The 409,346-nt window shown below is 49.1% G+C and overlaps 5 protein-coding genes and 2 long non-coding RNA genes across 28 annotated transcripts; 3 read left to right on the forward strand and 4 right to left on the reverse strand.

Annotated features, from left to right (window-relative positions):
* Positions 1–7,961: 7,961 nt before the first annotated feature.
* Positions 7,962–40,522, forward strand: LOC123369005 (acyl-CoA (8-3)-desaturase-like). Of its 10 annotated transcripts, none has more exons than XM_045014376.1 (12): positions 7,969–8,273; positions 9,583–9,693; positions 10,862–11,059; positions 13,148–13,249; positions 13,474–13,602; positions 14,595–14,655; positions 28,678–28,754; positions 32,365–32,462; positions 36,112–36,208; positions 37,677–37,756; positions 38,040–38,165; positions 39,363–40,522. In XM_045014376.1, exons 1-12 carry the CDS (start codon positions 8,037–8,039, stop codon positions 39,484–39,486), a joined length of 1,440 nt encoding a protein of 479 aa, XP_044870311.1. In that variant the 5' UTR covers positions 7,969–8,036; the 3' UTR covers positions 39,487–40,522. The 10 variants fall into 10 exon arrangements, 8 of the variants coding, with proteins under 8 accessions (XP_044870312.1, XP_044870316.1, XP_044870311.1 ...); XM_045014378.1 differs by having other exon boundaries at positions 7,971–8,273; positions 39,851–40,522; XM_045014377.1 differs by lacking the exon at positions 36,112–36,208 and having other exon boundaries at positions 7,962–8,273; positions 37,677–37,802.
* Positions 40,523–63,678: 23,156 nt separating this feature from the next.
* On the reverse strand, positions 63,679–66,974 carry FEN1 (flap structure-specific endonuclease 1). The gene is made up of 2 exons (XM_045016385.1): positions 66,814–66,974; positions 63,679–65,830 (listed from the first exon to the last, which is right to left on the reverse strand). The coding sequence occupies exon 2, from the start codon at positions 65,827–65,829 to the stop codon at positions 64,681–64,683; it is 1,149 nt and encodes a 382-aa protein (XP_044872320.1). The 5' UTR covers position 65,830; positions 66,814–66,974; the 3' UTR covers positions 63,679–64,680.
* A 10-nt stretch (positions 66,975–66,984) lies between these two features.
* TMEM258 (transmembrane protein 258) lies at positions 66,985–70,758 on the forward strand. Its single transcript, XM_045016386.1, has 4 exons — positions 66,985–67,134; positions 67,562–67,671; positions 69,664–69,814; positions 70,614–70,758. Exons 1-3 carry the CDS (start codon positions 67,132–67,134, stop codon positions 69,788–69,790), a joined length of 240 nt encoding a protein of 79 aa, XP_044872321.1. The 5' UTR covers positions 66,985–67,131; the 3' UTR covers positions 69,791–69,814; positions 70,614–70,758.
* Positions 70,759–77,727: 6,969 nt separating this feature from the next.
* MYRF (myelin regulatory factor) lies at positions 77,728–220,692 on the reverse strand. Of its 11 annotated transcripts, XM_045016204.1 has the most exons (29): positions 220,570–220,692; positions 219,331–219,484; positions 195,534–195,627; positions 145,535–145,622; positions 144,049–144,384; positions 140,393–140,454; positions 126,002–126,293; positions 124,947–125,152; positions 124,465–124,588; positions 110,590–110,785; positions 109,710–109,786; positions 109,147–109,257; positions 108,322–108,412; positions 107,602–107,667; positions 105,602–105,802; positions 103,261–103,369; positions 102,595–102,704; positions 100,759–100,919; positions 99,892–99,964; positions 99,000–99,088; positions 97,262–97,330; positions 91,130–91,215; positions 89,924–90,085; positions 88,539–88,832; positions 86,334–86,421; positions 85,608–85,682; positions 84,295–84,397; positions 82,339–82,413; positions 77,728–81,883 (listed from the first exon to the last, which is right to left on the reverse strand). In XM_045016204.1, the coding sequence occupies exons 2-29, from the start codon at positions 219,400–219,402 to the stop codon at positions 81,797–81,799; spliced, it is 3,597 nt and encodes a 1,198-aa protein (XP_044872139.1). In that variant the 5' UTR covers positions 219,403–219,484; positions 220,570–220,692; the 3' UTR covers positions 77,728–81,796. The 11 variants fall into 11 exon arrangements, with proteins under 11 accessions (XP_044872139.1, XP_044872144.1, XP_044872140.1 ...); XM_045016209.1 differs by lacking the exon at positions 195,534–195,627 and having other exon boundaries at positions 125,022–125,119; positions 220,570–220,689; XM_045016205.1 differs by lacking the exon at positions 195,534–195,627 and having other exon boundaries at positions 124,947–125,119; positions 220,570–220,689.
* Positions 220,693–221,647: 955 nt separating this feature from the next.
* On the reverse strand, positions 221,648–317,839 carry DAGLA (diacylglycerol lipase alpha). 2 transcript variants are annotated; one of them, XM_045016215.1, is made up of 21 exons: positions 270,656–270,727; positions 269,337–269,502; positions 263,760–263,898; positions 262,879–263,090; positions 259,760–259,861; positions 258,993–259,131; positions 254,852–254,939; positions 249,286–249,420; positions 247,024–247,101; positions 245,122–245,246; positions 243,562–243,718; positions 243,210–243,293; positions 242,954–243,031; positions 237,512–237,592; positions 234,394–234,536; positions 232,827–232,895; positions 231,603–231,675; positions 230,012–230,208; positions 229,496–229,625; positions 227,776–227,957; positions 221,648–222,581 (listed from the first exon to the last, which is right to left on the reverse strand). In XM_045016215.1, exons 3-21 carry the CDS (start codon positions 263,852–263,854, stop codon positions 221,654–221,656), a joined length of 3,096 nt encoding a protein of 1,031 aa, XP_044872150.1. In that variant the 5' UTR covers positions 263,855–263,898; positions 269,337–269,502; positions 270,656–270,727; the 3' UTR covers positions 221,648–221,653. The 2 variants fall into 2 exon arrangements, with proteins under 2 accessions (XP_044872150.1, XP_044872151.1); XM_045016216.1 differs by lacking the exons at positions 269,337–269,502; positions 270,656–270,727 and adding an exon at positions 317,757–317,839.
* A 57,984-nt stretch (positions 317,840–375,823) lies between these two features.
* LOC123370535 lies at positions 375,824–390,756 on the reverse strand. Of its 2 annotated transcripts, none has more exons than XR_006579447.1 (4): positions 390,673–390,756; positions 389,463–389,569; positions 377,995–378,084; positions 375,824–376,613 (listed from the first exon to the last, which is right to left on the reverse strand). It is a non-coding gene; the product is annotated as an uncharacterized LOC123370535 (long non-coding RNA). The 2 variants fall into 2 exon arrangements; XR_006579446.1 differs by having other exon boundaries at positions 377,995–378,124.
* A 28-nt stretch (positions 390,757–390,784) lies between these two features.
* Positions 390,785–398,087, forward strand: LOC123370454. Its single transcript, XR_006579414.1, has 3 exons — positions 390,785–391,126; positions 397,495–397,501; positions 398,001–398,087. It is a non-coding gene; the product is annotated as an uncharacterized LOC123370454 (long non-coding RNA).
* Positions 398,088–409,346: the final 11,259 nt, after the last annotated feature.

Consider the following 409,346-nt stretch of genomic DNA (forward strand, 5'->3'; position numbering starts at 1 on the left):
TGTATGTATAATTGGGGTTATTTTTTCCAATGTGCATTACTTTACATTTATCCACATTAAATTTCATTTGCCATTTTGTTGCCCAATCACTTAGTTTTGTGAGATCTTTTTGAAGTTCTTCACAATCTGCTTTGGTCTTAACTATCTTGAGCAGTTTAGTATCATCTGCAAACTTTGCCACCTCACTGTTTACCCCTTTCTCCAGATCATTTATGAATAAATTGAATAGGATTGGTCCTAGGACTGACCCTTGGGGAACACCACTAGTTACCCCTCTCCATTCTGAGAATTTACCATTAATTCCTACCCTTTGTTCCCTGTCCTTTAACCAGTTCTCAATCCATGAAAGGACCTTCCCTTTTATCCCATGACAGCTTAATTTATGTAAGAGCCTTTGGTGAGGGACCTTGTCAAAAGCTTTCTGGAAATCTAAGTACACTATGTCCACCGGATCCCCCTTGTCCACATGTTTGTTGACCCCTTCAAAGAACTCTAATAGATTAGTAAGACACGATTTCCCTTTACAGAAACCATGTTGACTATTGCTCAACAGTTTGTGTTTTTCTATGTGTCTGACAATTTTATTCTTAACTATTGTTTCAGCTAATTTACCCGGTACCGACGTTAGACTTACCGGTCTGTAATTGCCGGGATCACCCCTAGAGCCCTTTTTAAATATTGGCGTTACATTAGCTAACTTCCAGTCATTGGGTACCGAAGCCAATTTAAAGGACAGGTTACAAACCTTAGTTAATAGTTCCGCAACTTCAAATTTGAGTTCTTTCAGAACTCTTGGGTGAATGCCATCTGGTCCCGGTGACTTGTTAATGTTGAGTTTATCAATTAATTCCAAAACCTCCTCTAGTGACACTTCAGTCTGTGACAGTTCCTCAGTTTTGTCACCTACAAAAGCCAGCTCAGGTTTGGGAATCTCCCTAACATCCTCAGCCGTGAAGACTGAAGCAAAGAATCCATTTAGTTTCTCCGCAATGACTTTATCGTCTTTAAGCGCTCCTTTTGTATTTTGATCGTCAAGGGGCCCCACTGGTTGTTTAGCAGGCTTCCTGCTTCTGATGTACTTAAAAAACATTTTGTTATTACCTTTAGAGTTTTGGGCTAGTCGTTCTTCAAACTCCTCTTTGGCTTTTCTTATTACACTCTTGCACTTAAGTTAGCAGTGTTTGTGTTCCTTTCTATTTGCCTCACTAGGATTTGACTTCCACCTTTTAAAGGAAGTCTTTTTATCTCTCACTGCTTCTTTTACATGGTTGTTAAGCCACGGTGGCTCTTTTTTAGTTCTTTTACTGTTTTTCTTAATTTGGGGTATACATTGAAGTTGGCCCTCTATTATGGTGTCTTTAAAAAGGGCCCATGCAACTTGCAGGGATTTCACTTTAGTCACTGTACCTTTTAACTTTTGCCTAACTAACCCCCTCATTTTTGTATAGTTCCCCCTTTTGAAATTAAATGCCACAGTGTTGGGCAGTTGAGGTGTTCTTCCCACCACAGGGATGTTGAATGTTATTGTATTATGGTCACTATTTCCAAGCGGTCCTGCTATAGTTACCTCTTGGACCAGCTCCTGTGCTCCACTGAGGATTAAATCTAGAGTTGCCTCTCCCCTTGTGGGTTCCCGTACTAGCTGCTCCATGAAGCAGTCATTTAAAGTATCGAGAAATTTTCTCTCTGCATTTTGTCCTGAAGTGAAATGTTCCCAGTCAATATGGGGATAATTGAAATCCCCCACTGTTATTGGGTTCTTAATTTTGATAGCCTCTCTAATTTCCCTTAGCATTTCATCATCACTATTACTGTCCTGGTCAGGTGGTCGATAATAGATCCCTAATGTTATATTTTTACTAGAGCATGAAATTTCTATCCATAGAGATTCTATGGAACATGTGGATTCGCTTAAGATTTTTACTTCATTTGAATCTACACTTTCTTTCACATATAGTGCCACTCCTCCCCCTGCACGACCTGTTCTGTCCTTCCGATATATTTTGTACCCCGGAATGATTGTGTCCCATTGATTGCTCTCAGTCCACCAGGTTTCTGTGATGCCTATTATATCAATATTCTCCTTTATCACAAGGCACTCTAGTTCACCCATCTTATTATTTAGACTTCTGGCATTTGTGTACAAGCACTTTAAAAACTTGTCCCTGTTTATTAGCCTGCCTTTTTCTGATGTGCCAGATTGTTTTTTATGTGACTGTTTATCATCTGATCCGGCCCTTACATTATACTCTTCAGTCCTCTGCTCCTGACTATAACCTGGAGATTCTCTATCATCAGACTCTCCCCTAAGAAAAGTCTGTGTCCGATCCACACGCTCCTCTGCAGCGGTCAGCTTTCCCCCATCTCCTAGTTTAAAAACTGCTCTACAACCTTTTTAATGTTTAGTGCCAGCAGTCTGGTTCCACTTTGGTTTAGGTGGAGCCCATCTCTCCTGTATAGGATCCTCCCATCCCAGAAGTTTCCCCAGTTCCTAATGAACGTGAACCCCTCCTCTCTACACCATCTTCTCATCCACGCATTGAGACTCTGAAGCTCTGCCTGCCTACCTGGCCCTGCGCGTGGAACTGGGAGCATTTCTGAGAATGCCACCATCGAGGTCCTGGATTTCAGTCTCTTCCCTAGCAGCCTAAATTTGGCTTCCAGGACATCTCTCCTACCCTTCCCTATGTCATTGGTACCTACATGTACCACGACCACCGGCTCCTCCCCAGCACTACACATAAGTCTGTCTAGATGCCTCGAGAGATCCGCAACCTTCACACCAGGCAGGCAAGTCACCATACGGTTCTCCCGGTCATCACAAACCCAGCTATCTATGTTTCTAATAATCAAATCTCCCATTACTAACACCTGCCTTTTCCTAGAAACTGGAGTTCCCTCCCCCGGAGAGGCAACCTCAGTGCGAGTGGCAACCCCAGCACCATCCGGAAGGAGGGTCCCAGCTACGGGAAGGTTTCCCTCTGCTCCCATTGACTGCTCTGCTTCCCTGGGCCTTTCATCCTCCTCAACAGCGCAGGGGCTGTCTAAGCGGAGGTGGGACAATTCTACAGTGTCCCGGAAAGCCTCATCAACATACCTCTCTGCCTCTCAGCTCCTCCAGTTCCACCACCCTGGCCTCCAAAGTCCGTACATGGTCTCTGAGGGCCAGGAGCTCCTTGCACCGACTGCACACATACGCCACCCGCCCACAGGGCAGGTAATCATACATGCAACACTCAGCGCAATAAACTGGATAGCCCCCACTCAGCTGCTGGGCTTCTGCCTGCATTGTCTCCTAGTTAATGGAAAGGTGGTTTACAGACAGGGGCATTGAAATGTGGTTCGGTTTATAGGTTTTAGGGGGACCACAGGGAAGGGATTTAGGGCTGGCGAGGGACTCCCACTCCCTTCCCACTCCCCTTCTAAACTCCCTTGCGAAACTCCCTGTTAGCAGCCCCTGGTCGCTTGTGCACGGCTTTATAAAGCCCTGGCCTGAGTGAATGCCCCGCCCACTGATTAAGGCTCAGCCAATTACCAGAGGCTTCGAGCTTTCAAACCTGCCTCCAACTGCCAGCCAGAGCACACGGTCCCTCAAACAACCAACCAACCAAACAGACTGACAAACACAAGCTCAGCACACAGCAAGTAACCCCCAAACACAAACAAACACACACTACAGACAGTCACTTACCCCACAGATGCTGTATTAGCTCCTCCTTCACCTGGAGAACTCCCTTGCAAAACTCCCTGTTAGCAGCCCCTGTTCGCAAAGCGAATTATTTTTGTTTGCAATTGCATTATTTGTTGAGGCAAAACTATACTTACATATATTTATAACCGAGGCCTTTTTGAGATTTGCAAAAATAATGAATAGGTATTATGAAGGTTATCCCCCAATCATAATATTAAAATAGTGTGATATCACTTACATTTTTTAAAAGTATAAAATTGACTTTTGTTCCAACAGAGTTAAAACAAAAAAAGTAGTCATGTGACACACACAACATACAACACAGAACAACATACATAACATACAGGACAAACTTACAATTAAAAATAAATGGTGCCAAAATGTTATTTATAACTATATCAAATAAGGCCTTAAGAACTTAGTTATTAAAGCAATGCATTTTAGAAAACAAACAGGCAAATAAAAGAATTAAACATCTAAAAAGGAAGTTACTACCTTTTTATTTAAAACATTTAATAAGAATCATGAAAATTCATATTATTTGCTCATTTTGTTGTATTAATTTAGTAAGTTAAAGCATTTTGTACTACTTTATATTACTTTATTTTAAAAACTCTGCTATATGGAAATAAAGAAATCCTGTGTTTCAAATATTAGTCAGGGGTTAGAATTAGAAGGAGAGCCTGCATTTCTGTTGCTTGGCCATCTCCCCGCACCACCACCCTTTTCCTTTTTTGAGGACTGACGCCCCACAACATATACCAAAGGCATATTGGCAGCAGTGCAACATCTCACCCCACATCAGCCAGAGAACATCCCACAGGGTGCCCTCCATGTTTGCTGTTCCCATCGCCTACAATCCCCATCCACTCCTCCATCAAATGGCATGATTCAAAGTGGTGTGTAAATGGCAGGCAAAGAATGCAAACACCTAACATCTGAAGCTTCATTTTTGGAGGAGGAGATCATAGAATCATAGAACTGGAAGGGACCTCCAGAGATCACCTAGTCCAGTCCCCTGCACTCAAGCCAGGACTAAATTTTATCTAGAGCATCCCTGACAGGTGTTTGTCCAACCTGCTCTTAAAAATCTCCAATGATGGAGATTCCACAACCTCCCTAGGTAATTTATTCCAGTGCTTAACCACCCTGACAGTTAGGAAGTTTTTCCTAATGTCCAACCTAAACCACCCTCGCTGCAATTTAAGCCCATTGCTTCTTGTCCTATCCTCAGAGGTTAAGAAGAAATTTTTTTCTCCCTCCTCCTTGTAACAACCTTTTATGTACTTGAAAACTGTTATCATGTCCCCTCTCAGTCTTCTCTTCTCCAGACTAAACAAACCCAGTTTTTTCAGTCTTCCCTCATTGGTCATGTTTTCTAGAGCTTTAATCATTTTTGTTGCTCTTCTCTGGACTTTCTCCAACTTGTCCATATCTTTCCTGAAATGTGACACCCAGAACTTGACACAATAGTCCAGATGAGGCCTAATCAACACGGAGTAGAGCAGAAGAATTACTTCTTGTATTTTGCTTACAACACTCCTGCTAATATATCCCAGAATGATGTTTGCTTTTTTTTGCAACGGGGTTACATCGTTGACTCATATTTAGCTTGTGATCCACTATGACCCCCAGATCCATTTCTGCAGTACTCCTTCCTAGGCAGTCATTTCCCATTTTATGTGTGTGTAACTGATTGTTTCTTCCTAAGTGGAGTACTTTGCATTTGTACTTATTGAATTTCATCCTATTTACTTCAGACCATTTCTCCAGTTTGTCCCCGGGCTGCCCGGGGGTGTGTGTGTGCAAGTGGGGCAATTCGCCCCAGGCCCTGGGTCCCGCAGGGGCCCCCATGAGAGTTTTTCGGGGCCCCTGCAGCAGGGTCCTTCACTTGCTCTGGGGGCCCCGGAAAACTCTCGCGGGGCCCAGGCCCCTGGAGCTTCTTCCGCTCCTGGTCTTCGCCAGCGGGAGGTCCTTCCGCTCCGGGGCGGAAGGACCCCCCGCCGCCGAATTACCGCCAAAGCAGGAACCGCCGCCAAACTGCAGCCGGGTCTTCGGCGGTAATTCGGCAGCGGGGGGTCCTTCCGTTCTGGGACCTGCTGCCAAAGTGCCCTGAAGATCCACGGCGGGGGCTCCCCGCCGCCGAATTACCGCCGAAGACCCCAGGCCCCCAGAATCCCCTGGGCGGCCCTGGTTTGTCCAGATCATTTTGAATTTTAATCTTATCCTCCAAAGCACTTGCAACCCCTCTCAGCTTGGTATCGTCCGCAAACTGTACCGCGTGAAAATGTACCAAGTGAAAAACACTTCAAATCATAATTTTTGATTGCCGTGAGCAAAAACAGAATTTCATCAAGCTCCGAAACAGCACATAGAAGAATAAAGAACTGCATCAGATTTCTGGATACAGCACGGGTCACAGTTACAAAGTCTTATTTATTTTGCAGCACTCTTGTTCATGCCAGCTGGCATTAAAACAGAGGCTGTTTGACAAAGATAATTATCTTGTTTGACTTGCACGTTACAAGGAGGGTGACCATACATCCAGTTTTGGCTGGGACAGTCTCTTTTTTAAGCCCTATTCCAGCCATCACGACTTTTTTGGCAAAAGTGGGTGTTTGCTCTTGCCAACCTGATCAGTTGGCATGAGCAAATGGGACAAAGACTCACTTTTGTCAAAAAAGTGGGGTGCAGAGGAACGTGCAGCGATGCCAGCTCTGTGCGGGTGGGAGGGGGTCAGGCAGGGCTCGAGTGAGGAGCAACGCCAGCCCCAGCCCCAGCCCCAGCCTCGCGCGAGGGGGGACAGGCAGGGCTCTGGTGAGCAGCGACAGGGCTGGGACAGGGATGGGACAGGGCTCTGGCGAGTGGCTCAGGCCAGCCCTGCATGGGGAGGGGGGCTCAAGCAAATGGCTGGGGACAGCCCTGCAACGGGGGGCGGAGGAGGAGCTTGGCTAAGCAACTTGGGCCAGTCCTTCATGGTGGGGGCAAAGGGGCTTGAGCTAGCCTCACGCGGTGTCCCATTTTCCCTTTGGGAAATATGTTCCCCCTAATTACAAAATAAAGTTGATGTTCCACAGCAATGTCTATAATTGATGTTTTCCCTCCATTCCAGCATTATCTCTGGGGGCACCATCCTGGCAAATAGCAGTGCAGCAAATCTACCCACCTGGCCCCTCGCCTTCCTGTGCCTTTTCGTGACATGTCTCAGGCCCATGTCCTCCAAAGTTAAGAAAACCTGCAAAAATGCAATGGCAATTCCTAATCTGCCCCTTAAATTTTGGCCTCCCCTCACACTTCCACACAAGAAAAGGACTTTAACTTTGGGAACACTACACCATTGTGCAGGAGCCCTCTTTAAGGGACATAATTTAAGGTATTACCATCTCCATGTTGACCGTAGAATAGTATGAGCTATAAGGAACGGAATTATGAAACTGAGAAAAGTCACTGAAAAGCAATATTCTGAAATGATAACTACTGTTACCTTTTCTCTGTTCTGTTTGCACCTGGCATAGCACATTTCATACACAGACAGAGATTATCTACAGCGGAAAGCTTGCCAACCGCCGAAGGGAAAAAAAAGAGTATCGTACACCAGTGTATGCAAGACAATGGGGAAATAACCCTTTCGGTTTACATCTATTGGAATAATTATATAAATTACACCAGTTCAACTTTCTTCTGTAGACAAGGGCTCAGTCACTTGTTCTCTCAGCTCCTATTTATCTATATAGGGTTTCTAAACAGCACCTATCACCCTTGTATCAAACACATAACGAAAACAAACAACACAAAAGCTCAGAACAAAATGTTGATTTTTCTCGCTGTTCCGCTGGGACTGAGAAGTGTGGGTGTGTGCAGCTCCTAGGGGGGTCTGTTGTGGTGGTGTGTGTTTGTGCAATTGTTCTTTTTTTAATTGTGAGCAGCCAGGCTGGGAGCGGGCGTGGGTAAGTTTGTGATCAAAATACTTGAAGACTTGAGTACAGTCTGATTATTTTCTGATAGGGACAATACTCTGTTCCCAGGGCTTGATAACTAGAATCTGGATCTGTCCCACTGTGTCATCCCAGTTGGAGCAGAGTGCTCTTGGGGGATCATGGAAGTTAAATTACTCTCTGTGGCAGGGAGCTGAACAAAGGGAGAAAGATTTATTGAAAGGAGTAAGGCTGTGGGAGGAGCCTTGTAGCCTTGTAGCCATTTGGCAAGCAGAAGGGCACAGTGCTTGGCAGGCTGCATCATTACTTCCTATGCAGATAGCATAAAAAGGCAGAGCCTGCACAGTGTCTGATCAGGCAGGCGACAGTGGCAGGCAGAGGATCAGTGGGACTAAGTGAGAAGTGTAGTGATGGCACTGCAGCCAGCACGTGAAGGCAAGGAGGCAAAAAAGGACCCACAGTCTGGTGCAGGCTCCTCCATGCAGCTCTTCACCTGGGAGGACATTGGACTCTGCACAGGACAGGGGCACCCGCAGCAGGAGCAGTGGCTGGTGATTGACAGGAAGATCTATGACATCGGACAGTTCTACCAGCGGCACCCGGGGGGTGCCCAGATCATCAGTCACTATGCAGGACAGGATGCCACGGTGAGATCTAGGGGTGGGGGGAACCAGATTATCAGCCACTCTGCAGGGCAGGCTGCCCTAATGAGAACCGGCGGTGGAGGGAAGAAGTAAGAGCACCTGGGTCCCTGCTGTTAACCTTGTCCCATGTTAAAAATTATCCTTATCCTTAGTCTTTGTTCTCTGTATTTTAGCCAGTTCCTAAATCCATGACTAGACTTTACCTCTCTCTCCATAACAAGTTAGTTTCCTTTCTGCCCACTTGTGAAGGATTTAGTCAAAGGCTTTTTGAAAATGCAGATCAGTTATATAAACTGGATCTCATTTATCAACTATTTCGCTGACAAGCTGCAAGTTTCCCAGTAGATTGGAGAGACACACCTGAAGTTTACAGAAGCCATGCTCATTTGTCCCCCAAAACACCAGCATGTACATGTGAACTTTATTAATTGAGAGAAGATCATTGACCAAGATGCCATGCAGCACTACACTGCCCTTCTCTATCGCTCCTAGTATAGGCATGTGGCTGGAGGTGGACGAAGCAGGGTCAGCGTACTAGGGTCATCCTAGACAGCAGCCATACACTGCTATATTTACTTGAACCATGGGCTGCACCAGCCTCCAGAGCACCAAGATTAGGACAATGCAAAGGTGGTTTGAAAGGTAGGAGTGTGTCCAATGATTCATTGGGAACTAGACGGACTTCCAGGTTTCTTAATTTCTCAAAATATGTGTCAGTATTTTAATACCCATATTCTACTGCCTTCCACCAATCCATTACTCACAATGCTGAAATCAAGACCAGTGGTCTCCAATAAAAAGGGAACATTTGCCCATAAATACCACAGTATTATCTCCTCTAAACAAAGATATCATCTGTAGTATTTCAGGTGTACCACTGAGTGTATCACTTGAAAAATGCTAACAATTTAAAAGCAGTCCCTGCAGGAACATATGATGTATGGTATTTTACCCCATCCCACCAATACCCGGTCAGACTCATGGCTTTCAAGGGGGTTAAAGAGAACAGGTCCATGATCCCTTTTCAACTGGAACTGTGCAGGAATGGTTTATTTTCTGTATTTGTCCTGCATTCCCTTTCACTGAGCAAATTTTTGACCTGCTCTTCATGTTGGAATGTGCAAAGAAAAGCCAAAATAAAAGAAGAAAAGAAAAGTCAGCATGAACTTAGGCAGAGAAAGAGGAGGAAGGCACCTGCCAGAGCCACTGAGCAACCTTGGTGATCTCCCTCAGTAAGGAATTAACATGGTATCTGGCTTGCACACCTCTGAGGTATGTGGTTTTCTCACGCTATTTCCTTGTGCATCTGCAGGATGCCTTTACAGCATTCCATGCCAACAAGGCACTGGTGAGAAAGTACATGAGCTCATTGCTGATTGGGGAGCTGGCACAAGATCAAATCAGCATGGAGCCGAGCAAAAATGTAAGTGCCCTGAGGGATGGCTGCAGGTTGGAATCCCAATTGGGAAATGAAGTTGGGTAGTTACCCCGCTTCTGCCTGGAGGGGTTAAAAAGCAGCCCTGGGGAGGGCTGTGGCAAGGCTGATTGGGGAAGCAGCCTCAGCTGTGGCCATGTCCCAATCAGGGCCCAGCTAAGAGGGCAATGGGCCAGAAACTAGAGTCTCTCTACGGATGTTGAGAGGGATGGGCCTGGCTGCTGGGAGTGGAGCAGGGTACCTAAAGTGGAGCAGGGATGAGGAAAGGCCAGAGGAGCTGGGGAGCTCTGGCCTGGAAAACCCCCAGGCTGCAGGCCTTGTTAAGGGCCAAGAAGGTATTGGGGTTGCAGAGGGGCAGCCCAGGTGTAGGCCAAGGCAGCAGGTACAAACCCCCCTTGCCAGTGATGAGCGTCTTATACACTGCAGTCGGCCCCAGTGAACGGGGGCTAGATGGTGACTGGCAGTAGCCTGGTACTGAGGTGAGGTAGGGATAGTGGGTGGAGGTTCCCCTGGGTGGGGTGACCCAGAAATTCAGGGGGTACTGCCAGGGGGTATTTGGTATCTGGAGGCTGGCGAGCTAATTCCCAGGACGGCCAGCAGGAGGCGCCGCAGATGTGAGCATCGACCTGTTACAGGAAGGGATAGGGTAAAATCATGCAAATCTGGGTTTCCGGTTATTTATTGGTTTCCAGGACCCTTACTGCTTCATAGAGTTACATGGAACCTGCTGTGGGAGAGGGGCCCATTGGCTTCTTGACTGGAAGGAACTCAGCTCATTAGTCATAGGCTAATCCCAGAGGTACAGAGACATTGTCCCCAGACACACACCCCTCCTCTCCCTCTGGCTGGTGAGTTCCCAGTGTTGGAGAGATCCCATGAAGAAGCAGCACAATGAGTCAGGAACATCTTGTCCCATAGTGTCCAGCCAGATTGACCAACAGAGCAGAGTCCAAAGGCTTTTCAACAGAAAGCAGAGAAACTCCCCCTTCCTCCCTCCCACCCCCCACCCCGAGACTTCTGTGCTGCACATCCAGAGCACAGAGTGTGCAATGTTTTTTCATCAAGCTCTGAAAGGGCACGTACACAGAAGAGCAAACAACTGCATCACATTTCTGCGTACAGCACAAGTCAGTTACAAAGTTGAGTCTCCCCCCAGAAACTGCTGGTAGAGGATTTCCGTGAGCTACGCGCCACCATCGAGAGGATGGGACTTCTGAACCTCAACGGCCTCTTCTTCTTCCTGATTTTCCTGCAAATTCTGCTGCTAGAGGCTGCCAGCTGGATCACTCTCTGGTACTTTGGGACCTCCCTTCTACCTTTCCTCATCTCTGTGGTGCTGCTGACAACCTCCCTGGTAAAGTCCCCACTCTACAGTATATAGCAATAGGCCAGCCTGTTCCTTCCAGACACTAAGCACCAGTTCCATATTCATATTCCTCAGCTGCTCCTTCTACTGGTAGCTCTCCTATGACCCTTATATATAAACTTGGTATGTTCACCCCAGGCTGTTAGATCACTTACCTGAAAAGAACAGCAGCTAGTGTGGTGACTCCTCTTCATTCCTCTGTTCATGAAAACAACCTAACTGTTCTCTGCCACTTAATGGGCTTAAGGGCAGGGTTCACTGGCAGTGGAATAAGGCTACTCCCAGTTATTATGTTTCATATTTGTGCCAGTGCCACAAAGCACACTACTAGCACTACAGTATTTTGCTCCATTGGTGCTGCTATAATATAGACCTCTTCTTGGCTTGAGACCTGATTCTCCAATTCCCTAAGCAGTCATTTACACCTGGTTGTTTTGGATGTAAAACCCTACTACCACTGGTGTGAGTGAGTGAAGAAATTAGATTTGGTAACATTTTATACCCTCTTTCAACTAGGGTAAATGCTACACAAGGTGCAAGGCAGTAGAGAGTCAGGCTTTTGGTATCAAAGCATAGACAGAGTCCTTCACTAATTCTGCAAATGCAGTGACCAGACTGAATTTAACTTTAGCTACTGGACAGTTTCTCTATAAATTTGTGTCCTTTGGCCTAACTTCAGGGGAGAGATAGCTCAGTGGTTTGAGCATTGGCCTGCTAAACCCAGTGTTGTGAGCTCAATCCTTGAGGGGGCCATTTAGGGCTCTGAGGCAAAAAAAATAGTTGAGGATTGGTCCTGCTTTCAGCAGGAAGTTGGACTAGATGACCTACTTAGGTCCCTTCCAACCCTCCGATTCTAATACATACTTAACAAGGACTGACTGTGGAAGGAATAGGAAATGTTTCCCTAGTATCAGAATGTCATGCTGCTTGGTATGGGACGCAGCTAAAAGAGCTAATCTTAGGTCAGACTGCCAGAGTACAGGGTATGTACCCCAGACTGGTGGTATACTCTCATAAGATTTCACCAAGCCAGTAACAAATGTGTGCTTCCAAAGAACTATACTAGTTATTGTGGAGTCACAGACAGTCCCCTTCTGGTCCCCAAGCCCCTCATGTACCAACCAGACTTTACGATGAAAGGTTGTTATAACCAAAATTCATCACACATTAGGATCTTCCAGCTCCAGCAAGCCAGCCACTCACCCTAAGATAATATATACTTCAGGATCTCACCAAAAAGCCACACTGATGCCAGTCCTCCAGTAAACTAAAACTAGAGGTTAATTAATAAAAAAAGAAGAGAGTTAACAGGTTAAAATGAATCATATACATTACAGTTAATTTTAGAATTTGTAGACCAGAGTAATAGCAGTGATATCAAATCTGCTAGCTTGCAATAAGTCTCTCTGGTTCACCCAAAAGATGGGGGTCCTCAGTCCATTGTTCAAAGCCCCCCTTGTTAAAAATCACAGTCCAGAGATGTGGAGCAGGAACGAGGCAAGGAGGTGATATCACCGTCTCCCATTTATACCCAGTCCATGTGCATGGGAAAGTACTGGCTCAAACATGGAGTTATGCATCACATGTTCTAAGTGCTTTGCTGAGTCATGGGGCATCCATTGTCCATGTGCTCTCTGAGGCATCCTCAGGAGGGGCCCACAGGAAGAGTTGAATCTCCTTAATGGCCCATCAACCATGGCTGGTTAAACTCAATGTTAATCAACATGTTTAGTAACAAGCATACAGTAAAATTTCATAACTTCATACCCAATCATGATATGCGTATTTCATTGAGATCACTGTCCACAGATTACAATTTTTCCAATGATACCTTACAAGATATACTTTGTACAAGGTTTATCACAATTGTGTAACAGTGGTGACAATATTAGTGTAGACAGTCACCTTTTTATACAGCATCACACATCAAACAGAGGATCCTTCACCCAGATGGGTCTGTGGGGTGAGGGGATGCTGACAGGACAATGAGAGAAGAGTCTCTAGGATGAATGTGTAGGAAATGGACATAGCACTACCTTGGCTTTTGTTTGCTCAGTGATCCCTTTTCCCTTCCAGACCCAAGCTGGGTATCTGCAACATGATTTGGGACACCTCTCAGTATTCAGCAAGCGCAAATGGAACCAAGTGGTTCATATGTTTGTGATAGGCCAACTGATGGTAAGTACTGATCCTGATTTTGGGAGTTCTAACTGGAGCATCAGTAGGACTGATTAATATGGGATATCCACTTGAATTCAGAAAATGTCTCACTGAGGATCTGCTCTATATATACAGCAAGGAGAGGAACATGGTGTAACTCAAAGAGGAGAGAAGAAATGATGGATGAGATTATTCCTTTTTGCAGCCACATGGTTTATATCTTTTGTTCTCCTTTCCCACAGGGCATGTCTGCTAGTTGGTGGAAACTCACGCACGTCCAGCACCATGCTAAACCCAACTGCATCTGCAAGGATCCTGATCTCAGTATGCACCCTATCTTGTTTACTTTAGGGAAGGTGCTCTCCGTGGAGGTGAGCATGGGGGATAGCTTGGGTTACAGAAAGAATCCAAGCTTGAGATGCTATAAATGGGTAGAAACAAAGTGTCTATTCTGTAAAGCTTCAGAGAATGTGTGCTACCTGCATCTCAGGCATGCTAGGAAAGGTCTGGTGGGTGCTTCAAAATCTCTTTTGTTCCTGTCAGGCATGCTGACAGACAAAAAAAAGAACAGAAACAGACAGAAAAGAGAGCAGAGGGGAGGCAAGGGAAAACACCTGGAAAGTTAGTGATGCCTACACTAATAGTTTAGGTTGCCTTCATGTTTCTATTCCAACACCCCATTTAAAGAGCTTACAACAACTTCTCAAAAGTTCATCCTCCAAATTGAAATTACTCGGATGTGGTCTCTGCCGAAAGGTGAGTATGTTGGGAAAGTTGGAGCAAAAACAGCTGAACCATTCTTTTTAAAATACAGTGCAACATGGAGACTGCAGGAGGTATATTCTGCAGCAGCTTTTCATGTCCAAATAAGGAACAAGAGCAGGGATCTGAACGGCTGTAAAGTCCTTTATTTTATGGTAACTCCCATAACAAGAGGGCTCTCCCTGCCAAGGGCACCAACCCTTGTACTTTCTACCACATCTCCTACCTCTCTCCATCTGAGATTGCTCCTCTGATTAATTAGTTCTGGACAAGTCCATTGCCTGCCCTTTCTGCATGGGTTGGTGCCTCTGGCAGGCAGGCTAAGGGATGAAAGGAGAATATTGAGGAATGAACAAGAGACAAACCCTACACACTTTGAAACCCTATCCCAGGCAGGTGCATGTTGTCTTCTAGTTACCTCTGACAGACACCTAAGGTTACTGTATTTTGATTGCACTTGCGAAGCTTGTCGTTACCTGTAAGGTCATTTAACTTGGGAAGTGGCTGAATGGGTAACTCTCAGGGTGGGTTAGGGTTGGAAAGCGTGTGCCTGGGTGTCTTGAGCCCTGCTGACCTGCCATGGTCCTCTCTCCCTTCACAGCTCGGGATGAAGAAGAAGAAGTTCATGCCTTACAACCACCAGCACAAGTACTTCTTTGTCAGTGAGTATCACTACTTCCCCAAAGGGCACTCACCCAGCAATTGCCACAGACGCCTGAATTAATTCCTCCCAGTGGGGAAGGGACAGAGAAAGGCCTCCGCTTCCCCGTCCAGCCTGACAGGTCACAGTGTATGAGAAACTGAGTGTGGGACACAGGATCCTCCTTTCTCTTCATCTTCTTGTCCTCCTATCTGGAGGATGGCATGGACTGCGCCCTCAGCAAGTTTGCAGATGACACTAAACTGGGAGGAGTGGTAGATATGCTGGAGGGTTGGGATAGCATACAGAGGGACCTAGACAAATTAGATGATTGGGCCAAAAGAAATCTGATGAGGTTCAAGGACAAGTGCAGAGTCCTGCACTTAGGACAGAAGAATCCCATGTACTGCTACAGACTAGAGATCGAATGGCTGGGCAGCAGTTCTGCAGAAAAGGACCTACATGCACTTTTTATGTGTGAGCTCAATCTTTTCTGAATAGCAATGTCCATCGGTGCTATGATTGTGCCCTGTGTCTCCTGAAGCTGCCATGAAGGGGCATGAAGAGTGGAGAGGCTGCAACCAGCCCTCAGATCCCTTGCAATTCGAAGCCAGTGTCTGCTGAGGACTCTGAAAGTGAGGATGGAGGGTGAGCCCATGGGATCCACATTGACTAAAATATCTCAAAGAAGCACAGATACTGGAGGATAAATAACCATTCTCTCCTCATGTGTGTGTCAGTGTGGATTCCACTGTCCAAATGAGGGGAATGAGGTGCATCAGTCAAATAGTGATTGGAGCACTGCTCTTACAAATTTGGCATCTAATCTAGCAGCAAAGTCCAGTGCATAATACTAGCCAAACATGAGTGGATTGCTCCATGTTGTGGACTTGCAGACTTCAGATGTCAGCACATTTTGGAAGCAGGTTGAGGATGTCGTTTGAGGTATGATGACATGAGCTTTAGTAGTCAGTGTGAGTGGTACACAGGCCACCCGGTAACACAGTGGGACACATTATCTATTTTATATTAGACTTTGCGATGAAATAGCCTGGTCCTTGGAGCAGCTGGCTATAGCCACAAATGGACAAGGAAACACTATAAAAGATTTGGACCTATCAGGATAATAATGAAGAGCTTTAGGTACATCAAGAATATGTATTTTCTTCTGCTTTTCTGCCGAATGTAGTTTTGGAAAGAATACGGATAACTTAACTAGTAGGTTTCAGTGAAATATGGAAGCTACCTTGGGAATGACTGTCACATGGGGGTATCACTAGGAGAGGCTGTGCTCACTCACTCTTCTAGCCAAAGTGATGGCCACCAAAAAAACTGTTTTTTAGGATGAGATGGTAGATGAATAACTCTGAAAATGCTTTGTACTAGTAGTGATTTGGCCCAACCATAAATCTCATGTACTTCCTGTGTTCTGGGTGGGTGACAATATGCCAGTATGTATCCTGTAAATTGAGAGCCAGTCCTGAGCCTTAAGAGATGGAGGCAACAGTTATCAGCCTGAATCTGAGGCCATGTATATATTTGTTCATTCTCCTCGGGTCTATGACAGGACAGAGACCCCCTTTCTTTTTCTGAATCAACAAATAACTGGAGAAGCTTCTTCCCCTGCACTCTTGCAGCACCTTCTATATGACTCCTAGATGCAGCAACAAGGTGACTTCTTTTTACAATAGTCTCTTGTGAGAAAGAACCCTGAAGAGTGACGAGGAAGGTTCCCGGGTAGCAGGCAAAGAATGAAAGTGGCTGGTGCAGGCATGGGTGATGACACCCAGAACCCATTTCTTGGCTATTATCACAGACCACTCACAATGGAAGGGACAGGGGAACTTTCAGAAGTTAGCTCTGAAATGGTCTCAATGTGGTTCCTAACACTCCTTTCAAATCTGCTTCTGAGGCTGCATTCTTGGTCTCTGTTGAGGCTGGAATTTGAAGGGTTTATAGAATCACAGAAAATGTAAAGCTGGAAGGGACCTCAAAGGCCATCTAGTCCATCCCCCTGTGCTGAGGCAGAATTGAGTATAACTAGATAATCCCCAACAAGTGTTGATCTAATCTGTTCTTAAAAACTTCTCCTATGGATTCTTTGTCTCCTGGATCTCAGATGGAAATGTTTTCCGAAAGAGGGGGACTGACACAATAAAAAGGAGGGAAAAAAATCCCAAGCCAGCCCTCCTCTCTCACTCTCTTTCTCTATCCATTAATTCACTGCACCAGGAGGGATGAAGAAAGCAGTCACTGAACTGGAGAAGGGGTCCTGATCAAAGAAGTTTGGTCAGTAAGACTGCCAAGAGCATGTGGTGAGAAAACTTTGCTTTGAATTTAATATAATTTGTTACATTAGGCACCAGTTGCGTTTCATCTTTATTTTTCTTGTAACCATTTCAGATTTTTATGCCTCATTACTTGTACTCACTTAAAATCTCTCCTTGTAGTTAATAAACTGATTTTATTGTTTTATCTAACCCAGTTTGTTTAAATTGAATTGTCTGTGAAACTCTGGCATAACAAAATGTGTGCATATTATCTCTATTAAGCTATAATGGACTTTATATAAACTTCTATTGTCCAGGAGAGGGTTGAGCAGTAGAGGACAGACATTGGTGCGGGAAAATCTAAGACTGGTAGTGAATTGGGTAACTCTACAGTATAATCAAGGCTGGTAAGGTGTGGCTGGCTGGCTGGCTGCACACACAGTGACATAGCTGGAGTGACTTGCATGTTGGAGACTGTTTATGAACTAGTATCAGAGGGGTAGCCGTGTTAGTCTGGTTCTGTAGAAGCAGCAAAGAATCCTGTGGCACCTTATAGACTAACAGACGTTTTGCAGCATGAGCTTTCGTGGGTGAATACCCACTTCTTCGGATGCAAGTGGTGGAAATTTCCTGGGGCAGGTATATATAAGCAAGCAAGAAGCAAGCTAGAGATAACGAGGTTAGATCAATCAGGGTGGATGAGGCCCTGTTCTAGCAGTTGAGGTGTGAAAACCAAGGGAGGAGAAACTGGTTCTGTAATTGGCAAGCCATTCACAGTCTTTGTTTAGTCCTGAGCTGATGGTGTCAAATTTGCAGATGAACTGGAGCTCAGCAGTTTCTCTTTGAAGTCTGGTCCTAAAGTTTTTTTGCTGTAGGATGGCCACCTTAAGATCTGCTATTGTGTGGCCAGGGAGGTTGAAGTGTTCTCCTACAGGTTTTTGTATAATGCCATTCCTAATGTCTGATTTGTGTCCATTTATCCTTTTCCTTAGAGACTGTCCAGTTTGGCTGATGTACATAGCAGAGGGGCATTGCTGGCATATGATGGCATATATTACATTGATGGAAGTGCAGGTGAATGAACCGGTGATGTTGTGGCTGATCTGGTTTGGTCCTGTGATGGTGTTGCTGGTGTAGATATGTGGGCAGAGTTGGCATCGAGGTTTGTTGCATGGATTGGTTCCTGAGCTAGAGTTACTATGGTGCGGTGTGCAGTTGCTGGTGAGAATATGCTTCAGGTTGGCAGGTTGTCTGTGGGCGAGAACTGGTCTGCCACCCAAGGCCTGTGAAAGTGTGGGATCATTGTCCAGGATGGGTTGTAGATCCCTGATGATGCGTTGTAGGGGTTTTAGCTGGGGACTGTATGTGATGGCCAGTGGAGTCCTGTTGGTTTCTTTCTTGGGTTTGTCTTCCAGTAGGAGGCTTCTGGGTACACGTCTGGCTCTGTTGATCTGTTTCCTTATTTCCTCGTGTGGGTACTGTAGTCTTGAGAATGCTTGGTGGAGATTTTCTAGGTGTTGGTCTCTGTCTGCGGGGTTAGAGCAGATACGGTTGTACCTCAGTGCTTGGCTGTAGACAATGGATCTTGTGGTGTGTCCGGGATGGAAGCTGGAGGCATGAAGGTAGGCATAGCGGTCGGTAGGTTTTTGGTATAGGGTGGTGTTGATGTGACCATCACTTATTTGCACCGTAGTGTCTAGGAAGTGGACCTCCCGTGTAGATTGGTCCAGGATGAGGTTGATGGAGGGGTGGAAGCTGTTGAAATCGTGGTGGAATTTTTCCAGAGTCTCCTTCCCATGGGTCCAGATGATGAAGATGTCATTGATGTAGCGTAGGTAGAGAAGGGGCGTGAGTGGACGGGAGCTGAGGAAGCGTTGTTCCAGGTCGGCCATAAAAATATTGGCATATTGTGGGGCCATACGGGTGCCCATAGCGGTGCCACTGATCTGGAGATATATATTGTCAGCAAATTTGAAATAGTTGTGTGTGAGGATAAAGCCACAGAGCTCAGCAACCAGGTGTGCTGTGGCATTATCAGGGATACTGTTCCTGACAGCTTGTATTCCATCAGTATGTGGGATGTTTGTGTAGAGAGCCTCTACATCCATGGTGGCCAGGATGGTGTTTTCTGGAAGGTCACCAATGCATTGTAGTTTCCTCAGGAAATCAGTGGTGTCACGGAGATAGCTGGGAGTGCTGGTAGCATAGGGTCTGAGTAGAGAGTCTACATATCCAGACAGTCCTTCAGTGAGAGTTCCAATGCCCGATATGATGGGGCGTCCAGGATTTCCGGGTTTGTGGATCTTGGGTAGTAGATAGAATAACCCTGGTCGGGGCTCTAAGGGTATGTTGATTAGTTCTGGTGTTAGTGTAGGGAGTGTCCTGAGTAGATGGTGCAGTTTCTTAGTGTATTCCTCAGTGGGATCTGAGGGAAGTAGCCTGTAAAATTTAGTATTGGAGAGTTGTCTGGCGGCCTCCTTTTGGTAGTCAGACCTGTTCATGATGACAACAGCACCTCCTTTATCAGCCTCTTTGCTTATAATGTCAGGATGGTTTCTGAGGCTGTGGATGGCATTGCGTTCTGCACGACTTAGGCTGTGAGGCAAGCGATGTTGTTTTTCCACAATTTCTGCCTGTGCACGTCGGCGGAAGCATTCAATGTATAGGTCCAGACTGTCATTTCGACCCTCGGGAGGAGTCCATGTGGAGTTCTTCTTCTTGTGCTGTTGGTGGGAGGGTAACTGTGTATCCGTGCGCTGTTCAGTGTTGTCCTGAAAGAATTCTTTGAGTCGGAGACGGCGAAAGTAGGCTTCCAGATCACCGCAGAACTGAATCATATTGGTGGGAGTGGCAGGGCAGAAAGAGAGTCCCCGAGATAGGACAGACTGTTCTTCTGGGCTGAGTGTGTGGTTGGATAGATTGACGATATTGCTGGGTGGGTTAGGGGTACCACGGTTGTGGCCCCATGTGGCAGGTAGGAGTTTAGACAGCTTACAGTCCTTTTTCCTTTGTAGAGAGGTGAAATGAGTAATGTAGATCTCCTGTCTTATTTTAGTGAAGTCCGTTTGTATGGAAGTTTGGTTATTGATGAGAGTCTCCAGGATGGAGAGCTCTTTTTTGATGTTTTCCTGTTTGCTGTATAGGATGCTGATCAGGTGGTTCCTCAGTTTCTTCGATAGAGTATGGCATAATCTCTCACTGTGGTCTGTGTAGTATGTAGATAGTAGTGGATTTTTTACCTTTAGTCCATTAGGTATGATGTCCATCCGTTTGCATTTGGAAAGGAAGATGATATCTGTCTGTATTTGTGCAAGTTTCTTCATGAGGTTGATGGATTTCCACTCCATACGGCTAAATGCAGTGCCTTGCATGGTGTCAAGTATCAGAGGGGTAGCCGTGTTAGTCTGGTTCTGTAGAAGCAGCAAAGAATCCTGTGGCACCTTATAGACTAACAGACGTTTTGCAGCATGAGCTTTCGTGGGTGAATACCCACTTCTTCGGATGCAAGTGGTGGAAATTTCCTGGGGCAGGTATATATAAGCAAGCAAGAAGCAAGCTAGAGATAACGAGGTTAGCGTTAGGGAGCGCTAGGGAGTTTTCACACCTCAACTGCTAGAACAGGGCCTCATCCACCCTGATTGATCTAACCTCGTTATCTCTAGCTTGCTTCTTGCTTGCTTATATATACCTGCCCCAGGAAATTTCCACCACTTGCATCCGAAGAAGTGGGTATTCACCCACGAAAGCTCATGCTGCAAAACGTCTGTTAGTCTATAAGGTGCCACAGGATTCTTTGCTGTTTATGAACTGTCCAGACTGGAGGCTACACCAGCAAAGCATTGTAAAAGGCATTCCAGGTTAGAGGGCAGGGGTGACACAGTTACTCATTAGTCTGGATTGTACCCTGGTATGTCATCCCCCTCAGCCTTCTTCTCTAGGTTAAACACGATATGATACTGCAATGCAGCTCTCTGGTGCACTGTGCTGGAGCATTCACCCTGCATTCTCAAGGAAAGGATTAAAAGCAGCCTAGGGAGGCTGCACAGTGGGCAACCAGTCAGAGAAAGGCTGCACGGAGCAACCAAACAGGGCCCAGAGGGCTCACATAAAAGGAAGCTGCAGGGCAGAGGAGGGTCAGTTGCTGGAGAGCCCAAGGGGAGAGGACTGGGTTCCTAGTGGACTCCAAGAGGGCAATACCTTGGACAGAGCAGCTGCTAGCAGGGACCAGGGTAGCTAGAGAGAGCTCCTGGCTGGCTGCTGGGATTTACAGGCTCGAGGCCCTGAGAAGATGGCGCAAAAGTTGCTGGGGCTGCAGGGAAGTGGCATGGGAAACTTAAGGAGTACTGGTGGAGAAGTTAAAGAGAGGAGGCAGGAGGCTGCTATCTACAGGGTCCCTGGTCCGGGATCCAGAGTAGTGGGCGGGCCTGGGTCCTTCCTCCCTCCCCCCACACTCACAACTGGGGAAGTGGCTGGACTGCAGAACTGGAAGATACTTTCCCCTGGAAGCGGAGAAAACATGGATGGTGACATGCCCGGACGGCTGAGTCATGAAGCGGACGCTGTGGGGCTTGGACTGTGTTGGGTCTGGAGGCAGAGACGATGACGGGAGAGTCACCACCAGGAGAGGGCACACTGGCGGAGAGAGCTAATCCCCGAGATGGCTGGCACGAAGCACCACTTTGGTGAGTGAACCCCATCACATATGCTCAGCATCGCCTTTGAATCCTTGGGGGGACTAGAGTACTTCACCAATCTTGTTGCTAAAAAGCTTCATCTCCTCAAAAGTTACCTCTTCTGCCTATAGAATACCAGATTCCTGAAACCAAGAGGCACATAGTATTGTAATACCAGTGGCCATGGACGTGCTGGCTGCATCTGACATTGCATAGCCACCTGCAGTACTATTTTTGCTACCATCTCACCTTCTCTGATGATCTTCCTCAGCTCTTCCCCACATTCCTGTGGGAGTTTGGATGGGAACTATAATGCCCTTTTATGTCGAAAAAGTGCAATTATCAAAAAGGCCTTGCAGTTTGTGATACAAAGTTGGAGGAAGGAAGATGAATATGCTTATAACTGAAAAGGTCCAGTTTCTTGGTGTCCTCATCTTTCAGCATACCCTTGGTGGACATGGTCTTTTCTTGGACCACAGACACAACTAGAGACCCTGGGGCTGGATGAGTATAAAAGTGTTCAAATCCTTTGGGCAGCATTTGATAAATACTTTTCCACTTGCTTCAATATTGGGGGAAGCAAGGCTGGAGTGCTAGAATGCTTTTGCTGGCTCCAGTATGCCCCAGTTTATTATGAAAGCAATTCATACAGCCAAGGAGCTGAGGATGTTGAACAGAGATGTTGTCTCTGCCTCCAGACCCAACTCACTCCAAGCCCCACAGCATCCTCTTCATGACTTATGCCTCCGGGCATGTCACATCCATGTTTTCCCCGCTTCCGGGGGAAAGTATCTCCCAGTATCTTACACTATTCGTGTAAGCAAGTCCTGGAAGGCCTTGAAGGCCTTGACAGCAGGTGTCGGGGCTGATGTGAATGCTGTCTCAGGTGATGATGAAGACTTTTTGTTGTCTCCAGAATCTTCTCTGCCTACTCATGGGGTCCTACTCATGAGGCCCTAACCACAGAAGCTACAAGTGATGGAGACCTCCCCATCTTCCTTAAGGCATGTGGTGGGGATCTGCTCCTAGATGTATGGGAGGGTGGACCCCAGTAAAGCCCAGGAGGCCAAGGAGGCATAGGCGGCAAGTTTGTATAATTTTTGGTGGGGCCCAAAATGGTGCCTCCCCCTCCCCCCGCTCCCGCCCTGTAAGCCGATATAAAATGAAGCTACAAGGCGTCAGCGCCACAAGATTACAAGGGTCAATTAAAAGTGGAAAGTCAGAAGCAGCACTTGCCTACTTCAATATACAGTATTATATTTTGTTGCACCTGTTGTGATGAAGTGGGAATGTTCTTAATATTTTCTCTGAATACTGTGTGGGTGCCTCAGTTTCCCCTGCAAGGTGCCAACTGAAGGTGTTGGGGACAAAGAGATCAGGTGGCCTCCTTGTCCGGAAGAGACACAGAGGCCAGAGGAGGGAGTGTCAGTTTGGAGCTGGCTGGAGAAATGGGGAGAGGCCCAGAACCTGGGTCTGGGCTCCCCACCCCCCAAGATGGACCTGACAGAGGGGTTCTGTTTTCTGTACCAACAAACTCTGTTTAAACTGTGTTCCCGTCATCTAATAAACCTTCTGTTTTACTGGCTGGCTGAGAGTCACATCTGACTGCGGAGTTGGGGTGCAGGGACCTCTGGCTGCCCCAGGACCCCGCCTGGGCGGACTCACTGCGGAAAGTGCATGGTGTGGAAGGGCATGCTGAATGCTCTGAGGTCAGACCCAGGAAGGTGTAAGCTTCTTGCCCTGGAGACAGTCTGCTCAGAGAGGAGGCTCCTCCAGAGTCCTGACTGGCTTTGAAGGAGTGGTTCCAGAGCATCCCAGCATCCCCTTCCACACCATGCACTTCTTAGAAGTCCACACAGGCACTAACACTCCCTCCTCTGGCCTTTGTCAAGAAGGCTAACAGCATTTTGGGCTGTATAAGTAGGGGCATTGCCAGCAGATCGAGGGACATGATCATTCTCCTCTATTCAATATTGGTGAGGCCTCATCTAGAGTACTACGTGCAGTTTTGGGCCCCACATTACAAGAAGGATGTGGAAAAATTGGAAAATCCAGCGGAGGGCAACAAAAATGATTAGGGGGCTGGAGCACATGACTTCTGAGGAGAGGCTGAGGGAACTGGGATGGTTTAGTCTGCAGAAGAGAAGAGTGAGGGAGGATTTGATAGCTGCTTTCAACTACCTGATAGGGGGTTACAAAGAGGATGGATCTAGACTGTTCTCAGTGGTAGCAGAGGACAAAACAAGGAGTAATGGTCTCAAGTTGCAGTGCGGGAGGTTTAGGTTGGATATTAGGAAACACTATTTCACTAGGAGGGTGGTGAAGCACTGGAATGGGTTACCTAGGGAGGGGGTGGAATCTCCTTCCTTAGAGGTTTTTAAGGCCCGGCTTGACAAAGCCCTGGCTGGGATGATTTAGTGGGGGATTGGTCCTGCTTTGAGCAGGGGGTTGGACTAGATACCTCCTGAGGCCCCTTCCAACCCTGATATTCTATGATACTCTAAACTGACCACCAAATTTAAGTTGCGTGTTTTTCCCGTCAGGTGAGGACTCTGGGGTGGGGCTGGGGATAAGGAACTTGGGGTGCAGACAGGCTGCCCCAGGGCTAGGGCCAGGGGCGGCTCTACAAATTTGGCCGCCCCAAGCAATCATTTCCGGGAGGCGCCCCCGAGCCGCGGGAGCAGCGGACCTCCCGCGGGCATGACTGCGGAGGGTCCGCTGGTCGCGCGGCTCGGCTGGACCTCCCGCAGCTGCGGGCGGTTCGCTGGTCCGGCGGCTGCGGTTGAGCTGCCGCAGGCATGCCTGCGGGAGGTCCAGCCGAGCCGTGGGACCAGCGAACCGTCCGCAGTCATGCCTGCGAGAGGTCCACTGGAGCCGCGGGACGAGCGTCCCCTCCGCAGTCATGCCTGCGGCAGGTCCGCTGCTCCCGGGGCTCCGGTGGGCCTCCCGCAGGCATGACTGCGGCAGGTCCGCCGGTCCAGCCTGCCGCCCCCCCGGGAAAGGGCCGCCCCAGGCGGGTGCTTGCCCCGCTGGGCTCTGGAGCCGGCCCTGGCTAGGGCCAAAGAGGACTCCCCTCCACCCTCCCTGGCAGCAGCAAGCTCCAGGGGAGGGACCCCTCCTCTCCCCGCAGTTCACTGCACATGCTCCTAGGTCCCTCTCAGGTCCAGAAAGCCCACTCGGCTCCCCTATGGTGGGAACCGAGGGGGGAGGTTGCCATCACGTATGGCCTCCCCTGCTGCCACCCCTCACCATAGCCTCACTGGGGATGGGGCTGCCCCTTGCCCAGCATGGTGCAGGAGTGGGGACTGCAGGGTGGGGGGTGGGCAGGGTGTCACAAAATTCACCTAAGCCCCAGCTGCACAGGTCTAGGAAGCTCCCCTCCCCAGTGGTGTAGCCAGGTTCTAACATCAGGGGGAGCGAACACGTAAAAAAAGGTGCCAGCCAACATATCCAATTACTAATCAGGTAGTGCTATAACAAGAGATTATGCTATTACCATTATCCAGTCAGCTTGCACACTACTATTTTGAATTAGTGATAATTCACAGAGAGAGAAAGAAGGAAGCTGAATTTAGAGAACAATTATTAACCAGATTCCTGGTTATCCACCAGCCACTTTGCTCCAGCCCATGGCACAAAGCACCATAAACGCAGTAGAATCTGGCCAAGAGACTATTCACCTCAAATTGGCATCTGCTACACGCCCCCCTCCCCCGCCCCCAGTCCCCACTAGTCAGGGTGTAGCTGAGTGAAAAGGTGGCGTTGTGGGAGCATTTAGCAGGTAATTGAAAACTCCTACAGAGCCCTGTGCAGCCCCTGAGATCACTGCTGAGTTCTGAGCACTGAGGCTGCAGCTAGTCAGCAGTGAGACTGAGGAGACACAACTGGCACCTTAAAGCACCTTTACCCCCACCCCCTTCACAAGCTGCACTAAGCACCTTTCACAGCCCTGGGCGCAGCATGGGGGGGGAGTGGGGGGGCAATAACCCAAAGTCGCTCCTTTGCCTCCTGGCCCTGCTGATCCCTCAGCCCCTCTGCTGAAGAGAGACCAGGAGAAAAAAACACCCCCCCCCCTTCCCTCTCCACCAGCACCAGCTGGGCTTCAGAGCCCACTTCCCTACCGCGTGGCAGCCTTGCTCTGCACCGGGCTGCCGGGACCAACGGGGCTGCTGCTCCTCAGTCCCCCGCCGCACTGGAGGGGGGCTGCGCTGCCACCCCTCCCCCTCCCGGCAGAGCCCACCCTGGCTCCGGGAGCGAGCAGCTGCGAGCCCCTCCTCCTCTCCCGGGGGGGGGGGGAGCCCGGCAACCAGCCCACGCTGCCTGCAGAGCCCAGAGCCAGCTGGCGGCCACACGCAAAACCCGGTCCGGACTCCAAGTCCGGAGCCCAGTGCTGGCTGCCTGGAGGTGCTGATTTTGTAAAATGTGCTCAAAGGGGAGCGGCTGCTTCCCCCCTTCCACCCCACTACGCTACTGGGTGGGCGGGGATGCTCCGGGGCTGGGGATGATGGTCAGGGCCGGCTCCAGAGCCCAGCGGGGCAAGCACCCGCCTGGGGCGGCCCTTTCCCGGGGGGGCGGCAGGCTGGGCCGGCGGACCTGCCGCAGTCATGGCTGCGGGAGGTCCACCGGAGCCCCGGGAGCAGCGGACCTCCCGCAGGCATGACTGCGGACGGTTCGCTGGTCCCGCGGCTCGGCTGGACCTCCCGCAGGCATGCCTGCGGCAGCTCAAGCAGAGCCGCCGGACCTGCGAACCGTCCGCAGCTGCGGGAGGTCCAGCCGAGCCGCGCGACCAGCGGACCCTCCGCAGTCATGCCCGCGGGAGGTCCGCTGCTCCCGCGGCTCGGGGGCGCCTCCCGGGTATGACTGCTTGGGGCGGCCAAATTTGTAGAGCCGCCCCCGATGATGGTAGTGGCAGCCAGGGGCCAGTGCCTGCTCCAGGCAGGGCCAGGGGAGAAATCCAGCTCCAGATATTGGTGGAGCACAGCCCCCAGCCCTGAATATTGCTGGGGCTGGGGCTCCTCCCGCCCATATAACCCGGCGCCTATGCAAGGAGGTGTCTTGTAGGGATACTGGCCAGGCTGTGCTGGCCTAGCCCATTGCCATTTGTGTAGCAGCACACTGTACAGGGCATCTCTGGAACTCCCTCTGGCATGCCTTGCTAGCCTGAGGGGACAAAGCTCTCCACTCAGTATAGAACAGAAGGAGCAGCTAGGAGACGGTGATAAAACGTGCATCTGGAATGGTGGTGCCATTGGATGTGGTCCCAGTATGGGGTGGGGGGCGGGCATGGTCATCCCAGTTTTGATGTGAAGTGAGAAGAAATGGCTGTTCTTCTCTCTCAGTATGTATCTAGGTAACAAAATGTGCTTGTTTATGAGTGCCAGGGTCAGTATCAGTCTGGGTCTCAGCACTGGAGTTGGTACCAGATGTATCTTCTGGGCTTTCATCACAATCAGCTCTTCATTGCAGTACTTGATGTCAATGTGCTCTTGGATGGTTTGTCTCTGGAGCTGCACTTTGAATCCTCCCTGCAAGATAATCCCATGGGCACCAAGATCTGTGCATATGATTGATGCGGGTCTGCTTCATGGCACCCTGCAAAGCAGAAGGCACAGCATCAGATCTGCTTGCCCTGGTGTCAGTACTTGCCATTGTTAAGGACACCGGTACCAATGCAGTTGCTATCAAGGATCCCAGTGCCAGTGTCATGGATTTTTAGGCCTTTTATATGTTCCCTTCTCCTTGCTCAAACTCAGGGTATGATGCCTGCTGACAGGGAAACTTGCCATGAATTAGTCATCTCAACTCCATCTTAGTGGTTCCTACCTCTTCAGGATCACATGTGACTTTCATAGATTGGCCAAGGAAATGTAATTTGAGTGTCACATAGGTCTAGGGTGAGGAGAGGCAGATTGAGCATTTTTTGGGATGTGCCCTTCCCTGGCGTAGAATAGAGATCTGTCATGCCTATCAATCAAAGGCATAAAAACGTTGTACAATGAACAGTGATTAAGCCTCACCCTGCCATGTAGGAAGGTGTACAAGGGGTTCTTGATTTGGATGTTTTGGGTTGGTTGTTTTTTTAAAAATCCAATTAGAAAAAAGGGTTAAATGAAGGCAGAATTTCACAGAATTCAGTAAACACTGTAATATTAGTCTACTAACAAATAGCAGATTGGACACTGTCCAAGTTCTGTCTTGCTGCAATGGGCAGTAAGAGGGAACTGAGAGAAGGTCATGATTGCTCTGCCCTTTATGCTGTCGCATGGTAACACAAGGAAGCATGTGTGACTCCAACAGACACCGCTACTCAGAACATATTTGAAGTTCAATATCACAAGGCACATGTGGACCTACAGTGGTAGCCATAGTGACATATACTTGAAGAAGAATTAGTAGTTGCCTGAGTTGCATGACCTACATTACATTCATTCTGTACAAACAGATTATAGTCCCAGTAATAGATGGACTTGGCCAATTTTATGAAACTGAAAACAAAATTTATTGGGAGGAAATTTAAACAAAACAGTGTAAATAATCATTTGCAGTTGTTTTAGAAAATGTTACTATATGCACAAGAAACCCACAATTGCACATTCATGGAAGAAAGCTTCTTCAATTTAAAAAAAAATAATCCTGGTTAAGAAAGTAAATGCAGCAATAAAAAAAATAAGAATATATTATAAATGGAAAAAGGGTGATGTCGAGAGTGATGACTATATTTTAGCAGTTGTTAAATAGATATTCGATAAAGGAAGCTAAAGGTATCAATGAACAAAAATCCATGGTGTGTTGCATTAAGGATAATAAGAAGGATTTTTAAAAATATATCAGGAACAACAGAAATCTTAGCAAGAGTAGAGCTACATTACCAGATAAGGGTGGTAAAATTATCAATAATGATGCGGAAGAGGCCAATATGTATTTCTGTTCTGGATTTGGAAAGAAGCAAGATGATGTATTCACATCTTACTGTGATAATGAAATACATTCTATTGCAACAGTAAACAGGGAGGATGTTAAACAGCAGCTGACATTGGTGGTGTCAATGTTTAGATGATGTGATGAATAATGTCTCTATGTTCTCCTCATTCCCTCTTCCAGCAATTCTCCCATTCCTGTTTCCTGTCTACTTTCAATATTTTGCATTCCACAAGACAATCCAGAGAAAAGACTGGGTGGTAAGTGCTGCCTAATCATGACTGTGGATGTACAAACAACCTTGAAAGACACAGGAGCACATGAGGGGTTGCACCCTTCAAACATTAATAAGAAAATAAGAATGGCCATACTAGGTCAGACTAATGGTCCATCCAGCCCAATATCCTGTCTTCTGACAGTGGCCAATGCCAGGTGCATCAGAAGGAATGAACGGAACAGGCAATCATCAAGTGATCCATTCCCTGTTGTCCACTCCCAGCTTCTAGTGAATAGAGGCTAGGGACACTCAGAGCAAGGTGTTGCATCCCTGCCCTTCCTGGTTAATAGCCATTGATGATCCTCCCTGAACTTATCTAGTTCTTTTTGAACCCTGTTATAGTTTTGGTCTTCACAACATCCCCTGGAAAGGAGTTCCCCAGGTTAACTTTGTGTTGTATGAAGAAGTAATTCCTTTTGCTTGTTTTAAACTTGCTGCCTATTAATTTCATTGAGTGACGCCTAGTGCTTGTATTATGTGAAGGAGTAAATAACATTTCCTTATTCACTTTCTCCACACCAATCAAGACTTTATAGACCTCTCTCATATCCCCCCTTAGTCATCTCTTTTTCCAGTTGAAAAGTCCCAATCTTTTTAATCTCTCCTTATACACAAGCTGTTCCATATCCTTCATCATTTTAGTTGCCCTTCTCTGTACCTTTTCCAATTCCAATATGTCTTTTTTGAGATGGGTCGACCACATCTGCATGCAATATTCAAGATGTGGGCATACCATGGATTTATATAGAGGCATTATGCTATTTTCTGTCTTGTTATCTATCTCTTTCTTAATGGTTCCTAACATTGTTAGTTTTTTTGACTGCCACTTCACAATGAGCAGATGTTTTCAGAGAACTATCCACAATGACTCCACAATCTTTCTTGAGTGGTACTAACTAATTTAGACCCCATCATTTTGAGTATATAGTTGGGATTATATTTTCCAATGTGCATTATTTTGCATTTATCAATATTCAGATTCATTTGCCATTCTGTTGCCCAGTCACCCAGTTTTGTGAGATCCCTTTGTAACTCTTCGGTCTGCTTTGGACTTAACTATCTTGAGTAGTTTTGTATCGTCTGTAAATTTTGCCACCTCTCTGTTTACCCGTTTTTCCAGTTAATTTATGAATATTTTGAATAGGACTGTGCCCAGTACAGACCCCTGGGGGGGGACCACTATTTATCTCTCTACATTCTGAAAACTGACCATTAATTCCTACCCCTTTGTTTCCTATCTTTTAACCAGTTACCAATCCATGAGAGGACCTTCCCTTTTATCCCATAACAGGTTACTTTGCTTAAGAGCCTTTGGTGAGGAACCTTGTCAAAGGCTTTCTGGAAATCTAAGTACACTATATCCACTAGATCATCCTTGTCCACATACTTGTTTGACCCCCTCAAAGAATTATAATAGATTGGTGAGGCATGATTTCCCTTTCCTAAAATGTTAACTCTTCCCCCAACAAATCATGTTCATCTACATGTCTGATAATTCTGTTCTTTACTATAATTTCAACCAATTTGCCTGGTACTGAAGTTAAGCTTACCAACCTGTAATTGCCAGGATCACCTCTGGAACCCTTTTTAAAAATTGGTGTCACATTAGCTATCCTGCAGTCATCTGGTACAGAAGCTGATTTAAATGATAAGTTACATACGACAATTAGTAGCTCTGCAATTTTGTATTTAAGTTCCTTCAGAACTCTTGGATGAATACTATCTGGCTTCAGTGATTTATAACTGTTTGTCAATTTGTTCCAAAACCTCCTCTAATGACACCTCAATCTGGGACAGTTCCTCAGATTTATCCCCTACAAAGAATGGCACAGGTGTGGGACTCTCCCTCACATCTTCTTCAGTGAAGACTGATACAAAGAATTAATTTAGTTTCTTTGCAATGGTCCTATCACCCTTGAAAGTTCCTTTAGAACCTCGATCATCCAGTCCTAGGTCATTTCACGGTGATCACCTGATTTGCAAGTTTAAGCTAAAAGATTTTATGAATATTGGCACTATCCTACTGGCACTCTCCTATTGTTAGGACTGGGACTGGAGTTTCCAAGATTTATTGTTCTGGCCTGGGTGACATCAGTATCTCAGGTAAACAATGACTCATGTTAACCCAGGTTTCATTGCCTCCATGACAATAATGCAATTGTCTCCTGCTTTCTGGTCACCATCTCCATAGAACACATACATCAAAACCTTAACTCTGACCCCCTACTGATACAAACCATCCAAGACTCCCTTTACCAAACTATTCCCTCCAAACACCCAGACTATTACACCAAACATCCACAGGGAGCAGTGTTGAGAGGGAAGAGAGCAGAAGAGAGGTTCTGGTATAGCGTAGTGTGTTTGGTGAAGGAAGTTTGTAGAAGAGGGTGCTGGAATATTGGCATCCCTAGAGGGGGCACAATGAAGCTTGTATGCAGTGGAATACAGTAGTTGTGATAGAGGCCAGATGTGTTCCCGTAAACAGCTATTTACTGGTAGGTTTTAGTTTTTCATTTCCTTGCGTTTGTGGTTTTGTGGTATACTGAGTGCGTAGTAACTGTTTCATAACAGAGTATTTGGAGTATTAATTATTGTTTATGTACACATTTGAAGATGGATATTACTAAATTATGTCAGGGTGATCATCTCTCCACAGTGACTGTTGTGATTAGCTTTCAAATTAAAGAAAGTTTTGATGCCCCCTCCACCAAATTTCTCTTGTGTGCATGATCATCAGCGTACTGCACGCTAGTAACTCTGCACACGCTCCCTATTCATTGCCATCTATAAAAGCTCTAACTGGGAGCTGAGTGTCTCTGAATCTGCCTCTCACTCACTATTCTGTGACCATGGCATTTTTCACTTTGATGGAAAGCTCCATCCCTCAGTACCAAGGGAGGAACTCCCTAGAGAGTGAGATGTGGGTGGCAGAGTATGTCTAATAGTGGATAATCCTGGATCTGGAAATCTCTCATTTCAGAAACTTGCTTGATCTGAACCACTCACCAGGAACAGTTTGCTCTCTTTTAGTTTTTCCAGTGTGCTCTTTGATCATGATCATAGGCACAAATGTTAATAAATTATCAGAGGGGTAGCCGTGTTAGTCTGGATCAGTAAAAGCAGCAAAGAATCTTGTGGCACCTTATAGACTAACAGACGTTTTGGAGCATGAGCTTTCATCGGTGAATACTCACTTTGTCGGATGCGGGTACATGCATCCGACGAAGAGGGTATTCACCCACGAAAGCTCATGCTCCAAAACGTCTGTTAGTCTATAAGGTGCCACAAGACTCTTTACATGTTAATAAATTAAACAGCTATATACTGGATGTGCATTACAATGCACAGGGAGGATCGAAGCAGGGTGCCCGCTGCTACAGGACACTGTTGGGGGATGCAAAGCTGCAGTCCAGTGTTTCTCAACCCTAAACAATACACTCTTCAGGTGTGCTGTGGGTGGGTACCCACTGGTCATATCCTGTCACCGGGGGGGAGAAGAAAAAGATAAGAATCCAGCAGTTTCTAGAATCCATGTGGGGACAGAAGAGGGGCATGATTTGTTATTCTTCTTCATCTCCTCTCCTCTCTGGCAGGACCTGGCCTGGATTCTGAGCTTCTACATCCGATTCTTTCTCACTTATGAACCCTTACTGGGGGTGAAGAGTCTCCTGGGGTTCTATCTGCTGCTCAGGTATCGTTCACTGGTCCCCCAGCTCCCTTTGGCTGTGCCTTCTTCTCAGCCTTGCTCTGTCTGTCCCTTTCCACTACTTTCCTCTCCCTTCTGTCTCTTTGGCCCTTCACCCCATCTAGCCCCCCAGCACCTCATTTTCCCAAATGCTTCTTTTTTTCTGTACCTAGTCATCTCTCTCTCTAACACAAGATCAAACACTCTGTTGTCTGGGAGACTGGAATTAGACTCCGCATCCTTCAAGGGACGTCCTGCCCTCTGATTGCTGTGCTGGGAGACAGCATGGAAGTTGCAATCACTGTAACAAATGCTTTCAAGCAAATTTTTGAGTAGTAGATCTGCTAAGTAGGGGACTGTGGTGTGATGCCATGTGAGGTTATGTTGACCCGGCATGATGACAGGGAACTGCACAGGAGCACAATGGCTGCACTGAAGAGGAAGTCCGTGTTCACCCACTGGCAGTTGCTGAGACCAAGGCAGCAAGAAACACTCAAAGAAAGGAGAGAGATGTTTTGTTGATAAAATATGCTCAGTTCATGACAAAAATAGCTTGGCTTTAAGCTCCTCCACAAGGACCACAGCCAGTGATGAGCTGCCAAAATATTAACAACAGGTTCCCTCCTCCTCACCCCACGAGGGGGTCATGGCCAACCCCCCTGGGACTCCTGCCCCATCCAACCCCCCCACATTCCTTGACACCCCCCCGGGACCCCTGTCCCATCCACTGTCCTTCCCTGTCCTCTGACTGCCCCCTGCCGCCCCATCCAACCCCTCCTCTCATTCCTGATGGCCCCCCGGGACCTCTGTCCCATCCAACAACCCCTTCTCCCTGTCCCCTGACTGCCCCTGGAATCCCTACCCCTGACTGGCCCCCACTGCCCAATCCAACTCCCTGCTCCTTCCTGACTGCCCCCCCAGGACCCTTGCCCCCATTCAATCCCCCTGTTCCCTGCCCTCTGACCGCCCCACCCCATCCACCCCCCCAAAACCCTCCAAACCCCCCTGCCCTCTTCCAACACCCCCCCCCCCCCCGCTCCCTGCCCCCTTACCGCGCTGCCTGGAGCCACTCGTCCAGGACCAGTCTGGGGCTGGGGCCAGGATGGGGGCGCTCAGCCGGGGCTGGGGCCGGGACTGGGGGCGCTCGGCCGGGACCAGGGCTGGGGCCGGGGCTGCGGGGCCCGAGCCAGGCCAGGCTGGAGCCGTGGGGCCAGGCCGAGCACCGGCACTGGCACCACGGGGCCCTGGCTGGGCCGGAGCTGTGGGGCCGGAGCTGGGGGCACTCGGCTGGGGACGGGACAGGATGGGCTAGGGGCGCTCGGCTGGGGGTGCCAGGCCGAAGGGAACCGCTCAGCCAGGACTAGGGGCTGGGCCGGAGGGAGCCACTCAGCCAGGCTGGGCCGGCCGCACCTGCCCCCCTGCTCCCCAGCTTACCTGCGTGCCTGCTGCTTGTTTCAGGCTTCCCACGAACATCTGATTCGCGGAAAGCAGGGGAGGGGGAGGAGAAGGGGGACGGAGCATTCAGGGGAGGAGGGGGAAGTGGGCTGGGCCGGGGTGGAGTGGGCAGCTGCCAGAGCTTTTGTTAAATAAAGCCCTTATAGAACTGGTTGTCCCCCGCTATGCCTCCTCCCCCCCGTAATGCCCTCTCCTCCAAGCACACCCCACCCTCACGCTGCCCCCTCCCTCCCAGCATCTCCTGCACACTGCTGAACAGCTGATTGCAATGGGAGGGAGGTGCTGGGAGAGGGGAGGAGCTGATCAGCAGGTCCACCAGTGGGTGCTGAGCATTCACTATTTTGTCCCATAGGTGTTCCAGCCCCGGAGCAGCCATGGACTCATCACCTCTGGCCCTGACCCAAATAATACATGGTTTCCCTTTGTGCTGTTCCTTTTACTGACCATTGGTTGCTAGAGTATGCAAATGTTTCGCTGGAGTCCAGGGGCGCTATTTCAGATTTTGGTATGAGGGACAACTTTAACTGTGATTGCAAAGGCTACTTAGGCACTTGAAAACTCTACTTTTTGGCAGACAACTTAGCAATTAGATGACAGGAGCCCTGTATCTAATTCCTATATAAAAGAAAGAAAAATAAATAAATATTAGACCCACTCAGCTCTAATACTAACATGCTCTGACATCTTGTGGCAAATCACTTAAGGACACTAGTTAGGTTTAAAATGGTAATATATATTCTTACTTTGTTGCTAATTCTGCAACGAGAGAGACCCTGTCATGACTTCTGGGTTCTACTCAGCTCTGGGAGGGGAGTGGGGTCTAGTGAGTTACAGGGGGTGGGACGCTAAATCTGGGTACTATATATGAACATTAGAATGGCCATTCAATTTTTCCACACCAGTCATTGGACTTCTATCATCTCCTCCCTTACTCATAAAGCAACAAAGAATCCTGTGGCACCTTATAGACTAACAGACGTTTTGCAGCATGAGCTTTCGTGGGTGAATACCCACTTCTTCAGATGCAACATCTTGCATTCTTCTTGCATCTGAAGAAGTGGGTATTCACCCACGAAAGCTCATGCTGCAAAACGTCTGTTAGTCTATAAGGTGCCACAGGATTCTTTGTTGCTTTTACAGATCCAGACTAACACGGCTACCCCTCTGATACTTGATCCCTTACTCATCTCTTTTCCAAGCTGAAAAGTCCCAGTCTTTTTATTCTCTCTTCGTATGGAAGATGTTCCATACCATTAATAATTTCTGTTGCCCTTCTCTGTACCTTTTCCAAATCCAATATATCTTTTTTGAGATGGGGTGACTAAATCTTCATGCTATATTCAAGATGTGGTGTTCATTTATATAGAGACAATATGATATTTTCTGTCTTATTATCTATCCCTTTCCTAATGATTTCCAATATTCTGTTAACTTTTTTGATTGTCACTGCACACTGAGCAGATGTTTTCAGAGAACTATCCACAAGTACTCCAGACTGAGTACTGTCATGGATGGATATAAACTGTTCAGGAAGGACAGGCAGGGCAGAAAAGGTGGGGGAGTTGTATTGTATGTAAGAGAGCAGTATGACTGCTCAGAGTTCCGGTATGAAACTGCAGAAAAACCTGAGAGTCTCTGGATTAAGTTTAGAAGTGTGAGCAACAAGGGTGATGTTGTGGTGGGAGTCTGCTATAGACCGCCAGACCAGAGGGATGAGGTAAACACGGCTTTTTTTCCAGCAACAAACTGAAGTTACTAGATCACAGGCCCTGGTTCTCATGGGAAGAATTAGTAGGGGAAGCAAAAGTGGATGGGAACCTGGGAGGCAGTGACCATGAGTTCAGGATCCTGACACAAGGAAGAAAGAAGAGCAGCACCGAAGCTGGGAGCAACACAGAACTCATCACGTTCCATACCTCAAGCTGTGTTGCAGTTAAGAGCCCCTTCTGGGGCTAGGGTGTGCTCTGTGAACAGACCTCAGGTTTGAAACTGGCAGGAGGTCTAGAGCCCTGAAAATGGCACTCCTGCTGGAGTCTGACAGTTTAGGCAGACATTTTACTCAATAGTTGCTGGCATGGGTACATGGGATTATTACATGCCAGTTGTGGTGGTGGTGTGTGTGAGTGAGAGAATATGAATGTTTTAGTGGCTTATGCAGGCACAGGATCAGTGACTGCCTTGTGTTTGTTTGTCTGCACAGGGTCCTGGAGAGTATCTGGTTTGTCTGGGTGTTATTCATGAGCCACATCCCTATGAACATTGATTATGATAAGAACCTGGACTGGTTCTCTACCCAGGTACAATCCTTCCCCTCTCACAATCTGTGCCTCTATGGAAGTGAATTCCAGGCTAGGGGTACAAACGCACAGGAAGCATTTGGGATGCCAAGGGATTGGGGGCCAGTAAGAAACTCATGGCTGCGGCAGGGAGGGATATATGATGGCTTGGAAATAAAGGAGGAGGATGTGACTTTTGGTCATCACCCAGTCCAGTAAGGGCTTCTCTCACCATCCACCTTGTACCTTTGGATGCTTTAATGCTAAGCAGCTATGCCTCAGAGCCCTTGCACCAGTGGCCAGCCCACAAGCATAAAGGTCTCACCCTGGCTTCCAGCAGCCTCATTAATCCTTGCAGGTGACCCCAAAAGCCCTTCTGGTCCCAAGTCTCCCCAAACCCACCCCACGCTACCCTGAGTTCTTAACTACCAGACACTCAGACTTTTCCCTTCTCATTTCTCACTCCTGAAGGTATAAAAACAGCTCCCACTCAGTTTGCTCACTTGAGATCTGCTTCAGGTAACAAAGAAAACGTTTATTTAATAGGGGAAAAAAATCATAGACTCAAAAATGAAATAGTAAGGAAAAGCAAACAAATTACACAGAAAACAGACCTATGACAACTCAGGCTTTACACTTTCATAACAGACCAATTCCCTTTTCTAATAGAACATGGAGACTGCAGGATGCTGGATGTAAAGATGAGAAACTGGCTGAAAGAGGGTGCCTGATCTGGGGCATCCATGTGGAATTTCCTCTATTCAGGAAACTCTTATAATCTCTCTCCTTCTCCTGGCACATGGACCCGTTGGGGAAGAGGGGAACAGAGCTATGCTAGTCCTCATAATGAGCACTGTCAAAGTCAGACTCAGGACTCACAATTTGTCAGACCATTCTGTTTTATTAGCACAGTGCTCTGCTAATAACACCCAGATAATGTGAGCACCATGCAAGACACAAACTATCTTATTTATACAGATAAAAGGGAGTGAACTTAACAAGATAACAAAGGAAGCAGAATTGACAAGTTTACTTGAGGCTAGACATACATCGATAATTTCCTTACTAACTTTTACCAATCTCCGGTTAATGTTTCACCATTAGCTTAAGTGGACTCATTGTTTATGCCTTAATGTTTCTTTTCCTGATACCTGTATTTTAACATTTCTTATTTCTACTTAAAGGTACATACAGCATTTCTTTAATCCATTCTTATTTTTACAATATAATTCATTCTACTTTCACAGCACACAGCACTAGTTCGCATCTGAGACAGGAGCCGGACAAGGCAATAACCATCCATATCCCAGGATGCCATTCTCTCTCTGGCCTGGTCTTATTGTCTTGCTAATGAAAGATTTTGGTCTCCATTCCCAGCTGGTTCTACTCATGTTAGAGAAAAGTGGAGGGAAGAGTTTGCACCCTCTCTCCTGCCATCCAGAGAGATGAGAAATGAGACCGCACTCACTTTTCTCTCTTCCTCCTCCAGCTCCAGGCAACATGCAACGTGGATCAGTCCCTGTTCAATGATTGGTTCACTGGGCATCAGAACTTCCAAATTGAGCATCAGTGAGTCTGGGCCCCTGCCCAGGGACAGGAACCCTATGGGGAATCAGTGAGTGTTTCCCAGTGGGAAGGATAGTAGGATCCTTCTGCGGAAATCAGTTGACTTGGAGTTCTGAGGAAAGATGGCATTTCTGTGGGGCACCTGTTTCTGTGGGGCCTTGGAGAAGGAACAAAAACCCTATGGGGGGGGAATGACCAGTTCAGGTTCCTGGAGAGGGGAGAGATCCATCTGGGGCACTGGGAAAGGGTGTGAATCCTATTTAAACTTCTCATTCTCTTTTCACAGCCTTTTCCCCACAATGCCTCCATACAATTACTGGAAGGTGGCCCCCCTGGTGAAGTCTCTGTGTGCCAAGCACAGCATTGAGTACCACTGCAAGCCGCTCCTCACTGCCTTTGCAGACGTTGTGCAGTAAGTACTAATCTGGAAAATTCAGTGCACTGGCAGATGAGTGGCGTCCACAGCATAGCAAATGGGAGGAGAGGTGCACAGTATGAAATAGTGAGGAGATGTGATAGATACGACAGAACTCGATGGGTCAGGGCCCTGAAAGTGTCACAGGGAGCCTTTCACCTCTCAATCACTAAGTAAAATCTAACTGCAGATTTCTAAGAACTAAGTCATTGGTAATGACTAGTTATCAGCTGACAGCCTGGGTGAGAGTTGCTGGTAGGATTCTAATTTTAGTTCTTACTGGACAGGTGTCTGCATCACAAAACTTACCCTAACAACTGGCCCTGTTTTGCCTTCTTCTTGATAATGTCAGCAGAAATGCATAGGATGCAATAGACTGTAGAAAGAATTGCCCTTTGACCCCAGAGGGATCCTCTAAATAAGGAAGGAGGTATACAGGCAGGGACAGCATAAGGGAAACCTGTTATACCTTTCCTGAAGAGACATTTTTTTTGGGATAAGAACAGGGGCGGCTCTAGGATTTGCGCCGCCCCAAGCACGGCGGCACGCCACAGGGGGCGCTCTGCCGGTCGCCGGTCCCGCGGCTCCGGTGGACCTCCTGCAGACGTGCCTGCGGAGGGTCCGCTGGTCCCGCGGCTCTGGTGGACCTCCCGCAGGCATGCCTGCGGATGCTCCACTGAAGCCGCGGGACCAGCGGACTCTCCGCAGGCACGTCTGCGGGAGGTCCACTGGAGCCGTGGGACCGCCTGCCGCCCTCCCGCGGGACGCCGCCCCAAGCGCGCGCTTGTCGCGCTGGGGTCTGGAGCCGGCCCTGGATAAGAAGCAAAGTACTGTCACTGTTCAGAAACTAGCTACAAGCCAGAAAAAAAAGAGGTGGGAAAACTGTCCTTTTTTATCATGGCAAAAAAGAGGATAGGTGTGGATTATCATAAGAGCCATTGGTATTAGCACCTTGTTTAATATATTTATTAAAGCTCTGTCAAAGGGGGGAGCAGAGAGATGGTATAGTTTGCAGATGACAAATGTATTTAATTCAGCCAAGACCAGGGAAGACTTTGGAACCTAAGAAAGATTGGTGACTAGGTAACACAATTGCAGATGAAACTTAATGTTGACAATTGCAAGATAATGCACAGTGGCAAGAATAATTTGAAATATTCATACACCTTTGTTGGTTTCTAAATTAACTTCCAGCAATTCAAGAGAGACTCGGGTATCATTGTGGATAACTCAATGGAGAATTCTGCTCAACATGAAACAGCAGACAAAAAAGAACACAAATGTTAAGATCCACAAGGAATGGGATAGAGAATGCTGAAATTATTATGCCACTGTTTAAATTAATGGAAAGCCCTCACCTCGAGCGTTGTACTCACTGTTGGTAACCCCATCTCAAAAAGCATATAACAGAAGTAAATTTGGTTCAGAGACATGAGATTAAAAGCATGGAAAAACTTCTATGTGAAGAAAGATTAAAAGAACAGGAGACAGATAAGAGGGGATATGCAAAAATATATCAAATTGTATTTAAAAACACCATGTTAAAAGAATGTTAAGGTGGCATAGTCAAGCACTCAAAAGTTAGGAACTGCTCAATTAAAATAGAGCAGTGGTCCAGCTAGTGGGCTGATGTAGCACAACCATTATTATGATTAATGGGTTCCCCTCTCTCTCTCCTGCAGCTCTCTGAAGGATTCTGGAGAGCTCTGGCTTGATGCCTATCTGCATAAATAAGCAGCAGCAGCAGCAGCACCTTGTGACATTCCAATTACAGCAGCTGCCACAAAACCGACAAACAAACAAAAAAACTATGAAGCCCCTGAAGGCTAGCAGATTTGGGGAAATGAGAAAGCCTGGCTAGTAGGAGATGAGGATTGCTGGGAAAGTTTGATTCCTGGAATGATGTTTATTTTTTAAAAACCCATTAATTTTCCTTCACATGCTTCGCCCTTTGCTTCTCTCTGGGGCTCAGAAATGGGGATGGTCATCTTGTTCTGTGTTTGTACAGCACCTAGCACAATGGAGTCCTGGGCCGTGACTAGGTCTCCTAGCACCACTCTAATACAAGTAAAGCATTAAGATAAAGACAGTAAGTCTTTGCAACAAGGATGTGGGGTTCAGACCCCCCGAAAGAAAAGGGGCTTTAGGAGTGGGAACAGCAGCCACTCTGTTTTATTTTATCCTCACTATCACTGCCTTGAAATATTGTCCTAATTCTGTCTGTGTTCTTTTCTATTTTAGATTGTAATCTCTTTTGGGTAAAGTATGGGTCTTCCTGCTTGTAAACATGATGAATAAATCTAAATAAACATTTTCACTCTATATGGGAGCTTGTTCAGCTCCATCCTGCCAAAGGAGTTGCATCGACTGTAATTGACATGATTCAGCAAACCCACACTTTACACTAGTGCCCGTTTTCAGTGAGCTTGTGTTTTACCCTGACTTAACACTATCACTTTGCTCAACTGAGGGTACGTCTTCACTACCGGCCAGATCGGTGGGTAGCAATCGATTTCTCTGGGATCGATATATCGCGTCTCATCTAGACGTGATATATCGATCCCCGAACGCGCTCCTGTCGACTCTGGAACTCCACCAACGCGAACGACGGTAGCGGAGTCGACATGGGGAGCCGCAGACGTCGATCCCGCGCCGTGAGGACGGTAAGTAATTCGATCTAAGGTACTTCGACTTCAGCTACGCTATTCACGTAGCTGAAGTTGCGTATCTTAGATTGATCCCCCCACTAGCGTAGACCTGCCTTGAGTCAGCAGCAAAGCCTTCTGAGTATATATGTCCTAGAATACCCAGTGCTGCTCAAGACACAGAGCATTATGGGTAACTTTGAACAGTCTTCCAGACAGCTCATTGCTACCCAAAGGAATTGGAGGAGGAGAGAGTTTTTCTCTCACAGCAGTAGAATCCTATGTAGGGAAAATTTTCATTACCGAGTTCCATCTTGTAGAATGGGCACATCTTCTGCCCACTCCTAGATTTACTGCTGTCTTTGACCTACTAGAAAGTCTCCTTCAGACCTTTATTGTTTTCCTGGCATCAATATCTAAGTTGGTGAAAGTCCAGTTGTGCAAGTTACTGGGAAATGCCACCCTACACCTGCTGGTTCTCCCAGAGCTGCTGAAGCTCTGTAGTACCTGGCGAGATGGCAGCTTGTTCACATAATGTGTCATTGTTCAGAGCAGATCAGTCACCAGCAGAAGTCAGTCACTATGGAAGCAGCTTACAACTGGGGCCCATGTGTGCACTGGGTCATCTCCACAGCTAGGCTGATTCACTACAGGTTGGCCCTCAACCAGTACAGCTTAGATAAGTAGCCCAAGAAGTTGCTAATGAGCTGAGAGGCTGCCTGTGACCGAAATTCTCTGTAAGCTGTACAGCCATGTGGCCACCCAGCAAGCTATCGAGTGTCGGGCACTTCTGGTATCTCTCCCCCAGCTGCTGTGCTGCTCCTGCCCTCTGCCTTGGAGCTGCTCCCAGGAGCCTCCTGCTTGCTATGCAGAGCAGGGGGGGAAGGAGTGCTCTGATGTCAGGATGTCCCCCTTCCCCCACCCCTGTACCCCATCTCTGCAGAGACGGGAAGGGGAACGCGACAGGGCTCAGGAGTGGGACAGAGGGAGCTTGCTGGTGGCTGCTGCTGCTGTGGCTGCTTTGAGTGCCAATCTACTTAAAAGAGCAACGTACAGCAGCAAATCATAAGGCTGAGAAAAAACAGTCGCACTCAGGATTTTAGTGAGGCTCCACCATTTGGGCTGCATTTGCCATTATCTGCGCTTTAATTAAAACAATCCCTGAATTTCTATCTTTTTCTATTGTGAATACAGAGTCATAACACTGTAAATTGATGTGTAAATACTAGAATGACAGTACCCTCCACAGAGCTGCCTCTGGTAGAGAGAGAGGGCTGGGTCCTCTGTAGAAAAAGAGAAAAAAAGGCCCCTTTCAGTGAGGAATGCAGTCTAGGAGATGTGTTCTCCCACCCTGGATCCATGTTGCCCAGGACTGGGGCAATGGTCTCACTACTGTCACTCAGAGCTGTCACTCAGCCAGGACTCCACATTTTGGGCGTATGGATGCTTTACATTTTAGCTCCCTGACAATAATTCACAATGGGAGGAAGCCATTCCCCTTCTCCCAGAACTCAAGGGAATGCTGCATATACACACTTCTTCCTCAATACCATCCTCCTGTGCCAGTGTATACACACCAGGGATTGAAGGAACAGCACCATAGAGCCTGAGAGTTAGCAATACTGATTACCTGAAGGATGCCCCAGGGCAACTGCAGTCCAGTGGGGAGTCCTCCCAGGCTGTGAACATACTTAAAGGGGCAATGCGTGTCTCTGTCTCACACACACACAGTGCCTCTGTGTCACATATACACACACACGCTTTCACATTCACCTCGCAACACATACTTGTATTATTGTTGTTTTTACTTCTTGATACTTCCTGCAATGCACATATATTCTCATGCATCCGACGAAGTGGGTATTCACCCACGAAAGCTCATGCTCCCAAACGTCTGTTAGTCTATAAGGTGCCACAAGACTCTTTGCTGCTTTTATATATTCTCTGTAATTTTATTCTTTTAAAGTGCTGTTGAGTTTTTTGACTAGTCTATGCATTTCATCATTTTTATTTCTTTCTTAGGCTTAAATTTAATTCTTTGAGTAGCAAGTTCTAAAATGCCTGTCCTGTCCTGGCTGGAGTAATTAACCCTATGGTAACTTTTCAAAAATATATACTATATCTAGGTTTTTTGTTTCTACTGGTGGCGCACATCACCTCGATAATTTGGTTTACATAACAAAATTCATTCTGCACATGGATGGAAAAAATTAGAGGGAACTTTGCCTGTGACGTATCATTTGCCTGTTTGCAAGAAACCATCACCGAGTCCTCAGATGTAAGGAATCAGGAGGACTTCTGGTTAGCTGTCACCCCTTTCAGGCAGGACCCTGCCTTCAACAGACTTCCTCAGCACCACTGAAAATCAGCTCGCGTACCACCTTCAGCACACGTGCCAGCTGGGAAGTCCCTGATGACAAAAAACAAACATTAGGCCTGTGTCAGGCCTACCTCCCCTCAGAGATGCTCTGATAGGAAGCAGAATTAATAAATTCTGGGCCCAGCCAAACTTTTCACCAAATGAGAGTTGAAGAGCAAGCCTCCAACTGTGCTCTTCCCTTTAAAACCCTCCCTCCAAGCCTGGCACCTGCTGCAAGTTTAGCCAGGACAAGGCTGATTGAGCCCACTGCAGCTTGTTAACACTTGCTTGGCTAGTGTGGCATTTGTATGGGCACCCTGTCACACTGCCCTTGGAGGAGTAATTGCCTGGTTTGTTTGCACATAATGCTGGCCTCTGTCCACACAGACAATAGCACAGCTGAAGCTGACTTTGTTCAAACAAAGTTGTGGTTAACCCAGGAGAAGACTAAGCTAGTAAGCATGACTTAGCATGACGGAAGGAGTGGTACAACAGTCATGCTAAGAGGAACAATTGATGCCAAATATGCCCAATTCCTTTAGTGAAGACATGGTTGAAAGGGGAATAGTTTGACATTTGTTTTCTGGTAGCACCAAGAGTAGGGGTCGGCAACCTTTCAGAAGTGGTGTGCCAAGTCTTCATTTATTCACTCTAATTTAAGGTTTTGCATGCCAGTAATACATTTTAATGTTTTTAGAAGGTCTCTTTCTATAAGTCTATAATATATAAAACTAAACTCTTGTTGTATGTAAAGTAAATAAGGTTTTTAAAATGTTTAAGAAGCTTCATTTAAAATTAAATTAAAATGCAGAGCCCTCCGGACCGGTGGCCAGGACCCGGGCAGTGTGAGTGCCACTGAAAATCAGCTTGCGTGCCACCTTCAGCACACGTGCCATAGGTTGCCTATCCCAACCTAGAGGCTCTATTGAGAATCAGGCCCTGAATCAAAACCATTATGCTAGGCATGGCGCACGCACACGTATCATAAAAAACAGCCCCTGCCCCAAAGAGATTACAATCTAAGCTCTTTGGGGGGTAGGATGGCGTCTTCCTGTGGCTGTGGACAGTGCCTCTCATGCTGTGGGTACTGCCAGAATACACCCTAGTAATAAGGTGAGGAGGGAGAACTAGAGGGAAAAAGAAAAGTAGATGGTAGAAAAGGGAAGGGACTTTTTAAGGGCTATGTTATCAAGCAACTCTGTGTCAGACAGGGAGGGAGAGGAGGGCAGGGCTCATTAAAGAGATCTCAGATCCTAGTCCACACACTTGAGACAATGCTCCCACCCCTGACCAGCACCAACACCCTTTGGGGAGGCAGGAAATCACTCCAGGGATGGACACTGCTCTCAAGAGTACTTGTATCTAAACTGGGCAAGGTCTTACTATCACGGTGCCTCAGTGGTCACAGCTGAGAATACAAGATTCAGGACAAACTGCTGAGAAATAGGGCAGAATTACCCTCAAACTGGTGGTTATTCTATCATTAGTAAGATTCAGATTTTGACACCGTTATTTTTAGTAAAAGTCACAGACAGATCATGGGCAATAAACCAAAATTCACAGAAGTCCATGACCTGTCCCTGACTTTTACTAAAAGTAACTGTGACAAAATGGGGCTAAGCCCCAGCCCTGCTGTGGGAGGGGAGGAGAATGGGGGATCCAGCCCCCTCTGCAAGCGGTGGCTCAGAGCTGCCGTGGCCCCGCTGTTGAACATGGCAGCTTGGAGGTGCCAGGGCCTTGCGGCCAGATCACAACTCCAGCCATGTCACCATGGGGCTGAAGTGGAAAATGTTATGGACATAAACTTAGCCTTTCTCATAAGCTGCACCAAGCTTAGGATCATAGAATCATAGAAGATTAGGTTTGGAAGAGACCTCAGGAGGTCTTCTACTCCAATCCCCTGCTCAAAGAAGACCCAACACCAATTAAATCATCCCAGCCAGGGCTTTGTCAAGCCTGACCTTAAAAACCTCTAAGGCTGGAGATTCCACCACTTCCATAGGTAACCCATTCCAGTGCTTCACCACCCTCCTAGTGAAATAGTGTTTCCTAATATCCAACCTAGACATCCCCCACTGCAACTTGAGACCATTGCTCCTTGTTCTGTCATCTGCTGCCACTGAGAACAGCCTAGCTCCATCCTCTTTGGAAGCCCCCTTCAGGTAGTTGAAGGCTGCTATCAAATCCCCCCTTACTCTTGTCTTCTGCAGACTAAATAACCCCAGTTCCCTCAGCCTCTCCTCATAAGTCATGTGCCTCAGCCCCCTAATCATTTTGTTGCCCTCTGCTGGACTCTCTCCAATTTGTCCACATCCCTTCTGTAGTGGGTGGACCAAAACTGGACGCAATACTCCAGGTGTGGCCTCACCAGTGCTGAACAGGAAACGTAGAGTAGTGGTGGTCAGAGACGCTCTGCTGAGGGGGACGGAGGTGCTCATCTGTCACCCTGACATTTCATCTCAGGAGGTATGCTGCCTGCCGGGGGCCCATATCCGAGACACTACGGAAGTATTGTCGAGGATTATCCAGCCCTCTGACTACTACCCCATGCTACTCATCCATGTGGGCACAAATGATACTGCGAGGTGTGACACTGAGCAGATCAAGAGTGACTACAGGACTCTGGGAGTACAGGTGAAGGAGTTTGGAGCACAGGTGGTAGTCTCTTCAATCCTTCCTGTCAAAGGTAGGGGCCCGGGCAGAGACAGGTGCATCGTGGAGGTGAATGCCTGGCTGCAAAGATGGTGTCGCCTCGACCACAGGATGCTATTCCAGGAAGGACTGCTAGGCAGAGATGGTGTTCACCTTTCGAGGAGGGGAAAGACCCTGTTTGGACACAGACTGGCTAACTTGGTGAGGAGGGCTTTAAACTAGGTTCGACAGGGACAGGTGAGCAAAGCCCACAGGTAAGTGGAGAACATGGAGACCAGGGAGATGGGTCGGAAATAGGAGGGAGCGTGGGCTATAATGGCAGAGAGAAAGGAGGGTCAGGGCAAAACTGGGAGGCAAGATCAAATCAGTATCTTAGATGCCTATATACAAATGCGAGACGTATGGGTAATAAGCAGGAAGAACTGGAAGTGCTAATAAATAAATACAACTATGACTTGTTGGCATCACCGAAACTTGGTGGGATAATACACATGATTGGAATGTTGGTGTGGATGGGTACAGCTTGCTCAGGAAAGATAGGGGGGGAAAGGGAGGAGGTGTTGCCTTATATATTAATGATGTACACACTTGGACTGAGGTGGAGATGGACATAGGAGATGGAAGTGTTGAGAGTCTCTGGGTTAGGCTAAAATGGGTAAAAAACAAGGGTGATGTCATGCTAGGAGTCTACTACAGGCCACCTAACCAGGTGGAAGAGGTAGATGAGGCTTTTTTTAAATAAATAAAATCATCCAAAGCCCAAGATTTGGAGGTAATGGGGGACTTCAACTATCCAAATATATGTTGGGAAAATAACACAGCGGGACACAGACTATCCAATAAGTTCTTGGACTGCATTGCAGACAACTTTTTATTTCAGAAGGTTGAAAATGCTACTGGGGAGAAGCTGTTCTAGATTTGATTTTAACAAATAGGGAGGAACTCATTGAGAATTTGAAAGTGGAAGGCAGCTTGGGTGAAAGTGATCATTAAATCATAGAGTTCACAATTCTAAGGAACGGTAGAAGGGAGTACAGCAAAATAGAGACAATGGATTTCAGGAAGGTGGATTTTGGTAAGCTCAGAGAGCTGATAGGTAAGGTCCCATGGGAATCAAGACTGAGGGAAAAAACAGCTGAGGAGCATTTGCAGCACTTCAAAGGGACACTATTAAGGGCCCAAAAGCAAGCTATTCCACTGGGTAGGAAAGGTAGAAAATGTGGCAAAAGACCACTTTGGCTTAACCACGAGATCTTGCATGATCTAAAAAATAAAAAGGAGTCATAAAAAATGGAAACTAGGACAATTGCAAAGGATGAATATAGGCAAACAACACAGGAATGCAGGGGCAAGATTAGAAAGGCAAAGGCACAGAATGAGCTCAAACTAGCTACAGGAATAAAGGGAAACAAGAAGACTTTTTATCAATACATTAGAAGCAAGAGGAAGACCAAGGACAGGGTAGGCCCACTGCTCAATGAGGAGGGAGAAACAGTAATAGGAAACTTGGAAATGGCAGAGATGCTCAATGACTTCTTTGTTTTGGTCTTCACCGAGAAGTCTGAAGGAATGCCTAACATAGTGAATGCTAATGGAAAGGGGGTAGGTTTGGAAGATAAAATAAAAAAGAACAAGTTAAAAATCACTTAGAAAAGTTAGATGCCTGCAAGTCACCAGGGCCTGATGGAATGCATCCTACAATACTCAAGGAGCTAATAGATGAGGTATCCGAGCCTCTAGCTATTATCTTTGGAAAATCATGGGAGATAGGAGAGATTCCAGAAGACTGGAAAAGGGCAAATATAGTGCCCATCTATAAAAAGGGAAATAAAAACAACCCAGGAAGCTACAGACCAGTTAGTTTAACTTCTGTGCCAGGGAAGATAATGGAGCAAGTAATTAAGGAAATCATCTGCAAACACTTGGAAGGTGGTAAGGTGATAGGGAATAACCAACATGGATTTGTAAAGAACAAATCATGTCAAACCAATCTGACAGCTTTCTTTGATAGGATAATGAGTCTTGTGGATAAGGGAGAAGTGGTGGATGTAGTATACCTAGACTTTAGTAAGGCATTTGATATGGTTTCACATGATATTCTTATCAATAAACTAGGCAAATACAACTTAGATGGGGCTACTATAAGGTGGGTGCATAACTGGCTGGATAACCGTACTCAGAGAGTAGTTATTAGTGGTTCCCAATCCTGCTGGAAAGGTATAACAAATGAGGTTCCGCAGGCGTCTGTTTTGGGACCGTCTCTGTTCAATATCTTCATCAACGACTTAGATATTGGCATAGAAAGTACGCTTATTAAGTTTGCAGGTGCTACCAAACTGGGAGGGATTGCAACTGCTTTGGCGGACAGGGTCATAATTCAAAATGATCTGGACAAATTGGAGAAATGGTCTGAGGTAAACAGGATGAAGGGTCCACTATCTATCCTGTAAGTTGAGAGCCACAAACCACTCCTGAGCCTAAAGAGATAGAGGTGACAGTTATCAGCCTGAATCTGAGGCCATGTATTTTTCTATTCATTCTCCTCGGGTCTATGACAGGACAGAGACACCCTTTCTTTTTCTGAATCAAGAAATAACTGGAGAAGTTTCTTCTCCTGAACTCTTACAGCACCCCCTGTACGATTCCTAGGATACGTCAACACTACCCGCCGGATCGGCGGGTAGCAATCCCTGAACATGCTCCCCGTCGACTCCAGATCTCCACCAGGGCGAGAGGAGGAAGCAGAGTCGACGGGGGAGCTGCGGCCGTCGAGCCCGTGCCGTGAGGACAAGAGATAAGTCAATCTAAGATACGTCGACTTCAGCTACACTATTCTCATAGCTGAAGTTGCGTAACTTAGATCGACCCCCCTTCCTCCCCCCCCATATAGACCATGCCCTAGAAGCAGCAACAAGGTCACTTCTTTTTACAATAGTCTCTTGTGAGAAAGAAACCTGAAGAGGGACGAGGAAGGTTCCTGGGTAGCAGGCAAAGAATGAAAGTGGCTGGTGCAGGCATGGGTGATGACATCCAGAACCCATTCCTTGACTGTTATCACAGACCACTCACAATGGAAGGGACAAGGCAACTTTCAGAAGTTAGCTCTGAAATGGTCTCAATGTGGTTCCTAACACTTCTTTCAAATCTGCTGCTTCTGAGACAGATCCAGGTGTCTGACAAAAGAGGATGGGCATCTCCTAAAATAGCAGGATCATTTTCTCGGTTGCTATTCCGATGAAAAGCTATGAGTGTACGGTGACATTCTTGGTCTCTGTTGAGGCTGGAATTTGAAGGGTTTATAGAATAACAGAAAATGTAAATCTGGAAGGGACCTCAAAGGCCATCTAGTCCATCCCCCTGTGCTGAGGCAGGATTGAGTATAACTAGATAATACCCAACAAATATTGATTGAATCTGTTCTTAAAAACCTCCCCTATGGATTCTTTGTCTCCTGAATCTCAGATGGAAATATTTTCCAAAAGAGGGGGACTGACACTATAAAAAGGGGGGACAAAAATCCCAAGCCAGCCCTCCTCTCTCACTCTCTTTCTCTGTCCATTTACTGCACTAGAAGGGACGAAGGAAGCAGCCATTGAACTGGAGAAGGGGTCCTGACAAAATAATTTTGGTCAGTTAGACTGTCGAGACCATGTGGTGAGAAAACTTTGCTTTGAATTTAACATAATTTGTTACATTAGGCACCAGTTGCTTTTCATCTTTATTTTTCTTGCAACCATTTCAGACTTTTATGCCTCATTACTTGTACTCACTTAAAATCTCTCTCTTTGTAGTTAATAAACTGGTTTTATTGTTTTATCTAATCCAGTTTGTTTAAATTTAAGTGTCTGGGAAACTCCATTTGATATAACAAAATGTGTGCATATTATCTCTATTAAACAACAATGGACTTTATATAAACGTGTATTGTCCAGGAGAGGGTTGGGCAGTAGAGGACAGACATTGGTGGGGGGGAAATCTAAGACTGGGAGTGAATTGGGATAACTCTGCAGTATAATCAACAGGGGCGGCTCTAGGCACCAGCAAAGCAAGCAGCTGCTTGGGGCAGCCCATTTGCAAGGGCAGCATCTAGCAGGGATCGAGCCTGGGAGCTGAGAACCAACAGGGGGTCCTGCGAGCTGTAGTTCCTTGGTTAGCTCCCTGCCTATAGAGCCAGCCCTGGAGCAGGGAAAGAACTACATTTCCCAGCATTCCCTTGGCCACTACCAACAGGAAAGCAGGGGAGGGAGTATGGTAGCTGAAACCTCATGCTGCAGCTTGCTGTGAATGGAGAGCTCACTGCTAGAGCGGGGTGGCACTCTGAATGGGGAACAAGTGTGCCCAAGGAGTAGAAGGCTTTGACCCAGATATCCCCTTCAGAAGACATCCCCAGACTGACTTAGAGATACTGATGTGACCTCATCTTGCAGCCCCCAAAGAAGGAGTTTGGTGGACTAAATGGACAGTGCCCATCTCTATCTGAAGCCTAGCAAGGGAGGTATGTGGATCCCACTAGAATTTAAAATGAAAAGTAAGGGAGGGGAGGCTCTACTGCACCTGGGCAGCTTTAGATACAGTACCAGGCACTTAGGAGGATTTTCATTTCTGTGCCATGGAAGCAGAAATTGACTTTTCCTTTCCAGATTTAGCTACTATTCAGAAAGGGAATCTAGCACCTGCCTTCCAGATTTGAACACCTCAAAATTCAGGAGTGCACAAGCTCAATTTGGGCAGCTGTTACTTCATTTCTCCCAAATCAAATATACTGATTCAGTATAATTTGCTGTAGAAAAAGTAGGATAAAATTGAGCAAGAAATGCTTCCCAGTGGTTTTTAGGACTGGAATTGCTATTTTCAACAGCCATTTTTTTTAAGTTGTTTAAAAGGAAGACAGTGATATTGCATTGGCAAATTCCCCATAGAAACAAAGAGTGGAACAAAAAAATAATAAAGGCACCTTGACTTTTCCTCATTTATGGAGGACAAGTCTTATAATATGCATTCAGATATCCTCCAATCACACAAGCTGAAAATTGTTCCACTTTACTGTAGTTCTGTAACCATATGGGAACCAATCCTGTCTGTATTCTGTGCACATCCAAAATTCCTGCTGAATGACCCATCCTGGGAGCAAGTCACCAGTGACCCAGGGCTGGGGCAGAAGGAGGGTGCAGGTGTGGAGGGGGAAGAGCCCAGGGCTGAGGCGGCAGGGAGTGCGGGTGGAGGGGGCAGAGCCCAGGGCTGGAGTGGCAGGGGGTGGGGGGCCACCAGTGTGGGAGAAGGGGAGTGCCCAGAGCTGGTGCAGCATGGGGTGAGTGTGAGCCCAGGCCTGGAGTGCCAGGGGGTGCGGGTGGGGGGGGAGGCCCAGAGCTGGGGCAGCAGGGGGTGCAGGTGGGGGGGAGAGCCCAGGCCTGGGGGGGGAGCCCAGGGCTGGGGTGGGGGCAGCCAAATTTTATTTTGCTTGAGGCAGCAAAAAACCTAGAGCCGGCCCTGATAATCAAGGCTGGTAAGGTGTGGTTGGCTGACTGCAGCATACACAGAAAAATAGCTGGAGTGATTTGCATGCTGGAGGCTGTTTATGAACTGTCCAGACTGGAGGCTACACCAGCAAAGCATTGTAAAAGGCACCCCAGGTTAGAGGGCAGGGGTGACACAGTTACTCATTAGTCTGGATTGTACCCTGGTATGTCATCCCCCTCAGCCTTCTTTTCTAGGCTAAACACATTATGATACTGCAATGTAGCTCTCTGGTGAACTGTGATGGAGGATTCACCCCGCATTCTGAAGGAAAGGATTAAAAGCAGCCTAGGGAGGCTGCACAGTGGTCAGCCAGTCAGAGAAAGGCTGCACGGAGCAACCAAACAGGGCCCAGAGGGCTCACATAAAAGGAAGCTGCAGGGCAGAGGAGGGTCAGTTGCTGGAGAGCCCAAGGAGAGAGGACTGGGTTCCTAGTGGACTCCAAGAGGGCAATACCCTGGACAGAGCAGCTGCTAGAGGAACCAGGGGAAGTAGAGAGAGCTCCTGGCTGGCTGCTGGGATTTACAGGCTCGAGACCCTGAGTAGAGGTCGCAGAAGGTGCTGGGGCCGCAGGGAAGTGGTATGGGAAACTTAAGGAAGGTGATTATGGCTTATAACTGAAAAGGTCCAGTTTCTTGGTGTCCTCATTTTTCAGCATACCCTTGGTGGACATGGTCTTTTCTTGGACCACAGACACAACTAGAGACCCTGGGGCTGGATGAGTATAAAAGTGTTTGAATTCTTTGGGTAGCATTTGATAAATACTTTTCCACTTGCTTCAGTATTGGAGGAAGCAAGGCTGGAGTGCCCAGAATGCTTTTGCTGGCTCCAGTATGCCCCAGTTAATCATGAAAGCAATTCATACCTACAGTGAGCTGAGTATGTTGAACAGCTTATGTGTGCTTTTTGGATCACCATTGTCTTGGTGTCAACATTTTTGGCTATTCATGTAAGCAAGTCCTGGAAGGCCTTGAAATCCTTGACGGCAGGTGTCGGGGCTGATGTGAATGCTGTCTCAGGTGATGATGAAGACTTTTTGTTGTCTCCAGAATCTTCTCTGCCTACTCATGGGGTCCTACTCATGAGGCCCTAACCACAGAAGCTACCAGTGACTGAGACCTCCCCATCTTCCTTAAGGCATGTGTTGGGGATCTGCTCCTAGATGTATGGGAGTATGGACCCCAGTAAAGCCCAGGAGGTGAGTTGTAGGGATACTGGCCAGGCTGTGCTGGCCTAGCCCATTGCCACCTGTGTAGCAGTACACTGTACAGGGCATCTCTGGAACTCCCTCTAACATGCCTTGCTATGGAGCAGCTAGGGGATGGTGATAAAAAGTGTGTGTGGAACAGAGGTGCCATTGGATGTGATCCCGGTACCGGGGGGGCCATGGTGATCCCAGTTTTGATGTGAAGTGAGAAGAAATGGCTGTTCTCTCAATATGTATCTAAGTAACAAGATGTGCTTGCTTATGGGTTCTGGTGTCAGTATCAATTTGGGTCTCAGCACTGGAGTTGGTACCAGATGTGTCTTCTGGGCTTTCATCACAATCAGCACTTCATCGCAGCACTTGATGTCAATGTGGTCTTGGATGGTTTGTCTCTGAAGCTTCACTTTGAATCCTCCCTGCAAGTTGATCCCATGGAACACCCAGAGCTGTGCATATGATTGATGTGGGTCTGCCCCTTGGTACCCTGCAAAGCAGAAGGCACAGCATCAGATCTGCCTGCCTTGGTGTCAGCATTTGTCATTGTTAAGGACACTGGTACCAATGCAGTTGCTATCGAGGATCCCAGTGCCAGTGTCATGGATTTTTATGCCTTTTATATGTTCCCTTCTCCTTGTTCAAACTCAGGGTATGATGCCTGCCGACAGGGACACTCGCCATGAATTAGTCATCTCAACTCCATCTTAGTGGTTCCTATCTCTTCAGGATCACATGTGACTTTCATAGATTGGCCAAGGAAATGTAATTTGAGTTTCACATATTTCTGGGTCTAGGACAAGGAGAAGCAGATTGAGCATTTGTTGGGATGTGCCCTTCCCTGGGGTAGAATAAAGATCTGCCACAGCTATCAATCAAAGGCATATAAACATTGTACAATGAACAGGGATTAAACCTCATCGTGCCATATAGGAAGGTGTACAAGGGGTTCTTGATTTGGATGATTTGAGTTGTTGGGGTTTTTTTAAATCCAGCTAGAAAAAAGGGTTAAATGAAGGCAGAATTTCACAGAATTCAGTAAACACTGAAACATTAGTCTACTAACAAATAGCAGATTGGACATTGTCCAAGTTCTGTCTCTCTGCCATGGGCAGTAAAAGGGAACTGAGGGAAAGGTCACGATTGCTCTGACCTTTATGATGTCGCATGGTAGCACAAGGAAGCATGTGTGACTCCAACAGACACTGCTACTTAGAACATATTCGAAGTTCAGTATCACAAGCACATATGCACCTACACTGGGATCCATAGTTACATATACTTGAAGAAGAATTAGTAGTTAGAATAAGATTAGGGTAGAAAGGGACCCCCACAACACCAACTAAATCATCCCAGCCAGGGTTTTGTCAAACCGGGCCTTAAAAACCTCTAAGGAAGGAGATTCCATCACCTCCCTAGTTGCCTCAGTGCAAGTGACCATGACGTAATTACATTCATTACATACAAACAGATTATAGTCCCAGTAATAGATGGACTTGGCCAAATTTATGAAACTGAAAACAAAATTTATTGGGAGGAAATTTAAAGTAAACAACGTGAATAATAATTTGCAGTTGTTTTAGAAAATATATACACAAGAAACCCACAATTGCACATTCACGAAAGAAGGCTTCGTCAATTTAAAAGATCATCCTGGTTAAGAAAAAAATGTGAATGCTGCAATCAAAAAATAAGAATATATAATAAATGTAAAAAGGGGGATGTTGAGAGCAATGACTATAAATTAGCAGTTATGAAATAGACATTTGATAAGGGAAGTAAAGGTATCAATGAACAAAAATCCATGGTGAGTTGCATTAAGGATAATAAGAAGGAATTTTAAAAATATATCAGCAACAACAGAAATCTTAGCAAGAGTAGAGCTACATTACCAGACAAAGATGGTAAAATTATTAATAATGATGCTGAAAAGGCCAACGTGTATTTCTGTTCTGGATCTGGAAAGAAGCAAGATGATGTATTCATTACTGTGATAATGAAATACATTCTATTGCAACAGTAAACAGGAAGGATGTTAAACAGCAGCTGACATTGGTGGTGTCAATGTTTAGATGATGTGATGAATAATGTCTCTATGTTCTCCTCATTCCCTCTTCCAGCAATTCTCCCATTCCTGTTTCTTGTCTGCTTTCAATACTTTGCATTCCACAAGACAATCCAGAGAAAAGACTGGGTGGTAAGTGCTGCCTAATCATGACTGTGGATGTACAAAGAACCTTGAAAGACAAAGGAGCACATGAGGTGTTGCACCCTTCAAACATTAATAAGAAAAGAAGAATGGCGATACTAGGTCAGACTAATGGTCCATCCAGCCCAATATCCTGTCTTCTGACAGTGGCCAATGCCAGGTGCATCAGAAGGAATGAACAGAACAGGAAATCATCAAGTGATCCATCCCCTGTTGTCCACTGCCAGCTTCTGGCGAACAGAAGCTAGGGAAACTCAGAGCAAGGTGTTGGATCCCTGCCCATCCTGGTTAATAGCCATTGATGATCTTCCCTGAACTTATCTAGTTCTTTTTTTGAACCCTGTTATAGTTTTGGTCTTCACAACATCCCCTGGCAAAGAGTTCCACAGGTTGACTGTGCATTGTATGAACAGGTAATTCCTTTTGTTTGTTTTAAAGCTGCTGCCTATTAATTTCATTGGATGACTCCTAGTTCTTATATTTTGTGAAGGAGTAAATAGCATTTCCGTATTCACTTTCTCCACACCAGTCAAGACTATCCCCGCTTAGTCATCTCTTTTCCCAGCTTAAAAGTCCCAATCTTTTTAATCTCTCCTCATACACAAACTGCTCCATACCCCTAATCATTTTAGTTGTCCTTTGTATCTTTTCAAATTTCAATGTGTCTTTTTTGAGATGGGGTGACCACATCTGCATGCAGTATTCAAGATGTGGGCATACCATGCATTTATATAGAGGCATTATGATATTTTCTGTCTTGTTATCTCTCTTTCCTAATGGTTCCTAACATTGTTAGTTTTCTCGACTGCCACTTCACAATGAGCAGATGTTTTCAGAGGACTATCCACAATGACTCCAAGAGCTTTCTCGAGTGGTAACAGCTAATTTAGACCCCATCATTTTGAGTATATAGTTGGGATTATGTTTTTCAATATGCATTATTTTGCATTTATCCGTATTCAATTTCATCTGCCATTCTGTTGCCCAGTCACCCTTTGTTTCCTGTCTTATAACCAGTTACCACTCCATGAGAGGAACCTTCCCTCTTATGCCATGACAGCTTACTTTGCTTAAGAGCCTTTGGTGAGGGACCTTGTAAAAGGCTTTCTGGGAATCTAAGTACACTATATCCACTGGATCACCCTTGTCCACATACTTGTTTGATCCCCTCAAAGAATTATAATAGATTGGTGAGGCATGATTTCCCTTTACAAAAAATATGTTGACTCTCCCCCAACAAATCATGTTCATGTGTCTGATAATTCTGTTCTTTACTATAATTTCAACCAATTTGCCTGGTATTGAAGTTAGGTTTACCAACCTATAATTGCCAAGAACACCTCTGGAGCCCTTTTTAAAAATTGGTGTCACATTAGCTATCCTGCAGTCATCTGGTACAGAAACTAATTTAAATGATAGGTTACATACCACAATTAGTAGTTCTGCAATTTCGCATTTAATTTCCTTCAGAACTCTTGGATGAATACCATCTGGCCCCAGTGATTTATAACTGTTTGTCAATTTGTTCCAAAACCTCCTCTAATGACACCTCAACCTGGGACTTTTCCTCAGATTTATCCCCTAAAAAGAATGGCACAGGTATGGGACTCTCCCTCATATCTTCTGCAGTGAAGACTGATGCAAAGAATTCATTTAGTTTCTCTGCAATGGCCTGAACACCCTTTAGTACCTCAATCATCCAGTGCTCGGTAATTTCACAGTGATCACCTGATTTGTGAGTTTGAGCTAAAAGTATTTATGAATACTGGCACTATCCTGAGAACCCTACTGCACTGACCTCTACTTGAGCTATTCTTAGGGCTGGGACTGGAATTTCCAAGATTTATTGTTCTGGCCTGGGTGACATCAGTATCTCAGGTAAACAATGACGCATGTTAATCCAGGTTTGCCTCCATGACAATAATGCAATTGTCTCCTGCTTTCTGGTCACCATCTCCACAGACCACATATATCATAATCTTAACTCTGACCCTCTACTGATGCAAACCATCCAAGACCCCCTTTGCAAAACTACTCCCTACAAACACCCAGACTATTATACCAAACATCCACAGGGAGCAGCGTTGAGAGGGAGTAGAACAGAAGGGAGCTCTGGTATAACATAGTGTGTTTGGTGAGGGAAGTTTGGTGAAGAGGGTGCATCCACAGTGGGGCAGGATGAAGCTTGTATGCGGTGGCATACAGTAGTTGTGATAGAGGCCATTAAACAGCTATTTACTGGTAGGTTTTAGTTTTTCATTTACTTGCTTTTGTGGTTTTGTGTCAAGTATACTGAGTGGGTAGCAACTTTAACTGTTTCATAACAGAGTATTTGGAGTATTAATTACTGTTTGTGTATACATTTGAAGATGGATGTTACTAAATTATGTCAAGATAATCATCTCTCCACAGGTTTCAGAGTGGTAGCCATGTTAGTCTGTATCAGCAAAAGCAATGAGGAGTCCTTGTGGCACCTTAGAGACTAAGAAATTTATTTGGGCATAAGCTTTCGTGGGCTAAAACCCACTTCATCAGATGCATGGAGTGGAAAATACAGTAACAGGTATATATACACAGTACATGAAAACATGGGAGTTGCCTTACCAAGTGGGGGGTCAGTGCTAACAAGACAATTCAATTAACAGTAGAATACCAAGGGAGAAAAAAATCACATTTGTAGTGGTAATGAGGGTGCCCATTTCAAACAGTTGACAAGAAGATGCGAGTAACAGTAAGGGGAACTTAGTTTTTGTAATGACCCATCCACTCCCAGTCTTTATTCAGGCCTAATTTGATGGTGTCCAGATTCCAAATTAATACCAGTTCTGCAGTTTCTCATTGGAGTTTGTTTTTGAAGGGTTTTTTGGTTGAAGAATTGCCACTTTTAAGTCTGTTATTGTGATTAGCTTTCCAAGTAAAGAAAGTTTTGATGCCCCCTCAACCAAATTTCTCCTCTGTGTACGATAGTCAGCATACTGCACTCTAGTGACTCTGCACCTGCTCCCTATTCATTACCCTCTTTAAAAGCGGTGAATAACTGGGAGCTGAGTGTCTTTGAATCTACCTCTCATTCACTATTCTGTGACCATGGCATTTTCACTCTGATAGAAAGCTCCTTCCCTCAGTACTGAGGGAGGGACTCCCTAGAGTGAGATGTGGGAGGCAGGGCATTTCATAGAAGCATAGAATATCAGGGGAGGAATAGCTCAGTGGTTTGCACATTGGCCTGCTGAATCCAGGGGTTATGAGTTCAATCCTTGAGGGGGCCTTTTAGGAGTCTGGGGATTGGGCCTGCTGTGACTAGTAGGTTGGATTAGATGATCTCCTGAGGTCCCTTCCAACCCTGATATTCTATTCTATGAGGAAAGACCTCAGGAGGTCATCTAGTCCAATCCTCTGCTCAAAGCAGGACAAATCCCCAACTAAATCATCCCAGCCAGGGCTTTGTCAAGCCTTACCTTAAAAACCTCTAAGGAAGGAGATTCCACCACCTCCCTAGGTAACCCATTCCAGTGCTTCACCACCCTCCTAGTGAAAAAGTTTTTCCTAATATCCAACCTAAATCTCCCCCACTGCAACTTGAGACCATTACTCCTTGTTCTGTCATCTGCTACCACTGGGAACAGTCTAGATACTAGATTTCTAGATCCACTAGATTTCTTAGTGGATAATCCTGGCTCTGGAAATCTCTCATTTCACTGAGACTTGTTTGATCTGAATCACTCACAAGCACCAGTTTGCTCTCTCTTAGTTTTTCCAATGTGCCCTTTGATCTTGGTGATAGGCACAAATGTTAATAAATAAAACAGCTATATAGTGGATGTGCACTACAATGCATAGGGAGGAACAAAGCAGGGTGCCTGCTGCTACAGGACACTGTTGGGGGGCTGCAAAGCTGCAGTCCAGTGTTTCTCAACCCTAAACAATACACTCTTCAGGTGTGCTGTGGGTGGGTACCCACTCGTCATACCCCAGGCACCAAGGAAGAAGAAAAAGGTCAGCAGAATCCAGCAGTTTCTGGGGACAGAGGAGGGGCATGGATTTGTTAATTTTCTTCATCTCCTCTCTGGCAGGACCTGGCCTGGATCCTGAGCTTCTACATCCAATTCTCACTTATGAGCCCTTACTGGAGGTGAAGTCTCCTGGGGTTCTGTCTGCTGCTCAGGTATCGTTCACTGATCCCCCAACTCCCTTTGGCTGTGCCTTCTTCTCAGCCTTGCTCTGTCTGTCCCTTTTGGTACTTTCCTCTCCCTTCTGTCTCTTTGACCCAGCACTGTGGCAGGGAACTGCACAGGAGAAAAATGGCAGCACAGAAGAGGAAGTCTGCGCTCACCTGCTGGCAGTTGCTGTAACCAGGGCACCAGGAAGCATTCAAAGGAAGGAGAGAGATGTTTTATTGCTAAAATATGCTCAGTTCATGACAAAAATAGCTTGGTTTTAAGCTCCTCCACAAAGCCCACAGCCCACAGGTTCTATATAAATCACCAGCTCACAACAGCAAGCCAGAGGGTCAGTGGGACAAAAGGTGTCTCATGCAAAATAACCTTCAATACGCAAATCAGGCACATGCCTACCCTGTGTCTCCTACACTCATCCCCCATGCTTGTTTTATGCATCAACTTGTAATGCTATTCTAAATTAGATTGTAAGATCTTCAGGGTAGGGATTTTCATAATTTGTGTGTTTTTACAACACTTAGTACATTGGGCCCTAAGCATAGGCACCGACTTCTGCTCACGCCGGTGGGTGCTCAACCCGCCTCTGCCCCTGGCCCTGCCCCACCCCCATTCCAATACCTTCCCCAATGTCCCCGCCCCAACTCCGCCCTCTCCCTGCCCCTATTCTGACTCCCTTCCCCAAATCACCTCCATGGCCCCGCCTCTTCCCCTGAGCGTGCCACATTCCCGCTCCTCCCCCCTCCCTCCCGAACAGCTGATTACAGCAAATGGGAGGTGCTGGGGGGAGGGGGAGGAGCTGATCAGGGCTACTGGTGGGTGCTGAGCACTGACTCAAATAATACATGGTTTCCAGCAATTAGCTGTCTGAAGCCCTGTATCTAATTCTTATATTAAAGAAAGAAAATTAAATAAATATTAGACCCACTCAGCTCTAATACTCACATGCTCTGACATCTTGTTGCAAATCACTTAAGGGACACTAGTTAGGTTTAAAATTTTAATATATATTCTTACTTTGTTACTAACTCTGCAGAGAGATACCCCGTCAGGACTTCTGGGTTTTATCTCAGCTCTGGGAGAGGAGTGGGGTCTAACAGATTATAGCAGGGGGAAGCTAAATCTGGGTTCTATATAAGAACATTAAAATGGCCATACTGGATAAGATCAATGGTCCATCTAGCCCAGTATCCTGTTTTCCAACAGTGGCCAATACCAGGTACTTCACAGGGAATTACAGAACAGGCAATCATCAAGTGATCCATCCCCTGTCACCCACTCCCAACTTCTGGCAAACAGAGGCTAGGGACACCAGAACATAGTGTTGCATCCCTGACCACCCTGGCTAATAGCCTTTGATGGACCTATCCTCCATGAATTTATCTAGTTCTTATTGGAACCCTATTGGTATCATCATGTTTAAATACAGTAAAGATATGTAAAAGTGTTGAGCATAGAGCTGGTATAGTTTGCAGATGACAAATGTATTTAATTCAGTCAAGACTTTGGAACCTTACAAAGATAGGCAATATAATTGCAGATGGAACTTATGTTGACACCTGCAAGATAATGCACAGTGGGAATATGTTTTATGCTACATATGCCATATAACATATCTGTAAAGGTTATGATCTACTGAATTTATTCATCCTATTTGTATGCATGTGTCATTATTGTATTTGAAGTTATTAATATTGGCTGTATACTTGTTTGATTTTAAATAGCCTTAGTAAGGCATTTGGTCAGCTTCTTTAGACAGGAATTTGCAAGTTAAGTGCCCAGTCAAGAAGCACTTAATGGACAATGGATCTTGGAAGGCTCCAATCCACATAAGTAGTCTACCTGAGGATGTTCAGGGTAGCATGTAAACAATAGCTGCTGCCTGTAAAAACTGAGTCATGCATGGACATGTGACTTGCCCTTGTGACTCCAAAACTCCATCTTGGAGCTGGACTTTGCATAGGAGAGAGGAGGGGGTCTCCACCCACAAGAGAAAGTCTATTTAAGCCCATGGGAGACCCCTCCATTTTGTCTTCAGCTGGCTCAAGAGAGAGCCTCTCCACCCCTAAGGATACCTGAGAGAAACTGGAACAAAGGACAGTAACTACAGGGGGTGTGAGTGATTGCTGGACCCAGACTAGAAGGAGACTAGTTTGTAAAAGGAAAGTTACTGGAACACCTCTGAGGGTGAGGTTTTATCTGTATTCAGTTTTCTTACTGTATTAGACATAGACTTCTGTGTTCTATTTTATTTTGCTTGGCAATTAACTTTGTTCTGTCTGCTATTACTTGGAACCACTTAACTCCTCCTTTTTGTATTTAATAAAATCACTTTTTACTTATTAACCCAGAGTATGTATTAATACGGGAGATTGAATAAAAATGGGTTTGTTTAGTCTGGAGAAGAGAAGACTGAGAGGGGACGATAACAGTTTTCAAGTACATAAAAGGTTTTCACAAGGAGGAGAAAGAAAAATTGTTCTCCTTAACCTCTGAGGATAGGGCAAGAAGCAACAGGATTAAATTGCAGCAAAAGCAGTTTAGGTTGGACATCAGGAAAAACTTCCTGTCGGGTTAGTTAAGCATTGGAATAAATTGCTTATAAAGGTGGTGGAATCTCCATCGTTGGAGATTTTTAAGAGCAGGTTAGACAAACACCTATCAGGGATGCTCTAGATCAGGGGTCCCCAACGTGGTGCCCATGGACACCATGGCGCCCGACGGGGCATCTAAGTGCCCCTGCGTAATAGCTGGCGGACAAGCATCCGCTGAAATGCCGCCGACAAGCTGCGTCATCCAGAGGTGTCACCGCCGAAATGCCGCCAATTATCGGCAGCGACGCCTCTGGATGACACTACTTGTCGGCAGCATTTCAGCAGTGTCGCCTACGGACGTTGCCGCTTGTCGGCAGAATTTCGGCGGATGCTCGTCCGCCACCATGGTGCTCTGTGACTCGTTGTCTGTCATCTGCCAGACAAAAAAGGTTGAGGACCACTGCTCTAGATGATACTTAGTCCTGCCATGAGTGCAGGGGACTGGACTAAATGAGTTTCAGCAGGCTAGTTTCTCTATGTTCCCTACTTAAAACTTTGGGTAAATTTTTCAAAAACAAACAAAAACAAAAACCCAACACAACCCTAAGTCCAATTTTCAATAGTGACTCAGCCAGGCACTTAACCTTTTAAGTCCCATTGAGTTACGAGACTAAGGGTATGGCTACACTTGCAGCTGTACAGTGCTACTGCGGGAGCGCTCCCGTGGCAGCGCTTTGAAGTGCGAGTGTGGTCACTGCAGGTACTCCACCTCCCCGTGGGGATTAGCTTACAGCGCTGAGAGCCACTTTACAGCGCTGTAACTTGCTGCACTCAGGGGGGTGTTTTTTCACACCCGAGCGAGAAAGTTGCAGCGCTGTAAAGCGCCAGCGTAGCCAAGGCCTAAGGTTCCTAGGTGCCTAAATCACTTTTGAAAATAGGACTTAGGTGCTCTCGAAAAATGTACCCTTTGTCTCAGTTGCTTAAAGTAAGGTACCTATTACACATTGAATGTTAGGTGGTTAGCTTTCCATTACAAAGCAATAAGCTAGTCAGTCAGTCCCAGCACCATCGAAGGTCCAGCAACCTGCAGAGATGAGGTGGCTGATTTTCCATTAGAAAGCTACTTCTGACACCCCTCCCACCTTTTAATTTTGACAAAGTTAAATCAATCCTCTGTAAATGTACCTGTCCGCCAGAGAAAAATGACTTTTTGAGAAAAATTTGGTTATAACCTGACAGAGCATTTGTGAGATGATTCCCTCTTCCAACTTCAACATTCTTTCATCTGTTTGAAAATTGGTCTAATGTCATTTCAAACTCCAGCTTGTCCTAGAAAGCACAAATTTGCTTTGTTCCGGTGGCTTCAATACAGACTGCTATTTTATATTTACTAAGCTGGAATTTTGCTCACTTAAAATTGTACTGTATGGAACATGCCGATTGATGAATGCAGGCTACACCTGTACACATCGTCATCTACCAGACCAACAACTACTGGATGGCAGAGGAAGAATGAGATTAATGTAGCAACCAAGCAAGATAGCAAAAATTTTCAAGAGATCTATTTTCTGCTGTCACGCCAGTGATCCTGATATTCTCCTGCCAATAGTGCCTTCCATTCCATGATCTCAAAGTGCTTTATATAACTAATTAATTCAGCCTCAAACACCTTGTGAGGTAGGTATCGCTGTTCCCATTTTATAAATTAGGAAAACTGAATCTCAGATAACTTAATTGACTTGTATAAAGCCCACACCAAATTACTGTCCAAGCCAGGATTGAAATTTCAGATCACTTTATGCCCAAATTCAACAATGAATCTGCAAGACCACTCTTGCTCATGACTGAACCACTTCATTGGTCTCTCTTTTCCCACTGTAATGATATGGAAAATCAAGAGGCACAAATTCATGTTTGTATAGCACTTGTATAATGGAAAATGCAAATAGTATTAGGTCCCCTGTACAGTTTGGAGAAGCAGAGAACGGCACAACGGAAGACCAAATGTCTTTCCCTAAATCCTAGCTCCCTCACATTCCACAGAGCCTGGAAATCTCTGCTAAAATGAATGCAGCTTGTGAGAAAGGCTGGGATAATGTTCAAGGTTTTTCTCACCTTGCATTATTCCTATGGATTTCTAACCTTTATTCCATTTGAGTAACTTTTTCTTTGGAATGGGCTGCAGTGAAGCAGCTATTTCAAACCCGAATGAACAACTGAGCAGTTTTCCATTTTTAGGTTTATTTATGTTTTTCTTCAAAACTTAAAAAATAAAATAAAATCTAGTGACAAATGTTAAACCTGGGAAGTTACAATTCCTTCACAGCTCCTCCTCATTTACATATTGGGACCAAACCAACACAGGACTGGGATCTGGAACGGAATAATCTGCATCAAATGGTTAAATTTCAGTACTTCCTGTGGGGGGAAGAATCTTCCCCTCCCTGATCAGATACTTCTATAAATAGAGGAGGGGGAAAGTTTAAAACTTCAAGAGGATTTTAAATTTCTATGTTTTCTCTCCATCAATCACTTAATTACCAATCTAATACATACAGATAAGTGAAGGAAGACTACAGAGAATCCCCATTAAAGTAAGAAATTCCCTTCTTTCTGTAGCTCTCTACCTCCCTCCCCGACATTTGGATTTTACGCATTTTTCCCCACTTTCTGCTTCAGTCTCCATCTCTTCCACACTCTACTTTGAGCTGATTTCTTGATCCATTTGGCTGACATCCTCCTTTTCAATATTTGGGTTTGGCTTGCATTATGGCTAGTCAACAGCACTCCTTCAGTCAGCCAGAGGGAACTGCTTGAGAGTAACACAAGGTGTTGCCTGTGCACAATCTTTGCACCACCCCCAGACTGGCCTTGGACAAAGTAAGTCTGAAGCTGATGAACACTGTCACTGGATTGCTAATACAGCTCCGTCACCCCTTGGTTGGTCAATATCTCCCACTCCTCCTAATTCCCCCACCCTTCCACTAATTTTGTCCCTCTCTTCCCTCAGCATTGTGCCTATGCTGCTTCAGTACTACAAGACTGTCATCCGGTTCACTGACAGGGAAGCACTATATGGAGGAGCGGAAGCAGCACAGGTACCATTCTCCCCTGCAGGGTATAATTCAGAGCAGTGCAGGAAGAATACAGGATCTTCTATCAAATTTAAACCCCTGGAGGATCTGGGAGTGGAAGAGAACTAGCACAGTTCTGGAAGGTCTGGTTATTTCCCCTTTTTGAACTTTGCTGCTGCTGCACTACTGCCCTTTGCTTTCTTCTTGGCTGAGCCCTTGGGTTCTGGCTCCTTACGCTTGACTGAGGTGATGGAGCCAGTCACCTTGAAGAAGTCATCCAGACGGCCCTGAGTGCTGCCTTGGCGGCTCTTGCTCAGCCTCTTGATCCCATTGCGGATCCGTTCTTCGTTGAACTGCTTCTCCCCACACATAAAAAGGACAAGCCCATCCTCATCCGGCTCATTCCACTTCAGCTCCACAGCCTCAGGGTCCACCACGTCAGGCTGCAGGAAGAGCTGCTGGGCCTCCTTGTGCAGCCAGTTCTCAGGGAGGGGGTACTTCTTGGGATCTATGTGCTGCACAATGTTTTCAATGGTCTTATGCTGCTTGATGAGCTCCACAGCACGCTTGGGCCCAACGCCACGTATGCTCTCACAGTAGTCACAGCCCAGAAGGATGCACAGGTCCACAAACTGCTCCCATGTTAGGTCCAGGTCCTGCAGGACACGGTTCAGGTGGAATTCCTGGATAGGGAGCTTCTTGGCCTCACTGGCCGTAAGGTGCCGCATCAGCACGGGGCTGCCAAAGGTCAGGCAGTCCATGTCCTCAGTGGCAGCTGCATAGACTTTGCCAGCTTTCACTAAGGTGGCACAGCTGGCTTCAGCCTCACCTGGCGCCTCCACATAGGGAATGCCCATCAGGGTCAGCAGCTTCTTGCACTCGTCATTGTGCTGCTTTGTCACCTTGACTAGCCTCTTGCTGAATTTCTCCACATTGTCCTCTTCCCCTGCCTCTTGGGCCTCCTGGAGCAGCTTCTCTGCCTCGGCCCGGCGCTCAGTCCGCTTGGCCAGCTCGCCCGACTTCAGCTGGGGGGGCTTGCCATCAAAGACGTAGACCGGTTTGATGCCATTCTCCACCATACGGATGGTTCGGTAGAACATGCCCATCAGGTGACTGGTGGTCTCCCCTTCCTCATTCTGCAGCATGTCAGCTCCCTGCCGCACGGCAATCAGGAACTGGTAGATGCTCATGGAGGCGTCGATGGCCACCTTCCGGCCAAAATAACTCTTGATGTCATTCTCTCGGATGGCACCGGGCGCCGCGTCTGCGATCAGCTTGGCCAGGCCGTGGATTCCCATCCTAGCAGCAAGAAACAGGGGAATGAGGCCAGGAGTGGCCCCAAAGCACATTGCACCCCGCAGGCAACATGAGCCAGAGCTCAAAGGGAGAAGAGCTCTTCAGGAAGTGGGGGGAACGGCCACACGACCCTGCCACATAGGCCTCAGTGCCCCAGGATATAACGTCCACCCCAGGGAGCTCTGAAGCATCCTATGAAGCATATCCTGCACCCTAGACACCACCCATTCCCTGCAGCCAACACCCCCAGGCCCCGCGGGACAGCGCCCCCAACCCCCCGCCCGCGGGACAGCGCCCCCAGCAGCCCGCCCAGCCCCCAGCCCCCCGCTCGCGGGGCAGCGCCCCCAGCAGCCCGCCCAGCCCCCCGCTCGCGGGGCAGCGCCCCCAGCAGCCCGCCCAGCCCCCAGCCCGCGGGGCAGCGCCCCCAGCAGCCCGCCCAGCCCCCAGCCCGCGGGGCAGCGCCCCCAGCAGCCCGCCCAGCCCCCAGCCCGCGGGGCAGCGCCCCCAGCAGCCCGCCCAGCCCCCGGGGCCCCGCCCGCGGGGCAGCGCCCCCAGCAGCCCGCCCAGCCCCCGGGGCCCCGCCCGCGGGGCAGCGCCCCCAGCAGCCCGCCGGGGCCCCGCCCGCGGGGCAGCGCCCCCAGCAGCCCGCCCAGCCCCCAGCCCGCGGGGCAGCGCCCCCAGCAGCCCGCCCAGCCCCCGGGGCCCCGCCCGCGGGGCAGCGCCCCCAGCAGCCCGCCCCGCCCGCGGGGCAGCGCCCCCAGCAGCCCGCCCAGCCCCCAGCCCGCGGGGCAGCGCCCCCAGCAGCCCGCCCAGCCCCCGGGGCCCCGCCCGCGGGGCAGCGCCCCCAGCAGCCCGCCCAGCCCGCGGGGCAGCGCCCCCAGCAGCCCGCCCAGCCCGCGGGGCAGCGCCCCCAGCAGCCCGCCCGGAAAACGCGCTGAGGGGCAGCGGGGCGCGCGCGAGCTCTCGGGGGGGGGGGGGCGGGTTACCTGTCTGTGCTGGGTACTTGACCCGCGCGCGGCCTCCAGACACCGCCACTGACTCTCGCTTCCCGCGTTCTGAAATCGCGCGCCGGGCGCCGCGCACTACCCGCTGGGAAGCGTAGTCCCGCTCGCCCAGCTCCTCCCGCCGTGTCTTGCCGGGAGGAGCACGGACGCGCCGGCGCGCAGACTACAACGCCCGGGCGGCCGCGCGCGCACCCCGCTGCCCCGGAAGCGGAAGGAACGGGCGCGCGGCTCCCGGGGCAGCGGGGGCGACCGGAAGAGACGTGTCCTTCCGTGGCCGCCGGTGGAGGGGAGAGCGGCGCGATGGTGAGATACGGGGGCGGCCCGAGCCCAGGCGCTGCTCCGCTCCCTTTACACCCCCCCCGCCGGCCCTGGGCCGCGGGAGCCTGGGGCGGGGCTTTTCCTCCGCGTCTAGGCCTGAAACTGACCGAAACCTTCACATTCAGCCCCCCCCGCTCCCCCCCCCCAGCGCCCGGGGCCGCCTCCTCCGCGTGGCGCCCGAGCCCCGCTCCCCCAGTCAGGGGGTTGGGACCCTGGGGTTGCCCCCTCCCCATGGCGCCCGTGTCCTGCCCCGCCCCGTGCTGACCGGCTCTGCCCCGGCCTGAGTGGGAGGCCGGGGGTTACTGCCCCCCCCCCCCGGACTGGCTGGGACTGGGGCTGGGGCTGTGCCTTGCCCTGGGGGTGCAGCTTCCGCTGTGGTGCGAGCATCGCTTTGCTCTTTCTCTCCTCCCAGGAGCTCGAGGCCATGAGCAGATACACCAGCCCGGTGAACCCGGCTGTGTTCCCGCACCTCACCGTGGTGCTGCTGGCCATTGGCATGTTCTTCACTGCCTGGTTCTTCGTGTATCCATCCACTACGGAACAGCAAGAAATTAGTAGCCGGGTGCCCTCAGGTGCCTCTGCCAGCAGAGGCTGGACTTGGGGGAAAAGCCCTTTAAAGCAAAGTAGGAATGGCTCTGCTAGGAGTATTGAGGAGTCTCAGGGAGCAAAAGGGGCACATCCTAGTTGGGATGGGTCAGCTGGAAGCAGAGAGTAGAAAATCACAGTTTTGGAGGGTGTAACAGTCTGGGGTGGGGGATACACCAGGGTGGGCAAACTATGGCCCAGGGGCCACATCTAGTCTTCCAGACATTTTAATCCAGCCCTCAAGCTCCTGCCAGGGAGCGGGGTCTGGGGTTTGCCCCACTCTGTTGCTCCAGCCAGTGAGCAGGGTAGGGGGCTTGCTCCATGTGGCTCCCAGAAGCAGTGGCATGTCCCCCCTCTGACTTCTACACATAGAGGCAGCCAGGGGGCTCCACATATTGCCCCTGCCCCAAGCGCCACCCCCACAGCTCCCAATGGGAGCTGCAGGGGCGATGCCTGCAGACAGGGCAGCATGCAGAGCCGCCTGGCCATGCCTCCGCATAGGAGCTGGAGATAGGACATGCTGCTGTTTCTGAGAGCTGCTTGAGGTAAGCACCACCCAGAGCCTGCACCCTGATGCTCTGCACCCCAACCTCCGGCCCCAGCCCTGATCCCCCTCTTTCCCTCCCAGCCCAGGGCACTCACCTGCATCCCAAACCCCTCATCCCCAGCCCGGAGCCTGCACCCCCAGCTGGAGCCCTCACCCCTCTCGCACCCCAACCCCCAATTTTGTGAGCATTCATGGCCCGCCATACAATTTCCATACCCAGATGTGGCCCTCTGGCTAAAAAGTTTGCCCACCCCGGGATACACTGTGGTTGAACTGAATTGCTTGAAAAGTTGAGCAATGGATGTACCTAGACTGGGACTGAGGGGGAGAGGATTTGCTGTTGGTAGAGAAGCCAGGAGGGCAGGCAAGAGGGCCAAGAACAACAAGGAGCCACAGCTTGGGGATGTGTTTGCATCAGGCTTGGTGTGAACGTACAATAACCTGCTTTTTGATAATGTTCTTTGATAACACTTGGTATTGAGGATGATGTGGGAAAGGCTGCCTGGCTGGAGCCCTTCAGGCCATAGAAGCAGTCTCTGCAGGAATCTTAGATTGCATAGTAAATATTACCCTGGTACAGTAAAAGCTGTTTTATCCAGCATGTTGGGGGGTTGGGGGTGCCAGTAAGTGAAAAATGCCGTTTAACTAAGAGGGAGGGACTTTGGGTGCAGGAGGGGGTGCGGGGCTGGGGCATGGGAGGGGATGCGAGGCGTGGGCTCTGAGAGAGTGTTTGGGTGCAGGAGGGGACATGGGAGGGGGTGCAGGGTGCCAGATCTTGGGGGGGGGGTACTCACCTCAGGCGACTCCCCACAAGCGGTGACCTATCCTGGTTGCTCTTAGGCGGAGATGCGGCAGGCTGCCCTGCATGTCGCTCCCGCCCCAAGTGCTGTCTCCACAGTTCCCATTGGCCGGAAAGAGCAGCCAATGGAGGCTGCGGGGGCAACGCCTGCGGGCGGAGACAGTGCGCAGAGCCGCCTGCGGGCGGAGGCAGCGCGCAGAGCCGCCTGCCGTGCCTCCGCCTAGAAGCAGCCGGGACAGGTCGCCACTTGTGGGGAGCCACCCAAGGTGAGTGGCCCCTGGACCTGGGACCCTGTGCCCCAAGACCCCTCCCACACCCAAACTCCCTCCCAGAGCCTGTGCTCCACACTCCCTCCTGTGCCGCAACCCCCTTTCAGACCCGTGCCAACTGGACTTTCAATGAAGATCAGAAATGACGGTTTTTAGAGCTTTCTGGTTGGTGAAGTGCCAGATAAAACAGCTTTTACTGTGGAAGGCTACCTTCCTGCCAGACCCTTTTGATCATTGTCAGGCCAAAGTTAGAGTGTGGTACTGTAAGCCCCCTGATCTGTCTCTTTGGTTATTGCTTTAACTAGCCTTTTCAGCTATGAAGTGACTTCCACTAAGTACACACGGGATATCTACAAGGAACTGCTCATCTCCCTGGTGGCTTCACTTTTCATGGGCTTCGGAGTTCTCTTCTTGCTGTTGTGGGTCGGTATCTATGTGTGACACTAAGCCAGGAACCTACTCTAGGTAAGACCTGTAGAACCAGAACGTAGAGCTAGTCAGCGTGTCCTCAGTTACAGGCACAGCTGCCAGAGGCTGATAAATGCTAGTTTAAAAATGGCTAGTTAAGCATTTGTAGATCTCTCATCTCCTGGAGACAATGTCACACCCTGAACTGGTGAATGCTCTGGACAGGAGCGTCCCTTGGAGGGATTACTGTTGGGGTACAGGACAGTGGACATAGATGCTTCTATGCCACCATTTCCCCCTATATGTGGAATCGCTGCTGCTGGTTAATTCTCCAGCCCTTTAACGGGGGCTGTAACTATCCTGAGGCAGAGCTCTGCTCTTTATTCAACACTTCTCTGCAGATGTGGAGCTGCTTATCCTTTCCCCCTCTATGGATTGTGTACACGGGGGTTTTGAATGAAGGCAGCTCAGTGGCACACACGCGTCATTCCAAACCAGTTATTTTACTCACATGTGCATTATAAACTGGGATTCCCAGAGTCTTCTGACAGACGGTGAATAAATAAATGAATCTGGAATGAGCGGGGCTAAGGAATTGAATTTCTGTCTCTCATGGCCTGCTTTCATACAAGCTCCCTCTGGCACTGCTTCAGTAAAGCATCCCACTCACCTGTGTGTTTCTGGGTCAGACAATAGGGCCGATAAAGGAGCTGACCTCCATTTCGCAGCTGGGTTTGGAGTTTGCTGAGTCCTAGTCTCACTCCCACCTAATGCTGTGGGAAGCAGTTATGGTAGCAGCAGGAGCTTGGTTTTGGGGGAAGGCTGTCACGCTAACTTCCTGCCTCTGTCATTTCAGATTCCAGGTGGAAGACCTCACAGAAGCTCCATCTTTTTTCTATTTTTGTACTTTAAGGATATGGCCCATCACAGATGCAGACTCTGTGTCCTGCCAAGTGACATCACCTCAAGCGTGAATAAAGCTGGTTCTGTGATGTAGCAAACTTTGGGGTCCTACTCTGTGTTTTGGGGGCTCTTTATCTGACTTTCAGATGTGCTCTGATCTCAGCACAAGATCAGCATCCCCTGGATAGATCCTCTGTTGTGTTCAGAAATAGAATGGCCCTTTCACAGGCTCCAGCCAACTGCAGCCATATTGAGAGGAACTGAGTATAGCCCTGAAGGAGTCCACTTCCCTCTGCAGTGCAGGATGGGGCTAATTTCCAGTTGTCTCTTACAGATGCAAACTATAAGGAAAGCGGCAGTGTAACTTGCCATCCACTGACAAGGAGCGTAGGCATAATGTTAAAGGTTTGTTTCAAACAAAAAAGGCTTTCACAGGTGTAGAAATGTACCATGAAAAGATGTTTTTAAAGTAATTGTTTTTTTGTAGAGAGAATATGAGTTCAGGTGTCAGTTTAATAGTGGATACATCCTCTCCAAAAGACTGCTTCCTTCTCTAGTAGATAGCTGGTTTTGATCTTAATGTTCTTCCCTCTGTGTGATCCTGTATCACAATGGAGCTAGTGCAGGAGAAGTGTGAAGTCAAACTGGCGCTGACCTGATTTTATTGTACAAGTTTGGTGAAATGAGGAAATCATGTTCCCAAATAAACTCTCATCTACAGTTATGTGGCCAAATTTATTACTGGTGCAAGTTAGTCATGTTACAGCAGGGGTTTTGTTCTGTAACTCCCACTGAAATCAGTGGGCCCCAGAGGTGAATGTGGCCTAGGGTTGGGAATAGGCTGTTAACTCAGCTCGAGGTTGAGGATGATCTCTTTTGCAGGTTTTATTTTTTATGGGTCCTTTGGTGACTGAGAAGTCTGATCCTTGTGCCACAGGCTCGTCGGCAGATGTTGCAGGTGATGTTGGAAGTCAGATTGTTGTGTGACAGTTGTCTCTTTTCTTTTCTGGCGTTTTTCTGCAACCAAGGAAAAGTGACAAGTCTTTGCTAGTTATCCCTATCCTGGGTTACTGTCTCCCAATGTGTGGTGTCAATTCCACATCTCTTGATGTTTATCTTGAGGGTGTCTTTAAAACGTTTCTTTTGGCCTCCCCATTTCCTTTCTTCTTTGGTGAGTTGGGCGTACAGCAGTTGTTTTGGGAAGTGTCCATGAGGCATGTGCACACAGTGCCCGTTCCACCTCAGCTGGTACCGGATAATCAGTGCCTCAACACTAAAGATGGTGGTATCTGTGAGACACTGACACTAGGGTGGCGATCCTCCCACTTTATGACGTGTTAATTCAGCACAGTGGATCTCAATCTGTAGTCCGTGGACCATCACTAGAGTTAAGTCTGTCTGTCTTTATGGTCTGCAGAACTAAAAAGTTTTAGAGGACCATGGTGAAGGGGTTATGATCAATGAAAGGATCTCTCTTAGGAGTAGATTAATAGACAGGAACAGATGGAGAGCCTTTACTGTAATCTCAGGATTAAACAGACTGTGAAAGGCTTGCCAACTATAAAAGCAGGTTCTCCTCCCTTGGTATTCACACCTCAACTGCTAGAAGAGGGCCTCATCCTCCCTGATTGAGCTAACCTCGTTATCGCCAGCCTGATTCTTGCTTGCATATATATACCTGCCCCTGGAAATTTCCACTACATGCATCCGACGAAGTGGGTATTTGCCCACGAAAGCTCATGCTCCAATACGTCTGTTAGTCTACAAGGTGCCACAGGACACTCTGCTGCTTTTACAGATCCAGACTAACACGGCTACCCCTCTGATAGTTTACTGTAACCAGTGAGAGAGCTGGGATTTCTCACTAGCCCTCACCAAACCCCTAATTCTTCACTGCTTGGTTCTCTGTGTTCCATCTGTGGGCCATTTTGAACGGCTCTGTGGATTGTGTGGTCCAGAGACCAAAATGTGAGAATCTCACGATATACAACATTCGCTTCTAGTACTTGTTGGTTGTGAGAGAGGTGGTCTGTAAACTGTCACTGATTCTTATCAAGCGTAGGGTTTTCTATAATGGCCACCGCTGTGGTATCTTAGTGCTTTGAAGAAAAATTAAACGTATGTAGTATGTCCTGTTGGACTTTATGGAATTTTGTACTCTTCTCTTTTCCTGGTTGTAGGAAGCTCTGCTTGGGATATATATAGACAGTAACTCCTCGCTTAATGTTATAGTTAATGTTCCTGAAAAATGCTACTTTAAGCGAAACGTGAAGCGAATCCAATTTTCCCATAAAAGTTAATGTAAATGGGAGGGGGGTTAGGTTCCAGGGAAAACAATAATTTAATACTGTACACAGCAATGATGATTGTGAAGCTTGGCTGAGGTGGTGGAGTCAGGGGGTGGAAGAGGGAGGGATATTTCCCAGGGAATGCCTTGCTGCTAAATGAGGAACTAGCACTCGGCTGAGCCCTCAAGGGTTAACACATTGTTAATGTAGCCTCACACTCTACAAGGCAGCACGAATGGAGGGAGGAGACACAGCATGGCAGTGGCAGCAAACATTCCCTGCAGAAACTGAACATGATGATGAACCCACGCTATCCCATTGGAGTGCACCACTCCCTCCACTTTCCAAAGTGTCCGGGGAGTGCATGTGGGGGAGAGAGAGAGATGCACATTGCCCCTTTAAGTACGCTGACCTCACTCTAAGTATGCTTTTTAAGTAGATCAGCAAGTTGAGACAGCAGCTGCTGCCAGCAAGCTCCCTCCATCCTGAGCCCTGTCTCCCCCCCGCTGCCCTGTGGAGATGGGGTGCAGAGGGAGGGGGACACCCTGATATCAACACACCTCTTCTCCCCACCCCCTCCACAGCAAGCAGGAGGCTCACAGGAGCAGCACACAGCAGTGGGGAGAGGGACTCCTGAGCTGCCTGGCAACTGATAGCCTGTTGGGCGGCTGCCACACAGGGAACTTAGTGGGGCTGCTGGTGCACCCTGGTTCCAAGCCCCCATTACTAGCTCCAACGGGCTGCTCTTTCTGCAAGCAGGACAAAGCAGGTGGCTGCCAAACAACATAAGGGAGCATTGCACAACTTTAAACGAGCACGTTCCCTAATCAATCAGTGATGTAACAACAAAACAACGTTAACTGGGACGACGTTAAGTGAGGAGTTGCTGTATCTGTGTATTTTAATCATAATGCCTAATAGTAGTACAGCTTTGTTGAAGAGGATGTTCTCACAGTGCTCCCACGAATGACTGAATTGATCTAATTTGCAATGGAAGTTCATTCCATAGTCCAGTTCCCTCAAGCAAGAATCCTTTTATCGCTGCCTCTAATTTTGTATTGGGTTTTGTAAATTACATTGTCTCAGAGGATTGGAGCTGTCTTGATGTGGCGTCATGGATAGAGATGAGGGTACTGATGTAGTTAGCAGGGATGGCTCCAGGCACCAGCGAAGGAAGCAGGTGCCTGGGGCAGCCAATAGAAAGGGGCGGCACTCTGTCCGTTGTTGGGGCAGCACGTCCGGGTCTTCGGCGGCGGGTCCTTCACTCTCTTCCTCTTTGGCGGCAGCTCAATTTCCCCCCCCCACCCCCTCCGCCGCTTGGGGTGGCAAAAAAAACTGGAGCTGGCCCTGGTAGTTAGGTTGTGATCTGTTAAAAATGTTGCAGATCATTTTAGGCTACAGCTTGGAATTAGCAATAGAAGCAGACTGGAAGCCACAGGAGGGAGTGGTGCACAGAGGTAATGTGCTTATGGAAGTCTGCCCTGGTGAAGTAATTGCAGAGGGGGGTATATTCATTCTGTGCAGGTTGGATTCTCTGCATTGTATTCAGTCTCAGAGGCAGTGAGTTTGATAATCCTGTCTGGAGGTGACAAATGGATGGATCATTGGCCAGCTTCTCATCTGGGAGACACTGACATTCTCCAATTATCCAGGCTTAGTGATTTGTTCAGGACCACAAAGCTTTGCACCAGCTGATAAATGGAGGACAGTGAACCTGGTAATTCTTTGGACAATTTTCCCCTTCTGGTCAGCATCATTTCAGTCTTGTGCATGTTTGAGCCAACTGCTCTTCAACCAGGTGGTGGTCTCCTGTCAGCGTCCTTCCAATGTCCTTCCAAGGGACCAAAAAATAAGTTATACAGGTGTGTGCTCTTAGCATGTTTATCATCAGAGCCTGTGGCCCCTTATAGATGGTGAAGGGGAGGGAGGCAGGATAGATCCTGGAGTGACTCTGCAGATGGGAGCTTGGAAGAGCTGTTACCCATCACCACTCAGGTGTCCTGTTAGAGGAATAAATGGAGCCACTGTAGTGTAGTTCCACATACCATCCTGCTTGCAGGGAGTAGCTGGGGTCATACTTATGGCTCTGTTGAAAAATTCCAAGAGGTTGAGTAACGTGAGTGCTGAGACAGGGCCTCTTTCCATAGCTATGAAGAAGCTAATTATTTTGGTCCGAAGCCCAATTACGAAGCATCCAGTCTGGTGGTAGCTGTTAAGTTATTGGAGCTTAGCTATCAATTTTTTGGAGTGAGTTGGCCTAGGAAAGGGATGCTGCAGCTGGGGTCATCTGCTTTAAATGCTGGTGCTTTCAGGATCCCTCACTCAAGGAGAACTGCTATGGCGCCAGGCCAGGCTTTATACAGCAAGTTTCCCTGAGGTCACTGCCGTTTCCTGTGTGGGGTGGGGCGGGAGCATCAGTGTGTCTGTCTCCCCCCCCCCGTTGCTCCTGCATGCACCACCTCTCTGGAGACACAGGTGGGACACAACACTTAAGGAGCAAGGTGGGGGCGGGGGGGGAGAAGGCAAGCAGCGGGTGGGGTGTGTGGAGGCAAGTGATAAGGTGAGCAGCAGGTGGGGGGGGGCCTGGGGGGGAGTAAGGGGCAAGTGGTGTATCAGCAGCAGGGTGAGGGGGGCTGGCTGCGAGTGGGGGAGTGCTGAAGCGAGCAGCGGGTGGCAGGGAGGTGCTGGAAGAGGAGTAAGGAGGCAAGCGGTGAGTCAGCAGCAAGATGAGGAGGGCGGTGGGGGTCTGGCTGTGAGCAGGGGTGGGGTGTAATGAGGTGAGCGGTGCGCCAGCAGCAGGGTGAGGAGGCGGGCAGGGGGGCCTGGCTGTGAGTGGGGCTGTGAGGAGTGAGCCACCAGCAAGCTGGGGTTCTCATGGCAGGGGAGCGAGGAGGGATATAGGCTGTGAGCACAGGCACCTCTGCTCTCTGGCCAGGTCATGTTTGGTTCCACCCCTTTCAGCATAAACCATGGTTTTCACAGAGAAGTCCCAGGACATCTCACTAGGTCGATGGCTCAGATCAAGGCCCAGTAGTTTTTTCTGGACTCTTGTAGCAAGTGGTTAAGGTCTGTTTTCTCAGACCTCTTGCTTCTTCCTTGGGCTGTTACTTCCTATACTGGCCCAGTATCTCCTGAGGGGGTTGTATTCTTAGTAGGGGTCTGCGTTTGGGTCAACCCCCTAGTCCAAGTGCTTGAAATTTCAAACACAACTAAATGATCAGAAATAATGAGCAACACCACTTCCTCTCTATCAGGATCTTTCAGCTACTGTCTTAACCACTCTATGTTCACAGATAATCTAATATAGCTTGACTCTCTGCTGTGCGATTCTCTGGGAGCTGAGGATGTGATGTCTGTCCACCTTCCCAGGCTTGGCTTTTCTGAACTGGGCTTCTCCCTTTTTCAAGGGTCCTCCGAGATTGATACGCCTCGGAGGTGGGGCTGCCTGAGCCCAAAGCTGCTCTTTAATCCCTTCTTGCCTGGTGCAGGGTTTGTACACCCTCTCACAATGCCACTTTTCATATCAGTATCTGTCCTCAGCTGTGAAGTGGGGATACCTGCCTACTGAGTGTTGTGCTAATTAATGCTTGTCCTGGGAAGAGATCCTCTGAAAGATTGTTATTGGCTGAGTGAAGTGTAGTCTAACACTTCATTTGATGGCATTTCTCTGCTGGCCAGCACTGAGGTTCTCTGGCAGAGCTGAAGGAAGGCAGAGGTTCAGGTCTGGCATAGCAGGGGCTGCTTCAGATCAGGAGCTGTATTGGCTGAATAGGAGTGAGGCTGGAGGTTTGTGCTGTGGCTCCCTTCACACTATGCCTGGCTCAGGCAAGATCATTTACCTTTGCCCAATCAAAATTGGTTTACTTCATAAGCAGTGCCCATGTGGTGCTGCAGGCAGAGGGCTCGGTGCTTGTAGCACCAAATAGGCACTGCCTAGGGGAAATACAGACAGGTCAGGGGCTAGAGTCGCTGGAGGGAGATAGTGACGTCAGATGGAACTCAGTCACAATGCTACTGCTCAGGCTCCTCTGCCGGCAGCACAGATGGGCACTCCCAAGGGGAAGTCTGATCTAAAACCAATAAAATAACAGGAGCAGCAGCTTATACAAATTAACAACATTTAGGTTTAGCAGCAGTATCCTGTAAAATTGATACAGGTTCAGGGATAGAGACTGCAGTTCCTGCCAGTTCGATGTGCATCAGCCATGCACTCTGCAAGCCATTACTGAAAGTATGAAGTAATCTTGGTTCGCCTCATTGTGTGGCCCTGGGATAATCAATGATTTATTGCCCTACCTCTAAGAGGAATAATGCTTACCTACCTTATAGGCATGGTGTAACAGTGCTTGTACACTGCTTTGAAAATTGGGAGCATAATGTGTCCTAGAGCCACTATACCAACATTGCATCAGTTCACAATTTAAGGCTCTTCACAATTTAGAGATCTAAAGCAGTAGCTTCATGTATTTTTCAGATGGCGTCCTGCAAAAAGATCCTAAATTCCCTTGCGCCACATCCTAGTATCTGTCACCACTGGAGTATAAACTGAATGCTCCATTTTATAACTATCCTTAAGTACAGTTTAACATGCAGTCCACAGCCATGAACATGGGACAGAGCTTGGAATTTGATTTGCCCACACCTGAGTATCTTAAATAACTGATGTCGTCTGGAGGAAACCCATAGTGGTTGTGGTCTCAGGGTCCAGTTGTGACAAAGGGACAATTTATAAACAACACAATTTTTCCAGTGGTGGAGGAAAGCAGCCAGGAGCCATACTTGGATACAAAGCTGTATTTATATATTTATTTATATAGGTATATTTACCTGCAGCATAAAACAAAGTCTAGATAAGCCAAACAAAAAAGTACGGGAGTCCTGAGAACCAGCACCCCCAAAACTCAGCAAAATATAAATACAAATCAGAAAGAAAGGAGGGAAGCAGTGCTTAGCCCCCGCTCCTCCCCCCGAGCAAATAAAAACCAATAATCATTAATATTTGCTCAGAATGCAACTCTACAAACTTGCTGGCAATATACAGTGATTAAAGCTGTGACAGCAACATTTAAACCAAACAAATTAGTGCTTTATTTTTTCTTAATCCTCGCAGTGGTGCCGCAGTCTTTATTTACAGGCTTTAAGCTCTAGAAGTAGGGCAAAAGATGTGGGAATTTGCTTTTGAAACAAACTCTCCCCAAACAGGCAAACTTTAGAAAGTGGCCCCATGTTCACACTTGTCATCCTTCCTTCCAGCTAAGAATGTCTAGAGAGATGAAGCTTCAGGTTCCCGATGCAGAGAGAAAGGGGAGCTCCCTGCCTAAGAGGCTGGAAACACTGGCTCAGAGCTCTCTCCGTCTCACACAGGGAAAAGCCTACCGTAACTCTTCCTGCTACTATTTTGGGAAGGGGATGGGGAGAAAACCCCCTTTAATTACAGGTGAGTAGAGCAGAGACCTCCTTGGGAGGCTGTCACTAAGCAGCACAGTTGGCCACTGGCCAGTTGTTTCCATGGGCTCTGGTGCCATCATGTGGCCATTTCTCTAACAATTACAACCCTACTGTGAAACTCTGGTTCCTGTCTTGGAGGTACCGTTATGGTTTGGCTGACGTGATCTGTGTAGTTTGTGGAGTACTTTGGGATGAAAAGCGCTATAAAAAGTTTTTCTGAGAGTACATTCCGAGTCTAATCCTACTGTTTCTTGTAAATATCTAAGGTATTAACTAATCACTGCCATCTTGCTTTAAAATAGTTGAAAATGTAGGACAGGCCTCTGGATTTTAATTATTCCTTTCGTTTTTGGAAAGGTGAACTCACTAGCCATTGTCTTCAAGGTCCACAGCATGTGCTGTGCCTGTGTGTTGGCAGGAAAAGGAGATAGCCACTCCTTGACCTCAGCAGTGACCCTGACCTATGCTTTAAGCATCATGGGGCTACCTGGAATGCTATAGATCTTACTTGGGGCTACAACTTACCACCCACCATTATAAATCTCCAGTGACTGCACTCAGTAGGTTGCATCCTCTGTAGTAATGTGAAAGGCATCTGGGAAGACCCCCAGTTGCCACCTCTGAGAACACCAGTGGGTTGGGGGGAGGAGGGGGATTTATATGGTGGTTGCAGGCACGCAGTGAATTCAGCCTACGGAAAGGCCAGCTCTACTAAATTAAAGCACAGGCAGTAAATTCAGCTCTATTAAAAACACAAGAGGAAAACTTTGAGTGGGCCGGACAGTGCTACCCCTCACCTGAGCAGTCCCAGCAAAATCTGTGAGTTTGCTTTACTGACGAGAGTTTGCAAGATTGGGGCCAGTGATTGCCATATGGAGGACAAAAGCTGCCACTAAAGGAATTTCCCAGCTTAAAAACAAAGCAAAGTTCAGGGCAAATGGGGCAGGGGGAAGTAATGTAAAACGTGTACTTTGCACAGAGTGGCAGTGGAGGATTTCCTGTAAATTGCTGGCAGGAATGCAGTCCTAGTGAGAGTGGAATTGTGGCTGCTCTGCACTCAAGGACCACCAGGCCATCAGCCCTTTGTTCTCCCCTAGTAGTTGCCTGGTGTAGCACGGAAAATGTGCCCCTCACTCACTGGGCATTCAATACTCATTCTCCGCAGCCAGTGTGTTTGAGTAGCTAGATTGCTAACACAGCTACGTCTGCTCTGCTAATAGGCAGAGAATGGAAACTGAAGAGCTGGTCTGAAACCACACACAAAGGGCCTGATCCTTAGAGGAACCAAGTCTCTAGCTCCCACAGAAGTCACCAAGAGTTGCAGGTATTTGGCCTGTATGGGGCAGTCACAGAGACAATTGGGAGTTATGTTTGCTATGCGTCACCCCCAAAGTAAAACAGAGATAAGTGTAGGCCCCCAAAGGCTGCACAGGAGCCATCTCTACATGATTAAAAAAGCATTCCCTGCTGTTTTGCTGGGGGCAACAGGAATTGCAGCCATACATTCCTTACAGCTGGGACATGAATAGATCCTGCTCTTCTGTCTGGAATTCAGTGATTGTTGTATTTGTCTCCACTACCAGCAAGAAAAGAGTCCTCAGAGTCCCTGCCACAGCTACCCAGCCCCAGTTTGGTAAAAGCTGCCTATATCAGGTGATGGCACTTTGCAAAGGGAAGAACACTTGTGCCTCTGGAGCCAGCTTTGTGCTTTGGTTCAGCATTGCAGAGTGGAGTTTCCGCCCCAGCTGCCTTGCTTACTCCTCCGCCTGCCCTTCCCTTTCTCCAGAGGCTGCTGCCACTTTCTTGCAGAACTAGGCACAGGATTACCCTGGCACAGGTTCGGACTGCAGGAATGCAGAAGTTTCCCTCCCCCGCCGGTGAAAAGTGCTGGGGTGGGAGAAAGACACACACATACAAGAGCTGCCAAAGTGTGACAGGTCCTAGCTCCCCCAGCACCAGTATAGCTGTCAGGCTGGGGCTCAGCACTCGCCCCCTTTGGTTTCCTATGTAAGACACAAATAGATCAGTAAGGACAGAATTAAGAGGCCTGTTTTTATACTGCTTAAAAAAATTCAGTAGTTTAGCAAGTTAAAACCTTGTAACAGTAAAATACCCATGATACACTCACCAGCTTACCCAGGGGGCAATGGGACCAGGCCTTGTCACCTGCCCCCTCCCCTCCTAGGAGAAATCGGTAGGGGGCCACCTTGCTTGGCAGAGACCTGTTGGGAACAGAGCTGTATTCACCAGTAGGTGCAGTGAAACCAGTCACCTGAGTCTTCAGCAGCCCCACTCCCATTCTGCAGAGCAGTCCGTGCTGGTGGCCTCCCTTTGGCACCCCTGAGCAGAGGCAGGCAGGGTGAACCTGGGCTTCTGGGATGTTCTGTGGGGCTGGCCCTGGGACCAGCCAGCTCTAGCTACTCTAGCGTAATGGGAACAGTCCCCACCCCAACCACAGAAATATGGGGTACAGCCACAAACACCTGCAAACTGGCCCCTTAGATAGATGTATTGCGGGGGGGGGGTGACTCTGCTCCCAAGGTGCCTCTTTCTCCCCACTTCCTGAGGGGGGGGGGGAATCAAAGGCAAGCCCTTGCCAACAGGCTGGCACAGGCTGACTAGGGGTTTTGTGGGGTTCTTAAGTTCATCTGTTCAGGCCTGGTCTGCATGGAGTGTAGGAAACAGGGCAGGGAGGAAAGGGACCAAGGAGAACCCTGTTGCCTCTGCAGCCCCCTCCTTGGCAAGGTTTCTCTCTGGCTGTCCATGTGGCGCATCTCAATGTCACCAGGAATCCTATGGAGTAGGGATGCAGGAAAATAGCCAGTGGCTGACCAGAAGGAACAGCAACTCCAGTGTATGACTTCCAGTATGTCCAGGCAGAGCCCTCTTTTCAGGATGGAATTCCAGTGTTTCAGCATTGACAAGAGCTCCAGTCTTGGAAGGTAAATTCCAGTGTTGCGGAGAGCTGCTGCATTGCTACAGGAACCGACAGGCCTCTCAGGCTGTTGTTCCCAGCTCTAGAGGTTGGGACAAGCCTGTCCACACATGATCCAGTGTAACACTTTCAAATCCAGTGTAGCAGAGGGAGAAGGGTGCCAGTGTCTCCAGAAGGGAAGGAGATGGACACAGTTGCCCAGGATTGTAGGCTATGGTGTTTGGTTGGCATGTCCAGTAGATCCCTGGGGCTGTTTGTTGCTCCTGGCAGAGTTCCTATATTCCTTATGGAGCACTTCAGTGTCTATATCGTCCCCAGGACAGAACCAAAGTAGCTCAGAGCCCCAAGGGGAAGGTGGGAGCAGAAGGGAGCTTGGAGGTTTACAGAGGAAGGCATGGGGCAATCTGATAGGTTTCGCCAGTCCCCTTCCTCTCTCCCAGCAAAGGGCACTGGTGCTGCCGGGACTCACTCACAGAGCCAGTAAAACTGGAAATAATAGTCAGTGAAGAGGTGCCCCATGTGCTCCGGGGTGATACTACAGTTGGCTTTGCCCTATGAGAGGGAGAGAGGGCTGTCAAGAGAAACTTCCTCAGAAGGAGCAGGATTCAGCTGCTATCCCACTTGTGTGCTGGGGAAGTGGAGGATTCGCCAGCTAGATTTGCATATGGCCCCCATCACCTCCCAAGTGTTTAAAAACAGAACAATCTCAGCCTGTAGGAGTAAAGAGCTCCAGTTTTGCATTTCCCCTGCCCACACCCATCCCTGCACTTGGAAAGTCCTGGCCACTCACCCCAACTAACTTCCCTCCACCCACAATGTGCTCCGCTGCGTACAAGGGGAACCCGGTCATGATTTACACACACATCCCTGCCCGGAAGGGGGCACAGGGCTCTGGAATTCTCACAGGCCCCTTCATCCTGGTGAGTGATAGGAATGAGGCCACAGAGCCCAATCCCTCTCAGCTCTGCCCTGGATGGTGCAGAGGACATAGCAGGTCCCATACTCACAGGCTGGGCTACTCGGAAGTGGTAGGTGAACTCCCGGAAAGACAGCATCACCATGGGCCAACGCTGTGTCATTTCCTGGGGGAGAAGATATAACCGGTGGGGGGAGACAGAATGAACCTGTTACTACTAGGCGTTTAGTAATTTGTCCCTTGGGTGAGCAGGGATAGTGAACTGGCCTGCTCCACTCATCAGGCTTCTGAGACTATCCTGCAAAGCCAAAAAAGGACTGAAGTCCTCTGCCTGTCTGGGGCTACAGTGCCTGGAGCTGGATGGGTGCAAGGGATCCCCAAATCCTGACCAGGCACTTAGGGAAATTTATCCAGATGGACAGCAGTCCTGAGAACATAAGTTGGCTGAGACTACAGCAATCTGTTTGCAGAAGGGGCCAGCTCATGGCCATCATGCCATAAAAGTGATGGATGAGGAGAGGGATACAGATGGGTTTGAATGATGTAAACCTAAGGCAATATCCTTCTCCTTGTGGGGCCGGAGACGAGGAGGCAGCATGACACAAGGAAGCTGAAGCACCAACAGGGTCTAAGGAAGGCAAAGACGTCACAGTCACTCGCACCAGGACTAAAGGCCCAGGAGATGAAAATCTCCTATCTTAGAAACATCTAACTGGAGCCCAGTGAATTATAAATCTCTGGCTGGAGGATCTGAATGTTAATTAGAAGAGCTGCACGTGCGACAGCTCTGAGAATGGCTCAGAAGCCAGAGTGGCTCGATACCTTGAATCACAGGTTTAAAGGGAACAGCTGATGTCAATGAAATGGGTGGTGTGACTAATTCAGGTAGTGCAAGCAGAGCTTTTGGTCACCTGGAGGTGGATGGTACTGAGGGAACAGATGGTGCTAAGAGGATGTTGGCACTAAGGAAGACATTAACGCCCCAGCAATGGGGAGGCTCTGGAAGGGCAGCAGCAGGATGTGGAGGAAAAGAGGAGCTAACTGAAGCTAATGCAAACCCAGTGCACATGCGCCTGTGTACGGTGGTGGGGAGATGGGAGTAAAAGGTATTCCATAGGAACGGAGTACACTAAAATAATCGACAGTGCCCCAGAAACTGGGGAGGTCTTACTGAGGAATTGGGGCCTATCATGCCACAGAGCGCAATCGGCCCTGCTGACAGCTAGACTCGTAGGCTTGTGTCAGAGGCAAGGATCATTCCTTCTCCTTGTGGGGCCGGAGACGAGGAGGCAGCATGACACAAGGAAGCTGAAGCACCAACAGGGTCTAAGGAAGGCAAAGACGTCACAGTCACTCGCACCAGGACTAAAGGCCCAGGGGATGAAAATCTCCTATCTTAGAAACATCTAACTGGAGCCCAGTGAATGAAGGAGACTCAGGCTGCACATCCTTTGAGAGATGGGCCAGTGGACCCCACCACAGAGGCAGCCACCTCAGTCCTGTCAGCGACCTCATGGAGACCAGCACAGCTCTTTGGGGGAGACCCCTGAAGGAAAGCTCAGTGAGCCTAGCAGCTTCTAGATCCACAGGCAGAGAAATCAGGAGCTAAGGGAGTCAGGGATTAGTTCCTCCTTCCGCCATCCCTCTGGGAGCAGCTGTGCACAGCACAGAAGCTCATGGCCCCACCCGGGCTGTTTCCCAACAGTCCTGGAGGTCACACAACAGAGGAGGCAGCCCCGAGGTGTGTGTGTGGGGGGAGGAGGGACAGATTCAGTTTCACAAAGCAGTAGTTCTAGTAACCACAGTGTCAGTGACTCGTGCATTAGCCAACTGGGTCTCTCCCTTTCTCTGACCCAAACTACACCACACCCTGTTTGCTCAACATGAAGACAAAGGCTGCCAGGTTTGTCCCTAGCACCCCGTGTTGCTTCTCAGGAAGCCAGGCCGCTTGGGGTGCCAGGGACCTTTACAACAAACCGCAGGGGAACTCAAGGACGGTCTGGCTGCCCAAGCGGTGCCTGTCCTTTGAGGGATTGTGTCCCCCTACCTGGGTGTCTGTGGCATTGGTGGAGCTGTCCACGCTCATTGTGTTCTGACATGGGTCACTGGACTGGAGGCCACAAAGGTAGATGGACACAGCAGAGGAGGCACTGGAGAGAGAGGTGAGAGAATTCTGCCTCGCACCAGGAAAGCAGACTGGCCACTCCAACAGAACCCCAGCATCTTAACACCCCATATCCGCCTCCTGCCTCCGCAACTCACTCGCTACTCAGTCACCCCAGAGCCCGCTCCTCCCCGTCCCATCCCACCATTACCCCCAGAACCCGCTCCTCCCCCTCATGCCCCCCCATCCCACCAGTCCCCCCAGAGCCTGCTCCTCCCTGCCCACTGGTCCGCCAGAACCCGCTCCTCCCCCTCGTACCCCCCCTTCCCACTGGTCCCCCCAGAGCCTGCTCCTCCCCCTCACACCCCTCCAATCCCACCAGTCCCCGCTCCTCCCCCTCATGCCCCCCATCCCACCAGTCCCCCCAGAGTCTGCTCCTCCTCCTTGTGCCCCTCCCTTCCCATCAGTCCCCTCAGAGCCTGCTCCTCCCCCCTCATGCCCCCCCATCCCACCATTCCCCCCTCACGCCCCCCCTTCCCACCAGCCCCCCCAGAACCCGCTCCTCCCCCTCACACACACCCTTCTCACTGGTCCCCCAGAACCCACTCCTGCCCTTTGTGCCCTGGAATTTTTCACACCCCTGCATGATGTAGTTATACTGACCTAGTTTCCTAGTGTGGACCAGGCCTGAGACAGACACGGAGCTTGAACCCTAGGGCTTAGCTTAGCTGGGCTACCCAGAATGGACGCTGCTTTAACCTTCATTCCTCTGTGCTAACCTAAGGCCTTCCTATGCTGCGTTCCCACTGACTAATAAACCCAGCGGTTCTGACAACACCGCCTGGTGTCACAGCAAATGCTGGGTGAGGTGCATTAATCCCTGAAGGTGGACAAGTCTCTGCCAGGAGTCTGTCTGCGTGGGACTCGCTGAACAGAGCTCACCGTGAAGCAGGAGTGCGGAAAGCCCAGAGGTTCAGTCTGAGGAGGCGGTGACGCAGTGTGGCTTGCCCTGGAGGAAAAGCGAGACCCCTCGGGGGTCTGGCCAACTGAGGGGTTCCTCCTAGAGACTGTTCCAAAGCTGATGCATAGCTCTGATCCTGTGGATCTGTGACACCTCCCTACTCTGTATTTATTGTTACCCTCAGAATCCCTTTGAGTCCCCTTCCACGCACTGTCACCCTGATAAACCCCTCACACACACACCCACTGTAACCCTGGCTCTTGGATGCCAGCGGCAGACAAGCATTTTCACTCACTTCATCTCCAAGGTCAGGTTGGTGTTCACTGCTGTGGACGGGCTGATGGGGATGCGGTAGGTGATGTTTCCTCTCCTGCGGACACAGACAAAGAATTCGATACCTCAGACGGAACCTTCTGTGGGACGGGCGCTGGGTTCCCCACCCAAGCGGGCAGCACCCCAACAGGGCTCTGTGGCTTTTGGGGAGCAGCACAAGATGGAGCTTGGGTAATTTGGCTCAAGGGATCATTAATGTGAGACGCATCCATTCATCGCCAGCACGCGGGTTCTAACACAGCCCATCAGGGCTGGATGGGCAGAAGATCCAGGAGAGATGGAACTGCTCAACTCTAGAGCATCAACTCCAAACATGGCCCTATGTCAGCAGCGCCCTAGAGTCGTTAGATGACTGGGAGCATGTGTGAAATGGGCTGGAGGGTGTCTCAGTCCCGTTCCCACTGGATCAGATGAGCACATCACAAACATCCCTGCAGCTGACAGTAACGGGCCTCCCCGTTGGCATTTCCAGCAGAGAGGCCAAGGATTGACTGGGGGATGGAGACTGACTGCCCCTCCCTGCCAGAAGTGGCCTATGCAGGCTGTGGCAGGCTAGCAGGGCAGCATGTGGGAAGCCAGAATTGCTGTCCCTGCCCTATGGGTAACCAGAGGACTTCAGGCTCCAGGAGCTGTCAATCTGGTACTCACTCAGCATCCCAGGGGAGGCCAGGCCCTGCCTCTCACTCACCTGCATGCGTCCCTGGCTGCACAATAGTGGGGAGTGATGGCCATGTCATTCTCCACAATCCGGATGGAGCGGAGCAAAGCGTCTGGCCCTGCAGAGAGGAGAAAGGTTACTGAGATGGGGAAAAGTGGCCAGAACGCCTGGGCTTGGAGAGTCAGAGTGGATGGGACTATCCCCTCCCCCAAAGCCCATCAGTGCAGAGGAGTCACAGATTTCTGCAGGCTCCCCGCTAATTGCCTGGCCAGTTCTCCCCTGGGCAAGGTAAGTCCACTGCCCACTAGGTCTCCTTGGCAGACAGCACTTCCTACTGCTCAGCCTTAGGGATTAGGCCCAGGTTTTCTAACACTTGGCTTCCCTCCTTCAATAAGTGGCCAGGTTTTCAGAGGTGCTGCGTACTTGCAGACTCCAGAGACTCGAATGGCAGTTGAGGTGCTCGACCTCCCGGTAATAAAGTCACTTGCTTTGGGTGCCTAGATGTGTATTTCGGTGCTTAACTTCAGCGGTGGGGAAGGGAACTCTTGCTGACTTAAACTGGGGTTTCAGAGCAGTCTAAGGGACTTAGAGGTGCCCAACTCCCTATCCTAACTCCCTTAGGTTCCTCTCCCCGCTTCCTTGGCCAGCTGGGACATGGAGGTGACTGTTAGCACTAGACACACGCAGCTCTCCTAGCCTCACCATCGCTGCACCTTTCAGCAAGGGGGTTCGCTGCCCCCTCTCAGTGTGTTTGCACTGGGTCACCTGGTTGGGTTTATAGCCCAGATGAGGCAGCGCTACAGCTGCCCCCCTCCTTGGGCCCGGTAGCACCGATCCCCTCTTTATACAGCTTCTTCACCTCCACTGCTTGGGGGAGGGCCACATCCAGGACTGGAACTCTCCCTCATGGACACCACTGGGGAGATACGAGGGTCTCTGACTCTGGGACAGCATGTAGACAGTTCTGGGAGTGGCCATCTGTGGGCTCTGGTGCCATCATGTGGCTAAAGCCACATGTCTTCTCTATACAGCACTTCTCTCTCTCTCTCCCATTTACTTCCTTTGGTTTGGTTTGGCAGAGAGAGGGCAGCTGGTGGCAAAGAGCGTGTGTGGGAGCCACATGGCCATGGGCAAATGGGAGCCTGGGGCTAGGGTCTGAGCGACATCCCCCTGTGACCCAGGGAGCTGGCAAGGGCACAAGGGGAGCAGAGGGTTTTACAGGGATCCTCTGGGTTGACTATCGGCATTACAGCTCACCGAAGGGTAGCACGTGAGGTCTCTATCAAGAGCCAGTAGCCTACTGGTTGTCAATCAGTGTGAAATGTATGTGTGGGTAATAATTAAAGAGTCACGTATCTATAGTAAAAATTATGGTCATAAATACTTGGAGTTACCAGGCCAGTTACCAGGCAGTGACATACCTCGGCGATGTTCCTTTCAGGCTGGAGGTAACAGACGCCTAGGCTATCTCCCTGTCTGGCCATTTGTGTGTTGTGTGTTTCCAATGCTTCCACTTGCTACTACTTGACTTTCTGCTTTGGTAAATAAACTTGGATATGTTTGTAGTGAAGCCAGTGGGCCAGGGGCTGGACACTCCAGGGAGACGCTCAGAGGGCTCAGGGGTTGGAGCATGCCTATTGCTAACCTGTGGAGGGACAGCAGGGCCTGGGAGGCCTACAGGGCAGTGCTTGTGTTGTCCATGGGATTGGGGAGCTGACCCCCGGCAGGCACAGATGAGGCTCCCTCTCACTAAGGGCAGGTGGTAGCGAGGTTCCTCACAACTCTGGGCACTGCTGGGAAGCGTCACACCCCAAAGTGCAAAGAGGCTGGGAGTGCTCAAGCCAGGAAGATGGAGAACTCCACACTCCGCGGCTCTGCTGGCTGGGCTGCTAGAACCCTGGCCTTTCCAGAAAGCCTCACCCCCAGAGCTCCAAAGACCCCTCATTCCCAAAGCACTTTACAGGCACTGGGCAAAACTCAGCTCTATCAGCGGTGTGGGGAATGAGAGGGTTACGGGATTGGCCACATATGGGGGAAGACGGGAGTCCGTGTTTGACTGCAGTGTGGGGGAGGGAGGGAGGGAGCGCGTGCAGGCTGGGGTCCGGATATGGCCACAGTGTGTGGGTGGTGGGGGGGGAGTGTTACAGATGGGCTGAAAGACATTTATGGTGTGTAATGCTGCTGTTTGGATCTAGCCGACCAGACAGCTGGGACAGGGGGAGGGGGCCCACTTACCGTTCTGCCCGGTGCCCGTGATGACGGGCTGCTGGCTGGCAGGCTGGGTGATGCTGCGCTGCTGCCGGGTCTGCCCCAGCGGGAAGCTGTTTCGTGACAGCGAGAGGCTGGAGATGTATTTGGATTTGCTTTGAATGTGGGTGAAGGGGGAGGAGGGGCTGGCGTTGGGGCTGCCGAAGCCCTGTGACCGCTCCGGGGTCTTTGGCCACTTGGCGTGTGAGGTCACCTTCCCCGTCACACCCCTTGATTTGGCTTTGATACTCATCGCTGGCAGGAGGGAGGTGTGGATCTGGTCTGGGGAGGAAGGGAAAAAAGGGATCAGAGTCAGAGAGGGGAGAGACAGAGACAAAGCAAGGCAGGTGCTTCTCCAAGCAGAAGCACCATGAGGCCATCTTTGAGGAAGGCAGCAGCTTGTTACAGGAGGCAGACGGAGAGCACCCGTCTTCTGTTCATCTGTCCCATCGCTCCTCTTGCTACCCAATTCATACCCCCTTCTCCAGGTAACCCGTCCCTGGAGTGAAACTCCAGAGCCATTGATGGAAAGGGAAGCCAATGAGAGTTTGGGATCTGCTGAGGGAAGGGAGGTGAGGGGAAGCCGCTGGCATTGGCAAGAAGAGTCCAGATTCCCCAGGCAGGAGCTAAGTTCTGCAGTCGGGGCGGGTGCGGCTTGGGTTAATGAACAACACTATCGCCCAGAGACCTCTGCTGCTGGAGCTGCCATGGGATCTGTAGTGGCCATCTCAGGTGCCATTCATGCTGTGATACCAGACAAGGCAGAAGGGAGCAAGCCAGCTTCTAGAACCATTGCCCGTATAGCTACCGGACAGGCCAATCATAGCTGGATGACGGCCTAGCAAGCCTGAACTCATAACAGCACAGACCCAGGAGCTATAACAGATGGGGGGAGTGCTCAGTCTCTGTGACAGCTGCAGCTAGCACGGCTGGTGGGGAAACACACACGCTGCTCCATCTTGGGGGGACTTGACCATCAGGAATGAGGCTGGAGTTCAGGGCACAGACTCTCACTAAATCCTCCCTTAACACCATGGAGAGACAGCAGGTAGCATCTGGGCTATATGTCCCAGGCAGAGCGTTTGCTGCCCCCAGAGAGGTTTCAATCACAGGGGGTGACTTACAGCATGTGCATGAACATTAGTGTGTGTGACCCATCGCTTCCAGCCGTCACGGGCTGCTGGGGGCCAGGCATGGGGGTATCAGCTCCTCAAAGCACCCGGCACCGAGGGGAGACAAAGTTCACAGACAGGGAACACACGTCCCTTCAGAAGGTGCAGAGATAGGAAGCAGTGCTGGGCCTGGGCAGAGTCACCCTCCAGAACGGATGCTTGCTCCAAGTCTTGGCATGTCCCAGGTGGGCTGGCACTTACCTGTCCGGTTGGGGGCATGCGTGGGGCTGCTCTCAGAGACAGCAACAGTGGAGGCATTGGTGGGAGCAGCAGAACAGCACATGGAGAAACATGGAGGGCTGAAACACACGGCTATGCTACGGCCGGGCAAGCGATAGGCAGAGTCAGGCCCATTCACTGTCACTGCAAGACAAACAACAAGGAGACTTGCTATGAGCCAGCATCAGAGGGATGGAACAGCATCAGCAGCACTAAGACAGCCCTCAGGAACCCCCAGCACTGAGACCCGGCCCCACCCCCTCTGCTGTATCCCAGCCCCCGGGAACCCCCAGCACTGAGACCCGGCCCCACCCCCTCTGCTGTATCCCAGCCCCTGGGAACCCCCAGCACTGAGACCTGGCCCCACCCCCTCTGCTGTATCCCAGCCCCCGGGAACCCCCAGCACTGAGACCTGGCCCCATCCCCTCTGCTGTATCCCAGCCCTCAGGAACCCCCAGCACTGAGACCCGGCCCCACCCCCTCTGCTGTATCCCAGCCCCCGGGAACCCCCAGCACTGAGACCCGGCCCCACCCCCTCTGCTGTATCCCAGCCCTCAGGAACCCCCAGCACTGAGACCCGGCCCCACCCCCTCTGCTGTATCCCAGCCCCCGGGAACCCCCAGCACTGAGACCTGGCCCCACCCCCTCTGCTGTATCCCAGCCCCCGGGAACCCCCAGCACTGAGACCCGGCCCCATCCCCTCTGCTGTATCCCAGACCCCGGGAACCCCCAGCACTGAGACCCGGCCCCACCCCCTCTGCTGTATCCCAGCCCCTGGGAACCCGCAGCACTGAGACCCGGCCCCATCCCCTCTGCTGTATCCCAGACCCCGGGAACCCCCAGCACTGAGACCCGGCCCCATCCCCTCTGCTGTATCCCAGCCCCCAGGAACCCCCAGCACGGAGACCCGGCCCCACCCCCTCTGCAGTATCCCAGCCCCCGGGAACCCCCAGCACGGAGACCCGGCCCCATCCCCTCTGCTGTATCCCAGCCCCCGGGAACACACCCCTCCCCTGAGACATGGCTGTATCCCCTATTGTATTAAAGCTTCTGGGAAACAGCATGAGCTCTACTATTGTACATGGACCTGCCAGAGAACTGCCAGCATTGTTTGCGGAGGCTTGGTTGGAGCAGAAGCATGTTCCCTGCCACTCGCTCCCTGCTCCGGCCTGCAGAGTTGGTACCTACCAGGGTGCGGGGAAGTGCTGTCACTAGGTCTGTCTGACGAAGCCGTGGAAGAAACAAGCTGAGTCTTATCAAAGTTCTGATTTAATCTAAAATGCAGGAAATGTGTGTAAGAGCCTTTCACATAAACACAAGCACTGTCTAGATCTGTATAGAGGGGGAACGAGAAGGGGTGGTATGAGGGGCAGTAGGCAGGGTGGGATTGGGAGGGGCAGAGCAGACATGGAGGGAAAGCCAAAGCTGGGAGATGGGAGAGGGATTGAAAGCAGACATGGAGAAAGAGAAAAAATGGGCGACTAGTGAGCAGGACAGGAAAGGGGGAGAGTGCCAGGCTGGGGAAGGAAATGGTTGGCAGAGACAGAGCAGAGCTAGGAATACAGGGATTGTCAGGCCAGATCTAGCCTAGGATCCTAGATCTGGCACTGACCAGCTCTAGCAGCTTCAGAAGAAGTTCTAAGAAGCTCCTTAGTGGGTAATTATGGAATAACCTGCCCCCAGGGGAAGTTTCTTTCTGTTCCGGTCAGCTAGGGGTTAGTTTATTGCCTGAAGCACGGAGCTTTACATCCTTTCTAAAAGATCTCTTGGTGCTCCCCAACATAAGCGGAGGGTATCCTTAACCAGACACACGTCTAATCCTTTTCTGAATCCAGTAGCCCTGTGTCTCAATCATCTCTTGTGCCTGTGGGTTTCACACACTAATTATGCTGTGTGTAAAGGGTTTCCTTTTATCAGATTCAAATGTATTGCCGTACTATGTTCTTGAATATCCCCTTATTCTAGCATTACAAGAAAGGGTGAAGAGAAGTCCCTGGTCTAACATCTCCCTCCCAGTCATTATTGTATTCTCCTTTCTCAACAAAACAGCTCCCCCTACCCATATCTTTTCTCTCTCATCTCATAAGGAAATCTCTCCACGCCCTCAATAATCTCCACTGCTCAGCTCCAGAGCTCTGCTCTTTTTGAGACACAGTGACCAGAACTGATCGCAGGATGCCAAGTGAATGTGGCTCATTCATGATCTAGAACAGCAGAAGATAATACTGTCAGGGTTATTCTCCACTCCATTCCTCTTGCACCTTCACACTTGATTTGGTTTCCTGACCATGGCGACAGCTTGAGCAAGAGTCTTCACTGAGCTGACTGCAAAGATGCCCAGGTATCTTTCCTGAATGGTCACATTTAGAGCCGAGTAAGGCACTGGAATAGTTCATATTATTCCCTTCTGCGTGCATTACTTTACCTATTTCAACACTGAGGCCTTGTCTCACTACCACTTAAGTCAACATTAGTTCCTTACTTGCTATCTGCAGTGAAGGATCATGTCAAGAGTTTTTTGAAAGTTCAAATAAATCATGCCACCCAGTTCTCCTTTATCCACTATTTTGTTGACGTGATCAAAGTTTTCTAAGAGAGTGATGAGGCATGATTTTTCTTTTTGGAAGCTGAGCTGGTTTGATCACGCAGGTGGTTTATAGTTCTCTTTTTAATTAATATTTTAGCCCATTTCCCCAACTGAAGTGAGGCTTGCTGGGCCGCAGTTCCCAGTGTCTTTTTTAAAGCTAAGTACAACAGTTGCTGCCCTCCGTTCTTCCAGTGTAGGAGCTGATTTTAATGTGTTTTGTTTAAGAGCATCTGTGCCTTCTGTAACGCAGACAGAGGAGAAAGAAAAAGAGGCGGCAGAGAAGGGAGGCAGCACTCAAACCAACAGTACAATGAAAGAAGAGTAACGTACCGTGGACACAGAGCAACCGGGACCCCAGGACCCCTGTGCCGAAAAAGGGCCAGGAGACAGGCAGTGGGCACAGCAAAAGAGCTGCAGGGCACCAGAAGAGGAGGAAAGATAAGGAGAGAGGGAAAGAGAAAGAAAGAGAGGGAGGAGAACAGAAATGAAAAGATAGAGGAAAGAAGAGAAGGGGACGGGAAAATACAGGAATGAAAATGGGTTGGGATGGAGAAGTAAATGGGGCAGAAGGGAGATGGCCAGAAATGGGAGGAAGAGAGAGGGAAAGAGAGAGATCAGTTATTCAGTAATGCCAGTGCCAACAATGACTTGAGGCGAGTCTGCAAAGACCCTGTCTGCTGCTGTCCCTACAGAAGCAAAGTGGGCAGAGAATCTGAGCAGGGCATTGTGCTCAGGTTCTCTTCTCATACCTTAGGAGGCTCTCATCAGAGAGCCTGAACCTCCGCTGGTGCAAGCTGGCCTAGCTCCACTGATGTCAGCGGAGTGATGCTGATTCTTGGCTACACAGCCAATTGCTCCAGACACCCGGGAGCAGCTGTTTAAACAGGTGCCGCAAAGGCACATTTCTAGCCAAACATCAGTACACTGTTTTTCCTTCCTCTGCTTCTCTCATTTTGCTTGAGGCAACTAAACAGAGAAGGCATCACTCTGATCTCTGCCCACTGATCTTGGCATGAACTAGGGAACGTACTTTGGCTGGACTCTGCAGCATCTGCTGATTAGTCTCTATCGTTAAGGAGCTCCTAATAACGTTACTGTTATGGGCTTCCCCACAGTTGCCAAACTCAACCTGTCATTCCTCAGGCAGCTATCCAAAGGCTGTTTGGATAAAGCTGAATGTCTAACATCACAGACCAACAGGCATCAGAGATGGAAAAGGCCTGATGGGTCTCATCAAATCCTTCCCACTGAGGCCCTACAGTCCATTCGCCAGGGGATGGTTCAATCCATTTCAGGCACCTCGAGTGACAGGCCTTTCACCACTACCTTGGGGGACTGTTCCCCAGCCCAGCACCACTCACTGTCAGGAAAGGTTTGCTGGCATAGATGTATCTTGTATGCAGCGTAGTTGTAGCCATGTCAGTCCCAGGGGATTAGAGAGACAAGGTGGGGGAGGGAATATCTTTTATCGGACCAACTTCTGGAGACAAGCTTTGGAGCCACACAGAGTTCTTCTTCAGGGCTGGGAAAGGTACTCCCAGCATCACAGCTAAATGCAGGGTGGAACAGATTGTTTGTGGAACATACTGTAAGGGACCATTCAAGGTAGAGTGGCCCATTAAGACATAGTCATAAGACACAAAGAGGGAGTTAGTGGGTTACATATCATTGTAATAAGTACCCTACCAAATTCACGGATCCTGAAATCTGGTCTCCTCCATGAAATCTTGTCTTTTGTGTACTTTTCTCTATACGATACAGATTTCATGGGGGAGACCAGCGTTTCTCAAACTGAGGGTCCCAACCCAAAAGGTGGTCGTGGGGGGTTCACATGGTTATTGTACTGAGGTGCTGCTGTTATCTTCAGAGCTGGGTGGCTGGAGAGTGGTGGCTGCTGGCCAATGGCCCAGCTCTTAATGCAGCAGCACAGAAGTAAAGGTGGCAATACTATACCCTGCCATCCTTACTTCTACGCTGCTGCAGGCAATGGCTCTGCCTTCAGAGCTGGGCTCTCGGCCAGCAGCTGCCACTCTCCAGCTGCCCAGCTCTGAAAGCAATGCCACCACCAGCAGTAAGAGTGGCAATTCCGCAACCCCCCCGCCAACACACACACAGTTCCCAATTGGGTCAGGACCTTACAGTTACCACACCGTGAAATTTCAGATTTAAATATCTGAAATCATGAAATTTACTATTTTTAAAATTCTAGGACCGTGAAATTGACCAAAATAGATCGAGAATTTGGAAGGGCCCTAGTAATACACCATAAATCCAGTCTCTCTCTTCAGTCCCTGATTTTTAGTGTCTAGCAGAGCAATGAATTTAAGCTTTCACACACTGAAGGAAAAAAAACCAGGAAAGTTACCTGGAAATCATGCAAGAAAACACAGAATCGTAGGACTGGAAGGGATCTCTAGAGGTCATCTAGTCCAATCCCCTGCACTCATGGCAGGACTCAGTATTATCTAGACCATCCCTGACAGGTATTTGTCTATCCTGTTCTTAAAAATCTCCAATGATGGAGATTCCACAACCTCCCTAGGCAATTTATTCCAGTGCTTAACTAACCTGACAGTTAAGAAGTTTTTCCTCAAGTCCAACCTAAACTGCCCTTCCTGCAATTTAAGACCATTGCTTCTTGTCCTATCCTCAGGAGATTAATTAGAACAAATTTTCTCCCTCCTCCTTGTAACAACCTTTTATTTACTTGAAAACTTATGTCCCCTCTCAGTCTTCTCTTCTCCAGACTAAACAAACTCAATTTTTTCCATCTTCCCTCATAGGTCATGTGTTCTAGACCTTTAATCATTTCTGTTGCTCTTCTCTGGACTTTCTCCAATTTGTCCACGTTTTCCCTGCAGCGTGGCACCCAAAGCTGGACACAATACTCCAGTTGAGGCTTAATCAGCATGGAGTAGAGCGGAAGAATTACTTCTCGTGTCTTGCTTTCAACACTCCTGCTAATACATCCCAGAAGGATGTTTGCTTTTTTTGCAACAGTGTTACACTGTTAACACATATTTAGCTTGTGGTTTGCTATTACCCTCAGATCCCTTTCCGCAGTACTCCTTCCTAGGCTGTCATTTCCCACTTTGTATGTGTGCAACTGATTGTTCCTTCCTAAATGGAGTTCTTTGCATTTGTCCTTGTTGAATTTCATCCTATTTACTTCAGACCATTTCTCCAATTTATCCAGATCATTTTGAATTTTAATTCTATTCTCTAAAGCACTTGCAACCCCTCCCAGCTTGGTATCGTCTGCAAACTTTATAAGTGTACTCTCTATGCCATTATCTAAATCACTGGTGAAAATATTTAACAGAACCAGACCCTGAACTGATCCCCATGGCACCCCACTTGATATTCCCTTCCAGCTTGACTGAACCACTGATAACTACTCTCTGGAAACAATTTTCCAGCCAGTTATGCACACACCTTATAGCAGCTCCCTATAGGTTGTATTTCCCTAGTTTGTTTATGAGAAGGTCAGGCGAGATAGTATTAAAAGCCTTACTGAAGTCATCTACTGCTTCCCCCCTATCCACAAGGCTTGTTACACTCTCAAATATCTGACAGAACTTGCTGCAGTACAGAAATAAACCCCCCTCTGACCACACAATGCTAAGCAGTCACTTACTATGCCACACTGGAACCCTGTGGGGTATCATCAAACAACTATAACCCATGCTCAATGGGGACCCCATCCTGAAAAAAGCTTTCATGAACCCCCTTGTCTGGCCTTCAGAAAAAACCCCAACCTCTCCAAGCTCATCATCAGAAGCAAGCTCCCCACAGACCAGGACACACCAATGCATAGAGGCACCAGACCCTGCCAGAACAACAGATGCAAAACTTGCAGGCATATTTCCACTGCTATAATGACCAGCACCCCCCCACACACAAACCTGTCAAGAGCCATGGGTTCTACACATGCCTATCATAACATGTGGTGTACCTCATTTGGTGCACTAAACACTCCAGTAACAATTATGTGGGTAAAACCAGACAGTCACTACACTCTTGATTGAACTCACACAGGAAAATGATAAAAGACACAAAACACCCTATAAGCTGTGGGTGAGCACTTTTCACAAAGCGATCACTCCATATCTGATCTCTCAGTCCTCATCCTCAAAGGAAACCTGCACAACACTTTCAAAAGACGAGCCTGGGAACTTAAATTCATTACTCTGCTAGACACTAAAAATCAGGAACTGAAGAGAGACACTGGATTTGTGGCTTATTACAACACCCTGTAACTCACTAACACCCTCTTTTTGTCCTATGACTGCAGACGTGTTAACGGGCCACTCTACTGTGAATAGTGCCTTACAATACGTACTACTTATGCTGGACAACCTGTTCCACCCTGCATTTAGCTGTGATGCAGGGAGCACCTTTCCTAGCCCCGAAGAAGAGCTCTGTGTGGCTTGAAAGCTTGTCTCTCTCCCCCACCTGATGTCTCTATAGATATATCTTGGTCAGTTCACCCTCTGTTCCCAGTTAAGATTTAAAAGACTGGCACCATAACCCCACTTCCCCTCCATTGACCTGTCTGGGAAAAGCCACATCATTCCTTTAATCTCGCTGAACAAACCTATCCCTCCAGCCCCGTGCTTGTCTTTTCTGCTCATCTCTGTATTCCCTCCAGTCTGTCAAGTATTGCAGGCCCCCAGGGAACAAAGGAAGCCACGACACGTTCTGGAGGATGCGTGCATGAGGGGGACACGTACCCATCAATGTCTGCGAGGTCCTCTTCGTTGCGCAAGCTGAGCACGTAGAGGGTGGACATGGACACCACACTGGGAAGGAGAGAGAGAAGATTACACGCCTGGGCATAAGTATCTGCACTATGGCAGGAGGAAGGAGATTCTCCCTCTGCAGCACCACCTCTGTCTCAATGGTCCAAACCCATTTTGGCAGGCAGCTGCAGGGCAGCTACCCCTCCCTCTCAAGCCCAGATAATGCTTACAGGGTCCTTATCCAGGGCTCTTTTTATCATCTGCTCTTTAGTTGGCTGGGGGGTTGCCATGAGCTATCCCCCATCTGAACAGGGAATAGGCCAGCACTGCTCAGGCTGACGGCAGACGGAGAAGAGGAAAGGGATCTGGAATAGGAAGGGCATTCCAGATACAGAGGCCAGCACAGAGGGATGCCTGGAAACATGAGCTGGACAAGGAAACAGAGGCCTCCTCCGTTGGTGGGAGGTGCTGGTGGCGCAGAATATGTAGCCCAGAGTCTTAAAGGTGAAGCCAGAGGCCAAATTTAGCCTTGAGTAAGCAGGTGTGACTCCCATGGGTATCAGTAAGAGCTTTGCCCACTTACACCAGGAACCACAACCCTGAGGTGGGATGGAGCAGCACCGGGAGGGGGGTACACCCAATGTGGCTGGTGAGGAAGAAGGCGTCACAGTGGAGGTTGGAGACCCAAGGGCTGCAAGGGGCTGGGTTTGGAGAGGCCAGGGTGGGGATCTCTCCCTCCAACAAAAGGCAGCTTAGCACATCTGAGCCCCTGCTCTGGGGCAGTGCACAGCGAGACTGGGTTGTGCTGGTGAAGCTTGCGCAGTCCTTGCCCTCAGTGAGAGAACTGCAGCAAGTGCCACAGATGTGGCACATGGTCCTCGTTTAAATCCTGCTGTGTATGTGAGGAGGACGCGCTCCGGAGCAGTTAGGCAAGACAAGGGCTAGACATCTGTCTTGTTCCTGGGCTGATTTTCAAGAGGAAAGATGGTCTTGTGATTAAGGGAGCCAGGAGACCTGTGTTCCATTCCCAGCTCTGTGTGACCGTGGCCAATCACTTCCCTCTCTGTGCCCAAAGGCCCCATCTGCAGAACAATACTGACCTGCCTTGCCCAGCGCTGTCATTCATCACTGTTTGCAAAGTGCTCCGAGACCCTCAGATAAAAGCTACAAGGAACTTGTGAAGTACGAAGGTTCCTGTTGTTTTACAGTGTTGTGGCTCGCACAGGGGCACTAGCACAGAGCTGCGGGATGCTGGAAGAGCGCCATGCAGAGGTGGGTGATGGGTTGCAGGACAACACCATGTACCAGTGGAATGTCTGGCAGAGGCAGGTGGCTGACAGCAAGGGAATGCCACGTGCCAAGGGGCCAGCCGTGGGCAGGGCTTAGCCACAGGAGTCGCTGAGTGGTATTGTTTGCAGAGGCATTTGGTTTTCTATCACTTGCTCTTGCATTTGGGGCATTTTGTCACAAGTTCATTCAGGAAAACGCGGTATGTTTAAAATAGAACAGAGCCATCCCTGCGAAGCCACGTGGGGGGGGGGAGCTATCTTCCCCAGGCTAGACCCCTGCTGTGCCATGGGGCGGGGGGAATCCCCCCAGGCTAGACCCCTGCTGTGCCATGGGGCGGGGGGAATCCCCCCAGGCTAGACCCCTGCTGTGCCATGGGGCGGGGGAAATGCCTCCCAGTGCTGAGGGCAGAAAGCAGCCACAGGGCTGTGCAGTCTCTCACCTGAACGCCATGACGACAACCAGGGCGATGATGGTGCCTTGCAAGAAGCGCTGGCTGATGCAGGCTTGTTCCGTGACAACAGATGGGGACTGCAGGAGAAACGCAGGGGAATCAGCTGCCCGCCCGGTGCAGGGCTCACTGCATTTCTATTCCACTCTGCCCTGGGGCCTCTCCCCCTGACCCCAGCCTTTCCCAGGATGGGAGGACTGCAGTGCAGGAGGCCATTCCTCCTGCATCCCACACAGGACCGGCTCTACAGTTTTCGCCGCCCCAAGCTGCGCACCGAATTGCTGCCGCGGAGGGCGGGGGCAGTCCGTGTGCCCTTAGGGTGGCAGGCGCGTTTCCGCAGCGGCGGCAATTCGGCGGCAGCTTCTATGTTTAGCTGAAGCCGCCTCGGACAGCTAAACATAGAAGATGCTGCTTCTGCCGAATTGCCGCCGCCGCAGAAACGTGCGTGCCGCCCTAAGGGCACATGGACTGCCCCCGCCGTCCGGGGCAGCAATTCGGCGCGCTGCCTGGGGGCAAAACAACAGGGACTGCCGCCCCTTGCAGAATGCCGCCCCAAGCACCAGCTTGGAATGCTGGTGCCTGGAGCCGGCCATGATCCCACAATGCCCTTTGGTCATCCCTGAAGCAGCAGCAGGATGGCTTGTCCACAAGGCATTGGCTAGCCCCGCTGTGAGAGGCAGGATTTCTGCAGGGCACTAGGAGGAGAAGGGGCAGCAGGAGGAGGACACAGCCAGCTCAGGCCCGATATAGGCCCTGCTCACATGCCCCCACTACAGAACACAGACCCCAGGCTCTGCACCACTGCCCCAGAACACCCACACTGTCCAGACACACAGCCCCCCCCACCTCACACCCCACATCCCTTCACAAAAGGCCCCCGTACCTTGCTGGCCATTTTGTGAGGCCTCTTTTTGTGGGGTACACTTCCTGCACGGCTGAACTGACTTCCTGTTTGGCTGCAAGCAGAGAAGAGGAGTTGAGGTGAGCTGTGCCTGGCCAGGCCCCCAGGGGAGCCCACTGCGTGGCAATGGGGTGCAGGTTGGGAACCTGACTCAGTAACTGCAGGAGGAAAGCTTTGAGCACCATGGTGGGCTAAAGGGCCCTGTCCAACAGCCCGGTTGTTGGCGAAGGCCCAACGGGGTGAAAGGAAACGCAGGGTGAACTCTGCCCCCTCACTGAGCCATCCAGCAGGTAGGGCCTGAAAAACGGGCTTCACCTGCTCCTCACGTGTCAGAAAGCATTAACCCTCGGGATGCGGCTCGCCCTGGGATGGACGGTCGGACCGGGCTGCCGATTCCATGCTGTAATCTCGTACACAACCCGAGGTTCAGTTCATTTCCCCAACAGCAGCTCATGGATCATCTCCAGTCCCCATTATCCCAGCACTGCACTAAATCCTGATTTCCCCACATTCCCCACTTCCTGGCAGCCAGTGCCCAAGGGGGAATCTCACTATATACCACCCACACCAGTACCAGGCAGCTAATGCCCGAGGGGGAATCTCTCTGCATTGCCCCCCTTCCCGCAGTGCCTGGCTGCTTGGATGCAAGGGGGAATTTCCCTACACCCACCCCCAACACCAGGCTGCCGGCGCCCAAGGGGAAATCTCCCTGCACTCCCACCCCAGTGCCTCGGCAGGTATCTCCCTGTATTCCCCCCAGTGCAGGCTGACTGGTGTACAGGCCTGAGGTGGGATGCTCTTTTCTGTTCCCCTGCCCCATGTCTGGAGAGGGAGCGAGGGCGCCTGTACCTGAACGCCCCAGAGCTGACTGTTGACTTCATGCTGTCCAGCCGCTTGAGCTTAGCCAGCTTGTGACTCCACCGCTCCAGCTCGTCAATGCGGGTCTCCAGGTTGTCAGTCAGTTTGCAGAGCTCCTTCACCGCCCCGACGTTCTCCATGAAGATCCGCTCCTGCCAGGGGCCACATTGTTCTGCGTGAGTCCTCTCCGGGAGCAGAGGGACAGACACACCCAGATCTGCCTGGCCTCCTTCAAACCTGTTGTCCTCTTGGGCCACTCCAGACCTCCCCTTCCCCAGTGGAAAGGTCACAGTGTGTCGCTCAGCACCCCGGCGGGGGGAAGGCATAAAAGAGGAAACCCACCCAACCGCAGACTAGCCATTGGGACACTGATATTTATACACATTGCTTAATGTGCTTACTTCAAAACTGGATAAAGGAGGGTCTCTTGGGCACCAGCAGGCCTTGGCAACCTGTCAATGTACAGTCCTTCTCAACGACAGAGAATTCGCCTATACCCCAAATCCTGACACTCCAGAGACCAAGCACCCTGCCAGCCGCAGCCCCTCCAGTACACAAGGGCACTCCAGTCCCAGGCCCCACTGCTCACAACGGCAGTGCTGCCCCATGGGGGTGCGGGGAGGCACACTCTTAGGCATCGCCTCATTATCCCAAAACCCTTTTCCCTATTTCTTCCCCACACTGGGTCTTGTCACAATCCCAGCCTGTACCCTGTGCGCAACTGTTTGATCTATGTGCCTAGAACAATGGGGGCTTGGTCCTTGCTTGGGGCCTCTGGACCCTGCAGGTAATTCATAGTAATAGGCAGGTCCCAGCTCAAAACCAACAGGTTAAACTCTCCCCAGCAACCAGCAGGCAGCCAGTGCAGATCATCCAGCCCCAGCGTAACAAGCTCCTTGCGAGATACCCCATATAAACAGGCAGGCCCCCGCCATGCTCAGCCCCAGCTACTGCTTCCCTGTAGGGTGCACTGCAGGAATCCAATCGGTAGTGTACAAAACCACAGGGGGCAGTAACAAGATCCTACAAGAGTCAGATGCAGAGGGGAAAAGAGACCTCTGTTGCCACCTGGTCATCTAACTGCAAAGGGGAATTGACCTGCAGCCAGGAAGGAACGGAGTCACCCAAGGTCAGCCCTGTTTGTTCCCACTATGGTCTACAGGTGAGTCAATCAAACCCCATGGTCAGCAATGCAAAAGGCAGCTGTTAAATCTAGCGAGATCAGCACGGACACCTGATTTTTATCCCCTGCTGGTGGACATCATCTCCAAGAGAGCTAGTGTGGCCTCAGGCCACACCTGGGTCTGGATCCAGACTGCCCAGAGCCGAGGAGATCTGAGGGAGCCAGGTACTCCAAGCTGTGTCGCTACAACCTCCTCGGTCATCTGAACCAGAATGGGAAGATTAGATAGAGTCCTAATTTGGCAAGTGATTTTTTTTGGGATGGGGGCACAGGCCTAGGAACAGCTTGCTTAAGAGAAGCCAGGAACCTGCCCTCCCTCAAGAACTGCTGTCAATGCCCACTAATGCTGGGCTCAGGTCTTCTCCAGTGGCCCTCACCAACCAGGAAGGACATGAGTTCAGGTTGTGGAGTGACGCCAATGCTAGCTCACAGAACACATCTGGCTGAAACTCAAGCAGGAAGGACTTGGTTTAAAAGTGTTGGCAAGAGACCATTTCCCAGGCGTCAGATTTTGACTCTGTTTCACTTCTACCTTTACGTGAAGAGGAAAAATAAAACGCACCAAAATTCACCATCCTCCCCCCACCCTTATAATCACCAGTTCCTACTCATCCCCCATTTGGTCTGTGGAGGGTACCACTAACCTTATTCACCACCAGGAAGTTCTCGATGGTTTTCCCATTGGCAAAGACCATATCCCCAGTGTCTTTCACTGCTTCGGGAAGAATCTCCTTCACTTCCTGAGCAATGACACCTGCACGGAAACCACAGCACCAATCACCATGGCCCCCAAGACACCTTCCACAATAGCTGACTACTTCTCACGGGTCACTTGGTTGCTGACATGAACCCCACACACTATGCGGTGATTAATAAGAAACCAATATCCATCCCCGAGCTGCCAAGACATAGTGTAGGGGACTTAATTTCCTGCATCCGGCGAAGTGGGTATTCACCCACGAAAGCTCATGCTCCAAAACGTCTGTTAGTCTATAAGGTGCCACAGGACTCTTTGCTGCGAGAGGCCCGCGCACAGCCAGAATGTAACCTCAGCCTAAAGCCAATGAAAAACAGCTGGGAAAGGGACAACTGGATAAAGACTGATTCCCAGGTTCTTTGTATACCATATATGTATTCTACCGTTTCTTTGGACTGCTGCAGAGCAGGATTGAGAGACATCAGCTCAGCTGGCATGGAGCAGCAGGGGGCGCTGCAAGTTATGACTAAGGAGCAACGTTAATTTGCACTAGAACTCCCCCCTAGCATACAACTGTGAGGATGAAGCCCGTGGGTTGGTGCAGGGACCGTACCTGTCTCAGATGTGCTTTCAATGCCCACAGTGGCGGCAAACTCTGGCTTGTAGTTATAGTGCACCAGCCGCATACGGGAGATCCTCTTCAGCTGTTCTGTGGTGTCCACCTGGGACAAGGCGAACACATGAGATCTATAAGTAGGACGCTGTTCTTTAATAGTCCAAGAATCTGGCTCCAGGCAGCAAAGAGCAATGGCCACAAGAGCTCTCATCAGCATCCACAGCAGCAGGTCCCATAGATACCAGACCCAGAATGAGAATGCCCACCTGCTGAACACAGTCTGCTTACCAGCCAGGATTAAAATCCAGGATTCATCAAAAAAGGACCAGGTCAAATGACTTGAGAAAAGGGAGCCAGCCCCATCACATCCCCACACACCATGGGAAGGGGCTAGTAACATTTGATTTTGCTGGAAGAGATTATCCAGATCAGTTAAATTAAGAACCCACCAGGACCTTCCCACAGGGCTCTGATTGGCTCTGATCTGAGGCTGGATAAAGTTTGGCTTGACGTCTTTGGTGGTTTTCATGTTTGTTGTTCGGCACTTTCTGGTTCCAGCTAGAAGAAGAGCTGAAATTCCATGAGACAGGCTGTGCCTGGGAGAGAGGCTGTTCTGTTCTCATGGGATTTCCAGCCTGCAGGCTATGAGGCAGCTCACACGCTCTCCGGAAAGACCCTGTACTCAAGGGCTTTCCAGCTCAGCTGTGCAGATGGAGCATGCTCACATGAACACGTGAACTTTTAGAACATAAAAATGGCCCTATTGGGTCAGACCAAGGGTCCATCTAGCCCAGTATCCTGTCTTCCGACAGTGGCCAATGCCAGGTGCCCCAGAGGGAATGAACAGAACAGGTCATCAAGTGATCCATCCCCTGTCGCCCATTCCCAGCTTCTGGCAAACAGAAGCTAGGGACACCATCCGTCTATCCTCCATGAACTTATCTAGTTCTTTTTTTAACCCTTTTATAGTCTTGGCCTTCACAACATCCTCTGGCAAGGGGTTCCACAGGTTTACTGTGTGTTGTGTGAAAAAATACTTTTTTGTTTGTTTTAAACCTGCTGCCTATTAATTTCATTTGGTGACCCTTAGTTCTTGTGTTATGAGACAGAATAAATAACACTTCTTTATTTACTTTCTCCACACCCGTCATGATTTTATAGACCTCTATCATATCCCCCCTTAGTCGTCTCTTTTCCAAGCTCCCAGTATTATTAATAGCTCCTCATATGGCAGCTATTCCATACACCTAATCATTTTTGTTGCCCTTTTCTGAGCCTTTTACAATTCCAATGTATCTTTTTTGTAGTGGAGTGACCACATCTGCACACAGTATTCAAGAGGTGGGCGTACCATGGATTTATATAGAGGCATTATGATATTTTCTGTCTTATTATCTATCCCTTTCTTAATGATTCCCAACATTGTTTGCTTTTTGGACTGCCGCTGCACACTGAGTGGATGTTTTCAGAGAACTATCCACAATGACTCCAAGATCTCTTTCTTGAGTGGTAACAGCCAATTTAGACCCCATCATTTTATATGTATAGTTGGGATTATGTTTTCCAATGTGCATTACTTTGCATTTATCAAAATTGAATTTCATCTGCCATTTGGATGCCCAGCCAGCCAGTTTTGAGAGAACCTTTTGTAGCTCTTCGCAGTCTGCCTGGGTCTTAACTATCTTTAGTAATATTGTATCATCTGCAAATTTTGCCACCTCACTGTTTACCCCTTTTTCCAGATCATTTATGAATATGGTGAATAGGACTGGCCCCATTATAGACCAAAGGGGACACCACTATTTACCTCTCTCCAGTCTGAAAACTGACCATTTATTCCTACCCTTTGTTTCCTATCTTTTAACCAGTTACCAATCCATGAGAGAACCTTCCCTCTTATCCCATGGCAGCTTACTTTGCTTAAGAGCCTTTGGTGAGGGACCTTGTCAAAGGCTTTTTGAAAATCTAAGTACACTATATTCACTGGATCCCCCTTGTCCAACATGCTTATTGACCGCCTTAAAGAATTCTAGTAGATTGGTGAGGCATGACTTCCCTTTACAAACACCATGTTGACTTTTCCCCAAAAAATTATGTTCACCTATATGTCTGACAATTCTGTTATTTACTATAGTTTCAACCAGTTTGCGCGGTACTGAAGTCAGGCTTACTGGCCTGTAATTGCCAGGATCACCTCTGGAGCCCCTTTAAAAAAAATTGGCATCACATTAGCTATCTTCCAGGCATTTAGTACAGAAACTGATTTAGGTGCCTCTCCAGCCCCACCACCCTACTCAGACTGGCCTCCTGTGTCCTGCCAGCCTTCCCCAGCTCTCACCTCCTGGATGTCGTCTTTTGCTCGGATGTCTGATGGGTGCATCAGCGATCCCATGACCTTCACATTGCCATGGACCACCAGGGCTTCATCGGGGCGGTCAGTGTTGATGCCGACTCGGCCGTGGTGAAAGACCGTGTCAGGGAGCTGAGCCCGCTGCCAGAGGACATCGCTGTCACTCTCAAACTGACCCGGGTTAGAGGCCTGTGGAGAGGCAAGAGGGCAGCGACTGAAGAGCATCCAGAGCAGCAGCAGAGAGACGAAACCAAAGAGAAGAGAGGCCGGTGCTGCGAGGCGGAGACAGCATGAGCACTGGGGGCTTCAGCAGACTCATCCCCCTGACACATGCACCAGAGGGCCAGGGCGCCATGTGCAGCTGGGATGGACAGTGCGTGGATGCCCCCACACAGAGGGCTACACTCCTGTGTGATGAGAAGATCCTGGAGCTATCATGGCTGCCTGCCATGGTTCATGGCGTCTGCATTCTAGCCCGGGCTTCCGGTCACCAGCAGGGATGGGGAAACGTGGTAAACTGGCTTAAGGAGCAGCAATGGAGCCTGCATCAAGACTGAACTGCACAGCTAGGCTGCGCCCTTATTCTAAGGTTACCTTGTATGTGAGGTGGGATGGAACCTTTGGGAGCCCAGGGCAGCCTGGGAAGGACAAGGAGCCGTGTTGGTTTAACTGACAAGTGCCTGCGGACCCAGCAATGTCAGGATACGCCTGTGATAAAATATCCACAGCCCCAAGACTCAGGCTCGTGGGGCTGTAAAATTGCAGTGTAGATGTTTGGGTTCAGGCTGGAGCCCGGGCTCTGAGACCCTCCCCCGCTGCGGGGTCTCAGAGCCCAGGCTCCAGCCTGAGCCCGAACATCCACACTGCAATTTTACAGCCCCACAGCATGAGCCTGCTGCCCTAGCTAGTCGTGGCCAGGCTGCGGGGTGTTTATCGCAGTGCAGACACACTCTAAGAGGCTCCCAGTCCGGCCTCCAATGGAAAAGCTCAGGCGTAGGTAGAATCATAGAATATCAGAGTTGGAAGGGACCTCAGGAGGTCATCTAGTCCAACCCCCCGCTCAAAGCGGGACCAATCCCCAGACAGATTTTTGCCCCAATCCCTAAATGGCCCCCTCAAGGACTGAACTCACAACCCGGGGTTTAGCAGGCCAATGCTCCAACCACTAAGCTATCCCTCCCAGGTACTTGAACTGTTATCAGGCTGTGACTGAAAGCTCGAAAGCCAGCAGTACCAGCTCCCCAGGAGGCTGCTAGGGGAGCAACCCGCCTGAACTCCCCCTCCCATTCCAGTGCAGGGCAGCACGGCCAGCAGAGGACACGCATGGCCCCGGGGTCGTTGTGGGCGTGATGCAGAGCTCTGCGGTAGTATGAAGCAATGCAGCGAAACCAGACAGAGGAGCAGGAGACAGGGGTTCTGTGTGGGCCAAGGAGGGGTGAGGACTTTGCTCCCCATGCCTGTGGCAACAAAGCCCTGCCTGCACTTTGTGAGGAAACAGCCCTGCAGTGGGGTGTTCTCTGCTCTCCGATCCCCATCTCTGATCGAGACTCTCTCAGCAGGCACCGGCCAATAGAATCAGACTAAACGCAGCATCTGCGTCCGCACCTTTCCTCTCCCATTTCCTGAGCCTTACGCTACCTGAGCCCCTGGAATTGTGCTGACGCTCTCCCTGCCCAAAATGAGGACCACACAGACTCATGTCCCCAGAGGCCAGCACTGCTGGGACTGGGACTGCATGAGAGCAGGGGGCTACCAGGATGTGCCAACTCTCCTGGCCTGGAGCAAGGATCATACTGAATCCCACAAGGTGCTGCTGGGGGGTCTCTCACGGGGAGCTACTGGGCTGTATCTTATCTCCGCACTGGCTAGGCCACGGCTGCAGCTGTGCCCTGCTCAGGGGGTTGAGTCTGTGTGGTCCAGCCTGTCCGCTTTTCCCACAGCTCTGTTGTGGAGCCCCCCGGAGGCTGCATAGCTTGTCATGTACTTACTTGTCTGCAGACTCCGGGGTCCCCGTCCGCCCTCCGTTTGTGTTTTACCCCCGAACTGGCCCTTTGCTAGAGGAAACGGACAAAGCACTTAAAAGGCAGAGACAGCCAATCACAACGTCACAGCCTGACTCTCACTGCTTCTGAGCAGCCACATGGGGCCAGAACCGAGCTACGTTCCTCAGACCCCCACGCTCCCATTCCCCATGGGAGACAAGAGCTCAACTAGCTGAACGCTGGGAGAACCTGTCAGGGGAATCCAATCTCTTTCCTGCCTGGCCTTGACTCCAGCCTTCAGCACTGCTGCCCCTCAGGCTTCTGGAAAATTCAGCCAGGACACCCACTGAAGGTCCCAAGACAGCACCGTTCCCTTGCTCCCCATAGCCCCTTCCCAGGCGAGACATCCCCAGCCTTGCACGCCCCTCCTGGAGAACGTGCCTTCTTCTCTGTCTGTGTCTCTCTGTGCTGGGCTCCTGCAGGAACACGTGGGCTGCCTTCTTCATAAAGTGCGGGAAGGGTCAGGAGCGGGGTCCCAGAAAGCCAAGCAGAGAACGGGGGGGAAGGGCAGCAGAGGTCTTGAAGAGCCAGGCAAAGGGTTGGTGGGGGAACTGAAAAGCCAGGAGAAGGGGGCAAGGAGCCCCAAACAGTCAAGCAAAGGGCAGTGGAGCCCCTGAAGAGGCGAAGAGAGGATAGGGGTGTTCTGCGAGTCAGGAGAAAACTTACTCTGACGATGATGCGCTCAGAGATGTGGGCAGCCAGCGTGTAGGTCTGGTTCTGGGCATGGGCCTGGAGGGCCACCACAAGCATGAAGTACCTGCAAATGACAGACACCCACAAGGGTCATCTGCAGCAGGAGAGGAGCACATCCCCGCAGGGGCACAGGGCATGGCGGATACTGCCTCCCCTCACACAGACAGGGAAGTCCCCACGCCACAGTGGGCACAGCTGGAATTCCTACACTTCCCCCAGACAGGGACACACTTCTCATGGGCACTGTCTGATCCCACCAGCACTCAGGTCTCCAAACATCTGCTGCCCCCATGGCAGCACTCCTCTACTATAGCCATGTCTACAAGTCTGGTCTCCTCCAAGGCCTGCAGCGGGACCTGCCCAGGCGGGCGTCCTATCAGTGCTCACAAGCTCAGCTGGGCTGGGCTCAGCTCAGTACTTAGACCGGAAATTGGAAAAGAAACCCAGGTTACCACGGTGACTGGTGCTAGTGACTGAGTAGAGTACGCTCTTCCCTCCATGTCGGTACCCAGCCAGCTCCTCAGCACGGTGCCAGGGGCCACAGCGCTGTTGGAGCCCTGGGCCCAGCTTTCAGATGGTCATGGAGCTCTCCCTGCAATCGCTTCGCTCCTCAGCACCCATCCCCACACCCCCTTTCCATTCTGCCCGTCATGGCGGCCTGCACGAAGCAGCAGTGGTCCCGGCCAGCAGGGGCAGCTCTGCAGCAGTCTGCTCCCCAGTTTGGCGTCCCCGAGTCCCACGTACACAGCCCTGCCAACCCCCTGTCGCAGGCTCGGAGGGAACCATGCTGCTCCATACCTCTGGTCAGGGTTGGGCTTGCCCTTCTTCCTCATGTTATTAGCCGTGGTCTCGCTGAAATGCAGCCGCCCCACGGTGACCTTCGTGACCTGCTCTGGAGGCAGATTGACCCTGGAGAGGGAAGCAGAGGAGCCACTGAGGATACAGAGCTGGAAAGGAGGTCGCACGGAGAACGGCCATTTCCCCTCATGTGGGAAGATCAGCCCCCAACTGCAATCATCTAGGGAACTCCCACCTCTCCCTCACTTCAGAAGGTGTTTCCAAAATCCCTCAGATCAGGCTCCAGGGGCTAGGGGAACCCACCACAGGTTAGTGAGCTCTGGGCGTGGAGGGGAGAGGAGTCATTGTTTTGGGAAGTGAAGACGACAGAGAGAGAGAACACTTTAAATACACAACCCAACTGAGCCCTCCATGCCAGCTCCCCATAGTAACCCCTTGCCCCACTCTGCCCTCCTACTCTCAGGGGTCCTCATACCAGGGTCCCTCAATCTCCTCCCTCCTTGGGTGACTCTCCTGTGACAGGCTCGCCACCTTCAGGCCGCCACGTGCTGGGCAGTACTCACGTGACAGGGTTGAAGGGCCGTTTGCTGCGGTCAGACTGTGATTGCTCTATGTTGATCGATTGGTTCAAGGCCTCTAACTGAAGGGAAAGATCCAGAAACATTACAGAGAGTGGAACAGCATGGCTTTCCCCCTTCTCAGCCCCTTTTCCCAAGCCACAATTGTCCCAAGGACAATCTATCCAGCCACTTACCCACAGTACATCAACAGTGCCAATCACCCCGGCATCTGGGCACCCATAATTACCCCCTGGGAATTTGCCTCGCTGGCACCATAACCACTGCTCAGAAAAGGCCAGATTTACTTTGTTCCCTTACCATTGCCTGTACCTCCCCTCCTCTTCTCCAACTGTAAGTGAGGGCAGGAGTTGTCTGCGCCGGTGGGGCCAGACGGCCTCTTCCCTGCTCCTCACTCACAGACTCAAATGTACAGGCACTGATGTATGTACACACATACAGAGCCCTAAGAGATTGCCCAGGGGAACCCTCTTTACAGCCTGTTCTCTTGTGACTAGACTTCAGCCTACTTCACCCAGCAGATGGGGCTATAGCACAAGGCTCCTATCCTTCCTTTAGGTAAGGTCCTGGTCACGCAAAACTTGTGATTCCCACACATGCAGGCCAGATCACATCTGCTCGTATCACACGTTGGCTCCCCTACACAGGCTCCACTCACAGACCCACATGTGCACTCACCCACAAACAGTACACAGTGATAAAGCTCATCGTTCCTACCCAGAGACTGACAAGATCACACACGCGATAACACCCACAGCCACACACACTGCCTGTGGGCCTACGGACACTGACACACACGCTCGCACATGCACCCTGAAATGGCCTTCAGCTCTTGCAGGGTTCTCCCCCTTCCCCCAGAACTTGCCTTCACTCCTTGCAGCTTCAGGTAGAAGCAGTCGAGGGGCTTCAGGCCCTCAGGAGTCTTCACGTACTTGGGATCTCCGATCATGCCAATGTAGACCGTGACCTGGAAGTGATTCTTCTTCTGGCACACGAAGGCATCATCACCCACGGAGAAGTTGAACCCTTTGTCAGCATCCACTCGGTAGGTGGGTGGGGGGCTGTGCACCGAGGTAGGGGGGAAAGGCAGCAGGCATTAGACTGAAGGACAAACACTGATATCTCTGCGGGGTCTGATAATTTATAGCGGGTGCGGGGGGTAGCATAAACAGACAGAGTGTTTCACAGATACTTCTCATCTCAGTGATCACACAGGCCAGCTCTCCTCATGTTTAGGACCAAATAACATCCCCGTGGCAAGTACAAGAATGGCTAGTGTGGGAAAGTCACAATAGGGAAGTACTGTATGTATTTTTAGTTGTCTTTGAATGCAGTTCAGTAGCTGGAAACTGGGAGGAGGAGCCAGGATCATGTCACTAGCCTACTTCTGTGCAGATCACCAGCAGGCTCTCTGCTTCATGGGTCACCAGTGACCCAAAGACCCCTTTCTGAGAACTTCTGGTTTACAGTGTAATTTATCCAAGGATTTGAATGTGCTTGACAGGATTGTGCCATAGCTAGTTCTGGGTTCAAACACAAGCAGCTGTTTAACTGTGCACAGCTGTTCTATGCAGCCGGTTAGGGAAAAGAGCGCAAGAGAATCCCATAGTCAATGGAAGCTGCAGAGGGGATTTTAGGCTGGCAGAATGTTTCCGGATTGACAGGGAATATAGTTATTTGACTTGGAATTTGCTCAGGCCGCCAGGGGCACTCCCAGCTCTTATACAAGGTGCCACAGAATCTTTCGTGACCACTGGGTGACAGAGAGGCATCCTGTCCAATCACACAGCCCCTCCTGGCGCCACACATTGGATCAGAGAGAAGAGAGAGCTCCACACTGAGTGAGCATATCCTGCTGCCCCTGCCTTGCCCTTGGAGGTCTCCCATCCTCTCACCCCCACATCCAGCCCTGCTTAACGTCTGGGATCCGATTTCTGAATTCTGCTTCTCGGGCCAGGGGGCTGTGCTGGCGGATCAGGCTAACCTAGGAAGCCACGCAGGGATGGGGATGGGGTCGGGGGGCACTGGACATTCTTTGGGGGTCTCTCTCCTGAACAGGATCTTTCAGTGAAACCGATGAGATCCCTCATTGGGTTCCATTCTCTAAGTGACCCATCCCGGCCTTGCTGCCAGGCTGTACCCGCCCCAAGCAGCCGGATTCCTGGGGAAATCAGAACCACCTGCTGCCACTGCTAACAGCCTCCAGCTCCCACCATGGCACGTCCCGGCTGGGAGGGGAAACTTGCGCTACAGAGAAGAAACACACACACCAGCTGGGGAGGTTTAATCTGTATCTCCTTAATGGGCTGGTTACCATGGGAACGGTGAAAATATGTGGCGTTCGCACCAAGTCCCCCTTTCTCCCACCTCCCAAGATCCCTGGCCTGCACTCTGGGCTAGGGCCCCTCTGGGGGGCGCTGCCTGCCTGGCACAGGTGGGAAAGGAAACACCCCTCAAGTCAGTCAGTCACTCAACATTTCAACTGGGAGACCAAAATCCAATCTCCCCCCCCCCTCAATTTTCAAATCATGGGGAGCGTCATTGTTTTTTATTTATGAAAATCTGCACATAATTACAGGTGCCAGGACTCATTTTTCATACTAGGCATTAAAAAGTACAGGACATCCTTCTGCCAAAGAAAAAAACGTGCCATCTTCCTGTCCTCCCAGGTCTTAATTTTTAGAACGAACAACAGAGCTTCAAAAGGTCTGAGTGTCGGAGAGGAGTGACTGGGAGGGCAAGACAGCCACTGTCAGGAAGACTTACGGCTTCATCAGACTATTAGACCAGACAGACTTTGTAGGCAGGAGCACATGCAGGAGAGGGTCACTCCCTTTTATACATGTGTCTTCCCACAAGCCTAGTCAATTCAATGCCACAACTATCAGCCAGGCCTAAAAGGAGCCCCTGTCTTCTGAGATCAAAAGGCAATTAATTCACCTAAGCACCCACAAGAGACAACTAATCCAGGGCAAGATGTGTGGGTTCCCTGGAAGATGGGGTATTTTCACACGAGTGTTAGCTGAACAGCAGCCAGCGGGTGAAACGTGGTCCAGGAAATTCTCCAACATGACCATCTTCATCCTTAACACTGCAACGTGGCAACACTACAGGTCCCAGTATGCAGTGCCCCGTCCTGATCTGTGCAGCCCAGTCACGCTGCCCGCTGGGCATTTCCATACTTGCAAAAGCACCCGGATCATGCCCGGGTGACAGAAGATATGTGAGGATGCACTTATTCAAGGTTTAATGCAAGGATCTTTCACACACGCTTTCGTATCATCGGCTGTATGGGCTGCACTTCCACCCTGATGAGAAGGGTCATCGTTTTCATTTATTTTATGATTACCAGTATTATTATCCCCATTTAACAGATGGGGAAGTGAGGTACGGAGGATGGGTGACTGACCTAAGGTCATAGAGTAACAGGGTTGGGATTGGACACCAAGTGTCCTGACTCCCAGCCCTATGCTCTTGACATGGCCACAGGGCCTCGCAGACCACACAGCCTTCTGATGAGGGTCACTGCCATCTGCTTCATTTACTCCCTCAGGACTTCTAGCAAGTGCAGCTCTCAGCTCCCAACCTGCAATCTCCTACAGATTCATGACTGTTTCCCAAATGATTGGTAACTGCTAGGTCTCCCATCAGCCAGTCAAGACTCTTAATTAAACTCCAGTGACACAAACTGGATCAGAACAACAATATAAAGCATCAACAAAAACAGTAAGTGTCACCCAGCCCCATGTCATCCCAAAGTTCGTTCGCCAGCCAGTTCCTGCTCCTTCTACTGTCCTGGTTCCCCACACGAGTCACATCTCCTCAATGGCCTCCCACCATTCTGCCAACGGAAACACACCACCCCCCGGGCTGTGTTTTTTGGACTCCCCAGTGGTGAATGGGTTAATGTTGAATGACGTCTTCCTGATGATTCAGGCTCTAGCGAGTGAAGCCGGGACAGCTCCATGAGTAACCATTTATTTCTTCCTTGGAGCAGCAGAGGGACCCTGGGCTGCCTGAGATGTGACCTGAACAAAAAGCAGACACTGGAAGTGGAGAGCGCTACCTTAGCCAGAAAGAATGAAAGGAATTTCCCTCTCTCACTCTTGCCCCTTCCTCACAGCTTCAGAGCTTCATTTTTGCCTTCCATTGCTTCCCACTAAACTCCTTCATCCGCTCCCACGGGTTCCTCTCTCACAGCAACGCACAAATTGCCCATTGTGGATCAGACCCAAGACCTGGCCCGTCTCTGACAGTGGCAGGCATTAGATGCTTCAGAGGAAGGTGTAAAAACCTGCAGCAGGCAGAAGTGGGATTATCTGCCCTCCACGTTAGGTCTCTCCTCTTCCTCAAGCTCTGACATTTGGTCCATGTCTTGCCGCTGTTCATTCCCCTTGTCCCTTGTGAATGGGTCCCTGAGAGCATGAGTTCTTTGGCTCCTCAGGCCCTGGTCCCTGTACCAATTGTGCGCACGCACATACACACACAGACTCTTCCTCCCCTAGCAACTGCTCTCAACCCGACACACTCCCCCATTTTGCACAGAAACACAATTCACCCACTCCCGCCCTACACTACTGCTGCACCTTCAGCAAGAGCACAGTCTCCTCCACTCATCCCCCTAGGCCACAACCTCACTGCCTCCGTAGGGTACCAGGGCCCTGCTGGAGGGGCGGTGGTCTGCATGTGCCACTGGTGTACCAAGGGAGAACCATGTGCCCGCTGCAGTCATGAGAGAGACAGAGAGTGAGGAGGAGGGGGAGGGGTTCACAAAACCAACAGGAGCCTCCCAAATGTGTTCTAGTTAACGTCCATTCAGGCTGATGGCTGCCCAACACACATGCAAACGTACACTGAACAAACCCCTTGGAGGGTCCCCCCTCCTCTGCCTCCCGGAACACACTGCCCAGCTGAACACGATTCCCCATACTTCAATTCCCCATAGCGCCAATAGACAGAACTTTCTGATTGGCCGAGAGTGATGTCATCTCCATGGGCAACAATCCTCTGCAAACATTCAGAGTCTAATGTGGAAATTCCATTTCAGAGCTTTTGAAACCAGACGGGACCATTCTGCTCATCTAGCCTGATCCCTGTGTCAAGCCCCTAACTCCTGGCTGAGCTCTGTTAGCAGGACACATCCAATCTTGATATAAAGCATGGACAAACTACCACCTCTCTTGGTAAATTGCTCCAGTAGTTATTTACCCCCACTGTTAAAAAATCCATTCTGTAACAGCAAAAACACCATCTCTAGCCTCCTGCCAGATGGGTGCTGTATCCCCTTGGAAACTCTGTCTAACCCAAGTTTCAACTCACCGCCTTTGATGTCACCGGCACCCAGAATTACACCCCATGAAATGCTGGCCTACAAAAATCCAGCACTCTGGGCCATGGGGATAATTAACATATATTTCTTGGGTTTTAAGTGTGTCCACGGGATGGTTCCATCTTTGATGCAGGTTTGCTGCCAATTTGGCATTGGGGGATAAACGACCTTGAGTGCCAGGCCCCGCTACTGATAGAATGAAGATTATTCATTGACTTGCTATCGGCCTCATTTCAACCAATCAAAACTCAGGCCACAGCCAAAGCCACACTAATTTTTTCCAGTGAGAGTTGGAAGGTCAGAGGGCAAACTCCTGGGAATAGGAGGTCTAGGGTCAAATGGATTATTTTAGCCAAAAGGCCTCCACTGATGAAAAGTAGATTAACGCAGGTTTCAGAAGCTCAGGATTGGAGAAGAGGTGATTTCTCCTAATGCTGAGTGAAGGTGAAAGGTTATGAACTCCCCAAAGCCAGTGTCTGACATTGAGACTCAAAGGAACCAGCAAGTTACAAGGGGAACCCAGCCACACTCAAGATGAAAAGAGGAGGAAAGGAGAAGGGGTGTAAGGAAAGGTGTGATAGAGACAGAGAGGAGAAAGAAGGACGTAGGAAATATTTAATTGTATTTGTGGCTGAGAACAGATGTAGCGTCAGAGGCAGGAATGGGGTCATTACATACAATCAGTTTCTTTCCCTTTCCAAACATTTTCTCCCCATATCTGTCCTCCCTTCTCTCTCTCTGTACTCACCTTCTATGCACAAGAGTTAAATGTCTGAAGAACATTTGATAAGCTTTCTGATTTCTCCTCTTCCAGAGTATAAATGCCTGGCTAAGGGACAGGAATCTGCTGCTAAACAGCATAGCAGGACCTTCAGCCAACCTCCACAGTCTGAATCAAATCACACAGCATCCATCCAACACCTATTCCACTAACCCCACCACAGAGACCTGCTCAAACCATGGCACCCACCCAAGAGAGACAGGCTCTCAACACGTAGTGTGACTACCAAAATCTCAGTGATCAACCAATGGCCAACTGGGATTTACCGGAGATTATCCTGCCATTGGTAGCCAGCCAGGAGGAATTATTTTGAGATATACAGTGCCATCTGCGCAGGTGAGGTCACCTAAGACACATCACCTAGCAGTGGGGACTCTACTGTCTAGAGCCCAAGCAAAGCTCAAAGCAGTGAGCTCCAGCTGACTCCACAGGATGGAGGCCTGGGGAGCGCCAACCAGTACAATGGGAAGAGTAACTGGAGGAACACACCAGCTCTGCTTCCAGGCCAGAGTATGGATGCACTGGCCTCAGCATAAAAAGGTTTCCGTTCAGCTCCAGGCTGCCCCTGGCCAGCTGCCTCACCTCAAACTGTAAACAAACAGAGCAGGCCCTCTGGGATTCATCAACATACCCTGTCAAATAGATGAATTACCCCTTTTCCCCTGAGTAAATTAACCAACTGCCTTGTTCCAAACCTCCTCAGCTTTGTTGTTGGAAACCAGCTAACCCTTTCGAAGGTTCAATGGGTCTGATACCACAAGACGGGTGTGATAAGCCAAGATTAAATATGTAAATCTATTAGCAATAAAATAAATCAGAGACACTGGCCCATCCCTCAGCCCATCCCACATAACTCAGAGACACAGGCCCTTCAAGTTGAGACATACGTTTCTCAAGCACCTCCATCCAAATCCAGGACACCAATCCGTTCCACCCATTCCTCCCAAATCAGGGACACTTGGCCCTTTACAATATGCTCCATTAAAATGGGAAGTCCCCTGCCCTTTACATTGGCCACCCTAAACTTAAGCAACCTTGCCTCATTAAAAAGGGAAAAGTGGTATTTTAAACAGAGTGGAGTAATTCAGATCTCTAACGATATGTCTACATGTGATAAAAGATGTGCGGCACAGCCACAGCTGGCCCAGGTCAGCTGACTTGGGCTCGCGGAAGGCTCGGGGTGTGAGGCTATAAAATTTCAGTGCAGACATTCAGACTTGGGCTGGAGCCCAGGCTCTGAGACATCACAAATGGGGAGGGTCTAAGAGCCCGGGCACCAGCCCGAACCCAAATGACTACACTGCCATTTTATAGCCCCGCAAGCCTGATTCAGCTGACTCAGGTTCTGAGACCTGGTGCCCCTATTTGATTGACAGAGTTTGTTTTTAGCCTGCTACAAAGGGACTCGGTCCTGCTGGGACAGTCGCAGTGGCACCCACCTGATGATGATACAGCTCTGCCTGGAGGAATCTACAGACTAACAACCTCATGAAGAAACTTGCACAAATACAGACCGATATCATCTTCCTTTCCAAATGCAAATGGATGGACATCATACCTAATGGACTAAAGGTAAAAAATCCACTGCTATCTACATACTACACAGACCACAGTGAGAGATTATGCCATACTCTATCAAAGAAACTGAGGAACCACCTGATCAACATCCTATACAGCAAATAGGAAAACATCAAAAAAGAGCTCTCCAACCTGGAGACTCATCTATAAACAAACTTCCATACAAACGGACTTCACTAAAATAAGACAGAAGATCTACATTACTCACTTCACCTCTCTACAAAGGAAAAAGGACTGTAAGCTGTCTAAACTCCTACCTGCCACATGGGGCCACAACCGTGGTACCCCTAACCCACCCAGCAATATCGTCAATCTATCCAACCACACACTCAGCCCAGAAGAACAGTCTGTCCTATCTCGGGGACTCTCCTTCTGCCCTGCCACCCCCACCAACATGATACAGTTCTGCGGCGATCTGGAAGCCTACTTTCGCCGTCTCCGACTCAAAGAATACTTTCAGGACAACACTGAACAGCGCACTGATACACAGTTACCCTCCCACCAACAGCACAAGAAGAAGAACTCCACATGGACTCCTCTTGAGGGTCGAAATGACAGTCTGGACCTATACATTGATTGCTTCCGCCGACATGCACAGGCAGAAATTGTAGAAAAACAACATCGCTTGCCTCATAACCTAAGTCATGCAGAATGCAATGCCATCCACAGCCTCAGAAACCATCCTGACATTATAATCAAAGAGGCTGATAAAGGAGGTGCTGTTGTCATCATGAACAGGTCTGACTACCAAAAGGAGGCCGCCAGACAACTCTCCAATACCAAATTTTACAGGCTACTTCCCTCAGATCCCACTGAGGAATACACTAAGAAACTGCACCATCTACTCAGGACACTCCCTACACTAACACCAGAACAAATCAACATACCCTTAGAGCCCCGACCAGGGTTATTCTATCTACTACCCAAGATCCACAAACCCGGAAATCCTGGATGCCCCATCATCTCGGGCATTGGAACTCTCACTGAAGGACTGTCTGGATATGTGGACTCTCTGCTCAGACCCTACGCCACCAGCACTCCCAGCTATCTCCGTGACACTACTGATTTCCTGAGGAAACTACAATGCATTGGTGACCTTCCAGAAAACACCATCCTAGCCACCATGGATGTAGAGGCTCTCTACACAAACATCCCACACACTGATGGAATACAAGCTGTCAGGAACAGTATCCCTGATGATGCCACAGCACAACTGGTTGCTGAGCTCTGTGCCTTTATCCTCACACACAACTATTTCAAATTTGATGACAATATATATCTCCAGATCAGTGGCACCGCTATGGGCACCCGCATGGCCCCACAATATGCCAATATTTTTATGGCCGACCTGGAACAACGCTTCCTCAGCTCCCGTCCACTCACACCCCTTCTCTATCTACGCTACATTGATGACATCTTCATCATCTGGACCCATGGGAAGGAGACTCTGGAAAAATTCCACCACGATTTCAACAGCTTCCACCCCTCCATCAACCTCAGCCTGGACCAATCTACACGGGAGGTCCACTTCCTAGACACCACGGTGCTAATAAGTGATGGTCACATTAACACCACCCTATACCGAAAACCTACCGACCGCTATGCCTACCTTCATGCCTCCAGCTTCCATCCCGGACACACCACAAGATCCATTGTCTACAGCCAAGCACTGAGGTACAACCGTATCTGCTCTAACCCCGCAGACAGAGACCAACACCTAGAAAATCTCCACCAAGCATTCTCAAAACTACAGTACCCGCACGAGGAAATAAGGAAACAGATCAACAGAGCCAGACGTGTACCCAGAAGCCTCCTACTGCAAGACAAACTCAAGAAAGAAACCAACAGGACTCCACTAGCCATCACATACAGTCCCCAGCTAAAGCCCCTCCAACGCATCATCAGGGATCTACAACCCATCCTGGACAATGATCCCACACTTTCACAGGCCTTGGGTGGCAGGCCAGTCCTCACCCACAGACAACCTGCCAACCTGAAGCATATTCTCACCAGTAACTGCACACCGCACCATCGTAACTCTAGCTCTGGAACCAATCCATGCAACAAACCTCGATGCCAACTCTGTCCACATATCTACACCAGCAACACCATCACAGGACCTAACCAGATCAGCCACACCATCACCGGTTCATTCACCTGCACATCCACCAATGTAATATATGCCATCATATGCCAGCAATGCCCTTCTGCTATGTACATCGGCCAAACTGGACAGTCTCTAAGGAAAAGGATAAATGGACACAAATCAGATATTAGGAATGGCAATATACAAAAACCTGTAGGAGAACACTTCAACCTCCCTGGCCACACAATAGCAGATCTTAAGGTGGCCATCCTCCAGCAAAAAAACTTTAGGACCAGACTTCTAAGAGAAACTGCTGAGCTTCAGTTCATTTGCAAATTTGACACCATCAGTTTAGGATTAAACAAAGACTGTGAATGGCTTGCCAACTACAGAACCAGTTTCTCCTCCCTTGGTTTTCACACCTCAACTGCTAGAACAGGGCCTCATCCTCCCTGATTGATCTAACCTCGTTATCTCTAGCTTGCTTCTTGCTTGCTTATATTTACCTGCCCCTGGAAATTTCCACTCTTGCATCCGATGAAGTGGGCATTCACCCACGAAAGCTCATGCTGCAAAACGTCTGTTAGTCTATAAGGTGCCACAGGATTCTTTGCTGCTTTTACAGAACCAGACTAACATGGCTACCTCTCTGATACTCTACAGACTAAGTCACCATGTTCATCTCAAAATCTACCTGAAGCTTTAGGCCCCTTTAGAAGCAGAGGAGCTGCCCAGTCTCAGCACAGCAGAATATCAGTATGCTGTCCAACAGCAGAGCTGGCCTGCACCGAGCTCCCCCACTCATCTAGCCAAGGCAATGGCCAACAGAAAAGTCTTGTTCAAAGAAGAACCCCAGCTCACAGGATTGGAGCAGCAGAGAGACATCCAGCGTTACCAGCCTGGTAGACTACTGCCAGGCAAGCACCGGAATGGCTCATGGAAGATGACTCCTCCCCCCCACAATGCTTCTACCAAGTTCACGACAACCAGCAGATGACTGGCACTGCTGGCTTCCGGCTCACTATATAAAGCAGAGACAACGGTTAATTGGGATTGAATGTTCCTGGCTTAGAGCCTGATCCCAGGATGATGGCAATGGTCAAAATCCAAGGCACAAAGCCTTGTCAAGGAACAAAACACTGACACGGTTCTTCCACTTTTTGGTGCTGGTCGCTATCTTCCTCAACCGCTGCAGGTCCCTGAGGGAGAAATAATCCACGTGTCCTCAAATCCCACCTCCCAGCAGATGGGGTCATCACCTGAAATGCAACTAGTTCCCTAAGGAAGAGTCTGCAAAGCAATGACACAGGGGAAAGGCACAGAGCAGATCTACAGCCACGTCCTGACCCCCTCTGACAGGCAGCTCAGACATCTGTATGCAAACCAGGTCATTTTCCTGTAGCGAGGAGTGGCAGACAAATCCCATCGCTAAATGGTTGCTGCTCCTTGGCACCGCTGCCACTGGTGAACCTCTTCTGCTACTCCGCTCCACTCACCAACACTCAGAATTTGGCCTCAGAATGTTACTGTCAGGTGGATTTTGTGAGCCATGCAAGATATCCACGGTCTGTTCACCCTTAGCCAAAGGGCTTGGGGACACACGCCCATTTGTTCCAATGAGAACGTACTTGACGGTTTGTCCTGAGCATTGCTCTTCCATAGTTCAGTAGATGGACGAAGTACATGAAGGCAGTTCAGCCAGCCAGCAGTTCTGGTGAATTTATATGCAAAGCCCTGTTGGAGTCTGACCAGAGCCCAGTAACAGATTTCTTCATACAGGCCTCACAACCAGACCAGGAGGTATCCTCAGTCAGCACAGATGTACTCTGTTATGAGTTCCACAATCCACGGCCCATCAGATTTCAATGTCCAGGGCCAATGGACCACAAGCATGATGGCCTTTGGGACACAGTGCGAGACCCATCTCTTGTCTCCTGCCTTCTGTGAGGTGTGAGGTAAAGTGGGCTGGCCAGTAGTTTAGTGTGTGCATGGGGCGGGGGGGTCATTGTGGCTTTGCCAGATCGAGTTATAGTTCCACATTAAACACTGTACACATGCCCACAGGTTGGATACATTTTATCAGCTTAAAAATAAATGAATAAATCAATTTCTGACAAGTTAAGGACTGTGCTAGGCGTGGAGGCTGATCTACTGAATATTCTCATCTCTTCATCCTGCTGGTGGAGCTTGGGAACAACTGGACTGGCTTCATCTGAAGCAGAGCAAAAAGAACAGTGGCAGCCTGGCAGTGAGAACTCCCAAAAGCCTGAGAAATACTCCTGCAGAGGGGCTGTGAGCAGGCTGCAGCTCGAGCCCATTAAAGACCGACTCTTACAGTGAGGATATTACCGCCATGTCTGTGCACAGCTCAGCTCCAGGTAAACCTTTGCTGATGTGGAAGCTGGTTCTCCATCCTTACACATGTGGTGGAGGTATATGCTAGGGCAGTGGTCTCCAAAGTGGGGTGCACAAGAGGATCCTTAGGGGTGCGTGGCAGGAGGCGCTCCCTTTTATTTTTTTCGTGGCTTCGTCAGTTTGAGCGGGAGTCCAAGCGGCTTTTTCTTTTTTGCTTTGGCAGTTCGGGGTGTGTGTGTGTGTGTGTGTGTGTCCCGAGCGGCCTTTTTTTTTTTTTTTTGCACTACGGCAAAAATGGTAGAGCCGGCGCAGCAGGGGGTGCGTGCTCAAAAATTTTTTACTGATGGGGTGTACGATCAAAAAAGTTTGGAGACCACTGTGCTAGGGAGAGCTGCCTTTGACAGCTCAGTCATCTAAATGCTCTGGGAGACTGAGCTTCTTGCACTCACCAGAACGTCAATGTCACATTGACACATCTGGTGAACACCAGGGGCTTGTGAGAAATGCAGCCAGGGGCTGGGAACCTGAGCAATTTCCTGTAGGTGTATGAAAACAGGCCTCCTGCAGGTCTGCGCTCGCTCCCCACTCTCCCCTGCTGGACCCCACGTGAAGGGCAAGAGTAAGTAAAGGATGAGACTTTGATCCCACAATTCGGCTCCCTAGGGCTGAGATTAGAGCTGAAAACTCTCTGGCTTCTTCTGGTACAGAACCAGTCATACACGAACCCACCTCTCTGCTGCAATTCTCCTCCAGTTTGGACCAAAGCACCTCATCTTCCCCCCACATGTAGCTCTGGAGCTGGTACACAAGAAGCTCCGAGAGCTTTGCAGAGGTCAAAGCCCCCTTCTCATTCTATCACTGCTGCAGTGGGCTCCAGGCTGGGGCTTTCCCAAATGGCTGAACTGTGAGAGACGGCTTGGGTCTGCTCCCTTCACTCCTCGAGGCCTGGGCCTGCTCCCTTTCTGTGACCCCTCTGGCTGCCCACATGCCACTGGCCCAAACAGGTTTGTCCTTCCAGAGGCAGGTTAATTCTGCATGAGAGGAAGAATGGTCTTGTCGCTAGCTGGATTCTGTTCCCAGATCTGCCACAAGCTCATCCTGTGACTGAGGCAAGTCACGTCATGTCTCTGTGCCTCACTTTCCCCAGCTGTAATAGCAGGCTTAATTAATTGACAGCCTCAGCAGTAGGCAGTGTTGTTACACATCCGTCAGGGACTTGGAACAGGCTGGCCACATACTCTGCCATCTGAGACAGCCTCCTCAAGTCGCATGCCCTTCCCTGCTCCTGGAGCTGGCCCTGCCAGGAGTCCTTGGCCTTTTCTCTGCATGTCGTTCTGACGAAGCCTGATCATTCTCTCATTTTAGTTGGTATCTCGCACAACAAAGCCCCTCCCCCAAGCCCCAAAATAGGGCCCCAAACAGAGACTGGCGGTGTGGAAACTGAGGAGGAGTAAGGGGTGTTTACGGGACTAGCCGTTCCTGGAATCCAGACTGCTGCTTGCCAGTTTTCAGTCACCTTTCCGGAATGTGGGGAGGATTCGCAGCAATTTCTTCCTGAACATTCATCTTTCTCGCCCTGTGAGCTGTGCACACTTGTTCCCTCCACCTCAGCCTCCCAAGCCCTTCCCTCCACCTCGCAGCATTTCTCTGCACCCCTCAACTCCACCTCAGCCTCTTGGTCTTCCCCCACATCTCCGCCCTCTCTCCTAGCCTCCTGGCCTTTCCCACCCCATCTCTCTTCCTCTTCCTCCCACTCCATGTCCAGATTTCTCTGGGTAAGTTTACACTGGAGCGGGAGGTGTAATTTCCTACTCAGGCAGACCTACCCATGCTAGCTCTGATCCAGCTGGTGCACTGAATGTAGCAGCGTAGCCATGGCTGCGCAAGGAACTAGCCACCCTGACTACAACCCCGTCTGAAAGCAAGGTACTTACTTGGGCAGCTAGTCCCTCCTGCCGCTCGCACCGCTGCAGCTACACTTCAGTTCGTAGTGTGCCAGCTGGATCAGAGCTGGCCTGGGTACGTCTGCCCGAGCTGCGAATTCCACCTCCAGTGCAGACTTACCCTCTGCCTTTCTCTCCCCACACTCCCTGTGTCACTACTCCCCAGCTCTCTCCAAGCCTGCGGGCAGCAGGGGCCAGCGGCCCACTTCTCCACACTCCTGCTTAGGGTCTCTTTTGATGAGCCACGTCCCTTGCCTTTACAGGAGAGTTAATGTTCATTTTAAAAATCCAGTGTGCTGGATGAGCCTGAAGCTGGGGGCAGAGGCCCCTCTGAGCCAAAGAGACCCTTAGACGGGCTGGGGTTAGTATCACAAGCTCCTGCTAAGCATGTGTTCTGAGTAACGTAAGGCATTGGCGGTAGCCAGACCCGCCTTGGATGATACAATCAGCCGCTCACACACACCTCTGTTCCTGGGGCCGGCTGGCATTTCATGCTTGCAGAGAATTAACTTTCCCCTGGGCAGGTTATAATGGAGACCAATGCAGGATCCCAGGGATTCCAGCACAGTGCTGCCACCCCCACCGACTCCCGGGGTAGGGGAGGACAAAGGGCTGGTGGGATAGACGCGAGTGTGGCTGTATCTCTAGGGGACCAGTCAGTTACTCACAGCTCCTTGTAGTTGGCATCGTAGAGAATCACCCACTTGTTCTGCTGATGTGGCTGCCACTTTATAGACTGGTAGTTGGGATCCAGGTAGGAGCCGTTCAAGCTGTCATTGTCTTGAATTAGCCCTGCAGTCATGAGGAAATATTTACTGAAATCATTTCCCTGAGGTCCCTGACCAGGCAAGAGCTCCCCCTGCTGGTACAAGGGAGATACTTCCACTCTGCACTTGCTCAGCCCGGGACCCATGTCCTGACTGCGCTATCAGTGCACCCTGTGCCCCAACCCAGGGCCAAGGGGAGAGTGTCCACCCTCTGCACTACCAGCTCTGGGAACTCTCTCACTTGCTTATCTGGGGGGACACTTCCATTCTCACTCGGTCCTGCAGGCCCCTCTCCCATACACCCCACCTGGGGAGAGCTCCCCCTGCTGGTGCCAGGGAGATGTTTGGTAATGTTGGGGGAGGAGGGGACGAAGAGCACATACCTGGTGAGAGTGCCCCCTGCTGGTGCCAGGGAGGCGTTTGGACTCTGTCAGGGTTGAGTGGCACAGACCCCATACCTGGCTCCTGCTTTATCATCCCATTGAGCATCTGTGCGTTGAGTGTGTTGGGGGGCGACTCTGAGTGTTTCCTCTTCTTGGCTGGGTGAACTGGGAGGCTGCGGAGACCAACCGGGACAGCAAACCCTGAGCTGCGAGTGGGAAAGCAGGGCAGCTGCTCAACCTCCACCAAGGGAACAGCAAGCAGGGGGCAGATGGGCCCCAAAGACAGGAACAGGATCGGGTCGGGTTGGGTCAGGTCAATAGCTCAGTGGTTTGAGCATTGCCCTGCTAAACCCAGGGTCGTGAGTTCAATCCTTGAGGGGGGCCATTTAGGGGTCTGGGGCAAAAATCTGTCTGGGACTTGGTCCTGCTTTGAGCAGGGGGTGGGACTAGACGACTTCCTAAGGTCCCTTCCAACCCTGATATTCTGTGACTCTATGGGGGCTGGGGCAGGGACTCAAGTAAGGGCAAATGTATAGTCCAAACATTTAAAAATTAAAGACTTTGTACTCTTAGCATAGGGAGACCCATTATTTTCAGTGTCATTATCGCCCCCCCCACCTCCTCCATTCCCTGCCCCACCCCCTTACCGCCATGCCCCACCCCTGCACCTCCTCCACTCCCCACCCCACTACCCCCTTACCACCATACCTCACCCCCGCACCTCCTCCATTCCCCACCCCAATGCCCCCTTACTGCCGTGCCCCACCCTGCCCCCTTACCGCCATGCCCCACCCCCGCACCTCCTCTGTTCCCCGCCCCGCTCCCTTACCGCCGTGCCCCACCCCTGCACCTCCTCCATTCCCTGCCCTTCCCCCTTACTGCCATGCCCCACCCCCGCACCTCCTCCATGTCCTATGCGCCCCACTAGTGCACCCCCTTCACCATCCTCAGTCCCCCCTGCACACTCATAGCTTGGAAACAGCCCCACAGCAGTGAGGATGTCCGAGATCCCAACATCGCCCTTGGTTCTTGCTGTCCCTTCCCAACGCTCTTACTCTGCTCCGTGCTGCTGCAGGAGCTGGTGAAGCATCTGTGACTGCTGGGCGTGGTGGAGATCGCCTGGGGACATGCCCTGTCCGATGACGTACGGCGGCATCAGTGGCTCAGGCTTCATGAACATGTCCCGCTGCATACTGGGATAGTGGGGGTTGTGCTGCTGCTGGTGTGGATGCGGTGGAGGTGGTGGGGGACCCTGAAGGTGGGGAGGTGGGGGAGGGTGCTCCAGCCGGGAAGGTGGGGTCATGTGGCACATGTTCTCGGGGGTCATTGTCCGGAGGAGGTGAGGATCTTCAAAGAAAATATAATGGATTCATTAGAACCACGTACAAGGCCAAACACAATCTGTCCTGAGTCCACTCCTCTCTCCCCACTCAATCACCCTCCCTTCTCCCAGTCCCAGGGGAGTCCAAACCCACCCACAGCAGATCACATCATGTTCCGCAAACTCTCCCTGCTTCCCCAAGCTAGGGTTACCACAGGGCCGGGGTTCCCTGGACACAGCCTCCTTTTTGAGCCTCTAACCTATGTCTGAGGTGGGAGGATTTGAAAAACAACAGGCAACGTCCAGGGTTTTTGCAGCTCAGAAAGAACCTCCCTTGCAGCGGCAGCTGATTGGTCCATTCCCCTGTAAGCCATAGCAGCCGGATCCTGCCCACCCAGGTCCCGGCTCCCAGCTGTGGGGTGGGGGTCCCGCAGGGAGGCACTGAGTGACAGCTAGTGCTGGGTCCTGGGCTTGTGCCAGCTGCCCTGCCACGGTGACAGGGAGTGACACTGCCTCCCCACCTCCAGCGAGTACCCCTGCCGCAGGTACCCCCCTTCCAGCATCCCCACCTGCCTACCCCCTGCCCCAGCACACTTGGGCCCCTAGCCCACCTCTCCCAAATGAGTTTACTCTGGTGTGGGTAACTGTGCAGGCAATTCTGGGACTGTATTTCTCCTCCCATCTCCTGCTTGTTAGGAGGCTCAGGTGTCCCATGGGGATGGCTGGGGATTTCCAGTTTGTAAGGAGAGTTCCAGCTACTTTTCCTTTATAAACTCAGCAGCGTGGTGAGGCTTCAGGCCCCATGATTTGGAAAGGGGGTTGAGGGAGCCGGATGAGGAAAATGCCCCACACCCACAGTTAGCAAGGCTCCCAAAGGGCTCACATCGGATCTAGTCAGTGAGTAATAGGAGGCTCACACTACATTACAGCTAAGGTTCAAACAACACAATTAGGATGTTCAGAGTTCAAGCTCCCAGTATCTCCCAGCACACAAGTTATTAACACCTTGGTACGCAGGTGAAATGGGGCAGAGTTAGTATTTAGCTGGACTGCTGTAGCATCAGGAATCGGGGCCCCTGTGATGATTTAGCTTATGTCTGTCTGTCTCTATGGCACACTGCAAATGCCACTTCAGTTGTGAGAAGGACCCATCCTTCCCTGATGTCTTTGTTCCTCTATTTTGGCCTGGAATTGCAAGCCACAGGGCAAACAATGCAGCAGGGCTGCCCAGAGGATTCAGGGGGCCTGGGGCAAAGCAATTTCAGGGGCCCCTTCCATAAAAAAAATTGCAATACTATAGAATACTATATCCTCGTGGGGGCCCCTGAGGGGCCCAGGGCAAACTGCCCCAACTGCTCCCCTACTACAGGCAGCCCTGGGAAAAATAAACCTTCCTCATCTCGGCACAAACCCAGTTTTGAGAAAACTTCTTTACAAGGTATCACTGGTTCTCAGCACCACCTAGTGCTAAAAGGCACTGAAGCTCATTAAAAGGGTTGGACAAATATTTTCCGTCAAAACTTTTTTTGGATCGAAAACTAGGGATTTTTAAAAAGCAGAAAAAAATCACGGACAATGTCTGCTTTCTTCAAAATTTGTTGTGTTTTTTTTTTAATTGAAAAGCTGAAATTAGTCTGCCAAAACCTGAATATGGTTTGGGGTTTCAGAAGTGTGTGTCCAAATATTTGCTGCGTTTGATTGTTTAAAGAAACAATAAAAAAAATCTGCTTAAAAAAATCCAAAACTTTTGAACCACCTCAGCTTGTGACCAAACGCCTGAGCCCATCCAGTCACAGATTTTTCCAGGTTTCTGATACTCTGCTCACTTCCTTGACTCATATCTGTCTCCATAACTTTGGGTTCATTTAGCTTAGACCATAAGAATGGCTATACTGGGTCAAACCAAAGGTCCATCCAGCCCAGTATCCTGTCTACCGACAATGGCCAATGCCAGGTGCCCCAGAGGGAGTGAACCTAACAGGCAATGATCAAGTGATCTCTCTCCTGCCATCCATCTCCACGCTCTGACAAACAGAGGCTAGGGACACCATTCCTTACCCATCCTGGCTAATAGCCATTAATGGACTTAACCTCCATGAATGTATCTGTTTCCTAGAGATTGGCTCCACGGGGTACCTCACAAACTGGAGACGGTTACTGTAGGTTTGTCTTTAGTATAGCTTATGTACATACTCCACGAACTGAGCATTTTGAGCTTGTCCCAGAATCTGGGATGAGCCTATTTTGTGAAAACTGAAATACTCAAAATAGCACATGCATGTGAATGGACACAGGGTGCTAAAATTAAATTAACCCAGGGGTTCTCAAACTGGGGGTCAGGACCCCTCAGGGGGTCACGAGGTTATTACTGGGGGTCATGAGCTGTCAGCCTCCACCTCAAACCCTGCTTTGCCTCCAGCATTTAGAATAGTGTTAAATATATAAAAAAGTGTTTTTAATTTATAAGGGGGGGGTCATACTCAGAGGTTTGCTATGTGAAAGGAGTCACCAGTACGAAAGTTTGAGGACCACTGAATTAACCTCTCTGGAGCCTCAGGGAATGTGGGGCGGGGGGGGGTCTCCCTTGGTAGGGTTGGGATGGAGGTAGGTGGTGTAGGATATTGCTCTTCTCATGTGATCCCTCCCCCAGTGGCTAATTTTAAATGAAGCTACCCTCCCCTGACCTGAATCTCCCTATGGCACTGAAATTAAATATAGACTATAATTTGGCATTTGAGAAGTGAAAGGGATGGCAGCCCTAATGGAAAAGCTAACAGCTTGGCTCTTCTGCAAGCCTCAAACTGCTAAATGAGCTTTAGGGTAGGGAAGGCTGTGCCTCCCAAACAGCCTGGCCCTGACCCCTATCCAACCCCCACCCACTTCCTGCCCCCCCTCAGAATCCCTGACCCATCCTGCTCCTTGTCCCCTCACCGTCCCCCAGAGACTCCCCCCAACCACCACCCCGGGACCCCACCCCTGCTCCCTGTCCCCTGACCCCTATCCACTGCCCTGCTGAGTCCTGACAGACGCCCAGAATGCCCACGATCTAACCCCCCCATTCCCTGTCCCCTGACCACCACCCCCAACCTCTGCCCCCTCCCTGTGCTCTGACTGTCCCTGGGACTCCCTGCCCCTTAGCCAATCCCCCGGGCCCCAGCCCCTTACTCCCCCTCTCACCATCCAGGAGTGTCCTGGAACAGCACTGCAGCGTGGCTCCAGCAGGGCCTGAGCTCCTCCCCGCTCAGAGCCGCGTGGTAAGGGAGCGGGGCTGCGAGCTCCAGCGGGGCCTGAGCTCCCTCCGCTTGGCCTGGAGCTCGCAGCCCCGCCCCCTTACCACACGCTCTGAGCGGGGAGGAGCTCGGGCTCTGCCGGAGCCATGCTGCAGTGCTGTCCAGGGACGCTCCTGGATGCGCTGAGGCTCCGGGAGAGGGGCGGAGGCGGGGTAAGGCCGGGGAGGGAGCTTCAGCCATTCTCGTGGGGGCCCCTGCGGAGCCCGGGGCCTGGAGCAAATTGCCCCACTTGTCCCCTCCTCCTCCCCCGGGCGGCCCTGCAATGCACAGAGATCAGGAGTTGTTAATCTGGAGGATCACCTGTCGAAGGGGACTGCAGCTTTACAAACCACCTCACAGACCGCCATCTTTAGAGAGCACTAGAACCTGACGCTGAATGGGAGGAGAAGGACACTGGGAGGACCAGGAACTCTGGAAAGGTCTGTCCAAGACCCAAAGGGTTCTCGGAGTGGCAAGGGAGGGATTTGCATGCAGGCTTTATTTTTCTAGAGATCTGTATCTATCTTGTCTATGCGAAAAGAGCATGTGTGCTTGGAGAAACTCCTTCGCAGCGTCTGCGTGTTACCTGCTTATGCTGCCACGGAGCCCTCAAAGAAATCAGAGGGTCCTGCTTTGGCAGAACTTGGAGAGCTCGCAGCAGCTACTGGGGAGGCTTGGATGAGCCAGCACTAGTTCTAGGGCCTATGCAATGGGACCGTGTGGTCACGAGGGGTGTCGGACAAGGGGTCTGCCCCTGAAGCACGTGCCTAGAAGCCCAGAACCTGAGAGACAGCATGGCTGAACTCTGCCCAAGCCCAGCAAGCTAAGAGCAGCCTGGGGAGCGTCCAGCTGGGAGAGCTCATGAGGGTTGTAACAGCCCCGTCGTACTAGGCACTGTGCACATCCAGAGCCAAGGGACAGCCCCTCCCCAAAGAGCTGACAATATAAGACAAGAGACGAGCAGCAGGAGGGCACGTCAGGTAACAGCGAGAAGCGTACGGACAGCCTGATAAGCAGCGGTCACAGCACACATGCCACCTCGCCGCAGCCGAGGATTTTGTGAGCACACTCAGAAGCTGCACAGGAAATCTCACTTGCTGTGCCCCCAGCACCAGCCCCCGCCGTGCCCACAGCACCACTCTGCAAGCCCAGATTAGTCCCCTCATTGCACCAGCCCTCCCCAGCTCCTGCCTATCATAGGTACTTCTCTGGCCCCCAACACTGCAGGATCTGAGCACCTCACAAGCTTCAGGATATTTAGCGTCAACTCTCCGTGCCACACCCACGCCCTCCAGTCATTGACATTGCCACCACCACCACCACAACCTCCTCTCCTAGCCACGCTGCCCTCCCAGCCTGAGCTTCTCTCATTTCCACTGACGCCAACGCTTGCCATGGGAGCGACCCTCTCTGAGCCGCTGGGGACGGGAGCCGTGGGTGGGGGCTGACTGGAGAAAGACGTAACACCACAACGACATAGGCTGGCCCAACTGCTGAGTGTTGACTGCTGAGTGTTGGAAATCTCACCCACAGTGGTGCAATAGCGGAGAGATTTTTGTATGTGGGCATTTAATTCACTAATACACATTTTTACACACAGAGAGAGGACTTTGATCCTCACATTTAAATAAACAAGGGAGATTCAAATACACCCTCCTGCTCCCCACTTCTATATATGGGATCAGATATTGAAATGAAGCCACTATCTGGATTTATTTGACTGTGTTGCCATCAAAATAAATGTTTAACGAGCGGCATCTGAAGGTGTATGCAAACTAACTGCCCCCACCACAGGCCCCAATCCAGGAACAAATTCCACACAAGCAAAATCCTGTGTCCACATGGAGCTCCTGGCAAGATCAAGGCCTTACACCTTAACCTGCAAACACTCCCTACCCAGTACACTACATACCGATGCAAGCAATCTCACTGCAGTTAATGGGTCTCCTCACAGTCCGGTAGTACTTGTTTGCAGCAGCAGACCCTTACCCTATTAGAAAGAAGAGCATCCCTAGGCTTCAAACATTCAGCTGGACTGATCCTAAGTCAAATGCATCCCAGTGCAATACATTAAGAAATAAGGCCCAAGGAAAGGTGGAAGTTTCTAACATGAAGCCAATTTGAAGGCGTCTGAGAGCAAAACAGAAGTATTGGGAACAGCTGTGAGCTGGTGAAACCCCTTCTTTTTCATACATTAATCTCTGGAGACCCCAACTCCACCCTGCAAAAAAAAATTTACATGGGAGATGAAAAAAGGCATGAGAAATTTTAGCCCCAAAGGTCATTTTTTAGTGCCAGAAAACAGTAAAAATCTGGAAGAAAGGTCTAGGAATTAAATAAATCCTAACTGGATTTGGGTCCCAGATATGACATTTGGATCAGGGTTTTGACTGGAGCTCTCTATCCTTAACCTGAATTACTATATCTCTGATGATACTAGGTAACAATAATACTTGAATATTAAGGAGCGGCACTACATACTTCAGCTTGAGGTTGAAGCAGTGTCGCCAACTCTGAACTGCAAGTCAAGTGATATTTGATGATCTTCTTAAAGCCCCAGATCCTGGAGCCCTGTGAAGATGTGAAAGTCACAGCTTTCATTGTAAACAAAAGGTAAGTTTCTAGTTCTTGGGGTTGCCGAGAAAAGTTTGAAAACATGAACTCCAAAGGCTCAAACACCAGAAGGGTAAATACACAGAACACAATACCAGCTGCCTACATTGATGATCTTGCTCATAGTTTCCCTGGTAATCAAGGGTTTCTCCCCCCCCCTCCCAATCATACGTCCCTCCTGAGCAACGGATATGCGAGGATACTGGAGACGCGGTGAGCAGGGGCAGTAGTTAGTTATGTGAATGACAGGCATCACTTTATAATTGCACTTCAATATAGAGGTCCCTGTGCTTTCCCTGGACTTGGCCAAGACAGGGGCTTGAAGGAAGGTGACCCCTAGGCAGCACAAACTGTATAAAATGGACACATTGCTCACTGGCTGGTGGAAGTGACCAAATAATATGGTTAGGGACTGTCCCCATTAGTGAGGGGGCACATCCACCTTTTGTCACAGAAGTTTGCAGTTGAAAGGTATTACTGGCCCTTTGGTTGTTCCTGGATTCACAGGTTCATCTGTGGCAGGAAAATTGCAGCCATTTCTTAGAAGAGACCTTGCTACAATCTTCAGCGCCTTGCTCACTTCCAGAACGGACTGCTGCCATGCGCTCTGCATGGGGCTACAACTGAAGACCACCTGAGAGCTACCCTCACCATCCTCTTTGCAGCACAAAGCAACCAATTTAAATAAATGATTGAAACTCTTGCCCCATGGCTACTCCTCCTCCAGGCAGATTTAAACTCCTCCATTATGAGAAGTAGAAGAAGAAACAGAGGAAGAACTAAAAGAATCAACATTGACATTAATGCAAGATGGTCAAACACAAGAAATGGTCTGTTAATGGCTACAAGTATATATACACAGGCAAACCTGTGTTCTGGCTTAATTCTCTTGCTTCTTCAACCAAGAAGAAAACCAAAGAATATGGTATCCAAGTTGGTGAGGATGCTGTGCAAGGATGGAGAACGAAGTATGACCAGGAGCACTCTACCATGTGCTCAGACAATGAAAATAAAACAACATGATGCTACAACTGGTCGGATGCAGACATGGGGTGTCCAGCACACTAATTAAACCTCTTTGGGAAATAAGTAACACCGAAAGCACAGGGTGGAAATTCACACATTGTCCTGCAACTGCCAGCATCCTCACATCTGGCTGACCGGAAACGGGGGACTGATGCCTCAGCTTCCCTATGATTCTTGGCAGAAGGCTCAGAACCCCGCAGGCCAGACTGTCAGCTGGTGGAAATCTGTGCAGTTCCTCTGACTTCAGTGGTGTGCCACCAAGTTATGCCATCTGAGGCTCTCTCCCTATGTTACATTTGCAACCAATTATAACCATTATAGTGTGTACACTGAGTAAGAGCAGGACTTAGATCAAAACATTTCATGTCGTTTGCACAAGGGATTCTACAGACAGGCACTAGGCTCACAAAAAGCAACTCAATAAGGTTTAAGTGGAATTTGATGGAATACAGGCAGACGATGCTACTGCTGCCATTCAGGAAAATCTAACTTGATCTAAATAACAAAGAACTGAAACCACACTAGGACAAAACTGAAAAGCAAGTCCGAGAAGCTATGGAACATTTTGGATACTTCGCCAAAGTGACAGATCCCAGATACGTAGGTTCATCAGGCAAGCCCAGAACAGGAAAAGGAGGCTTAAAGCATAGAGGTATGGGAGGCAGTGGGGCCTAGCAGATAGAGCACTAGAATGAGAATCAGGAGACCTGCATGCTATTCCCAGCTCAGCCAGCGGCCTGTTGGGTAACCTTGGGCAATTCACTTCAGCTCTCTGTGCCTCAGTTTCTCCATTTGTAAAATAGGTATAATGACGCTGACCACCTTTGTAAACCACTGAGAGATCTACCCACAAAATGGGCTTGATAAGAGCTAGGCATTATTGCTTAGAATTAGGTGATGGAACATCATATTGAGTCCCTTCCTTTCCCTTTTAGAATTTACAGCTGAAGATCCAGATTACTCCCCTAAATCTACGTTTGTGAAGGCGGTTGCACTACAGTTCATTGTGTCAACATGGTGGGAATATGTGGATGCAAAATAATGGAAGACATAACCCATTGAATTCAGATTATTATCCATTTTGAAAAGACCTGCAAACTCCAGTCCAACCAGCGCAGCCCTGACAGAGCAGGCGTTTAGCATATTCAGATTGGTTTGGTCAAGACTTCATAATAAGCTAGGCACTGAGAAAGCAAGTACATTGGTAAAAGTGTATCGGGAGCTAAAGGCAGTTGGAACCGAGTGGCAGGCCTACCCAGCTGGAAGATGGCGGGGTTGGATGCTGTATTCTACTTACAGAACAGTAGGCTTTCAATCTGGGCATAGCCTGCCTTTACCTGTTGAGTGCTAAACATGCTTATGAAGCAAATCACAGAGTCTGTGTTTGGTGCCTCACTTCTTCATAAAACCTCCATGGGTTTTCCTGGGGTTTTCCAGGAGGTGAGCTGGGACTGATTTTTCTTTCATAGAAAGAAAGAAAGAAAGAAAAAAAAAAAAACACAAAACCCCACACACCTGGGTTTTCTAGGTTGGAGGAAATCACCACAAACCCTGCTTGTGGGCTCTGACCTCCTGCCTCATTACACCACTAGCAGGGCTGAGCTCAGCTGAGGCCCTCGAGCGAACAGGCCCTAGATTTCCATGTCTGAGAGAAGCTTGTAGCCCTCTCAACTCAAACTCGCTTTCTCCCCGTAAGCCAACAAAACCGGAGTCCGCTGACCCAGACGCAAGGCAAACCTTGTCTGTTTACACAGGCTTTTGCCTAACTTAGCGATAGGGTGTGTTTGGGGAACGTGGGGGGCGTTAGTCTGCGATTTCAGATCTCTCAGGGGGCACTATGCTCTCCCTGCACAAGGGAATGACTGGATCCCAGCACTCAACACTGGGACGTGGAGAAGCGGTCAGTTTGCAGGTGTTTTAAATGCAGCGAGAGGTTCCCTTCCCCACCCCACCTGCCCGAACATGGAACCTGCAAAAGGCCAGCCTAAGGATTCATTCACATTGGGCTTCAGGCCAGCCAGATTAGGGGATTCTTTCATGACACCAGCAGAGGAAGCAAAGCGTTGGTCATCAGCAGATGACGTGAGAATCGCGGACGGTACTAGATGTGAGTGAGGCAGACGGGTACTGCTCTGGTGGGGCTCGCTCAGTGAGAAGAGGCAAGGAGAGGAGGACTCTAGCTGTGACACGGAAGGAGTTGCTAGCAGACCCAGTCTGTGCTATAGGTCAGGGTAAGCTTCGCAAGCATATTTGATACATGCCCCCCTCCCTGCCCCGCAGCACTGCCCCTCTATATGCACCCGAGAAGGGAGTGGAGATTGCTCACAAGAGCTAGACAGGCTGCTTCTGGCTAGGGGCCAGATGAGGTCCAAGCACCTCTCAACCCCTAACATTAGGGGGAAATGAGGCTTGAGCACCAGCGGGCTCCCTGGTGGCAGAATGGAGCAAAGTCCAGGCAACTTGCAATGGGGAGAGACCAGGCCTGGGAACTGGTTAGGCCCTTTGCATGGCATTGCCTGACGAGTCCAAAACTTTCTTAATAGGAATCGGGATGCCTGGAAAAATTAACTGAGCTGCCCAGAACCCTTCCATGGAGAGAGAGCCTAGGGAGAGGGGAGGCTTGTGTGTCACCAAACTGGACCCTTTTCCTTCAAACAGGTTTTCGTAACAGCACAAGATTTTCTACGCATGTGATATCAGTGTGTTCCACTGAGGCTGCGCACAAGGGGTCTCTGCAGCAGCACTGGAGAGACTTGTGTTATAAACCAAGATGCTCCCTTGTGGCTGCACCAGAGGGGTGTCTGAGCATGGCCCATTTCCCTGTCACTGCCCCAGAGGGGAGGAAGAAAAAGAGGACGATTAGAAATATCCTTCGGACGATCAGGGGGTCACAAACTTTCCCATATTTTGGTCACTTCCTAAAAATCGAGCTCCAATGGGGGCCAGGCTCCTGTTTGCCCATGTCCCAAAGCCACAGGGCTAGGATGCATGGAAAAGGGACAGTACGCAGGAGTGAAGGGACAAGGGACACTAAACTCACTTCCATGTGATGGGTGAGGTGACTGGTTACATCCCATTACGCAGTGTATCTTCAGTGTTTACTGCCTCTACTGGGGTGCAGGGCTTTACACTGATTAGTTCTGAATCTCCCCTTGCTGCCTTCCCGACACCTACCCGCACCTGGCTCCAATCCTGCCAGGTCACTCTGCAGCTTGCTCCTCTCCCCCTCCAATTTTGATGCCCATTGTTACTGAATTTACACCAATGAAACCCCTGACAAATAACAGCATGACCCAGCTGTGCAGGGAGGGGCTAGGTGTTTTTCAGTCCAGTTAATTGACAAAGTCTCTGGAAACCCCAGAAGAGTCCTGGGCTGGATCAGCACTTGGAGACAGTGAGATGTTTCCTGATTGTGAGAGAAGCTCCATAACCCCCCTGGAAGTGCTCTGAGGAGCACAGCTTGAGAGCTATTGAGATAGCCCACTGGAACCACTCCGGTCTTTGTGGTGTGGTCAATTCAGAAGCATTAATGGGGGTAAATCACACCACTGACAAAGCACCGAAGGGGGAATATGGAGCCAGTTACAGTGTATGTGCTATTCCAGCCATATCCCAGGAGAATAGAATCTCTGGGCTCCATTGTGGAGCTGTTAGCCCTGGAACCCACAAGAGTTCTTGATTTAGTCCTAAGTGGAGCACAGGATCTGGTCCAAAAGGTGAATATAGCAGAACCGCTTGGTAATAGTGACCATAGTGAATTAAATTTAACATCCTTGTAGGGGGGGAAACATAAAAAAGCCCCACCCCAGTGACATTTAACTTTAAAAAGGGGAACTATACAAGACTGGGGACACTAGTTCGATGAAAATTAAAAAGGGCGGTCACAAGGGTAGAATGCCTGCAAGCAGCATGTAGGCTACTTAAAAATACCATAATAGAGGCTCAGATTAAAAGTCTACTCCCAAATTTAAAAAAGGACATTAGGAGGACCAAAAGAATCCCATCATGGCTGAACAGAAGAGTAATGGTGACAGTTACAGACGAAAAGGTTCTTTTAAAATCTGCAAGTCAAATCCTAATGAGAAAAATAGGAAGGAGCATGAACGCAGGCAAGTAAAATGTAAAAGTATAATACAGCAGGCCAAGAAAGGATTTGAGAAGCAACTTGCTGAAGATGCAAAAACTAACAATAACATTTGTGTTAAGTACACCCGAAGCAGGAAGCCTGCCAGTGGGGCCACTAGATGGCAAAGGTGTTAAAGGAGCACTCTGGGAAGATAAATGAATTCTTTGCACCAGTCTTCACTGGACAGGGTGGGGGGGATACCCAAAAAGAATAGCTGTGATGTAGGTAACAAATCTGAAGTGCTGTCCCAAATTGATACATCAGAAGAAGAGATTTTAGAACAAACTCATAAATTAAACAGTAATTAATTGATAAATTAAACAAATGATATTCTCCTCAGAATTCTGAAGGGTCTCAAATATGAAAATTGCAGAACTGTCATATATAACCTACATACTACACTGAAATCGGCCCCTATACCAGATGCCTAGAAAGTAGCTAATGTAATGTCAATTTTTTAAAAAGGCTCCAGAAGGGATCCTGGCAATTATGGGCCAGTGAGCCTAACTTCAGTACTGGGTAAATTGGTTGAAACTATATTAAAGAACAGAATTATCAAACACACAGGTGAATACAACGTGTTGGGGAAAAGTCAACACAAATTTTGTAAAGAGAAATCATGCCTCACCAATCTAATAGAATCCTTTGAGGGTGTAAATAAACACATGGCGAAGGGTGATCCAGTGGATATAGTGTACTTGGATTTTCAGAAAGCTTTTGACAAGGTTCCTCACCAAAGGCTCTTAAGGAAACTAAGCAGCCAGGGGATAAGAGGGAAAGTCCTTTTATGGATCAGTAACTAGTTGAAAGATAGGAAACGAAGGATAGGAATAGTCAGTTTTCACAATGAAGAGAGGTGAACAGCAGGGTCTCCCAAGGATCTGTACTGAGGATCGTGCTGTTCAACATATTCATTAAGATCTGCAAAGGGATGTGAACAGTGAAGTGGCAAAGTATGTAGACAACACAAAATTATTCAAGATAGTTAAGTCCAGAGCTGACAAAAAGGAGTTACAAAGAGATCTCACAAAACTGGGTGACTGGGCAATAAAATGGCAGATGAAATTCAATGTTGATAAGTGCAAAATAATGCACACTGGAAAAACATAATCCCAACTATATATACACACAATGATGGGTTCTAAATTAGTTGTTACCACCCAAGAAAAAGATCTTGGAGTCACCATGGATATTTCTCTAAAAACTTCTGCTCAATGCTCAACAGTAGTGAAAAAACCCTAACAATATGTTACGAACCATTAGGAGAGGAATAGAAGATAAAAAAGAAAATATCATAATGCCACGATATAAATCCTCGGTGTGTTCACACCTTAAATACTGTGTCCAGTTCTGGTTCCGAAAAGGTCAACAAAGATTATCAACAACTTCCATATGAACAGAGACTAAAAAGAATTAGGGCTATTCATCTTAGAAAAGAGATGACTGAAGGGGATACAATAGAGGTCTGTAAAATCATGAATGGTGTGGAAAAAATGAACAGAGAAGTGTTATTTACTCTTTCACACAATACAAAAACTAGGGGTCACCCAATGAAATTAATAGGCAGCAGGTTTAATGCAAATAAGGGGAAGTACTTTTTCCACATGACCCACAACAAGCCTGTGGAATTTGTTGCCAATGGATGTTGTGATGGCCAAAAGTTTAACTGGTTCAAAAAAGAACTAGATAAATTCATGGAGGATAAGACCACCAATGGCTACTAGCCAAAATGGTGAGAGATACAACCCCATGCTCAAGGCAACCCTAAACCTCTGACTAACAGAAGCCGGGAGTGTAAGACGGGGTGGATCACTACCCTCTTCTGTACATTCCCTGTGAAGCTCTGGTATGGGCCACTGTCAGAGACAGGACACTGGGGAAGATGGACCCTGGCGTGATCCAGTATGGCAGCCCTTATGTAATCTGCGTCTCAAGGGAACAGTTCTCTCTGTTTTTCAAATGCTTCTAACCCTCTGGCAGGGGAAGAGGCCAAGTCAATTACTGAAACATGCACCAAAACCGGGCCCCATAGTCTCGCTGAGGAGCCAGCTTCTGCCAAATCCAGGGCAAAATGAGGTTGAAGGGTTTGATTCCTCCCTTATGGAAAGTGAGCCTATCGAGACGGGTTCTCCGTAGCCGCCTCTTCTTCTGTTCTCTTGAGGCGAAGGTGCTGCTGCTCTGGCAGTGAGGGAAATCTGCCCTCCCTGCGGTGAGTAGCCCGGCCTCTTTGTTATATTTAAGGAAGGGCCAGGAGGAATTCCAGGGATTTTTTTAGTAAGATAAACAGAACTCTTGACCTCTTCCATAGAGAAAAGAGAAGGAGCCGTTCCCAGCATGGACTGGGTTGCAGCCTGGAAAAGGGTGCAACTGTGGGGAGGCGGGGAAGCTGACATGCTCCCTTCCCCTCCCACCCTCTCACCCACCCGGCCAGGCTCTCCGAGTGCTGCCATCGAGGCATGGGGAGCGTCACCATTGGGACCAAACAACATCCACCCACCTCCCCCAGCCTACACCAAGCCAAGTGGGACAGAATGGCCCTGACCCCGCCTTCCAGGGGAAAACAATCATCTCTGGGAGGGGCCCCAAGTTCCCCCCCGCCCTATGCAGAAGGGAGGCAGAGAGATGCCCCCCTCAGACCAGTGGGGCTCCTCAGAGGGCAGGAAAAGGCTCAGCAATAACTTACCACTAAACGGCGAGTTCATTAGTGTCTCCACAAGTTGGGCTTCATTTCCAGGAGGCGCGCGCGCCCTGGCTCACACCCCCACCATGGACGCCAGCAAACGGAGGCTCACAGACTCCATTTCACACCCTGCCTGGGTACGAGTCTCTCTCTTCCGCGCTGTGTGTGTGTGGATCCGCACTTCCTCCCCCTCTCCCGTTCCCTCTCACTCCCCCCCTTCCAAAGACTAGCCGGAGAACAATAGGTGAAAGTCTAGGGATATTTACTAACTGATAATCTCTCCACGTATTGCAGCCGTCTGTTTTTCCCGTCTGATAAAGATTTCAGAGCCAACCACTTTCATAAAACAAAGAGGGGGGAGGCTGGGAGGTTTGGGCTTTTTTTTTTTTTTTTTTTTTTTTAAGCACTTACCATTCACCTGCTGGGGGGAGTAGGCTTCTGATCCAGAGTCCGGGGGAGAGTCGGGTAAAGTGCTGGAGAGCAATGGAGAAAGAGAAAAGAAGGTCACTGCAAACCAGCTTCCAGCAAAACCAAGCCTTTCAGTTTGCTCACTGTGACTTCCACACTCTAAGATAAAACCCATTCAAACGGTACCATGGCTAACCCCACTGCCCACAGAGACTCCTGCTGGCAGAGGCTGGCACCAGAGCCCACACCCAGCTCTCCTGCCCCATCCTTACAACACTCCCTACTACCAACAGAGACTGGGACTGAAATAGCCATTAGCTGCCCCGCAGTCAGCTCTTCTGCCCCAGCTCCCTACAGCCACAGCTCCCAGCTAGCCCCTCCACACACCATTACCTACATCGCCTCAGGCTGGGACTGGAGTAGCTGAAAGCCTTGCACAGCCAGAGCCCCTGCACGACTCCCTGATGCATCTCTTGCTGGGCCCAGAACTCCGCGCTGAGAACATTTGCTACAGTGCCTCCTGCTGGAAGAGACTGGCACTGCAGCAGCCATCAGCACCCCTGCACAGTACCTCCTTTGATTGTATGTATAGGCATTTCATTTCACAGCCATTTTGTTCACCTGCTAATCAGAGTCTTCTCTTTGCAGCTCAGGTCCAGTTAAAAGAAGCCAAACAGAAATGTATCTGTTCCCCAGAAAAAGATCACTGATTTCACCCTGAATAAATAGGGGAGCCTGGCTCTGTTCCGGGGATCTGATGCATGAAAGCGAAGGCTGTGAGGCTGAGGGCCAGATTCTGCTTTCACTCACACCTGGGGAAATCCGGAGCAGCGCCCACAGAGGTCAATGGAGTTCCTCTGGATTTACACCAGCGGCACCAAGAGCAGAATCTGGCCCTAACTCTGCAAAAGGGAACCAAATATGAATAGGAAACTATTGGCCTCACCAAACGCACCATGTCTGGGGATAAAAGGATTGACAAGGAACTTCCTGTGTGCTATGGGGCAGTTGGGCAGCAGGGGAGTGATCTGTTGAGTTATCCTCTATTTATTTTGCCTTATACCATGAGGCTAAACACAGGCTCCCTGCACACGGACACGTCAGTCATTTAAAAACCACACACCAAAAAATCCAGTTTGATCCAACTTCAGCTTTCCAGGACTCCCAGCCCTTCATGGAAAGCTAAACAGCTCCTCCCCAGTTACCCTCAGAGACAGCCTGGGAAAACAGACATGCCGTGTAGCGTGCCCGACAGGTCAAAAGACTTGGTCTCCATTGGAGTAAGTTCCAGAGAACGTCCTGCCCCTGGATAAACAAATCTAGCTCCAGAGTCCCAGCTGATCTTAACGGCCCAGGTGCCAATATGCAGGCTTGGGTGGGGGGAGCAGACATGAGCAGACTCAAGGTATGTTGACACTACAGGGACTAACACCAGCATAACCCGGTAGCGTAGTGATGGAAGGGATTTTTTTTATCACTATAGGAACACCGCCTCCCAGAATGACAGTCGCCACCTCAACAAAAGCATTCTTCCCTTGACCTCGCTGCATCCACGCCGAGGATTAGGTCAGCATAACTCCGGTGCTCCAGGGTGTGGACTTTTCACACCCGTGATGGACACAGCTACGTCCAGACCAAGCCTAATGTGCCTTTGGGGTGGGGAGAAGGGCAAGAATATTGCAATGAGATAACGGAAACCAAACCAGAGTTGTTGCAAAGTCATCTCAGGACCCAATTCAGCTACTTCCTTGTGCCTTTTGTCACAATGGTCCCCCCAAGGCTGGGGAACTGGGTAGGGTATGGAGTCACCTCTAGGACACTGGCTCCACTGGGGCCCCAACTCGGGGACTGGGAGACAGACTCTCAAGCCTCCAGTGTGACCAAAGCCGAGGTTATTAGAGACCCAAAGTCGTCACTCTCCAACTGCCATTCAATGGGCTGGAGGGCCCAGCTCCTGGTGAGCACGTGTCCCCATCGCACAAGCCATGGCTCTATTTGCCTGGTTGGCCATCTTAGCCGAGGGCATGGACAGAACGGGTCCTTACTAGACTAAACAACTGGAAGCATCCTGCAGGATGGCCCCTAACATGACCGACAGCCCCTAGGAATGGCCCCTGTCCGGCTGTTTGTCTCATGGGAAACCTCCTTGTCCTCCCCCAGACTGGGAATCCAACGGCAATGGACACAATCGGTGATTTTCTCTATTCTGCCTCATTCATGAGGATCTTTCCAAGTCCCTCCAATGGGCCAAACCCAACCCAACGGCCTCAGTGGAATTACACCAAGGTGGAATCTTGATGATATTCTCCTTATTGGCATCACTAGACAGGGTGAGGCAGAGGAGAACATGAAATTCACAGACATGCACAAAACCTGGACTCCGTCCTGGTCTGGGCCTCCGCACCCGACACCCACCAATTCCAAAGAGGAAGGAGATGGCTGCAAATGTAACACAGTGGGGCACACTGGCGCGGGTCATGCAGCGGGGGGTGGGTGATGCCAGACTGCTGGGTGGCCACGCTGAGCGAGGGATGTGGTACTATTGATTTCCATCGCGTCTGACTGACTCCTCTGGAGTCTTCCTCTGCGAGCGGTGAGGAAAGGATCTCCCCAGCAGCACCCTTGAAAGAGTCAGGGGAAGGGAGAAGCTGTGGTGCTCCTCCTAGCAGGGGACTAGGGACTAACTGCTGCCAGGAATTAAATGTATGTAACTAGCGTGTGTGGCGAGCTCCTTCTCTCACCTCTGGGAGCTATGGCACGGAGAGAATTGTCTCCATCTATGTCTCACTCTCTGGGGCAATCCCCACCCTGCCCACCAAGACAGCCTGAGCCCCGTTCCTGCCCAGCATGGCACAGCAGTCCTCTCTCTACCAACGGCTGCGCTCTCCTGCTCACCCAGCAGAGCAATCGCTGGCCTGGCATTGCCACAGTTCCCTCTGACCCCAGCCTGCCATGGCAGGCCCATCCTTGCCCACTGAGGTAGACACCTGCCCAGAGAACAGGAATCGCAGCATCTCCCTGGGTGCACTTTCTCCTCCTGGGGCTACATGTTCAGTCTACCAGAGATACAGAAACTCAGTCCTCCCACTCTTTGCAGGGGGCAAGCCTAGAGTCCATTGCAAGTGGATGCAAATCCAGCCCAGGGTCTATCTCCTTCCTACACAGAGTGAGAGATATCAAATACCAATCCAAGGTATTTGAGACACCAGACTCCATATCTTTTTCTCTAAGTTGGCTACCACCTTTCACCTGGGATAGCCCCAGGGAGATCCTGGAATGAGGATTTTCTCAATCTGGAATGGATTCCAAATATCCCCCTGTTCCTGCCTGAGATACTAAAAATTTTTCCCATCATTCACTCACAGAGCCTTCTGCTCTGTGTTCCATGAATCTCTTTGGCCCCCGCAGGCCCTGGCTTTAATGCCATCTGCTCTCATACGGGACGTTACTATTCCATCTAGCCCAATGCACGTCACTGGCACGAAGGCCACAGCCAACGCTCTCAAACTCCAGCACCAATAACTAAGCACCTCAATCAATGTTTAGGCACCGGAAGGTTTGTGGGATAAACAACAGCAGGCCTCAGAGTTCCTTATGTATAATCACCTCCAGGTGGAGAAACTCTCCCCACCCCTCCTCCCTGCTTCAGCCACACTTACCCAGGTGCATAGGAGGCCTTGGGCTCCGATTTGATTGGAGGGACCACGTTATTCAGGCAGTGGCCACTGAGGTACCCCTTGGGCACCACCATGCCATTGTTGTTATTGCAGTTGAGGTGAGCACTGTAGCTGGGTCCACAGGGGTTGGCCAAAAGAGGACCATGACGGACCGGGCCTTGGCTGCCTGGGGGACAGAGATGGAGGGCACCACTGGAAGCTGGGTTGGTCACATGAGCGACACTGGAAATGGAGCTGGCAACAGGAGCGCTGACAGAGGCAGAGCCGGAAGGCTGGGTGTGTGCGTAGCTGGCTGAGGCAGGGATGTCCGGGAAGCAGCTGTGGGAGAGAAGTCAAGAACCTCAGCAGTGTATACGTATTGCACCTTTCGCCAGCCATGCAGCCCTTCTGCTCCCACTCACATGCCCACCCGACGGCACCAGCAAACCCAATGGCACCAGCAAAACTGCACCCCGGGGCTCAGGTGGGGAGCGGAAGAAGGGTGAGTATCTAGCTGCTACTGGCGGGGGGGATGGAGGGAGGCGGAACGTAATCTCCCAGGACAAGGGATACAAACCTAATGTTGCTCATGGATCTTTAAAAGCTACAACTGCCCATGACCTCAGTTCTTCAACTCCTGGGGAAAGTGGCCACTCCAGCCGCTCACTTCCCATTTGCCCCATGCTGTGGCCTTGATTCAGGCCCCATTACACCACCCGGGTCTTCCTCTGAGGGCTCCCAGGCAAAGACTGACCAAACCCAACCCTGCTTACTTTGCCAGATGTGCTGAGAGGCTCCACTCAGCCCAGTGTGACAAACACCTGCTGGGAACAGGACATCACCTCCCGTCCCAACAGGTCCGTGCCCCTCTGCCAGCATCAACAGGGACTGCAGCCTCCCTCCTGTGGTGAGTGCCCTTCTTCTCCCCTGTGAAGTCAGTGTACCCCAGCGTGGTGTGGAGAGCCAGGTCCGCTGCTGGTCCCAGGGAGACATTTCCCTTCCGCACCCACTCATTCCTGGGGATCTCTCCCCCCAAAATGCCAGTGCATTTCGCTCCCAGCATGATGCCCTAGTAGCTATTCCTAGCAGCACAGGGGAGCGCGGGACAAAATGCATTAATTTGATGTTCCTCTGTGTCATTTTTAGTCCTGTCCAAAGGTAGCAGGGGTGTGCCAAGGACGGGAGTTAAAGGATTCTTCACTGATCCTACCTAGGAGGAGGGAAACTAGAAAGGGGAAAGCAGAAAAGAAAGAAGGGGGTTTGGAGAACAGAGGAGGGGTTGAAAATGGCGATGGTAGTACAGAGCGACAGATGGGAGCTCTGACAGAGGCAGAGAGCAGGGATAAAAGGGGGAAGGGAAGCTATTTACAAACAAGGTGTTGCACCCCTGGAAAGGAGAACATTCAACTTCTCCCTGAGAAAACGGCCACCAGCTCTGCACCTGCTGGCAGCCCCCCACCACCGGGCTGCGCATGAGGCAGGGACTTACATATCTGGTGAATCTTCCTTGCTGATGTACTCTTCCAGAATGCTGGTGTCGATGTTGGAAGGTTCCAGAGCTCCATTAATGTCGTGGCCTGCAGAAAAGAGGGAACGAAAGGGGCGAGAGCCATTAGAAAACCAGACAAGTCACGCCCCCTTCCCTGAGAGATCAGAGAGTGACTTACAGCTCCTCCTACAGCCCCAGGCCCCTCCACCGCAGGAGGGTAAAGGGACTGAGCTGAGGGCCAGAGCCACTGACCCTTGCGCAATCAGATCATGCTCTTTTAGAGAGACCACCTCACTGTCCACCCGCACCCCTGCCAACCCATGGGCTGGGAACACGGATGGGTGCCTCTCGGGGGTCATGGGAGCAACAGTGCGAGTGCTGACAAGGCAGAGTTATCAGAAAGTCTGCAGGACACAGGGAGTACTCGATGGTAAATTGTGCCGATTGCAGAGCCCTGCTGGGCCGGGCCTGGTGGCTCGGGCTGTTGGACTCCTCTGCACAGAGCCTCCTGAGAAATGCGGATGACAGCGCCTGGCAGTAGCATAGGCCTTGTTAGCGTGAGCTGCAGGAGCCACTGGCTTTGCTTGGACTACCTGCCCTGGTGGAAAAGCTGCTTGGTGTGGGCTGCAGGACCCCGTGGCTAGGCCTGAGGCCTCAGGAGCCCATGGCTAGTGCCCAGCAGCAGGTCCGCACTGTGTGGCCTCTGTGGGTGGATTCAGGAGTCTGGTTTCATTCCTTCCCCGTTGGACCCTTGCCTTGGTTTCGCAGAACATGCTGAAATCGCTCTGCCGCTGCAAGCTTTGGAACAGATCTCAGCTCCCCTCACGCACCCGCCTCCCACTCCTGCGAGGGCAGCACTAGACTTTCTTCCCCTTTCTCCTACAGGGCCCTTCTCCTCTCGTGCTGTGGAAGCCAGGCTGGGGTTCGTCGAGAGAAAGCACTTTATCTGCCTCCCTGGAGTAGGAGTGTGCAGCCTGCTGGGGCCTATGCCAACCCCAAGTGCCAAAGACACTGCCAAGAAAGGGGAAGAGCAGCCCCAGCCCCGTCCCCAGAGCTCGGCTAACAAAGACGGCCCTTCCACAATGGCCCGATCCCTTCAGCCAGAGGCTGGGTGTCACTTGCCCAGCAGACGCGCGCACACATACCATCAAAGGACCACCGCCCCCTCCAAGCCACACTGTGGGGAAAGGTTAGCCAATGAACCGCAAACGTGAAAAAGAGGGGCTTCAGCCGGCGTCCAGCCAATCAGATCTTTCCCCTGTGAAAATCCCTTTCATACCAAGACAAGCAAATCGGCAGAAATAAATCCAGCTAGGAATTTTGCCAAGCGAACGGGGGTGGGGTGGGGGAATCTTTTCCTTGGTAACCCAGGCCGGAGAGAAAAGCCTGGGTCGGGATTCCATTGTAAAACACCTAACCCTTTGTGTACCACACACCTCAACAGCCGGTCACGGGGAAGGGAGGCTCACTGCTACGAAAGAAAACATCCAGCTTAACACACACCTCAGTAGGACCTGGAGTCACCGGCCAGGATCCCACAGAAAAGCAACGGGCAGGACAAATGTGCAACTCAGGGTGCTGAGACGCAGACACTTCCACAGAACGGTCCCAGAGAGGAGGACCGTAGGGTGCAGGAGCGTCGGGCTTGCTCCCCAGCCATGGCCTGAGGATCTGCCTCCTCGTCAGAGAAGCTTGCTTAGATACGGGCATCGCGCAGGTTGGAACATTTTGTGGCTCAGGTGCCCTTCGGACTGACAGCGTCGGCTGGAGCAGGATCAGTGCAGGCAGGTGCTGGGATGCTTCCCCCAGCTGCTGTGCTGCTGCTTCTCCACCTGACCCACAGCAACCCTCCTCCCTCCCCGATGTTCCACTCCTTAGTGCTCCAACACACAGCTCTGGGCCTGTCCGGCAGCACCCCTGCCCCCCAATGCTTGCTAATGCTCCTCAGTCCTGACCTGGCACACCCCAGCTATTCCAGCCCTGCCCCGCCAAGGTTTACTAATGTTCTCAAGCCATGCTCTCAGCAGCTCCCCTACTATTCCAGTGCCGGTTATCTCTTGAGTAAAGACTTTCAATCATGCTATATCATGGGCTGATGTGGACTTATGCCCACCAGGGAACCACTCAGAGAGCCCAGGTCACTTGCCACACGATCCAGCATTTGAATCCAGATCTCCAGAAGTGAGGAGCCAGTGCACTAGTCCCTCTCCTCTCCCACAGGCTACCAAGCTTCCCTGAGGAGACCTCTCCAGGTTGCTGGTTTCAGAAGACCCCATCCCAGGGTCAAAGCTCTAACAAGCTCTGCATGGATGGACAGAATTCCTGATGGACACAGGTTTACATACATCCCTCGGGGATAGACTGTGGCTATTCCACAGACTAACCTCCCCAGCCTGGCTGCTCTCTCAGCTCACACCCTCCTAGCCACCTTGTCTGAAAGGTCACCTTCATGAAAATTCAATCGAGACCCAAGCAAAGGGTGCGATAAGCACCCTGGCGCAGAAGGTGCGTCAGCTGAACTGCTCTGGAGCTACAACAGAATTGATAACGGCCACAATGGGGGGGACCGGCTGCGGGGTGGGAGGGGCAGTTCTTTGCCTACTAAAAATAAATCCAATGAAGGACTTTTCTCAACAAGAGGCTGGAGGCCCTTGAGCCTTCTGCAAAGGGACTGAGAGTAGCCGGGCTCCATGCAGTGACATTCCCTGTCCCTGGCTGACTGCTGTCCCACTTCTTTGCCAGTCCCCATCTCCCACTGTTTCTGATCTGTCCTGGCCAGCACTAAGAATCTCTTCCCCTGGATCTTCAAACCTTCTTCTGGTCCTCTGAGCACCCCTGCTTGTCTCTGTGGGGCAGAAAGTATCTCTGGAATGTCTGCAGCTGAGCACAAGCTCTTAAGAGCATCTCATTGCCTGAAAACTTCTGTTCAGTAGGGACTGTTACCAAAAGCCAGCTTAGGTGATTAATCAAAAGCTAATACCTCTCTTTAGAGTCACGAGCTCCTAACGACATTAACAATGCCCCTCCTCCCCTTGCAACGGGGGATTAAGAGGGAGTAGGAAGCCACAGAAAATGGACCATGAAGCTGAACACCCCAAGGGCTCCACAGGAAACAGAACTCATCTCAAAGTCCCAATCAAAGGGAGATGGAGCAGAGGCAAGCAGTGACCAGCAGCCAATGAGCTCATATTTCCTTTGCTCAAAAGAAAAGTGCTAACTCAAACAGACAGCACCCACCACCATCCATAACTCTGTCTAATGCACCCAGGCTCCATAACCCACTCCAGAGTCCCCCGCCATCCAGAGCCCTGCCCAAAGCGTGCCACGGTCTATCACCCGCTCCAGAGTCCCCACCGTCCACTACTCCACAGGCTGTACTGCAAGACCTACAGCCTCTCCCGGAGCCTCCAAAACTCAGTGAGCCAAATTCTGCCTTCGGTCACCGTGCAGTGAACCCACAGTAACTCTGTTGACCTCAGCAGAGTTGCTTTGCACCACGCATTGTAACTAAAAGCAGAATTTAACTCATCCCAGAGCCATTTCAAGAGCCTTCCAGTTCCAAAACCTTCTGGGATGCCCACCCTTTCATAACCCTTTGCAGTCACTCCTGGCCGCTGCTGCAAAAACACGTCAAGAGGCTCCCTAGCCCTCACCATATTAAGGTGGGTCATGCCCTGTCCCCAGGATCACCTTTCCCTCCATAATCATTGGTCCTGCTTCCCTTTACTCCATAATCCTTCCCAAAGCCTCCCTCCACGCTCCGGAATACCCCTGGAGGCTCCTTTGGAGTCTCCCTCCCGCCAATTCCCTCCCAAGGGGCTGAGGGAAAGCGTGGGGAGCCGCGCAGGTAAAGCTTGTTTGGGAAGGACAGGATGGCATTCGTTCCTCACTGAAGGAGTCAGGAGCTGGAAGAGCAGAGGCCCCCAGTACGTGGGAGAATGTCAGGAATCCCACTGTTTGGACTGGTTTTCTCTGCCTTCCCCAGACTTCCCAACTCAATCAGCCTCTGAACAGAGCCAGCAGCACTCCGCCCACCTCCTTTGTGTTTTCGGTTTGTGGCTCATCTCTGCTCTTGCCCCACTAGACTCCCAGGCACTCGATCAGCAAGCCACAAACACCTGCTTGTGCCACTCCACCCTGCGGCATGCTCCTGTGCTCGGCACATCTCGCTCGGGGACGCGGAAGGGATCCAGGAATCCTCACATTTGCTCAGCTCCCTGTTTCCTGTGTGAAACGCGTGCCTGAGGATTGCAGTGTTTTGCAGCTCTCTGAAAGGGTTAACAGCGCCCTTCCCCTTCCAGTCACTGTATTTACGGGTCTTAGAGATTAAAACCAGAATTCACCTCGAGTGATAGGCTGATAAGTTTATGGTATTTCTATTTATAACAATCCCTCCCCCGTCTATACTTGCTCTGCTGCCTGTCTTTTAATCACCCATAATCCTCCCTGGGTCACAAAAGGGGTGGGAGGTAGGGAGAGCAACTGACAGAGAGCTGCATCCTGGGATCCCTTAACGAGAACCAGATGTGAGAACCTGGAGAGGATGACAAGGTCAACCATTTTAATGGGCTGCTGAACTTCAGCGAGGGGAATAAGTGAGTGCAAGCAAAGAAGCTCTCAAGAGGCAGGAATGAGGGGCGGGAGTTGCAAAGAGATGACGCCAGGCCAGCCAACGGGTCTGTAGGCTTCCCCAGGGCAATGCTGCCACATGCCAGCTCGGGCCAAATTCCGCTCTTGGTTACTCTGCCATCAGCGGAGGTTGCTCTGCTGTATCTGAGAGCAGAACATGGCCTTTGGCCACTTGAGGTCGTATCACAGAGCTGTGGAAACCGAGGAGCAGAGAACCAGTTTGGGTAGAGTAAAATCTGACCCAACCCTCTGTCCAAACCCAGAGCTGGCCCCTGAACAAACCTTCCTGCAGCTTCCAAAGCATTTTTCCATTTCCTTCCCCACACATCCCAGCAGGTTTGGTTTTCACCATCTCTGCCCAATCTGCTTCCCAGAGCAGAAGTGCTGGAAAGGCACAAGGAAGAGCTCAGGATTTTCAGACCCCTTTCTGGATCTGAATGTTGGGGGGTTTCTCCGATCCCCTTGGCCTCTGAAGTGTACCCATTGCTAGCTCACGTCACCAGCCGCAGGGATGGCCACACATTCACTTTCAACATCATAGAGGGAGATTTTCAGCGGCAGTGAGGGTGGGGAGTGAGAGAGGGACTAGGTGTCCACCTCCCATTTGTGCCTTTGAAGATGTGAAGGTAGGAGAGGCAGCCACAACTAGTAGTCAGAGTAGGGGCAGGGAAGCAGAACATCTGACTTCTATTCCTGGATCTGTTGCTGTGTCCCTGCCGGAACTTGGGTGAGTCACATGAACTCTCTGTGCCTCTGTTTCTCCATTTGAAAACTGGGAATAACGATTAGCACCCAGTTCACAGGGCATTAATACCAGGTTTGCAGGCCGTGTGCTCATCCATTCATTAATGTTTGTAACGGGACTGGAGATCTTGGTTTGAAAGGAAAAGTCTGATGACTTTTCATGCCCGTTTAACCCATATGACAAGAGCCTTCCCAAGGGCGAGGATGCCTGGACATCAGCGATTCAGTCCTCTATTGAGTGTGCTCAGTGGCTGCACGGTACATATGGCAAAGTGCTACAAAGCCGCCCTCAGCACAGACCATCTAGCTATTCTCCCCACTGTACAGATGGGGAAACCGAGGCAGAGAGCACTCAGGTGACTTTACCAAGACCACACAGGGAGTCATAGGCAGAGTACCATGCTAGAGCTGTGGTGAGGCAGCAGCCAGCACAGTAGGTCTGAAGAACCCAGGAGCTCCTGGCTCCCAGTCCTGAACTTGCCCTTCTAGACTGCATTTCTGTAGGTGGGTGACAGAGCAGCCCTGGCCAGCAAGTGCTATATACCTATACACGGCCATCGCTGTGACACGCTGTGTGCATCAGCTCCCCTTATCTGGCACAGCAGACACTGTGCTTCCTTAACATGGTGGTGCAGTGACTCTAGACTGGGGGCTGTCCTGCATGCAGGTTGGCCTTCTACCAAACACCACAGAGGAGTTAGGAGGGGCCCCTACCCCGTAACATCAAGGCTCTCACTACTGGTGTCACAGCTGTGTTCCCCCGAGGTGGCATCAGACCGCAGGGACTGCCCTGTGCGTGCCATTGCCAGCAGGTTTCCGTGAACACACACAATGGGTTGTGAAATCAGCGCGCTGGGCTGCAGCATCGGCACATTCCCAGCACCTCACTCTGCTCGCAGCCCCCTGCTGTGTTTATACTTCCCTCCCTGCGGATTGGCTAGGGGCCTGGCCATGAGTCTGAAGAAGCCACCGGAGAGATTTCTAACCAAACACTGCCTAAGCCTGGGGAGCTGGGGGGCCAGCAGCTATGCTCCAGCTCCTCTTCCTCATCACCTGCAGCCCTGGCCCTTCCAGACACACTAGAGCCCCAGTGGGACCGATTGTTAAAACAAAGGCCTGTCCCATGTGCAGCCCCTCTCCAAGGGACATGAAAAATACATGTGTTTGAGCAGCACTCTCCCAAATTCATCCCCACCCATGAGATGGGACACACAGAGATCAGAGGCAGCACCGATGCCCTGCTCCCCAGGGGGTGTCTCTGACTCTGTCCCCCCGGGAGATGAGACATGTGGGGTTCAGAAGGGGGCCCTACCGGCAAGTTCAGGAGTCCAAGCCAGCCGAGGGAACAGACAGCGCCTTGCTTAAAGAATAAAATAGGAATGATTTTTTCTAGGGACACAAATTTCCAAAACACACACACACACTCTCTCTCTCGCTCCCCCCTCCCGCTGGGGTGCTAGAGGATCCAACCCCTGTCCCAGGAGCTTTGGGGGGCTGATCACAGCCGCCTGCCCTCCCTCTCAGCCACAGCCCATGCCTCCCCCCCCACACCTCCCTGAGATATGCAGCCCAGCATTCCTCGTTAATTATGCCCTTTATTACCTGACTGTAACATTAACCAGTCACTCCCAGGAGAGGTGACTCCTGTAACCGGAGCAGGAGGCAAAGCTGAACCCCTCCTTCCCCGAATGCTTCAGAGACCACCCCGGAGCAAGACCCCCTCTGCCCTAGGCCTGGAAGAAGCCCCACTGTTCCCTACACACACACTCAGCATACTCATAGCATCAGTACAGGAGGGCAGCCCAGCTGAGTGATAATATGACTCACCCATGACCTGAGCTCCCATCATCTCACTCGCACACTGAGCATGAACTCCTGGGTCACTTTCACCTAGGATTTCCCCAGGCCAATGGTGCCCTTAGCTGCACCGCCAGGACAGCCTGCTTTCCAGGGACTGCAGTGATTTTCTGCACACATTTAGGGCACTGCAAATAATTCCCCCAAAAACAAAAGGGCCAGATCCTTGGCTGGTGGACATCAGTGTAATTCCATTGACTTGAATGGCTTTGAATTCCACAGAGCGACTCTGATTTACACCAGCTTCAGGGCACAAACCACCCCCACAAAACCGGAACCGCAAGCAAAGGCCCAACTATAGGCGAAGTCTGCCCTCTTTTGTCCCCCTGGCATCACATTATCTGCCCTGTGCCACAGAAACGGGCCTCCCCTTTCCCATGGGTACAGAGCCACACTGGAGAGTAGGAAGCTCCGGCCTCAGCAGCACACACGTGGAGGCCAGGTCACTCCAGGCCATGGGACATGCTCTGGGGGGAGCCTGAGGTCAGAATAAAGGGAGCAGGGGGGCTAAAGCGCATTGCAGGAACATTCGTCAGTCCCTTGTCCAAGGGCATCTCCAAGTTCCTGGCCCATTTTTCATTTTTAAAAGGGGCAAGTGGGCGGAGTTGCAAAGAAGGATTGAAAGTCTCATCAAAGCCAAAAAGCTTCACTGTGGAGAGGCCAATGGTCCTCCTAATATTGTCCTACTTCCCCATAGTGCCTCTCAGCCCCAAAGATCCCAGAACACACTGGGCCACAGTCTGATCCCTACCTCGTGTGGAGCAATACCTTCCTCCATGCGTAGTCTCACAGAACTCACTGGGGTTTCTTGGGGAATCAAACGAGATGCAACACATGTAAATGGATCAGAACCTGGCCCTTTGCAAACATGGGTAGACACAGGAATCCCTCCATCCATCACTAACTTGCAGTCGCTAATGGAGCGGCCGGTAGCGCCTACTTTAGCATTCAGGCTCAGAAGTTACTGCATCCGACTGAAACTACGGGAGCAGAGGGGGGATTTTAGGGACATGGACTGTAGGGGGCCAAGATGGGACTTCACCAGGACAATAGAGTTAAACCCCCTATTTCTGCAATAAGACCTATGGTATCGTCAGTGGCCACAAGATCCTCATCTCACAGATAACTGGGGAAACCTCCAGCAGTGCAGCACAGCGCCCCCTAGAGCCATGCAGTACTGAATCACCCCCACACACACACACCTACATTACAGCACCCCTCGCCCTAAAATTTACTGAATCAATGCCACCTTCAGCCACCCAGCGCCCTCTAGTGCCAGGCATACTGAATCACCATCACCTCCTACAACGCAGCACCCCCTACCGCTGTGCAATACTGAATCTATGCTGCCTCCTCCAGAACAGTGCCCCCCCAACACCAAGCACTCCTGACTCACCAGCACCTCCTCCTACAGCACAGCTCCCCTTAGCACCATGCAGAACTGAATCACCAATGTCACCTACTACAGTACAGTGCCTCCCGGTGCCACGCAGGAATGAACCATCAACCCCACCTCCTACAGCAGCGTACCCCAACTCCATGCAGTCATGAACTATCATCATCCCTTCTGCACCACAGAGCCCCCCAGCCCCATGCATTACTTCAACATCAACGTCACCTCCCGCAACACAAGTCCCCTGCCATGCGGATGGGGCATTGTCTCCAAGGCAAGCGTTTCCCTATTAACTAACAATGCCACATCCCATAATACTTTGATGTTCCCCACAGGTCTCTCATCCAAATATCATCCAGACCTGATCCAGCTTAGCTTGAGCACTGAGGATCGCATGGCCCCTTTATATATACTGAAAAGGGAACTTTCTCCCAACCACTGAGTAGAGCAATTCCTGGTGTTTCATTTTGCTTTGCATTGTAGGTTGCCTGCCTCCTGCCAGTCTCACTCCCTACTATCCACTTCCACCATGCACTACACAGCTATTCCTAATGCACTAGACAAAATGAGAGCTGCACCTGCCTACGCAGAGGTGAGCTGGCTCCCCGCTTTCCTGGGCCTTTGGAAAAACAGGAGGTGTTGTGAGGGATTTCCCACCATAACACTACTGGGAGCTCCCCAACCCTCCATGGAACCATAAGACAAGTACTCCATTTAGGAAGGAACAATCAGTTGCACACATACAGAATGGGAAATGACTGCCTAGGAAGGAGCACTGCGGAAAGGAATCTGGGGGTCATAGTGAACCACAAGCTAAATACAAATCAACAGTGTAACGTTGTTGTAAAAAAAGCGAACATCCTTCTGGGATGTATTAGCAGGAGTGTTGTAAGCAAGACACGAGAAGTAATTCTTTCACTCTACTCTGAGCTGATTAGGCCTCAACTGGAGTATTGTGTCCAGTTCTGGGTGCCACATTTCAGGAAAGACATGAACAAATTGGCGAGAGTCCAGAGAAGAACAACAAAAATGATTAAAGGTCTAGAACACATGACCTGTGAGGGAAGACTGAAAAAAACTGGGTTTGTTTAGTCTGGAAAAGAGAAGACCGAGAGGAGACATGGTAACAGTTTTCAAGTATGTAAAAAGATGTTACAAGGAGGAGGAAGAAAAAATGTTTTTCTTAACCTCTAAAAATAGGACAAGAAGCAATGGGCTTAAATTGCAGCAAGGGCAGTTTTGGTTGGACATTAGGAAAAACTTCCTAACTGTCAGGGTGGTTAAGCACTGGAATAAATTGCCTAGGGCGGTTGTGGAATCTCCATCATTAGAGATTTTTAAGAACAGGTTAGACAAATACCTGTCAGGAATGGTCTAGATAATACTGAGCCCTGCCACAAGTGCAGGGGACTGGACTAGAAGACCTCTCGAGGTCTCTTCCAGTTCTATGATTCTCTGACAGCACCACACCGTGCAGCCATAGGGCATGTGTCATCGGTCTGGAAGCACAGTGAGTAGAAATGGGCAGTGTCATACAGAAGGAATGCCTCAACTCAGCCATTCTCCTCCTGTGATCTCCTCCTCTCCCTTCTCCTGGCCATTTCTCCTCCTCTTCCCAAGATCTTCCCTCTCTTCCTTCTCCCCAGACTCTCTTCAAGTCCCTTCTTCTCTTATTATCTTCTACTGCCACCTCTTCTCCACCGCCCTACAATTCCCCCAAGCCTGTCTTCTCCTGACCTCTTCCTTCCCAGCATCTCCATTCTACTGGCCTATCCCTTTCTCCATCCGGCCTCTCCACCCTTCTCCCAGCCACTCCTCTGCCCTTGCCAGCTGTGAGCATTGGCATGGATGGAGCCATTGTCCTCTGGGCACGGAGAGAGAGGAGGAGGGGGAAGGTGTGAGAAGAGACACAGTGGAGCGTTTGTGCATTTCCCTGCTGCTCCCCCCTCCACCTCCGCCGTCAATGGGCTGCTTGTCAATTCATGCGCTAAGATGGCGGAAATCGCAGCTCACACACAAGTGTTGCCATTTGGCGGTGGCGAAGGCGCCTGCTCGGGAGGGCACATTGGCCTGTTTGTTTGGAACCCAATTTCACTGCCACAGAGAAAATGTCCAGTTCTCCCTCAGGGGCTGATGAGGGGGAGGCCACAAAGACAAGACCAGGTGGAGTCCCCCTGGCTGGAGCCCCAGCAGGCCTTCCTGCCCTCATCAGACCCAGGACTGATGCCGAGGTACCCACAGAGTTTTCCCTCCGTCTAACCCCAGCACTTCCAGTCCTCAACCGGGCACCCCCAGGAGTGGTGTTGAGGAGTCAATTCACTGTTACGTGTCTGCTGCTCCCTTGGCTGCTCTGAGAGGGGCAGCAGACGCACACTAGATGACAGAGCCACATTGCCCAGCGACTGGGAGAGGCTAGGGATTGAGCCACTCCCTGCAACAGATAGAAATAAAAATCAAGGCCCAACTGAGGTGAAAGGTGTCACTGAGCTCTGCTCCAGGGGATCCCTGGGAGAGGCGATGGGCTCCACCTCACCACCTACCCTGGGGCAGCAGGCGATCTAGGGCCTGTTCCCTCTCCCTCCGCCCAGAGGGTGGGATCTTGGTACAGAAGCCACCAACGGGACACTCTGATGCTTCGAGACACCTCCCCAACACGCGGGAAGTAGTACGCCCCTCCCCCGACACCACCACACACCTGCTTCCCTCCGAGACACTCAGCCTCCCACACATACTCTTCTCACATGGGCTCACCCCCTCCATGAGATAGCCAGTCCCGCAGTGCTCACCCATGACACCAACAGCTCACCTGCCATGTGCTCCCCTTCCCCCAGGACTGGGGGAGAAGGCCCCATCGCAGAGGAGAAAGGGTATCTCACAGTCCAGCCCTTTGCTCCCCCATCACAGGAAAGCAAGAATGGGGACAGCTTCTCTATTCTGACTCCTCTCTCGCACTGACGGGGAGAACACAGTGTGGGGCAGCCTCTTCCCGCTCTCAGCTGGCCTCCTGAAGAGCCGTGGCAAGTTGGCAGCCACACTGGAGCAGAGTAGTAGGGGCTTTGCCTCTTCTCATCCAGTCAGCTAGGTCAGAGGCATATCTTTGTCCAACTCTATTTCCCCACAAGAGAGACATGGAAGGGGGGAGGCCTCTCAACACAGCCCCTTGCCTGCCTGCCCTGCATACACTGGACCTCTACTGACTGCGAGCCCACCCAATCAGAGGAGCAATGGAGTCAAGCTCTAAATTCACATGCCCAGATCTTCTGAAACATCCCCTGGCCTTACCATGCATCCACCATCCAGCTCTACCAGATCAGAACAGGAAGCTCCTTCTCATGGGTTTGTGGCTAAAGGACAGGAATGGAACACAAGAAATCTGAACTGAAATCCCTGCTCAGCCACAGACTTCCTGTGTAACCCGCGGTGGGTCACATTCCATAGCGTCCCGCCTGTGACATGGGATAATCCTCCTCCTTTTTCCCACCTGGTAATTGCCTTGTCTGTAAGCGCTTCAGGGCAGGGACCATCTCTCACTATGGGTACATCTGTACTGCACGCTGACCCTGGGTTCTGAGTCAGGTTTGAGCCCAAGCCCCCCCTCCATCAACACACAAATCAGTCTGACTCGGGCCAGCAAGCATTCAGGGCTTGGATCCTGCTAGCAGGGTCCCACTGTGACTCAAGTCCAACATCTGTCATTTCGCAGTGTGGACGTAGCTCAAACCGCAGATCCGTCAGAGAGTCTGTGCAGTGCAGTATGGATGTGTTAGCACAGCTGCGAAACCTGGATCCAGCAACTGTAAATCCAGGTTTACAATGCAGTACAAATACTCAAGCACAGGCTTGGAAACATCAGGTATGTCTACACAGCAAAAAAAACCTGGGGCAGAGAGTCTCAGGGCATGGGCTGGTGCTACAATGTTAAAAACAGCCGCATAACTGTTCCAGCTTGAGCTGGAGCTTGGGCTCTGAAGCCCCGGGAGAGGGCGTGGGGCAGGCTCAGACTCACTGCCGTGAGCCTTTTTTTTGCCATGCCGACATACCCACTGAGTCCACAAGCCTGGGTCCCCCAGACCTGGGCTTGGTATGCAGGCAGTGCAGAGATACCCTATGTGTCTGAGCAGCACTTTGCACAACAGGGCCACAGCTGGGACTTCTAGGCACTGCTGTAACACAAATAATTAATAGATTTAAATCTAGGTTTCTGATGTGGAAACGGAGCCTTTTGGAGAGAATCAGTCTTAATATTAACATGCACTGAAGCATATTTGTACGTAAAAAAGGAATTTCCAATCCCAGACTGAGGGTACGTCTACACCAGTGGTCCCCAAACCCGCCAGACGAAGGACCATGGCGGCGGTCGAGCATCCACCAAAATGCCGCCAAATTTCGGCAGCATTTCGGCAGCGACGCCTCTTGATGGTGTCGCTTGTCGGCGGCAAGCAGCATCATCGAGAGGCGGCGGCATTTCGGCGGATGCTTGACCGCTGGCCAGGACGCGGGAGCATTTAGACGCCCCCGCGGGCACCACACTGGTGACCCTTGGTCTACACTATGAAATTAGGTCAATTTTATAGAAGTCGATTTTTAGAAATAGATTTTATAGAGTCAATTGTGTATGTCCACACTAAGCACATTAAGTCGGTGGAGTGCATCCTCACTACCATGCCTAGCATCGACTTACGGAGTGGTGCACTGTGGGTAGCTATCCTGCAGTCTCCACCACCCATTGGAATTCTGGGTTAAGTTCCCAATGCCTGATAGGACAAAAAACATTGTCGTGTGTGGTTTGGGGTACATTTTGTCAGCCGCCTCTCCCTCCGTGAAAGCAATGGCAGACAACTGTTTTGCGCCAGACACCAAGGCAATTAGAAGAGCACAGCAAGGCACGCTGCGCATCAGAGAGGCTTTGAAAACCAGTTTCATGACTGGCCAGGCTTCAGTGTGACAATTGTGTGTATTTCTCCTTGATGCAAACCTGCCCCCTTTGTTTATTTTAATTCCCTGTAAGTCAATCACCCTCCCCCTTCAAAATAAAGTAACTAATATTTTGAAACTATGCATTCTTTCTTTATTAATTTTTAAAAAATGAGATAACAGACAAGGTGGGATGGCGAGGAGGGAAGGACAAGGCCACATTACTTATTGTAGCCACACTAAAAATCAAATTGTTTGAATGACAGCCTTCTGTTGCTTGGGCCATCCTCTGCAGTGGAGTGGCTGGGTGCCCGGAGCCTCCTCCCTGCCCCCACGTTCTTGGGCGTCTGGGTGAGGCGGCTATGGAACATGGGGATGAGGGTAGGCAGTTATACAGTGGATGCAACGGGGCTCTGTGCTCTTGTTGGCTTTCCTGCAGCTCCAACAGACTCTTCATCATCACGTCCATTTGCTCCCCCAACAGATGCTTCATCATGTCCTTTCCTGGCCTCTGCCACTCAATGCCTCCATGCATTAAGCTGTGCCCTATCAATGCGGGAGGACTGCATGAGCTCGGAAAACATGTCATAGCGAGTGTGGTTTTTTCGCCTTTTAATCTGCAATAACCTCAGGGACAGAGATGATGGGGGAGCGTAGAAACATTCTACACTCTACGATTCTGGGGGGACTGCATGGTCACCTGTGCTGCTGAGTTTGCCACGCTGACCAAACAGGAAATGAAATTCACAAGTTCCTGGAGCTTTTCCTGTGTACCTGGCTAGTGATTCGGAGTTCAAAGTGCTGTCCAGAGCGGTCACAATGGAGCACTCTGGGATAGCTCCTGGAGGCCAATACCGTCGATTTGCGTCCTTGCTACCCCAAATTCGACACAGCAAAGTCGATTTTAGCGCTACTCCCCTCGCCAGGTAATACAGAAGTTGATTTTAAGAGCCTTTTAGGTTGATGGAATGGGGTTGGTTGTGTGGACGCAGTCAATTTTAAATCGACCTAACGCGGCTAAATTCGACCTAACCCCATAGCGTAGACCAGGCCTGAGTTACTACTATTATTGTTTGTATGACAGTACTACCTTTCGGTCCCGTTGTGGAAGGGCCTGTACAAACACAAAATAAGAAGCAGCCCCTGCCCCAGATAGCTTACAATATAAATAGACAGGACGGACAAAGGAGGCAGGGGGCACCGAGGCTAGAAAGAGGTGGAGTGATTTTACCAAGGCTTTACAGCAGATCAGTGGCAGAGCCAGAAACAGACACCAGATCTCCTTATTGAAAATCCACTGCCTTACCCACTAAACCATGCTGCTGCATAATGCCACATTCAAGTGCCCAGATAGCAAGGGTGAAAAATCGGGACAGAGTGTGGGGGGTAATAGGTGCCTATATAAGAGCGAGCCCCAAATATCGGGACTGTCCCTATAAAATCGGGACATCTGGTCACCCTATGCCACGTTAACCATGCTGCTGAGCCTAGCATCAGTGTGACATCCCATGGGATGCCATGAGCAGGACTGGCCCCTGGGATACTCTATAAATCTCACAGACTGCAAAGATGTTAGAATGGCTAAAAATGAACAGAAGCCAACATGAATGGTGTACTAGTGACAGAGGTGGCTGCAAGAGACTGGATTAGCAGAAGCACCCTTACAAGACTCAGTGGGCCACATAGCTCAGAGGACAACAGCAGCTGGACAGGTCAGTTTTCGAGAAACGCACCCCACGAATACTGTTTGGGAGCTCAGTAAGTGATTTGGAAAGATCCAGCACACTGGAGCCCTATGTGAGCTGTCTTGGGAAAGATCCCACCCCCTCCCCAGTCTTTCAGGCAGGATGATTATTAATAAAATAGGTACAGGATAATACAATCTTACAGGCATTTCACAGAACACATACAGAGTGGGGACATTGTTTCATCCCTGCTGGGGTGGAACACAGCAGCTGTGTAATTGCGCACAGAACGGAGAAGAAATGAAGACTATCCCATCTAGTTGAACTGCTAGGGTGACTTCAGGAAGGCAGAAAGTATTTATCCAGACAGAAATTCTGCCAGGTCGCTAGGCTTTGACACCGCTATTTGTGCAGACCTTTAATGATCAAAAGTGTCAGGTCAGTGAGCTTTCCTGCTCATCTGATTGATGGCAGCACATCCATCTCTCATTCAAAATTTGAGCAGACCAAACCCTATTTAGCTAGCAACATCTGATAAGATCACAGCCTGAGACTGCAAGACCTAACTGAGCACAATATGAAGTGAGAATTTCCCAGGAGAAACCATCACCCACAGGAGAGCCCTTTTTACACACATCTTTCATATGCCCTGCATGAACTTCCCAAGACATGACAGCATTTTCCAAGATCTAAGGTATGCTGTAGAAAAGAGAGGATTAGACTGACAACACTAAACACAGGACAGTTATTCCTTTCCTTAAGAAAGGAACGAGGCGATGATTCAAAATGTGCCACTGCAGGTGTAGGAACCTCCGTGCTGCTACCAATCACCCAGTGTAAATTACATAATTGTAGAGCAAGTAGTACCAACCAGGAGTTGCTTGAAATGAACAAGTTAGAACTTTTCTTGGCTGTTTGGCCAAGGTCTAGGATTGATTTAGTATCTGACTCATCCTCCGCGGGGGAACTGTACCATGCTCTTGCAGGGGCATGTAGCCAAGGATATGTAAATGTTACTCATCTCAGACTTCAAAGATTCATAAAGTTCACAAGGGAAAAATCCACACCCCTGAGAGATGTAATTATGCTGGCCTAGCTCCCGGTGTAGACAGTGCTAGAGCGACAGAAGAATTCTTCTGTCAACCTAGCTACCACCTCTCTGGAGGAGGAGGAGCTATAGCAACAGGAGAAACCCTCCTGTTGCTGTTGTGAGTATCTTCTCTGAAGCGCTGTAGCGGCACCGCTGCAGTGTTTTAAGTGTAGACATGCCCTTAGGGATCTACATCAACAGAAGAGTCCTTCTGTCAACCTAGCTACCACCGCTCAGAGAGGTGGAGTTCCTACGGCAACAGAAAAACCCCTTCCATCGATGTAGTCTGCAGCTACACTATGAGGCTACAGAGGCATAGTGACGGTACCATAGCTACACCACTATAGCACCCATAGGGTACGTCTACACTACCCGCCGCATCAGCGGGTAGCGATCGATCTATCGGGGATTGATTTATCACATGTAGTGTAGATGCAATAAATCGATCCCTGATCGCTCTCCTGTCGACTCCTGAACTCCAGCTTGGCGACAGGCGGAAGCAAAGTCGACGAGGCAGCCACGGCCGTCAATCCCGCGCCGCAAGGACGCGAAGTAAGTAATTCTAAGTTCATCTAAGATACGTCAACTTCAGCTACACTATTCTCGTAGCTGAAGTTGTGTATCTTAGATTGATATCCTCCCCGCCGCCTCCTGGAGTGTAGACCAGGCCTTAGTGTAGACATGGTCTTAGTTAATTCAGATTAACTTTGCTCAGTGTGCCCCTGTAGACAAGCTCTGTGCTCAAGTCACCCCTTAAACTTTCTCTTTGCTAAGCTAAATGGTTTGAGCTTCTTTAGTGTCTCACTACAAGGCCGGCTGTTCAGGCCTACAATTGTAACTCTTGTTCCAGTTTGTCCACATCCTTTTAAAAGTGTGGATACCACAAATTGACAGTGTTCCCATAATGGAATGGAAATGGATTTCTGTGCTCCTATAAGCCTCCACACTTCCTACTGGCTTTATTTATTAAAGTTCAAAAAATGAACAAAAAAGTTGGAAAACTTCTCAATCATTTTCTGACACAATGATTTCTGTTCACATGAAATTTTAATTGAAATTTTTCATTTACTGAAACTATTCATATACTGTTTCTAATTTAAGGTATTTTACATTGATTTAAAACTTATGAAAATCTGAAAAAATCATTTATGAAAATGTCTTATTTCGATACATGAACATTTTCAATTCATTTTTATTACACTTTTTGCAAAAAAAAAAATGGATTTTTGTCCCACTGACAATATTTCACACTTTTTGAAGAAAAAAAAAGGACTTTTTCAATATAAAGTATTTTTGCTTGTAAATTGTTAACTATGTATTCTGCCCTGTACAGAACACAGAGGGGAAACAGCTCCTGTACTAGATATCTTACCATTTAAATAGATAGTAGACAGACTATACAGATCAGATAGACTGTGTTAAATTCACTCTCGGACCTGCTGGCGCATTCTACATTTGACTTCACAGAAGTAGGTTATCAGGATGGATTTAAATGAAGAGAGGGAAGATTCTGCCAGCACTGCATGAAGGCACTATGTGTGTAGGGGGCAGCAAGGAAGTAGGCACAGAGACTCAAGTGTGGGAGAAGGTAACATTGGGCTTAGTTAGGCGGAAGGCTTTGGCTAGTAAGCAAAGGAAGAATTATTCAGAGCCTTCAAGCTAAGGACAAGAAGTCTCAACTCAATGCAGAAGGCAAGACGACGCTAGTAATAGGATTCAAATAGGGGAATGATGTGGTCAGAGTAGCAGACAAGCAAGATAACTCTCATGGCAGCATTCTGAATGAGCTCAGAGCAAGGTGGGAATTCCTGAGGAACAGCTGAGAGTAGGTGAGAGCTGACCAAGGCGTAGAGGAGGGTCTTTGTGTTAAAGCATGGGACATAGAGACGCTCTACATGGAGAGCTGGCAAGGAGAGTGGAGAGGAATGGAGATTGAGTCTGGATGATGTGGAGGGGAGCAGAAATATCAGGAGACAGAGAAGGAAGGAGTTGGGGGAAAGGAGGAGTTCTGTGCTGGGTATACTGGCGTTAGAAAAGGTTCAGAGAAGGGCAACTAAAATGATTGGGGGTTTGGAACGGGTCCCATATGAGGAGAGATTAAAGAGACTAGGACTTTTCAGCTTGGAAAAGAGGAGACTAAGGGGGGATATGATAGAGGTATATAGAATCATGAGTGGTGTGGAGAAAGTGAATAAGGAAAAGTTATTTACTTGTTCCCATAATATAAGAACTATGGGCCACCAAATGAAATTAATGGGCAGCAGGTTTAAAACAAATGAAAGGAAGTTCTTCTTCACGCAGTGCAGTCAACCTGTGGAACTCCTTGCCTGAGGAGGTTGTGAAGGCTAGGACTATAACATGGTTTAAAAGAGAACTAGATAAATTCATGGAGGTTAAGTCCATTAATGGCTATTAGCCAGGATGGGTAAGGAATGGTGTCCCTAGCCTCTGTTTGTCAGAGGGTGGAGATGGATGGCAGGAGAGAGATCACTTGATCATTAACTGTTAGGTACACGCCCTTTGGGGCACCTGACATTGGCCACTGTCAGTAGACAGGATACTGGGCTGGATGGACCTTTGGTCTCATACAGTATGACCATTCTTATGTTCTTATGATATGTTCTTAGCCACGTCGAGTATGAATTGGTGGGACATCCAGGAAGCATTGTTGTAGAGACAGCTAAGAGTGTGGGACTGAATGGAGGAGATGTTGGTGGATAGAAGAAGCAGAGATTTGGGAGCTGTCAGCATAGAGAGGTGGTAACTGAAACCATAAGAGTGAATAAGGCCACGAAGAAATACTGTGTAGAGAGAAGAAAGAAGTGAACCAGGACAGAGCTTTGGGGGACAGCATGAGAAAAAGGAGAGCAGAAGAAGAGGGAGGGTGCTGTGAGAACCAGAAAGTCCACAATCACAGAGGCCAAGGGAGGAGAGGATGCCCAGATGGTGGGAATAATCAACGAGGTCAGCAGCAGTGGGCAGATCAGGGAAGATGACAGGGGAGAAAAGACCTTGACTAAGCCAAGGGGAGTCCCCTGCTGTGCTACGTGAGGGCGGGTTTAGTGGGTGCCAGAAACAGAAGGTAGAACTTGAGGAGGATCCTTGTTCTCAGAAAGATTCTTCAACTCCACCCTCATGTCCCCAGGATGCTGGGCTCAGGAGGGGCCCTGGCCGATGGAGGGGGAAGAGCTACATACAGTCAGTGCAAGGAGAGCCACAGGAGCCCAGAGGGATGGAGAGAGATGGAGATGCAGGCAGGAGAATGGGGATCATAGGAAGCTGGGGAACCTACCTGGGAGAGGCATGACTGGGTTATTCCCTCTCTTTGCACTGGAGACTGGGGTGGGGAAGAGCCACCTTTGGACAGCTGCCTTTTAAAAATATATATATATATTCCCATTGTCTCCCGCTCCGCAGCTGGACACAGTCCAACCACCTCTCCTGATCAGCGGTCATGTAACAAGTACCACAGAACTTTCCTGCCCCAGCCCTCCATCTGCCCTTTACAGGGACCTCGCCCTCAAGGACCCTGTTGTTTCTGGCTCCAGGAAAGGCTGTCCCTCAAAGGAGGGAATGGAAGAGGCATGTTGTATTCCTTTCTACGGGCGCAATTCTCTCTCCCTCCCTCCCTCCCTCCCTCTCTCTCTCTCTCCCTCCCTCCTCCCCTTTGTGAAGATCATCCTGGAACAGCAGCTGGGGAAATGGCTCAAAGTTCATTGCCAGCAGATGGCTGCACGATCTTTCCCCTTAACTCTGGCCACCTTATTGCTAGAATTTCTATCTCATGTGCTTCTAGTCTGGCTTCCTCAGCAAGTGACTCAAAGCCAGCATCAGCCAATCTCTGATCCTCTGGACACCACAAATATACCCCACTACTATTCACGACCAAAACTCATTTTGGCAGGAGTAGGAGGAGCTGTACTCGGATGGAAAGGGAAATCAATCAGGGTGAAAGCGTGTATCAGTTACAACAAACAAAAATTCAGCACAGGAAAGGGCAGAATAAAAATCAACGGGGAATATGGAATGAAAAACAGATCAGATGTCTGGTTTTGCATGACAGACGCTACCACAGTGGGGCTAGAAGGGTAAACACCTCTGGAAGCCTGCAAAAGGCAGAGGGGATTGGGAAATAAAGTTAAGAGAGGAGAAGGGGCACGGACAGCAAACAGATCACACAAAAAGGACCCGACCCCATTCCTTTGAAAGTCAGTGGCAAGACTCCCACTGATCATGGGAGCCGAACTGGTCCCACAGAGTGGACAGGCAATAGGAGACAGAACCTTCCAGTGCTAGGTTAACTGTTCAAATCCAGTTAACAGCAAATTAAATCACCATCTGCTGACTGGTCAGAGGCTCATGTGACATACATTTAAGAGTCTCAATCCAGTTCCTAATGGCCAGGTGTCCACACCACAAAAGCCACCCCAAGAGCCAGCATTAAATGGCCGCTTTGTTGGCTGTCTCAGAGAGGCTGTTGGGACCTGAATGGACCCTGAGCAGTGATCTCTACTCTCATGTTTGGAGAGGAGGAAATGTGTCGTCTCCCACGCTGCCCCTCCCCAGCGGCTGGTCCAGCTCCTTCTACCAGCACTGCATGCACTTCATGTTTTTAACATTTTTTAAAAAAATTATCTGGGGGAGAAAATTTAGCAATAAATGTTTGAACCAGTTACTCAGATTCACTGGCAGCCTGTGCAACTTTTGCAGAGAGATGGGTGACAAGAGGAAGTGGGAAGGAAGGAAAATTACACAAGTAGTGTAGCATGAGTCATTAAATCAAAAGATCTATTTGATCATTCCATTCGTCCCGCTGGGGACAGAACAGGATTGCACATGACAATTCATTTTCCACGGTTCTGCCCAGTCTAGTTTGAAAATGTCCCAAGTGACAGGACTTCCCCCACTTCTGCTGGGAGACTATTCCACAGCCAAAGACATCTCACTGTCACGGAGCTTTTCCTGATATTCAGCCTGTCCTCATCTCTATACATCACACCTGCTGAGACCCCTTGTACTAAATAATTCCTCTCCCTCTTTGTGGTTTATACCCTTCGTACTCAATGTGCGAACTGATATCATGAACCAGCTGAGAACCCAAGAACCAGTGAAATCAAGGGGTCCACTGGCATAAATTGTTGCTGGCCAACATATGGGTTCCATAGTCAGACTAGTGGAGTTTAGCTAAACTCCACTAGTCTCTCCTAGTAAGTCGACCTTTCCAGTCCCTGATCATTTCTGTGACTCTTCTCTGACCTCCCTCCAAGCTGTCTGGTAATGTGATCCATAGACCCAATATCCACCCAGCCCAAAATCCTAGGTGCTGTCACTCAACAACCAAATGGAGAAGGACTATGCGTGATGTGATGCCTCTTCATACACAGTTCAGCATTGCACTGACCTTTCATGCTGCCATATAGCACTGCAAACTCCAAATCTAATTTCCTATCCACTATCACCCCAAGGTCTCCCGCAGTCTTACTGCTTCCCAGCAGCCTCCCTCCATTGAGTAACCATGCGTGGAATTATTTTTCCCCAGATGAATTAACTTGTATTTTTCCAAACTGAGGGCCAGATTTTCAGCTGGTATAAATCGGCAAAACTCCCTTTACTTCAACGGAAATTCAGATGAGAGGATATGTCCCATCTTTCTCACTTTTGTTATTTTGGGCCCACATTTCTGATTCCTGTAACTCTTTTTAAATTACCAATTATTATTTATATTCTGGCAGCTTCTAGGGGCCCCAATCAGGAATCAGGGCTCCAAAATGCTTGGCACTGTACACACAAATAACAAAGACATGGTCCGGGTCCTGAAGAGCTTACAATCTAAGGTTAAGACAAGAGACAACAGATGGACTCAACAAACAGACGGTGGAGCAGAAGGAAACAATGAGACTTTACTGGTCAGTATGAAAAGCAGTAGTCACAGCACTTCCATAAGCTTACCCATTGTCCAGGTTTTTTGGGGAGGTGGGGGTGAGGGGTTGCATTTTTTTGAATTATGGGTAAAATTTTCCAAAGTACCTAAGTGATTTAGGAGTCTAATTCCCACCGACTTAGTACCATTAGCAACATTCACTAAAAGCTCTCACTTCCAACTCATCAACGAAGACACTAAATAGGATCAGAGTGGACACTGACTGCTGTGCAATCCTCTCTAGACACTACACTCTAATATGATCCATTGATACATGATAGAGCCAGAAGCAACTGGTGCCAGTCCTGACTCAAATAGCTGATGCATCATTCAGAGAAGAACTCTTCCCTTCCTCCTTCTAACACGCAACAGACCAGCCAACATGGAGTAAACCTTCCCTGGACACATCAGTTCTACCCAACTACCATGCAGTGTCAAACCTTCCACGCCCGAACAAACTCAAAGAAGCTAACCACAGACCAAGCACAAACCTATCGAGCTGAAGCTAATATTCTAGACCCAGCATAATCTGGATTCAGGCCAGGGCATGGAACTGAAACCGCTTTAGTGGCATTGATGGATGATCTCCTCCCATCAGTGGATGGAGGGCAGACATCCATTCTCAACCTCCCAGACTTTTACGCAGCATTAGACACTGTAGACCATAAGACACTGCTCTCTCACTTAAGACAGGTGGCAGGGGTGAAAGGTAATGCACTAAAATGATGCAAGTTCTTCTTGGAGGGACACACCCAACAAGAAGGGATGGAAAGCTGCACACACACACACACACACACTCTCTAGTCCCCTCACTTGAGGAGTCTGATGGGGTGTTTACCCCCTCCCCACTAGCCCCAAAAGGGTTAATGCAGAGTGGGAAGGGAGCCAATTAACCCAACAGGCCACAGCTGAGGGGAATCAGGGGGCCCAGTAATCCCCTGACCAAGTGAGGGAGCCCAGCTGGGGAGCGAGAGAGCTGGGCTGGGACTATAAAGACAAGAAATTGGAAGCAGAAAGGGGGCTGCTGGGAAAGTCTGCAGTCACTCCCTGCGAGAAGCGAGACAGCTTTGGAGGTGACAGGGACAGGTAGCCCACAGTTACTCCCTGAGGGAGGGGAGTTAGGAAGCTGGCAAAGCCAAAGAGCAGGGAGTGCCAGATGGGAGGAGAAGGCTCAGGGAAAGGCAGTAAAGACTAGAAGAGAACAGACCTTGGCTGCTAGACGGTCCCTGAGCTGGAACTTGGTTCCCCTACCAGCCACTGAGGGAATGGCACCAAGGGGCAGTGAGAGGGAAGACTGCCTAAGACTGCTAGGGAGAAGTGACTTTGATATCGCAGAAGTGGGAAACACAGATAGTGACCTGGCTGGAGGACTGAGACACGAAGAGGCAGCAGCAGCTTGTGGAGCGAGAGGGGGCTGCAGACTGGGTGAGAGACAGAGCGATGGCATGCAACTGCGGGAAGGGGCATTGACCTGGCAAGCTCTTCTCCAGAGTGACCAGGAGGCAGCGCCATCCTAGTGGTGAGTGGAGTACCCTGTCACAGAGTCCCACAAGCTCAATTCTCTCTCCTTTTCAACAGCCACATGCAGCCACCAGGTGAACTGGTCAGACAACCCAGACTCAAGTGCTAGTGATATGCAGATGTTACACAGCTCTACCTATCCTTCGCCACATACGACTACATCACTACCACCAAGACAGCTGGCTGAGGCTGGACAAGACAGAGGCGATGCTGATGGACAGAGGAAGGTATTCTGAAGAGCTTGCAGCCATGGTGCAGTTGGTCTCTGTTGGTTGAAGACACACACCCACAATTCTTCACTGATACTGAGCTCTCCCATACATGTATCCTACACTTTCTATCATCTCCACTGGGCTAGGAGACTGTCCCATCCTGGCAGATGATGACCTAGCCTCTGTTATTCATGCCTTCACCACCTCTCAGCCGGATTACAGCAATGCACTGTACCTGGGCATGAAACCTTAAGCACTTAGGAAAGTCCAACTAGCACAGACCACCGCATGGCATCTCCTCAGCAACACTGGCTACCGTGAGCACATCACACCTGCCCTCTGCTCTCCACACTGGCTTCCCATACAATGTCGAGTCAAGTCCATGGACTTGGTCCTTTATCTTCAAGGTGCTCCATGGCCTGGGGACAGGATATCTAAAAGATGGTGTAAAGCTCCGGGATGAAGATTGTGGTCAACAACTGTACTTCTCTAGCACAATGGAACTCTCTACACAAAGGGCAGAATTCAAGTGTGCAGGAGCCACAACTTTCTCTGGGACTGGCCCGAGACTGTGAATGAACTCTCCCAGGACCACGACAAACCTCACCACCTTCTGCACCAACTGCAAGGTGCATTTCTTTGACCTTGCGTTCTCTGACATAAAAACAGAGTGATAGATAAATTTAAAAAAAAAAAAAGTCACACTACCAATACAAAACACTCCATTACACTTCACCCCAGAGGAGACGATGAGAGAACAAACAACGTGGCAGATATCAGTCACATTGCTTAATGCACTACTGGAGAATGCTCAGATACTGTGGTGACAAACAGACTATAAGAATATACATAGAACAGAACAGAATAGAGAATTGTGGTTTAACATTATGCTTTGTCCATAATCCTTCAGCCACAGGTCAGAAGCTATAAACAAAGTAGGAAGATCATTCCCTTATTCCAGGCAGGAGATTACCAGCCTCCCAAGGGTGTTAAGAGATTTCAGCAATGTTTGAGAACCATTTTGGAAGACAGGACTGAAAGGTGACATAATAAGGAAGTAGTAAGGATGGAGGAAATGGTCAGTTTGAAGCAGGATGAACTAAACAGATAATTCACCAGAGACTCAGATAGTAGGATCACACTTTCCTTGAGGTTCTATCAAGTTTTTTCCCCCTTTCTCATTTCTACCCATTCCTCTGTGCCTCCTGGTGCTGGCCAGAAGCAGACCTACTGTAATACCACAGGATGTTCTTGGCCTAACTGGACCAAGGAGGCCTACAAGGCCTACAAAAACAAACAAAACAAAAAAGAAATACTGTAATCAAGTTACCCCTTAACCTTCTCTTTCGTAAACTAAATAGATTGAGCTTCTTGAGTCTATCACTATAAGGCATGGGTTCTAATCCTTTAACCCTCTCCAATTTATCAACATCCTTCTTGAGTTGTTGACATCAGAACTGGACATGGTATTCTAGTCACCAGTGCCAAATTCAGAGGTAAAATAATCTCTCACTCATCAGGATTCCCCTGTTATGCATCAAAGGGTCACACTAGCCCTTTTGGCCACAGCCTAGCACTGGGAGCTCATGTTCAGCTGATTATCCACCATTTCTCCCCAATCTTTTTCAGAGTCGCTGCTTCCCAGGATATAATCCCCCATCCTGTAAGTATGGCCTCCGTTCTTTGTTCCCAGATGTCTACATTTACATTTAGCCCTGTTAAAATGTAAGATGCTGGGAATGAGCAACAGGGGATGGATCACTTGATGATTACCTGTTCTGTTCATTCTCTCTGGGGCACCTGGCACTGGCCACTGTCAGAAGACAAGATACTGAGCTAGATGGACCTTTCATCTGACCCAGTAGGGCCATTCTTATGTTATTATTATTTGCTTGTGCCCAGCTTCCCAACTGATCCAGATCACTCTATATCAGTCACCTGATTGTCCTCATTATTTACCTCTCCCCAATTTTTGTATCATCTGCAAACTTTATCAGTGTTTTCTTCCAGGTCATTGATAAAAAATGTTAAATAGTATACAGCCAAGAATCAATCCCTGTGGGACTCCATGAGAAACATATCTGCTCAATGCTATTTCCTCATTTATAATTACATTTTGAGACCTATCAGTTAGCCAGCTTTTAATCCATTTAATGCTTGCCATTGTATTTTATATCAGTCTAGTTTTTTAATCAAAATGTCATGTGATACCCAGTCAAATGCCTTACAGAAGTCTAAGTATATTACAATCAACCCTATTAACTTTACCAACCAAACTTGTAATAAAAAAAGTAATAATAATATTATATTATATATATCATGTTAGTTTGACAGGATCTATTTTCTATAAACCCATGTTGATTGGCATTAATTAAATTACCCTCCTTTAAATCTTTATAAATCAAGTCCCATATCAGCCGCTCCATTAAGTTACCTGGGATCCATGTCAGACTGACAGGCCTATAATTGCCTGGGTCATCCCATTTACCCTTTTAAATATTGGCACAAGATTAGTTTTCTTCCAGGCTTCTGGAACGTCCCCAGTGTTACTGAAAAATCAACATTAACGGTCCAGCGAGCTTTTCAGCCAGCTCTTCTAAATTCTTGGATGCAAGTTCTCTGGACCTACTGATTGTAAAACGAGACGTGCGCTAAACATCCTTGGAGCACGATGACACACATCTGAAGACTGGTGACATAAGGACTAAGAGCTTAGTTGTCTTGTTACATGCTTAGTTGGCTGGTTTTTGTTTACTTCTTCAGGATCTATCTGATCCCCATATGTGGAGTCAGGAGGGAATTTTCCCCCAAGTCAGATTGGAAGTCACGTTGGTCCCAGGATATTAGAAAGACAAGATGGTGAGGTAATACCTTTTATTAGACCAACTTCTGTTGGTGATAGAGACAAGCTTTCGAGCCATAGAAAAGCTCCTTGTGGTGCGAAAGTTTGTCTCTCTCACCGACAGAAGTTGGTCAAATAAAAGATATTATGTCACCCATCTTGTCTTCTTAAAACTCAGGTTATTCTTTCATGGTCCAGTGCAATGAACATATCTCGAGCCAAATTGCTAAAGAAGAAAGTAGCAAGCTAGCCTGGGTGACAGGGACCATGACTTGTAACAAAAAGCCTTAAAAGTTATGGCCATGACAAATCTCATGCTCTTAACTATATCAGCTAGATACAACAGTTCCTAATAACAATTAATTACAACCTGCCTTCTTCCAGTGGAGCCTATGTATGGATTTTCAGCGAGATTTACCTAAGTGGAAAATGTGAAGGGGTTTTGAGCTAGAGCAGGGGTGGGCAAACTTTTTGGCCTGAGGGCCACATCAGGTTTCATAAATCTCTCAACCCAGAAGGCCCTTCCTCATGGGCCTTCACTGCAGACAAGTTACACCCCAGAGCAGCCTTCTCAGAGTTGGTGGATTCACGCACTCTGGCTCTTCAAGTCATGTGCTGCACCTAGTCCCTGCAAAGACTTGTCTCCATTGCCAATGAAACTTGTGCTCTTCCAAAGATCCACCCCATTCAGAGCTACAATTTCTCTCTTCCAAAGGCCCATCAGTTGCACTGGGCTCTTCCAAAGAAGCATTTCTCCAGTCTTAGATTTCCTTGGTCTCTTCCAGCATTGCCTGGTCTCTTCCATGGCTGTCAGTGGTGGGCAATGTTCCCTGACTCTTGTAGTTTAGGGCTGATGGGGAAGACAAGCCTAATGGTCCATACCTTCCTTAGATCCCAGGTGTGCTGTGTGGAGAACAACAGATGGAGGAAAGACACAGAGAGTTCATAGGAGAAGGCTAAAATTTCCTTTCATCGCACTGCACCTCCTTGGGTGATGTATATGGAGGTTAATTCTCATGTTTCCCTCCAGAGCTTGAAACATGACAGGGAAGTGAGCAGAGATCTACGCTTCTTGCAAGACAAATGACATAGGAAACATATTTAAATGACAACACTGCTGTCCAAGGTACTAGGAGTATAACTGCTGTAGAGGCCACATCCTCCCTGCACTTCTCTCACTACTGTACAAGCATCTTGTGAGAGGCAAATACGGTTTCTCACAGTGCTTTTCAATACAACAGTCTATTCTTAACCAGATGCCACCACTATCTGGGGACATGCCAGGGGGCCAGTCAACCACACCCCACCCAAGCCAACAGGGCATTCCTCTTCCATTCTTCAGTTTTCCTGATATCCCCTGTCTCAAGAGCTTTGATCCATACAGCATAGCCACCCTCAATATCCCATCTGCTCATCCCATGCTGAGAATAACTTCCTAGATCATGGATACCTTCTTAATTATTTATATTATGCTAGTACCTAGAGGCCTGAGCCAAGATCGAGGGCCTTTTGTGAAATGAGCTGTTCAAACACAGAGTGTTTGAGTCCATGCCCCAAAGAGCTAACAATCTTAATCAACAAGACAAAGGTCAAAAGAAGAGAGAGAGCCACAGGGAGGTGAAGTGTCTTTACCAAGGTCACAAAGCATGTCAGTGTCAGAGCCAGGAATAGACCCAGACCTGGTCTCCTGGGTCCCAGTCCACTCAACCCCCTTGCCTTCCTCTTTGAGGTATAACACAGAGCGTATGGGGGGCTGGTAACAGGGGCATGGGTAACATGGGATCAAGGACCCTATTCACATAAAGACTCCTCCGGGGACCCCATGCTGAGAACATGACTGTCCAGGGAGTCAGAAGCCTGGCTGCCAGTTGAACTGAATGTTCTTGTTTGAAACATTATCATTGTTTTAAAGAAAGCCTAGTTTGAAATAAATATATAATTGGTAATCTGCACTAATCGTCCTGTGACTTCTCCACCTTCCCCCAAGCTCACGCTGGGGCTCCTGTCCCACGCAGCCATGCCACCGTGGGTTGTGATCCCAGCAGCTCTCACAAGGTTGGGCCACATCAGAACTTGGGTCTTTAAAGGTTCTGTAAAGACCGATTCAGAAGGAGATGGTCTTCTCTGTGAATGCCCCAGCATGGGGCTAGACTGTTTATCAGATGAGACCTCAAACCATGGTCACACATGATCAAAAATCCCATGGTTCTTTTAACAGGAACACGGGTATTAACCTCAATGTCTTGGATAAATTCCAACTGCAGTAAATACCACCCACGTTTTCATGTATTCTCCCCTCAGTTTTAGCTGGCTATTGTATTATTCAGGCCAATGTTACACAAGAGGTCAGACTAGATGATTTAATGGTCCTCTTTGGGCTTAAAAAAAGCTATGAAACTTCACAACTTCTTTGTTTAAAGGAGAGACATTTTCAAGACACAAAAACCACACACAGCAGAACTTTGCTAAAAAATTAATTCCCAGTTATGGAATTTTTTTAATTTGCAGGTAAGCGAATGGGGTGGGGGAAGGTACACAAGGGATATGGACTCTCAAACTGGACTGTACACAATTATTTTTAGCAATGTAGCTAAGTTTTAATTATTTGTGACACTCCCTAGTTAAGTGTGTACAGCTAGAGGGGAAGGCTGGTCTTGTGGTTAAGGCACCCAGGAGATGTAGGTTCAATTCCGAGCTCTGCTGCCGACTCCCTTGGGAAGTCACTTCATCTCTCTGAGCCTTAGTCCCCCAACTGTAACATGAAAATAATCTTTCCTTTCCTTCCCCACTTTGTCTGCAGGGTTGGCCCTAGATATTTTGTCACCCAAGACGGAAAATGTTTCCAGAGCCACTCCTTCCCCAAGAGCACAAGCAAAAAAAAAACCTCAGGGATTTGGTACCCCTGCCCACCCCAATGGCCAGTCCTGTTTGTTCAGCTTGTCTATATGGACCGTATGCACTTCAGGGCAGGGACTGTCTCTTACTGTGTGTTTGTCCAGCACCTCACATAATAGGGCCCTGATCTCAGGTGCAGGCGCTAGTCACCACCACAACACAAATCATAACAGGGAGTAACACCTCAGTAACATGAGACATCTCAACAGCTCTTGGATATTAGACCTTTAATGGAGAAGTGCGTTCAGAGCTCTCAGTAAATCTAGAGGTATCAGTTTGTGAACCAGATGAGTGGGAATTAGTGAGGGCCAATCCTGCAAAGCCATCATCTTCGGCAGGTTTCTTCGCATGAATAACATTTCCTCCTGTGAGTAATTTGCAGCACTGGACCCTAACTTCCTTTGAACTCCCTAGTGCTCTTTGTTTAGTTGCTGAACTTCGCTTAGCCTGAGCAGTGAAATAAGATGAATCAGTTCTACTTTCTAGTGCCCGTCAGTTCCTACTACCTGGTCAGTGCTGCTGTGTCTGCGTTTCCAGCACTGCACAGAGAATGTTTAAATAAAATAAACCACTTTTTTTTCATTTAAAGATACTATAATAAAAACTTTACAGTCTACATGTTATGGGTCAGATCGTCAAGGGGTGCAAATCAGTGTCTCTCTATTGGTTTCAAGGGAGTTACGCCAATTGACATCAGCTGCAGGGGCCGTCCATAATCCTGAGTCTAAACTGATTGACAGAGTCCGTTCAGGTTTCCTAAATCAAATGATTGTGGTCACTCCCACAGGCCTTACACTCTCTCAAACCAGTGCAGCTCCACCAAGAATAGCAGCAAGAGAAGCTCTCGCATACACAGGCGCTTCTACCACTAGGCAACAATAAGAATGGCTGTAAGCAGACAACACTAGCGCTGCTACCACTGACAATTCCCAGTGCAGACACACGTAAAACAATTGTCTACTTCACCTTGAAATATTCCTTAGGACGATCAGAACCATGGTGCCTGAGATAGGACTCCCCCCATGCGTGCCTGTCAGAGCATCCTGGAAGCAAACATCGCAAGCCAGAGGAACCCAGCTCTCAACAAGAGCAGAACTTCCCTGGGCAAATCAGCACGTCTCTAATTATAAATTCTCCCTCTTGACTCTTGGGCCAATCACACTGCTCCCCTTTATGAGTCCCTCCAGCAGCTCCCCCATCAACACCACATCTAGTGCAAACTTTTCATCCTGGCCTTCTGAGCTCTCCGCAGTTCAGCCCTTCCCCATCTCGTTTCTGACTGCGCCCTCCTCACTCCCCGGGGGCTTCACCAACAGTACCTGTCTCAATGGCCCATTTATTGCTTCCTACTCTTCTCTATGCACTTCACCAGGCTGCCCCTCCGCATGGGACCCACCCACCAAGCCATTCCCCCCGACCCCTGTTCCAGAAACTCACTTCTCCTACAACCTCCTCAGGAAACAAGTTTAGAATTAAAACAGAAAAAGAACCACCCCCACCCCACCCCAAACCATGCCTAGGATTTGCCAATGGATCACACCTGTGGTTTAACCTATAGACTCTGCTCCTTGGGGTAAGGACCGCCTTTTTTTGTGCAGCGCTCAGTGTCAAAGACGTTCTATTGGCGTGCCACAAATAATGAAAGACCCCCAATAGCCCTAATTCAGCACAGCATTTAAGCACATGCTTTACTTTAAGCAGATGCTTAATCCCCATTGAAGTCAAAGGGGCACATAAAAGGGCTCATTCCCCGCCAGAGCACCCTCCTGTGGCGTTACAGGCAAGTCCTGCCTCACTCTCCCCTACAGTGCCCAGTACCAACTATGTTGCCCATCTTCTCCTCACATATCACCACCTCTCCAGGGACAGAAATGTCCCACTCAGAGTCCAGTTCAAGCCCTGCATCCAGGCATAATTTATTAGTATAACAGCAACCACCAGCTGATCCCTCTTAAAACAGACAATTCTTGAAATGCCACAGTAAGATAGATTAAAATGCAGCAGTTCTCCATCCCCACGCCAGGGCCCCATTCTCCAGGCTGGCCACCCAAGAGCTAACTGCTCCACTCCCCAGGTCTTCTGGCCCTGTTCCAGGACCCCATTCTCCAGGCCACCTGAGAGTGAACAGTCCCTCTTTTTCAATTCCTGGGCTCCTATTCCAGGGCCTCTGGGAATTCGCCAGGCCTTCTGCAACATTTCTCCCACAGTCCTCAACTCAGGGCTTTGGCAGCAGGGCTCCTACGCCCCAGACTCCTTTTGCCTACAAGTCCTGCTCGGCTTTTTCTCATGGGAACCTCTCTGAAGAATCAACTCTCTTTTTGGGGGCTCAACCTGCCCTGACTGATCAGGTTCTTCCCTTTTACCTCGGAGCCTGCATATGAATGTTCTACTCGGCCCGGGATCCTCAGCTCCAGCCAGTTCTCGCCAAGTGCTCTCATCAGTCCTCTCTTCACTGCCAGCTCTCAGGCCTCATGCAGCTCTTTCCAGGCATCTCTCACTGCATTCCCTGCTGCCCTTTCTTGTTCCCCATTCTGATCTACCGCCTGGGTCTGTACAGAGGACAGGCGTCCTCTACCAGGGCCTGCCAGGAGGCAACTAACTGGTCACAGGTGAACGGGACCTGTTCCCTCTTAAAGGGGCCAGTCACCCTGTGACAGGGCATAAGCACGCATTTAAGGGCTTTGCTTTATCAGTGCCAATCACAGCCATTTGTCAGAAAAGAAAAGCCCAAGGAACAAGCTGGTTGATTGATTGATTGACTGACTCTTTATCTGGGTTGCCGTTGGTTGCCTGATTTGGATTTTGTAAAGAGGCATCAAGAGATTAAAAACCATTTATCTGGAGAATATTATTAGCAACATCTAAGATTATTACAACTAACCAGTTACTAAAGATTTAATTTAAATTCTCTTCATTATTTGCATAGAGGCTGCAGGCAAGATCGGTGCCCTATTGTGCAGGGTGCTGTACAAACACATTGCAGCAGACAGGCCCTGCTCCAAGTAGCTTACTGATTGACAAGACAGTCAAGGATCAGGAGGGGATGCGACTTCCCAAGGTTACCCAGCAACCCCGAGCTGGGATTGGCAAAGGAGCCTTCAGGCCTGAGACTCCCAGCTCTCATTCACTGTGGGCATTTAGTATCAGAGGGGTAGCCGTGTTAGTCTGGATCTGTAAAAGCAACAAAGAATCCTGTGGCACCTTATAGACTAACAGACGTTTTGCAGCATGAGCTTTCGTGGGTGAATACCCACTTCTTCAGATGCATCTGTATTCACCCACGAAAGCTCATGCTGCAAAACGTCTGTTAGTCTATAAGGTGCCACAGGATTCTTTGTGGGCATTTAACTCTCTTCGGTTCTTTTGGAAGCTCTAGTGGCTTATCCCCTTGGCCATGCTGCCTCTGCAGCGCCTCTCCTCCATCAATTGCTATGTTTGCTTTGCGACAACAGAACCAGCCTAGTCGATCTGACACTTTGACTCTCATACAGTAGCCCAGTGCTGCAGTGTTAGGGTGAGAGCCTCTGTGGGGAAGATTTAAATCTCACCAAAAAGTGTTTTCATTGGTGTTTTTTTAAAGGAATCATAGATTCCAAGGCTAAAAGGGACCACGGAGCTTGGAGTCCCCACATTTTGGATGGCATGTACCTGTTAGCATGCCTTTAGCCCCTCCACACTGCTCCTGCTGAATTTATACCCAAGCTGCATGTTGTTTTCAATCCTGTCTCCTTTTTGTTCTTACTCTTAGGGTAGTTTGCAGATAACTATGGAAAATGAATGGAATAAAAGCATCCACCTGCTCCAATGAAGTGGAAAAGAGTTACAACAGATATGGAGAGAGAAAAGGAGGCGGGAGAGAGGATGGGAAAGAGGGACGGACAGAGAGAGGGGGAGGAGAGGGTGGAAGATAGGGAAAGGGAGCAGTGGTTGGTGGAGGATTAGAGAAGGTGAAGCCTTTGAAGTAACGGAACTGAACAAATGAGGCTATTTAATAATCCATCCCATGTGTTTCTAGCTGCCTGCATGGCCAGAAGAGCGGCCCACATCACCATCCCAGGAGGCCAAGCTAGAGCCCTGCCCTGCCCTCCCTCGCTCTCCCACACTGCTTGCCATTTGTGTTTTGCAACCGTGGCTGGCCACTCTCCTGGGGCTTGCAGTTCTCTCCCAGAGATCTCTCTCCCACCATCTTTGGTAATGGCATCATAAAGTTCAGCATGATAAGTACCTGGCTCGAAGTGTCACACTACACTCCTTCTATAGGAGGGAAGCGCTCCGGTCAGCCACACCCTTCATCATAGCACTCCAGTGCATGCTACAGGGGGAACTCCTGCTCAGCCAGGCACCCCACCATCATCATGTATGATGGATCGCCCTACCATGCCCTACCCATTCAGACAGCATTGGTTCACAAGTGTACACTAGGAAGCCACGCTGCCGCAGCAAGCAGGGGGCACCTTAGGAACAGAGGAGAGGGGGTTAGCCAGGGGACAGGCCAATGGGTCCCAGCCAGTAGGGGGCACTGTAGGAAATGGAGGAGAGCACCCTGGGGACAGATCAATGGGTTCCAGCCAGCAGGGGGCACTGCATAGAAAGGGGGGGGGGGGGTGGAGAATCCACCTTTATAATGAGATGTGTCCATGGGGATCCTTTCCCTATCCCTGCTAAAAGCACGCCTTACCCTCCGGAGCATGCTGTCCTCCTGCGGCCTCTCCCCCTTATCTAGGGGGCTGCTCTTGTCTCGCTGGTTACACCCATCAGTTTGTCTTTGCGGGGAAGAGACAGGAAGGAGGTGTTTGCCTAGGTCTGTCTCCCATGAAGGATGCTGCCCAGAGATGACTAGTGCTAAGAGCTGGCACATGGGAGGGGCACCCAACCGGGAATTACAGGCTGGGCTCAATCAGTCCTTTGCTGGGCTCCTGTTTGTGTCTCCAGAGAGCTGCTCCCCATTCCCTGGCAGTGCACACATTGAGTTAATCATTGCTCAGATCCATTTAGCTCATTGGGGTTCTTATCAGACAGCGCAAAGTCCAAGGGCAAGGCCCAGTCAATCAAGAGCAGGGAGTTACCCAGCATGCTGTGCAAGACAGCCACCCCGCCGCTTTCCTTGCTGGATGCTTGACAAATGGCATACCGCGCTGGGAGTTTCCAATGGGGTCTACCCCCAGGGTCACCTGAGCTGTGGGCCAACAAGGGTATTGTCCTGGGGTCCTTCAGCCAGAGAGAAGACAGGCAGCGCAGGGGAAGCCATGTTACAGCCATGAAGTCCATGGGACCCTTGTTTAGAATAGAGAGTCTATAATCCTATGGGGTGGGGGCACTGCACACACAGGGTCAGCCCAGCTGGACATATCAGCCATGGCCCCATCGGGGTAGCAGTAAGTTCATGTGGCCCAAGCCCAGGACTAGAAGAGTCTAGGAGGTCCCATTTCTCTCTCCCCCTTTAAAATGCATCTGCTGTCTGTATTTCCAGGTGTAGAAGAGACCAGGACAGAATGAAGCAGAGGAGAGGAGCCAGCCCCAGCCCAAGGGTGGGGCAAGCCCCCCCAGGAGGAGCAGCCACTGACCTAGGGCCAGATTAGTCACAGACAGAGCCTCCACAGCACTTGTGGGCAATGAACAGACAGAAGGGGCCAGTTAACCCCAGGTGTAACAGCCCTGGCATTACACTCCAGATGAATCTGGCCCAAGAACCTTGGCGACCTCCCTGCTCTAGCAAAGCAGGGCGAAAGGCTAAGAGAGACCTCATCGCAGCCAGCCAGCCAGTCGCAAACACCGACTGCACCCAAGCCAGACAGAAAAGTGGCCACCAAACTGCACAAGTGGAGCCTTTGGGGAGCAAGGGTAACCACCAGGACCAAAGGAGTGGGCTCAGGGGCTGCCAGCTGGGCACCAAGCCTTTCCCCTCTCGCTGGGTCCAATCCAGCCCCAGCTCAGAGGTGACTACGAGGCATTCCTACATGATGCTTTTACAGTGCAATGAGCTCAGTGACCTCAGCCTACTCCCTACTGTCTGTGTCGCAAACCCCACCCTATCCAGCGCTCGTTGGCAGCCTCACTGTTGACGGTTGGAGCAGAGAAGCCAAAAGCTGATTGTGGCCAATGACCAAACTTCCTGCTCTCCTTAGGCCTGAGCCCCCTAGAACACACTGGGCAAGGGGCACCCTGTGGTGCTGCCAGCACTGCCCCTGTTCTGTGGATACAGCAGACTTCATTCTCCTGGGTCACCAGCGCACAAAGCCCTCTCAGAGACACCATGAGAGAGAGACTCTGGCACAGGTCATGTGGCGAGCTGGAGACAAGGAGCGTACCAGCAAATGGTGCCCCTGCTCCTGTTCCCAGATGGACAGTGAGCACTCCCCGCTTAATCGCCAGAGCCTGTTCCATAAATGCTTGACACAAATCCACTTCACCCCCAGGGATGCCCACCAACAGCTCATGGCAGCTATCTGAATACTCATCCTCCCAGCCGGGTGACAGGTCGCTTTGGTCACCTGCTATTGTCTGTGCCCCCTCACTGGACGACTCACACTTTTATAAACCAGAAAGAGGGCTCGGAGGAGCGGCTTCTGGTTCAGACCAGCTCACGGTGTGTCTGCAAGGCTTCTGCTTCCCACCAGCCGCCTGGCACGCGAGCATTCACTGTGGGAAAGGGCTGCAGGCACCGTCGGAGCAAAACATTCAGGGTAGCTTCCTCACAGGGTTTGCCCAGCTCTGGCGATGCTGACAAGACCAGAGGGCATCTCCATTCTCCAGGGGTTCGCCAGACCAAGCAAGGGGGAAACGCAGCTCCTCAAGGCTTTGCTTCCCCGTCAGGCTGTCTCAGTGGAATAATTAGCACCTCAGCTCAGTTCAACCCCTGCCCTCCTGCCTCAAATTGCCTTCTCCAGCTAGCACTCCCAGCCACCTGTGCCAGAATGGAAGCCCACATCAGGAAGAACTTGCAGCAAAGAATGTCTCAGACCCTGGTCACCCGAACTCCAGAGGGAACCTCTGTGGGCATTAGCGCATGTTGCTTTTTCTGATTCGCAGCACCAGGAGTAACTCCAAGCCCCCCATCAACTGCCCTCCTCCAGGATCTACTCCCCTCCCCCCATATATCCTAACAGCTCTGCCCTTCTCCCACTTCCTCTTCCCTTCTCCCCTCCCACATGTTCTCAGCCCCAGGGAAAGAGGCACCCATGTGGCACAGGCAAGGGGAAGTGGGCTGCACCTGGGAAAGCATTGTCAGAACTGTGAGACCCTGGATAGGGGAGCAGGTTGTTCTGTGTTGGGCTCACACCTGGAGGCAGGATGTGGCCATGGTTCCTGGGAGCCTTCTCCTTCCATCCTCCCAAGACAGGCCACAGCTGCTGTGTCTCCCTGTGCCTGGGACCAAGGCTGGCATTCAGTGGGTGCTGGGTTCCTCCCTCTCCCCTGCAGGGGGCCTGGAAAGGGGGCCATGCTCACCAGTGGCCTCAAATTGCCCGCTCTCCTCTGGGACCCAGGTGTAGATCCAAAGCAGACAGGTGGGTTGGGGAGGTCAGATGGCAGGATAGAGGAGAGCAGACAGGCAGAGAGAGAGGAAAGCTCGGCAGTGGAAGGGTTAAGGGGCCCTGGGCAGTTACCTGCTCGGATCCAGCGCATTCTGAGCGTGGTGACAACAGGTGTCACGCTCCAGCGTCCCCACTCTCCCCCTCAGTCATCCTGCTGTCTCGCTCGGCTTGTGTGGATCCCAGCGCTGCTGCTGGCCGGGTTTTCTATTCTCTCTGTGAGGGGTGGGGGGCAGAGGAGGCCAGGAGGCTGCCACCTCTGCGCAGCGCCTCACTCTAACAGGCACCCTCTGGGATTTGGGTCTTCGGGGGGATTACCGAAAGGGCCGGTCATGTGTTTGTGCTGTACCAGCTTCCCCAAGGCCGTTCTGTCACAGGCTAACTCTGCTCAGTGAAATTCTCCACACAAAGCCTCTTAGCTTCCTGCCCGCAGCAAGCAGCCCCTAGCTAGACAGCCACCTTGCGGGGCCACTGTCCCCCATCCATCTCCACGCAAGCAGGGCCGAGCATAGACATCAGCCCCGGAGCAGATGTGTCCTGTGTTCAGAGTGGGTGGCTCCACCAGCTCTCCCAGGGGGTGGCAAAAGGCTCTCTGCATTCACTCACAGGCCAGAGCAAAGCCAGAGCACCTGCGGTTCCCCGCTCAGTGTCTTCACCCCGACTGGATGAGATTGATTCCCCTGGGGAAAGCTCTCCTCAGAAATGGAAGCAGTGGGGAGTGCTCAGAGGAAGCCAGTGCAAAGGCTGAGAGGTGGCAGCATGGCTGAGCCAGCAAGCCCTGAGGCCCGGACAGCAGCGCAGCTGAGCTGGCAAGCCTGGTAGCCAAGGCTGAGGAGCATTTGTGAAGCCCCGTCCCTGGATAAATTCAGAGCACCTGCTGGTGATTCAGTATATGGGGCTCTTCCCTCTGAGTCACGAATGACCCAGCCCCACAGCATAGCGCTATGAGATCCTAGTCTGCTGGAGGGGCCATCATCCAAATGAGACATCAAGCTGAGGCTCTGATCTCTTATGGTCACGACAGACCTTCACAAGAGGAGGGGTGTTAACCCTGTGTTCTGGGCAAATTTCAGTTCAAATAATTATGTTCTGCCAACAAAATGCTACCTACATTCTCAATTAGATACGGCATCGTGGTCAATTCCTGTCCCAAACTCATGTGAAGCGTTGCTGTGTGCGCTAACAGCTGCCACGTTCCACCTCAGAGGTGGCTGCATTTCAGTGGTTGGGGAAGTGACCCCCTACTAAATATACTAAAGTCCTTTGGGAGCCAGCTGGATGAGAGGTACGACAGAGATGCAAGCTCCCTGCAGTCCTCACCCTGCTCCGGTCTCACCCCTAAGTACCACCCCACCCCTCTCCAGGGCAAACGTTGCATCACCACTTCCATTCCCACAGCCACCTTTCCTTTGCACAGGGCGGTGCGGAGGATCTAAGAGCCAGGGCATGCTGAGGCTGTGGTGGCAGTTAGATGTGCAAGTTCACAGACTCAGCCTATATCCATGTTCACGGCACTTCAATGGTATTGCCTCTGCCTCCTACATATCAAATCAGCTTCTCTCTGGCTCCTTTGGGACCCCTCAATCACATCCTCACAACACCCTGGTGGGGTAGGAACCTGAAACTACCGCCTGTCTTGAGAGGCCTCACTATAGGCTCACTAACAATGAGCCAGATCCTCAGCAGACGTAAATCAGCCAAGCTCCAATCACTCGAGTGGGGATGTTTTGCCCCAGCTGAGGATCCAGCAGCTGAGAAGAATTCTGCTCCCTCTTTCTTCAAAGACCAATTCTGTTCAGCAACTGATTTTTGCTCACCCCTTGTGTGATTGCTTATTGTTCCACTGCATTATCCAGTCTACATTGAAAAGTTAGGGTGACATAGACACAGCACTCAGGAGGTGTGAAAAATTCACACCCCGGAGCGCTGCAGCTATGCCGGCCTAACCCCGGTGTAGACACGGCTACACTGACCTAGCTGCCACCACCCAGAGAGGTGGATTACCTACAGTGACAGAAAAAACCCTCCACCACTGTGGAAAGCATCTACACTATGGCTCTACGGTGGCATGGCTGCCGTGGTGTAGCTGTGCTGCTGTAGCAGCTATAGTGCAAACACAACCATATGCCAACAAAAGGATAGGGATTGGTTAGACCAAGGGATGAGAATGGGAGTCAGTAGTTGCAAGTTCAATTCCCTGCTCTTCCTTCATCTGACCTTGGGCAAGTCACTTCAACACTCTGCCTCAGGTTTCCCATCTGTAAAACAAGGACAACAGTCCTGAGTTGCCTTGCAGAGGGGCTGTGTTCCCTAATAATGTCTGGAAAGCCTGCTGAGATCCAGGATGGAAGGCACCAGAGAAGGGCACTGTCTCAGTCCCATTAATACACACACACTGAGTAATCATCCACTCGCTTCCTGGATGATAAACACCAATACACACTCACTCATTCACACTCACAGCTGAGAGATTCCTGTGACCTTTCAAGCAGCTACCAACAATTCAACAGCAGGGCCATGGCAACCCTTGTGAGCACGCGAGCAAACACAATCAGTCTGTGTACTCACACACACACAAACAGGCTTGCTACACACAGAGGAACTTTACCCACTAACACCCTACAAAAAGATTTAACAGGCCAACCCTCAGACAGTTGCCAAGCCGCCATCCACCCCCAGTCCTGCTTGTTCTTCCTTTTAAAGCCGCTCGGCACATCTTTCCCGATGCACATTCTTCAACTACCTCTTATCTCGTAAATTAGCCGAGAGAGAGAGGGATCCCGAATAGCTGAGCTCTGTCGTAACTGGTTCCCTCGTGTGAGTGTTAGGCAGGGAGGAAGGTAGGGTTTCTAGCAGGGTGCCAGCCAAGGGTCAGGCTTTTTATACTCCCCACCTTCCCTTTGATACAAAATACAAACGCTCTAGGTAAACACTGAACACTGCAGAGACCAAACTTAACTCCTTTACCCTCCCCGCCATAGCCTCTGCCATCCCACTCTCTGGCGCAAGGCGTTCCATTTCCCCTGCTGCAGGCAGCTCTGCTGGGTGGTAATGTGATTGGCACAGTCAGACTCAAAGAGCTAGGTTCTTTCGGACTAATGATAGGGAAACGCCCGTCCAGAGAACCCTCAGAGCCTACATTACCAAACCCAGCCTTCCCCCACAGCATCTTCCTCCCATCAGCAAAGCCTGCACCCAAACCTCCTCTAGATGCCTTAAAAGCCTCATTTAATTCCAAATCGCCTCATCCCCCCAAATCTCAGAGCAAAGCCCCAACCGTTTCCATTCTCTCTTTATCTCCTAGCTCCGTGTCAAAGCAGCAAACTCCTACGGGAGAGACTGAAACCAGGAAACGTCTTCCTGAAATAAAGTCCCAACTCCTGAGATTTTCGGACCCAAGGGGAACCAGAATCAAACTCACTCCTCACCAGCCGGGCCCAAAGCTGGGGACCTGGAATCTAAGGGATGTTCACTCACAAGGAAATGGCTGCTTAGGCAAAGTGCAAACTTAAGGATGATGCTGTGATCCCAGGAAAAGCTTCTACCCTGAGCGCCATACTGACACCAGTTTAAACATGGAATAACCCTTTCCCCATAGAAGATTTCAACAGTCCTCTACAGAAGGATTTTGCTATGAATAGATGCGTAAATACCAGAGACAGCAATGTGCAGGGGACTGGACTAGATGACCTCTCGAGGTCCCTTCCAGTTCTATGATTCTATGTAGACTGAATACGAGGCGAGGGGTTAGGATCTCGTGGGTTTTAATCCCACCTGCTTCCCAAAGGGTTGCAAGGATTAATTTGTTAACCCTTGTACAGCACTTCGAAAATATCAAGTGCTAAAGGATTATTCATAAATATGGTGGTGTGCTAACAGCAGACTTGGATCTGGTGAGACTCAGTTTATAATGAAGTAGAATGGACTCCCCGAATTATTTCAGCATGTTGCAATGTGCACAAAGAAATTCCCGTTACTGTGAAATCTTCACTTACTTGGAGAGTGCTATGGAGAAAGAAAAATGAATTCACTCTAAGAGGGGAAGGCTTGATTCAAACGTGCAGCTTTCCATGGGAAGCAACAGGGATACTCAGTTTAAAGAAGTTACTTGTGTGGATATGAATCAGTCCTACTAATGGAGTTTATCCTTGTAAATGAATACACGTCTAACATGCCGAGAAGAAACAAGGTATGTTTGTTCACCTCTATACTACCCATCCAGAGATCACTGATCTCTCAGGACACTGAGATCCCAGGTTAAATCTGACTCCTTGCTGGAAATCTAGCAAGATAGCCACCAACCTTCAACTCCTAATAGCTGATGATCAGTTTCACCATTCACTCCTTCAAAACACCCTGGATAGCTGGCATGTATGAGAGAGAGAAAAAAGAATCTTCTCATCACCCCTTTCCACGGGCAGTGATCCTTTGCGCTAAAGCTTATGCCTCCATTCCCCTCTCATCCTCACCTACCACAGCATAACAGACACTGATTAACACAACAGAACAGGATGAGCTGCCCATGGGAAACGAACTGCCATGCTGCAGGCTGCAGTGCGAACTAAGAGCGAACATAAAAATGTTACACAATTCAGCAACTTGCAGACATGAAAGAAGTGTCCTGCAGCCCCAGTTTTCTTCACTTTCCATTTTCACAGGAGAAGACAGGGGCAAGAGATTTTTAGGGTTCACCAAAAATAAATCAATCAGATGGCTCTCGAAACCCTGTGAAATACAAAACACCCCCCTCAAAGTGACAACAAGAGAAAGGCAACCGAAGTTCACTGCTTCTAAATATTACCCAGCACAGCACGAGTGGGGCAGCCAAGGGTGGGGGGTGATGGAGCTTAGAAGCTAGGAGAGTGGGGTTCAGTGGGTTGAGGATGCAGCTGGATTGGGAGTGGGGCCACTGAAAACAAAGGCTGACTAGGAAGCAGTTTGGTGCATGTAAGAGCCTCTGGAGCAAGGCTTCTGGCCTGGTTAATCCTGTTCCACATGGGACTTAGGATCATGACTAGAAAAACAAGAGAATCTTTTCCTTTTGAGGAAAAGAGAGAAAGGAGCTATAGAGACATCAAAGGGAAAGATTTCACAGAAACCAGAACAGGAGAAGAAACAGAAAGAGAAGCAGCCATAGTCCAAATCATTAGATAAAGCACCTTCCATTGACCATGCATTCATTTCCCTATGATCTGGGCGGCTTCCATGGTAAACAACCTCCCGTTAATACAGTATCAGCAAGCTGCACTCCTCAAACACGGAGCGAGTGAATCTCAACTAAAAGACCAGCAGGAGGGGGGCCAAACTCTGGGCTTGATCAATGTATTAATGCAGCCCTCAAGACAATTGGAAATTATACTGTCACCACCAACAAAAGCTCCCAGGACCTGCTATAAAAAGAGCAACTGGCTAGGATGATCCTCTATATCTTCCCTTTGCCACAGGCTCTTTGTGCAATGAGCTGGATGCAAAGGGCAGATATTCTGCACATGCACACCTGAAACATTAGTCAGTTTCCCACTGCTGCCGCCCTTCCCCTTGGAAAGCAGATTAGCAGAGACCACAGGAAGAGGGCTCTCGAGGAGACTGGGGACCCGGAATGAAAGGAAATAGACAATACCAAGAAGAGGGAAAGAGGAGAGAGAAAAAGAACTGACAAAAAAAGAAATGCAGAGAGACAGAGCAAAGAGAGGTGCACAAAGACGAGGCAGTGAGGAGAAACAGCGAGAGGAAAGAGGAATTAAACAAAGGTCAGAAATGGCGGCAGGGCCCCAATTGCTCCATAACCTTCATTCAACTGAGTGATTCTTAATGCAACAGTTTAACTTTACTAACTATTCAGTTATTACTCAAGGGTCACGTTCTACCCTTGATCTTTGTCCAGCACCCAGCAAAAGGGGACTGATTCTCCTCTTGCACCAACATTACACTCCATAACTCCTCTGGCCTCAACGGTGTCACTCCTGATTCACATTGGTATTAAGAGGAGAATACAAGCCGAGGTCTTCTGGGGATTGAGGGGAATCTGTGTCTCTGATTGTGCAGTGCCAGCCTATGGAAGCTAATTAAAAAGGTGATATAGCCCTCAGCACAGAATGTTATTGTAGGTCTGATCAATCGGCGGGGCATTTGGAGCGGAGGACTAAGCGTTCTGTAAGGAGTCCCTTTTCAATGGGATAGAGGGAACAGGGAAGGGAATCTGTGCTGATGTCCTTGGTCTGGGAACAGGGGGATATGGGGTGATGGAGACGTACTGAAGTCCTCAGTCAAGGAGCCTGACATCCATGGTGCATGGCTCAGGGGACTGGTCTGAGGCCTTTGATCTCGGGGTCACTGTAGAGGCTGGCCTGGTGCTGGGCTCTGTGCTACAGTGAAGACTACGATGGTGGCATGTGTCTGCTGGGAGCCTGTGTCCCTGACCTGGTAGTGTTGGGACTGGCATAGCTCTGCTCTGCGGTAAGCAGGCGGCAGGCTAATGGCCTTGTCATGGGGCGACGGACAGAGCCCATGGCTAAACCCCAGTCTGAGGGGCGCTTGTGTTCAACTTCCGCCATCTGCGGTGAGGGCAGGTGCCCAGTCACAAGGGCGGCCACCGGGACTCAGCTCCCCGCTGGGGGTACAAGAACTGGGGATGAGCACCAGTCTCTGGGAGCGATTTCTGTGCACAGGTCCCTGCTGGAGGGTACGAGGGGGGGGCTGATTTCTGTGCCCAGGTCCCTGCTGGGAGGTACGGGGGGGGGGCTGATTTATGTGCCCAGCTCCCTGCTCAGGGCTGGGCATGTTCTCGAGTGCCTGGGCAGACGTGGGGGATCAGTGGGGATGCGGGGGGATGCGGCCGGTGGGGAGAAAGGGGCTGCGGCCAGGCGCTGGCTGCGGGGTGTCTGCGCCCCGCTCCGGCCGGGGGTCCCGGGCTGCCCACCGCAGACTCTCACCTTCAAAGAAGCGCTGCAGAGCCTCCGTCTCATCCACCACCTCCATAGCTGGGCCATGCACCGGGCCGCCGGGCTAGTGGCCGAGCCCGCAGGGGGGCATCCCCCCGGGCACGCAGAGGGGACGCCCGGGGGCTCGGGCCGAGCAGCGCCGGCGGGGACCGGCCCCTGAGCGCTCCGCGTGCCCCGCTCCGCTCTCCCGCCCGCCTCCCCGCGCCCCGGCTCCGGCGCCGCCGAGCGCGCCCCTCTGCGGAGCCCTCAGCAGCCGCCGCGGCTCCCCCCGGGGGGTGTCGGCCCCGTCCGGCCCCGGCAGCTGCCCATCGGCCTCCGAGAAACGGCAGCAGCCCTGACACTCAACTTGGGCGGCTGGCTCCGGGGCGCCCTGCCCGCCGCGCGGCTCCTCCCTCCGGCTCCGCCTCCCGGCCCGGCCCCTCTGCTGGCCGCCGCGGGCAATGCAAGCACCCCGCCGCGGGGAGCCGCTCCCCTCCATCGCCCCGGGGGCAGCCGGGCTCACCTTCCTCCCGCCACGCACCCACCCCGGCGCGCCTGCCCCCCAAGCCTGCCCAGCGCTGCCAATGCCGCGCCCCCCTTCCCTTCCAGCAAGGGTTGTTGTTATTGTAGGATAGCTCTGGGAGGTCCGCACATCCCCAGTGAGGGTGAGTCTGGATGACAACACCCCCCGCCCCGTTTGTTATTGTAGGGTGGCTTGCATAGACTGGTTTGTTTTTTATAGGGTCGGTCAAGCACTATTTTGTCACTGGCCTTGCCCTCTGTCAGGCTGAGCTAAGCCCACTGCTTTGTTAAGGTCAGGAACAGCGGTAGGGGAGGGGTGCACACACTGATTTGTTAACAGTAAGGTCATTCACAAACACAAGCCTGCCCACACCAGCTCCTTAATGTAGAGTTGTTTGAGGTGTGGGGGTTTGGACTGAACACACGGCTTTGTAGAGTCACTCACAAACACTAGCCTGCCCACACTGTAGGCTGTCTGGGGGAGTCTGGACTGCATTGATTTGTTAGTGTAGGGTCTCTGACAGGAGCTAGATTGCCAGCACCACTGAAAAATAACCCCAAAGCATGTGTTTTGGGAAGAGAACCTGAGCTAGATTACAAAGAGATCTGAGAAAGCCCAGTTAGACCTTTGACCTTATGGCCCAGTTTCACCTCCCTAGATGAAACAACACTAACCAATTTGTCACTTTCAGAAATGCCCTCCCCATGTTTCATACAAACTACTTACCCCTCCATCACTGCCAGTGTCATGAGAGAAAGAGTGAGCGTCCTGCCAGGGCCCCAACTTCGCTTAGGTTCTGAGCACTCAACTCCCACACCTAGGAAGAAGACCCAGAAGGAAAGAAAGAAACCATCGTTCCTTGACACCCCCTTTACAGACAAGAGCCTCATTAACATTATCATTATTTTTGCCAATCACATCTTAAATTTAACAACAAGAGACGGAAAACAAACAGTTTGAGACCTCCACACAAGCCCATGGGTCCGATCCTCATTCTTAAAACCTGTCATCGTTCTTTCTTTCAACGGGGGGAGGGAACATTTGGGTTTTCTTCCCCAGATGTGTCCACAATCAATAATAATGCCTCAAAAAACATAACAGTACAGTAGCTAAATGAAGTTACAGTTATCTGACCACAGTTAACCAAAGGCAGAACCCCTGCCAGCAGAAGACTGTGGGCCCATTATCTTCTGGGCAGATAAAGCACACAATGAGGTTTTGTCCATCCCCACAAACCAATTCAGAAGGGCAGATTCTCTTATATATATAAATATATTTTTCTCTCTCACACAGCTGTGCAGTGACCAATTCTTCTCTGGGGAGTGGGGAGGGGGCTGAGGTTTGGGGATAGTAATAGGTCTATTCTTCGGGGTTGGAAAGCAAGAGCGCAACAGCCTTTTTTTCCTCTCTCTTTCCATTAAGACAATTGTTATTCTCCATTACATCCCATCCCCCCGCTCCCCCTCCGCACACATACACTCCCCCTGCCCACAGACACAAGCTGCATGTACCCGGGGAGGAAGCAAAACATTTCTCTGAGGAGGTTGACATTAGCCACAAGACTTGAATCAAAACCCAGCTCCAAATGCTCCCTCAAAGCTGGATCTGGACGTAATGACAGGTTCCACACACGCAGTGATGGACTTCGAAACAGAGCCTTGGAATTAGACACCTCTGAACCTCATGACACACAGAACCAGCTCTTGATTGGCCAGCACCAATTCTAATGAATTTATTTATTTCCCTCTGTTTCTGCTTGGAGATTTGAGCAGTTGTTTGGTAGTTGAAGGCCAGATCCAGTCACCCTTACTCACAAAGAATAGCTACCTATTTCTCATGTAGCACAGGTATTCAATGTGAGTGCAGGTGGTTGGATCTGGCCTTTCAGAAGCAAGTGCCTCACACATGCTTCTCTGTTATTTCAGTCACTTTTCACTCTCTTATTCTTCTTTTCGTGGGTGGGTTGGCTGATTTGTTCTTGGTTTTTATACAGTTCCATGATCATGTTAAGCATTGGGACAATGTGTCATGGGGGAAAGGGGGCTGACAAGGACTTTACCCCCACCAGCTCCCTGTCCTGCCATTGGAACCCCGTTTCTGCCCTGCAGGTCCCTGTTCATTCAGATCCTGCACTTCATCACTCTACTATGGGGCTCCCGGATGCAAAGAGAACGGAGATGTTGAAAAGCAGTCATTCAATGACGCAGGATTTGTGCTTTTGAAAATCTGCCTCTTGATGTCTGTACTGTGGATAGTTCTCTGAAAACATCTGCTCAGTGTGCAGTGGCAGTCAAAAAAGTGAACAGAAAGTTAGCAATCATTAGGAAAGGGTTAGATAATAAGACAGAAAATATCGTATTGCCTCTATATAAATCCATGGTACGCCCACATCTTGAATACTGCGCACAGATCTGGTTGCCCCATCTCAAAAAAGATATATTAGAATTGGAAAAGGTACAGAGAAGGGCAACAAAAATGATTAAGGGTTTGGAACAGCTTCCACATGAGAGATTAAAAAGGCTGGGACTGTTCAGCTTGGAAAAGAGGAGACTAAGGGGGGATATGATAGAGGTCTATAAAATCACGGCTGGTGTGGAGAAAGTGAAAGTGTTATTTACTCTTTCTCATAACACAAGAACCAATGAAATTAATAGGCAGCAGGTTTAAAACAAACAAAAGGAAGTATTTCTTCACACAATGCACAGTCAGCCTGTGGAACTCATTCCCAGGGCATGTTGTGAAGCCCAAAACTGTAACAGGGTTCAAAAAAGAATTAGATAAATTCATGGAGGATAGCTCCATCAATGGCTATTAGCCAAGATAGTCAGGGATGCAACCCCATGCTCTGGGTGTCCCTAGCCTGTGACTGCCAGAAGCTGAGACTGGACGATAGGGGATGGATCACTGAATAATTGCCCTGTTCTGTTCATTCCCGCCGAAGCACCTGGCATTGGCCACTGTCAGAGGATGGGATGCTGGGTTAGACGGACCATTGATCTGTCGCAGTATGGCCATTGTTATATTCTTATTCCCCTAGATCTGGGCTTCACTCCCTCCCTTACCACTCAGCCAAGGGACCCAGACTCTAGGCCAGATCCTCAGCTGATGGAAATCAGCGTAACTGTACTGAAATCAAAGGGACAATGCTGATTTCCACCAGCTGACAATCCACCCCGTCCCCTCTCTAGAGGCCAGACACGGATTTGGGGGGGGGGATTTTCCAAAGAGCTCTGCATTGGCCATTAACTCCACATGCAGTTAATGGACATTGCCCCCACTGTGCCCCCCTCCATTGAAACCAGTGGCTCATTAAACCATTGACTTCAACGGAAGCACAGCTAGGCCAATGCTGGGCACTGACCGCTCACAGGCCTAACTCCTATCCTGCACGGTCCTTGCACCAAGAATTCGGCTAATTAAATCTTTAGCTTAATCCCCTGCACACAGCTCTTCCTCCTGATCACAGGTCTTCCTGCAAGACCCCCACACCTGGGGAAGAGGGCAATTCAGTTTCCCTCATCACTGAGAATGCTAGGAAAGGAGCGACATAGATTGTCATGTAGCACAAGGAGACTGACAGGCAGGAAAGAGGGGAGAACATTTGGGAGAAAATATGTTAGTTGGTCGTGCTAGCTGGTTGCAATTCTAGTGTGGGGGTCAGCCAGGGCTTGGGAAATTCCCAGAGCTCCCCGGAGCCCATTGACTATCCTGTGATGAACTGGGAGGCAGGAGACAATTTACAGGAGTAGCAGGGGGATCTGTAGTCTTGGCTTCAGTTAACCAAGTGTGACAAAGCTACATCAGGAGACCAGGGTTATTGTGGGTCACTTTGCTAGTGACCATCAAGCAGTGAAGAGAACCTGTAAACAGGCCCAGCTGAAAGGAGAACGAGCCCCTGTTGGTTGTGACAATCTGTCAGGGAGCAGTTTAAAACTGTCTGAAGATACTGAAGAGATTTTAGAGCAGGTTGGCAATAATATTGATCTACCTTGGGTTTTATACCCTTCTGTTTGCAGTCTGTGTAATTCTTCCGATGGGATTTGCCCCCACACTTCCCCAAATGCAAATTCCTCAGTGTAATTCATTTTAATGGAAAATAAAGAGCCTCCATCCTAGCCCCCATGAGAAACGCTACAGCCCAGCAGTGTGCAGTGCTCAGCCCCACGAGAAACGCAACAGCCCGAGGGTGTGCACTGAGCAGAGCCATGAGAAATGCTACAGCCCAAGGGTGTGCAATGCGCAGCCCCCGCGAGAAACTCTACAGCCTGGCAGTGTGCACTGCTCAGCCCCCACGAAAATCCCAGCCGTGTGCACACTCAGCTCCCACAAGAAACGCTACAGCTCGACGGTGTGCACTGCTCAGCCCCCACAAGAAACACTACAGCCTGAGGGAGTGCACTCCACAGCCCCCACAAGAAATATTACAGACCAAAGATGTGCACTGCATAGCCTGCACGAGAAATGCTACAGCTCAGCGATGTGCACCGCTCATCCTCTACGAGAAATGCTACAGCCCGAGGATGTGCACCGCTCATCCTCCATGAGAAACGCTACAGCCCAGCAGTGTGCACTGCCCAGCTCCCACGAGAAATGCTACAGCCCAGTGGGCTGCACTGCTCAGCCCCCATGCACACCTTTCCAATAACAGTGTGTAGAGCCCGGTACCCCTAACACAATACACAGGCATGTGCTACAGAGCAGTCGTGCGCTACCCTGATTACTAGAAACAGAGAGGGGATTTTAAGAACGATGAAAGGCCCTTTGAGAGTGTCCTTTTAACTACTTAAACTGTAACAGAGAGTAACTATTAACCATTGGCTAAGTGTCCTCCTACATAGTAACTTCTGAGCATACATTCAGCCTGTACTCTGGAGATGCAGGATAAACACATGCTGGTTTCTGGTGTCTGCTCTACAGGGTTGTTATAAGAACAACCAGGCCAATGACTTCGAAATAATTTATGGAATAATTTGGTGACTTTGGGCAACAGTATCAACCTTGCCAGGTATTTGTACAGAGCTTATCGCCACGGTATCTGAGCACCTAATAGGTTCTGTTTATCCTCATCACCACGGCATCAGGGGAATCTCACAATCACTAATGGAGTTTGTCCTTAAGATAGGGAAGTAGTATCCCCCGATTTACAATTGGGATACTGAAGCAAAGGATAGACGCAGTGACTTCCCAACTTCACCCAGAGAGGGGACCCAGTTTTAATTCCACAGACTTAGTCCCAGATGTGTGCCAACTTCAGTCTCACTCCGTTTTTTACCCACATTCATTCTTCTCTCCCCGTTTCCTGAAGATGCTCATTCCCTTGCTCACCTTCTTCTACTTGCACGAATTCCAGCATTGCCCAGAGGCCTTCATCATGATCCCTGGCCTGAAGAGGAACTGCTGCTGCTCGCTCTCTCTGGATCTGATTAAGGGTAAGAGATGTGTTATGCACACAGTCCTGAAGAGGGTGAGGAATGAGCCCCATTTTAGCTGCTCTGGAAAGGAGGGATAAGAGTCATTTTCAGAACAAGCCAGGACTCACCATTACATAGGGGTTATTGTGTAATTAACAAATGAGCTCTAGGAGAGATTTTTAACCTTATGAAATTAAGTGGCGCTGCTTTAACCCACCACTGTAACCTAGAAAGTAAACTCTGTAAGGGTCTCATCATGGGATGAGACCTTAGGGTCACCCCAGCAGGTGCCTCTCTTTGCTTTTCTCCAGAGTCCCCTTCATGGCATGTTGTTTGCTCTTTTTCTCCCTTCTGTTTTCTTCCATCATTTTCTCTCTTGCAAGCTGTGTCTTCCTCCATCATCCTTCTCCCTCCCTCACACACACACTCCCTTCCTCATATCCTCTAGGTCCCACTGTCTGTAAACACTGCTCCCTCTATGTCAGATAGATTGATTCTGAGTGCAAGCCAGGAGGAGGGAGGGGGATTACTCACCCAAGGTGTTCAGCACTAAATCTCAAAGTCCAGCATTACAACAAAAAATAATTAAACACCCCCTCCAAATCCCAGGGAACGGCCAGGCCTTTCCAACAGAGACAGAGCCTCAGAACCTGTGGGCCTGTTTCCTCTTGCTGTCTCAACACCAAACCAGGGCAGGATCCTCATTTCCTGTAGAGTGGCTAAAGGGGATTCCTTCGGGTACAAGGCTGTTGATGTCACCTACACCTAGGTGGGGCACACCAGTCTGTAACAGCAGCCTATGGGTATGCCTGTGTCTATTTTCAGCTGAAAGGGGTCAGCGGGGCCAGAGGAGCTGGAGTCACTAAGCCAAGCTGTGGGGATGTGGATAGATACTATAGATACCTGGAATCACCTTTTACCTGCTAGAGAACAAGGAGTGAGGGTCATTGTAACCCTGTCTGTGAACTGGGAGCAAGGGGCATGGCTACTGTGTCAGTGCTGGTTATTATGACCCCATGGCCCCAGCTCATTACTTTTTATGTGATGGGTCCGTTTGTGTTGCTGACACAGAACTGGAGAAAGACAAGTGTTGTGCTTATAAATTATCATGCTGAGTGTAGAACAGAGTTCCCCCTTTTAGTGTGGCTAATCGGGTGTTTTGGGGAATAGAGCTGTTGGGTTGAAAGAAGCAAGACCGGGGTGAAAGTCATCTGGTACGGTGTACCAGTAAGGAGCTGGTACTGGCCCGTACCCAGCTGATGTTAAAGCACTGCTGCTGTTTAATGTCATTGCTCATTACCCCACCCCCAGGGCCGCTGACAGGGGGGAGGGCAAAAGGGGCAGCTTCCCCGGGGCCAGCGATTTGGCAGCGGCTGGGAGCCCCAGGCCCTTTTAAATCAATGCCGGTGCCCCAGGTGGCACGGGCCAGACAGGCCAGGCCCCCATACAGGTAAGAATTTGATATTACTTTCACCCTTAAGCAAGACCATATATGGCGTGGCTCCTTCCACCTTCACCCCACAGAAACGGTATGGACTCCACCGGTTGTGTCTTCACCATATCCTTTTAAGCCCCGTCCAGCATTTCTACAACAATCCCTGTGCAACAGTCTCTTTACAGTGCCAACAGCACTTTTGGCCATCTCCCCAGGACCCAAGGGGAACAGAGGTCCCTCCCCTTCCCTTGAGGTCCCTCCCACACTTCCTTCCTTCCTTGGGCCAATGGGGTCCTTAGACCAGTCAGACAGACAGATTGTCTAATTGCCACCCCATCAGCTTTCTCAAGGGGGACTAATTACCACTGGAGTGATCAGAGTGCAGACGCACCTGTTGGCATGCTGCACTCTGTCACACCACAGCTTGACATATTTTGTGTGGCACTTCCCAGTGGACCACAATTAAGGTTGCTGCAGTTGATGAACTAGTTTGGATGAATCCTGTGGATGTCTCTTGAGGGGATGTTACTGTGGGATGTAGCGAGTGTGTGCCTCTTTGTTTAACATTTTAGGCACATATGGACTTAGAGTCTGATGCAATGCCCATTGAAGTCACAGGAGACTCCCATTAACTTAATTGGGCTTTGAATTAGGTTGTAACTGTTTATTTCCTGAACTCTGAACGTTTGCATCAATGGCAATTGCACGGGATCAGCCTTAGCTCTTTATTAATAATGGGTCTTGTGGAAATTCTCTAGGAATGAAGTTACTGAAAAAGCTGAGCAGCGCAGTCCCCATGAACAGACCACCCAGATGATCTGCTCTTTGCACTGACTCCAGGACCAGTTCAAGGTCTCTGCCCTGATATTCAAAACCTCCCACTAAGTCCTAGCAATCTAAGAGATTGCCTTGGCTTCTGCAGCCATGACCCTCCCAAGACAGCTATCTTCCACTGGATCAATCAAACTGTTGACCAATAAAGGTGGGAGAGGGGGACCAGGAGTGTAAAAGACAGAACTTTCCCAGGAGCTGGGCTGGAGTAGGGAACTCACTGCTGCAAGAGCGAAAACTGAGCGTTGACTTACCCACTTCCAAAAGCAAATGCAAAAGGCCCTTCTTTGGGTACGTCGGGATTAGGCTAAGCTGTGTGTGTTTTTAAGAACACGGTAGCTAGCATGTTCTAAAAGCCAGTGGTACTTCAGCATGGACTAGCTGGTCAAGTTGAAGACTTGGGCAAGTACAACTTGCCTCAGAATTTGTTCGTCGGAGCATCATACGTATCATGTTCTAAAAACACCTTTTATCCCAATCGAGACAAATCTTTTGACTTATCCCTCAGTAGGTTCTTCACATATGAACAGGCGTGTAGCACACTTGTAAAAACTTAGACAACCTAGAGCAGCGATACTGAGAACTTAGTGGTTCAGGAGCCAAATTAGCGATCAACATTACCCAAAAGAGCCACAGTAGTGTGAATTCGTCGTTTGATTTACTCTCTCTCTATATATATATATAAAGCTAGGCCAATGACTGTTTACCAGTAAGAACTAGCTGATCAGTAACAAGTGAAGGAATGGGATCTCCCCTGCAATTGCAGCTGCCATTTTGGAAGTCTTGCAAATTCATTCCTAACCAGCAGCAGCTGGGTGTATTGGGGACCATGGGAAGGGCCTGGGACTTCAGTGTGGCAGGAGCCATGGAGAATTACTCTAGTCCCAAAGCTTTATTGGGCAGTGGCTGCTTCTCTGTGCCCTTTCACTGGAAATTCCACTTCCTGGGCGGGGTCAGTACTGGAGTAGACAGTAACAGCAGCAATGAATAATATTTGGCAATTGGCACTTTCCATCTTTCGACATTAATCTGCTCCAGTGTCCTACACTGAGTCCATGTTCAAAGACCCACACACAACCAGTTATCTTAGAGCCGCATGTGATCCCCAAACGGCTGCTCATGCACCTCCATCCTGTAACCTTCACACAGACAAGCTCCCCTTTGGGACACTTCCACACAGCCCCAGAATGGATGGACACGCTCCCTTGTGCAACCTTCCTTTATTTCTTTTAAATCAATGGCATCATTTTTGCCATCTCAGGGACAGGCCTTCGTGGTTAATGAGTAACCAACCAGCGGGAGATTTATCAGTGCAGTTCCCTTGCTGAGAAGAGATAACAGAATAAGCCCAGCTCTGCGTCCCTTTCAGCCAGCAAGTGGGCATGGGGGTCTCAGGGAGGAGAGCTCAGATTTAGTCAGTGAGGTGCCCCTACACAGATGGACTTTCATTCCCAGCACTTGAGAGGTCCACATCAAACCAGACCACTCCTATGGAAGGACCCTCTGCTTGGACAGACCTGACTGTGCCTGCCTGTCCTGTCCATACTAGTGTGCATTCACCTGTGTGCGGATTCAGGGGTGGATTACTGAGAGGCTTGCACATGGGTGTGTGTTTTCAGCTGGCATGTGCACATGTGCCCTTCCATCGTGGGCTGTGAATAAAGAAGCTGATGAGTTTATGGCTATAAACCATTCAAAGTGCTGAGGGACACCGTCCCTGGCTTTGATTACTACTGGCACTATAGGTGAACGTCCGTGGGGTCCACTTCTGTGGTCACTAATGGAGTATGGGGGATTGTCTGTGACTGGAGTACGGCCATTCTCCTTTTGCACCCACGCTCTGAATCTCTGACTTGAAGGAGCCCATGCCGAGAGAATCATAGAATCATAGAATTCAAGATCAGAAGGGACCATTATGATCATCTAGTCTGACCTCCTGCAAGATGCAGGCCACATAAGCCGATCCACCCACTCCTTAGCAAGCGACCCCTGCCCCATGCTTCGGAGGAAGGCGAAAAACCTCCAGGGCCATTGCCAATCTTCCCTGGAGGAAAATTCCTTCCCGACCCCAAATATGGCGGTCAGCTGAACCCCGAGCATGCGGGCAAGACTCTCCAGCCAAACCCTCTGGAAAAGGTTACATCATACCATTGACCCATTGTACTATTTACCAGTGTGGCACTTAATTGACCTATTGACTAAGCCCGAGAGGGATTAGGTGCCTCTGCCTGACTGCTACAAAACTGTCTGCCCAAAGAGATGTGACTTGCACTGTGTTCTGAAGACAAATGCTGCTCATGGGAAGTGAGGATCCTGAGTTTTCTTGAGCATTTTGCTGCCCTGGGGCTGGGGTGAAGGCTCCTGAAGAGACTCTGTGGAGTCCCAGTTTGCCTGAAGCACTAGTGAGAGGCAGCCCAAGCAAGCAGGGTTTTGTTTAGGTGGCTGCACAACCTCCACTATGAAATGGCAGGGTTCTGCACAGCTGGCCAGGGACTCCCATAATAACCATGCTCGCTGACAAGGGGAAGAATTGCAGCAGTGTTTGAGGCCAAGAGATGCTATAACACAGGGATAAAAGCTATCAGGCAGCCTGGAGAGAGACCCACACACACACAGAAAGAGAGAGACATGGGGCTGGGGAGGAAGAGAACTAAATCCAACTTGGTTTAATTTTATAAGGCTGCCTGCCCATCACCGTGGAATCTGAGTGCCTGAGAGGGAGATCCATATAGCAGAAGGCATGCTGAGGGAGGCTGAACAGAGAGAGAGTCCTGAAGGGCAGAAATGATATGAACACAAAGACAATGAGACCAAGGAATCTGGCAAGATATCAGTCTGCCCTGATGTGAGAACTTATATAGTGACTGCAGACCGTACCTTTAGGGCAGGTGTGAGCTCCTGTTTTCCAGTGATACTAAGTGGGTGTTTAACGTTCATTATCCCACAAAAGGGAGAGGTTCCTCACGGGCATGAGACTGTGGAGATTTACAAACTGTTACTCTCTGGTCTGGATCCTCTTGTCCAGCCCTTAGCACAAGTTCATTCTGTGGACCGGCAGGGAGCACTCTCAGCTGAGGTGCTGTGACAGTGCCATGGGAGAGGAGTCTCAGACTCCGAGTGAAAAGAATGGAAGTGCCTTGTTGGCACCAGCATGGAGTGCTCTCATGAGGCAGAGGGCTATGGATGGTTTATTTCCTCTCTCAGCCTCTCTCTCCATTGTGTGGAGATGGGCTGTTCCTATGGTGCAGGATGAAGGTAATCTGGGATGTACTTTACATCACCTGTGTTGTTATCATTGCTAACTAGAATGTGCGAAAGCCAACGAGGCCAATGACCTGGGAGTGAATGACACTGTCCCATATACTGCTCCAGCACTTCCTCCTGTCGGTTCCCACACTGTCATATTCTCCAAACACCACATAGAAGGGTGGCTCTGACAACTCCTGTAAGTTCAACAGAAGGAACCGTCTTAGAACAGCGCAGTTACAAAAGCAGGCAACGTTCACAAGCTAAGGTTCCATAAGCTTCAACACTGCCCTGGCCCCTGAATCCCTAATCCAACACCTCTGTCTCTGAGATGTCTTTACACCCACCTTCCCTTCCTTTCCCATAGGACCCATGTATGCCGCCCTACATATGCCCTCCCATACCAATAGAGCAGGGCCACATGGGGTGCGAAACTGTATGGAGGGCCGGGTAGGGAAGGCTGTACCCCCCAAACAGCCTGGCTCCTGCCCCTATCCACTCCTCCCACTTCCCACCCCCTGACTGCCCCCCTCAGAACTCCCCATCCATCCAACCCCCCCCTCGCTCCTTGTCCCCTGACTGCCCTCTCCTGGGACCCCCGCCCCAACCGCCCCCCCGGGATCCCACCCCCTATCCAACCCCCCCTGCTCCCTGTCCCCTGACTGCCCAAACCCGTATCCACACCCCTGCCTGCTGACAGGCCTCCCAGGACCCACCTCCTATCCAATGCCCCGTTCCCCATCTCCTGCCCCCTCCCCGAACCTCTGCCACAGCCAACCACTCCCTGTCCCGACTGCCCCCCATGACCTCCTGCCCCACATCCAACCCCCTGGCCTCCTTACCATGCCACACCTCCCAGCCGGCGCCAGACACGCTGCTGCAGTGCTCAGAAGAAGCGCACAGCCCCGTCACCCAGAGCACTGCCTAAGGGCTAGCCTCCCCAGCTGGGAGCTCAGGGGCTGGGCAGGACAGTCCCACGGGCCGGATGCGGCACGTGAGCCGTAGTTTGCCCACTTCTGCAATAGAGTGAGACAACGTAGCTCTCCTCTACCACTGCACCTACCAGTGTGACATCAGAAACCCTCAATGAGCTCACGTACAAGCCAGTCCACTACATCAGCCACCTAACATGCCCTCCCCCAATTCACTCTCCTTCTACGAGCCAGCTGCAACATCTCCCTTCCAGCCCACCATACACAGGCCAAAGACCAGGCCCTTCCCTCCCCACCTACCCTCTGTAGTCAAGAGACCATAAAATATGAATTCTATCCCATACATGCAGTCCACAAATGTCCTCTTCAACCCTTCTTCTATACACACAAAGCCCAATCTGTCCATGCAACCCCTATTTATTTACCTTATTCCACAGCGCAGTGACTTCCCCTCCATATAAAAACAATTAGCTACCTTAATAACTTTCAGTCCTCAGATACTGGCTGCAGCCTCCACAGCACCCCATTCTACCCTGAAGATGTGGTGAGGGATGGAGTTGACTACTCTACACCGAAGGATGCCATGCATAAAAGGGCTATCCTGGCCACCATTGAAGTAAATGGGAGTCATTGACTTCAGTGGGAGCTGGGTAAGGCCAAAAATGCATCGTTCATTGTTTCTTTCAAAAGTTAGAAAAGCGAGTGATGTTTCAGAATCGTCCTAATCCCCGTTACATGGAGGAAGGCGGGTTGCGCAACTTAACTCTGAATTTTAACTTTTTTAAAGCTACAATAGTCGAATGTGGTTTCACTATTCCGTACTGGAGTGATTTCCAAAAGCACATAACTCCCATTGGAAGTTGAGGGGATTTGGGCACCGAACTCCCACTTATGCCTTTTGAAAACCTCCCCTTAAGTATGTAGTTAGACAGAGGAAATGTGGGATGGTGTGGTAGAAAGGGGTTACCCACACGAGTCTGGGATGGCTGCATTATTCACAAGTAGCAAAGCCACACAAGAGATAGGCAAATCATTCCAACCAGCCCCTTCTAAAACTTCCATTCCACAGTGGCAGGTACCTTCTCTTTATTTACATATGGAAGCAAAACCATACTGGAGGTATTCTGTGTATCTCCCCTATAAAGCAAGGTGCTGTAGTTGCCATCAGCCCAGCTGTGTATGGTTCAAAGGGAGCCATAAAAATGACTTAAAATAGTTTTAATAGACCTAATCTTTTAATATATCTAAATGCAAGGTCTGATATGTTGGACGCGTTCAAAGGAAGAAGCAAGTTCTGCTCCTGTTTCTACTGCCCCAACCGAGATCAGGGTCCCGCTGTGCTGTGTACATATTAGCCCTTGTCCCTAAGAGCTCACAATCTAACTAGACAAGACAGAGGGACACAGAAGCACAGAAGGTATGTCTACATTGCAATTGGGAGTGTGAGTGCGGAACACGTACACACTGAGCAAGCTAAATCAAAACTAGCTTCCGTAACAACAGCTGCAAAGACTTGAGCTGCGTGAACACAGACCAGGGTCCTGGTTGGGCAGGGCTGGCCCATGCCACTGTGGCTACACTGGGAGCTAGATCATGTATGTCACAGCTCCTGATTGTACTGTAGGCACCAGGAAGGAATGGGGTTAACCAAGGTCCCCCAGTAGACAGAGGATTACAACCCAGTCCTCCTAAGTCCCAGCCTAGTGCTCAATGCACTGGGGCCACACTGGGTACATAAAAGCTAATCTCCCAGATCAGGATGAGAGATTTGGGCTAGCAGGGCTCACACTAGCACTCCAAAAATAACCATGTAAACAGTGCTTTGAAGTCACAGCTTGGGCTCTGAAGCCCACCCCACTCCCTAGGCATCAGAGCCCGAGCTCCAGCCCGTGCAGTAACTTTCAGAATTGTTTCAGAGTTTTGAATATTTCTATTACTACTACTCTTTCATAAACCTCCTGCAGTGCAGCTAGGCTGACTTAGCATCACAAGCCCAACTGAACAGATCTCCGAGAGAGGGGAGAATCAGAACTAGTAGTTTAGAAACCTCTGAAAACTTTGGATACCTCTTCTATATAAAATAGTCCTGTAATTGTATCTATATGATACCTTGCAAAGTGCCTGGTACAGGAGCACTGGGCAGGGGCCTAGCCAGGGAACGACCTCAGCAAGTCCCCAGAGACCTTTCCCACAGACTGAGTGAACAGTATTCTGGTCACTTGGCTGTTGGCTCAGAGCAGCGGGGAGCCTGAAACCTCCAGGGAGAGGTGATTCTGCAATAAGGAAGAGAAGTGGGTTGAGTGCAAGGGAGACAGTGCCACCTGCTGTAGGAGAGAATATTTACTCAACAGATATTTACTAGTGTGGCACTGGAAATCTTTCAGTCTAAAAGCCACAGTGATCAAGGTAACGCTACATAACTGGGTTGGAAGAGGCTTCATAAATCATTAATCTACCCTTCTCATAAAACGGGGCCTAACCAATGGTTCTTTGAACATCCCATTAGCACTTTTCTCCTCACCTGACATAATACCATTTATAACGGCCATCTGAATGAAATTTTTAAGTAAGAGTTTGTAAAATACTGTCTCAAATTATTTAGTAAAAATTCTTAAGTACAATACAGCTACACAGGTTATTACTAGGGCTGTCGATTAACCGCAGTTAACTCACATGATTAACTCAAAAAAATAAATCGTGATTAAAAAAATGAATCACAATTAATTGCAGTTTTAATCACACTGTTAAACAATAATAAAATACTAATTGAAATTTATTAAATATTTTGGATGCTTTTCTACATTTTCAATATATTGATTTCAATTACCACACAGAATACAAATTGTACTGCTCACTTTATATAATTATTTTTATTACAAATATTTGCACTGTAAAAATTATAAACAAAATAGTATTTTTCTGTTCACCTCAAACAACTACTGTAGTGCAATCTCTTTATAGTGAAAGTGCGACTTACAAATGTGGATTTTTTTATTGTTACATAGCTGTACTCAAAAACAAAACAATGTAAAACTTTACAGCCTACAAGTCCACTCGGTCCTACTTCTTGTTCAGCCAATCGCTAAGACAAACAAGTTTGTTTACATTTACAGGAGATAATGCTGCCCACTTCTTATTTACAATGTCACCAGAAAGTGAGAACAGGCATTTGCATGGGACTTTTATAGCCAGCTTTGCAAGGTATTTACATGCCAGAAATGCTAAACATTCGTATGCGCCTTCATGCTTTGGCCACCATTCCAGAGGACATGCCTCCATGCTGATGACGCTCATTAAAAATGTGTTAATTAAATTTGTGACTGAACTCCTTGGGAAAGAATTGTATGTTTCCTGTTCTGTTTTACCTGCATTCTGACGTATATTTCATGTTATAATAGTCTCTGATGATGACTCAGCAGTTGTTCATTTTAAGAACACTTTTGCTGAAGATTTGACAAAACGCAGAGAAGGTACCAATGTGAGATTTCTAAAGATAGCAACAGCACTTGACCCAAGGTTTAAGAATCTGAAGTGCCTTCCAAAATCTGATCAGGACGGGGTGTGGAGCATGCTTTCAGCAGTCTTAAAAGAGCAACACTCTGATGCAGAAACTACCAAAAATCAACCTTCTGCTGGTGGCATCTGACCCAGATGATGAAAATAAACATGTGTTGGCCTGCACTGCTTTGGATCATTATCGAGCAGAACCCATCATCAGCATGGACGCGTGTCCTCTGGAATGGTGGATGAAGCATGAAGGGACATATAAATCTTTAGCAAAACTGGCATGTAAATATCTTGCGATGCCGGCTGCAACAGTACCATCCGAAGACCTGTTCTCACTTTCAGGTGACATTGTGAACAAGAAGCAGGCAGCATTAGCTCCTGCAAATGTAAACAAACTTGTTTGTTTTAGCAATTGGTTGAACAAGAAATAGGACTGAGTGGACTTGTAGGCTCTAAAGTTTTACGTTGTTTTATTTTTGTACATAATTCTATATTTGTAAGTTCAACTTTCACGATAAAGAGCTTGCACTACAGTACTTGTATTAGGTGAATTGAAAAATACTATTTCTTTTGTTGTTTAGAGTGCAAATATTTGTAATAAAAATAAAGTGAGCACTGTACACTTTGTATTGTGTTGTAACTGAAATCAATATACTTGAAAATGTAGAAAACATTCAAAAATATTTAGATAAATGGTATTCTATTATTAACAGTACAATTAATCACAATTTTTTTAATCACTCGACAGCCCTAGTTATTACCTTGTCTGCCAGTTTTGGAATCTGATTAACAAATTATCAAGTTTGCTTGGTGCGGTTTGCTTTGTATTCAGTTCATACCATCATCTCCTAGATACCCCTACAGATTTGCTCTCACTATCTCTTGTTTAGGAATAGAAATTACTTACCAGATGGTAATTGCCAGGATCATCCTTTTATTTTACTTTTTTGAAGATCTGTCATCACATTTGCTTCTCTAGTTCTCTAGTATTTGCACAGTACTCCATGATTTTTCAAAAATAATTGTGCTTCATTAGCTACTTCCCTTAACACTGTAATATGTTTAACATCCAGAGTGCCTGCTTTGTACATATTCACATTTTTTCTCACCAGTAGCTATATTTACCTGGTTACTTGTTCCTGTTTATGGATTATTAAATATATATAGACTCCTTTTTTTGGACATTTTTATAAGTAGTTCAATAGCTCAGTCATTGTAGGAGTTATTAATTCCCCCAACAGCCCTGGGGTCTCATCTGGGAATAGCCATAATAAATATTCAGAGAACTATTCCACTTGATTTATTAATCATAGAATCATAGGGTTAAAAGGGACCACAAGGGCCATCTAGTCTAACCCACCCATAGAGAGTTAATGGGACTACAGCAAATCCTCACTTAAAGTTGTCTCGGTTAATGTTGTTTCGTTGTTACGTTGCTGATCAATTAGGGAACATGCTCGTTTAAAGTTGTGCAATGCTCCCTTCTAACATCGTTCGGCAGCCTCCTGCTTTGTCCACTGCTTGCAGGAAGAGCAGCCTGCTGGAGCTAGCTGGTGGGGGCTTGGAACCAGGATGGACTGGCAGCCCCCCTATCAGCTCCCGGTCCCCTAAGTTCCCTGTGCAGCAGCTGCCCAGCAGGCTATCAATTGCTGGCAGTTCAGGTGTCCCTCTCCCCACTGCCATGTGCTGCTCCTGCCCTCTGCCTTGGAGCTGCTCTCCACCCCTCCTGCTTGCTGTGCAGGGGAAGGCACAGCAAGGGCTGTCAGGGTGTCCCCCTCCCCTCTGCTCCTACACCCTGCTTACCCCTTCTCCATACAGAGCAGAGTGGAGACATGGACGGAGAGAGACAGAGAGAGCTTGGGGCAGCAGCTGCTGTCTCAACTTCCTGATCCACTTAAAGACAATGCACTTAAGAGTGGGTCAACTTAAAGGGGCAGTGTGCATTTCCCTCTCTCTCCCACACACAAGGTGTGTGTCTGTGTCTGCTATGCTGTCTCCCCTCCCCTCCATTCCTGCTGCCTCATAGAGTGTGAGAGGCTACATTAACAACGTGTTAACCCATGAGAGCTCAGCCAAGTGCTAGTTCATCATTTAGCAGCAAGTATCAGAGGGGTAGCCGTGCTAGTCTGGATCTGTAAAAGCAGCAAAGAATCCTGTGGCACCTTATAGACTAACAGACGTTTTGCAGCATGAGCTTTCGTGGGTGAATACCCACTTCTTCGGATGTAAAATGTTTGCATCCGAAGAAGTGGGTATTCACCCACGAAAGCTCATGCTGCAAAACGTCTGTTAGTCTATAAGGTGCCACAGAATTCTTTGCTGATTTAGCAGCAAGGCATTCCCTGGGAAATATTCCACCCTCTAACTTCACCACCTCAACCAAGCTTCACAATCATCATATCTGTGAACAGTATTAAATTGTTTAAAACATATACTGTGTAAAATTTCCCTGGAACCTAACCCTCCGCCCATTTACATTAATTCTTATGGGGAAATTGGATTCGCTTAACATCGTTTTGCTTAAAGTCGCATTTTTCAGGAACATAACTACAACGTTAAGCGAGGAGTTACTGAATTTTCTTTCTAGCACTCTTTCCCTCTGCCCATATATTTTTAACAGCTGTCCATGCTTCTGTTCCCCTTAGTCCCTTTGTGCAGCATGATCTCATCCAGATTGTTCCCCATATTCTCCTTACCTGTGTATTCCTGTCTGGTTCCCTTGCTCCTTTTCCATTTCCAGGACAGGTTTACTATTATTATTCATAAAAATGTGAGCAGCACTTTTACATTCACAAACAGCTTTATAAGCATCGATTAAGATAAATCCTTTGCCCTGAAGAGCTTTTACTCTCAGATCTCTGTGAAGCTACACTGGTCACCACTTCTTCCTTGCATGTTTCTTTTGCAGAAGGATTATGGCCTTTTTCTGATGGCATCTTTCCAGCATTCTTCCACACTGGTGGATTTTCATACTTTCTTCCACTGAACACCTTTTGCCAAAAACGAGTTGTTTCTTTGAATCTACTGCCCTTGTTCATGTTAACCCCATTTCTCAGCAGCTGATTTCAGACAGCTGATAGTCACTAGCAGCAAACTGCCCTGTAACCCTTGCGTTCTTAGTCAACTCCTCCTTACTAGAAAGAAGACAATTAGGTTGCATTTTCTACTTTCTAGCTCATGGAGTTTCCTGTCGCTATCAGGATTCTCCTTTATGATCCATGTTGAGCTGCCCAGGGACACAGAGAGGTTAGTATTTTCAGGGAGAGATACAAGGCTTAGAGATCAGAGTGGGTGCAGGGGATTGGGAAGAGGAAAGGAAATACAGGGCCACAAGGATCTCCAAGGCTCTAGAGCTGTATGGGGGAGAGATACAGAACCCAGGGACCTATAGAGGGGAGATACATGGCCCTGGAGATGACCTCAGCATTATCTGAATGCCTCTCCACAGAAACCCCCCAGGCAGCCTTAATGATGAAGCAGTATCTGGTTGTTCCCTGGGCCTTGGCAATAGAGATAGGGTTATTTTCTCCCAACTCTCTCATCCTTGCTCACAGTCCTTTAAGACATCACATCAGTCAAACTATATGGCTCTACCCTTCTCCAGGCTAAGCTTGGGGGAGGTACATACACCAGCCATACTTCTACATCCATTTTATACACAGCTCTATACAATATACAGAAACCTTTATATACATATATCTTTATATAATATGCTATATTAATTTGTATCTTTCTTTACAGCAATATTAGTTTAGATCTTTCATACATAGGTACAAAAAAGTCACGTGAGAATGGCACATGAAGAGTGCTTGAGTTTCCTTTTAGCCTTCATGCTGGGGCAATGTGGAGCAGGGATCCAGCAGGCAGCATTCCTGGGAAGGGCAGTGACCTCTTGAGCAAGTGTGAGAACATGGGCTCCTTTGCTGCTTCCCCAGTGATTGCATATGAAGGCTCTCTAAGGCCCAGGAGAGGGAGTTGGAGCAGCTCAGGGCTGAATAGAAGGGGGTTGCCTTCTCCCCAATGATGCAAAGACTCTAAACAGGCAGGTGGGGTGAATAAGTTTGCTAGAAATTGCCCTGGTCCAATTTGCCCCAGCACAAGCTGTGAAAAAGGGTGAAAGAAGCAGGCAGTGGGGCTTTCCTACACAGAGGGGCCTTGACTTCGGTTGAAGGGGAGGGGAATGGGAACAGGAAAGGAGTGTGATCTCCTGTACACAAACCTTTCTCCATAGCAACAATCATTTGCTAAAGCCCCTCCCAAGTGCAAGGGCCTAAAGGCCCCATTAGAACAAAGCTGGGTGTTCTGTAACACTGAGTCTATGTAACTGGGCTCCATCCCAAGGGGCATGCAACAGGGAAAGTGAGCAGACTAGGGCATAAAGAGATCTTCATCTGGGCTCCTCTCTTCTTGCCATCTGCACATGAGCAGCAGCATACTTGGGAGGCCAGGCAGGCAGGCAGTTATCATTACAAGACTCTCCTGCAAAAGGCCAGGCTAATTGAAAGAGTCTTAAAAGGCAGCAGCATCCCTTCTCCTGATGGCCACCATTCTGACCACAGGGATGGGGAGGTGACTCACCACCTATAAACCATTCACTGGATTTATCAACAGAGTCTGTCATTGGAGTGGGAACTTGAGGCTCTTGTTTTGAATTGACCTCTACCTCTGACTGCAGCAGCTTGGTGGGGGAGCTTGGAGCAGAGGCCTCTACGTCGCAGATGAGGTCACTTCTCCACAAGAGAGTGGCCGCCAGCGGGCGCCACAGACATGCTGATATGGGCGTTGAGACATGACATGGTGCATGGGAGTGATCCATCAATCACACCTCTGATGCAAGCGCTTTGTATGCACCATGCCCCCAAAGTGTGTGTTAAGACAAGACAGACCATGCAGGCAACTGCCAATAAACCAGTCTGAATGTTGAGTAACATACATGCTACATGGGAGTGGAAAACGCCCCTCCAGCACTGCCCATGTACCATGTATTTTGGAACATCAGAACTTCACTAGGACTATGACGAACAGCTCCAATCAATATTGATGGAGGCTTTTGCCTACACTGCATTGTATTTATTTTTGCAAAATCATTTAAACTAGTGGCAAAATAACCATTTCCCTCTCTCAGGGACATAATGGCTGGATGGACCTCTCCTATGAAACAGAAAAGCAATACAAGGCATGGCCATGTTAGCAGGGGATTCAAACACAGGGATGAGAGGAGCAGAAATCCCACCCCACTAATGTCAGAGTCTGGCGTTGGAAGATCACTGTTCTAGAGCCACAGTCTAAGTGCAGTCAGTTACACCATATATACAATGCACAGTTTAAACACAGTAAGTTCCTTTCATCATGAAAACTTGCAGAACAGAGCCAGAGTTAAAAACAGGGGCAGTTTTGCTTATTATGACTAAATCTTCTGAACACCAGCCAGGAGACAAATACAGAATTGCATGACTGGCTAGACATGGTGCATGTCGGGGGTCATTTTCCCATAGTACAGCAGGAAACTGTCCTTGCCCAAGACAAGATACCAAACTAGATCAATCCAGCAGGGTGACTTATATGCTTGTGTGGGTATGAGAAGGAGACCTGCTTCAGATCAGTCAGGCTTTGCTATTGGCACTTTAAGACAACCTGAGGGAGCAGGGGACAGTGAGGAAACATGGCATGGCCTAACCAAGATGGGAAAACAGAGACTGGCACCAGAGTGATGCTGGTCCAGTCCCCACCTGTCATCTCCCTTCCTTCCCATTCCCAAGTAGGAGCACTGTACCTGTCTCTGCAGGTGGGAAAAGGAAACTAGTAGGCCAGGTGTCCTGTCCCAAACAGGATCCTTGCATTGCAATAGAAAACAAAGGCACAACAAAGACATGAATACAAGCACAGAAGCAATGAAAACAACATTAATGGAGACAGCAAAGTGCTTGAAGGCAAGTTCGTACATTTCCTGATGTCTCCTGGGACCATTTCCTATGACAAAATTCATACATCAAGGAACTGGATCTGCTCTCTCTCTGGTTTTGTTTTGAATTTTCCAGTGTATGTGCCTTGAAAGAGCCATAGTTTATGCCAACAGCATCCTCATTCCCTCTCCTCCTGCTCAGGGTACAGAATGAGATGGCTCTGAGAGAAGCACAGGGAATGAATTTGGCAGGGAGATGCTGAAGTAGAAACCCACTACAATGGAATGTGGGAACAGAAGCAGCAAGGCAGCATGCTGCCTCTGGCACACCCACCTCATTGAGGGAGCTGAGAGCCCCACAATTAGCCTCCTGATGTGGGGAGAACAGCACTCCACATCTCTGGGACTACAGTTCTAGTTTAGGGGCTTCCTTTCTACAGAAATCATCAGAATTCCAGTTACACAGGATTTATACTCAGAGATTTGGGTTTCAGTCTTTGCCCACCACATTAATATGGTTTCCTACCATCTTACTTGGCAGTGAAGCCCCTGACTCTTAGAGTGGGGTGTATAACACTGATCAAAGCAAACAGGAACTGCAGTCCCCATGGGGATGATCCCTGCTATATCACAACTTCCTGTTGTGGGGGCAGAGGAGGTGCTAGGCGTGGCCTCTATCATAATAAGGGATCCTAGTAGGTGGGAAGGGAATATTACTAGCACATAAGAGACACACCCCAACATGGGCTTGAGGCTGAAGGGAGAAGAACGCAGATCAATCCATCTTACACATTCTTTACAAACTTTTCTGCAAGAGGAGGATGATCTAGTGACTTGAGCACAGGCTTCGGAACCAGGAATTCCCAAATTCTAATCCTATATCTAAGACCTGGTCTACACTATCGCAGTAAATCGATCTAACTTACACAACTTCAGTTATATCAATAATGTAACTGAAGTCGACATAGTTAGATCCACTTACCACAGTGGCTACACTGCACTGTGTTGATGGGAGAGTGTCTCCCATCGACTTCCCTTATGCTTCTCGGAGAGGTGGAGTACACAAATCAATGGGAGAGCACTCTCACATCGATTTAGCATGTCTTCACCAGACCCGCTAAATCAACACTCGCTGCATCGATTGCAGCAGTGTGGATCTACTGCTAAGTGTAGACATGCCCTAAGAAAGACCCACTATGTGACCTTGGGCAAGTAACTACCTCTCTTCCTCGCTTTTCCTGCCTGTAAAATGGCAAAACGCCTGTAGTTGCCTAACTCATAGCAGGACAATGAGACTTGCTCAGTCACAGCATGTGCGATGGAATGTAACCTTGGGCCATTCAAGGACAACACTGGAGGGAACCCATGGACAAGAGATGTGGTTTTGACATCTGGTAGTTTAGTTTCACAGCTGACTGCAAATCTGGACATTAACAAGAGGACGTGAGATGCTCCAGCTTGGAAGAGAGTGGTGTGGGAATATACAGAGACCTTAAATTCCACAGTAGCCACTGAAAAGGAAGAGCGGAGTTCCTGGTTGTGCCAGTCCTGCTGGAGGCTACAGAGAGGGGGACAATCTCTCATATAGAAGACCAGAGGAGAGAACGTCTGTGAAAAATGAGCAGTGGATTTATAGATCATTCCTTCAGACAGAGTAAGAGGAGTTGTGTGCACTGCTAGTGAGGAATGAACATGTGTGTATCCTCTCTCAGTAACAATAAGGACTATTTGCTGCTTGTGCCAATGCTCTATCAGGCCTTCTCTGATCCTGGCTGGAAGTGTCAGCAATCTGACACCGCCCTACCTGAGACAAACCCACTCAGGCTTGGGTACCACCAAGACAGTCCTCCACGAGCCTAGAAGATCTGGAAAGAGACAGTAACCAATCAGGAAAGCACAGGCAAATTAAGAACATGTACCTGCTTCATCCCAGGAGGGGTGCTGGGCAGAGCTGGGCCAGGAGAGGACTTCCTCAATTCTAACCTAGAATCCTGGGCTGGGTCAGGACCTTCATTTGCATGTTGTGACCAAGCGGTTACTTTTTGTGTTCGTTTACAAGTTTAAAGGTGCGGACAGCCAAATTTTGAGTTTAACTTTAATTAACTATTAAAGGACCAACACCGAGCTTGCTGCACATAATGCCTTGCTCCAGGCAGGCTGCCATACTGTTAAATCTATTTATCGTTTCCTTGTTTAATAGTTCATGTAATGTATCATTTTGTACAGCGCCTACCATACTAGTCATGCTTGTAATAATAGTGCCCCTGTTTGTTCTATGTTCGGTTTTTCTTTTACACTGAGTCCTCAGACTTAATACATTACCCATTTAATCCATTACTCTTTTACTTCCCTCTACTCTTAGTAACTTTTGTTGCTAAGGAACAATAGAGAGGGAGCATGCACTTAGCTAACAGTTATTTACCCCCAATATCACCCTAAACTGAAAGAAGAGGGATCAAGGGGATTGTCCCTTCGCTCTGAAAAAATGCAGAGAAACTGAACGCGCGAAGGTTGGGGCAACATAACAAAACAATGACCCTCTTTGCAAAAACCCAGCTTTGATTTGGGTAGATTCAGATAGGAGATGTCACTGACAATGCGGAGGGATCTTCGGAAGAAGGAATCTGAGACTTAAACTGTACTACAGACAGAGAAAAAGAAAACAATTAATTCTGCAAATTGGTGGAAGGCTGGAGGGACTTTGATAAAAGGCAGAACTAGTAGGGGTTTGCAATAGGTTAATTTAGGATGTCTTGCCAGCAAGTGTTATGGCATTTTATTTACTTAATCACCTTAGCATATAGATTTTAATACTTTCCTGATATCTATGGAACATACGAATCACACAGAGCTACTGTAACCAGAAAGAGTAGATTAAAAGCCACTGTCCTTGCCACAAAGTAAGAAAGTCTCTGCAGCCAGACTGTCCGTATGTTGTGTATATGGGGAGAAGGGGTAAATTGGGGTTAGCCTTTTGGTTGAATGTAAGTGTGCTTGCTTTACTTAGCATAATGAAGACCAGGCTCTAACAAGGCACCAGAACTGGGGAGTTCCCAAGGCACCTACCACAGAGAAAGCGCTGCTCATCACCATGGGAATTTAAACATTATACTAAGCTGCCCTCCTGCACAATGGTAAAGCGAGATTTAGCTGGAGCAGGTGGCGTTTAAAAGTACACAAGGTACTTGCCAGTGTGCGTGTGCGCATGTACACAAGCAGAGAAATGGCAGATAGCCTGGAACTGAGCAGTCCAGGACGTTCCAAGCTGCCACACGGAATTTATAGACCTGCTTGTTCTGCAAGGAAAATCTGCAAAGGAAAATATGAACATTTTGCATAGGCTGGGTGATATTTGTTCTGCCTTGTTAGCAGTGGGCTGCTCTCCAGATTCCACACTAGAACCAGTGCTATGTAATATATAGAACAATGATCTGGAAAAGGGGCAAGCAGCAAGGTGGGAACACTGGAAGATGACAAAAAAAATTTAGATTAGCCAAGATTGGAGAAGACTAAAACCTTAAGGGATTTCAGAAGAGCCTAGTCAAGAAAGGCAAATGAGGAACACAACAGCAGCTGAAACTCAGTGTTGATTAATGAAGCTTGTGGGCATTGTAAGGAATAATTTGAACTGCTCATATGCCTTACTGGTTCCAAAGTAACTGTAACAACTCAGGGAAAAAGAGCTGGGCAGCACTGTAGACAGTTCAATGAAGACCTCTGCTCAATGCCCAACTGTGGTCAACAAAGCAGACAAAACATTAACATGCATGAAGAACGGGAGAAAGATACTGAAAATATTATATAATGCCATTCTATAAGTCAATGAGATACCCTCCCTGGGAATACTGTGTGCAGTTCTGATCAGAGGCATGGAAAACCGTCCATATGAAGAGATGGGTAAGATTGGGACTGCATAGGTATAGAGATGAGACAAATCAGAAGGGGACATCATAAAGATATATAAAATACTGAACAATATCATGAAGGTAGATAAGGTGTTCCAGTACAAAGGAACATTCAATAAAATAGAAAGGGACCGTATCTTTGACGGGGTAACAAGCCTTGTGGATGGGGGAGAAGCGGTAGATGTAGTATATCTTGACTTTAATAAGTGTTTTGATACTGTCTTGCACGACCTCCTCATAAACAAACTGGGGAAATACAACCTAGATGTAGCTACTATAAAGTGGGTGCATACCTGGTTGGAAAACCATTTCCAGAGAGTAGTTATCAGTAATTCAAGTGGGGTCCCACAGGGATCAGTTCTGGGTCCAATTCTGTTCAATGTCAATCAATGATTTAGCATAGAGAGTACACTTATAAAATTTGCAGACAGTACCAACCTGGGAGGAGTTGCAAGTGCTTTGGAGAACAGGATTAAAATTCAAAATGATCTGGACAAACTGGAAAAATGGTTTGAAGTAAATAGGATGAAATTCAATAAGGACAAATGCAAAGCACTCCACTTAGGAAGAAACCATCAGTTGCACATATACAAAATGGGAAATGACTGCCTAGGAAGGCGTACTGCGGAAAGGGATCTGTGGGTGACAGTGGATCACAAGCTAAATATGAGAACAGTGTAACACTATTGCAAACATCATTCTGGGATATATTAGCAAGAGTGTTGTAAGCAAGACTCTAGACGTAATTCTTCTGCTCTACTCCATGCTGATTAGGCCTCACTTGGAGTATCGTGTCCAGTTCTGGGAAAGTCCAGAGAAGAGGAACAGAAATGATTAAAGATCTAGAAAACATGACCTATGAGGGAAGATTGAAAAAACTGGGTTTAGTCTGGAGGGTTGAATGGGTGCAGGGGTCCCGGGGAGCAGTTAGGAAGGAGGGGGGTTGGATGGGGCAGCAGGGGGCAGTCAGGGGCAGGGGTTCTAGGGACGGTCAGGGAGAAGGGGTGGTTGGATGGGGCAGGGGTCCCAGGGGGGCATTCAAGAATGAGTGGAGGGGTTGGGTGGGGGTTCCGGGGGCAATCAGGGGACAGGGAGCAGGGTGTGTGTGGATGGGGCAGGGGTCCTGTGGGGGCCATCAGGGAACAGGGGGGGTTGGATGGGGCAGGAGTAGGAGGGGACTCTTGGGGGGGGGCGGGGATTGGGGCGGGGGCTGGGCCCACGCCTGGCTGTTTGGGGAGGCCCAGCCTCCCCTAACTGGCCTGCCATACAATTTCCAAAAGCTGATTTGGCCCTCAGGCCAAAAAGTTTGCCCACTCCTGCTCTAGACCATTTTTTGCAATTTTAGAGCTCTGGAAAGTCTATAGTGTTTTGTATTAACTACCACTACTTCTGAATAAAATTAAAAGGAAAAACTACTAGAGTTGCAAATTTACACTTAAATCATACATCAGAAGGTGGAGTACGCACCTAGGGCTCCAAGCTGCAAAGTCCTGACCATTTCCTATGATGTGCTGAGCACCTTCAACTCCCATAGAAGCTATCAAGCACTGAGGGAGCTCAACATCTTTCCAGGTGAGAACAGGTGGACAGCAGTCCGGAAGCCAAGGCAATGGTGAGTTGGGTGGATGGAGTCAGGATGGGGAAGGTGGGATAGAGCGCTGCAACTGGTGCCAAACAGGACATGGACTGGGGCACCATCTTCTTGACACAGAGTAACCTCACCATCTGGGGCACCAAGAAAAGAGAGGAGAGGGCTCCTGACTGAGTGAAACGGGTAGAGGCAGACACCAGCTTAGGAGAGAAGAGAGGAAAGCGGTAGCAGCAGGAGATGGTCCCAAACTGGAAGTACAGATCTAAGGAAGGGTAGTGAAGAGATCATCAGCTCTCTGCAGCAGGGACTGTCTTTTTGTTCTGTGTCTGTGCTGCACCTAGCACAAGAGGGTCCGGGTCTCTGACTAGGGCACAACCACAACACAAACAAGAAAATAATTTATGAAAGGACCTCCACACATTAAAACCTGATGTAAAACTGCTCCAAAGGCCGGATCCAAGTCCACTGAAGTCAATGGGAATCTCTCCATTAACTTAAATAGGCTTTGGATCAAGTTCCTAATGCCCAGAGGGCAGCTCAAAAATATGCCAGTGTTTGAAAAAGCACAAGAGAAATATCGATCACCCAAGCACATACAGCCCTTCATGGGTCCTTACTACTTTCAGAGACAGGATTAGAGCCCATCTCTCTTTGACCTAGGAGGTATGGGAGTTAAACTGGTGCTGTTACAATAGTTTAAAGCCTCACATGTTGTCCCTGAATGTTCCAAGGTTTCAGGGTTACAGTCCATCACAGTCTGCTATGGGCTTTGAAGATAAAACATGCTATGCAAGTACAGTCTCATTATTATTCACAAAGTGCCTAATTGGGGAGGTTTCTTTGTTGGACTCTTTGGCAAAGCTGCATTGGTGTATTAGGTTTCACTTTATACGTTTTAATTTTTAAGGTGCACAAAACCAGCCTCTCAGCTCCAGCATTTTGGGTGCCTTCTGCTCTGACCCTTCACTGGAACGGCACTCCAGTACCAATCATCCACTGATTGGGATGGAAGGCAAGAGTGTGCCCCAAGAACTGACACAAACAATTAAACAGCTTAGCTGCTCTCTAACGTGTCAGGTACATCCAGTACTGCCCCAGTGATGTCCCATTGACATTTCAATGGGCCATCCAAACATTAAAGGCACAAGGTGACTGCACAGGAGCTGGAGGATAAGATCCAGCAGTCAAGCAGTGAAGGAACCTTAAGTGCTAGGTATGGTTGTCTCAGAAAATGTATCAGAGCAGAGAAGGTGGAAAGCAGCACAGGGTATTTATGACAGATTAGTGATGGGTTCAGTGTTAAACAAAAACACATCAAATATGTTCTTTTGGGTGCAATGGGAGGCTGCGTTTTGCAAATGCTCTCTATAATGCATAAGACAATGGGGTGGAGTTACACTTCAGTCACTTCAAGGGGGAAATTTAACGTGTGTTTGGGCAGTGCTGGTGCAGAGAGCATGGGTTTACTCTGTGCAAAGAGTCCTGATTTCCCAGGAGGGGACAATGAAAAATGACTACAAGAGGGGAAGCCATGAGATACTGGAGTTGGAAACTTTGCTAACTGGACCCTCGCACACCTCAACTCCCCTCTTCTTTGGTCAGCAGCAGCCCTGGGACACGGGAGGCTGCATATTTCCAAATCCTGGGCAGAAGCCCCACAGCCACAGAGCATGTAAACTGGGGAGCAAGAACGCACCCTGCTGGCCTGATTCCTCTACAGCTGGTCAGGGAGAGAGCTTCTGAATTCCCTGTAATCCAATGGCTTTGAACAAGTAGACAGTGTTAAAACATACAACTGCAACAAAGGGATGCCCAGGTTAGATGTGACATCTTAGTGCAGTAGTGTGACCCATTAGTTATAATCTGGTCACTAGTGAAATCACTTAAATGCTAACAAAACTTTCACTACCAGGGAAGCTATCTGATCCCATAATTTCTGTGACTCTGACCCCCTAATCTCCCAAAATCGGGAATCAGCTTCACCTAGCCTCAGCAGATTCTCTGAGGCATCTCCTAATACAGTAGCTATGTACCTAACTACTAGAGGTTGGGATGATTTCTTCATTAATGTTTGTAAAGTGCTCTGAAGATATAAAGCGCTAGATAAGTGCTAAGTGTTGTTATTACCACCCGACCTCAGCCTACTGGGCAAGGCAGGAACATGCGCCCTTTCCCCAAGGCTAGCAGACGGCTTGAGGCAGGGTGTCACCCTGTCCACGCTGCAGCACCCTCAGCAGACTGCTGCAGGTGGTGAGCCTAGCCTGCTAGTCCGACTCCCTAAATTCTGCACACTCCCCTTGTTATTCTAAACTGTAGTGCTCACTGTAATGCCTTCCTGAAAATCACCTTTTAATTCCCTTACCATGCGTTCTTGCCCTGCACTTCCAATGGAGGATGGTATTAATAGCTGTTCTTGTACTGGTGCCAGACCCATTCATGTTGTCAGCACAATGCTGGTTAACTGTTGCTGCAAAGCCAGCAAGGGGAACACACCACACTGCTCTTTTCGGTAGGGCCTATTAAAAAAAAAAAAAGAGGAACTTTGTTGCTCAGCAACTAATAGATTAAAAAAAAAAGATATTTAGAATCTGGAGGACATTCTTCCCTCTGATTGCCGGAGTCTTAAGAAAGGTCACATTTGGAATCTAAACTACTGGGACAGTTAAAAGGTTTTGTTTTAGTATTTATAAATGGAAACGTCTGCACTCCCAATGACTAAGCACTTCATGGTGGGGAACTGGGGAATCTACCCTACAAGATACTGTCACACTGGACACATAGGAGCCAATTCAACATTGCCATGCTGAGTGGGGGTAAAAACGTTCCTGTTCTTATTTGGTGCCATTTTACACTGTTTTTTGTTTGGTGTTTGTACAGCAGCTAGCACAAACAACCAACAACAAAGCTGTACCGTGATGGTGGATTGGACCCATCGATTCCCGTTGTGTAATGGGGCTAACCTATCAGAAGCATGGAATTCTCACTGTACTGGGAATTGCACAGCCAAGGGCTCCGGTAAGATGGGGCTTTTTACTGCTGACTCAAACAGGAGATTCTTTTCCGGTGAAGGAGGGCAGAGCTGCAGAGACACGGATTGGTTCTGCTGAGTTCTGATATGAAGTCTTTTTCCAGTTAGAGGATTCTTGTAGGTCACAGTATGTTTAACTGCTTAGGCAGTCAGTCTCCCTCCTGCTTCCATCATCGGAAAATCCCTTCCATTAATTCGATAGAGCCAGCAGGCTACCCTGGGCACTGGAATTGAGAGCAACAGGAGGGGTTGCTCAGTCACAATTTTGTTGACAACATATTGGGGCTTTTTAACCAGTTGTCGTGCAGTAGGGTGAAGGGGATGAACCCTTGTGGGGGGGGGGGGGCGGGGGAGGAGGCATGCAGCTTCCCCTTGGGCTTGGATCAAAGGGCCTCCACTTTGAAACAAGGATTTGCAATAACAGCACCTCCTGCCCCCTCCACTCTCCCCTCAGCCCCCAAACTGAGGGAACGGCAAGGGAAGGGGAGAGAGAACATTCTTCTTGCTCCAGGAAGGCTTTCCAATTTGCGTAATGAATACCTTCTGAAAAGCTTAGCAGCTCTGTAAACATACATGAGATTTCAACACTTGGTAAAGGTTCATCTTTTCCCTGAACTCCGATGGCAGAGACCAGCGTTGGTCTGCGGGGAAAGTGGACTGACGACCAGGAACAGGCCCAAGGAGGCTCCCAGGCTCCACAGGGACCTGGCAGATAATGCTGGGCACTGGCAAGCCTTTTAAATACCAAAAGCTAGTTTAAACCAATCCATCCATGTGGTATTGAGATGAAAATCCTGTCAGTCTGTGATGGGAACGTCTCCAGTTTTGAGTGGTCCAGGGAGCTGTGAAGTGATGAAGGCGAGACCCAAGAGACCTTCTCCACCCCTCTTATGGAGGACAGATGCAGCAGTGGCCTTCGGCTCTCTAGTACATGGATTTCCTTTCTTCTCAGAAGAAGCCTGGTAGTCAATGAACTCAGAGGTAATTGGGGAAGCGAAAACACACAGTGCCAGCCTGATTCTCGCTGTGCCTGGTCAGGGAGAGGGTGGCTGCATTCCCCGGGAATACAGCTCCAATGGCTTTAAAACGGGAGAGAGTGTCTTATAAAAACAAACACCATGAAAGGGTGACAAATTGGTGCTTGAGTCAGACATGACGTGTTAGTGCAATTGGGCCCAAAGTCGCAATCTGCTCACTATTGACACCACTTAAATGACAACAGGGAGGTAATCCAACCCTTACTTCTGTTATTCCAGTCCTCTAACCTCAGAGAATCCACCCCCTGACTCCAGCAGACTCCCTCAAGCAGGAAATCTGAGCCCTGTGCCTCAGCAGATGCCCCAAGGCAGGGAATCTGCCCCCTGATTTAATCCAGTAGGCTGAGGTAGGGAAACCAAACATCTAACTCCATTGATGAGACCCTCTTAGTGTAGCAGGCTTTGAGAGGCAGTACATCTTCTCCCAAACTTAAGCATACGACCCAGCATACGGAATCCATCCCCCTGACGTCACTATGCCACCAGCATGGCACCCCAGAAGGAACATTCTCAGGCGTCTCCTCCACTTCCTAACTGCCCAATGACCAGCTCCTCCAAGTGTTATCCCAGCATTCAGCTCATGGGATTGGCTCTTGGACCCTCACCCCTTCACTCCTGCACTAGAGGGCTGAGATCATGAGGTCCTCCTGCTTGGCAGGGCTGGTCACATGACCAGCTGGAGTGGAAGTCCGGATTTTGTCAGTGACCAGGCATTCCTGGCTGCTCATGCCTGTGGGAGTGATGTCCATAAGCTCCCCAGATGAACTCAGAGGGAAGGAGGGTGAGACCGAGATGCCAGAAGAGGGATCTGCTGAGCCAGCAAACAACCTAGGGGGCTTGGGGACTAGGTTGGGCTCATACTGTGCTCTCAGCAGGATCTCCTGATCACTGACTGACTTGGGCATCTCAGCAAAGTCACTGGAGCTGTCAGATACCATCATGCAGTAGAGGTCCTGGAAGGAGCTGCTTTTGCTGTCCAGGTTAAAGAGGCTGTCTATAAATTCAGCAAACTCCAGCACTTGTGGACTGGGCACATCAGTGAGCCGTCCATTCTGGAGGGTCAGTTCCTCCCGAGGGGTGAAGGAAACGTGGTCCCCTTCGCTACCAGCCCCTTCCTCACTGCCGCGTCGCTGGGGGGTAGTGCCACCACTGTTGTGCAAGGCCTCCGGGGGCTGGGTCTCCTGGGAGTGTTTGGAGAGGCTGTCGGCAGCAAGCAGCTCTGTCCGTGAGCTCAGGGAGGGGTTTTCCTCAGGGATAACGGGGTCTATATAAAAGCAGTGCGTCTCATCCTTCTCCATGACGACGTGGAGGCTGGGTGAACCGCGGATGCTCCGAAAGCCAGAGGAGCGCCTCGACTCAAAGCTGTAGATGGACTCATTGTCAGACAGACTTTCCATGGTAGCGAGAGGAGCGCGGCGGTCCTGCAGGTCCACAGACAAGCGCTCCTTGGTATCCAGAAGCAGTAGTTCCACGGGGTCCTTCTGCACAGGAGAAAGGAGCTTGGTCTCATAAAACCCCTCCAAACTGATTTCAGAATGGGACTTGCTCCTGCAGAGAGACAATAGAAACATGAGGTAGCTGCATGACTCTGAAACCTGACTGATACCAGCTCATTCCTGTGTAAATGAGGGAGTCCCAGACACCATCTCTCCGCACTGACATAGCTCTGCTTACTGAGTGCACATCAGATATCACCTCTGGGCCCAGCACTGTCACATACACCTTGGCAGTCAGCATCTCAATCTCCACCTCCTACCTTCCAACACTGTCAATTAAAGCTCTCGCCTGCCACAAATTTAACCCATCACCCTGTACCTAGTTCCCTGAGTAGCCTCTCCCCTGGAAGGAAATGATGGAAAGTGAAGCAGCAGCAGGCTCCAATCCTGGACTGCCCTATGTCTGACCCTCCCTTTCACAGCACAAGGCTTGATAGAGTAACCTCCTCTCCCCTTCACCCACCTCCAAAATAAGAATAGCCTCACATTATTCCACTCTAGAGTCTGCTCTGGCTAGAACATGGAAGTCTCTCTCCTCTGGGTCGTCAACAGCCTCTTCCTCCTCTCTGCTTGCTCTTACCTCTTTTTTTGGCCTCATTGTAGCCTTCACTAATCACAGAATGAAGGACTGGAAAGGACCTTGAGAGGTCATCTAGTCCAGTCCCCTGCCCTCATGGCAGGACTGCTCCCTCTTCTGGCTGCTCTACTGTCATGGTTCTGCCCCTGCATAGCCTCTCACTCTGTCTCAAGTGATGGCTCCTGCTCAGGGCCTAGAAACCCTCTGTTTCCAGTCTTCTCCTATTTTCTCATCTCATCTATTTCTTTAACTTCAGCTATTACTCAGTTTTATCCCAGGGGTACATATTTCAACACCCTTAATGACACCGTCATGTTCGGCCTCCCTATATATCTTAGCCAGATAAGTGCACGGCTTCCTCTCAGCTTCCTTTATCTGAAATCTCAGAAACAGAAGTCCTTTTCTGGGGTAGAAGTGGCCCCTTCAAGCACAGCTCCGTCTCTTCACCCCCATTTGTACCAACCGTCTATAGCAAGGGTCGGCAACCTATGGCACGCGTGCCAAAGACGGCACGCAAGCCAATTTTTAATGGCACGCTGGAGCCTGCCTGGACTCCAGCATGCCATTAAAAATCCTGCCAGCCTCGCCCGCTCTCCTCCCCACACGGGAGCAGGGAGCAGAAGCATAGCCGTGCGCACAGGGTGGGCAAATGGCCCCACTCTCCTGGCACGGCAAGCCACGGGGTCCGCGCTCTGGGGTCGGAGCGCCAGCTGAGCTCAACAAGCTGCCGGCCCCTCCCCCGCCTCCTCCCTCCCCTGGAGCCCTGCTGCCGCGTGCAGCGCTCTGGGGGGTCGGGGCTGTGCTCTCTGGCGGGGCAGCGTTTGGCTCTGCGGGGAGGCAGACACGCTCCCTGCTCAACTGGAGCTCTGCCGCCGCCGCGCGCAGCGCTCTGAGGGCCGGGGCTGTGCTCTCCAGCGGGGCCTGTGTCTGGCTCTGCGTGGAGCCTCAAGGTAAAGAACCCAGGGCTGGGGGGGTTGGATAAGGGGTGGGGATGGTCAGGGGACAGGGAGCAGGTGGGTTGGATGGGGGGGTGGGATCCCGGGGGGGAGGTTAGGGGCGGAGGTCTCTGGAGGGGGCAGTCAGGGAGCAGGGGGGGTGGCATGGGAGTCCTGGGGTTTGTGAGGGGGCAGGGGGTGGATAGGGGTCAGGACAGTCAGGGGACCGGGAGCAAGGAGGGTCCTGGAGGGGGGCAGTTAGGGTGGGGGGGGGTCTCTGGAGGGGGTGGTCAGGGGACAAGCAGCTGGGGAGGTTGGATGAGTTGGGAGTTCTGGGGGTCCTGTCAGGAGGCAGGAGTGTGGAGAGGGGTTGGCGCAGGCAGGGAGTTGGGGGGGTTGGATTGGTCGGGAGTTCTGGGGGTCTTGTCAGGGGGTGGGGAGTGATTGGATGGGGCATGAGAGTCCCGGGGGTCTGGCTGGGGACGGGGGTGTGGATAAGGGTCGGGGCAGTCAGGGGCCAGGTAGGGGATAGGGTCCAGTCCGAGGACAAGGAACAGGGAGGCTTAGATAAGGGGTGGGGTCCCAGGACAGGGTAGTCAGGGGACAAGGAGCAGCGGGGTTGGGAGTTCTTAGGGGGGCAGTCACCCAGCCCTCTCCCCTGAGCCCTGACCTCCACACACACACCACGCCCTCTGCCCTGAGCCCCGCACACCCCCCAGGCCCCTGCCCTGAGCCCTGTACCTCCCTCATACACACCCAGCCCTCTGCTTGACTCCTTCATCCCCCCACACACAACCCTAGCCCTGACACCGGCACCCCCACCCATACCCGGGCCCCCCCCCCCGCCCTGACACCTACACCCCCCCACATACCCAGCCCCCAGCCCTGACTCCAGCCCTCTGCCCCCAGCCCTCTGGGTCCCGGCCCCGCACAGCCTGCTGCTGGTCTTGGGTTCTGGCTGACGGACCCTTGCCAGCCGGGGTCCCGGCCACAGGCCTCGCTCAGCCCTCTGCCAGCCTAGGTGAACAGAACCCCAGACCAGCAGCGAGCTGAACGGGCCAGCAGCGTAAGATCAACATTTTAATTTCATTTTAAATGAAGCTTCTTAAACATTTTGAAAACATTGTTTATTTTACAATACCACACTAGTTTAGTTATATAATATATAGACTTATAGAGAGAGACCTTCTAAAAAAACATTAAAATGTATTACCGGCACGCAAAACCATAAATTAGAGTGAATAAATGAAGACTCAGCACACCGCTTCTGAAAGGTTGCCGACCCCTGGTCTATAGTCCTCCTCCTCCATCGCTCATGTCTACGAACTGGCCTATCTCCAATGCAACCATGTCCATAAGTCACTCCCTCAGCTTCACATTTTCTGCAATCTTCATCCAAGTCCTCTCCTCCTCTCACCTTGACTACTGCAACTCTCGTTCTGTGGCCTCCCCAGTCCCAGCTCTGCCAATCCCAGCACGTGCATATGCCCCAAACCCTCACACAGGTACAACCACACTCATTTCCTTTCCCCTACACAATTCCACTGGCTCCCCATCTCGTTCTGACTGAAAATTACCTTCCTTGTTTTTATAACTCCCAATGGTCTGGCTCCAGCCAGCCTCACAGTCACTGCCTACTCCCTTTCCAACTCTCTCTGCCCTGGCCTGCTTCCTGTCCATCACTAATCTGGCCTCCCTCACTATGATAGCCTTCTTCTCTGCAACTCCTGCCAGCCTTCCTGGGTTCATCTGCCTTACAGTCTCTCCATTTCACATCTCAGCTGGGAACATACCTTCCCCCCTTGCCCATGCCTCTGTACTTCTCTCTTCCTCTGCAATTTTCTGTAATAACTTTATTTATGCTGTAAATCATTTTGGGATACACTTTACATGAGCAGCTATACAAAATGTAGCATTCTGCTCACCATGACAGTCTCAGATAGTATCTATTACCATTGATACCAACTATTACTACCAGCACCATAATATTTACAGGGTATTGGAAAATAGAAATCTACTCTGCAGGGATGCAAGCTTTGCCCCACCACCAAATCCCAGTCTTGTCCCAAGGGAAACCCCTTCTTTGCCCTGGAGTAAGAAGGAAAGTTGCCATGTCCTTTCACCACTGGGTTTCACTTTGCTGTATCAATGGACTTTTAGCATGATATGATCTTCTTTATTTCCTAGGTAAAAATCCCACTTGAGCAGCTACTGAATCTATACTTCACACATGGGCCAGTCACAATTTTCAAAGGGTACTTGTGACACTGGCAGAACAGGTGCCAGCTCATGCCAAGGCCTTAGGTCTCAACTGAACACTGACAAATATATAGCTGGAAACCAATCTGGCTCACCTGTGTGTTGGTATCGTTAACATAGGTATTAGAGTATGCAAATGTGCTTAGACTTTATGAAATGTTTGTAAACTGATGCTTGCATTAATCTCACTTATAATATTTGTATTCCATGTTATAAATTAATATTTAAGGCTGTGGCTACACTTAGCACTTCAAAGCGCTGCCGCGGTAGCGCTGCCACGGCAGCACTTTGAAGCGCTAAGTGTAGTCAAAGCACCAGCGCTGGGAGAAAGCTCTCCCAGCGCTGTCCGTACTCCACCTCCCTGTGGGGAATAACGGACAGCGCTGGGAGCCACGCTCCCAGCGCTGGGGCTTTGACCACACTGGCGCTTTGCAGCGCCGCAATTTGCAGCGCTGGAGAGGGTGTGTTTTCACACCCTGCTGCAGCGCTGCAAATTTGTAAGTGTAGCCAAGCCCTAAGTGTTTGCTCTATAACTGTAAAAGTGTTTGCTCTGTAACTGCAAATCACCAGACAGGAGAGAGACATTCACAAAAGTGAAATACTACTTTGCCTTCAGAGATGTTAGCTCCGGCCCAACAAAAGAAGGCCCATCAACACCAGACAAACCATTGTGGAACATCAGAGGACAAAAGACTTTGTTAGTTGCTTCCACCCACCCACCCCCGGCCCTGCTCATGAAGAGAAGACAATTCCTCCCAACAGCTGAACTTGCAACTCAAAGCAGAAGTAGGGAAGGAATAAAAGGCCCTAACAAGGAGAAACAGTATCTTTTATGCAAAAGATCCCCAGTGCCTGGTCTGGGTTAGCCCTAAAGGACATACAGAGCTTGCTTATTATAGAAGCTTTTATTACCTTTTGAAACTTAACACTGGAACTCATGTGTGTGTGTGTGTGTGTGTGTGTTTAGCTACTTTAAACTTTGTAAATAACACTCTTATTTCCTTTTCTTAGTTAATACATCTTTAAATAGTTTATTATAGGACTGGCTGCAAGTGTTGTCTTTGGTGTGAGATCTAAGATGCAACTGACTTGGGGTAAGTGACTGGTCCTTTGGGATTGGGAATAACCTGAATATTACTAGGATCTTTGGTTGGAGGAACCATCTATCAAAGGTAAGCTTACCTTGGTGCCAAGATAGATCAGAGTTCACAAGGGGACTGTCTGTGACTCCATGTTAAGGCTGATGTAGTGCTTGAGGAGTTCACACTTGATAATAGCTTAGTGAAATCTAAGTACAGAACTCACAACCAATTTGGGGTTTGTACCCTGCTTCTTAACAGTCCATACGGCGGTTGGTCTCATGCTCTTGAGCCACTGCAGGACAGCTTGGCAGTGATCAGGGATCCTGTGGGAGGCAACAACCCCTCCACAGGCCTTGGGTAAAGTTTTCAAGGAAATTAAAGGCATATCCTTACTTGACGCTGCTGTTCCTTCTGTCCACTGTTATGGCTCCAATCCCGATCTGTAATGAGGGTCCGCTGGGCAGGGGCTGATTCTGGAAGATCAATTCCGGGTTGAGATCCACTTCTGTTGGACTCACCATCACTTTGGCTGCAGAAAGCAAGGCAGTTTTGCCCTTGTTGTAATTCTCCAAGACCTAGTCAAAATAAGATCAGCTTTGCTCAGTGACCGTTTCTGTTCTGACCGCTGAACATCCCCCAGACAAGCCAACTTATCCCCGATTTGCTTCTTATCAGCAGCCTTTGCAAGCCTAGAGGGATCTCAAAGGCAAGGATCATTCCTAGGATCACACACACTGATATTATACAAATATTGACACTAAAGCCACACTGTCAGTAGGTACCGCTGGAACCCAGCAGGGGAAAGCAACTAGGGACCCTGCCTGTGGTAGCCCCATGATTAGCAGGGCCTAGGAGACCTGGGTAAAGCTATGTGCCACTGCCTCATGACTAGGAACTGTATTTGTATCATTCTGCAGCCCTTATCCATGTGTGGGGGTAGGCACTCAGATGAGCAGTCCCATTGACTTAAATAAGGGTTGTAAAATCAGGCCCAATGACTTGAGACACGTCCTGCTGTGTGACATGTAGATGCCTAATATTGCCTCTGTAGCACAGTGGAAAGATTCTACAGAGGCTCTAGCCCAGAGGTCGGCAACCTTTCAGCAGTGGTGGGCCAAGTCTTCATTCGTTCACTCTGATTTAAGGTTTCGCATGCCAGTAATACATTTTAATGTTCTTAGAAGGTCTCTTTCTATAAGTCTATAATATATAACTAAATTATTGTTGTATGTAAAGTAAATAAGGTTTTTAAAATGTTTAAGAAGCTTCATTTAAAATTAAATAAAATGCAGAGCCCCCCGGACCAGTGGCCAGGACCCAGGCAGTGTGAGTGCCACTGAAAATCAGCTCACGTGCCGCCTTCGGCACCCGTGCCATAGGTTGCCTACCCCTGCTCTAGCATATTGGGAGGTGCTGGACAACTCAAGGACCTCCACATTCGTCACTGCTGCCCCACTGAGGAAGTTGTGGCTTATTAGATTAACTTTGAATACATGAGCAGTCCTTTGGCAGAGAGAGGTCGGATGTGGGATGGGCAGGTTCTGCAGGAAGGAACCAAGGAGCAGACAAGACTAAGGAGACAGCTGAGGCTGGGGTTCACACTGTGCTGTTTTGGAAATGCAGCAAGGTCAAGTGGATAGGCACTTAACTGAGACTCAGAAGACCCAAGTTCTATTTCCAGTTCTGCAATTAATGAGCTATGTGACCCTGGGCCAGACTTGCCCACTCTGTGCTTCAGTTTCCCTTCCCACTCTTTGACCATCTTGTCCATTTAGACTGTTAGTTCTCTAGAACAGGAACTGGCTCTTACTATGTGTATGTACAATGCCTAGTACAATGGGCACCAATCTTGGTTGGAGTCTCTCAATGTTACTGGAATTCACTACTATGTATAAGAGTTAATAAAACCAGGTGCCAGCACGTGACTTTTCGACTCTCCAACAAGGGCATAGCTTTGGTTTGGAGCAGCTGAGTGGGGAGTCTACCAGCTTACACCCTCGTTCAACCTCCCCATCTCCTGCCACTCCCAGGGTCTGAGACTCAGAAGCTATATTGCCGTGCTGAGTCTCCCCCTACCCCTCCTGATACCAGAGACTCAGACGCTCAGCATTACCTTGTTGAGTCCCTCCATGACCACATAAGGGAGGTGTTCATGCAGCATTGCTGGGGAGATGATCACTTCATTAAACGCTTTATTGTCGCCCCAAATTGCAAAGTAAGTGGGATCCTCCTGTTCACAGCAACTGGAATAGAAGTCAGGGATCAAAAGAGAGGGAGAGATGGAGACATGGGACAGCATGTGAGTCAGAGAGCGGGAAGGAGGGAGAATGTGAGAAGGAGACAGTGGGGGCCAGAGACAGAGAACAAGAGAATGGGAGGGGCGCGGTAAAAGAGAAGAGATGTTGAGTTACATATACTGCTGCCACTGCTCCCAATCCTGATGCAAGATCTCCCCTCCTTCTATCTCCTCCCCAGGACAGACACAACTATCACAGGATGGTGCTAAATAACTCCCACTTACAGACAAAGCAAGCTGTGGCTTTCCTGAAGGCTATCCCCTTGGGTCCCTTTCCAAAACTGAAGTGTGCCTCCCCATCCCGGGCATGGCTGCAGCTCCAGCTGTACTTACCAGCACTGCTCGGCAGGGTGATTGTGCACCACATGGATGATGCGGCCAGGTGGATAGAGTGGCGTACTAGCGGACAGGGCAATAGTTAGGTCACTGGGGTGAGTCCAGAGACGGCTACTGGTTACTGAATTCCCTTCAGTCTCTTCTGGGAGCTCTGACTTGGGTATACACTTTGTGGCACCCACGATGATTCGCCACTGTCCAAGAAGAGAGAAAGGAGGAGAATGAGGTGATGCAACGGATCGTGATGTCGAAATACAGAAAGGGACAGTGTGGAGATGAGAAAAAAGAATAGGATAAAAAGCCAGGGGAGAAGGGGGCGCACAGTGTCATATTCCTAGGGTCACTTCACATTAGACTGTTGCTGGGTTTGGTTAAACAGGATACATAACACCTTAAAAGTGTCCCAAAACAACAAAATCGGGCTTGTGCCCTTATTTGCCCTTATTTGCTTAAGAAGAAGACAAAGGGAAGTTAAAAGGTCTCCTTTGCTGAAGGTTTCCTTAGAGGAGCCAGAGACATGGCGTGGAAGTGTTATCAGCCTGCACTGGAGGGCCAGGTATGGTGAATCTTTTACAAAGACATATTTTCTCATACCTATTTATTAGGCATTTGAGTTAAGTAGACATTAGCAACAAAAGAAAGAAAACAAAGTTTTAAAGAATCTGCATGAAAACCACTTCCCCTCTCAGTTTTGCTTCCCTGGTCCTTGTGAAATCATAATCCCAACAGTTTTATATACCCACAGAACACTGCAAGACAAGCAGCATAGACAAAAGCTGAATTTCTAATGTGAAAAACAAGCAGAAAATAAACAACCCAAACAAACAAAAAAACCCTTTCAAGCATGTCACACTACACAACCACACAAAAAGACACAGAGTCCTTTTTCCCCATTTACAGGTCACCTTTAAAATCCTTGATATTAAAACTGCTACTAGTGTTAATAAGGTTTCTGTTATCACTTAGATCAGGAGTGCCCAACCTACGGCCCACCAGAGCATTTCCTAAGGCCCACGGCCTGCTTCAACATAATATACTAACGGCCAATTCATTAGCATTTGTTTACATCATTTTCATTTACACAAGTGTGTAAATAGACAATACTGTACCTAGAAACATGCTATCTAAATACATATGAACTTAAAATATAAATCAATATGGGTGACTTTAAATCTTATTAAAACAGGTTGAATCTGTTTGGCCCACACAAGGTTGTGCTTAGGTTTATGTGGTAATAAGGCTGGACACCACTGCCTTAGAATGCTGGCATTTCCCAGTCTGCTGGAAATGAATCTTTACGACATAGTATACATATAAATCCTCCATCTCCAAAGGGTTAACATAATCTGCTTAACCCAAAACTGCACAATGAAATAGACACCATGGAGCCATAGGTATAAAACTCCACACCCGCTCCATTACTTAGTCCATTACTGGCTATTGCTCACTAAAGGCCAGGAAGAGCTAGAACTGGAGTGTGAGATTCTAAACAGATTCAGCTCAGGACACCACCTATTCGTTCGGTCTGGTGTTTCCATGCAAATAATTGTCAAGGCTTTTCATTCCATGTGGATTTGAATTTTCTTACCTTTGGTTTGTTACTTCTCTGGAGAACATCAAGAAGCTGCCGGCGAAATCCCTCTAGCTGTGAGAGACCAATCCTGGAAGAGAGTGAGAGAGAAAGGGTGTTAGCTACAACTGCACAAGTGACTCCCAAGAAGTAAGCATCACAACAGAGGTACCAAGGAGAGGTGGGACTAACAGAACAGAAGAGCGAGATACCACAATACAAGAGATGGTACAAAGATTTGGGAGATGCCACGATACAGATGACCCAAGAAACAGCACAGAGATGTGAGATTACACAATATAGGTAATGAGGTATAAGAAGCCAGAGATAAATTGATAAGATAGTGTATGGGTATGAGATGTGACAATACAGATAACCAAGGAGATGGATACCGAGGTGTGAGATGGCATGAGGCAGGTAGATAGTACCTAGTGTGACGTCACAACATGAGGAACCAGGAAAATGGTTCAGAGATATGAAAGACTACAAAACAGGTAAGCCAAGGAGATGGTACAGCAGTGTAAGACACAACCATATAGATCATCAGGGAGACAATGGACAAATGAGAGATGTCATCATATAGATTACCAATAATAATAATACTCAGTACTTCAGGGAGCTTTTCCTCCAGAGATCTTAAAGCACTTTACAGAAGTGGGTCAGTATCATTATCCCCATTTCAAAGATGGGGGGGAGACGCACCAAGAATTGATGGTAGAGCTGGGACTAGAACCCAGGTCAACTGGTCCAAAGCCCCAGCCATTAGGCCACACATCTCCAATGAGATGATAAAAAGGTGCGAGATGTCCAACTCCAGGTCACTGGGGAGAGGGTACACAGGCCTGAGATGACAGAGCACATGGAACCAGAGAGGCAGTACACAGGTGCGGGATGACACAATACAGATACCATGAAGATGGCACAGATATATCAGATGTAACAATGAACATAATTGTGAAGTCAGGATATTCACCTTTTTACTCATACGGGCAACTGAGAGAGAGGGGAGGGATATGCCAATACACAGGTGTGTGATACACCAATAAAGGTGTCCAGGTAAAAGATACAGCAATACAGGTAACTAGGAAAAGAGGGACAAGTAAGAAGCACATGAGGACAGGTAAATGAGGAAACTGGAGATAGATATGATCTGGGGGGAGGGGAGTTCAGACTGGAAACAGGTGCATTTGGTATAAAACAAGTGGATACGGAAGTGAGGAATTCAGAGATTTTTCAACTTGCCTGGGGACTAGATCTTTGCCAAGCACGACAGCAGTCACAAACTCTTTTGAGTACTCCATGGCATCCTCACTGGAAGAGAAATAGGATCCAAGAAGAACAAGTAGGATTTCACTGGCAGAGACTGGCACTCCATGGCCAAATTGCTCTTGGCCTCTGAAGGGTCTGATTTCCAAGAGGCTGGATTTGGGGGATTGTGGTGTTGTGCAGGCCACAATTTCTGTTCCTCACGGCATCTGGGGTTTCTACCTTGCTCCACAGGTGCTAGGCTTGAAATCCACTCCCTGTGCCCCAGGCACTATTAGCCCTTGCATACACTTAGGAAAGGAAGTACTCAAATATTATGCCTCAAATTGAATCTCCCGTAATCTTCGGATGGCCAGGACACTTGAGAGAGATAGGAAGGACAGAACACCCCATGCCCTTCTGAGACTGACACTACATGGTGCTTATGGGATTAAGAACATCACTTTCTGCACCACCCCATCCCCGCTGGCCCAAGGTAAGTGAGCCAAGACTCCCAGATCGCTGTTCGTTATGCAGATTTACATCTTCATTGGCCTCTATCTGAATCATGGCCTCAATAGATAGAGGCCAATACTACTAACAGAAGTCAAATGGCAGGGTCCACAGACGTCACTGCAAACCACGTTAGAGTGCAATGAAGATCAGAAATATGATAAGTGGAGGCACCCCCTAGAGCTATTGGATAGTCTGAGGTTTAACAGCACACTCTACCCATGGTTGTGTCAACAACAGCCTTCTGCCAGAGGAAATCTGAATAGATAAGCTACAGAGTTCCCTCAGTGACTATCCTGGGGAGTAATCCCTTGGACAGTCACTGCAGAGGACAGTCTGTCCAACAGATACTGTGGAGACTCCTATCATGGTAACTGTCTTGAAGGATAATGCCCAGAGTGATTGCCATAATGGGAAACCCCACCGCGTGCTACAGAGACACAGGACTATCATCATGGATGAGTCTCTGCAGCTGCTGTAAATACCCCCTGCAATGACAGTCGTGACTGCTCAAGGGACCCCACCCCTCTCTACGTCGGTCAAGATGGGTGATTTTTTTTTTTAACTACTATATGAGTCACCTGCTGTATATCTATCTGCAATGGACAGAGGAGCACTGCGCCCTGAATCACATAATATGCAGTGAAGGATGTGGGAAGGGAAACATTGTCTGGGCTGCCAGCCTCTTGACTGTGGCTTGCGCTTGCTACTGTAAACAGGGTGAAGCTACAGTATTAGCCAGGGGACTCCTGTGCCATGTGACTTCACAGATTTAGTAAGTGTCTGGGGCAGCTGTCCACCTGGCATCAAAATCAAGATCCAAAACCAAGACAGACAGAACCAGGCCTGTTGGAAACAACCAACAGCAGCATCAGCTTCTACAGTAGATTGCCCCCCATGGCTGTAAGTTCTTTAGGGCAGGGACTGTCTCTTGCTATTTTTCAGTACAGGACCAAGTACAATGAGGCCTTGGGGTGCTATCATAGTACAAATAACACACAATAATGATCAGCTGCAACCCCCCAGTCAGGTCTCATCTTCCAACACATACCTCAGCAGCCCCCCTGGGGGAGAATAGGCATAGCACTTCAGCGATGGGTACTGCGGACGCAGCAGGAAGGACAGAATGGCAGCTGTGCCTGCCCCTAGGGAATGGCCCACCACAATCAGCCCATAGTGTTTTGTTCCTCTGCCCTGCAAAACAAAGACCAGCTGAGATACTGGAAGAATTTGGGCACCTTTCTACAATGCTCCCCCGGCTCAGCAAAAGCTGACTCTCCCATGCACTAGTGCTCCAGACCGTCCCTCCTTCCACCAATGGAAATTAATTATGGCCTGGTAGGAAGATACATTCTGGAGTGGTCGTGGAATTCAGATTCCATGCTGCTTCAGTCTAGGATACATAATGACAGTTCCACCAAGCAAATCCCATCCCTGCCCTGGAAGGACCCTTCCTCTGAAGTGAAAGTGGAATTCCCTCAGTCCTAGGAGTCACATCAATAATTTAGCGGGGGCCCAACTATGCCCCATCTGACGGATGGGAGTAGGACACTTTTGTTACTACCTGTGAATCTGTCTCCTCATAGCAGGGAACCCATGAGCCTGGAGACAGAATGCGGGTAACCACATCCACTACCATTCACGGAGGCAACTTGAATAATTTTCAGGACAAGGGGGACTAGTTCCAGAAACCTTTTCAGAGGGAAAACTTAGAGATATGTGTGGCGAGAATAACCACAGATGCATATCTAACAGACTGGGGTGCTCCCAATGGGTTGCACACTTGCCAGGGAAAATGGCCTACTCTGGAAAGAAGGATGAATATAAATTTGCTGGAATTGAGGGTGATCAGGAAGGCCACAGAATGTCTAGTTCCCCTCTTGACCTCATCTAGGTTCAGAGTGACAATTATGCAATAGTAGCTTACATAAATGGCCAGGAGGAATTTCAATCTCTCCTCCAAGAATAGAGACTCTATGCATTTTACACTGGTGAAAAAGTGGAAGCTGCTGGTTTTGGCCACCTAAGTACAAAGCAAACACAACATTCAGGCCAAACAGCTGAGTCAAAAGATTCTGTGCCCATGGAGAATGGGAAATGAATAGACAACCTCCATCAGTTCATCTTCAGGAATGAAGAACTCCACAGATCAATTTGTTTGCCTTGTTGGACTTTTCTTGTTGCAGTCACTGGGAGAGGAAGGCATGGAAAAATCGATGCATTCTCAGTTCAGCAGTCTGGTCCCCTAAAGTGGGCGTTTTTTTCCTTTCTCGCTCCTTGCTCACATAGCCAGAGTACTCCTGAAAACACCAAGATCTGGCCCCATAGTCCTTAGTTTTCCTGGCTCCTAGAAATGTTAGTTTGTTCCCTTGAATTCTATCTCCCACTAAAGGTCCAATCAGATGCCAAAAACTGAGAAATTCAAATGAGTGCTTGGAACTTGGATGGCTGCATCTTCTGGAGTTTAGATATTCTCAATAGCTGGCAGACTTACTCTTGTAATAAAAAAAAATCCACTTCTGAGCTTTACTATTGCATTTGGTGTAAATTCAGAAGTTGGAAGCTCTAGGCCTGGCCTGAATCATAAAGCTTACTAATAAAAAGCTATGTTGGCTTTATCAAAGCTCTGAGTCTCAGTTCTCTGCATGACCAACAGCAGCACTAGGGGCCCCTAGGCTATAAGGAAGGTCTACCATCACATCCTCAGAACTCCACGTTTATCAATTCAGGGATCAAACCTTTTCCTCCAATTAAGATGGGAAATCAAATCTGGTACTAGGACACAAAATGGAACTATTAGAAGCAACCTCTACAATACTGCTGGATTTTTTTATCAGTTTAAAGTAGCATTCTTAAATGGCCAACGCATCTACTAGGAGGGTAAGTGAAACGAATGCTTTTTCCATCAAAGAACCATTTCTTTAGCTTCTTTCTGGTAAAGTTGTCCTTCAGACAGCACTTGACTATTTCACAAAGTTGCTTCCCCAGAGCATGTTAATGGAGACATCTCCTTATCTTCCCCAGGGCCAGATCCTACCGAGTGACACCAAATTACATCTGCTGAAGATTGGACCTATCATATTTAAAACAATCTTACCAAAAGGAAGTCAAATTAAATTGCCTTGATGTGAGATGGATGATCAAGTATTATTTAGACAGGAACAAAAACAAGATTTGTGTGTGCAATGTGCAGGAGAGAATTGAGGTATCAGAGCTTCTAACACCACTATATTCTTGCAAGTCCGGGCAGCAATTATTGAGGTCTATGGAACAGCAGGAAAATTTCCCTCTCATGAGTAAGAGCTCACTTAATAAGGCCAATTTCCACTTTCTGGGGTGAAAGAAATAGAGCATATTAAGAAATCATCAGAGTAGTGACCTGTGCATCCCTCCATCCATTTACCACACATTACAAGGTGGACATCTCACTGGGGTATTTGGTTATCATGTCCTGCAGTCTGCCATCCTTCCTTGATCCCTCTTTTCCTTCTTCCTCTCCTTTTTGGTTTCTAGATTGCTTGCTAAATCCCAATAGTCCGTCTTCAGATCAAGGCCTTCTTTGGAAACGAGAACAGGGCAATCTTCTCATAGCAGGGAATCTGACAGTCCAGAGAAACCCTCCCTTAGCTAAAAGTTAATCATTCTGTCAGTGTGGTATAATTTACATTCACTTTGGAGGGCAGCATTCTGCAGTTGTGGTATGGTCTTCTTCATGGTACAGGAAGATCAGCTCATGCAAAAAGTATACATCTGAGCTGTCCAGATGAATGCTAGTGGGCACTGCTTCCCAGTAGTCTCTCTCTAAACTAATGGATTCCACGGGCAAGAGATTTTAGTATTATTGATATGTTTCTCTGCTCAGTGTCTCTATAGGATGACTTCCTGTTTTTAGCCTTGCCTCAAGAATTAGCTCTGGAGCTACGCAGGACTGGTGTGGAGAACCCGCCAAAACAGGGAGCATGGAGGAAACAAGGACATTGGAGTAACAGGTAACAAGTTGTTGCTCTGATGGCTAGGATCACCAGGAATCAGAAGAAAGCTTTGAGTGCCTGGGACCAATTCTACTACAGCTGTTTCAGGGAAGTGTGGATGGAGGGACAATACCAGTGGCACAGGAGAATCCTATCTCCTAAACACTCTGCATGGGGCACAAGAAAGCAAGGACTCACCAAGTCACGTCCAAAGGCTTGAGAAAGCACCATTTCCTGCTCCAATTTCTTCTTGATGTACTCAGCAGACAACACCATTCCCTGAGGGCAGACACCAAGGAGCATAGACCAAAATGTGATCATTAGCATATCAGCACAGTCTCAACACACAGAGGCCAGCAAATTTCCGAAAGGAGCTAGTGAGCTTTCCAGCTAAGGCTCTGGACTGCACCCAAAGGGTGATGGGGGAAAGTACTGACTCACTCTTTCATTTCATTTGGAGAGGAATTAACTGTGGTATCAGCAGGTATGTCTCTAGTTAGCAGGGTTGTGGACTGCTATAGAGTAGCAGGAGTAGTAAATATTTATATTATGGTAGCACCAGTAGCGTAACTGGGGGGGAGCAGGGCAGTGGCCGCTCTACACTGAGCACAAGTGGCGTCTTGTCAATTTCTTGGCGCCTTTTTTTTTTTTTTTTTACTCACCCAGAGGGAACAGGGGGAGCGATCAAAAAAAAAAAGAAAAGACGCCACCTGCTGCGGCGCTTTTACTCACCCAGCAGCGCTCCGAGTCTTCGGCAGCATTTCGGCGGCGGGTCCTTCAGTGCCGCCAAAGACACCCAGAGCGAGTGAAGGGCCTGCCGCCAAAGGCCCGGAGCGCCGCCAGGTGAGTAAAAGCGCCACAGTGGGTGGCGCCTTTTTCTTTTTATTGCTCTCCCTGTTCCCTCCACCTGGCTACTCCACTTGAAAGCAACCAGAAGATCCAGTCAGGACTAGGGCCCACTGTCATTCTGAAGTATGAACCCAACATATCTTTGAAAGCTTTCTGACACTTGGAACATTAGGCCATCTATCTTTGGTATTTATGTCACACAGGAAGTCTCTGGCAGAGCAGCGAATTGAACCCAGATCTCCTGAATGCTAGCATCTTAACCATGTTCCTCTCTAATTTCAATCTGTAAATAAAAATGTTAACTATTCTAACAAGTTAACAGGAAAATAATGAGAACATCAAGGTTCTTGTTATGCTTACTAGCAACAGAGAGTGAGAAAATTGTCTAGAAGCCGAGCTGGGAAAAGGAATGGGGCCACTGGTGAATGGTGTTGAAGGGGAAGAGCAGAACACTTATGAGTCTGTGAACCTACAAATGAGACATCTGTGATGCTAATATCATCATCAAAAAGTAGCTATCAGGATCATTTAAGTCCCTGTTCCAGGCCTTCTGACAGCTCTTCAACTTCAACCTCGTTCAAAAACAGTCCCTGTTCATCTTTAACTTCAATGGGAATGTCTGAAAATCAGGTCACTTATTTAGATAACTAACATGGATTTTAGGCTCCTATTTTTTAAAATCCTGACCTGAATCCATGATGATATGTTACTACTGGGTTGAATTAGTCAGCCTTATAGATATATTCTTGATACTGATAGTCTAATGCACACAGTCATTTTAATGTTATGGAACCACAGTCATAGCTTCATCATTGTCGTTTAGTTTTCCTGTTAAACTGGGATATCACTCTGTAAGGTATGAAGAAATAAAACATGAGGCCTAATTTAAAAACTGGCACATCACTGGTAGAGGGCAGAGAGAAGAATTTGGGGAGTTACAAGAAAATACTTTGTACTGTTCTGTGGTTCTAAGGAGTTAAAAATGACTCCTTTTTGAAACTGGGTAGTCTAATATTACTTTGTGTCAAGTATCAGAGGGGTAGCCGTGTTAGTCTAGATCTGTAAAAGCAGCAGAGAGTCCTGTGGCACCTTATAGACTAACAGACGTATTGGAGCATGAGCTTTCATGAGTGAAAACCCACTTCGTCTGTTAGTCTATAAGGTGCCACAGGACTCTTTCCTGCTAATATTACTTTGGATCCCTCTTGCTCGGGGGTGGGCAAACTACGGCCCGCAGGCCACATCCAGCCCACGGGACCGTTCTGCCTGGCCCCTGAGCTCCAGCCCCAGGAGGCTCACCCCTGGCCCCTCCCCTGCTGTCCCTCCTGCCCCGCAGCCTCAGCTCGGTCCGCCGCCGGCACAATGCTCTGGGCAGTGGGGCTGTGAGCTCCTGGGGCAGTGCAGCTGCAGAGCCCAGCCTGATCCGGTGCTCTGTGCTGCGTGGTGGCAGCAGCAGCAGCATGGCCCGGCTCCAGCCACCGGTGCTCCAGGCAGCACGGAAAGGGGGCAGGGAGCAGGGGGGGTTGGATAGAGGCAGGGGAGTTTGGGGTAGTGGTCGGGGGTGTGGATGGTGGTCGGGGGGGGAAACAGGGGGTTGAATGGGGGCGGGGTCCTGGGGGCAGTCAGGAAGGGGGGGGCAGCAGGGGGCAGTCAGGGGCAGGGGTTCCGGAGGCCATCAGGGGACAGGGAGAAGGGGTGGCTGGATGGGGCAGGGGTCCTAGGGGGGCCATCAGGAATGAGAGGAGGGGTTGGATGGGGCGGCGGGGGTTCGGGGGCAGTCAGGGGACAGGGAGCAGGTGTGTGTGGATGGAGCAGGGGTCCCAGAGGGGCCGTCAGGGAACGGGGGGGAGGGGCTGGATGGGGCAGGAGTCCCGAGGGGGGGCAGATAGCCAAAAACCCCTCCCCTAACCGGCCCTCCATATGATTTACGAAACCTGATGTGGCCCTCAGGCCAAAAAGTTTGCCCACCCCTGCTCTAGCTCAAAACCCCTTCACATTTTCCACATAGGTAAATCTTGCTGAAAACCCATACATAGGCTCTACTGGAGGAAGGCAGGTTGTAATTAATTGTTATTAGGAACTGTTGTATCTAGCTGATATAATTAAAAGAGCATGAGATTTGTCATGGCCATAACTTTTAAGGCTTTTTGTTACAAGTCATGGTCCCTGTCACCCAGGCTAGCTTGCTACTTTCTTCTTTAGCAATTTGGCTCGAGATATGTTCATTGCACTGGACCATTAAAGAATAACCTGAGTTTTAAGAAGACAAGATGGGTGACGTAATATCTTTTATTTGACCAACTTCTGTCGGTGAGAGAGACAAACTTTCGAGCCACAAGGAGCTTTCCTATGGCTTCAAAGCTTGTCTCTATCACCAACAGAAGTTGGTCTAATAAAAGGTGTTACCTCACCATCTTGTCTTTCTAATATCCTGGGACCAACATGACAACAACTAGATTGAGTTTTAAGGGCATTTTGCTCAATATAATGTAACCCTATGACTTTTTTAAAATTACATTTCCCATAGATTTGTGATTTTACACTACTTTTTCAATGATAACCAGCCAACCTTGAATATAGATATAGTCAAGGCCTCAGCAATAGCTCAGGTCATTCTTAACTAATGTAACTATGACAACAGATGTGATTCAACCACTCCCTTCCTATTGTAGTTGTAATGAATCGGTGGTAAGGTCAGCACAAACCTGTCAAGAGTTTGCAATTGTAGATCACATGAAAAACTGTACATGAAACAGAACAGTGAACTGGCTCAGCAAATGGAGGTGGGTTATTCCTGTTACTTGTGTATGTGTGAAAAAGTAATCAACACAAGAAAACAAAACAACTTATGGTGAGTCCCAACACTGCCATATACTCTTGTCCAAGATACATGTGAGTATGAGTGAAGCACTTCATTTATTTTCACTTTAACTTTTGATTTTTATACAATATATTACAAATGTATCAAGAGACATACAAAATATTATCCTTTTTAGTCTTTCTTGGGAGCCAATAGCATTTAATTATCTAGTAATTCATATTAATAATAGTCAGGACCTCCAACAGAAATTCTGAGCCCCAGGCCAGGGCCTTCCCTGAGGGGGTGAGGCCTGGGGCGGAAGTGACAAATCCGTTACTTCCAGGGCTGCCTGTGCTGGCCAATCACACCGGCTTGCGTGCTTAGGAGCCCTGCGGCCCACCTGAGTGATTAAAAAGGGCCTGAGGCTCCCGGACGCCACCACCGCTACTGTGGCAGCAGCTGGGGGCCCCTGGGCCCTTTTAAATTGCCTGGGCCCCTGGGCAATTGCTGCCTTTGCCCCCCCCCCCCGCCCCCTCCCTCAGCAGGTCTGATAATATTTTAAAATATTGTTGTATTTGTCTTTGCTATTTATTAATAAGTGATATTTAAGATATGAAAAATACAGTCAAAACTATTTTATAATTATAATTTGATTTTATAAAATAAAAAACAAACTAAACTTCTTTTACTTATATCTGAAGTTGCGAAGCCATTAATCAAAGAACAGCAAAGAAAATTTTAATACAAAGGCCAAACCAAATACAGAAAAAAAAATGCTCTGATAAAATATGTAATAAAATCAGACATATTTATGCAAATATTCTAAGATCAGTCAAGAGAAAATTTTTACCTCTAACATGGATTTTAGATTTGCACAATAGAGAATAAGATACTTGTAACTTAGATTTTCAGTTTATTAATGTCATTTTCATTTGGATTTAAATTTTATCTTTTTTATTTCATAAAAATTGTTTACAATTATTATTATACTACGTAATTTTGAACAAAATGCATTAGTTCAACAGCATGAGATGTTAGCGCTAACTCCTTTTGATAAGCATAATATTTAGTAAATGAAACAAGCAGCATAGAATTTAAATTTCTGAATGCCAATTACATGACAAAAACATTACCTCATTTATTTCTGAATATTATTTTGTTATGCTGATTAATTTTTGTTACTTCGGAAGCTTAAAACACAGCATTCACATTTACGATAGCAAGAATGCAACCTTGGTTTCAACAATATGACCCCATTCTGCAAGCCTATCCATAGATATAATCGTTAACCAAACATGGAGTCCCAGTGACACCAGCTACAGTATGCATGTGAATAAGAACTACCTGCATGAGCAAGGCTTCCAGGATCAGGATCTTAGACCTCTATCCAGCCAAGGACTTAAGCATGTACTTAACATTAAGCATGGGATTAGTCCCTTTGACTAAGATACTCATGTACTTAAAATTAAGCACATGCTTTAAATTTAGCACTTTGCTGTATTGGGGTCGAAGGTGTGGTCCATACTAACTAAATCGATTTAATTACACCAGGCCAGATCTCTAAACTAGACATGCTGCATCAATTTTGTTACATCAATGTAAGTTTTCTCAATAGAGACGAGGCTCTGGTGTGGGTCAGTGACCATCTGCCTTGCAACACTGAGACTGTTAAACTCTGTCAGGGCTAAATTTATTTTTCTTTCGACTGAGCTTTTCAGAATTTGCTGTCAGTGATTTTGTTTTCCACCTTAACAGAATCCTTTTAATAAAGTCGTATTTTTATCAATTATGTATCTTTCTTTTCTTTGATTAATTGCATAGTGACCTCAGAAGGTTTTGGGGGTTTTAATAATGCCACTTGGCCATGATACGGCCCCTTTTTTAATCCAAGGCTCTCAAATAATTAATTAATTTTACAAGATTTTGGGGGAGAGGGGTTGGGATTACACTGTAAACTTAGAAGGCCAAAATAAGCAGCATTTTCTGAGTACCTTGTGTCCCAGCCAGGTTCCATGGTGACCTTCAACTGGGAGGCGCTCTGCATCCCCTGTCAGGTCAGTCAGGGCATCCTGGAGGGAGAGAATCCAACACAGTTCAGAGAGTGAGAAAAAAGAAAGACAGCAAGAGTGTGAAATGAGCTCTCTGCTTGTACCGAAGGAGATTCCCAAGGACCAAGCATAAGCTGGTGCATTGGTGCATGCTGGTGAGGGTGAGCGCCAGGGGACTCCCATCACAGAGCACACATACCTTTGGAGACAGGGTTCCTCGGATGCTGATGACCACCTTCTTCTTCTCATGGTCCACAGCCACATAGAAAGGAGTTTCATAGACCTGGGGAAAATGCATGACTCTGTTAAAACCTTCAGCCCTACCTAGCTGTGATTTCTCTCACACACACAGATCTCCCCTCTGGACTGCTCAAGGTCAGCAGTAACATAAAGACTTGTAGACACGTGGTGTGGTCAGTCCAGAGGGGGATCTCCAGTGCCAGGGGAATGGCTTAGGGGTCTTCCAGCCATGCTACAGAGCACATAGCGCTCATGGGGAAGTGGCTGGGGAACATGTCCAGAGTACAGCAGGTGCCATAGAGTCTCCTTACCGCATCATGACAAGAGGTGTAGACAATGTCCACTGAAGTCATATTCTCATCTAAGAAGTGGCGACGGATAGCGATGGCGTTGCAGCCACAGCAGTTATCCTCCTCAATAGTGACACTAGGGGCATAGCGGGGCCGCGAGGGGCAGAAACAGCAACATCTGCAGAGAAAAAAAACTACTCTGAGGAAAAAGGAAAGGTGGGGAGAAGTAGGGTTTTGGGAAGAGGGGAGGGCAAGCAGGAGAGGCACTGAGCCAAGAAAGGGAAACAGGGAGATACTATGTGGGTTTGAGAGACTCTGCATGCGAGTCTCTGGCCATTGTTTTTTATGCACTGGTGCCATGAAGCTGGAGCATAGACAAGAAGGCACAGGCATTTTTACCACCTAACTGTGACCTGAGTAGGTTTAGATGCCATGGCAGTAAAAATGCCAGTGCCCACCTATGCTAGAGGTGGAGCTGCACCCATGCCAAAAAATGCTTAGTTTTCCCCAGAGTAGACACACCCTCTTTTTCAGTATCAGGATGTAAAATCATGAAGGGGTGCAATGTTGCTTGTGGACACCAGGAGGAGCAACAGTGCAACTAATGACGGAAGAATCAATATGACTGTGGGATCTTTGAACCTTCCACAGCTTTGAACGCCTGGAGGGATGCTATACCTTTGTTACTGCAATCCCAAATGTCTTGTAATAGACAAAGAGGCCATCCCTCATTCAGGTCTATGTCCGTAAAAAACACAGCAGTTCTGGAGGCTAACCACCAAACCTTACCACCAAAAGGACTTGAAAAATGTCTTTCCCTACACCTCATGCACAGATGCCTGAAAAGTGGACAGACTCTTATTAAAAATGTTCCTAAAAATCAAAACAGCTTCTGGACTGAGACTGTGCCTGAGAAGCATAGCTCTCTACACACACCCCTCCCTCCCTAAAAAAAAAAAAAAAAAAAGTAATGAGAAAGTTCCAAGCAACTGAAAATATAAAATGTTTACAATGAAAGTGCTACCTCACTTTAACTGGAGTGCTGCTACCTGGAGGTGACCATGCTAGTCCTGGCATCAGAAATAAATCCCAGACAGCAAGGAGCACAGATCCTGGCCAAATCTCATTGACGCCAAATGTCAGCTCCTTGCATTTCCGTGCTTCCCAGAGCTGTGAGATGGCAATTCTGACTCAGTGAATATTGTCTTAATCAATTCCCCATGCTGGCTGTATGAAGCACATAGATCTGGCAAGGTCTTTAGCATGTCAGAGAGGGCATACTGAGACACAGTCTGGATTATTTAATAGGGAGGACAGATGAGCAGTGGGGTGTAAGGGACTGAAAAGAAAGAATGGGAAGGGATGGGGAAAGTAACTGAGAAGAAGAGAGGGAATGGAGACAGAGGAGAAAGAAAAGAAAGAAGGAAAGAAGGAGAGGTGAAGAGAAGAGAAATGGAAAGAAAGGAGAGATGGATAAAGAAAAGGAAAAAGAAGGGAAAAATGAAAAATGGGAGAGAGGAGGCAAAATGGGTAGAGAAAATGAAAGTGAAGGCAGATGGAGAGGCAGGCAAGGCCACTCACGAGCAGGATCTGGCCAGGCGACAGAGTCCACAGGTGGGCTTCCTCATCAGGTACATGGGCCAGCCATAGGCAGCCAGGGCAAACAGCATATAATAACAGACCTCTTTGTACCGCAGCATCTCTTGCTGAAAGAGACAAGAGAGATTAAGTGCCCTTCATATTCTCTTTGGTGGCGCTTGCCTCACCTTGCCTCCCTTATCCAGCGCTCTCCCCACCAAGAACTCCCTAATATGTGTTAGATACATGCATACTTGTTTCCTCTTGGTGTCTGCATATTACGTCAGCCCTCCCTATCCCCACCACCAGAGCAGCTACAGACCTCAGAGTATATCATCAGTTGCCTTGTGGAGGGCATATTGGTTATCCTGGGCCAGATCCTCCACTGGAGTAAATCAACCAAGCTACGGCAATTAACACCAGCTGAGGCTCTCACCCATAACTGTTTAATAACGTTTAGAATTAGATCTAAAGATATTCCTGCAGCACATCAGCAAACTATCAGACTTTTGCAAGGGAAGCCATCCCACAGTGGTCTTAGCTCTATTACACTGAGGAGATCCCGGTGCCAGTCCCAGTCCGCACAAAACCCAGAGTGCCCTGCACTGCCCTAACTGAGGAGAGGAGACACTAGATTACTACTTGTCAGTAACAGGATCTCTCTAGCACAGGGGTTCTCAAACTTCATTGCACCGCAACCCCCTTCTGACAATAAAAATTACTACACAACCCCAGGAGCAGGACTGAAGCCTGAGCCTGCTCGAGCCCCACTGCCCTAGGCTGGGGGCCAAAGCCCCAGCCTCACTTCCCTGGACGGAGGGGCCTGTAACCTGAGCCACACTATCCACGGCCGAAGCCGAATCCCTCAGGTTTTGGCTTCAGCCATGGGCGGTGGAACTCGGGCTTCAACTTCAGCACCAGGCCCCAGCAAGTCTAAACCAGTCCTGGCGACCCCATTAAAACAGTGTCACAACCCACTTTGAGGTCCCGACCCAGAGTTTGAGAACCGCTGCTCTAACATATTGTTCCCCCATAGCCACAGATGGTCATGGAGATGCAGAGATGGAATTGTAAAGCCACTCTTCTAGTCCAGGGCCATGTGCCTCAATGCACGTGTGGATCAGTGCTGACCTTGTCTATGAAAGGAGACACATAGGCAATTCTCCACCTGTCTATAATGAGAGGCAGTCTGAAGACAAAGTGGAACCCAGTGGAACAGAATGGAACCACAGGTAGATTAATCACAGAATCACTTGATCAGAAAAGACGTGGATTGTGTCATCTACCTCAGCTCTTTTGCAACAATCCAGGAAGATGGCCAACGTGTGCCCTGTTAAGGGCTGCAATGGCAACATGCCGGGAGACCAAAAGCCAAACAGAATTTGCACAAAATAGGGCAGATTTCAGCTGTTTTCACCTTCATTAAAGAACTGCAACCTGCAGACACTACTGGTTCCTGCATGCAATGTTCCGTCTTGATGTAGGTGGCCTTCTGCTCTGATCGAGACAGAACCCTGATCTATGCTGGCAGCACTTTCGTATGAAAGTCCTGTATTAACACCCTGCCTGTGTCACTGACTCCACATTTGTGGCCTTGGAAAAGTCAATTAATCGCTCTTTCTCCTCCAAGTGGGATAATACCACCTACTTCATAGGGACATGATGAGGATAATGCTTTAGAAAGCTTTAAAAGACCAAGGCAAGAGCTAAGCTTTATTGTTATCATCATCTAATAGGTCTTTTTCATCTTTAATTTCCTTGATTGTGTGAGACAGACAAAGACATAAATGAAAGAGCAAACACCAGCTAAGAGACAAAGAGAAATGAGCTATGAGAAGACAGTCCGTTTGCTGTTTGTTTTATGGATCTGCATAGAGCAGGTGAGTTCATGGGCTGGTGACTTACCGAGTTTTTCAGATCCAAGTACTTGGTGTTCCTGGTCACTGGCATCCCAGACAAAAAGGCCAAGATGTCATTGTTTGCCTGTAAATCACACACACATATGGGTGAGTTCCCTCCATCCACAAAAACACAATGGCTGTGCACAAGGGAAGGCAAGTTCCCATTGTTCTGTGCCAACACAACTCACAAACTATGAGATTTTTTTTCCCTACCATCTGGTCAGCTTTCTGAGCTTATTTTTGTTCCAATTCCCACCCAGTCTGATCTCTAGTCCCCTGATTTTGAATCTCTTTCATCTCTAGCACAACAGCCTTGAAAACTGGGGTCCTGGACCACTTTGCTGCCATGGCACTTTTCTGCAGGGGTATCAATCAGCCAAGTTCAATTTCAGTAACTCCCTGGGTATAGTAACTATCCCTAATATTCCCCCTGTCATTTTGGCTGGATACAGGAGTCTTCTTTACCCAAAAGTATAGGGGCCTAATCTTGATGTACATGGTTAAATAATTATAATGCACCACCTGGGGGTGGGAAACTAAATCTGCATATATCACCTGCCTACAAAAAGAAAGGGTTATGAGGTTTAATTCCTTAATGGAATCATAGAAATGTAGGATTGGAAGAGACCTCAATAGGTCATCTAGTCCAGCCCTTTGCACTGAGGCAGCACTACATATTATCTAAAGTAGGTAATCCCCGACAGGTGTTTGTCTAACCTGTTCTTAAAAATGATAGAGGTCCCTAGGAAATTAGTTCCAGGGCTTAACTATCCTGACAGCTAGTAAGTCTAACCTAATGTCTAACCTAAATCTTCCTTGATGCAATTTAAGCTCGCCCATTACTTTTTGTCCTATCCTCAGTGGTTAAGGAGAACAATTTTATCACCCTCCTTTTTATAACAACCTTTTACATACTTGAAGACTGTTATTATCTCCCCCTCAGTCTTCTCCTCTCCAGATGAAACAAATCCAATTTTTTCAATCTTTCCTTGTAGGCCATGTTTTCTAGACCTTAAATCATTTTTGTTGCTCTCCTCTGGACTTTCTTCAATTAGTCCACACCTTTCCCAAAGTGTGTAGCCCAGAACTGGGCCCAGTACTCCAGTCGAGGCCTTATCAGTGCTGAGTAGAGTGGAAAAATTACTTCTTGTGTCTTGTTTACAATACTCCTGCTAATACGTCCCAGAACAATATTCACTTTTTTTTGCAACATTATTACATTGTTGGCTCACATTTAATTTGTAATCCACTATAAACCCCAGATTCTTTTCTGCAGTACTCCTTCTTAGGCAGTCGTTTTCCATTTTGTATTTGTGCAATTGATTATTCCTTCTGAAGTGCAGTAGTTTGCATTTGTCCTTACTGAATTTCATCCTATTTATTTCAGATCACTTCTCCCGTTTGTCAAGATCATTTTGAATTCTAATCCTATCCTCCAAAGCGCTTGCAATCCCTCCCAGCTCGGTATTGTCCACAAATTTTCTTAGGGTAGGTCTATACTTACCTGCTGGGTCGACGTGTAGAGTTCGACTTCTCAGAGTTCGAACTATCTCCGAATGCGCTCCCGTCGACTCCAGAACTGCACCACCGCGAATGGCGGTGGCGGAGTCGACGGGGGAGCCGAAGACTTCGATCCCGCGGCGTCTGGACGGGTGAGTACTTCGAACGAAGGTAGTTCGAGTTCAGAACTTGCGTACCTTAGTTTGACACCCCCCTTAGTGTAGACCAGGCCTTAGGGCAGGTCTACATTACAGCGTAAGTCAATATAACTTACATCGCTCAGGGGTATGAAAAATTCCCCTACAAGTGACGCAAGTTTCCCACCGACACAGCTTCTTCTCACTGAATTCTCCTATCAGCATAGTGCATTTTCACCAGATGCACTACAGTGGTGCAGCTGCATCTGCACCGATGTAGTGCTGTAGGGTAGATATGCCCTAGGTGTACTCACTATGCAACTGTCCAAATCATTTCTGAAGATAGTGAATAGAACCAGAACCAGGACAGAGCCCTGTATGTAAAGCACTTTGGGAGTCTCAGATCAAGTTGCAGAAGAACTAAGTATTTTATATTTAATTCACAACCCAGTGACTGGTAACAGCCCATCATACAACCGAAACAAAGTGGGCACAGCCACGGGGTTCTCACACACTGAGGCAGGTAAAAGCAACAGGTAAAACAGGGGCCAGGTGGAAATGAGTGAGATACACGCAGTCTCAGAACCCACATTGGGACAGTGCAATCCGGACGCACTCCATGTGCTCACCTCATCCAGCACTGCATTGCGCTTTGCCCTCTGCCGCTGACGCAGGAGAACCAGGCCCGCGATGATGTCAGACGGGACTATGTCGAGGTCTCGGAAAAACTCAGCAAAAAGGTAGGCAATTTCAGAGTACGCATCCTGTGGAATCCAGAGAGAGGGGAGGGTTACGGAAGAGGAGTTTGGAGGAAGGAGCAAGAGGGAAAGAGTGAGTGGGAATCCGTATGGCAGCGATGGCCTCATTCCCAGAGCACTCTTTGGAAAACATTCCCAAGGGGAACTCATGGGAAAAAGTCTCTGGTCTAATTATTATTAATATGTATTATTTATATTACAATACCATCTAAAGGCCTCAGTTGAGATTGGAGCTACACTGTGCTAGATGCTGGATGCATGAATGTTAAGAGACAGTCTCTACAATCAAAATAGACAAGACAGACAAGAGGGGAGAGAAAGGAAGTTTTCTTAGCCCATTTTACAGATGAGGAACTGCGGCACAAAGAGAGTATGCTGGGAATTGAACTTCAGTCCCAGTCCAGCGCCTTAACCTCAAGGCCAGCCTTCCTTTTCAACATTGATTTAATTTGAACAATTCATTTTAGTAAGAAAATCCCTCATATTTCCTCTACTTGTTGACCACATCATTCTCTAGCTCAGAGTCCTATGATCACCTCTAGTATACTGAAGTCGGCCAGTCTCCCAAGCCCCTCTGTCCCAGCCATACTGTTAAGAATGGGGGAGATAACTGTATTATGTTTATAACTATTATCTGATTGCCATCATGTTTGTTACATGGTTTCAATGAGTTAAGTCAATCATGGGTGGTTTTATACATCTGCAGGAAGATAAACAATGGCTATGGATAATCCAAGGGGACAATACAGATGACAAACCCTTTAAGTCTAGCTCAGACTATTTTGAGGCTCATCACCTGCATTGACACAGGGGAAAACTGGAACAAAGGACTTTAGAACTGTTAAAAGCTGAGCCCCTGACAGACAAAGGGGGAGAGCACTGCAAGGAAGAGAAGACTGAGCAGGAGGAGCAGCATGCAGGAGGATCCCTGAGTCGCTGAAGGACGCCGCTCAAGACCCAAGTGACTCTCAGCAGGACTGGGGATCTTGCAAACAGGTGCTATTTTTGGTTAGATTGGTAACTCCCATGTACCTCTATGAGAAAAGGGGGTATGGTTTAGAAGTTCCTTTGCAAAGTCTGGGCATTCTATGCTTTAGCTGTCACATAGTCCCCAAAGAGTTTAACTGTTAACTCAGGAACTCAGGAGGGTGGAGCTCTGTGAAGAGCATGCTTATGCTCCTGGGGAGGCATGGGGGGTCAGCACTGGCCAAGGGCAGTTGGGCCGCAGGGCCTCATATCCCAAGGAGGAGTCTAGACAGGAGAGGCCAGATTAAGAGAGAGTATCTGGATGTTTCTCAGATCCAGCAGGTTTGGTCCAATATAGCACCCTAGTGTCTAACCACAAAGGGGAGCTCAGTTAGGGCTGTAGCACATACCTAGCCATTACTTTGGCTCTTCCTCATCACTTAATCTTTCCTGGAGGTTTGCCAGTCTTTACCCTGAACTGTCGGCCCATACTTTCAAAAGGACCTTCATCCAGCATCTAAATTTACAACTGTGATTTTGTGTGCAATTGGTCTGCATGTGTGAATGTGGTCATTAGACATATAACTCCCTGACTGGAGAATGTGCTTGAAAGCAGAGTCTGGTTTGGAGAACATGGTCTCCCTTCTTCTGTCCAGACCACTGATTAAAAGCTCTACTTTTCCAGAGGTAAATGCTTCCACCTCTGGCAAACTATGAAGGGCAGGCTTTTGGGGTGCAAGATTATTCCCCTCCATCTCTTGCACAGTCTGCACTAGAGATCTCTTTCATCAGTGACTGAACCAATGGGACTTCAAGTACCAATGATGCACAATCTCTACACTAGCTCTATTGTTTTAAATGCAGTTTTCACCTGTACCAATCCTAGCACTGTACTGCAGCATTATAACTGCATTGCCTTCTGGGTACCTATCCCACAGTTCCCTGAACTAGTGGCATGTGGGAAATGCAAAAGGCCTTAAAGGAAAAGAGGGAAAGTTCCCATAAGTCCAAGGGAACTGGTAAGATTTCCCAGACCTTTTGTCGAAATGGAGAGGCCAGCGTAAAAGTTGAGTTCTTATTCCTTGCTCAGTAAGAAAGGTTTGTGCTGGAGCTTTTCAAAAGTAGGTACAAGATCTCTGAGGTGGCTAGAAAGACAGTGTAGGTTGTTTGGACAGGACCTGCAGTGCACAAGACCAGCACTAATAGACTCCTTGTTGCAAAGGTCATTTCCCAATCCCACAATAACCATCTCTGTCCAAGTAGTCCAGGGTGATATCCACTTGGTGACACTCCACTTGTGTGTCTAGACAATGACCACAGTTTTCCACAGACTGAGGGGGACAAGTTTTCCTTGAGGCCTGGGCCAGGCAGCCATGACTACAAAACTTCAGAATGAGGACAAAGACTTTTCTTCCCTCTCTGTGGGGAGCTGCCCCCAATCTTGCAACACTGGATCACAAAGATGGGAGCTCCTATCCCCATGCAGCCGAGACTAGTGTTTGCTAGAGCTGACAGAAGAACAGAACTTCCATCTCACAGAACATTGTGATTATTTTACATTTGTTCTCACACTAAATCAGGCCACTGAAACTTATCACATAAAGAAAAGTACAAAAAAAAAACCTGATTCAGAAATGTCAAAACAAAAAATGTTGACATTCCTCAATCAGAATGTTTCATTTTGGGTTATTTAGATATTAAATTGTGTCTACTTGAGCCACTACAGTGCATCATGGGAGTTGTAGTTTGGGTGCCTCATGCCCCATTCTTCCCTATGGGCTGGGCTCCCTGACTGCACTACATCTCCCATGATGCACCACCGTTTCCTCTCTGGCTGAGCCACTGTGATGTATCTGGGATGTGCAAGCACCCAGACTACAACTCCAGTGAGACACCATGACAGCTCCGGTGGACACAACGTAAAAATGACCCAAATGAAAATGTTTAGATTCAGAGCGATCTGACCAGAAACAAAACATTTGTTTTTTCCAACTGTATCTTCCATCCAGCAACTGACCTGTGGAAACTGGCTATGTTGGATAGTTACTGTCAGTTGGGCACCAATTATGGGCTTGGAAGTTCCCAGGAAATGCTATGGCATTTGCAAGGCATTATATCCAGTATTGCAGGGGCACGTAACCAGGCTGGCCAATTGTGCCAGTCTATAGGGGGATTTCAAAAGTGCCAAGTGCCTGATCCTTTGGTAATTCTCACTAAGCCCATGTGGCTCAGTAACAATATCCCCAGGTTAATTACACTCTGTCTAACAAAGCCTTCCCTTTAATCTCTAATTTACAAATAGGACAAATAAGAGCATCCCAGTGGCCTTCTCCAGACCATCCGCTACTTTACAGTGCTCTGTATCTTCTCGACCCATCTCCTCTCCAGGGTAAAGAACATATACAACCGCACATTTCTTTCAGTACTATTCTCTGCACCTTTCCTGAGTCTTTTTTTCTGAGATGAGGAGATTAAAATTGCAAGCTGTAATTAGTGCAAATGTACCATTGACTTATAGAATGCCCTCAGAGTTTTTCCATATCGTTCTCTATTCCCTTCTAATGCAGCCAAAAATCTTTTCTGATTTTTGGCCACCACTGTGTATTGACGTCTTTGCTGAGCTGTCCTCAATAACTCCTAGATCTTTTCCTGAGAGGTTATAGCTAATTTAGAGCCCATCGGTGTGTGCAAGTAATTGAAATTGTTCATTGCAATGTGTATTAGCTTGCCCTTATCTTTGATGACTTTCATCTGCCATTGGTAACAATTCCCTCATTCTGTCCGATCCTTCAGGAGTTCCTCACAAATGCTCCATAGTTTTGACTAACCTAATTATTACTGTGTCCTCTGCAAAATTTGCCACCTTACTATTCACCTCTCCAGAAGGCCATTAATAAATACAGTGAACACCAGATCTAGTGCATGAATCTGCTCCCACTGAAGTCAATACGAAAGCTTCTGCTGACTTCACTGGGAGCCAGGATTAAGCCATTAGGCCAGATCTGTGGGGAACTATGTACAGCAGTGATTTTCAACCCAGGGTCCGTGGACTCCTGGGAGTCTGCAGACTATGTCTAGGATTTCCAAAGGTGTCCACACCTCCAATTGTAATTTTTTAGGGGTCTGCAAATGAAAAAAGGTTGAAAACCACTGATCTACAGTATTAAACTTTTCACACTGAGAATTGGTCACTGTCTCCTACCTCAGTTTGTAAGCAATGACAAGACTTCACAGGGACACTTAATTTGACACTGAGTCACTGTATTTAGCAATAGTTTTATGCACTCCATCTGCCCATAAGAGACCTCCTGCCAATTCTGGTGGTTTTGCATTTCCTATTTTTAAGATCTCTCTCTCTCTCTTTCTCAATCCCTTGCTGCTGTTTGAAAGGCTCTCACAAACAACAGGGAAAACTGAAGTAAGTGTTAATGAAGAAGAAACAGGGAAGCTGCCTATACACAAAGTTCCATGAAATGCAGAAAGTAAACACAGTAAAAAAGATTTTTTTCTCTAATCTTCATTTACAGGAATCTTAGGTGCTACATGTAACAACAGCAGGTAAAAACACTTCAGGCAGAAGTGTGATCTTAAAGTTGACAGTGTCCCTAGGAACTACTACATTTCCACATACATAACCTTTTGTGAGGGAATTTCTTCAAAGGCTTTTTCAAAAGTCTAAATGAACTATATCAAGTGTTTCCACCTTAACTACTGTTCAATTAACCCCTGCAAAAAATCCCAGCAGCTCAGATAGAAATGATTTTCCCCTGCTCAAGCTGTGCTGGGTTCTCCCTCTCATATTGTACTCATCTAGATGCTACGTTATGTCATGGAACTGAGGGATGGCTCACCCACACCCAGGGTAAGAGACTCTGGGCAACAATTGGACATCACCATAGTGACCCTCAGATGGGACACAGCTGTATTAAATAATACTGTAAGAGGATGCCCCCTTTTATTAATCCTGGTCCCATGACTATAATTTCCAGGATCAGATAGGTAAAATGCTATCCAACTTTAAGAGACCTGGAGACCTGCCTCTCTGGACATGGATATAGCAGTTATATCTAGTCCTTCCTGTGCCATACAGGGATTGGGCTCTGGGTGATCACCTTCCAAATCCATCCTCTAGATTCTCTAAGCATTCGTATTCCTGACGATCAGCCAGTCTACTTTAGAAAACTTGTAACTCAAAGGAGGATAAGGAGACCCACTATACTGCAAGCCTTTGCACCCACCTATTCTGAGAGCCATTCAGTTTGTTGCTCCTACAGGGACATTTCCACTGTTCTCTCCCACTGCACTTAGTGCCCTTAAATCCCAACCAGGTGAGAGTGCCCCCTGCTGAAACCAGTGATACACTTCCATTGTCAGTCTTGGGGATTCTCACAGTGCTATACTCAGAAAAGCCCAGGACAAGGCTGGCTGGGCCTGGAATTTGCCCTCGGATGCAGAGCTATTTGTTACTTACTGACTGGGAGTCCTTTGTCCGTGTGCAGCAAAGAAAAACTTTGAGCCGGCGAGTCCAGCTGCTGGCCTGTCCCTCCTCAAGGCGATGCCTGCATCAGGGAAACAAAGAATGCATATGGACAAAGGAAAAGCAGTAGCATAGCAGAGGGGTAGGAGTGAAGACGAGGGCAACAAGAACACAGAGACAAGCACTAGGACCTGGTGTACAAACACTGCAGACTATGTGCTGTCAAGGATAATATACATACAGAGCCTAATTATCATTTCCACTAAGGCCCCTATACACTGCTCTGGCAGCAGTACAAAGGGGACTTAGTGGATGAGAGTCTGGCCCATGCTGTATACAGACAAACATACACAGGGCAGGAGAGATGGTTTATGAGACAGTATTCCACATATGACTGATTGACAGCTAGTAGAGTGTGTTGGAAGGGAGGTGGAGACATTCGTGAAAGTTCTGACTTGTCTGGCCAGTGCTAAGGCTCAGTGCTCACATACATAATGTCCTTTTCTGATTTCGATGGTTGTAATGAGGACATTAATGTTCCATGGTCTGCTAGAAGCAGGATGTCCAAGGACATCTCATTCTTTGGAGCTTGGAGGGGTACCTAGAGGTAATTGTTTGCAAGTGAGGTGCCTTCCCTAGGATTTACTGCTATTCACAAGGAGAGAACTTTTACCTCTATGGGACAAACTGACTCCTTGCAAATTGGATTTTACAATACGCCACAGTGGAACTCAGGTCAAGCCCAGATGCTACTGGGCTTGGGGAACTACATTTTGTGACCAGTTCCTTCCCTGTTTTTGACTGAGGCACATGCAAAGCAAAGAGGATTAGATCAAGCAAATTGAAATTCATCTCACTTTAAGGCTGGGAATGGTAGTGTCTTTGATTCTCTGCTGAAAGTCTTTTACTACAGGGATCAGCCCTTGGTATCCCCAATTGGACACTCGCTCTGTTGGTGCCAGCACAGATGAATTAAGGTTTAATGTGCTTCAGTGTGATTAGAAACAGGTCACTTCAACCCTGTTCTCCAGGCACAGGATCCTGCTGGGAAAAGCTCATGAGTACAGTGGGTTGCTTTTGGAGAAAGATTTTGGTAAGCAGAGTGCCTCCTACAGAAGCATGGGATCCAGTCAAGCAATTCAACATATAGTGCCTGAAAGGGGATATGTAAAGGTTTAAAAAGTAGCCCATAACTTGCAACTAAGATTCCAAAAGATGAACAAGAATATAGTTTTAAAATGGAGTGAGCACTGTACTGTAACTGAGCTAGAGAGAATCATAAGCTTCCTGAAATGCTAAGGAACCCAGGTGGCAGAATTTTTACTTTCTCTGTCAGTGTCAAGAACTTCACAACTGCTCTAACAGGAGGAGCAGTTCTTTCCATTCTTTCAGGGCTGGACTTTCAAGTGTTTAGTCTTAGCCCAAATGTGAATTTGTCAGGTAAGTCTGAATGTAGTGAGGTAGACGGGCCTCCCTCCTCCGGGGTGAGTGAGGGAGAGTTACACGCCCCCTTGGAGGGCGGAGCCTAAGCCTCCCCACCCCCCTCGCCAGAAGGAGGGGGCGGGGTCGGAAGTATAAAAAGACCAGACCCACAGCCCATTTGGGGGGAAACCTGCAGAGGAGAAGGATGTCCCGCTGGTTCTGGAGCAGCTCAAGGTGGATCCTCTGCCTAGCTCGGTCCATGCCCCAGACATGGACAACGACTGGCCTGGCGTGCCCACTGCCGTTTACCCGGAGGAGCCGGACAACGCCTGGACGCCAGAGGTACCCACCCCAGGAGAGGCAGGAAGTGGCCCAGGGGCAGCTGACATAGGGCTGGCTGCAAAGCCCAGACCCCCAGCGTCAGCATGTTGCAGCTGGATCCCCGCCAACCCAGGGGCAGCTGATTCAGCCCCTGCCAGGGCCCTGGGCTGGGACACAGTGGAGTAGGGAGGGCCCGCGTCCCCCTGCCCTCGTTCCTCTGCAAGGGGTTCTCACTCAGAAGAGAAGTGGCCCCAGCCCCCCTTGAGACTGTTGTCTGCTGGCCGCCTGAGCCCTACCCAGGCTATAGCCAGCCCCTTGAGATTATTGTCTGCTGGCCGCCTGAGCCCTGCAAGCCCAGGCCCCAGCCTACCTGTAAGACTGAAGTGTTTGCTGGCTGCCTGAGCCCCACCCAGGCTATAGCCAGCCCCTTGAGACTGTCAGGGGATGGGCTGCCTGAGCCCAGGCAAGCCCAGTACTCAGGTAAACAGAGACAAGCCTGGAGACAGACTATCGCAGCCCTCCAGGGACCTCCCTCCTCCGGGGTGAGTGAGGGAACGTTACACTGAACATAATCAGTTGAACTATCTTTGATTTCTGTGAGGATTAAAATAGCCATGTAACACAACAGAGAGTCTAATAACAACAGCTGAGTAGCACAAAAAGGAAGCCACCAAAAATGAACTGTCCTAAATGTGACAAATAAATCCAAAGGAAATCTGTCATCTTGACAGGCTCTGTGATGGGTTAAGATGGTGGAAACCCAGCTCAAGTTTAAAATGCATTTACAAAGGTCACATTGACTCTTACATGTCACAGGCACTTGCCATTGAGGACTAAGGGCTTGATCCTGCAAGGCAGAGAGTGTCCTTAACTCCCTTTAACTGACAATGCCCAGCACCTTGCAGGATTAGGGCCAAGACCAGAAGATGATTTAAAAATAAACCTTTTGGGAGGCTAGTGTTATAATAATAAATACATCATAGCATTTTTTTCCATATAACATTATATCCCAGCAGATCTCTAGTTACATACACCAATCACCGCTGAAATTCAGCCATCTCCGGGGTGGAAGGCTGTAGCCATCTCCGGGGTGGAAGCAGGTTCATAGCACACTGCATAACAATATGGGGAGGAGAAATTTGGTCAAGGACACTGGGACAAAGCCAGACCCTGACTGACGGTGCCCTGGGGTCTTTAATATCCACAGAACAGTAAATGTTAAGATCTCAGGCAGAAGGAACCTTTCAGACTGCAGGGTGCTCAGTTTCTCTCTCTCTCTCTCTCTCTCTCTCTCTCTCAGGAAGAGGAAGACCTGAATCAAACCTGCTGGGATTTGGCATGTAGTCTTAGAGCTGGACCCTGATCTTCCCGGGATTGTCCTGATTTCAACAGAGCAAGCTTGAAGCATGAAAGATAGATTAACAGGGTACTGAAGAGCCCTGGAGATCCAGAACTGATGCAAGTGACATGTTGATTGGTAAGGAGGGATCTCCCCATTGAAAAAATCCAAACTCCTTAAAGGGTACATGAGTTTGCTGTATGGCTCTTTAATGGTCCAAGGGTCTTTCCCAAAACGTGAACAGCATCTGAACGATCCCTTTTCAAGCCAAAGTTGGAGCAAATGTTTGGCGCACTGTTTATTTTTGATTTGAAACTCATTACTTGCAGGCTATTTTCAACTGGTCACACCTTTGCACATGCAAAAGGAAATAGCCTCAACTGGCAAAGCCACATTCCTCACCAAGGGCTATATACATGTCCACACTGCAGGTGAAAACAAAGCCAGTTTGTGCTGTCCAGCATTTTAAAAAAATCCAAAGAATGTCTTACTGGGTGAAAAAAAACCCTTTCCTCTATTATGGGTTACTCATAAATGGCACAATGGGTTCTTAATTATAATGTCTAACTAACAATCAACACAAAAGTAATTGCTTCTGGGCACAGACAAAACATACCAGAGGGGAATATTTCGACAAAAGACAAACAATGAGCCAAGAAAGGGGCTTGGAATGAAGATGCTGTTTCAACCTTAACTAGAGCATCAGTGTTGCAGCACTGTAGAAGGGCAAACAGCCATGCAAAAGGATGACCAGTATAGGATATTATGCACTGCAGCACCAGGGCTCACTGGGGACAGCAAAAACCCTGGCTTACATTGGGATCCAATCAGACCTCTCACTTCAGACACAAACACTGATGTACATGTGCTGCACAGCATGAATATACTGGAGCATCTGACCTGTGTTCCTTTGAAATGATGCTCAACAGAGAAATGCACTGATGCCTGCAGCAGAGAGCACCCTGAGGTAGGATGGGGAAGAGTCAAGAGTTGGACAGATCAATATGGGCTTCAGACCTCCTCTTTCTGGAGAACTGTGCCCTGCTTCCTTACCGCAGGTTGTACGTCCTCAGGTTACGTTGTCTCCTCTTTGTGGCTCGCAGTTTGACAAAAGTCCGTCCCGTTGGGTCAAAGACACACAGGACAGTGATGCAGACACTCAGAATGACGACCCAGTTGCAGACGACCATTCCTGCAGAGAGAGAAGAGGGGGAAAGTCGGGGATCTGTCCTGGAGCCACAGCAATGGCTCATCCACCCTAATCTCTTGTATGCATACCAGCTCATTTCTCCATTTCTGCAAAGAGAGCAAAGAAATGGCATTAATCATCTCACTCCTGCAAAGAACTCCTTTGGGAGGGTCTCTGATCACAGCTGGGTTCTCCAGCCTCAGGATTCTTGCTTGGAGGTTACCCACACAGAGGGAGACACCTAAATATCTGTTCAATATCTAGAAGGATTCCAGGGCATGTGTCAGGACACCAATAAGACTAGCTGAAAAGAAATCTGGGTAACTAGTTAAGTCTCTGCAGAACAAATCATAAAGGACAGAATTCTTCAGATTCACCCACCAGACCCAATGCTGGGAACTTGGATTCCTGTCCCTCTGGAGACAGCTCAAACATATGAATACAACGTCTGCTCTGTGCAGTGACATAGCCAGACAGCAAGCACTACATTCACAGTGACAGTACTTCAATCCGTTCCCAGGGGTACCTCCCCATGTATGGAGTAACTCCCTAATCAGGGGCACCCCCTACATGCACAGAAGCACATGAATGCACTAACTGAGCACTACATTCAGGACACCCAAATACATACCCAAGGTGACACTCTTGGCAGTGAGGTCATTGCAGGAGGAGTAGTACTGTGTTAACCAAACGATGCCCACAATAGCATACACAAACTCGATCACCAGGATGGCTGAAACAATAGGAACACAGAGCACAATAGCAGCAAATTTCTAACAGTTAAGCACTGCTTCTCCCCAGAAAGGTGGGCATCCTCCTAGCCCCAGCTCTGTCAATCCCACCTGTGTCACATAGCAGCAGCCTCATGCCAAGGGAGAAATCCCAGTTCCTAATGCTGAATGAACTCTAACCAGTGGCTGGTTCGTGCCCCACTAGGATAGGCACTGCTCTCCAGCAGGAGAGCAGCACAAAATGGATTACCTTGCAGTTTTGGCCACAGTGCTTTAGGAGTTGATCCTCAAGGAATGATTACAGAGATCCACTAGCTCCTCAACAGCCCCTACCCCTGTGTTACACCCTGACTGTACGTACACAGAGCTGCAACACTGGCTTGATTCAGACACACAGTTATACCCCACCTAGCCTTTTCCCGCACCCCTACTCCAATTCACGGAGACTCTCCTACATAATGTACCACCATGTAACCATGCATCTGCCTCCCCATGATACACTGCCTGCGTGATTTGTAAGGGAGAGGTTAATTCCCTTAGGCAAATTTAGGAGGGTTTGTATATGTGATTAATCCCACCTTGTACATTCTGGCAAATCTGGTGTGTATGGAAGGGAATTATTCTATTTTAGGTACTTATACAGCCCCCATTACCACAGTCTCTGAGCACCTCACAATCTTCAGTGTATTTATCCTCACTACACCACTGTGGCACAGGGAAATGCTATTATCCCCATTTTACACGTGGGGAACTGAGGCACAGAGAAGTTAACTGACTTGCCCAAGCTCACACAATAAGTCTGTGGTACAGCAGAGAACTGAAGCCAGGTCTTCCAAGTTCCAAACCAGCATCCTAGTCACTGGACCATCTAGCAGACTCAAAGTGTGCAGGGAAGGGGGGACAAAAGATGTTAAGACCCCAAGCCTGGTAGCCTCAGGACACAGATAATCCCTCCTGCATCTGACAGGTTCAGAAAGGGGCATACAGGGTGAGGTTAATTTCCCATGGGCTCTAGCAAACCCAGGAGGATATGTGTGTAACACGGGGTCTGTTCCCGACTAGCTTTGGCAGACTTGCAAGAACATGTGGAGTGCTTACCTCCCTTGGGCTCTGCCAGATTTGGGGTAGGGATTATACCCCTCAACTCTGCCAGCTCCAGGAGCAGATGATGCTCTGGCAGACTCAAGGTCTGTTCTAGTCACATGCTGCCACTTCTTTAAGGCCAGAACCCTCTGTCTTTCTTGACCACTTTGGGTACTACTTCCTTCACTAGTTGGTACATCTCAGCCATTGGAGTTGTTTCACTCAGCTGAGACACAGGCACCCGCCCAAGACATTGATCTACTGTTTTTTTGATTAACTGCAGACCTGTCAAGCACTCACACTCCTGTCATCTCTAGGGCCCTGTCAACCATGGGCTTGCACCATCTTACTGAGCCTGATTTAAATACAGTTCCAGCAAACACTTTCTCATGCTGTTCAGCCAGCCAGTGGCATGTTTAAAAACTGTGCACTAGGCCTTCTGTACATTAGCTCTTTCCCCCCCCCAAATTCCTACCATTGCTACCATCACATCAGCTCCATCTATGGGAGTGTTAGCATAGACAAGACTTCTGGGGGCTCAGAGCTGGTTGAATGGCATGTGCTTATCCTGCAGCCACAGGGGCCTTGATTACACCAGTGGTAACACCCACACTGCTAATACCAGAGGAACTGATGAAATTGTGGTAGCAACAGTGAGAAATTTTGGGAATTAAACACAGACAGGCCCAAGACTCAGTTTCAATATAGTTCCCTAACATGGCTAAAGTCCAGTGCTGACATGGTATTAAAGGGCTTGATGCCTTCACAGGGAGACGGGAGGGGAGGGAAGAGAACTCTCACTTGGTTTTTCCTTTTTTCTGCCCCTTCCACTCAGCCTGGATTAACTACCAGGCTCCGCTCCTTTACCTTGGGAGACTCCACAGTGTCTGGGAGTAATGGAGAGAGGAAGATTTGTTTGCTTTGCTTGTTAATGGTTTGCACTTAGCACTCAGCAAAGATGGAACTGCCTCCCATATGGAGAGAGCTTTTAAGAGAGGATGCTGGGCTTTTGATAAGTCCTAAGTGGAAAGAAGCCAGCAAAACAAGAACAGGCAACAGGCTGCCCTGCCCTCACATTTAAAAGGGACACAAATCCTTGTATATCCAAAAGATTTCCCCACCAGGCTCCTTATAAAAATACTTCCCCCAGGGAGAAGATGTGGTGGCCTAAATACATTTCCATACCTTGGGGGATGAATAGAAGAATAGAGTGAGAACCCCTGTGTTGGGATATCCCAACACCTGCACAAGAGACCAGTGTCTGTTCCCCTTTCTGGTATGACTCTGAGGAGCTCAGGATAGGTGTGACAGGAAGAAAGGTCTTAGGAGGAAAAGAGGTCTGTACACACATCTCAGGACGGAATGGAGGCATGTGAGCATTCAGTAAATATAGTTATCGCTATGGAGGTGGGTTATCTACAAGCACACTGCTAGATGGGTAAGTGTATTGAGAGGTGGCCTATAAGTGGTGTCTTAAAGTAGGTGGGTGAAGGCTAGGTGTACATGTGTGACAGGGAAGGGCACGTGTGTGCCTGGGGTGGGCATGCTCGTGTTGTACTGAGGCATATACTTGTGTTATTGGAAATCTTGTGGAGAAGGAGGAGGCAAAGGTGTAAATGTGTCACAAAGTGGGTGTACAATTGTATTGCAGGAAGAAGGATGAATGTATTTGTTGTAGGCATGGGGTGTACAAGGTGTCACAGTGAGGGGGAGTGAATGAAACGTTTGCTGGGAGGGTGTTTTAGGTGGCAGGTGAAGGTATGTATGGGAGGGCAGGGGGTTGTGTACCCATTCCAGAAGAGCTCCATAGCTATTCATGTGCATGTCAGAGAAGTGTGGCTATCTCTTAGGGTGTAGGGAGGAAAAGTCTTCTGAGAGTGACAGATAGCAGAGTGGAGGGTAAGTGGTTAGAAGGCCCTATGCTGCTGCCTCTTACCCAGTCTGACATAGAGCACATACTGCATCGAGTCCCGGGGCTCTGTGTACAGGATGCTGCCACGCATGCTGAGCCAGATGATTGCCACCTCTGCGATCATGCAGCTGAGCAGGATGCCCAGGTAGCCTCTGCCGTGGTCCACCAGGTTAAGGGAACAGGTCTCGTTGGGATTGTACGCCAGCCCGAAGAGCACCACGGAAAGGATCACAAACCTGCCATGCACAAGCCAACTATTTACCTGAGGCAACACCAAGCAAAGCAGCCCAGCATATGGTAATATTTCCTCAACTAGAGTCTCCTCACAGCCAGTTTTTTTATCCTTAGGACTAAAAGAAGGAACCCTAGATGGCCTGTACATTTTCTGCTAGTTCTCCCACTCACCTGCAGATCATCTATATATTAATTTGGTCCTGAATTCTCTTTCCCAGCTGCCAGGTGACATGCTGCCCAGATCTCACCACCTTGGTATCCTGCGTCTATTTGGCAGTTCTGAGATATCCCCTGGGATACACCAGAGGCATCACACTCAAATCACTGTCCTCTGGGCCCCTCTAAAGAAGCACACCCCAAAATTTCAATAGACCACTCAGAATAAAGGGTGGGGATGTCTCAGGGAGTTACAGGCACCAGGCTTCTAACAGAGGCTTCCCCTGTGAAAGTGGGTCAAGGGTTTTATATAGCACTGATCCAAGGAGCAGGGAAAGCAAGAGGGACCAGAAGTTCAGAACAATTTGGTACCAGTCATAAGTGTCCAATACAGCCTTCCTGCGCTATACAGGGGAACTGGAGAGAACTCCAGCCACTGGAGATGGGAGTAGCAAAAGGAAGTCATGAGTTGCTGTAGAGCAGCCTTCTCCTGAGCATCTGTGCTCTCCACTTACCAGGTGGTGTGAAGGAGGAAGAGGAAGATGGCTGGCAAAACGAGGTCATCGCTGCCCACAGACCAGCGACGGCGGAACACCACAATCCCTGGCATGGCTAGCGGGTCTGAGGAGGCTCAGCAGGCAGGATGCTCATCTCCTGAAACAGAAACATAGGAATGAAGGATGCAGGTCCCCTCCAGTCAGGGGCGGCAGGTTATATGGGCTCAAGGTGCTCGAGCACCAGGAATATTCAAGGCTGAGGGCTGTGCTCCACCAATATTTGGAGCTGGGTTTCTCCCCTGGCCCTGCCTGAAGTGGGCCCTCCCCAGCCTCGGAGCTTCCCTGCCTGAAAGAAATAGCCGGTGCCTCTCTCCCTTGCTTCTGCTGCTTCTGCCTAAGGCTATAGAGATCAGCCGCCGGCAGCCTCTTGGAGCACCGGGGGAGGGGAAGAGGGAGAGAGGAGGCGGCGGGGGAGGCACACACGTGCTTGGGAGCTCTCTCCCCCGCCCACCGGCACCCACATGGAGGAGACGCCAAGGGGACTTCCAGCCAGGAGATGGACATCTGGGGTGGACCTCACTGACCTGAGCAGCTGCTGGGGCTTCGGTGAGGTTTGACCCTGTGATCCACCCCCTCCCCCGCAGCCCCCACTCCTGCCCAATGCTGGGCAAGGGGCAGCCCCATCCCCAGTGAGACAAGGGTGAGGGGCAGCAGGCTGCAGCAGGGGAGGAAGGAAGCCACCTGTGCTGGCAGTTCCTCCCCCCCCCCCCCCCCCCAGCACCCACCCACCACAGGGGAGATGGAGGAGGGGAGCTTCCTAGACCTGAGCAGCTGGGGCTTGGGTAAATTTTGTGACACCCTACCCCCCACCCCAGCCATCACCCTGCGGTCCCCACTCCTGCCCCATGCTGGGCAAGGGGTAGTCCCATCCCCCATCCCCAGTGAGGCTATGGTGAGGGGCAGCAGCAGGGGAGGCCACACGTGATGGCAACCCCCCAACCCCGGTACCCACCATAGGGGAGGCGAGTGGGCTATCTGGACCTGAGAGAGTCCCTAGGAGCATGTGCAGTGACCGTGGTGCAGAGTGAGTGTGCTGCGGGAGGGGGGGGGAGAAGGGGGAGAAGAGGAGTCCCTCCCCTGGAGCGTGCTGCTGCCAGTAAGGGGGGGCGGTCCTCTCTGGCCCTAGCCCTGGGGCAGCCTGTCTGCATCCCAAGTTACTTATCCCCAGCCCTGCCCCATCCCAGAGCCTGTGCCCCCAGCACCCCAATCCTGAGCACCCTCCTACACTGTGAACCCCTCATCCCCAGCCCCATCCCAGAGCCCTCACTTGAGGAGGAAAACATGCAACTTAAATTTGGTGGTCAGTTTGGAGTATCATTGTGTTTAGCACAATACTTGATTATTTTACACCCTTTAAAGTATACAGGTGTTACAAAGTGGGAATGTTCTTAATGTTTTCTCTGAATACTGTGTGGGTGCCTCAGTTTCCCCTATGCATTTCTCAAGGATCTAGATGGTGGGATAAGGGTGTGCGATTGTTGTAGAGCCCTAGAGTGCCAGTGTGATGCTGTCTGCACAGAGAATGGCCGAAACCCTGTCTCCGGGCAACTGATGGCCTGGGCCGCTCTCCTGCAAGGTGCCAACTGAAGGTGTTGGAGAACAAAGAGATCAGGTGGCCTCCTAATGCCTGGAAAAGAGACAAAGGCCAGAGAAGAGAGTGTCAGTACCTGTGAGGACTTCTGGGAAGCGCATGGTGTGGAAGGGGATGCTGGGATGCTTTGGAACTACTCCATACAAAGCCAGTCAGGACTCTGGGGGAGCCTCCTCTCTATGGGCATACTGTCTCCAGGGCAAGAAGCTTACACCTTCCTCGGTCTGACCTCGGAGTATTCAGCTTGCCCTTCCACACCGTGCGCTTTCCGCAGCGAGTCTGCCCAGGCAGGTCCTGGGGCAACCAGAGGTCCCTGAACCCCAACTCTGCAGTCAGACATGACTCTCAGCCAGCCGGTAAAACAGAAGGTTTACTAGACGACAGGATCACAGTCTAAAACAGAGCTTGTAGTTACAGAAAACAGGACCCCTCAGTCAGGTCCATCTTGGAGGGTGGGGAGCCCAGACCCAAGTTCTGGGCCTCTCCCCATTTCCCCAGCCAGCTCCAAACTGACACTCCCTCCTCTAGCCTTTGTCTCTCTTCTGGACAAGGAGGCCACCTGATCTCTTTGTCCCCAACACCTTCAGTTGGCACCTTGCAGGGGAAACTGAGGCACCCACACAGTATTCAGAGAAAACATTAAAAACATTCCCACTTTGTCACAACAGGTGCAAGAAAATATAATACTGTATATTGAAGCAGGCAAGTGCTGCTTTTGACTTTCCACTTTTAATTGACCCTTGTAATCTTGTGGTGCCAACGCGTTGTAGCTTCATTTTATATCGGCTTACAGGGCGGGAGTGGGGGTGGGGACCACCATTTTGGGCACCACCAAAAATTATACAAACCTAACGCCTATGCCTCCAGTTCCTCAATGCACCCCGTGCTTACTTAAAATCCCCTCCATCCACCACACACAAAGGAGGGGGTCCTATCTGAGAGTCCTCTCCATCCCACTCCCATGACAGCATCAGATCTCCTCCCCTCATCACCAGCAGGCAAAGAGGGGTGGGCATACCAAACTCAAGGTGGGGAGGTGGGGAAAGAGAAAGGCAGTCAAAGATCGTGGGAAGCATTAGCTTAAACAGGTATGTAGCTCATGCTGAATGTAATTAACACTCACCCGAACACCAGCTTACACGATTAGTTGGAATCCTGTTACAGAGCTCTGTGTTTGTAAGTGATCGCTGCTGGGCACCTACGACAGGTTGTGCCAGCCTAAGCTCTGTACAGCTCCCTATTACTGTGTTCTCCCACACATCTGCCACCAGGTTCTTCTCTCAAAAGCCTCCTCACAACACCTTCCTCTCAGCCGGCCAGGTGCTCCAAAGCATCCATTAACACTTGGCCCTCACACACCACTGGGAGAGCTGTACATCTCCTTCCCATCTCTTGGGGGTGTGCACCCTACAGCCTCCATGGTGTGCCAAAGCTAAGGAAGCAGCATCCAAGGAGATCTCAATCCTGACTGCAGACTGTTTAGAAGCCCCCGTTTGCTCTGCCCTCACTTTGCCTCCTGTATGCATTAAATCATTGGAGATTTAATTGCTTCTCTCCCTTTCTCTCTCTTTTATTTATTAGTTTTTCAACCTGATGATCCTTAATTAGCACTGGCAACTGAAGTCAGAGGCTATACAAAGCTCCCCTGCATACGCAGCTCTGCACCTCAATCCTGCTCTGCAGCAATTCCCCCACTACTCTAGTCCAAGGTTCCCCCTTACGCAGCCCTGCCAAAGCACCTCAATCCTGTACTGGAGCACCCCCTGCTATATCAGTCTGAAGATGCACCTCAATAGCGACCTGGGACCTCTGCATGGCTTCATTAATGTATTTCTATCCGGACCTGCAGCGTCTCAGGCTATTCCACTTCTAGCTTCCACCAGCAACCCACTGTGCTCTGCCAGTGTACATCCAGGGTGAGGTTACAGAATCCCCTGGAATTCCAGTCTCTCCTTCACCCTCAGCTTTGTCAATGCACTTCAAGGCTGACCTGCAGCTTCCTATGCTATTACAGAGTCTGGGCCACCATTAATCCGCAGCATGCCCTGCTATTCTAATCCTACTCCTTCACACCCAGACACTGCTGACAATGCATCTCAATCCCAAATTACAGCAACTGTGCTAGTCCAGTGCGGTCCCTATGAAGTACTGACAAGCAAGTCAAGTGTCCAGAGGCAAAAATAAAAACATATCATTTCTATTACTTGTGATATAATCAGGATTTGCATCAGGATTTCACAGGGGACAAACTACTACACTAATCTGCCATGTCCCAGTCCTAACTCAAAACTGATCATAGCTCTTTCACATTAGATCTCAAAATCCAATTCAAATACTCTGGATAAAATGACTTGATGAGTGATCACATTTAAATTAACTAGAATCTTCAAACCACAAAAACATTTGCAGCTTATGACAGGCCCCACGAGCTGCCCTAGCAGCACCACACAGCTACATTATTAGAACGTCTGATGTTACAACAGGTCACATGATCTGGCATTTTGTACCTGTTTCTGCTCTCTAATCTGCACACAAGAACTGCAGCTCATCCTAGAACTGGGCAGCATTTCTTGTCCCGTGTCCACTACCAACTGCTGTCACCCTGGTTGAGTTGGTTTTGCTCTCCTACACATGCTGTCACGCAGCAGCAAGTGACTACACACACACCTCTAACACTTTTCAGGAAATTCCACAATTAACATGCTGATACACTTCCAGCGTGTTACTCACTTTGGTAAAGGCAACACTGTATTCCATGCTCAGCAGAACAAAAAACAATATGAAATAACTACACACCATTTGGATTCACACTCCCCTAGCACACACTTGTCAAGCACACTTGGTACATTTCAAACTGCTCACTCCACTGGCCATATGGCAATACTTTCTAGCCTTATCATGAACAACCCCACCATCTACCACTGGCACATGATGGTACTTTCCACCTTTGCCTTGAATATGTTACCCTAATCAATGCACACAGCGATACTTTTCACCTTGCTCTTACACACTGTTGCTCCTTGCCCATGAACACAGTGGTACCTCTCAGCCTTTCCCTACCTGTAACTGCTCTTTTTCCATTCCCAGCATTCCCTGGCTTACTAGTGTGCCCCATCAATGTATTTTCAATCATTTTTCTGCACCTAGCAGTACATGCAGTTGTACTTTGCAGACTTTCCTGCCTACTACCAGATTAAGTAGTGCTATCTTGCAGAAACAAGTGAGTCCTAGGGTAGGTTCCTGATGAAAAGCAACAGGTGGGCTTGGAATGGGATATCCGGCCTTTCATTATTGAACATGATAAATACTGTGGGACTGATGCTGCTAGTACTCTATTTTACAAAGACCCTACACATAATAATGTGGAAACCAGGGGTAGATAGAGTGCAATTAATTCCTAATGATTGTCTGTGTGAAATCTAAACCAGGAAGCCTGGGGCCCTACCCCCTGTGTTAGAAACAGCAAGAGAGAGGAGTGAGAGACGGCCTGTTACTATCATACCTGACTTACAGAAAGATAGAAATAGTGCTCTCAGGGGGAGGAGTCCTGGGATCTGGAACCCTGGGATGCAGCCAAAGAGTTATATTTGAGGAGGCCTGAAGACATGAACCTAGCAGGGGACTGGGGAGGGAGGAGAAGAGTCAGAGGACTAAGTGCAGAGGAGCCTTGGAACCTTAAAATAGTGGGTTAGAGACTGCTCCGAGTGCAAGGAGCCCCAGACTTTGCTCCCCGGTTACAGCATGCAAAAGCACTTACAACACAAGAAAGCCCAGGAGTCTGAAACCTGGGTCAGAGATTGAGAAAGCACTGAGTGTGAGAAGCCCTGGAACCCTGAGCCCCGCCTAGGGGGAAACACATGCATGCACAAGTGCTCAGTGCAAGGAGCCCCAGGACCCCGACCCTTCAGGCCAGAGTGAGATCTATGGGAATCAGAAACGCTTACATGGCAAGTGGTTCAGCAGAAGCACATTCTTCTCTCCCGAGAGGGTGTTTCAGGGAAAGTGCGCGTCCATGGAGACAGACATCATGAGGGAAGGAGGAAACCGCGAACTCTTCATGCAGCCATTGAAAATCCCAGTCAGGAGAGGAAAGGACAGCTTGATGACTGTCTGCCAAGGAAGCCAGGCATCATCTTCAGAGCACTTCCCTCCCTCCAAGACGGCAACCTCATTTATTCAACTGGGGCTGCTCGGAGCGAATGAGCTGGGGTCGTGACTCCCCCCCCCCTTTGCACCCCCTCTCGACACACTCTAGAAGGAAGTGACATCATCCCTGTTCTGAGGAGATTGTGTGTGAATTGTGGGAAGAAGGATTGAAAGCGAGAGCATGAGATGCTGTCAGAGTCATGGGGAGAGAAACACACAGAGAGATGGAGAGAGGAGGGAGCTCTCAGCCAGCAAGTGCAGCAGCACAGAAACCGCCTCCCCTCTGCCACAAGGAAACAGAAAAGACTAAGCTTGCTGCAGCGATCCTTTGGGAATGTCCTGGAACTTGGCTGCCTGCGGGAACCACCCCTTCCCCTGCAGTGGATGGCATCAGAAACAGCGCTGCTGGAGGACAGCTCGGAAAGGCTCTGGGGCACTAGTCTATCCGCTGGCATTCGCTGAATGCAGAGGGGAGGAGGGGAATTGGACAGGACATGAAAGGGGCAGCCAGGAGGGGCCACCCTCCTGATCAGAGAAAGGAGGGACTGTTCAAAAGGAGCAGCCTCTCCCAGGCCTTTTCAGCCCTTAATTCCCTGTGACATGCTCTCTAGGGTATGGCAGGACATGGGGGAGGGGTAGAGAAAGCTCTGTCGGGTGAAGGCTTAGAGAAAAGAGCAAGAGAGAGAGACATGCTACAGCGAGACAAGATTCCAGCAGCTAAACCTAGATTTAGTTTAATCCACCATCCTCGTGTGTCTGACATTAACCACAGAAGAAGGTATACAAGTAAATACATGAGCTGAACACAGCCGCAATCTAAGGAAATAGGTTGACACATCTCCCATTAGACATGAAACACCACCTGCATCCATACAGCCCCTGACAAACCGACCCAAGAATCTCCCACTCCCCACTAGGCAAATACACAGAGAAATGAGCTGGCACGTTCACACCATCACATGCAGACACCCAAGGCACAACACCTATACCCACACAGTCTCTGATACACCAGCCCATAGTAATCCCTCATCTGAAACTCTTCCCGCCGCCCACCAATCCACACAGGCAATGGGCTCACTCTCACGTATACCACCTGTATAATCCTGAAACTGCCTACCTGCTATCAGCTCTCCACTCAACCCTCTGTCATCTGCCTTCTCCTGGGAAAAGGAAGGAGGAGGCTCTCAAGTGGCCAAACTCTGGGTCCCCTGTGGCACCAACAGTTTCTTAAGACTCAAACAGGCGTGCTGGAAAGAGAGAGTCTTGCTAGGGAATGTCGGTAGAGAGGCCCTGAGATTTAGTGAATCTGCTGTCCTGAGGCATTCGCCACCTCCATCCGTGCATGAGATAGCAGGCTGTGTGTTGCATGACACAGGCACTGAAAACCATCCCTTACCAACCTCATGCATGTGACACACTTGTAACCCCCCTGCTGTCAACCCATCTCACCCTAGCTCCAGGAGGGGCTCGCAAGCGTTTAACGGAAAAACCAAAAGAGAGAAAACAGTTGTGTTCTGAAATCTTCAGCCAGGCCTTCATTCCTCTGCCTGTGACTACATAAACTCCCTTTCCTTATGATCCCAGCTCCAGAAACTCTGGCATGTGTAAAATGCTGCTGCCATCTTCTCACACACACTCACAGATGAATGACCACATTCACCCCAAAATACTCCATCATTTCCCCACTCATTTCAAGATTAGGTTCAAAACTGCCCTCAGTGTTCTTAAAACCATCCCAGGACATGCTGTAGGTGACTCAAAACCTTCTCTCTGCCTCCTCTCTTCATCTAGCCTTGGCCTCTTCTCTATCCTGCCATGCAGTCTGACCACTATAGTTGTAAGAACCTTCTCTGTGGTATCTTATATCTCTTCACCTCTCAGATGGAATCCTACTGTCCCTTGCCTGTACATTTTTATTTCTCTCCCCTTTTGAAATTATTTAACTCTGTTAAATGTGTCGAGTTTGTTTGTATATTTCATACAGATGCCACAAAGATTGCATTGTACTGAAGAAAATAACTAGAAGTGTACCAGCAGTAGAAAGCAGCCAAGCAAGTCTATCTCAGGTGCCCACAAGCCAATGAGCACACTTCACCACACTCTCGCTATACCCTGAGCATCCATTGGATTACAGCCTACTACCACACATCCCAACAAACCACATCACCACTGGACAGGTTTCCAACTCCACCAGAGTGTTCTCCTGGGACCTGCACTCCCCCTGACCATGCAAGTGTGCCAGATACGGTACATGCCCCATAACTCATGGGCTGTGTCACCACAAGTTCCGCACACAGAGCCCCTCCCTGTTCCTGTGAGTACACCAGACTACACGCACGTACTTGTACTCGACTCCAGCGGAAATCGGCAATTAGAACCTGTACAAAACACAATCATTCTTCAATCCGTTATTTTTAAAGCCCCTAAATGGAGCTCTTTCTGCTTCAGAGTCTGGATCCTCACAATCTGGGAACTGTTCTTCCATTGGGGAGGGGATGTGATTTCATCTTTAGGAAATGTTTTAAGATTGGTGGGGAGGTGCTTTCTTGCCTATGGCTGCTCACTTACAAAGAAACATCTCTTCCTGCTGAATCTTGTGCGAGACTCACAGTGTGCACTCTGAAGGCATGCCAGTGTGAATTGAACAGAAAGGCTGCATTCCTAGATCACTCCTCTGCACAATTTGCCCATGACAAACGTAAGCATTAGTACCTCCAAGCAGAGCTGGTAAAGCAGCAAGGGATGAACCCCAGAATAATGGGAAACTGAATTCCCCTCTCAACCCAGAAGTAGAGTGTGTCTCCAAGACAGGGCTGGGTCCCACTCTGGAAGCAGTATGGGAGAGAAGCTAAAGGCTGAATGAACAGGGAGACTGAATTTCCTTGACACTCGAGGAGGGCAGGGCTGTGTTTTACTGGTAGAAGACTATATTTCTCCTGATGGAAGCCCACAGCAACTGCCGGAAGAACCTCTCTGCTTCCCATAAGAGGAGCTGCTGTGCGGGCGGGTGGAGCATTTGGAGAATGGGCCCGTTACTGAGGTAAACAGTTATTAGGAATAAGAAAAATCCATCTCATTCTATTTGGAGCTAAAGCTCATAGACTCATAGACTTTAAGGTCAGAAGGGACCATTATGATCATCTAGTCTGACCTCCTGCACAATGCAGGCCACAGAATCTCACCCATCCACTTCAATAACAAACCTCTAACCTATGTCTGAGTTATTGAAGTCCTCAGATTGTGGTTTGAAGACCTCAAGCTGCAGAGAATCCTCCAGCAGGTGACCCGTGCCCCATGCTGCAGAGGAAGGCGAAAAACCTCCAGGGCCTCTGCTAATCTTCCCTGGAGGAAAATTCCTTCCCGACCCCAAATATGGCGATCAGTTAAACCATGAGCATGTGGGCAAGACTCATCAGCCAGCACCTAGGAAAGAATTCTCTGTAGTAACTCGGATCCCATCCCATCACAGATCACTGGGCATACTTACCTGCTGATAATCAAAGATCAATTGCCAAATTAATTGTCAAAATTAGGCTATCCCATCATACCATCCCCTCCATAAACTTATCAAGCTTAGTCTTAAAGCCAGATATGTCTTTTGCCCCCACTACTCCCCTTGGAAGGCTGTTCCAGAACTTCACTCCTCTAATGGTTAGAAACCTTCATCTAAGACAAGGGTTCCTGAATATGGGGTGGGGAGTAATGGGGAAACTGATGGGGACTTAATATTGGAATTTATCACAAAGTTCCAACTTCACACCTGATTTTAAAGGTTCTCCCTTATACTTCTCCAGTTCCTTTATGCTGGGAGACAAGACAGGGAAAATGAAATGAAGCAAACACAAGAGAGACAAGACTAAGGGTATGTCTACACTACAGCTGCTACAGCATCACAGCTATGGCACTGCAGCTGTGCTGCTGTAGCGTAGTAGTGCAAATACTTCATACACCAACAGAAAGGGTTTTTCTGTTGATGTAGGTAATCCTCCTCTCCAAAAGGCAGTAGGTAGGTGGACAGAAGAATTCTTTTATCGACCTTGCTGCATCTACACCAGGGGTTAGGTCAACCTAACTATGCTACTCAGGGCATGACATTTTTCACAGCCCTGAGTGATGTAACTAGGTTGATCTCAGTTCTGGTTGTAGACCAGGCCTCTGTTCCCCATTTAAGAAAGGAAAGGCTCAAGAAGCCTCTTTAGATCAGGACTCCTAGGGTTGGCGTATTTCAGACTTATGTGGCCCAAGACAAAGCCATTACACCACAACCCAATCTAGTTTATTAATGACATTATAATAATATGCTTATGTCTAGTGCAGCATCACTACCTAATGAAACAGACACCCAAACTAAATTCTGGAAATCAAATTGTCCTGCAAGCCCCAAGGAAAAGACGGTTACTCACCTTTGTAACTGTTGTTCTTCAAGATGTGTTGCTCATATCCATTCCAATTAGGTGTGCGCGCGCCGCGTGCACGTTCGTCGGAAGATTTTTACCCTAGCAACACCCAGTGGGTCGGCTGTGGAGGCCCTTGGAGTGGCGCCTTCATGGCACTGGATATATACCCCGGCCGACCCAGAGCCCCCTCAGTTCCTTCTTGCCAGCTACTCCGACAGTGGGGAAGGAGGGCGGGTTTGGAATGGATATGAGTAACACACCTCGAGGAACAACAGTTACAAAGGTGAGTAACCGTCTTTTCTTCTTCGAGTGCTTGCTTATATCGATTCCAATTAGGTGATTCCCAAGCCTTACCTAGGCAGTGGGGTCAGAGTGAGATATCGATGAGTGCAGAACCGCTGCACCAAATGCGGCGTCATCTCTAGACTGCTGAACTAGCGCGTAGTGAGTGGCAAAGGTATGTACAGATGACCAAACCGCAGCTCTACAGATCTCCTGAATTGGAATGTGAGCAAGGAAAGCGGCTGACGAGGCTTGGGCCCTCGTGGAGTGAGCTGTGAGATGCGGGGTCGGGACACCAGCCAAGTTGTAACAAGCGCGGATACAAGAGGTATACATGAGGAGATGCACTGCGAGGAGACCGATAGGCCTTTCATCCATTTGGCCACTGCAACAAAAAGCTGGGTTGTTTTCCTAAACGGCTTCATGCGCTCGAAATAAAAGGCGAGGGTCCTACAAACGTCGAGGGAGTGCACGTGCTGCTCCTGCCACGTGTCATGGGGCTTCAGATAAAAGACTGAGAGGAAAATGTCCTGGTTCACATGAAAAGCTGATACCACCTTGGGAAGGAAGGCAGGGTGGAGGCGAAGCTGCACCTTGTCTTTGTGGAAAACTGTACACGGTGGTTCAGACATGAGGGCTCTGATTTCAGATACACATCTCACTGAAGTGATGGCTACAAGGAAGGTTGTCTTCCAAGATAGATAAAGGAGCGAAAAGGTGGCCATCGGCTTGAAGGGGAGCCCCATGAGTCTAAAAAGGACGAGGTTTAGGTCCCATGCTGGGACCGATTGTCGCGTTTGTGGGTAGAGATGATCCAGACCTTTCAGAAACCTGACAACAATTGGGTTGGAGAAGGCAGAGGAAGCACGTTCTCCCGGATGGAAAGCCGATATGGCTGCCAGGTGCACTCTCATAGACGATGTCGCCAGGCCCTGCTGTTTCAGGGATAGGAGTAGTCTAGGATGAATGGAATTGATGCCTGTAATGGAGGCGTGGCGTGCTGCCCACACCAGGGGTTAGGTCAACCTAACTATGCTACTACATACAGGAGAATTGCTTCCATTTAGCCAGGTATGTAGCCCGAGTGGAGGGTTTCATACTGCCTATCAGAACTTGCTGCACCGATTGTGAGCAGAGTAACTCCGATCGGGTTAGCCATGCAACATCCACGCAGTGAGGTGGAGGGATTGCAGGTCGAGATGACAGAGGTGACCGTGGTCTTGTGATATCAGGTCCGGCCACAGGGGAAGTGTGATCGGAGGCTCTACCAATAGCTCCAGGAGTATGGTGTACCAGTGCTGCCTGGGCCATGCTGGAGCGACCAGAATCATGCATGTCTTGTCCCTGCATAACTTGAGCAGGACCCTGTGGACTGGTGGGAATGGTGAGAATGCGTAGAATAGCCAGTCTTTCCACAGGAGTAGGAAAGCGTCTGATAGAGATCCCGGAGAATGTCCCTGGAGAGAACAGAACACTTGGCACTTCTGATTGTTGTGTGAGGCGAATAGGTTGACCTGGGGAAACCCCCACCTCAGGAAGATGGAGTGAATGATGTCTGGGCGAATCGACCACTCGTGAGGCTGGAAGGATCTGCTGAGGCGGTCTGCCAGCATGTTCTGGACCTCAGGGAGAAACGACGCCACTAGATGTATCGAGTGGGCTATGCAGAACTCCCACAGGCGAATGGCCTCCTGGCACGGGGGGGCAACCGGGCTCCCCCTTGCTTGTTGATGTAGAACATGGCCGTGGTGTTGTCTGTGAGGACTGCCACACACCGGCCATGTAGGAGACAGCGAAACGCCTGATACACGAGGCGTACTGCCACCAGTTCTTGTACATTGATGTGCAGGGTTAGCTTGGAAGCGGACCAAAGGCCCTGTGTCTGGTGTTCCCTGAGGTGGGCACCCCAGCCCAGAGATTATGTGTCTGTGACTAGGTATAAGGAAGGTTGTGGGGCATGAAATGGTACCCCTTCGCACACTGACGTGGGGTTCAGCCACCAACTGAGGGAGGTCAAAACCGGCTCCGGAACCATGACTACCATGTTCAGACTGTCCCAACCTGGACGGTACACCGTTGATATCCAGGCCTGAAGCGGGTGGAGCCGAAGTCTGGCATGCCTGGTTACGTAAGTGTACGACGCCATGTGCCCCAAAAGGCCAAGACACATTTTATCGTGGAAGTCGGGAAGTTTTGGAGGCTGCAGATAATGTTTACCATAGCCTGAAAACGGGACTCTGGCAGGAGAGCCCGGGTGAGTCTGGAGTCTAAGACTGCTCCGATGAACTCTATTTTCTGGGTTGGTTCCAGAGTTGACTTTTCGCTGTTGAGCAGGATGCCCAGTTTGCGGAACGTGCCAAGGGTGAGCCGTGCGTGGGATTGCACTTGTTCCCTGGTGTGGCCCCGAATAAGCCAGTCGTCTAGGTACAGAAACACCTGGATCTGTGGTCGATGAAGGTAGGCTGCCACGACGGCCATACATTTGGTGAACACTCTCGGAGCTGTGGACAGCCCGAAGGGCAGGACAGCAAATTGGTAGTGCTTGCGATTTACCACAAAGCCAAGGAAGCGCCTGTGTGGAGGGAAAATCGCTATGTGAAAGTACGCGTCCTTCATGTCGAGGGCGGCGTACCAGTCTTCAGGGAAGGAATAATGGTCCCCAGGGAGACCATGCGGAACTTCAACTTTACCATAAATTTGTTGCGTCCGCGCAGGTCCAGAATGGGTCGTAGCCCCCCCATTGCTTTTAGGAAGTATCGGGAGTAGAACCCCCTACCCCTTAGTTCCGATGGAACCTCCTCGATCGCTCCCGTGGCAAGGAGCGTTAAGCCCTCCTGTGTAAGGGCTTGCTCGTGAGAGGGGTCCCTGAAGAGGGACGGGGAGGGAGGAGGGAGAAGAAAATTGGAGAGAATATCCCTGTTCCCGTGCAAAGAACCCATTGGTCTGAAGTTATAAGGGACCAAGCATGGTGGAAATGGGAGAGACGATCTCGAAATCAAGGGGAAGGATCCTGGATAGAGAGTGGTACGCCATCCTCGGGCGCACCTTCAAAAATTTTGTCTAGGCCCCAACGATGGTTTAGGAGGGCCTTGGTTCTGACCAGGCTGGTGGCCAGTGGATCTCTTTCTGCCGCCTCGACCACGTCTCCTGTAAAAGTCCTGCCTTGGATGAGGCGGAGGGTAGAACCTTTGAAGCTGTGGTCTAAAGGGCTTGCGTTGGGTACTGGGGACATGCATCCCCAGGGAGCGCATGATGGTTCTGGAGTCTTTTAGGCTCTGTAATCAAGAGTCCATTTTCTCAGAGAATAGGCCCTGCCCATCAAATGGTAGATCCTGCAGGGTTTGTTGCAACTCTGGCAGTAAGCCAGATACCTGAAGCCAGGAGGTGCGTCACATAGCGATGCCCGACACAAGGGTCCTAGCTGCAGAGTCAGCTACATCAAGGGAGGCCTGTAAGGAGGTCCTAGCAATCTTTTTTCCCTCCTCTACTAAAGCCCCAAACTCATCCCTGGACTCTCGCGGAATGAGCTCCTTGACTTTACCCATGGAGTTCCACAAGTTATAATCATAATGGCTCAGAAGCGCTTGCTGGTCTGTGACTCTGAGCTGAAGGCCCCCCGAAGGCATCCAAACAAATCAAGGCGCTTGGCATCCTTCGATTTGGGCACTGCAGCTTGTTGCCCATGCCGTTCCCTTGCGTTCACTGAGGATACTACCAGTGAACACGGCTGAGGGTGAGTATACAGGTAGTCATACTCATTAGAAGGAACAAAGTATTTTCTCTCTACCCCTCTGGCCGTAAGTGGGATAGAGGCCAGAGCCTGCCATATTGTCTTGGCGTTGGCCTGGATGGTACGGATAATGGGTAATGCTACCCGTGATGGAGCATCAGCTGAAAGGATGTCCACCACCGGGTCCTCCAACTCCACTATCTCCTCCGCTTGGAGGTCCATGTTACATGCCATCCTATGTAGAAGGTCTTGGTGAGCATGTAGGTCTACCGGAGGGGGACCTGTGGTTGTCGTCCCTGCCACTGCCTCATCTGGAGAAGATGAGGAAGATGCTACCGGGGCTAACAGATCCTGTGGTAGATCCAGTTGTGTGGGGTCCTGATGCTAAGGATCTGCTGTGCCGGGGTCTGGGGCCTGCGTAGGGGTGGGTGCAGACACCTCCATACCCCCCGGAGGGGGACGACTGATGGTGGCCTCCAGTACTCGGTGCTCTGAATGGGCTCATCGGGAGGCTGCGGATGGTACCCCTTGAGCTTGGTGGTACTCCCACGGGACATAGAAGGACCATTGTGCAGGTTCCTGGCTAGGGTCCTGAGCTTCGTCCTGCCATTGACCCAGGTTACCCTCTGCTTGGCCCAGTGCAGGACAGGTCAAGTGGGACGCACCGTCCGACTGCGAAGAGCGTGAGGTGGAGCGCAAGGGCCAGGGCAGTGTGGAACATGCCTGCGCCGACTCTGTTGGGAATGGTGCCGAGCAGTGCCGGGCCACAGGACAGCGGTGCCGGCGCAGTGCCAGGGGAGTGGTACCAGGATCTAGAGCAGTGCCGATGGTCATGTTGGTACTGGGACCCAGATCTGGATCGCGATGAAGATTGCCTGCGGGAGCAATGCCGTGAGCGACTCCTCGAATAGGATCGGCGCTCTGACAGGTGCCGGGAGCGGCGTTGGGAGTCCGAACAGTACCATGGTCTGTAGTGGCACCAGGAGTAAGATCTGGGCTGCAAGCACGACCGGTGCCGTGATAGGGAGCGGCACTGGGACTGTGAGCGGAACCGGGACCTGCTCCGAGATCGGGAGCGGTGCCAAGTGTCCACGCTCGGAGATGGTGGACATATTAAGGCTGGCTTGTCCTTAGACTGTACTGCACATGCGGGATGCGGTGCCAGAGCCTGAGCCTGAGCCGGTGCCAGTTCTGTAAGGGCAATGAGATCCCTCGCCATAGCAAACGTCTCCGGCATTGATGGAAGATGGGGCTCAACCACGGTGCAGGCCGGGGAGCCAGTACGCACCAGACTCAACGGCTTTTCCCTCGGTGCCGGAGTCAACAGTGCCAATAGAGGCACCTGCACCTTCGGTGGGTCCGGTGCCGGACGCGAGTCCAAAGTTGACAAAGGTGGTGCCGGTGCCTGTTGTTGAGAGGTAGCCCCATCCGGCTTGCGAGGTCTCTTATGTCCTGGGGAGAGTGAACAGTGCCAAGGTGCTTGCGCTGGACGTGGTGCCGGTGAGGACCAGTGCCGTAAGTCTCTATTCGAGTCTCCCTTGAGTGCAGTACTCAAAGGTGCCGCTAGGGCACTACGCACCGAGGCACTTGGTGCCGGAACTTGGCGTGCCAAAGGAGGATCCGGGCTGAGGGCTGCCTCCATAAGGAGCTGCTTAAGTCTAAAGTCCCGCTCCTTCTTAGTTCGAGACCTGAAGGCCCTACAGATCTTACATTTTTTGGCCTGGTGACACTCCCCGAGGCACTTTAAACAGGAGTCGTGGGGGTCTCCCGTTGGCATAGGCTTCGAACAGACTGAGGCATGAGCCTGGGCGGCATGCCGGGAAGACGAGGAAAGAACCCCTTCCAACCCACTAACTTTATTTACAAACTAATTCTAAAACTACTATACTACACTAACTATATAACTACAAGAACTAGAACAACTATCTAAACCGGTAAGCAAAGCAAGGGAGAGTGGAGGGCAGCTATTCTGCACTCCACAGTTCCAACAACCATCACGGGCGGTAAGAAGGAACTGAGGGGGCGCTGGGTCGGCTGGGGCATATATCCAGCGCCATGAAGGCGCCACTCCAGAGGGCTCCACAGCCGACCCACCCGGGTGTTGCTAGGGTAAAAATTCTCCGATGATCGTGCACGCAGCACACACACACCTAATTGGAATCAATATGGGCAAGCACTTGAAGAAGAACAAGTATTACCTCCAGGCCCAATACTGCTTAACTTATGAGATCTGGCAAGATCTCACTCCTGCAAGTGGAATGATGTAGGCCACAAAAACAAAAGATATTGTTAGGAGCTAGAAAAGACCAACCTGCTGGCCCAATACATTGCCCCATCTCCAATTTATCTTATTCCTGCCTTCTGCTTTCTCACAAAATCCCTTTCCCAGACCTCATTGTGCTGCGGGCACAAATCAAGATGTCTTCTGAGCACTTCCATTGTCCACATTTAAATCATCCCCTTGGTCCCTTACTCCACATACTTCTTTCCCCTTAGTGCGAAGTAGCTCTCCCAAGTTTCCTATTTCCTCAAGTTGAAGTGACATCTTCTACATAGCTGAATGCTCCAGCAGCTTTACTGCATTTATTGATCCCTTTTGGAATTTCAAGTCTCCATCAGTCGCCCCTAGAAGGCCCCCTTTCCCTCATGATAATAAATTAGGGCTGTCAATTAATCGCAGTTAACTCACGCGATTAACTCAAAAAAATTAATCGCCATTAATCGCACTGTTAAACAATAGAACACCAACTGAAATTTATTAAATATTTTTGGATGTTTTTCTACATTTTCAAGTATATTGATTTCAGTTACATCACAGAATACATAGTGTACAGTGCTCATTTTATATTATTTTTATTACAAATATTTGCACTGTAAAAATGATAAACAAAAGAAATAGTATTTTTCAATTCACCTCATACAAGTACTGTTGTGCAATCTCTTTATCATGAAAGTGCAATTTACAAATGTAGTTTGTTTGTTACATAACTACATTCAAAAACAAAACGATGTAAAACTTTAGAGCCTACAAGTCCACTCAGTCCTACTTCTTGTTCAGCCAATCACTAAGAGAAACAAGCTTGTTTACATTTATGGGATGTAAAGCTGCCCGCGTCTTATTTACGTCACCTGAAAGTGAGAACAGGTGTTCACATGACACTGTTACGGCTGGCATTGCAAGATATTTACATGCCAGATGTGCTAAAGATTCATATGCCTCTTCATGCTTCAGCCATTGTTCCAGAGGACATGCTTCCATGCTGATAATGCTTGTTAAAAAAATAATGCGTTAATTACATTTGTGACTGAACTCCTTGGGGGGGAGAATTGTATGTCTCCTGCTCTGTTTTACCCTGATTCTGCCATATATTTAATGTTATAGCAGTCTCAGATGATGATCCAGCACATGTTGAAGAATGAGGGGGGATGTGATAGCTGCTTTCAACTACCTGAAAGGGGGTTCCAAAGAGGATGGATCTAGACTGTTCTCAGTGGTACCAGATGACAGAACAAGGAGTAATGGTCTCAAGTTGCAGTGTGGGAGGTTTAGGTTGGAGATTAGGAAAAACTTTTTCACTAGGAGGGTGGTGAAGCACTGGAATGGGTTATCTAGAGAGGTGGTGGAATCTCCTTCCTTAGAGGTTTTTAAGGTCAGGCTTGACAAAGCCCTGGCTGGGATGATTTAGTTGGGGATTGGTCCTGCTTTGAGCAGAGGGTTGGACTAGATGACCTCCTGAGGTCCCTTCCAACCCTGATATTCTAGGATTCTATGTTGTTCGTTTTAAGAACACTTTCACTGCAAATTTGACAAAAAACGCAAAGAAGATACCAACAAAATAGCTACAGCACTCAACCCAAGATTTAAGAATCTGAAGTGCCTTCCAAAATCTGAGAGGGATGAGGTGTGGAGCATGCTTTCAGAAGTCTTAAAAGAGTAACACTCCAATGCGGAAACTATAGGACCTAGCCACCAAAAAGGAAAATCAACCTCTGCAGGTGACATCTGATTCCGATTATGAAAATGAACATGCGTCGGACCGCACTACTTTGGATAGTTATCAAGCAGAACCCGTCATCATCATGGACGCATGTCCTCTGGAATGGTGGTTGAAGTATCAAGGAACATAATCTTTAGCGTATCTGGCATGTAAATATCTTGCGGCGCCGGCTAGCTCTCACTTTCAGGTGACATTGTAAACAAGAAGCAGGCAGCATTACCTTCTGCAAATGTAAACAAACCTGTTTGTCTGAGAGATTGGCTGAAGAAGAAATAGGACTGATTGGACTTGTAGGCTCTAAAGTTTGACATGGTAGAAAATATCCAAAAACATTTAAATAAATGGTATTTGATTATTGTTTAACAGCATGATTAAGCGCGATTAATTTTTTTAATTGCTTGACAGCCCTAGAATAAACCCAGCTCTCTAAACCTTTTCTTTAAATTAGATTAATCAGAAGTGGTATCATCTTCACTCTCCTCCCCAAGACAATTATTTTCCTGTAGGACAGTGGTTCTCAAACAGTGGTCCGCGAGCTCCATTCAGGTGGTCTGCGGATAGTTCCCTCTAAGATGCACGCTTGCGCGGCCACATCAGAGACTAAAGGGCCACCCATCTAATTAGTGGAACCATGCAGGCGTGGCTCCACTAATTAGGTGCCTGGACCGTGGAGAAGATGCACATGTAAGGTGAGGTGGTGGCCTTGGGGAAAGAGGAAGTAGGTGGGAGAGGGCAGTGGGGCGAGAAGAGGGAGTGGGGGGAATTTGGGACCTGCAGGGCTGTGGCGGCCAGAGAAAGAGGCGACTTTCCCCAGCTCTAGGGCTGCGGCTGCCAGGGGGAGACGACCCTCCTTCCCAGCCTCAGCTCTGTGGCAGGGGAGAGATCCCACCTCCTTCCCAGCCCCAGCTGAGGGACTGCTGCGGTGGGGGAGAGAGGGCGAGACCCCCTCTCCTTCCCAGCCCCAGCTTGGGGGCTGCCACAGCGGGGGAGAGAGGGCACATCCATCACATTAGAAAGGTAAGACTACTGATATTAAAATATGAGCAGTGCGCTTTTATTTGTAGAACAAAAAAAGTTAATTATTATTAAGTTTTTTTATATATAGTGCTTTTATCCAAAGTGCTTTACAATAGTTAGATAATGGTACAAACAACATTTGGAAAGACCATTAAGTGGTCCGCCGAGACCCTCAGCAATTTTCAAGTGGTCAACGGAAAAAAAAGTTTGAGAGTCACTGCTGTAGGACAATGCTCACAGCACTGCATACAGTATCTGACACAGGGCCTAACTATCACTGTATCAATTTCTCTTAAGCAATAATACTATGGCCAACCCCAAGCAGTCTATAACTATTAGGCCTCAAAAAATCATGAAATAGGCTAAAAAATCATGAGTTTTTAGAAATAGTAAATTTGGGATTCTTTTTATTTGTCTTCTGGGTTTTTAGCCTTTAGGATTCACGTATTTTCTTCAACCATGAAGGCTAGAAATTCAGCTTTCATTAAAAAAAAAAAGTGAGATTCTCACCTAATAACATGACCCCATGAACAAAATATTATGAAAGTTGACAACACTGCTTGATTAACTTATTCCCATGGGATGGGACCAGGCAATGCCCATAGTATCCAAGGTAAAATCCAACAAATGCCTCATATAGCCACAGTATCACCTTACCGACCTAGTACCTTGCTTGCTTTTCTACAGCTGACTGGCCAGTATTAATGATCTCTTAAGGCATGAAGGTGTTCTTTACCAAGTTCATTATATTCTTTGAAAGGAGCCTCTTTTTGCAATCCCTTGAGACAAACATACAGCAACATTTGAGCTGCTGAGGTGTTTGCTCAATATCTATTTTGCAGCAATTGTTTCATTTCTGCAAAAAATGCTGAGACTATTTTATAACTTATGGTGGTTTTGGTGCAGGGATCAGAGGGAGTCCTACATAGAGACAATCAATTCCCTAGCTAATTACACTTTTGCTAATTGCAATATTGCTCTTCCCTCCCAGGGCCTTACAATCAGCAGGCTGGATGGAGGATCAACCAAATTAAAGAGAAGTTGGAATGATTTCTCTGTCTCTGGAGGCACCTCCTCTCTGGATACTGCTAAACTATCCCTGACCAATAGGATTTATCCTCAGGACTCATATTCATAGCAGAATGCACCACATGATTCCATGAAAGAAAACATTTTTTTCAATTGTGGCTATAAGAAAGCATTTTTGTCTAAATGGGGAAACAAATGAGTAGATTCCTCAGTCCCATACCCTTCCTTCTATGAGTGGACACACCCAGTCAGGGCTGGCTCTAGGTTTTTTGCTGCCTCAAGCAAAATAAAATTTGGCTGCCCCCACCCCAGCCCTGGGCTCCCCCCCACACCCCTGCTGCCCCAGCCCTGGGCTCTCCCCCCCCACCTGCACCCCCTGCTGCCCCAGCTCTGGGCCTCCCCCCCCCCTGCACCCCCTGGCACTCCAGGCCTGGGCTCACACACACCCCATGCTGCACTAGCTCTGGGCACTCCCCTTCTACCACACCAGTGGCCCCCCACCCCCTGCCACTCCAGCCCTGGGCTCTGCCCCCTCCACCCGCACTGCCTGCCACCTCAGCCCTGGGCTCTTCCCCCTCCACACCTGCACCCTCCTTCTGCCCCAGCCCTGGGTCACTGGTGACTTGCTCCCAGGATGGGTCATTCAGCAGGAATTTTGGATGTGCACAGAATACAGACAAGATTGGTTCCCATATGGTTACAGAACTACAGTAAAGTGGAACAATTTTCAGCTTGTGTGATTGGAGGATATCTGAATGCATATTATAAGACTGTCCTCATAAATGAGGAAAAGTCAAGGTGCCTTTATTATTTTTTTGTTCCACTCCTTGTTTCTATGGGGAATTTGCCAATGCAATATCACTGTCTTCCTTTTAAACAACTTAAAAAAAATGGCTGTTGAAAATAGCAATTCCAGTCCTAAAAACCACTGGGAAGCATTTCTTGCTCAATTTTATCCTACTTTTTCTACAGCAAATTATACTGAATCAGTATATTTGATTTGGGAGAAATGAAGTAACAGCTGCCCAAATTGAGCTTGTGCACTCCTGAATTTTGAGGTGTTCAAATCTGGAAGGCAGGTACTAGATTCCCTTTCTGAATAGTAGCTAAATCTGGAAAGGAAAAGTCAATTTCTGCTTCCATGGCACAGAAATGAAAATCCTCCTAAGTGCCTGGTACTGTATCTAAAGCTGCCCAGGTGCAGTAGAGCCTCCCCTCCCTTACTTTTCATTTTAAATTCTAGTGGGATCCACATACCTCCCTTGCTAGGCTTCAGATAGAGATGGGCACTGTCCATTTAGTCCACCAAACTCCTTCTTTGGGGGCTGCAAGATGAGGTCACATCAGTATCTCTAAGTCAGTCTGGGGATGTCTTCTGAAGGGGATATCTGGGTCAAAGCCTTCTACTCCTTGGGCACACTTGTTCCCCATTCAGAGTGCCACCCCGCTCTAGCAGTGAGCTCTCCATTCACAGCAAGCTGCAGCATGAGGTTTCAGCTACCATACTCCCTCCCCTGCTTTCCTGTTGGTAGTGGCCAAGGGAATGCTGGGAAATGTAGTTCTTTCCCTGCTCCAGGGCTGGCTCTATAGGCAGGGAGCTAACCAAGGAACTACAGCTCGCAGGACCCCCTGTTGGTTCTCAGCTCCCAGGCTCGATCCCTGCTAGCTGCTGCCCTTGCAAATGGGCTGCCCCAAGCAGCTGCTTGCTTTGCTGGTGCCTAGAGCCGCCCCTGCACCCAGTGCAAAGATTTATCACAGAACCAGGAGGGACATTTTTCAAGGGAGGGCGGTACGCACACACTTATTAAAATACTGGCAGCACAGCACTGGCGGTTTGTGACAAACTAGTCAAAATATGGCTGCTAGTGATCACCAAAAGTGAAGAAACTAATCAGGTTTCTAAGTCCTAAACTGTCCAGGAAAGAGGAAGTTTTGTGAAATATGGAAACTGTTGACAGTGAGCCCAGTCCTGCTTCCACTCAAATATTGGGACTTTTGCCTTTAATCTGAATGGATCAGATTGATCTCAGAGTTTCATATTTACTAGAATAATTGAACACAAAACATCTCCATTTATTACTCACCAAGGAATGACTTTGACAAACCCAACAGATAATGCTGCCTTGTATATGATTAAGACTAACCATTGCATTTGGAAGATGATCAAAGTCTAGTGACATTAATTTGATTAAAAATAACACACAGGTGTTGTGTCAATGCCAATGTCTGCAACTACCCACATTTGGTGCTTACAAGACCACAATCTGAGCTGATGATTCCAAGCTTGAGCTAAAATACCATCCTAGTAATTGCAGAAATCTGTGTTTAAAATGACAGACATTACAGGGTTTCACTCAGGACATGTCTACACTACCACGTATGTTGGCAAAATTTATGTCATTCAGGGGTGTGACACTTGTAAGAGTTTGCAGATACAGCATGGACCTGATTTTCAGATATACTGAGCGCACACAAACCCAACTGAAGTTAATGGGAGCTACGAGTGTTCACTACATCCAAAAATCAGCCCGTGCACGAATGCTGCAAAGGCATCAGCCCAAAGGTTGTTAATTTTACCATGACACATGCACTGGAGATGGTAGTTTGTGGTTTTGTTGTAATATCCTAAGGGTGTATTCAAAATATACTAATTCATGCTTGTAAACTATACAACTCTCAACTTGTCTACAGTAAGAAAAACAAAGGACTTGGTGATTTCTGCTAGGGCTGGCTACACTAGGAAATGATACTTATGAAACAGAACATTTCAGTGCCAATTAGACTGCCTTATTTACTTTAAACAGGCTATTTTCTTACTACAATATTGCTTAAAATAGGTATTAGTCTTAGAAGAATGTTTTTAGACTTTATGAAATGATTGTAAATTGCTGCATGCATTAATCTCACTTTTAATGTTTATATTCCATGCTATAAGGAAATATGTAAGTTTTGCTTTATCAGTTTGAAAATGTTTGCTCTGAACTTATAAACCCAGGCATGGGAATAGTTCTCCTCTCCCCCGCCCATTAAGAATACCTATCACGATTAAATAGGCCATTAAAGAACATCACGATACAAAGGATTGGTGAATGGCCCTATCACACCATGGAAATGCTAGGTGCAAGGATGCAAGGAAGCTGGTCAGTCTCATGGACTGGCTAAATGTAAAAGATAAAACAGAATCACAAGACAATTTTTCACCTCCTTGCTGTTTGAACTCTCACAGGATCAGAGACTCTAAACCAGGCCTGCACAACTCATAAAGCGGCGAGGGCCACATTACTCCAAAGAAAACAGCCGAGGGCCAAAACCTCCCGGCCCCGCAGAAACACCCCACCCCAGGGCCGTCCAGCCCTGCAAAAACAAACCCTCCTTCCCCAGCGCCGCCCCACCAAAACAGCTGTGGGCCAAAAAGGAAGGTTGGGGGTGGGGAGGTGATACTTTATTTTAAATCAACCAGGGGCTCCCAGCTGAAGAGGTGGCTGGGAGCCCTCAGGGTCAAATTAAAGGGCTTGGGGCTCCGGCGGCTGGGGGTACCCGGCAGGGCCGGCTCTAGGTTTTTTGTTGCCCCAAGCAAAAAAAAAATTTGGCTGCCCCCCGAAAAAGCCCTGGGCTCCCCCCTGTACCCCCCTGCTGCCCCAATCCTGGGCTCTCCCCCCACTGACCCACACCCCCTGCCGCCCCAGCACTGGGCTTCCCCCTTTCCTCCCCATCAGTGCCCTCCCCCCACCCTGCTGCTGCCCCAGCCCTGGGCTCCCCCCTACCAGTGCCTCCCCCCACCCACACACCTCCTGCCTCCCCAGCCCTGGGTCACTGGTAACGCTCCCAGGGCAGGTCATTCAGCAGGAATTTTGGATGTGCACAAAACACAGACAGGATTGGTTCCCATATGGTTACAGAGCTGCAGTAAAGTGGAACAATTTTCAGCTTGTGTGATTGGAGGATATCTGGATGCATATTATAAGACTGTCCTCCATAAATGAGGAAAAGTTGAGGTGCCTTTATTATTCTTTTGTTCCATTCTTTCTTTCTATGGGGAATTTGCCAATGCAATATCACTGTCTTCCTTTCAAACAAACAAAAAGGCAATGGCTGTTGAAAATAGCAATTCCAGTCCTAATAAGCATTTCTTGCTCAATTTTATCCTGCTTTTTCTACAGCAAGTTACAGTGGATCAGTATATTTGATTTGGGAGAAATGAAGTAACAGCTGCCCAAACTGAGCTTGAGCACTCCTGAATTTTGAGGTGTTCAAATCTGGAAGGCAGGTGCTGGGGGTGCGGGGCCTGTGGGCTCCACGGGGGAGCATGGCACCAATGTGTCTGGAGCTGCATGAAGCCAGACACGCTGGTCTGAGTGGCACGGTAAGGGGACTGGGGGTTGGAGCAGGGGTAGGGGGTTCCAGGGGGCAGTCAAGGGACAGGGAGCAGGGGTGGTTGGATGGGGCAGAGGTTCAGGGGGGCAGTCAGGGGACAGGCAGCAGTTGGATAGGCATGGGAGTCCCAGGGGTTTATCAGGGGACAGGTAGGGGGTGGGGTCCTGGGGGAAAGTTGGGGGGGTCTCAGGAGGGGGCAGTTGGGGACAAGGAAAAGGGAGGCTTAGATAGGGGCTGGGGTCCCAAGGGGCAGTTGGGGCAGGGGTCTTGGGAGGGGGCAATCGGGGGACAAGGAGCGGCGGCATTTAGATAGGGGGCGGGGTCCTGGGGGGCAGTTAGGGGCAGGAGTCCGGGGAGGGGGCAATCAGCGGCCAGGTGCCGGGATTCAAACAGCTCTGGGCTGCCCGCAGCCACGGGGAGCCCTGAGCCCTTTAAATCCCAGCCACGGCTGGGAATCTCTGCGGGCAGCCCAGAGCCCTCTGACTCCCGGCCGCGGCTGGGATTTAAAGGGCTCTGGGCTCCCCGCGGCTGCCGGCAGCCCAGAGCTCTTTGCTTCCCGGCCGCGGCCGGGAGTCAAAGGGCTCTGGGGTGCCCGCAGAGCGCCGTGTGTGGGGAATTTAGAATCCCCTCGCGGGCCGCACAGTGAGGCTCCGTGAGCCGTTGTGCAGGCCTGCTCTAAACTAAGGCAGAGATCCCTAGGGGTTACCCCTGAGTTCACCCTGAAAGACATTTTGAACTGACAGATTACTGCATCTCTGTCATCTTTAGGAACCATATATGATAACTAATGTGCATATGCTTGCTTGCTTTAACCTGTAAATAACTCTCACTTCTTTTTCCTAGATAGTAAATCTTTAGTTAGGTTATTACAGGATTAGTTACAGTGATTGTCTTTGGTGTGAGATCTAAAGTACAAATTGATCTGGGGGAAGTGACTGGTGTCTTGGGCCTGGGAGCAACCTGAATATTTTGTGATTTTTGGTGTAAGTGACCATTTACTAAGTCCAGCTTTTTTGGGTGGCAAGATAGACTGGAGAGCCTAAGGGGACTGTCTGTGAATCCAAGGTTGTAGTATTATAGCAGGGGTGGCCAACCTGTGGCTCCGGAGCCACATGCCGCTCTTCAGAAGGTAATATGCAGCTCCTTGTATAGGCACCAACTCCAGGGCTGGAGCTACAGGTGCCAACTTTCCAATGTGCTGGCGGAGGGGGCTCTGCACCCTGGCTCTGCTTCCACTCCATCCCTTCCTGCCCCCTATCCTGAGCCTGCTATGCCCTTGCTCCTCCCCCTCCAAGCCTCCTGCACGCCACGAAACAGATGATCGGGAGGGATGGGGAGGCACTGATTGGCGGGGCTGCCGGTGGGCTGGAGGCGCTGGGAGCTGTGGGGAGGGGGGTAATGGGGGGCTGCTGACATATTACTGTGGCTTTTTGGCAATGTACATTGGTAAATTCTGGCTCCTTCTCAGGCTCAGGTTGGCCACCCCGTGTTATAGTGATCTGGGAGTTCACATTTCTTACTGGGCTGGGGAAATGTAATTACAGAACATACCACCAGTTTGGGGTGTCAGCCCTGTTTTTGGCATTCTGCCCTGAGATAGGCACTAACGGTCGTGAACCGTTCCAGACAGTGTGACGTAGTCTATAGCACAGTGGTCAGCAAACTTTTTAGGGTTGTGCCCCCCCTTACCCTGTTCATGCCCCCCCTCCACTGGAGCCAGGACCAGGAGCAGGGACGGGGCTCAGAAACGGAGGGGGAAGATGCAGACAGGGGTAAGGGGCCATGGCTGGGGCCACAACTGGGGGTGGGGCTGGAGCTGGCCATGGGGCCTGGGCTGGAGCCACGGCCAGAGGCCAAGGCTGGGATAGGAGCGGAGCTGCAGCTGGGCCGTGGTGGGGGTCAGCAGCCAGGCCCACAGCTGGGTGTGGCTTCGCTTTTGGTCCCGCCCCAGCATCACCCTTGGCTGGGAATGGAGCCAGCGTCGGACTGTGGTGGGGGCCAGCAGCTGGGCCCCTGGCCGAGTGCGGAGCCATACCCAGGCTGAGAATGGGGCCAGGCACAGAGCTGGGAGCCAGGGCTGGGGCTGGAGCAGAGCTGGAGGTGGGGTGGGGTGGGGTGGGGCTCCCTCCCTGCCTCCCTTGGCTGTTGGCCGAAGCCCACCATGCCCCCCAGAACATTCCTCCATGCCCCCCTAGGGGGACTTGCCCCACAGTTTGGAGACCATAACATGATTTTTAACTGTATCAAAACACAGATGCAAACTGTATTGCAACCCTGGTAGGCTGTAACTATGTTGGAAAGTAGCTTCAGATACTGTTATAAGACTTACAGAGGATATGCTTTTATACTCATTTACTTCAGCTGGGCACTGGGCTCAGAGGTTCAAAGATTTCCCCATAATCCTATTCCTGATCAGTGTATGTTGGCCTGATAGTTCCATTTATAATTTAATGCCTGGTCCTTACATTGGTCTCAAAGTTATTTTACATTTGCACTGAATGTGTCATCTGCTGACCTCTCAAACCAGCTGAATCTTATGGAGACTAGTTGCTTTGTTTCACATTCTCTGCTTTGGAGAGGAGGAACATGCATCTTAGACTCCTAGAAATTAGACACAGAAAAGACCTATTAAGGTCGTCTAGTTTCTAGTCCATATACCCCAGGACCAATGCAAGATTGTCTGCTGTAGTTAGGCTTGGAAGGATTCCATTTTTACTGGTAAATGTCAGTAAATGCCAATTTCATTGTACACACACAAACCAAAATTATTTCCATCTATAATAATCAAAATCTACAGATAGGCAATGTAAGAAAAATGCTGTGTGAGAACTTATTAGAGTTTGATTTAAGGATATTTACTTTGTATATTTTGACATGTGATGTTAACAATTTGTGTTTTAAATTATTATAAAGCTTTAACTTTTTGAATCTCAATATCTACTGTCTTTAAATAATTATTGTCTGACATTCCCCCATAATATCCTCCAACTGTGACTATTTAGATAGATTAAAAAATAAAAAGCTTAAAACCCATGATTTTGCACCACTGTGAAAATTTAAGTTGATAAAATAAATACTTAAAATAAACATCAATGTTATCTGTCAAAATTATAAAAAAGATACTAATCTAATTCTGACAAACCTATCTATTCTATTTATTATTTCCTGAAAGCACCTAGATTATCTGAGATCTGAGTTTGGGATCTCTCTTTCTACTTTTTGTTTTAAATGACAAACAATCAAGCTTGCACTACTTCCTTGGGATGCTCTTCCAGACCACTCTCGTCATTAAGAAATGTTTCCTAATACTCAATATAAATTGTCCTTTGCTCAATTTTAGCCCATTATTTTCCCACAGATAACCATAAACACTTCCTCTCCCTCCTAATTTTTATGTAAGATACTTGAAGACAGTTACATATCCATCCCTCACCACTGTCTTTTAGTAAAGCTAATACATACTTAGGTTTTAAAACCTTTCCTCATAAATCAATCCCTCCAGCAACCTTAATCTTTTTCTTTTTGAAAGTGCTCTTGAAATTCTCTCCAATTATCTACTAAGGAGGTACATAGGACAATTACATATTATTATAGAGACATCCTTCAGGACAGGAATAACTTCCATTGACCCCAGATGCCATCTTATTATCATCAGTCTCTGGAAGAGGGGCTATCAAGTAGCTTCTCTCTGGCATAATTCCTCTGCAAAATCCCAATGTTTTTTGCTGCCATATTGCACTGCAAACACACATTTATATTAGCTGTTCACTATTACCCCTAAGTCTCCCTCAGCATTCCTGCTCTCCAGTTTTCTCCCCTGCACTAGATTATTCTTAGAAGTATTAGCCTGCATTTTTCTAGATGGAATCTCATTTTATTTCCTGCCCATATTTCTGGACTTTTTAGATGCCTCTTTATTATTTCTGTGCCCTCCCTGCTGTTTGCAATGCATTCCAATTTAGGATCATACATAGATTTCATTTATTCATGTTTTCTTCATCATTAATAAAATTTAATAAAACGTAACCCAGCATCAATATTTACAGCACTCCATCCCCTTTGAAGCTTCTCCCTAACTCTATATATTGCATCATTTCCCACCTGGATATAACTTTCCAGCTACTTTTCACTCCATGTAACTGGTCTCTTATCTAAACTAGCTGGAATTCACTTTTCCAGTAAGATTCTGCGAGACACTACAGTGAATGATCTTCTGAAGTCCAGAGGAACATTGCTTTTCAAGATAGGGCTTCTTTCAGCTCAGGACTAATCTAGGCCACATAACAACATCACAGGGTATACAGTTTCACTTTTAACATTTTTCCTACTGCTTTAAGGAAGCTGTGATCAAATGCCAAAGTAACAAGAGCTCTGTCTAGTGAAGGACATGTGCACAACAATGAATGTTTGCATGTACAGGCTGGGGTGGATGTTTGGGCCTGTACCTATACCTGCACCTATGTTGGACCTGTACCTAAGTGCCACAAAGCACAGTATTGGCACAAGAACAATGGATATAAACTGTCCATGAACAAATTCAGGCCAGAAATTGGAAGAAAGTTTCTAACCATCAGAGTGAGGCTCTGGAACAGCCTCCCCATAGGAGCGAACAATTTAATTAGTTTTGAGAGAGAGATGCAAACATTTATGAACATGATTGCTTGTGATGGTGGGGGCAGGGCTCAGCAGCCTTAAGGGAACCCTTCTAGTTTGAGTCTTATGTTCATAAAGTGCATGCTTCAGGGTTTCAGCTGGTCACCTGAAGGGGTCAAGAAGGGATTTTCCGCCTGGTGTATTCTGGGGTTTGTTGGTTTTTTGGTCTCCTTCCTCTGAAGCACCAGGGATAGCCGTGGCTGGAGATGGCACACTGGATGGGGTGGGCCAGTGCTCTGAGGTGGCACTGAGTAGTCTCTCTCTCACATGCTCAGCTGCCTGTTGCTCACATGCTCAGGGGATAACTGACAACCATATATGGGGGTTGGGAAGGAATTTCCCCCCAGTTCAGATTGGCAGTGTGACCTGGGGGGTTTTTCAGCTTCCTCTGCAGGGTCACTTGCCGGGATTATCTGAGTATATAGATCTCACTTAATCAATTCCCTAGCATTGCGGGGCCTTGGGCATTGGTGCACCTCGGTCCTGCCTCTTCTCCACCCATGGCACATAATAGTTTACTCTTCTGTGGGCTGTAATACTTTGGTCTAATTTTGGTTGTTGGGTTTAATGTGGGTGTTGGTTGGTACTGCCGACCTGTGGTACACAGGAGGTTAGACTAGATGATCGGGTGGTCCCCTCTGGCTTTAAACTCTAGGACCCTATCCATTTATGCACGTGCTCTTGTACTTTCTGAGATATGCAAAAATGTATCTGAAAAGCACAAGAACTGCCCAATTTTTGCAAAAGCCCTGAAGCACAACAGAGTTGCAGCCCTAACCTGATATTTTCTTTCCTTACTCAATAGTGGTATATTCAGAAGGGGAGACCTTTATCACCTGCAAAGAAGAAGCTGCTAGTGTCTACTGTAGAAATACGCATGTGCAGTGTGTGTATATTGGACATGTGCAGTGACCCTTTGCCACTATCGCTCTGTCCTTTTTATTTGCTGCATTCAACAGGAATTTTTTCTGTTTTAAAGAGGAAGCAGATTCTAGAAGAAAATGAGCACAGAATGGCCTCCTATCAGCAAACATGTTGTTCCCACGCCTGAATGCTAAAACAGACAGAATTAGTTTAGCTTCTCATTCGACAAACAAATGTTGCTGTCATATCTAAGCCCAAAGGGAACATTTAGGTTCTGACTGTGGACCCTAGAAAACAGGGTTTTGTAGCTGGAATGTACGAAGGGATCTGCAGCAATACCCCTTCCCTTCGAATTCAACTTCGGAATCTGGGTGCAGAAAGTCGCTCAAGACACAGCAGGCGACACAGCTAAAGAGTCCTGGAGGGTCAACTCTTCTCATTCCTGCCCGAAGAATGCTGTCTTTCCAAAGGAAGATGCCAGCTCCTACTCCACTCATGGAAAGCTCACTAATTACAGTGAAAATCAGAAGGAAGCAAGAGAGGGAGGGAGGGAGATTCACTCTCCAGCTCACACAAATGACAGCTTGAGCAAACTTTTCCTGCCTCGGCGGCTGCTGCTATAAATAACACACTCCAGGGCTCAGCAATGCAGTACAACAACCCAGAATCCCAGTCACCTCACACAGACCCTCTAAAACCTGCACTCCCCTATGCACAGGGCACCTCTCATACACACATACAAGCACTAAATATTGCATTCCACTCCACAGTAAACACACATCTCCGCTACTCACAGTATACATACATGTATTTCCAATATACACACACCAAGATCAGCTAGAAATATGCACAAAACACTTCTTTCCACCACCACCCCACCAGCTTGCCTTCCCTTTCTTTACCCCATCCTTTCCATTACATGCATTTCTCTTCCTCTTCCGACCCACTCCTCCATTGTTGCAGCCAGTCTCTCTTTCCCCTCCTTCCCTTTCAATCTTCACATCTTCCAATGCTTCCCTTGTCTGCACTGGTTTACAGGTCCCCACCCAGTTCTCCCCTTTTATTATCTAGCGGCCCTAAAATGTCCTAGTGTAGCCAAAACCCGCCCTCCTGCTACAGACGGCTCTTTCTGAAGCTTGGGTCAACACTGCTCCCCCAGTCAGCTAAGGAAAAGTGCAGGATACTCCCTCCCTACTTGGACTGAGCCCAGAGTCTCCACAGCACACCCTATCAGTCTCCCTTTCCTTCCCCACCCCTAAGTGGATTGTGCCTGTGCTACTGATGCTACTCCTGCAAGCTGCATCTTCACAGAGGCAGTCAAATCCTGCCAATTGAACTCTGCTCCACGTAGGCCACAGATGAAAAGGAGAAGCACTGATGCTGATGAGAGCGCAGAGACTCAATGCCTACTTTTCTCCCAGGAGCTCCTACTGGTAGCCCTTCTCTAATGGCAGCAGCAGCAGGGTATGAGGCTGAGCATCCTCATCAGCCTCACTGCACTCCCGGTACATAGCTGGAGAACCACCTGCTATGCTGGGGGCAACAAAGACAGGACTCTTCTTGCATGTGAGCTTTGAAGATGTCTGAGGTAGGGAAGAGAAGGCAGGAAACCAATTCTCATCTCCCTCAAGCCCAGGATTTCTGTGAATTTGTGTCATATTTAAACCTCATCTACAGCCTCTGACAACCCAGAGCTAAGAGCCCTTCTCTTCACAAACAGACCCTCCAATCACTACACTTCGGAATACCCAGCACACACCCCTCCTCCACAACACCCACACACATCACACAGTACATTCTGCACACACATACAGCACATCATCTGCATACATATATCTTCTGCACAAACCTATGGAACAGGCCTCTGACCTTTGCCCAGTCCTCTGATTACACAGAAAGTGCTTCCCACCACCTCCGACAACCCCTCTCCCTGATCCCTGAGGGGAGATAATGGCAGACAATGGGAAGCAGTTTCTAGACCATTTCTAATTTAATCAGATAACCCAATTTTAAAAGATCTACTTAAACTCTCTGATCCTCTAATTTCTAGTTATGAGCCCTGTGATCATCTCTGCTGCGCCTGATAGGATATTCTCCCAAACCTCTTTATCTCTTCTGTCACAGCCACAGCCACACCCTCCCCTACCCACACTGCCAACCCCTTTGCTTACTTAGTAACTTTCCTTTTCCTTGGAGGTCTCTGGAGTCTTTATACTGAATTAGGGTTGCCAACTTTCTACTCACACAAAACTGAACACTCTTGCCCTGCCCCGCACTCACTCCATCCCCCCTCCGTCATTCACTCTCCCCACTCTCACTCACTCACTCATTTTCACCAAGCTGGGGCAGGAGGTTGGAGTGCAGGGGGAGGCAGGGTGGGCTCCAGGTGGGAGTGAGTGCGGGCTCTGGTGTGGGGCTGGGGACGAGGGATTTGGAGTGCAAGAGGGGGCTCTGGGCTGGGACTGAGGAGTTTGGAGGGCAGGAGGGGGATCAGGCTGGGCCAGGGGGTTGGGGCACATTACTTCTTTTCTTCTGCAACCCTCAGCTGCCATGGAACCTTCCAGCTCAAACATGCCATAATCCTCTAAAAGGGGCATTATATTAAAAGTTATTTTCTGCTGATTTAACTAATCAGGCTCCACAAGCGAGACTTACACAAAGGGGCCTGTGTGGACCATGGTGTACTCCTTTACACAGTTCTGGGGTGTGTATGTTTCTCAAGGAATTGTACAATTTGGTGTATAATCAAAGTCTTGATGGAATGTCCCAGCTGATTGCCTTGATGGTGTATTAAGCCAAAAATATTTTCCTCTTTGCTGCCACCTCTCCCCATCATTTATAGACTTTTCTCCAGCAGCTGCAGACATGAGAAAACAAGGAATCACTGAGCATTCAAGTGTAGGGTCAGGATGGCATGTCACTGCAGGAGTGGCATTGCTTCAGCGCAGTGCCAGAAGCCAGTCAGTAGAGGCAAGTGTGGGGGAGGAGGGAGGCAGAAGAGAACCTCTTGCATAACTCAAGGAGAGGGACAGGAGAGCTATAGCCCCAATTATGGAAATAAGAATACTTAGCAATACAGCACTCTGTAGTTTCAAACAGCTGTGCAGACTTTAACTATGGGAGGGAACAAAGACAGAGAGGATAAAATACTTGCCCAAAATCTTAGTGGAAGAACCAGGATCAGAACACACAGTCACATTCTGATTTTCAATCCTGAGTTTAATTCCTCAGATTGCACCAATTCTCTATGGTCATTAACGTTTCTAGACTGAGAGTAGAAATTACAAAGTATCTATGATCAACAACAAGAGACCAACTTCTAGGGAGGAAAAGCAGATTAAGAATTCCTGCTCCGTAAACTAATGGTACATAGGAAACATGGGCTAGTCACACATAGCATGATTCCACTAGCCCAATGTTACAGGCTGCAATGAGTCTATGGTAGGAAGTATGAAAAAGCAGCATGGAACCATTCAGAACAAAAATCAGAACCAAGGTTACTAAAACAAAGCCAAGTATGTGAATGAGACAAAACCATTACCCTCAACATAAGCAGCTGAGCTCACCAAAGAGAAGAAGTGGTGTGTGGGAAATGGGAACTTGGTATTTCCTCCAGCCACGACCCCTGCCTACCAGGCCTTGAGATAGTTTAGTTAGGAACTCCATCCGAAAAACACATCTGTTTTGGGCCAGTCCACAGCAAGTGAAGAGGAAGCAAGATCTGCTGCCTTACCCAGGAGCAAGTAGAGTGTGATGAAAAGAATTGCCAGACAAGAATAGGTCAATGGCACAGCTCATCTGCTATCCAATTCTAAATGTTTCAGATAAAAATCTCTTAAAATGAACCTAACTGTGCAGTTATCTATGCTCTTCTCACCAAAGGGTGGACTATTGCAATAATACTGAAACAGCACTATGTTAATGCACACTAGGAAACTTTTAGTTCACACTAGCTGGGTCTACATGAGCTAGTTCAGGGGTAGGCAACCTATGGCACGGGTGCCGAAGGTGGCACACAAGCTGATTTTCAGCGGCACTCACACTGCCCGGGTCCTGGCCACTGGTCTGGGGGGCTCTGCATTTTAATTTAATTTTAAATGAAGCTTTTTAAACATGTTAAAAACCTTATTTACTTTACATACAACAATAGTTTAGTTATATATTATAGACTTATAGAAAGAGACCTTCTAAAAACATTAAAATGTATTACTGGCACACGAAACCTTAAATCAGAGTGAATAAATGAAGACTCGGCACATCACTTCTGAAAGGTTGCCGACCCCTGGGCTAGTTAGTGCACAACTTGTTGATGTGCTTTAAAAACCACTCCCTGTTTAGTGCCAGCCATGTACACAAGCCCTTTGGACTTTTTTTGCCTCCATAATATCATGTGACAGCAAATTCCAGGGTCAATTATATGTTGCTTCTGAAAAAAAAACAACTTTATTTTTACCTGGTGTCAATTCACTCTCTTTCTGTCTATTACCTGGGGGCAAAGAACAACAGCAAACAAGCCCAGAACATAGTGAAGGCTGCTACAGTATTCAGCTTTTTGAGCAACATGTCTTGTCCAACACTTTGTGAGTCTGAGCTTCCTTAAAGGAGGATAAAACGAGTGCCCACATATTCCTTCCTTTCTCTATTGTGTCCTCCTCTCAACCCCAGTCCGGCTCATAGCATGCAGCGGAAGAGCAGGCATTAGCACGTAGGATCCTGCTTTGATTGAGAAGATAGTCTTGCCAACTGTCCAGAAAGAACATCATGGTGACAGAAGAAACAAAAATGCTAGCACAATGAAGTTATCAATAATTAATTAACAGTCCACTGATCTCTCCTGGCATCCCTGAAACTTGAAAGATGTTCCAGCTGTCAGGCAGGAGTACACCTGGGAAAGGGAGAAATGCCCACAGAGGATACAATAAGAACAGCCTCATTTCCTTTCCATGGGTAGATCTTGAGCTCACGGGTGCCAGCTTCCAGTTTTCCCCAGGGGTGCTTAACCCCCACTCAAACCCAGGCCTTGCCCCCATTCCACCCCTTCCCCCAAACCCCCATCGTGCCCTGCCTCTTCCCACCCCCACTTCGTCCCCACCCCACATCTTCCCTGCCTCTTCCTGCCCCATCCCAAGTGCACCCCATTCCCTGCTCCTTCCCCTCCCTCCAAGCACCTCCTGCACACCGCAGAACAGCTGATCCATGGTGGGAAGGAGGCACTAGGAGGGAGGGGGAGGAGTTGATCTACAGGGACACTGGCAGGTGGGAGGCATTGGGGGGGAGGGAAGGGAGATGGCTGCCAGTGCATGCTAAGCACCCACTAATTTTTTTCAGTGGGTGCTCCAGGGCTGGAGCACCCATGGAGTCGGCACCTGTGCTTGAGCTGCAATTCCAGCAGCCACTCCACCCCAGCAGGACAGAGAGGAGACAAGTAAGAGGGACTAAGCAAGATGTAAGAAATGAAAAGCCACTTCTGAGGGTGAAAGCATGTGCTGGCAATGGTGCTGCTGGGGGTAATTCAAGCCTCTGAAACACTCCACAAATACTCATCTTCAGACCCAGACAGAGGAAAAGGAATTGGGATAGCCAGGCTTTGTTGAGTCAAGCAACTCAAAAGCAAAATATCACATAAAAGACCATATGGAAAGAAGCTAGAAGAGAGTAAAGAGATACAGAGCTAGAACAGCCATCTTAACTCCCCTGCCTGCTGCAAGCAAGTTCCTTTAAGTCACAGGAATAACACTTGGCATTCCATTACCCAGTCAGCAGCAGGTGGCAAAGTGGAATGAACATTGCATTAGCCACATGTGAAGAAAGCAAAAGAAAAGAGACTCTGATGTACTGAGATTATAATGAGTCAAGGCCCAATTTTCAAAAATGTCCACTAAATTAGGTTGCCTCAGTTATTGGGTGTGCAATCTCAGTCACCTCAAAAACCAGGTCTCATGAGCCTCAACAAAAACTGAGGCATACAAAATAAGTGAACATCTTTGAAAAAGTGGGCTGAAATCTCTCTCTCCCACTAAGATTTTACATTGCCTAGGTAACTGCCCTCATCAGTTCACAGAGGCTGCAAAGAAGGTGAGTACAGTGCCTGCCTGCAAACTAAGAAATTGGGCCACCTTTGGCAGGTTTTCTTCACAACCATGTGGCGTAGGACTGTAGTTATTTAAATGAAAAGTGAAATTCTACAGAAAGTGTGATAGTTTAGGAAACAGGAAAACATTCCTACTATCAATGAGTGGAGTTTTTCAGTTCTGAGATAACCATTACATCTAACCCCTACTAACAACTCAAATTAGCTTGGGACCTATAGTTTCTGGGGATAATGAACTAGACAGGCCTTGATGTGGCAACAATCCCCCTTACAACAAAATGAGAAACAGGACCGCACAGCTGAGTACTAAATGTACCACATTCAGGTTGCATCTGCACTGGCAGATATGGGACCTGTAATTCCCAATGGACAAAGCTGCACTGATTCTAGCTATAAATTCGGAAAGGGCTCAGACATTTTCACCACTATCATCTAAACTTACTCAAGACAGGGTTAGACAACAGAGCATCATTTCCCTGTCTATGCTACAGCTTCCACTTGCTCTATCACCACCAGTGGCGAGTTACAGGTCCTAATTATTCCACTGTAAACAAGGCCTCAGTGTGCAGAGCAAAGATACACACTGGAAGCCAGAACATGTGGCTTGTACATATGTTTGGGATATACAAGGTTAGGGTTACCAGACAGCAACTGTGAAAAAACGGGACGGGGGTGGGGGGTAATAGGCGCCTATATAAAAAAAAGTCCCAAAAAACAGGACTGTCCCTTTAAAAATGGGACAGCTGGTCACCCTCTACAAGGTAAAACTTCATGGGGCACTGCAGCATTCTTTCTGCAATGGGTGCACTCGAGAGAGATTAATTACATCTATACCGAAAAGGGATCAAGATCACAAGGTTACTTCAGTCTCAGGTCAAGGCCCTGTATAAGGCAACTCCTGGATTTTTCCTTGATCTCTTTGTAAATGCAGCTGTGAAACTCCGCCCCGGCCAGCAGTACCTCCCCATTTGAAGAGGATTTAAAAATCTATTTTAAAGTACCCCCTAGTCTCTCTTGCCATTTCCTTTACAATTCCAAGAAAGAGTTCAATCAGTCCTGGGATTCCAATCCGAACTCAATCACAGAATTCAATCCCTTTGCCGGGGATACACACCAACCTCACATCACCAAAACCCTTATGAATAAGGAAAACTTGCTTACACCAAGTCACCTGATCACCTCCGTAAGATATCAGGCACACTAAGACTTCCAGTGTGCAAAGTCCAGAATGCTGAGACCCTTCCAGGGAAGAGCAGCGTTTACCGGGCGTCTTTCTGAACAGTGTACTGTAAGACAGTGCAATGGGACCAGCAAATGAGAGCTCTTGATTGCATGTGTTCCCTGCTCCAGTGGGGGTGGAGGAAATAGATTCAGGAAAGCCTTTTGGAGTCACTCTGGGCAAATCATTCTGGAAAGGTGAAATGAAGGTCAGAAGACAGAATCAAATGGTGGAAACAACACTAGGCCTATCCTTGGTGCAGAAGATGTGATACTAGTGCTCCCAGAAGCTCAGCTGCTCCCTGGAATAAAGAGCTTTGTGTATGTTCTAGTCCTGAGGACATGCGCTGTCTTCCGCCGCTCCCTCCACACAAAAGGAGCAATTGAACTAAGTCCATAGAACAGCAACAGGCTGGATTCCTAAATCTCACTGTCCACTGTGTGATTAACTCTCTGTAGCACTCAGGAATAGCACAGTGCTTCACAACCCTGAGGAGAATGCATCAAGAATAAAGTCTCTTCTGTTTCCTCCCCCATCCCAGTCACAGGAAAATGCAGCCCCTTCATTCTCTCCCTGATCCACTCCTGGTTGGAAGAAAAATCCAGCTCTTCATCAGATTTCCACCCAGACCAAAAATTAACCCTTCTCCCAGCATTCCTGACAAAGTCCTATCGGGGTGAAAATTCAAGCCCCCTGCACTTCTCATCAATTCTTTGGAAAGAGCCAATGAAGACAAAACTGTTTCCAACCTCTGAACCCCTTTCCCAACAGCAGGTGCAGATGCAACTAAGGAAACCTCAGCAGCCACGAACCTGTGATTTCAGGTGATGCATGGAATATCACGAACAAGCTTTGGAGGGAAGGGATAGGAATAACATTCTCTCAACCTCTGGAAGCAGCAGTTACATAGTCCTGGAAGGGTGACTGAGTCTCGGATATTATCAAATCTACCTTCTTGTCCTTTCCTTGCTCTGCATCCCCAATCTTTCCTCTGCCACTTTGCAGTTACAAAAATCGGGAGAGTTTAAACAAAAGCCTCCATTGTGAAATACAAACTCCATGAAAATCCTTCTGCAAATAGTCAGCAGTCAGGTGCAAGGCAGCTGAGCAAACACTGCCAGGTTAATCCTAAGGCAAACACAGGAAAAAATGAACAGACATGGTAGCACCTTCTGGGTGCAGGACCTTGTGCTTCTTCAGACTTAACACATAAGGGGTTCCAGGATCATATCCTCTGGCTCTGTCCCGAAGACTTGTGTTTTCAGATACGGAAGCTTCAGCCCAGAAATCTCAGCCAACTGGAGGTGATCCAGAATGGGATTAGAGGCGGGTGGGTGAGGGGAACACAGTGTTTACTCACTTTACCCACCAGCAGATTTACTTCCTCAAATGTCAGTGCTAAGTGAAACACATTAGTGAAACGATGTCAGTTGAAAGGACTGAGAGTTCAAATTAAACACTTGGTACAGAGTCATTCTTAAGGAGTGTTCAGTCCTTGTGGTTTATACCAAAGCCTGAAAACCTGTGATTTCCCAGGCTAGTCAGCAAAAGGAGAGCTTTGGCACTGCACCAGCTAACTTACAGTCCAACAATATGCAAAGCAAGCCTATCTTAAGTCAACAGTAACACTAAGAGAGTTTTAGCTGCCTACTTTAGGTAATTCAGAGTGAAACACCTCCATTTGCCTTAAATCTGCCATCTTCTGTGTTTGTGTTCAAGAGGGTTCCCCACAGCGGCCGGAGCCCCGGGCCCTTTAATTTGCCCCGGAGGGCTCCCAGCCACCTCTGCAGCTGGGAGCCCCTGGTTGATTTAAAGGCCCTGGGGCTCCCAGCCACAGCCGGTGCCCCAGGGCCTTTAAATCTTGAGAGGCTCCGCCTCTTCTGCTTGAGGCCACGCCCCCCTCCAGACTCCGGCAGTACCGGTAAGTCCTGTAAGTTACTTTCACCCCTGCCCATTTCTCATGCACCCATACAAGAGGGCAGCAGCGTTATTGCTTCTTGTCTTTTGTCCAATTAAAAGCTCAGCAATTACACTGTTTTTAAGTCGTTTTTATGCTTATAATTTAAATTACAGTAGAACTTAAGAGTTACAAACACTTTTTTTTTTGGGGGTGTGTGTCTCTGCTGCTGCCTGGCTGCATACTTCCAGTTCCAAATGAGGTGTGTGGCTGCCCGGTTAGTTCGTAACTCTGGTGTTTGTAACTCTGAGGTTCTACTGTATAAGGAAAAAAGGTGTGGGAAGGGGAGAGAAGCAACTGAAACAGCAACCGGAGATTCTGAGAGGGGCAAAGTAGCAGCTGCAGTTTGCTGCACAGAAAATACCAGCTTACCTACTGCACAGGGATGTTGTGAGGATTAATGGAATGATTTGTTCCTTTCTGCACAGTGCTTTGAAGACAGAACATGATGGATACTGATTGTTACATGGATTCCTCCTTTCCCTTGGAGTTCTCCCATCCATTTACTAGGCCCAATCTTGCTTAGCGAGAGGAGCTAATCAAATCATCACTGTCTATGGTAGACAAGTCTAGCTAATTATTTTGACATCTAATTTGATATATATAATAAAAATAGTCTAACAGAATTTAATTCAACTCTCCCCAAACAAGTCCACCTGCTCTAGGCTAAGGCCAAGCACACAGATTTTCAACTCAGAAGTTATTTTTTTAAAGTTATAAGACACTAAAATCAAAGGTTTAAAATGGAAGTGCCATCTCAGCCTTACCTATAGTCTTCTTACAGCTATGCAATAGTCTTGCAATACAAAATAATGCTTAGTCCTCACCAGCATCTCATTCTGCCCATTGCATGAAGAAGGCCTGGCTCGCTGCATCAAGAATTCAAGCCCCGCAAAGAGTAATTTCCTCTTTGTGTTTTTGTTGCTGGCAGCCTCCTCTGCCAACCTATTTCTAACAAGCTTCTCGCTGTACTCAGCCTGCTGTAGTGCTTCACTACTCTACGGTATGTTAACCCTATCCTGCACTAGCAGTAACTCCTCCTCAATTCATCAGTCCAGGAAGAATATAGCTGCAGGTGAACAAAGTGGCAACAGGTGATGGGAAAACCCTGGCAGGGGAACAAAGCCCAGCACAGTATGATGGCCTGCATTCCTTCCACTGCTTACCACTCCCAGCACCTGCCCTAAGGGGAATTATACTAGTGTGCCAATACATCATAACGTGAGTGCAGCATGTCTCAAAGGATAAAGATCAGCTATATGACATGCCTTAGAGCTCCAAACCAACACAAAAGCTAGACGGCTTCTAACTAGCCCAAGAGTTCAGTGCCCAAGGAATCCATAACAACTTGTGCCAGCACATACACATACAAGCACACCCATATAAACAGCTGAGAAGAGAGACAGCATTCGCTTCCCTGCTTCCTTGGTGTAGCAGACAAAACAACCCCTTGAGTGAGACAATGCTTCTCAGAGGGATATACACATGCAGTGCCCATGCACATCTTCACTTGACAAAAGCGTATGGGCATACGTACATGCAAACATACACTGGAGACTTAATTGGCGACTTCCAGGCAAGAACACGAACACAGGCCACTCCTACTAACATGCAAGCACAAATCCCCTTTCCACACACCTGCTAATGCATCTGCACACTAGCATGCTAACAAGTACATGGGCACAGAGCTCCCCCACCTACCTCCATGCAAGCTACCACTCACATGCACCCGCCCATACACAAGCACATCTCCAAAGGCACACATCTACTGACATATACATGAACGCCTACATGCAAGCCTATGCAATTACATGCACATCTCCCCAGGAAACATGTAGACTCTGCAGACATACTAATACACTCTCTAATCTCTCTCTCTCACACACACACCACTGTTACTCCACTGCCAGCACACTTATTTCTGCAGCAGCCCACATGATGTCTCCTCTCACCCCAGTGAATGCCTGCCTCACTCTCTACAATCCTTACCCCAAGATGGGAAAGAAAGTCGTGATGGGGCCTCAGACAGATCAATGTAAATGCCCTTCCCAACAGCAGCGAGATGGAGCCCAACAAAATGAGGGGGAATGATTAACTAGCTGTACAGACAGGAGCACCTTTCTGTAAAACCCAGCGCTTTCTCTTTCAGTCCTATAACATTTGGAGGCATCTGGGATGATACTGCACTTGTTTAATGGCCCTGTTTTTCCCGTTCAGTTAAATCAGGCTTAGGCCCTGGAGGTCTTCACAAGGGTTCGGTCCTATAAAGGCCAGGAAAATCATGTCTCCCTTTTTCTTCATGTCTCTCAAGAAGAACAGAGCATGGGAATGGATTGTAAAAAGTAAATACTGATCCAGAAGTATTACAAAGGCATGAAATACAGGGAAAGAGTTGCTTGGTGGAAAGAAGGGCTTTCATTACTATGTGATGCACTCAATAATACACTCTGCTCAGTATGGACCTTCCCCTGCTCCCATTTGATGCTGCTGAAGTTCTGGTGAAATTCTACTTTATTGATTAATAAAGCCATTCTGTAAAGAGAATTTGCTAACTATGTGCAGACAATAAGACTTTCTAAACCACAGTAAAGCAGGTGTTTTAGTTGTTTCTAAAAAGCTTTGAAAATTAAAAGCACTATATAACTGCTAAGTATCTGACATGTACAGAATACATAATCACCAGTTTCTTAATGTGCTGAGAAATGTTAGCCAGATGCTGGCCAATGATATTGGAGCACAGACACCAGCTTCTAATATTCCCCGGGGGTGCTCACCCTGGCTCTGCCCCCAGCCCCTGCCCCCAATCAAAGTGGATGCAGTAACACAGATTTGTGCAGAAGACTGTAGAAACAGGAGCAGTTTAAACAAATCAACAGTAGAGAATTCATCTTAACAGTGCAGTACTGGAGCAGCACAGAAGCACAGGCCTTTCCATTATTATTGTTTGCTGAATAGTACACTTGGCTAGTATTATGTGATAATGAAATGGAATAAACAAGGGATTTGAATGACGATTATAACAATACTGACATTTTAAATTCTAGATCATATTTGGCTCCACATAAACACTGCTCTCTTCCTGCTTCTGGAAGTCTGCAATTTTCAGTGAATCCACTTGCCAGAAGCCTTAAGGAAACAACAAAAAACAGGCTGACTGCTGAATGAAGATCACCAGCAGCACTAAGCCTTCTGGATACGGGAGCCAGCACCTGCAGTTCCACAGACATCTGTAGCCAATGTGAGGGGGCCAAGACCAGGCCTACCCATCAGAGACTCACAGGAACTCTGATGGAGAGGCTGGGGAGAAATATTCCCATCAGACCTCTCCAAGAGACCCTCAGAGTAAGCTGTAGAGGTGGGGGTGCAGGAAGAAAAGCACTGTCTATAGAACAATAAACCGGGACCTCCTAATCACTGTCTCTCAGTTTCCAATCCCTTGCTGCAGATCTGCTGGCGAGGCTCTCTGCTCTCCCTGTTGACTTTTTGTTGCAAAGGGAGAAGGGAAACAAGGTTGAAGCTTGCCAACCTTCTCTAAATCTTGACAACTTTTACAAAGAAATTCGTCAAGGGAGGAAGGAAGGGAGAACAGCCAAAACCCTTTTTTCGGGGGGAAGGAGATCTAAGCCACTGAAAAACAGAAAGGAAAGGGAAAAGGGAATGGAAAAAAAAAGAAAGCCATCTCAACCAGAACTCTACCTCCATACAACTACGCCTGTTCAGGAAATTAGAATATATTACGGGCTATGCCCACAACCTTAACTCTACCCCTGTGTGCTTTTGCATTATAAGTCTACATGATCATATATTGTTTCTCAAAATACAACACCATACAATTCTCCCCCCCACACTCCGCAAGAGTATTAGTTACACATATATCATCTTGTCATTTTTTAAGTCTTTTGTACTTAGACTTGATTGTAATCACACAATCATAGGGTTATAAGGGACTGAAAGGATCACCTAGTGTAACCCCTGCCAAGATGCAGGATTTGTTGTATCTAAACAATCCAAGACAGAAGGCTATCCAGCCTGCAATGCATTGGCAATGCAAGTGGTGTATTTTATCGACTTAGAGTTTTGGGGGGTTGTTTAGGGGAAGGATTGTTTGTTTTTTTAAAACAATGCCTAAAGTTATACTCTTAAATGTGCTCAGTCTGATTATCGAAAGAGCTTAGCATCCTGCACTACAGGATTCTACACAGATCTAAGGTTGTATAAAAAATTATGATGTACTGTATTGGAGAACAGAGTGAGCTCCTGAAATTACAGATTGTACAGTAATGACACAGGCACACAGAGTTCAGTTTTCGCCACAACACTAAAATGCCCTCCTCCTCAGAGAGGGCTATTTCCCTATCCTATTGTCACTTTCAGCATCCAGCCATTTTGAGGCTCTTCATATAAAGATGGCAAACCTTTTTTTTTTTTTTTAGTAATAAGCAAAGTAATTTTTCACTTTACAGAAGGAAGGTTAGGGCACTAACTAGGACATTGGAGACCTGGATTCAAGTCCCTACTCTGTCACTGACTTCTTGTATGACCTTGAGCAAGTCACTTATCCTCTCTGAGCATGTCTACATAGCAAGCAGAAGCCCACAGCAGTAAATCTCAGAGCCTGGGCTCATGGGGCTTGTGCTATGGCACCAAAAATAGCTATGTGACTTTCAGGCTTGGGCACTGAAGCCTACGGATAGGGGGTGGGCTTCAGAGTCTGAGCCAAATCAGCTAGGAGGACAAATTCAGTCAGAGAAATGTGAATGATAATTGGGAATCGCTTAAGAACACCCCAAAAGTCACAACCTCGCAACTGAAGAAGATGATCATACCAGTTATAAAACCAACCTGATTTAGAGGGAAAGCGAAGGCAACAATAAAACAAATATAATATAAAACAAATGGAAGAAAGGGGAAGTTAATACTAATTAATATATATAAATCAGAAGTTAGGAACTGTAGAAAATTGATAAGGGACACAAGGAGAAGTCTATGGCCAGGACAGTTAAAGAAAATAAGAAGGAGTTTTTAAGGTATATTAGGAACTAAATGAATCCTGACAATGGTACTGGTCCATTGCTAGAGGTAAATGGAAGAATTACCAATAATAATGCAGAAAAGGCAGAAGCCTTCAATAAACATTTCTGATCTGTATCTCAGGGAAAACAGATGATATCATCTCATCATATGGCGATGATAAAACTTTTTCCATTCCACTTGTATCTCTGGGGGATGTTAAACAGAAGTTACTAAAGTCTGACATTTTTAAATCAAGGGTTTTAAAAGAGCTGGCTGAAGAGCTTGTTGGATCACTAATGTTGGTTTTCAGTAAGTCTTGGAACACTGGGGAAGTTCCAGAAGAATGGAAAAAAGCTAATGTGTTGTGCCAATTTTTAAAAAAGATAAAAGAGATGATCTGGGAAATTATAGGCCTGTCAGGTGGTATTGATCTCAGACAAGATAATAGAGTGGCTGATACAGGATTAAATTAACAAAGAATTAAAGGAGGGTAATGTAATTAATGCAAATCAACATGGGTTTATGGGAAATAGACCTGGTCAAACTAACTTGATAACTTTTATTGATGATATTATGAGTTTCGTTGATAAAGATAATAGTGTTGGCATAATATACTTAGATTTCTGTAAGGCATTTGACTTGGTACCACATAACATTTTGATTAAAACACCAGAATATAAAATTAACATGGTACACATTAAATACATTAAAAACTGATTACCGGAAAGGTCTCAAATTGTAACTGAAAATGGGGAATGGTCACTGAGTGGGTGCATAGCCAAAGGGATCCCACAAGGATTGATTTTTGGCTTTATGCTATCAAACATTTTTATCAATGTCCTGGAAGAAAATATAAAATCACTGATGAAGTTTGCAGATGATACAAAAATTGAGAAGTGGTAAACAATGAGGAGGGCAGGTCACTGATTCAGAGTGATCTGGATTCTTTGGTAAACTGGACACAAGAAACATTTTGATATGGCTAAATGTAAATTTATACATCTAGGAACAAAGAATGTAGGCCATACTTGCACAATGGAGGACTCTTATCCTGGGAAGCAGTTACTCTGAAAAAGATTTGGGGGTGGATAATCAGCTGAACATGAGCTTCCATTGTGATCCTATAACCGAAAGAGCTAATGCAATCTGGGAATGTATGAACAGGGGATTCTCGAGTAGGAGTAGAGAGGTTATTCTACCTCTATATTTGCACTGGTGCGACCACTGCTGGAATAATTTGTCCAGTGCTGGTGCCCACAATACAAGAAGGATGCTGATTAAGATGGAGAGGGTCCAGCGAAGAGCCACGAGAATGACTGAAGCATTAGAAAACACACCTTATAGTGATAGACTCAAAGAGCTCAATCTATTTCATTTAATAAAGAGAAGGTTAAGGGGTAACCTGATTACAGTCTATCAGTATTCACACGGGGAACAAATATGTGACAATGGGCATTTCAAGTTAGCAGACAAAGGTATAACACAATCCAATGGCTGGAAGTTGACACTAGACAAATTCACACTGGAAATAAGGCATAAACTTTTAACAGTGAGAGTAACTAACCATTGGAACAATTTACCAGGGTCATGGTGGATTCTCCATCACTGACGGTTTTTAAATCTGTTTTTCTAACAGATATGTTCTAGGAATTATTTGGGGGAAATTCTCTTGCCTGTGTTATATAGGAGGTCAGACTAGAAGATCCCAATGGTCCCTTCTGGTCTTAGAATCGGAAGGGGGGGAGAGAACTCTGTGCCTCAGTTCCCCATCTGTAAAATAGCCTAGACTTCTGGTGGCTGGCAGTCTAGGTACCAAAGCCATGAAACTAACAGAAGTCAGCCCTATCTAACATTAGTGTTGGAAACAAGAGATGGTGTTGATGATGATTTTTCACTTTCCACTTACTCAAAAACACGAGAACGAGTTTTGCTCAAAGTTTCCTAAACAGAACACAAAAAAGAAAAATCACCCCTGGACAAAGATCAAACTTGCTAAATTTTAGCCCCAAAAATGAGTTTCAGAAAGATAAGAACAACTGCAAAGGTTACATTTGAAACCAAAGGCATACTTAACTACAGTAGCTGTGACCATTCCCACTATAATAAAGCCAGACGCCATATACCTTCATTTTGGTGGGCATCAATAAAAATGACAAAGCCTGATGTGGATAGTGGTACAGACAGGAGAAAAGAACCTAAATATGTCAACTTCAAGTAAAAGATTAGCTTTGCTGGTGAGGAATCCATTCCAGCAGGAATCTGTATCCAAAGCTATGCATACATAGAATTAAAAGGTAATCTACTTTTTCTGTTTCTGATAGTTCCATTAGCTCAGAATCTGGGGCATAAAATGCACTTTCACAGATTCTTTTTCCCCTCTCTGAGGTCTCCCATCCAAGTACTGACAAGCCCCGTAGCTATCAAACGCTGATGAGAACAATTTCCACTCTTTCAAGGATCCCAGCTGCTGGCTCTTTAAACACAACTTCCCACGGCTCCCATACTTTATCCAACTCAGGATGCACTTATTCATCTGCTAGATCATTATCTGATTCAGTGAGACCATTAGCTTTAACAATTTATAAACTGCTGCTCAGGTGGCAAGTTGAAAAGTTACATAGGGTGATTTATTAGAGAAAAAAGCAAGGTGCAGTCAGACTCATCAAAGGCAAAGGTTCTCACTTTAGAGTGGATAGAAAATTTTGCTATACAAGAATAAGAAATAGCTCTAGAAACCTTTACCCCAATGGAAAGCAGAAGAGAATCACTTGCTGTTATATTACAAGACAGGTTGTAAAATCATATCTGGACATGTAAATGTTTGGAGCTTCACAGTCTAGCATCTCTCTCTGCAGTTAAAGCAACTAATGTACCATGCATGTTGAAGTCAACACTTTCAAAGAGGGAAGGTGGTCCGGGTACTAACCTAGGATTTGGGAAAGCAGGGTTCAAATCCCTGCTGTCCAACAGACTTCCTATTTAACCTTGGCAAAATCACTTAGCACATCTTTGTGCCCCAGTTCCCATCTTTAAAAATGAAGATAATACTTTGCTACCTCAAAGGGGTGTTGTGGGGACAAAATACATTTTAAAAGACTGTGAAGTGCACTGAGATCTACTGATGAAAAGCACTATATAAGAATTAGGTATATTATATAATAATTATTTCAAAGTTAGCACTTTTGTATTTCTTCAAGCATCCCACTTAGTAGTTCTTGCTCAGAAGACACGAGCACATACCAAGATTGAGGTTTTAAAGCAAAGCCTTTTTTGTTTGTTTGTTTTTATTGGACTTGATAATTTACAAAAACCAACATCTGAAAACTTTCTTTATAGGTTAAAAATAAAACATGGGCTTGGCTACACTTACAAATTTGCAGCGCTGCAGCAGGGTGTGAAAACACACCCTCTGCAGCGCTGCAAATTGCGGCGCTGCAAAGCACCAGTGTGGTCAAAGCCCCATCGCTGGGAGCGTGGCTCCCAGCGCTGTCCGTTATTCCCCACAGGGAGGTGGAGTATGGACAGCGCTGGGAGAGTTTTCTCCCAGCGCTGGCGCTTTGACTACACTTAGCGCTTCAAAGCGCTGCCGCGGCAGCGCTTTGAAGTGTTAAGTGTAGCCAAAGCCATACAAAAAAACCCCACACATTTCCCACCCCCCAACTCTTAAAACAGCAGAACCCTTTTTTGAGTCCCTTCCCAGAAAAATTCACTTCTAGATTGAGACTAAGCATGAAAAATTTCAGCTCAAATGATTGTTTTAAACAATGCAAGAAGCCACTGAATACAACAGAACCTCAGAGTTATGAAGACTAGAGTTACAAACTGACCAATAACACACCACATTTGGAACCGGAAATACAAATCAGGCCGCAGCAGAGACACACACATACACACACACACACACACACACACACACAAAGGCAAATACAGTACAGTACTTTGTTAAATGTAAACTACTAAAAAAAAACAAAATGTAAAGCAGCATTTTTCTTCTACATAGTAAAGTTTCAAAGCTATATTAAATCAGTGTTCAGTTGTAAACTTTTGAAAGAATCACCATAATGTCTTGTTCAGAGTTATGAACATTTCAGAGTTACGAACAACCTCCATCCATTCCCGGGGTGTTCATAACTCTGAGGTTCTACTGTACTGGCATTCAAGCCCTCTCAAGATTAACTCTATCATCACAAAAACACTCAATCTAAATCTCACAGGGATTACATGAAAATCTGTGGCTGCCTCATTCAGGTCCGCCGGGGAATCCCAGGTAGCTGTAGAGACATGAGTATATACAGCAGAAAGCTATAGACCATACAGGGGAGGGATAGCTCAGTGATTTGAGCACTGGCCTGCTAAACTCAGGGTTGCAAACTCAATACTTGAGCATGCCATTTAGGGATCTGGGGCAAAAATCTGTCTGGGGGTTGGACTCGCTGATCTCCTGAGGTCCTTTCCAACCCTGATATTCTATGAAATGTGCAAGTAAATTTGACTTATCAGAAAGGACAGCTGGAGGTTCCAAGTTTGTATCTTTAGCATTCAGTAAGGGATGCATATAACATCAGTGGGTAACATAGAAACTACTGCAGCAGAACACCCCCTGTGGTAGCTGGCACAACAATGAATGAAATATTAGTTCTCCCATATAACCCCACAAGCAGATACACCCAAACAAATAAAATCCAAAAATCTTTATTGGCAAGAGAATTTATACAAGTATTGATGAAGTTTGAGACGCAGTGCAATGCACTGAATATCTGCATAGGACAAGCCTTCCGAAATAGGGTTGGGGGGTTGTTTTTTTTTTTGTTTGTTTTTTTTTGCGGGGTATTACCCATGTCCACTTTCATCCATTTTTTGATGCAGTGACAGATTGTTATGTATCTTGCGCTGTCATGCTTCTCTTTTCTCCTAGTTATGCACATTTCTTTTTTGGTTTTTAAAGGAATCTTATTTCTGATCATTTCAGGAAATCTCTCTTCACAGTCCTTCATATTCTAGACCCTGGAGTGGAAAATATGTTTCAATCTCTCCTCTTTCTTACTGGTTGCACAATTGTTCCTTTCTGGGATTCCACTGTGCTTTGTGACTCCCAGTTCCTCCTTCTAGCTTACCGGCACCAAGTCTATATTTGGTAAGAGTCACTCTGAGTTTTGTGTATTTCAGTATGGTACGGTCTGCTGCTAGGGTGAAACTTCTTTGTAGAGACATACAGCAGCCTAGTTTTTGTGACTTTTGATCTATTCTTTCCCAATCTTCTCAGTGCTAGGTCTAGTGTCTTGAATGTAACTCAATTTTTGGTGGAGTTGTTTTCTCCTTTTGCTTTTAGAGGTCAGCATTGGTGAGTCCTGTTAGTGATGCCATCTAGAAGTGGGGCACATTTTTTCAAGTTTCTGGTTCTTGTTCCTTCATACTTGGCTGTGGAGAGTGTATACAGTGCATTGGTTGTGATGGCATCAAAAGATGGGTTGTTGGGTTTTTCTGCATGCAGATTAGAACAGGGCACATGTCCCGGTTCTGTTCTGCAGAGTCCTAGTTTGGGGCACATGAAGCATCTGCTCACAGAACAGCAGATGAAGGATGGGTTTCTGTTGGAGTTTCAGCCCATTTTGTCTAGTTTTCAGTTATAGTTGGGTTCCTGACTTTGCTCCTTTATGATAAGATGTGTTGAACAGCACTTAATAGTTTCAAGAGTAGTCTAATCAGTCCAATGCAATTTTTATGGCATAGAAGACTGACACCCACTCCCGTTGACAACCTATGTCAGGAAGATGCTTTCCATATTGAAAACCAAACACCAATCCCCAAGAGATGACCCCGCCAAACACACACGCAAACAAACCTCCATATAAACATAGACACTTCACCACACACACATAGCCCAGCAGAAACCAGTATTAGAAAACAAAGAGATGAAATATTTGTTTTTACAGAAACCACATGCAGGAGTTGGTAACCACATCCTGCAATTTCGCTATCTCCCAACCACTACTATTTCGGTACTCCTACCACTTATCCTGACCACACTAACACTGGCATTTCCCCCTGCCACCAAGCATGAGCTATAATACCTGCCCTGACATACCAGAAAACAACCACCAGTGGCCTTCCCATTAAAGCCTCACACCTTTAGCTGGCTACGTGTGGCTTTGTCCTGACAAGCATGTAACCTCCTTCCTACCTGGAAGGATGCTTATATTTTCCTTTGACGCATTTCTGTTTAACACAATGGCTTATAGCTCTCTAGGGTAAGGATTCTTAATCCTCTTCATTGGTCCTCCTCAAAGCCCACCCCACCCCACCCACAATCTAATTTCAGCTTCAGCATGGAGGAGAGGCCTATGGTGCCTATTGGAATCAGTGTACAGTGCTCCACCTTGATCTGACTCTAGATATAGGGCTGCACATTGGGAGCTATAGTCTCTACAGACACCATAGTCATGTATAGAGGTGGCAGCTGCAATCTGCCCTAATTAGACCGCTAAGTATGGTCCCCAGACTCCTTGGAAGGGCCCAGCATGGCCCTTGGTTGAGCAAAGTTTGGGCATCCCTAAACTATAAGATGTATGGGTCTTGTCAGTGTGGTACAGCCTGTGCTTTTACATGCAGACAACATTCTTGATTTTCACTGTTGTGGATTTTAAGGATAGATATCATGACCGGCCCTGGCTAGAAAAACTTTGGCAGGATTCATACAAACACTTTTTGGACCAATAAACATTTCCAAATACTGATCCTGGACTGTAAAGAGATGGGGAAAAATTATCCCTGCATCAAATCTCCATCCTAAATATAGCCTCAAAGTCTCCTATTCTAGCCCTAGAAAGTGGCACTGTTATCTAATGCTTCTAAGGAGTAGAGTTGGTGCTGCTTGCACTGATAGTCAAACACATCCTTCCACCGCAGCATGGGCAGGGGTTACTTGCTAGGATCGTCTGGGTATATCTCACTAACTCAATTCCCTACCATTAGGGGTCTTGTGTAATGGTGCACCTCAGTTCCTGCTGTTCTCTGCCTGTGGCATAGAATAGTTTAGTCTCGAGGGCTGTAATACTTTGGTCTAATTCTGGTTATTGGGCTTGGTGATGTTGTGACATTCTCTGGGGTACAATCTGGACTGCTGAACAGCTGGGTCCCCTCAATTTCTCGTTTACACCCTTCTTCCTGCCAAAGAATGGATGCTTAATCAGGTGATAGCCTATTTGATTATGCTGACTCCTGGCTGAAATACTAGCTAGCCTTATGTCTCTGGAGAACTGGTTGAAGTTGTTTCCCAGACTTGGAACATGTCTTATACAGCAGAATTTACAAGGACAACAATGCTCAGCAGATTATGAGTTTTCAAATGATACCGCACAAAACATACTTTATACAAAATGTATCAAGGTCTTGTAAAAAGGATGAACCTAAGGGTAAAAACTGTCACAGATGTTTATTGACTGGTGATAAACAAGAGGTCAGATTAGATGATCTGATGGTCCTTTCTGATCTTACACTCTCTGGGTACATCTGCACTGCGATAAAGAACCCATGGCACCGAGTCTCAGAGCCCAGGTCAACTGACTTGGGCTCATGGGGCTCAGGCTGTGGGGCTAAGAATAGCAGTGTAGACATTTGTGCTCCAACTGCAGCCTGGTCTCTGAGACCCTCCCTCCTCACAGGGCCCAGGCTACACCAGACCAAGTCCAAACATCTACACTACAATTTTATAGCTCCACAGCCTGAGACCCGGGAGCCCAAGTCAGCTGACTCAGTCCAGCTGAGGTCATTTTGTGGGTCTTTTATTGCAGTGTAGACACACCCTCTGACTCTCACTGTAATCCTTCCTCCTCAAATACAATGTTCCACATCACACAAAGGCAGCATGGAGCAGTGGTTAGAGCACTGACCAGGGATACCAGTGATTTGGGTAATAATCCTGGCTCTGCCACCGATCTGCTGCATCACCTTGCCCAAATCATTTAACCTCTCTGGGCCTCTCACTCTTTGTGTCTTTTGTCTATTTACATTGTATGCTCTTTGGGACAGGGGACATCTTGTACTATGAATCTGTACAAGGCCAATCACAATGGAATCTGTAACAATGATAACAATACTAAAGGGGCACATTGAATTTGGACTCAACAGATGGTGCCATACATAAAAGAAAATATTTCCTGTAAATTAAAGGAGGAATTACAATGCTGAAAGACACACACACCCCGAATCTCCTGAAACTAAAGGATTTCCACACATCAAATAAAAGGAGAATGCTCTCCCTAAGCATGGACCCCAAAATTCACACACATACAAACTGCAGCCCCTGAACTCAAGACAGAAAACAGTAAGAAACAAATAACCAGAATATACAAAGCAAGAGTAATCAAAGCAGGGCTATACACCCCTCACTCCCACAAAGCAGCAGCAAGAGGTACCCCAAAGTAGATTCCACACATCAGCTCTAGGTACTCGGCAAACTCCAATATAAACCTGGCAAATATAAATCTTCAAAAAGAGACCTCATCCTTAAAAGCCCCAACCAACGAGAGGCAACTAAGCCCAGGGGACCTAAACACCAGTGCACAATGCCCCGGCCTCTGTCAAGTCCCCCCAGGGGGTAACTCCCCTGACACAAAACCACATGAAAAACACACCCATGAGGCAACCAAGGCTTATTGCACTCCCTCCCAACCTAACTTCCTGAAGCATCCCTTCCTCAGCTCCACGCCCAGGAGCCACTGCCTCATCCATCTCCCATGACTGGAGAGGGCAGGGGGAGCTGGTTCCTCACGAGGGCAGGGGGTACCTCCCCTGCTCGCTCCCATGCCGGGGGCAGGGGGGGCTGGATCACTCACCACCAGGGCAGGGGGCACCTCCCCTGCTCGCTCCCATGCCGGGTGGGGGGGGGGCTGGATCACTCACCACCAGGGCAGGGGGCACCTCCCCTGCTCGCTCCCATGCCGGGGGGGGGGGACTGGATCACTCACCACCAGGGCAGGGGGCACCTCCCCTGCTCGCTCCCATGCCAAGGGGGGGGGGGGCTGGATCACTCACCACCAGGGCAGGGGGCACCTCCCCTGCTCGCTCCCATGCCGGGGGGAGGGGGGGACTGGATCACTCACCACCAGGGCAGGGGGCACCTCCCCTGCTCGCTCCCATGCCGGGGGGGGGGGGGGGCAACTGGATCACTCACCACCAGGGCAGGGGGCACCTCCCCTGCTCGCTCCCATGCAGCGGGGGGGACTGGATCACTCACCACCAGAGCAGGGGGCACCTCCCCTGCTCGCTCCCATGCCGGGGGCAGGGGGGACTGGATCACTCACCACCAGGGCAGGGGGCACCTCCCCTGCTCGCTCCCATGCCAAGGGGGGGGGGACTGGATCACTCACCACCAGGGCAGGGGGCACCTCCCCTGCTCGCTCCCATGCCAAGGGGGGGGGGACTGGATCACTCACCACCAGGGCAGGGGGCACCTCCCCTGCTCGCTCCCATGCCAAGGGAGGTGGTTCCTCCTCCCGGGCGGGGGGTGACCCCAGTCTCCCCTCCCCCATTGGGAGACACCCCGCCCGCGGCCAGGGCCGAGCCGGGCAGCTCCCGTTGCTTCCCTCCCCTCACCTCTCTGCCGCCGCCTCCGACGCCGCCGCCATCGGGCCAGGGCCGCTGCCGCCGCCGCCTCCTCCATCCCGGGGCTCCCCGGCCCCCCGATTCTCCCCCCAGCGCCTCCGCCCGCCGGGCCGCCCACTGCGTCAGCTCCGTAAGCCCCAGTACGCACCCAGCGGTAACCATGGCGACGGCTGGGGCCTGCAGCGCCGCCTGGCGCCAGAGAGCGCGGCCTGGTTCTAAAAGCGGGTGGGGAGAGGGCGCTCGGGGGGTGGGTTGGGCGCAGGGAGAGAGGCAGCTCCCGGGGAGGGGCGGGGGGGCTTTGGGTGCCCAGATTCCTCTCTCCTAGGGGGTGTTCAGAGAGGGGCCCTGTTCCCCTAGGGGAGCAGTTCAGGGGTCCTGTTCCCTAGGCCAGGGGTCTGTTGGAGGTGTAGGAACTGGGGTGTGACAGCTCAGCTGCGACCTTGCTTCCCCCACCCTGACACTATGGGCAGGTCTGCACTTAAATCACAGCAGCGCCTGGGCATCTGCGCCGCTGTAGCACTTCAGTGAAGACAGGAGAGCGTCTCCCATCGGCGTAGTTAATCCATCTCCAGGAGAGGAAGTCACTATGTTGATGGGAAAAGCCGTCCCACAGACACAGTGCTGTCAGGTCAGTATAAGTGCATCACTCAGAGGGGTTGATTTTTCACACCCTTGTGCGACATAGTTATACCGTTGTAAGTTTATAGCATAGACTTGGCCTAAGACCACATCACCATCAGGGTTTCCCCATGAATAATAGACAAAGGGCAGTCATTGGTGGGTGAAACTCCATCCAGGAATCATAGAATATCAGGGTTGGAAGGGACCTCAGGAGATCATCTCGTCCATCCAACCCCCTGTTCACAGCAGGACCAATCCCCCGACAGATTTTTGCCCCAGATCTCTAAATGGCCCTCTCAAGGATTGAACTCACAATCCTCGGTTTAGCAGGCCAGGGCTCAAACCACTGAGCTATCATTCCCTACCAGCTGGTCCTCTTGTGTCTTCAGGAACTTCTTTATTCAAGAATAATCATTCTATAACAATAATAGGATTTCTGTAATGCTTTATGTTCTCAGAGTGCTGCATAAAATTAATTAAATAATCTTCCCACGGTGATAAGTGGGTACATATTATTCCCTATTTAGGGGGACTGGGAAGACAGCAAAGTGAATTTACTTGGCTAAGGCCATGCATTTAGCCAGTGCTCTGAGCTCAACCTCATTTTAGTTCCTGAAATGTTAGGACATATTTTCCCTCCAGCTTCCACTTTCCAGGCAGAAGCAGAAGTGCTAGATATCTCCAACAAAAGCCTGTTTGCACTAGCTCTCCAGCCTGAACAGATTCAGATAAACATCCACACCAAACCCGGGTGTGATGCTTGCCCCAAAAGTTCATACTTGACCTAAAGAATCTCCTTTAAATTAACAGCACAGGGGCCGATGAAACACAGATAATTCCATTCTCATTCTCCTACTTGAGCTGGTAGAATATTATCAATTAAATCATATATTTATTGAATATTGGTTTGCATTTTTACCAGTACTATAGTTAGTGGAGTAATATAGTCAATCAATTCTACATTATTAATTGAGGTCCTATTCGTGTTTATGCTAAAATGATGTTAGATTGCTCTGGTAGTGCACAGGGGCCTTTCAGAGGGCATAAATTACATCTACACTCATTTTAAGGCCTCTTTACCCTGCTGAAGGAGTATAAAGTGGCTTTGGTATAAATAAAAATCAGGCCCTGAATATATAATCATTTTACCCAGTGTGCAGCATTACAAGGCCTTCCAGCTGCACTAACCTGTTATAAGCAGGGTGGCAAAGATTTGGCAGGCATAAACCCCCAGAAGCTCAAAAATGTAGGAACAGATGGAGGCAAACTTCTGATACGTTTTTTTTTTAAATCATTTTTCTTAATACAATCTACAAGTAGCTGTTTTATTTAGAATTTTTAAAGTCAACCACTTTCATTTCAGCCTTGGCCCACAAAACGCTCAAGAGGCACAGATCCTACAAATTTGTGGACGTGACTTTACACATGTGAGTCACCATCACAGGTGAATAGCCCCATTGAACTCACAAGCTTTACACACAGGAGTAGTCTCCTTTGTCCCTGATTGTCCAAAACTATAATTGAACTCACTGGAACTACTGTGGCGTAGATGTGTTTGTAGTGTCTGGGCCACACAAAGTACAGCAAAAGGCATTGAATGTTACATGTAGTGAAACAAACCAAGTTTTATTTCAGAACACTTAAGAAACTGACACAGTTGACAGATGAAGAAAAGTGAGTTTAGCTCTTTTGTGGCTCTCTTTGTGCACTCCTCTTTCCGGGACACACCTCTGAACCACCCTTAATCTTTTCTTTTACATACAGGTCATCAGCCTCCATTCTTTTGGTTAATCCATGTGAGAGCATGGTGGTGTGATTGGGGTAATAATTATAGGCCAGAGGCAAAGCAAAAAAAGTGAACTGCTTTAATAAAGGAGATTAATTCAACTGCATAAGCAGGAGAGATGGAATGTTTTCTGAATCCCAGAGAACCACTTCAGATCAGTTTAACTGAATCTCCACCCTCATCATCTGCAGCAAGAATATTGATTTACAAGCTTCACCACCTGAGAACAATTGGATAAGAGTTCAGGTCTGGACACTCATCAGGGCAATGGAATGGTGGTGCATACCCATCAGTAAGTGGTGCAAATTGCAACTCCATCCCCATCATGGCATGTAACAAGGAAGGAAAATAACTAGGAGTTGCAAGTTAATTTGGGGTGTATTGGGAGGTGCTTTATCTGACATCCTCCTATTAGTTTTTCCTGCTACTCCATCCTCTTGCCCCCTCATCAGGTAAATGACACCAATTGCTAGGGTGACCAGATGTCCCGATTTTATCGGGACTGTCTGGATATTTGCTTGTTTGTCCCGCATCCCGACCAATGTTCGGTTGGGACACTGGACAAACAAGCAGTTTTGCCCTCTGCTCCCATGCACAGGCAGAGCCCGGAGGGTCTCGCCCCCCGCCCTGACTCTGCCCCGACTCTGCCCCTTCCTTCCCCCATTGGATCCCTCCCCAAATCCCCACCCTGGCCCTGCCCCCAGCCCCACCCCTCCTTCCCCCATTGGATCCCTCCCCAAATCTCCGCCTGTTCCCCAAGCACACAGCATTCCTTCTCCCTCCCAGGCTTGCGCCAAACAGCTGTATGGTGGCGCAAGCACTGGAGGGAGGCCCAGGGGATCCGGGGGAGCGCGGGGTGAGTGAGTCCAGCCCGGCCCCGAGCACAGGCAGGAGGGCGGGGCGGTACCTGCAGGGTCCGGCCTGGGGAACCGGCTCCCTGTACGCGCCCATGGGTGGCGGTGGGGGGGCAGCCCCGTTCATTCTCCTGCGGGACCGGAGCAGGATGGGGGGGGCTGGGGCCTGCTGCCCCCACTCCAGGGCTGCCCATGATGCTCTGTGGGGCAGCTGGGCACGGGCCAGGCCCGGGCACACTTGGGGTGATGGGATTGTACAGCCCCACAGGGCGGGCTGTAGGGAAACCCTGCCCCAGGCCGGAGGCAGCGGCAGCCCCATTCGTTCCCCTGCGGGACCCGAGCAGGACTGGGGGGCTGACGCCTGCGGCCCCCACTCCGGGGCCGCCCGCGGGATTGCACCAGTTGGGCACCTTCCCCTATGGGGGGAGGTGGAGATGAGGCAAGCGGGTGCGGGGGGCGCACTCCAGCGGCTTTCCCCTCCTCCCCGGCGTCCTAATATTTCAGTTTTGTCATCTGGTCACCCTACCAATTGCTGATGTGTAATTTACACCACCATTTTAGTAATTTTTTAATATGGCCCCTCTTGTCCAAAACCAGGTTCAGATAGGCCACTGAGGTCTTCAAGGTGTCCCAGCAGCGCACAGCTGGAGTTAATCAGTGAAGAAACAAAACAAATGTATACATTTCTTGGGCCAAATCCTACTGGCTTTATTCACACAAGCGTGCTAATTGAAGTCAGTGGTATTCTAGGACTAGGAACAAGGATCCACATCATCCAGGAAACCTTAAAGAAAAGAAAATCTATCAACAATAAGTTTGAAAGGGTGGAGAAAAGGAACTGAAACATTTAAAAACTCATGAGTCACAACAGACTGTGCATTTGTGAGGTTTTGGTGTATTTCTTAGCTGACTTTGCCCAATCTACACCCTGTTATGACTAGGTGCTATTATTGGTTGATCAGTGAGGGGAAAACATTCCCACCTAGCAATACCCCTTTTATCCTAGCACTCAAACTGCAGGTATCACTAAACATCACAATGAACAATAACATAAAAATCAGAGTAAGGGTATGGCTACACTGACGAGTTGCAGCGCTGGTAGTTTGCAGCGCTGGTCGTCCAGCTGTGCAGGGCCAGCGCTGCAGTGTGGCCACACTGACAGCTACCAGCGCTGCAGTGTGGCCACATTTGCAGAATTTGCAGCGCTGTACCGAGAGGTGCATTGTGGGCAGCTATCCCACAGAGCACCTCGTCCTGTTTTGGCGCCGTTTTGCCGCTGAGTATTGTGGGAAGGGGAAGGAAGTGTGTGGGTCATTCCGCTTCCTGTTCCAACGCCCCATGGTGCATCGCTTCACTTCCCAGCAGTACAGTTTCCCCATCCACGTTTCTAGCCATTGTGAGTGCAGCACGCTTTCTGTGCGAAATGGAGCCTGAGCTGCTGAGGACTTTGCTGATGACTGTCGCCAGCACATCACGTTTGGCAGTTGAGCTATTCCTTCAGCTCCAAAGTGACAGTGAGGAGTCCGACGATGATCTGGATTTGCCTAATGCGGGTGACATGAAATTGCTTGTGGCGGTAACGGAAATGCTCAGCACCGTGGAACGCCGCTTTTGGGCTCGTGAAACAAGCAGTGAGTGGTGGGATCACATTGTCATGGAAGTCTGGGATGACGAGCAGTCGCTGCAGAACTTTCGTATGAGAAAAGCCACTTTCATGGGACTGTGTGCTGAGCTTGCCCGCACCCTGCGGCGCAAGGACACGAGATTGAGAGCTGCCCTGATGGTGGAGAAGCGTGTGGCTATTGCAATCTGGAAGCTGGCAACTCCAGACAGCTACCGATCGGTCGGGAACCAGTTTGGAGTGGGAAAGTCGACCGTGGGAATCGTTTTGATGCAAGTTTGCAGGGCCATTAATCGCATCCTGCTAAGGAGAACCGTGGCTGTGGGGAACGTGCAGGACATTGTGGATGGCTTTGCAGAAATGGGTTTCCCTAACTGTGGAGGGGCAATAGATGGGACGCATATTCCTATTCTGGCACCACCCCACCTAGCTTCCAAGTACATTAATCGCAAGGGGTATTTCTCTATGGTTCTCCAGGCGCTTGTGGATCACCGTGGGCGTTTCATTGACATTTACACAGGCTAGCCTGGAAAAGTGAATGATGCACGCATCTTTCGGAACAGTGGCCTGTTCAGGAAGATGCAGGAAGGGACATTTTTCCCAGACCGAAAGATCACAGTAGGGGACGTTGAAATGCCCATTGTGATCCTTGGGGACCCCGCTTACCCATTAATGCCTTGGCTCATGAAACCCTATACAGGGAAGCTGGACAGGAGCCAGGACCATTTCAACTACAGGCTGAGCCGGTGCCGAATGACTGTGGAGTGTGCTTTCGGCCGTTTAAAGGGGCGCTGGCGGGCGCTTTATGGGAAGCTAGACTTGGGGGAAAGCAGCATCCCTGCGGTTATATTTGTGAAGGGAAGGGTGAAACATTCAGCCAGGCATGGACCAACGAGGTGCAAGTCCTGGAGGCTGAATTTGCACAGCCAGACAGCAGGGCTACTAGAGACGCCCACCACAGGGCAACAAGGATTAGGGATGCCTTGAGGGAGGAATTTGAGGCTGAAAGCCAACAGTAATGTTTTTTGCCTTGACCAGGAGTGACGTGCACTGGTTACAGTGCTTTTAAGTGCCTGTGTTTTCCTTGCTGTTTGTTACCTGTGTTTTCCTTGGGGTTTGTTATCTTTCACTTTATGCAATAATAAAAACTGTTTCATAATCAAAGAAATCATTTATTTAAAAAAAACAAATAAACGGGCAGGGGGGTTGGTTGTTGAACTGTACATTCATAGTTTTGCATATGTACTGCCAGGAGTGCTGTTGTGCACCTCAGGATTGTACTGTTGCACGGTGATGGGGGTTGAGTGCAGAGGGTAAGGGTCGTAGTTCTCTGGGCTCATAGGTGACCATACAGGTGTCGGGGGCAGCTGGTGATGGTGTAGGTAAGAACCTGGATGCTGGGGAACGGGACTTGGAGCTGACATTGGTGAATAGGGGAAAGAGGTTTGGGAGGGTGGGGGTTTGGCACGGTAGTGCTCTGCCTGCATTGCTACCAGTGACTGCATACAGTCTGTTTGGCGCGCCATGAGGTTTATAAGCTGCCTCGTGGTTTTCTTCAGCGTCAACGCCTTTCTCCTGCTTTCTGTTTCCTTCCAGTGCTGCATCTTTTCTCTCCATTCCTGCGCAGTTTTATTCTCTTTTGCACACTGGTTCATAACTGCCTTCACCAAATCTTCTTTGCTTTTGTTAGGCTTCCTTCTCAGGTTCTGAAGCTTTCTTTCAGTCACTGATAACACCGGACCAGGACTAGTCAAGGACACTGTAAAAAATCAGCAAATGATACATTTTAATAGAGCCTGCATTGTGTATAATCTGAAGTTAGTTTCAAGTCTCACACTGTAGCATTCCTCAGACATTTCAAACACAGCTAGAGAATTCACAGCCTCCCAGAAATGGTAAGTTAGGGTACAGTGCCTGTTTTTGGGCTTTGTTAAAGGCAGGCAGCAAGCAGCACTTGGGGAAAGCAGCACTGCCATGTCCCTCTGGAATTAACCCTGGGGTTCCTGCCGCGGTTTGCTTGGGCAGGGGTGCTTTTTGCTTCATGGGTACAGTGCCTGTTTTTGGGCTTTGTTAAAGGCAGGCAGCAAGCAGCACTTGGGGAAAGCAGCACTGAAACACTCCCTCCATTTCCCACAGGAGTTAATACTTGAAGATATCTCCCTGCTGCGGGTTACCAAAGAAGCAAGGGAGGGTCTCCTACAACAATGTGGATTCCGCCCTGGCCCCTATGCAGCTTGCCTGTGTTCAGCCATGGTTCCCCCACCCCTCCTGGAACAGTGGCGTGGACGCGTTAGCCTGACTGGGACAGGGTCCACACTGGCTCTCCCTTTAAACTTGGTCACGCGAATTGCCTATGCTCTTGCAGAAACTTTTGAAGAGATTACAGAGGCAGATTACCGCAACGTGATAGACCACATCAATGGGATATTCCATGTCTAGGCATGCAGGCATGCAGCCATACCACCCCCCCTCCTCTCCCAAAACCTTTGCATTGCAATAAAAGCTGCTTACCTGGGACCTGCTCCTGTGATTCTTCTGCACCAAGCCCCAGGGGCTGCGACTGGCTAGCTTCCTCCTGGCTTGAGAAGAGCTCCTGACTGCATGCCTCCTGGGACTCCGGGGTGTCTTCCCCCACCACAGTAGCGTCACTGTCTCCCTCCCTCTCCCCCTCCCCCTCCTCTACCGGCTCTGAACTGTCCATCATGGTCCTTGGATTTACAGAGGGGTCACCCCCATAAATCGCATCCAGCTCCTTGTAAAACCGGCAGGTCGTGGGGGCAGCGCCGGATCTACGGTTCCCCTCACGTGCTTTGCAATAGGCACTCCGCAGCTCCTTTACTTTAACCCTGCACTGCAACGCGTCACGCTCATGGCCCCTTTTCAGCATGGCTCTTGATACCTGGGCAAAGGTATCATAATTCTTACGGCTAGAGCGCAGCTGTGCCTGCACAGATTCCTCCCCCCCAAACACTGATGAGGTCCATCAGCTCGCCATTGCTCCATGCTGGGGCTCGTTTGCCACGTGGAGGCATGGTCACCTGTAAAGATTCACTGATTGCACTCCACACCTGGCTGAGCAAACAGGAAGGGGATTTTTAAAATTCCCGGGGCATTTAAAGGGCGGGTCACCTGAGGCCAGGGCAGTAGAGTCTGACCTGATGAGCAGAGTGGCTGAACAGGCATTCTGGGATACATCCTTATACCCTGGAGGCCAATCACAGCGCTGGTGTGTGGCCACACTTGATGACCAGTGCTGCAGCACCAGCGCTGGAATCCTTATTCCCCATGCCGAGTGAGGTGTACGGCCAGCGCTGCAGCCAGGGAGTTGCAGCGCTGGACGTGCCCTGCAGCTGTGGCCACTTACTAATTACAGCGCTGGTGGAGGCTTTCCAGCGCTGCAAATCGCCAGTGTAGCCATACCCTAAGTCTATTGAGAAAACCCTATCAGGAGCAAAGAAGGCTGCTTGTCACACAAGCTCTAATGCTCGCAATATCTGGGCCTGGTACAGTCTCATGACTTTGCTCTATAGCAGCTCTTATGTTATGGTGTATGCCTCATCATAAAGCTTAGAACTTCACAGCCACATATCATGACTCTACAAACTCTCACGGCCAGATTCAACCTTGTACTAGTGCAGTGCCTAACGTCAAAGGGGTGCCATGGTCCCTAGAGATCTTGCAGCCTTGAACCACAGGGACAGCCAAACAGCTTCTCCCACCCTGGAATACCCCCAACAATATAGGTGCTTTGGGAGAACTGAAAACCAGCTCTGTACCTGCCATAGAAACCCCTCTAGGCATGGTAACTCCCCCACATGGGCTTTATAGCTGCTTTGAGACCACTTTATGCTGGCACAGGTGGTAAAAAGTGTCTATGAGTCACCACCTCCTGACCAGGGCCGGCTCCAGACCCCAGCGCGCCAAGCGCGCGCTTGGGGCGGCATTTTGCCGGCAGGGCGGCAGGCGGCTCCAGCGGACCTTCCGCAGTCATGCCTGTGGGAGGTCCACCGGAGCCGCGGGACCAGCGGACCCTCCGCAGGCACGTCTGCAAGAGGTCCCCCGGAGCCGTGGGACCGGCGACCGGTGGCGCGCCCCCTGCGGCGCGCCGCCCTGCCCGGGGCGGCGGAATTCCTAGAGCCGCCCCTGCTCCTGACTAGCCATCTAATTCACAGGAGCCTTTACATCCTTCCCCATTTACTTCCACTAAGTTGGCACTAGATAAAGGATCTTTTTTGCTCCCTGTGAAAATATACTAGCCTCTGAGTAATAAGAGAAAACTGGAGGGATCAGGAGAGCACAACCAGTACCTATCAGCTAGAAGAGAAGGAGCTGCATCTATTAGCTGCAAAATACCCCTCTTAAAGCTGCCACTGTTTGGCTTTGCCAATTTTAAAGGGCCAGCAGCAGAAAGGCATGTTGGGGAAAAAAGCCATACTAGTCCCTAATAATTCTCCCCATTAAATTCACTAAGGGGTAGGGATATCATATATTCACCTTTTAACCAATTTTTTTCTATGAGGAAAGAAAGCCCTATATATTTCAAGCCCATCTTCTCTGTCTCAATGTAATTGTGTTTGATTGGTCTCAGACTATTCAATTTGGAGGTTTTACCAAGGTAGAGAAATGTTTCATAGATTTTTCCTCAAAAGTAGAAATGTCAGACAAAATCAGAATCTCTGAAGCACTGGAAGATACCAGTGCTAAGTCTGTGGCTTCAGTTTCTCTTTAGCTGGAGGAATTCCTTTAGCAGCACTTGTGTCTTAAGCAAATTACGCTACCCTGAGAAAAAAAAGGTGTAATTACTCAGCACATTCTTTCAGGCTGTTAAATGGTTCTTTCACGTTATGCTAGTGCATAGCTGCGATTCCTCCTGGTACTAGGATATCTAAATAACATTATTATGCTATTACTAATCATATAGCCCCTCTCCCCATTTGCCTCTGATGCCTGTTCCTTAAGGTGCTGAATGTTGATACACATTAGGGTGCTGTACCAGAATAATCCTCTTATTTTATAAAAAGCTTATTTATATTTTATAGGTAACAGGTAAAAATATGCATGTAGTATACACAGATGGTGATACAAGTTTTAGGTGTGGCATTATAATACATAGACAAGAATAAAGAGATTCAGAACAGTGTTATTTTTTGCAAGAATACACACAGGTACTTTAGTGCAGTATTGCTTTCTGTGAAAAGCAACACAGGTATTTGGTGCAGCACTGTGTCACATGCTGCATGATATCGGGAGCAGGATTGTGAGATACAGGTAGTTTCACAAGCAGTTGAATTTTTTTATGCAGAGACGTATACGGTTATTTAGTGCAGCATTGTTAGGCCAAGGTAGGATGCAGGTGCTCCTCATTCAGCACATGAAAATGTTTGACTATTTCCTAGATATAGAACAGGGCTCTTTTAACTAGAGTGGTTGTCTTTGTTTCTCATGTGTTACAAGTAGCTCATTGGCTAAATGGAATAATTTTAATGCATTAATGCCAAGGTAATGTTCAGATTTACTATCCAGCACCACCTGCTGGTAAGCCAGTATCAAATCTGATTTGGAGATTCTTCTGTGAACGTTGAAAAACAATTTGAACCAGGTTATTGACTTACTTCTAAAGCAAGGCATGTAATTGCCACACACATACCATTTGTGTCAGGTGCAGACACATGGTCATGCAGGCCCATCACTGCGAACAACAGAAGAAATTGTCCCTTCATTTTTTCAGAGCCCTGAGTTGCTGCTGCACAATAGTTTTTAGGGGAAAGAGACACTCAGCGCCTATTGAAAGTCAATAGAAGTTGGGTGTCTCATTCCCCATCTGTTCCTTTGAAGATCTCCCTCTTAATGCATAAAGGCACTAGTCTAACTTTATGGAATTTTTGAATGGCTGGTTCTGTCCCTGGTCCTTTCTATGCTTGTGCTTCTGTTCCTTCAAACAAACCTATTCCTGATATAAAACAGAGGCACATTTGAGCACAGTTCTCCTGAGTCAACCCTCTGATTAAATCTTGATCACTCTAAATTTAGTGGTTGAGATTCTGTACTGTGCCATCTGGAAGGTGCAGCCCACGGGGACCAGATTCATGCCCTCAGGATTCTAGGCTGCTCCAGAGGCCTTAACTCCCCCAACATGAATTAGAACAGCCACAGGGGAGCAGCCTGTAGGCTGATCTGCAGTGCCAGGCAGCCCAGAATCTCTGTCATGGCCTGCACTAAACAGACATGCCTCCTGCACAGAGACTTGCAAAGGGGGCAGTGTAGAGCTGCTTACATCAGCTCTACCCTGGGTCTGCACCACCAGAATTTTCCTCAGGCTTCTGTGCACTAGGGGTTGGGTGGGGAACAGAGTCTATTCCAGAGTCTCACACCATTTTTACCTTTATCCCTGGATGCAAACCAGTATTATATTTGCCACCTGTGGCTGACACCATTCAGGCATTTCCCTGGGATTTCTAACTGCTGTGCTGTGGGTTGTGTTTTCAGAGCCACACAGCTGGGTTGCAATTTAATTTTTTTTTTAAATAATTTTAGTCTTGAACAAATGTTCAGAAGCAGACATTGTTACCCCAGGTTTTCTGCTCAGAACATCTGATCAGAGTGAAGCTCTACACACTCAAAAGGCATGTTCATTACATACAAGTCCCATAGCTGAGGATTGTTGTCTCTACAGGTCCTTTTTCACATGACAAGTAGAAAGCGATGCAGCACCCTGCTGCTAGGTACATTTGTCTTGTTAACGTCTCTAGGGCATGTTGCTTGAGAACAAAGTCTGGGTGATGGCTCCGGAAGCTTCCCCCTTCTTGAGGATCATATTTGCCTGCTATTTTATATGTCCACACTGTAAACATGCCCAGTGCTGCAATTTCATAGCGTCAAGTATCAGAGGGGTAGCTGTATTAGTCTGTATCCACAAAAACAATAAAGAGTCCAAATAAATCTGTTAGTCTTTAAGGTGCCATCGGACTCCACTGTAAAGCTACTGCTATGAAATTACAAGAATACTGGGTTCCAGGCATAAAATTGTTTCCCCACCGATATTGCTGGCTGCCTATTTGTGCTGCTTTGTGTGAAGTGCCCTGAAGTGTATGAAAGAAATCTTTAAAGCTCCCAACCTGGGAAGTGTACAGTGGAACAGACCAGTCAGATCTTTGCATGCTGTGTCCTCTGCTTTCAAAGTTGTTCATGAATTCCAGACTTTTTTGCTCAAGATCAATTTTCCCCATAGGCTGCACTTGGTAATTCAGGGCAGTGCTTGCTACTAAGAATTCTGTACACACAAACAGATCTCTCAGCTGTTTTTCTAACTTGGTGCCAAACCAATGCAGAAGCCAAGCCTCGCAGACTTACTATAAATTCAGGCAGCGTTTTCCCCCAAGTGCTAGCCAGCGTCATAGACACTGTAACTTCTCAGCTATTTCTTGCAGGGGAATAACAGCCTCACTTTAATGAGAATGCTGAACACAGTTTTGCTGAGTTCTCTCAGTCCCACTAAGTCCTTTTAGCAGAGCAAAGCATATTTTGTCTAACCCTCAGTGAAATGTGATCTTAGAGGAAGTTTGATCTTGTGGCTAAGTGAGTGGATTGGGCTTCAGTGATCTGCGTTCAAGCCCAGGTTCTGCAAAAGACTTCCTCTGTGACCTTGGGCAGGTCCCTTGATCTCACCGTGCCTCACTTCCCCCTCTGCAAAATGGGGATACTGCTGCCTTCTTTCTATTTGCTCTGTTCGGAGTGTAAGTGCTCCAGGATAGGGACTGGGTGTTACAATGTGTATGTACAGCACCTAGCACTGTGAGCCCCCAATCTCATTTCGAACCCTTAAATGCTAATGGATACAAGTAATTGATAATTGACAGGAACACAGCTCTTTCCCTCTATTCTTGCTCAGATACTATGGTGATCAGGGCCCTACAAGGACCCAGATAGTATAAGTAGTATGTTATCTGCTTCTAAAATCTCATTTAATTGTTTCTTGTATGTGAAAGCAAAACCTGTTGCCAACTCTAGCAATATTTGGTATATTTCTTGGGACACATCTACACTGGAATAAAAGACCCGTGGCATGGCCATGGCTGGCCTGGGTTCATGGGGCTCAGGCATCTGGGCTAAAATATGCTGTGCAGACATTTGGGCTTGAGCTGGACCCCAGGCTCTGGGATCCTCCCTTCTCGCAGGGTCCCAGAGCTCAGGCTCCACCCTGAGCCTTAAACCTCTAGATAGCAATTTTACAGCCCTGCAGCCTGAGCCCCATGAACGTGAAGCAGCTGCCCCAGGCCAGCTACAAGTGTTTAATTGCTGTGTAGATGTACCCTTAAAGCCCCAGCCCCCAAAGTCATATGATTCCATGAGACTTTCAGCTTCATTTTTAAGACAGTACATTTCTAGCTCTCAGGTTTGCAGAGAAAAGCTTAAAAATGTGAACCCTAAAGCCAATAATCACCCACAATTTACTGTTTTTTAAAAGGTCATGATCTTGGAGACCTGACTCATGGTTTTATTAAAGCTTGGTGTTGGCAATACTGTAACCCTGTGGCTTCATTAAAGCACGTGCCAAACTTACTATTGAAACACTAAATTTTCTTCCTCCGCTTTATTTCTGTCAATTATTTACTATGTCTTCTTGTCCCTGTCCACCCCCTCCCCCGGCTCCCTATCCACACTTCCCCTTTATACCCTCAGTTCCATCTTCAACACTAAAGTGTTGTTAGGAATAACAGTTATAGCCAGAGATGAAGCAGGAAATTTAACAACGGCTTTATGAAAGTGGGATGAATTCAACTCCATGAACAGGAGAACTGGCCTAGCCTCAAAGCTCCAGAAAACTCTTTCAGGCTTATTCATCAGCAAATCACCCAGGCAAACTCTAGCAAAGATATTAAAGTCAAAAGAATTGACATAATCAGAAATGCCACTGGCTGATCAGGGATCCAGAGGGCAGGGCTCTGTCACATGCCAGTTTCAGATTGCTCCTTAACCCTTTTTCACGGGTATCACCACACACAGGAAAAGTTTACAGGTCACCCATGTTTCGCCTGTCTCGGTTCTCGCTTTGGCAAATGTAGATGGTATCTGAGATGGTTCATAGAGCCAGGTGTTCCATATATATACATTATACATACACTTTCAGTCTGAATTACTGTTGTCTTAGATGAAGGGAAAGAACAAAATAAGAATGATAAGAAATAAAGTCTCCTTGGGAGAGCACAGTGTGTGCGATTCCTCTGTACCATGCAGCATCAGCTGTGCCAAGCACATTTCCCAGAAATTTAAATGGGTGATGCACAAAGAACATACACCCCATACAGAGTGGCTTGTTGAGCATGCTTTATCGGCCTCTTGCCATCATCTGAGTGTGATTGAGAGCATCAACAAGAGCTAGTGCCATTGGGAGATTACTTACAGCTAAACACATTGCCACCCAGTCTTCCTTGGAAGCTGTGGAGGGGCTGTTTAGGGTTTTTTGCATTAATTTCTGGAGATTTGTTTATAGTGCTGAAAGTGAAATAGTTGCTGTAAACCAAAATATTCTCAAATCAAGAATTACTAGACCCTAACTCTTGTAATAGGCACCTTTCCCTAGGCCACTAATAGTTCCAGCAGGGCCATTAATCAACTTCCCCAGAATGTTAGTATATAAGCAGCCTATCAAAACCTCGCCCCCAGAATGTTAATGTATATGCAGCACATCCAACCGAGAGAAAGAGGGAACGTCATGTTTCTATGTAAAGAATCCGTACGACAGTGACAAATGAGAGGGGTCCTGAGACAGCCAAAGGCTGGAGGAGGAAGAGAGAGAAAAGTGACGGGGGGTTTGACAGTCAGACTCTGCTTTAGATGCCTAACCAAGGAGAAAAAAAGGACAAATTGTTGCTAAGGGAAATGGGACAGATGGTTGGAACAAACAACTTGCTGACTCTTGGGGACTTAAAACTCTCCAGATTCTGTGGGGAAAAAACAGGCAGCAAAGCAAAAATCCTTAACACTTGTTTCACTCTCTAAATGTCATGACAGATCATTTCCTAGCATGAAAGGACAAAAAGCAACAAGTGGGGAGACAGTTGGACTTAATACTCCAGCACACCTATAGTTGTCTCTCTGTCCATCATCTCTCCCTCCTTCCCTCTCTCTATTGACTTCTCTCCCTATTCCTCCCACTCCTCTTCTTTTACTCTTTCACCATTTTCTCTCCTGTTTCCCAAACACACCATGGCAGATACCACCGCCAGAGCCCCCTCTCGAGCTGCTGTGCAGCATTTTCCATTGCACTCCGTCAAGTATGCGAGTCACATTTGAGCTCTGGGACATGGAGCGGCTGAATAATGTCATAGCTCTGGAATTCAGAGCGGCTGGGTAATATCATGGCTTCGGGATACAGTAAGACTGTGTGATATGACGACTGGAATTCAGAGTGGCTGTGTAATACCATAGTTCTAGGACATATTGTCCCTTGGGGGGTGCATTTACACCTCTCGCTGACATTTAAAGCCATCTGATCCTTTTGGCTTCTGTCGTTCTCATTACAGCGACAGGTCTTGTCTGGCTCAGAAGTCTCTGACTTGAAGAACTGCGATTGCAGTGAAACCAACAGGTCCCTGAAATCTCTGTCGCAGAGCAAAGGGGATGAGAGAGAGGGCAGGAGATGCTGCAATTTGCTGGGGGTGGGACACCTACCAAGAATTTGTCAAGTCCACTGACAGCAATACAGTCTCTGAAGGAGGGAGCTGAAAAACTTTGCCAGCAGGGAAGGCAGAGTTCACAAAGCAAGATACACATCAGCGGTGTATATTCAAGATCTTCTTTGGACTGGGATATTTTTGAAGCATGGTCTAGTGGACAGAGCATGGGATGGGGTGTCGGGAAACCTGCATTCTATTCCCGGCTCCACCACTGACCTGCCACGTGATCCTGAACAACCCACTTTGCCTCTGTTTCCCACCCCATCCTTTGTCTGTAATGTCTATTTAGATTATAATATATCACCAGTAAGAGAGCTCTCCAAACTCAAGGGATCTAGAAAATCTAAGCTCAGGTTTGTAAAGGTCCCTGGAGGCAATGACTGTCTCCTTCTTTCAGACCACTTTTAAGATGCCCTTGACATAAGGTCCTTGTAGAAGGTTCCCCCAGGACCTTCAGATCTGAAGCCAGTTTCGTGCATGGCAATCATAGAACTGGCCAATTGGCCAGATTTCTCTCCCACATGTCACCAAGCAACAGAGAGCATTTGCTCTTGTCATCTGAGTGCTCCAGGGATAGCACTGCATTGCACTCACACACTCCTGCTCCCTTGTGCGCAGGTCTAGGGTTATGTCAGGAGACACTGCTATGAAGAGTTCTCCTTCATCAGGAACACCAGCCAGCAAGTGGCTATGGGGACCATCTCAGCAGCTTTACAGGCACTGGTCCCCTGATGCTCAATAAAGGGATAAAGCATCATGGCGGATATGTGTGAAGTTTTTTCTACTGCAGCTGGTTGTGGAAGATGCCACAGTCAGCCCAGGCTCTGTCATATCTGGCAGGTGGCTGGAGAGATTCACTGTCTCTCAGGCCAAGTTGGATGAGCTAGAGCTGGGGAGGGGGACTTATCTTGTGAGACGGTGTGTATTAGGTGATAGTTGTAACATTACTGGGCAACACCAGGTGGCCCTGTAACAGTTAGTCTTACAAGGTCTGTTTAACGGACTATGTAGACAATTAGCTCTTGGAGAAATACTTATTGTTTGGTGTACTTGTTTTCACCAGCTGTGAGTATCACCAGAACAACTCTCTCTTAGGTGCACAGCTCCTGCTTACAAGATATATGCACACAAGCAAACAAAAACTGTTACAGAGGGCCCTTACCATCACCTAAGCTGCCCATGTGCTGGCCACACTCTGGAGACACCTTGGTGGATCACAAGAGGAGTAGAAATCTTTAACAAGTCTTGTCCTGATATCGCCAGGCAGGGGCAAACTTCCCACCAAGCCCTTGCAGCTATGGAAAATGTGAGACTTTCCTTTAAACTCTCACTTTCCCTTTCTTTTGTATTTAGCCAACAGAGCAGATCCAGCTCAGGCTCATGTGAGCCAGCGTGAAACCAGGCACAGATTCCGCATGCTGGAAAGTCGGCAAAGAGATTTCTGCCTCAGACAGAGGCTGCAACCAACCCTCTTCAGGGCTTTCAGGACAGCTGTACGGCCAGATCCTTAACTGGTGTAAATCAAAGAGCCAATGACTGCAATGGAGCTAGAATGACTAACACCAGCTGAGGAACTGTCCCACAGTTGTTCACCCACCCACCAGTGGAGATCCCCCAGGTCAGATGGGGGTAGTGCTTCCTGCTCCTCCATGGGATGAGTCCCCCAATGGCAAGTGGGGTCAGACTGGCTGAGGAGAGGTGTAATTTACATCTTCCTGCACCAGCCGCAATGAATCTGGCCTGACCTCCCCAAGCGCCAGCTACTCCTGTTCTTGCTGCAGGGCTCTGACTTTCAGCATGGCACAGGCATAATACCTGCCAGAGGAAGCTCATGCCCTCCCGCTTGTGTGTGTCTAGCCTCCCCCTGCTCAGACACCCTCCCCCCCGGCAGTGGTGGAGACGCACATCTTTGACATCCACTTTCTGCAGAAAGAACGTGGCTCGGAGACTTATTTTTCCACAATTCAGCCCATTCATACACACCAAGCACTGGCCTGGCAATGGGCACCTGGCAAGGGGCCACTTGGTTGCCAAGGAATCCCAGATGCCTCCCAAACACAGAGGCCGCTACAAGGAGCTCGGCAGAGAACAAGGGCCTTAATTGGAGACTGCTGTTTTGACAGAGATCCAGGAAGAGACACAGAGCGACATGCTTCCCCCTGGGCTCAGAGCAGCAGACAAGCCAGGCTACTGTGGCCATCAGCTTCCTCCAGAGCCACAATGCTAGCGACTGATCATGCTTTTCCCCATTGGTCTTTATGGATATCCTGCACAGGCCCTCTGGGCATCAAAAGGTCATGCTTGTTTTCCAGACGCCCGCCCCCTTTTTTAGATCCTTTGCCCCTACTGGGGCTTTCTTAGGGTGTTTTCATGGCAAGGGACGGTTTTGTCTTGAAAGATAAAATGGTGTACCAAGTATAGGGCAAGCGAATGCTTCGTGTTTCACAAGCACACCCCCACACATGGGATGACTCAGGGGATTGGTAATAGGGCACAGAGCCTTCACCTAGCCCAGATTGGTAGTGACCAAAATTCACTGACATCTGCTGGCTCTTCAACAGCCTACAGGAAACGTGGATGGTCTTGGCCTAATTCATAATGGGCATCCAACCCACTGGCCCAGCTGGCTCCCTTGTTGACAGCCAAGGATCAAATAGGCCTGGAGACAACGTGCCCCTCGCCTCCACAGCAGTGGTCCCTCTGAGATGGGGTGGAGCACTGCAGCATAGGAGTAGCCAGCGCTGCTTCTGGAGACAGACGAAGAGCTCTTGTCTCCAGGGCTGTTCAGCTGGCACCTTTCACCACCATTTATTTTAAATTGACTTTAAAAATCGGCAGAAGATCAATATTTTCAGAGTCCACAGCAGCATAGTCTCTGCTGGCTGTGAAGACACTACCGCGGCTGCTCACTTGAGCCCAGAGTGGCTTGAATCTTCCCTGTAGTTCCCGTCTGCTACGATTCAGATTAATGAGAGACAGGTGAGAATGGGAACCCCCTGTGTAAGGGCCAGCCAGCAGAGAAACGAATGCAGGGGAGGAAGGCAAGGGTAAACTTCAGCTGCCCACAACCCCTAGGTCTCAGCAGATGTTTTGCTTCCCGCTTTACTCTGTATGATGAACTCCACCCTTGGTGGTGTCTGAACCCAGCTCCCTTTACCAAGGAGGGCTCCACCTCTCCTGGGTGAACACTGCTTAGCTAGCTCCTCTAACACAGTGCTCTCCGACTCTACCAACTGCCTATGAGCAGCCCAGGAACACTGGCAAGACCTCCCTAATTCCCAGCCTGTCCAGGAAACTGCAGCTGGAAGATATATCCCTTTTTTGGAGTGATGGGCAATCAATTACATACTGTCACATCTATGATAGGTGCTGCCCACCACCCCCATCAGTTTGCCTGGAGCTCAGCACTGGGGCTGCCAGCTGTCTGGATTTTGGCCCAGCAGTTCTGATTTTGATGAGGCCATCCAGCAAATTAGGCCAGCAAGACATTACAGGCCTGATTTTCAAGATTAGGTGCACGTAATTACTCATCCTACCCTGCCTGTCTAGCCTGTGTGCAGAATTCCCGCAGTTACCCCAGCCCAATCTGTATGCACTTGGCCGGTTACACAGCTGCCTGGCCACTTGCACACCTGCATACGAAAAGCTGGAGCGATTGCACGAGTAGCTGTGTGCACCTCACTTTGCTCGCCAGGCCCTAATACGTCCCTGGTTCCCTTTCAGCTCTGGCTCATCGTTCGCAGGGTAGGATGCCGCGTGGTCACAACATTGCGATGTTGCTTGGTGCCTTGGTGTCTTGTGACAACCAGTCCCGCTGCTGCATCACGATACAATGACCCTGCATCGTGACACAGCACATCGTGGTGCTGCAATGGCAAGTGGTCGTGACACAGACGTCACGCTCACTCAGATTATTCCCCTGGAAGATTTCCCCTTGGCCTCTGTCCCTCTTTGCTGGAGGAGGAGTCTTGTGGTCTCTGCTGGTATGACTAAAATTGTCAGAGAGAGCGAGTACACGTGCCTCCCCTGGCCCACTCCATGGGATTGCTTGCACTGTCGCATCTTGCATTATTGAGTGGAAACTGGAGCTATAACAGTCTCCTTGAAATTGCTCTGTCCTGGACACTGGGTTCATTATCAGGGACACTGAGTTATTCTACAGAATGCTCTCTCTGCCAGTTCCACTCCAGATCCTAGATGCCAGTAATGTGATTCTATCTCCTGCCTACTTTCCTTCTGTCCCTGCACCCCCGCCCCTCCCGGCCTTTCACATATCTGGAGCTAGCAATGTCAGGATCATCAGGGGGTGCCCTTTCCTGGGGAGTTAATCACCCAGTGGACAACAGAGACGCATCCCAGGGGCAGTAAGTGCTGTATGCCCCCCTGCCCAGTGAATGGCACAGTGTGATGACCCTTCCCATCAGAGGGATGTTTCCATTCCGCTAAATACCGCTACTGCTAGGAGTCCCTCTCAGCTGGGATTGACTAAGCCTCCCCAACAACATTGATCTGATTTGGTCCTATAGACAGAATAAAGTCATGCGAAGGAAACTGCTGTAGCCTTGGTAGTTTCAAGGGCATGACTTGGGTCCCTAAATACCAGGGTGACAACTGGATCCTGTCTACAAGGGCAAAACCCAAACAGGACTGTGACAGTTGGGAGACAGCTGGCTGTACCATCATAGCAGTACTGTAGTTGGGAAGTCCCAATGCAATGATCCTGAAGGGGTGTAGGCCACAGCAAAGGAGAGGCAGGATGGTCCAGAGGTTAGAGCATTTGCTTGGGAGCAATTGCCAGCTTCAATTCCCTGCTTCGCCACAGACTGGCTGTGTGACCTTGGGCAAGTCACTTAGGCCCAGATTCTCCAATGAGAATTAGCCACCTTTGAGGATCTGAACCTTAGCCTCTGTGCCTCAGTTCCCCATCTGGAAAATGGGCATACTAGCACTACCCTACTTCCTGGGGTGCGGTGAGGACCACTCCATTGAAGAGTGCAATGTGCTCAGATCCAATGGTAGGAAAAGCAGTTCTCGTAGGTCTGGGTGAAGTGCCAGTCAGCACAGGGCTGGATCCTCAACTGGGTAAGCCAGTGCAGTTCCGCTGATGGAGCTATGCTGATTTACACCAGCTGGGGATCTGGCCCTCAGTATCAAGACTAACTGGAGGTTATAAGATAAAGGTGTCCTCTCCCATCCTTAATATCAGCAGCCCAGTGAAACCTACTGCCCTGCCAGTGCCCAGCTACAAAGGAAAGCTTTGCTGTCAGACCAAACAGGGAAATACATTTTAATTGTGATTAACTTATCACCTTCTCACAATACCTAAGTACATGTCCAGCTTTGGAAGCACAGTTCACACCATCATTGCCAGATATGAAAACTAATGTATTTAACATATACTGGCCCATTGCAAAAAGTCTACATAAAGAGAGCACTGAGGTCACAAAGTTAAGCATTCAAACATCAGGAAATGCCAGAGCTACACAATTTAAACACTGCTCATTTGTGCCCATCCTTATGATACAGCCTGTAATTAACATGGCCACATTTTTTCCCAAATTCTTCCTGCGACCCCCGAGGGGAGCATGGTGTGTTGTAGTGATTATTTTCCCTCTTCTAGGCATGCTCTAATGTCATTGTCATAATGGCCCAGTTTGTCTCTTTTGGATAAAGGTTTTATATGATAAGTTCTCTCCCTGTAAGGACTATATTTCAGTAATGGATGGTGACCAAATTAACCCTTATATTCAGTAGCATCCAGAGGCCCCGATCGAGATCAGAGCCCCATTGTGTTGGGTGCTGCACATTCACATGGTCCCTGACTTTCCAGCGAATGGCAGAGCTGCTCTAATGGGCAGCAAAAGGGATGCGCCGGTTAACTATGAGGCTAATTTACATGTTCACATCCCAGCATCCTTGCTTAGGTGCAATGATGGGGACGAGGCAGTTAACTGTGTAGCTAATTTAGTTGCTAACTTGGGTGACCTAGATCTGCCAGCGCATTTTTGCTCTCGCTCTGTCTATTAAATCTGTAGGACACTGGGTAAGTACATTGGCTTTCCATGGAAATGATTCAGACTCAGCACTGCAAGATACTCCCCACGGGGATCTAAGTTTGTAAACAACACAGAATCCCACTTGCTCCCCTGCACCCTCCCCAGTGGCAGGGGGGTCCGGGACCTTCCTTCCTCACATTTCCCTCCATCCCAGGGCTTCTAATTGGCATGGTGGTGGGAGGGGCTGGGTCCCCTCTTTTGCCCCCTCTCCTTTTGGCATCCTCCTGCATCTCAACCAGCTCCTCTGCTGTGCTCCCCCTTGTGGTGGCAGATGGGGTTTGCAACTCAGCATTGGAGCCAGCGAGGAGGGAGTTCACGCCAGCCCTTGCTCCATCCCAGCCTCTCCCCAAAAGCCACAGGCTTCAGACCTCACTAATTCCCCCACCTTCCTGGGGCCCAGCTTTGTCAGATGTTTACAGCCTCAGGCCTCCCTTTACCAGTCCTCGGGGAAGCTCCGTGTTTCCAGCCCCTCGGCTCACTGCCATTGCTCTCCTCTGAGCTCCTCCCGCTTTACCCCCATCACCCTGATAGGATGGTGCCCAGGACCAGGTGTGGTGAGCAGCACCCAGCTCTGGGATGGGGCACCTGGGTGGAGCTAAACTGACTTCAGCGTTCGCCTGACAGCAGAGGCCCCAGTTGCCCTACACAGGCGACTAGAACCCACTAGGTTCCCTTCACGGAGCTTCCTGGATGATTTTCTGTTACAGGATAGAGGCCCAGTCCGGCATCCTCACAGCTCCCAAGCCTCCCGCACCTGGGGGCAGTAAAGACCGTTTGGGTTCCCCATGGATTTCAGCAGCAGGGCTCTGCCATGTGCAAGGAATGCAGGAGCGGGGCTAGAGCGGGAAAGGCAGCCGGAGCCCCCTGGGAGCGGTGGGGGAATGGGAAGAGAATTGGGGTGGAATATTCTAGTGTTTCCAGCATTCCCACAGCAGCCTTGCCCGCCGGTCTTTCGCTGCTGCTTTTTAAAGCCTGCTTCCCCTGGGATGGCACAGCTAATTTAACCAGAGGTCAGCCTCTCTGGGTCAGGGCGGAGGAAGGATGCAAGTGGGACAATGTTCTATAAAAAGATCCTCGCTGCTGCTTTTTTGTAATTCCGTATCGATTTTCCCTTGCGTATCTGTACCGGTTCCGTGCAGTATGAGACGAGGGGGGATGGGAGATATCACCAGCACTGCCCCTGCTCCTGAAACACATCAAACCAGCCTTCGCATCACCTGCATTACGCTAGCTAGTGACGACTAGGATTTTACTAATCAGCTGAGCATACCCTCATTCAGACTGGCTGGGAGGAGAGCTGTGCATGGAAGGTAACGGCAGACTGTAGCAAGGCCTCTCCATACCCAGCATCAGACGCTGCCTCTGCCTCAGTTTCCCCTCAGTTTCAGTCATTCTCCTACTCCAAGCACCCAGCATGGTCAGGTCACTGCAGTCACCCACCTCACCAGCTAAATCCAGGGCCAGTGCAACCCATTAGGAGGCCTAGGGCGCTAGCATTTGGGGGGCAGCATTTCGGGTCCTTTGGCGGTGACTGCGGCGGACAGTCGTCATTAGCATTTAGGCGGAGGGACCTGGCGCAGCGGGGCGTGGGGTGGGCCGCCTACAGCAAGTAAGGGGGGGCACGGCACGCAGGGGAAATTGCTCCTCGCCCCAGCTCACCTCTGCTCCACCTCCTCCCCTGAGCATGCCGCCCCACTCTGCTTCTCTCCCTCCCAGGCTTGTGGTGCCAAACAGCTGATTGGTGCCTCAAGCCTGGGAGGCGGGAGAAGTGGAGCGGCGATGGCGTGCTCCGGGAGGAGATGGAGCAGAGGTGAGCTGGGGCGGGGAGCTGCCGCACGGCTCCCCCGGACTGGGGGGAGCTGCTGTGGGGGGGGTGCCTCAGGGCGGAGGGGGGGGAGCTGCTGCGGGGGGGGGGCGGAGAGCTGCCACAGGACTGGGGTGGAGGGGCACAAGGTGGAAGTTTCGCCTAGGGCGCGAAACATCCTTGCACCCACCCTGGCTAAATCCACTCCTTTGAGCACGAGTCCTGTGGTACCTTGTAGACTAACAGACGTATTGGAGCATAAGCTTTCATGGGTGAATACCCACTTCGTCAGACGCATGCAGTGGAAATTTCCAGAGGCAGATATAAATATGCTAGATAGAACAAGGTTAGTTCAATCAGGGAGGATGAGGCCCTCTTCTAGCCAGGGGCGGCTCTAGGTATTTTGCCGCCCCAAGCATGGCCGGCAGGCTGCCTTCGGCGGCTTGCCTGCAGGAGGTTCCCGGTCCCGCAGATTCGGCGGCAGCCTGCGGGAGGTCTGCCGAAGCCGCGGGACCAGCAGACCCTCCGCAGGCATGCCGCTGAAGGCAACCTGCCTGCCGCCCTCACAGCGACAGGCAGAGCGCTCCCTGCGGCTTGCCGCCCCAGGCACGGGCTTGGCATGCTGGTGCCTGGAGCCGCCCCTGCTTCTAGCAGAAGAGGTGTGAACACCAAGGGAGGAGAAACTGCTTTTGTAGTTGGCTAGCCATTCATAGTCTTTATTTAATCCTGAACTGATGGTGTCAAATTTGCAAATGAACTGAAGTTCAGCAGTTTCTCTTTGAAGTCTGGTCCTGAAGTTTTTTTGCTGCAGGATGGCTACCTTTAAATCTGCTATTGTGTGCCCAGGGAGGTTGAAGTGTTCTCCTACAGGTTTTTGTATATTGCCATTCCTAATATCTGACTTGTGTCCATTTATCCTTTTACGTAGGGATTGTCCAGTTTGGCCAATATACATAGCAGAGGGGCAATGCTGGCACATATCCTTTGGAGGTATAAACCATGGAGTCCAGACACACACAAGGCTTCTAACACTGGCCTTTCCCTGGGCTCTAGGCAGTCCCTTCAGCCTCACCATGTTCCCACAGATGATAGCACCCACCCACTAAGGGGCAGGATAGAGGGAGCCCACCCCCACCCAGAGTGGTACCCGGCCCTGAGCAACCAGGCAGTCAGCCCTCATAATACAAAATCACCAGGGCTTCTCCTCAGGGTCTCTGCCCCTACACTCCCAGCCCTGCTGCTCTTGAGAGGGCACCAAATCCAAGATCTGCTCTCCTTAGAGTCTCCTACATGCTCCCTCTAGACTACGGGCTGCTCATATTTCCCCAGCAGTCCTGGTCTTAGTCACCTCCCCTAAATTGGTCTCCTCTACCTGGCAGGTGGCTAAGCCTGGCATAGGGGCAGCTGAGCCCCAACCCCCTTAAAGGGCCAGCTCACCCTGTAACACCAACCTTGCCCCAAAGGTCAGTGTCTTCTAGGAGACGTTCTGGAGCCATGCCCAAGGCAGTGCTTATCTTTGCTCTGTATTTTGGGATAATGCTTGGTATTTTTACATCCCTTGCCATCGAGCAATGCTGTTCATCAGGTGTCAGTTGCAGGCCTCATTTATAGCTTGTAAGGGGGTCACAGGGTGGAGGGGCAGGGCAAGGAAAATGGAGGTGAGTGATGGGCAGACTGAAGCAAGGAAGGGTATTGCAGAGGGCTAGCATACTGAAGGGATGATAGGTAAAATGGCCCATGGCAGATATTCAATACTAATCCCTAGCACATTTTACCAGCAGATCTCAAAGGGGTCTACAAAGGAGGGCAGCATCATTATCCCCTATTTTACATATGAGGAAACTGAGGCACAGAGTGGTGAAGTGATTTGCCCAGGGTCACTCAGCGGGCCAGTGGCAGAGCCAGCAACAGAACCTAAGTCTTCTGAGTCCTGCCCCACTGTACTACCCACTAGACCCCACTACCTCCAATGGGCAGAGAAAGGAAAATCAGCTTTGAATAACTGAAATCACAACTAAGGGGTGTTGCTTCCCTTCCTGGCCACACACCCCTGATACTCCTTTGTCCGTGTGTTGGCCCATTTAGATGATAAGCTTTTCACTGGGGGGACGAGACGCTCTTGTTCTATGCTTGTATGTCATAGGTCTTCTCCCCCACTTGGAGCTGTTGGGTTCCAAGATGGGGACCTGCATGGACTCCCCTAAACTAAAATCCTAGTTTAGATCTGGTTCTCACTGCCACCAGTCAGTTTTCTAAGTGTCTGACACACTCCCTGTTCCCCCAAAACTTTCCCTGGGAACACAGATTCAAACCCCTTGAATCTCACCAGAGAGAGAGAAACAGCCAGTTCCCCTCCCCCCCTTCCCTCTCTCCAGCCTGCTCCGGAGAGATACACACCGAGTCAAATCCTTGACTCAACACAAAGAGGGACTCCCCTCCCCTTCCCTTGAAAATGCAAACAAGAGAAGAATCAATCAAGTTCTAAAAAGAAAAGATTTTATTAAAGAAAGAAAAAAAAGTACACTCTCTCTGTATTACCAGGATGCAAAAATACAGGGTCTAACTTATAAAAACTGGAGAGACTTCCCCCTCCCTCCTCCTCAGCATAATCAGTAACAGCAACAGAAATAAAGAATTTCTCCAGCAAACACACAATTGCAAATGTAGAAATCAAATTATAAGACTAATCCGCCTTTCTAATACTCACTATACTGGATAGTAGGAAATACTTCAGGAGAACTTGGAGACATGTCTGGCCTCTCTTAGATCCAAAGAGAGCACACAGAGCAAACAAGGAACACAGACAAAGCCTTCCCTCCACAGAGATTTGAAATTATCCTATCCCTTGATTGGTCCTCTGGTCAGGTGTTTCTTAGGTTACTGAGCTTGTTAACCCTTTCCAGGTAAAAGAGACCTTAACCCTGATCTGTTTATTTATGACACGCCCCCCAAATCGCAGACAGTGGGGGAACCACACTGGCGGTGATTTCCTTCTAGAACTTTAAAATAAACAGATTAACAAAACACATGCACTATTACATATACTACTAAGTATGTAAACAACAAGATATTTGACATTCAAGAACACTTTTTAACCATTTGACCGGACATACTTGGCAACGTTCTTGCCCATCCCCTCCCAGTGGAAGGACTTCCCCAACCTGTCCTTGGTTCTGTTCACCCCAGAATGACCACTGGGATGATCATGGGCCAAGCTTAAGAGCTTGTCCCGGTACTTAGTTGGAACTACCAACTGCTTTTGAGGATGCTGGCCTTCCTGGTGTTCACCAGAAAGAATCTTTTTATATAAAAGTCCTTGTTCTACAACAAATTGGGATCGATTAGAAGAGCTGAGAGGCGGTGGGTTGCTTCGTGCCGCCGCCCAAGCTTTCTTAAGGCTGTCATCAGCTTCCTGCTCAGTCTGGAACTGTTCCCTTGAGGCTGGAGACACCAGTTCCTCCGTAGACTGTGGACTTGGGCTGGGTCCCTCTGGAAGCGATGTAGGTGATGAGGTTGTTTCCGTTGACTGTGGACCGCTTTTCGCTGGTGCACTAGGTGATATTTCAGGCTCTGGCTGAGCCTCTTGGGTAGGGTTGTTTGCTGCTTTCGCCAGTTCAGGCCCGCTGGCGCCCTCTGGCGATGAGGTTGGTGACGGGTTTGCAAGCGCTGGCGACGAGACGCTCTTGTTCTATGCTTGTACGACCCATACTTACACATGTGGATCCCTGTCCCAACCTCTACCTCTGGTGGCTGGATGTGGTTGCGGTTTAGGAGCCTGTTACTGGCTTTGTGATAACAGAGCTGGGTCTTTTAGCTCAGGCCACAGTAAGGATTCTTGGCTGGAAAGCCAGAGATACACAGACCCATCCAGGGCATTGCGTTAGGTTTGTAAATGCCTAGGCCGTTCTTGGACGCTAGACTATCTTGGCCACACAGGGCCATAAGAAGGAGTAAGTGCCCCCTTCCTTCGCCCCGTGCTGGCCCCCTCGAAGCGGGTCTGAGCATGCAGAAATAAGCAAGGTGGGTGGCCAGATTCATTGCGCTTTCAATATGTTATTCAATGAGCACTGATACAGCACGGAGCCGCTCCACTGCGGGCCTCAATCAGCCTTGGGGCACTGAGAAGTCCAGTGATGGCCCATTAATGCACCCCCCCCCGGGGGGGTGTAGCAGGACTGGAAACTGGCTCATTTGCCACGTCACCTTCAATTAAAAAAATATACTGAAAGCAGTGCAGCAAGTATCCTTCCACTCCAAAAAGCAATCCCTGCGAAAAGGCTAAGAGAAAATAACAGGGAAAAGGCTCTGAGGCCCAGCTCCTCAAAAGGGCCTAACTCCCACGGAAATCAGCAAATACCTGAATACCTTGGAGGCTCTGGCCCCAGGGGCGGCTCTAGGTATTTTGCCGCCCCAAGCATGGCAGGCAGGCTGCCTTCAGCGGCTTGCCTGTGGGAGGTCCCTGGTCCCGCGGATTCGGCGGCATGCCTGCGGGAGGTCCGTCGAAGCCGCGGGACCAGCAGACCCTCCGCAGGCATGCCACTGAAGGCAACCTGCCTGCCGCCCTCACGGCGACGGGCAGAGCGCCCCCTGCGGCTTGCCGCCCCAGGCACGCGCTTGGCGTGCTGGTGTCTGGAGCTGCCCCTGTCTGGCCCAAGATCCCCTCGTGTCGCTGCTCTGAGTAAGTTCGTTGTTCATCTCTCTCTTTTAAGGTTGTGTAGGGAGGTTCGGCCGGGGCTCGTCCCCATCCAGGGCGGCGGGGAGCCAGACCGCCTTGCTACTTCGGTCAGGTGTGTCAGGGAACTAGCCTGGCTGTGCGGCAAACAGTCAGCAGCTCTGTCCCTCAGGCAGGGCCGAGCGAACAGTCCAATATGAGCAAGCCCCGGCCCTGGGGTGGGCAACAAACAGACAGTAGCTCAGGCCCTCGGGCAGGGGCTGAGCAAACAGTTCAATAGCAAACCCCAGGCTCCTGGCTCTGAGCAGCCTGGGAGAGGGGGAGACTGACACCCGCAAGGTGGGTGGCAGGGGGGACACAGGCCCACCCACTCCACTGCATCCCAGCCCGGGGTCCTAGCAGCAGCAGAAGACCCACTGCTTAGTCAGTGGGTATCCTGGCTGCAACACACTGACAATGGCTCTGGCAGTGTTGCAGCCTGACTAGGACCATCTTCCCCTGGGCTACTTCCTATCTTCCCCTCTAGAGGTACCTGGGTCCAGACGGCGTCCTCCACGGGGTCACACACCATGGGCTCCTCAGGGTAACTGGCACATGGTTGGCTTGGCAGCGCCTTGGGGTAACTGGCAAGCGGCAAGCTTGGCAGTGTCTCTGGGCTCAGGCTAGCATCAGGCATTGGCTGGTCTGGCCAGTCCTCGGGCCAACCGCCATGGTCTCCCAACTGGGAGCTACGCCACAGGCGTCTGGCCTCTGCAATGGCTGTGTTTCAAGTGAGCTCTGGGCTTTTATACTTCCTGTCCTGCGCCTTTACCTCTGAGGGGCGGGTGCAGGGTTTGCTGGCTCCACCCACTTTGGCATCCAGAGAGTCTCGTTCCCCTCCAGGGCGGTGGGGAACCAGACCGCCTTGCTACAGAGTCCCTGGACTATTTGACCCCTCACTTGCTGCCCAAAAACTAAGGCCCCTTACGGCAGCAGCTTGGGACCCAACAGCCCCCTTCAATTCACTTCCTTATGAGCAGCTCCCCACTCCCCAGCCAGCTTTTACACTCCACAGGGCTGAGGAGGCCCCAGAATGGAGCTGAAAGGTCCCCTTGGGGAGGGAGGGGCTAGTTTAAGCTGCCGTGTGTCCTCCTTCTACCCATCCCACTCTGCCGTGCCACCTTCTCCCTGTCACTTTCAGGTTCCCTCCCACGGAACATAATGGAGGTAGGGGTCTCAGGTGCATGGCTGAGCGGCAAGCTCCCCAGTGTGCCCCCTGCCCCTGGGATCTGGTGACCTCATCAGACAGGCCTAAGCAGGCAGTTGCAATGCGGCATTGGACAATCGGTGGCTCTCCAGGGTTGGATGCTCTTGCAGAGCCAGGCCGGTGCTGGAGCAGTGTGGAAGGGGAGCATACTCACAGTGCCATCTCACAGGCAGTGCCGTGTGCTCATCCAGGAAGGGCAGGGCCCCACCTCCCTCCTGCACTTTTGGGGCAGCTTGCATGAGGGCATAGTGCACCCTCCCCTCCCCAGGGGCATTCCTGCAGGGGCTGACCACCCACTTTCTGGTCCTTGGCCTGGCTGGGGAGGCAGCCCTACATCCCAGCTGTAGCAGGAGAAAAAGAGATTGATCATCCGACTCTTCCAGCCCCAGCCCCTGTGTTTAAAGCATTAAATGAGCAGCAATTGGTGTCTTTGGCGATGGCGGATCAGCGGGCAGGCTGCTGGACAAAGCACTGGGTGGGAATCTGGACAGATCTCCTAACGCAGAGTGCAACATTCAGCACAGCCTGTACTGGGTGTTTCACTGCTCTGGTGTGTGTTTGTGGGGGAGACAGGATGGTTCTGATATGTAACAGAGCTCGGCCCTTGGGGCGCTAATTGTCCAATTTCAGATTTCCCCCCGCTTTTTTAATAAGCTTTCGCCAGTGAGAAGTGCTGCCACCAGCAGAAGTGATTTTCCACTCACAGCTCCTGTCTCACACACACACTCCCCACATCCAACCAGCGACTGCAGCCTGAAATCATATTTCATGCATTAAGTTAATGTCTTACTGGAAGCAACCAGAAATCTTACCCTGATGACGCAACACACGCAGGGTTATTTTGAGGCGGATATCGGTTTGCTTATAAAATGGTCTGTCCTGGCAGGGCAGTCGCAGGAAATGAACCTGTAGCTGTAGACATGTCCTCGATCAGATCCCGAGCAGCAGGGCAATTGGAACTGTGAGAGGCTGCGCTCATGGGCCGGCCGCTATCTTCGTTTTATCAGTGCTCGCTGGCTGGTTCTATATACAGTGCTGGAGGCAGGTGCCTTGATGCATTATGTGATAAACAGCATGTTCACAGTCACAGCAAGCACCCCAGCACCACAACCAGAGTTTCACAAGCAGTAAAGCCATCTGCAAAGTTTTGGTTTTGCCCACGCGGTGGCAGCGCGGGCTGGGGAGAGATGAAGTCTCTTTTTGCTGTGTAAGATCCTGCTGGCTGATCAGATTCTCTCTGGGCTGCTGCTGTCTGACACCTGAAACAGGAGGGTGCTGTTTTGGCTTGCAACCATGTGCCTTTCCACCCTTGGCCGCTGAAGCCGTGGGGTGCTCACAATGGAGCGTTTTCCATTTCTTGTTTCACTTGAAGTGCATTTAGTGCCAGCAAGCGGCATCTGACAGCCACGGAGACTTACAGCCCCTAACCCTAGCACAGAGATGGCTTCCTCCCACAGCCCTGCCAGCTCTGCAATAGGCTGACCCCTGGTCACCCAGCCAGATCTGATCGCTGGTGAATTAATCTACGGGCTGTTGGCAGCCAGGTGCCAGTTGGGGTAGCCCATGGACTTCTGTGATCAGGGCCGAGGGCCATATAGGTGCCTGGCAGCCTGAAAATAGAGGAGATGCTTTGGAAGCAAAAACCCAATGCTCTCCCTATGCACCCCGTGGAGTTCAGCCCAGCTGTGGTGATGAATTCAGCCCAATGGGCCTCCGCACTCCATGCACAGGCCATCTCTAGGTCTGGCTGGAGAGCTCAGTCTCTATGGCATATTCTGTCCTTGGCCTCTCTGCTGAGCTTGACCAGCGAAAGAGTCCAGCTGGTGTCCATGGTGGCACCATTGTTCTGATGTCTCCCCGCTGCCTGGTCCCAACCGATGCGGCTCCTTGGATCACCTGCTCCCTCCAGCGGCCTCAAATCACCACTGCTTCCTGGGACCTCACTGCGCTGGCTCCTAGGCTGCCTCCCATCCCTACTGCTGACTGACGCCAGTCCCCCAGAGCCCCTGATGGCAGTTCAGGTGAGCTGTGGGTATCCCAGGGAGACTACAAGGTCAGCTCTTAGAGGGGCAATGGGAATGGTCAAGAGATGGGTCTCAGCTTCTCACTCTGTCCCCTAGAGTACTGCCTGCTGGTTCTGTGCCGAACTGTAAGAGCAGGGCGAGGTTACCCAGCGTGGCGGGATGTGAGCATGTAATTAAAAGCTGTCTCATAATGCAGCCATACAAGGGGGCTGGATTAATGGCGGCACGGGCAACCTGACTTTGGGCATTTCCTAACGTCTGAGTGCTTGATTTTGCAACCAGTAACATTCTTTTCCCAGAAGTTGGTTTGGGTATTTGCCTTCCCCACAGGCCAGACTCCAGCCAGGTGGCAATGACTCCTGGGCGCTACACAGCTGGGTTTACCAGTGCAGCCCACAAGGATTACTAGACTGAGCCTGTTGGTCTCCTGTCGCTTTTTCAGTGGCACCAGGCTGTGAAGGAGAGCTCTGGGGGCTGGGCTCCTGCTCAGGAAGATTCCTGAGGCTGTTCTCAGTTGGGTGTGAGATATTTGTTGTTCTTGTAATTTCTTGTTGGCTCCTCCCGTCCTCTTTCGGGGCTAGTCGTCCACTCGTTCCTTCACAGCCAGCCTAGTGGGGGGACCGCCAGGGGACCATTGGCAACAGCACACCTCCAGCACAGCAGTGCCTTGCACAAGTGACAGCTGGGTACTGGGCAATGCTCCTCCATCGGAGAGAGATAGCTGGGCACCTGCCTCCTTTGCTAATGGGGCACCAGTGAGGTCCCAAGGAATTAGGGAAAAAGTCAGGGTGGCAACAGGGAGGGCCAGTGGAGGTGTAAATCGGCGTAGGTCCACAGGAGTCAATACAGCTAAGCTGACTGGTGCTAGCTGGGATCCAGCCCTTAGAGCTCTGTATTGAAATGGTGGATCCATTGCAGTTGGGTCAGTACGTCGCACTGGTCAGCTCTCATGTCCTCCCCAGCCCTCACGCACTGGGTGCTCATTCACACACACCTTTCCCTCACCCAGCCCCCTCGCCCCCCACGTTATCACCCCCGCCCCAGTCCCAACCCCCTGACAGCACTAATGCCCCGCCACACACACACACCCTGAGCAGGCAGGCGTGAGCACTTCCAGAGCTGGGCCAAACAATGGCGCAAGGCAGCCGTGGGTGAGGGCTGCTTTAATCAAGCGCTTTTGGCATCGCCGTGCCCTGACCTCATTCAGTCACACTCCATGTGCGTCACGTCGCATGGGATTATCCGCCATGCCACACAGTGCGGGGATCGCCCTTCAAAACACAGGCCTTCTCTTTGCGGCCTGCAGTGGCTTTGGTGCCTCCGTTCCAGGCCTCAGCGCTGGACGACGAGCTCGGCCAAGCCAGGCAGAGCTGGAGTTACTGGGCCAGAGAGGGAGGGGCAGACAGAGAGACAACCCTCCAAGAGGGCCAGGGGCCGGCTCAATGACAGGGGATAACAACATCAAACCCCAGGTATCTCAGAGACATTCACAGTCCGTGCTGGGGCCAGGGCATCCCAGGCTGGAATGAGCCTGGAGAGTGGATCCCCCCCATCACGCCAGCAGACAGACTCCTCCAGGGCAGGGCTTGGGCAGAACAGAGAGCAAGCAAACAAGCGCCTGGGCCTGAATGGACATGGAGGGGAAGCGGCCCGGCGGGGCAGGGCTGGGCAAGGAGCCTGAACCTGTCAATCCCTCGTTCAGTCTCCCTGAAGGCTCTTTCTTTGCCCAAGGGCTCAGCCTCACTAGCTGGGATAACGAACCAGGATCTGGATCCTCCCACATTCTGCACTTCCCTTGACAGCTGTTAAGCTAGCAGAGAAGCCCCCTCGCTATCCTGCCAAGTCCCTGGGTCTTCCTTCCACTCCCCAGCGGGGCAGTGGGCTCCCTCACAAGTGAGACTGTCAGGACCAGCACTCAGGCGGCTGTGAATTGTACCCTCACCTGCCACGCTGCCCTGCTGGCCTCTCTGGCTGCTAGGTCCTGATCCAAGGATCCTGCCCAAATCGGCCTCGGTTCCGTAGGTGGAAGCCAGAAGTTCCCTAACATGCCCAGCAGGGGGAGCTTTCAGACTGTTCCTACCGTTTGGTTTAGGAGCAGATGTGCCCGGGTGGCTGCTAGTGCTCTCTCGCCTGCTCCATTTCCAGGGGAGCGCAGGCCGTGCACTGCGCCTGGACTGCCTAATGAACACAGGGCCTCTTTAGTTCCCTTCAGATGCAGGGAAGGAGAAAGCAGGGTTTCCAGGAGCAGAGGGGGTTACTCCTAGCAACGGGTGTGTGACAGACCTGCACTACCTAGAGCTCTGGGCGAGGGGGCACTTCAGTCTCAGCCCCTATTTCCAGTTGCTCGCTCTAAAAACCTCTCACTTGGCTGGCAAATTTCCACGTACAATCATCACGCACAGGCCCCCTTGAGATTTCCCAACCAGCACTATTACTTACATTGCCGTAGTGCCCAGCAGCATTAACAGAGGTCAGGGCCACGTGGCGCTGGGCGAACCCAGAGTGAGAGACGCTCCCTGCCCCACAGCGCCCACAAGCCAAATAGACAAGAAGTGGGAAAATGGAAGGATTCTTATCCCCATTTTACAGATGAGGCACTGAGGGCCAGAGGGATTAGGGGCTCAATTTTCAAGGGCTCAGACCCTGTCACAAAATAGCTCAGCACCTATGTAGGTACCTAGATGTAGCCCAGCTTTCACTGAGAGACTCATGTGCAGCACCCACCATCCTAGGCACTTTTGAAAGGAACTTGCCCATGCTCACAGAGTGAGGCTGTGGTAGAGCTGAGAATTGAACTCACAGTTTCTAAATCCCAGCCTACTTCTTCAGCCACAAGATCAGCCTCCCTCCCTGTGATAGGGGTTTACAGACAGACACACACACCCTGAACCAGGGCAAGGAACAGAGCAACACTGGGCTAGGGAGGCCCATGTGCTCCCAGTGGAGGAATAGAACCATAGAAACGTAGGACTGGAGGAGACCTCAATAGGTCATCTAGTCCAGTCCCCTGCACTGAGGCAAGACTAAGTAATCATAGAATCATAGAATCTCAGGGTTGGAAGGGACCTCAGGAGGTCATCTAGTCCAACCCCCTGCTCAAAGCAGGATATAGGCTGATAGTTTAAACCAGTGGCTCTCAACCTTTCCAGACGACTGTACCCCTTTCAGGAATAGGATTTGTCTTGCATACCCCCAAGTTTCACCTCACTTACACTACTTGCTTACATCAGACATAAAAATACAAAAGTGTCACGGCACACTATTACTGAAAAATTGCTGACCTTATTTTTACCATATAATTATAAAATAAATCAATTGGAACATAAATATTATACTTACATTTCAGTGTATAGTAGATCAATGGTCTCCAAACTTTTTTGACTGCGCACCCCATCAGTAAAATTTTTTTGAGCTCTACCATTTTTGCTGCCCCAAGCAAAAAAAAAAAGGCATTCCTGCCTGAATTGCCGAAGCAAAAGCCGCCCAAACTGCCAAAGCGGCACTGCTCTGGCGGCGCTCCTCTTGCCGCATGCCCCGAAGGATCCTCTTGCGCACCCCCTGGGGTGCACGCACCCCACTTTGGAGACCACTGTAGTAGATAGAGCAGTATAAACAAGTCTTTGTCTGTATGAAATTTTAGTTTGTACTGACTTTGCTAGTGCTTTTTATGTAGCCTGTTGTAAAACTAAGCAAATATCTAGATGAGTTGATGTACCCCCTGGAAGATCTCCGTGTATCCCCAGGGGCACAGGTACCCCTGGTTGAGAACCACTGGTTTAAAAGGACATTGGTAGCCCAAGATAATGAAACATGGCTGAAGCTGGGAGTTGTGATAGGAGTGTCTATAGTGTTTTTCAGGATAAGCAGAGGTTGGTTGGGTCCCTTTGGACTGTGCTAACAAGAGCTGCATGCAAGGGAGCTCCCAGGCTCAGTCCCTTGTGGCTCCCAAACCCACCATTCAATGGTGTGATCAGCCCCACTTGGGATTTACAGACCCCGCTCAGTCAGCCCCGAGGGGGTGAGAGCAGGAGGGAGGCATGGAGAAGGGGACACAGTCACTGCTAGAGCGAGTGTAGGGTCGTTGCAGGACTGGAGGGGAAGTAGAGTATATGGAGACTGAGGAGTTATTTCCATGCATCCTGCTCTGCTGCATTTCAGTCGGCTGAATCTCCCTGCCCTCCCTCCCACATAGTTATTGCCATCCTCCCCTCCTTACTCCCCACTCTCTCTGAATCACTAAGGTACTGGAAGCAGGAAAGGCTAGTGGCTTGAACACAGGGCTGGGAGTCAGGTGTTCTAGATTCCAGCCCCTCTGTGGCCAACTCACAGCAGCTCTGTGCCTCGGTTTCCTTTGTACAATGGGGACAGTGAGACTCACCTCCCTGGCCGGGGCTGGGAAGGGGAGGTAGCTGATCCTGCTGAAGTGCTTTGAAGGGCTACACCCCCCAATCTCCAGAGAAACCCCCCTCTCTCCTCTGTTCCTGCACAAGGAGTAAAGATTCAGGGCTGGGAAGGAGCATCCCATGGGCCTCTTCCCCTTTCTCCCAGTCCCCACCCCCCCACTCACTGCTTCATGGTGCACCCTAAATCCCAGCAGGCAGCATGGCTGCCACCCAGCTGTCTAACATTAGGAGCGCTAGTGAGGAAGCAGGCTAATGAAGTGCTGGTGGTTGAGTTTCCTGCTGCCTCTCATCTCTGAGGTGCCATCAGGCACTGCCCAGGAGGAGAGGAGCATGTGATGCACTGAGGGAGAAGGCGGCAGGACAGAGACACCTACCACTGCCTCAGGAGGGACCCCACTTCCCTCACCCCATCCCAACAGGCCCTGGGTCCCATTCTACCAGTGGCCCCTCAAGTCTCCAGGATGTTGCTCTCCATCCCAATGGGTCCTTTCAAGGCATGAGGCCTGGGGGGCTCCATTGCCCACCCTGATGGGCCTCTGCAAGGTTGAGAAGCCCCCCAACTTCACTCCCTATACTGAGGGGCCCCAACACAACCCTGCCCCTTCCTCAGGAGGGCACTGAAGGACACATGGGCTTGGAGATAAAGTTGTTTCCTGTCACCCTCACGGTGTGAAAATGGCATTAGTCTCTCTCTGCCGGCAGGCCAAAAGGGGAAGAAGTCATATGCACCCCTGGCTTTTGGGCCATGGCTGAGGTCTGGCAGGCCTGGGCGAGAGATGAGTCATTGCCATGGCAATCAGGGGCATGCACGGGTGGCACAGCCACCGAGGGGCAGCTGGCCTCTCGCGCTACTTCCCAGTGACGCCCGGGAGATCACAGCTCAGCGCCAAGCCTGGCACCAGGAAGTTGGTTGTTGTGGCTTTTGCTCTTTACACAACGTACATAACATGAAGGAACCAGGTAGGCACCACGGGGGCCAAGTCACTGTCTTTACTGAGCAGAGAGGACACACAAGGCCTAGCTACATGTGTACAGTGCAGCACTGCAGGGCTCCTGGGGGCTTCTGGAACAAAGAAGACAGTGAGGATCACTAGACACCTCACAGACCATTTACGGAGATAGTACCCAATTCCTATACGCTACAGCAGTGAACCCGGGTCACAGGGACCAAGCCTGTCAGGAGTGAAAACGCACTATGGATATACAGAATTAATGGCCAGTTCTAGTGCCCATCCACCCAACAGACACACAGCCGGTCCCTACATACAGCCAGTCCATCCAACCCCACATCCTTGCTCCTACCCAGCATGTCCATCTAGCTCCCCCCTGCACCTCCCTCCCCCAGCCAGCCCACTTACCCTTGCCATCCCCCTTCAGCAGATCCCTTTGACTAGTGAACACGCAGGAGAGACCCAGATAGTGTTTATTCCTAACACCTGGGTCATTTTCCCCATAGCTCCCCGACGCTCTGCTCCTGTGGCTCACGCAACAGGTTCTCTTGGGACAAGAGTCTGTGCCCAGCATCAAGCCTGAACCTTTCCTCTTACAGCTCCCATTCCTGATAGCACTCTATACCCCTGCCTTGGCAGGCACGCCTCCCACAGGCCTCCTTCTTAGCATGGCCTTGGCCTCTGGAGGTGGAAGGCCTGCGGTTCTGGGCCTGTAGTGTGGTGAGTGTACCTGGCAAAGAGGATCAGGTCCCAGGAGGGATCTATACTGGTGGCTCACCAGTCACTCAACAGTATAGGGCCGGGGCTGGCAGGCCAACAGCAGAGTCTCAGCACAGAGCCCTGGCCTCGCAGCCTGTGAGTGAACGCTCCAGTTCAAACAACGCCACCTGATGTGCCGTGCATGGCTAGTGAAAGAGGGCGCCTGGGCTTCTTGGGGACCAAAAATATGAGTGTGCCACTGTTTGCATGACCAGTCGTGTCTCAGATCCTTGCACTTAGGCTTGGGAAAGCCAGTCTTAGCCTCCTCCTCATCCGTCCTACCAAGCTAACCCCCTTTTGGCACACACAGCCCTATCGCCTCTCTTCACCTTCTGGCTGGTCAATGGTTTCCTGACCACTGCCCTTCCCTTGCTAGCTAGCTGCTTGCTCCCCTGTCCGCATGGCAGGACTCCCCTCCCTGTTGTAAACTCTTTGCTGGTCTTGCTGTCCTGGTTAACAGGGGAGGCCTTGGCTGGATTTCTCACCATTTCAAGTGGCACAGCTGCCCTTGGTAGCTCTTCAGTCTCATTAGCAAAAGATTGCGCTCACAGCCGTGAAATACCCATTTCTGCACAGAACACATGGCTCAGTCTGTGTCGAAACACTGAGACCCATTGGATTGTTCCAGACACAAACTGCCTTAAGAAACAGCAAAGACTGTAAAGACATAGTAATTACTTCTGCTAAAAGCCTCATTAGAACCTTGGGCTTATTAGAAAACCCAAATGCCTGAAAAGCCAAGAAATATCCAGCTAAGGGTCACTGCATAAAATTGCTGAAACAAAGCTTGAAAAGTCTCAAAATTGAGAACTAAGTTTTCACAAATACCCTTAACCTGCCCTGACCCCTGCTATGCTCTATGCGCCCCTTTAGGATGTGCTGCCCACATGATGAAGACCAGTGCCTATGTCACGTGTTTCAAATGTGTGTGCTCTATCTGCCTAGCTTCTTACCAGCGCCCATCACCATGGGCTCTGAGCACGTCCACAGATAAGATGATGAGTGTGTTTTGGAGAAGGTGGTGCAGCCTCTGTGGTCTGCAGCTAGAATCTGTACAATGGGTGGGATGATAGGGCCGGATCCAAAGACTATGCACTTCCATGGGCTTTGGATCAGACCAGTAGCAGAGATCTGACTGGATAGGGATGGGTTGGTCTCATGAACAGAGAAGGAAGGAGATTAAGGCCTTGTCTACATTATGGGGGTAAATTGACCTAAGTTATGCAACTCCAGCTACGTGAATAACGTAGCTTAGGTCGATTTACTGTGGTGTCTAAACCGCGCTGGGTCGATGGGAGACACTCTCCCATCGACTTACCTTATACTTCTCGTTGTGGTAGAATACCAGAGTCGACAGGAGAGTGATCTGCACTCAGTTTAGTGGGTCGACGCCCGGTGCATCAATGGCCGCAGCTTTGATCCCCGGTAAGTGTAGACATGCCCTGAGTGTAACCCCTGCTGGCAGAGCGTGGCTCTGTGTCTTCCTCTCATGGCTGGTTTATGAATTTCCTGTTGTTTCCCCGCTGATGAAGCCGATCCTTTAGCTGAAGCGATGGAAGTTCATTCTTTTCGTTCCGGAGGTCCTGGCTTGGATCCCTGCAGCTGACCTAATGAGGCAGGAAGGGGCATTACAGAAGCAAGCAGTGTCTGCGCTTCACTTACAGAGAGCAGGGCAGTGGGGGCACATGGAGTTTTATAAGTGGTTTCATTACACTGTGCTCATTTCCCTTGGGATTTACTGTGATGCACGCATGGGGCACACTCAGGACACATGAGAAGGGATGGCCCCAGCCCTGAGGTGCTCTCAGTCCAGAGACAGACAGACAGAGGGCAGGGGAGAGGAACAGCCAGAGAGATTTTCTATTCAGGTCTACTTAATTCACTAGAGGCAACAGGGCAGAAGGGGTTCTATTAGTGGGATTTCAAAGGGGAGAATGTAAGGGTCTCCCGAATCAGCTGGGGGAAGCATCATAACATGCACGGGGGACAATGGGGGAAAAGACACAGGGCAATTGTGCAAAAGACAAGAGTCAAATAAGCCACGCCTCAATCCCAACTCAGTCCTGCTTTGGGATTCATGCTAGTTTCTAAATTTCAGCAGGCCAGGGCAGGGAGAACTGTCACTTTCTCTCCCCCTCTCCTCTGGGTGCAGTGCGAATCTCTGGGGAGGGGCCCTCTGGCTGCTAATCCAAGGAGCCAGCTCAGCTCTGCCACCTGCTTTTGTCCCCGCAGTGGGGGATGGGAGTGAGAGCACAGTGTGGGACAGCCTGGGGCCACATGTCTGTTGTCTGCTCTCTGCTGCGTGGGAACCTCATTGCGGAGTGGTGCTTTCCAGCTTTACCGCACGGCTTGGCAGGCAGAGGGAACGGGGCTAATTACCTTTGTCACCAGCTTCTCTTGCTACCTAAAGTGAGCAAGCAGCGTATAATCTGCCTTGTCAGACAGGAGCCCGTGTGGGGTGAGAAGCCCGCCTCCCCGCACCCCCACACGCATCTATTCCCCGGGCTGTCAGTGCCAAATGCCACTCGCTGACAACAAATAGTATGCCAGGCAAGGAAGGGAAAAGTGGATTAGAGTAGGATGGGGCACTGTGATTCACGGGGGTAACTGGCATCTGTAAGGCAGGACTGATAAAGAGCAGCTGGCTCCCTGCAGCACCAGCCCATGCAGGGTGTGTACACAGGGATCTCCCCTGGGTGCTGGTTCAGCACCCAAGGATTCAGGCCTGCACATAGGGGCACCTGGCAGGGGCCCCTGACAGCACAGAGAAAGATCTTTTGATCTCTCCTACTCCTCGGAAACCTATCTAGCCAGTATCCTCCCAGCTCTTTGCACTGCTCATCGGCTGTCCCACCCTTGTGAAAACCTGTGCTGTCTCTGCACTCCTTTATTGATCAGAGATGCAGTCTTGAATATTAGCTGCAACCAGGTGTCATTGCTTGCCTATTCCAAGACCCTTCTAGCCAAGAGGGATGCATAGATGGTTTCTTCCTCCTCACAAAAAAGGCTCAGACACCTGCCCCAAGGGCCTCAGATACCTACCCTCGTAGCAGCTAGATAAAAAGATGGCAGGGGATAAACACTTGTAGAGGAAACGTGTTATGACTCCCAATGCTGTCCCCTACAGAGTATTATGCAGTGCTGTGTAATTATCAAACACTGTCTCTCCTCAACACCTCTCCTGCCAAGGGATCCCCGGCACTGCATCACTATGGCGCACTCAGGGGATCAGGGTTACAATGCCTCAGTACTGCCCCCTAGGGAGCCTTATGGAGCAGTCTCACAGCCCACGAAGCACCCCCTGGCACCGCCAAGCACACAGCACTGTCCCGTTGTGCTCTGGTCTCCTCCCTGGCAGCCTGCCTTGGGAATTCTTCCCTCTCCAGCACTGGGTCCGGGACGGCTATCTCCAGGAGGGCCACCCTCCTCCAGCATTAACTAGGGAGTGGGGAGGGAGCTGTCAGAGCGAGACAGCAGCCCATCTCCCTGCATCTGGGGGCGTCTGATTTCTGACACCATCACTAACGCCATTCTAAATCCGGCTCCTGGCTCTTGGGGGGTGGGAGGATTTGCGTCAGTGGGTGACTATTATAGCTGGGAGAGCGACAAGGGGGGACTCCTGGAATGGGAACCAGCTGCTGCTTGAGTCACACATGGAGAAGGCTCCCGCTCAGGCTGGCCAGGGGTGTGTGTGGTCAGTGCTGCCTGAAGCATGATGGGAAGGATGGGGGGGCTTCATTCCCACTCACCCCAGCAGGTTTCCTCCATCCCCCACAAGGCCTGAGTTAGCTCCTCGTTCTCGAAGGGAGGCTGCCAGGCAAGAATGGGAAATGCTGCAGATTCTGCTTCCCAGCTCACTCCTATGTCCCTCTCCTCCTGCTCAGCTGGATCTCAGGCAGGAATTTGAGGATCCAGCTTCTGGAAGTCCAGAGCTGACTTAGAGAAGCATCATCCCGGGTAGAGATTTCACCCATGTCCATCAGAATCCCTCTGATTGCAGAGCTCATGCTCACTGCTCTTAGGGACTGTCATACGATTCGGGAGGAAGGGAATTCATTAGAAACAGCACCGAGAGCTTCCAAAATGGTCCCTTACAAAAGCTTTTGGGGATCCAGCTCACCTGAGCCTAGATCTGCCCCAGGGAGCCTCTTCAGGGGACTGTCCATGAATTCATCTTACTTCGCTGGGCATTGCCTTCAGTTCCATGTGGACACTTCAGACTCCCACCACTCTCCCATCACACCTCAGCTGGGGGTCCCCTTAGAACCTCATCTACTGCAATTGCAGCCAGGTATCCACGAACCCAGGTCAGCCCGGCCCCCTGCTTCCCGAAGAGCTCCCAGTGCACACACAGATGCACAGAAAGTTCAGGACCCAGCAGGGCCCATTCTGCAGGATTCAAGGTGAGGCACCATCTCTGCTGAGCTGGTTCAAACCATGGTTTTAAAGATGAGATGGGCATGGAGAAGAACAGCATTGGCACTGGGGAAGGTCTGGGGCTTGGCTCAGTGTCTGTTTTAACAGGGGACAGGCTAACTAAACGCCATTTGACTGGTCATTGGGTATGGGGCCTAACTGTTTAAAATCCACATTCTAGCCTAGGTTGAGATGTGTGCCAGGATGCAGGCTGGCTCAGCCCTCTCTAGATCAAGTTAGCCTTGATCACATACAGCTTTACCCACATTGAGAACCTTGGTGTCCAGAAATCCAGATCACTTTAGCTTGGAACACACTCTGCTGGGAGTTTCAGACAGGTGTCCTGCACCCGACTCCATCCAGTTGCTCCCGAAGCGAATCCACACAGAGATATACACGCTGGTCTAGGAGTTGGAATGCCTGGATTCTACCACTGACTCTGTGAACTTGGCCAAGTAACTCTCTCTGTGCCTCCAGTTCCCCACCTGTACAACAGGGACAGTGATTCATACTCACCTTCGTGAAGTGCTAGTGAGAGCTAATCATTCATATCAGAGTCCAGCTAACTCACAATGGAATAAGCAGAGTCTGTTCTAACCTCTGTCTTCAACCACTCCGAACTTTCTGAAACATTCAGCTTTGGGCCTGACATTTTCCAGCCTGGGCTCTGTCCAAAGCTTACTTATTTTTGGTGCAGGAGGCAGGGAGAGGGAATGTTTGAGTAAAATTCTTTCAGCTGTTTGGTCTTAAGGGAAGGTAAGAGAAAGGAATTTGCTATGGTTGGTTGAAAATTCTGTCAAAATTGTTCTTCAACAAAACATTATTCAAGAAAAGTCTTTGCTTTCCACAGAGAATTTTGATTTCTCTTTTGGGGGGAAAGACCAAGGTCCCCAAAACCAAAATATTTTTATCTGAATATGTTTCCAAAGTATCTCATGGGAGTTGTAGTTGGCTTGCTTCATGGCCTCATTCCCCTCTACGGACCAGGCTCCCTATTTGGACTATATCTCCTACAATGCACCAAGGCCAGGAACTCCCAGGATGCAACCACTTTTCCTCGCCATAAGGGGAGACTGTAGTGCATCATGGGATATGTAGTCAGAGACCAGGGAGCCTGGCCTCTTGAGGAGAATCAGAAGGCACAAGGCATCTGAACTACAACTCCCATGAGGAAAAGCGGCACAGTTTCCAAAATGATATTTTTCAGTTTTTTTCCTAAGTATTTTTATATTTGAATTGTCATTTTCTGACCAGTTCTAGTCTTTTTCCATTGTAAAAAAAACCCCAACCCCAAACATTTTCATGGGTTTAATATCAGAAAGGAAAGGGGAGGGGAGGGCAAGATAGGGGAGCAGTTACCTCTAGGGAAGTTACTGATAACCTACAGTAAATAAAATATCCTATTTTGTCCTCCTGTCTGCTTGCTCACCTCCATCAGAATGCACTGGTCTCCTTGGCATATGTACACGTGTCAGTGGAACCTTCTCTCATCTAATACCTTTTGCCCGGAAAGTTAAGTTACTAACAGACATATCCTGCACTATTATAATTACTTGTATTGGGCTGGTGCCAAGAGGCCTCAGTCAGGCATGGCCTGATTGTGCTAGGTGCTGTACCATCATAAGTGACAGTCCCTGACCCAAATATTTTACAATCTAAAAGAGGCACAAACATTCTGAAACGGGTCATACCCTGTAGAGTTGGTGTATGAAAAAAACTATCAATCTATCAGTGGTATATGCCCCTCACCTCACAATCTTCAACATATTTAGCCTCACAATGCCCTTATGTGGCAGGGACGCATGACTATCTGCATTCCACAGATAGGGAAATCCAAGATACTGCAGAGATCCTATAGCAGAGACAGGAAGAACTGAGGTCTCCTAAGTTATAGGCTAGCACCCTAACTACTTCTCTCTAAAGACCAAGCCCATCAGAATCAACTTAGTTTTACATTAAGGGAAACAACTAAACACAAGTAAAACTGCTGCGGCAGGTGTGTGGGTGTGCATGTAACATGTCGCATCAGCTGTCTCGCAGAACAGCAGCTACCTCTGCAGCCTTGTCAGAAGTGTAACGGTGCAGAACAGAAAGCCAACTTGTAGCAGTTATGAAGCTATCCACAAACTGCAACCTATCTTAGGGGCAAATATGTGCAATGGCACATTCTTGCACGCAGAAGATGTTGACACCATATTATTTTCCCAATAAACTATATACTGTTTATTCCATTTTCAATAAAGAAGTTGTTATTATTGATATTACTAAGGCAAGTGGAGGTCTCAGACAAGATCAGGGTTGCATTATGCTGCACAAACACATAGCAAGAGACAACCCCTGCCCCCTAAAGTTTATGTTCTCATCCAGATGGACACCCCCTCCCCCTTTTCCAGAGAGATTAAGTCCCTACCCCAAAAAGCTTGCACTCTAATTAGAGAAAGGGAGGATTACTGTCCCCAGAGGGGAAACCGAAGCCCAAAGAGAATCAGTCACTTCCCCAAGGTCCCGCAAGGAGTTGGTGAGAAAGCCAGACAATGGATCCCTGGCTGAGCCCTACTCAGGTGTTTTAACCACCAGGCCATCTTTCCCCTCTAGTGAAGGGGTTAACAATCAAAGTGGTTGGGAGACTTGGCATATTTTTTCCTGCAGAGCTGTGTGAGCTCTTCAGAGCCACCAGGTCCTTTCTCAGGAGCTGTCGCATGCTTATCCGCCTCATTAATTTTACTGGACATGGTCTTAACTTTGTTTTCCAGCAGGACGGGAGCATCTGGCCAGAACAGAATGCTTGCAGAAATAGGAGAAAGCCTATCTTAACCCGGCTAGCAGCCTCCTTTCCCCGTCTAACAGGGCTCAGCTGGAGCCCCTGCACCTAACAGGGAAGGTGATAATGAACACCAGGCAGAGAGTGAGGTGCACTTTAAATGAGTCCAATTTGGCCATTTTCTACTGTGTTTTTCCTCATGCTATTTTGCCTCGTTGTGTTCTGCTAGAGAAAGGAGGGAGGAGCAGATCTGCTCCTCACAGCTCTTCTAAACTACTCTAAAGGCAGGATGCTGAGTAGTTGAACCACTAGCTTAGAATTTAGGAGACCTGGGTTCAAATCCAACCTGTACCACATGCACCCTCTGTGACTTTGGCAAAGTCACTTGGCTTCCCTGGGCTTTGGTTCACCATCTGAGGATAATAAATCTATCTTGTCTATTTAGATTGTAAACTCTCTGGAGCAGGGACTGACTTGAATTATGAGTCTGTACAGCATCCAGTGCCACAGGGCACTGACCGAGGTTTGGCATTACCGTACTGTAACTAACTATGGACACAAACATTTAAAGGGCATTATTTAGGATGGAAAGTCAAGCACTGAAAGGCCTGGAAATGCCAGAATATACTATTGTCCATGCCACCTTAGTTCAGCCTCCCTTATGCATTATGATACAGTATTTAATTGCATTGTCACTTACTAGTTTTCATACAGGATCCCTGCCTCATTCAGTGCCCAGGGTGCAGCAGCTCCAAGGAAAGTTTGGCTGCTTTGAAGGAGGAAAGGCAGCAGCTGAGGAGATTGGAGATTGCTCCATCTTTCGTGAGTTACTTACTCCAGATTCCACAAGGCAAGAATTCCTGAATGGACTCAGATCCAAACCCCACGTGAACGGTTTCATCCCAGCTCAGGAGAACTTGTCTGAAGGAAGTCAGATGCTTTAATAAAATGGAAAGGTATGATCAGCTCATCTGAGCAGCTAGTGCCTATCGGGGTCTTCTGCCTGGGAAGGGCAAGGGCGAGTCGGTGTAGAAGAGAAAACAGAAGCAGAGTTACAGGGCGGGGATCAGAAGTATTTTCAAGAGCTAACAGTTTAGATCTGGGAAACCCATCTAAACACAAAGCTGGTGTTCAAACATGCTGAGAACTCAATTCCAGTTGAGGCCAGCAGGAGCTCAGCACCCCAGAATGTCGGATGCCTGAACATGGATGCACGCAGCTAATTTCAGGCAGCCAGTTATGAAAACATGGGCTGACACCTGCCTAAGTAAGACATTGTGTGTTGTGATGATTAATTGGTTGACAGAGTTTAAGGCCAGAAGGGACCATTAGATCATTTGGTCTGACCTCCTGTGTAACACAGCCCATACAATGTCACCCAGCCATTCCTGCAGTGGAGGGAATTGTTTTTCTCTGCTTTCTAAGATCCTCAGTCGAGCCTGAGAGCTGATGGCCATATGGCGCTCCACATGTGCTAAGCAGCGAGACAATAGAGATTGCTCGGGGAAAGGTAGGAGGAATTAAAACCACGGGGAAAAATTACCAGGCATCTGCTACAGGCCCTAGGGTTTGGAGAAGAGAGAGAATGACAGTGTCCAGATGTAGCTCTCAAGATACTTGAAATCAGTGTACCAAAAACTCAAGCAGGATTTTAACCAGCCAGGTATCTGTTGGGTAACATAGACAGCCAATCGTGCCTCGTGGGGGTCCTTATCTTACAAAGAGGACAACTTTGTGATCTGGCAATAGGCTCTGACAGAAGAGCATCCCTCCTGGACCGGCTGGTGGAAGATGGGAGAACCTCTCGGCTCTAACAATTGCAGTTAAAGGCCCCTCTGCCATACAACAAGCTCACACCATACATCAGAGCAAGAGGATGTGTTTACTTGGAAGGCACTATAACTCAGGGGAATTAAGCGAGCAGGACATCATAGGAAGAGGTGTCAGAGTCAGACTCCATGAGTGTGGGACACTGGTCCCTTAAAGGTGGCCACAAGTAATTGCATGCCTAAGCTTAGCTCTCCACAGGGAGCAGAGTTCATTCCTGCTGGGACATCTCTTGGGAGGGGGATGCCACCGCTGCACCAGAGCCACCCGGCCTTCACACCACACAGAGCTTAGCGCAGACAGCTGGGCTCCCCCAGCAGCATGGCCGGGCAGAGACCTTACTAAACATTCTCCTGCCTTCCTGGCACTCTATCCCTGCATGGGGGAGTGTGGTCTGGACTGATCCCTATGCTGGTACGAGCACTAGCACCAGGACAGGCAAGGTAGCTTGAGTCTCCCCTGTGGCAGAGGCTGCTCTACATCCCTGCTTCATGGAGCCCTTGGGGAGTTTTGCAGAATTGCCGGGGCACAGGAAAACCCTGACCACACCCCCAACCTGCTGCCTCCAAAACTCGCCCTCTTCCGGTGTCACCCCCAGACATAGGGGACTGTGACTGACAAAAGCAGCTGTGCACTTGTGCCCAGAGATCCTTTACTCTGGGTTACCCCCCATGAGGGGGTTGTGGCCACAGAGCAATGCTGAACGGTGCCCAGAGCAGGGGTACCAGCAGGGAGGAAGGTCACCAGGGGACAAGCACGGCTTGTACTGTACAACAGGAAGCGGAAGTGGCATTGTCCCATCAAAGCCCTTCCCCCAAACACCCCCCCACCCCCGCGTGAGATGATTAGGTGGCTGCTTTGCATTCCCAGTTGCTCAGCAAAATCTTTTCACAGCTCAATCATCAAACTGCTCATTGTAACAGAGCAGCTCTGAGCCTAGAGTCCAAGGCGGGAACCCAAGGAAACCTTGCTCCCTTTCTAGGTCTTCTTATATGGCAGACAAAATTCCCAGAACTCCTTGGGATTTTAAAGGGGCATTGTCCAGTTTTCACCCAATACACGTTTACAATCAGCGAGACAGAGCTGTGCCTGCCGTACAGAACAGAGTGACTTAGCCCAGCATCCTTAGCAGGGTCCCCAGTCACCGACACAGCGAAGAAGCCCCTTGTAAAAGGAAAGTTAGTCTGTAATGCCCTATACGGGGAACTCTCCTGGCTCTATGGCGCTGTATTCTCCTTTCTCTGCCTGGCAGTCTGTCCCCAGTGTGTTCTGCTTCGCCTGCCTTGTCCTCCACACTACAGTGGCTGGAACAACGCACCAGTGCACAGTCCCCTGCAATGTCTCACACTCCCGGCCACACTAGAGAAACCTCAGGTGGCCTGCTGCCAGCTGGAGCAGCGCTCCTGAAAAAGAGAGGGGCCACCTGGGAGCAGCAGGGACTAGCGCAAACCTGAGGGCTCAAGTACAGGGAGGAAGATGGACCTCCCCAGATTGATCTCCTACCCCCAAATGTAGTTGGGGGGGCTAACACCCACACACAAACCAGGCAGCGAGTCCTTCTCCCTTAGGAAACCAAGATGGAGGAGCTCGGTAGTGTCACAGGTAAATATCACCCGCAGCCCCACTCTCTGGCAGAGCTAGGAAAAAAAATTGTCAGGAAGGAGAAAAGGGCTCTACTGCCCTCACCTTACAGGGGGAATGTTTTCAGGGGTACAGGGCTCAGGGTAGTGGGGGAAATGGGCAGGATGGGTTGAGAGGCCTTCTCTGTGCCTAGGAGTCTGTGACTCCCGGACAGCTGTCTGGGATAGCCCATGGCAGAGTCCTGGGGGGAGGAGGGCTGGGTTCCAAGGCACTTCTTTCAGCTCCCCCCACTTATGCCTGTCCCTTGTCCCTGGCTGGGCTGTCGTTTCCAGCTGGCAGCCTGCCCCATCTCTTGCTGTTCCAGAGCTCTGAGCCCTTCCTCTGTCTGCAGGGCCTTGGAGCTCCTGCAGCAGGGAGACTGTGCGACTGCCATTTCCCAGCCTGAGAAATTAGCCTTTACCCCAGCGTGGGTGGACTGTAGACTCATCCTCTTCCCTTGCTCCAGGCCTGGGTCCTTCCCAGCGCCAGGAGGCAGATGAAAGGGTCAGGCAGTGGAGGAAGAGGGGATGAGTCAGTGGCAAGAAGGAAGCAGGAGAGGCACAAAGAGCCTGAGGAAGGAGGGGAGTGGGAGAGCGATGCGGAAGGGAACCTGCTCCCTCCGGCCCACTCTTGGCTTCAATGACAGTCACCTCCGGAGCCTGGGGGAACTCAGCAGCACAAGGCATGATGCCCTACTACTCTGAGTGACAGGTCCCCTTGCCCTTCCCATCATGCCGCAGGCAGCACTGACTGCAAGCCCTCCTGGCCGGCCTGAGCAGGAGCCTTCTTCACGTGTGACTCAAGCAGCAGCTGGTTCCCATTCCAGGAGTCCCCCCTTGCCACTCCCCCAGCTATAACAGTCGCCCATTGACGCAAATCCTCCCACCCCCCAAGAGCCAGGAGCCGGATTTAGAATGGCGTTAGTGACGGTGTCAGAAATCAGACGCCCCCAGATGCAGGGAGACGAGCTGCTGTCTCGCTCCGGCAACTCCCTCCCTACTCCCTAGGTAACGCTCGGGGAGGGCAGCCCTCCCAGAGACAAGCCATCCCGGACCCAGCGCTGAAGAGGGGAGAATTCCCCAGGCAGGCTGCTAGGGAGGAGACCAGAGCACAAATGGACAGTGCTGTGTGCTGGGGGGTGTCAAGGGGTGCTTCATGGGGTGCTGTACCCGTCCCCTGCGGGTGTAACAGGGTTGCAGTGCTCGAGGTGTGGTGCTGGGGAGCTGTACCCATCCCCTGCAGGTGTGGCAGGGCTGCAGTGCTAGAGGTGCAGTGCTGGGGAGCTGTACTCGTCTCCTGCAGGTGTGGCAGGGCTGGAGAGTGCTCTGCACATGGCACAGGCTGTGTTTTCCTTTCACACCTTTTCCTTTCAGTGCGTTTCCTGCGATCCAGAGAGGCCCGTGCTGTAGAAGGCAGGATGGTTTGAGTGAGGGTTCAGTGACCCCCAGTCCCAAGCCCTCCTTTAAGAAGGTGTCTCACAGCCCCTTCCTCCCGCAGGGCCTTCCAGGACTACGTGCTGCTGGTCTGCACAGTCCAGCAATCAGAGCAGCCGAGTGATAACAGGTTATTAAAGCTCTCTGAAGTGTCCCATTTCCCATTATTGCTCTGAGTGCAGAGTCATTACCATTTAATAACCACTAATCCCCTCATTACCAGTTATCTCCGCTCACTAGCTACTCATCGCCAGCACCCAGGGTTGTGTCCTCCCTCCTGCTGCTGGCAAACAGCTGTCCTGAGCCCCACGGAATAACTCCCGGGCTGAGCCAGCCAGGCTCAGTTCCCAGGCACAAGATCCGCAAAGCTACAGGACAGGGGGAAGAACCAAGCCCCTGTGCCAACCTCCCAGACTAGGTGCTCCACCCCCACTGTTTCCTCCACCTACTGCTTCCACCTCCTCCCAGTTTATCTGTGTGCTGATCCCCAGCTCAAATTTCCCATTCTGATCTCTCCAGCTCCCTTGGCCATCGGCTCCCCCATCTCCTGTTTCTGATATTCCCAGCTTGGGCATCCCCCGCAAATCTGTGTGTGGTTGCATTTCACCTCCTCCTGGCCCATCAAGGAACATATTAAGAGAAGGGGGTCATAGCACCCCTCCCTGAGATTACCCCACCCAGCATTGCTTCCCCTCAAATGGTCTCCCCTTAATGGTCACTCCACTCCCTGTTCTTCAGCCAGTTGCCAGTACATGCAATGGCATTTTTATCTGCTTGGTATAGGTCCAATTTCCTAATGTTTATGATGTGTCACTAGAGTGACTGCCTGACTGAAATGCACATAGACTCTCTGCCCTGCATTCCCTTTATCTGCTCCATCAGTGATTACATTTAAGGAAGCTATTAGCCGGTTTGGCATGACCTCTTTCTAATAAACCCAGATTGCTCAGTGGCTATTAGAAACCTTTCTCCCAAACATTTACATTATTGACTATGGGTTTTTTGGCTTGGGCTAGATGTTGGGCTAATTGGCCCAGTTAATTTCCTAATATGGCTGCCTTCTGGCCTGGAAATTACATTGATCTCTTCCCTCTACCACTCCCACCCCATTCAATACCTCCTGCCCACATGCTCCCATGATTTACTGCAGATTATTTTCATTTCCATTCCAGAGGCTGGAGATTTCCTCCACTACATTCTTTAAAATCTCTCAGGTACCCACTTCCAACCAGGCCTTCAGATTCACATGTACCCTGCTCCATCCAGCTGTACCCCATCTCCTGCTGGTGTGGCAGTGACTCTCTTGTCTTTTTGTAACATGTGGTCATATACCATAATGATGAGGCCCACACGAGTGCCTCGGTGAATGACATGTGGCAGCGATAGTGCCCTGTGAACTGTTGGCATATAGAGTGAATAAAGGATGTATTGCCGATGGTAGGTGTTCTCCTTTAGGTCAAATCACAGGGGCCTGTGTTACTGGAGCAGAGTTCTGATCCCATCTCCCCTTAGGGGTGTCAGTCACATAGTAACTTGTCAGTAACTTTTGCTCTGCCTGGGTCCTCTCCATGCCCTGCCCCCTCCTCGTGGTTATCTGAACTCCCTGGTTAGCCTTTTGAGCTGACAAGGGAATCCAGCAAAGAGTCCTGTGGCACTTTATAGACTAACAGAAGTTTTGGAGCATGAGCTTTCGTGGGTGAATACCCACTTCATCGGATCCACTGTCTACAAGGCTCCCTGCCCACTGCAGCCCTCCTCCTCTCCCATCTGCCACCTCCTCCCTCTCCCCCTGCAGAATGTGTGTATCCAGCTTCCTTTGTTCTCTTTGTCTCACCGCCCCAGCATTGTCTCGTTTGCCTCCCCCTGCTTTTTGTCTGCACCTTTGGATGGCAGTGTCTCGCTGTTCCTTTCCATCCCCCCACCCACCCCGTGCCTGTTTCCTACACAGTCCTTTCCTGGGTTTCAGCTCATTCGCTTTGCTTCCTTGCAGGCACGTGGGTTTTTTAATCTCCCTTGTATGTAACTTGTACTTAATCTTTAGGCTTCCTGTATTGTCTTCACGGAAACATTCTCCTCCTGGCACTTTGGCTTATTTCATGCTGCCTCTGCTTTTCTCCCTGATAACAAAGTTTGCTCGGGTCCAGAGGGAGGCCGGATGTAGTCGGGGAAGCTTGACTTGTGGTCGCAGACCTGCCCATGCCACGCTTCTAGTCTCCAATGGAGGACCCAGCACAAGGCCTGTCGGCTGGTGGCTCTGGCCCCTAGTTGGAGTATCCACCAAATGCCTGGATTTTTAGGCCTCCTGTGTAATGGCACAGTCTTGATCTACAGCCTCCTGGCTGGGCAAACAACAGTAATCTGTGGCTCCAGCCCTCTGGGCAGGGCAGAGCAAGCAAACAGTCGACAGCCTCCCAGCTGGGGCAAGCAACAACAGTCTGCTGCAGGCCTTTGGCCTAGGGTGGGTATGCAACCAGCCCCAGGTGTGGGGCAGTAGCAGGGGGACCCAGGCCCACCCTACTCCACCAGTTCCCAGCCCAAGGCTCTAGCAGTGGCAGGCAATCCTACCACTGGGTCAGCAGGGAAACGTCAGATCACAGCCTTGCATCCTGGCAGCACAACCGGACCAACATCTGGTTTCCCTGGGCTACTTCCTACCTGTACTACTGGTGTTGTGTCATCGGTGCCAGGCTCTGGCTCGCAGTTGGGCAGTGCTTCCTTCAGTATCTCCCTTCCATCTCCTGGGTCAGTAGTGCCAGTCTGCTCCACGGCCATTCTTGGACCTTGAAGGGGGCTCAGCTCTCTGGTAGAGAAGTCTGCCTCCTTCCGTGGTCTGCCTCCGACTGAACTGAGCCGCAAGGCCTGGCTCTTACGCTTCCTGCCCCGCCCCTGCACTTCCTGCAAGGGGGTCGGGCGGGTTAGCTGCACCCACCAGGGGTGTGTCATGGGTCCTCCCTCTTGGGTCAAGACGGAGGAGGCCACTCTGTCTCACTACACTTACCCAATCAATTTCCTGCCATTGCATTGGTGCACATTGCCTCGTCCCCCTCCCTGGGGCACACAATACTTTAGTCTAAACCAGGTTAATGGGCCTAATGCAGCAGTAACTGGGGAGTGTTGGTGACCTGTGACATACAGGCGGTCAGACAAGATTATCTGGTGGTCCCTTCTGGCCTTAAACTCTATGACTCTGTAATTGTCCCTTTCTCTCCATCTTGCCCAAAGTCATGGCGGCAAGCTTCGACCTGAAGGCCAAGTCCTTGGGATCCCGGCTGGCTCCTCTTTCAGAGGGCAAGGTGCTTAGTAACGCTGCTGTGAGGTAGTGGTTGCTGCTTGTTGGGGCGGAGTTGGTGCCTCAGACAGGGGCACCAGATCCTTCCCCCCGAGGCCCCACCCCCTGGCCAGGCTGGAAGTCGGAGCCTGGCCAAGGAAACAGCTGCCTGGGCTGCTGTGGGGAGCCCTGGACCCTCCCCCTGCCTGGGGCAGGGGGCCTAAGAAAAGCCCATGTCCCTGGCCCCCCTTCAGGGCTCCCCACAGCTGCCCATGCTCCCCAGGCAGTTCTTACCTCAGCCTGGCTCAGGCTTCTGGCCTGGTCAGGGTGTGTGGCCTCAGGCGGAGGAGGAGCAACAGGCTGGGGCTTGTCCTGAAAAGTGGATGAGCCAGACAGTTCATAGCCCCCCCTCCACCCCTGGCCTCAGAGAAATGTCTTGTCACATACACCTTGTAGACGATCGGTTGCAGAGCTGCTACTAGCAGGGCAGGCTTCTGTACTGGATATGGACTGGCCCCAGAGCTTCCTTCTCAAGAACGATGCACCAGATGTGTCTTCCATACAGGGCCGGCTCCAGGGGTTTTGCCGCCCCAAGCAGCCAAAAAAAAAAAAAAAAAAAAGCTGCGATCGTGATCTGCGGCAATTCAGCGGGAGGTCCTTTGCTCCGAGCGGGAGTGAGGGACCCTCCGCCGAATTGCTGCCGAATACCTTAAAGTGCCGCCTCGCAACGGAGTTGCTGCCCCAAGCACCTGCTTGGTAAGCTGGTGCCTGGAGCCGGCCCTGCTTCCATAAGACCCTTTAATGGTCTATCTAAATGGACAAAGTTTAGGATTTCTCCTCACATTTTGTTTGGAATTGCCTTTAATTGTCCACATACAGCAAAGTAACCTCTTGTCACTTCATCAGTATCCTGTAGAGTCTCTGTCTGAGAAGAAAGCTGCATATCTGGCACAGAGGCCTGGCCTGCAACCTACCATGTGCATGGTGTATGTGACCGTTCTAGGATTCAGAAGTGGGACAATGACAAAGTCCACATGAGGCAGCTTGGAGGAAAGCCCGGGGCAGGGGACAAGGTGGGAGGAAGAGTCTTATTTGTCACTGAATCCAGGCTCCATTCAGATGTAATCCACCCCCAGGGGAGAATGAAACTCAGATTAGAACTATTTAGTACCACAGCAGAGAAAATCCTGTTACCGAACGAGCAAAATTCACCAGCTTCCAGGGTTTTGAGCAAAACATCAAACTCAGGCCAGGTTTGTTGAGAATTTGTGACTCTTTGGAGGGAACTCGGGCCGAGTTAGTTCTGAGCAAAGCACTCCCCACAGCTTCAGCGGGGAGGCCGTTTAGAGAAGACCTTGAGCTAAAGTCTGGTCCAGGATCCAAACTTGGCTGAAACTTGTGGGGTGGGGTGGGGCTAAGGTCGGGCCCATTGCTGATAGGCTGTTGTGAAATTAGGGATTTGGACTCTAACTCAGGCAAAGTTCAGTGGTTCCAATAGAGTTTTGCATTGAGGTTTGGGTTGTTGGGAGGTGCCACATCCCCAGCCCAACTTAAAACAAATATTTGACATCCCTCTACCCTGGTGAACCAAAATTGCCAAGGCTGGCCCAAATCACACGCGTCCCTGGAAGAGCAGAAGCTTCTTCTGAAAATCCTGAGTCTGAAGCAGGAAATCTAAGGAGAACAACAGCCCCTTGGAGCTTTCTGGTACTTTGTGCTTCTGCTTGGAAAACCCCTTTTTTTGGTGGATTCACCTTCCCATAGCAGGTCTTGGCTAAAGCCTGGAGGAGGGCACAGATGAAAACAAATGGGGAAACAGGAAAATGTTACCTAATGTTGGTAAAGTGCATGGAGGCTTCGATTCAGCTCCACACAAGGTAGGGCGTATGGCTATACTTGAATTGTTAGTCATGTTTTAACAGGTGTGAACTCCATTATGACCTCTAATGTAGACTGGGTTTGACAGTTTATTCCTAGTGCTATTTAACCCTAGACCACAGCAAAATGTGTGTGTCGTGTAATAATTACTTGTGTAGCTGCTACACTAGAATTTACAATCTGGTTAGTTAACATGTGACTAAAAATTCAAATGTAGACAAGCTGTTGGGCAAAAGTCAGGGCTGGCTCTTGTTTTATACAAACCAACTGCTGGCTTGAGTCCTAACATGACTCCTCATTTCTAACACTCTTCCTTGTGACACAAATGGGGGGCGAATAATGCGTGTTTATTCAGTAAATTTCCTCCCACCATTCGCTCTTTTTCAATTCACATTAACTCCAGGGTAACACTTTTCCTTGTTGTTTCCCCCACCATTTGCATGAAGAAACTGTCTGCCACCAGGTCTAAGGGTATGTCTACATTGCATTGTAAACCCAGACTCAGATTCAGGTTTGAACCCAACAGGGGCAGCTCTAGGAATTTGGCCACCCCAAGCAGTCATGCCTGCGGGAGGTGCACCGGAGCCGCGGGACCAGCGGACCTCCCGCACGCATGACTGCGGAGGGTCCGCTGGTCCCGCGGCTCCAGTGGACCTCCCTCAGCTGCGGAGGGTTCGCTGGTCCGTGGCTCCGGTGAAGCAGCCACAGTCATGCCTGCAGAAGGTCCACCTGAGCTGCGGGACCAGCGATCCGTCCGCAGTCATGCCTGCGGGAGGTCGACTGGAGCCGCGGGACCAGCGGACCCTCCGCAGTCATGCCTGCGGGAAGTCCGCTGGTCCCGCGGCTCCGGTGGACCTCCCGCAGGCATGACTGCGGAAGGTCCACCGGAGCCGGCTGCCGCCCTGCCGGCAAAATGCCGCCCCAAGTGCGCACTTGGCGCGCTGGGGTCTGGAGCCGGCCCTGGAACCCAACCTTCTCCCACCACCATCCAGACACTAATCTGTCTGACTCAGGTCAGCAAGCACTCAGGACCCAGGTCCTAGGACACACCCACGGATATGGGTCTGCAACCAAGTCCTGCTGAGACTTGAGGTCCAAGGCCTGTCATTTTGCAGTGTGGATGCAGCGCAAGCTCCAGACCCAAGTCAGCAGGTCTGCGTAATGCAGTATGGACATATTAACACAGCTGTGAGACCCGGGTCCAGCAATTTTAAACCTAGGGGCTTGGCTACACTTGAAAGTTGCAGCGCTGGTGGAGGCTTTCCAGCGCTGCAATTAGTAACCGTCCACACCTGCAAGGCACATCCAGCGCTGCAACTCCCTGGCTGCAGCGCTGGCTGTACACCTGGTCTGGTTGCATCCGAAGAAGTGAGTATTCACCCACGAAAGCTCATGCTGCAAAATGTCTGTTAGTCTATAAGGTGCCACAGGATTCTTTGCTGCTTCCTGGTCTGGTTGGGGTGTAACGATTGCAGCGCTGGTGATCCAGTGCTGCTCGTCAAGTGTGGACACACACCAGCGCTGTTATTGGCCTCCAGGGTATTAGCAGATATCCCAGAAGGCTTTTATAAATTACTCTCTTTGTTTTGTTATGCAGCCTCTCTTTGTTTTGTTGTGAACTCGGAGCTCCGGTGCTCCGTTGATCCCGGAGCTGCTTATAACACAGCTCCTGTTTGCTGTGATCAAGCTATACCTGGCTATGAACAATCAAATGAGATAATGAGGCAGGCAGGGAGTGAGTGTTTGCTTGACTGCGGGGAGTCCGTTTGGATGCAGGCTGTTTGCAATTAAGAGTTAAGACTAAGGGGTCGCGAACATTTTCTGATTTTTCAAGGCAGGAAGCTAAACACACAGTGTTGGCTCCAAAAATCCACTCTCTCTCTCTCCCCCCGCTCCCTGTCACACTACACCACCCCCACCCTCCTCTTTTGAAAAGCACGTTGCTGCCACTTGAACGCTGGGATAGCTGCCCATAATGCATCACTCCCAACAGCGCTGGTAGCTGTGAATGTGGCCACACACCAGCGCTGTCCCTACACAGCTGCACGACCAGCGCTGTAACTTTCAAGTGTAGCCAAGCCCTAGGTTTACAATGCAGTATGGAGGCTCAAGCCCAGGTTAAGGAACGCAATCCACAAGCACAGGTCCCGCAGCCCCAGGTTTTCAGTGCAGTTGCATCCGACGAAGTGGGTATTCACCCATGAAAGCTCATGCTCCAAAACGTCTGTTAGTCTATAAGGTGCCACAAGACTCTTTGCTGCTAGTGTAGTGGAGACATACCATAAGTGTTTCTTCAGTGTAAGATTGCCATTTGTGTTTTCTAGCAGAACTCTAGCTACAATGATTGAAGTCACCTATTATTCTTTCATTTTTGACAGTCTTGATATTTGCTTCATAACTGCACAAGCTTCCCCTATTCCCTGCTTAGGGATTTGGAATGGTAATGTAATATCCCACGCAAAATCTAAGCATTAATGCACTGTTGCAGATAAGAAATCAAGTGCTCAAATGTTAGGAAATGCAAAGTTAAGGTTGAAAGCTCAAGATTAGCTCAGGTTCTTGCTGCTAATGCCATAAAAATAGATCTCTCTGTATGTCTCTGAAAATGATCTGTCAAGTAGCATAATAGATAATGCAGCTTCCATCATCTTTATGCTGCACTTATCCCAGGACAAATTCTTCCCCAGTTCTTCACGGTGCATTAATGCTCCCAATATGCCGCTGTGATGATGCACAAGGACCGGAGATGGGGACCAAATCTGCGCTGAAATGTGCTGGATGTTTATATAGGCTGGCTAGGCAAAGGAAACACTGCACGAATTTTCAATAGGCTGCTCAACAGGGGGCTTGGCTCCATCCGGACTCCCAAACGCGGGAAGAGTTTGCTCTGCAGAGGTTGGCTGTCCTGTGGATGCATGCTACAGAGCAGTGACAGCACCATGCAATGTCCTTCTGCTCTCATGCTATTCCCGTGGGCACGGTATGGCACAGCATTGGTGATAGCCAAGGGAATGAGGTTCTGCTTGCAGTGGGCAGCCGAAGCAGCACAAAAGGATGATGCCACTCCCCACATTTGCACTGCTGGGGGGTGCCAGCGTCCAGCACTGCTGTGAGGATAATCTGACTCAAGCTGCCCTCTGCCAACTCTTTGCCAGCTCCATGGGAGGGGAGGCCAATGGTAATTGACAGCCTACTTGTTTTGATTGCTTCATCCGTTGTCAGGTCCCATAATAATGATTAAGGACCTTAACATTTAAAATGTGTGTGTGTTTCATCCCTGTGTGTGAGAGAGATGGGAAAGCTCTTTACTAGTTCAAGTATTAAGTATAATAGAGATTTTTATCTCCGGTTCTGTTTTATTCTCTATTAGATTTCCTGCATCTCTTAAGCACCCAATAAAATGTTTGCTAAAGCGGTGCCGTGCTCTTTGCTCAATCAATAAACACAGTGCCCATGCCATGCTCCTACTAAACCAAAACTGGCTCCAGAGGGAGAGCGGCTTCCAGAGAGGGACCATCAGGGTCTGAGCGCATGGGGCATTCCTGGCAGTAGGACAACACTGGTGATCTTGGCACAGGAGTAGGGGACGGAAGCTATGGAGGAGATGGCGGGAAGGAAGAGGACTGTGAGGAGGACACAGGATATGATTGGAGGAGTCATTAGAGGCTGTGGGAGTCTTTCCATTGACTTCAGTGGGCTTTGAAGCTGGGCCTGAGCAAAGCTGGTGGGAGTCAATGCCAGGCCGCAGAAGCTGGCAGCACTCCTGGTGGGCAGTTCCAAGCCAGGATTGCCTCATGCAGCAGGCTCAGGAACACCGCATGCTTTACTATCTTCATTTGCCTCAGGGGCTTCTTGTGCTAAATATAATATCCTAAGGGGTTGGTTTTCCTTCTCCATCTGTAACCTCAGCCTCTCAGCCTCCTCCTGCCAACCCTCCTCACCCCAAAGTGTGTATTGCTTCTCCAGTTTCCACACATCCATGGAAACACTGGCGCTCAGAGCCCCTCTTCATCTCCTGCTGCAACTCAAGGAAGAACTCATTCTTTAGATCCTCTTCTTTCTCTCCTGCCCTCCAGAGGCCTCTGTAGAGCAGGGGCAGGCATCTTGGGTATGATCTTCCCAGAACCTCAGCATGCTTTTCCTCATTATCCAGCTTGGTTGTGGCTGCCAGGCCTGGGAAAGAAAGAAAACATCTGATGGAAAAGTGTGTATGGGTGCCCGCTGTGTTCCAAACCTCACACGCACACCCCACTCCCATCAACAGCACCTGCAGTAAGTAGGGGCATGCAACAGAACTAACACATCCACAGAGAATATCTTCTCCCACAGTAACAGAACTCTGCTGCAATTAGGGGTAGCAGGGAGGAGAAGGCTAAAATAATGCTAGATAAAAAGATGGAGGATCATGGAGTCCAGGATTTGTCTGAGCACTATCATAACGTGTCACCATCTGTGTGGGTAAACTGAGGCAGCCTGCCGCCTCAACAGAGTCCAGCAGAGGCTTCCTCTGCTCCCAGGGACTGCTGTAAATCTACAGCTATCCTGCACTCCCAGGGCTTCTCCCTACCCGTAGCTTAGCATGTTGGCAGAGCTCTGAGTATCTGCAGGCAACTTCCCAGCTCCCAACAGAGCCCACATTCAGCTTATGGTTTCATCTGGTGCTTAAGGTCTGCAGTAGGTCCTGTGCACTTCAGAAAGTCTACAGGGTGCAAAGCTGAGAAGAGGCAGCAGGAATTAAGATGTGGAGTGGGGGAGAATGTGTAACTGTGGGAAGCTGACTCACTGGGTGGGGAGCTGGGGAATGCCCCTGCAGTTCCCTGTTCCTGGTCTCACCCGGTCTCATTACCCTGCAGAATATAGGGGCATCACATGCCACCTCTTCCTTGCCTACCTTGCTTCTTATGTACATCAAAGGTTTCAAACTATAAAAAAAAATAAGGAAAATCCCATCCAAAAAACTTTGCTGTGCATGTATCAGTAACTGAAGGGTAAAAAAAAATACTTACAATGAGGTCATAAAAACCCAGAACAAAATCCAACATCCCCCAATCAAACCCAGGCAATAGAAATGCAGGAAGTTCAGAGTGAAAGTTAAACTTAAAAGAAAGCTTCACATTTAAAGGATGAAAAGGCACATTTAAGGCATGCAAACAACCTTAATTCTGCCCTTGCAGTATTACCCTGATTAAAGAGAACAGAAAGACATTCTGAGTCACCCTTATCCATCCATAATAAACAGTTTAAAGTAATCAGTGACTCCAGCCACTGGAATGATTTACTCTTAATTGTACAGTGGCTCTGCAAAACCCGACTGCCTTTATGTCCACAAAGATAAAAGAAGAAAAAAAGATGTAGTATACAAATTCCCACTGAAACTAATAGCATACTGGAGGTCATCGTTCATTAAGACTTCAAGTACCACACATTATACAAGCATCAAGAAACTAAGCTATTTTTTTCTATGGATACTAAGCTCCTAGACCCAGATCACAATAGCTATAGCCCTTACAGAAAAAGAGCAAAGGTTAGCGTGGCTACGAAGCACCACACTTACAGATGATGCTATATGGCAGGTCTTCACAAGGGCAGCATTCACTTCAAACCGAGTATTTCTGCAGCCGTCAACCACAAACTTCTTAATGCCCTTAGGAAAAAAGATGACTTGGGACCAGATCCAAAATAAACTGAAATCAATGGAAAAGCATTCAGTGATTTCAACAGGCTTTGGATGAGCTCCAAAGGAAAGATGGGATGTTGCCAGGAGTACAGTCACTAGCCCAATATACCCACTTTTCCAAACTACATGCACCCACATCACAGACCCATTGACTTCAGCTGAGCAACAAGGTGAAGCTCTTAGAAAATATCCTTGATCCGGAAATAGCAGTCTGATGCCACAGAGGCATGAAACTACCCAGCCATATTTGTGTGAGTAATGAACCAGGGTATGTCTACACAGCAAAGAAAAACCTGTGAGTGGCCCATGCCAGTCGAGTCAGGCTTGCAGGGCTCTTTCATTGCTGTGTAGAATTCCGGGCTAGGGTCTACACAGCAATGAAACAGCCCCACAACCCAAGCCCTGCGAGCCTGAGTCAGCTAGCATGGGCCAGCCATGGGTGTTTAGCTGCTGTGTAGACATACCCTCATCCTCTTCTTCCACCCAAACAGCAGAGTTAAGGTTATCTGGGAGCATTCACTATGCAGTTTCATGCTTCCAAATGTTAGATGCTCTCCAATGTAACCTCAGCTTTGAATTTCTAATGTGTGGGGTATTTTTTTATAGAACCATAACATTGTCTTAACACCCTTAAACTTTTAATCACTGATGCGTGCTCTCAACCTGAACAAAGAATTATACCTAGAGATATTATTAAGCAGTTATGCAGCACTTTTTCATCCATAAGTCTCAAAGGACTTTATGAAGGAAATCAGTCTCATTAGCTCCATTTTACAGATGGAGAAACTGAGGCACTGAGATGAAGTGACTTGCCAAAGGTCACCCAACAGATCAGGACACACAAAGGTGTCCTGACTCCCAGTCCAGATCTCTATCTATTGGACCTCTCTGACCACCTTCTCCCTTCTGATTCAGTCAGTTCTTCAAGGATTTGAATTTCAAAGATTCCAGAGAATCTAAACCACTAAGCCTACAACAACATAGCCCTCCTCATCATATATCCTTATACTTGTTTCATCCTGTATTCTAGGCTCTCTTTTCCCCCAATATCCCTCTGCCCTTCACTGCTTAAATTGATATTGTTATGCTGGGATGTGTTAATGGTGGCCACCAATCTAGTAAAAGTTGATGGGTGTACTAAGCATCCTTCATTTCAGGCTAAATGAGGGCGCAATTGAGTGCCCTTTGTTTAGGGATAGTTTAAACCACAGAAGCCACCGCTCATGGCATGGACCAGCAAGGCCTAACTAAGAAGTGAAGCCATGTGGCCTATGGGGTTTCCCTGGAGACTGACTACAAATTCAGGTGCTGGGCTATTGGTTTAGTTGCAGCTATCTGTCTGTCTGTCTGTGGAAGGAACCAAAAAGCAGGGAGTAAGTGAGCCGAGAGGCAGTGTGAGAATAGCCCTGGAAGGGAGCCAAGCGAGACCTTCTTTTGGGCAGAGAACTCACTGAGAAGGCAGGCTTGGATTTCAGAGCAAGGAAACTGCCTCCTGTTTGTGTCTACTGTGTTCAGGGGAACAGGACTTTGTGTACATTCATTGCAAATAAACAGGATTACACCAACAAAATGCATGACTCATCTCATCCATTTCTCCTCCTAATGGAAAGAACCCAGCAAGGCACCGAACACAGCTAACCACTTGGGCTTAAAGGGGTTAACAATGTTTTTGATACCACCAGTGACTTACAACCTCTTCTAGTCTTCCCTAAGAATATCCTGATTAAATTGTATATTGGATCCTTCTCTATCAGCATTCTTGTCATGTGTCTTACCCCACCAGGTCCCTGCAATACCAACTAGGTAGTAATTGTCTTCATGCATGAGAAACTCGACTTCCTCCTTCTTATTTCCTTTGATTCTAGCATCAGCGTCGTCACATCTCAGACAGCTTTCACCCCCTTCTTTCTTAATCCTGGCTCAGCATTTCCTTTATTAGTCATGGGGCTGCTTTTCCCTTTCACTTAGAGACCTAGTTCTATGCATTATATACCTCCATAATTGCATTCCCTTCTCACTGCTGAGCTTAAAGTCCCTCCAACCAGCCTTGCTAACCCCTGCCCCCGCAAGGAGGATTGAAAGTGGAGAATCTATCAGTATAGTATGAAAACCAATGCTGCATGAATCCAAACCCTCCCACCTCCATGCCGGCTCCTAAAACACCATTTTAACCATGAGGATCATCCCTCTTCCTTCTTCACTGTCCCTTGCTACAGGTAGGCTCATTGGAAAGATCACCTGAGAAGTTCATTTCTTCTGTTGCTACCTAGACATTGTCCATGAGCCTTTGTTTTCTACATACTGGACTATGGTGCCATGGGAGCTTTACTGCACTGCCTTTCAGCTTTCCTCCATGGGCCTGCTCCGGGAGATCTGAACAGCAGTTGAATGCTCAATGACATTAGCATATTAGCATCCATTTCAAACAGAACCCAAGCTGCAGAGGAGGGGGATGATGGATCCATTAAATGCAGTGTTTATTTCTTCACAGACACAGCTGCAGATCCAAGAAAAAATTAAGCCAGCTCCGCCGCTAACGTCAATCAGCATAACTCCACTGAAGGCAATGAAGCCGTGCCGATTCACACCAGCCAAGGGTCTCAGGTGTGATAGGTGTGGAGTCTAAAACGTAATAGTCCTTCGGACACTGTCCACCATACCAGAACTTGTAACTGAGATTGGAGCCGATTTGGCTGGTCTTACTCGTTCCCAGCTCTCTGTGCAGTGAGACATCCCAGACTGTGCAGCTGCGTGGGCTTTCGGTGCCATTCTCTGGGCTTGATCGATGGGAGATGGCTCAGGCCCTGTGGGCATGTTCTCTGGGCACTGTGTGCCTTGTTGGGGCAGGATGGAAAAGCAGTGCAGATTTTCCCACAATGCATTGACACAAAGGCAGAAGAGGAGGTGTGGATGCACTAACTCATCCAACACGTGGCTGGGCTGTGAAAAAGAAGCTGCTGTGTGGACACAACCCAATGATGTAGCTGGGACAGGGGAGAGTGTTATGAATTGTTATAAAACCACAATAGCCCTTATGGTATAGACAGGGCCTGAAGTCAAGCTTCCAGCCCAGCAAGCAGAGATCTCATTGGCTGGCAGCTAGCATGACAATTTCATGCCTTTTCCAGAGCCTTTGTTCTACTTTAACTGTATCCCAATGTTTCCTTGTTTTCACGCTCCGGATCCTGTCTCCAGACACAGCACTGATGGAGCTGGAGGTGAAACTGGGGGACATGGGAAAGGAACATTCCCAATGTCTCTAATTCTGGGTGCAGTGGAAAGCAACTGCCCTGCTACCTCCCAGCTCTAGTGCATGTAGGGAGCATGTTTCCTGAGGCTATCTGCTCTGATGCTGTAGTCACTGGAGGCAGTTTCATGGGGGCAATCCACAAACCCAGAGAATGATGATACGTGCTGCCAAGGCATGGATGTGCAGGGAGATTTGCAAACCACGTGCTGCTCTTTTAGGAAGCTGAATAGGAAAGGAAGTTCTGGCATTCCAGCCCATGATGTTCAGTGGTGGAGCTCCTCACCCCAGGGGCAGGGGCGGCTCTAGGAATTTGGCCACCCCAAGCAGTCATGCCTGCGGGAGGTGCACCGGAGCCGCGGGACCAGCGGACCTCCCGCACGCATGACTGCAGAGGGTCCGCTGGTCCCGCGGCTCCAGTGGACCTCCCTCAGCTGCGGAGGGTTCGCTGGTCCGCGGCTCCGGTGGAGCAGCCGCAGTCATGCCTGCGGAAGGTCCACCCGAGCCACGGGACCAGCGATCCGTCCGCAGTCATGCCTGCGGGAGGTCGACTGGAGCCGCGGGACCAGCGGACCCTCCGCAGTCAGGCCTGCGGGATGTCTGCTGGGCCCGCGGCTCCGGTGGACCTCCCGCAGGCATGACTGCGGAAGGTCCGCCGGAGCTGGCTGCCGCCCTGCCGGCAAAATGCCGCCCCAAGCGTGCGCTTGGCGCGCTGGGGTCTGGAGCCGGCCCTGCCCAGGGGACACCCAGCATGAGACGAATGTTGTTTTAGTGACCGAGGCAAGGAATAATGTGCATAAACCATTCGCCATCTGTCCACTCCATTATCCATCCACGGATACCAGTTGCCTGCACTCATCCAGCATGTGAGTCCAAATCGGAGACCTGATTGGGATTGTAGGGAAAATGGCACATGCCAATAATCTCCAATTGCTACTCATCTTAGAGGAGCTCAAGACTGCTCAGCCAGAGAATCAGGATGCCCCACTTGGGTATACGAGGCAGCAGGCTAGACTGCCATTTGGATAATGCAGCTGCACAAGGGAATAAGACTCTCCTAAGGCCCTGATGCAGATTAACTGGATCTTGGGCCCAGGATCAATGGGGCAAGTGGGACCAACTCATCCTTTTGCACCTAGAGCAGATGGGCCGGGCCTTGGCTCCATGCCCCCTTACATGCTGGACAGAGCAGGTGAGACAGCATGCAGGGGTAATGATTTATTGTGATATAGGTCCCCCCAAGCCAGGGGGAAATAGAGGAGGAATTGGTGCCTCCTAGGGGCATCTCAGCATCCCGGGCAGGGCATTTTATGCACCACCCCTTGTTTGAGGCTGTGTCCGAAGGCACAACCTATCCCAGTTGTTTTTTAAAGGCAACTACATAAAGCCACAGCAAGACCTAATTCCATGTGAAGGCAAGGGGTGACAAGAGGACCCTCTAAGGCCAGCATTTTCAAATGTAGGTGCCTAAAATAAGACACTAAAATCTGTACTTAAGCAATCAGGAGTGTGCGCGGGGGGCAAGCAGGGGCATGGGTGCCCCCCAATCAGCGGGGGCAGAGAACTCCTCCAGCAACTGGGAGAGAGCCTGCTCCACCAGCCCTGGGGCCGCAGCAGGAGAGCCAGTTCCTCCAGCCACAGGAGGCACAGAAAGTGTTACTCCAAAAGCAGCCAAATTTTTATTCCTGTGCACTCCCCTGTGGGCAACTGAATCCAAGCGGAGCTGACATTTGATTCAGGTGCCCAAATATGGATTTTGGTGCCTTATTTTAGGCACCTATGTTTGAAGACACTGGCCTGTGCCTCAGTTTCCTCATCTGGGTAATGAGATCTGCCTCTGAGATTGACAGAGAAGTCTAAGGTGGGAGGGCAGGAGTGTGTGAATGGAGGGATGAGAGTCCTGCAGGGTACCAACACGAGGGGACAGACACGAGTGAGAGGCAGAAATTGTTTCACATTTCAATCTCCTTTAGACCAGCTGCTAACATCTGGGTAAGGCTGCCATCTCTGGGAAAGCAGAGATCTCAGCAATAAATATTTTTAGCTAAAATTACTCCCAGAGGGACTAGAATGTTTGTTAGCCTGGGAGCAAAGGTGTATAAACACTCAGAACAGGCAGTGAGCAAAGAGGAGAAGACATAGCAGGAGGAGACAGCAGATAAATAAGGCAGAAGGAAAGAGAGACAGGGAGGAGAATGGAAGCCTAGGAATTAAATAGACCAAAGTCTCCATCCTAGGAGCTGCTGAGCACCTGAGCAGCATCAGTGGACATTGAGGGTGCTGAGCTCACAGGATCAAGCCCAGGGGAGAGCCAGTCTCTGTCCATATTCAGGAACAGAAATTATTTCAGACACCCCACTCACTTAAATGGCAGCAGCTGAGTAGAGCTCACAGTCATCTGCTGGCTTGAGCCCTCTGCTAACAAATATCTGCCTCTGGGCTCCTGGGTTTAAGCTTGGTTTGGATCTTAGAGGGGGCTGTGGCTCCTAGGCAGGCTAGTGAGTGGGCAGGGGAAAGAGCACCGATGGTGCAGACAGGCTGAGAGCAGAGCAGCTTTATGGCTCAGCACTTCCAGCACAGCCGTCATTCAAACGACTGACCGTCTCCATGGGGAAGAACCATCAGGCTACATTTGGTGCACATGAAGGCATGTTGCTGAGAGAGGGGAAGCATTGCTGGATCAGAAGGGACTGGTCTAGAGGCCTGGGGGGGAACAACCTGGATTCTGCCCATGGAGGCAGTAGCAAGACACAGCTCTGATCCCGACCCCCATTTCCCTCTCGGCTGGCTTGGTTTCGGGTGGGCGCATGTCTGGCGGTGGGAAAATGGATCTTTGATTGACCGTAATTCAGCTCTCTGCTTCCGCTCCCCATCTCCTGTTTTCATGTTAATTATAATTTTATGTTCCTGGTTCGGTTTCTTTTGTTTAATAACATTGGCAGAGGAGAAATAATGAATTTTTATGAAACACAGAACAGGGGCTGAGTGGGAACCCAGTTGAAAGGAGCTCTAACACTAGCTTAATGCCCCACTCAGCCTGGCTGAGCAGAGCATCCAACTAGCAGTGGAGGGGCTGAGTTCTTCAGGATATGGGGGAGGGGTGTTTGTGGGAAGTGTATCAGCTGCACGGGAGGAATATCAAAACCTTCCCTCTCCAGCTCATGCTTGTTTGGCTTTGCAGATGGCTATCAGCTTCCTAGGAATCTGAGCTGGACCCACACCCAGCTGAACCCTGGTCTGACCCTGGAACTGGGTGGCTCCTTTAATTTCAAGAGCCAAGGGAGTCCCCTCAGATGATACCAGATGCTGCTTCTGATTAGTGGGGTTTTCTCCTGGTCATTTCTGAGCAGCACACTCTACAGTGCCCTTAATTCTCCACACTGACCATCACTCCACAGCCTCTGTCCTGGTCCCAGGACAGTTGTCAAGGGACAAAGGAGAGCGTTGCTGGATTGGAAGTAGCTGATCATCCGTCACTATGGAGCAGACCCAGTGAGAGCAATCTACTATCTGGAGGAGGAGTGGCATGGAGGGCATTACTATTATCGTTGTTCAGTGTAAGACTCAAGGCCTCTAACATTCCCCACTCTCAGTCCTCCACCTTTCTCCTTCTCCAGAGGGTAAGTTGCCCTCACTACATCTGCTCTTGTTTGCCCTCTCAAAGGGCTCTCTTTCTCATCTTCCCTCCACTCCTATCTCTGCCTCTCCCTCTTGTCCCCTGAAGATCAGCTCTTAGAATGGAGAGATGGGTAGCTGAATGTTTAGTTGAGTTCAATGCAGAGGCTGGCGGATGAGGAGGACAACAAGGTGGGGGATGAGGATAGTGAAGTGCTGTCCTGCTGCAATGGAGGTGATTGTCCTATTGGGGATAGCAGAGGTGCTGGCAATGGGGTCATTACAGTAGAAGGCCTTGTAAGCGAATGTGGTGACCAAAAAGGGCCAAAATGCTTGGGAAGGTTACGATGATGTGATTTCTACGGCTCTGGTGAAGGTCACACAAGATGAGGGCACTACTGCTGATAGACATCACTAGCACACTGTGAAGAGTGCGAGTCAGACTGTCCTGATGAAAGTGGTTATAGTGATGAGGAAGTTAAGAATTAAGATGCCTGTGAATATTACAGAGGACAATATTGTGATGCTGTGAGGACAACCCCATCCTGATTCCTGAGCAGAACCACAAGACAGTGCCACCCACAAGACTCCATCACAGATTTTACACAGAGCACTGGCCAGATAGGACTCTGGGAGTTTAGTCAGTGCTGTGTGGCTATGCATTCAGTGTGGACATGATCAAAGCACTTCTACTTACACACCTCCCTCCTGAGTCCTGGTATCTTGATTTAAGGAATGGCCCAGTAACCTGGATGTGACCCTAAGAACCGCTCAGTGCCAACTGGAAGGGGGTTACAAAAATATCCTGATCCTGGTATGGACCTTCTAGTTGACCAAAGAATATCACGTGAGGTCTTAAATGAAAGCCAGGCTCACGCTGCTCAGTAATAGCACTGTGAAGTATATGTACAGATAAGTCAGGAGCTATGTACACATACTGAAAATATGTTCCTAAAATCTGTATCCAGGCAAAGTTAACAAAAAGATGTGTATTCACCTGTCTCTTTGTTGACATGTAAATCAAGATTTGTAAGCCAACACAATGGAAATCCCATTTATATAAGAACATAAGAATGTCCATATTAGGTCAGACCAAAGCCCCATCTAGCCCACTATCCTGTCTTGCTACAGAGGCCAATGTCAGGTGCTTCAGTGGGAATGAACAGAACAGATAATCATCAAGTGATCCATCACCTGTCGCCCATTCCCAGCTTCTGGCAAACAGGCTAGGGACACTATCCCTACCCATCCTGGCTAATAGCCATTGATGGACCTATCCCCCATGAATTTATCTAGTTCATTTTTGAACCCTGTTATAGTCCTGTCCTTCACAATATCAAAGTCAACTGGAGGGTGGGAGTAGGAGTGAAATCAGTAGAAAGGCAGCACACCAGAGAATAAGCCACAGAGGGCTATCCTATCTCTGGGTACAAAAAATGAACTTTGGGGAATACAAGGATCTTTTATCCTACACCTAAGAAGTGATGGGGCAGTGTGGGATGACAACCTGCCCTGGTTGAAACATTGCAAAGGACATGTGGGGTTAGGTAAACTTCTTTAGATAGAAGGTTAGCCTGTTCAGTTCAGTCTCTAGAAAATGTGCTGTGATTTTGTTTTATATATAACCCTCTTGTTCCCATTATCTTTACTCACTATCTCTTGAATCTCTGATAATAACCTTATCATTGTTTCCACTATAAATATAGCTCAGTGTTGTGGTATTAGACCAGGAGCTGAATCACTCAAGCTGGTGTGAGCACTGGTCCGTGGGGACAGCAGAGCTGGTATTACTGTGAGTGTTCAGTGGAGAAGAGGCTGGATCTCACAGGGGAAGCTTTGAAGGGGCCTGGGGACTGGGATGCACCGATTGTTAATCTGCAAGGCAAAGTGAGGACTGGCCTAGCCCAGTGGAGATGGTGTGAGTGGCTAACAGGCTGGCGGTGTCAGGGAGCTGACACCCAGTTAAGCACAAACAAGGCTCCCTCTGGCTGGAGGCAGGGGTGACTCACAAGGTGAGATGGAGGTGAGGGTGGAAGTACAATATCAGGGCTTTTTGATGAAGATTGTGACAGGTAGCAATAACATCTCTCATATGCTAGCAAGATATCAGCTCTTGCCTCTGCGCTGCCAGTGGGGCCAGCCTTCACCGCCCACTCGTTACATTTTCAAACAAATACCTTCATGCTTTCTCGCAGGCTGCCCCTCACGCTTGGGGGCAGCTCCCTGTAATTATCCACAAAGTCACCTCGCTACCCTCCTTCAAATCCCTCCTCATAACTTTGCTTTGCTGTGATACCTACAAAAAAACTTGACAACAGTTAGGCTGCTGGTGTGCTGAGACCACTGCCTGTCATGCTGACCGACGTTGCTTTATTGGTTCCTTGTGCTCCCCTAGCTGCCTGTATCCATCTGTCGTCTCTTGTAATAAACTCAGACTGTAATCTTTTTGGGGCAGGGACTGTCTCCATGTTCTGTGTTTATACAGCGTCTGGCAGAAAGGGGTCCATAACTGGGGCTCCTTGGTGCTGCTCCAATACAGACAATTAATAATAATTAGGGCCCTTTGATGTGGATGATTGTGATTGTGGTGATGAAGATGAGGCCCAGCCGTGGAAATGATGGGAACTGGAAGGCTTATGATGAGAATGCGCCACAACACTGAAAAATTGGAGCAAGAGGCCAAAATCAATTACAGGAGATGCAGTGAGAATACACACGACAGGCTTTGTGTGGGGAGGAGTAATCAAATGCACACATAGAACAGGGGACTTAGTGGTGAGGCAGCTGGGCTGGCAGAAAACAGACAGGATGACAAATGGAAAAGTCAACAATGTGATGCTCAGGCAGAAGAGGCCAGGATGTTGGGGTGTCACACGGAAGAGATGCTCATTCCACTTAGCGCCTGGGCAGGCTGCTGTCAGGAACCTGCATTCAATGTTTAGCTCCATGTTTGAGGAACTGGAAGCAGATCAGAGGAGAGTACGAAAAGTCAGAGAAGTGTGTAGGAAATAGGTCCCCTGGGGCAAGGCTAAGAGAAAGTGACACATTGAGCTGGCAAGAAATGAGGCAGAGCAGAGACATAAGAGCTGGCTACAAACACATGAAAGGAATGATTGTTGCCAGCTGAGGGCGGAACAAGAAGTAACCAGCTCAAGGGCCAGATGGGAACATTTAGGTTAAACAGCAAAAAAACCTTTCTGACTTTGAGATGCAGGGCCGGTTCCTGGCACCAGCCTACCAAGCACGTGCTTGGGGGCGCCTTGTAAGGGGCGGCCAATCTTGCAGTGGTGGGGGGCACTCGGGGTTTTTTTTGTTTTTGTTTTGGCAGGGCAGCGCTCGAGGGTTTTTTTTGTTTGTTTTTGTTTTGGTGGCATGGCGTGGCACTGGGAGGGGGGGTTGGCGGCGCAGTGCTCGGGGGGGTGTTTTGGTGGCATGGCGCTCGGGGGGGGTTCGGCAGCGTGGCGCTCGAGGGGGGACGTTAAGGCGGCGCGGCGCTCGGGGGGGTGTTACGGCAGGCGGCACTCTTGTTTTTTTGCTTGGGGCGGCAAAAAAGTTAGAGCCGGCCCTGTTGAGATGAGTTCAGCCTGGAAACAATTTATGTGGGGAGCCCCCTCCAAAGGTGGCCCCAGTCTAGCAGTGGTACTTGAGCAGAGGGAAGGTGTGTGGAAGTTGTCTCAGCTGGATCTAGCATGGAGAGGTGCATTCAGCCAGCCCTGTGGGCCTGCATGGGATGTGAGGGATAGTGGTGGGAGCATGTGCAGGACAGTGTGGGGACAGGGCTAGGTGATTTGGAGGTTAAACATCCCCCAAATCACTGAAATTTAGGGAACCTGCAGGTCACAGTCACCCCAGACAGGAACCTCCATATCACAGTCATCTCAGCTAGGTGACAAAAACAGGATTCCTATCACAGGGTGAGGGGAAGCGGTTGGTTTTGGCAGGATTCCTGGCTGTGGGCACAGGAAGGTTGGGGGACCAGGAAGGGAGAGAGCAAAGGGTGCCCATCCTTTCCAGTCCCATCCTCAGCCAAGCAACAGCCCCTCCCTTGGCTCTCAGAAGAAAACCAGGGCCTGAAACCTCAGCTGAACCCCAGTGCTCTCCTTGTTCCTCCTAAGGGGGGAACAGGAACACGTCCCTTCCTTCCCCCATCCTGCACCCAATCACACAAGCTAGAGCAGCCCCAGAGCTTCAAATGGCTCCCTAGGGGCTATCATGCGGGTTGAACTCCAGCCAGACCCCCTCCTATCCTAGTAATACCCTGACATCAGGGAGCTGGATGGGGGTGGACAACACCCTGGAGGAATCTTCAGTCATCCCCGGCAGCACAAAGGGTATTTAACATCTGGGATTCGTTACAATAAAGAGTGAAGTGGGAGCAAACAGCATTTACCCATCTGGTGTCTCCACTGCACCAGTCAGCACATTCCACATACTTGCAAGCCCCAGCTCCTTTCTCATCTACCTCCCATGGGCCGGATCCTACCTTATTTCTTGCTCTTCTCTGTTCTTGTCTGCCGTGCCATCCTCCACCTGCTCTTATACCTTTCTCTGGCTTTTCTCCTTCTCTTCCGCTTGCCCCCTCACCTTGCTCTGTGAAACGGAAATGTAGCTCAAGGATTCCTGCCCAAGAGGCCTGGTGCTCAAAGGGAATAGGTAGCACTAGGATAGGTCTGGGAGGGTGCAGGCCTGGTAGCACTCTCAGCCAGTAGGGTTGCCAACCCTCAAGGATTGTCCAGGAGTCTCCGTGTCATGTGATGAAACCTCCAGGAATTTGTCCAACCAGAATTGGCGACCCTATCAGCCAGCCTACCATCAAGTCCACCAGCTCAGCCAGCTAGTGATGCCTTCAGGTGGCCATCTTGTTGCAACTTAAAAAACTGAGGCAAATCTGTGTGTTTTGTAAAACCAGCAGGGACTCTGGGATGGGTCCCCACATCAGGGATATTCCCCGCCACTCAGTCTCCCTACTCACATGGCACACAGGGCCTGCACCAGTTACATAATGCCCTGATGCAGTCAACCCCAGTGTTCAAAAATCATGAGGTGCTTTAAATACAATACATCTGTGTGTGTGTGGAGGGGGAGGGTACACTTGGTTTATGTTTGTAGGCTTTTCTCTGCAATGACCAAGGCTGGAAACTTACTGTTTTTTATTAGTAAAGCTCAGATTTCCACAAAACCACCAGACAGTATGAGGAGCATAAGCAACCCACAGTGGTGTGGCTTATGGTTTTGTTTTAATATGGTTGGAATTGTACAAAGCCACATTCTAATTGGCTGGTTGGACCTTTTTTGATAGGGTGACCAGACAGCAAGTGTGAAAAATTGGGACGGGGGTGGGGGGTAATGGGGGGGGGTAATAAGAAAAAGACCCAAAAATCAGGACTGTCCCTATAAAATTGGGACAGCTGGTCACCATATTTTTGACGATGTCACAGCTGCGTGCCATCTCCCAGTAATGTAGAGCTGGGATCTCATCAGAGGATGGCTGCACCCACATGTGAAATAAGAGAGTGTGGCAGGTGGGGAGTGGAGATGGCAGTGGGAGCTAAAATATGTGGAGATAAAGACAGTACAGTACAGGCCTCCTGAGGCTTATTCCAAATTTCTCCTTTTACTGGTACTGTTTTTCACAGTGGACGGGTATGTGTGTCGTTCCTCCCCCAACTCCCCACCTCACCCCCCATACACACATTCCCTGGCAGGACCAGGAGCCATTGGGTTCCATTCTGGTGGTGGCTCCTGTTCTCCAAACCTTTCCTAGGCCTGGTTTCCATGGGAACCCTGGCTGACAGTTGAGGAGCATACTGAGTTCCTTCCTTCTCTGTAGCCTGAGGAGATGCTGGGTTTTCATAGAGAGACCAAGGGTGGAAGAGATAGAGGATGTGTTTCCCTTCACATGGAGGAGCTTGTGAGAGCCCAGCCCTACAGAAGCTGCTGTTCTGCTGCTAAATCTCAGCCAGAGGACTAAGGCAACAAACCTACAAGGGGGTCTGCATGCACAGATCCTTGTTCCCAATGGGACTCTGTGTGGCAGTTGGGCCCTCGTAGGATTGGGCCCACAGTGAGAGACAGGGAGTGATCATCCATGCCTCAGTGCTTGAGCCAAGCTGAAGACTTTCACACTTTACGTCCTGTTTCCTGCTTGTTATGTCCTAGGGGCAGCCGGTGTAGGAAGCAATCACTTGAGGCCAGAGAGCAGACAGCTAACCAAAACCTCCATTTTATTTACAGAAACAGAGAGCTCACTCAGCCGGTTGAAACCGGCTGAGCTATCCCTTAATAGTCTAACTCAGTTGCCATAGTAACAAAACCCGTGACAACCAAATACACAACATATTCCTCCCCCCCTAATAAGAACATCCCCTAAATAAAACACACACTAAACTAGAGAAGGAGGGTAGACTGCCTCCATTCCCGGCTAAACCCTGGGGATTATTTTGCCCCATAACCGTGGGTTCGCCCTAACTAAAGATCCAGCCGATGAGGAGGCCTTCTGTCTCTAGGTGGATTACGGCGAACTTCTGGTGTTGTTGCACCCGAAAGTACTAGGGGCTCAGGGTCCGCAGCACGAATAGGTGAGGAGGTGGTATCAGCTCGTGCTGGGCAAAGGGGTATCTCAGCTGCCGGCAGTAATGGAGGAGAACAGTCAGGAACAGGTGACTCATGATTCGGTGTCTCACCAGGAGGGGTGAAGTCAGACCCCTCAACTGCAGATGGGTCCTGAAGACTGGCATGACCTGGCAACAGCTGATCTACATGTCGCCGCCAGGTAAGATTCTCTGCAGTCCGGACTGTATAGGAAACAGGTCCTGTTTGAGTGATGACTGTGGCCGGGACCCATTTAGCTCTGGAAGTATAATTCCGAGCCAAAACTGGCTGCCCTGGGCTAAAGGTTCAGTCTTTTGCTCTGGGTGCCCGTCTGATTACTTGATATTGCTGCTGATGTTGCACAGTTTGTCTGGGTTCAGAAGGTTTCAGCAGATCAAAGCAAGTGCGCAGCTGTCGTCCCATCATTAGAAAGGCTGGGGAAGCCTGGGTCGTAGCATGAGGTGTGTTTCTATAGGAAAGTAAGAAGGTATCCAGACGCTTTTGAATGGAGTGTTGTCCCTTTGCTGATTTCAAAGCGTTTTTCATTGTCTGCACAAATCTTTCAGCTAATCCGTTGGTGGACGGATGATATGGTGCTGACGTGATGTGGTGTATCCCATTTGCCTTCATAAAATTTTGAAACTCCTGAGAGACGAACTGCGGTCCGTTGTCGCTCACAAGTTGTTCTGGCAGACCAAAACGACTAAAGAGTCCTCGTAGTTTTTGGATAGTACTCTCTGCAGTAGTGGACTGCATTATAGAGACTTCTGGCCATTTAGAATGGGCATCTACTGCCACCAAGAACATGCTTCCTTCAAGGGGGCCAGCAAAGTCAACGTGAATACGTTGCCACGGGTTTTCAGGCCAGTCCCATGGGTGTAGGGGTGCCCACTGGGGTGCATTTCTTACACTCTGACATGACATACAAGCTTTTGCCTTCTCTTCAATAGCACTGTCCAATCTAGGCCACCAAAAATAGCTTCGTGCAATTTCCTTCATGCGCACTATTCCACAGTGACCGGAATGTAGCTGTTCTAACATCTGTGATCTCAGGGGTGGTGGAATAATGACACGCCTCCCCCACAACAAACAACCAGATTGGACCGATAACTCCGTCCGCCTGGACATGTAGGGAACAAGGTCGGGTGAGACCGGAGAGGTTTGTCGAGATTTTCCATGCATCATCAGGTCCATAACTTGGGATAATACTGGGTCAACGCGGGTTGCCTTCTTTATCTGAGTAGCAGTGATGGGTGTATTCTCTACCTGTTCAAAGTAGAAGATTTCCTTTTGGGCACTATCTTGATGTTTGACCGGTAAAGGCAACCTTGAGAGGCCATCTGCATTGCCGTGCAGAGTGGATTTCCGATATTTGATTTCATATGTGTGTGCAGAAAGTATCAATGCCCAACGTTGCATACGACTAGCAGCTAATGGGGGAATGCCTGTGTAGGGTCCAAAAATTGATGTCAGAGGTCGATGGTCTGTAAGAAGAGTAAACTTTCACCCAAACAGGTACTGATGAAACTTCCTAATTCCAAAAACAATTCCTAATGCCTCACGTTCGATTTGGGCGTAGTTAGTTTCTGCTTTGCTTAGAGTGCGTGAAGCAAAAGCAATAGGTCTTTCTTCTCCCGAAGGCATAATGTGTGACACGACCGCTCCCACTCCATAAGGGGAAGCATCGCAGGCCAATTGCAGGGGTAAGGATGGATCAAAGTGCGTTAGAACTTCAGAATTTAACAATGCATCCTTAGCTTTGTTAAATGCAACATCACAGGCTTCAGTCCACTTCCAGGCCTTGTTCTGCCCAAGGAGCTCATGAAGTGGTTTTAGCAGTGTGGCTAACTGTGAGATGAACTTTCCATAATAGTTCAGTAGTCCTAGAAATGAGCGTAGCTGGCTTACATTTCGAGGTGGGGGAGCCTCCACAATAGCTTTAACTTTTGCAGGGGCCTTATGAAGACCTGCAGAATCGATGATGTGTCCCAAATATTCAACAGAGGGCTTGAAGAATTCACACTTGTCTTTGCGAACTCGTAGGCCATACTCTTCCAGTCTTTGTAGGGTAGCCTCTAAATTCTTTAAGTGATCCTCTTCATTTCTTCCAGTGACCAGGATATCATCCAGATAGCACTGAACTCCTGACAAGCCACACAAGATCTGGTCCATAGCCCTCTGGAACAGGGCGGGAGCCGATGTGATTCCGAAGGGTAGGCGACAGTATCGATAAAGCCCCTTATGAGTCACAATAGTCAACAGCTCTTGGGACTTTTCATCGACGTGCATCTGTAAATATGCTTGACTCAGATCAATCTTACTGAACTTTTGTCCCCCAGCCAGCCCTGCGAAGAGGTCATCGATGCGGGGAAGCGGGTATTGCTCTGCACACAACACTGGGTTGACAGTGACTTTAAAATCACCGCAAATCCGGAGAGAGCCATCTTTCTTCACTATTGGAACGATAGGAGTGGCCCATGAGCTATGGGTAACTGGTATTAGGACTCCATTGGTGACCAGGCGCTCCAGGTCTGCTTCAACTTTTGGCCTGATGGCATATGGCACAGTTCGGGCTTTCAGATATTTTGGTGGACTGCCAGGTTTAATGTTCAATGTCACAGTGATTCCCTTCATACTTCCCAAATCATCTCCAAAAACAGCAGCATGTTTCCTTAGTATAGGGGTTAGACTGGTTTCTTTTTTAGTCATCCGGTGCACTTCTGCCCAGTTCAGCTGAATCTTCCCAAGCCAAGACCTACCCATTAAGGCTGGGTAGTCACCTCTCACCACAAACAGTGGCAATTTAGCCGCCTGTCCATTGAGCTCCACCTTAACATCAATAGTGCCCAACATGGGCACAGCTTCACCTGTATACGTCTTCAGAACAGTTTTTGTTGCCTTAAGCGGAAGATGCTATAGCTTTTCCTTATACACAGTCTCAGGAACCAGCGAGACAGCTGCACCGGTGTCTAGTTCCATGCGTATAGGTTTGCCCTCCAATAAGGGGGTTACCCAGTATTCATGTGAGCCCGCTGCCAAAGACAAAACATGCAGTGGCACTTCCTCTTGTGAGGAGGTGTCACCTTGATCATCCTGGGTCTGCTCTAGGGTATGCAAGGTTCCTCTTTTTGTCGGCCAGACCACAGGCCTCTTTTTCTTTTGTTTACAGGCATACTCAATGTGTCCCTTTTTGCCACAGTGTCGACACACCAGGTCCTTACACCAGCATTCTGATGCCTGGTGACCCAGCTTACCACAGCGGTAACATTCTTGACTCTGCACCGTTTTGTGGGTCAGTTCTTGTGACACTTTTTGCACCCTAGGGGATGCACCGATGTATTGTGCCTCCCTTGTAGCCAGTTCCATGGAGACAGCAATATCAACAGCCTTCTGTAATGTAAGCTGAGCCTCTGTCAGTAGGCGCTTCCGTATAGCTTCACTGCAGAGGCCACACACTAACCTGTCACGCAGGGCATCATTTAACATCTCTTTATATTCACAGTGTTCTGCTAGCTTTTTTAAAATGGCTACAAATTGTACAACTGTTTCATCTTCCTTTTGGTCTCTTTTGTGGAACCTATATCTTTCAACAATTACCAGTGGTTTTGGGGAGAAATGAGACCCCAGGATTTCCACAATGTCACTGTAAGATTTAGTCTCAGGCTTAACAGGGTGTAGTAAGCTGCGTAGCAGAGAGTAGGTTTTAGCCCCTACAACAGTTAAGAATATTGGCACCTTCTTCGCTTCTGTAATGTCATTTGCAATACCAAAAAGCTCAAAACGCTCAGTATACACATGCCACTGCTCTGTATTCTCATCAAAAGGCTCCAGGGGCCTGGTCAGAGTAGCCATGATTTTTAGTTTCACTTTCACAGTCAGTGCAAACAAGCAGCTTTTTTTCTTTGTTTGGTCTTTACCTTGACTTCTACTTCCTTCTGTTACTGGAGCAGCACCAGGATCCCACCCTCATCGCCAGTGTTATGTCCTAGGGGCAGCCGGTGTAGGAAGCAATCACTTGAGGCCAGAGAGCAGACAGCTAACCAAAACCTCCATTTTATTTACAGAAACAGAGAGCTCACTCAGCCGGTTGAAACCGGCTGAGCTATCCCTTAATAGTCTAACTCAGTTGCCATAGTAACAAAACCCATGACAACCAAATACACAACACTGCTGGACAGAGGTGCATGGACACTTGTGAGGTTCTTATTGTAACAAATCCCAGGGCTTCCTGTTAGTTGCCCTACTTCCCACTGTGTCTGCTCAGAACTTCACAATGACAGCAAGGGTAGGACTCAGATCCTCCTGCTCCCCAAGCTCCTATCACTTGAGTTAAAGAAGCATCTTCTTTCGGGGTTTAGCGGTATAGCATGTAGGGCACACCAAGGACCAGTTCTGATTCTGTCCAGCATTTGGCAGTGGTGTGCATGCATGCACAGGTGTGCACACTCACACAATTGGCAGCTGGCTCACTGCAGTATCATGAGAAAAGCCATCGCATCATGTCCGAGCACAACGTTGCATTACAGTGCTGACATGCCGTGCAAGCTCACTCATTTTATGTATAGGTCAATGAGCTAAATTTGGGATGATCCTACTAAATTCCAAACAGGTGGCAACCTGCTGAGGCAACAGGAAAGGAGAGAGACTAGATTTTGAGAGCATACAAGTCAGTTGCCAGAGGAAATCCTCTTGGAGCTGAACTCTGGTATTTGCTGCTGACCTGAGCAGGTTTGCAGAGATAACACTACTCCCTGAACAGAACTGCACAATCCTATCTCAGTGCTTTATTCCATGTTCCAGCCACAGCCAGAGCTCAGGAATAATACAGACACTGGATTTCCCTGCTCTCCCTGTCCCGGCCTGCCTGGGGGTTCCAGAAAGGCTACAAGCTGAATCTCTCCGGGGGATTGTTTCTTGGCCTATAGGTTCCCTTAGAAGTCATGCTCCACAGCCACCCTGACACAGGGCCACTTAAAGGCCACAACTTGCTTTTCCCTTTAGTGGTAACTGACCCATCCACAGCTTGATAAACACACGGGGCCTGAGTCTGCTCTCACTGACAGCAGTGTGAGCTCATAGGCCCCCAGGAGGAGAAGCAGGCCACTGAGCGAGGAGAGAGAAGGGGGTTCGGAGATGGGCAGTGTGGCCCAGTCATCCCCTTTCACACTGCCTCTGCTCCTTACCATTCCAGTTGGCCTGGTATGTAATGGCCTGAATCTGTTGTGCTGTGGCCCCTTTATGGACATAAAGGGGGTGGAAACGGCCATTGGGGAATACACTTATATAAGGGGACTCCCTCGCCAGCAGTGGCATGACTCTAGGCTGCGCTGATACAGAGGCCAAGCCAGGGGTGGCTGGAGTGCATTGTGCTCTATCTATTCCTTGCTTGCCACAGCTCACAGGAGGCCGTGGGAAGAAGAGTGTAAGTTGGAACAGACCTGGGGCTACACTACTTTATACTCAGGGCCAGGCAAGCCCCTAGCTGGCCCCAGATACAGGAGGTGTTAAGGAGGCTTAAAGCTACCTTTGTCCCCTCCCTCTCCACGGTTCCTGAGCCGAGCGTGGGAACGGCGCTGCACAGAGCTGGGCCGACATCTTCCCTCAGTCTGTTTCCTCCAGCTCCTTTCTGGTGCCTGTCTCTTTTGTGCTATTTACACCAAGGTTAGACTAGGGCTGTAGCTGGGGAGTGCGGGTGGGGAAGTGGCAGGACTCAAATCTCTGCCGATGATCCCCAACCCTACCCACAGCCTCTGAGCAGCTGGGTGTTTCTGTCAAAATTATCACTAGAGAACTAGCTAGCAACAGTGAGATTTAAATGGTCACCATTAGCCTTCAGAGTCAACATCCCATTGAGAAACAGGGCGGTGTACATCTTCGCGGGTCCGTGGTTTCAGTCTCATTAAGAAAGTCCTGTGTCAGTTCAGGACAGAGGTTTGCTTTGAAACACTAAGGGCTAGAAATGTAATTACTTTTACATACAAACTTATATTCTGCAGAAACAGATGGAGGTGCTCCCTAGAGGGGCAGCACTACTGAACACTGTCATGGCCCAGCTCCATCCTGGGTACTTACATGGCCCCCCATCACTGGGGTATTTAAGCACCTTGCAATGTTTTTAATTTATTTATCCCCTCTGAGGTAGGGAATTGCTCTTAATCTCATTTTACAGCTGAGGAACAAAGAGACTAAGTGACTTGTCCAAGATCACCAAGGAAGCATATGGTAGAGGAAGAACTTGAACTTAGCTCTCTTAAAGCCTAAGCTAATGCCCTAACCACTGGATCACCCTTCCTCTCTGAGCAGCCTGCTGTGCTTTGGTTCTCAGTAGCCGGCTATGCACTAGCTCTGGCTTCACAGCATACTGCTATACACCAGCGTCATGCAGCCTCTACATTTATACTGACCTGTTCTCTTTTCCACCCTGTTCCAGCCATGTTCACAAGAGCGAAGAGACCTGAGAGCAGAATGCCTTGTGCAAACTCTGGCCTGGAAGATGTGATTAAAGCCAACAGCCGAGAGGCTTGGAGTAGAAATTATTCCCATTTCCCCAGTAATCTGGAGGAGAGAGAGCAGCCTTGTTGAGCAGTCTGATTGCTGGGGCCTTTCAGTCACTCTGTCAGCCTAGAGCTGGCGGGGAACTGGACTCACATGTTCTTGCCTTCTGGAGGCCTGCAGTAAGGGTATCAGTCCTACTACTGGTGACAAGCAAGGGAGAGGCTCCTTCAGCTCCAGTGGCAGACACAAGACTTCCCAGGGGTGGAGGGGGATGATAGCCTTGAGTTCTGTCCCGCATATGCATGGTATGGCTGGGGATCTTGGTGCCTATATGAGGCCAGGGACTCATTTACTACAATTGGTGTAAAGAAGGGTCAAAGTACTGCCGTGGTGAGCCAGTGCAGTAAAACAAACACAGGCAATGTAGCAGGTAGCAGGTGTTTCCTGGCAGCCAGAAGGCACTCACTATACAGGGTATAATGAAAAACCTAGGTGCCTGATCCAAAGCCCAATGAAGTCACACGGGGACTTTTCACAGAATTCAGCTCAGGGATGAAAACAGTCCAATCAAATAGGTGGCTAGCAATGGAACAGTGACTGTCAGGAGTGTAGCTTTGTCCTGCATCTGAACAGCACTTAGCACAGCAGAGTTCTGGTCCATGACTGGGGTGCCCAGGAGGTAAAATAATATAAATAATAATAGCAGAGTGGGGCTTCCTATCCCAGGGCACAGCTTCAAATGTCCAACCTAGGGCTTTCCTGACACTTCACTCTGTGGGATCCTCTCATCAGAGACCCATCTTCTAATGGAGCCATTGCACCTTGCAACACTCCACTCCTTGGTTCTCAAAATCTCCCTGCCAGTCCCATGTGAGCTCTATTGTCAGAGGTGAAGGCCCTGGCAAATGGTCCCATAAAGCAGGGCACGGTCTCTTTGCTCAAGGTGAGCTCACAGGAAGGCGTGGCTGGCGTAACGGGAATCTGCTCTGTGGCAAAGCTGACGCAGGAGGGAGCGGGTAACTCTTATGTAAAGGGTATAGGGTTATGGCACAAGCCATGCAAAGCAAACAGCCCGTGCAAACACTGTGAGCTGGAAGGAAACATTTGGTCCAAATCCAAGCTAAAACGTTACAGACATATTCAGGTAAATATAGTGACAGAACAACTTGTGCCACAAGAATCGTGCCATGGAAAGCATGATTGACACTCCCTCTGTAATGAAAATACATACAGGGCATTCAATCACCCCTACTCCAATCACTCCTATGTGGGATGCTGTAGTGAAGGCAAAGCCCCTCATTAATGCGTTGAGACTGCAGGTTGTTATCCCCGCCATGTTCCTGTCCAGCACTTTGGCGCAACAGCCAGTGCACTGTTCCCCCAGGCTTTATGTTAAGCCCAGTGCATGCTGGGTCAGCGAGGACGGGGGGCATTGGTTAGCAGGCAGCACAGCATCATATCCTAGTGCTGAGGATTTATTTGCAGCCATAAAGGCTAGAATGTGTATGTGTTCTGCAGATAAAAGCTTAAAATTGCTGGAAGCATTGGGTCCATGTGAGAAGCAATAGGCCAGTGTATCAGCTCCAGTCTGACCCTATTCCCCAATGGCTGGTCCCCTTTGTGACCAGGCCAGACCTCTGCTCTATTGAAGGACAGGCATTATTTTATTATTTTGTCCCCATCCCTGGGAAATGCTCGAGGAGGTCTGTGCACAGGGCCCGATCCAAAGCTCATGAGAGACTGCAGGAGTCTGTCCGTTGACTTTAATGGGCTTTGGCTCAGGGTCTTGGTGCTTGCATGAGTGACTGTCTCTGCACAAGAGTGGCTTTGAGGGTAATTCTGCCGGTGTCCATGTCTGGAAAGTGCCCCTCTGTGCCTGATCCACACAGGATAGGAATCTGTTACAGCTCCTAGCTACAAGTGCTTCAATTCAAGGGGTACAGGCTTGCGCCCTTAGTGCTCGAGGGTTCTGGTTCACAGTCCCTGGTCACCACCAAGCTGGCAGTTGTCACATACAGTGTGTGATAATAAGTATAACTTTGGGTCCTGATTACTTCAGAGTCTGTCTGTCATGTGATCCCATGGCATTTGAGATTAGCCAATATCCTCCAGCTAACAGCCCTCCCAGGACCAGATAGCCATGGGTTGGTGGCAGGGTGTTTTCAGTTCCCAGCCCTGGGCTCTGTAACTTGCTCTTTCTGCCTTGGCCTAACAAAGCCAGGATCTAACGATCTGCAGGGCTCATCTAGGGTATAGGTAGAAGCTCTTGCTTGCGGGGATGCGTGGGTGAGTTTCCAGCTGCCCTTCTTTGTTAGCTAGGTTGTTAGAAGTTGCTTACTGGGACTAGGGTAATAGGTATATGCTAGTGAAGTGATGTAGTTTTAATTACACGTAGGTTGAGGGACTTGCTGATTGCAGAATTTTATACCCTGAAATAACTAATTGGATGGATACGTGTGTTCCCGGGGGTGTGTGGGGGGGTAACACACCTGGCCTGTTCATTTTCCTGCACAAGCATGATATATCCTGAGATACACAGCCCACATAATCTCCAATACAGAATCCCAGCACCGGGGCAGCCTCGGCTGCATCCGCCCAGAACACACACAAACACAGCTGCTCATACAAGTTAAATAACTCTTAATTCCATTTAGTCGCTTGACCGGCTCCATCCTCAGCATAATGTTTACACAGAAGGACAAACAAGATGTGTGGTGGGGCTACGATTCCACTCCTGTCAGCAGATGAGAGCTCTGCTGCAGGGCAGGGATGCTGCTGTAAGAGGTGTAACCTAGCTAATCTCACACTGCTTACATCCTGGGAAATGTTCCATTACACTGGACAAGGTGTCCCCGAGACAAGGCAGGGATGAGGACAGGGAGCTGGGAACTCCCTGATCAGAACAGCTCATTGGGCCATCAGACCTGTAACCCTGGCTCTAACGCAGCCTGTGGGAAAGATAGTCTTGTGATTAAAGCATTGGTGCAGGCCTTTGGAAAGCCAGGTTCAGCCCTGCCACAGACTCTCTGTGTTTATCCCAGGTGGCTCATTTCATCTCTCTGTCTCATACCCGCTCTGTGCAAGGGGGATAATAATGCTCCCTTTGCTTCTTTCCAGTCTAACTCTTCAGGGCAGGGAGCACTATGTGCATGTACAGCACCCAATGTGCTGGGGCTCTGATCTCGAGTGGCATCTCGGTGATGAACGTGGGAATTTTCTGCAAATATTTTTATGGCTGATATGCCTGGAAGTGTGACTTAGGATTGCTACCCTGTCAGTATTGAAGGGTTCAAATGCGGCTCTGGGGCAGACCAGGAGACATGAGGGGCTTGTGTCTGGGATGGTATGAATGGGGTGTTAAAGACTGGCTGAAACCAACCCATATCAATGAAGGATCCAGAAAGACAGAGTGAACCCCAAGGACTGAACAACTGACACCTATCAATGGGAAATTCCCGCAGGCACAACATGTGAACTCAGCATGGGTCTGCAGGAGGGAGACAGTAGAGCAGAAGCTGACAGGGGGCTAGGATAAGCACTGGCCTTGACAGAGACACACCTGGTACTGACCCAGAGCGACAGAGCCAAAATGGATTCTATAGCAGCTTGGCGGGGTGGAGTCCTGATGCTGGTGGCCAGTCTGAACTCTGTCTTACCCTTTGCTTCTCTGTGCTCACATAGGACTTCCCGATGCTGGGTTCCAGTTGACTAATAAACCCTACTCGGTTGTGAAAAGGCTGCCTGATGTGCTGAAGCCCAGAGGCTCAGTCTCGGAGGTGTTGGCCTCCTAACCTGAAAGAAGAGTGGGACCCCTGAAGGGGTACTGCCAAGAGACTGTTTAAAAGCTGAGGTGTAGCACAGATGCCTAGGCACTAGTATAATACAAGTAACTACTACTACTACTACGCACTAGAATTCTGTGCACCCCTGGAGCGCCTTCAGTTGGAGGATGTCAAAATGCTTCACAAACATCAAAGAATTCAGTGCTAAGTACTATCCCTGGTTTACAGACAAAGAGGTGAAGAGACTTATCCAGAACTTCACAGTCAATCTATGACGCCCCCAGTCCCTTGCACTAACAAGCAGTATTGCTCCCTTTATTTACAGTTTTAGTTCCCTTTTCCTTACGGCACTTTGCCGCCTCCTAAAAGTGTATTTAATAATTATAATTAATAGGACTTATCACTCATGCAGCACTTTGCAGCTCAAAATCACTGTACAAACATTAGGTATACAACGTAAGAGTTATGAGCTACTTTTCAGCAGCCAGTGGGTGTTTATTGTGGTAGTTAATGTATTTACCCTTTATTGACTGTCTTCGGTGAGTCCAGATGACTTGGAGGCTGTGATGGACTTGTCCTTTAGCCAGTCAGGCAACATATAATGAAAGACCCAATATTTTGCCCCCTGCTACTCCCTGACTTTGGGGGTCTCATGATAAACCAGTGGAGGCTAGAGAGCAATTGCGGCAGCTTTGTATTTGCACAGTCCAAGGGAGAGCCCATGTCTGGAACAAAGATCCAATGGATGGAAGTTGGAGCTTGATAAATTCAGGCTGGAAAGAAGGTACACATTTTTAAAAGTGAGGGTAATCAACCTCTGGGACAGATTGCCAAGGAATATGGCAGATGCTCCATCACTAGAAGTCTTTGAATCAAGGCTGGATAGCTCTTTACATGATATGCTGTAGCTGAACCACAAGTTATTGACCTTGATACTAGGTGAAATTCTGTGGTCTGTGTAATGCAGGTCAGTCCATTCCAGCCTTAAAATCCATGAACTTATGAGAACAGAAAGAGAGATTGGGAAGTTAAGATGTTTGAAAGGGAGGAACTCAGATTCTCAAGCAAAAGGGAAGGAACTCAGATTCTCAAACAGACTTAATCGAAATGAAGAAACCTAGGAGTCACGCTGTTATCTTTAGTTTGTTAATATTTTAATTAGTCCATCCTAGCAAATGCCTGGTTACAACCTGCTCTCATTAAAGTTGCAAAATAGTTTTCATTTTAACCCCCTATTTTAATCACTTATGCTCTGAAAATTTCATTTTTTTGGATTAAGTTTCTTTGAGCCCAAAGATTAATTTTTATCCAAGGCTTGAGCAAAAATAAATAAATAAATAAATTACACCACTTTTGAGTGTAAGGAGAATGAAACAAATTCACTTTCCCCCCAATTGTGCAAAAGTTTAATGACCATTTTTTTGAACAGTACAAGAGCCAAAATGGCTGGGGATTGTGAATTGCAATTTGGCTGGGAAGTGGACTTTATTGAAGAGCAGTGCACAGCTGCCTCCTGGAAGAAATTCATTTTGATTTGGTCAACTTCTGGATGTTTCAAAATCATATATTGAGCTTTCACAGTAGAGTTTTTTGACTAGACTCATTAAAGGCACAACAAAGAAAAGATGAGCTGTTGTGGTGAGGGATGATTAGACTATCAAATGTCTATTGCTGTGCAGCCAGTCACAAGAAGTGAGGGTGAGGATGTTCTGTTTGGACTAACAGAGGGAAGATCCTTCTGGGGGAGATTGGAAAAAGAGATGTGTGTTTTGGTTTATTATTTATTGGACAATAGAATCAAGAGGCCCCATGGTGCTAGGTGGTGGGTAAGCCCATAGTAACTCTGTCACAAAGAATTTGCACTCTAAATGGGCAAGACAGACACAGGGGGAGAGGGGCAATAGACCCCCAGAGACTCTTGTCCACGGTCAGACAGTAGGTTAGTGGTAGAGCTGGGAATTCGAACCCAGTGCTCTTTCCTACAAGGCCATAGCCACTAGACCAGACCGACTCTCGCTTTGGGTAGGGAGTTAGGGTAATAGGGGATGGAAAGATCCTGCCTAGGTGAGACATCTTGATTCAACTAGACCCAAGCTGCTCGCCCTCCCTACCACAAAGCATAAGTGGTAAAGACCATACAGGCATTTCCACCTGGTGCGGACACCCATGGTCTAGCCCCCTCCAAGGCTTGCAGGGTCAGTGGCATGACATATACAACAATGCCTCGATTTTCCCCATGCTATGCACTCTTCCTGTGGGCAGAGACAGCAACTACAGCAATCTCAGCCTGTTGCAAAGGAGACACCCACAAAACACTCTCACTCTGCTTCTTTCTTGTTGTTTTTCCTTTGATCAAATCTAAAGCTCTTTCGAGAGAGAAGGTGTGAGGGCCACCATCTTGGCTGACATCGTGGGGAGTGAACCTGCGGCTGGGGAACCTCTGGAGCTAAACGCACAAGTTGCTGTGCTGGAAGAAAGGCTCTCCAGTCGGGGCTGTACCAGCCTCTGCAGCTTGGGCACAGTGGGGACCAGGAACACACTCTACAGTGGGGTACAGAGGCCCAGGTTTTCCTTTGTGTGTGGCAAACAGAATCAGCAGCATTGTTTGAGGCAAACCCAGGCCAGCTCCACCTACTTTCAGGGTAGCTCCAAATACATTGCACAGATCTGCTTCCAACTTCCCCTGCTTAATTACCTGACTTGGAAATTCCTCTGCTTGGTCGCCCACAGGTAGGGAGGACTTTGAGGCCATTTGAAGGTCACTAGGGCAGCTACAGTACTTCAGAGTCATCTGAGCATGTCCCCCTCTCCCGCCATTAAAATTTGCAAACACAAGTAAGCAATTTGGATTTAAGATCTTAAACATGCCCTGCGCATAGTCCCAGGCAGGAAGGTGACTTTGCTGCATTCAGAAACAGTTGGCTGAGAAATAGTTTTGGGTGAGTGAAGCCTGTGGAGGGCTTGGGGGCAGCATGTGTGATGTGTATTGCAGGTTTCAGAGCTGGTCCACGGAACATGTTGGATGGTGGTGGGGAGGGTATGAGGGTTATGTAGACAATGGGGGGTTGTGGAGGGGAGAGGGATTAGGGAGGGGATGAGATTGCTATAAAGTAGAGGTGCAAGGTGGTGGTATTTCATCAACTGGAGAGCAGAAGGGTCTCTGGGATGAGAGTGCACAATTGAGGTGGGGAGGAATGATGGTTAAGGTGCTTGAGTGGAACTCAGGTGCTCTGGGTTCAATCCCCCACCCCACCTCTCACACAGATGCTCTGTGTGACCTTGGTCAAGTGACCTGAAGCTGGATTTCCATAAGTACGGTACCCAACTCCACTTTAGGCCCTGAACCATGGGCCAGATTATCCAAAGTGCTCAGCAGCTCCTGTAGAGGCACTCCTGGGCAGATTGTCTCTGGAAAATCTGGCTGCTTCATTTGGTGCATAAATGGGAGCAGAACTTGCAGGGTCTCAGGTCCCCATCTGTGAAAGGGGAGCACAAATCTCCTTTATTTAGCTTGCAAGGTGTTCAGGACAGGGGCTGTCTCTTACCATGCGTGTGCAGCACTGAGCACACCTGTAGACCCAAATCTCTACCTTGCAGCATCGTTGTAACCTGGGCATAGTGAGTGCATGACACTATTCTGAGTCAGCAGTGTTTTACACTCACTTTGCACCAGTGAAAATGCCTGGGCAGGGTGCAAAGCAGTGGAGTGCATTTGTGTGGGAGTGCGGGGTTATGGAGCTGACAGGAGTTTCTGTGCATGAGGGGAGTGGCATTTTCTAGCCTGCTGAAGAGCATGTGGGAAGTATGTTTAGAAAGTGGAGTGGAGCAGCGATTTGCTGCCAAAAATTTAATTAGAGGCTCTCACAGAAAGGTTCCCCCCCTTGTCTTCAATCAACCCCACGTGCTAGGGGTGTGTGAGCTCTCAGAGGAGAGGGCGAGGGCCTTGTTTGCTTTCCCCTTTTAAACCAAACCACTCTCTCATAGCCCCAGGGAAGTGGGTATGATCAGTTGGCAAACAAACTTCACTGAGTGCACTTACTGGAAATGTTTATATTTGGGTCCTGAAAAGTGGGCTGTTTACTGAGGCTCCAGCCCAGTGTTTAACTTGTTATCGGAGATGGTGTGCATATGGGGATCATATCATAGAAGATTAGGGTTGGAAGAGACTGCAGGAGGTCATCTAGTCCAACTCCCTGCTCAAAGCAGAACCAACACCAACTAAATCATCCCAGCCAGGGCTTCGTGGAGGTGTATAGAACAGCCCAGTTCCATGGTCTTTCCTATTATCCTTTTCCGACATAGGAGGAAGAGGGCTGGTTATTTAGGCCTGGTCTCAACACAGTTTTTGTCCCACTATAACTATTTCAGTTAATGGAGTGATTTTTGTTACAGATATACAGTGTGGACAGTTCTACTGGTATAAAGGTGTCTGATCCTGATATAGTTTATTCCCCTTCCTCTATAGCAGGGGTCGGCAACCTTTCAGAAGTGGTGTGCCGAGTCTTCATTTATTCACTCTAATTTAAGGTTTCACATGCCAGTAATACATTTTAACGTTTTTAGAAGGTCTCTTTCTCTAAGTCTACAATATATAACTAAACTATTGTTGTATGTCAAGTAAATAAGGTTTTTAAAATGTTTAATAAACTTCATTTAAAATTAAATTAAAATGCAGAGCCCCTGGACCGTTGGCCAGGACCCGGGCAGTGTGAGTGCCACTGAAAATCTGCTCGTGTGCTGCCTTCGGCACACGTGCCATAGGTTGCCTACCCCTGCTCTATAGGAATAAACTATAGTGATACCAGGCTCCTGTATACAGCTATAGCTGTCCACATAAGGGGATCTGTACTGATATCGCTATCCTGGGATGGTTCAAGCACTACAGCTCTTTTATGGAGACAAGGCCTTAGTTAAGAGCCAGCATGAAGTCAAATCTCTTCGGAAAGAGAAATCTTTTGGTGCTTTAATCCAAGCCAGGTGTGCAGCACAAATAAGGAAACAAAGCAATAAGGGAATGGAGAGTAGTTTCCTCTACACAGCAGCTGCCCTGTCCATCGGAGACTGCTCTCTCTGTATCTGCTACCCCAAATGTTCCACCTCCTTCCCTGGAGGTCCAGAGAGCACTCCTCCAAGTACCAGCTACTAACCTCCAGGAGGGTGCTGCCTTATTTTGTTTGAGAAGCAGGGGAACTGAGACCATTTTGGGTCCTGAAAGGAATGTACACTGTGCATATGACATGCATGTGTGCACCTGTGCTTGTACATGTTTGTGTCTCCAGGTGTGTTGTTGTTGGGGGGCGCACCTGGGACTTCTGGTTCTAAAAGCGTGAGCCTTCACTACTTGAGCTAAGAGACCCAGCTCAAGTCAAGGTTGGAATAGGTTCACCAACCTTGATTCCAGTCAATGCTAGAGAGGGATGGAGCGACATGCTGAGTGGCTGGGACACATGTGTGTACTGGTGGGTACATGTGGGTTGATATGTGCATGTGCACACATCTTATGAGCCTGTGTATGTGGGCCCTGTTAGGGCATCTTCCCCTAAGAACGTTTTTATTGCACTTGGTGCCACTTCTGATGCATTCCAAAGGCAAAGATGCAATTTTGAGAGATACCCGCACAAGTCACAAGGATGAGGCTTGTCTGGCAGGGCTGGAGCAGAGCAGGGGTGAGCTCCAGCAGAGGCAGGCAACCACCCCAACCCACCCATCATGAGAGACCTCTGGCAACCATCATTGGTCTGGGGAGTGGGGTATGAGAGCTGACTATAGTGTGTGTGGAAGGATGAGGGAGGGTCAGTAGAGGAGGCTTCTACAGCAGGCTGGAGAAAGTGTTAATGTAGGGGAGCATGTAATATTGAATGACCAAAGTGGGCAACTTCTCTACCTTTGCTCCTGCCCAAATTCTCTTGGCCCTCCCTGGCAGGGACATGGGTTAAGGAGCATGATAGGCCGGGCTCATTTCACCACTGGAGAGGCAAGGTTAGATCACTTCCTAGGGACAAGAAGTCTCTTGGAGCTCTCACATAGACTTGGGTGAGTGGGGATGGGGTGGGGGTTCTTGGCTCTCAGGGGCTGTTTCCTGTTGACGTCAGTTTAGCCAGAGTTCCCCTCCCTGAAACCCCCCTCCGTACCTATTTATCAACACATTGCGGAGCCAATTTGCCAAACATATTTCCTTTAATTTGCCATATGTGTTTTTCCATTGGATGCGTTTAGCAAATGTTAAATGTGCAATAAAAGCAGGGGACGTGAATTGTGTTTACCTGCTCCGGTGGAGTGGAAATGATATGGAGATCTTCCTCTGCCCCCTTGCAGATGGCTCCAGAACTCATTCCAGCAGGACACAGAAATCCAACCCTGGCTTTACCAGTGACCGTGTGGATTAAGAAAGTCTGTGCTAGTGTCAAGACTATAAAATGATGCCCTCTGTGAATTTATCATCAGGAAAAAAACTGAACTGGATTTCTGTGCTGCCTGGAGTGGGCTCTGGGTGCCCCCGGGGAGAAGAACCAGAGTTGGATTTTTGTGCCCAAGGGGTGGGCTCCGGGTACCCCAGGGGAGAAGAACCAGAGTACAGTTTCTATGCCCTCTGGAGTGGACTCCGGGTGCCCCTGGGGAAAAGAACCAGAGTTGGTTTTCTGTGCCCACGGGATGGGCTTTGGGTGCCCCAGGGGAGAAGAACCGGAGTTGGTTTTCTGTGCCCACGGGGTGGGCTCTGGGTGCCCCTGGGAAGAAGAACCGGTGCTGGATTTCTGTGTCCACGGGGTGGGCTCTGGGTGCCCCTGGGGAGAAGAACCAGAGTTGGTTTTCTGTGCCCACGGGGTGGGCTCTGGGTGCCCCTGGGGAGAAGAACCAGAGTTGGTTTTCTGTGCCCACGGGGTGGGCTCTGGGTGCCCCTGGGGAGAAGAACCAGTGCTGGATTTCTGTGCCCAGGGGGTGGGCTCTGGGTGCCCCTGGGGAGAAGAACCAGAGTTAGATTTCCATGCCCATGGGGTGGGCTCTGGGTGCCCCTGGGGAGAAGAACCAGTGCTGGATTTCTGTGCCCAGGGGGTGGGCTCTGGGTGCCCCTGGGGAGAAGAACCAGAGTTGGTTTTCTGTGCCCAGGGGGTGGGCTCTGGGTGCCCCTGGGGAGAAGAACCAGTGCTGGATTTCTGTGCCCAGGGGGTGGGCTCTGGGTGCCCCTGGGGAGAAGAACCAGAGTTAGATTTCCGTGCCCATGGGGTGGGCTCTGGGTGCCCCTGGGGAGAAGAACCAGTGATGGATTTCTGTGCCCAGGGGGTGGGCTCTGGGTGCCCCTGGGGAGAAGAACCGGTGCTGGATTTATGTGCCCACAAGGTGGGCTTTGGGTGCCCCGGGGGAGAAGAACCAGAGTTGGGTTTCTGTGCTCACGGGGTGGGCTCTGGGTACCCCGTCGGGATAAGAACCGGAGCTGGATTTCTGTGTCCACGGGGTGGGCTCTGGGTACCCCGTCGGGATAAGAACCGGAGCTGGATTTCTGT

The sequence above is a fragment of the Mauremys mutica genome, chromosome 4 (genome assembly GCF_020497125.1).
Source record: "Mauremys mutica isolate MM-2020 ecotype Southern chromosome 4, ASM2049712v1, whole genome shotgun sequence".
Lineage (NCBI taxonomy): Eukaryota > Metazoa > Chordata > Testudines > Geoemydidae > Mauremys > Mauremys mutica.

Excerpts from the sequence above, each read along its gene's own strand:
- MYRF (XM_045016203.1), bottom strand. The coding sequence starts at position 220,599 with ATGAACCTTTACCAAGTGTTGAAATCTCAT. Across the intron at positions 99,965-100,758 it reads GTCAGCTCTGGGGCGTTCAG|CCAAACAGGAAGTCAGTTCA; the intron begins GTACAGGCGCCC and ends CTCTGCTTGCAG. Across the intron at positions 84,398-85,607 it reads AACCTGACCTTGGAGATGAA|TGCCTCCTCTGCTGTGTCCA; the intron begins GTGAGTGAAAAT and ends CTCTCTCTCCAG.
- TMEM258 (XM_045016386.1), top strand. Across the intron at positions 67,672-69,663 it reads TTCACTGCCTGGTTCTTCGT|CTATGAAGTGACTTCCACTA; the intron begins GTATCCATCCAC and ends TAGCCTTTTCAG.
- FEN1 (XM_045016385.1), bottom strand. The coding sequence starts at position 65,829 with ATGGGAATCCACGGCCTGGCCAAGCTGATCGCAGACGCGGCGCCCGGT.
- LOC123369005 (XM_045014376.1), top strand. The coding sequence starts at position 8,037 with ATGGCACTGCAGCCAGCACGTGAAGGCAAGGAGGCAAAAAAGGACCCA. Across the intron at positions 8,274-9,582 it reads ATGCAGGACAGGATGCCACG|GATGCCTTTACAGCATTCCA; the intron begins GTGAGATCTAGG and ends GTGCATCTGCAG. Across the intron at positions 36,209-37,676 it reads TGGACTGGTTCTCTACCCAG|CTCCAGGCAACATGCAACGT; the intron begins GTACAATCCTTC and ends TTCCTCCTCCAG.
- DAGLA (XM_045016216.1), bottom strand. The coding sequence starts at position 263,854 with ATGCCAGGGATTGTGGTGTTCCGCCGTCGCTGGTCTGTGGGCAGCGAT. Across the intron at positions 243,032-243,209 it reads GAGGAACCCTGTCTCCAAAG|GATGCCCTGACTGACCTGAC; the intron begins GTATGTGTGCTC and ends CTCTCCCTCCAG. Across the intron at positions 237,593-242,953 it reads GAACCTGGCTGGGACACAAG|GGAATGGTGTTGTCTGCTGA; the intron begins GTACTCAGAAAA and ends GTCTGCCCTCAG.